Here is a 541,929-nt window from a genome sequence, read left to right as displayed (position 1 = left end):
CTATTTTCTTTTGTCAACTCTGAGATTCATCGATGGCTTTAAAGCTAAGTTTTACCTAAATCCAACCAAACCTTGGAATTGGAAAAAATGAAAAAGTAAAATAAAAAGGCCAACATGTTTTTGACAAGATTGAAGCTTTTGGATAGCTTGACAGAGCTTTAAATAGCCATTATTGGGGAAGCGACAAGGCATCTAAAAAGAGTGTTCCTCGCCTCTTGTGCCCTCTTCTTCCAGGGGTCGGTGGACAGAGGAGCTATAATTATACCTCGAGTGGTTTTAATGACACAGAAGGGAATTCTGAAGTTTTGGGTTGGACAAAAGGAGACGCCTGTCTTCAGTTGGGTGGGTGTAGTTCACAAATTAAGCTTTCTCCAGATTAAAAACAGTCTGGAGAATTCCTGAGACACAGGATTCCTCAGAGGGGCCTAGAGATGGAAATAGATGCATTTATTTTAAGCAGCTTGCAGCCCTGGCCCTAAAGACCCACTTCTTTCTTGTCCACTCTTCAGCTTTGTGTAAACTTGGGCTTTGAAGACAGCAGAATCTGGGAAGATATTTTCTATATTTCTTGGGAAAAAACTTCTCTCTAACTGGGCACTTTGAGCCTCTCCTAGAGGAATAGGTATCCTCAGCAATGCTGTAGTGTGTGTGTGTCTGGGTGCATGCATGCGCTCATGTGTTGAGTAGGTGGTTAACATAGATCAAAACCACTTCTGGCTTCCCTCAGACTGCTGACTGTCTTGCAGTGGGGCTGATCATTGAGGAAGGAGATGGCAGAGAAGTCTTGAAGTCTTCATTTCTTGCCTGTAATAGCCTCCTTTAGGCCTGTTTCTTTCAGGCGCTGCAAAGGAGACTTAATTGTCCTAATAACCAGCAGAGGGAGCTATGGAGTAGAAGCCAAGGACCTCCAGGGACCTCCAAAGGGACCATTAGGGATTCTGATTTCCCTTCTGTTTCTCTCTGTAAAACCAAACAAATAACATATGGCCAGCCAGTCTTTAAGTTCCAGGTGGATTTGTGCATTTCAGCTGATTGGCGAGACATGATGTTTACTTTGGGCAATTGGTTTCCCACAGAAATCCAATCTTAAGGGTAATCTGTCCTTCTTTGTGTGTCCCCTATCCCAGCCCTGTGCTTTGAAAACCTGGTAGAGGAGGGTGGAAACAGCTATCTTCATGAGGGAGACAGAGTGCTTTCAGGACCAGACACCGGGGACCAAGGTGACCTTTCAAGATGGAGGCTTGCGGGGTAGTAAAGTTTTTTAGGGTCAACTTGAACAAAGCCAGGCAAGAGTGACCCCAGTCTCCTGGAAAGAATGACAGCTTAGACAACAGCGATGTCAGCCAGTAATAGTGGCTTCACATGGGGAGAAGTTTGTGAGGAGGTTTGAGAAGGCTTTATGATCACTCATTTCTACATTATCACTCCTACTGTTATCTTCACCTAAGTCAAGAAAAGCCAAGTACCTTTCCAAGAGTCCCTTGGCTTAAAATGCTGGAATCAGGTTCCAAACCATGACACTGTGGCTGAAGATCTTGCCTTCATTACCAGAGGAAGGCTGAATAAGTGAGAGTCAAAAATACAGGCTGAATAAAGACAGTCAGATCTCCTCATCCTAGGAGATGAGGAGAAATGATGTCTGAGCTGGGTGTTCTGGAAGCCAGCCTGTCAGTCAGTACTCTTAGAAGGGACTAGGCATCTGAGTGCAAAACTCAATACAGCAGGGAGGGGTAAGTGGCTGACTCTAGTTCTCTCAAGTCAGTGATTCTCCAGATATGAAAGAATCAAAGAAGGAAACGTTTATTTTTCCTTAAAGCTAATCTTCTAGACCCCAGGGGGATCTATTACTATAGGTTACAATATTTTAAAGTGATTACCCAATCTGCTTTGGATTAAAACGTATTTTATAGTTAAAGCTAATAAGCTAAAAAAAAAAAAAGCCTAAGTCTAGACTTGGTGTTTGCTTCTCTCCCTATCTTAATTCAGGTCTCACACTGCTACTGTAATATCTATTGATCTGTCAGCGTGCCTCACATTGGAATAATGTAAAGTACATTTATAAACTCAAACACCCGGCGAATCACTTAAAAAAACCATGTTTCTTTTTAGGGTGTCTACCCTGTCTGTTCCAACTGGTTTCATGCAGCTTTTTAGCATGCAATTGTTTATCCAACAAATGTGATACTGTGAATTTGTTAGTTTTGAATCTATAGCTGGGGACAAATAGATAAAGATGCAACTTTTATCCTCAAGAAGATAAGAGTCTGATGACCAGAAAGTGTGTACATCCTGAGACCATCTTTGAAGTGTGGTAGGACTTAGGTATGTGGGAATAGTAGGTAGGACATACTGCCTATGTGGAATATGTACAATATATAGAAGCAGGAATATATGCAACATACATAGAATATACGCAACATATGGAAGCAGGGTAGCTTAAAGCATTAGATGCATTGAGTGCTGTTTAGGAAGGCTACAAGGGACAAGTAGATAAGGATACAACATGAATTCCAGGCAAGTAGCCCTTTACAGGCCTTTCCTTTGTGGCCTTTGTTTCTGTTGGTGAACTCCCAGTGAGGCGCTTTGCCTCCTCTTGGAGGAGGGAACCTTTTGGTTCCCAGATTCATACTCCTGTTTTGGTAGGGATAAAGTTCTTGACAATAGAAGATAGGTACTCTACTGATGCTTGGAGAAGCTTTCAGGGCAGGATCGGTGTCTTCTAATCCTCTGGTTTCTCTGTGGATGTGTAGCAAAAGAAAAGTATTTCTTTTTAAGTTTCAGAACATCAACTTGAAGGCAGGCTGGGTGTTTTTCATTCTGGGCAAATTCGACTGATCTTACATCCCTGTGGCTTTGCAGGGCACCACTCTCCACTTGTTTCTTCTTACCTTGTGTTTCTTGATGTCTCAAGAGACCATCTCTACCCCCGTGGACTCTGGTGTCACCAAGGTTCTGAACTGTGGCCGTTCATCTCCTCATTATCTACATACTGCCTGACTAAATCCCCACCCTGTGGTTTGAATCACCACCCACTTGCCGACACCTCTCGTTTCATCTGAGAGCTCTGCTCTCAATCCATCTCGACCTTACCTCTGTCAGGACTGCCTGTGTCCCTGGGGGCTCCAAGAAGAATTCATCCTTCTTACACCCCACTTCTGAGCCAGATCTTTCTCCTTCAGTACTTTGTAGCCTGGTAGGTGGCATCAAGGCCATTTCAGATGTCATGCAGACATCTACTGAACATTTTAGAATTTGTTTTCTTTCCCAGGTCCTATTAGATATCTAGTCCAGTTGAGTCTCCTATGAAACGACTTGCTCCTTTCTCTCCATCTGACGTCACCATAAATTCAGAATGAGCCCTCTTGGCCAGATAGCTGTGCTCACTGCTCAGAGGGAGTTGGGAACCTTTCTAATATTCGGGATGGATCTTTTCTTTCTTTTATCAAATTAACTTAGGCAAAATTTAAGGACAATATTAGAAATACTCAAGTGAAATCTCAGGCACATCAAAACCTTACTCCCACCAGTCGGAGACGCTGGGGAATTCGGAGAATCTGTAGACTGGGGAATGAACCAACGTGTTTGGCTCTGGTAGGTGTGGTGAGAGTTTGGAGTTAGGGCCTATGATTTTCTGGGGCCTGGTGTTGAGGTTGATAAGGCCTGACCTGAGTCCTCACACCATGTTCCACATCTCAGAGAAGGTGAAAATTCCTTGTCTTGTCATCAGATCATTATCAGATGTTCCTTCTGATCTCTCAAGATTTTTCAAGGATGAGTTTTCTCCCAAGGGGAATTCACCTTTTCCTTAACAAGCTTTACTGATTTCATGAATAAGGAACTTAGACTTTGATTCTGGAGTATTTGTGAGAGAATCAGAGCCCCAAGAGACTCGTACTTGACAGGAGGAAACATGTCTAACCTAATAGTGCATAATTTATTACTTTACTAGCTATCTTATGTCTGCTAATGCTTTTGTGATGATTCAAGCAGTGATTCCTTAGGAAGTGTGTGTGTGTGTGTGTGTGTGTGTGTCCGTGTCCGTGTGTCCGTGTCTGTGTCCGTGTCCGTGTCCTTGTCCTTGTCCTTGTCCTCATCCTGGGACTTGAGCTCAGGGCCTGGGTGCTGTCCCTGAGCTTTTGTGTTCAAGGCTAATACTCTACCAGTTCTGCCATTTGAGTCACAGTTCCACTACAGCTTATTTTTGATGCTTAATTGGAGTTAAGAGTTTGTGAACTTTCCTATCCAGGCTGGCTTTGAACCATAATTCTCAGATCTCAGTCTTCTGAGTAGCTAGGATTACAGGCATGAACCACTTGCACCTGGCTCAGTTTTGCTTTTGATCTTTGTGAGATTGAGATGGCAGATGTTATTGTCTAAGGAGCATAATGTGGTTTTGGAGTAGAGTTCAGTGGACTGCTGCTAGTCCAGTGCTCACTAGACTAATGGTCACAATGTCTTTGGAAAACAACCCATCTTTGTAACACTGTAGCTTCTTGATTGTTCATTGAATGTCGGGAAAGTATTTTCCTTTCTGTCTGTATCCCTTTTATTTCTTTATTACTTTCAATACTAGTATGATAGTTGCATAAGATAATGGCTAAGATTTTCTTTCTGTTCCAGCAGTTTTGTGTTTTTTTTCTGACTACTAACCAGAAAACCCCTGCTCTCTTGTGTTAATATTTTAGCACCTTGGACAGTGTCCTCCTCCACCATCCCTCACTTAAGTCTCTGTTTTCAAATTCTTAGCGGAGTTTCCGTCATGCAAGATGAACAAGTCCTTGAGACTCTCTGTGCAATACAACAATACTTGTAATTAACCAACACTGTCCAAAGCACTTAGTCTTAAGAAAGTAAATTTCATGGTATGTGTTCTCTGAGTGCCTAAGAGTATTCTTTTTTTTTTTTTTTTTGGCCAGTCCTGGGCCTTGGACTCAGGGCCTGAGCACTGTCCCTGGCTTCTTCCCGCTCAAGGCTAGCACTCCGCCACTTGAGCCACAGCACCGCTTCTGGCCGTTTTCTGTATATGTGGTGCTGGGGAATCGAACCTAGGGCCTCGTGTATCCGAGGCAGGCACTCTTGCCACTAGGCTATATCCCCAGCCTGTAAGAGTATTCTTACTGTGTTTAAGGACCAAAATGCCATCGCAGCCCAGAGAATTAGGACAGAAAATATACCATCTGTAGAAGTGAGTTCTACCTGTTCACTTGACAACAGTAGATTCTGTTGGACTATTTACAGAGCAAGAGCCAAGCTTCACCCATGGCAGACATGGACTAGGACTTTGAAATATATGCATTACCACAACAGTGCTGAGAGAAGTAATGTTTGCTATACATGGCCAGGAAGGCTACCGGGTTAACTGCTCTTATATTCAGGTGGTTCTGCCTTGAAAGCTTTCTTGCCAGCTGTGTATACTAAATTTTCACTGTTCCGAGCTGAACTCTGATGCCTTCTCCTCTGGGAAATGTTTCATCAACTGACAGTGAACTGTTCATATCTGTGAGATCACATTGCATTTTGTATACTTTTGGTTATGTCTCTTTTTGGCTGGTCTTGGGGATTTTTTTTTTTTTGCCAGTCCTGGGGTGTGGACTCAGGGCCTGAGCACTGTCCCTGGCTTCTTTTTGCTCAAGGCTAGCACTCTACCTCTTGAGCCACAGCGCCACTTTCGGCTTTTTTCTATATATGTGGTGCTGAGGAATCGAACCCAGGGCTTCATGTTTATGAGGCAAGCACTCTTGCCACTAGGCCATATTCCCAGCCCCTTGGTTATGTCTCTTAGAAAGAGACAGTGAAAGCCAGACTTTGGTGCCTGTAGTCCTTGCTACTCAGGAGGCTGAGATCTGAGGATTGAGGTTCAAAGCCACCCTGGGCAGGAAAGTCCTTGAGACTCTGATCTTCAATTAACTACCAAAAAGCTGGAAGTGGAGCTGTGGCTCAAGTGGTAGAGTACTAGCTTAGAGCAAAAAGGCGCAGGGATGGTACCCAGAATCTGAGTTTAAGATCCAGTACCAGCACATAAAAGAAAAAAGAGGCAGTGGAGTCCCAACATAGATTCTGAAACCTAACTCCACAACTTACCTTTAAGAAAGCTAACTCCAAGCTGGGAGTGTGGCTTAGTGGTTGAGTGCTTGCCCAGCATGCATGAAGTCCTGGGTTTGATTCCTCAGTACCACATAAACAGAAAAAGCCAAAAGTGGCACTGTGGCTCAAGTGGTAGAGTACTATCCCTGAGCCAAAGAAGCTTAAGGACAGTGACCAAGTGCTGAGTTCAGGCCCCAGGACTGGCAAAAAAGGTTAAATCCTCCTTCTTTATCTATGACATGAGATTGTTGATGATAATGACACACAGAGTATTGCATCAAACAGCACATAGAGCAAGTGCTCTGGGACTTATATTATCATGGTGAGTATACGTTGGCCATTGTTAGAGTTACTTATTTGAAACCCATCACACTGAGCATATAATCTGTTTTTGTAGTTATTTGTTCAGCTCTAGCCTTCTCATAATAGGTGCTCAATAGCTAGTATACATAGCTGTTTATTGAATTGAGATCCATCCATCAAGGCATATAGAAAAAGTAGTATTGAATAAGTCAAGCAGTCAATAAAAAATTTTAAGTGCTGACCAAGAAACTAGACTGTGTGAAGATTTACAGGCATTAGTATAGTACAAAATATAGCACTGTTTGTAATATAGTGCTGGTGTTTACTGTAATTATAATTAATAAATTCCTTTAAGTACCAAACTCAACAACTTAGTAACAGAGAAGGTACTTAGGTTGTTTACTAAATGTCTAGTGAATTTAATTTTTCCTCCCATGTTTGTACAACAAAAATCCATTTATAAGAAAATTGAATTCACTCAAATTCTTTCAGGGGTTGATCCTATAACGAAGGTGGTGATCACCCACCAGACTGTATAGATTGTGTGCCAGTCACTGAGCAGCTCAGAATGTACTCTTACAAATGGGGAGGGGGTAATCCCTCCAAACTATTTTAATGTTTTATTTAGAATCAATTACAGATTTCCTCAGTGGTTGCGTCTTTCAGCAGTAGTAAAGGATTGACATCAGTAAATTCATGTGTGCAATTCTCTAAATCATAACCTTGCATCTCTGGAGAAAGCAGGAAAAGCGCTTCAGTGGAGATTATCCAAAGGCCAACTTGGGGGCACTGTCTCAAGAATCCCTGGAATGGGGGTGTCTCAGACACACTCATCCACAAAAGTCCCTTTGTGAGGTATTCGGTCTACTGGCAGGTCATCCCAGCCTGCCCCCACAAGAGAAGCAGAAACATAGGTATGGAGGAGATAGTACATTTCAGACCTTGAGATTGATATGTGGGATTTTCAAAACCTGACTTGGGTTTTGGTTTTCTCCTTACCTGGAGATTGCTCTACACCAAAGGTGTAGTTGTTTAATGGACTCTTAGTCTCAGGTTGGGTTTGGAGCCTTTTGCTAGGCTCACAGATTCCAAAAGTCGGATTCACATTTGTAAGCAAGCTCTGAGGTAGAGCCAAAAGTGGCCAAGCCTCTATGTAGCCCTGTTTATGAAGCTGCAAATAACCCACTACTGAGGGGTCGGCCATGGTATTTTATAGGGGTTTAGAACACCTCGTAAAAGCTTTTTATTCAGCATGCTTAATTTTAAATAGGTCCTTAAATTGTAGGGCATCTAAATGCCAGTGTTGTTTGAATATTTATATGCTTTCTTCGAGGAGAAAAGTAGTAGAAATGGCTTGAGACAGAAGGAATGGCCAGGGTAACTGACCTCAGTACTTCAGGGAGGAAAGGTTGGGAATGGTAGGAGGAAGGCAAGGAGATGTGCCAACTGTGGGCTTTGCAGCCCATAATTGAGATTTCGGTATCAGTATCATTTTGAAAACAACATGATGGCCTATATAGATGATGGACCATTCCACTATAAGTAGCAGGATACTTACTGTCACACAAGGGCCAACATATATCCAGGGGCTACTATGTGTTAGGTTGCTTCCAGGACTAATCCTCACTGTTACCAAGATAGAGGTTTTAATTCCCAGCCCCCCCCCCCCCCCCCGCCCCGTGAGGGCAGAAGCAGACTCAATGAAAGATACCTAAACAGACTCAGATTTTTTATTTGTTTGTTCTTGTGGACTCATTGCCCAACTTTCTTTACTACAAAATGAGGATCAGAAGAGCAGTAACTACTCATTCATGACAATAAGTGAGATCAACACCATAAACATCACCCTGTGCCAGAGCTAAAGTTTTTTTTTTGTTGTTCACTGTCATCATTTTATTTATTCTAATCAACAAGCACATATAGAGTACTTATTATGTGCTGGGCACCCTTCTAAGCACTTTGCAAGGCTCAGCTCATTAGCTAATCAGAATAACTCCAAAAGTTGAGATCATTATCATCTTACAATTGGAGGGTAAGGGGTCGAAGAGTTTAACTAAGTTGCCACCTTCCCCTCCTTCTCTCTGTACAAAAGGCAGATTTTGCCCAGAGAGTCATGTGTGCAAATTATAGGAAGAGGAAATGGGAACACACTTCCTGGGACCAGGTGCTCCCAGTTTGTGATATTTCTAAAGTCTGTTGATTTCATTCTCCTCAGAGCCGGAGACCCCCATCCCCTTTCTCGACATAGGTCAGAAGGATGAGAAAGAACATCATTAGACATTTGTTTTTGTTGTACATTGACAACAATAACCACTATGTCTTTTTCCTCTCTGTTACAGGTGATGACTCTAATATAGAGAATCCAGGGCTTTTTCCTTTGAGGTGGTATGACTGTGCACAGGCACAAGGAGACAGAGCTTCATTCAGGTAAACCCTTGTGAGAAAGCAAGGCAACTGTGTCCTAGACTCTTAGAAATAGTAACTCGCTGAAAGCCAGTGTTTATGTGTAATGATGTGGTTACAGTGGTTAAAATATGTTTGACCTGGAAGGGTGAACAATCCCAGCCACATGTCACTCAGTCCTATTGACAAGAGGGTGGTCCAGCTGTGTGACCGGAAGCCACCATCTGCCAGCCTCTGATGTGGGTATAATATGTCCTGTGAGATTAGCACACCTGCAGTGCAGAAAATTTGTTCGTGAGAAAATTGGTAGCCTTTTTGAATATAAGTTCTCAAAAACATGTCAGGTCTTGGGGTAATGAGAGAAGGCTGTGTCACTTGGAAGAATATGTTTTAGTTCCTGACGTTCTTTGCATTCACTCAGGCTTGGGCTGTCGTTGTCACCCATTAATTAGCTAATTTAAAACAACATGGTAGACACCTACAGACATGTCAGGACTTCCTATTAGTGCCAAGGATGTGGTTTCTTCCCTATCTTGTGAAGCTCCCAGTCCGTGTTGTATTTCAGGTGCTCTGCTAGGAATCTACTGGGAGGGAGAGTGGGACAGCAGAGATAGAGAAAAATATACTGAGGTCTAAAGAGACCTCAGGGAGAAAAAGAGCAAAATGAGATGAGGGTCCAGCACTGACACGTGAATATTGAATATGTAACGAAATCCCAGATCAGCATCCTCACTCTGCTACTTACTAGCCATGTGATCATGGACAACTTTTCTAGATCTCAGTCCCTGTATCTGCAGAGGGGGCACAAAAATCCAAGGTCTATAACAACATAAGAACTGTTCTGTGGTCAGGAGCTGGTAGCTCACACATGTAATTTTAGCTACCCAGGAGGCTGACATCTGAGGATTGAGGTTTGAAGCTAGCCCAGGCAGGAAAGTCTGTGAGACTCTTTTCTCCGATTAACCACCAAACAGGCGAAAATGGAGCTGTAGCTCAAATGGTAGAGCACCACCCTTGAGTGAAAAAGCTAAGTGATAGCGCCCAAACCCTGAGTTCAAGCCTCAGTACTCTCTCTCTCTCCCCCTCCCCCTCTCTCCCTCTCTCTCTCTCCCCCCCCCTCTCTCTCCCTCTCCCTCTCTCCCTTCCTCTACTCCCTCTCTTCCTGTTCTCAATAGGTGGTATCTGATGTGATGTTTCTCAGATGTGGGGCATCATGGGTATGGGGAGTAGCAACTGCACAGGTGAACAGTAGTGAGATGCCCAGGATACAATGAACTAGCCAGAGAGTTGAGAGCGGAGATGAGTAACTAGAGTAGGGGATAGATAATGACAGTGCATCTGAACAGGAGAGTTCTTTGGACAGGACAGAGGAGTTGAGTAAAGGAGTGGTAGACTGACACGAAGTACAGCTGCACTCATGGGCTAAAAAAACACACCTCTTGAATCCCTTGTTTCCTGACAACTGTGGTTGAGCAAGGGGAAGTGCTACTCCTTCCCTCTCTGCTGCTCTTGATTTTTTTTGTGTGTGTGCCTCAGTCTCTGGGTGGTAGGAGGCTGTCAATCAGCACTTCCCTGGAAGGGCAAAGGGACTATGGCATTGACAGATAGATCAGGAAAACCCTTTAAGGGAAATATTTCATTAGAAGTGAGCCAAGAACTGGCCTGCACAGAGAAGCAAGGCCCAGTTTACTAATTACACTAACTTCAAGATAGAATTTATGAGCTCAGCAAATAGCATGAAGGATATCAACACATACCTGCGGGAAGGCATAGGAAACAACCATACGTTGGCTATTCTCTGGTCACACTCCACTCCAGGCATGCCTGTCTGTCACCCTGGGCTGCTGAAAATGACTGGTAGGGAAGTGGATATACAGATCAGAAATGAGCACTGGTGGTTGTCTAGGTGAGGACCCATCTCTGTTGTATTTGCCACCGTGGATAATGGTACATATGGGAGAGTCTTAGGGTCTTCATAGTGTTAACTCTGGAATCGGAAGAGCAGGGTTTCAGGATAAACTCAGGCTGTACAATCACTGCAAGAGGAAGGTGAGTATATCTATCTCACAGGCAAGCACGAGTGACTTCTGTCAGCAAATATATGACACACCCTCCACGAACATGCTCCCATAAGCTGATGGCTATACTGGCTCTCATGCTCTGGTCTTTCTGTGCCATCTTTGGGAGGCTGTGTGATCTTGGAATGCAGGTTGAGCATCTGGTGGTAGCAAAAGGGACACAAAGCCTGACCCAGAGGACAAGACAGTCAATGAGGGCCTGCCCATGGGCTCCGGGCCTCACCTCTGCACTGTATCTGCTCCAGGCTGCCTTCACCTTTCACTCTTTTTCTGTCCCGTAAGCATTTCTCTTCCTCTTTGCAGTAATCACCATTGACAGCTATTGATTGGCAGTGACAGGGTTGAGAGCTGAAGGTGAGGGAGAGAAGAATTTCCTTCTGTTTGGGCCAGAGCCCCTGCAGCATCAAGGGAGGTGCTCATCTCTTGTCCAGTTCCAAAAATCCAGCACTGCCTTGTTCCCCATTCCTCCTCTCTCTAAGTAGGACTTCTTTGAGTTCCTGATAAAGGACCACATCCTCCAGAGAACCTTCCTTGACTGCCCCAGTCCATACTCCATAAGCAGGCATCACCAGTGTAACTTTTCAGTGCCAACATTAGCATATCTTGAAGCAGGGGTTCCCATACTTGAACATGCCTTAGCATTAGCCACAGGGTCTTTCAAAGCAGATTGCTGAGACCCCACTCTAACCTTAGATTTGATTTTGTGGTGATTATACCATCATCCTGAGAAGGAGACAGTGTAGTCTAGAGAACAGCGTATGGACTGACATAGCACGGTGTAGAGGTTCCCCCAATATTCTATGCTACCCCAAAGAGATCTCTGTGTTAGAGGTCTGTGTATAGACCTTTGCCTTGTGCCTGGCATCAAACTGCTGGGGGCTTTTGGTGTAAATTCTCCAGCCCCAGAGTCATAGTTCATTTTGTGCTGCTATAACAGACAGTACCAGGCTAGGTTATTTATTATGAGTAGATATTTATTGCTCATGGTTCTGAAGTCTGGAAGTCCAGTGTCAAGGCTATAGCATCTGTCCTAGACTTTCTTGTGGCAGTATTAACAAGATAAGAGTGTTATGGTGGAAGGGGTCATGAGAAGGTTTGAGAGAGAAATAAAATAGTACCAAACTCATTTTAATAAGGAGTCAGCTTCATCCACAACAGCCCTAGTGGCATAACCACCTCTTAAAGGCTCCACAGTCTAACAATTCTGTGGTTGAACTTAAACTTAGACTTTCTGAGGTACAGATTCTAATCACAGCATCCCAGTGTCTGCTAAATGTAGAAGTGAAATACAGAGAAGTTACTCCAACTTAGTGTATGTGGGCACCTCACCCTGCCACAGCAGAAATAAGGCTGCATGACAATGTTATAGGCATTGAGTGGTAATAAGACCCCTTATGAGTTGAGATCTGCCACCTGTGACAAGTATTCCTTCCTAGGGAGCATGCTGATGCCCCAAACACTAATGAAAGCATCCTTCAGCATTAATAATGTGATTAGGATAAATTAGACAGCAATCACAAGCTGGATGCAAAACTGGATGCCCTGGGAAATTTACTTACTTATGATTGATGGACAGTTTTGGAGACGAGGGTAGCATTTTTTTCCCCTTGAGGGAGAGAACATTGTATGTTTACTCAGGGTCATTACTATCCTTCCCCAAGAGGAACCAATGTGGACAGGCAGAGACTCAATCTCTGTCTTCAGGGGATGGGGGACACCCAGTCTATGGTCCCAGTTACAGCACCAATAAGCTGTGTGGTTTTGGAGAGATCATTAAAATCTCTGAGCTTCAGCATCTGTAAAAGATGCTATTGTTATAGCAGCCTTCTCAGAGATGATGGAAACTTCAATCAGAGAGCATAGAAGTAAGTTGCTAATGAGCTAAGGGGTGCTACCTAAATGGCATTTTTATTCCAATCAACGTAAAAGCTTAGTGAAGCCTAATTCATGGTAGTGTTAGGTGACAGTCTCTCACAAAAGAAAAATTTCAGATAGGCGCTTTTGTGGTTTATCTTTTTTTAAGGCTCTTTAAACAAATAATTTATTACATGCATCTGCCTTCTGAGACAGTCCCCACTGTTTCCTGCCTTTTGTTTTGTGGCTTATCTATTTAGTTTCTATGAGGCTGTCAGTTGCTTTTTTTCCTTTTGCCTTTTCAATTTCATTATGAGAAGTTTCAAACATATACAAAAGTAAAAAAAAAAACCTTGTATAGCAAACTTGTGTTTCTGCATCATTTGGCTCCAGTAATTATCTAATCACAGGTAATCTTTCTTCCTGTATTTCTCCTACCCACTTCCTTTCCAGCCAACCATAGGTTAGTGCAGAGTGAATACAGCTATTGTATTATTTTATCCCTAAACATGTCAGGTTGAAATTCTATATAAAAAAAGGACTCTTTGAAGAAACCATAGCAACAGTACCATTGTATTGAAATATTAGTGGTAGCTCCTTAAAAGTATCAAATAACCAATTGACGGACCAGTGTTCAACTTTTTTTGTGGTTTGTGTGAATTAGGGAATTTAAACAGGGTTCATATATTGTGATGGACTGACATAACTGTTAAGTCTTTGTGTTGGTTAGTGTTGGAGCTTGAACTCAGGGCCTGGGAACTTTCCCTGAGCTTCTTTTTATTCCAGGCTAGCACTCCACCACTTGAGCCACAGCTCCACATCTGACTTTTTGGTAGCTAATTGGAGATCAGAGTCTTAAGGATTTTCCTGCCTAAGCTGGCTTTGATCCACAATCCTCAGATCTCAACTTCTTGAGTTGCTATCATTACAGGCATGAGCCGCTGGTGCCCCTGCTTAAGTCAGCTTTTTTTTTTTTTTTTTTTTTTAGAGTTACAGGTATAAGCCACTGGCACTCAGCTCTCTTGAGTCCTTTTGAGAGTATCTAGAAGTCCTGGGTACTTTCCTTGCTGTTTAAGTATGGAGAAAATGTCCCAGAATCATCTTACACAATTCCTGCCCCAGACTAGCTTTCAAGTGTGTCTCCAGCAATTTCCAGTTTCAGTTAACAAGAAAATGGGCTTCCCTAGTATTCAGTGTGGTTGCCGTAGTCCCTGTTTTAAGACCACTTTCGTGGGCAGACATAAGGAGAAATGTGCATATAAATATATTTGAGATCAAATACAACATTAGTTAATGTTGCTGCTACCAATTCAGATTGAGGGCTATAGACTTCCACTTAACCTCATCGATCCCATGTCTATGTCCCTTTTTCTCTCATATGGAAAATATAATTTTTCACTGTCACTTTCTAAAGACTCAAAGTGCTTTATTGCACAGTGCATATGCAACTGCCTAAGACGAAAAATACTAACAGCACTGTGAATACCATGATTTAAACATTAAACAGGAGTTGAAGAATTGTTTGCAATTCTTTTCATCCTTAGGATATAATCCATTGGGGATGGATATAGAGTTAAGTGACTGGATTGAAAAAAATCTCAGAATAATTTCACCTCTGCAACTACTTACTGGATAGAAAGGCTTGGTTTCCTTGTTTATGCCTTTTATTTTTAGGGCTGAGTTTTTCCTCAGATTTGATTTTTGTTTTATACAGATGTAAAATTTATATGATTCCAAATTAAATCTACAAAGTAAGTCATATTTAAAGAAGTTTAACACTGATCCACTATCATTATGAGCAAATGTATTCCTTGAATGTATAAATCCTCTGTTTCTAGACAGTTGGTTGCATACCATGCATTTTCTGCTTTGCCTTTCATATTTAATGCACCCTATAGATTCCCCTAAGAATCATTGATGGTTCTGTTGCCCAGGATTTGAATTCAGGGCCTCATGCTTATTCTACTTGCTAGCTCAGCTGATTTTCTATCACTTGACCCAAACCTTCAGTCCTACTTTTTTTGTTGGTTATTTTGGAGATAGAGTCTCATGGAGCTTTATTTTGTTTTGTCTTGTCTTGTCTGGCCTCAAACCATGATCCTCTGGACCCAGTTTCCTTAGTAGATAGGATTACAGATGTGAGCTAGTAGTGCCCAGCTGCCCTTTCTTTCTATTTTTAAATAAAACTGATATTATGTATTGTCATGTTATTATGCCTGTCTCTAACAATCTAACTTCTAATTTAAAGAATTGAGGTGTTATGCCCTGAAGAACAAATGTCCAGTTTATAAGAACTGTATTTAACTAAAAGTTAAATTCTGATTCAAGAAAGAGTAAAATGGGGGAAGGTAGGGGGAGAATATAATTAAAGTACACGTATGTATGGAAGTATCCCTCCCACCCTGTACAATTAATATGTGCAATAAAACATGTGACAAAAAATGGCTGGGCATAGTGGCTCACACCTGTAATCCCAGCGAGTTAGGAGTTAGAGACTGGGAGGATCGTGTTTTGAGGTTATCCAGGGGAAAAAAATTTAACAAAGACCTCATCTCAACCCAACAAGCTGGATATGATGGTGTGTGCCTGTCATTCCCACCTACATGAGAGGTGCAGACAGAAGGCCCATGCTCTGAGGCTAGCTCCGCACACACTCATAAGACCCTGTCTGATCAACAGCTAAAGCAACCACGTGCTGTGGGAATAGTGGTTCTAGTGACAGAATGCCTGTCTGGCGAGTGTAAGGATCTGAGGTCATACCCCAGTACTGTTTAAAAATTAGAAAGTGGAGGGGAAAAAAAGAAAGTCTAGTATTTCTGACAGGTATACTAACTTCTGATCTTTATTCAATAGATATTAGTCGCATCAACTCACTTTGAGATGTTTCAGACTTCTTCAAAATGACCAGAACAGTCATTGTGACACAAATCGCTAAGTTCACCTACGATGTAGTCAGGACGTTCAGTCCCTTTGGCTGGCAGAGACTGAAGTGTCTACATATCGTTCCTTTGCTATTGGAGTTTCTTCCGGGGAACCTGCGATTTCGAGGGCTCATGCCAGCTTAAGGATAAAAGTGTCATTTGTCAGGATTCATCTCGACGAAAAGCTATTCTATAAACCGAAGAAGCAGCTCATCATCTCTCTTTCATAGAATAATTTTATTTAGCAGTTGACTGATTTGTCCATTCATGAGTTCATGAAGTTTATAAAATGGGCAGGCTTTTTTTTTTGGAGCCTACACTATGTCTAGGCACCAGGTTGGAAGTTGGATTGAAGGTATTTTTCTTCCTCCTCTGAGCCTGTTGATACCGTTCTTCTTCCTGTATATGAGGTGACTATTTTCAGTCTCTGAATGTAAAATTCTCCTTCCATGCAGGATTTTCTAAACCCAGAATGGTGGTAAGGACTTGGTTAATGTTTGCAACACTTACTTAGATATGTGGAGAATATTGGGTATTTCTGATCACGTGTCCTTAGTTCACCCTCCTGACACACATTTGTTCATTTTAGACAGTCAAATCTGGAATGGATTTGGGTCAGCTCTATCCAGGTCTTCATGAAAGACTTTGGCATTTTAAGAATGAAAGGAAGCATTTATGGGTTAATAATATAGTTGTTGTTAGTGTGTTAGTAATTGGTCCCTTTTTGAAATAAGAACTCTTCTCTGTGTTCTCACAATTAACAGACTTTTTCAGTTCTGGGGAACAGTGTACGTTCTCCTCTGAAAACCTCTTTCTCCCCCAATGTCCCTGCCAACGAAATATGAATGAGTTATGTAATGTTGTAGTCTTCTGTTTAAAACAGTTTGCTTTTGAAGGCTTTTCCAAATTGCTCTACACACACCTTCAGGCTGAGTTATTGAGCCACCTCTTGGGGTTACTGTTGCTAAAGGAGACAGCAGGAAGAGCTGAAGCTTCTGAAGAAGTGGACCAGCAGAAGGCAAAGCACACTTAGGACAGGGAGGGTGAGCGCCCGGCCCCTCAAAAGTAGTGTGCTTGTACATGTACTTGCACACTTGCATCTGCACTCAGGCATATCCATATCCACAAGGGAACACATGCATACTCATGTATGTGTGCACATGTGTGTACATAATAAGCACAGACATACATGCACACACATTCACACAAATTGGTATACACACACACTTGTATGCTCGTGTACATGCTCCTGCCTACTAATACAGGAACACAGAGTCCACATTCTTACATGTCCAGCCACTGACACCCCCACTCATACACTTGTGCATTGAGCACGCACGCAGAAACACATGCCTATAGTTGCACACACATTCAGACCAACTATATTCTGTATCTTTGTGAGCAGGGAGGCTCAAAATAATAATTTTAAGATGGGAGCTGTTCTGTTCTCCCAGTTTCACCCTCTTTTGCTGTGTTCAGAAACAAGACCTTGGATTGGATGGAAAGTCACCTATTGTCATTAGTTTTGTTCTGGGTCTCCATGGTTCAAACTCAAGGCACTGTTTTGTTTGTTTTTAAAGAAAAATATGGGGCTGGGGATATGGCCTAGTGGCAAGAGTGCCTGCCTCGGATACACGAGGCCCTAGGTTCGATTCCCCAGCACCACATATACAGAAAACTGCCAGAAGCGGTGCTGTGGCTCAAGCGGCAGAGTGCTAGCCTTGAGCGAGAAGAAGCCAGGGACAGTGCTCAGGCCCTGAGTCCAAGGCCCAGGACTGGCAAAAAAAAAAAGAAAAGAAAAGAAAAGAAAAATATGGTCCCAGAAGACAGAGAATGAAGGAAGGGGTGAAATTGTCCAAAAAGAAGTATAGTCATTACCTGACTTGTGAAGCAGCAACCCCTCTGTACATCACCTTTATAATAACAAACAAGAATCTAGGAGACATTTTTGTTTTTGTTTGTGGCCAAGACTGAGATTCAGCCTCTTAATCTGATTCTTTTTGCTCGTTGGCTGATGGTCTACCACTTGAGCTACACATCCAACCCCTAGAGGACAGGTTTTGTTGTGTCCTCATCTAGGGTGACGTAAAGTAGGAAGTGGGCCTGGAACTTGCCTTCCAAGAAGGTCAAAATAGCTGAGCACAGCCCAGAAGCAGGCTCTCCCTAGTATCAAAGCCGTATGAGCTTTAAGCTCAATGACTTGCTTACCGACACTCCCAGACAAAGATGCTTATTTTATTGTTATTATTTCTAAACATTCTCTACCACTAATGATTCTTCTAATCAAGCCCATTAATCGTATTTTTCATTATCCAAAATGACCCCGGAATAAAGCTCCCCTACATCTTTGAGAGGAAGGAGCTGCATATTTTGCATCTCATTTATCAAACTTTTATGAAGGAGCAATTGCTTCATGAGCCAAGCATGCTCTGAAATTGCTGGGAATGTAATTTTTTCTGAGCACTATTTCATTGCTGCCTCGCTGAGTGACAGAAAATGAAGCTGATTTTACAAGTGAGTCTCTTGTCTTCAGAGGGGAAATGGAAAGAACTGCTTGCTTAATGAAGAACATCCTTCCCTTGAAAGATCAGATTTATGTTGAAGTTATTATTATTTTTTTCCTGGACAAAAGGAGTCTAAAATTTAGACATATACCATCTTGCAAAGCCCTGAAAAAGGATACACAATGTAGAGTCAAGAGCCATCTCCTTTCCTGACTTTCCAGACCTTTGCTGACTCCTGACAAGCCTTTTCCTCAGATTCTCTCCTCATGAACTTAGAAAGAGTTGGAGATATAAGGGTTCTTTTAATCCAGGATCCTTTTGTGACTTCTGCTCTTTAACATAGGAAAGGCTTGGAAGCTTCCACCTCATCCTAACAACAAGTAAAAAGCTAGACAAACTGAAAAATCAACAACTCTTCTTTATGTGTGTGATGTGGAAAAGATCAAACTGAACATAGAATCACAACTTCCCTGAGCGGAACCCCACTGATAGGACTCTGTGAAGGAGCCAGTGTTGGGGGTAATGGGTGAGTTTCTGGGTTAGTAGTCATCACTGAAAAGTTCCTGGAGGCTCCCAGGTGGACAGTTCTGAGAGAAACAAGGGACCCAGTCACAGGGGAGCTCTGAGACATTTGTGAGTTTCAGTTTCTGGAGATCTAGCATATGTTCTCACAGTGGAGAACTAGGGAAAAATCACCTGTGTTTCTTGCAGGGCCATAGGAAAGCAGTAATTTTCAGCACAGCATTCTTAAGCAAAATAGCCCTCAGGAAAACTATATTTGGAAGACAAGCATTTCGGAGCTTTTATCCTTGCTGGGATTTTATCAAAGCCATACTGATATGGGGAGTGGGAAATATTTAGCCTAGGCTAACCTTCCATGTGGGAGAAAAGAACAATTGAATTCCAGAGGCAGCAGAAGAACAGGTAGGACGAGACGCAGCTGGACGATCTCAAAGGCCACAGGCTGAGGAGTGATGACCTTCACTGTAGGAGCCATTGGCAGCCATCTCTGCCATCATATGTGTGGTTACAGTGTGTGTGTGTGTGTGTGTGTGTGTGTGTGTGTCTGTCTGTCCTGGGGCTTGAACTCAGGATCTGATTGCTGTCCCTGAAGCTTTTATCCATGGAAGTTGAGTTTTATCAATGTGGCACTTTGGGCATGGCAGAACATCAGAGTAGGCGGTGTGTCATGAAGTAAAGATGCTCACCTCATGGTGGCTAGGAAAGAGAGGAAAGCAGAGAGAGAGCAAGAGAGAGAGAAGGGGTTGGGGGAAGGAAGAAATGGAGGGGATGGAGGGGAGAAGAGGAGGCCAGGGTGTGAGCCACCAGCACCCCACCCTGTCCCAAATTCTTTGCCAAACCTTAGGCCACCATAGTCCTTTCCCCCAATATGGTCACTGTTGTGGATTTTTAAAGTTACTGATTAAGACTCAAGGTAAACACAGAGTAAAGCACTTTAAATCGGGACTGTTCTGAGAAATCCAGTCATTACAAGGTCTGCTCTGGAATATTGATCAAGTAGTTTGGGGAATTCTCAAAGGAAGTGCTGGATGTCCAGCTGTGGAGTGGCCACTTGATGCTGATTTCTGGAAGAGTAGGTCTTTTCTGTTGTTCTTTCTAGGCTGGTTTTGTCTGCAGCCACTTGTCCTGGCTACCCTGGGCCTCTCTTATCACAGGTTGGAAGACAAAAGGCTAGACTTACAGAGAATGGCCGTTTGTTTTGCTGTCTCGGGAGCCTAGCTCGTTTCCCTTGGCCTAGCACTCTGGGGTTTGCATTGCTGAAAATCCTGGCATTCCCCGTGTCTTCTATAGTTGGGCCAAGAGAGAAGGCTACATGGAATGTGGGCAGACACTCGACTTCACTTTTATGCCTGAGGTCTGCGGCAGCTGCTCCCCGATGGAGCATTTGGGTTCAGATGAGGCCACTGACCCTCAGTTCACCTAAGTAAGGCCCCCTCTTCAGGAATGCTGGGGATTACATACAAGGCCTCATGGGGCTTCCTTTGGGGGTTTCAGAGAATTTCTATAATTGCACCCAGTGTGGCCTGGGCATGGAGGTAGCCCTGCCCCTGGAACCTCACAGTTGAGGGGACCTAGCTCTCCATCAGGAGGCATCTTGGAGGAAAGCTTCCCCCTTGTTGGGCTGCTGTAGCATGCCTTCTATCACAACTGATTTCGTACTCAGTACCCAGAGGCTTCTCCACCTCACCCACGATGACTCATAGCAAAGGACAGTAAACGGTGGCCCCTGGGCCATATGCATCCCTGGGTCTGTTTTCTTTTTCTTTTTTGTTAATTTTTTACTTCCTCTGGGGGCCAAAGCTTGAGCAAAGGTATGGAATGGTATCTTTTTTGGTGGTCCCAGAGGCAGCGTCTCTTCTGTCTAGATGAGAGGCACGACAAGTAAGACAACACAGTGTAGGTGTCCTGCTTGTGAATCCTGCTGTGTGAATGTCATCCAGGAGGCCTTTAGGATTCTGGAGTCAGCAAAAGGAAACCAAGCCAGCCAGCCAGACAGGAGTGGGTAGGCGAGGAGCCGGAGAAGGAATTAGGGTACAGCCCAGTACTATAACTTGAGGTCTTGTACAGCAAGTCATTAGAGGGAAGATTCAAGTTCATGCAAGGAAAATAGACAAACAGATCTGTGATGCATCGTTAAACCTATTGCGAAAACGAGCCAAATACCTAACAAGTAATTACAGAGATTAAATTAAGGAAGCGCACAGAAATGGTGGGACAAAGGGTGAACAAATGCAGCAGTGGTACTAGACACTGTGTTGAAAATGAACTATACAACTTGTAGGGAGGGTGGGAAGGGAAGAGACAACACTGTTCAAAAAGAAATGTACTGGGGGGAGGAGTTAGAGAAGGGAGAAAAATGAGGGAGGGGGTAACAAAGTATGACAAGAATGTGCTCACTACCATACATATGTAATTGTAACCCCTCTATACATCATGTTGACAATAAAATTAAAAGAGAAATATACTCCTTATCTGGCTTATGTAACTGTACATCTCCTTTATAATAACAATAAAATATTCTGGAAAATAAAAGAGATTAGAGGTACTGATGATTCATGCGTGTAATTCTAGCTACTCAAGAAGTTCGGATCTGAGGATGGAGAGTTGAGGCCAACCTCAGGCAGGAAAAGTCCTTGAGATTCTTATCTCCAGTGAACCACAAAAATTTGGAAGTGGAGCTGTGGATCAAGTGGTAGAGCACTAGACTTAAGCAAAAGAGCTCAGAGATAGCGCCGGTCTAGGTCCTAAGTTTTAAGCTCTAGGACTGGTGCTTGCTTGTGCACATGAACACATACACACACATGTACACACACACACTTACACACACAGATTAGAACAAAGCAGAAACAGGTTCTCTTTCATCTGTCAGAATTGCAAGACTTTTAAAAGGAAAAATAGGCAACTGATGGCCAAGCTGGGGGAGGTTGGCTGGCCCCACATTGCTGATGGAAGGGACCAGTACTGTGACATTTCTGAACGACACACACACTTCCAACATGCTGCTACCCTTTGCCCAGATGGTTCCATTTCTAGAAATCTGTCTAAGGGGATGAGCAGAGGGGGGACAAAAGATGAACAAAGATGTTCATGCAACACAATTTGTAACAGAAATTTCAAAATCCTTCTAAATGTCCAATATCACAGGAAGGATTAAATAAGTGAATACCTGCTTGCCATGGAATATTATATGGTTTTGCTTGTTTGTTTTGTCAGTTGTGAGGTTTAAACGTGGAGCCTGGGTGCTGTTTCTGAGTAATTTGGCTCAAGGCTAATGTCCTACCACTTTGAGCCATAGTGCCACTTCTGGTTTTCTGTTGGTTAATTGGAGATAGAGTCTTACAGACTGAACAGATCCTCAGATCTCAGCCTCCTGAGTAGCTAGGATGGTTTACCTATAATCCCACTTATGAGAACAAACACATGAAGTTCTTTTGATAAAGTAGTGACAAAAAGATGTTGGTAGATATGGTATATTGTTTAGTCTATATATCACAAACAAGCAAACACATAAAAGATCTCCTGATAATTAAATGATAAAAGAAAAATGTATCTGGAGGTGGTAGCTCATACTTTTGATCCCTGCTACTACTCAGGAGATGAAAATCAGGAGAATTGATGTTCGAGGGCAGTGTAGGAAATGCCTTCGTGAGAGCTCTTCTCGAGCTGAGTGTAGTAGACCATGCCTTTGATCCCATCGTTGCAGAAGGCATAGGTAAGGAAGATCATAGTCTCAGTCTGGCTTGAGTAAAAATTGTGAAACCCTTTCTGAAAAATAAGCAAGAAAAAAAAGGGCTGGGGTCATGGCTTGAGTGGTGGAGTGCCTGCCTAGCAAGTGTAAGTCTGATGTGTGTGTGTGTGTGTGTGTGTGTGTGTGACTTGTATATGTATAACAAGATAGATAAATATTAAAATACTTATGAATGGTAGAATTAGGAATACTTGGTTGTTTTTTTCCCATGTGTTTTCCAGATTTTCTATAATGATCACGAACTGTATTTATTTTTATTTATTTACATTTAAAAATTATCTTTAAGTAATTGTACAAATGGATTTCAGTTCACCATATCAGCTTACAGTCGTTCAATGTGTCACCCCTTCCATCATTTCCCCCCATCTTTCTTAACCCTATCCATCTCCTATAAGTTAAGTACTGCTTATAACTAAAATATTGGAGCAAATCCTTCAATAGAGACAGGACCTTGGTACAAATAATGAGACAACTTCCTGGAGGCTCTGGGACTCGGGACTCAAGAGGTGCTCTGTGCAGAAGGTGCAGTGTTGCTGCATGGGGTGTGCATAGTGGGTGTTACTCTTACCACTTGGCGCGGGGGAACCTGAGCCCCATCAGCCAATGGCCAGCGTCAGTAGTCAGGAGGCAAGCCCGCCTCTCAACCTGGGATACGTGGGGATTGTATCCCAGGCATGAGGGTATTAGGTCCAGCTGCCTGGTGGCCAGAGGAGCCCGTGGGCATCTGCTGGTTTTTACTCAGCCCTTGTCCTCTGGTTGTTTAATGGAAGTCACTGCCTGAATAAGCAAGCCTGGGATGGCTGCCGCTGGCTAGGTCACCTGCTCCCACATGTCTTTAGCAGTTGCTAGGAGCTGGCTGCACTTGGGGAGGCCCATCCTTCTCCCCGGGGAACTCAGGCTCAGGCAACTGTTCTCTCTGCTCAGTAATGCCACATCCTGGGAGTGATGAGGTCGCTGGCTCTCCGACGGTTGGTTGGAGCAATACTCAGTCATATCATGCGTTCTGGGGTGGTTGCAGGTGTGCTGAGAGAAAGCCAGCAGAGATAACTGTCTCCAGGCACTAACTTGTGTCCTGAAATGACCTTCAGAAAAAGGGTGGGTGGCTAGGGGTGAACCTTGTCAGACAGATTTGAGTTGGAGTCCTGCCGCAGCCACCTCCAGCCGAGGTGAGTCTTTCTTACTTCAGTCTTAGTTTCCTTATCTATCCAATGGGCACAGCGACAGCCACCTCACAGGGAGAATAAAACAGGAGGAAATGGACCGTGTTTCAAAGGTACTTTGTGACTAATGAAGTGATGGATTTAAAAACTAAAACAACCAAATAAAAGCAGACGTTTAGCCAGGTTCCAGTGGCTCACACCTGTAACGCTAGCTATTAGGAGGCTGAGATCTGAGCATGTGTGTGCGTACACACATATACAGACACACGGTGCGCTGAGACAGGTTCAAGGTCATAGGTCACTGTAGTCTCTGAGGCCCCCTCTTCCCCTCTACTGCCCACAGGAGGGGACAGGACTTCCCTCCCTCCAGAGATGTCCAGGTCTTGCCCTCATGGATTGCGGGTATTGACTGTGCATCTCCTTTCCCCACTGTATGTTTACAGATGTCAAGTTGGCAGGTTGAAATTAACTGTGGGGAAAACACACCACAGAAACACAAACCCACACCACCCCCTCAATCAAGATCTGGTTGTTTTTTTTTTTTTTTGAGACAGGCAGTTGTTACACATGTATCAACACACCACTGCCTACCTCACACACATGGAAAGTGGGGGGAAATAATGTCTTTGCCAGAAGCTGACCAGAAGGTGGTCACTGTAGTGACAATTAGCACTTCTGTGTGCTCAGAGGGGTGCCCTTGGCCACAGAACTGGCCAGTGCCAGAGGGATCTGCTTCTACCGAGTAAGATTTCTTTGCTCACTAGACTGCGGAGCTCCTCAGACAGAGGCACGAGTGAAGGAGAACAGGGAAGGGGGAAGGAGAAGGGAAGGGCAGCAGAGGAGGAGAAGGAGGAGGGGGAGGAGAGGGGAAGAGAGGAAGATGTATTGACCAGCCTGGTGATGGCTGGATGGAGAGGCATGGATGAAGGCAGGATGTAGCGATCGGAGCAGATCTAGAATAACGGGACTCAGGGAGGCCCACAAGTCTTTCCTGCTGGGTGAAGAAGGGGACATGAGCACAGGGGTGGACTGAACCACCGGCTTGAACTCTGCACCTTTGTGCTGTCCCTTAGCTTTCTAGCTGGAGGCTGGCACTCTACCACTTGAGCAACACCTCCACTCTTGGCTTTTTGCTGACTAGAGGCTCATGAATTTCTCTGTTGGGCTTATGTATGTAACAAGATGCTGCTTGTAAAGCTTGTGCGAAAACGTTGACACGGCGACTTTACGTGCGGTGGCCCCAGGCACCAGCCTGTACCCCTGGCAAGGGTTACAGTGAAAGGCTGGTGCTCCGGTTCCGGGTGGCACATACTCACCACACCACTGTGGGTTTCCTTACCACTCATTAAGACCTGTGTAGGGAATGTCTACCCAGAGACACAGCAAGGAGCAGACCTCATACATCTTTTAAACCAACATGAAAGGAAGGCTTTGATATTTTTCCCCTCAAATTCAGGGTAGAAAGGGTAGCTTCTGTGTTTCAAAAATATTTATCTTTTAAGCATCTTCAGGCCCAGAGTTCATCAAGCGAATCTTCCTTTTAGCCATTAAAGTGAGCTGTTGAAAGCAACCAGAATGGAGACCTATTTTTCTTTCATTCTGCTAACCCTGTGGCTTCAGCATTTACAGTGGGGGGTGGGGGTGGGGGTGGGGGTGGGGGCCTCCTGGGGTTGGCCAGACTTCTTTGTCCAGTGCTCTGGGTTTTACATAATCTCACCGGGTTCTGGGGCAGCTCCCATTCTGTCAGGGAGACTGCTGGGTACAAGGGAGCAAAGTAGACAGGAGACCAACCATGTTGACAGAAGGAGGCAGGCTATTATGTCTGTAAAGCAACCCTAAAGGAACTGTAAAAGGGCTGGAGGCATGGCTGAAATAGAGCACTTGTGTAGTAAGGTAGAGGCCGTGAGTTCAAATCCCAGTACCATCAAAGATATTTCTTCATTGCTTTTGTAGTTGCACACATATGTCCTCATTTATTTAGTTCAATCTGCTCTTGATAGGTATTTAAATTTCCCACACTTCTGCTCCTCAAAACAAGGCCGCAACAAGGAATGTGGTTGTGCATTATTTTCTGTGTGTGCCTATGAAGGTATAGGCCAGATTCCTTAGAAGAAGAAATGTAGCACCTCCAGCTTTCATATATATGGCCTATCTGCTTCTTGTTCGGAGTCTACAAGTCCCACTCCGACTTGGAGCGTCTGTCCTCACACACTCAGCCAAATGTGCAAGCAGACTTTGCATCTTTGCCAATCCCATAGGTGAAGAATAACATTATGTAATTTTCACTTTGCATTAAAACAAAACATAAGTGAAGCCAAGCACCATTTTACATGTTTAAGAGCCATTTTTGTCTCATCTGTTCCTAGACTAGAATTTAATCATTTGTGGGGGGGTTAACTTGATTGGCTATTATTGTTTTTATTAACTGGTTTCTAGGGGCTTATTGGATACTGTAAAATTAGCTTCTTGTCTAATTGAATTTTATTTTTTATTTTTTTTACCAGTTTACATTGTATCTTTTGACTTCATTCTTTCAAAGTCCTTCATGTCTTTGTTCCCTGCAGTCTGCTCCAACCAGTTGTAGTCGTTAGTCTCTGATTGTGCCCGAGACCGTAGGAGGTCAATTACTGATAGAAGTGTATTCTAAGTATTTATTCCAAGTATGTGGCCTGCCCACGAATACTGCAGTCCCCAGCAGCCTTGGAGGTGCCTCTGGTGGATGCTGGGAAAGGAAAGTATGTTTATGCAGCTTCTTAAAGCGCCACCCCCCCCTTCCATGCTCAACACTCTGGAGCCAAGTGAAATCAATATCTTTGAAATGGACTGAGACAAACAGGGGTCATAGCCTTACGCGTTGGGGCCAGAAATAGTAGGTCACAGTCTTCAGATAAATCTGTCGGGGAGGGGGGGAGAAGGGTGGTGCTGGTGATCAGGCAAAATGGACAGGAGACAGCTGGAGGTGCAGGTGGAGTGGCAGGCGATTCATAGGTTACCATTGCCAGCCCACATTTGTCACTCGTTTGTTCCCTGGGGACACACAGAGCCTGCCTTCGAGGAATTCGCAGACCAGATACATGAACAGATTATGTTTGAACTATGTGACTGTCAGGACTCTGGTTGAGATAGTACAAAGGAGGAGGGGGATTGGGGAGCCCCAAAGAAGGCAGTCCAGTCTGTCTGAAGAAATCCAGGAAGCTTCCTGGATGAAGTGGTATCCAAACAGAGTTCTGATGAGACAAGTAGTAGTCAAGGAAGAGGGTAAGTCCTAGAGGTGGGGGAGAGAGGCTTATCCCTCCAGGAAATTGACAGTGGCTCAGTCAGTGTAGGTAGAGGGCAAGATTCTGGGAGGGGGCTCGCTAAGGGTGATGAGATACGTACTTCTGAGGCTGGTGCAAGGCCAGTGTGGCACTGATCCACTTTTCCTGAGAGGTGAGCTTTGATCAGTTGAGGCTAACATATGACCCATTATTAGGTCTTTAGACTCTGCTGTGGATCTGTAGGTCTTTCTTCTCCAAGCTGTGCCTCTGAGATTTCTGAGATTTTGACAGTTCGTCAGACAATTCTGACAGTTCGTCATTTTCAGTTGCAGAACAAAATGTTGTTTGCCATAAAGGGGACAAAGAGTCCTTCTAGAAGGTAGAGGAATGAAGAGAGGAAGAGAGAGGGGGAGAATACAGTCATAATATTTGATACAGATCCAATGAAAGCTGAAAAATCGAAGGGAAGGGTTGAATTATGAGACATGGGGAGAATGATAAAAAGGGTGACATCCGTCAAGATATTGTACTAAGCCAAGTGCTGGTGGCTCACGCCTATAATCCTATCTACTCAGAAGGCTAAGATCTGAGGATGGCGGTTCAAAGCCAGTCCAGGCAGGAAAGTCCATGAGACTCTTATCTCCAATGAACCACCAGAAGATGGGAAGTGGAGCTGTGGCTCAAAGTGGTAGAGTGCTAGCCTTGAGCAAGAAAGCTCAGGGACAGCGCCCAGGCCTGAGCTCAAGCTTCACGACAATCATAATAATAAAAGATGCATTTACTTACAAACTGATTTGTTGAATGGTAGCAACTACTTAGCAATAATAAAAATATAATTTAAAAGAAAAACAAAAAAGAATCTTTCTAGAAGCGATGGCCGTAGGTCATCCCTCCCAGGAGTCACTTCTCTGGTCAGCCAAGCAGGACAAGGCATGGGCTCTCCAGGTAGACAGACACACAGTCAGACCTCTGAGTCCAGCTTTTCTTCTCCACCTAAAGCCTCCCACTGAGAAGCAGCCTCATACTTTGAGGGCCTGTACCCCAATATTTCCCGCAAAGAAACATTTCCTTCTTTCTAGAACAGAAGCCGAGTGGGACCTTGTTTCCTGATAAGCTTTTTACTGATGTTGCTCTGCTCCAGGATCAGATATCCCCCTCTCCCCGCCTCCCCCATCAGGCGGCTGTAGGTGGTGGTGTCTAGTAGGGTCAGGCTGTCTTGGAATGCAGGCACGTGGGGCCTGGGATAATGGCCATGGTTCTGCCAGTCCCAGAGAGTGACTGGCAGTTGTTATTTTCATTTGGAGGTCTCAGTACTGAGAGACTGGCCTTGCCTCCCCTCTCAGCAGGAGCCCTGGGAATCACAGGCTCCGTGGCAGCTGTGTTGCTATAGATGTGACGGTAAATATCCAGAAAATTGAATGCTTTCTGGTCTTCAATTTACGAAGTCATTTTCTGGATGGTGCTAACGAAGAACAGTCATTAAACTTGAGAAAGCACAAGTCTGCCTCCCTCCCTAATTAAATGGGAGAGAGCGAGAGAGAGAGAGAGGAAGAGAGAGAGAGAGAAAGAGGGAGAGGGAGAGGGAGAGCTCCATAGAGGAAAGGAAAAAGAGAGGATTTTTGCATGTAAAATTATGACTCAGCTGTAGTTTTCCAGTAGCATTCGCTTTATTTTCTTTAGGAATAACATTTTCAAAACAAAAATGTTTATATTCTTTAGGAGCAATACTTTCTAAATAAAATGTTTGGATAAGAAAGAAAGGGTACAAACCATTTAGTGTAAGACTGAGTCCACATTATGTCTAATGTTAATTGTCCAGAAATTCCCGACATCAGGTACACATATATTTGGAGGCTCACACCTTTTTTTTTTTTTTAAATTAGGCGTTTCAGGTATTTTGTTGAACCACCTGGCATCTTTAGTCAGGTCTCAGTGCTCACGGCTTTCCTTCTGAACAGATTGTCCCGACCCATTTCTCGATCCTGCTGTGTTCTGCCTCATCATACCCGGAGCTGTGACTGGGTGGTTCATTGGCCTTTCCCACCTTTTCCTTCCCTTATCTCTGAAAATGGGCTTTAGAGGGTTCCCCAAGCAGGCCACGGTCTCTGGTGGCCTTGGATAAACTCCTCTGCTGCTGGTGAAAAGGTTTCCTATTCCATGGAGACCTCTGATGCTCAGACAGAAACTGAGCTAGAATTTATATAAATGAAGCCGAGTTTCCCTCTGCTCATCTATGATTGCAACACATAAAAGCAGTTGGTTTGACTTTCCACCAAGCTTAGAGTGCCTGTGTGGGATGAACTACTTAAAGGATGGGCCACGTGTCCTCTGTGAAGTCCTTGGGAGTCCCAGGGGACACTGCTAAGCCATAAGCACAAGTCTGTAATGCCTTACATGAAGTACCAGGAAGGAGGCCAGGGGATTGCCAACTGGAGGGCACACACCATGCTGATTTACAGGTCATTGGCCCAGAAAGCCAACAGCTTCCCAATAACAAAGATCCCATGTGCGGACTCTCCCAGGTACATAACGCTGTTTGCAGTTAAGCCACACCTTGCATGGACATATTTACATACCATGCTTGTGAGTAATTGATTAGCAGCTGGGATTTCATTATGTAAGAATTCTGGATGAGTCTCAGAAAGCTAGAGAGGAATGGTGAGCCCTGACCGTCTCTGTGCACGTCAGGTTACAGTTTTGAAGCCCAGTGAGACTTTCCTGTTCCCGTGCATTCTTGCTTGCCCTTTATGCCTGTGGGATCTATCCGTAGTAGGCCTAGCTTCTGTTGTTTCCTATGCCCCTTCCCTGTGCCCACCCTGCCTCATGTGACCATTAGGTGTTTTTGACAGGTTAGTGAACTGGCTAGGTATTGTGAGTCTTCTTCACCTTGCACTCTATGGGAGCTTCCATTTATATATCACAGAAAGTCAGAAGAGAAAGAAATGGGCTAAAGTCAAGGGCAGTGGGGTTTGTACGAAGTGTTGGTCTTGGTCCTAGGACAGTTAATCCCTTTACCCCCTGCCCATTCTGCACAAGAATGAAATCCTTTATTCCATCAGTGGGGCTCTATGCACTACTTTATGCTATTTGGACAAGCGTCTGAAGAAGGGCCCTCAGCATGGCACTCTTGGGAGGTGTTGAAGTCTTAACAGGGTGAGTGGGCCTAGGGGGAGGTCTTTAGGTCATTGGGAATGCGTCCTTGAAGGGGCCAATGGGATCCCAGCCTTTTCTTCCTTTCCTTCGTTTTTACATCATTGCCATGAGATAACTGGTTTTGTGGCAGTATAAATTCTGTTCTTGTGCCTGTCCCCGAGAGAATAGCTTTCTGTGTTGGTAACACGTTTTGAGACAACCCCCCTCCCAACAGCAACGCCAACACACACACACACACACACACACACACACACACACACACACACAAAAAAAAAAATACAAATACACACACGGCTCTGATCTCTTCCAGAGCCATTCTCAAGTCAGGCCTTTTGTATTACATTCCATGAGTCATAAATATTTGGGGGAGCAGAATCAATTCTTGCAGAAGTAGTGGAGTGAAGGTAAGAGGAATGTTTTGATTTTTGTTCTCCTGGGTCCATCCAGAGGCCATGTGTGTTAGAAGGCAACGTATCAGTTTCTTCTCCCAGCGGGGTGACAGTTGTACTTGGATACTAGGATCTGTCTATGTCATAGCCACCTTGGGTGGATAAGAGACCTCTCAGGCTTGATTTTCAACTGAAGAGCCCCTGGATGGTAGGAACCAGTGGGAGCTACTGGTCCTCTGTTCTTTTCTAATGATGGCCTCTGTGATGATGCCTCCAAGGACTACTAGAATAAAGCAACAGAGGTCTTCCCCTCAGAATCCTGGCTAGATTTGGCCGGAGAAAAAGACAAGTGAATGAGAGGCCAGTTGAGCCAGGGCCTGGGAAGCTGAGGCAAGCTAGATGGACCTGACAAGCAATAATTCTTTAAGGCCAATGGCCAGAAAATAAAGCTTGATTCTCTCACCTGGCCAGGTTTTGTCTCTTCTGTGCCCACAGTTGGACAGTTGGAGGTGCTATTTCAAGCTCACTCTTTGTCAGCTACTCTGAGCTGCAACTCGGAATGGACTGGGGTCTCCCGTGTTTACTTAGGGCCTCCTAAACTCGACACAAGTAGCAGGGGAAAGGCCCTTTGCCTTGGCTCTCCTCTAAGCCCATCTGTAGTTTTCCCACCCTAAAGAAGGAGTTGAGGACAGACCTCTCACAGTCTGCTTTTTCTACCTGCGTTATTTTGCTTTTATCCATAAAGGGTAGGAGAGTTCAACTTCTAACTGCTATTTAAAAGGATTCCCCATATGTCATTTCTACCCCTTGTTTCCTCCCACTATCAGAGCTGTCTGTTTTGTGAGAAAGGCACCGTTTATACAAGATAGGATGAAAAGTACATAGCTTAATTTTCTCTAAATATAAACCCATCGTCTTGTTTTATCTATGCATAGAATTGTGTGTAGTGGTTTCTATTCCCAAGGAGCTCTTATTTACAAAGGAAGGATGCACTTCCAAAAATAAAAGAAAAAAATATAATAAAAAAGAATTGTGAAGAAAACTGAGAGTAAGAGCTAGTCATTTTAAAGATGGATAGCAGACCTCATTGAGCATTGAGAAGGCCTCTTCTTAATTCTTTGAGGCTTGGGTTCTTCACCCTGAAATTGAGCATCAAAAAAGATGGTGGCCAGCCAGTTATCAGCGACTCATGTGTATAATCTTAGCTACTCAGGAGGCTATCTGGGGATCATAGTTCAAAGCCAGCTGGTACAGGAAAGTCTGTGAGACTTATCTCCAATTAAGCAGCAAAAAGACACTGGAAGTGGAACTGTGGCTCAAGTAGAGCCATGGCCTTGAGCAAAAAAATCTCAGGTGTAGTGCCTAGTTCCAGGAGCAGCACAAAAGAATAAAAGAGATGATGGCGTCTACATCCTAGCTGAGGACCACATGAAACATATGCAGCTTGGAAGCCTAGAAACCAAAACCATGTGTTGAGTTTTCTTCGACATTCTGTTACCAAGAAGAATTACATATTTGCCTCCTTTGTATTTGAAAGTGTTATTGCTGAGGCGTATTTAATAATGGCTCACATATCCTACCTTCTGGTTTAGCCTGATTTGGTTTATTCCATGACTCAAAAGTCTGACCTCTCCAGCTAATGAATAAATATCCGACTTAAGGGAAGTTTGAGCAAAATCCTAACTTCTGGGTATTATGATCATTCATGCTGAGACATGCATTGGATCATCACACCAACCTTTATTTGAGCTCCCAGGGTGCTTCACACGAGCTGGCTTGCAGTTAATGCAGCTGGTAACACATTCTTCATAGGCCAGGGCTCAGCTTTTAATCTGTTGCCGTATCCATCCCATGCGGTTTTAAGATGGTCCAGTGATTTCACTACCGTAAAGGTTGCACATAATTTGATTGATAACTCAGAGCTCAAATGTTTCCAGAAGGGAAAGAAAAAAGTCATTTCACAAATCAATTTTCCCAACTGTTCAATTTTTTTTTTGGTCATGAGTTTTCAGTTTAACCAGTAGAACTAGATCATTAAAAAAATCTATTCTACAATCCTAACACCTGAGAGGCTAAACACATGCTGAAATAGTAAATGCCAAAATAGTTCTTCTAGGTTTCTAATTATTTGCATTTATTTTAACAGTTTTCTCCAACTGAAAGAGCAGTGCATGCTTTTTTCATGTACACAAAAAATGAGCCATAAAAATTATAAACAGTAAGGCAAAAATTCTTTATCGATCACTATAGAGCACCAACTACAATGAACATTTTGGTGTACATCCATCAGGGTTTTTTTCTTGTTAGTTCGAACCCATGAATTGTGTGTACACAGACAGAGACACAGACTTTATGTTTATTTTAAAACTTGATTTATTTTTACCCTTTATATATCTAGAATAATTCATTTTTTCCCTGTGGCAGTACCAGGGCCTGAACTGGGTGCTATTCTTAGCTTTTTTGCTCAAAGCCAGTATTCTACCATTTGAGCCATACCTCTGCTTCTGCCTTTTTGCTGGTCACTCTAAGGTAAGAGTCTCTAGACTTTTCTGCCCAGGCTGGCTTCAAACTGTGATCAAACTGAGATCCTCAGATCTCAGTCTCCTGAGTAGCTAAGATTACTGATCCACCAGTGCCTGGCTCAAAGAATTCCTTATGCTTTTTTTTATAAGATTATATGGACTTTATTAAATAAGTTTCATAATTTATTTAATTGGTTTCTTGTTATTTGACATCTGGGTTAGTCTGTTCTCCCATTAAAATATTTGCTCTTGTGAATATGATTACAACAAACTATGTATGAGTCCTATCTGATTACTTTCTAAGAAAGAATTTTTAGAAGCAGATTTTCTGAGTCAACAGACTAATATTTCCAGTAGTACTGAAGGGGCAAACCAAAACACGGAAACCTATGGTTGTGCAAATAAAACATCATAAAAGGCTTTCCATATACCCAATCTTGGTTCCTTCTTCATCCATTAGTCTAACTTAGTTTTATCCTTTAGTAAATGATGTTATATTGACTTTAAATAACTGATAAAAAGATTAAATAAGATATTGTCTTTGTCTGTTTTCTGTTGCTATAACAGGGTAACTACAGACTGGATAACTTATGAAGGAAAAAGGTTTAGTTAAAAGTTTAGCATACAGTTCTGGATGATAGGCACTTTGAAGACATAGATGAATCAAGCTGATGTGTTGAATGAATGAATGGCTGTCTTGAACGTCTTCCTTGTTCAAACATGACTTTGGGAGTTGTTCTTGTGCCAGTGGCCATGGCAAGGGCCATCATTCTGCAAGGCAGAAACACGGTGGAAAGGTGAAAGTCAAGGGAGGATATGTGTGCTAGGGAAAGCAGGGTAGCCATGCTTGTGTTAATAATAACCTGTTTTCGAGATAACTGACCCAATCCAGTGATGATCACACTAACCCATTCATAAGGACTCAGACCCCATGACCCAGGACCTCAGGCATTATGGATGCTGGCAGGGGACTAGTATCTTTTCTGTGTTTCTTCTCATTCTCGACTTCTCTCCTGCCTTCACAACTGCAATCCCAGCAGCCAGGGTTTTCCTCTCTCTCCTCTCTTAGAAGACTAAGACTTTCTCCTAAATTACCCACCTCTATATGAGAAGGAGCTGAGAAGTAGCTCAGTGTAGACATCATAGCACAGGAATGCTTTGCACCAAATGCAGAATCTTTCCCTTCCCGAATCTTTTGTCATCTTGGGTGTAACTTAGCTGTTCTGTACTCAGCTCCCTTTATAAAGGAAGAATCCTGATAAATAGTAGCTGGAGAACAGGGTGAAGTTAACATAGGTACAGCACTTAGTGTTGCACCTGGCACACACTTAGCACCCAGTAAATGTCACTTACTTCCATCCCACTCTACCCCATCTCCTTCATGGGAGCTCTGTGACAGCTGGTATTCTGCCTGTCTTGTTGGCCGCCAGTTCCTCAGTGCTCAGAACAAGTTGTACAATGCCCAGCTACAGTGGACACCCAGACAGCATTTGTTGAATGAATGAATGGCTCTCTGCACCTCTTCACTGCCCACACATGACCGCATATGTGTTTCGTGCCACTTACTCATTACTCCTGATTTTTGCTTATGACAGCACTGTTCTGCGGTTTGCACCTAACTTCTTCTGTGGGAGCAAATGCTGTGGTTTCTTGAGCATAAATATTTAATGGGATGTTAGCTGTAGAAGCTCATTCTTTTAGTGCATTAGGAGTCCCTCCTGTGTCTGCCTGGTCTGGCAGGCACTTTCTCCTGTGCAACAAGTATTTATAGATCCAAATCTCAGGGTACAAAAATCCAGGAAGCTTTCTGTATAGCATTTTGAGGGAGAGTAATCTCCAGCCATCAGATGCTTGGCTTCAAGAAAACTAGACTGGCACATATAACACATGCAGTCCAAATCCCCTGTACCCAGCCAGGGTCCAGTCTACTGGGAAGCGTTTCTTGCTCAGAACCATGAACAGTGCAAAAGATGATGAGAACCAGGGATACAGAAGCTGAGAGAATTTATGCAATGCTGACCAAAATCTCAGTACAACGAACTCTTTACTGAGCATGTGCAGTAAATCAGGCCTGGGGCTGAGTATCAAGGGAGAGAAAGATATGATCAACACACAGAGAAAATACATAGAACAGAAGCTCCTCAAGGGAAGCACTGTGCCTTCTTCCAGAGCGATGACAAGGTCCAGCACAGAGCAGTCAGTAAACGTTGGATAAATATACCAGTGGGAAATGAGAGCTCAGCTGCAGCTGGATTTTAGGTGTTCCCTGAGGTCTTTGAATGGAAGGCGCAGCTGATTCTAAGGGAGTAGGGATGGAATACAATTCATGGAGATGCCTACAATGACAGCCTGTAGACGGCCTCAACGGCTGTCCCTTCAAATAAGTGGGATGGATGGCTTGCGGGAATAAAAAATTAGACCCGTGTGGACCATTTGAAGAATAGCCCCTGAAATGTTTCAGGTGAATATTGACCTTATATCTTCAAAGGAGTCATTATGGATGTGATTCAGCTCAGGGTCTTGACATGAGGACACCAACCTGGATTTTTCTAGATAGGCCCAATGTAATCCTAAGGGTCCTTGTAAGAATGAGGGAGAAAGCCCAACAGCAGAACAAATGAGGTGGTGACAGGGAGAGAAAGGATGCGATAGGGAGGTGTGGTATAGTACTAATTAATGTCTTAGAACCTGGAGGAAGGGCCATCAGCTAAGGAATGCAGGCAGATTCTAGAGGCTAGAAAGGAAGGTAGCTCTATCAACACTTTCACATTAGAATTTCCATCCTTTAGAACTAAAAGAGGTTTGTATTGTCACCTTCACCAAGTTAGTGATCATTTCTTACAACAATAATTGGAGTAGTTTTTCTTCCCAGATGGAGAAACTTCGGTGTGACTCATCAAGGATCAGTTCTAGGCCTGTCACCTCATAATTTGAGCGATATAATCAGAGGTTTCCTGATAATTAGGCTCCTAATCATTCTGGGTAGCTACAACTTTCATCGTTGACTCAGGGTTCCCAGCTATAACCCCCAAGTGGAATTCTCAGTTCCTAGGGGCCAGGGAGGCAGGTAAAGGGCCAGGTGGGCACTAGAGAACTCATCAGAAAATAGCCCCTCCAAAGAACCACTGCCATACAGAGATGTAGTCTTGCTCTTGCTTGGTCTTCTAGCATTTCAACTCAACCTGAAAATCTGCTTATTGGAATAATTTTGTATGTATTTGCTGGTACTGGGGCATGAACTCTGGGCCTTCTTTCTTGGCTTTTCATTCAAGGCTGGTGCTCTGTTGCTTGGGCCACAGCTCCATTTCTAGCCTTCTACTGGTTAATTGGAGATATAGAGTCTCATGAATTTGTCTGCCTGGGCTGGCTTCAGATCTCAATCTCCTGAGTAGCTGGGATTATAGGTGTGAGCCACCAGAACCCGGCCTTATTAAAATAAATTTTAAGGAACTGATAATGCAAAAAGAAAACATGTCTGTGGACTCAATTGGGCTCTCAGACCATCAGTTTGTAATCTCTGCAAAGACCAAATGATGTGCCAAGATGATAATCTCTTTAAAAATTAGAAAAAAATACAACAAAATAAATAGGGCTCTTTGAAATCCACTCAGGGAAACTTTGGAGGTCCTTTTTGCTGTGATGTCTGGAGCTCCAGAGGCTTCCTTCCTGGCTGCCTTTAATTGCGGAGATCAAACTCACTTTTATCCATTTAGCCACCCCTTATTTAGAGACCATAGGATACCCTGGGGCATATATAAGAGACACTTAAACCTTTTAGTAAGTACAGGTTGACAGACATACGCCAAGAATGGAAAGCAAGAGGTGCAGGAGACAAGTATACCAGAGGAGGCACAGGGCCGGAGCGGGGAAGCTCCTGGGCAGGGCGAGCAACACATGCTGGGCCACACAGACCAAGCCCTTGGTGAAGGTGGAGTGAAGGCTAGACAGCAGAAGGGCTGGGCGTTGGGGGAGAGGGAGGAGGGAGACCTGCCAAGCGACCCAGCTGCAACCAGGGACCAGGTCACCCTGCCTATAGGAGGGCCAGGGAGCCTGGAAGGTCACTCTGAAATGCTCGAGTTCGGGACCCCCGAGAGACCACCAGAGATCAAGACCAACGCAAGTAGCAAAAGGGGCGTTTATTGCGAGCTAGCTCAGTCCTCCGCGCACTCAGCAGGCTGGTGACGCTAAGAGGCCCTGAGCCTAGGGCTTCCAGCTGTTTTATACATTCTTTGGGGAAGGCAGGAACTTAGCATACATCATAGCAATGTTTATCAAATCAACACGCACCGCAGGAAAATCATGAAACAATTCTAAAACATGTTTGGCGCACTTGGTGGCGGGAAGGAATCTGGAAAGGGTTATTGGTCAGATCGAGGGGCCAACGTAATTAAAGTTGATTGGCTTAAGCTATAGGGGTGTCAAAAGGGAGTACATGCACAGCTGCAGGGTTTTAAATTAGATGCTGGAAACCACACCTGGGTGGGGGAGTTCTGGAAAAACTCCAGAACTTGTTTTTCTTCTCTGACCAACCCTTAGTTTCAGCCATCCGGTTACTCTGTCCTAGGGTGTTTCATGTTCCTTTACTGGAAAGCAAGGGGTGCGGGTAGGGTTGGTTTATGGTAAGGATAGGTTTTCTACAAGATGGAGTTGTTCTGGCTTTTCAACTCTGGTGCTGAGTATAGAGGAAGCCGAGGGGCTGAGGGGAGGCAGTGATACAAATGAAGGGGAATGGAGGCATGGGATGGAGGCAAGCAGTATGGAAGTGTTGAAAGGTATGAGAGGTAGAGCCAACTGGACACATCAGAACTATGTTTCCATTAAATATTACTGCTCAGGGAGAGCCAAGAATGACTTGCTGCTGCTGGCAGCAAAGTCCCTAGTGAAGCTGGAACTGGGCTGAGGAAGATCATTTGCTCTTCATTTCTCCCCTGCTCTAAATCATTCCTCTTCCTGAGCCAAGCCCTCTGGCCCTATTGCTCCCATAAGCTCAGTGTCTGCAGAGTAACACTTGCCCTTCTGAACTTGGTTCTTTTAAGATTTGGAATTCTGTACCTCCTACCTCTGGGCTGAGCCCTAGGTGGGATACACACCAGAAATTCTCCACATAAATCTTCTAGGAGAGCAGTGTTAATAGGTAGTTATAAGTGTCCCCTGCTGAGTTGTTCCAAGTGCTAAAAAATTGTCAATCTACTTAATCAGCTTAACTTCCTTCCTTCCTTCCTTCCTTCCTTTCTTCCTTCCTTCCTTCCTTCCTTCCTTCCTTCCTTTTCTTCTCTCTCTCTTTTGCTGCCATATAGGTAGTTACAAGTGTTCCTTTCTCAGTTGTTCCAAATGCTTACAAATTGTCAATCTGTTTAATCAGATTAATTCTTTTTTTTTAAAATGCCGGTATGGGACTTGAACTCAGGATCCTGGGCACTGTTATTTAGATTTTCTCACAAAGCTGGTACTCTACCACTTTAGCCATAGCTCCACTTCTGGCTTTTTGGAAATGATAATTGCATGAACTTTTCCTGCCTGGACTAGTTTTGAGTCTTGATCTACAGATTTCAGCCTCCTGAGTAGCTAGGATTACAAGCATGAGCCCCTGGCTCCTGGCTTAATCAATGCAATTCTTAGCCCCATACTACAGACAAGAGAACAATTGAGGCATGGAGAAGGAATAGAAGCCAGTCTATTCCCAAATCCACACACGTAAGCCTTCTTTTCTGTGTACAAGCACAGCTAAGTATTCTTAGAGAGAATGGTGTGTCTTTTGTGAAAAACTTGGGAAATGAACCAGCTCACACCGTCCCTATCTCTCCACCAGTCCTGTGCATCTTGGTGTCTGTATGGCCAGTTCCCCCTAGATCTGAGAACCAGAGGATGCTGCTCGGTAAACCAAAAAGCATCCCTCTATCCAGGAAAGATTTGTTTAGAAGAGTACCAAGAGAGCTAAGGTGGCCAGAAATGATAGATTGGTTCACCAAGGGGGTTGGTCATGAGCTCAACCCATCAGCAGGTTCCCCTCAGGGCTGTGTCTGGAAAATACTAATGCCACCTGGCCATTAATAGTAAGGGGCCTGCCCGGTGGAGGGGCCGTGCCTAGAGAGGAGGATGGCCCGGCCAGCAGGCAAAGATAAACACTGGGGGCTATGGTCACCCTTCTAGTCTGAGCTGCCCCCTCTGAGCAGCAATGAATTTTTTCTGATAAGAAGTCTTCATAGGGGGTTGTAAATACCTCAGGAGACATTTTACTGATAAGGAAGCTACAGGGAAACTAGGCTCCCAGGAAGTTGACAGGGATTGGATGGCAGCTCTCATTTTGCATTTCCAGGGAGGCCAGTGGGAGAAACTTCAGTCAGGCAGAGGAAACTAGCTCCTTCTGTCCTTCAATTCCATCAGACCAGGGGTAGGGGTATATGGGCTAGCTCCTAAGGTCCCCAAATGACAGCCTTTTTGTTTTTTCCCTCTGGGTTCTTTGTTACTGCCTTGCTTTTTCTTTCAAATTTTGAATTTGTGAAAGGCACACTCCTCCAAGCAAATCTAGAGCTTTCTTTCTCTAAAACGTGTTCCATGAAGCTCTGGTCTTTGAGGATTACTACTCCCAATTCTTAACCTCTCTCTACACTCAAAGTGTTCCAAGTTTAAGGAAGTTTGTGGCACCTGAGATGAATCTCCAAGGACAAGGAGTACATCATACCAGACAAGGTCCTTGGCTGTGACACGCAGTGGGTAATTAATACAAATCGTTGCAGAAGAGATGGAGCCCAGCACTCAGTGCTGTAAATGCTTAACTATCACTTTCTAGTGAAGTGAATGTGAGGGGGAGCTATGGATTTTGGTTTTCAGCAAAAGTACCCTAATGATTAAGCTATAGACATTTTCAGGCTCATTTCCTTTGTAATTGAGAAACTGGCGATTTGGAAGAGCCATGGAGGACCCCTACACAAAACGTACCGACCTGTTCCTGACTTCACTGGAGCATGTGGAGTTGATGCTGCCTGGGGCCAGTTTAGATTGCACTGAGCTGAGAACCTGGCACAAACATGTCTGCCTGCCTTTGCTGCAAGTGAGCAGATGGAGAGAGAGAGAGGCTGGTGCTTTCCAGACAGACATTAATAAGCCACTTAGAAACTCTGCCTATTTACACTGCAAAGAATCCAGTCCTTGCAGGTAGGCAGAACAGCACTTTATATTTGGTTAGTACCTACTGTACACCTGCCACTTGGAGATACATATATATATATATATATATATATATGCTGTTTCTGGGGCTTGAACTAAGGGCTTGGGTTCAGTCCCTGAGCTTCTTTTTGCTCAAGGCTAGTCCTTTACCCCTTGAGCCAGAGCTCCACATCCGGCTCACAGACTTTCCTTCCTAGTCTGACGTCAAACCACCATCCTCCTATCTAAGCTTCCTGAGTAAGCTAAGATTACAGGCGTGAGCTACCAGCACTCAGCAGAGGCTAGGTGTTTTTAATCCACTAAATGATCTTTTGGGCTAGGGGGAGAGGGGATGTTATAATTATTCTAATGGTGGGAAAACTTAAGTTTGGAGAGCTGAAAGACTATGTGTATCCTATGGTAGGAAGAAGTTCTAAATGTCCCTTTGGTTCATGGGAGATTTTCCCAGGAGATCAGAATGGTGTGGTCAAGGATAAGCCACATGCCCACCCTTCCTCAGCCTGTGGGCCAGGTAGACAGTGCTCCTGCCTCCCACCAGTTGTGTCTCTGGAATCCCAGACAGCGACTCTGTTTCTCATTCCTTCTTGACCACTTTCTAGCAAATGAGTATGTATGCCTTCCAGGTTTCCTCCCTTGAGATAAACTTTCACCTTCACCCCCCTCCCCCCACCAGCTATCAATAGATCGTCTTCTCCAATGGTGGTTTATTGACTGTTTTATTGGCATTTACTGCAGAATGAGGAAAATATGAGGGCTCCTTCTTTAGCTGTCTTTTCATTTATCATGTCCTGGAGGTGAGTGGTGTACTTTTATATTTAGCATCCTATTAAGGCTAATTATACCTTTGAATCAAAAGAGATTGCTCAAATTAAATGGAAAATTATTAAGTTCGGCAGTCTGATTTCCTAGCAAGATAGGACCCCAAAGAAAGCTAAATGTAGAACTAAGGTTTTCATAAGTGGAGAGACACAACACTAGGCTTGGAGAGGGCAAGAGGGCTGGAGGACTGGGTAGCTGGCTTGCTCTGCAGGGTTCCCCCTCCAGAGGGGCCTCTCAGGAGCTAGTGCTGTCCTTGGTTCTGAAAGCATCTCTTCCAGAGTAATTAATGTGGAGGGGGGCGGGCTCAGAACAGTCACATCATCGTTCAGCACCTTTACAGCACCGAGTCCTTATTTCTCCTCTCAAGTCTCATGGTTTCCTTTGGTAAAAGAAATGAACTTAGTTGCTTGGGATCTCATTGTGTTATTCCAGCACCCATCAGCATGATTGAATGACAAAAATAAGGAAGTTCCCGGAACTTCTGTCCCATGCCTAACTGCCTGTGTACTTGCAGTGTACAGTCACAAGCTCTGAAAAGCACACCTCAGATTAAGGCATATACTGGGATATGGTTCATAAGCTTCCTATGTTATGTCATTTTTGGATGCATTTCTGGCTAGACACTAGAGTTCTCCAATACTTGGTAAGTGGATTCCTGACATACATAGTAGATTAAAATTTTCTTCTTTGGTTGGAGGAAGGGAGATATCTGAGACCCCAGTCATGTAGTTCTGTCCACAGGAATTTCCTAATCTCAGAAACCATTGTTCAAGCCTGAAAGCTACTAATTTTAGCCCAACTCTTTGTGGTCCTTGACTATTTAACTCTTGTTTATCAGTAGGAACTAAGCTCACATCACCCCCTGCAAATAGTTTTCCTCTGACCTTCACTGGGGTCCCAGCCCTGAGATTCCTTTTATACATACAGTACTACCTTTGTTGGGAAATCATGAGACCCCTTTACCAGACCAAGTGGTCCTTGAGGGCCACATCATGTGTCTAGAGCATAGTAGGAACATAAAGCACAGCATATACTATACTAGGATGTTTAGGTTTAATGGGACAAGTTAGGACAAACAGGAATCCATCTGTAGCATGCCCAACACTTCTGGAGGTAGAAACTTCACCGTAAATGGAGGTAGTCCATTCCATATTAAGGGTACTGTGATTGGAAGAAGCTCCTTCTTTTTTTTTTTTTGGCCAGTCCTGGTCCTTGAACTCAGGGCCTGAGCACTGTCCCTGGCTTCTTCCCGCTCAAGGCTAGCACTCTGCCACTTGAGCCACAGCGCCGCTTCTGGCCGTTTTCTGTATATGTGGTGCTGGGGAATCGAACCTAGGGCCTCGTGTATCCGAGGCAGGCACTCTTGCCACTAGGCTATATCCCCAGCCCCTAGAAGCTCCTTCTTAATACTGAGCCCAAACGTGCCTCTCTGTAGTCCCCACTGTATAGGGCTATGTAGAACAATCCTTATGCTTTTTCTGTACTTGAAGCTTGAGATACTTAAGGAAATGTATTTTATTTATCATTCCTGAGCTTCGTGTGCTCTGTATCTCGTGGGACATTATTTCAGTCCTTCTACCTGCGTGTTGGCTTTCTTTTGCACACAGATGCTTTCTGTCTCTCCTTAAAGTCAAGAAGTGGGCTATGAAGGTATATGAACACTTCACATTTATTCCTCTTGGCTGGTCGAATTATTCTTTAGTTTCATCTCATTGCTCTAGTTTGGAATCTCTCCTAGTTTCCCCCACCCTCTCTGTATTTTTAGGATCTTTAGCTAACACTGGAGAACCTCTAAACTCAAAAATAAAGAGATGCCCTGTAGCCTTTTACCTCTTCTTCTAGCAGAGTGACTAATGGCACGAAGCCCGTATTTATTTTATATAGGTCACCTTGGGCTAGCATTAAAAAAGCAGGAGGGCAGGGAGTTTTGTCTATTTTATTATTTTTTCTGTGCTATATTGACAGCATATGACAAAGCTTTGGCATATCTTAAGTGCTCAATAAATACATGTTGAACAACGGAAACAGGTCAGACTAATGCTGACAGATAAAGCAGAACTCACACCAGAAGATTAAACCGACTATGAGTTGAGGAACTTCATACTTGGACATACAATGTAAGGTTCTCCTACCTCTTGCTATGCCCACAAGTAGAGACATGAATAAGGCAGGGCTGATTTAATGCTGCCCAACAACACAGCAAAGCCAAAGGGAGCCTGATGACAGAAAATGAAATGAGCAGACATTCTGTCAGAAGTACTGATATTAGTTTGCATTTTGTGGGAGAGCTCTCTGCCTTCTCTCACTGGAATCTTACAGTAACTCTGCTTTATCAGGACCACATGCTTCTCAAGTCCATTGCATATGGAGTCCATGTGCCTGGGTCTCCTCAGTGTAAGTTTCCTCAGGGCAACACCCGACCCCAGGTTGGGCTGGGCTGAGCCATTGCTGTGTTCATGCGTGAAGCAGAATTCAGCAAAGAGTCATCTGCTGCAAAGACCGACGAAATGGGACACACAGACACAGACCAGTGGAGAAGCTGCTTGCATCTTAGCTTTGAGGAGGAACAATTGAAGAAGTAAATATCTATATCTATATCTATACACACATCTACATATTTAAACATAGACTTAATAGCAAATGCCAAATGTGTTTTTGAAGGCTAGTTCTACATAAATTAAAATTTAATGCTTTGTAAGTCAGAGTTTATTTCCCTCCTCTTTTTTTTGTGGGGCTTTTAAAAATAATACAATAATTGTATTAAGTCGTGTAGAGAGGAACTACTACCATTTACTTTTTAGTGAATTTTGATTTCCCAGACTGTATCTCGAAGCAATTACCATTGAGAGTTTTCCTTGTGTCCTCCGGTTAAATTATTTTGAGTGGCTCCATAGGAAACAGCACAGAAGAATAAAATCTAGTCTGTGTTCTCAGGAAACTTACAGCTAGCTTGGTGTCACAAATTAACCAGACCTGGGGCCATTGTGAAGACTGAACCTTGGGCTGCAGCGGAGGTAAAGGAGGCTGCAGTTACCTTGAGAACTGGGACAAAGATAATGCTTTTGCCTGGCATCTGGATGGGTCTTTTTTTTTTTTTTAACATGTTCCCATTTTATTTTTATTTTTTATTTAATTTATTTATTAATTGAACACAAATTTTTTGGACAGGGTGTTGTGCAAAAAGGGTACAGTTACATAGTAGGGCAGTGTGTACATTTCTTGTGATACCTTACTCCCTGTTTTTCTTTCCCTTCTCTAGGTCAGGTAGACATATATACAATATACGATGTATCAAGAACATATACAGTAGCCACTTGGCCGCGCCCAAGAAAATTCGCCTAGGGCTTTAAATGCAATGTTGCTATTAGACAATATATCGACAGTAGTCTTATATGAACATACATACATAGATTTTGAGCTATTGTATTCCCCTCAGAGGTCAATTTTTGACCTTTATGTGTTGAGTAATTATTTGGTTTTAGTTACATACTGTTGGGTCGCTGCCCCAATCCTGTGGGAAATACTATTTGACAAGCAGTTTTTGGTTTCACAGACTTGGTATCTACTGTCTCTCCGTCTCCCTTTGTTAACAGTCATATATCAGGGAGATCATGCCCCTTTGTTTTCTGTGTTCTAGGCTTGTCTCGCTCAACATTATTTGTTCGAGTTCTGACCATTTCCCTGCGAATAACAATATTTCACCATTCCTAATCGCTATGTAGTATTCCACTGTGTATAGGTACCATATTTTTTGGATCCATTCATCTGTGGAGGGGCATCAGGGTTGTTTCCATATTTTGGCTATTGTGAATTGTGCCGCGATAAACATGGAAGTACAAATGTCTTTTTGATATCTTGGGACTTGCTGTTTAGGATAGATGCCTAGGAGTGGTATGGCTGGGTCATAGGGTAGGTCTATATTGAGCTTTTTGAGAAACCTCCATATTGTTCTCCAAAGTGGTTGTACTAATTTGCACTCCCACCAACAATGGAGAAGGGTTTCTCTTTCCCCGCACCCCCTCCAGCATTTGTTGTTTCCTGAGTTCAGAGTATAGGCCATTCTAACTGGGGTGAGGTGGTATCTCAGGGTTGTTTTTATTTGCATTTCATTTACTACCAGGGATGTTGAACATTTCCTCATATGTTTCTTTGCCATTTTTATTTCTTCTCTTGTGAAGTCTCTCTTTAGCTCCTTTGCACATTTCCTAATTGGTTTATTGGGCTTGGAGGGGCTTAGTTTTTTGAGTTCTCTGTAGATGACAGATATTAGGCCTTTGTCTGTTGCTGTGCTGGTAAATATCCTTTCCCATATGGTTGGCTGTCTTTCTGTTTTGGTGGCTATGTCCTTAGCTGTCCAGAAACTTTTTAATTTGTAGTAGTCCCATTTGTCGAGTCTTTCCCCTATTTGTTGTGCCCCTGGGACTCTATTCAGGAAGTTCCTTCCTGTGCCTATAAGTTCTAGCGTCTTTCCTACTCTGTCCTTCAGTAGTTTCAGGGTTTCAGGTCTGATATTGAGGTCCTTGATCCATTTTGAGTTGATCTTGGTGCATGGTGATAGGCTTGGGTCTACTTTGAGTTTTCTGCATATGGCTGCCCAGTTCTCCCAGCACCAGTAGTTGAAGAGGCTATGTTTATTCCATATGTCTTTAGCTCCTTTGTCGAATATCAGCTGACTGTAAGAGTGCAGTTTTATTTCTGGATCTTCAATTCTAATCCATTGGTCTTCCGATCTGTTTTTATACCAATACCAGGCTGTTTTTGTTATGATGGCCCTGTAGTAGAGCTTGAAGTCTGGTATTGTGATACCTCCTGCACTGCTTTTTTTGCCTAGAATTGCTTTGGCTATTCTAGGTCTTTTGCTGTTCCATATGAATTTATGGATTGGTTTCTCTATTTCAGTGAAGAATGTGGCTGGGATTTTGATAGGGATTGCATTGAATTTGTATAACAATTTGGGCAATATGGCCATTTTCACTATATTGGTTCTGCCTACCCATGAGCATGGGAGGTCTTTCCATCTCCTTGTGTCTTCTTTGATTTCCCTTATTAGATTTTTATAGTTTTCATTAAATAGGTCCGTCACGTCCTTGGTTAAGTTGATCCCTAGGTACTTTATTCTTTTTTTGGCTACTGTAAGTGGAATTGTTTCCATAATTTCCTTTTCTGTTTGTATACTGCTGGTGTACAGAAAAGCTGCTCACTTTTGTGGATTGATTTTGTATCCTGCTACTTTGCCAAAATGGTTTATTAGGTGTAGGAGTTTGGGGACTGAGTTGTTTGGGTCCTTCAGATATAAGATCATGTCGTCTGCGAATAGGGATAACTTGGTTTCTTCCTTGCCTATGTGGATCCCTTTGATGTCCTCCTCTTGCCTTATTGCTATGGCTAGGGATTCCAGCACTATGTTGAACAGAAGTGGGGAGAGTGGGCATCCTTGTCTTGTTTCTGAGTTTAGGGGGAATGATTTAAGTTTCTCTCCATTTAATATGATACTAGAAGTTGGTCTGTTGTATATGGCTTTTATTGTTTTGAGGAATGTTCCATCTATTCCTGTTCTCTCCAAAGCTTTTAATAGGTATGGATGTTTTATTTTGTCAAAGGCTTTTTGGGCATCGACTGAGTTAACAATGTGATTCTTGATTTTTGTTCTGTTTATGTGGTGAATTACATAGATTGATTTACGGATGTTGAACCATCCTTGTGACTGTGGGATGAAGCCTACTTGGTCATGATGTATAATTTTCTTGATCAGTTTCTGGATCCTGTTAGTTAATATTTTATTGAGGAGCTTTGCGTCTGTGTTCATTAGTGATATTGGTCTGTAGTTCTCTATTTTTGTTGGGTCTTTGCCTGGTTTGGGAATGAGTATTTTATTAGCTTCATAGAATGAGTTTGGGAGTTCTCCCTCTGTTTCTATTTCACGGAAGAGTTTGAGGAGTATTGGTATTAGCTCCTCACTAAAGGTTTTGTAGAGTTCGTTGGTGAATCCATCTGGGCCTGGGCTTTTCTTTGTTGGGAGGTTCTTGATTAACTCCTGTATCTCACTGTAAGTTATTGGTTTATTTAGTTGATTTATTTCTTCTTGGTCAGTTTGGGCAGTTTATACTTCTCTAAGAATTGATCCATTTCTGTAAAATTATTGTTTTTACTGAGTAGAGGTTCTGGAAATAGCTCCTTATGATTGTTTGAATATCATGTGTACTTGTTGTAATTTTTCCGGTGGAGTCCCTGATTTTACGTATATGAGTCTCTTCTCTTCTTTTTTTTTTTTTGTAAGTCTTGTGAGGGGTCTGTCGATTTTATTTATTTTCTCAAAGAACCAGCTTTTAGTCTTATTTATTTGTTGAATGGTCTTTCTATTTTCAATCAGATTTATCTCTTCTTTAATCTTTGTGATCTCTCTCCTCCTAGTCGATTTAGATTCGGTCATTTCTTGTTTCTCCAGTTGTTTTAGTTTCATCGCGAGGTTATTCACCTGCTCTGCTTCCATTCTTTTAATGTGAGTGCTGAGGGCAATGATCTTGCCCCTCAGTACTGCCTTAGCTGTGTCCCATAGGTTTCTTTGTGATGTATTTTCATTGTCATTGTGGCTTATGAATTCGTTGATTTCATCTTTAATTTGGTCTGTGGCCCAAGTGTTGGATAACAGTGTGAGGTTTAGCCTCCAAGAATGTGTATAGCCTCTGTGGTAACCGTTGTTATTGAGGGTTACCTTTAATCCACTGTGATCAGATATAATACATGGGATGACGTCAATACTTTTGTATTTGCTGAGGTTCTTTGTGTGAGCTATGACATGGTCTATTTTGGAGTATGATCCATGGGCTGCTGAGAAGAAGGTGTATTGGGTCTCTGTAGGGTGGAAGATTCTCTATAGGTCTGTCAGATCCATTTGGGATATGGTGTTACTTAGGTCCTCAGCTCCCTTGCTGATCCTCTGGGTGTTGGATCTGTCTCTTGGAGAGAGTGCAGTATTAAAGTCACCCACTATGATTGTGTTTGCATCTATCTTGTTCTGTAATTCTGTGAGAATTTGCTTGACATATGTAGGGCCTCTTTTGTTCGGTGAGTATACATTTATCATCGTGATGTCTTGATTCTGGATTTTTCCTTGTATTAAAATGTAGTGTCCTTCTTTGTCTTTTTGATTTGATTTTAATGAAAAGTCCAGCTTGTCTGAGATCAGGATGGCTACACCTGCCGTTTTGGTAGGTGCGTTTGCTTGGAAGATCTTGCTCCATCCTTTCATTCGGAGCCTGTTTTTGTCCTTTGCTGTAAGGTGTGTCTTTTGTAGACAACAGATGTCAACTTTTTGTTTGCGAATCCATTCTGCCAGTCTGCTCCTCTTTATCGGAGAGTTTAAACCATTTATATTCAAAGAGATCAAAGATAAGAGTGTTTTTTCTCCTTCCATTTTCTTGTTGGGTTGTTTTTCCTCTTTTTTTTTTCCTTGTCTTTAGTGAGCTGTTCTTTCTGTTGGGCTTTGGCTATTGTAGTTTCTTTCTGTTTCTGTCTGTGTCTCTTGTACGATCTCTGTTAGGTGGGTTTCCCCTCTTAGAATTCGCTGTAGGGCTGGTTTTTTATTCACATACTCCTTTAGATCCTCTTTGGTAGGAAAGATCTGGTTTTCTCTTCGAATGTGAACACCAATTTCGCTGGATATTTGATCCGAGGTTGCATATTGTTAGCCTGTAGTACTTAGATGTTCTTCCACTCACTTCGTGCTTGGTAGGTTTGTGTGGAGAGGTCTGCTGTTATTCGGATCCTCTTCCCATTGTAGAAAATTTCTTTCTTCGCTTTGGCTGCATTTAGAATTTGCTCTTTATTCTTGAGATCTGAAGTCTTGAATATTATGTGTCTTGGGGTGGCTTTTCTGGGGTCTGGCCTGCCAGGTGTCCTATAGGCTTTGGTTACCTGGATGGGGTCCCTTGTGAGATTGGGGAAGTTTTCTGCAATAACTTTATTGAAAATATGATGAAGCCCTCTGCTCTGGTATTCGGCTCCTTCTTCTATTCCAATTATGCGCAGATTATATCTCTTGTCTTTGTCCATTAGTTCCTGGATTAGTCTGCCCTGAAGCTTCACCGTTTCTTGGAGTGTGGTAATTTTCTGGTTGTTGTCGGCTGCTTCATCGTCCAGGCGAGAGATTCTGGATTCCATATGGTCAATTCTTTGTGCTGTGGATTCAATTGCGGAGTTTATGGATGACAGAGAGCTATTTATGGTTGTCAGATCAGCTCTGATCGTGGAAATTTCTTCCTTTAAAGAGTTGTATTCTAAATCTATTTTTTCATGCATTTCACTTCTCAGGATGTTAAGGTCTTCTTTAACGGAGGTTTGTATTGTATCCATTTTTGCTTCCATTTCTTTCTTGGCTTCCTGGATGTCCTTCAAGACTTCCACTCTAAACTCCTGGAATTGTTTTCTGATTTCGATTCTGATGATTTCCCTTATTTCTGTTAACATGGCCTCATTTGCTTTTTTATTCTCCATCTCCTCTTCAGCCGTGCTGCTTTTTGGAGCTGGCGAGTTGGCTTGCCCCTTGATGAACTGTGTTATATTTCTTTGTGATTTGCGCATCTGGGGATCTGTGGGTGGCTTCCCTGGTTTGGCTTTGTGCTGGTTCCTGGCTGGTCTGTCAGTGGGAGCCTTGTGTCCTGATGTCCTGGCTCTGGGTTTGGGTTTGGCTTTGAATCTTGCTTCCCAATGGGTGAGCGTGACCTTCTTGGTTGTTGCTGAGGTGGTCACTCTCCCTGCTCTTGGGGGTGGGTAGGTTCTGTGTCTTTCTCTGCAGCACAGTGTCCTGGCGCTGTGCTGTGCTGACCCTAGCGTGCCCCTGGTGGGGGTTTGCTGGTCGCTGATTCAGCGTGGCATGGAGGCTTATCTCTTCTTTGGTTCTTTTTTCCACTCTGTATCTTGGTCAGAGGAGTTCACCTCTCAGGCAGTTCGCCTTTCTGTGTGGACCGCTCTGGGGCGGGTGTTGTTGAGGGGCGGTCCACCCACTTGTGGGAAATGCGCCAAACTGAGTGGGCACGGGCCGATGGACAGCTCTGCCCTCCTGTGTAGGCACGCCTACCAGAGTGGGCGCTGTCTCCGGGGGCCTGCCCACCTGTGCGCTGCCTCTGCGGCCCTGTCCACCTGAGTGGGGTACGCCTACCAGAGCGAGCCCCGGGTTGTTGGGCTGTGTTTGCGCCCTCCCGCGAGTCTGTTGCGGGGGCGGTATGTGTGGGGCCCAGTGGGATCAACTGTCCGGGCATGGGTTAGCGCCCTCAGACCTCGCCTCCGCTGCGAGAGGGGGACGTGATCAGGCCCAGGTGTCCCTGCTGTGCTGGTATTGCCCACCAGCGCCTGTGATTTTAGTTGTAAGAGTCCACGGGGTCCAGGCGCCTCGGGTGGGGCTTGCATTGCCAGCCGTCCCCCAGCCCCTGTTGGGAAGGGAGCAGGGCCGTTTTCACCCAGTTCAGGCTCCTGGGCGGCCTTGGGGCTGCTCTGCCCTTCCCCTGCTAAACTCCTGTGACTTCCCAGCGCCTGATGGGAGCTTCCCGTCTGATTTGGGGGTTCTTTGTTCCCTCGGGGTGGGGAGGGGGAGGGAGGGAGATCTAGCTTCTTTTTAGGGTTTGGAACTCTGATAGCTGATCTCCCGTTGGGGGAGGGGGTAATGGGGGACTCACTGGTCCTGGATTGTGTGTGTGTCTCGCGCCGTCGTTGGTCCTTCAGGTGTGGCGAAAGGTCGTGGTGGTGTCCCTGGCTCTCTCCATCTGCACCGCTGGGTTCCCCAGCCGCTTACGTCTGTCTGTTCCCGGTGTGGGCCCGAACTTCCCGTCGCCGCCGTGGCCGTATGTCTTGGTCTGCACTCTCCCTAGTGTCCGTGGAGTCCCGCTGTCTGGACTCTGCGCTCCCGGCAGTTGGTCTGCCGTTTGCCGGGTCCCCTTTCCCAGCCTGGCCCTGTTCAGGCCAGGGTCGGCTGGTGGGGGGAGGGTGCCCCGTAGATTCTCCGGCTCCGTGTAGGTTTTCGGCTCTTCTTTTTTATGCCTTTTTGTTTTCCTGCGTTTCTCCACTGCTTCTGGCTGCTGGTTTTGCTGGGTTCTTGATGGGGTGTTGGGTGCTGGAGTTCCCAGCTTGCTATTCAGTTGGAGTGAGTTGGGGTACCTCCCTACTGTGGCGGCGCCATCTTCCTCTCCTCCTCTTACTTTTTTTTTTTACTAAGTCAGTGATATTAAGAAATAATTTGAGGGCTGGGGATATAGCCTAGGGGCAAGAGTGCCTGCCTCGGATACACGAGGCCCTAGGTTCGATTCCCTAGCACCACATATGCAGAAAACGGCCAGAAGCGGCGCTGTGGCTCAAGTGGCAGAGTGCTAGCCTTGAGCGGGAAGAAGCCAGGGACAGTGCTCAGGCCCTGAGTCCAAGGCCCAGGACTGGCAAAAAAAAAAAAAAAAAAAAAAAAGAAATAATTTGATATGATGAATCTCATTCCTTTAAGTACAATGCTCCATCCATATGCAGAATAGTTCCAACACTCCAGAAAGGTGCTGCATGCCCATGCCACGTGATGCTTTCTGCCCGCTCCAGACTTCCGCAAACAGCAGTGTGATTTCCACCCTTCCAAGTCTGTCTTCTGCAGAAGGTCATGTAAATATCTGTCCTGTAGATGGGAGCCACTTGGTATTGGGCTACTGAGATTTCATCTTGTTCCAGGCTTTCTTTTAGAATGGGGTTCAGTACAGTGCTGGGGTTTGAACTCAAGGCCTCACACCTGCTAGGCAGATACTCTACTGTAGCTGTACCATACAGCTAGTCATGGTTTTTGCTGTTCCTTTATTGTACTGGTCTTCGGGCTTGAAGTCAGGGTCTGGGGCTGTCTTTGAGCTTTTATGCACAAGGTTGGTGCTCTACCACTTGAGCCCTAGCTTCACTTCTGGCTTCTTGTTGGTTAATTGGAGATTAGGGTCCCATTGTCGTTCCTGTCTGGGCTGCCTTTTAAACGAGATCCTCAGATCTCAGCTCCCTGAGTAGCATGAACCACAGGAGCCTTGCTCTGGGGGTTATTTTTGAGATAGGGTCTCACTTCCTATCCAGTTTTGACAGGCCGATTTCAGGCTTCCCATCATTGCTGGGATCACAGGCTTGTACCACTGCACTGGGCTTCTTTCACTGGAGATGGAGCCTTGTAGACTTTCCCGCCTGGAACGGTATAGAGCAAGCGTGAGTCTACCCATCCAGGCCACGTGTACAGCGCTGGGAGTTTGGTGAATGTGCTGAGTCATGATCCTGCGGAAGCTCCCACCCACCAGAAGCTGTGGGGAGGAGCCTGATTTACTCCATTTCCCCCATTATCCTGCCTCGGCTACATTCATCAGAGTCTAAAAGAATGGAGGAGGAAGCCTTTAATTTATATGTACATACATTTATTACTATACACCTATCTTGTGTGCCTTTTCCCAGCCTTGTTAAGGGAATTCTTTTCATGAAAGGAGCCAGATTATGGGCCTAGACTAGGCTCAGAATTACTCCCCCACTGTCCCTGCAAACAAGCTGGCCTTCTGTCTTGAGTCACACTCATGGGCTTTGCCTTGCCCTTGACTTTGGTTGAGTTATTTCCGAGGTGGCTTCTCAGGCTCTTCTTGACTTGAGAAATTACATTAAAGTAATACTCATGTTCTTTACTGTTTCATTGCTTTTAAAAGTTAATAGAAGTCGGACACCAGTGGCTCACACCTCTAATCCCAGCTGCTCACGAGGCTGAGATCTGAGGATCACAGTTCAAAGCTGGCCCTGGCAGAAAAGTCCCATGAGACTCTAATCTCCAATTAACCACTCAAAAGAAATTGAAAGTGAGGAGCTGCGCCTCAAGTGGTAGAGTTCTAGCCTCGAGCACCAAGAGTCTCAGGGACAGCGCCCAGGCCCCAAGTTCAAGCTCTACAACTGACAAAAAAACCCTCCAAAAGTTAATAGAGCTAGGTGCTGGTGGCTCATGTCTGTAATTGTAGCTGTTCAGGATATTGAGGTCTGAGGATTGAGGTTTAAAGCCAATCTAGGCAGGAAGGTCTGTGAGATTCTTATCTACAATTAACTACTAAAAAGCTGGAAGTGGAGCTGTGGCTCAAGTGGTAGAGTGTTTGTTTTGAGTAAAAAAGCTCAGGCACAGTGCCTAGTCTCTTGAGTTTAAGCCCTAGGACCAACACACACACACACATACACACACACACACATACACACACACACACACAATAGAACTCAACAAGCAGCCTCTGTTTACATAGCACTGGCCCTGAGGAAATGAGAAAAGGAGTAATTTATTCTAAACTGGATATGAGCTTTGGGTTGCTTAATTTCTTGTTGTGAAACCAATATGTAGAGCCTGCCTGGCTCCTCCTCCTGTAGAAAATGAAATTCCTATTTGGTCTTTACCTTCCCAGCTATTACTGTGTTGTCTGTATTTCACCCTGAACTGGAATCTGGGGGAAAGTAGTCCTAGTGAACGTTCTGCCCACCCATATTTCTCTCATGGTTAGTAACTGAGTGAAGTGAGGATCGCCCCTCAGCTAGGGGGTCTGGCTCTCTAGAAAGTGCTAATTAGGAAAAGAATCAGGTAAATCTTTGTATGCTCAGAAATGTTTGTGTGTTCAGACACTCTAGATTTCAAGGTATAACAAGTGACAGGAGAGAGGAATACATGAAAAAGCAGTAATTCCCTTCCTGGAATTGGAAGGAGGGAGTAGAGTCAGGCAGAGGACCTCCAAGAAATCAGCCTTTATGGATTTTCCACACAGTTGCCTTGCAGAAATGTTAAGAAAAGAGGCAGAAGTTGAGGGGGTAGGGAGGGATGTGGAAAGTAATGTGTTAGAAAAGCATTAGGACAGAAAGGAGTAATTTGTAAGCTTTTCTGTATAGACTGAGTAACACCTCTTATTTGCTCTGCAAAATGATCAAAGGCAACCTTCAGGTAGGAAAAGGCCCCACCACCTTAATTTTCACTAAAAAGGCTCTGGGGGTGTGATAAAGGATTGTGTGGCTGGAAAATGGAGGATGTAGGTGGCCAGCCCGGTCCTTATCCTCAAAGCAATTCAGAGATGTTCAGTCCAAAAGGACAGATGACCAACCCTCTGCTCATCAGAGTCTTGCTCTCCTACTGTGAGCAGATCCAGGAGGTGGGGGTAGACTACAGAGACGACTGTTCCCATGAGCAGATGGAAAGGCTGGAAGGTGTGCAGCCACATGCAGAGGTTCCGGGGGGTTGTAACGCGGATGAACCTGATAGCAAGGGGCTCTGTCCAGGGTGTGAACCGTCACAGCGCCTCCTGAAACAGGAGGGAGGGTGCAAGGGTACAGGGCTTAGAGGTGGGGATAGGATTTAAGTCATCTCAGCTCTTGCACAATCAGCTAGGAACTCCTAAGTAAGAGCTCTTTCCTGAGAAGGGCAGGGCTTTGGCTTTAGGTATAAGGTTTACATTTCTGATGCCATTTGTCATGTGAGGATCGTCAAGAGCCTGCCTCGTGAGGTTGATTGGGTGAAAAAATGTAAATGATGCAGAGCCCTCAGCTCAATGCTCAAGGCATATACATGTTCAATATAACTGTTAGTTTTCCTGTTAGTGTAAGTGTTTAATGGTCTCCCATGGAGGCTATCAGTCAGGAAAACAGAAACAACTCTAGATCTTTCAAGTAATGAAACTTAACACATTGAATTGTCATGCAAACAATAGAAGAGCAGAGAAGCCACATCATGGGAGAGTGAGGACTCTAAAAGGTTAGCAACCATGGGAGATTGCTGGAGTTTTATTGTCAGAGGAGCAACCACAGGAGAGCTCAGAAGGCAGGGCCATCAAGATGGGTTAGGAAGCAAAGCAGAGGCTGTCTAGACAGGAAAGGTCAACAAGCTCCAGAGCTAGAAGCCTAAGAGAAAAGCAGCAGATGCTATCATCCTGTACTGAGTACTAAAGGTAATGCAAGGCAAGAAGAAATGCCTTGATTTCTTCTTCCATCTCTCTAGCTGGGTCTCCTAGTGGTTGAACCTACCCAGGAGGGTGTGGGCAAGGAATCATGGGAGCATGTGGGCAAGAGTCATGCCTCTGGCTTTAAAGCTGGAAATCTCTGTCCCTCCTTTCCTTTGGCATTGTGCATTTCTCAAGGGCAAATAATACGCTCAAGGACAATGTCATTTATCTGAGCAATTGATTCTTTTAGAGAAATGCCCCCCTATAACACATTTAATTCACATATGTATGGACTCTTATTTCTGGAATACTTATTCTCCCCAATTTAATCTTCTTACTCTGTGAATATTATACTGATTTAATAACTTCAGTTTTATAGTATAGTTTATGGTAAAGAGTATTATCCACTTCATTTATTCCCCTTATCTGTGTTCTTTTTTTTGTTGTTTTTTAATGTTTTCTTTTTTTTCTTTTTCTTTTTTTTTTTGCCAGTCCTGGGCCTGAGCACTGTCCCTGGCTTCTGCCCGCTCAAGGCTAGCACTCTGCCACCTGAGCCACAGCGCCCCTTCTGGCCGTTTTCCATATATGTGGTGCTGGGGAATCGAACTGAGAGCTTCATGTGTAGGAGGCAAGCCCTCTTGCCACTAGGCCCTATTCCCAGCCCATTTTCTTGTTTCTTCTTGTATATATTCTTGTCCAGGATAAACTTGGAATCTACTCATCAAATTCCAGAATAAATTTGTTTGATTTTGGGTTGGGACTGTGTTGAACAGCAAGTTAATTTGAGTAGGATTGTCATTTCTTGCAAGATTGAGTCTTTCAATATAATGACATGAAGTATCTTTGCATTTATTCAATTCTTTTTTAAATATCCCTTGACAATTTTTTTTGGCTTTAAGCAGGTCATGCATGTAGCTTGTTTGATTTATCTCTAAGTTTATTATAGTTTTAGTTGCAGATATGAGTGAGGTATTTCGTCTCATGACATTTTGTAATTGTCTATTGTTGATGTTAAACAAACCAACTAGTTGTTGTGTGTTGTTGTGTTCAATTACCTTGTTGGGTTTAGTCACTCTTCATTGCAGTGTCCTGGATTTTCTAGGCAAGGAGCCAGATTATCTGTCTTCCCTACCATATTTTAACTGTTCTTCCTGTTATGCTTTTGTTTACTTACAATCCCTGTGTATTTTATGTCATTGCCTATCTGTCCTGTCTTGAATGATAGTAATGGCTCTGCATTTTATTGCCTTTAGTAGATTGAGAGTAGCAATTGTCTTGTTTAGCTTTGTGTCATCTCTCCCCAATCTCCCCAAATCCCCAGCATATTACCTGGCACAAAGTATATAGTAGATGTTCAATAAATGTTTCCATTGTAATTTGCCATGCTGGGAGTATAGTGAATTACATGTATTAAATCTAGACCAGGCTGTGTGGTAAAATAACAGCTTGTTTTAACCAACATTTCCTAGCCTGCTGTCCTTGTGTCCTGAGGCTTTTACTCCTGACTAGGCGAATTAATTGGAATCATACTGTCTTGGGGATGGAGGGCCATGGAATACAACGTGGAGCAAAGATATCAAATTCTTTGGCTTTGGAATTTAAAAAGTTGAGTGCAGAGGAAAAACCAAACCCTGCAGTTCAGTGGAATTTCATTCTTTTTCCTATCCAGCCTACTATACACACACGTACACACAACCATGTATCTGCACATGTGCACTCCTGCAAACACATACACCTACACATACACAAAGATTATGCAAGGGTGGAAGTGGATGCATTAGGAAGCGGTACCAAATCAACAGAGAGAATAATCTCAACCTAGAGCTGTCCAAGCTGGTTTTGAACCATGTTCCTCAGCACTCAGTCTCTTCAGTGTCTAGGGTTCAAGGTGTGAGCCACTAGGCCCTGCCTCATTGATTCTTTGTGTGTTTTTGTGAGAGTAGAGCCCCCAAGGGGCGAGTGGAGCTGCTATTGGCTGGAGGTGGAAAGGGAGAATCCTGCAGCCTGGAGATACAGCTGAGCAGTTTCAAAGCAGGAATCTGGGCCTTCTGTAGACAGGAAAGCCACAGGTATGAGAGAAAGGAGTTGTAGACAAGGAAGGCGAGTCAGGGGGACAAATATCCCCTGTAGACAGTGTCAGGAATGTCAGCCTAAACAAGAAGACTAGAAACTGGGAGGGGCCAAATGAGACACAGAGTGGAAGCAGGGCTGGAGGAAACAGTTGGATGAAAAGGCAAGAACTTAGACTGGGCCTTGAGAAGCAAGATGGTACCCATTGGAGTGATGCAAAGAGATGAAAACGGTGCCTCCCCAAGCCCTTTTCCCCTCGATGCCCTGTCCCATGTCAACCATGACCCAGGGGAAGTGAGTTGATTAGAAAATACATCAAGCTGTTGAGATCCTAAACCAGCTGACCTGTGGCACTCCCTCTCTTCTAGCCTCCACATTTTGGGAGTAATTTTAGTTTTAGTAGATAAGGTAATCTATGGCATACCAGTTGTCAGCCAGGAGTAGAGAAAGCATTATCTCACACACATCAGGCTTCAGGTCTGCCCACACGAGCTGCCAGCCTCCAGCTCCCCATGTGAATGGAGTCAGTTCATCTCTTTAGCCAATGGGATAATCTATTAATCAGAGCTGCTCACTCCCCAAACATTTTTCTGTACCAGGTGTTCTTATACACATTGTCTGCATTTAAATGTAAATATTTTAAAATTATTATTCATTCTCTGTTGTGGAAAAGAGATCTGAGGCAATTTTGCACATGAATAAGAGGACTTAAGACAAAGATTTTAAAAGAGCTTGTGCAAAGTATGTGCAGAACAGAAGAGCAAATCACATCCGGGATTCAAGAGAAGAGGAAGTGATCTCTAAATTTAGTTCAAGGCTTATAGTATCCCCAGGAAAATGAGAAGTGCTCTCCTTTGTTTAGTCTCCTGCACCTGAGAAAGGCTAGAAGCACAGACATGAACATCTGGTGAGGTACTGCGCCATGCTGGGAGGAGGAAGGGCCCTAGAGGCAGACAAGGGCTAAGTGCAGGTGCATCATCAGGCAAAGCACTGAAGTTCTTCAAGAAGGAGGCTTTTTCTCCCCTTTACAATAAAAGCAGTTATTGTAAAGAGGGTGCCCAGCATGTATAATCTCCTTTCCTGGCTCATAATTTTACAAGCTGTGTCATAGGGACCTTACAGAACAGAAGAGACAACGCCATCTGCTCATATTCACCATCTCTCCGACCTCATGGCTAACTCTCTTCCGGAAGATCACTGCTCTCCAAGGAAAGAACACCACCCCTAAGTGCTGGCAGGGCAAGCAGAGACGTTGTCCTCTGTCTGGCACGAATGTTTCCGGTGCCCAGTGACTGCTAAAATGAAGAGGGGGAGGGGTGATTCTGTCTTGTCTGCAGCATGTCTTGGAACAAAAAGCTGGCAGCTCTAGGAGACTTCTGAAGACGCCTCCACTCCTCCAAAAGCCCAGGCACGACTACACACCTTCAGAGCCCGCCAAGCTTATGTCTGGACCACTCCGTTGCATTCTGTGGAATCCTGTTCCTTCTGGCTCCTCTTTTATTAGACTAGTGTCCTCATGACACCCCTCTTCTATCCTCTGTCTTGTGTCAGGCTTCCTAGAGCAGGAATGAAAATCATTTCTGGGTGTTCACCCCTCCTGAAAGTTGCCTCTCCCCTGCCCCAGCAAGAGGGAACAGAAACAAGCTCTTGATAAGGAAAGACTAGGAATCATAATGATAAAAGTGAATAGACACTTGAATAAGCACTATGTATTCAGCTTTGTAAGAGCCCAGGTTCATGTCTGTTATCCTGGCTACTTAGGAGGCTGAAATCTGAGGATCTTGGTTTGAAACTAGCCTAGGCAGGAAACTCTGGGAGACTCTTTTCTGCATTAAACTACCAGACAGCCAGAAGTGGAGCTGTAGCTCAAGTGCTAGAGCATTAGCTTTAAGCAAAAAATCTCAGGGACAGTACCCAGGCCCCGCGTTGAAGCTGTAGGACCAGGACACGCACACAAAATTGTTTTATTGAATCATCAGAATGACTCAGTTCTATCTCCATTCCAAATAGAGGGAAATTGAGGCTTGGAGAAGTTCAGCAACTTTTCCAGAGTCTGTGACCCACGGTCGTGAATAGCCTGAATTATTAACTACTTTTCTTACTTTTGTAGTGGTTACTCTTAGCTTATTCTGTTGGGGGGATATTTTCTTGCTTAATAACTCTCAACTTCTGTCTCTTTGGGTCTGAATTTGTCTATGAAGAGCTGTACTAATTACAAAATTAGCTCTTAGAGGAAGAGAGATATTTTGAGTGAGGAACATCCCTTAGAGGACAGGACATCATGGATATTTAGTCTCTCTGTGTTTCCATGTCCTTATTTTTAAAGTGAGGATGGCAAGTGCTTGACAGATTTCATTGTGGTTGTCATCACCTTTGTTGTTATTTTTCTTGAATTAGGTCAGATAAAGCAATTTCTCTTTGTGGCTGGCCAGAATGATAACCAAAGAGATGAGATGTTGTAGGGTTTAGAAAGGTGAAAAGATATTCCTTCGTCAGGCCATGAAAAGGGTGAAGTCCACTGCAGGTGTTGACGTTGACACGTGTGGAAAGCAAGTGTTAGACAACACCATCAGCCGGCCACAGAAGACAGAATATTGACCGTCTGCTCCTGTGAATGTCGCCATCCATCTGTCCCCCCAACCTGGAAATATGAATATGGAAATGACTTCCATTACTCTTCCTCTAGGAAAAGCCAATGTCTGCACAGCACTGATGCTGTGTGACTCCACCCTGTCCCATGGGACTCCAGCATTGGGCAGCTGTTGTGTCACTCAGTGGTGACCTTTCTATTCCATTGGGTTTGGAGAGAGGCGGTTGGCAGATGAGGCGCTGCCAGAGGCCTGGTGTCCTCGCCCCCTGGCTGTCCCGGCCATTGCTGCACCAGATGGCCCCGACTTCTCCAGCTCTTCAGAGACACCCCCTCGCAATTACCGCTCACAGCTGCCATGTGCGGAGGTGAGCACAGTGCTTCCAGTGTGTGCCCGAAAGATTATGTAACCCTGCTGGCAGGGGAAAGCCGCCACACTTGGCGAGTTTAGCAAGATTAAATGTGTCAGCAGTCGCATTTGAATATGAGATAATGCAAATGTCTCCTTACCCTCATTTGAATTTTTAAAAGAAGTCAAGTTGGGTCTTGTTCTTTGTAAAACGCTATCGATTGAGAGTATGTTTAATTCATTCATCTGTTCAACAAATGTACACTGAGGACTGGTGACGAGCCAGAAGAAGGTGAAACATCAGGAAGTAGACACAGTTACAGAAGCCTTCCCTCAAGGAGCTCACATTCCAGTTGAGCAAGACGACAAAAAAAAAAAATAATAATACACAACAATGACATAGACCACAATTCATGACCAAACCTGAGAAATACCTGGAATAAATAAAAGAAATAGATAGACGGGAGGGAAGATCAGGAGTCCGGAGGTGGCAATTGAACATGAAGTCACGTCACTCGGGCCAGCAGGAAGTTCTTTGGTTTGACTTGGGACCACCAGAATGGAACCCAGAGCTCTACACCTACTGGGCAAGCACTGTGCCACTTGCGCTGTACCTCCAGCCTTTTGGCTTTTGTCATTTTTTACTTTTTGCCTGGGCTGGCTTGAGTCACTGGATCACAGTCCTATTTATGCCACCTGTTTTTTTGTTTTTTTCAATTTGGTACTAGTCCAGACTTGAACTTGCTAACTGATGCTTTTGCTCATTGGCAGGTGTCCTACTATCTGAGCCATGCCCTCAACTCCTGTGCCACACATCTTAGCTAGGACAATAGGCATATGCCACCTTTAGCTTTTTCTGTTGAGATGGGCTCTTGCACTCCATGCCCCCCCCCCCCCCGCCCCGGGCCAGAATAGAAACGCAGTCCTACCCATCTCTGCCTTCTAAGTCGCTAGGATTACAGGTATGACACTGCTCATGGTTAGCCCTGCTGGGTGAACTCTAGTTGACTAAGCCTCAAGCCTTGCCTAACCTGTCTTAATATCCCTCAGTGCCCCAGTATTATGTTTCTCATTTGAAACACAATCCCTAGGAATGTTGTTCTGCTCCAGTAGTGGAACATCTTTTGTGCTAGGCTGGTGCAGTCCCACGGAGCCACATCTCCCGCGCTGGTTTTCACTGGTTCTTTCTTTTTTTTTTTTTTTTGGCCAGTCCTGGGGCTTGGACTCAGGGCCTGAGCACTGTCCCTGCCTTCTTTTTTGCTCAAGGCTAGCACTCTGCCACTTCAGCCACAGCACCCCTTCTGGCCATTTTCTGTATATGTGGTGCTGGGGAATCGAACCCAGGGCCTCATGTATATGAGGCAGGCACTCTTGCCACTAGGCCATATCCCCAGCCCCCTTCACTGGTTATTTCTAGGATAGGGTCTCACTTCCTGCCAGGGTGTAATACACATCGGGGTACTTCAGGCTTCCCATCTTTGCTGGGATCTTCAGCATGCACCACGGAGTCCAACTTCCCTTCCTTGGAGACAAAGACTCACAGTTATTTCTGCCTGGGCTGACCCCAAATCAGGATCCCTCCATCTCAGCCTCCCACCTCGCTTAGGATGGCACGCGTGCATCACTGTTCCTAGTTGAAATGGGGTCTTTTCTACCAAACCAAGCCTTGAGCCAGGATCCTCCCATTCTCAGCCTCCGCATAGCTAGGATTACAGGAGCCAGTCACTGGTGCTAGGCTCCTCTTTCTTTTCTAAAACCCAACTGAACTCCTCCTGCAGGAAACTCCCTTGACCTTTCCAGTGGGAGCTGTGGTGCTGTGCTAACTGTTGTTGGCTGATAATCCACCAACCTCTCAGGCTTTCTAAGCTTGTGTGGTAAAAGATAGAGACTACCCAGATTTATTTGCCACCATTTAGAGTGGTTTCTACCATCTTTATACGGAGCTACACTGAGTGAAGATAAAAGCTCCCATATAAATTCTTTACACTAGAGAACAACACATGAGAATTGAAAGGCAAAAGAAAAAAGAAACCATCCTTTACTTCTAGATAGATGACTGCTAGATGCTGGCCTGTGGTGTTTTTCTACTTTGCAATCTTTCTGCAAAACCTCTACATCAGATGCTTGTTACTGCTCCATCTCTAGATCTCTTCTACCAACCAATATCATGGCAGCTTTTTAATCCTTTGCAATCAGTCCTTCCCTCTTGAAATATGCAGAGTGTTTTTTACTTACCTTCCTGATATGCGTGCTTGCTACTTCCTGAGGTCTAATTAGTGTTTGTATATCTAGCATCTCTTCTGGAAGCTGGCACATAATAAGTACTAAATATTATGGTTACTGAGTTGCCTTGAATCATAAAAAGAAAATAAAATACCTTGGCTTGTTTTTTACCCACCAAGGCTACCCCAGGAGGCCTGGATCTTTGCTGATCGCACTACATCTGATTCTCTCTCCCCTGCCTCTTTGTGTAGATAATATCAGATCATGAACGATATGAAACACAAGAAAACCTTTGAATTTAGTGGGCTTGGGGGTTCAATCCCACATTTACGACCCATGATCTGTTTCTTTGAGTAAGGTAACTTATCTAAACTTAAAAAAAAATACAGTGAGAAACAATCAATTATTCTGCTCTGCAGTACTTGTGAGAATTGGTATTTCATTCTCTTCAAAGGCAGGAAAAACACAGACCTTTAGAGATGTACATGGCCTTGGAGATTGTGACCTGCACCCTCTCATTTTATTGCTGAGGAAACTAAGGACCAGAGAGAAGTGGTTGGTGGAAATGACAGTGGTTATTAAGTAGCAGAGACAGACCCAAACTAAGTCCTTGGATTCCCTCTCAGAAGTATAAATAATGATAATAATGAAGATAATTTTATAATTACAGATGAGCAAAGGTGGTTATTCCTTTGTCAGGCTCCCAAATGGAAAAAAAATGTAGGCAAGACGTTGCCCCTTTATTTTCCCCGAATGTCTTGTGACATCACTTAAGTGGGCATGAGAAATAAGCATGTGCTCAGCTGGTGGAGGATACAGTACCTTCAGACTGCAGTCACTGCTGGAATTGTAGATCAGAGCCAGAATGGGACGTGGGGGACTGTAACTTGCCAGAAATACGCATGCTCCCTGTGGGACCTGAGAATTGGAGTAGCCGGTAGGGCTTAGCATTGGTGGAAGGCACCGCTAATTGATCTCAAATGCTATGTATGTTTGCGTCTGGTGTGAAGACGACTGTGGACTACCCTGGGATCTCTGTGTCTGGTTCCTGGATTCCTGAAGCCTTTGTGATTCCATCTCCCCTCCCCCCCACCTTTGTGCTTTGGAGTTGCCTTTGATTGTTCTTGTGAACAGTGTCAGCATCCTGGTGTTTTCTGGGGCTTGAAATATGAGGTTTTCCTCAGAGAAGTGGCAGAGTTTTATCTATGAATAGTCAGTGAGGAATGGAGATTCTGGGTAATACAACATGTGTGCCGTTTTCCTGGATCGAGATGTCCTCACATTAGAAAGAATTACCCATCCTATGGATCCAGTCAGTGGAAAGCTATAGCTAGAAGAATTCAGAAGGAAGATTTAAACAGCCTCAGGAGAACGATCCACGCCCATTATGTCAGGTTTCCAGGTGAGATCTTTGTGAGCAGGGAAGATCTTTGGGAACCAGGCCTGGTTCAAGATTCTGAACTATGACAGGAACATGAGTAGAGTCCAGGCCGGAAGCAAGCTAGGAAGACATGCAAGAAACCCATGGCTGAGTGAGAATCCAGGTTAGATGTTATCCTGGTCTCCTCAGTGTAACCTCAGGATGTTGGGACTTACTTTTACTGCTTCAGCTCTGCCTACAGGACAGCTCCTGCCACACATTGGGGCCTCAATGACCACAGATAAGTTATAGTCCAGTGGACTTCTTTTTTCCAGACTGACAAAGGTAGGCAGGATATAATTTGGATAATGGATAATTTTACCTTTGACTTTTTGGTTTCCTCTCTTACTGTTGTAACCTGCCAAAGGCAGTTGAAGACTAGGACCAAAGTATCTAGATCTGAAGAAAGAAACTTAACAAATGAAAATAAAGGGAAGTGCCAGGATCTAGAGAACCATGCCAGCCCTGCTCATGGTAGTGAGGGAAAGGGGTTGTATATTTAAAATTTGAGCTTGGTAAGAGTTGAGGAATTACAGACTGGGAAACAGAAGGATGGATGATTGTACCTCTGGCTGTGGGAAAGGAGGGAAGACAGCAAGACTAGGAAGAGAGGCAGAGAGGCAAGGTTCTGGACAGGAGCCGACAGTGTCAAGAGAAGATCTCTAGGAACAGAAAAGGGGCTACAGTTTGCAGTGTTCCTCCAGATCAATCCAGAAATGAGCAGGAAGAAAAGAGCCCAAATAGACAATACTCTCGACCTCTGTGGGAGAAGCAGAGCAGTAGCCCCTGGCACAGGGCAGGAAATAACCAGAGATGCCAGAGACAGGCCAAGAGAAGAATAGGGATATGATAAAAACACGCGCACACACACACAACAGTGTAGGCAGGTCCTGCTCCCAAAAGGGAAAGCAGAGGACACTGATCACATGACAGATCCAAGGTGCCAGGAATACAGGACTGAAACAGACCGAGGATTATAGTTTTACAAACACAGGGTGGCTATTGAAAAGTAGAGACTGAGGCTGCAACTGGGCAAATGTAAGTCTTATCTTATTGGCAATTCTAAGGAGGCTGATGGGATATTTTCTGTCTCTGCCTTACATTTGTTTTCTCTATCTCCTTACCCCAGATGTCACCAAGCATCTGCTATATCCCGTAGCTGGCAACAGATACATGGGTTCTGAGACTGTATTGATGCCGGGCTAAATTTGGAAGATTTGGGGCTGGGCCTTGGATATTCTTGTATATACTATTGACTTTCACACCCTTTACAAAGTAGGACAGATGAGGGCCTTGACATTGGATAAATCCAACCCCCTTGTTGCTTTGGGAACCACGCCCATTCCGGGTAGATGACAGGCAGGACCTGGAGAGCAGCTGCTTCGTGGAGACTTTGGGGCTCCGGTTAGGAAGATCTCTGGTGGGTCTTGGAGGAGATGGAACCTAAGGGGAAAAGGCCTTTTGGATTTTTTTTTTTTAATTTGCAAAAGCAATGGACTCACTCTGGCTTTGAACTTTCATTTCTCTCTTAGGTATTAATCAGGGAGAAAGGGTCCAGGATGCTGAAGTTGAGGGTATTTTTAGGCTGCTTGGATTGTTCTGCTTGTGGTATTTTTATGCTGTCATGTGGTGTTTGTGGTACTGCTTTCCTAGCCGAAGTTCTATTGGACAGTGTGGCTTGAAACTTGAGATGGGAAGTACAGTCGTGGTGAATTTTTGACCCAGGGTGTAGTGGGGGACTTGGCAGGCATTTTTACCAAAGACTTTGCTGGTCATTTCGGAGACTTCCAAACGTAACAGCTGAACCACCCACCCCAGAGTCCCTGGAGTGAAGAGAGCAGCCAGGGCTGCAAGTGGCTACAGCAGAGCTCCTTCTGCTGGCCTCCCTTCCTTAAAATACCAAACTCTACCTGCCCCTTTGGCTCTGTGGCCTAGAGAGACAAGACCTGAGTGGGATTAGGGCAGAGCACTAATCCTACCTGCCTGATAGTCTGTAGAGAAGAGGCTTCCTTTATCTGCCATCTGTTAACTTAGTCTTCCCAAGGATAAGTTGAGAACACTCAGAAGGCCAACCAGGAAGTGGAGTAGGAGTGAAAATGGTGCTGGCACGCAGACATCACGCTAACCCACTTCGGGTGTCTCTGTGGGTTGGAAGAGGATCTTTTTGCTTTTGTGGAGGCTTGAGTGTTGGCAGGGGACTAGACCTCACTACAACTCACACAGCTGTACACAGAAGCCCTAAACATTCTTTTGCTTCCTTCACAGCAGAGGAACGCCAAGCTTTCTGTGGTCTACCTCAGAGAGACCCAATCTGTGACCTCAGTTCTTTTCTGCTCATCTTCTCAGGTGCCCCAGGGGGCTCTAGACAAGGCTGGGGAGAGAAGGGAAGTTCCTGGTTGAGCCTGGTTTGTCTAGGGGCCTTTGGAGTGATTAGGAAGCTATCAAATCTGAGTAAAATATCCTCTGGTCTCTTCCTAGCCCAGAATAACTTCTTGTCTTTCAGAGTCTTGAAGGGCCGAATGAAGCAAATTCCATTCAAGTCCCCAGCAGTAATAAGCACTAATATTTGTTCTTTGAAATTTGAGGTGGGATAATATAATCAGGTTGAGTTTTTTTTTAACCCAGGAAGAATTTGGAAGAATTTTACTATTATTATAAAAACATGAGTACTGTGGTAATAAAGTTTTCCTCACTTTTTATGACTTGATTTGATACCATGGCTGAAGGTTTTACACAGTGACCTCTGTCAGAAGTGAATGATATTGAACTCACTCTTGGGCCACTAGAAAAATCTTTAAAAAACAAAACAAAAAAACAAAACAACCCCCCACCCCCAAAACCTCCTCTTAAAACGCTGTTGTCTGCCTGCAGCTGGGAAATATGGTCTATAATAGGGAATGCTTAGACTGTAGGAGCCTCGTTAAGGTAAAACGCTGCAAGAGAGATCGAGACCCCTGGGGTACCCTGATGGATTAATTAGGGACCGTGAGGCCGACATTGAATTCAACAGGACCAAGCCCAACTGTCTGCAGAGAGGAGAATCCACTGCCCCTGTGATAGTTCTTCACAAGCTTTGAGATCTACGATGGGTCCCCACCACCATGCCCTAGTCCCTCAAAGATTTTGGAGCACCAGTGTGCCACTCAGAGGGTAGAGCCTCTTCCAGCCTCCCCCTGGGCACATCTTGGTCCTTGTGGTCTAGAGCTGCTTGCCCTGGAAGTGTACGTTTCCCCCACAGACACACAATGCCAAGCACACGCAGTGAACTTCAGAACAAAAGCCTTCCCTGTTCACTGTAAGTGCTGCCTCTGGAGGGCTGGCTCTCCATACCTCCCCTGAGCTGTACATCCTTCTGCCTGCTTTGGCTTCATTCAGGGATGGCAGCCAAGGTACAGCACAGCACAGCACCTCTAGATAAATGGAGTACCGCACTGCTAGGGCTTGCCTGTGACTCCCAGGTCTCCCAGGACATAGGCAATGAAGTACTATCTCTGCAAAAGTTTTGGGGAAAACTAAGATGTTTTGGTCATCTCTCCCGGTTCTCCAGTTCTCTGAGAACCCTAGTGGCTATGATTTATGACTTGATGAGAATTCTCTGATTTCTCCCGACACAACCCTTTCTAACCTCCTGCCTTCCTCACCAGCTGGCAGCATTCTGGGTAAAGGCATGAACTCCAGATAACAGGTAATTAAACAGTTTGTCTCGTCCATGTGTCCCGAGTCAGTGGAACAGAAAAAGCCTCTGGGATATTGGTGGTTTCTGTTGTCAGTCCAGGTCCTGCCTCAAAGGCTGATTCCAGAATTAGGTCTTGCTTTAGTATTCCTAGTATGCTTAGGAGTTGTGCTGTGCTTCTCTGGGTTAAAATAACATCCCAGTGCAAGACTGGCATGTCCTTCTCATTTGAGATTTATGCCAAACATTTGGAGACCAGTCAGGGAGTGGTGCCATTTCCTCAGTTTCTTTGGTTTCCATGGAGCTGTCGTGTAGCCAAGGACTAAAACTCCTAGAATGTTTTGGTTACTGTGTTTTGGAGTGTGTGGGATCCGAAGCCACAGTGACTACAGCCATGTGGAGCCTTACCACTGGGTAACCATGTGACCCAACCGGGCAGCCAGGATGTAGTTAGTGTATAGGGTCTGCTGGAAGGGTCACGTGGCAAGTCTGTGCCTCTGGGATTGGCTGGTGGCAAGCAGTGGGCTCATAGCATCAACTGCAAGACAGAGGTAATCTGTTTTCAATTCCAAACTCATTATTTCTTTATTTGTATTCAATATGACAGAGGTACTCGTAAGCAACACATTTTTAAAACTTCATTACTATCAAATTTGTTAAACCGAGTGTAAATATTTTATCAGTAATAGGTTCTGAAGACTTTGGGTGTTTTTTTTCCCCCTTCTTCTTTCTTTTCTTTTTTTTTTCTTTAAAAAAACAACAACCTAGAACAGTATTTCACTGCTGCCAGGCTCCTGGGGTGGGTCACAAGTTAATAATGTCTCTTCCTTGGTCTGAAATTGGGCTGTTGCTGCCTGTTGCTCAAATTAGGACATGGCGAGTTTTTCATTGCTTATGGTTGCAGCGAGGAGATAGTACATCTTCATTATGAAGCTTTCGTTTTTACTTTATCTTGCACCATCAAGTGTAATCAGAGGATCAGGGAGGCTTGTGTTCCTTAGAGGGAGATTTCAGGCACAAAAACAAATAACAGAAAGGTTAGGTTTGTCTCAGGGGAACCTTGTGTGTCTCACACAGGGGAGATGGCTCAGCACAAATGCTACCCAGACATGTTCTTGAAAGACCTTTGCAAGGGTGGGAGTGGATTTCTCTTTGACTTTCAACTATAGCTTCCTAGAATTTAAGTTGCTTTTGCTTTGGGATTTTTCTGATGTTACATTTTAAAGTTACAACACACAAGTTTAGGATTCAGAATTGTGGGTAACTCTTCCTAGGCAGGTAAGTTGCAGATCATCACCAGATATGTTTGAGCCCCAGTGGGATATTTCCAGATGAGGGGAAAATCGTAAGGGAGCAGTGGCATCCATTAGATTCATTAGAATCTGAATTGTAGCCACATCTTGCAGTATTACTTCAAAGAAGTTACTTGGCTTCTCTGATTGCTTTTCTTTTCTCTCTCAAATGAAGATGCTGTTCACCTTAGAGAGTCATGAAAGACTCTTAGGATTCGTACTTAGGCCATTATATGAATTTCTACAGCAGCTGTTTACCAGCTGTCCCTCAAGCTGTAGTCTCTTCTCTGTCCCCTCTTCCTTCTTTCCTTCCTTCTTCCCCCTTTCCCTTCTTTTCCTTTGTCCTGTTGGTTTTGAACACTTAATGAAAGGATATATGATCCTGAATTCAGTCACACACCGTGTTTGGTGTGTCATGTTGGGTTAAGGGTTGGGGATGCCCATATAGGTAATGTAAACACAGAAACACACAGCCATAGAAGGAAAAGCTCATCCTGGTATGGTCAAGACTAGTTTTCTCCTCAGTGGGCAGCACACTAGGGAGTCCCATGACTGATGAAGACAGCAAGGGTTTGGATTCTGGGCAAAGCAGGAAAGACTCCAACCACACACCCACCAGGAAGTTCCTTCACTTCCTGTAGCCCATCCCAGGGTACATCTGTAGATGTCACGTTCAGGGACCCCTCAGCTGCCCCTATGGGGACCTATGCCCTTCCCCCTCTTTCCGCATCAGCCCTCAGTGCCATTTTACATTTGTTCTTTTCAGAGTAGGGTCTGGCTTTGTGCCTGGGCTAGCCTGGACTGTGAGCCTTCTGCTTGTGCTTCCCTGCATAGCTGGAGATGACAGACGTGTGCTACCACACTCAGCCAAAGTGTCTCAGCCATGGAGTCTCATAAATGTGTTTCTGCTTGAGCTAGCCTCAAAACCGTGATTTTCTTTGTTTCTGTTCCACACGTGGCTGGGCTTAACTGGCTTAACCCTGTTAATATACCTGGCTTAACTCAGGTTGTTAATTGTGCATGATGTGACTCAGTTCTCACATCTCTCTTTTTATTCCAACAACTAAATAACTTCAATTCATACCATGTGCTATGACTTCTTTGGCTTTCATGTTGCACAAACGTATTTATGCACAACGTTCAGATATCTTATTTTCTCTTTATTTCTGAGTATTTAAAACAGTGTCTTTGGCACCATCCCATTGATGGAGATGAGCACAGCATAGGCAAAGACATGGCACAAGGTGGCCATCTTAATATTTCGGGAAGTACTTAGGTTAATATTCATAGATGATCACTGAGGTGAAAACACCAGTGTAAAAATTTACCCAATTGAGGCTTTGTAAACAGCAGATGTGACAGTTACTGAACTAGCTCTACTGTGGAACCAAGTCTGCTCTGTAGGACTGCCTTTGTCCCAGATCTTCTCCCCTGCTCTCAGCCTTCCCCTACCTCCATCCACTCCCCCAAATCTCTATGACCCTGCGATCCCTTTTTATTCACAGGAAGCCTCCCTCCCCAGGCTTTAGCCAGTGCTAGTCATTCTCTTCATTCATGAGCATCAAGTGACACAAATACTGAGTGTCTCTCCCTGAGAGACAAGAATCCCCCGTGAGACAGACACAACTGTAGCCTTGATCTAGCATTTCTTTTCCTTCTTTCAGTGAGAGATAAAGGATATGGGGGATGGGGGGAAGTAGAGGAGGAGAGGGGAAGAGAAAGAGAAGAGAAAGAAAGGTGAAAGTAAGAGAAAGGAAGGGGTGGAAAGTGGAGGGAAGGGAAGGGGAAGCAGCTATTAACATAGTGAACATCTATGCTGTGAACCCTGTGTACCACATGCTCCTCCAGAGTCATTTAACTCCCCCTTCATGTTTATGAAATAGGCTTGCCATCATCAGCATCGTTGTCACCATGACTGTTATCACCGTGATCATCGCCAGCAGCTCTGTCATTGATCACGATCATCGTTTCAGAGAGGACAGAAGAGAAGGAGGCAGAGGGACGTCAACCCAACCCATCTGCCTAAAGTCTGAGATCGCCACTGGACTACGGGCTGCCCAGGTAAGGTTGAACGGCCAAGGATTGTTCCTGAGAGCATGCCTTCAGTATTGCATGGGAATACTGAGCAGCATTTTTTACTTATCTTAAATTCAACTTTAACTTGGTGTGATACATTTTTTTTCTTGCTAAGCCCTGGGATCATATTCCACTGAGGCCAAGGGAGGATGAGCGCCACGTTTCCCTGCTAACCACTCTACCCAGCAATTGAAATGTCTCAAGTGCCCCCGACACCCCCTCAAATTTTTGGGTTTTATCTAAAAACAACTTAACGTTTTGCCTGGTTCTGAATCTGTTTATGCTCTGCTTGCTTTGTGTCATTGGTTTTTAATTTTTTTTTTCTTAGAAAGCCATCTTTTGCATCTAAATTTTGGGAGTTGGCAGAGTACATTGTCTCCAGTTTTTCAATTTTTGTGTTTGTGGTTTTTATCTTTTTATTATTCTGGATGGGGTTTAAACATCTTACTTCTTTTCAAAAGTATCCTCTTTTCATTGCTTTTTGAAGAACAAACTTTTATCTTATTTTTATGACCAAAGGGTTTTCTAATTCAATATTTTCTGCTTTTTATCTTTATTATTCCTTTTTATTGATCTTAGCCAAAAGGCTAAGAAACAATAAAATCCCACTTTTGATTTTTTCCTTTAATTTAGATTATTTAGAGGAGAGTTTCCAAATTTCCAAGTCAGACTGCTCTTTTCTTTTCTTGTCCCCCCGCCTCTTTCCTTTTACCTTTCTTGCTAACTCTTTTGTCCAACCTGATCTGGAGCTATAACTCTCCTATATCAATTTCCTGACTAGCTAGGATTGCAGGCATATGCAACCACATGTGACTCACTATTTCTTTTTTTTTTTTGTGGAGCATGTTTGATATGTTGATATTGTCTATATTTTATTATTTCTGTTTGTTTTAGAAGTAATAGGCATTTTCTCTGTGTCCTAATACATGGGCAAAGTTCTAAGGATGCCTGAAAAGAGTATCCATGTTCTCTGTGTCTGAAGTAACACGTATACATGTGTATATTATTCCTACTACAAAGTAACATGTACACGTGCACATATTATTCCAAGTCCTTCATGGCTTTACCTCATATTTGCTAACCATGCTAAGTGAGACAAGACAAGCTCAAAAAACAACATCAAAACCAAAGGACTATTGCTCTCACTTATTTGCAAGATTTAGACCTAAAATGATGATGATGATGATGATGATGATGATAGTAGGACATGGATGTCAAAGGGAACTGTCTAGGGGCAATCCGCAGGAGTGGGAAGGGGGAAAGGAAAAGATACTGAGGGTGAAGAGGACTGAAAGACATCTCCCCCTCCCAAAGGAAGGTAGCCTATTGAAACCCACCAAACACCACTCACTGTTTGAAAAAGCAAGAAGGAGAGTGGGAAGAAAAGAGAATATAATAGAGGGGGTGAATTGGTTCAATGTATATTGTAGGCATCTATGAAACTATCATAATGAAACCCCCTCATTCTATTAACATATGCTAATTCAATAATAAATAAAGATGAAAACATAAGTGTAAAGCTTTTATGACCTAAGAGCAGGCAATGGTTTCTTAGATATGATACCAAAAGCACAAATAACCAGACAAACAAACAAAAAAAAAGATTGAAAAAATCCCTAGACTCGTTTCTTTTCAAATGGCACAACTAAGAAAATAAAAACGTGAACTTGAACCTGGAGGGTGGGAGAAGGTGAGGCTCTATACATTCTTAAGCAAAGCAAGAGCATGGCCAGATTTGTGTCTTACGCACCTCCCAGGGCAGGGGGAGTGTTTCTCTCTCCCACGAGAGAAAAACTGCAGAGATGAGGAAGATGTGATATAGAGCCTGGCCTTGGCAAGAGTGGTAAAGGTGATCGAGTTGGTGATGGACAGGGTGAAGAAGGGTTGACCCCCACCCTATTGCCTCAGGCCCGTACACACACCAGGCTGAACCTCCGCATGGGAACCTGCCTTGATATGCAGGCAGGATATTTCACCTAGGCCCAGCTGTAAGCAGCCCCTTGTGGGCCAGAGGAAAAGCCCCAACATATGAGAACCTGCTATGATAGGCACCTAGGCCCAGCTTTAAACAGCCCTTTGTGGGCCAAACAGAAAATCCCCAACTTGCTAGTCCTAGTGGTGTTTTCGATAACCTCTGCCTCCCCGCTCAGATCCCATATAAGCCTGGTCCCAAATTCACCCCCTCACACAACCTCCGATCCCACAGGAAGGTCTGTGCCCCTCACTGTTCTTCAATAAACAGTCCTCGCCTATTGATGATCAAGTCCGGCCTATTCCTTTCCCGTTCTCCTCCACTTTCCCAACACAGGACTTTCAGGCAGAAAAACTACAGAGATGAGGAAGATGTGGTACAGAACCTGGCCTTGGCAAGATAGTTAAAGGTGATAGAGTTGGTGATGGACAGAGCTTTCAGGCAGGTACAGGCAGATGTGTAAAGCCATCATGGGCTAATCTTCTGATAGTTCGCAATCTGAAGGCCACGGGCAACTTCTGTCAACACCTTTCATTCTTGTGACTGTGTCTATTTAGGTCAGTGACCCAAGGCTCATGGAGACCTTAATTCTAAATTACTCTGAGCTGCTGGCTTTTTGATATTTCCTTGTCATAATTATCAGGAATTCACATTAGCTACTTGATGATGGGGAACCGTGGCCCAGGGATTGCGGCGTGTGAAGTGAAGCATCACTGAATTGTATTGAAATCTGGATGTCGCTAAGCGTGTGTGTGCCCCTGACATTTTTGTAGGATCAAATCAGATCTTATCACAGTGACAAGAGCAGGGATCCAGAGTTGGTGTGTTATCATCTCCTAACATAGTGTTCCTTAATCATCGGCACCCTCATGCTTCCTGGGAGCAGATTGAGCTTGCTAGAAATAGCATGAACTTGAAAATTAGCGTCTTTCTCTTAAATAATCAGCATGGTGATATTTATAGTTTTTGTGAATCCTCTGCATCTAAACGAAGGTAAACTAATTTCACACTCAGAGGTGAGGTAGCTTCACCCCCCCCCCCCGACACCTTTACTGTGTGACTCCCCCCCTTTTGGTGTCTTTTTTTGGGAGTCTCAAAATTTCCATAGCATGAATAATTCTCTCCATTGCCCCTCTTCTCAGAGGGGTGTTGATGCACTTAGCTTGGCCTTGTGATAATTTACCATGTTTGCAAGCAAGGATTTGAGGATAAAATAAAATTTGCTTTTCTTTACAGTTACTCACCAGACTGTGACATTGACAAAACTTGATCTACATAAATTAGCTAATCGTAAAACTCTAACAAATGGCCAGATTCCTTGTCTAGATCACTGAAGTTAGTTTTTAAATCTTGTGTCAGTACTAAGGGCTTGAACTCAGGGCCTGGGCAGTATCCCTTAGCTTTTATACTCAAGGCTAGAACTCTACCACTTAAGCCCCAGCACTGCCTCTAGCTTTTTGCTGGAGATAAGAATCTCATGGATTTTTCTACCTGAGCTAACTTTGAACTGCGATCTTCAGATCTCAGCCTCCTGAGTAACTTGGGCTATAGGTGCGAACCACCACTGCTTGGCTGGGTCACTGACTTTCAAATCATACCCAAGTGACTAATATTTAAAAGGAAAAGGAAAAGAAACATGCTTAAACTGGAGCTAATAGAGAGATAGAATCTTGGGAAAGAAGGGAAGTCTGTGAGGTCAACATTTGGAAGTCCCTGCCTCACCTGGTCTTCATTCTTTCCGGAATCCACCTCATCCTGGCATCATTGGTATATGATGGGTAGATATGTTCTGGGGAGTCCTATCTAGGTCCATCTCTCAGTAATGGATCCCTGCTGTAGAATACCCCCCCCTTCCTCACTTACTTCCATTAAAATTGCAATCTTGCACTTAGGTTGATATTGTCCCTCTTAAGAAGAAAGCAAATGTTTGGAGGTAGGAATTCTCCATTAAAGTGCTCGGCTAGCCTGCTAGTGAACCTCAAGCCATGGGGATTTCAGGAATATTGAGAGGAGAACTGGGAGACTTTTAGCTCCAGGAAGAGCAAGGTAGGTGAGGAATGGCACGACTTCCTGGAGACACAGAAGCTCTCAGCTGTGTGGTGTCCAGGCCAGCCTTGGGAGAATGCCGAGTGCATGCATGCTGCCAGCGCTGCTCATCCTGTGCTCAGATGTTACACTGGTGCACGACGCTGCACAATGAGTGATGGGCTCTTTCTGGCAAAGACATTGTAAACTCCAGGGAATGGAGTTTAGCTAATACATCTTTACTGTTACAGCACTAGAGCTGTGTACAGTGCTTGCCTGTCATGCATGTTTGGTAAATAGAAGCTGGTAGTAGAAAGGAAGAGAGAGAGAGAGAGAGAGAGAGAGAGAGAGAGAGAGAATCTGTGTGGAGAGAGAGGGAGGGAGGGGACACAGAGAAAGAAGTAAAAGAGATAGAGGGAGAAGACAGAGGAAGGAGAGAAGGAGGAGAAAGAAAGAAGAAATAGAAGAGAAAGGAATAGAGAGAAAAAAGGGGATGAGAAAAAGGAGGGAGAATGGGAACAGGGATGTCTTTAGAATAGGAAGAGTAAATAGAATGTTAAAACTTGATAAAAATACTTGTGAAAGACTGAAAAACACAAGAAAACAAGAAATGTGAAATACAAAGTAAGTTTAGATTTTAGGCTTTTAGGCTTAGGAAGTTAGAACCTATAAAAAGGCCTAGGTGAGATTTTAGAGGCCATTAGATGGTAAATGGTATACTTTATAGAGACATAATAAGTGTGCCTTTATGGCACTAGTAACATGCCATAGAGAAACAATTCCAGGGAGAAATGGACAGTTCCATTCTCCTGGGACTTGTTTATATAGAAAGCAAAAATTAGTGGATTTAAGGCCCGTGGACTCCATATTGAAAGGACTGGGGCTGACAAAGGGAGGTAAGAGAGAGAGACTTGAGGGGCACCTAAATCTGCTTCAGGTGCAATGGGCAGTAGTCCTGGGGGCCGGAAGTCCTGTGGAGGACTGTACTCTTAGTTTGGGGTACACAGAACCACACCCCTGCTGTGGCTGTCACTGGAAATCCTCAAAATCTAAGCCTACTAAGTAGCTAGTATTACAGTTGTGAACCACCACTGTCTGGTTGGAAGTACAGTTTCTACAGAATTTGCATTTCTTTGCCTTTTTGTAAAGTTGAAAAATCTTAAGGCTCATGCCTGTAATCTTAGCTGCTCAGGAGGCATAGATCTGAGAATCGAGATTCAAAGCCTGGCTAGTAAGGAAAGTCTGTGAGAGTCTTATCTCCAATAAAACTACTAAAAAGTTGGAAGTGAAGCTTGGGCTCAGGTGGTAAAGTGTCAGCCTTGAGCAAAAGAAGCTCAAGGACAGCACCCAGGCCCTGAGTTCAAGCCCCAGGACTGGTGCACTGGTGCATGCATGCCCATGCTCGTGTGCATGTGTGCGTGCACACACACACACGCAAAAATCCCAAGTCAAGCCATTATAAAACAAGAACCATCTATGAATAATGTAAATGAATAGACTTCAGCGTATCATAATGATGACTTTTGGGTTTAAAACATATAGGATTAAATTAGAAAAGGATGGTAGTCACAAAAGCAGAAGAGGATAAGTAGAGTTATTATGCTCTAGGTACCTTTTATCTCAAGGGGGGCAGGTGTATAAATAATAACAGTCTAAAATAAATCATGAATGCACATTGAAATCTCTGGAGTAGTACTAACTGGGAAGCAATCCAACAGAAGTCTCAAATGTTATTGTGTGACTTCAACAATAGTTTAAACAGCAGCTACTGCTGGAGAGAGAAGCTAGCTAAGGCCTTATTTGCTAGTCCTGTGTTACACAAGGAGGAGAGCCAGTTGCTCTGGAACTAGTTGGATAGATTGGTAGATTGTAAGTTTTTCAACCTCTAACTTTGGACTAGACCATATGATTGCTTTGCCCAATAGCCAGTACTAGAAGTGGCAAGAGGCCATTTGTGAGCCTAGACACCAAGGCCCAATTGTCTTTACATCCTCTCGTGTACTTCTCCTGTATCATGGATGTAAACACAGAGAACAGAGTCAAACCAATTGTCCTTGCAGAGACTACACAGAATTGGCAAATAGCCAAGTGGGCCTCAGAAATCTCAGCAAGTGCAGACAGTAACAGTCACTAACTGATGCCAGTTGTAAAAGCAATACGTGCTTGTTTCTATGAGCACAGTGCCATGATACTTTGTTAAGCAGTAATATTATAGCAAAAATGAATTCTGATGGATGGATAAGAAGCGAGGATGGGTGTGTGGGTGAGGCCCACACTCGAGGAGGGACGATGGCATTCATGCGGGTCCATGAACAGATGGATGCCCATCAAACAGATGATCAGGACGTGTAGCTCTCCTGTTCATTTGTTGACATTTCGGATGGAAAGCCTGAAAGGGTAACGCCAAGGAGTGAACTCATGAATGTGGCTTTTCAGGTGAGAACAACCCAGACTCTCTTGGGTGGCCGAGATGGGTTATGTGAGGCCAGAGTTCTTACAGTGCTCTTAATGTTACCATTTCATGCATGGAGGTGAAAATGAGTAGTGGATGTGCTTTTGGCAGAAAGGCAACCTGTTGCTTGAAGAACACCTTGCTCTTCTTCCCACCAAGAAATCCTGCCTCCTACTGATCCTGTCAGTAGTGTCCCTTAGGAGGGGCGTACTTTAAGTAGTGGTTTTTATTGAAGCTGATTGCCAAGTTCGGTCCTAAAAGCCAGATTCTGTGAACTAGCCGGGATTAATAAGAGACATCATTACAATCCAGGGGAAATTCTTTGATTCAAATCATATTTCCATAGTGCTTATGCCCCTCTATTTCTCAATTAACTCGTGGTACATGTCTTGGAGAAAATGGAATAAAATTTCAGTGAGAGAAATTTAGTCCCATAAAAAGGATGGATTTCTGATTGTGATGGTCATTAAACTTGGGAAAGGAACTTGGCAAGGCCATTGTGAACTCTTTGTCCCCCAGGGGCTCATGGAAACAGGCTGGGAGAAAATGATGGATCTGGGGGATGGTGGTAGTGGTGGGAAACCTGGTTGGTCAGTTGGATTTCATCTTTTTACAGAGGCAGAAACAAACCAGTCAGAGAGCCTTGGCAGCGAACCTCAGGCTGGTCAGTGAGCCTTGACCATGAACTCTTAGTGCTTTCCAGTTTTTCCTCCTACCTCATCAGGTTCCTCTCTCTGACTCATAGGCTCGCTTCCCAGTCAAGGGCAACATTTGACCTTGGTGGCTAGCTGCATTTGCACCATGCTCTCTTACCCCAGTTCTGTTGGGGAGCAATGAGTGGAGTCACAGGGGAGAGAACACTGGTCTTGGGCTGAGACATCTAAACCCTGAACGGAGTGTTGCATGGACTTTGTGCACACATCGTGCCTTCGGTTGTAATGTGTGACACAAAAATATAACCTGTAAATAAAAATATAGGTAATGCGCTGACTGGCTAGGATATAGAAACAAAACAAGATAAGGCATTTGCAGATGATGCATTGGGCATAAGGTGGTTAGGGAAGGGCTTTCTTAGGGGATACCATTTGTGCAGAGCCTTGAATGAAATGGGGCCAAAACCATGTAAAAATGGAGAAAAAAAATAATCTAATGCCAAGGCCCCGAGGCTGGAATGTTCTGGAAATGTCGAACAAACAGCAAGAAGCTCAATATGGCTGAGCAGAAAGCACCAGATGGAGCAGGGTGAGTTATGCGAACTGGGATCCACACACTGGGGAGGGGGTGGCAGGGGGAGGGGGCGGGGGGCTCAGGGGACATGCAGTTATTTTGGATCTCATGATCAATGTTACAGGACTGCAGCAGCCTTGAAGGACTTTGGGCTGGGAAGCAGCAAGGTCTGATTGACGTCCCGAGGGGCTGATCCAGCTGCTCGGTGAATGGGCTGCACTGGGGAAAGGGTGCGGAGGAGTAGAAGCTGCGGCAACTGTCTGGTCGCGACCGGGTGGGCTTGGGCTGTTTGTGACAGACAAGTGAGGTCTCCTTTTGATACTGAGGGGAATGCTGGCACTGTTCTCAGACAACTGTGACCTTGAACAAGTTTGTTTTTTCCAGATCGTCTTGAGTTTCAGTTTCTTTTTACAAAAATGAAGATATGTGCATTTCTTTATATAGTCAGTCCCTTACTGCACTGTGGACCCTCCATAGCCTGGTAACCTCATAGTCCACAGGTGCCAACCCCCCTCCCCCCCTGGATAGCTCTTTACCCAGGAGAGAGAATTCCTGTAACTGGTGAACAGAGGGCTGACTTAATCCTCCTCATCAGTCTGTAGCACATGCAAAATCCTGCTCAATTTTTTATTTACTCCCAGTTCCCATTGTTGCTGGAAAATCAGTGCAGCCAGGACTTGGTTCTTTCATTTTGGCAAGAGAAGAGTTCAAGTAGGACACGAAACAGAATGGAAATGGTAGAAAAAGTTTATTAAAGTGAGGATGAGATAGACCGCAAAGGAGTAGTGGGCTTGAGCAAGGCTGGGATTTTATTCAGGCCAGAGTTAGGGGTTAGGCAATTCTTTATTCCCCTTGAAAGTGTGATGGGCAGGTCTGTTGGCAAGTAGAGTTTATGTAACAGATGTTTATCTGCACACATGCCCAGGTTTTTCAGGAGGGCGATGGGCATGTTTATGGAGACTTGACTAGTCTCTTCAACCGATTTCCTGGGCACCATGGGCCCAAGTGGTTATTTTCTAGAGGGTCATCATCCTTTGCACATGTATACTGGATGGCGGTGCTGCTCTGCTAGACAAACCTTCTGGCTATGGGGGCTTAGTGCCACCTCATCAGATCCCAGGAATTTTATCAACGTGTTCATGTAGTGGGATTTATCTCATGAACCATCTGGTAACTTATTTGAAAGTCACAAAAGGTGTGTCTTGCGGTTGTGTCCAGTCTTAACAGTGACTCTGGTAACCATGGGGAGTAGCCTCGCCCATTGCCTTGGCAACCATGATTCTTGTGCTGTCTGTCTGTCGGTCTCACCATTATACTGTTTCCACTCCCATACTCAGTCCGTCATTCCAAGATGTTTACTACATGTTCTTTTTCAAATGGCATGTGGTTGTTTTGTGCTTATATTCTAGATTGTGTTACATATTTCATTCTCTTTCCCAGATCCATTTTCATTTCATGCAGACATCTGGTCTGTTTCTGACTGCTGCTGCTTGCCAGAACCTAAGCCATAGTGAGCATCCACATACTTGACAGAGACCCTTTTCCAAACCCACTGTAACCCGGAACATCTTAGCAACTTCTCACTTGTGACTCCTGGACCGGTGTGGAAATTCTACTTGGTATACACCCAAGGAGCAGGGCAGCTAGGTCACAGACATTTGTTTGCTGAATTTGATCACTGTGCACAACCAAATTGCTTTCCAGAATGAATGAACCACTCACATTAGCATGGAAATTTCCATATCTCTATGTCTTCCCTAATACTTGGTATCACTCAGATTTCCAATTTTACCAGTTTGGTTAAGTTCTAAGTCCTCTGTCATTTAATGATCATTTCTTTGATTACTAGAGAGCTTGAGCATCTCTTCCTATGTTCATTTGCTTTTTGGGGTGGGAGAGGGGTCATTCATTACTTGAGGTTATTGCTGTACTACTTTGAGCCACAGCACCATTTCCAGTTTTCTGGTGGTTAATTGAAGAGATAAGAGTCTCACAAATTTTCCTGCCCAGGCTGGCTTTGAACCACGATCCTCAGATCTCAGCCTCTTGAGTAGCTAGGATCACAGGTGTGAGCCACTGGCATCTGGCCTTATTAGCTTTTTGAGTTTCCGTGTGTGTGTGTGTGTGTGTGTGTGTGTGTGTGTGTGTGTGTGTGTGTGTGTGTTTTTAAATCACATCCTTGGAATATTTTCATCTTGGGGTTGCCATCTATTTTTCTTTTGACTTGCCGGAATTTGTAGCTTCTTTTATTTTGTCATCTAGTACCACTTTTGAAATGTCTTTCATTTAACTAAAAAAGAAAGCTTAATTTTGGTGTGGTTGAACTTAACCATTTTCTGCCATGTCTGAGTGTTGAAAGTGTTATTTGAGAAGTGCTTTCCTACCTGTATGTTGCAATATATTTTTCCTTGTTTTATTCTGATCATTTCAGATATTTGTCACATCTTCGGATATTTCATCCATTTGAAATAGAGTAATACTAGGTGATAATCTAGCTTTATTTCTCATGTGTATCAATTTTCCCCAGTACTATACTGAACAATATTTTCTTTGATTTGTAAGATTATTTTATCAAATAGAAAGCATGATAATAGGATTGGGTTGGCTTTCCCTTCTGTTTTGTTCGTCTGTATTCTGTTTGTAAACCAATCTTAGAGTGTTTTCATTACTGTGAGTTTTTTAATAGTATATTTTATTATCTTGTAAAGCAGATTTCTCCTCTTCTTTCTAAGGTTGCTTTATTTAACTATATATTTAATTTACTTTTAACCATGGAAATTATTGAGCTATAACTTGTATGCATGGAAAGTCGTATGTCGTTTCAAGTTCATTAAACTGACTGATCACCATTTTTCCATATTTATATTTTTGGTGATAGCTCAGTCTTTTCTTTCCAAGTATCAAAGATAGACCTGAGATGCCGTACCTGGCCCAATGGGATTTTTATCTATATGTTTTCCACCAAGAGACAGGCTCTGTTGCCCTTGTAGCTCTTGCAACGAAGATAAGGAAGGTATATTTTGGGGTAAACTCATAGATGCCCTGTGATTTGGCAGCAGCCCCATGACCATGGAGAGAACTGCCAGAGCTTTCTATACCACACAAGACATCTCCACATAACCTCCCAACACTATCTGGGTGAGGGCTGACAGTACCAAGCTATGTCCGACCCCTGCATCATCTTTGTCCTGGGAACTCTGCTTTGGGCTAAAAAGCATTGAATTCAAGATGTGGTTGGAATCCAGGCATTGTGGTGCCGGCATAATACACAGCAGAAGAGAGGAAGCAAGGGAGAAGGCCGGGTAGGTGTGGTGGTGGGTTCTCATCTCTTGTGCTAGCCCATGGGAAGACCAGCTGCTCTCCCCTTTCAGAAAGCCCCTGGCTTATGTGTGTATCTTTGTAGCAGGTGCTGCCACACTTACCTTTGTAGCTCATCTTCATTCATTTGAATAGGTTTCTGCTACATCAGACCCCAAGAGTCTTAATTAAATTGAATATTTGTGGTAGTGAAGTATAACTTCCTCATCTTTCTTCTGAGCTTTCAGATCCGGAGGCAGAAATCCCATTCCATTCATTGTATCCTCACGATGGCCAATGTATGTGATATATTCAGAAGGAATCAGCTGAAAATTTATCAAGTGAATAGTCCATGATGCCAGTAAATATATCCAGATGACCTTATTTATATTTCTATGATATAGAACAATATGCAATAATAACATCTGCTAAGAAACAGTATTAATCTTAAAAATGTTTGGTATTCAAACAGTGGATACTTAGGAAAATTATTATTTTAATACAAACTTGGGCAATTGTAAGTCCTGTAAGTTAGCATTTCTGTTCATCTTTCTCTATTCTATTACCTTGTGAGGCTCCAACTGTATTGTACATAAGGCCCTAATACTGATATTGGAGAACATCTACATTGTGGTCCTCCTTCCTTTCCATCCTTTCTCCTTTCCTATACTCTAGCCAAATTAGACTATCCTGATTCCATTAGTCAGGAGTCCAACGATTTGTTTACATTTTCACTTCTAGACAGTGTCCTTCCTCCATCTTTACTCTCAAAATCCTACCTCTTCTTAGTGACAGTGATAGATCTCATGTCTGTTTTCATTTATTTGTTTACTTGTTTATTATTAAAGTTACAAAACTAAGGTAATGAGTAGTGTCTGTTTTCTGATTTTTGCCAATTCAGCTTTCTCTTTCTTCCTTAGCAAGGTACAGAGGGAAACATAATCTACCAAGGGCAAGATTTGGTATTCTTAAACCCAGGCCATCAACTAGATACTTTCAGGCACTGAATTGATTGCCACAGTTGCTATTTCCCCCAAATTGTCACCATCACTGGTTTTCCTCTGCCTCCTTTGATAGTGGATAGGAAACCACAGCTTTGCGTGTCTCTGGAATATTCCCCCGTTCCCAGGAGGCATTCAGGAACCTTCAACAAGTAACAGTTTAGGACTTTAAGCACTGGATTCTGACAGCTCCGTACTAGAGATTACAGGGGGCCCCCCTCCATCCCCTTGTCTGTTCTTCATCCTCCCATCCCATTGAGACTACTAATGTTCAGAAGGATTTTCTGGGGTAGGTAAACTGAGTCAAGCTTGAATGGTACACATTAGCATGTTTCCTGTTAACCCTTCTGAAGCTACCTCTGTGGTCTTTCCATTCCCCCTTTCCTTTCAGACCTAGTCAGAAACCAAAAGCCACCCCAGTGATACTCAAAGGTTGTAATTTATCCTTCCACACTCGGTTTTTGTGAAGCGTAGATCTCTGGTGCCAGCTCTGACTTTCATTAGTCAGAATAAGTTTGCTGAAGGTGAGGGGCTGCTGGCCGGTGACAGTTGCTCTTTTCTTTATTCAGCATCTTTGTATGATTGGTTAAAAAAAAATCCATACTTTTGCAGCTAGAATCTGCTGCACAAGTCTCTTTGGGCCGTAGAAAGCCCTATAATATTCTTCTTCTTCTTCTTCTTTTTTAAATCGAAGGCTTCCCTTCAGGTAACAATCAAGATTTACTGTACCTTGGACGAAATTAGGCATCAGATTAGAATTCAATGCATGGCGATCTATCTTCCTTCTAGAGAGATATTGTTGCACAAATCAGAAAATCATAGCCTGGCTGTATAATCAACAACATTTCACTCCTGAAAGCGTATTAGAGTTGGAGTGATAAGGCTTATTGAAGCTGTGGATAGCAATTCATGAGGTTTCCGAGCTGCCAGACTTTCTGGGAACCCTGGTGGCTTTTCCAAACAAATTGGCGAACTTTCAAGTCAGCTCTGCTCCTTATAACAGGAGCTGATAGAGCCAAGGTCGTGGGTTCCTTTCAGCAAGGCCAGTTGTCCTCACTTCTCAGAGTAATAGATTTCAATCTCTGGGGATGCTTCAGTGATTCTAGTCCACATCAAAAAATAAATATTCACTAACTCCACTTCTATTTCTTCCTACAATCTTGTTTTTGGAATCCTTTTTAGGGAGGGCATCAATAATAACAAATGCCGTGTTTAGCATAATTACAGCTCATGATAACACCTATTTTTGTCAAACACACTGCATGTTACCCAACAAAACCACAGCAATTAATGCCCTGATTTCTAAGTTGGAAATAAAGGTCTGGAGAGAGGTCAGGAAGACTGGTTGAAGTGCTTCAGCTAGAATGTGGCATGGGCTGGAGTGGCTTTTTGTCAGCACACAGCAGATTGGGCTCCTCTTGCGTAACAGTGTGGCACGAGGGTAATAGTGGCTCATTAGCTCCCAATCCAATGGAAAGTTTTCAGTCCTTGCCTCAGATGGCCATTCTGCAGCATCTGCCATGGTCCTCTTCCCTCCTACCACATGGTCTCATGCCTTCTCTCCCGCTCCTTCTCTCCCCTGGGTGGCTCTTCTCACCTCCATCTCCATGGTATGACTGGGAAGTCCACGCCAGATCACTTTTCTCTTCTCAGAGGCTGCATACCCTTATGTGGTCTCATTCATTTCCGCGATTCAAACAGCCTTCCGTAGACAGCCAACTCTAACACTCTGCATCTTTAGCTTGGCCCTCTCTTCTCACGGATCTGGTCTCACACCACCAATGAGCCCCAGTATCCTAGATGCCCTGACAGGCGTGTCAAGTTCAAGACACCTCAAAGAAAAGGTAGGACATAGAAGTCTCAAGGGACCATCCTTGCGGGCCTCTGTCAGTGGGTCTCTTGCATCATCCTCATAGCTTTGCACAGCTCTGCCTGGCTCAAGCTGCCTACTGGACCCCTACTCACCTGTCCTATGCTTTCTGTGGTGCGTATACCTCTTTTACAAACGACCCATCTACCCTCTTGCTCATGGTTACCAGTTCCCCATTACCCAAGGACATCATGGCTGCCCAGAAGCCTTCTCTAGTAGAGACTGCCTTCTCCTCTGTACAGCCCAGACTTGAAGTCCTATCTTAGGCTTGAAGGAGGTTTCCTCCTCCACGTTCCTTACTGCTATTTCCTAGCGATCAGTCTCCCCTTCCTCCTAGTTAGGTCTCCCTCCTTCCCAGTTTGTTGGCTGGATAGATTGTATACCCTTAACCCTGTGTGTTGCAGTTGTAACTTGACCCTGTTCCTCACTTTTCTCCAGGTATTAGTCATCAATATTTCAGTATCTGGCTCACTGGAATTCTCTCCACTAATCCTGCCGTCCGTGATCTTGTGACTTCAGCACTCGTGGAGATGAGTCATCCATCTTGACCTCCAAGCTAATTAACTGCTTCTCCTCCAATGACACTTTTGTTTCTCTCCTCTATCCCAGTTGCCCTATCCCAGAGGCACACCTAAGATGTGGTTGTTTGTGGATGATACAACCCAAAGTCTTTTTTTTTTTTTTGGCCAGTCCTGAGGCTTGGACTCAGGGCCTGGGCACTGTCCCTGGCTTCTTTTTGCTCAAGGCTAGCACTCTGCCACTTGAGCCACAGCGCCTCTTCTGGCCGTTTTCTATGTATGTGGTGCTGAGGAATCAAATCCAGGGTATCCCCGACTCCCCAAAGTCTTAACTTTAAGCAGAGAAAACTCTGACCACTGCCGCACTTCTTGTTTCTCTTAAAGCCTTCAAGCCATCATTCTTGGGTGCTTTAAGAACTCTTGGCCTGCCACATTTCACCATCCAATGCCCTTAACACTTGATTTTCAACCCTCTTACTACATTTTTGCTCTTATACACACTCTTGCTTTTCTTTCCTGTCAGTTTTCTGTTGGTTAAGCCAATTTCTAGTCACTCGCACTGAAGAGGCCATACATTGCTGGAGGAAGGCATTAAGTCTTATTTTAAAATTATCACCACACCTCTCGAGTGGGTTCCCAGATCTGGACTAGTTTGTTCTTAGCTTTTCTCAATCTTCTCTCTCCTTACTCTCAGTTGTAATCTTCCGCCTCCTCCTCCTCCTCCTCCTCCTCCTCCTCCTCCTCCTCCTCCTCCTCCTCCTTTTCCTCTTTTTCCTCCTTTCCTCATTCTTCTTTTTCATTTTGCTTCTTGGCAGTACAGGGATGTGGACTAATACTTGCTATACACTTGTGCCACACCCCTAGCCCCTTTTGCCTTAGTTATTTTTCAGATAGGATGTCATGCTTTTGCTTGGGTCATCATCCTCCTGTATAATTACACCCTCCACTAATTACAGATATGTGCTACTCTGCTCAGCCCCATTTTGCCTCTTTTATTGAGAAAAGAGAAGAAACTTGCCGGTCTCCCATAAGCACGTTCACCCCCCTCTGTGCATCGGGACCCAAATTGCTCTGCCCAAATGACAATGGAGACGCTCTTTCACCCGTCTCTGTCTAACATCCCACCTCCATAGAGTCTCTCCTACAGTCTTCCTCACATAGCTTTCCACTCTCTTTCTGTAATGTCAACATTCTGTTTTGGTCGACTCATTTTCATCTACATACAATGACACTGGCTCACTACGCTCTTGTCTTAAGAGCATGCTTCTTGACCCCCACACACCTCTTCACTGCTCTATTTCTTTTCTCCCCTTTACAGAAAAAAAAAAAACCCTTAGTAAGAGTTTGTATTTACTGGCTCTATTTTCTTACTCTCATTTTTTTTGAACCCATCCCCAGAAGCTTTTGTCTTCACCACTTCACTGATTTACTCCTGTTGAGATCAATAACCTCTGTGTTGCCAAATTCAATCACCTATTCTCAGGGCTTGTCTTAATCTCTCAGCAGCATTTTCTTTGTCAGTCATGCTTTCTCGAAACTGTTTCTACCCTTGACCTCTGGGACAGGAAGGTGAACTTCTCTCCTAAGATGTAGACCTACTAACCATTTTTTGTGTGTAACAGGTGTTTTACACTTACTAGTGTTTGTTGATTTGTACCTAACCCTATTTCTGAATTTCAGCCCGGACACTTATTAGTTAGGAGGTCCTGGGGGAAAACATTTATCTCTGTGACTTGATATCTTATTTGTAAAAAGAACACAATAATAGCACAATCTGATTGGTACTGTAGAGGTAAAAGCAAGAACCTTTACACCTGGCACATAGTAGGTGCTCACTAAATGCCAGTTCTGATGTCCCTGTTCCACTCTGGGGGCCTTTCCTCAGCTGTTCTCTGTGCAGTGAATGGCATCATCCAACTATCCAAACCAGAACCTTTGACTCTTTGCTGTTTCTCAGCTGCCAACATGAATCCGTAACCAAGAACCCCTAAGTCTACCTCTTAGATATCTCTCAAATCCGTCCGTCTGGTTCTGCTTTTCCCATTGCTGTGCCTCTTCTCAGTTCTTCTTACCTGGATGTTGTTTCCCGTTGGCTCTCCAGTGCTTTCCGCACCATGCAGCTGGTGATGAATGCATTATCTGACCACATTGCTGCCTTCAGTCTCTCTGGAAGAGATCTGAAGCCCTCAGCATTACTCTGCATTACTATTTGTGTACAAGGCACTGCAGAATTAGGCCGTGGCTTCCTTGCCCCTCCCGGTTTTCTCCATTTCTCAAATTCATGACCCCGTCTGTATGACTTGCCGTATCTAAGTTTTCTGTGCCTTCTTACCTCAAGTGTGTGTGTGTGTGTCTATGTGTGTGTGTGCATGCACACATGTGCGCCCACAATTCCCTTTGCCTAGGACAGTGTGCCGCCTTGGCCCACCATCTTCACCTGGAAAACTTACCATGACATATATTTCCGTCTCTTAAGGGTTGGGATAGGTCTTCCTCCTTCTATGCGAGCTGCCTCCTCATAGCTTCTTCTCACTCTACCCTCCAGATTCTTGTTTAAACAGCTGTTTTCCCTGCCAGGCTCTGAGAGCCTGGACGGAAGGACCTCACGCCCCAAATTCCCGAGAGCACAGTTTGAACCCTTGATCTTAGAATTGTCTCCTCTGTCTTAATCTGGGAACAGCACACACACGTACTTAACACTCGCCTTTTGATCGTTGAAATGAAGCTGGCTCCAGGATTCTTCGTCATTCTCAGCTGGAAGGACGCCGTGGCATACTGGGCGCCGTGGGGCCAGGCAGTCACCTCCTAGCCTGAAAGGGTTTCGTGATGCTGGGACAGCTGGGACCATCCCCACCCAGGCCCAAGCCACCGGGCGGTAGGCTGACGTTCCATCCACTGCTTAGGAAGCCACGTAGACACAGTCTAAAAGGGACGTGATTAAACTGTCCTCCTCCGAGAATTACTTGGCTGCTTTATATTCACTTTCTACCCCAGCTTCTTAGAATAATAGAGACAGCAAGATGCAACAATTAAATGGCACTACTCCCCAAAGGCCACTTGCTCCAGTTTGCAATCCTGTTCCCGCCACACTGTGGCAAACATCCTTCCTACAGCCATTTTACCCCCCCACCCCCCGCTGTGTTAATGAATCTTTGCTCCCACAAACCCGTGCTACACCAGGGCTCGCTGGACTCTTTGGAGGAGGAAAGGGCCCAGTGGATACATGTCTGGCATCCATGTGAGGCAGAGGATGTGGAAATAAGCTTTGTTCATAGGACAAAGTAGGGAATCTTTTATGAAGTGTCTACACTGGAGTCTCCGCGCTACCCACCGCAATCTAAAGATAAGCCAGGTGCAGCCCTGGCACTCAGGGAAGAGCAAGGAGCATACAGACTGGGATGTGATAGATGATAGAGGGAAGGCTGGCCCCGCAGAGTACAGAAGAGAGGCAGCTGACTCAGCCAAAGGTATGGCAGAAATTTTCTGGAAGGTTCTGGAAGAATCCTAAATCATCAGTTCTAAATAATGAGTAATACTTAGTGTAGGGAAAAAGGTGAAAAGGTATTAGGGACAAAGAAACAAGGAAAGGAAAGCAGGTGGGAATGTCCTAAGGTATGAAAAGGAATGGGACCAGAGACCTACAGTTTCTATGATGCATTTCTCTAAGAGATGACAGCAGGGTGTGGTGAGGACAGAGAAGAGAAACAGACAGCCAGGGCTGGGGATATGGCCTAGTGGCAAGAGTGCTTGCCTCGCATACATGAGGCCCTGGGTTCGATTCCTCAGCACCACATATACAGAAAATGGCCAGAAGTGGCGCTGTGGTCCAAGTGGCAGAGTGCTAGCCTAGAGCAAAAAAGAAGCCAGGGACAGTGCTCAGGCCCTGAGTTCACGGCCTAGGACTGCCAAAAAAAAAAAAAAAAAAGAGAAACAGACAGCCAGGAGCCACACTGTCCAGGCTTGCCCAAGACAGGAAGTTATCGTGAGCCTAAGAGCTTCCTGTGTCGTCAGTTCTGACGCTTGGCAATTTATGGGGCCAAGGTATCTCCCGATAGAATGAACAATGAAGGATAATGAGAATACTGGAGACTTCTGGGACCGTCTCTGCCCGTCCTCAATACCAGGGAGCTGACTACTCTTGTTCCTTTCTCTGTTCAGCTGTTTGAAAAACATGCAGACGCGACGTGAGCAGCAGGTTATTAGGCCACCATGCTGAAGAGATTTACTTGAATCCTGAAGGCAGTGGGGAGCTATTGAAGTTTATTAAGCAAGGGAGTAACCTGGTTTATGTAGCCTTTTAGTAATGTCAGTCTGGTCTGAAAGAACAGAACTCGGAGGGCAGGGATGGGAGGGGAGAGGACCAGTAAAGATGTTGTCATGGCATCAGAATCTTCTGTAAGGACCATGCTACTGCGGGACACATTTGCTCTTCTCTTTCTGCCTCTGGGTTCCCAGAGGACACCAATTCCTTTGGGCTTATTTTTGTGCAGCACCCAGCACTGGGGTTGGCCCAGACATAGATGACACTTTAAAAGAAACGAGTGAAGAGGAAGGAGGTCATATGCATTGAAAGCTTTTCCTACTTTTCACATAATCCCTGTCCAGGAGGTGTTATGGCTATTATCTTCTTCTTCTTTTTTTTTTTTTTTTTTTTTTGCCAGTCCTGGGCCTTGGACTCAGGGCCTGAGCACTGTCCCTGGCTTCCCGCTCAAGGCTAGCACTCTGCCACTTGAGCCACAGCGCCACTTCTGGCCATTTTCTATATATGTGGTGCTGGGGAATCAAACCCAGGGCTTCATGTATACCAGGCAAGCACTCTTGCCACTAGGCCATATCCCCAGCCCTGGCTATTATCTTCTTTAAAGGTAGTAGAAGTTTGGAAGGGTGTGTGTTGGAGCCCGCATTCAATCCAAAACACATGTGCTTTGGAACTCAATCTCTTTATCATAAATGAAATTACCCTCTGTGGCAGCAAAGGGGCAGGGGGTCCCAGGGCCACTACCACTGGGCAACAATTGCCCTTTGGAAATGAAAGATGACAAGCTCATTGGCCCAAGGTTTTTACTCATCATCCACTAGTGATAAGTCCCTTGCATGTTTGACTCCCTCCTTCCCAGTCCCAAATTACAAACGTGGTGCTACTCAAACTGTGTGCTGCCCAGTCTCAACTTCCCTCTGCCTCCGGGCTGTTAAGCTGTCCCCTTCTTTCCTTCCATGCAGGACCTGTGATACAACCTGACTCACATGCTAGGTGATTATAGAACAGCTCACCTGTAGGAGCAAGTGCTAAAGGCTGAAGTGTCTTGAAGCCCAGCCTTGTGCTTATCCACAGCCTGGCTCATCCACCTCTCTAGTTGGAGCCTGCCGATCTATCATGACCCAGGGGCGTGGTGGCTCTCCTCCATCCTTTATCCCATTCACAACTTAGCCTGGCTACGGCTCAGGACCCAGCTCATTCCATAGTTGCTGAAGTCATCTGAGAACTATCCATCAGCCAGGATCCAATGATTTTCTTGGGGGATGTTCCAGCCATTCCCAGAAGGAATGTTTGTGCATAAGTCATCTGCTGGATCTGCCTTCCTGAGACCAGGTGGGATAAGCTCTCTACGATGCCCTGAAGATTAACCTATAAGAACAGGTCATCTTCGTACCTTTCTTAGTTCCTACTCAAGCCATTTTCACATGTGATGCTCTGTTAAGAAGTTGGATTGAATAATTTTATTTGCACATTGCTGAATCAAATCTGTCTGTATAAAGCTTATGTACCCTGGAGCAAAAATTGTGTGTGTGTGTGTGTCCTCATACACACATGTATTTGGTGTGTATTTTAATGCTAAAGGGATTACTTTTTCTTGGAACTCAAAATTCTTGGGAGATTCTGCATATGCAAATCTAAGACACTATGCAATATCTGAAACAGGATTTATTCTCTTAATAGCCAATTGATTGTCTTCCCTATGACTTCCTACAGCAGATACTTATAATTCTTTAATTTTAAATTTCTTTTGACAAGCAGAAGCCTTCCGATAAGAGGAGAGATTTCTCTGCAGTTGTCATCCCTAGCCTCCTCTGGAGTGACCAGCCGTGCCCTCTTTATCAGGGAGAGGAAGAGCCAGCTGCCCACACTGCCGATTTGTGTACTTGCCTTTTCCAAGCTGCCAAATGGCCTGAGTAGAGCACTGGCTGCAAGGCCTGCCCATACTTGGCAGGCTGGAAAGCCTAGAGCTTGGCAGTGTGCTATCTATTGGACTGGGCAGACTGGCAAGGTTTGGAGAATTGTGCAGACTAGGCCAGGAGGCACTGGGAAAATAGAGGTGTCTGACATCCTGCGGAGCCCGATGTGCTCTTAGGACAGAAGCTCAGGGTGTATTCTGAACTGCCTCCCACCAGAGGCTAGAGTGGAAATGGCCAAATAAGACACTTCTGTAAGTGTGGCAGCATCTGGCCAGTTTAATTTGGAGTTTTCTATCCTGGCCACAGGAACACAGCTGGCCTGTAATTCCCATATCTGGTTTTTGGCTTTTTTTTTTTTTTGAGTGACTAGTTGTTATAGGATGCAGCTATGTGCCATGCTCTGTGAGAGATATTTGGGCCACGTTCCATTGGTCAGAACCATCAAATTCATTCCTTTTCAGAAAACCATTTCCATTTCCCTCAATGGCACTTCAGTTTTATTTTTATTAGAAGTGAAAACTCTGTGGTTTTCCCAGGTCCATTGCTCATGTGTGGAGCACATCCCCTCTACTCCCACCGCTCCCCTTCTCCCCCCATTTCAGTCTGTACATTTTTTTTTCCTCTCAAGCTGGGGCCATTTCCACTTGAATAGGAGTTGAAGTGACCTGGAGAGAGGGGCCTTGGCATGAACTGAAGTCACCTTCTAGTCCTTGTCGACATCCACATCGACTCCATCCCACCCCAGTGCCACTCCACACTGCCAGGAAAGAACTGCACTGCCCTTCCGACCAATCTCATCCTTTCTGTACAGATGTCCTAGGTGGATATAAGCCCAGTGTTTAAGTAGAAATGCTACGTGCTCCCAAATCATGCACCGCTCTAGATGTTTCCAGATTTAGAAGCCCATTTTGTTTTCCCCAAGATCCACTGTGTAGCGATGGGATACATAGAGATCATTTCAAGGCCCCATTATTGGTAGGACTGAAAGCTGGACTGGCAGGAAGAGCTCTGGACTGTGTAGAGGAAAAGCCACGTTGGGTAAAGCTTTGTTTTGTTGTGATGGCAATAATAGGTCTTCAAGCGACATGTGATTCCTCCTTGCTATTCTCAGGCACTACCCATCTTGGAATCTTGATTAAAGAGTCTTTTAAGTAGAGGCTTGGTTCTGGTGACTCATGCCTATAATTCTAGCTGCTTAGGAAGCTGTGATCTGAGGCTGGAGGCTCAAAGCCAGCCTAGGCAGGAAAGTCCATGAGACTTTTAACTCTAATTAACCATCAAAAAAGCCAGAAGTAGAGCCCGTAGCGCAAGTGGTAGAGTGCTAGCTTTGAGCAAAAAATCTTAGGGACAGGCCCTGAGTTCAAACCCCAGGAAACACACACACACACACACACACACACACACACACACACACACACATGTCTTTAAGTAGAATTGTGATGCAAAGATGACCACTTTTCTCATGGCCTTGCTTGCATGCTGGTCTGATTCCAGCCTGTTAGCCCCTGCAGTATGACAAGTGAAGTTCCTCTTCTGTGCCGGCTTCAGCTAAGAAAGGCAGGACCCCAGTTCCCTGTCTGACTGATTGCTGTCTCCAAAATACCGCTTGGAGGCTCTGGGTTGTCTTTGGAGAGTCTTGTTTACTTTGGAAATGTCTTTCCATGAGCTACTGATGGCAACGCAAAACAAAGATGTGGAAACACATGGGTGGGATCTGCCGGACTTGGGAATCAATGCTGTCTGGAAGTGACAGGGCAGAACTAAATCTGGAGCATGCCCACGCCTGCTCCTCGACTGGAGAGTGATACATTAGGCTTTGGAGAGTTTGACTTTTTGACGGATCTCACCCCGTGTCTCTCCACATCTGCGTCCACCACAGTTGTCTCAAATCCCCTTGGTGATATATTTGGAAAAGGTGGTTTTACAAGCCCATCTGCCCCGGGTTGTGAGCATGTGCCTCACCATCTCTCTCCAGTGAGTCCTGAGGGGATTGCAGTCTCCTGGTGAGAAGCAGACTCCCTCTGCTGCCTGGCGCCTGACCAGAGGGTGAGCGAAGGCAACGGCTTCGATGAACCAGAATCATCACTTCCTGGAAAAGACAAAACAAAAACAAAAACAAAAAGCAAACCAGATGGGAGTGTGTAGCATGGCAGTGCAAAGAGGCACTTATCAAGAGGAGTGGGCAGGGCTTGGTTGCCTCGCTTTCTATTTTCTAATCCCCCTTGGAGACTCCTGGTAAGTCACCGCCGCCTTCGTTGCAGGCCCTCATGGAGGACCTTGCCCGTTCTAAGGCCTAATGACCGTCAGGTCTTCACTGATTCCCCTGTGGACAGCAGTGAGCAACAAGCAGGGATATTTACCTAAGACTCTACCACAAGCTCCCGCGACACTCACGTCACACCTCGCCAGTCGGCTCACGGAGCCCGTAGAGCCACCCATCACAGACTGCCTAGACCATGTTTTCTAGCCAGACTGTTTCCACCTTGGGGAGTACGCAGGTCCAGTCTCTCCCAGGGACACCAGCCCCCTTTAGTCCAAGTCCCCCTAGGCTTCATCATCTTGTCAGGTGACTGTCTACTTCAGTAGGTCTCATCTTCCATTCTTTTCAGCATGATAGATGGCCCAACCCTCATGATCAAAACTCAACTCAAATTTCTCAGCCTCTGATACTCAATGAGTACCAGTGATAGGAAAGGGAGAGAAAGGGCAGGAAGTGGCTCGTGTTGCTCCAGAAATAGTAGAGAACAAAGTGATAGTATTTATAAGTAAAAGTGGTACAATTTAGAATCTCTGGGAGATCTTGTCTCTCTTTGCTCACATTTGCCAGGCAGGTGCTCTACCGCTTCAACCACGTCGGCAGCTCTTTATGCTCTGGTTGTTTTTTGAGATAGGTTATTGTTCTTGCTCAGGTCAGTCTGGCCAGCCTTCCTACTTACGCTTCCTGCTGTAGGTGGGATGGCAGTTGTAGGCCACTACACCCAGCTATTGGTTGAGATGGGGCCTATGAGCATTTTTGCCTGGGCTCCCCTCAAACTATAATCCTCCCGATCCCAGCCTCCCAAATAGTGAAGATTTCAGGCATGAGACACTGCCTTTTGGATTTTTTAAATGGCTTGCTAGTTATATTTTTCCTCATTGCTTATTAATTCTTGTGGATTTGTCCCAGATATTCTGGGAAACATTCTTTGTTAAGTATAAAAACTTCACATTTCACTCTATTTTTTAGTGCCAACATGATCACGTTCTTAATTTCAATGTACTGAATGTATCAGTAGACTGCATTTTGGGGTTTTCTTTTTTGTTTTTGAGAAATTCTTCCTTACCTTTAAATCACAAATATGCTCTCATAAAATTTTTCTTCTAAATCTTATAATTTTGAATCCTTTCTTCTGTCTGGAATTCTTTTGTTACCATTGACAGAGTAGTTCATTGTTTCCTCTACTGACTTCTGAGCAATACATTAAGTCTCTCTGTGTATGTGTTGATTTATTTTACCCATCTATTATGTTTCATTTTTGTTCGCCTATTGCTTTCAGAACATCACACAGTCTTAAGTACCATTGTTCAATTTCTAACTTTATGTGTTAGATGCTCAACTGCAAAACCTGCAGCCTTTCTTCTGCTTCTTCCTGAGATGAATACTAGTGAGTATTATTTTGCAATGCCAAGTCTTTCTGTGAGTGATGTGGAATACTTTATTCCTCAGTTCCAAGTGTTTTCTGAGTTTTAATTTTTACTCTCTTTTAATCCATTAACCATTTCTAAGTTTCCATTTATTGATTTGCAAATGTGAAACTTTTTATTCTTGTGTTCGAGTATAGTAAAAAATATTGCCTGTATGTTACAGGATTTCTGTATCTGTTGGGACCTGCTTGGCTAATATCCAACTTGTTCTTGGGAATTAAATTGTATCTCTTTTAAGATGAATCTCCATTAAAGTTTGTCCATTAAAGCAGAATTGCTAATAGCGTTTTCATATTTCCTCTAGTCTTAGTGAATTGCAAAATGAAATGTGGTAATGTCTTTTATTATGATTGTGCATTTGAGTTGTTGATTTTGCTTTATATATTTGGAGATTATGTTATTAAGTGTACAGAAGATTAGAATTACCATAACTTCCTGGCAAGTGAATATTTTACCTTTGTATAGTGATCTTCATTACATTTTAGTAGCTTGTTTTGCTTTAAATCTTATTTTATCTGGAAGTGAAAAAGAAATAATATATACAGTGTGTATTATTATATGTATATGTATATAATGTGTGTACATATATAAATATACACAGATGCCACATATTATAAATATCAACCTTTCTGTATAATGTTTAAAGTGTATCATACCTAAATAGCATATGATAGTACTTACATATTTATAATACATCTATATATTACTTACATATGTTGTAAGTTATAATAATGCTTATAAATATGTATTTACAATATTAATGTAATTACGAATGTGACTTATAATTTATATTATAAATATATTTACATTTTGATATTAACCACATAAATATGTAATATTTAGTATATTAATATTACTTATACATGTACAATATAATATATGTTATATATCTTCTATTTCTATACCTTATATATTTATATTTAAATATTTATATATAAGCATATGATATTTTTATATAGGTGATATGTAACTTACATGCTGTCATATATATACTTATATATGTAATATATATATATTTTGAAGTCTCTGTAATCATTAGATAAGGTTAATCCTTTTCTACTCAGTAATACCATATTTGAACTTATCACTTCAATTTCCTTTAGTCTCATAAACCTGACATTTCTATGCCTCCTTTTTTATTATTTTACTGTAATTTATTGGATAGGCCAAGTTTTCTTCCTGGCTCATTCTCTTCCTAATTATTTGGAAACTATTTATTTTGTATCTAATCTTTAACTGTTCCCGCTCTAAATTTTTTTGCTATTTTGATTCACTATTTGTTTGCTCTTATGTTTACAGGAAACTCTTTATCCTAGCTATTATTTTCATTATGTTGTTTAGGTCTTGTTTTGAACTTTCAACAGTTTTTTTACTCATTACAACTTCTTTTAAAGTTCCTTTCCATGAGGGCCTGTTGCTATAGTTTACTTGCAAATAACATCTTGGCTGTTAAAGAATTTTAATTACAGACTTGTTTCAAGCCCTTTAAAGATACAAATATAGAATCAGTTTCTCTGCAGAGTTTAAAAGAAGCCTCATCGTTGCAGTGTATAAAGTTTTATACCTGTGTATACGGATTGTCTTTTGCTTAAACCCTCAAAACCCTTAATCATTTGAGAAGCTGATTTCTTTTTGAGAATTCTTCCCTTGCCTTCTTCCTAGGTAGCTACAGTATCAAACTTGGGATCCATTTTAAGGAACTCTATCTAGTTTGGTGATTTTCAGTGTTCTGGCTTAAGGGTAGTCGTTCCCAAACTGAATCCAAGAAAAGAATCGCTGGATGTCTTTTACATGAAGTCAGCGTCGGTGTTCAGTTACTCCTGGGTTAAAGCGGGAATGGAACTGCTGCACCTTTGCGTGTGGGCGCCGTGTGGAGTTTGCAGTGCCCTTCCCTTCCTCCGCTGGCACGTGCGTGCAGAACATCCATCATGTGCCATGCGCTCGACATCACTCTTGGACACCCCACATGTTGTAGAACATCTCTGGAAGGTGATCTCATATATCCTGTCCCCTTTGGACATGGGATTCACTGCACATCACCATGCCAACCTGGGAAAAACTTTTTTCTTAAATACTGAGAAATTGAAAGACATAAAACTTGAGAATTACTTAGGTGGAGTGGTTTCCTTGGAGCACTCAGGAAGCCAGACCAACTTGTCATCCTTAGACCCGGAGGCTCAGAATGAGCAGGCATGGCAGTGTCTTTGAATTGGGGAAGAAAATGAGTGTGTATCCCTTCCTTCTCCACTTACAGGGACCTTTCTCCCATTGGGGTGTTTTCTGTTTTTGTTTTTGTTTTGCCAGCCCTGGGGCTTGGACTCAGGGCCTGAGCACTGTCCCTGGCTTCTTTTTGCTCAAGGCTAGCACTCTACCACTTCAGCCACAGCACCACCTCTGGCCATTTTCTGTATATGTGGTGCTGAGGAGTTGAACCCAGGGCTTCATGTATACAAGGCAAGCACTCTTGCCACTAAGCCATATTGTCAGCCCACCCATTTGGGGTGTTTTCTGTGGAAGGCATTTTTAAATTCCTAGTGCAGTCAGCTCCAGGTTTTTTTTTTTTTTTTTTTTTTTGCCAGTCCTGGGCCTTGGACTCAGGGCCTGAGCACTGTCCCTGGCTTCTTCCCGCTCAAGGCTAGCACTCTGCCACTTGAGCCACAGCGCCGCTTCTGGCCGTTTTCTGTATATGTGGTGCTGGGGAATCGAACCTAGGGCCTCGTGTATCAGAGGCAGGCACTCTTGCCGCTAGGCTATATCCCCAGCCCAGCTCCAGGCTTTTTAAGTATTGGTTTTTGTACACTTATTGACCCTCACTATCTGCCAAGATGTAGTGTAGAGGAAGAAGTATGGACCAAGACTTGAATCTAGCTGAGACTGTGTGCCCTTAAACCAGTGCTGTAACCTCTCTGCTTCTGTTTCTTCACATATAAAGTTAAAACAGTACCTGAATTATCCATCTTTCAAAGTATTGTCCTACCCAACATTCCCACCCCACAGAAAAGGAAGACCAAAATGATGCTACCTGGAAATGCTTGACTTTTCTAATAATGTATATTTGAATAGTTTGGAATTAGGAAATATTGGGGAAAATTATTGCAGACAAAAATGCTCTGTTCAAAGAAGGAAAAGTATCCATCCATCCATCCAACAAATAATGAGTGACATCTCTGTACTACATCCCTGAGGCTCCCCTTTCTTATACTTCATTTTCTATGGGGAGGACACTGGAAGGCAATGAGTTTGTAAATTCAGAAGAAAATAGGGTAAGGAAAGAGGAAGAGCATTCAGAGCAATGGTACAAGATTGACGGGCTTATGGAGAGGCGAGATTAAAGTCAGATCTGAATGCCATGGGATGGAAGAGTGAAGAACTTTACAGAAGTGATTTGAAGCAAAGACAGAGAAGAGCTTGTATGTGCAAAGGCCAGTGGACAAAGAGAGTGTAGTTAGGAGATGCAGGCAGGAGTCATCAAGATGAGTTTTAGGAGTTTCATGACGATGTCTTTCTTTTATCTTATGTGTGATGCTGATTCTCTTGGGAATTTTAAGAGACACATGTTCTGGGAGGTAGGAAAATAATTCCACTGGGGTTAGTAGATTGGGTAGGGACCTTTCTTGAGGTATACATAATAGGAAAACATAAGCGCCTGGCCTATCTGTCTCTACATTCTCTTTCTGCTAAACCCTATTGACTGTTTTCTTGCCCTCTGTGAGTCCCAGAATTTGAGCTACAGATTGGAACTAAATACATATGCCCTTGCCCAACATACTTTCTTCTGCTCTGGGTTGTAGAAAAGAATGAATATTTTCTAGTTATTCTTCTTAAAAATTTTAATTAAAAATTTTATTATATAGGTGATATACATAGGAGTTACTGTTTCATAAGTCAGCTAACAGTACATCTCTTTTTCTTTTTTCCTTTTTGTTGGTTGTGGTCTTGAACTCAGGGCCTGAGAGCACTGTCCCTGAGCCTCTTTGTGCTCAAGGATAGCACTCTACTTGAGCCACAGCGCCATGTCCAGTCTTTGAGTGGTTAATTGGAGGTAAGAGTCTCACAAGAACTTTCCTTCCTGGGCTGGCTTCAAATCACAATCCTCAGATCTCAGCCTCCTGAGTAGCTAGGATTACATGCGTGAGCCATGGGTGCCCGGCTATGAGTACACTTCTTTTTGGACAATATCACCTCTTCTTCTCTCTCATTTTTCCTTCTCCTCCCCACACGCAAGTTGTATTGTTCAGTCTCAACGTAATGTTTACTGAGTACCTCTGCTCCATTTTTGTTCTAGTTATTCTTGGTGCATCGTAACCTATTCCAAACCTTAGAGATGATCTGAACAACCGTTTGATTATACTCTTGGGGATTTGTGTGTTTGACATTGAAGACAAGGCAAAATGACAATAGCTTGACTCTGTTCCAGCATTTCCACAGCTTCCGCTGGGAAGGTGTAAACAGTTGGGGGAGGCTGTGTCTTCATCGCGAGGAAGTGAATCACCTGGAGGTTCTGGGTTCGCTTAACCGTTGGTCCTCGTTAGGGCTGTCAGTGGCACCAGCATGTAGCATTTCCACACGGGAGGCTGGGCTTCCAACCTGGTGGCCTCAGGTAGCTAGACTTGTGATGTAACGCCTCCAACCTTCAGACATTAGCGTCCTAGCAAACGAAAAAGAAAGAAGCTGAATCACCATGATGATCCCAGCTGAAAAGTCACATAACATCATTGCTGCTGAAAGCCAGGGACAGAATCATTGCTTAGATTCAAGGTTGCTTAGATTCTAAGGGAGTAGAGAAACATTCCATCTCTCAAAGGGGAAGTGTCACTGAATTTTATGGCTGTTTTTACAAATAAAAAAAAACCACAGGGCATAAAGGCCCAAGGAAAGTGTTCAGGAATAATGTCTTGCTATAATTAATGACATCTTTGTTTTTTTCTGTCAGGGTACTCTCTCTTTGCCAAGCATTAAATGCTCAGGCCCAAACAGTGTTGAACATAAACTAGATTTGGTTGTGAACAAGCTTTTCTTGCTCTTTCTTGAGGAGAAATGACTGCACTTAACAAAACCAGCCAAGCAAATAATCAAAATAACCAACTCCTTTGATTTCAGCAGCATTTGCCCTAGTCTCAAAATTCTTATAGCAAGTTTGAAAATTCTGTCAGTCTGGGATTGTAGAGACCAAGTTTTACCTTCTAAGATGGGAGAGGGGAACAATGACATTCCCAGTTTTTTAAAGATCAGCTTTTCAACTTTTTTTTTGTAAGTTAAATACTCTTAAGTTGAATTAAATTTGGGTTATGTAGAAAGCTTAAGTTTCATTTTTTTTAAAAAAAACACACAAATAGGTATAATTTATTTACTTTCTTCATTTATCCAGCCTAAATTATTCAGTGGCTGTGTTTTGGTACTTAGCTGGGCAACATATTAATGACCCTGGTTAAAAAAAATAGAGGGAATTGAGGTGTTTGTGTGAAGCTTGTTCCTGTTAAGATTCTATGTTCTGGAGAGTGTGGGACTTCTTATTTATTAAACACTATTGACCCAGATGAATTGCCTGAGATTCATTATTACCTTACAGGTAGGCCCCTGGACTTGGCACTCACAGTGATTAAGGCCTTACATCATTCTGGTTTCAAAATTTTGGAGCACAGTTTGAAAGGAACCTGCTATAAGAGTGAGTCAAGAGTACGGGGGCAGTCTCAACAAATGATCATTGCTCAGAGGTGATGAGCTATGCCTTTCTTTCTCTGAGCCATCATACTGGGGAGAGAGGTTGAATTTGAGATTACACAGTGTGAATTTATATTCTGCACAGTTATATGACTGCGAGTAAGTTGCCCAAACTTTCTGAGGCATAGTCTGATTATAGTGAAGGACAAATGAATGACATGTTTAATTCCCCCCCCCCCCCCGCCCCATAGTGGGGTCTGGGTTACTTGATCTAGTTTTGTTATCTGGATTGGCCCTAACAAAGTAAGCTCCACACAAATAGTGTAGACAGGAAGCTGTTGTGGTCTAAGGATTTCTAGGGCTTGAACTTCCTCAGATTCATTCCTCAGCCAGGACTTGTCAGTTTTTCCACAAGTTAACCAGGATGTGACTGGCATTTCAGAGATCTGGAAGGTCAAGAGAAGAAGATGTTTTTACATTATTGAACATTGATCTTGTGAAACATACTGTTTCATAGACACATTATCATACACTTTTTAAAATAATTTTATGAAGCAGGCATAGGACTGTTCAATCTACTACCCCTAAACACAGTCAGGAGGTTGAGATCTGAGGATTGTGGCTCAAAGCCAGCCTGGGTAGAAAAGTGTGTGAGACTCTTATCTCTAATTAACTATCACAAAAGCTAGAAGTGGATCTGTATAGTTCAAGTGGTAGAGCTCAGGGTCAGCACCCAGGCCTTGAGTTCAAGCCCCAGGACTGGCACACACCACAAAGAGTCAGGTGGGCAGTTGTGATGTGGGACAGGCATGACTGTCCTCGTTCCTGCGTGTGTGGTTAGGGCCAAGTGGTACTGTTTGGGTTAGAACGGCTTTAGCGAGCTTGAACAGCTTAGCTATACTTCACATGATTTCTCCAGCCCTCTTTAGTCTTGCTCTGTTCCCTGTGGCAGTGGCATGAGTCCAAGAATGAAAAGGAAGGCGTGCATGCTTCCATCCTACACACCCAAGCTCTGAGCCGGAGGGGAGGGCACTTCCAAATGGGAGAAAGGAGGCAGAGGCAGGTGGAGGCCATTAGGGGTCTCGGTTTGCCACCAAAACCATTGCTCTTACCGGGTGATCTACCGTTTGGAGACGTTTCCTAGTCAACGCCATTCCTTTCCCAGCCTCATTCTTTGATTTTGAAATTACATAGAGAATCTTTGCGGCCCATCCCTTGAGCTCAAGAAGAGCCAGTATAATGAATGCTGTCCAGGAACCCGGTAGGTGAGTCAGTTAATGGAGCACACCTTATCCAAGGAAACCCAGGGGAAGCATAGTTAACTGGAAGCGGCTAAGAGCCCGGTCCCAGGTCTGCCTTCGCGTGTTCTGCTGCTGGCCCACCCTCAGTCCGCGAGAGCCGTGGCCGCCTCAGTTTCCCCCAGATGGCCCTGCAGCTCCCAGCGGCCAGGTCTGGCGGGCCCCGGGCGCCCTCCCTCGGCCAGGCCGCGCGGGGGAGCCGCGTCCGGAGACCCCGCCAGGGGCGGGACCCGCGGAGCCCCCAACGCCGCCCCCTGCCCGGACGTCGTGCAAAGGGCACGGCACCCAGCCCCCCAAGTGATCACCTTCTAGGGGAGCCCCCCCAGTGGGGCGCTGGGGGCGGGGTCGCAGGGCGCCCCGGGGGGCCCCCATTCCAGGGTCCTGGGGGGTGGAGTGGAGACAGGCCCCCTACCTTCTAGGGGCGCCCCCCCTTGTCTTGCACCAGCCGTCTGGGGCGCTGGGGGCGGGGGCGGGGTCGCAGGGCGCCCGGGGGACGCGGCGGGGGGACTGTGGATTCCGGGGGCGCTGCGGGGTGGGGAGGAGGCAAGTTGGGGGCGCCGGAGAGGCGCGGCGGGGAGCGCTGCCCCCGGCGGCGCGGGTGTCCGCGCCTCATGAATATGCATGAGCCGCTCCCTCCCTCCCCCCTCCCTCGTGACGTCACGGGCCGTCCCGGGGTGAGCGCCCGAGCCGCTCGCGGTCCGCGCCAGAGCGCGGCGGCGGCTGCCGGGAGCGGAGGCAGCGGGGCCGGCGGCGCGGCGGAGGGCGGAGCGCGGCGGGAGCCGAGGGCGGGCGGGCGGGCGGGCGGCGGACGCACCCCGCGGGCCCGGCACCCCGGAGGCGCCGGGAGGAGGCGACAGCTCGGCGGCGGCTCGGCGGCCGGCGGCGGGCGAGGATGCTGCGGGCGAGGCTGTGCTGGGTGCCGCTCCTGCTGGCGCTGGGCGCGGGCACCGGCGGCGCGGGCAGCCGGCGGCGCCGCCTCCTCCTCGCCGCCGAGAAAGGTGGGTGCGCGCCGGGGAAGTTTCCTCGCCTCCCGGCGGGGCGAGGGCGGCGGGGCGGGGGCGGGGCGGGGGGTCCCCGCGGGGCAGAGCCGGGCGCGCTCGGGGCCGGCGTAGCCCGCCCTCCCTCCCCGGCCCCAGCCGCCTCCCCGGGGCCTCCGCGCGCCCCGCCGCCGGCTCCGAAGTCGGCGCTCGGTGCGGCGGGGCCCGGGGAGGGGGCTGGGGACGCGGTTCCACCCGCCGACGCCAGCTCCCCCCCCACACGCCGGGGGGACCCGGGGGGCGGAGGCGAAGAGAAGACGAGGTCTTGGGGCGTCCAGACAACTTTGGGGGTGTCCGCGCGGTGGGTGGGGCGCGGGCGGGCCCCGGTGTCTGCGCGGGTCCTGGGGTGGCGGCGGCGCGAGGCGGGCCGGTCCCCGGCTCCCCCCCCCCCCCCGGGATGCGCGCCCTCCCGGCCGGGCGGGGCGGGGCGGGCGGGCTGCGGAGTCCCGGAGAAGCGCGCGACGCGGTGTTCCCCGCCGGCCCGAGCCCCCGGAGGTGGCTCACCCGCCGGGTTCGCGGGGAGATCCTGACCTCCACCCCCGGGGGCCGGCCGGCCCCCTACGAAGCATCTCAGGTGCCCGGGAACGCCGCCGCCGGGCTGTCAGGCCCGTCCGCGCCCCCCCCCGCCCCCGGACTTTGACAGCTGCCCCGAGCCTCGCGCGCCCGCTGGGGGGCGGGGAAGCCGTCCGGGATGCCCAGGCCGGCGGGGGGTGGGGTGGGGTGGGGGGCGGGCCCGCGGGGCGGCGGCGGCGGCAGGTCCAGCCCGAGCGCTGGGCTCCGAGCGGGAACTTGTTGAGCGTGCGGGGAGGGCGCGGAGGGAGGGCGCGCCGGGCTTTCAGACGGGCTGGGTGTCCGGGGGACTGGGGCGGGCGGGTCGCTCGCTGCCGGGTGACCGCGGGAGGGGCGCGGGACCCGAGGGGCCCCCTGCTAGACACCGGTGGACCCAGGTGCTGGCTCCGGACGCCAGCTGATGTAGGTTACATTTCCTTGGAGGCAGGCCTGCATGGCATTTCACCTGCCTGAGCTTTGGGAACTGTCTTTCTCGGAATTGCCTTCTTTCCTTCCTTGCTTCTTCCTTTCTCCCTCCCTCCCTCCCTTCCCTGATTGCTTCCTTCCTTTTTTCTCTTGTGACACAATTTTTTAAAGAATTGATAAGCCAGTATCCCATTCCTTTCTAGCATTTCTCCTCCTCCTCCTTTGTATCCTTGGCAGGCACTTTTTTTTTTTTTTTGGCAAAGAAAAAACTTGGGACAGTGTCGTCTTAAATATGGTACAGTAAAGGAGTTGCTGATGAGGAGGGGGGTAAATCTAAGGCCTTTGCTTTGGTGAAAATGTTGAGTGAAGAACAACTAACTTCCAAATCTTTCCCCTTCTTTTCTAATATGCTTCACAAAATGTGAAACAAGCAAGCTACTTTGTGCGTGTGTGCATGCTGATACTGGGGTTTGAACTCAGGGCGGGGTGCTGTCTCTATCCTTTAGCATTATTGCTCAAAGCTGGTGCTCTAGCACTTGAGCCACACCTCCACTTCCAGATTTTTTTTTTTAGTCAATTAGAGATTAACTGCATAGGCTGACTTTAAACCATGATCAGACATGAGCTGCTGGCGCTCTCTCTCTCTCTCTCTCTCTCTCTCTCTCTCTCTCTCTCTCTCTCTCTCTCTCTCTCTCTCTCCCCTCCTGTCTGAGATTCTCGTTACTGTAAAGTAGTGCAAATAGCACATTTATAAGCAGATGTGTATAGACAGAGATAGAGTTCCCTCCCATCAAGTCAAGTGAAGACTTGGGAAGAAGAAATTTGGGAAGAGAAACTGATGTGGGTATCACATTGTTGAATTCTCAGATTAGAAATGGAAAGATGAGATGAAGGTGAAGTGGGGGGGATACCCCAAGCTTTCACTGATTCGCTCTGTATGAATAATTATGTGCTTTTCAGCTGCTAACCTTCTTCTTTATTTAGAACATAGCATTGCCTGGATAAAACCCAGCTATTTATCTTTTAAAATGTCTTTTAGAAAGTTTAGTTTCTTTCAGTGTGACTCCATGAATCCTCATCTCTTCTTTCCCCTTTGGAACCACAAAGGGGCGGCAGAGAGCACATTTGCTGTTTTTCCTTTTTTTTTTTTTTTTGATGACAAATGTGTAATATTGGATCACAACAGAGATTTATTATGACACTTGAGTTGGTACTTACAGGACCTACTTCCTTTATCACTATTCACTCACTTTTTTACGTTTCCAAATCACATGGTTTCTGGAAAACATTTAAAATAATAAAACCATATGCTTTCAGCCAAGGCATCCTGCCCTTTTAACTTGGCTGTTTTTTTCAGCTTCTTGTCATCATTTTCCCCTTTCCTTAAAAACTAAAAAGAGACAACACGGGAAGGCATGTGAGGAAGTCTGAACATGAGAATAGCTTTCTTCTTCACATGTGCCTGTGTGTAGACGAAAATTGGGAGTATGCCGTCATGCTGCCCTCCTGATAGTGTCTAGAAAGAAGCATGAGCTCTCAGCTTCTGGCTTGTGTTTGGTTTTGTTTTGGCCAGTCCTGGGCCTTGGACTCAGGGCCTGAGCACTGTCCTTGGCTTCTTTTTGCTCAAGGCTAGCTAGCACTCTGCCACTTGAGCCACAGCGCCACTTCTGGCCATTTTCTGTATATGTGGTGCTGAGGAATCGAACCCAGGGCTTCATGTATAGGACGCAAGCACTCTTGCCGCTAGGCCATATCCCCAGCCTCAGCTTCTGGCTTGTGTAAGATGTCCTCTAAGAAGTGTGTGTGCAGCGTGTCCTGTCTTTCCACTCCTAGCTTCTTGCTGTAGGGGATCCAGTACGTAATACCTGACAGTGGTTCTGACAGTTTGAGGTTTTCACAGAAACACCGCACTTTTGGTGCAAATGCTGCTTGAAAGAGAAAAGAAAAAAAAGCCAAAAACCTGTCTTGGATTCCAGGTTACCTGTGAGCAAAGCTGAGGAGGTACTTGCTACCTGGAAATCTTTGGAGCAGTGTCTTATCTAAGCAGAAGCAGACAAATTTCAGTCTAGATTAGCATAAGAAGGATCATGCTAAATCTGGCAGGATGTCAGTGGTCTCACCATCTCAAGGACCTGCTTGCTGCACTGTCTCTTTCTTGTTCCGACTTACAGGCAGTGTTAATAACTACAACATTAGATATCTGTTGGAATGTGTCACTGGCCCTGTGCTGATCCCATTACATGGCCATCTCTAACTGTTAAAACTCATGCAGAGCTAGCGTTAGACCGTCTCTCACACATGAGGAAAACTAAGTCTGAGGGAGGGTACGTGACTTTCCAAGAGCTTCAGCTAGAACAGCTGTCAGTCTAGTGAGAATCAGAAGGTCACCCTATCTGTGCTCTTTGATTATCTGTCAGCTATCCTCCCCATCCTTTAGGGTTTGAAAGCCAATCTGTGGATTACCAGGAAGCTAAAGCAGCTTGGAATCTAACCTGCTAATCTCCAAGTTGCCCAAGCATTCTCATGGTCCTGCACAGAGCAAGAGGAAAGTCCAGTCTTTTTGTACACAGGAGCACTGCCCGCGTGGAGGGGGAAGTGCACCTTGCTTTCATCTCTGGGAACGAGTGCTCTTGTTGATAGTGGTAACCACATCCTACAGAGTCTGAAGACACCCTTGAATATTACACATGTGCATGTTGCAGAGGTAACAGGTGGTGAAGAATGGTAGGAACTGCCCTTGAGTATCTTGGGTAAGTAGAACAGAGTCATTGCCTCAAAGGAAACACACAGCTCCAAAGTCCTTGCAGGGCCTCAGGGATGTGTGCTCCGATCATTAGCCCTCCTCGGATCCCCTGTGTTTCTCTGACTGGCAGGGACCCCCACTCCCTGCCTGGACTCTGTGCTCTCCTGGCGAGAAGATCATCTTCCTCGATTTAATTCCCGTTGTTCCTCTGGATGTGGCCTGACGTGGATGTGGCCTTCCTAGGGACCTCTCTCCCTGCGTTGGGCACTGCTGGGTGATGCCTGTTCTTCCAGCATGCCTGCGTTTTCTGTCTGACTCTGGCACTGTTCGTGGATGCTGAAGGCTAGGGCCTCACTCTGCTTTATTGGGTGTCTAAGAGATTGGCCTTGAGTTACAAGATGAGCCATCAGTTGAATCTGGTTTAGGGAACATGCCTGTGGATAATCCTGGTTGTTATCATTCTATAACACAATTTCAAAATTTTCTTTTTTTTTCAAATTTTTATTATCAAACTGATGTACAGAGAGGTTACAGTTTCATACGTTAGGCATTGGATACATTTCTTGTACTGTTTGTTACCTTGTCCCTCATACCCCCCTCCTCCTCCCCCTTTCCCTCCCCCCCCAGGCGTTCAGTTCACTTACACCAAACAGTTTTGCAAGTATTGCTTTTGTAGTTGTTAGTCTTTTTTTACCCTGTGTCTCTCAATTTTGGTATTCCCTTTCAATTTCCTACTTCTAATACCAGTATACACGGTTTCCAATATACTCAGATAAGATTACAGAGATAGTGTAGGTACAACCACAGGAAGGTGATACAAGAACATCATCAATAATAGAAGCTACAGATACAGATGGGACGTTGAAAGTAGTTACAACTGTGATATAACAATCGTTTCCATAACATGGAGTTCATTTCACTTAGCATCATCTTATGTGTTCATAAGGGTATAGCTGTTGGGCTCTTGTGATGCTCTGCTATGACTTGCCTAAACCTGTACTAATTATTCCCAATATGGGAGACCATAGAGTCCATGTTTCTTTGGGTCTGGCTCACTTCACTTAGTATAATTTTTTCCAAGTCCCATTTCCTTACAAATGGGGCAGTCTCTTTCCTTGTTTCGAAATAAAATTTGTTGCTAGAGAATCCCGGGTTCAAACCTTGGCCCTATCACTTCCTTAATAGATGATTTTGGATGAGTTAGATAACCCTTTTGGGTCTGAGTTTTCGCATCTAGAAAATGGGAATGTCTACCTTATTTGACTTAAAGCACTTAGCTTAATTCCTTGTGTATAAAAGGCACTATTTGATGGCTATAATTGATCATTTAAACACCCAGTCCTTGTGTCTGAGATATAATGAAATTCCCACTTTCATACTTACTGGAAATTTGGTTGCTTTGCTCCTATCATCTCTTGAGTTCAAATTCTAGTCTTCCAGTCTGTCTCTTGCTCTTTTTGTGCATGTACATATAAATACCACGTATAAATGCACACACATACATATTTGGCTTATGTTTCTTGTGAACACTTCTTTCAGAGGTCTAGAAATGTTGTAGAAACCAGCTTCCCTTCTCCCTGCATCCTATCTCAATCTCAAGTGGCCTGGAACTCGGAGTAAGGATCAGTCGTGGGTACGATGTAAATCAGTAAACAAGCCTATCTCCGTGTCCCAGTCCCAGAGAGGACGAAGATTCCTTGGAGGAAAAGCTGGTGGAGCACAAGTCCTTTCCTCTCTCTGCCCACCTATCCTAGAGAGCAGAGACATGTCCCTTTCCCCTCATAACTTTATAGCACTCGTGACATGCATGTTGACACGCAAGAGGTGACCCAAAGTAGGATAAACAAATAACTCCAAACAGATGATTGTTGTGTTGTTCTTGTCGTCAGGTAGCCGAGCCCTAATTGTGCCCTGTGGAAATGGTTCCTTTGCAGAGATGAGCTCTGAGGATGGGCCGTGGGGAGCAGCGAGTGGGGACAAGAGCACAGAGCTGATGGCACTGGTGGTGAATAAGCAGGACAGGAGATGGAGGGAGACACAGGAGGGGCAGGGATTGGAGGAGAACACATGCGTTTGGAGGTAGGCCCACCCCCAACTTGCCCTGGCTCTGCTCTCCTGCCGTTCTCTCTGAGAGGATCAAAAAGACAAAGCGCTTTGTTTCATACACTGAACAGCCCATACCCGATATGAACCCTTGAGAACTCAGTAGCTTGTAGGCAAAGGGCAGATGGAATCACAGGCCTGAAAAAGTCTTCACAAGCAAGGAATGAATGGCTAAAGTAGAAGTCAGGATGCTTTCTGGAAAAAAATGAAAGGGGTTAGTGGGAGAGCAGGACAGGAAAGGGGCATGGTGTGCAAATGTGAGGTGATGAGACCCTGGGGCCGGTACACAGGCGAACGCGGCGCGTGCGCGGCAAAGGATCCGGGACAACATCACATCTGCTGCTGCAAATCGGCTCCAGAACCAAACACAACAGGAAAACGCTACTGAATGCACGCTCCAGTGCGCAGTACCATAGTATGGCAGTATCTTGAAGCCCAACCCAAAGGAGGAAATGGGCTCCACAAAGGAGTCTCTAACAACTGATGGCCGAGTGGAAGTTCAAAGCCCAGAACAGTATGGTAGACGGTGAATTTCTCACAGACTCACCCACCGGAGTGATTTGATGTCTGCTTGAGCAGCGGTCCGAGTGAGACCGGAGACGCTTGCCCTCCGTGGCCCCGAAGGCATTCCCCCATTGCCGTCCGAGACCATTTGAGCTTTCTCTGAAATTTCTGCAGTAGTCAGTCTCTCTGGAAGTCATGCTCTCTGGCTCACTTCTGGATTCAGAGCGAGCAGGGTCTGTCTATCTCTTCTGGCCCACTTGTCTTGAAGCCCTTCATTTAAGCTCCTGTTGTGCCAGGCTTCAAGCACAGAAGGCAGCTGTCTGAGCTGAAGTGGAGGAGAGTCCTGCACCAGGAACACTGCCCAGTGTGGCCGGCCTCGGTGCCCACAGTTGTTCCTTTGGGTTCGACGTTGCCCTCTGGACTGCTTTTGAACCAGGCAGGTTAATAAAGGACACCAAGATACTTTAAGCAAATTGGATGGCTTGGCACCTGGAGAACGAGGGACTGCCTGCTGGCAGCTTGGATGGCAAGGATGAGCAGAGAGAGTGCAGAAGGAGAAGCAGGTACCCAGCTGCTTGCCGGGGTTGCTTTTTCTTCAAACATCCTAGCTGGAGTTTATAATACACGCCAATTGTAATTTGCACACATAATCATCTCACAGGTTGGCAAGCAGGTACTGAATGAGCCAGGAATCAGATGGTGGGGGTGGGGGGAGGGGGGTCAGCCTGCTTGCTTGTAGTCAGACAGTGTGGCAAGCCAGGTGACTTCTTGGGCAGTGGCCTCTGAAAGCTTACTTTTCTCAACTGCCTAGCAGTTTTCTCATTCTTGAGAGAGGCAGCATAGCTCCTGTACCTTCTGAGGTCCTTGCTGGTCCACGGCTCCACATCCTCGGCTCATCCCTCCCACCCTGACTGACCATCTTTGTGCTTAGTCACTTTAGGCCCATTCTGCTCACCCACAGCTCACGCATTCCCCCTCTTAGGATGCTGCAAGCCACCTAAGGTCCCACACTTCTCAACCCAAGCTCTGTTCCCGCCTCAGATCTGCACATCTTTGGGTAAAAGGTTTTTTCCAGCATGCATTATCTGTCCACAGCCATCTCTCTTGACGTATCCTCTTGATTTTTACCCAGACAGATTTAGATCTACTCTATCTTCAGTGCCCATCATTCCTGCCCTCAACAACTTTTGCAGAGGAAATCACTAACTTCTCATCTTCTCACCCCCCTCGTGGCCACACTGTTCCTGTGGTAGAAACATGAACCCCAGTTGTACCAGGCCTGTAAGGAATCCCATTCTTCATGGACTCCATGCTCAACATCCTTTGCTAGGGGCTGGAATGGCCCCAGGGATTTGAGATTAGCTGAATATTCTCAGGGTTCCTTCAAGGAAGAATGAGATTTGAACCCACGATCTAGTTTGAATTCCGGGGTCTACTTTCCACTGTGCCAGTAACTCTCAAGCTTAGATGCACAACAGCTGCTTGGGAGTTTCCAGATGATACTGGGCTCTCCTCGCGTCAGAGCCTGTTGAAATTCCCCTGAGGGACAGCATGCACTGAATAGGGTGACCCACGCGAGGACAGTGCCACCCCTGTAGGTCACAACCTTGTAGGACCGCATTCAGGTTATAGTCTCTTGGTCAGGATCACTTTTGATCTTTGGTCACAACAAGGAGCCGCCCTCTAGCTTCCCCCATTCGTTATCCGAGTCTTCCACTCCAACCTACCTGCGGCATTTGCTCTGAAATGGGTTTCAGATACTCAGTTTCTGTGGATGAGTCAGGAGAATGTTAACCTCAGAGCAAGATGCGTGATGGAATCACGTGGGCCTTGGATGTCATTGGAATTCACACTCTGAGCTGTAAATACCATTTTCATTGCTACTCAGGAGGCTTACCTGGCAGTTTGACATGTTCCATTGGAAATGCTGCATTGAATTATCATGAGAGGGTGACTGATTTTTTTTTTTAAGAACTTACCACTTTTGTGTTTTCTGTCCTTTTGCATTTCTATGATATCTGTTGTACTATATGGTTAAAAAAATAAATATGTAGCCTCTAATCATGTCCTGAGTAGGAAAGGGTGTGGTTTTCGATTCCTGTGACTTGGATCCACTGATAAGCAGTGAGGCTCAGGGCCTGTCACTCAGCCCCTTCTGGTTGTCAGCTCTTCCACAGGAAGGACGTATCCCAGGGCACTGTCCTTCTCCATCCAAGAAGCTTCCAGTGTTGGACTGTAAGTGGGCTCAGAACGCCATCAGAAAGGGTAAACTGCCTGAGAAAATGAAGAGATCGCATTTAAGAAATCTGTTTTGAGATGTTTGGGATTCCAACTCCCCAAACCAAGCTTGTCTTACAGACTTAGTCGATGATCTTTTCCAAAGTCTGAATGTAGCACGAAGTTCCCTTCCTCGTGCTTTGATGCATAGCCTGGCGTGGTGGTGCCCAAAGTGGGTGGTCTGCCATGGTTTGCGGTAAATACAACCGGTGCAGACCCATAAATTTTCAGGGAGAACTAGTCAAAACTGTTAATGCTATGTCAACTTGATGTGTCATTTTCCAATTTGCATGGATAACTGCATTGCGGCAAATTAATTAAAACAGATAAATGTTAATCTAATACATGTCTCCTGGTAATTAATGAAATATAACCATTACCAGGGCATTTGATTTATTATTTTAATTTATAAAATGCTGAATTCTCCCATAAAGTTAGATATAGTAATAGGAGAAGCTGACCCATATACAGCATTAGGAAAAAATAATCACATTTCTATAAATTAATCACTCTCTAAAAGGATATAGTTCATTAACACCATGAACTGAAAGTGTTAGATGTAAATTAGATTAACCTTTTTAGTGACACTTCCATTTATATTTCGCATTCTCTTCAAACTCAAAGCACTTTACATATATTAATTCAATTAACCCTCCCCAGACCCTTGTTAAGTAAGTACATATATCAAAGTTGGAAGGGAGGAGAAATGAAACCCTTCAAAAGTATTGAAGTCCTGGTCTTCGGATGTATTATTTATGATTTCCTCAGCAGTAGTTTGTCTGAACTTAGATGGCTTGAGAATATGGGCAGGTATTCACACTCTGAGGCTGCCAGAAAACGTTGAGCACTCCACTCCGTACCTGAAGCCGGCGTTGGGTCTGCCGGACGCTTACACCAAATGCTGTAAGGAAACTTCTGCTTTATTTAACAAGGTGCATCCCAGAAACTCTACATTTGGCATCTCCAAGTGGGTGCTGATGGCGAAATCTCAGCACCCTGTGTGGTTATGCAGAGGCTCATCCTTCATCCAGCTGTTGGTCCACCTCCTATCTTCTTCAATTGGCCATCTGGTTTCAGAGGACAGACTTGAATCTAAAATAAGACCTTGGGCTATTAATGGAGAAAAACAAAGGGGGCTTAGGGCGGTTGGGGTGAAGGGGACTGGGCTCATCTCTCCCCCTCTGGGGCCTCTTTTTGAAGTTCACCCTGGGGAAGAGCAATAATGTCTCTGATGAAGAGAAGGACCGACAAGAGGACGGAGTTATCATCCATCCATCCTAAAACCTATTTCTCAAGGAATGTTTCCTGAGTAAGGTTCTGGGATTTTTTGCTATAGCTTGTCACTAGGAACAACCCTAGCTGTTTGGAGTCTTTATGGTCATCGCACAGGCCTCCTGGGGATAGAAAAGTAGGCAGGGAGAGGAAGGAAGTGGGTAGGGGACCGGCATCTTGCTTTCCAGATGTTTGAACACCGAGTAGATGTTTCTTCAGCTTGCATGGGCATGTGTTTGATGGCTTGAGGGTCTACGTGTTTGTTTCCAGTTCTTCAGGTCCTCAAGTCCACAAGCCCAACAGGGAGATCTGGATGATATTCCACAAGCCAGGCCGCCTTTGGGGTGGCGTACATCTCATGAGAACACCCTGGGCTGTAACTAAATGGTGCCATCTCCTGAGGGTAACGGTTAACCCGAAAGAACTGAGTCATTAATGGTTAGAGGTGAAATTGAGTGTTGGAGAATAACTTTGGAGTGTGGAAGATTCTTGTTTCTGTCTCTAGAGCTAGGAAATCACTGCCCACTGGTCCTCTGAGCCATCCTGCAAGAAATGATGGAGACCAGTGGTCCCAGAATCACACTTCATTGTGATCTTCAGCCCCTCTCAGCTCACATCTCTGTGCTGCAGCTTCACGGCCCACTTCACACTCTTGCCTTGAAGGGATGAAGGGTCATGGTTTCAAGCCAAGAACTTAAATGGTCAAGCCAGGTGCCCGTGGCTCAGACCTGTAGTCCCAGCTACTCAGGAGGCCGAGATCTGAGGACTATGGTTCAGAGAGATCCGGGGCAGGGAAGTCCTTGAGGTGCTTATCCCCAGTTAGCCACCAGAAAACTGGAAGTGGTGCTGTGGCTCAAAGTGGTATTGCAAGAGCTCAAGGACAGTGCCCAGGCCCTGAGTTCAAGCCCCAGGTCTGACACCCCCCTCCCCTCCCCCCCAAAAAAGATAAATGATCACTCGAAAAAGCTCCCAGAGATGCTCAAGAATGAAAAGCTCTGCATTTGCAGCTCATGGTATTTTAAGAGCTTCTTTTCCCCCTCCCTCCCTCCCTTCTTCCCTCCCTTCTTCCCTCCCTTCCTCCCTCCTTCACTCCTTCCCTCCCTCCCTCCCTCCCTCCCTTCCTCCCTTCCTCCCTTCCTCCCTCCTTCACTCCTTCCCTCCCTCCCTTCTTTCTTTTTCTGGTGGCATTTTTTTTATTTGTGGGAGTGTTGGTTTCCATTTAGAACACACACAAAAAGACTAAGGTCATTCATAACCAGAGTAAAAAGAATGTCATAATGTAAGACCCAGCTTGTATCTTCCTCCTCCTCCTTCCCGCCCTCCTCCTGCTCCTCCTCCTCTCCTCCTCTTTTCCTCTTCAAAACCAGTTACCTCAGCCTTATCAGAAATGTCAAAGTGGCCCTATCTTGATTACTAATTTTAGAATTACATTTGAGACTTGTTAGTGGATTAATCTTTTAATTAGAAGTAGCGAACAAAGCATTTTTGTGTGTGTGTGTGTTGTTTTTGAAAACTCTTCTGCCTTATCTTCCACAGTCTTCCCGGAGGCAGGGGCCACTGGCTGGGGGGGGGGGGGCTGGTAATGGGCTGGGTGCTAGTCAGCCCTGAAATTTCCTTTCTCTGAGGGGTGGGAGTTTTCTTCCATTCCTCCTATGGTCTGGAGCAGGACCCAGATGAGATAAAACTCTGACTCAAACGGAAACAACATTTCCCTTTAGAAGCCAGTGTTGGAAACCGGGATCAGTCAAGTTTTACCTAAGTCTTACAAAGGTGGGTAAGAAGGGAATAGGCAAGATGATGGGCCCAGCGGCCGCTCGGTGCACGTGTTGCCGTAGTACCATTACTATCCTGAAATGAAATTTACTGATAACATTACCTAGTCTCTATCCATAATTTAGCAAATCAATGTAGTGTCTCGATTGAGATAGAGAGGAATTAGAAGGAAAGAACGTAGAGTAAAACAGTATGTGCTCCGGTCTGCAATTGCTGGCAGCCCAGCCCTGCCAGAGGCAGTAGTGTCTGTCGTCGATGCCTGCTGTGAATTCAGCTTCCATGTGCCGTGTCCCCCTGAATTCAGCTTCGATGTGCTGTGTCCCCCTGAATTCAGCATTGATATGCTGTGTCCCCTTGAATTCAGTAGCAGTGAGTGCAAAAATGTCTGGTTTTGTGGTGATTCATTGGAGATGAAAGTCTCACAGGCTTTCCTGCCCAGGCTAACTTAGAACCATGATCCTCAGATCTCAGCCTCCTGAGTCACTAGGATTACAGGCGTGAGCCTCCAGTGTCCAGCTTTGCTTGTTTTTGGTTTTTTTTGCCAGCCCTGGGCCTTGGACTCAGGTCCTGGCCACTGTCCCTGGCTTCTTTTTGCTCAAGGCTAGCACTCTGCCACTTGAGCCACAGCGCCACTTTCAATTTTTTCTGTTTGTGGTTCCAAGGAATTGAACCCAGGGCTTCCTGCATGCGAGGCAAGCACTCTACTGCTGAGCCACATTCCCAGCACATGCTTTTCTCCTCTTCCTTCTTGTAAGCTTGAGGTACTGCTCAGAGAAGTTGGGTTGCCAAGGAGAATTTTAGTAACTTTGAGATAAATGCACACTTTAATATTTCGTTTTAAAGGGGAATGGTCTATCATTTTAATGACTGCTCTGTTGACATTCGGTAGTTCTGTACTGTTTGACTTGGAGTTGAGTTGATAAAAACTTTCGCCCAACAGTAACTTCGGGGCACTGAGAATGTATGTAATTCTGAGATGAAAAGACCTGGTTGACATTCGGATTCTAAAATCAACATCATCTCTTATGCATCACCCTATTTCCAATTATAATGGACGATGGGCTATGAATTTAAAAGTAGCTTTTCCACAAGTGCCTATGCAGACCCAGGCCTTGTGCCATGAGGAGAAGAGCCTGGGAGGGAGGGAGAGTGCTCAGGCCCACCCTGCTGGCTTGACCTAGGAAATACTTCCTCCTTGGAGACCCTCTCCCCACCCCCAACTGCCACCCATGTTGGTTTCTTTGGGACACACACACACACACACACACACACACACACTCCTTTTCTAGAAAGAAGGATCTTTCTAAAAAGATTGGCTAAGCTCCCCAAAGTGAAAATCATAGCTGTAAAAAAAAAAAAGTCTGATATTGTAGGAAATATTAGAACTATACAAAAGCATGGCTAACCAAAAACTGGGTGGTAAAACCTGTGGCGAGGGTGTGGAGTTTGATGCTGAACCCAGGCCTTCCTCACCTGTTTGTTTCCCATTCTATCATCTTACCTTCCGCATCAGGAATGCCGGTGTCAGTATGGCCAGTGGCCAGTGGGCCTGGGACCCTGGAGACTCCCGGAGGTCAGGATTGCTCCAGTTCCTACCCCCCCAGTTTCTGGGCCAGGGCAAGCTCCCACCTTCTGGCTGTGTAATGAGCTGAAGGAGGCAAATGTCTAGGGGAACATCTGGCACCTCTGATCACAGCCAGCTTTCTCAAGTGTCTATTTCCAGCACTTTCTCAGAGCACCTAGAATTGAATTTGGTAAAACGGTCACCTCCGACGCCAGCACCTCCTTCACTGGTATGAAATAGCTGGCGGAAATAAAATTCCCTGTCCTACCCTTGGCCCAGACGTCTGAATTACTGTGGTCACTCAAGTATTTCAGAGGAGGAACAGAAAATCTGAATGATACAAATTCTGCCCTTTGTCAGAAAGGGCTCTGTGCACTAATCCACTGCCAGAGAGGAGCAGTTTGGTAGGAATTACTCCATCCGCTTAGCTGAGTCACGCGGGCTTTGGTATTTTGCATTCTTTATTATGACAGTCAAATGACTTCATTTCAGAGGAGAATGTTAAGAGCATATAGAATACATGTAAATGGGCAGGTTCTGAATACAACACCCAATTTATTTAAAATGCCCTCTTTGTTCTGGATCCTGAAAGAGCCCTTTGGAAGCTATGGGATCTTGGAAAAACTGTGTTGCCCTCTGGCTATTACATTTTTATCTCTAAAGTGGGTAGAGCTCAAGAGGCTGTAAGAAGATATAAGCCAGGTATGGTGCTTCATACCCTGTTTGGGTACAGAGACTGGAGGATTCTAGCTACTCAGAAGGCTTAAATCTGAGGATTGAGGCTCAAAGCTAGCTAGGCAGAAAGGTTAGAGGGATCTTTTTTTTTTTTTTTTTTTGGCCAGTCCTGGGCCTTGAACTCAGGGCCTGGGCACTGTCCCTGGCTTCTTTTTGCTCAAGGCTAGCACTCTACCACTTGAGCCACAGCGCCACTTCTGGCCGTTTTCAGTATATATGGTGCTGGGGAATCGAACCCAGGGCCTCATGTATACAAGGCAAGTACTCTTGCCACTAGGCCATATCCCCAGCCCCCGGTTAGAGGGATCTTATTTCCAATTAACCAGCAAAATGCCTGGCTGGAAGTATGGCACAAATGGTAAGGGCACTAGCTGTGAGCAAAAAAGCCAAGGGGAGTGCGAAGCTATGAGTTCAAGTCCCCATATGGACCCCCCCCCCCAAAAAAAAACAAAAAAGAAAGGAAATAGTTGGAATATGATACAAGAAGCTGGAATTTTGGCTATCGCTGTTTAACAAGTCCTATAACAAAGTGACATAAAACTAAAACTGTATTATTATTACTGTTATTATTAATTATCATACTTATAGTTTGTGTGGCTCAGGGCTTCTGGCTTATCTCTGTTTCGTGGCTGTGGTGTGTTCTGACTGGGGTTAGGGTTATCTGGACGTTTCTTCATATGATTAGAAGGTCTCTGGTTGGGCCTAGGCGAGGCCCTGAACGCGTGGTCATGACCTGCACATGTGTCTCAGCTTCCTGACGGTGAGATCTCAGAAGTTCACATTTCTTGCGTGATAGCCCAGGGCTCCAAGTCTGTTTGTGGAAATAGATGGATTCAAATCCTGACTCTTCTAAAGCTAGATAAGACCCTTCTCCTCCCGGCTGGGTCCTTCCCTAGCCGATGACTTCTATTTCCCCCTGGGGTTCTTTTTTTCTGATTTTCGCCTTAGGTATAGAGTAGCCTCTGTGGTTCTCGAGAGGAAAGGTGGACAGGGGCCTCTTGGAGCAAGGCTGTCACAGGTTAGACACAAAGGCTGCTAGGAAATGGAGTATGTTGGGGGTCAAGATCCTGAAGTTACTCATGCAGCGTCATTAATTTGTATTTAGTTTGTGTCATAGCTAATCTTTAATGAGTGTGTATACTAGAAACCAGCTTGTTCTAGAGATTTCTATGCACTAGCTCTTGTCATCCTCACAGGGACTTGGTGAGGTGTGTCTCCTCATGTCCCTATTCTATTTTATTTATTTTGCCAGAGACACTGGGGCTCAAACTTGAGTCCCTGACTATTTTGCTTATTGGCTGGTGCTCTACCAACTGAGCCACGTCTCCACAATCCCATGTCCCTATGGTATAATTGAGGATACAGGGTTTGAGAAAGCTTCAGAAAGGTTATAAATCACGGAAGTTCATAAGGACTTCAACCCCGAGTATCTGGCTTCGGAGCCAGCGTTCTTCACGTTGCTGTGGGACGCAGCATGAGAATATGGTACAACATTCCCCTATTTGGGATAGAAGAACAGAGACCTCTTTACTGGTTGTTTTCCCAATTGCCTTGTGTTTTCAGGTTAAAAGCAATAGCCATGAAGCACATAGCAAGCAGTCCTCTCAAAGAAGGTTGCGAGTGGCTCTGGCAGGATGAGGCTGTTGCCTCGATGCAGAGTTTTCATATCCAAAACTCCGGAGAACGATTTTATCATTCTCCACTGAGAAGCTAAAAACCTCAATGAAAGAAATGCATAATTAATCTTCTGTTGGACAGTGTGTCCTTTTACCTCTGGAACATTCAAGCTTAACCTCATGGAGGCTGGGCAGGTTTTATACCCCCCTCCCCGCCTACTCCTCTTGGATACCAGTGTTTGCTTGGAGCACAGAAGGCTCAGTGGTTGTCTATTGTAAACACATTTCTTTGCCTTCAAGATGATCTGATTCTTGATGGGGAACTAACAAGAAAATGGAATAAAATAGGAAATGATGATGCTGTTCAAGAGGCAGCGCAGGTGCTGATTGAGGTTAGAGTCAGTTGGCAGAGCTGGGGAAGACTTCCCGTATCCCTCCAGCTTTCCACACCAGACACTCAGAGCTCATGAGGGATCCAGGTATCTGCTCCTCTAGGCACTCCATCTTCCTCCCTGCAGTGCCTTCATCTTCCCTGGACCCACCCGTAACTCTGTCCCAGATCCCAAGGGGTGGTGAGAGGTCAGGCCTCTTAGTACTCACCTCTTTATAACTTTCGTTTGTATGGTGTTAGGGTTTGAACTCGGGGCCTTACACTTGCTAGGCAGGTGCTCTACCACTTGAGCCATGACCCCTAGTCCTTCATGGTTTAATTATTTTTCAGATAGGGTCTTAGGTGTTTGACTGGAGTGGTCTTGGACTGATTGTCCTGTGAATACCTTTCTACGTAGCTGAGATGACAGATGTTCACCTCCACACTCTTGAACTTGTGCCCTAGCTGGCATAAGTTGAGGCACAGTTCTCCTAAACTCCACTCCCAAGTAGCTGGGATTACAGGCATGAGCCATCACTCTTGGACTCCTCACAATGTTTTCGATTTTTGTTTTTGCCAGTCTGAGGGCTTGAACTCAGGGTCTGGATAATGTCCTTGAGCTCTTTCTGCTCAAGGCTAGCACTCTACCGCTTGAGCCACAGCGCTTTTTCTGTAAATATGGCATTAAGGACTCGAACCCAGGGCTTCATGCATGGTAGGCAAGCACTCTACCACTAGGCCAAACTCCTGACCCCCTCACAATGTTTTAAGTACATTTCTTTGTTAGCCAACATTAATAGTACAAGAGTTTCACTGTGGCAGTTCCATAGATATGTATAGTATACTTTGAACAAGTTCACTCCTTCTATTTCTTCAGCATTCCTTCCTAATCCCCCCTTTCCCAAACAGTGTTTGGTGTTTCATTATTCTTTCTGTACACACACACACACACACACACACACACACACACACACACACACACAAACTACTTTGACTATTACCTCTCTATAAAGAGACCTGAAATATTGGAATTATTCTTCTATTTTTAGTTATAGCCACCGCCTTCATAGGATATGTCCTACCATGAGGGCAGATATCATTTTGAGGTGCCACAGTAATTACCAATTTATTATCTGCTATCCCTTAAAATAAAACTCGACCATTCTGTTTTCATAATTGTGCCCTCACTTCAACTTTCACATGCCTAGAATTGAGTTCATACAATCCTTAACTTTTTTTTTTAAATTTGGAAAGCTTGATTGGCATGGCAGATAGTGAGGTGGACAAAAGACACTGCACTTATATCTTCATTCATGCCCGTGCTCCAGGATCTCCTAATTAACTATGGACTAGTGAGTGAATTAAGAATGAGTGAAACCATTAAATGAGATGGCCTGGTGGGACTCTGAGGTGCTGTGGAGCTGGAAAGGGCTCCAGAGAGGGGGAAAATGTCAGCAAAGGGAATGAGATGAGCAGAGGTTATGTGCAGTGTCGAGGCACAACTTGAGACCAGTCTGCGTGCAGGGTTCTCATTGGAAATCCTGCAGAAGATGGGGGGGGGGCTCTTCATCCTGCTGGGCCCCCATGGCCTCCAGGTGCGTGAACTGGAACTGTGCAGAAACATTCCCAGGCACTTAAGTCTCAGAACCAGCTTGGGAGTTCACATGTCAAGCTCATCAAAGGCAAGCACTTGGCCTTTGTTTTTCTGGTTCTGTTTTCCTGCTGAGTTGCTGCCAGTATGAAAGCAGCCGCCAGGGCCCCCTGGTTTGCTATTGATTCACACTGCAGATAAGGCCAGAGCTCTTACAGGGAAGCCTGGACACCCAGCTGTTAGTTGTCCCCTGAAAGGAGAGACTAGGCACCAACTCTCATTCCAGGGGCTTCTCAGAGCAAGCCCTGACCCTGCTTCATTTGCAGCTTGGATGCACTAATTGCCCCTGGATAGAGTTATGTTGCCACCAGAATACTCTTCCTCAAACTCTAGGTGCCCTGTACACCCTCAACACTTGTTCTGGAGGTATGGGGTAGGTTACATGTGCTGTATTTTTCTCTAGCTCTGTGCTGTTCCTGTTTCCCCTTCTTCTGCCTAGGTGACTTGACTTTTCTCACACCTTTATGCACAAAATATTGAAATCCATTGTGATGGTGTTAGTGAATAAGAGAATAAATTGATTTCAATCCAGGAAGGCATGATGGACAAGAAGATGGGACTGGCCATTGGACACTAGGTTGGTGGAGGGGCAACGGGGAAGGGAGAACAATCAGGAACCTGCAGAGAAACACATCTAGCAATTCTGTGCTCCTCCCACGGGGTCAGTATGTATATCCTTGGATTCAGGACCAGATAATATTCAAATGCAAAGGAAGAACACGTTGGTAAAGTGGATGTCTATGATGTGTCGTGCCGTCAGATCTAGTGACCACATTATGCCAGATTTCATTAATTCTAGGATGCCCCCCCTTTTTTTCCTTTTTATCAATATGTTAACATCTCTGATAGCAGAATGAGTCTTAATCTAGTGGTGTCCTAGATGTGAAGAAATGTGTGTTAAATGATTACATAATTGGTTTGCCTGCCCATGGAATGATGCATCCCTCCCTTTCTGATGGCTCTGCTCTTGGTGGGGACTCCATCTGCCGTCTTATTTCCATTGGGGTACTGGTAGAAGAGGGGAGGGTGGAAAGAAGCTAAAGCACATTCCCTTCTTTTTCTGCCTTTGGGGATCCCCTTTTGTCTGTGGAGTGGGGGTTGCATACTCAAAATTTGTATAAAAGTAGAATGCAAGCAAAATCCCCAACAAAATTGGATAATAACGCATGGTATCAATCAGCCGGTTGTCTAGGTGGTTTAAAAGTAGAAAAAGGAACGTGGGTTCTGTTCAGTTGCAGAGTGGCAGCTTGAAGAAGGGGACATTTCTACATTTTCACACATGCAAGGCTCAGAGAAATTCAATCTGGTTATTGCCCTTGCAAAGCTTTGCTTTTTCTAGAGACAAGAAAGATTAGAGGATTTCCTTGACTATTGCTGATCTAATTTAAAAATACATTTTTGTTGTAGAAAATTCAGGTGATACATTAGAAATAATCACACTACTTTAAAATTTGTATTAAAAGATTAAAAGTCACCCTTACCCTCTATCATTCAGAGAAAATCCTAAAGGTATTTCAGAGTTTTTTTTCTGTGCATATTTTTACATAACTCAGTTCATATCATATATTCAATTTACATCTTGGCATTTTTCACATAAGTATTTTTTTCCAGGTTATTAAAAACGCATAAGTTTTGCTTTTAGTGACTATATTTCAGTATGGGAGTATACACCATAATTTATTTGAGCAGGAATTTTTTTGGACAGATATACTAATGGTTTCCATATGTTTTTTTTCTTTCATTATAAATAATCCTATGGTGAAAGTTTTGTATCTCGTTTTATGTCCCTTGGACACAATTTTAAAAGATGTATGAGAGAACAGAATATTTTAAGTTTCCCGATAGATATCTACTACAATCCTCTTTTCCAAAAGGATCCATCAGTTATATATTCTATCTACATAACTTCCACCACATCCTACTATCTTTTCACTACAGTTATAATTAACATACTAAATTTAACATACTAAAATTACCACGCTAACATAAGAACATACTAGCATACTAACATTAAATTTAACACACTAACGTACTAAAATTAACACAGTAACATGACACATTTTAAATGCACAATTGAGTTTTTATTTTGCCATTGGTCTATACCCGTGAAGCCATGATCACAACCAAGATAATGAACAAATCCAGAATTCCCCCTGCATTCCCTTGTTCTCTTTCATAATCCCTCAGCTGCCCCTCTCTACCCTATAGCCAACCACTGTTCTGCCTTCTCTCACGGTGGATTCATTTGCACTTCCCAGAATTTCATGTAAATAGAATCATACAGCACATTCTTCTCTTTATCTGGCTTCTTTCTCTTGGCACAATTACTTGGAGATTGGTCTGTCATTGCATGTGTTCATTCCTTTTCATTAATGAATAATATTCTAGAGTACGGATCTATCACACTTGGTTTATCTGTGCAGCTGATAGGCACTTGGGTTGTTTCCAGTGTCTGGCTATTCCAAATAAAGCTGCTATCAACAACACAAGTCTTTAGTGAACATATGCTGTAATTTCCCTGGGGTAAATACCAGGAATGGAATGGATGAGTCAGATGGTAGCTGTATGTTTAACTAAACTAGCATCTTTTGTTCTGAGTGATCACCTCTTAGGGATGAAACAATGATGTATTCTAATTATTGCATAGTAAATTATTTTTCTTATTAACTCACAGAGTCATGTATGATTCTCTCATCAAAGATAAAAATGAAGAGCCTGGTGCTGGTGGCTTATTCCTCTAATTCCATCTACTCAGGTGGCTGAGATCTGAGGATTATGTTTCAAAGCCAGCCAGGACAGGAAATTCTGTGAAATGTATCTCCAGTTAACCAGCAAAAAGCTGAAAGTGGAGCTGTGATTCAAGTGGTTAAAATGCTAGCCTTGAGTGAAAAAGCTCAAGAGTAACACCCAGGCTCAGATTTTCAAGCCCTAGTACTTGTACCAAAAGCAAACAAACAACAAGGCTTGAATGATGGTAGGCCTTTATTGGGCTGTGCAACCTATGCCTCCCCCCCCCCCTTTTCTTTGTGCCAATTCTGAGGCTTGAACTCAGCCCCTAGGCACTCTCCTGAGCTTTTTCAACTCAATATTGGTCCTCTTACACTTGAGCCACAGATCTACTTCCAGATTTTGCTGGTTAATTGGAGATGAGAATCTCGTTTTCTTTTCTACACAGCCTGGCTTCCTTCTGTAATCTGGAGATCTTAGCCTTTTGAGTAGCTAGGATTACAGGCATGAGCCTATAACCCTCTATCTTTTTCTGCAGTGATTTTTAGTGCCCAGCAAACCCTCTATCTTTTCTGCAGTGAGTTTTCTGCTCACTTTTTACTTCTGTTTAAACAAAGGAGAAGGCATTTTGCCGGTGGTATGCGATGCTATTTCCAGGAATTTTAATTTTCCCTCCCAGCCTCATGTCTCTGGCCCACGGCGGTTGCCTCGCTTCCCTTCAATTGGAAAATGACCTGTTTTGTCCTTCAGAATGGCGGGTTGACAAATACCATCTGATGTTTCTCCCAGGCACCCCCATTCATCTTGATGGCAGGCTTCAGACAACACCGCTGTGGTTGATATTTTATACTTTGGGAGCTTTTCTCAGTGATTTCATTTAATGTGCCTTTGATTTTTTTTTTTCCCTTGCCACCCTCCTTTGGTCCTCAGAAAGTTTATACCGGGTTATTTGGCAAAGAAAATGCATTTCTGCAATTCTGTTCAAAGACTGTTTAAAGGAATTAATCAAAGGCTCTATCATTTGCTCAAGACCGGTTGCAGGCAGTGGTTTCTGAAGGTGAAGAATTGGCATTGATTGATCCTTTGACGAGAGCTGTCAGAACCAACTTCTCTGCCCTGGATACCCGGACATTCTCTCTTGTCGCTTCCAGAGAGAGGGTGGGGGGGGGGGGAGGGAGGAGGGTAGGAGGGTGAGAGAGGGGATCCTTTGTACTGAATAAGCTGTGGATCCCAAGACAGAAGCCTGGCGGCTCTGGGTCTGTCTCTACTCTCCTTCCAGGTGAGGATTGAGATTTGAAGCATGGGTGAGACTGGAAAAACAAATACCAGTACTGCCAAACCAAACTAAACCAAAACAAAAAAGAAACAAAAACTCCTGGCGGGGGGGAACTCCAGCTCTTTTCTCTTTTGTGCTTTTCATGTGTTCCCCGAGATTCAAGAAGTATAATCGCTAGAGTGCTCACAGCAGAACCGCGGAGCCTCACAACCACTATCTTCTAACAGCCTCACTCACATTTCTCTGCTTGTTTTGAACTGTAATTCTCAGATCCCACCTTCCTGAGTAGCTAGGACTGGAGGGGGTGAGTCACTGGTTCCTGGTCCTCATTTTCTTAAGAAGTACTTTTTTTTTCATAACTGGTGTGATCTGAATGCATCTTCCCAAATTTATGTGTTGGAAACAGTTTGCAGTGTAACATTTTTGAGGGGTCTAGATGGATTAAGGGTGCTGTAGAAAGGGCTCGTAGCTCTGCTTTTCTTCCCTGGGCACCTTTCTCCATGTAAGAAGGGAAGAAAAGATTCTCATCAGACATTGATGCTGGTTCCTCCATCTTGGACTTGCCAGCCTTTGGAGCTGAGACATAAATTTCTTTTTTTTTAATAAATGACCCAGTGTGTGGTGTTACGTTACAATAGCACCTGTGGACTAAGGTGTTCTGGTTACCAGGTACTTACTATGGAGGATATATTGTACCACAGGATATAAAGTGTGTATGTCGGGGGGCGGGCGTTAAAAAAGAAATGAAATATATTTTAAGAAACTCCAAATAAAAATTGACATTTTCATTTAAATTCATGTTAGTAAGTGCACTCTTCAGCAACTGCAAAAGACATAAACTCTTCTTTTATTTGTTCATAACTTTGAGCTATAAAATGCATCATTATTAACACCTTTTTCTCGTATGGTAGCGTAGACTTGAAGTTAAAGAGCTCTGGAATCTAAGAAGAACATGCTGAGTGTTAGTCACAGCGTGGAACTGAGCAGGACTTTCTCCAGAATGCTGCGTGTCCTTGCAGTATCGCTCTGGAGACTCACGGCCGGTGAGCTGGGAGGGAGGGCCAGCCTTAGCGTTCCCCCCTCATCAGAGTGGCACCTTGAGACACAGAGGGTCATGTGACTGGCGCAAGGTCATCCTTGTAGTAAATGTCAGGACACACCCCCGAGTAGAACCTCCCGGGGTGTCAGCCCCCAGGGGTGTGGCTGCGCCTTCCATCCTCCCTGCCCTACCCTGGTTCACTGATGAATCCCTGCTAAGTTCTCATCGTGCTCTGCTGAGCTGTTCTCCCACCGTCGTCTTCCCACGGTGCACCTGACATGGACCTCTGTACCGCAGCTGCACGGGGCTTCCTAGAGTATATCCCCAGCCATACCATGCCCAACCGGACAGGCTTCAGGACTTCCTCTCACCCACCACATAAACCACCACCTGCTCCTTCCTGTCTGAGCCCCACCCCTTGTACCACACTCATCGGCCTCGCTGGCCCTGCCTCTGTCTACTCCTGCTACTCCTCAGAGTTCCAGTCGACTCCATGACTCTGCCTGCTTCCCTGTAGCCCTGCTTGTGCATACAATAGGGTCCACCTCCAGTGCCCCCATGTTTGCATCTGTGCCTCTGGGCTCCTCCCAGATAAGACCTTGCAGTAGAGACCATCACCCTCTAGCTCCCTCTCTGATGTTTTTTTGATGCAACAGTCTGACAGTAGCTAGTATCTTGCCTAGGTTAGGCAGTTTAAAACTTCTCTGATAACATTATCATTACCCTGACTTGTGGCAGCTGCATGAGCTGGTATTCGGCGTGGGGTACCCTCCAGTGCTGCCAGGAAATGGTGGGCTTTATGAGAATGATTTGGCTTTGTAACCGTCATAGCACCTGCTATAGTGTGTTGGACAGAGTAGGCACTGAGAGTCTGTTTGTTTGTTTGTTTATTATTTATTGTGTGTATGTGTATGTTTTTGGTGCTATGGGCTTGAACTCAGGGCCTGGGTCCTGTCCCTTAGCTTTTTTGCTCAAGGATGGCCCCATACCACTTGAGCCACAGCTCCATTGCTTTTTTTTTTTTTTTTGCTGGTTAATTGATAAGAATCTCGTGGGCTTTTCCTGTCCGGGCTGGCTTTGATCCATGATCCTCAGATCTCAGCCTCCTGAGTAGCTAGGATTATAGGCGTGAGCCGCTGGCGCCTGGCTAGGGGGCCTCCTCCTAAAATACAGGACCCAGGGAGCAGGTGCTTTCATGTTAGAACTGTGGCACATCCCTGCGTCACAGAGGCTTGTGGAGAGCCCACAGGATCATCTATGAGAGCCCTTCCCTGCAGGCCCAGCGTTGGTTGAGCTCCTGTCTGTCCTGAGCCTCGATGCCCACTTACTAGCAGTGGCTTGCCAGCGGCTTTACACGGCTTATCCTGGGCACATCTGTACGGGGGTGGGGGGGGCATGGACACATGAGCCCCTTTCCTGTGGGGCATCCACCCGAGGCTGCTGTGTACAGATCCCACTCAGGAGCTGACTTAGGCTGACAGGCCCCTGTGACCTCCCTCAAGTTTCAAGGCCCGATAGGCCCGTGGCCAGGCGAGGATGCACATTTTAGAAACTTCTCTTGAGCAGAGCGCGGAGATTGAGCGTCTGGAGAAGCTGGAAAGGGTGAGGGGAAGCCCCATTGTGCGCTTGCCGCCTCCTGCCCCGGAGCAGTGCGCTGCAGAGGCTATGGAGGGCTGAAAGCCATTGTAAAAAGTTAGGTAGGCCACCCTGCTTTTAATGGTAGGCTTTTTATTTTTATTTTTTTTTGCCTTGAGGAAATCAATCAAAGGGAAGATTATGGCTTAACATTACCAGGCTTGCTTCTTTACGTTCATTTGCTCTTCCCAGGACTGAATAGCTATTAGTAATCCTTCCTGGTTCCAGAGAAAAGAAATGACCACGGAAGATGTGGGGGTCTTAGTATTGTTAAATGAAATTCTTATAGAATAATTAGTACCTCTGATGAAGGGTGGGATATTGAAGAGCGTCCTGCTCCTCAGGGCCGGAGCAATGAGGACAGGCCCTCATCAAAGAGCAGTCAATTATTTTGAAGATGAGTTGGCATCTTTTAATTCCTCACCACATAATGAAATATCCATCTGAGCCCGAGGCTCTTGTATAATTTCTGTATATTCAACAAAATGTACTCAATAGTCATTTATTGAATGCTCCTCTGTCCTGTGCCTGGGGCTCGAGGCTGGAGACATGGACTGGGCGGCTGTCCTCCTCGCAGAGCTGGAGCGTGGAGAGCGGGTCAGCCTGGCTGTGGAGGTCTGGTCTGTGGTACACAAGGAAGGGTTGACCTCCAGGCTCAGCCGGGAAGACAGCACTTCCCTCGCGTGCCGGGCTCTGAGCCGACACATGGCTGCACAGATGGCCTAGCCCAAGCCTCTGTAGGCTGTAGTTATAGTGGGCTGCCCTGGACCCGGCCTCCTTGACCAGGTGCGGGGGTGGTGGAGCCAGGAGGATAACGAGATGCAGGTTCTGGCCTAGCATCTGTCTCAGCCCCGTAGATGACAGTGGCCATCCTGGACCCACGGTGAAGCGGCCGTCACTCGTCTGCACGCCTGAGATGGGGGAGCGGAGCAGAAGGCGGCAGGTGTCGAGGTTCTGGACCCTGCTTGGGTGAGCAGGAATAGTACGGAGGCCCATGGCTATGTGGGAAGGGAGACTTTAGCTTACAGTTTGTGAAACCTGGTTCTCACACTTGGTATAGAGAAGCTGGATTTTTGTATCACAATCCAGTCTTGGCTTTCTTTCCCAAGCTGTGGATTTTGCAGTTTCATTCAGGCTCAAGGTGATTTTAAGTCAGGGAGGAAGGATTTTGATGTAAGCCTTGAAATGGCTGGGTGACATTGCAGGTTTTGGCGTGGGGGTGGCCTCAAGATGTCACTGTCCGTTTTGTGAGGGCCAGCTGGGGAAAGGTGTTCACAGGGTGAGCCCTCAAAACTCATGTCCCTTGGACTTAGCTAATCCATGGTTTTACTTTAACCACAGGACCCGTCCTTCTCTTCACTCTTGCCGATATCAGGATGTGGTCCAAAATGCACTGCTGGTTGTCCTGCCACCAGTCTCTGGTCCCTGGACATTACCACGTGACTCCCTGAAACCTTGTTAAGGGAAGATGGGGTGTCATGGGAGAATAGCAACCTTCTTTGGAGAACCTCAGGTTTATACTCTTACTAATTTATATCATGTGTCAAACTCAGTAAATTGAATTTGGGCAAGAAGATTTTTAACTAGTTCATCAGTCCAGGCAATTCCCTGTTAAGAGGTAGAAATGAACTCTTAGGGGGATTTTAACCACAGGAAAACAAAGTACAATAATGTTCTTCTCTTTCCAAATTAGCTAGGAAATCAATGTATGGGTCCCTGCTAAAGGGCCTAACGTATTAAAAAATATTATTAGCTTTCATTAGTTATACAGACATTTCATTGTTAGATTTCCACATGCCTGTAGTATTTTCCAATCATTCTTAATGCCTCTAATACTCTTCCTTCACACATTTTCCAGAACAATTCGACAGGTGTCCTTGTCTCCAGAGACTGTCCCGATGTTCTCTCTGGAGACTCTCCTCTCTGTCTCCGATGGGGGTGAAAACTTGAGTCACGGCCCCAATCATTGTAACGTTTGAGCCCAGCACAAATCTCTGTGGCCTCGAGCCTTCACTGGGTGCTTACCGCATGCCCAGTACCGTGTGCAAAGGGCTTTGACTCTTCTTCATCACTTCTGACACAGTCACGATCTGAGGACGCGGATGGAGGGGCTGAGGTTTGAAATACATTGATGTCACTGCCACAGACTCAGTGTAAATCAAAAGGCTGAGAAATAACAACTAATCAAGTCACCCTGACCCCGCTGGGTGTATCTCAGCGGTGAGAAAAATCATTGATATGTCAGGATCTGTCTAAGAACTTGTCACCATTTGCTTTTCTGGAACAATCCTAACCGGCTGACATGTCTGTAGATGGCGGGAAGAGGTGCTGCTGCCGCCATGAATATCAGGAGCCTTGTTAGTGCGTGTGTCTCTCTGTCTGTCTGTCTCTCTGTCTCTGTCTCTCTTCCTCTTCCTCTCCCTCGCCCTACAGTCTGGGTCCACCTGATGACCCAAGCTCTTCCAGGATAAGCAGAGCCATTCACATTTGCCATGACTGTGAATGTTGAGGGGGGAGTTGCTAACATCTGCCACAGAAGGAAACAGCTGCTGTGCGCAGCGGGACTATGCCAGGTGCTGCAATAACGGGGTCTCCTGGAATCAGGAAAAGATCGAGGGAAGCAGCTCCTGTGCTCAGTGCACACGGGAGGGAGACTGAGGCTCACCGAGGTCACTCAGCCTAGAGGTAGTAGAGCAAGGACACAAGTGGTATCTGCCTGAGGCCAAAGTCTCCACTTTTTCCTGTTGGGTCAGAAGAATGGACAATTATCTTCAACCCTGGCCCAGCAGGTACTGTGGCCTGGCGCAGATCAAGTCACCTTTCTAAGCTGCTGTTGCTGCACCTGCATTATAAGGATGCATGCCAAGGGTTGATTTTTCTAAGGCTATTTGTGTATTGCTCTCTGTGTGTGTGTGTATATATATATATCTGAGAGAGAGAAAGAGGGGGAGGGAGGGATGGACGGAGAGAGGAAGGGAGGGAGAGAGGGAGGGAGGGAGGGAAGAAAGGAAATCAGGATTTTCAACCCTCACTGACAGTCATACTTCCTAGAAGGCAAACATTCAACCTTACTCTTCTGGAGACCGCCTGTAATGAAATGTCCACATCTCCGTGTGTATTCTCCTGCTCCAGCCAGTTACTACCTGGACTTGGGGTCTGGAAGGACAGCAAGCTCCTTCCACTTGCAAATCCCAACCAGTGGAGGGGGAAAAAAAAAAAAAAAAGACAAAGCCTCAATCCCTGCAGGCTCTGCCTGGCAGTACTGACAGGTGATTTGCGGGTGAGAACTGCATGGTGTAACTTCCGCTGTGTCCTTCAGGCTTCCTCATCGTTAACTGATCTCTTTTTCCTGCCTCCCACCACATTCCTTCCACCACCAGGATGGCTGGGCAGGACTTAAGAGTCCCCCAGGATGGGTGATGCTATAGGTTTGGGTAGGAAGGAAGGGGCAGTGAAGGAGAGAGGGACAGGAGCAGGGAGGAGGGAAGAAATCAAGTGCACGCACGTGAGAGAGTGGCTCATGGTTCCAGAGCACCGTCAGCTTGACGCCCCTTGGCTGTCCACGGGCCTGAGACCCCAGAGACCTGAGCCTTGCCTCTGGCTGGCTCTCTTGCCACTGGCCTCTGTTCTTTTTTTAAATTTCTAGACTGCTAGGAGTAACATAATGATATTAGCCATAAACACTGCCAACTAGTATGGGTTACATCTTTTAATCCTTACGAATCTCCAAGGAACATTCTAGATGAGATATTCCGCTATCTGAATTGTGGATCGTGTGCAAGACTGTCCCATTCACACACCTTGCAGTCTTTGAGGGGGTTCCCCTTGCCCTGTGCTGACTTTTTTTTTTTTTTTTTGGAGGGATCCTGGTCTGGGGCCTGTAGGCTGTGATCGAGGGAGGAGAATCCTGGCCAGGTGGTCTGGGTACCACAGAAAGGCCACTGCCTGGACCTCACCAGCCCCATTGCCTCTTATTCTTTACATGATGAGAAGAATAGAGCTACGAAGTCCGGGCTGTTTTCCCATGTTCTTCACTCAGTGTGATTCTAAGTGTTTTCCCTTGCTGGTCTGTTTGCATGACGTGGTGACACAGGAGGGAAACAGCCCTTCTCATCGTGCTAGAAGGATTCTGAGGAAGGCCCCCTCCTCCCAAATAGCAACAACTGCTCCCTGGGAACTTTATGCTAAATACAAACATGAGAGAAAGGGCCTATGTGGAGAGTACAAGAGGAACCAAAGGAACACTTCTGTCTTCACAGAAGCAGGAGCAGGCAAACAACAACAAGAACAAAAGAGACAAGGTTCCTGGGTTTACTCTTAAATGGTTCAATAACCTTTGAGTCCAGCAAGAGCAAGCATTTGCTATTGCCAGGTGTGCTGTTAGGCCTTTCCCAGCCGTGGCTGACGATCAAACTCTTTTCTCATGGGATACCTGAGAACTTGTTTGTGAAGTGTTACCATGGATCTCTGTCCTCCATGAAAACTCCCTGAGCGCTCACTGCGTGGGGCAGGAACAAATAGCACATGATGTTCATGGTTAGAGACTCATAAGGTAACACTCGTTTTAATGTTTACTCGTTCACGTAACACTGTCTTTGCATGGGAAGTATTTAGGGTAAAAGAAGGCAAATCAAGGTGTTCGGTAAATTTTAAAAACACAAAATAATCTGTACGTTACCCTTATAATAACAATAAAAATTACACAAAATATTTCCTGGAAAGGGTTAGTAGCTGTGAACATCTCTAGTATGTGTTCATGAATGTCACCTATATAGCTATACTAAAGTGAACAATATTGAACTTGCCAAAGTATAATATGACTGACTCCTGGTGGGGAGCAGGGAGATGGTATGTGTGCACACACAGTGTGTATTCATATGTATGTATGTGCATGTGTTTGCCCGTGTACACTGGTGCATGAGTATATGTGTAAAGATAGGTGTGCATGTGTGAGCAGATAGGTGTGTGCGTGCATATGCGCATGTGTGTGTTGGGAGAATGGAGATGCATTAGTCAGCTTTCTGTTGCTGTGACAAAATACTTGAGATTGTCACCTTCAAGAAGAAGAAAGATTTGTTAAGGTTTTGTTTCCGTTCATGATCAGCTGGCTTCATTGATATGACAGAGCAACATTCCTTACCTCACGGTAGTGAGAAAGTAAAGATACAAAGGTGGGGGGGAGGGAGAGGTGGCTATGTGTTCAGGTGTGTCCTGATAACCTGTCTTCCTCTGACTACGTCCCACCTGCTAAGGTCTTCCACTTCCCAATAATAGTACCATGCTATAGGCTGGCATCTAAGTCTTTAGAATCTAATTCTTTGGTGGTGTGGGGGAGCATATTTATGAGCCCAGTTGTTGGGAGAGAGAAAAAGAATCAAATCCTCATCTTCCGAATGTGTGGACCGTCCATTGGTGACACCTAGGGGTGAATATGGAGGTGACAGCAAGAGCGTGATACCTAGTGGTACAGGCTGGATGGAGACTATGAAGTGGGGCCTTCTTCCCCTGCCCACCCCTGCCTGACTCCTCTTCCTGCTTTGTGTTTCTTGATAGTGCTCACTGTTTCTGCATTGTGTTCTGTTTCTCTTCTTCCTGCACTACAGTCAATCCCCTGCCATCCTTGACACATTGATTTATCCACAGCTCCAGAACACTACCCAACACATAATGGGTACTGAGCGGGTTTTTTTGTTTTTGTTTTTGGATGTCCTAGTGAGTGCATTGTACACCCACTGTGAACAGAATTCTTTGAGCCACTACAAGATCTAGAGACTTAGGGCTGGTCTCTGTGACAGACTTGTTCCACCGTGGGTAGTTATGTGATCACTGGAGCAGGCGCACAGATGCTGAGGAGGAATTGTGGAGGTGGTCCCCTGCCTTCGAGCTCCCTTCTTGGACCTCTTGTATAGACAGCTAGACTAAATGGTGTGTGGCATTATGGGATAAGGGGTAGAGAATTCTCTACAGTCTGGGATTTTACGGGTGGGTTTGATTGGGCAACTCCCAGCCATCTCTGTCTGTGGGTCATCTGTTCATGCTGGGGCTTTACTGATGTGTCTCAGAGGTATCATCTCTCTTTCCTCTCACCTTTTCAGAAAATGTCATTCTCTCCACTGACTTTTTGAAAAGATTGAGCTATGCACAGGGGAAGAAACGCGGCCACCACTCCCCAATTGCCCTCTTAGTGTAAATGTGGTGATATTTAACAAGTGCTTCTCAGCATCACTGCGTTCTTCACTGTGTTGAGGGCAATGGGGAGCCAGGGGGAGCAGCCACCGAGGTCTGAGCCTCCACAGTCAACTTGGGAGTCTTGATGTCTTGGTCTGTGTGACTTGCTCTTCATCTCCACCTTAAGCTGGCTATACCAGGCTTCCATTACTCTGACTTTTTTATTCAACAAACGGAAGGCCAACACATTAATTAAATGTTAGTGACTAATTCTGCCAGTTCCATTCTCTGGCTCTCTCTAATTAGAATTAAATGGTGAGAGAGGTTAGGCAGGCTAAATCAAAGGAACAAAAAGAGTGCAGGCTTCCAAATTGCGTCCCTTGCATTGCTAAATCAGTTTCAACTAGAGGTCTCCAGCCTTCTGGCTGCCTTGTAAGGCAAGATGGCTGTCCTGTGGGGGAGAGGCTCTTTGCTCTTCCTCAGGCCCGTACATTGAGCTTTTGTCTCCCTTGTGTTCATGCCGCAAGGTAAGCAGGTGGAAAGGTAGGTTTTCAGCCTGGGCATCACAAGGGAAGAAGGTAATTTCTTTGTTTCCCAGGCGGCTGCTCTTGCCAGTCAATAGAGTCTGGCCTTAGTACTCAACGGTGGCAGGACTGGAGGGCTGCCACAGTTTGTACATTTCCTTCTCTCGATTGGCAGAGCGAGGAAGAATAGATCTGAGAGCCGAAGAGCTTGCTAGTTCAGCCAATAATGATATATTTCCTATTCAGAAGAAGCCAAATTCACTGTGGGCGGCTTTTTTCCCCCCCTACAGAATTAAGTGTTCATTAGTAAATTCAAATATACTACAAGTTAAACATCTTTAATCTCAAGTCCCAAATGCCCCCAAATCTGAAACTTCTGGAGCTTTGACATGGTATCACATTTAGAAAATTTTGCATCATGAAACTTGGTTTTATGCTCTAAATTATTTAAAATTGCTTCATGCTATGCGAGAAATGCATGTGGAAAGCATAGATGGAAACTTTATATAGACTTGGGTCACATCCTCAAGATACCACTGCAGATCCACCAACATCTGAAACCTTTCTAGTCCCAAGCATTTTAGAGAAAGGATATCTCTTTCTGTGTATATGTTCTATTTTTTTAAAAAATATTTTCAAGTATTATTATTACTGATTCTTAGATTATGGCTGACCACATGAACTTACCATAGGTTCCAATAATGTGTGTGGGTGTGGGTACCTTTTGGTGTTAACTGGTAACATAAATTTTTATACTTGAGAATGAGACTGTATTACATTTGTATTAAAACTCCTTAATTCGTTTAGTTACAAAATGCTCCTAAGTTCTTAACTGGATATAATGTCTTTGGTATTGTCTCTGAACAGGCTTAATTTCTACAGATTGTTGATGGTTGGGGTCGACAGGTCTCCTAGCGACACCCAGGGAGTCATTTCTTATTTGCCACCCACAAGTACAATCTCCACTCCTAAAAGTCCTGCGCTAAGACAGAGGCAGTACACTGGCAGTGGGATTCTCAGAATCCTCTGGGTAAAGTATACCCTGAAGGATGGAGTATCACCCTAGCTTTCTTTTTTCAGAGTTTTGGTAGTCATGGGGTTTGAACTTAGGGTCTGTCGCTAGCTTTGCTGGTACTCTATCACCTACGCCCTGCTCTTGGCTGATTGATTGGAAGATGGAGTCTCATGGAGCGTTCTACCTGGGTTCGCTTTGGATCATGAGGTTTTGTATCTCAGCCTCCTGAGCAGCTAGGATTATAGTCATGAGCCACCACCAGCACCTGGCTCAAATTAGCTTTTATTATGGCTTGTGAAGGAGTATTGTACATACAATATAAATGTAATATGACTGTAATAGAAACAAGTTAATAAGGAATTGATAAAAATGAACAATGTAAATATGACTAGATACTATTGAGGAAAGTGATTTAATGTTGATATTTGGTCCATTGTAGGCATTTGTTAAAACAAGCAAATATAGGGCTGGGAACGTGGCCTAGTGGCAAGAGTGCTCGCCTCGTATACATGAAGCCCTGGGTTCAATTCCCCAGCACCACATATATAGAAAATGGCCAGAAGTGGTGCTGTGGCTCAAGTGGCAGAGTGCTAGCCTTGAGCAAAAAGAAGCCAGGGACAGTGCTCAGGCCCTGAGTTCAAGCCCCAGGACTGGCAAAAAACAACAACAACAACAACAAGCAAATATATCTGTCATCCATCCATCCATTCATTTATCTATCATCTTATCTACCTAGCTACCTACTTACCTACCTACTATCTATCTACTTACCTACCTACATGCCTACTGATCTTAAAAACATTAAGACGTTTGAATATTAATATGGTACACTAGTGTGTGTGTGTGTGTGCCTGTGCCCGTGTCTGTGTATGCAGATTCCATGATAATGATATTCAAAGGAGCCATTGATACATTAGAAACAAATGGGAACCTCAGAGGGGCGCTCTTTCCTTTGCATGGTTGGCTTCTACTTTAGTTTTTTTTTTTTTTTTTTTTTAACCACTGATACTGCAGGGACATGAGTACTTGTTTTGATCCATCTGTGTTTTGATTAGTGAATCTTGGCTACCTATGTGTTACTCACCTTTAGTAGACAGCTGCTCATGAAAATCTGTTTACAGAAACAGTGTACTGAAGAAAAAGGAAAGATAGGTGGGATGGTTTTAATCTGATTTAATATAATGTAACCGCATTAAAATCTTAATTAGAAAAGAAGCTTAAGCCATGGTTCTCATCTAGAGAAATCCGCCTGCAAGTATTTGTAAGAGAGAAATGAGCTTTCATTCTTTCACTCTGTGACTAGGGTTCCAAGTCCTTGAAATAATCCCATCTTAACCTACAGCCTGGAGAATTGACATGCCATTATGGTATAGGAACATATTATATGTTATTTGGACATGGACATGGAGGAAATAATGTCAAATTTCTAACATAAATCTTCACTGGATTTAATGCAATTATAAAGAGGAATAGCCCATTCTTGGTCCCCATCCTGTGAATTCTTTTGTTGCTCTGTGCAACAAAATGTATTTTTGCATTCCCTCTTAGTATAATTGGAAATCTTTTTTAATATTCATTAAGGGGCATGGCTAGTCTTAGACATTACACCTGATAGTCAATAAGTTTGGTCTAAAGCTGATAGAAAATCGAGAGAGTGCAGGTACTCAATGTGACATGCTGTATTTAAATGTAGATGTGGAACTCTGTGGAGTGGAGCTGGTCAATGTTGGGGAAATTAAAAAACAGCCTTAAAAGCAAGCATGCAAGATAGCTTGCAGGTTTAGGTGCTTCTATGATTCATCTCTCTGCATATTTAGCTCCAAGTTTTGAAATGTACCTGCTTTCAACTGTCTACATCTATCAGAAATGCATCTCTTGCCTCAAATGAAGCTCTCCTGCAAGATCAAAGAGCTCACCCACCTTGTGAAAGATGGATCTAGTTTTCCATTGCCAAGTTCCCGTTCTATTAGATGAGTTATGTTATCTATCTGTTCCCTATTGAAGATTAATTGCTTACTGGAGAGAAGAGGAACAGGCTGTCATCACAGGGAGGTCCAAGGTGGAGGCCCCGTCTTGGGGTGCTACTGATAAACTGGTAGATATTTTGTGACGTAGATAAGCTCATAAAGGTACAGAATAGGAGCACACCATTGGAGCTGTTGCTGAACTAGTTTAACTATCATTGGTAGTAAGATGACTTTAGAATAGTACAGAGATAAAACATTTTTGTTTTATATTCTACATATTTTTTGACAAATTCTATATTAGCCATTACCTAATTTTGGTCTCAAATTTAACAGTCCTCCTACCTTCATTTACTGAGTGCCAGGATTGCAGGATGCTATCATGTCTGACTTGAGATAGGCTCTGTTTTATAATTCAATAGTTATGTATTTATTTTCATTTTAATATCTTTAAAATGATAGCATATCAAATTGATGCTATGAAATTTCTCTTTTAAAAAATCATTTAAAAGCCAGGCGCCGATTGCTCATAACTGTAATCCTAGCTACTCAGGAGGATGAGATCTCAGATCACTGTTAGAAGCCAACCTCGAGCAGGAAAGTCCATGACTCTCATCTCCGATAAACTACTCAGAAAAAGCCTGAAGTGGCACTTTGGCTCAAGTGGTAGAGCACTAGCCTTTAGCAAAAGAAGCTCAGGGACAGGGCCCAGGCGCAGAGTTCAAGCCGTAGGACTGGAAAAAAAATTATTTTTTTAAAATGAACACAATGAGTCTCTCCAAAGAAACACTTCAAGTAAATAGTAGTGCAGGTGGTGCGTGCTGTGGCAGAAAATGAGAATCTTATGCACATGATGGACTTGTGGAAGATGATGATTTTTGCTCATTTAAGTAAATATGGGCACCTTGTTGATGGAAATCCTGGTGAGCACGTATTGTTCTTTTGGGGCAGTGTATCGCATAATTGGATGTAGTGCTATTTTATATTTGGCTAATTTCAGAAGCTAAAACAACCATATCTATTAAATGCTATTTTATTTGATTAATAAAAATGCTAGATTGTTTTAGGATTGAATAAATATAAAATGTTAATTGGATATAAAATGCTTATTTATGCGATCATGGTCCTGGCCATAAAACTACCAGACAGTTATGGCTGTTTAATATTGCTTTAATTAGAAGTGCTCTTTCCAGAGTTAGAAGACAATAAGCTTCTCCTTACAGCAGTTCTTGAGGACTCAAGCTGATGTGGTCTTGAGATCAAGCAGTCAGAAGGAACAGGGAGACCTTCCTCTCTCCCAAGGAAGCAGAGGGTGACATTAAGTTGCTCTTTGGAGATTAAGGTTATCATAGGCTGCTACAGATTTTCTGGATTTAATTTAATATTTGTTGAATGTGTCCTGTGTGCAGTCCTCTTTTAGGTCCCTGGGGAAGTTAGCTAGGTTCGTTTCACATATAGACAATAAAGAACCTGACTCAAACTGGCTGGAACAAATGGAGGAAGAATGTGCAGGTCCATGCAGTGAGAAGCCTAAGGGGCAGAATTCTGTCGTGGCTGATCCCAGGTATTGAAGCAGTGACGCTGATATATAGCCTCCTCCATCCTCAGCTCCGCTTCATCTCCGCTCTCTCTCCATGGGGTAGCCCATGACAATTCGAGGTCAGCAACACAGTTTCAGGTCTCATAAAGAGACAACTTTATGACAGCTTTGACATTAGTCTTAGAATTGAGGTGCACTGACCAAGAAGCCTGTATATGATTCCTGGGCTGGGGTGATCACTTGTGTTCAGAAGGTGGAATAAAGAGGATTTTCCCAAAGGAAGATAGAAGAGCTGCTACCAGAGAGAAATAAGATAACAATAGATAGAAAAACAGATAACAGGTGTTATCAAGCCACTCATTTTCAACTGAGGAGAGGATATTTGTGAGCAAGACTCTGTGTGTGTGTGTGTGTGTGTGTGTGTGTGTGTCCGAGTGTGAGCATGCCCATGTTTGTGTGTGCTGGTACTGGGCTTACACTCAGGACTTCACACTCTTGTTTATGTTTTTCCCTGCAAGATTGATGCTCTACCACTTGAACCACACCTCCATTTCCAATTTTTTTTGTGGGTTTCTTGGAGATCAGTCTGGAATTTGCATAGCTGGCTTTAAATCTTCATCTTCAGATCTCAGCCTCCTGAGTAGCTAGGATGACAGGCCTGAGCCACTGGTTCCTGGATGTCCAAATAGGGAGAGGGCGATTTGGGAGTGGTAAAAATCCATGGAGATTTTAGAAATAATGGTGCATTTGGGAAACTAAAACCAGAGATGTTTATTAGTCCATGGAAGGGGAGGGGTGAGATACAGTCATACCAGAGTGCGCCTTCCCGCTGGTGCTTCTACTCCTGGGAGTGGGAAATGGTGGGTAAGGGACCTCGACAGGAAGCTCCGAATCTGCTGACGCCAAGCTCCCCATAGCCAGCGTCCTCCTGCAGCGGTGCCAGCCTCTTGGAACGTCTCCCTCCGGGCAAAATGGAGAGCCTCAGTGCCTTATTCAGCTTACTAGGCACCTGCCATGTACCAGGCTCATTCATCAAAGCAAAGCTGTTTATTTCATCTGGTGTACTACTTGAGTATTCCCCTCCCAGGCAACAGGTATTCCACGAGGAGCCCTGGGGGCCCAGCACAGAGGGACCTCTGTTCTTTCCTCTCTCCCTCCACTTCCCTGGGGGAGAGCAGACTCGACTACAAGGTGTTCAGAAGCAGGCCAGCATCCGTCAGAGCCCAGGACCACACGAGGACTCGAACAATCTTCATGCTGCTTGTCTTCTACTTGCCCTCATGTCTGTGTTTCAGGGGTCACGTGCGGCATTTGAGGCTCTCTTTCTGAATCCTAGTGGTGTGGACAGGAAGTTAGTAACTTCAGTGTCACGTCTTAACCATCCTCCTCCTCCTCTTCCCCAGCTCATTTTCAGTCCTCCAGTAAGGGATGAGGAGTGGATGAAGGGTCATTGTTTGATATATTTGTTGTGCCACCGTTTCTGGGGTCTGGGTATAGAAGAGTCACCCTGGATGTGTGGGGCACATGCCTTTTCTGTCTAGTACCCCCAAAGGGTGTTCCAGCCTGGCATTCCATCTTTTTATCCTAGTCCCAAAGTACCCCTTGGTGAGTCATACAAGATGATCTTGAGTATGTTGTCTCTTGCTCTCTTTATCTTCCTTCCTATGGAGTTTCCAGCAGACACATGTCCCAAAACTCAGATTCAAATGGTGGTGATCCTCAAAGGAACATAGGAGAGAGAGAGTCTCCCTGAGTGGTGTTCTGACTCTGCCTAGCTTCAACCCCAGGGAAGATGACTCTTCTGCTTGTTTGCATGTGCTAACGTCAAAGTAGAGAGCACTGCCCCCTCACAGAGGTCTTTGGACAGGACTGATCTGGAAGCAGCTCAGGTCTTGAGTTGGGACTTTATGTCTTCCTAGATGGACACACTATCCCTAAGAAGTGGCAGCTGGTCTGTGCCCAGTTACAGTTTTTGAGTTGACTTAGCATCTGCCAGTGACGTTTCCTTGTTTCTGTACTGCTTTGTCTCTTCTTTCCATACTTTCATATCAAGACACCTCAATGTTTATTCATTCTGATAGGTTGTATGCCTGTTTGACAGATGTGGAAATTGAGACTTAATACCTTTCCTTCAGATATACTAATTTCTGATCTCTTGGCCTCTCTCTCCAGCTCTGAGCCACTGCATAGGGCCTTCTGACTATATTATTCCTATGTGAAGACAGTTTTTGGGAGCTCTTCATGCTTGTATTATTATGCTTTGAGATTGTAGGCTAAGAACAAGACCTTCTGGGACACACAGCTTCCATAGAAGACTTCTCCCTTTTGTCTCTTCCTTGCCTGGCCCCTTCCATCCAGCTTCTGCCGTTACTCAATGCTTAAGTGATACTACGATATAATGTGAGTGCATCCTTCCTGTGCCTATTCCCTGATGTTTAAATGAGTCTCTTCGATTAGAGAAACAGATTAAAAAGTGAATGACGTTTCCTGAGAATATATGATGCTCCAAACACTGGTACTGTCACTGAGAGGTTTACAGGGGACAGTCTTTTCCCCGTGATTCCTTCCCCACTGTTTCCCCTGTAGAATCCTGACATCTTTCCCTAAATGATTCAGGTCTCGGGCTCGAAACTTTTGTTTTGAACTCAAAGGAAGAACCATGCCTCCTCGGTGTGTTGGCCTTCCTGTCTCTGACATCAACTGGGGTGTCTGTCCTGGCTCTGAGGAGCTCTGAGGGCATCTGGCAAGTTGGGGGCTGCTGATTTCAGCCAAGGCCTGGGTCTTCATCGCGGAGCTTCTGTGAACAGAGCTCACCCGCTGTTGTGTGTGCCTCCTCCCAAGCGATTGTGGGAGAGCCGTGGCAGAGCAACCCATCTCTTCTTTTCTATGCATGTGGAAGCTCTGAGGCTTAACAGGAAGTCATGGGTGAAGAGGGTTTTGTGCCATCTGCGTGTGTGCCAGGGCGGTGCCTTGGTAGTCAGAACCAAAGACTGTGTAGGGAAGCACACATCCTCCTGTGCTGAAGAACCGTACAGATGTCCTCTGTATTCCTCAACCTCCCAACCAGGGGGCCCTGGAACAAGACTTCCCAGCCCAGCTGTGGTATCTGCTGCATGTGCAGCGTCTGACACCTGTAGCAAGGCTGGAGTTCAGAAAGGAGTGGTCCCCTTCCTTGAATCAAGGCCAGGCCAGGACATGGAGCCTCTCCCTTCCAGCTTCGGGAAGTCCTTTTGCTTGGAGTTCCCCCTCCCAGCCCAGAAGACATAGAAGCTATCAGTCCCATTTACTCAGCAGCTTCTCCGGGTTGTATTCTAGTCACATGCAGAGGCTACACAAAATCTAAATAGGTTTCTGAAGCCTTGAGGCCAAGTTTAAAATGAGATTACTTCTGATGGGAAGAGCAGGAGTGCCAGCTTCAGCTTTCTTCTCGTGCTAGGACTTGGTGATTTTAAGTCTGGAATCCTCTCATGATCCCTTTAGGAACCCATCGCCTTTCCTGCCCGGAGGCAGACCGGTTTGCATGTGCCTGCCCTTTGGAGAAGTGATCCACATCACTTACTTGGGCAGTCTCTGTGGTGGTGGCCTGGGGAATCCAGTTTCCAATCCTGCCTCCTAAGGAGCCTGGAGATGGGGGATAAATGGAACCTTCAGAGCCTGCCTGCCACAGGCCCCCAGGCTGCTGCTTGACCCACACAGCTCTTTAAAGATGCAACTGAGCCTTGTGTGGGACCCCTGTAGCTAATCCGATAGTCAGAGAGGGGAGAGCGGTTTGTAGGGTGCTCAGATTTATCTGATAGGGTAGACCAAATGATACATCTCAGTAAGTGTGATGCTCGAACTTATACCTACAAATTGGAGATAGACTTTTGTCTTTAGTAGTCTAATTTCCATTCAGTTCCTAAAAAGAAAAGTCGTAACAGTCAGAGTCAATGTTGTCAAGTTTTATTCTCTGTGTGAATCATGTATGCAACATTTTAAGCCCCAGATCTTTCCTCCTTCTCCTTTTTTTTGAGATCTCTGTTGCCACACCAGTGAAAGGAAAGGGACAGCATGCCTGACGAGTGTTGACAGTTGCTGATCAGTTTGATAGACACTTCCTGTAATCATCTCATTTGCGCTCTGCTGCAGTGAAGTTTAACATCTTGGGGCTGGTGAAAGATAAAAACATAACTACATTTGTAGACGAGGGGACTGACCTCCTCGGTTGCTGTTTGGTTTCAGTCAGACAGGAATAACAGATTCCTAATGCCTAGGGGTCCAGCAGGCATGTCCCATTCCTTGGCTGAGACTTCATAGACTCACAGAGAACCCAGAGCAGAATGGTATGAATAACAGTCTAATGTTGTCTAGCTTAGTCTGAACAGCATTGTAGCCCAAGTTAACAGTATATCAACCCATTCATACTACTGCTTATATATATATAATATCTATATCTATGTCTATATCTATGTCTATAGACATATATTTTTTTGGCCAGTCCTGGGCCTTGGACTCAGGGCCTGAGCACTGTTCCTGGTTTCTTTTTGCTCAAGGCTAGCACTCTGCCACCTGAGCTACAGCGCCACTTCTGGCCGTTTTCTGTATATGTGGTGCTGGGGAATCGAACCCAGGGCTTCATGTATACGAGGCAAGTACTCTTGCCACTAGGCCATATCCCCAGCCCACAGCGCCACTTCTGACCATTTTCTATATACGTGGTGCTGGGGAATTGAACCTAGGGCTTCATGTTTACGAGGCAAGTACTCTTGCCATTAGGCCATATCCCCAGACCCTACTGCTAATATTAACAGGAGCCGAAGTTGATATATTGATATTCAGTGTAACATACATATTCTTAAAAAACAAAACAAAAACAAAACCAGCAACCCACTCCCAGTTCAGTCTATATTGCGGCTACATTCTCAGTGGGGTTTCCATGGATCCCTGGATGTTAATGAGAATGTGATATTCATGAACAGATGAAGAAGCTGACCCATGGCTTTAAATCAAATTACACATTTGTGTGTGTATGTGTATGTGTGAGATGCTTTTTTATTCTTTCTAAAAAACATTAATTTTTTTTTAAAAAACACAAAGCGTTTGGCTGCACATTTCTCATCACCATTTTTCTCTTACAAAGCCAATATAATCTTACAAAAATTCAAAGCCTGTTTTTTTTTTTTTTAAATTTTTATCCACCCATCAGTCTGTGAGTCCTCTAAGAGGGAAACCTGTCCTTAGTCCATATGCAGATGCTGAGGGAGTGGAGTTCTCCTCCGCCTCCCCCACGTCCCCAGAGGCTCTGCCAGTGTCCCAGAATCCACTCTGCACCTCTCTGTCCAAGTAGTGCTTTGCCTTACATCCTCTAGGTCTCTTCTCCTCTGTATAATGACCGCGGCAGGTTGGTGTCTCCTAATTCTCCTGAATTCATTTCTACTCCTCACTAGCCATTGAGATGCTCTTTTTTTTAAATGTTGTGTTGTTTTTTTATGCCTTTGTTTTCCCATTTGTACAATGGGAAGGAATATTGTGAGGGTTACGTATGATTGTTTTCTAACATGCAGGGCCGGTGACACTTCCTGGCGTTCTCCCCGTAGGTATGAGGGCCCAGTGAGTCGAGGCAAGGGTCTCAGCTGTGAAATTCAAGGTGACTGTAACAACAAAAGCAACCTCAGAAACCGAGATAAACAATACTTACTGCTGGGACATCAAGATGCGTATAAAAATCTGCTGATGAACAAAACATCAGATTTTTCAATCAATACAAAATCAGTGTTGCTGATTTTTTTTTTCCCTTCTGCTTTAGGCGCCTTTATGGCATGGTGTGACATGACACTAGAAATAATGAGTAACTATATATCCATGTGTTTTTTTCCTGCCCCTTTCTTTCTCCTTGGCCCACCAAGAAGTTCCTCTTTCTCTAGCACTGTGTATCATCTATAAGAGAGATGATTGGAGTAGGGTTGTCTCACAGATCTCAAAGCTTGAGGCTTACAGGAGCATTTGCAAGCAGAAATCCATGGATGCATTAGCCAGTTGGTAGACCGAATAATTCTCCCAGGCCAAGACTTGGTTAGCGTTTGTGGAGGTAGGACAAAGGAAAACAGGATAGGTAGATATGCTGTTGGCTGGTATGGTCAGCAGAAGCCTGAGGGAGTGGGCACTGCCAGTCAAGGGGTTGTGATGGGATGGGTATCCTTTCCCCTTGCCAATCCCTGATATATCTTGAGTTTACAATAATCCAGATATAGGGATTAGATGAGTCTTGGGAAATAGGAATTGAGCGTATTTGCCTATTGTGAAACAGGTAGTGAACTCATTTGGCCTATTTGTGCTATTTTGAGTAGGAGAGAAGGAGGAAAGAAGAGGAAACGATGATGCAGATTCCACCCTCCCCTCCATACCACTCAGGGCAAGTGGACTCCAGAGTTAGAAAGCAAGAGGGAAATGAGAGCTTCAGTGTGACTGTCCTCTAGTGGGGCATGGTACACTTTCAATGCAGGATATGTTCTTTTAGTTTGTCACTAAACTGTGCATGTGTGAGACCGTAGCCTGGTAGATAGCTGCATGAGCTACATACCAGTTATGGGTGTTACCTCTGGCTTTCAGAAAAAAACCAAAACCCATTGATCTTGTCCAGTGGTGGAAAATAAGCTGATTGGTTTGTGTAGGTGCCTTCCAGGAAATGGCAAGGATGCCTTGGAGGGAACTTGGACCATGCACAGTTTTCAGGGTGTGTGCTGCTTTAGAAGCTAGCCTTTGGGTAAGCTGCACTTTTACTAGTGTGTGTGTTCAGTGCTCACTCATTTAACTAGGACTAGTTCCTGCATGCAGAGTACTCAGGATCTGTGCCAGGTGCAGGAAGGCCAAGCCTTGTAAGACATGGTCTCAGCTTCAGGAGTTCACATCCCAGCACAGGACAAGTTGTGCTGGGGGCATCGTTCAATGGAGTGATTGATGGCCTCTCTTCTTTCCCCCGTCATTGAGTTTGTTCCACGCCTGTCCTGTGAGTTTCCGAGGAAACAGCTACAAGCGATCCAGTCTTCAGGGCAGCTGTCCATGGCCTAGGTCTTTGTGTTGGCCCATGTGACTAGGACCCTAAGCATCCCTTTTCTCATCAGTACAAAGCTCAGGTTACCTCCTGCTCCTATGGTCTGCCTTTCCTCACTTGCGTGAACCCTTCTATCGAATGAAGGGGCTGCAGCCTGGTGTGTGAAGAATCTTCAGGAGGCTTATAGCCATACTGCTTGTGCAGGGCCCGGGAAGCCCTGTGGAATAAAGGCAGCTGTTATTGTAATATCTACTGGTCCTTGGGGCCTGGTTTCCATCATTTGGCCAGCTCTGCATAACACCTGCTGTCCACGTCCTGCAAATCTGCCAGGATAAGAGCCAGTGCTCTGCCTCCAACAGGGTTCCCAGAGTTTCAAAGTTAACGGAATTTTCCTAATGATTTGCACAATCAGAGAATTACAATTTGGCTGCCAAAGGACCTTGGAGAGTCAGCAGTGTTATTTGCTCAGCACATGCTTTTAGTGATGGCAATGACAGAATTGGCTGCATTTCTGCCTGGGGTTGGAAACCACAGTCTCTATTGTTTAAAAAAAAAAAGAATCAGAAAAACTGTGCAACCAGTCACCCAAATACAGGTCCAAAATGACATTTGTTTTGCAGATTCTCCTAAATATTTAGGTGTTTGGTGCATGTAGACCTTTTTATTTTTATTTTTTCAGTTTTTTGGCATTGTGCAAACATAAGCCTTGTTGACTTCCCTTTTTCTTTCCTTTACTAGCCTTAAACTAATGTGTCGCAGATAGCTGGATAAGAAAGAAAAGTGGAATGGACGCTGAATAACAAATTCTGGCTGTGAGGGTTCATCCACCTTTCATTATTTATGGGAGGAATATTTCCTGTGCATTGTACTTAGCTGCATTATTTTCTCTTCTTTCCTATGTTCTAATTACAAGTGTTGATCTTTAAAACTGGCCTTGGCAAGTCATTACTTGCTTTGGATAATTTTTTTTTTAATTTGCTCCCTTTTATTGTGTATTATATGAAAGGATCAGGAAGTTCAAATAGGCAGAAAACAATTTCAAAACACTAATAATCCCATCGTTGAAAAATAATGAGTGGGAATATTTTGTTTGGTGTTTATCTGTTTCTGACATATTTATTTGCCATTTATTTGGCAAATGTTTATTGAATTCCTGTTTTGTGCTCAGGACATGGGATCATCCTGTCTTTGTCTCTTGGGTCCTTTTTATTTCTCCTAGATGCGTACATCTTTCCATGTCAATAAATGTGTTTACAGCATCTTTTTTAGTGTTTCAGTAGTAAAGTCTTATTGGCATATTTTGCTGCTATTTCTCAGTTGCTGTTATTATCGGTTCTTGTTCTAAATACTACTGCAGCACACAAGTACTTGTAAACACTTCTTTGCAGGGCCTATCTGATTACATTTGGAATTATTTTCATATGCTTGATCTCTAGATACAAAAAGAGGTGTAGATTCCACTTTCATCCATCCTATAGGAAAATAAATGCACGGTTGTTACTGAGTTTCTGGTAATGAAATTGCAATAGGATTTTACCTACTCTTGCCCTCCCAGAAATTACTTCTTAAGGCTCGAATTTGATTGTCCTTCAGTTCCAATCTAAATGTGACACTCTGAGAAAGTCTTCTCTAACTCTCCTTCACTGAGGTTTGCAGTATTATTACTGCTGCCCCAAGACCTCCAAAGTGTCTTCTAACGAAGATCCCTAAACATGGGAATCCTGTCTCTTTGATTCACTGCTTTTCAATCAATTAGCTTCCTACATGGCCCACAGATATTTGTTAGACGAATGAAAGTGATTGTGAATGACTGAAAACCCATAGTTTTATTTGATTTTAGCTTCAATCTTTTGGGAGTGCTCTAGCACTAATTAGGAGGCCTTGGTTTAATCTTTTTCTTTTGGCTTGGGAACTCTTTCTTATCTTACACAAGATGAAGAAGTATTGACTCCAAGTCACTAAAGATTACTAAGGTAGGACTGGCTTTGGGGGCTCATGGTATTCCCAGAAATTCATCTTTGCCCTTCCTGAATTTTCCCTTTTCTAAACAGCCTCATTCTTCGGTAGCGGCTTCCTCTGGGGCGCGAGGCCCTCCGTCCTTCCGCCTTGACATTGTGTTCTCTTCTAATAATTCCATCACATTCCCAAGGGAGGATTCTGAATGGCACCGGGATCTTCCTTTGAACCTAATGAGAAGGGGACCCCTCTGGCCACCAGGTCCCCCAGGAAACCGGAAAGAAGGAGAAGATAAAACGGATGGCTTCCAACCCCCACTGCATTCCACAATTGTTGTGGGACCGTTGGCTCTGTTGTTGAAGGGGTGATGTAGATGGTTTGCCAAGCAACATTAGCTTTATTTATCGAGTGTGGGGAATGCAGCAAAACGATGGATGCGGAAGTCCTTTGGCAACTGTGAGACAGGTTGAAGAAAGACGATTCTTCTGCTATGGGCTTTGTCAGTCCTTCTGTCCCACTCCCCTGGTAGCGGTGTGGCGTGAGAGTCCTGGAGGCCGTGGTGGGCGCTGTCTACAGGGGCAGAGTCAGAGTGGGAGCAGAAGCCAGGTCCTCCCACCTGCACAGGGCGCATGGCTGCAGTTGGGGTGTCAGCTGACCCTGGCAGGCAGGCTGCTTCCGCAGACCCTCCTGAACACAACCAGGAATCCACCCGCAGGCTCTGGGCTTAGGCCAGGGTGCTGTTAACCTGGCAGCTTGTTGGGAGCAATGGTGCCCGGGACTCATAACCTCTTGATTGGTGTTGTGTTTGCATAGAGACAAGCGAAACGATGTCAGAGCCTGGTGTGTTACAGCTGGTCTTTTGGCAGGTGTCTGGCTTTAGGACGGTGCCTTGTTGCTGAGGCTCCTGCAGCAGAGAGCTCGGGGACACGCGTGTTCTCTGCTTCCAACGATGGGCAGTCTTGGCGTTCAGACCCCTGCCATCTCTAACCGCGTTTCTCTCGGTGCCGTGTGACTTCAGATCAACTGCCGAAGTCCTCTGCTTCTTGGAACTCACTTGCTATAAAACTGTGGCCAGTATCCTTTTCAAAATGAGATGATGTACAAAAGCCCCTGGGCCTGGGCTGTGTGTGTGTGTACCTGGTAGCCGTCTTTCTGTGCCTCGTCCTTTTGATGGCTCTTCATAAGGCTGTTTGGCTTTTATACTGGAAGATGACCCTGGTCTTTCCTGAGGAGACTACCCGTCTCCTTTTGGTGCTGTCACCTAGCTTCCGAGGATTGCTGAGCCCAAGAGGCTAGGGATGGCAGTCTGAGGATTAGGATTGAAGTGCTGAACCCTGGGGCTTGATGACAGGCAATGGGTGTAGGGTGAGAATGGAGCTGAATGCAGAATAATCCCAGACAGAAGAGTGAAGTGCTGAGAACGTGCTAGAAGGGAGAACTGAAGGGTACTTCACAGGTCATTGGAGAAAATGCATCCTTCTGATAGAATCAGTGCTATTAGTGGATACGCAGCCCGCAGGCATGGTTGTACAGTTGGACACGGAGAAAGGTGTTGGCTGGTAAAGCCACAGGGGAGGCCATTTCCAGACAAGGCTGGAGGAGGGAGCTCGGAGCTATCGGCAGGATGAAGAGAGGCCTGTAACGCAGGGACAGGCCGTGGAGCTGTGGAAGGGAGAAGGAGCTTGCCTAAGGAGCGCATCGCCCACGGGGGAGAGAGAAGTGGGACCAGGGAGCCAGCAGGGAATCTAAGTCCCTTCAGGCGGATATTTATCGTGAAACCTAGACTGGATGAATCTAGCTTTAAGTGAGGAAAAGCCCAGAAGCACCTGTGGTGTTAGAGTGAGGGCCGTGTTAAGGGTCAGGGAAGAGCAGCTTCTAAGCTGGGCTTTGGGAGCTGGCCTTCCTCCTAGCTCTAGCTCTTTGTTTTGGCTCCCTGGGATCTGGAGGTTGGTTCTGCGGGAGGAAGCAGAAAGCGGTGCCTGGAGACTCGGGCAACGACAAGGCAGCGAGGGTGCCCGGTATTGAAATGATCGCTTTGCCTAAGGCTTGGTGCAACCCAAATAGATAAATGACCTCTGTGAGCCCAAACAATCCAAGGCTTAAGTTCCCAAGTTTTCACTTAAGAAAACTTAATTGCCAAAACACTAAAAATAATCCAAAAAATAAATAGAGCAGGCCTGTCAAGACCACTAATCCTGGAACTGGAATAGAAAAGAGTTTGAGAGGCTAGAAAATGTACCGATTGAGCAAATAATCCGACTCTTGTTGATGTCACCAGCCTGTGCTCTGGGTGGGGGCAGGATCTGTGTATAAGAGGAGCTTAGCCCAGCTGACTGCTGGTACTCAGCTCCGTGAGACTCATGCTTCCCTTTCTTAGTACACTTGGAGCAGTCGAGGAAACACCAGTATTCATACCAACTCATGCCCATTGCCCCTTGCTCCTTCTGGCCTTCTCCTGAATGGAAAGGTGCTCCTGTCTGGACTGCTGCTGGGACCCTAAGCTCTCTCTTCTCAGTGCGTGCTGAGATCTCAGGCCTGCTGGTGGCCCATCTGTCCCTCAGTCCCGGTCAGGGCTGGAGTAGTCAGTGGTGCCTGCCATCCTCTCTGGCCTTGACCAACCATTTGCACATCTGTACGGTGGTCTTTATCTGCAGAGGAAAAGAACCAACCTGTGGGTACAGTTGCCCTTCAAGTTGAGGAGGGTCTTTAGAGGTAGGCTTTCTTCATCACCTTTTACCTTTCCCCAAATTGCTCTGGATAAAGCTACAACATAAATAGAAATTGTGTGCTGGCATGGTACTATAACTTCAGAACAGCTCCCTGCTACTACCCTGTGCTTCCTCCACTAGATATCTGCTTTAGACTCGTGCCTTACAGGACCTTTAGTTTTCCTACCACACATACACACACACACACTCATGTGCATAGCACAGGACCTACTGTTCATTGGGTTTGGGGCTCTGCTTAGTGATAACTACCAAAGGCCCTAAACTTACAACAGGATTATGTCTCCGTGACCCACTGTAAATCAAAAACATAGTAACCTGAAGATGCATTTTGCACATCTAACCCACCGAATACCATGGCTTGGCAACACAGACCACCATGGTCTGTCAGCTGTTTGCCCTCTGGACTGTGTGGCTTCTGGGAAACTATGGCTTGTTCCTGCTGTCAAGCACAGAAGAAACTATCATTGCCACATATTGCTAGTCCGGGAAAAGGTCAAACTTGAAACTTGGAAATTTCTACTGAGTGCTCACTACTTTTCTACCATCATAATGTCAGAAAAGGAAAAAAATCACAGATTGGATCATTGCAAGTGAAGGACTGTCTATTCATCGGTATGTCCGACGTTGTGGGTGAACGTCAGCTTTACTCATCTTGATATTTCTCTTATTTCAGTACTGGATCGATGCACTCCTTGCCTTCCCAGTCAATGGACCTGGACCTACTTTGGGCCTCTTTTTCCATTGCTTAAAGACAGACTCTGATCACATAATCCTAGGGTCCATCTTCTGGGGGTCTGGTTCTTTTTCCTGGAGCTTCTCAGAGGAGTTTGCATGATTGGAGTAGGCAGGACGGGGTGGGGGGGCGGGGTAGACAAATCCTGCTTGCTTCCCTAACGTCAGCTCTGCTGCCACAGGAAGTTGATGATTGAATGGAGAGTGCCAACATGGCTGAACTGAAATACTCAGCTACTTGATCAATCCTTATTTCTGAGGTAGTTTCCATATGTAATTGACATTTGAGTCAGTCGATTGAGTGAAGAGGATGACTCTGCATAATGTCATTGGGTCTTGTCTAATCATTTGAAAAAGCTGAAAAGAACCAAGTCCTCCTCTGGATGAAGAAGACTTGTGCCAGCAGGTGGACTTGAACTTGAGCTGTATCGGTTCTTTTCTGTACCTTCATAATCACATGACCCAGTTCTTTGAAACTACATCTCAATTTCTGTCTGCTCTGTTTCTGTCTCTTTATCCCTCTTTGTCTTTCTCTGTCACTGTCTCTGTCTATATATTTGTCTGTCTATTTGACTCTATACACACACACGCACACGCACACGCACACGGTGATTCTATTTTTCTGGAATGCCCGCACGAATACACATGGCACAGTCAAGTTGTTAAGAAGTGTTGGTCAGACATATTCTGGGACAAAGAAGTCTAAGCATGATTCTGGATCTGGCAGAAGTCTACCACAGGAAGGGTAGGATTAGGCTTGTGTTCTAGAAAGACTGAGAAGGGTCAGATGGTGAGTGGAGAGACTGGAGTAAGGGGTCCACTGGACTTGTCCAGGTGGGAAATCCTGAATCTGGCGGGTGTAGTAGTGGTGGAGAGGATGGGCTGGCATGGAGAGGAGAGATCCTGAAGCAGAAGAATGCGTAAGAATGCAGGCCTCGGGCTGGGAAGGTGGCTTACGCTAGGGAGAGCGCTCGCCTAGCACGCATGAAGCCGTGAGTTTGACTCCTCAGTACCACATACGCACAAAAGGCCACAAGTTGCCTTGTGGCTCAAATGGTAGAGAGCTAGCCTTGAGGAGAAAGCTCAGGGACATGGCCTAGGCCCTGAGTTCAGGTCCCAAAACTGGCTAAAAAAAAAAAAAAAAGAATGTGAGCCCCATGCCTGCGGAACGGAGAGGGTGGGAAGGAGTCTGGGTCCTGTCTCAGGTACACAGGAGACACGGGCACCAGTGGTGTGGTTTGGAACAGTAGTTCATGGAAAGTGGAGGAGGAGTTGTCTCTTACCACGTCCCACTGCCGAACCTCTCGGACATCCCGAGGGAGTCACCCAGGGAGCACCGATTCGGGATTAACTGACAGTGGAGAGAGTCTGAAACCCGATAGAGGATACAGAACTCATCTGCATTTTCACAGAGCAGCTCTCCTGAGGGACAGCCTTCCTGGTGTGTGCTCCTGCCCAGGTCTACCATCCACCCAGGAACCCACAGGTGTAAAGAGTGGACTAGAAAGGCTGAGAGGGAAACATCAGCCCCTGTCACCAGGACTCAGCAGAAGTGTTAAACAAGCACTTGAGTGTGTGTATATGCCCTCACGGATGCACGCACGTGCATTGGTGAACAATGGCATCCCTAGGTCTACAGTCACACATCTCATGTTAGCATCACAGTCCCTCTACTTGTGACCTCCCTGTGACACAGATTTCTCCCTGTTGGCAGATGAGGAGAGTGAGGGAGACCTATCTGTAGACGGGCTTAAGGAGATGAGCAGTAGCTCTGTCCCCAGACTTGGCCTTTGGGTGCAGTGTGGGGCCTGCCTGGGGATGGAAACCCCAAGGCCGAACAAGCTCTGGGCTTTCTGCCCTGACCAACAACACCATCCCTCCCTCCCCCAGGCTGGCCAGCCTGAAGGCAGGCCTCTGACACTGGGTTATAAATGCATCTGTCTGGGTACATTATCTAAATTGTTATAGATCACCCTGGGTAATGGCAAAAGTAAAAACCGCTGTTAGCTCAGTGAATAAATCCTTGGTGTTGATCAATCATTGCATGGTGTAGACTTCTTTTAATAGGCACAATTTACACAGAGCCTTGGCAGACTTCTCTGTCTACTAATTGCAGTTGGAGAACGGATGCCGATCTCTGCTGTGCCATAAAAATGTAAACTATAAATGACTTAAATGCTCTCACGTTCCCTCCTCCAATCCAGCACTCGTTCCCACCTAGTGTTTAGATACAAATGTGTGGGAAGAAACTACTCTTCTGTGAGGTCGTAACTTTGATATGGAGAGTTCCGGTGCTCCTCCCTTGTGATGTCCTGAACTCTTCCTGGAGCTGTAAGTTCCTCAGGTCTCCATCTCTGGTCGTGAGAACTTGGACCATCCTGGCCTCCTGAGTGTCATAGTGGTAGATACTTCTAAATACCCAAACTTTCCTACCTCTTGGGCTCACCGACTCTCCTGTGCGTTGTAGGAAGCCCTTAACTTTCAGAGGGGACCTCATTCTAGCAGAGAGTGGATTCTCATGTATATGCATGCCAGTGACAGTCTGGAAGCTGTTCCGGCCCATCGAGCTAACAGAGGTGACTCTGTGTAGCACGACGGCAGGCTGCTTGCTTAGCCTGACACCTGTGAACTCTGTTCCACAAATTGTCCCTGACCCACCCTCATCATAGGGGAAATTGCTCCCCCCTCTCCCCATCATAGGGGAACTCACTGACAAGTACCTGACTGTCTGTTGTGGCCCAGGTGTGTTGAGTGTCTATACACTGGGGCTAGATTTTAATTAATGGATTTTTTTTGGGTGCCAGCCCTAGAGCTTGACCTTAAGCCCTAGGCTCTGTCCTTTAGATTCCCCTCCCCTCCCCCTCAGGGCTGACCTTCTACTACTTGAGATACAGCTCCACTTCTTTTAACTTTTTGGTGGTTAACTGAAGATGACAGTCTCACAGACTTTCCTGTGCAGGCTCCCTTTGAAATGTGATCCTCAGGTCTCAGCCTCCTGAGTAGCTAGGATGACAGATCTGAGCCATCAGTTGCCTGGCTAGATTTTAATTTTTTTTTTTTTGGCCAGTCCTGGGCCTTGGACTCAGGGCCTGAGTACTGTCCCTGGCTTCTTCCCGCTCAAGGCTAGGACTCTGCCACTTGAGCCACAGCGCCGCTTCTGGCCGTTTTCTATATATGTGGTGCTGGGGAATCGAACCTAGGGCCTCGTGTATCCGAGGCAGGCACTCTTGCCACTAGGCTATATCCCCAGCCTAGATTTTAATTTTTAATTCTACTAAGGATGTATGTGTGCCTACTCTCAAATGGCTTGATGGGGCACCACGTAGCCCTCTCTTCCAAGGTCCAAAAATGTTTACTCACCCGTATGCCACAGTATCTGTCATTCCACCAACAAGAGATGCATTTCTTTGGGGGAGTGTAAGACAGGAAGACACTACTAAAATCCACGCAAGAGGACTTCCCCACAAGGCCTCGTCCACTGTTCAGATCACGATGTGGGGTTGTAGAGAATAAAAAAAATGAGATGATGCTACCCAGCACACTCACTTTGCAGATAAGAGCAAGGATCAGAGTGGATCCGATTTGCCAAGTCATGCAACGAGTGGACTGGACCCTTGGCACAGCTGTTCTTGCAGGAAGTAACATGACCCGTGCCATGCTGTTTTGGAAGACGGCGGGGGTTGATCATGTTGGGAACGCTGGTTCCAGTGTGGGGTGGGGGGGGGGGACTGAGCGGCAGGAGTAATGAGGGGAGCTTGTGGTTTCAGGTATGAGGGAAGTTGTAGGGAGACGGTCATAGTGGGAAGCCAGCCATGAACAAGATGAAGACAGAGAGCTGAGTCAGCTCTCCGCCTTGCCAGGGGACGCCCTCCACCACGCATGACATTCTGCAGCGGGCAGGCCCTTCTGATGCCATACTGTGAGGACTTTCCACCCTCCGTAACCATGAGGTAAACCTCCATTCTTTATTAATCATACCGTTCACGGCCTTCTGTTACAGTAAAGAAAAGACGCACATTGTGCTACACAGCTATCAGAGCCAGTCGTCAAATTCTGACGGTCTAGTTCGAGAGGCTGAATAATGTCTGACCTCCGAAGACCTGCCTGGTGTCAGGCAGAAGATCCCCGCAGGCCCAGTGCTGCCAGCCTGAGCACTTGGCTTTCCCTGGAGGGCCAGGCTCCTGCCAGCAGCAGGGTGGGCTTGGTCAAGACACAGCACCCAGGGAGCGCCTCCTGGTACATACGGAGCGCGTGAGGGGCTCCCAGGGGCCCCCAGCCGCCAGGAAGGCGCCTGGTGTCAGACGCAGCTTCTCCCCGGAGAGCCAGCTCAACTCCAGCACAGCCTGGTGCCGTGGAGCGCCTCTGCCTGGGCACTGCCCAGGGATGGGGGAGTCCGTTGCCAAGGGTGGCAGGCACACAGGAGAGCTGCCACCCCTGGAGGAGCCTCTGGTCTGTTTTCTTACTTTGCAAATGAGGAAACAAATTCAGAAAGAGCAAGGGCCTTTCAGAGCCAAACTGTTCTGCTTTTTATGGGTGGTCCTGGGGATTTGAACTAGACGGGAATTTTAGAGCCGGAGAAAGCCATTTGGTAGAGGGGAAGTTGGCGCCGGTAGAGGATTGGCAACTTGTCCACCTTGTCTTCCTAGCCAGGAAACGTGGCTGTTTTTCCCTGTTCCTTTTCTTCAGCTCTCTGGGTGTTCTTTGTAAACAGGTACTTTGAAAGTGACCCCAGTTTTGTTCCTTCAGTAGTTTTGTTTCTGTTTACTGAAATGACATTCCACTGCTGGGTGTGCTGACTCACACTGAAGATGTATACACGAAGTGCAGGCCCAAGAAACACCCCCGGACAGGACAGAGGTATGGGCAGCGGACTCCCTCTGTCCCAGAACAAAGGCTGACTCTGATCTGACACTGCTCCTTAGATAGCTCTGTGATCCTCAGGAAGCCTCACACCCTGTCTGTGCTGTCTGAGCCTCAGCCGCTTATCTGTAGAGATTAAATGACTAAACAAACTAAACTATGCAAACATCCAAGGTGTTTGTTATCATCAGTGCCTCAGCTGCCTTTATCCGCCCGCCACTGTTGTCTTTGTTCTTGTTGGTTGGGTGATAGGTGGGCAGTGGGCACTGGGCTGTCCTTCCCGGTTGGGAAATTAATCAGGCAAGGTAGCTGATGGCCAGGGAGAGGGGAAGAAGAGTCAGGGGAAGTTATTGGTGTGACATGGCCATCCTAGCTGTCTTGCTGGGTATTCCACGGGGGCCGGACTAGCTTCCTGGAGGTGAGAACCTGCTTCATCCTGCTTCAAGATAAACAAAGCATGGAGATGGAGCAGCGTGTGGGGGCCACATAAGGAAAGGGCGTTTGGCCCTCAGATGGAAGCTGTGGGTACTAAGGAAGCGCCATGCGTGGTGAAGTGCAGTTAAGGACCACGGTTGCTGCCAATCGTGGCAGAAGTAGTCCCTCATCGTGTGTCTGTGAAGGGGGAGTGACGGCAGCTTCCGTAGGTCCATCTGCTGCCACGCCAGCTTCCCCCCCGCCCCCCCCCCCCCAGCCCCTGCCTACCTCTAGGGGCTGGAATAGATGGTTTCCGAACCTACTGCCAGGGTATGGATGCATTCTGCTTGATGAATTCAAGCCTCCACCCCTCTGTATTCTTGACATATGGACATATTGCTATGGAAAACTTGAGAGTTGGGGACTATTAAAGTATTTTCTGAAGTCAGGCTGTGGACTGTAGATTTATAGGAAAGAGTTTTGTTAGAGGGGGGAAAAAGTGCCGAGAGCATAAAAGCCGGCCATACCCAATATCCTTCCCAGACAGAACTGCTATTTCAGTAGGTAAAATAAATGGTTTCGGGAAGTTCCTGGGAATTTATCACCGAGCCCTGTCTGTGCTGGGTGGGGCGTGGATGTATTAAATGGGTCCCAGGGCTCAGAGAGGGTAAAAAAAACATATGGACATTTTTTTTTTTTTTTTGCTTTTCCAGGAAAGGCCATCTTTTCTCTGCCTCCCTCTCTGTCATAGGATGCTATGGGTCTTGAGGAATTGGACTGTTCCTTGCTTCTGACTAGATTGGTCATTGAGACAGGAGGGGCAGTGATTGGACCCTGCTCTTGAGAAGTCCCGGCCCTGGGGGCCCTGCAGGGTGGCACTGGCAGGCAGGCAGGCTGAGCGTGGTTCAGTCAGTTGGCAAAGTGCTCTTTCTTGGCTGGTTCTCCGGTCTTACCATCAAGGATGTCAGGGAGCCGGGCATCAGTGGCTCATACCTGTCATCCCAGCTACACAGGCTGAGATCTGAGAATTGCAGTTCAATGCCAACCTGGGCAGGGAAGTCTGTGAGTCTTTCCCTAGTCCCGGAGCTCCCAGATGCTTCCGTGGGGATTTGACCCCGTGGACTCTGGACGTGGAGCACGGAGAGAAGGAAGGGCAGGGCTCCTGTGTTCAGGTAAGGACATTGCTCTGAAACTGCATACTAGTCATTCTTCTCAAGAGTCCCCAGACAGAAATAGAGAGCTGTGGGGCCATGAGCGTGGATGAGGGACTTGCAGAAAGCAGGATGAGGGTCCACCACCCTGGAAAGGATGGGAGGCTAAATGTGGAGTATGAGCTGAGAGGCTGGTAAACTCACCACCTCCAAGGCCATAATGGTTCCTGCATGTCCTCCAACCAAGTACCTCTAGGAGTCTTTCCTGAGCTGACACCACCAGGAGAAGTAGGTGAGGCTGCGCGTCTATTAACTTAGAGTCCAGAGGACAGGAGCGGGGAGAGCCAGAGTGTGTGTGACTCTGGTCATGAATTGGTCCTTACACCCCATTACAAGTGTAATGCAGGCCTGCAGGAGGCCCATTGTGGGGACCGGGTAGGGGAGCTGGGAGCTGTGTCTGTCTCTTTGAGGGGGAATATAGCATGAGGACATTAGCCAGGGCTGAGGCACGTGGGATTTTGGAGTGGGGCACTGTAGTGGACACAGCATGATTCTACACAGCAGTGATGCTTCCGCGTACACCAACACCTTCATTCTTTCACCGTGGGTTTATGAAGGCACTTCCACAAGCTTTGTCTTAAAATTGTGCACACTTAGCCAAGCATGGTGGTGAACACCTACAGTTCTAACTACTCAGGAGGTAGAGGCAGCTGGATCATGATGCCAGTCAGGGAAAAAGTAGCGAGACCCTGTCTCAGAAAGAAATTACACAGCCAGAAAGTGGTAAATCGCTGCACAAGACTCTAGATTTAACCCATAACAGTAATTGTGCCCATATTCTCTTTTCCCTTCTTTCGTGAGCGATCTCATAGGATTCAGAATGTTCTCATTCAGTACAGGTTCCTGGAAGCAAAAGTAGGGAGTATTTGGAATATTTAGAGGATTTTTGAAGAGACGTGAATTATATATTTTTTCTCTATGCATTTAACATTTTAAGGGTAGAGAAAATAATACGTTGTCGCTAAAGGTAGTATACATATGGCATGTCTATATTCTTCCGTTAACATTTAAATTTAGGTGTGGAAACCATGCTGGATGTGGGCAGGGCTGTCTAGCCCATGCCGTTGTGGCCTGCGCAATGCTTGTCAACTTGTACCTTCCCTGTTTGAAATTTGAAGTCATTTTCCATAAAACACAATAAAGCTTTCAGTGCAAACTCTAAAACGATTTGGCTCTGTGAATGTAGAAGTCGGTAGGGGATTTGGACTGAGACTACCCATACATAGGAACGCACGGAAGCTAAGCACTTGTGGATGAGGGCTTCCAACAGTGTAGGTGTCCCGGGTTTTGTGAATTTTCAGTGAGAATGTCCCCAAGGCTTCCGGGTTCGCAGATAATTCTCTTACATCGGTACCATAATTCTTCCCTCACATCCCTCCAGGACTTCTTATTTCCATCCTCCATCTGCTGATCCCTCTGCCTTGTGGGCTCAGTCAGACTCAGAGCTCTCCAAAGACCCCAAGTCAGAGCCATCATTGAATTTCAGAGTCGCCAGATGTCCCCTGATGCCGAGTTCCAAAAGAGCCAACGCTATTTGTGAGAGGTCACGGTTTCCGCCCGTTCCCTTAGCATGTCACCTTGGCCACACGGTTTCTGTTTTGTATTCAGTGATAAAAACAAACTCGTCGCTGCATTTGGCAGCTCCAGGGACTGTCAACAGCTGTGTCCCGGCAAGGACAGTAGATCGGAGGGCAGGGCCACAGAGCAGGAACCGCTGCTTCCGGTCTGGAGGGCCTGCTTTGTGCCGGGTGTTTCACATTCGCCCAACGGTCTCTCATCATGGGCTGCCCTCTTCTAACATAGATCCTGCCATTACAAACGGGGACGCCAAGAGCCAGGTGGCTTCCGCGTCAGGCTTCCGGTAGGAGGTAGAAGATGCTCCACAAGTTAGGTGGGCCCCCACCTCCCATTCTTCCTCCTCTCTCTTGTATCAAAGCTTCCAGACTAGATAGATGGCGAGCCATTATATCATCTGGATACTACGAAAGGAACAAGAAAAGATGGAGGGGAAAAAAGGAGGGGAAAGATGGGGTGTCCTGTACCCCAGCTTCAGTTTCTTTATTTTTTAAAATTATCTTTAAGTAGCTGTACAAAGGGGTTTCGATTCAGCATTTCAGTCTGCGAGTAGGATACGTCTTGATCACTGTCACCCTCTCCATTGTTCCTCTCCACCTCTCCCTCCCCTCCCCTCTCCCCTCAAGTTGCCCAGGTCTTTTCTCACATATGTACATTGGATATTATGACTGCATTCACCTACCCTTCCTCCTTTCACTTGTCTCCCTCCCTCCCTAGAACCTCTCTCTCTCTTCCCTGGAATAACACATGTTCCAGTTTCCAGGTACACCACTGGAATCCCCTTCTGCACATAGAATACTTCGGTTAATATGTTTGTGTATATATGCATATGATCCTGTGTATGTTTACATATCAGTGTGTAATTTACATCTGACTTCCACCTATGAGAGAAAACATGCATCGTTTGTTTCTCTGAGCCTGACTTCACTTAAGCATATATTTTTTTCAGGTCCATTCATTTCCTTGCAAATGACATATTGTTCTTTTTGATGAATAAGTAAAATTCCACTGTATGCGTGCACGCACACACACACACACACACATCACATTTTCTTAATTCCGTCGTCTATTGACGGGCATCTGGGCTGGCTTCATAACTTCCCAGCCTCCATTTCCCTGGTCTTCAGTGAATCCAGGTGTGATCTGTAACACTCTGGAGACGGCCCACAGCCAGAAGAACAGCTTGGTGGGAAGGGTGAACTTTGTGTCCTTTGTGTTTTCACACTGAAGAAGCAGCCGGGGTGTGGAGCAGCCATGGCTGTTCAGGTTCATTCCCCTCCTCCCTCTCTCAACAAGAAAAGTGGTTCCCTTGCTTTACTGGAGATAATTTAACTGAAATCAAAATTCTGTAGTACACTTTGGCAATTGTTAATTTAAAAAGGCGTGCCCAACCACGTTTTCACTAAGTACTGAAATGCCAGATGAGTGGCATCTTCTGCCTGGAATTCCCTTTGGTGAGACACATTATTGAAGTTAGAGGACAAATTAGATTGTGGGTGTGGGTGGGGAGAGTACCCCAAATGCTTGATGCTTTGCTTTACTGTTTCCGAGAAACTAAATGGATTCAGAAAATCTTTTGAGAGTCACCTCCCAAGATCTCTCAACTACATGGGTCTGAATACAAAAGCCATTTATACTGGCCTTAGCCCAAGCATCTCTTGACAGCAAGGAAAGCATACACGAGTCAGCCTTGGGTGTAACGGATAGAAGACAGACTCCAAAAGCCCTTTGGTAGCCATGGGGACCCATGGCTACAACTCAGTGGAGTGCAGCTATCCAAAGCCTGCTCTGGGATAGAGTCATGTAGCTGGTCGTTGGTGCGATTTGACATGCACTGGCTACGGCTCCTGTGCTCTGGGCTGGGGCGTGGCTGTCCCCAGTCACAGGGCTTGCTTGCGAGCCGGCAGAACTAGTATTCAGACGAGACCGTGTGTGACCCCAGGGTCTGTGCCCCGAGCCACTGCATAATTGACAGCGTGACCTTGGACTCTGGGGCCCTGGTGTAGAACTACAGGATTTGCACATCGTTGGCCAGGCCGAATGCCCTGCGGCACTGGGAGTGCTGTGACCTGCTGTTGTGGGCACAGGTAGAAGTGGGAGGGACCCGTGACCTCCTTCCTCTGGAGACAAAGGAAGTCCTTCCCTTGGACCTATTATGACACAGTCTTTCCACGAAAATTATATCTGCAGAAGTGGAATCTCCTTACCGGGGAGAGAAGACCCATAAATTTACCCATAAGGAAAATTTAATTTGTTAAAAATATATTTCACATGTAGCCTTTTTTTTTATGATGCCTTCCTCAAATTTATTCTTACTCTTCTGCTGTCCTTTGTACTCACTAAGACTAGATTCTAGGGTCGGCATTTTTTTTTTTTCTGCTGAAGTAATTGCTAGCCACTAATGGCCATCTAAGTGACCTTGGGCAAACCCCAGGGCCTGGCCGCCCCTCGTTTCCACTTACAACATAGCAACAGAAGGTAATAAAACACGATTCTCGGTTGATTTGTGAGAAATGACTTTGGGTGTGAGCAGAGTGAGAAGTGCTATGGAGGTGGCAGGGGCGGCCTGGCCCCCCCCCCCCCCCCCCGGGTAGAGCGAAGTCACGCGCGTGAGTCAGTCCCCATGAAGCTGAGCACTCCCATTGCCAGCCCGAAAGCCAGCAGAAGCCTCTTCACCTTGACACAATCTGGTTTTCTTGTTTAAAAAATTGGAGCATAATGCCAACTTTGGAGAGGCTTTTAATTTTCTATAGTTAAGAAGGGATAGAGCTGTTGTATGGTAGGTACATATAGTCCATGCACACCACGGAATGCTCCGAGATGCCTTCGGAGAACAGCGACCCTGCTGCCCAGTCCTTTCCTATAAACTGAAGAGACAGTGCATGGCGGTCAGGCGGGCCTAACTCACCAGGGGACTGGAGAGAAATTAGTTTCTGTACCCCCTGAAGAGAACAGCTTCACAGCGACAGTCAGAGTTGCTATAAAACACCTACCGCGTGCTAGGAACTGGCCTCACATAGAAAAGCCTTCCTCTTGTGCCCTTCCTGGATTTGGATGCTAGGCATGCCTTTTGAAATTCTCATTTCGATGGTGCATTTAGCTAACCTCTTGGGAGGCTGGTAGCTCCCTTTATATGTGTGCAAAACATCTGATAATTGAGCCTGGGAGCAGGGAAGTAAACACAAAACACTGCCACCACGCTACACGCAGTACTTTTTGCTTCTTTGCTTAGTACCAGTACCACCAATGAAATGGGTAGCTGTTAGTTTAATGTGAAAATAAATGGACTGGAAAAAAATAAGAGGTGATATTCTTCAGTGTTCCCTCCCCCCCCCCCCCCCCCGCAGGCTTTAGATGGGCTAGGAAATAACCAGACTCATTATGTAGATGTGAAATGATCTTTAGCAGTGTGCAGGTGTGTACTTTCGTTTTAGGAATCAGGTCCCTATGACTCTTCATCTTATTGCAGGGATGAGGATCTAAAGGTTAGAGCCCACTAATCTACTGAGTTGTTATTCTTTTGTAGACTGGAGGAGGTTGAAATAATTAGCTTTGCCATAACACGTGTGAGAAAAATCTCTCTCGTTTAACAGCTTGGAAGGGTATCCCTTTCAAGGCTTTGCCAGCGAACGTTTTCAATGACTGTGGAGCAGATTTTGTGAATGTGATCAAATGTATATGGCTCTCTCTTTGAGACATTTCGAGGTGCCGATTGAAGCCGCAAAGCCAGGGAGTGGGGTTAACACCAGCAATCCCCAGTCAAACTCTTATTTGTTTTAGAGAGAGCTCTGTGGTGCATGGAAATTAATAAGTAATTTTCTTGGTGACAGCCTGAAGCAGTTGAGTGAATGCTTAAATTGAAGTCAGACACAGTGTGGGAAGGAGAGAATGGTTTTCATAGAGGGTGTCTGTGGCAGTGTGTATGTGTCTGTGTGTGGGAGGGGTGGGTGGGATGATTCTAGGGGAGACACTTAATGGAAATTCTCATACTTCAGTCATGAGCGTAGAACAAGGATGCTCTCTCGTCCTGTCAGAGGAAGAGGGAAAAATCTCAGGGGCCACGGGAATTTTAAATGCCAAACTGGAATCAAAGTTTGAAATTTCCGTGATCTCATCTCACATTTCATGTGGGTAGGTGACACCTTTTGAGGGGGGTGGGGTGTCCTGCCTGGCCCCCTTCTTTGTCAGAGCATCTTCTTACCTGGATTCTAGCTTCTGAAGGCCCAGGAGGATGAGGATGAGGAAGGGAAGGCAGAGGAAATGAACTTTGTGTGTTTTTAATCAACCACGTGCTTTCCTTGCTACCTCCTCTCTCAATAGTGTGAGGCTGAAACTTGAAGTCAAATAGACCTAGACCCAGATATATATTTCTCAGCCATAAAATGGGTATTATAATACCTACTTACCTATAGGGCCTCTGAAAGGTGCATTTCTTATGAAAATACCTCAGCGGCATAATAGGTAAGCAATACAATTTAGGATTGAAGCCCTGTTATCCCATTCCAGACAAGTCATCGTTCTGCACACAAATCCTTTCTGTGTTGTAGTCCCATTATTAATGGCTCTCCTATGCCCCTCGTGGCATCTGTAGGAATTTCTAGGAACCTCCTTTTACCTAGTTTAGGGGATAGTTTCTGCCTGATTATACCCACTGGAATATCTCTAAAATGAATATTTTCTTCTCGAGGATTTAATTCTGGATACACAGATATTACCTCAGAGTCTCTGCACCCTTGGGAATTTTTAACAGTCCCAGGACTAGAAGAAGTGTCAGAGATCCTCGACTTTGTTAAGGTCATTACTAAGTCTATGTCAGTAGCTCATGAGCTAGAGTATCTTTCTTCATGGTACTTTAAGCTTGTGGACAATACATTGGGAAGTAGGAAGTGGAGAACTACAGCAACGTGGATATTCTTCCTTCCCACCCCATCCTTGAGATCACTGCCCCAAATGGCAGCCAATGTGAGCACTGAGAAGTAACAATACCCACGGACTATTGGAAGGGGGAGTTTGGGGTCAGAATATGAGTGCTAGGTCTAAATTTTACTAGTCGTGGCGACTTGTATGTTATCTGACCTCCTTCTGCTCCCATCTCTCCACATTTGATAATAATAGTACCTGTCTTAATGAATTGATAGGCAGATTCTAGATAGGACAAAGCACAGAATTTCCAAAATTTCCAGACTGTACTTGATTTGTGGAAACTGTGATATCAGCAGTTATTACTGCTTTTTGGCAGTCATCTGCCTAGAATACTTGATTAGGTTAAGAACAAATTTTAATATGATCTTTAAGGTCCTGTAATACCTGCTTTCTGCTTGCCTCTACACTCTGATGCTGAGCTCCTTGCCTGTAGTCCAATCATACTTGTGTCTTTTGGTCCCTTATGATAGTTCTTCTCTGCCTGAGTGTTTTCTCCCCAATTCAGGTCCTCAGTTGTGTGTGTGTGTGTGTATAATATCATATGTCTCTTCTACATCTCAGCCTGAAGAAGCTCACTCTGGCCACCAGCATGGCGCCAGGGCCTCCTGACATTTACGTACTGTGAGGCCTCTTCTTTCTCTGTGCTGTTCATCACTACTTGTGACGATGCATTCATTGTGTGATGATTTAAGTAAGATCTGTTTCTTTCAACCCTCTGTGATGTGGGCAAGGGGAAGGACAAGTGCTCCTTTGTCTGGCCCTCTTTATTTCCCAGTGTTTGGCCTGGGATTCAACTACAGCCAGACGATGGATGGGGTTTGACGAGTGAGTGGTTGAATACTTGACTTGCAAGCCATGAGCAGTCACACACATTCTGTCTCATTTTTTAGAACTGTTTCCGTTCCATTAACTAAAACAATTATAGTCCAGCTCCAAATCTATAGAGTAATTTATGCTGCTCTTAATTAGGACCAGGCCTGAGACAGCTTGACTCCAGCCTAGAAGACCCCCAACCAAGGTCTTACCAAGTGTTTGTCTTGAAGAATTGGATGTCATTGTTCATCTCTAACCTTTTTCTGCTGGTACTTTTGTCTGAAGCATAAGAGGAATAATGTTACTTTGGCATTGGCTCATCATAATATGAAAGTCTAAAATAGGACCACAACTCGGCACATTTGGAAACATCTAGATTTTTGTCTTAAGATTTCATCTTTTCCCCTAGTTATGCATGAAGTAAAATTGATATCAATGCCTAAGCTATCATGTTGAATGCTCGGACCATTCCCGTTGCTCCGATGACTCCAGTGGGAATTCTAGACATGTCTTACATGTTGAACACCAGGTAACATGTAAGATATTTGTCACTTAGCAGAATATCCTCAACATTTAGTCATTGATTTCTGGCATTCATTTTAGATTGTAGCTATTTAGGACAGACATAATTAGTTTAATCCTTAAATGTGTGTACACCAACAGATATAAAAGCAATGTGTTTTATTAAAACACATGTGATAAATATAAGGAAATTGTAAAATGCAGAAGTGTATAAGGAGAATCACAGTCTTAAATAATACCTGTACATTGAGATAATTGCAGCTTCATTGGGGAATGTAATTTTAGTCTCTTCTCTTATGTCATACATAAACTGTATTTGTGTACAAAATTGGAATCATATTCTGTTTCATCCCATCCCTTTAAAATGAACAGAGGTTCTCCTTAAACATTCTAATTATTTTCAACTTTTAAAAACATTTGGAGCCTAGAAAATCTCAGCCATGCATGAGGAGACGCAGAATGCCCTAACAACCACTTGCCTGTCGTCCGGGCTGTATGTTTCACTCATTTATCTCCCTCTCATTTTTCATGGAGCTATTTTGAAGCAACTCTGAGCATACCGCCACTTGTATAAATCTGAGAATTTGGATCTCTAAAGTATAAAGACCTCTTTTATTAAAGATCCTTTCTTAGATATACCCACAGTGGCATAATCTCACCTACATGACAGTATCAGCAAAACCACAGACTTGTGAAGCATTTAGTCACTGTCTGTTTTCCCCAATTGGCTTGTCAGTGTTTCTTTATACAGTTTGTTTGAATGAGGATCTCAATAATATCCACCAATTACATTTGGCTGATAGGTCTCTTCTACTTAGTTTCATGTAAAGTCTTGCCACCCTTTTTTCCTTGTGACTGTTTATCTGGGCATTCATACTGCGAAATTCCCACAATCTGCTGTTGCAACCTGGTGCCATGATCTCCCACCCTGCCTTCGTCTCCCCGTTTCCTGAGGGTGGGTGGGATCTCCTCAAGCCCTGGGTTCTGGGTTCTGGTTTGACGTTTTGGCAAGGTGATCTCTTATGTACAACAGTGCATTTCTGTCAGACAGCATATGATGTCCAGTTGTCTTCATTTTTCTGGGATTGGTCATCATGGCTGATGGCTTATTTCATCAGGGGCTTTAGAATAGTGATAATCCCAAATCTATCCTTGTATGGTTACCAGGTAAAATACTTCTGTTGAGATCAACTTGTAATCCGTGTGGGAAATGATGATGGGAGGGCCACAGTTCAAGTCTAGCCTAGGCAAGAAGCATGAGGTTCTAGCTGAAGAGTCAGGAGAGCGAGAAGTGCTGGGGCCATGGCTCAGGTGGTAAGCGTACCTGTCTGAGCAAGCACAAGGCTCTGAGTTTAAATCCTCTTGCCACCAGAAACAGAGAGAGAAAGGAAGATGGAGAGACAGAGACAGAGAGACGGATATCGTTTTCAAAGCAGGTATTTTGTTCATTGACCTGTTTTCCTGAGAGGTAACTAATGGGTGTTCTTGTGATTTGTGAATTCATGGATTTCAGCATATTTGATGTATTTAAATGTATTTAACATTGCTTTTGAGGCCCAGCTTTCCCTGTCCTTGTTTAATGGAAGCCTCTTCAGGCTGATAGTTGTCTTCTCTGAGACACAGTGCCATTATTTTTGGTGATGTACTTGCTTTCCATCGTGCATCCTGGTCACCTCTACCCTAGACCTGGAAATAACTATCTTATTGTTAGAAAAATGACTTTTAGGTATTAGAGGTGATTGTCCATTGTTCGTGGGATTTTTGTTTTTACTACTTCTAGTCTTTTCATTGGGTAGAGCTAGGAAAAATGGATTAAACTATATGAAATTGACAGGTTATTAAAGTGGTTCAATATTGGCAGTCTCACAGTGTAACCTATTTTTCTTAAAGAGAAAACACATTATGTGTTTACTCTGATACATTCCAGTGAATTTATCTTTACTTAATTTCATTGATCTTGACATTCTGAGCCACCTTACCTCTCTGTGTTTGGTGGTGAGAGCTCCTACACATTTTTTTACACTTATTATGGGCTGTTCCTGATTTGGAACCTCATTTGTTCCTTCATTCAGTTATTTATTCCTGAGTTATATAGCTGTCCATCGTTTGCTTATCCATTTTTACTTAGTTTCTTTTGGGAGGACTTTTTGCTCTGATTTTTCTCTAGTATAACTGTGGCTGTGGTTGTCTTCAATTATTTCCTTAGATCTGTCTAACTACCTGCATATCTAAATATTTAGATAACCTACATATCATCTCTTGTATGTATGTATGTATCTACCTATCTATGTATCACTGTCTGTCTATATTTGTCTGTCTATCTATCTATCTGATACAAGCCGTGTTTATAGACAGAGCAGATTACCTGCCATGTGTAGTATTCTTACACATGCCCTTGCTTTGCCTGGGAGGTAGAAAAATGGAGGTCAGTGACTGATGTCCCCTGTGCATACCTGTTACTATTCATCACCAGGCAACCTGAACCTTCCCTGTCCTGGCTCTTCCTGGGGCCTGAGGATTTTGTCCAACGCTTGTGACTTTTTCCATTAGGAAAAAGAAAGTTGGAGCCGTTTGAAGAGATGAAAGAAAATGGGACACTTCCTTAGAAGTGTGTCTTTACTTCTCACTTAGTTTGAACCCAGTGGCAAGAGGAAAAGAATAAAGTCTTAGTTTGGAGGGTGTTGATAATACAGTACAAATGACAGTTCTGTCAACGCGGGAGAGGGATTTCCATGGTGACAGAGGAGAGTGTGCGGATATGACCATGAGAAGGACCCAGCTGTGAATCTATCATGTCTGCCATCCTGAGAGGGAGAGGAAAGTGGGGCTTTGACACCCAACTCGTGTTTCTGACAGCAGTGATCAGTGAAGGAAATAAGTGCCCTCCAAATCAGACTGCTGTGGAGGAGAGATGGCGGCAATTGCAGATGGCAGATCTCTCCCACCCTAGCTTCTGTTCCCCTTTCCATTCATCATGCACTGGGCACCCCTAGCTGATCTTTCTGTTTTTTATCATCTTGAGATAGGCACTGTGATTTTGGCTCTAACTAACTGACTTGAAGGGAGTTTGTTTAGAGTTACTTCCCAAGGCCATGTTAGGACTCTCTGTGAGGGTTGCTTCGCTATGTCCAGTCAGCCACACCTGAGATAACCAACGCTATGACCCCTAACCATTGATTCTTATGTACATGGTTTTCTTTTTCAAAGATCAAAGCGGCCAGAGGAAGAGACTTCTGAAGGCCCTGTTTATTAATCCACGGCTCATCAGTTGGGGGAACAGAAAAGTCTGCCTTAGAAAGATCTTTGTAGATGGCATTGTCTCAGGAAATGCATGCTATTTAACATTTGAAACACTCCTAACATTTTCTTGGATCTACAAAACTGAAGCAATCTGGAGCAAAGAGAACAAAGCTGGAGGCATCATAATATCTTGACCCCAAAACATACTCTAAGCTATAGTATCCAAAACAGCATGATAGTAGCATAAAACCTGACATGCCAAACAGTAGAACAGATCAGAGAACCCCAAAATATATCCACATGTTCACAGCCAACTGAATTTCAACAAAGCAAGAGTATCCTTTGGATAATAAGGTACTAGGAAAATTGGATATCCATATGCCAAAGAATGAAACAGGACTCTTTTAATTTCTCACCGTATTCAAAAGGTATTTCCAAATGAATCAGTGACTTAAGTGCAAAACCCCAAATTTGTGGGGTGACTGGAAGGAAAGAAACATAGGAGAAGTGCCTCAGGTCATTGTGTCTAGGCAAAGAATATTTAAACAGACCCCCCCCCCAGCCAAAGCATAAATAACAAATAAAAAGCATAAAATAACAAATAAAACATCATGAAAGAAAATCATCTCACTTATGCTTTTCAATTACATTGCGTTTTCTTTTAACTTGTAAGGTAAATTAAGGAGCTGTGTGTCATCATGGTAAGTGGGACATAATTATAACTTGCCTTAAATAATGATACAAGGAAATAAAGAAATGCATCGCTTTGAAAATTATGACAAGGGAGTTTGAAAAAAAATGACTAGAATATTGTTTCCAGGGAGATGGAGGGGAGAAAGGAGGGGAGGAATGTGGCTAAGGACTATAATCAAAAGGGATATAAACTTATTTAAAATGCCATCATTATTTACTTAAATGGAAAGTAGATAATTCTAACCTTAAATATTGATATAAAGAAGCTTTAAAAATGCATGACCATTAAAATAATGTTTGCCAATATAACACCTACTATCAACTTGTATACCACAGGTTGCCATAGACTATAGCTTGAGAAATACAATATAGTTCACAGTTGAATGTGTGAATGAGTGTACAAATGAATATGTGAATGAGTGCATGTATACACCAATTGTGAATAAATGAGTGCAGGAATGAATGAATGCATGAATAAGTGATTGAATAAATGAATACGTGAATACATGGGTGAATGCACAGACGAATGCGTGGTCTGCAGTAGGATTTCTGATACCATGTGCTGAACTTAAGTCCACACACACACACACACACACACACACACACACACACACACACGATGATCCTTCCAGATAATGAGCCTTCTCATAGTAATGACAGCTAACCTGGTGCAGCCATATGTGAAATTAGCATACACACATACCTATGCTAATTTGGTCTCCACAACAGCCCTATTGGGTAGGTATACTTAATCTCAATCCCATCTTACAAATAAAGACCTGGAGGCAAGGGCAGGTAAATTGATTGCTTGGGCTCACACAGCTGTTAGTGAAAGGACTGAGTGTGAACTTGAGCCCGTGACTTCAGACTCCAGGGTCCTTACCTCTATCACACTGAGCTTCTGTCCATCAAAAGAGAGGCTGCTGTGCCTCATTTTGGGGGCTGTGGCCCAACCAGAGAAAGAGGGTGAGAAGAGCAAGCAAAAACCCCACGTGTACTTGCACTGAGACGATAATTCCTCAGCTGTTGTATGTCTCGCCAGGCCCTCCGTACTTGGGAAGATCAGACTGCAATCCTGCCCAGGCCTGCAGCTCTCCCAGTTGCCCACCTCATGTTCTGTCCCTCTCATACTTGGCTGCCTGTTTCTTCCTGGTGTGAGCAGGTGAGCTGCTGTGGCTGGCTCTGTGAACACTGTTTCTTGCTGGTCCTAGATCTCTTGGGGAGACATACAGAGATGACACTCTTAGTCCTTAAGTTCCAGTCAGAGGCCCTGGATACGTGGGGTGAGGTGTTCATTCTACCCGGAGCAGGAAAGGTGTGATCTCCGCCATAGACACATTGACCAGCACACCCTTCGGAGGGCTTACGCAAAGAACAATACATGGCCTTCAGTTCTTATCCCCCCTGTAGCCTTTGACTGACTTTCTTTTTTGTCTTCCTGAGGGCTGTTGCCAAGGAAATCCTGGAACCTAACAGTCAAGTCAAGAAAACCATCTTTTAGGGCGAGTTTTCGAATCCCAGCTGCAGAAAAATCAATGTGTGATAAACAGTTTAACCTCTCTTCCTAAACTACCAATTATAGTCTTCATATTAGAAATATCATTCCCAGAATAAGGGGACGGAGTCAGTCGTTCATTAAATGTGCATTAGAAACCACACAGTTTCCCTGCGCCATCTTCATTTTATCCTTTCAGCCTCTCTAAGGGTAACTGTCACCTCCGTCAAGGGCGGGGGGTGGGGGGCACTGGTAAACAGGGAAGCTAGATGAGTTCCAAGATGTGAAAATACAGCAGAGGCTTGAGCTGAGCCTGGTCATGCATCCTGGTCACCATGTTTCTTCCAGGAAAACACACCAGGGTTCCCATGGTTGGACAAGAACTTTACTGAATTCTGGGAAGGAGCAGCAGAAACCTCCAGACACTGGTGACTTCATTGGCCCTTTAAATGATGACCCAAGGTCAGGTTCACCCTCACTCAAGATAAAGGAGCTGCCCTCCCCTCTTGTCCATCCATACGTCCATCCAGCTTCTTCACTGTGGGCTGTACTTTGAGCATGACTTCTCCCAGACTGCTCCATCCCAGCTCATTTGCCTTCTTGCTTCGGTCTGGTTTTTGATCCCAAAGGGCACCTGGATTCGATCACAATCCATATCCTGGAGTTGCAAAGATCAGATGAGTGAGCCTATAGCTTAGCACCATGCTTGGTGCTTAGTGTGTCCCCAGCTTGTCGTGAGCATGCTCGGCAATGCACTGGATGATCGTGGACAACACTGGGTAGAGAGGACAGCCTCTGTTCTTCCCGTGTAGAGAGACAACGGCCTCCATTCTGCTTGTATAAAGAGGACAGCCTCTCACCACACCTGCTGCTGGAAGCAGAGCGCACTAGGGAAGGGTGATTAGAGTTTGAGGGAGGTGTTGTGACCTAGATTGAGTCACATCAGTTGCCACTACTTGACCTCTAGACAGTAATCTCACAAGGTTAAGGTGCTATCGGGTAAGGAAGCATTCATTGTTTGGAATGAATGGAAGCTGTTAGCTGCCTTAAGAGAGGTGGCAGGCAAAGAGAAGATACTGAGGTTGCCTAGAGCTATGGCTGTGGATGAGGCTAGTCCACAGGAACTGTGAGCTGTGACTGATTCTGGGCACTGGAGAGAAGCAAGAGAGGAACAGCAGCAGACCCCCATGCTTGCTCTTGGTTAAAATCAAAAGGAACTGATCTACAGAGCCCAGCCCTGGGTCTGCTGTGAAGGGTGGCATCTTGGCTATTCTTGGTGGGGCCACTGGGATTTGAAGGCCAAGCAGAGATGAATAGGGATGTGTCTTTTTAATGCAGTTAAAGGAAAGATAGGCAGGATGGTTAAGTTACCACAACGCTGCACTCACAGAGGGCACTTTTTCAGGCTGTCCTGGATGAGTTAACAGTTTCCTGGCTGGGTGCTGAGGCTCAGCTTCATCACCCCTTTGTCCTCTGCCTGTCCTTGGGTTCTCCCTCAGCTCCGAAGGAACCGGAAACAGCCTCTTATGCCCACTCAAAGCCCAGTCCTGGCTGGCAGTGTGAACAGCTTCAAGGTCTTTGGTAGAACTGGGGTTTAAACAGCAAATTGCATCAGGGAGCTGCTGTCGGGAGAAGCCATCAATCTTGTGGCATGTGAAATTTCCTCAAGTTTGCAGACCTTCCAGGACTTTTTCTGATGAATGAGAAACAATCAGACTCGGATGAAATATCACAGAGTTTTATGGAGCCCATTAAAATCAAAGTCGAAACCCTTCCTACCTTCAGTCTCTTTCTGATCTGTTCTGGGCATGGTACTGTGCATCTTCCTAACAGCACTCTCTCATTCTTCATTCATCTCTCCCACCCCGCCCCCCACACCTGCACCCTGATGGGCTCTGCTGAACAGCAGAAAATAAGCCAGGCTGCCTGTTGGCTTCAGGGCCACCAGGAGAGACTATTCACGCTCCTCTTTCTCATTCTCTGGTCTTCTCTGGGCATTCCACTCCCTGGGATAACCGCGAGACAGTGGTTCTCAGCCTGGGTTCACCTGCAAAGACCCATGTGCTATCCAGTCCCGCGTAACCTTTTTGTTCCCACAGAGCTGGTGATGCCATCGTTTAGGCTATGGCCAGGGTTCTGGAATTGTTCTAGAGAACATTCATTCCCAAGGTTTGGATGTGCCTGTGGGCACTGGCCCTGCCACCTTACACAGGAGGTGTGCTGTGCTGGTCTTGAGCTGTATCCAACTCTCTCCAGGGAGGGAGAACATCATCTGGCTGGGTACCAGCCCGGGAAGCAGGGATCCAGGGGACCTAAGCTTGAGAATGGGCCTGTCTAACACGTTTCCTGGGGCTGCTAATGCTGCTACCTGGGGACCACACTTTGAGAACTGAGGCTTTGAGAGTTGAGAAGACTAAGCTGAGGTCAAACTCTCACCATAGATGGAAAGTTGGGATGTGTAGATGCTCGTCCAGGATTGGATGGGTGAGCCTGAGCACAGGGCTAATCTTTTCCTCAGATACTTCTGGTGTTGAATTATCGCAGGATCTGCCTCTGCTTTCCACACCCAGTGTGGGTTTGTTCTAGGCCTGTGTTGACCAGCCTTGCTGGTGGATCCTAGGCACCCTTAGGGGAAGGGAGAGGAAATGATCACTTGTTGCTGGTACTTCTGGCCAGCAGTATCTCCCATTGCCATGAAATAAGGTTGGGGATGGTTCCTGAGGAATGAGAGGTATGGCCCAAGTGGTATAGTGTTAGTTGTGAGTGGGAAATCCGGGCAAGAGGCCTGGAGTTCAAGCCCCAGTGCTGGTCTTACCGAGTTTCTGTTTTGAAGCATAATGTGGCACTTTCCTTCTCCTCCTGGGCAAACTGTCCCTCCCTTGCTGGTCAGTATAAGAAGAATCACTATTTTCTTGGACGCCAGAACCGAACAGTCTTGGGTTCCAACCATTGCTTGTCAATTCACAGGCTTTGCGGCCTTGGCCATGTCACCTAAACCTTCTTCATTTCTCTGGCAACGTTTACATAGCTGTCTACTCAACAGTTTACCCTTGGTTCAGAACCATCCACAAAAAAGCACAGCCAACCAAGGACTGGGAGGGGTCTACACAGCCCCCTACAACCATGGTGGGGGGTTGGCAGTCAGGAGCCTGGTGCACCCCTAGACTCCCTGATACTCCTGTGTGCTGAGGGGAGAGGATCTGACACCGCCCCCCCCCCCCACTTCCCCAGCACCCTCCTCCTCTTGAGAAGCCTGATGTGTGCCCCTGCCATCCTCTGGGCTCTAAGTGGGAGGCGATTTCATGCCCCTGGCGCTCTGCACCGTGGAGATGGATGTGTGTAAGTGACCTTGCTCCCTCCAGCCACTGTCGGCCCACAGGATGATGTAATTGAATTTGTATACACTGTAAATTTTATTAGAGGAAAGCAATCTACTTCCAATTCCAGTTCTCTGAAGTTACCGGCTTGTGACTGAGGAGACACTCTGGGGGCAGCCAGCGGGGGGCAGAGGGCAGGGCCATGGTTACTCCCGCGCTGGGTCTCACCAGACACCGTAAAGAAAAGGTCGCAGCCAGTCCCAAGGGCTCCGGTCCTTCAGCTTGCCAGCGAGCCCGAACGGAAGGGCAGCGTGCAGGGGCGCACAGCAGGACCGTGACAAAGATGTGGGTCAAGACTGGTCTCTCACGCCTGACCGTCAGCTGTCTGCCTCCCCGTACCCTCATCTCACTTTGTCTCCCTCTCCTCTTTCCCTCTTCCCTCCCTCCCTCGTGGTTCTGCCCCCATCTCCGCTGCTCTGAGCTGGGAGGGCCGGGGAGAAGCGAGTCCCCTGCAGTGAGCCTCAGGAGGTGCCATGGTCTGTGAAATGGAGTTGACCTCGGAGGGTTGTTGCAGAGGCGCAGCAACACGGGCCGCGGAAAGGGTTTTCAGGCGGGGGATGGGGGACTCAGCTTATGTCTGGTGACTTTTGTCAGTGAGGCTGGCCTTGTCTCTGAGTCGGGCTCGGCCCCGACATGAGGAGGCCCTGCAGACAGTATTGGGGTGGTTGTAGCTTAGCGGGGAAATCCCAGCATGTCCACTCATGGGCTCTCACCCACGAAGGAAGCGAGTGAACAGGGACGAGGGCCTGATGGCAACTGACTGTACCAGGGCGCACATAACGTGGAGAGGTTCTTGGAGAGCCATGTGGTCAGGGAGGACTTCCTGTAGGAGGTGAGGATGAGCTGGGCCTCCAAGCATGGGTTAGACTTAGAGACAGTAAGATGACCCAGGAGGCCAGGTATTTATAAAGTGCCTTTCTAACATCCCAGCACTTGAGGCTGCCATTATATTTTATTTTTACTTAATTTTTAATGGAAACTGTGCCTCATGGTGTTGTGCACGCCTTGAACTCCTAGACACAGGGAGTTCTTACCTCAGTCTCCTCAATAACTGAGATTACAGGCATGTACTACTGAACTCCTCTAGTTAATCCTCATTTTAACCTTAGGTGATAGGCATTCTTTTCTTTCCCCATTGATAGAAGCCAGAGCTTCCGTGGTAATAAAGGGGTGATTTACTTAAGGCCCCATGGCCACTCGGTGCTGGGGATAACTTTCAAACAGATGTGGTGAATCCTGTAGATTTGCTCATGACCACCAAACACACTTCTGTTCGCACCCATCTGTTCACTGTTTCTGCCAGAGGAGGTAGACCCACCTGTCAACTAAACCCAAAATGCGGTTGGGTCTGTCTATAAGAAAAGCCACTGTAGAGGAGTTTGTATTATGCGTGTGCATATGTGTGTACATGTATTTACATGTGTGCACGTGTGTTCACCGACAGATTGGCTAGTGATTGACCGCTCTCTCCTGCAGATGTCTTTTGAGTGCGATTGCTGCCTGTCAGGGGTGATCCTTTGGGGGATGGAGAGGGGAGAGGAAGCAAAGGAGGGGGCTTAAGAGACCCACTTAGGGTTGGCATCGTAAGAGGCGCTCCTGCTCTCGTCCCAGGGACAAGGGAAGCTCTCGCCCGTCTATCTAGTATGGCCAAGTTCACGTCCTGCCCCGGATTTGCTTTCTACCCGACCTCTGAAAAACAGAGTTATTTCTGGAATTCACCTGGGATACACCTGGAGGTGTAAATATACTGTTACTTCTGAACCTGACAGAAACATTGGCTTTGATTTTTTTTTTTTGTGGAAGGCTTTCTGCCTTATTAATGTTGGGTTTTCCCTCTAGATAGGAAGGCAGCTCAATGATGTGGAAAACTTCCATTTTCATCTTTAGTGGGTTTTTTTTTTCCCCTCTGAGAATTTCATCACCTGCTGCTTCCTATCTAAGACTTTCTAGAGATGGATGGAGGTGTCCAGAAATGATTTTCCTATTCTGCTTATCTTGTTTGTTTAAGCCCTGCCTCTTCCCTGCCTAGAAAGCCCTGTGTATTCACCTGGTATTGAGCCTCGGCCACAGCAAACAAGTTCTGTTTATCTTTGCAGGTTACAGCACTGAAGCGCGTCTCCGAAGGTAGCAAAGGTTGTGTTCTTACGACAAAGTTTAGTAGAGGAGAGGGACGGGCTAAGGTTTACCAAAGCTGTGTGTAAGTCCCATTTTTCACTGGGTGGCAGTGGTTCACACCTGTCATCCTAGCTACTCGGGAGACTGAGAACTGATGATCATGGTTCAGAGCCAGCCCAGCAGACAAACCAGGGAGACTTCTTATCTCCAGTTAACCAGCAAAAAAAAAAGCTGAAAGTGGAGGTGTGAATCAAGTGGTAGAACACAAGCCTTGAATGAGAAAGTTTAAAGGACAGCTTCCAGTCCCTGAGTTCAAGCCCCAGTACTGGTCCTACTCTCGCCATTTAGTAGCTGTGAGACAAGGGACATGGTCACCATCCTCCTTAAGCTTGGCTTTCTGTACAGTAGAAGATCCTGCTTTGCTGTGCCCCAGGCGGGGCGCGAGCAATGCCTGCCTTCTGGTGTGGAAAGCTGGAGCTCCCTGCACAGCCCCTCCCGAGGAGGGGCGTCTGTGTTCCGTTTTTCCTTTGGTCTCCTCGAACAAGCAAACAAAGCACTCTCGGATTAGCACTCCTGTTCCAAAGGTGGTAACAAGGAGGAAGACACGTCTCTCTTCAGAGCTGCGTTAATGTCTCCCAGGCTGCTCTGTGTCTGTAGTCATCCCTGGCAAAATAAGGTATAAACGGAGTCAGCAGCAGAGCCTCAGCTCAAGGGAGCCTGTGCCTGAGGAGGTGGGGGAGAGAGGGAGAGGGAGAGGGAGAGAACACGAAAGAGAAATACCTGGATGCCTGACAGGCTGAACCCATCCAGGAGCAGTCGGGTTCAGGGATTTGGAAAGGAGCTGAGTATGGATGGGGGCAGGAGGCCTCTCATGGAGGGGACATTTGGAGAAGAAAGCTGGCTTGCTTCCCAGGGAGGCCAGGCCACATGGGGAAGTTGTGTCAGGGAGACGGAACAGTCTAGAATGGATACTTGAGTGAGTGGCTAGCGTGAGCGGGCGCTGCTCGGAGGGTAATGATGTGGCTTTACAACCTAGCTCGGGACCCAGCAGGCAGCAAGGCCTCAGTAAACAGCTCAGATCGTTGGCTGAATGAATGATTGGGAAAACCAAGGCCCGGCCCAAGCCTCACTTCCTGAGATGACGCAGCCTCACTCCCACCCCCAGCTATACCTCTCTTTACCCCTTTGGAGTTGATGTTGTCTAATTGTCATGTGTCGCCCTTGCTGGAAAACGGGAGGGAGGGAGGGTGGGAAGGAAGGAAGGCAGGGAAGGAAGAAAGGAAGGGCATTAGGGAAGGAGGTTTGTGAAAGCCATGGTACCTCAGAGTGACAACCGCACTGTGCAGTTTAGCACCTATGTCTGTATGCCCGTGCCTGGATTGTGTTTGGAGAAACTCCAGCAACTTGGCAACAACATAGCTGGGAAAATGTATATGAATACTATTCGTAGTGTTGAGCGTGCTGGATTTGTTTGGGGAATTATGCCATTTTACAGATGTTGAAAGCATGGTAGCAGTGCCAAGAGCACGTGCTTATACTTGGAAGGTAGGTTGGAGCTTAGCATCTTGACTTTTTGTTTTCCTTTTTGAGGTCTCCTGGGTTAGAACTCTTAGCCTTGCACTTACTGGGCAGAAACTCTACCACTTGAGCCACATCTCCAGGCCTTCTTTTTTTTTTTTTTTTTTTTGGCCAGTCCTGGGCCTTGGACTCAGGGCCTGAGAGCACTGTCCCTGGCTTCTTCCCGCTCAAGGTTAGCACTCTGCCACCTGAGCCACAGTGCCACTTCTGGCCGTTTTCCATATATGTGGTGCTGGGGAATCGAACCGAGAGCTTCATGTGTAGGAGGCAAGCGCTCTTGCCACTAGGCCATATTCCCAGCCCCTCCAGTCCTTCTTACTTCAGTTATTTTTAAGATAGAGTCTCACTTCTTGCTTGGGATGGCCATGGACTCTGATCTTTCTACCTCCTCCTTCTGCAAAGCTAGGATTATGGGCATGAGCCGCCATGCCCAGCAGATCTTGATTCTTGAATTCTTCTTGTTTCAGTCTAGGGCTTTATGCTAGAGCCTTTTCCTGGAATGCGAGATGTCTCCTGCTGCCTCATTCCACAGCTTCAGTAGCAGTTTCTCTAGGACACACAAGCTTCTTTGCTGTGTATGGCACTTGACATGTGTTAACTCACGTGACATTCGTATTATGTGGGGGCTGGTGTCATTACCCCCATTTACCTACGCCCCTCCCTGTCCTCTTTATTTTAAGTGTTTTTCAGATAAACACTTTGTGCTTGGGCTGTGCATGGACTGTAATCCTCCTAACCTCTGCCTCCTATATAGTTGGGATTCCAGTCATGGTCCACTATGCCTGGCTGATCTTGACTCTTGAATCGCCTTGCTCGAGGCTGGGACTTCATGTCAAGAGCCTACTTCTGGAATGAGGCCCAGGTCAATGGGAAGGATTACCCAAAGCAACTCAGTTATTACTGGTGGGGCTGAGACTTCAACCCAGCACCATTGACCCTTAAGCCTATGCCAAAGAAAACATGGTGGGTGCTGTACTGAAAATTATCACTGGGCACAGCGCACGTGAATCTGCTGCTGCTGGGAGAATCTGCAACAGCAAACATTTCATAGCTGGGAAAAGAAATGGGCCCTCCCCTTCCCAGCTTCATCAATGGTAGCAATGTCCCTTTGCCCTAGATCTTCAGTTACTGATACCACCACACGGAATTTCTTTGCATGGAAATGTTACATCCCAGCGATTGATTTTTTCCTGCATAATATTTCTAGAAAAGCTAATAGCCTCATTAGTCATATTTACATTCTGTTTTAATTGCATCCTCGAGAGCAAATGCAGTCATTTTTCTCCTAGGTTGTAGTTCTCCCTTTAACAACCTCTTAACAAAGCAGAGACAAGATCAGAGCACAGGAAGTAACTGGTGGTTTTCTTAAAATATGCTACTGCCCCAAAACATAGGACCCAATTACCACTGTGCCTATATGCCTAATTATCAGGTACAAAATATGGATCACAGCTAATTATCAGGTTCTGACCTTATTTAGAGGCCATAGATTTGCTGTAAACTAGGTTAATATCACTAGAGAAATAGAAATGTAAGTGGGTAGTGGAGAAATGCAGTCATGAGTGAGAAGAAATGCTTGTATTTCTAACAAATGACAAAGGCAAGAGGTCAGTTTCCTAGACTTAGATCTGGTGAGATTTCTCAGAAGCTCCCCTTTTTCAAGCAAGACTCTGATGATGGAAAGTCTGTTTTCTTAGCATCTTGGGATCCTAGAGGTAAAGATGGTGGCTTCCATGTTTCAGTTTCTCAGACAGCGAACACTGTATACCTGCTTTCTACTGAGCCCAGTACTCAATGAAGGGGAAGGTGGGAGGATTCACTAAGCCAGGGTCCCTCCCCTCCAGTTTGAATTGGGGGTTGGTAGAAATGAGATATGGTCTCAAATTCCAGGCAAGTGAACGCTGGCATCCCAGATGGTAGCTATAGGAGAAGGGCCTGCAGGAAGTTTGTGTCTAGCCAAGTAACACTAGACATGAGTTTTGCTCCGCCAGTAGGATCTCATTAGGATTCCATTAATGAGAACAGAGGCAGCATCGTGGGTGGAAGGAATGACAGGAGCAAATGTTGAGACGGAGATGCAGAGACTCTCCTTATGTTGAAAGAATTAGAGAACACTAATGAGATTTGCATCTACACATAGGGTTCTTTATGCTGAGAGCTTGAGGGGAGCCAAACTCCAGACAGGGGTTGCAAGCTTCGGAAAGGGCTCCCTTGGGAGGTATGATCTATAGCTTTTACTAGTTACTCAAGAGGGCCAATGATTCCCTGAAAGTTTGGGCCAGCTGTCACAGAGAGTCGTTTGTTAGCTGGGTGTTAGGACAAAGAGGGGGATAGGCAGGAGAGGTCATATAACTGGGCTTGTCCAGTGATGGCACCTCAGAGATGTCTCCAAGTTAGACCCCAAAACTCAAAGATGGAGGAAGAGAAGCCCCACCCCTCCATCCCCTACTACCTGAACACTTGTCACCATGAAGCATGGTTGGTGTGACACCCTCATTGTAGGGAGTAAGAAGATAATAAGATAAACCTAGATATGAAGAGATATTACTAGAAATATGGACTGGAGCCAGACAGATACATACAGTCCTGGCAGTGCAAATTTAGGGCTTCTCTTCATCCTGTAGGACTGTTTGTGAAACATATTATATTATAATTTATCCTTTATCTTGAACTCAAAGTGACTCTCCCTAAGTAGTTGTAACTACCTTTCAGCATCTGTCTTTCTAATCAGAGTTATAAACAGATATACTATGATGGAATGGCTCTGGGACAGAGGGCTAACCAAGTGCTTTTGCAGTAGGGGAGTCTTCTAGCCAGCTTATGGGTTAAGGACTTAGGGGGCTGATTTGCTCTAGTGGATCCTTATTCTTCATACCATCTCTCACCAACCAAGTGCCTCTCGTGCTGCGGGCTGCCCTGTACATCTCTCCCTACAGAACACCAGGTGCCATACACCAGGAAGCCTATAAGTTCAATCACATTGCACTCCCTGGGGCCACTGATTGCCAGGACCTAGGAGGAGAACTTCATTTGTCCCTCTTGGTTTGTTTGTGATTGTATTCTGAAGAAAAAAAAAACCTATTATTGATGAGTTAGTAAATCAAGATAAACAGTATAAGCCTATTTTTAAAAAGATAAGAAGATAAAGAGTGGGAAAGTAATGATTTCAAAGTTAAATGACCTACATGTGGTTCCAAACCCTAGCGGAACTCTAGTGGTCTCTTGTCAACTAACCTTTTCGATGCCTCTCTGAAAGAGGAATGTTTTAACTCTCATCCTCCCTTACATCATGAGCTCTGGGTAGGCCCATTGTAATCGTACAAACTCTTTCTGGACCCTGTCAGAGGGCACTGGGATTTAAAAGGCTTCATTCCGAGGAACCATAACATGTGTCTCCTTGCTTAGCTGACCCGGTGGGCAATACGATGATAACGGGGTTATTAGACCTCATTTGGGTACTTTTGCTGTCCCATGGAAAGATGTTCTTTGGTCCGTACACCCACGATGGACAGTGAAGAGACTGATGGCTCCCATTTTATAGCCACTACCCTTCTCGTGCTCGCCACCATCACGTGATAGCAATCGGAGTTCTTCAGCACTGATATAACTTCCAAATACTCTCTCAGCTGGGAAGTGGTGGATGAAGGCTACACCTTTATTCAAAGGTCTTTGATCTTTCTACTTCAGCCCGCTACTGTTTTCCAGACATGCACACGCAGAATATTTTACAAAACGTTCCATCCTTTTCTCGGTGCTGGCGGAAGGTCCTTTGCAGCTCTCTGTCTTGCAGGGCTTAGTTAGACTGCAAAAACCATCTCCTGTCAGGAGCTCCATAGCCTCCACTGTGGTTGTCCCCCCCCCCCCCCCCCCCCCCCGGCCAACTCAGTCCCTCCCTCCGATGACTAAAGTTCTGTTGCTTAACCAGAAAAAGGCCTTGGAAACAAAAGAGCTTTATATTAATATCAAGTAAATGCAACTGATCTGTAGGTGACACTCCTCTGGAGAAACTCTAGAAAGGAAGAGGATTGAGATAGAAGGCACCAAGGTACCAAGCCTTTTGTGCAGGAACCTGCAGCAGGCAGAAATAGACACAGAAGAAGATGGGCTGGTGTATGGCATGGCTCTCTGCCTGCTTTACAGCTTTGCCAACTTGGGACCTTAATGAGCGTCCTGAAATAGCAAACTAACAATGTAGGTTGTCAGCTCTAGATCCTGTTCTCATGCACCAGCCGTGTGGCACTTCACCCGCAGACACGCACAAGTACTCAGGAGTTAGAGAATGATGGCATGGCTGTTCTCTTTTCCTTGGTGATCACCCTAGACCAGTTGTCTCTGGCATGTCTGTCACTCACATCTCAGCCAAGGAATTCATTCATTTGTCATCAGTGTGTTTTAATCAGAGCTAGAGATGCCTGAAGTAGATTTCATTAATCTTGAAGGAGATGAGGTTGGACCTCTGACCCTCCCTCTGCGCCCCGTCCCGGTCTGCATGACTCTGTGATGGATTATATAAAGGAACACGGGGCAACCTGGAATGAGTCTCCCTCAAGGGGTGTGTGCAGGCGTCATGAAGTTCCCTGGTCCAAGCTACTCTTACCCTTGTTGCAAGCTGGGGACACTACCATCCTTTTTTTTTTTTTTTTTGCCATTCCTGGGCCTTGGACTCAGGGCCTGAGCACTGTCCCTGGCTTCTTCCCGCTCAAGGCTAGCATTCTGCCGCTTGAGCCACAGCGCCGCTTCTGGCCGTTTTTTGTATATGTGGTGCTGGGGAATCGAACCTAGGGCCTCATGTATAGGAGGCAGGCACTCTTGCCACTAGGCCATATCCCCAGCCCCGACACTACCATCCTTGATAGGACCACTGCCATGGTTGTGTGTGCAAAGCTCCACGCACACTCCATCCTCACCACTATTTAACTCGTTACCCCATGTTTTTCAAAAATAAGGGTCAAAGTAATTTTCTCAAATTCTAGCATTCTTGTTCTTATCCAGCGCTTTTGATGAGGGAGGTCACAGCCTCCCTCTGCCCTTCACAGTGCAGTTCCGTATTGCAAAGAGGGACAGTCCCACAAATCACTGCCCTGTGTTGCCTGGGTGGCACAAATGATCTGCTGTATACCACAAGGAAATCCCACTAGTGGTTTTGGAATGGAAATTTGTGTTCATGTCGTGGTTGGTGTTTGCACTGTGTTTGGTGATTTTCTGGATGGCAGATGTTGCCACCCTCTCTGACCAAAAGGACGCCTTTGTAGAGTGATCATTTTAGGAAGGGAATTTTCCTGGGGGAAATGAGATGGTTTTCATTGTTTTGATGTTGCCTTTGCCTTCATGACTTCTAGTAATGGGGTTGTTGCCATCATCTTCCTTACCTAATCCAGCCACCTTCCTGAAAAGGACGAAACAGTAATAATTACCCTAGGTAGCTTCTCTTGGTTGGCCTGAAGCCTTTGCCCTCTTGGTAGGAGAGCAGGCCCCCTTGGCTCCAGTCAGGCTCTGTGCTGGACACAGCCTTATTATTCTAGGATTCACAAGTCCTGGGCAGTGACAAACACTTGAATCCAGACATTCCTTGGAAGATGCTTCACAGGGAAGCACAGAGAGATTGTTCTAGAGCAGGACCAGATAGGTTCAGTCAAGCAAGACAGAATTTGTCCTGCGCATGCACCATTTTTTCTGGAGCACATTGCAGCCAGATGGAAGGTGGTACTTCTGATGAAAGGCCTAACGTCTTAGAGAAGCACACATCCTCACAGGCATTGGAAGAGTTGATAGGCGGGACCATACTTCCCTTCCCACCCCCCACCCCCAAGGCTGAAAACCTAGATATATACCTTGTTCTAATCTAGTTGGTAGAATTCTGATCTCTGGGCATTGGGAACAGAAATCAGTGGACTCCTACATAGAAATGGAAAGATTAAACAAAATGTGTAGGAGTCTGTGAGGAGAAAACTTCAAAATCTTATTAGGAAACAAAGCTGTGAACAAATAGAAAGAACATGTCCTTGGGTGGCCAAAACTCATCATTTGAAATTGTAATCTTTTTTACTATTAAATTCTTAGCAGTGTCAAACTATAGTCCAAAATAGTTTGATTGTTTATGTGAGCAGAGTTTCAAAACTAAGATTAAGGTTCACAGGTTTCAGGGTTCAGCAATTGTATGATTTGCTCAAATGCACCCTATTACCCTTTCTATCAATAAAGTTTTATTAGCACACAGCCACATTCATTTGGTTACATCAGGTCTGATACTTGGAAAAAGGAACCATAATCCTCTTGTTTCTTCATTAAAAAAAACTCTACAGTGAAATAATATTTAATAATAACCAACAAAATCATCAAAATCCTGGGAAGGAAGCAGGTAGAAAACAAAGAGTGTGAGTGAATTTTATTCAATGAATTTTAAAGCCAACCCAGCAAACTGACTCTGCAGAAGCCAAAATAAAGAAAAAATACCCCAAGTACTCATACATAAGACATAAAGGAATGATATACAAAACACACCAACAAATCAATAAGAAAATCATACAAGAAAGAATCAGGTGAGGGCACCAACAAAGAGTTCATCCACATACAGGAAAAAAAAAACAAACCCCATAGGAGCAAAATGTTCAGACCTCTCTTGATTAAAGAAAGATAAGTTGAAATATCTGTGATACATCTTTATTTACCTATCAGATCAGCTTATTGGCACAGATTTTAAAACTTTCCCAGGCATGTGGAAACAGACATCCCTACCCCTCGTTTGAAAAAGAAAATTGTAGTCTTGTTAAAGAATAATTTGACAGCACTCATGAGCATTGTAAATTCATATTTGGACATGTATCCTGCAGACTCAGTCACATGCCCGAGACTCATAGGACGATGCTTGGAAAAGAGAATAATTGCAGTGTTTTGCATTAGTAAAACAATGAGAGGGGGCAGGGTGGGGGGACTGTACATACCTCTCAGAGTTTCATTACTTCAGCATTGCTCAAACCTGAATGATTCATTGATTTCACTTAAGGGAAAAAAGAAAACCGCAGAAACTTACTATGGGATGTAATTTTTATTCTGGTGTTTCTCCAATAGGTGAACCTATTTAACTGCAGACCTCAAGGGTTTGTAGTTCTTATAATTGTGTAAATAAAAAGGAAATATATTTATTCTACACAAATACAAATAAAATTAACTATTCACTTTGTAAGTTGCATAGTATTTTCTGTTATAAATAAAAGGAGGAGGTTAGATGAGCCGTAGGATTGTGTAGGTCCAGATCCAATTGTCTGTTGAAAACTATAGTTTTAGTTTATTAATGTTAGTGAAAGGAAGGCTTATTTACAGAAATGGGCTTTAGAATTATATTAATGTATTTAGGCTGCTTGGTCAAGATACTCAGATCCATGATTAATAAAAAAACTTCAAAAGACTGTTTTAATGAGCTGTCACTGATAATTCTTATGAAGCTCCCAGTTTATTTGAAGATAAGGTTAGCATTGTGGTTTCTTGCAACATGAATTAAATAATATTCAATCTAATTATCCCTGGAATGGAGAACAGAAGAATTCAGGCCTGGGTATTTATTGCAGTGCTTATTACCAATGAACCAAGGCATATTACCAAAGCCCAGATTGCTGGGGTGGCTGTTTAAATTCTGTTTCTTGCCTATTCTTCCTGGAGAACTCAGTTTCTCTTCACTTTTTTCTTTCCATATTAACTCTGAATCCTTGGCCTCTACTGACTGCATGATCTTGATTGGTAGCATCTCATCCACAAGCACGAATGAGGTGCGAGAGGTTGTTGGACAGCTCTTGGTTAAAAGATGGCCTTCCCGTTGACTCCTGACAAGGCTTTACCTTTCTTCTCCTGGGACATCACCAGTATGCTATAATGCAGAACAGTCCGAGATAGAGTAAAGCTTTAAAGTTACAGAGAACAGGTAGGAGGAAAAGGGAGAAAAAGAGAGGAAAAGTTGTCCCAGTTCCAAAAAAAACCCCACAACCACCTCTGCTGGGTGGGCTGTGATGTATGCTTGTTGAAAATATACATGGGTATTGGTCCGGGGTTCAAATCTGGACTCAGTCACTAACCGGCTGACTTGGAATGGTGAGAGCCAGGCTGGTCCTGTGAGCACCCAGGGCCTCAGCTTTGGTCTGTTGGACTCTTGGTTCATGGTCCCGGCAGGCTTCATTCCCGTCAAGCCTCCTCCATTGGGCCCGGGACGGGGAGTAGAGGTGGTGTGGAGGGGCAGGTGCCCGGGGTCTGGCCCAGAGCTCTGGGCGGGCCGGTAGGTTTTGGTGGAGAGCATTTAAAATCCTGACATCAGATGTTTTCATGCACTTCCCTGCCAAGAAGTGCAAAGGGTGCTTTAGTTTAACTGTGGTTATTTACAACCCAAAGAAAGTGGCCGGCACTTCATGGGAAGCCAAGGGTTTTATTTCTCATTCCTGTTTTCCATTTCTGTGATTTACGGCCCTGGGGCTTGGCAGAACTTGCCCGCAAAGCTCTGAACCCAGGCCGCTTAGGCCCTGCCCCACTGGGGAGCAGGGCAGGCTTTCACTCCCTGCAGGCGGGGAGCAAGGCATGGGTGGGACATTCCTCAGCTCCGTAGACTGCTCCTCCATCTCTGCCCCTCAGACACAGCGTGGGAGCAGGGGAAGTTAAAGTTGCACGTCAGCTCTGGTTTTTGAACTTATACTTTTATAAGTCTGGCAGTTGCCATCTGATTTTTTCCCCCTTAGGCAACATATTAATTTTAAAAAACTGCCTATTTGTATTGCTATAAAGGTCTAATAATAGCTATACTTTGCCTTGATTCTTTAGTACTGGAATATCAAAGATAGTTCTTCGTGGAATTGATCTACTGCCATGGTAGTGGGCAACAGGTAGCTTACTTGGGGATGTCCACTGGCCTAGCCATTGGCCAGAGGTGCCATTCTCATCCGCAAAGTAGGCAGGTGAGCTGGTGAGGAAAATAGCTAGCACATAAGAGGTGCTCAGAAGCGATGATGCTGAGTAGTTGCTGTCCTGTGAGTGACAACACCTATGCCTCCACTACCACACCTGCTGCTGTCAAGCCCCTGCTTTGCAGGCCTTAGGGTTACAAAGACAGTAAGAACCTTTAGCTTCGCTTAGCTTCCCATTCCCACTGCTGATCTGTGTTCTCTTTTAAGGCCGCGTAGCATTTCACTGTAGATAGATACCACAGTTTCTCTGTCCATTTGTTTATTGGTGGACACTTTAGTTTATTTCCACACTCCCTAGTGCACATTTTCACTAAAAGCCTCCTGTTAGATTCCCTGAGTGATTTTTTTTTTTAACATAAATTCCAGGATCAGACCACTAACTCTCATATCAACCACCTATAGCAAGAAGCGAAAGTGCTACGGTTACAGTTTCAGCCCGAAAAGTCAAAAAGAGAAAGAAAGAGAGTCAGAAAAATGCAAGAGTATCTCTCCGGGAAGAGGCCTGCCTTGGGATATGAGTGACGTGTCCCTTGAGCTGCCAGTGGGCGTCACCTCTAGCCACTCCCACCCTCAAGCTGGCCAGCAGACCTTTACGATTCCTGTCATAAAACAAGTCCATCCAGGTGGCTCAACCTCAGCAAGTATTAAGGAGAAACACGAGGACCCTGGTCATTCTTGAGCACACGGGTTGTTATTACTGTCCTGGCCCCTAGCCCTTTTTTTCTCTGTCCTTCTGTAGGAGAAAGAGTGATGGTATGGTATAGACCCATGGAGCGTTAGAGATCTAATCTGATCAGCATCTGGTCTTCCTAGTCTTGAAATGGTGAGTTTAATGCTGAATCCACAAATGGCCCAGCCAGGAGGGGAAGAGCTTGGATCCAGGAGCCGTGCCATCCGTAGGAAGGATGGACCCGTTCGCTCTTTAATCTACTCATGCTCCGTGTGAGCTACACGGACAGTTTCCATTGTGGTGATTGTTCAGAGTGAGCTTGAGAGCTAAAGAGAAGTGACTGTTTTTATTAAGATAAATTTTTTTCTCACACAGTCCTGCAGGTTTATTCCGGTAAGACTAGAAGAGAGAATGGGAGAGAACAGGGGGAAAAAAAAAAAAAAAGAAACCCATAATTTCAGTATTTACAGATAATCACTTTGGCTTTCTAGAGTACAATTTTTTCAGACTTTTCATAAGGAAAAATACATTTCCACAAAAATGAATCACCCTGCATGCATTTCTTTGTGAATCTTGTGAAGCTATGTTTTGGAGACTTAGTTCTGTGTCAGTAAATCATCTGGCACTGGGTAGTAAGGTCGGAATTGTATTTCATTGTGTGAGTGTAGCATAACTTATTTAGCTAACATTGTGTTGTTGTTTTTTCCTTTTTTTCCTCTGTTATAAATAGTATCACAGTCAACAGACTTACAGTGAATTTGATCCCAGTTGCTAAGAATAGTCAGTCCACTGGTGCTGAACCCCTTTAGGTCCCCATTCATGTGTTTGAATGAGAGAGGATCTCTGTGACCTCTGTTCTCCTATGAGACACAACAGACAAGGCCTGGTGGCCATGCCGCTCTGGGCACCACTTCCTGACTCACTAATTGAAACTATTGTTCTTTTGCCTTTCCCACCAGGCTAGAAGCTACATGAACTAAAGGGTCTTATTACTTTTCTAACTGTAATAATGCCTGCGTAGGAGGCGCTCCAAGCCATTATTTTGTACATTCATTTAATAAACGTCTATTGAGTACTTGTGTCCCAAGCCTTCTCGCAGGCACTGGGGATACTGTGGTCAACAGAGCAGGTTAGCATCCTTGCTCTACCGGAGCCTGCCTGGAGCTGAGCAGTGTGGTCAGCGACTCTCCTCTCACCAGCAGTGATTTCTGTCTTCCTCAAGCTCCAGATTCTCTCCCCGGGCTCCCCTGGACTGCCTGAGAACTCTACAGTACTTAGTGCCGAGAGGACTTATTTAGTGCTTATCCTATGCAACGTGAAGGATTTTCAGTATTTTCAGTTTTACGATTCTCTCTGGCCTCCCCAGCTTGGATCAGGACACAATGAAGGGTGAGACTATCATTTTCAAGGAAATGGAGACTTTGAGTCCAAAACATTGCTTTGCCCGGGTGTATCCTCTGCACACGGAACAAGGCCCAGCCATTGGTTATTTGTCTTCTCTCATCTCCCCACCCCGCCCCCCGACATCCCCACCTCCAAACTTAATGTTTTCATTACCATTTCCCAACTCCTAACATACCTGGGAAAATAACTCCAAGATCAGTGGGAAGGGCCCAATTCTCTACATGAATGGAAAGCTTACAGAATTATTTAGAAACTTCAGCCTGTCGGCTGGTTGCATTTGGGAGCCCCCTCCAGCCTACTTGAACTTCATCCTCTAAACCCAAGCACCCTCCCCCCAACCCTGTCTTTGTATGGGAACAAAATTCAGAGGTGTTTGCAGCAACTCTTCTGTGATCTGCTCTGGTTCTTAATTTTGCACCTATGTTTGGCACTGAACTAGCACCTGCTACTTAATAGAGTGGTGAAGTCAGAAATTAGAACCTGGAGCTGTCAATCCACAGTATCTGTGGTTCAGAGGAGGTGGCTGCGATAAAATGGAACCATATTTATTTCAAGGTGGAACCAAAGTCTGTTACAATAAACTCCTTAGAGCCTCAAAAGATAATGTCTTAATCGAGAATTGGCCAAGCCAACAGCAGCCTGTCTGTGGAGTAGTGCCATGTAATGAGTCTCTAGTAGGAGGCCTCAGTGACTGACAGGAGAAAAGCGAGGCCACAGCCTGGACTTATTATGCTCACACGCAAAGGAGGGCCAGAGTGACAGCTGGGTGATCTATTAGAGCTGTCTGTGGGGTTAATGGTAAGCTTTCCTGCTGCTAGTGGTCTATAAAGAGAGCAAAGGAAAGGGAAATGGTGCAGGGGAAAATCAATAGCATTAACAGAGTCATGGTAATAAATGCAATCATTTATTTCTGAGGTGGTTTTTATTGAACTAGTTGCGAATTTGATCCTGTTCTTCGTAGTTCATAAGTTGGAAAGGATTGAGATTTTTTTTTGGTGGGGGGTGGGGGATCCAGCTCTAGGGTAGAAAGAGCAACCATGTTGGTTGATGAAAACTGAAGCATTCATAGTCTTTGGGGGGGGGAAGAAATGTGCATATGCTGACAAAGACAACCTCATGGCGGGAAACTAGAGTGCACTGTGTGGTTTTTCAGGGTCGGAGGAGCAGGGAGCGTAGGGAGAAAGACTTCTTAATCCTGGTTCTGCCTAGTATCCAGGGTGTGATCTGTAACCAATTTGTTCATCCATAAAGTAGATTCTCTTCTAACCAGGTTCTAGTGAGGCTGGAATAGTATCATACAGATCCATAAATATGTCAACCATGTTGCCTGGTGAAGCCACGCTCTGTCTTGCTGATGACAGCACCATCTTGGCATCTCACACCGCATTGTAGCCTCCCAGTCAGATGACCCCTGAGCCCGAGTCCAAACAAGAGTGACATTGTCTACATGCCCCATGCATTCTGTCGATGAATGATTCCCACCTTGCCCTGAACATATTATGGGATAGCTTAATTCTTCAAGGAATGCAGAGAATCCTTCTGAAAGATGATGGACTCTGGAAATACATTGAAGTCTCTATTTTTGAAATGTAAAATAAGTCTCCAATAGCTGTGTTTTTAGAAGCTAGGAAAATATTCTAAGGAAGAATGAATTGGTCTTTATGTGTTGCTTGTTAAATTTTTTATTGTTATTATAGAGGTGACGTACAGAGGAGTTACAGTTACATAAGTTAGGGAAATGAGTATTTCTTTATGGACAGAGTCACCCTTTCTCTCTCTCTCTCTCTCTCTCTCTCTCTCTCTCTCTCTCTTTCTCTCTCTCTCTCTCTCCCTCTCCCTCCAGTTTTTCCCTCTGTCCCCTCCTGCAAGTTGTGCAGATCATTTTCAGAATAGTGTTTAATGAGTACCACTGCTGCACTTGTTCACCTTTGTCCATTTCTTTTTTTTTTGGCCAGTCCTGGGCCTTGGACTCAGGGCCTGAGCACTGTCCCTGGCTTCTTTTTGCTCAAGGCTAGCACTCTGCCACTTGAGCCACAGCGCCGCTTCTGGCCGTTTTCTGTATATGTGGTGCTGGGGAATCGAACCTAGGGCCTCGTGTATCTGAGGCAGGCACTCTTGCCACTAGGCTATATCCCCAGCCCACCTTTGTCCATTTCTGTGCTCCCCATTACCCTCCCAAAGACAGAAAAATGGATAAACAAAACAGAAAAGGAAAGAAAAGAAAAACAAAGAACAAAAACTAATTTCCAGTTCCTGGAGTTCATTTAGATATTATTTTATGTGATCAGAGGCACATAGACATTGTGCTTTTGCGTTCCTCCCCTAAGAGTATCCTTCTTTGGTCTCACTGTGTGTGAGTGTCCTGTCTAACTTATCATGTCCTAGGGTATTTTAGTCATGTGTTGCTTTTTAAATAACCCATCATGTATACATTTGATTAGTCATTTGACTTAATAAGGACAAATGAACATATACCAACTCTGAGGGAGAGGTTTTGACAAATAGTATTTTCATAATTCTGTGATATAAGGCATTTATCTATACCTTACGGCTCTATAGAAGTAATTAGAAATTAAATCAAGCAAAAGAAAAGTTCTGATCAGCTATAGATGATGCCTGAGACAGCCATGTTGTGAGCTGGAATTTCTTTTGAGCATCCACAAGTTGGTCTGGATTTTTGGTCCTAACTCTATTCTGGATCTCTCCTTCCTAATGGGTCTCTGCCAGTAGCTGCCTCTTCATCTACCGACATAGAGAATATCATATTTCTTACAGACTCAAGTTACTCCAGAGTGAGCCGAAGTTCACATTGCAGTCCCAGGAGCTTCCTGCTACCTTGTGTTGAGGAGAGAATCTTGGCTCCTGGGAGACTTTTCTTAGCTGTCTTCTTCTGTAAAGCACAGTGGAGCCCTTCGCCTTGGCCTTAGTAGCAAGTTGGCCTTCTATCATCATGTCACATTATACTTATGTGCTTTATGTCTTTACATTAACTCCAAAATTAAAAAGAACAACACTGCATCCTCTTTATCTCAGAACTTCAGACCATTTGAGGAATGGCCAGTGGGTGGCAGGTTTCTGGGGAAGGTTGATTACTGGACAATACAAAATGGTACCCAAATGTCTAGCTCCCACACCTTTCTTTTGAACCACAATGACTCTGTCTACTCATGACCTTATTGGGGTTCAGTGCTTAGTCTACCCTAACCTTATTTCTTTGAGCTCTCCTGGCCTCCCTTCCCTACTGTAGTGTTTGTAGGGCCCCTGCTTCCTTATGGTGTTTGCACTCTGTCCAAGGTGCTGACACAGCTGGAGATTCTTGTCTGGTCTTTTCCCATCCATTTGGATGCCAGACAGTCACTGCTCTAGACCATCCAATCCCTTATTTCCTTGGGGCTCTGTAAGCCTACACAGGCAAGGTAGCATTCATTGTTTGCCACAAGAGTGAGACAAATACACGGTGTGTTTCAAGTGACCATTTCATCCTCACTTCTGCCGTTTAATAGTTATGGGACACCTGAGTCTCTAGGCTTCCTGTTCGTCATCTCTATAATAGAGGACAAAAGATAGAGAGAGGGGGTACAAAAGTACTGAAAGCCTTGGGAAGTTTCGTGTGCGTGTGTGTGCGTGTGTGTGCACGCACGCATGCACTGAAAGGATGAATTTTTCAGAGCCAAGGTTGATGTCACTTCTGCTTTGCATGTCTGTCATTAGTATTCTGCGTGAAAAGTTAAACACTTGAAACGGATAAAGATTACCTGCCAATGCTTTCTCCATGAATCAGATTGAAAATGCAAACGGTGACATGAGGCAGAGACATTTATTTTATTTAGTAGGAAATCGGGAGAGGAAATTGCTAGGTTTCTATGCCGTAGCTCTGGGCTCCGGTAGGTTATCCAGGCAAATCCTCACCCTCTACCCCACCCACACCGTCGCTCTCATCCCCCACACCCTGCTGCCTCCACTCTTTCACCCTTTCCAAGCTGTGCCTTGATCTCACACCATCCCTCCCTAAACGCTCCAAGGTAGTTGTCTGGAGTAGGAGCTGCCAGCTAGCCCTGATGGGCTGAGTTTAGGCTTCATTCTGGTCTGGAGACCAGAGTTTGGTTTGGGGACCAAATTCTGTAACTAAGTAACTGTTTTACCTTCAGCAACTGTTCTAGGTCTAATTTGCCCACTCGTGTTTGTCTGTGAGAATGTATGTGTATGGATATCTGTAGTTGCACATACATATTAATGTACGTGCAATTATGCATATGTGTTTTGTATGTATATATAACATGTAACATATTACATATATTGCATAATAGATTAAATATGTGTGTATGTGTTTATATATGTGTGTGTATATATATATATATATAGAGAGAGAGAGAGAGAGAGGAGAGAGAGAGAACGAGAACGCTGTCAGCACCTCCTGGCTGAATAATCACTTAAGGAAGTAACTGTAGCCCCTCCATTGTGCACATCCTCCCCCTACATGGAGTCATTGTTAGGAGGGCATTTCTCACAGCCATTCCGATCTTGAAATGCCCAAGCGGAGAATCGGGCAGGGACAGTGCACACCCTGTGACCCCCATCAGGCAGGTGCCATGCATGGAGCTCAGCACCCCAGGACAGGAAAGTTTTGTAGGCCCTGCTCTTCTCTGCGATCTTTCACCATTTGGATGTTTTCAGCTTCCCTCCAATGGAGGGTGGAGATAGAAGAGGACTCTGGTCTTAGAGAAGGTTTCCCCAGGAGGTCAAGGGACAGGATATTGAGAACAGTGCAAGGGGATATATAGGTTCAGGATGAGGCAAATGAGTTTATCAAAAGTTAGCATCTGGGGCCGGGAATGTGGCCTAGTGGTAAAGTGCTCGTCTCGTGTACATGAAGCCCTGGGTTCGATTCCTCAGCACCATGTATATTGAAAAAGCCGGAAGAGGCACTGTGGCTCAACTGGCAGAGTGCTGGCCTTGAGCAAAAAGAAGCCAAGGACAGTGCTCAGGCCCTGAGTTCAAGCTCCAGGACTGGCAAAAACACAAACAAACAAACAAACAAAAAAGTTAGCATCTGCATTATGGCTGTGGTTCATATTTAGTTTGTATTTTTAGGATCCTAGATTGCTCAGCATACTGCATTAGAAGAGGCTAGCTTTTTAACTTCCTGACATCTTTCTCTTAGAATGACTTCATCCTTCTAATTCATCCATTCCTATATCCATCCTCCCTTCCATCCATTCATTCATCCCCGAGCTAGGTTACTGTGTGTGAAGAGATGAATAAAATAGACCCTCTGTTTTTCTTTCTTTTGGAAATGTGCTTTCAAAGTCAAGCAGGAAAAAATTTAAAAAGGTAAATGACCCTTGTGTTAAAATTGAAGCTGATAGAGAGCCAGATATTCATTAGAATTAATGAAGTTCCCACAGTGTCCCCACAAAGGGACATTACCCCAGCTTAAGAGGGGAGCAGCATATCACTGAAGGCTTCTCAGAGGAGGTAAGTTTCGAATTAAACCAGGTGAGATAAGTTGATTGTCACCTTGGAAGAAGTTCAGGAGAGGAGTTTGGGACAGAGGAACCATGTGTAGCAGGTCAGTGAGATACTGTAGCATTTGGAGCAGTCAGATAACCACCAGGCGTTAGATGGTTAGAGTATAGATGGCAAGGGCATCAGCGTCATGGGGAATCAAGACCTGGATTGCGTCTCTGTGGGTCTCATAGTATAGCTTAAGCCTCGAGGGAGCCAGGAGCCTCTCATTGCTGTGAGCTGCACAAAAGCTGAACACCAGGGCTCTCCCTTCACATGTTGGGTCCAGCTCCTTGGATTCTTCCGTGACCCATTATTCTTTTCTCCTTTAGAAAACCAGATGCAAACACCACTGCTTGGTTAAAATAAGATTTAGAACACTTTTATCACAGAAGAGATGGTGCCGTCATAAAAGTCTCTGTCCCATAGGCAACGTTTTCTATTAACAGTGAAAGATTTAACAGATGTCCATTATCTGGGAATGGGATTTGTTCAGATAATGGCCAGACAATGAGTTCCAGACACAGTGTGTAATCCAGAGTCTGCTTTATTCTCCTGCAGAACACATAAATCAAGGTTGACTTTTATGTGACACCGGGACACACTGTAACTTGTTAGTGGAGGTATTTTTCTGCAAGTATTACAGTTTCCATCTAGAATGCAGCTGATCCATGGTCTCCTGCCCCCACCCCCAAAACCCGGACCCATTTCATATTTATAACCACCAGGTTTTGCACTGACATTTAAGGTCATTGGGGCTGACCTTAACAGAACTCCATGTGCAGAAAAACCAAGCTCTCTGTGGCAGTTGTCAGTGCCACTCCTGTCCTGTCCTGTCACTCTCCTCAACCTGAAGTCCTTCCACCTCAGTATCTCTAAGGTGATGCCACACCCTAGGTCTATTCCCAGGGCACTGACAAGGGTCTGCAGAGCTTGCCAGCTTGGAAGCAGGATATCATGGTCTTTGTCCATTCTCCTTCTGCTCAGACTTTGGTCTCTGTCCTGGCTTCCTGAAGAACTTTCCTGTCTTTCACCTGAGATGCTACTCATGCAGAACACCTAAGTTAACTCAAATACATTTGAGCTGGCCAGAGCTCTGATCTCAGCTCTCTGTTCTTTCTTTGTGTTCAATCTTGATTGTGCTTTGAACAATCAAGATAGTTGAGGACACTTCTTCAGCTCTTTCACGATTAACCCCTGGCTTCCTTTACTGACCACCCGTGGCTCAGAGTCTCCTCCTGTCAACCAGGCTTCTGAGCGTCATGACTGAATGCCTAAGTTGTACTAGTCTTCAGGTCTGTGCCTGAACCCTACCTTTCCAGCAGGGCATTGTCCCAGGCAAGCCCCTCCGTCTGCCTGATGCAGAAAGGAACCTCTTTGTTTAAATACCCAAGTTGTCAAATGAGCAGTAGAGCTCTCATCAAGAGTGCTCCATTGTCATGGTCTACTTTAAAGCTTCGTTCTACTGATCAGCCTGCTCTGCCCAGATTGGACAAGGAAAAAGAGACATTATCAAAGGATTAACAAATGCGGGTCCAGCGTGCTCACTGGTGTCTGGCATATGGCAGGTAGGAGTATGACGGTGCTGCGGGACATAACTGTGAGGTTATGGCACGTACTGACGTTACGTTTCCATCCAGGCACTCTGGAAGCTTGCCTTGTTGGAGACACAGTGCTGATTTACCCAAGAACATTTAAGGGATGATGGCTGTCTGTGTGAGAAATGGGCTATGGGGAATGGAAGCCATGAATGGCTTCCTAGAGGAGGTAAAGCTGAGTTGCTTAAAAGATAAGATCCACCTAGTCCTGATTGGAGTTGAATTAGGAGCTGGCTGCGTACAGTCTTGGTGTGAGACTCAGTAAGGGATGTAGTAGAGGGGCAGCCCTCGGCGCTGCAGGGCAGGGATGTGAAAACCTGGCGGTGTAAAGTTGGAGGCCTTCAAATGGCATGTTGGAAAGAAAGGAGAGGCCTGAGTCTAAGGGGAAGCATTGGGGCGTGGTTGGGGGGCGGGGAGGTAGCAGTAATTGGTAGCTGTGCTGGCATCTGTGTTTCTTGATTTTAAAACGGGGGCAATGACCCTCTAGATCTGTTGTGAGGAGGCCATGCCTAAACCCTGAGCATAACAGCGCCCAGTGAGTGGAAGGTCAAACCTCAGGGCACACCGTAGTGTGTGGTCGAACTCACAGGAGAGCCAGCTGGGACAGGAGAGCCTGGACGAGGGCTCTGTCAGCTCAAAGGGCATGCTCCCACCAGCTGTATCCGAACAAGATCTCTTGACCTTAAAAAAGAAAAGTGGGTCAGAATCCACAGACCAAAGTCCAGCGCTTATCCTGGAACCCATTCCCCGGCCGTCCTCCTCCGACCTTCGGCGCCCTACAAGTTAGGCCAGCGAGTGCGTTTCCACAATTTGGACCCACGGGGCCGGCTCCCGGCCAGGGGATTCCCAGACCACACGGAGACCGCCGGGGCGTCACGTGGCAGTCAGAAGCTGAGAACGTGTCATTATCAGAATCTGTTTACAGTTTGGAAACATTTTGGAAATGTTTGTGGTGACTGGGCCGCACTTCTCTATGAGACTCGTGCTTTGAAGTCACCGACAAACCAGCCACATTATCTTTGTGTATTGATGTTGAAATGCAACAAGCCCTTAACTCCCGGGCTCTTTCCTCAGAGCCAGGCAGGAAGCCCCAGAAACAAACACAAAACGGACACCATCCCATTAGGGATTCTGCTGATTTCCTGCTTAAAAGTGACATTGTGCTTTAAAGTTTTATTATGGATGGGAACAGCAGCCTCCTGTGCTCACCTTTATGACTTCTCCACATAGTACCGCCGTTGCCGTTTGCCTTATCTGATGTCTTCTTTCATTGGGGGCCCATGCAGTGCCCCAGAACATAGAAGCTGTTGAGTAAACATTGGATATCTTAAGGATGCTCTAATTCAGACCTGTCTGTGTCTCAAAATGACCCAAGAGGCGTTTCAAGGCTGCACCTCTTGGACTTCTCCTCCATCACGTTGGGGCATCTTGAACTCCATCCACCGAGGAGTTAAGCGAGTCAGAATCCTCAGCCAGGCACTGGTAAGCTCATGCCTCTAATTCTAGCTACTCAAGAAGCTGAAATTTAAGGATCATTTTTCAAAGCCAGCCCAGGCTGGAAAGTCCACGAGACTCCTATCTCTAATTAACAAGCCAAAAAAAAAAAAAAAAGCTGGAAGTGGAGGTGTGGCACCAGTGATGGGGTGTCAGCCTTGAGCAGAAAAAGTCAAGCGGGTACGTGAGGCCCTGAACTCAAGCCCCGGTACACACATCACACACGGCTTTGGGTACTTGATGATGAGACTTTGAGGACATGGCGTATTCATTGTCCTGTGTTTATTGTATTGTGTATGAACATGTACAGGATTGCCATGTCAAGCTTATTATTCCTCAGATAAAAGTAATTCTGTCTTAAGGATAAGCCACTAAACAGAGCCCATTCAAAGTCAGATAAATAGGTAAGAACAAGAAGTGAAAACACAAGTAGCATCCAAGGATGTCAAGCGCACTCAGAGGTAAAATGGAAATGAGTGAAATTTTTGAACACCCTGGAGAATCTCAGACCAAAAAACAAAACAAAAAGCATCTCACACCGAAGAGCCTGCAGTTTCTTATGAAACCAGCCCATCTATTCCAAAGGAGAAGCCAGAATTGCACCATCAACTTTGATTCAAATTTTTTTTTATCACTGCTATTATTCTTGTTTTAAACGAGACACCCATGTCTAGTCTCCAGTGCCAAGGTAAAATGGAAGTACATGGTACCCAAATTTGACAGGTTTCCTGCTAGAAAACCATTCTTCCCCATCCTTTGAGTTGGGGAGTAGAGGAGTGATTGTCCTTGTATAAAGTTATAGCCTGCAGAAGAGGCAGAGCCTGGTATCAAACCCTGGTCCACCTGCCTTCTGTCTTCCTAGAGGGGCTCAAAGTCTCTCCAAACTCCACGAAATCTATGACTGGAATTAAAGGTATTTTCATTTCTCTCCATGCCCTTTGAAAAATAAAATTGACCTTATATTTTCCTGGGGCTGGCTGATTCCTTTAACTCTCAAAGGCATTTTAATTAGCTCCAATTCCGTGTATTCAAAGAAATGAAAAATTTTTTTCATTTCGAATGGTTTGAGAGCCTCTGCAGTGAAGAGAAGGGGAGGGGTGGCGAACATATTAGTAAATGAAATGTTCGGCATTCAGACTCTTTTCTCATTTAAAAATGCAGCATCATGAATGACTAAATTAAGCAGCCCGAGTGCCTTGCGGTATGAATACCTGGCCATCTCTTCAGTAGCAGCAGTGGCAGAGAATGTTGGGAAAGGTAGACAAAAGCCCCCTTCCACTGCTGCCTCTGCCCCCCCCCCCAAAGTACACCCTCAGGAGGCCCCTTTAATATGGAAATTGACAATTCTCCCAGGGCTCTTGAAGACACTCTGTCTTCCCGGACAGATTTCACTTGGGGCAGAATGACCTTCCACTAGAGGTACTGCCGTAGGGCAACATTTTCCTTGCTGCCACCTCTGTAGTCGTTGCCAGACCAGCGGGACTGCCATCTCGGCGCCATCCGAGATGAAGAGATGAAAGACTAAGACTGGCTATAAACCATAAGTAGATTTGATTGGCTGCACTGAGAGGTGGGCTGGGCTCCTTCACCCTGGGAGAGACTTGCGCAAAGAGGTTAGGGGCAGAATTTCTCTGTCTCTTTCCGATTTGGGTCTGCTTTTCCCCATATGCCACACATAATGGTTCCCATATGATCAATGTCCAGGTTTTAGGAGTCGAAATGACACAAATCACATTGATGGGGTGGTAGGACAAAGAAGCTTACAACGTGGACGTGTGTTCTGAATGTTTTTGATGAGTCATTTCCACACGGAGAGGAAGGGCTCTGAAACTGTCTTTCTGAGTGGACACGTCCTTGTTTTGTGGCTGTAGACTGATTGGTCATGTGCCTTGGTGTTCTGATGCCACATATCCAAACTGAAGCAAATTGCTTAGCTGGTATTTATCTCTCTTAATCATCATCTGTGGGACGTTTAACAAAGGCCAACCTAGTGGCACTAAGGAGAACTGGAGGAAGCCGTTGACTGTTGTGACTGTTTCACTCCTGATGATGTCACTAAGGGAGAGGAACTCACGTGCATTAGATCATAATTAGCAACAGGTTTTTGAATGGCTAGTGATACTATGCCAGTTCAGTTTGCCTGGGTGTAGAAACTGCACAAAATGGGAAGGAGTGGGTGGAAGGAAACGGCTTACAGCGGCAGTGACCGGTGACAAACATCTGGGTCCCTTGAGTGCTTCGTGTTGTCGAGGACAGGGACAGCTGCTCCAAGCCCTGTAAATTAGCTCTAGGACTTGGAAGTAATCGAATTACAAGCTGGGAGGGAGTGGGCTGCGTGCTTGTCTGCAGTAGGCTCTTGTTGCTAATGGTTGTGCAACTGTGTCAAGCTGCTCTCCTAGGAGATAAAGCAGAATGGGCAGGAGAGGAGAATTAAGGACACTAGATGATGAGCTAGTCAGCTTCTTAGAACAGAAATGCCTTTGTCAGAGAAGATTCTAGGGGGAAAACAACTTGATTTTATCAAATGAATGTGAAGATCTGCTCAAGGCTCTCTGCCTGAGTCGTTCTTGCACCTTTCCTGATGCTGAAATCACATTTTTCTCTTCAGTATCCAGTGATCTCGGGGTTTGCAGAGCATCCCTCCTCCTCTGCCAGATAGCTCAGGGCATGACTAACACTACTTATATTCTTTTCCCCTTTCCCTTTTAAGCCAATGCTATGTAATTTAAAAAAAAATGCTCTGCTAATAAAGAAGTGACCTAGGTTTCTGATGACACAGTTGATGCTAATGATTTATAAGGTAGTTTGTCTTCCCCAGAGCATTCGGGACACAGGAGGATAAATGTCATTGCTGTAGTGAACGGAGCTCTGCTGGTAGGCTTTGTGGCACTGGGGTAGGATGCTAGGAGAGAGAATTGGGCAGGAGAACTTCCCTGCTGTGCTTTGCCTTTTCATGAGGACTTCTTGTGATAGTCATTTAAGGGACATTGACAAATCAGGACATCAGCTCAGAGAGGTAGCTGGTCACGTGCTTTGGTGCAGATGGAGACACATCAAAGTGGCCTTTGAAAATGCTTAAAGTTAGAGGCAACCCTTAGCGGACGTCTGGCTGTGGCCCAGGCTCTTCATCCAGAGTTGATCCTGTTCTGTCCCAGGAAGGGGTCTGTGATGGCTTAGTCTGGACTAGGAGGACTGTGCTGTGCTAAGACAAGAAAAGAAAAGGCCATGTCTCACCCTCTGGGGCTCTTTGGGGAAGCATCCCGTGACAGTGGCACACCTTGGCACCTTGGAGTCCAAGTCCCCCCTATGCCAGGCCAGGCAGACCCCCTCCCGTCTCTGAGTCTTGGTTTCGCCAAGCGTGAGGGGGGCACTGAGCCAGCGGAGCACCTAGACTCCTCCCAGCTCCGGTATTGCGACAGCACAGGATCATTGCTTCCACTGGATGCGCCAGAGACTTTACCGGTAGTTTTCCTAATACAGTGACAGTGATGCTCCTACCATCCCTTGTCACACAATGATGATGAGCCTCTGAGGGGCTGAGTGACTTGCCGAGGCCCTTGTCTCCACTGTTGGAGTCTTCCTCTATCTAGGACTAGAGACATACAGAGACCGTCTGGTGTGGACTTCCGCCTTTGTGTGGAAGCATTTTCAGTTTTACATAGGGGCTGCTATTTCTCTTGGGAATCACCGGCCATCGTTCTGATCCTCATCCCACTGAATGTTATTTAGCATTTACTGTGTGTCCCTGAACAGCTTACAAAAAAGTTGAGAAGGTAGCGTAATATAAAAATGACTATAAATTCATCAGATGGATATATATATATATATATATATATATAGTTGCGTAGGCTTTTTACTCCCACTACATGTGCTTAAAACATTTTAATTAATTTTTTTTAAGGAATTTGAACTCAGGGCCCTGAACTTTTTCAGGCAGGTGATTTGTCACGTAAGCTGCGACTCCATTTTTGCTTGAGTTTGCTTTTCAGATAAAATATCATGCTTTCTGCCTGGAGTGAGCTTTGGTCCGTGATCCTCCCACCTTTGCCTTCCACCTAGCTGAGATTTCAGGCACCCGCTACCCTGCCTGATCTGTGCTTTGAAATTTTAAAAAGGGAATAGATGAGTTATGCCAGAGAGCACACACACACACCCCCCCCTTATCATCTACCCTCAATTACAGTGCAGTTACAGGTCTGGGAGGTGCTGGTATTAAAACCTACAGATGGGATCCATTGAATAATTTGTGTAGTTGTACATTTTTATTGTCACAGGTGGTTGAGGTTTTCAGGAAGCAGTTCAAGATGAGGAGATGAAGAATGTAATCATCTTCCCCAAATGCAAACGGGCAGCTTTGATTACATTGGAGTTGCTGGAGTGCTCATATTTTTGTTCTCCATCTAAAATTACAATGAAACTTTATTTCCTGCCATTTCCCTCAGAGAAAGGAATTTCCTAAATGCTTTAGCACAATGCAGTGATAGAGGACATTGTAGAAAAGATTCCTGAGAAACTGCCACAGGGCGATAATATAATCAGAATAAATTTGTCTGTTCAGCATTCTGGCCAAAATAACAGTGAAAGGTGTAGAGTGAAGAAACAGATACCCAGGAGATGTTTCTTTTTGCGCATGTATAAGTTCTGGCCACGTGGAACTTGGTGGCTCTGGTGGGTTCTCAAGTCTTTATAGTCATGGATTTCTGCTTTTGTACTTACACACACACAGCTGTCACAACTCCACCCACTCTTCCACCATCCAGTTGTTACTTCCAACCAACTTCTGCAAAGATGGTACAATTTGCAAAGCTGGAATAAGCCTTTTCCACACCATTAAATCCTAACATTTCACATTTCCAAGTATTTGGCTACTAACATAGCATTACTTTTAATGAGAAATCTCAAAGCTGATTTCTTGCCAGCTGTCACTGTTGAATTGTTTGACGTTAAATCCTTCAGAAGGACGGAGAGAGGGGGAGAGAGAGCAATAAAGTGACATTAATGACTTAATCAAAATATGCTTGTTTGAAAATGTATACATGCTGAATATTTACTATTTCAAAGGCAGTAATTTTTTTTTTGGCTAGAGATTTTATTCATCCCCTTGGCTTTAGAGACAATTACTAAATACTAAATGTATTTTCCTGGATATAGTTCCGTTTTTTAGAGATATGAAATCCTTTATCTTCCTCGCATTTGACTGTCAAACACCTTACTCCATGGACCTTGAACTACTGAGATAGACACTTTTTGATCCTTTAGGAATTACTATTAGTCGGATTCTATGTGAACACAGTAGGTGTCTGAGTTAAAATCCACTGGACCACATCTTCAGAAAGAATAGAGCAGACCTTTGCAGCCAGATCCTAAGTCAAGGACTAAACCACACGGCCATCCTTTAAGGTGGGGTGGTGTCTGGATCTCTGAGGTGATGGGAGTCATCTGTCAGGGTGGCACCCTGCTGGCTTATATACAGCCCACACAAACTTTTCCATGTGCAACTTCATCTCCTAGGGTAGATGCTCAAATAATCCAGTGATGAGGAGTGGTAGTCAGGTTTTAAGGAACACTGCCAGGCTGCTCACTGTATTACACTCCTAACGGCTGCTGTAACAAATTACTTTGAACTGGTGATTTGGTTTAAACAACAGAAATTGATCCTTTCTCATTTCTGGGGACCAGGAGTCTAATCAAGCTGTCAACATGGCTGTAGTCTCCCTGGAGACTTTCTGGCACAATCCCTTCCTTATCTTTCTTAGCTGCTGGTGGCTCTAGGCATTCCTTGGCTTGTGGCTTCCTTACTCCAAGTCATAGTCTTCCTCCCTTTTCATTGTGTTTCTCCTTGATAAGTCTCTTAATAAGGACACTTGTCATTAGAGTTAGGTCCCACCTAAGTAATGCGAGAGGATTTCATTTCTGGATCCTTAACGGATGTTCACCTACAGAGACCCCATTTTTCTAGCAAAGGGCACATTATGTTTACAGAGTCCTTTGATGTGGACTGTCTTTTTGGAAGCCACTCTCCCAACACGCTGTTGCCTGTCATTGGTAAGAACTGGGTCCCACAACCGCCCGTCTGCAGGGAGATTTCAAGAAGGTACATTTTTAGAAGGATCCCTTTCTGCAGAATTTCTGTTCATTTAGAGCCAGCCTAACAGATGAAGTCTTATCGTCTTATCTGCTAGCTTTGAAGAAAGTGGCTGTTGCCAGCTTAAGGGCTACAGTGAACACCACAAGAGCCAAAGGTGGATTTGGGAGACTGGCTCACTTTCCGTTGGCCAGGCTCTGGGACCCATGTCAGGAGACGCTACCGAGGCAGCAGCACACCTCCCTGATGACCTGAACTCTCCAGCAGTGGGTGACCAGGGCTGACAGAAGCTCATCTGAAGTCTAGCAGGGCTGGTTTGTGGGCCATCCGCTGTTCTCTTTGCCCTCTTGCTGGAGGTCCCAAAGTGTTTTTCCTTCTCATCTCTCCTAGACAAGCTTACCTGCGTACATCCTCTAGGTTGTTGTTATCAAATCCCAGATCAGCGCCTTTTGTCAACATCATTTCAGTTTTCTTTTTTTTTTCAAGAGCCATATAACTTTTGTTTGCTCTCATTTCAAAAAGTCCACCCCTCTTTATTTACCCTGATGACTCCTCTTATTTCCTGAGTCCCTTCCATTTTCCAGTCGCTATGGGACATGCTGCTGTCCTTTCCTTTCCTCACCCTCGGCTCCAAGGTGTGAAGCATGCCTGCCCCCTGGCCCTCTTGGCTACCTGGAGGATCACAAGATATTATTATGACCACCTGTGTTGCTATGGCAACGCCACCTCCTGCTCTGCTGATGAACATCAGATTCAAGGTGGACACCTTTTTCTTAAGCAAAGGAAAATTATTTTTAAAACGCTGCTTCCGATACTCGCTTTTAAACCCTGAAGATAGAAAGGAAGTACCGGGAACTAGGAGGTGCTCTTAACTTCCCCTTCACAACATGACCTTGTGATTGGAAAACAGAAATTTGCCAGATTTTGAGAGGCTCTAGCTACTTCCTCCCTACCCCCTGGAATGTATTTCTGATTAGCCAGTCGCACACCCCACCCGCTAAGGACCCAGGCTGATGGTGAGGACGCACGGCCCTTCTTGGACGGATCCCGTCACGCCGGCGCGCAGCATCCGGAGGCTGCGGCAGAGCCTCTTCCGCCAGGAGGCTGCTGTGGAGTTGTTACCACCCAGTGTGAAGCCGAACCTGAGTGTCCGGTGATTCCTGTGCGGGTGCATGAGGGCCGGAGAGTAGCATCACCCTAGAGAGGAGGCCAATAGCATTTTTGTCTTGTCATGCCCCCTTGGGGTCAGGTTGTCTCATTGCACATCCTGATGGAAGGGTAAGGGGAAATGCGAGCTGATTTGGGAGCTTTTTTTTTTTTTTTAAACAGGGAAAAGGGAAGCTGGTCCACGTGGGGTGAACTTGGCTTGCCTATAATGACATGAAGTACTATTACAGGTCCTCTAACTGCCTCCTCGATGTCTCAGTTATAAAACGGAGTCGGTGATATCTACTTTATTACTAGGATTTTGAGAATCAAATGGGACCATATTCCAGATACGCAGTAGGCACTCACTCAGGTAGTGAGAGTTTCTGCCCATTGCTGCTCTTCCCAAGTCCCTCCCCTCCAATGGACCAGGTTGCTTTATGCTGGCCTTCGAAGTCTCTTAATCTGCCATTTTATGAATGAGTCAGCAAAGAGTAGCAGTGATGCTAACATTGGACATCACATCACTGCACGTGCTAAGCTACACCAGTGTGTACATGCACTGACCGTTTTGTAACGGGTCTCAGGACGTCAGAGAAAGCTAGCTCTACGACTGGGCAACTTATGCATATTTTGTTTTTGTGTGTTCTTGGCGTAACTCTGTTTTTCTCTTCTTTTATCCAAGATCCTTCTCTGCGTGAGGCCCAGAATGTCTTTGATGGTGTGTATTAGTCAGACTAGACTAACTTACAATGCATAACAAACAGCCTTCCCCAGATATCAAATGTAGAATGCAGTAAGTTTGTCATGATGGAAAAGCTTTGTATGGGTCATTGGTTTTCTAGCATAACTCCTAAGGCTGCTTTCATCTTACAACTATTCTGTCTGCATCATATAGCTCACAAAAGGGGCAGAATGATAGAAAAGATACCATTGCTTTGAACTGCACTGGTCCAGCTGTGAAACAGCTCAGTTCTGCTTGCAGCCCATTGGCCAGAACACATCCTGTCTCTCCAGCGTGATCACAAGAGTGGCTGGGGTAAAAGGAGCATGCATGGCTATTTGGTGACCACCAGCCATCTCTGCCATATTCTTAGGTCTGCAGATTTCCTGTCTAGTGTCCATAACTCACTGTTAGCTTCCTTCAGAGCTGCTTAGTTCAAGTCCTTGATGAAAAAGATAGCTGTCCAGGTGTCCAGCATTTGGGAGATAGTGAAGACTAGTGGGAGGTCTGTAGGTCATGTTTTTTTTTTTTTTTTTTTTTTTTTTTGGCCAGTCCTGGGCCTTGGACTCAGGGCCTGGGCACTGTCCCTGGCTTCTTTTTGCTCAAGGCTAGCACTCTGCCACTTGAGCCACAGCGCCACTTCTGGCCATTTTCTGTATATGTGGTGCTGGGGAATTGAACCCAGGGCCTCACGTATACAAGGCGAGCGCTCCTGCCACTAGGCCATATCCCCAGCCCTGTAGGTCATGTTCTTAGAGGGGATAATAGGTCCCTCGTCTCTTCTTCTTCCTCTCTTTTGTTTCCCAGCCATAAAGGCAATAAGCATTCTGATATACCAAGTGTCCTCACCAAGATATGCTACCCTATACCCCCTCATCAACAAGAGAACTAAAAGCAATGAGTCGGCCCAATCATAGACTCACGCTTCCCAAGCTAGGAGCCCACGCACACCTTTATTCTTCACAAGACAACTGGTTATCTGTAGAATTTGTTACCGTAGAATTTGTAAGCCGACGAGGACACGCGTACTCTGTCTTCCCCATCCCCTGCCATGGAACCTAATGCGCAGCTGCCCCCACCACGCACGACAAGCGGGCCTCTTCACCTTCTGCGGTGTGATCTCAGTGGGGACGGGAAGCTTCTGCTCACCCCCCTCCCCCGGCCTCCCGCGTCTGCCGCAGTGCCTCGTTCTGTCCTCACGGGTTTCTTTGTGGCTTCATTTAGAGCTCCTGCAGTTAACTGTCCATTAGCAGCACGGATAATTGAGGTATGCATTTATGTATTTTTCGGTGTTCTTCAGTAGAAGAGGGCATTTTTAGTGAAATCTCAGAATTCTGGTCGCAGTATCTCAGATTAGGTTTAAACTGGTACGCTCATACTCATCTAGACTGGCCTTAAAATACACAATAGTTTTCTAAGGACATGATTTATCTATCTAGCTGGCTATTTCTTTAAAATTTTTTTTTTACTATCTTTAGTTGTAGAAAGGGATTTCAATTCAACAAATTGGTTTATAACTACAGTGCTTCTTGATCAACATAGGGGTGATAAATTATTTTGCCTTGTTTTGCATAGCCTTGATCGTGTCCTTGAGAATCACATACAATGTGGCAGGCATTTATAGAACCCTGCCTGTATACCAAATCCCAGTGGATCTCTCAAGGAGTGTCTGGGCTAGTTTTCTTGTGTAATACAAGAGCTGTATTATAATAGAGAACAATAGCCAGTCCCTTCCAGTAATTGAGGAAGTGAGCTCTTCTATCTCTAAAGACGTGATACATGATTGATGGAAAAGGTGGAGGGAACTGCAAAAGCAGATTAGAAATGTTATCTTCACCTTGTTCTTATCAGGGAACAAGGAGGTATTAGCTCACATTAAAAGCTGGTAAATTTAGCCTGGGTGGAAGGAACTGTTCAGTCTTCATCAGATATTGCCAACCTGTGCAATTCCCTGTTAAGCAGTTTGGATACCATTCTCCAGATGATAAGGGTTAATGGGCGTCCTTATAAGGTTACCCTGGGTTCTCCTAAAGGCAGTTCCTCCTGCCTGTCCTCCTCTTCACAGAGCAATGAGCCAGGGCCTAGGAGAAAGAGTTAGAAACCCTAACACCACTCGTACATGCAAGATCATTGTTCTGCAATCTAGAACTGCCAGCGTCAGAGATTGTGACTCTCTTCTCAGTAAAAATGTCAGGAAAAACTAGGATTCTTTCTTTGGTGCCAACTAAGCATCTCTCAGACAAGAGGACTGCTGACCTTACTACTCTAGGCTCACCAACTCACAGCATACTGGAGTTCTTTGGGTTGACTTTACAGCTCTGGCAACTGCGCGAAATGTAATTATTCTACCAAACGTCCATGCGTTCTTCCCAAACCGACTAGGCATCCATAATTATGAAAAACTCCAAACCAATTAGGATAGAAAACGAAACTATTGTTAAGAAGCAGGAAACAAAAACCAAAACAAAAAAAATAAGCAAAACCTAAGCTCATGGTAGTAACATAGAATCTTTTCTAGTTCAAGGGTCAGAGTAGTTTAGAAAGAAGTGTTCTGTGCAAGACTTGTGATGTTTCCAGGTTTAAGATAACCTGTGAGTAATAGCATTTAAGAATTAGGGGAGAAGTACTAAGTTTATCTAAAGGTTTGCCTCTTAAAATCCAGCTTCTTAAGATAGCTCATCTTTAACAGCTCAGCTTCCTTTGACTCGACTTTCTAATGTTTCTGACAACACACATGCACATGTCTGATAACTACACTCAGGACCGACCCTGGTTGATCCTCAAGGCTTTTGCCAAGGTACATGCATAGTACCTGGAAGAAGATAAGATACCCAGAAAGCATCCTTAAGCCTAACTGTTCTCCACCTGGACCCTTTGGACCAGATGCCCTTTGCTCCATCTTCTTTGTCTTCTTCTGACACACATCTTCTTCCTACGAGACCTGGAGGAGGGGTCTCAGTTCTCCTCAGCATCCTTGGGGCCTCCCTGTTGTCCCGGAGATGGGTTTCCCCATAGAATCACATTGCCCATTCCTGCCTGGACTTCTAGGTAGTAGCCCTTTCCAAAAGACCGAGTCTCTCCCACGATGGCATGAGAGATAATGGAAGGGCCAATTACATCACCCCCCCCTCCCCTGCCCAAACCACCATATCAGGCTGGACAGGGTTCAAGGCCTTCATTCTCACAAAGAAATAAGGCCAACTTGCAATATAAATCTTCGTAAAAGCAATAGCAAAATTGCCTGATAGGGTTCTTTTTTTTTTTTTTAGAATTCTGCTATGAAAGCTATAATTAAGATTATGAAAGCATACTAATTTGATCTTACAGTATTTAGCAAAAATTATAATTGTACCCGTGTACACTTACACTCAGTCAAGTGTTGAGCATTTTCCTCACTGCTAGTGTTTAGCAAGGGGGTAGGGGTGGGGAATTTGAGTGGAAACTCACTTTAATGAATTGGCATGAGGATGTTTTTTGCATGTCTGCAGAACTTTGGGGCGTTGTTAGTGAAGATTCTCTTTATGAGGACTGTCAATTTACGTGTTTCATGCTGTGTCATTCCTCTTCTCCATGTTGGAACCAGTCCTGGCTGCCATCTTCTGTCCCTAACTACTTAGCTGGGGAAGCCTAACTCTTTCCCTCTTGATTTGGAGACAGAAGGGTCCCTTGTGAGGCCTGAGACATGACGTCTCTGCTTAGTAAACGCCCCCATTTCCACAGAGAAGACACTTTCCACCCCGCACGAGAGTGTCCTCTTTTCCCAGGCCCAACTTTCTTTCTTCCTACTGACAACTCCTGGGTTCAACGGCACAGTAGCCTCCAAGACCTCGCTTCATATCTATACTCCCTGTGTTCCTGAGATCTACCAGAAGAGAAAAAAAAAAAAGCAGGCTCATATTTTCATGACGTGAGAAGATAGGAGATGTGTTTGGAGCACCTGAAGAAGGCTGTCATTGTTCCCATCACCAAGTCGAGTGCCCGTGTGGTATCTTGGAGGCAACATGCCCAGGAGCTTCTAACTGAATCCTTACAATGTCCCCCCATGAAGGCCTACCCAACTCTACAGATGAGGAAAACAAGGCAGACAGAGCACCCAGCTGCATGGGCAGTAGGCTACTGACTGGTTCTAACCCACAGTCTGGCCCTAGGGCTGTATTCCACCTTTTTGCAACATAAAAATGCTTGCTCTGTAAACACAGCCAAGCCGAGTGGCCCTGCTGTGGCTTGACTTGACAATCCAGTGAAAGAAACAGAAGGAATTCTTCATCTCACTGAATCCGGTGTCTGCCTTTAAGATAGAACCCAAACTCACTTTCTGCATAAGAAAAAGAAGAGGAAGGGCTGTCATGATGGGATTTTCATTTCTATCCTGGGGACGGGTGTGGGGGGGGGGGGTTACAAAGGGAAAGAGAAAGCTAGTCTTCTAAGGGATTTTGGCAACCCATTGTTTTTGAAGTTTGTTTTGCTTTTGAAGTCATGGATAAAGGGAGATTCTAGAGAAGAGGAGCATGTATTAAAAAATGTTTTTCATTATACTAGAAATAATTACTTTTCCAATAAACTTCCAAGAGTAGCATAAATGTGTGTGTGTGTGTGTGTGTGTGTGTGTGTGTGTGTGTGTGTGTGTGTGGATGTGTGGATGTATCAGTACTGGGGCTTGAACTCAGGGCCTGGGCACTGACCCTGAGCTTTTCTTGCTCAAGGCTAGCACTCTACCACTTGAGCCACAGCGCCACTTCTGGCTTTTTGGTGGTGAGTTGGAGTTAAGATTCTCATAGCCTTTCCTGCCTGGCCTGGCTTGGAGTCTTGATCTTCAGATCTCAACCTCCTGAGTAGCTAGGATTACAGGCATGAACCACTACCCTCTAGAAGCATATACCAAGTGCATCTTGGTGCAAGAAATCTCAGTGGCAAAGTGGTATCGGTGCAAATCTGTAATGTAATGCCTCAGTGTACCCCATGAACTCAGCAAATGGGAAAGAGTTATGCTTCCTGTTGTCCAGTCCGGATGGATCTGCACCTCTGTCCTCTTCTAGAGGTGGACCGTCCAGGGGAAATGCCTAGTGATGTTGGGGACGGTTTTGGCCTTGGTGGAGGAAGGGCGCCAAGAGCGAGACGCTGCCCTTCCCCCAGCCCTGGGACAGTGGGAGGGAGCCCCCCCACCTTCCGGCCTCAACCGGAAAAGAAGCCCCCCGCCCCTCGGGAGGCGAACACGTGCATGCCACCACGATAGGGTTGTCCAGCCCACAAAGGAAGTCCCATGACATCACTTGAGGGGCAGCCCAGGCAGCCAATCAGTCAGTCACCCCAAGTCCTTCCCCTTCCGCCTGTGTCATCGTAATAAATTTCTCTGGCCCGCCCTCTGGGGGCTGAGACGCATCCCACCATCGAGGCATTTCCCTGGTGCCTCTTCCCCCCCACCCCCCCGTAACACGTGAGGGGACTGGGGGGAGGGGAGGCTTCAGCAACCTTTCCTCAACTTAGCGCAAGTCCACGAGGGTACGCCTTCATTTCCCGCGGGCGGGGAAATAAGGCCTAGTGCTCTCATAGTTTTTGGAGTTCAACCATTTCTCCCCGGGAAATTGGGGAGAAAGGGATGGTCCAGATCCCGACATAGTAGCACAAGCCCATTCAGGGTCCACTTATTGGAGCTACCTTGTACCGCGGAGGGAGCTTCGAGCAGACAGTCTGCCCTTTAGTGCTCTGGGCAAATCCTGCTTGTCTGCACTCTGATAGAGCAAATTTGAAAATGTCTCTCTGCTTTGCAAACATGCCTTTAGAGACAGAGCATAAGAGAAAAAACACACCATAAAAATCCCTTTGCAGCTGATTTTCATTTAACCAAACCAAAGTGTGAATGCTTATTATAGAAAATGGCTCATAATATGTTGGTTGTAATTTCCTGGAGAGGCTCTCTAAGAAGCCAAAGCCATCCTCCGTCCTTCTGATGGCTCCCTCCAGGTTCTTCTGGGGCTAGTTAGTTCCTGCCAGCTCATGGAAACCAATTGTTAAATATTCTGACTTCTTTTGTTGTTATTGTTGTTTTCCAAGTCAGTTGCTGTACTGTGGAGGGTTTGAAATTGGCCGTGGTTGGAGATTTGTCATGGCATCAACAAACATTACAATAGTGGTGCTCACCCCTCGGCCTCCCTGATCAGAAACTGGCTAGCGTTTTCACATTGTTCAGGGAAGCGGACGGACTGTAGGAACCCTTACAGAGAAGCTGGCTGACGCGGTCCCAGAGCCGGCTCCTGGGAAGCAGGAAGCCCCCTGCAGGCTTATGGACTGGAGGCCCAAGTGTTTCGGTTGGAAATGGGAAGCGTGTATTTAGCTGTCCCGGGGCAGGAGTGGCTTCTAGGTTCAGTGGGCAGAAGGTGGGTGCGTTGGCATCGCGTGTGTGGGGAGCTACCCTTCCGTCGTGGTCCCGGTCCAGCCTCAGTCTACTGACTGAACATGTGGCCTGGGAAGAGGTCGTGACTCCCACCTCTGACCAGACATCCCCCCCGCCCACGTTTTGTGCTTCATCTGCGGATCCCCTGATCTATCATCAATTCCATATTTTCCTACGACTTGAAGAAAAAAAAAGTTTTAAAGAAACTCTATTTTGACTGCAGGTGGAAAAAAAAATCACTTGCTATGAACCTGAGAAAGCAAATACAGTAAAATTAAAATGATATTATTAAATTCTGGTAGACATCTGCTCAGAGCCAGGGGGAGCGCAGCCAGGTTATGAAGATGTGCCTGCCTTCTCCTTACGGGAACTGGGACGGGGAAGGCCCTCTCCCCCCGAGCCGCGCCCAAGCTGGGGTGAGCTCTCCCAGGCGCCTCGCTTGCTGTCAGGCTGATCCTCGACGGACCCACCGTGCGGCGGGTGAGAACGTCCTCCGGTGTCAACCCTGGCGCCTCACTGGCCTCGCCATGTGGGCAGCCCTCTGTCGGCGGGTGCCCTCTGTCCTCACGCTGCCGAGATCCAGAAGACACCGGCTCCTCCCGCCTTCTGCCCAATCAGAAGAGAGCTTGTGCTAGTGTGCCCGTGCTCAGGTGCTCTGCACTGCTAGCTAGGCCCTTCTGAGTGTGCACACGGCTTGCCTGGTACATTTCATTGCAAAAAACACACATGTATATGTATATATGTACGTGTACATATATATACACATATGCACATCTCTCTCTCTCTCTCTGTGTATGTAACCTTTCATGACTAGTTTCCAGAATCTTCCGTTTGCTCCCAGTGAAACCTGGGTACTATACGTTTAGTCAGTCTTGTGGGATCCCCCCCATCCTCTTCGTTCCCCCTTTACGTCTTGCTTCACAGTCCCAGGCTAGGAGTGTGGTGATCCTGCATGTCCCCCATTCTTTCTGTACCCGAAATTCTGTTCTCAGCCTGTGTCCATCTCATCGTGTACTGCTGTACTCAGGCGTGCATGCACGCTTGCCCCGCGAGTGAGCCTCCCCCTGCCTGTCCTGGCCGCTCCTTCCTGCCTTCCACTGCTCAGTGATTCTGCGCAGATAGCCAGGGCTCCCCGCGGGCTCGGGACGAGGGCAGTCTCTCCATGTGCAGGGCGGCCACCCCGGTTCTCTCCCCATTGTCCTGTAGCTGGGCATTTCTCACACTGCCCTTGGGAAGCCCGTCGGTGAATGCCGGGCTTCGCTCTTACCCCCCCCATCCATGTGGGAGGGGGTCCTGGGCTTGTCTGTCTCTTCCGTGTGGGATCCATTCTCGCTCTCTCACGTCTCCTGGCCAGTAGAGATTAATCGCGGAAGCGGGGTCCCGAGGCAGCCTCAGTTCGCGTGTGGTTGCGAGACCCCATGCCCGCCAGCCCAAGGAAAGACACGGGCGAGTGGGAATCCCGGAGAAAGCCTCTGGGGCGTTCTGTTTATTCAAATGAGGAGCCAACAGATATACCCCCAAGGGCGGGCACAAGAGAAGGACTACAGGTTGGCCACAAGGGCCGTCCCTCAAGTGATGTCAGGGGACTTCCTCTATGGGTGGAGACCCAGCCCCCCAAGGATTGGGTTTCTGGGATCCCCCGCCATTGCACACGTGCTGGCCCCCAGGGGCGGGGGCTTCTCTTCCTGTTAAAGGCGGAAGGGGAGGGGACGGGCTAAAGCCAGCTGTGGCCACTTAAAGGCACAGCTGTCCCCGACAGGTGAGGATGCCCTTTCCCATGGGCCACAGCAGCTTCCAGAGCAGGGTTCTCAGCCGGAGGGTGCCTGTCTTTGCTACACGAGCTTGTCAGCGCTCCCGTAGCAGGATGAAGCTGTTAGCTGTGTGGGCTTGGCATTCGCGAGGAGGCAAGCCTTGGATGGTCGCTCCTAGCTTCAAAGCCAGAAAAAGGCGGGTGGGGGGGGGGAACGGAATGCGGAAGACGGATGAGGGGAGGAACACCTGGTACACAGCCGAAGCAGAACCGCGAGGGGCGCTGTAACCACTAATGGAATCACGTCGGCTAAATCATGGACTCCTGATTCACAATATAACTATTTTATTGGATAATAAAGAACGTCTTTACTCCCCCAGAAATGGATTCTTGCGAATTTCCTACCGAGAAACCTCCTGAGTATGACTGTGCTAGGTACCGCATTAGCTTCCCTAATGGGCTGGAAACGGGGCATTAATGGGGCAGAGAGAGGGTGTCCCACCCGGGTGACGCGGCCGGAGTCTCTGTCTGAGGGTGGGAGAGCAGTGGGTAGACAGCCCCCGGCACGTACTCTTCTTGTTTCTTGTCCTTCTTTTTCCTCGTCGTTATCTCACAGGCCGGACCCCAGACCCGCGGTGGGCTGCGGGGGGCGGGGGGGGGGAGGGGGCGGGGTCCTTAGACACGCTGACCGCAGCTGGAGCTTTGGAGAGGCGCCTGGCTCATGACGACCCTGACCGTGTGTCTGCGCCGCTATGACACGAGGCTTGAGATGGAGAATGGTATACAGAGTAGGAATTGATCTATCACAGTTCTGCCAGCGGAGCAGTCCCCAGAACCGAAGGGCTGGAAGATTTGGTGTCTGGAGAAAGCTGCTGCCTCCTTGCCTCCTGCATCTTCTGGAGGAGGTTTCGTGTCCGTAGGTGGCGTTAGAGTAGAAAGGACCTCACGGGTTCCCTGCGGCCTCTTCATGAAGCACGAATGCTAGCTACAGCCCAGGCCCCTCCCCATTGACAATACCGTTGCATGAATAGAAGGGGGTGCAAGTTGACTTTTGAAGGGATACGTACATGTAAACCATATCAATGAGCCTCACAGATACTGGGGGGGGGGCGGTTGGGGGCACATCCCTGAAGGAGCCCCGCATGAGAGTCAGTCACTTGGGCAGTGTGTCTTTCTGGTGCCTTCTGCATGCAGACTATGGTTCCAGACCCTGAACCATGAAAAATTAGCCTCTACTACGAAGAAGACTCATAAATTAGGATAATTGTTGGGGTTTTTTTGCCCCTCCCGGCTCGGCTCGGACTCTTCCTTCTTTCTTTCCACCCTCCTTTCTCGCCCTCCCCCCTAATCACCCGACCTGCAGGTAAGTTAGAGTGGAACGGGGGGTCAGCTCCGACCTGACGCGCACGGGATCTGCCACAGATATGTGATCGCCTCCTTACGCTAGAAGTCTGGCGAACATATGCAACGGGGTCAGCTTCTTAGAGCAAACTGACTTTATTAAGACAAGGACAAGGGGAGATGATTCCGAGGGAGGGGTTTGGCCAGGATGTCGATAGGCTGAAAGGTATCACCTGACCCCCAAGGGCTAACGTCACTTGAGCGCGCCGAACCAGGGCGGGTTGGTAGGTGCCGGGCTGGCTAGGAGGTTGGGGGGCTGTTTGCCCAACCGGTTCCTCTGGATTCCAGTCCAGAGGGGGTAGAAGGGCCGCATTCCCCAGGGCTGGGGGAGGTGCATCAAGCCCCTTCCATCAAGGGGAAAATGGATCCCAACAATAATGACAGCATAAGTAATAGATTGGTCACGAGGATTCGTGGGAGGATACGTCTTTTAAAACTCCGAGCATAGAGATGATAGTCCAGCACATAAAGAAGTGTCCTATGTTTCAAGTTTACTTGTTGTTATGAGTAGGCTGTAGTATACCTTCTGGTTCAGGTTTATGACCATCGAGAAGAGGTTGAAAAACCACTGGTCTGAGACTAGAGACAGCTGCACACCCAGGTGACTGTCACACAGGTGGCGAAGCCAGAGGCAATGCTGAGAAGCAGGGACGGCAGGGCTCTGAGGAGCCGTAGCTCTCAACCCTCCCTGAGTTAGATTTCAGGATGTGGAGGTCATGTCCCTGACACTCACAGACAGAAGGAGCCAGGTCACTCTCAAGGGCTCCAGCAATCCAAGGGAAAGGGAGATGGAGATGAGCCTTAGGGGGTTGCTGTGGTAATGAATGAATAGTAAAAGAGTGTGCCACAGACCCAGGAAAGGCTGTATCTGTCCCTGCTATTATTTTTCTCTTATATAATTTATGAGTGTAATAATAACATTTAAATGGATGAGGAAGAGGACTATGAAATACAAAAATCCTGGCAATACCACACTGACATAAATCCAAATATCATCCCTATTTTAATAATAGTTGTTATTATTATAAGAGCATAGCCTTTTGAATTGACTATGTTTTAGAATTAGGAAGCCAGTACTGACTTGGTAATAGGATTCTCAGCTTTCATAAATAATAGATTCGTTGCAGGAGTTCTTAACCTGTGGTTTATGAACTGCCTGGAAATAGATGAAAATGTTTATGAAAACATGGATTCATATAATTTTCCAGGTTGAGTTTTTTCCTTTTATCAGATTCCCTGCGAGATCCACATATCCCTCCCCCTGGCCAAAATAGATTTAAGAAACACGAGGTGCTCCCAATTAAAAGAGAATTCCATTTGCAAAATGATAATCGTAGTAATAAATTTAAGTAAATTTTCTATATGGCCAAGTGAGGAGATAGCCAATCAGGCGTTAGCACCCACCGTGGCCTGACTCTGCGCCGTGGCTGATTGCGTAGGAAATGAAACGACGCATTAAGCACGGTACCACGTAGCCCCCTGGTAGGAAGCAGATGGCACATTCAAATTAGGCACTTTGAGCTGAGGCTCCTGGAGGGGCTGTTTACAAGTTCCTGGATGTCTTAGATTCTAAGACGTGGCGTGGTGCTTTAGGGTGTGGTGGGCCACGGGCAAGAGCACCACGGAGGTCCTGGAGAGAAGGCCGGAAGGGAAGGTCGGTCGCCAGGCAGGAAGGTGGCCTTTCCTCCTGGGGGAGAGGGAATCAGCCACGTGGCAGGGACTCTGCAGGGAGAGAGAGCAAGAGCACAGCAAGTGTCTCCTTCCACCTTTCCTTCTCCTGCCTTCTGCCGATCAGTCCTCCCCAGCTCAGGGAGGATAGGACGGAGCTCCTCCTTCTGGTCCACGTGGTCCCCGTAGCCTGAGTTTGGACAGAGATGAGCAAGTCAGTGTGGTGGCAGGGGCACGTGAAAGATGTCTAGTTAAGAGGCCAGAGACGGAATGGAGATGAGCATCCCCGGTGCGAGTCACCTTGCGATCATCTCAAGTGTGGGCAGGGTACAGGAATCCTCACCTCAGAGAGAAAGAGCCGATAGCATCTCCACACGTGTGAGGCTGTGCAGGCGAACGTTAATAGTGATGCGAATCTTAATTTGATCTCAAAACCTGTGGTCAGTTTCCCCCGATATCAGCACAGGAACCATGTCCAGTTTGGATTCTTAAGATGTGTAAGTCACATAGCGTTGATTCCTAACCCTTTGAATTCTAGCTTTTATTTTGAACTAATTATAGCTCATTGGAGGTCACACAAAGCAATGCATAGAGGGCTGCTAGAATCCTGTTTTATCATGCAGATAAAGACAGACAAAGCATGCGGAATGTCTGATGTATTGCTTCGTCTTCTTCCCAACCTCCGTTGTCTGCAGAGCTGGAGAAAAGTTATGACAGGGACTGTGAGTTCAGATGAACCAGAGTTCAAACCCAGGGTGTTTTAATAATCTTCAGTGACCGTGGGGGCATGCTCTGCCTTAGCTTTTTCGCTCCAGGCTGGCACTCTACCACTTTAGCCATAGCTCCACTTCTGGCTTTTGGTGGTTAATTAGAGGTAAGAGTCACACAGACTTTGCTGCTTGTGCTGGCTTAGAAACTCAATTCTCAGATCTCAGCCTCCTAAGTAGCCAGGATGACAAGCATGAGCCACCAGCATCTAGCCAAGGTTTCCTAATGTGTAAGTAAGGATTATACCTGCCGTGGTAAAGGGTTGAGATTTACTGAGACAAAGCATGCTAAGTGTCTGGCACAAAGTAACGACTCCATAATTGACATTTCCATCATTAGGTGACAGGTTAAAGACGGTATCTTCCTTCCGTATGTGCCTTTCTAGCAAGTCCCTGGCTTAGACGAAATAGCCATTAGATTGTTTGTTGACCAAGGTTTGAAAGTATGAAGGACTTCTCTGAAATCCTCAGTTCATTTAGGCCTTGGGGTGTTGAAGTCTGGCTCTGCCTGGAGCCGCCATTTCTCGTGGAGAATGGAGCCCCCATTCATCACCCCCTGACTCCTGCTTGCTGATGCTTCCCAGTGATTCATGGCTGAGCCCCTTAGCACGCGCAGTGCTCTCCGGTCCCCATCTCGTGTAAATACAACCGGGGCCCCATTCATCAAGGGGGACGCGACGTTGTCCTGGTAAACTCAACTGCCTAATGGCCGGTGAGCGCGAAATCTGCCGACGGCATACTGAGCAGCCTCGGCGAGGCACAAGGGGGCACCGATCCCCGAGCACGGCCTGCAGTTTCCAGGAGGTAAAACGTCTCCGTGTCATCGCGTGACACAGCTTTCCATCCCCCCTGGGAAGGACTGGGGGCCAGCCAAGGGAGGCAGCGCGTCACCTTGACAGATCTGGTCAAGCTCTGTTCCACGGTGCCGATGTGAACTTGGACGTGTCACAAGGCTGCTGTGAGTTTCTACTTCTGCTCTTGTTTCCTCAGAACCCTCACAGTGGTGTGAGGATCGTGTTGGTTGATGGTAGTTAGTGCTTTTTGGTTTATGTCGTGCCAAAGAATCGATCCCAAGGACCTCATGCATGCTAGACAAGCACCCTACCACCAAGACACATCCCCAGCCGCGTGCTTAAATGTAATTTCGCTGTAATAGGCTGTTTGGCAGCTCAGCATGCTGGGATTTTTTTTTTTTTTTGAAGAAGGTATTTTTTAGGGGATTTGTTGAGAGTATCATTCTGACGTTCAAAGTGGGTGTTAAGTGCCCATTTCAGAAGGCTCTGCATCAGGGGAATTCAAATGCTGTAATAACAGGCCAACAAAATGAATACCAGGAAACTGGCTATTGACAGGTGTGTGTGGGAGGATAAGGAGAGGGGAGTAGACAAATGGAAGGAGGAAGAGAGGAGCGTGCAGTCACTAATACTCATTGCCTAGCAGGTGAAGGTAAGAAAATTGAGGGGAGAGGTTGGGGTGGGAGGAGTTGGGCAGAATGACTAAAAGGGTGACATTGATCAAGATGCATTATACTGATTTGTTGAATGATAACTCTTTTGTATAACTATTTAAGGAATATATATATGTATATGTATATATATATATATATATTTTTTTTTTTAAGGAAGCTCTGCTTCAGGTTCTACAGGAAGGATCAGAGGTCAAGCTCTTAAGGAAGTGGCCTGAAATGCCTTGAATTACATCCATGATCTTCCTTAGTCATTTTTTTTCCCCAAACAAATATTGATAGTTGTGTAAGTTTTAATGCTACTGCACTGGGAGAAGGATGCTACCTGAGCAGCCTCTCTTCTTGACAGGGCTCCCATTCTTCGAGTGGCAAAGAAAACTTTCCCAAGGGTTTAATGAGCAGCAACACTGACATGAGTACTTGGACGGAGGGAAGCCCTTGGGAGGAGAAACGAGGACGTGGCCCCGCCCCAGTGCTCTTGGAGACCTTTACAGGAGAAGAGGGAGCTGACCGTGTGCCTCTGTCTATAGATTTATGTGTTTTGCTTTTTGGGTGGAGGACAAGTTTTGGTATTTACAATTGTTTAGCCTAATCCTGAGCCATGTGTAGAGCCTGCGTTAGGCTCTCTTCAGCAATGATTTTCTTTAGCACCGAGAGTAACTGATTTCATTCTTCCAGACCTGTTTTCGTACTACCACCAGACAAGGCAAACAAGCACATTCAGGCTTGGCCTTCTGAGTGGTCAGAGAAGAAAGGTAATCTGTCCACTGCCTCTAAAAATCATAGGAGACTTGGCCACTGGATTGCCCCATTGTGTCGCAGCCCATTTTTATCTCCCCAAAACTTGATCCGTCTGTGCATGGCACTGCTGTATCAAAGAAGGAGCATTCAGGGGGCAGCCAGACTCTTATTTCTTTGTGTGGTAGTAAATGTAGTTTACCATCTCTTCTTGAGCACGTGTTCCAGCATATTCCCTCTTTCCTGGCAAATTCACATGTTTTCAGGTTACCAAGGATGACCTTCTTTAAAGACTTTTTTTTTTAACACGATGATTCTCTGAAATTATCTTTTTTTGTTCAGCCAATTTCTTTTCTGTTTCTTGCTCCCACAGAATATATTCTACATTGATGCTTTCTCTCAGGATCAAATCCTGTGTGTGTTGAATGTCTGTGATTTTGTATATTGACCGTTTTCCCCTTTCATGGCTCTTTGATTCTTTTTCTTCTATATTCTGAGAGCAATTGTCAAGATTGTGGTTCACACTTACCGTGAATACCCCTGGCCCCTTGGAGTCAATCGCCGGCAGACCTTGAGCATTTTGACAGTTTTCTGTCTTGATTCGGCTGTTTCCATTGTGGTCTATAAGTTTGCTCCTGTTGGAAAATGGCAGTGGTGTGTTATGGGGTGGGACCAGAGAGGCCATTGCTGAGTCTTGAGGGGTCTTGAGTCCTGCGGGCGATGGGGCTCCATCCATAGCTTCTCTGTGGTGGATGACGCACACAGTTTTTACGTTTTAGGGAGCTTAAATCACCATAGGGAAGGAAGAGCGGGAAGAAGAGAGCCAGAGGTAGGACCACTAGCACAGAGGGGCCTATCCCTGCCCTACGATTGGCCAGTTCCTTGTCTGACCTGGCTGGCAGGTGGGGAATTAATGTAGACACAAGCAGAGCCATTTAAAATGTTCAAGACTAAATAGATCATTGCAGCTATACTTGTGTGTGATTTAAAAGCAGGTGATACAACATCTCCCCCCATCCCCCCGCCTCCCGCTCCCCAAAGTAATAAGCTTCTCTCAGAGATGAATTAGGATTCAGTCTGGCAATTACATTAAGGTTTCTGATAGATAGCTCACGTGGAGAGCTGCAATTATGATACACATCGCTATTCTGCATGGCGGGCACACATAACTCATCATGTGGGTCTGAAGTTTAACAAGAGGGAAAGAATGTAAAAGGCTTCTCACTTGAAGAGGAAGTGCCTTCCTCTGGTTTCTGTGTTTTACTGATCAGGCTTCAATAATTAATTCCTTTTTCTGGGCTTGAAGGTGAATAATAAGTAGATCCATGTTTATGTCCCACCTTAGTTTTTTTTGTTGTTGTTGTTTGTTTTTCCAAGCAAATTGAGGTTACCTCACTGGGAATGCACAGCTCTTTTCAAACTACCTTGTTAACCAATGTGTTTGCGTACAAGAAAAGAAGAGAAAATTAGTCTCCTACACTACAACATTTAGCAGAGAGGAGGAGTGGGAAGGGAAAGCTCATGGAAGGCGAGAGGTGGTGGATCCAGTTTCTAGTCCCAGCATCTGCCGCTGTCTAGATGTGGGCAGTTATTCATTGTATCCAAGGCTTGGTTTTCTGCCTGAATGATGAACACTTAGAGGTGTGATGAGGATTAAATAGGATGACATGAAAATGTAGCACCAGCTAGGTGCTCCAGGGAAGTGGATTATTTTAAAGCACTTTCTTATTTCTTAAAGTTGAAATACATGGCTAATGGCAAAGGGCGTCTGAAACAGTTCTTTCCAGGAGCGACTCAGCTGATAGCTACAGCTGGAAAGTGCTCACTCTCTTGTAATTGCACCTCTGAGCTTGTGGAGATAGTAAGATCTATCCTCCGGCCCACTCTTGGGACTTCTCACATCTAAAATACTGAATTGGAATGTGTGTTCAGTGTCCTTGGGGGACGTCTTCAGTGTAAAGGGTTTTTAGGTAGAGATGTGGTGTACTCTTAAGCTTTTGCTTTGTGGTGAAGGCTGCTGACTTTGGTCTCTGTTGACTTTTAAGCCACGTAGAGACCTAGTTCTTAGTGGGATTATAGACAAGATCTGGATACATGCCTAGGCTTACTTTATAATGTAGAATCTCTAATAGATTTGGAGGAAGTAGGCACATTGTGAACCAGTAGCCAGGGATGGGATGGAAACATGCCTGAGGTTATGTGTCAGGAACACCCAAGTCCATCCTGTAGCATCTGGAGAATGACAGAAATGGGACTGCCAGCAGCCACCTTCCCTCATTGTTGGATAATGTTGATGGGAGACCAACCAATTCCATTACAAGTGTTGGGAAAGCCCTAGAAGCTGGAATACGTTATTTGTAGAGGATACTCCAAGCAGGACAGAAAACCTGGGACATTCTTTCTAAAAACCAAAGTGTCTTTCTTTTAAAAAAAAAAGTTATATGCGAGGTAACAAACAGTACAAGTAATGTATCCAGTGCCTAATGTATGAAACTGTAACCTCTCTGTACATCAGTTTGATAATAAAAATTTGAAAAAATAAATAAAAAAGTTATATGTTATTGTTATTATTGGGGGTGATATACAGAGGGATTACAGTTCCATGAGTCGGGTAAAAGGGTCTTCCTTAATAGAATAGTTGTGGCTCACTATTGAGACAATAGATCATGTCTTACAGTACTTTGGGCTGGAGGAACTGGAGATGACATGGTGAATCCATTCCTTCCCGTTCCATTGTTTGCATTACAGATTCTATCTTGAATCACTTGAGATCAGATATTAATCTCACTGGCTTGGACTCCCAACACCATCACTTACTGCAGGACTTCCAGGATACAGCCTTGCCTCTCTGAATCTCAGTGTCTTCGTTATCAATTTATCTTACAGTAGTGGGCAGCAAAGATGCCTTTAATCACCCTTACTGATTCATATACCCATAAGTGGCTATTGTTCCTCTTCTGTACATAGGATAATACTTTCCACTGAGTTTGTAGAGCTGTTTGCTGCTCGTCTGTCCGTCTCTTGCTCGGCTGCCTCTCTGCTTTCCAACTGACACTATAGACAAGGGCATCTAGGACTGGTCCCCAACCCCAGCCCCACCCCACTGGCTCCTTGGGAGAAGCAGCCAGGCATGAAGCTCACAAGATCATCGTCCAAGTTGTGTAGAGAAGTAAATTAAGACATTCTCTGTAAAACAATGTTTCCATAGAAACCCAGCCTGTGCTAAAGCTGAGAAAGCTTGGATTTTTTAATCAGTTCTCTCTGGGTAGAGGAGAGTTATCACTTGGGCAGCAGCTTAGGAGAAGATGGCTTGACATTTGCTAAGCATGCACATTATAGTTCTCTTTCCAGTACATCCGGAGGCCACCAGGCAATACAGTGTGTCGTGCTGAGGGTCTGTGTGGAGGGTGGCCCGGAAGGAGGGACCTGGGGAGGAGGCAGCTGTCACTTAGTGCCCAAGATGCATGAGCTGCCATTCTCCTAATTCATCAAGTAAGTCTCATCAACAGCTCAAAAATACACGCAGGGATCCTCCGCAGTATGGCCTGGCTGGTGTGGCGGGGGGTGTGTGTATGTGTGGGAATACCAAGTAGGCTTCTAGAAAAAAGGTTGGAAGGTAAATGTAAGAATATGTTTAGAAATATAACACAGGAACCCCGGCATGTGGTTCACCTTTGCCAACAGAAATGGGTTCGAAAGGTTGGGGTGGCGTTTTCAAAGAGGATGCTCCATGTGATCGCCCAGGGGGAATGCTTCGTGAGAGATCAGCTCTCTTGGGATCTCCTGGCTCTCACCGTCACCCTATGGGTTGTACAATGCATACTAGCATGTTAAAGGCTCTCATAGCTTAGCAAAGATGCCTGATGAATTTGGCTTCATTCAGTCCTTCCCAAAATGATTGATTTGACCATCCCTTTTAAAATCCTTAGTAGCACCGTGTCTCCCTGTCATGGCCCATATCTCAGCAAAGCCCTTTGACAAGCTTCCATCAAGCTCTGGTTTCTTGTAGGCATCCTCAAAAGGCAAGATGTGAGGCTGAGTAGAGAAGAAGGTTAACAGTGGGTCATTGCTGCTATGGTTATATTTTCATAGTCTCGGCAAACAAGCTGATTCGAAGAGGAGAAATTCATGAGCACGTCAGCACCTGAGAGGAGCTAGGAAAAGAAGTTGAAGAGAGAACTAGAGCAGGTATAATCTGGACATGGTAGCATACACCTGTAATCCCAACACTTGGGAGATAGAAGCAGGAGGATTGTGAATTTGAGGACAGCCCCGGCTACACTCTGTCTCAACAAACTAAGACAACAACAACAACAACAGCAAAAATAGCCCATAGTACAGAACTCGTCTTGCTGCAGGCTGTGCAGGTTATTGTACTATGTACACCACGTGGCACCGTTATAGTCAGCTCTTTGGATAGATGAAATGGTAATCTAGTGGAAGCATTTCATGGCTTCCCTGTCTGGGACCCATCCATTTCAAGAAACTGGCTTAAACTCTTCAATTTCTAAAATCTTTTCGTTCCAAATGTCGTTGAATGTCTGCCTTTTGTCCTGAGAGCATTGGTGTAAGTAGACAGAAGCTGAGGAGATTTTGATCTCTATCTTGGCGTGTTAATATGAGCAAGTCACTATTTATCTTGGACTTAAAGAAGATTTGAAGGTTTTAGATCCAGGAAGACAGATTAAGGGTCACTTTCATTCTTAATGAACTGTTTCTTCAGAGTTTATTAAATAGAGCGAGGCTGGTTATGCTTATCAGCATAGCTTCTCTGAGAAGATTTAGAGGGATAGCAATGCTCTAATAATTAAAAATATATATCACACTTAGTCATCCTGCCCTGTAGGATCTTAGACTCCCATTGAAGACAGTAGACAATTCTTGCTGTTTGTAATTTGGCATTGTGAGAAGAAGTAGAAATGAGCACTGCCACGTAATAGCTGTGTCCTAGAGAATGTCACTTAACCACTCTGAATTTCAGGACCCACATCCACAAAATGGGGACAGAGGCAGTTGTACCTCTCTGGTAATGTGGTTGCTGGGGACGAGAGACAGACGTCCAGTGCTGACCGCATCATAGAACAGGTGCTTGTGGATGGCACGTGGCAGCCTTCAGGACAGAAGGCAGGAAAAGCATTTCACAGGAGAGGGTACTCGCACTGTAGAGTTCTAGGGCCAGGCGTCAAGCTTCCTGGCCTACTCTACAACTCAGGCAAGTGATTGGAGACATCTTGGATCACGAAAAGGCAATATCTGTTTAGTCCCAATTGAACTCCTAACAGTAGCCCCTCCTTTCCCTAAAGGTTGGTTGGTTTGCTACGGTGTAGCTGAAGTGAATTCCAGTTCATGAGCTGTTTTTTTCTAGCTCTGCAATGAGAAAGACTAGGCCCGAGGCCTGAGGGGTAAGGAGGAAGACCGTGTGGGTCTGGACCCTCCTCCTGCCGGACTTGAGAGTCCCAGCACTGCAGGCAGCTCCAGTCCAGTAGTTCACAGCCCTGAGCTTCGTGCTGGAATCGTCGATAACTCCTTGGGCCTGGGTTCTGTGCCTCCCCAGAGATGTTGATATGATTTGTTTAGGGCGCAGCAGGGACAGCCGGAGTTTTCAGAGCTCCCCAGGTAGTTCTAATGTGAAGCCCGGGTTAAAATCCTCTGCTTTAGATGCTGGCAGATCTAAAGAAACAGCTGTGGTACCCATATTTAACTAGCTCTTACTCTATCAGTGTGTGCTGAGTGCTTGCTTTTAAGGTGAGTTCATTACTCTCTGTAACAGCAACCACTCAAATTCTTATTGAGCTCAATTGCATTGGACGTGCTCTCGGCATATGTTTAAGCCAGTGGAACCATGCTCTCTTCCTTTGCCGGTGACTTCTCCCAAATGATCGCAGTTATGTCACGACTGGTCTGGCCACTGGCCACATTATTTCTGTGTACCTAACATTCTGTGCAAGTGAAGGTCATTCTTTCATCTGGGGGAGGGGGAAGGGGCCGGGCACTGGCATCTGCTAAGATACTAAGAGCCTACAATTCTTTGCTGTTGTTGTTGTCATGGGGCTTGGACTCAGAGCCTGGGCACTGGCCCTACCACTTTCAGCCCCAGCACCACTTCTGATTTTCTGGTGGTTACCTGGAGATAAGAGTCTCACAGACTTTCCTGCCAGGGCTAGCTTTGAACCACAATCCTCAGATTTCAGCTTCCTGAGTAGCTTGGATTACAGGCATGAGCCCAGCTTAGCCTACAATTCTTAATAATAGCACCCAAGGGGCAGGTCTGGGTACCATCCCTGGGATTTGATTCAGTGAGTTCAGAAAAAGGGTGGAGAATCTGCATTTCTAACAAGCTTCCCAGGAGATGCTGGCCCAGGGGCCACAGTCTGAAAACTCTTGTTCTAGACAACCTAGGAACTCCCGTTTGCCACCAGTGTTCAAAAACCGTGAACCAAGCACAAGGGTTGCTGTTTTGGAGAACTTGATGAAGCAGCTTCTCCTGTTTTATTCTTCTAGGTACCTGTTAAGGGGTGTAGTTTTTCTGTGAGGACTAGACAAAATCTTCCCTACCTGCTATGTGAGCATAACATGTGTGAGGCTTCCAGCACAGAATACAAACCTGCAATGGCAGCTGCTGCTATAATGGCTGCAATAATCACAGTGAATGTATCTCCACATATACATATACACGTGTGTGTGTGCGCGCGTGTGTGTTTCTGCCAGGAAAGCCCAGTGCTTTCTTGGAGTCCTCTCCTCCTCCTTTCTCCTGGCATTTTTCAGCATGTGAGTTCGCGCTTTGCTGAGCCTTCTCTACAGCCTAGGTGAAGAAAAACCTGGGGGAGCGTCCCGCAGGTTCAGACTCACGGCATTCGACTCTATTTGTGTTACTCAATGCTCCCCAGTGAAACGACCAGCAAGACATGTGTGTATCTCATCAGTTCATGGATAACACTGGTGCTCATGTTTATTATTAACCAATTGACTCACAGGATTGTGGATGGTGGAAATCCCATATGTTATCACCATCTTCACCTGAAAGATGAAAATGAAAATTCAGGGTGGAATTTAGTCCAGCCAGAGGCCTAAGAACCAGGGGGAGCTGATAGTGCAATGTACAGATAATCCAAAGGTATAAGAAGTGTGTGTGTGTGTGTGTGTGTGTGTGTGAGAGAGAGAGAGAGAGAGAGAGAGAGAGAATGCACATATATGCCACAATCTAAGTCTTGCCTGCCACAATCTAAGTCCTGCCTGTGAATTACAAGACAGAAGTACAGGTCTCTGTGGATAGAAGAAGATGGAATTCACCCCTCAAGTACAAGAGTTTGGCCTCTTCCTGCCTCTTTTGGTTGTTGTTTTGTTCTCTCCTGGCCCTGCACAGGTTGCATAGCTGCTTATTCAAATGCTAATTTACTCCAGAAATACCCCTCCTTTGACCCCCCCCCCCCCAAGACACAGGAACAAGTACTGCTTTACCAGTTGTCTGTGCGTCCTTTGGCCCCGTGGAGTTGACGGGAAATTAAGCATTGCCCTGTTGTCTCAGCTTAGGGAAAATGTTTCCTACCATAGGCAGTGTAGGCCCCAGTAGGAACTTGCCTAGTCATTTGGTGCAGAAACATAGGAACCTGTGCTAGCAAATTCATCCCCCCTACCCCCCACCCCTGAAATCATTGAAGGAAATACACAGCCCCTGGCACCTGTGGCTCCTGCCTACAATCCTAGCTACTCAGATCTGAGGATCACAGTTCAAAGTCAGCCTGGGCAGGCAAGTCAGTGAGACTGTTTTTCTCCAATTAACTACCAAAAAATCCAGAGGTGGAACCGTGGCTCAAGTGATAGAGCTCCAGCCTTGAGTAAATAAAAGCTCAGGAACTGTACCTAGGGTCTGAGTTCAAGACTCCCTCGCCCCGCCCCCTCCACCCTCTCAATATAAGAAGTATACAGAAGGATGTGTTATGATCCCAGCTTGCCTACCAGGTGAAGGCCCGTGGGCTGTGTGGTGCTAATTAGCATGTTGTATGTTATCTCCCTTCCAAAGGGCCCTTGTGCTCGTCTGTCAGGTTCTCCTTGGTAGATACTAAGCACCGTTAAGGCAAATGATAGCATGACTGACAGCTTAATAGGCATCTCTTTGAGCCAAGCATGCTCCCCGGTGCTCCCGCCAGATAAAATTAACGAACGCCTCATCCTCGTGAGACTGAAGCTGAAGCCAGTGAGTGAGATGTGCTAGCAAGCGCCTCCCAGATCACACAAAAGACATCCAACTGAGTCAAATTAAAGATTAGAAGTCTGGGTGGATGCCTGTCCACCGCAATCGCTGGAGCGCCGGGCTGCCAGGAATATTTCTCATGACAGTTAAAAGCCGTGAAGGGTGGAGACAAATAAGACTCCTCTATTTGTCTAAGCGGGCCTTCTGCATGAGGGCTCATGTTAAAATTCATCCCCCCCCCCCCCAAGAAACTGCATGTTTATAGAAGTACCCAGTTACACTATTGAAGTACCCCAAATGCCTTTTTAAAAGAGGCAACAGGAATGTAGGTCACCAAACTCAAAACGTGATACTGAAATTTGGGTAACAGTGGGTTCCTCTTTGTACCATGTTACATCTGGCATGTAACATGATCACGCCTGGGCCATTTTGTCTCCTCAGCAGGACGTAGGTTCTTGTGTCCTAGGGCCTTAGCATATGCCTTTTCCTTTGCAGCACTGTCTCTCCTGATGACTTATTACTCTTGAGGAGCCTTTCCAGCAGCAGTCTTCTATGAAAGAGGTCTATATCTATGATTCTTGTTTCCTCAAGAAGATGTCTCCTCGCCCCTGTACCCGTGCTGGCCCTTGACCATTCCTTGGCGCGTGCGTGCGCGCTTGCACACACACACACACACACACACACACACACACATCTTTAAGCAGTTATACAAAGGGGTTTCCGTTCAACATGTCCATTTGTGAAGACAGTGAATTTTAATCATTATCACCCTTTCATCATTCTCCCCCATCTCTCCCAACATTCCCCGGGTTCTTTTACCAGCACGGAGTAGTTCAGTTGCAGCTCGAGCACACCATAATTACTTTTACTGTTTAGAATCCAGCTTCTCACACACCACTGGCTTCTCAGTCATCACCCTGGTAAATAATTACTCGGTGATTTCAGATAAACAGCAATAGGAAGCATGGGTGGATGGAAGGAGTCAGGAGATGCCACCAGAGAGCCTTGATTTCAAATTACTTTCCTAGAACCTAGGATCCCAAGACAGAATGTCCAACAGTCTCTGAGCCTAATATCTCCTTGAGAATATAAGGAAGACAATAGCACACAGACTTTTGCAGAGAAAGGAAAACAGGGCTTGGCTTCTTTGGCTAGCACCCACAAGGGCTCTGTACAGCATTTGCTGAAAAGATTGTCATTTTCAAAGATTATACTTTCTGAAGGCCCTTCTGAAAAGACAAGTTCCCACGTGGCTTCAGTAGAGCTAGATCACCGGAACAAGTATTTAGGCTCCCGGGGGCTCTTCTGTGATCCTTCTCAGCTATCTCATGAGTCGGTGGGAAAGGCAGCTTTGCTCTGCACTAGCCAAGCTAATGCCCACAGACGTTCCAGCCGCCACTCCAACGGGAACTGGCGGCCAATTCTAACACACAGTCACCTTTTCATCCGTGTTCTGTTCGGCCTCCAGAGCCATTTCCATGTGCAGGATGGTTTCTTGGGTTCAGAGAATATTATTTGCAGAGATGACAGAAATGATCTTTCCGAAATCGAATCCACGTGAGACATGTGGAATTCCAGAACATTCTACCAGGTAACAAAATCATCGCCTATGAATAGGGTGGGTTTCCCAGACTCCAAGATGGCCTCTTATTTCAAAGCACTTTCTTTAAAAAAAAATTGTTTTTTAATGTTTAAATAGTTGTACTGAGGAGTTGCCATTTCGCAAAGCTGTTCATGAATACAATATATCTTGATCAATGTCACCCTCCCTGCCCACCCTTTTCCTCTTCTAAATTCTGTAAGCTACCCATTGGATTCTTGACTTCATTTTCCCCTTCTCCTCATTTGTCATCCCTTTTCTCCTTTCCCCCACCCTGCCCAGCTTGAGTACCTGCTTCAAAACATGTTTCTTTTTTCCTGAAGTAAGGTCTCACTAGGTATCCTAGGATAGCCTTGAACTCTCCATCCTCCTGCCTTTGCCTCCCAGATGCTGGGATTTCAGGGGCACTCTACTATGCTCATGTCCAAACAGTATTACCTCGTTTCTGGGAAGTTGTTTGGATAGATTTGAGCATGGAGTGGCAAATGCCTGGAGTCTACAAAGATCTTTTTCTAAGCTGTCCTGAGCCTACCTGTCACCCTCTTGAGTGGCTTAAATCTGTGTGATCCTTGCTGGTTTAGAAAGCCGGCTCTAAACATATGTATGAAGGGAACTGGTTTCTATTACAGTAATGAAAAGCAGCAAAACTGGAAACAAGTGAAATTTAATAAGTTCAACTAGGCATATAATAACTTACAATAGCTAGGATGCCCTAAAGTTGCTGAGCACACAACAGGGGAGGAGGAATTTGTAGTTAAAAATGCAGCGTGCAACACAACATTGGGTTTTTTTTTTTCCTTTTATTAGGAAAAGAGACATTTCAGGATTGGTAAGGACTCAGCAAAGCATCGTCGGGCTGTTGTTGAAAAGCCGAAAGGCTAGGTAACAGATACCTCAGACAAAAGCAAGAAAGGTGCTGTGGCGCCCGGCGAGTAAGCCGCGGGGGGGACCCTGGGCTGCAGGCAGGGGGTCCTTTCCCGCGTCCTCAGAGGCTACCGGGGGTCTGGGTCCATAAAGCAGGTGAGCAATTCAGAGAAAGCTCAGTTAGGGGAAAGGAAAACCTGGAAGAAGTTGAACGTTGCGCCCGTAATTGGCAACATGATCTGGTAAAGATTTTCCCACCAACGTTCTGCCAGCAGCACAGAGGAGAAAAATATCTTAACATGAAAGAAGAGTGATACTGGAATTCTCACTTACCTAGAAAGATGGGATGGATTTCCAGGTTTTGTCCTAAGGCTGTTGATTGCTAGTGACTTTGAGTGGGATTTGTTAATGCAGTTCTTTGTATGCAACCGTGTGTGTGTGTGTGTGTGTGTGTGTGTGTGTGTGTGTGTGTGTGTGTGTGCAGTCATTACTCACCAGGGTTAGTTTGGATGTTTGAGACAGCCCAGCCTGGCAAATCCCCCATCATGGCACTTTATAAATGTTCATGCTGATTAGAACTTTTATTTTTCATAATGGCCCACTAATGTAATGATAATACAAGCAATAGCCCATATCTAATGGCTTCTTGTCCAAGAGCTGAGGGAATTCATTTAATGTATTTAGTGCCAAACTCCTTAAAGAAAACTATTTAAGCTGACACATTTTTATGTATCTCTGGGTAATAAAAGAGAAGGACTTGTCTGGAAAGTTGGGAGACATGGAAGACATCCTGGACATCTGCAATTCCAATTTGATTGTCTCCACCAGATTTCCTTATCCCAGAGATGCTAACAGACCTCAAGCTCTAGGCCAGACTTCAGGATGAGGAAGACTGTAGGGGCTTGGGGGAAACTAGGCCTGTTCCATGCATAATGACACTGGAACTCACCAGACTTTTTAGTGGTCAACAAACACACCAAGGGTACTGTTGACTGCTTGTTGGAGAGGAACTGGATGGAGAGAGGAGACAGCATATGGAACTAAGCCATCGTAAAAGACGAACTTCCTAGTAACAGAGCTTTTACTGGGCAAGATAGAGATGACCACAAAGCAACCCTCAACAGCATTTTAGCTCTTATCTCCCCCTTTTCTGGCCTTCCCTTCTTCCTACTTGGGTTTGCTTGTGTGTATCTTCAATGCCTGCTTGAAAATAGAAGATACTCTTTTTTAAAAAAGTGTGGCTAAAACATGTACGTCCTAGGATTCCCAGCACACAACGGTGCACTAGCTTTTAACTGCAGAGTGAAAAATTTGGTGTAGCTAAATGAATTTCAGGCAACAGGCTGGAAAAGAGTTTGGCTTGGGAAGCCTTTAGGTATTGAAACTCTTGTGTGGACAGGGGTGGAGCCATTTCTCATCCCCACGAGTGGAACTGCCACATAAAACACAGAGCACCCAGGAGGGCCAAATGTCAGATAGGTAACAAATGGTCCTTTGTGAAAGCATGTTCCAACTATTTCACAGGTATATTTGTACTGGAAAAGTTGGTGGTTTGCTTGGTCAGAAGACCCAAGTTTTTAACTGGATATCTTGTATGTTTGTGTAATAAAGTGGATAACCACATACTAGTGTTGGGAACATTCCGCCTCTTGGGTTCCTGAATTAGCTTAGTCCTCCATTCAAAGAAGGAAGAAGAGAAAGAGGTTTGAGGAGGAGGAGGACATCTAGTGACACATATTTGTATGCTCGTCTCCAGCATGTGCTGTCTTCGGATCATGCTGCCTCTGCTTTGTGTCATCTTAATTTTTTTTTTCAATTAGTAGTAGGTCAGAGTAGTCCGTGGTGTGCCCAGCCTTTGTGAGGTAGAAGGGGCACAGTTTAGGTTCCTGCTTACCTGCTTGGAAGGAGTCAACACCATTCAGTGCTAGACGCTTATGCTCTGGAATTAGAACTGAGTGTACACCCAACTGTAAAGTGTGGTCTTAACCAGCCTCGGTTTCTTACCTGTGAAGTGGACATTCTGTCTACATCAGAGGGTTTTTGTATGTTTGAAAAACGTTTGGTGGTAGCCAGGCTCTGGTGGCTCACGCCTATAAGCCTAGCTACTCAGGAGACTGAGATCTGAAGGTTGTGGTTCAAAGCCACAGGGCAGAAAAGTCTATGAGACTCATTTCCAATCAATTGCCAGAAAGCCAGAAATGGAACTGTGGCTCCAAGTGGTAGAGCACAAGCCTTGAGCAAAAGAGAATAGTGATAGCACCCAGGCCCTGAGTTCAGCCCCATGACCTACAAAAAAAAAAAAAAAAAAAGTTACTGTGGTCCCCAGTGCGGTGCCACCCAGAACTGTATTCAACAAACTGATAGTTGAGTCTCTCATGATCTAAGAAATATTTAAAGAGCCTGCTTTATATTATAAGCCCTGGAGACAGACCTTCATCCTAAGCCTGTGGCCACATACACTGAATTCAGCCAAGAAGTCCCACCGAAGTCTGATTTTACCAGTAATTTGCCTGGGTTATGTTGCATCTCGAGGAGCTTGTTCTATCAGCATTCTGGGGTTGTGTGCCAGGGCCTCAGCCCCCACTGTTGTGGGGGGGAGTGGGGTCTGGCACTTGATCCCTATGTGTTTCCTCAAATTCCCTTCTGGGCTCGTTAGTCGGTGTAGGCAGTGGCTGCCTTATAAAGATGTAAGGGTAGAAGAACAAGAGATCGCGGGCACTGAGAAGACAGAGGCTGCCAGGCAATTTATAAAAACCCAGAAACAATTCACTCTGCACAGAAACATGGGCATGCCCTCTCTTTGCGTGCCCCTTCAAGGCTAGAGCCACCCCTCTGGGGAGGGGATTTGGCAGAAGCTCTCTGGCTTGGAGCCTCGGCACTCTGCCCAGCAGCAGGGCAGAGCGGTCTCTCCTGCGTTGGGGCAGCCCCCGCCCAGTGCTCTCTGCCATCTTGGACTGGCTATGGGTCTGAGTCCACCAGTGTATTTGTGGAAACGTGTGACAAGGGTATGATGAGAAGGAACTAAAGGTGTCGGTGTAAAAGAGGCCATTCCCCAAATGGTTACCTTGTCCCGAGCTCCTTTTTTGAGAACCTCATCCTTTCCAGGGGCAAAAGTGAGCGCGTTGGCACGGAGAATAAGCTGATCGGCCCTGAAGCCTCTTGTACAGGGGGGCAGCTGAGCCAGGAAATAGCACTATAAACAGAAGGACGGGGGTATCAGAGAGAAATTTTCTTGATGTCGCTTACAGCCATGTTGGATGCTAGCCCGTCCATTAACGGTGCCTACTCCGGTGTCAGGCGGTGGCTAAGTTATGTGCTAAACGCTAACAGGCGAAACAGACATCTATTGTTTCTGCTTCTGTTTTTGAGGAATAAGATCTGCAGTGAAGAGACTTACAAAAACCCAAGTGTGATTAGAAGGATAAAGGTAAGAGATGAATTGTGAAGACATTGAGGAGGCACTGCAGATGGAGTCTTTTGGAAACAGTTCTTGGGAGTCTGAGCAGACAGTGTGATTGATGGTAAGGAGGCGCCCACGTGACTAGGGGAAAAGCATTCAAGTAGCAGTCTGTGCAGAATCTCCACGGCAGGACTGAATTCAGTACATGAGAAGATGAAGAAGAAAGAAAACCAATATGGCTGGGCCTAGGGCAGCGTGGAGATGAGTCAGCAATGGGTCTCAAGACCGTGCAGTGAACCTTGGACATGGCTGCCAGTGTCACAGGCAGCTTTGAAAGGTTCTGAGGACAACCAGCACTACCTTGCTCTACGACGAGACTCTGTTTTCAAACTTCCACTCTGGACCTCTCTGAAAAATGGTGGTAGGGAGTTGACAAAATGAGCGGCTTCCTGCCCAGGCTAAGGCAGGGGACGGTGCTGTCTGGGTCTGTTGCCTTGTCGGGTTGAAGGAAGAGAAGTTCCTCCTCCTCCACGGCGGGTATAGAACTTGGAGAGACGGCAGAGGTTGCTCACGGCTTGGCGTGTGGCTGTGGAGGGGCTGCTGGGCAAACAGGCAGGACTCGAGATACCTCCCACGGTTCTGGCTTCCGTCACAGTTGTGATCGGTTTTCTGAGTCATTGTCCAAAAGATAAGGAGGGGGTGTCTGGGAGGAAGTCAAAAGTGGACTCTTGTTCACAAGTGGAAACAAGAGGTGAAGAGCTTCACTAATAATAGAATAATGTCAGTGGTCAATCATATCTGGTAAAGGACTTGTTATGCCAAGTCGCGAAACGACCACCAAGAAGGCCACCGAGACTCAGACGTTCCGAAATGCAAAAGCAAGGCAAGGCTTTATTCAAGCGAGCTGCAACTCGGGCCTCGTCCTACCCACCGACACAGCGGAGGTTAGGAGGAAGCCTCGAGCTGTGATTGCACAGGGCTTATAAAGGCAAAAAACAAAGTTACAGCCATCAGGTGTTCAAGCAAGACAAAAAACAAAGTTATAACCATCAGGTATTCAAGCAAGCAAGATTAGGACACAGGTACAAATCTGATTGGCTCAGGGCTCGAGGCATTCTAGGGGCGGTTAGAGTTCTTGACCGGCTGGGCCCTCATAAGCTTGTCCTGGGTTTGCTCACAGGGCCTGCTTATCTCAGGTTCACGTGGTAAAGTGGGGTTCGTGTGGTAAAGTGGGGCCTGACTTCAAAGTCTGGCTCTTCAGACTCATCTCCAAGAAAAGAACAAATAACTTAGATTTTAAAGCTAATTGAACATCCTTGTCTTACTTTTCTCTCAGTGCCAAGGATCCTGTTGTCCAAGGATCCTTTTTCTCTTTCTTTTTTTCTCACTTGAAATGTTTTTATTGCTATTATAAGGGTGGATATGCACAGGGATTACAGTTATACATCAGGCAAAGAGTACATTTCCTTTTGGACAGTGTCACCTCTTCCCTCGCTCTCTCCCAGTTTTCCCTCCTATCTCCACCTACCAGTTGTATAGTTTATTTCCAACACTGTTTCTCTTTCTTGTTGATTGGAAGAGGCTGCCAGAAATACATTGAGAAGCAATCTGAGGTCCTGTCTAGGCACAGTGGATGGATTAGTCATGTCTGCCATGGCTGTGTGAGGAAGTCAGGTTCTATCTACTTGTTCCAAGATGTAGATAATTAGATTTTCTCAGACATTTATGGGAATGTGCTTCTTTCCCATGTCATTCTTTGTGACTGGAACAGCTTCTCAACGGCTTGATCACAAATGGGTGAATGAATGAATGAATGAATGGTGTTTGGCGGTAACTTTTTTTAAAGCTAACTTTAAAGCGACTGAGAATCAGACCAGGCGTTCTGTGTGTCCTCTCTCAAGAAGTACCTCTCAGATTCTAACCACCAGGAGTCTAGTGAAGCTACTGGGTTGGTGAAGTACCTTGCCCCTGAGATTATGTGTCTCATGGCCCTCCCAGCCCAATGCTTTGCGGTTGAAATAGTGAAGAGAGATTCAGACTGAGTGTCTCTTGGGAGAAGTGAGACTCTACTGACTACATTTTGACATCAGGACACCAATAGGCCTTGGGTTTGTGAAGTCCCACTTACTTAGACTACATGCCAGTCAGGGAGATTTGGGCTCCACCTTCTCTCCTCTCCTCTTATACTAGGACTGGGCTTACATCAAGGTCTGTCCTTGTCATCAGCCTTTTCTGGCTCTCTCTTTGTTCACATGGCATTCCTCTAATGAAATCATTGCATGTTTAATCTGGACTTTGTTTCTGCCACGTCGAAGACCAGGACTAGTGCACCCTGCCAACATCAGAAGCAGAAATGCTCTATTAACTTTGCCCAGATGTCAGCTGGGCAGCAGGGAGCTTTGCCCCTGCCCTTTGAGGAAGATATGGTATTCCTGGAAATGTTCACTGGAGAGTGGCATCACTGCTGAGAAATCCAGCCCTTATTAAAAACTATTTGAGGAAATACATTGGGAATTGACATAGACTGTCTCGTAAATCTCTCTATATACATCATACCAAATGACATGTTATCAATAGCAAGGCACCCGCTTCAAACTCAATTAAATCATTCCTGCAGGATCAATTTTACTTACTCTCTGTCTATAAAAACCTTCTGAATTCTCACATCCTGAGTCTGATAACTACTGCGATACTGGTGTGTTTTGTTACAGACAGTACTTGTGTCTTGCTCACCACCCAAAGATGTAATGTGTGGTGACAGTGTGAATTCGTGACTCTGGAATTACCCTTCCTCATGGAACTTACAATTTCATGGATTCTTTTCCTTCTACGCTATGCTGTTGCAGGCGTGTGAGTACTGTCTACCAATTTAAAAAAAATCTATTCCATCTCTTCTCTTTGTTTTCCTTTTCCTTGCTTTTTGATTTTCTGACCCTAGGGGTGTTGATTCATGTGGAATCCAAGATTCTCATAAACAGCCAGTTCTTTCTCTTAAAAACATTATGATCCTTAAGTAGTTGTACAAAGGGATTTTAGTTCAACATGTCAGTTTTTAAGTACAATGCATCTTGGTCAATGTCAACCAACCCCTTCCATCAGTCTCCCTCATCTCTCCCAACCTCACCCACCCCTCAATTTACCCTTGTTACACATGGACATTGACTATTATGATTGCATTTACCTACTTTCTACCCTTTCCTCTTGACATCATCCCCCCCCCCCCGCAACATATATTCCAGTTTCCTGGTGTGCATTCTGTTAAACTGTAAGGTAGTTGTTCACAGGAGTTGTGTCATTGCAACCAATTCTTTCTAGAAATAAATATGTCCAGACCAGAAATCTGGGTTCACCTAATTATTAACTGTGAAGGAATCACAGTGCAATTCTTGGCATGGATAACTAACAGTGGCAGTAGGAACCTACTTCTTTGCTGGTGATCCTCTACTGCACATTTATGGCATTCACTCCATGCGCTGACCCCATGATGAATACCTCTGAGAGCAAGGGTCTCGGACCTCCATTTGGGGAAGAATGCCTTAGGCCTTGAGAGGCCCAACAAATGCCTTTTCTGTTTACCTCCGTGAGAAATGGTCACCTTTACTATCATTAACATCGTGATTTCTCTTTGGAGACACAGTGGTTACCTCTCAAACAGTGGGGGAACTCTGAGTCTGAATTTTTCTTCGGGAATTCATCACAGTGCTTTTAACCTTTTATGTCTTCTTCTGTAGCAATGATTTATGAAGTTGATTTCTTTTTGTAGTGTTTTCTCAAACCAGGTTGCAAGAGCTGTAACGACTATGATTTGAGACAATTATTCTCTCCAGCTTCATCCACCAGGGAGAAGGTTCTCTTTCTATCTCCCAAAGAGTCTGGTGCCATCATCTGCACTGTCTCAATGCCATTGTCTGGTGCAACCCTTTGTCTGTCCTTCACAATCAGACCAGAACCATAGTCACATTGGCCAGTGGCAACTTTTCCCTTCTGAGTTGACTCCCAGTGACTTTACATCCTGTCTTTCCTTCTTTCCTGTCTCCTTCCTCCTTCCCCTTCTGGTCTTCTATTTCCATGTTTTCCTTTCTTCTTCCCTGAGTAGTTTGTACTGTTTTAAGACCTCTACTAGGCTATCAACCTTTCTTGTTATTGGCAACAAACCGTTTATTATTATTGTGATTACTCTCCCAAAGCTTCTGTTTTTGTAGACTATACTTACTGCTATTTCCTGTATTAACAGTTACAACTCATAAAATTAAGACAATATATTTTTATTCAACTGAAAATAAGAGTAATAAAGCTCATAACATACAGTAAAAAGTATACCTTTTAAGTGGAATATTATCAAACATTTAAAAATATTGTGGAGAATGCAGTTGTTGTACTTTTTTGTTTTGTAAATGTCATTAGTGTCTGGCTTAACTGAAGATAGCTGGCTTCTCCTATCTGCTTCTGCATCCAACTTGTTTCAGTGTCCCACTCCTTGGGGGAAACTCCCCCAGAAAGAATCAAAGTGAGAAAATGAATATCTTAGTGTTTTTACATTTTGATATTGTAACCTCCAGAAGGATCTCATGGACCCTCAAGGGCACCTGGCTGTGTTTTGTGGAGATTAGGGACACAGACAAACGAGAGCCGGCATCTTTCCATGCCATCCGGCATGGCGGATACAGCGAAGGATATTTGCATCCTAGTTTAGTCCTTGCTTGTGCTGGGGAGAACCCAGTGATTCTGGAAGACAAGGAAGAAGTCCTAAGAAGGCTGGGTTCTGCGCTTGGGGGAGGAAGGTAGGGGAGAACTAGTCCCTGGCTTTAGTTGGAGCCTGAGCTGCAGGAATATAGACGTTTGAGTGAAAATTGCAACATCCTTATCTGATCTGCTGTATTCAGAACTGGTTGTGAGAATGACCTATCGTATTTGGCCTTACAGTTTTGTTATGATTGTGTGTTTGGTGGGGGTGGGAGGGAGGGGAAAAGCAGATTTATTTATTTATTTATTTATTTATTTTTGCCTAGCCTTTACCTCCACTGCTCCTCACCTTCCCAGAATGGAGCCAGAGCTGAGGAAATGCAGATAACAGTCCACATAAATAAGAAGCAAGATTGGGCCGCCTGAGCTTTCTTTCTGAAGCGTTGAGAAGCAGGGAAGCATTTTGCAGTGAATATACTGCAAACTAGATAATTGCCATCCGTTGCTTTGAACGGCTTGGAATCTCAGGCATGAAATGGAACTCACAGTAAAAATGTATCACACACACTTGCTGTCTTTCTAGAACAAAGTTGATAGCATGAGCCACAAAGGTTTTATTTATTAGTTTGCTACTAGAGAAACAAAAATATGGTGATTCTGAGATTGAGAAGAACTCACCCTGTCCCATCAACTATTCTTACTCTATTTCAGTATAACATTTCAAAGGCTTTTTGTAAGGTCTCTTCTTAGGCAGCAACAGCCAGTTGTTAATAAGTATTGCTAGTAAGGTGTTTGTTAAGATAGGGTCAATATCTATATCAAGTTAACCAGTAAAGGAGTGTACCTTCAGCCACATAGGATAGAAGGGCCTCATTAAATCAGTTGAAGGACTTTGATAGATAAAATAGAAGTATCCTAGAGAATTAACACTTGTGCATTGAGTTCTAGCCCGTAAACCCTGCTCTGCAGATTTCAGATTTGCTAGCCCTATAATCCCAATGATGCATAGGTCAAAACCTTTCTCTTTTCCTTTTATACAGATGCATATATAATACATATGTGTATGTGATATATACTGTATGTACTTTGGCGCACACACACACATATACACACTCGTATGCCTATACACGTAACCATGGTCATAGGAATGAAGATACATAGATATGGACACAACTGTCCTGACTGCTCTTCAAGAAGCTTTGGTCTTGGCTCTTTTCTTCTCCTTGCATTCTACAGATCGTGGTCTGTGTCTTGACCTGGCTGACATGAATTCCGGATGATCCATCGGCCATCTGGCTGGGAGTAGGATGACCACCTTAGATTTGCCTCTAAGCTCTTCCATCAAATGGGCCACGATCCTGGCACGTGTTCTTCCATGTATTGGAACCCCTGTCCCCCCCCCCCTTCGCGGTGTGGTGCCAATGCTGCTCTCTCATGGGGTGCTTGTGAAGTTCTAGTGAGGCTATGGCTGTAAATCCGGGCACATAGTAGGCCCTCAGGAGTAGCAGAGCTTCTGGATTAGCTTATAGAATGGCAATTACAGGACAGACTTAGAAAATTACTTTCAGCAGCATAAATTCTAAAGTAAGTGAAGGGCTGACTTTGGGAGTTAAAAGATGTTTAAAATGCAGTGAAGTATAAGATATTGAAGTAATAACAATCTTAGGGAATTATACATATAACAATTTAGGGCACACTTCAGTCCAATAATGTTGTTCAAGACATCTTTGTCTAGGAAAAAAAAGAAATGAGTTGGCTCCAGCTACTGAATGGAGACATTAAACCCTCGCTGGCTTCCTCCACTCCCCCACCCCCTTCCTGTCCTAAGCGATCTTTGCCAGTCGTCTTCATAGACTTCATCTCATTTCTTCTGTCTCTGGGAGTTATTGATCTTCATCTGCATAATAAGCCTGTGGGTTCGTGGATATTGTTTAGGGCACACCGAGGCCTTGTCCGCTTTGACCTCAGCCTGGGGAGGAGGAGGCTGATGTCGACGGGAAGCCACGAGGTGCTAGCCACCATCACGATAGCAAGAGATAAGCCTGGTAACTCACCTCGTGTATTCACTAGCCTTTGTGAAGTTAGCCTTGCCAAAGCGTACTGCAATCGGTAAAGCAGGTGGTTTGTTGTTTTTTTTTTTTCTGATAGTTTGCTTTTATGCAGGGAACCGCAACAGAGTTCTGAGGATGGCCAGAGGGGTGGAGTTTAGGATAAAAGAAGGGAGACTCGAAAGGGTAAATCATCAGCCATGAGGTTCTTCTGCTTGTGGCAAGCATTAACACACCTTCTCAGAGGTGGAAGCGAAGAAAGCCGAGAAGGTCTCCTGAGAGACGCCTCTGTGCCCTAGTGAAAGGCACATTGGGTGGCAAAGCCTAATTTCTCGGTAAATGGAGCAGCAACATCACATGGGTGTTTCCTGTGCAAAGATACGGATGCTTTCCACAGGCTGAAACATCCTGGAAGCGAGACCAAATGGAGGCAAGGAACAGTGCTACGAGGGGAGCCGTATGCCCGGGCTCAGCCTCCAGGAAGGGGCAGGTGGGTAGCGAACAAATGCTGAGGAGCGAACGAAGCATGGAAGCCTCGGTCCCTCTGAAGTTGCGTCTCCGCGGAGCAAAGCAGGAGCTGGCTGACCTCCGTCTACTGGACACAAAGGCAACGCGTTCTGTTCGGGGAGCACCTCGGGAGGGACTGAGTAAGAAGGAAGGACATACCCGCAGCAGCTCCGACTGCTGCTTTCTGGACAGGAGGTGGTTCTCCGTCTCCCATGAAGCCAGCATCGGGGAGTGGCCGCCAAGCCTGGCGGTGGCCTGGGTGATGGGAAGGCTGCCTGGCAAGCCAGCTGCGTGCGGGGTCTTCATCCCCTCAAGCATCGTTCTCAAGCCTAGCTACCGAGGAGGCCGAGATGCAAAGATGGATGTTCAAAGCCAGCCCAGGCAGGAAAGTCTGTGAGACTCTTACCCCTGATTAACCGCCGCAGAAGCCAGAAGGAGAGCTGTGGCTCAAGTAGTTGGGTACTAGGCTTGCCAGCGTTAGGACTTGTGCTGATTGTCTACCTTCCGCCCTCGCTCTTACATTCAGCTTGTCATGGCTGCCCCTCTACTATGACAGTCCTTTGAGAGTAAGGACTTTCTTCTTACATCATGCTTATTTTAAATCCCCCCTCCCCCCACTTTTGTTTTGGTCCGGGATAGAACTCAAATTCAAACTCTCTGACACTTTAGTCTCATTGGCAAGTGTGCCCAATCACTGGAGCCACGCCTCCAACCGCAAAAGGGCTGGTTTTTCCTTCTTTCATTTATTTGTTTGAGCCAGGCTTGTTGCGGTATGGTTTGTACAGGGTAATATTCACCCTTTTACGTGTATTGTTGGTATGGTTGGACAGATGTATCATATAGAAATGTAACCACCCCCAGGACCAAGAAGATATAAAACAGCCCCTCCCCCCATTATTCCAGATAGATCTCTTGTCCACATTTACCATCAAATGCTGCCCAGGAAAGTCTTGACCTGTCCCTGGATTTTTTGCATTTTCTAGAATGTTATCACATAGCAGACAGTTTTCCACATCCAACTTCTTCCATTTTATTTCACAGGCAAAATATTTGGAGACTAAATCTAATTTTTCATGGGGCCCAGCTGCTGATCTCCTTTTATTGCTCAGTGGCTGTCCATTATCCCAACATGCTGTGATTTATTTATGCCCTCACTAGTTGATGGGCATTTCATTTACCAGGTGTCACGATTCTGGATGAAGGGTCGGTGATAGTCAACATCTAAATCTTTTTGTGTAGTTTATGTTGTCATTCCTCGTGGAATAGAATTGGTAGAAGACAAAACCGCTAAGTGTCTTCCACAGTGACTGCCTTGTTCGGCGTGCCCACTTACACTGCATGGACCTGCCAGTGGCTTTATGGGAACTTGGCCTCGTCAAAAACTTTAGGCCTTCAAGTAGTGATCTAGCATGTCTTATTGTGTCTTCAGTGTACATACCACTGGGTTGCATTGAGGGGAACATTTATCTTTCCATGTTAGATATTTCCCTCGGGTGTTTATTTAGGGCTCCTATCTGTTCAACTTTGGCAATTTCCTCACCAGGTTGCCTTCTTAAAGGATTCTGAGTTATTTATGCATGTTGCTCATCACCAGTGTTTCACGCTTGGTATAGAACGTGCCTGACAGGAAGTAGGTACCCACATGAACGTCAGCAGTTGTGGGAGACCGTGGGCCGTCAGCCTGTGGGCCTTCACTCATAAGAGAGCATACTTAACTTTAGGCAGAGGGTGTCACTGCCCGGGGTGGGGGGGGTGTGTGAATTGAATCGTGATGGAGCCCAGACGTTGAGGCTGGCACAGGACATCTGAGTGACCGAACGCCCCAGGGGATGACCTCATTGCCCACATTTAAGACTCATGACTCACCCGGAACCAGCCAGAAACCAGGAATGGTGGCTCTCCACCCATGGCCCACCCACCCAGCCGAGGAACACAATGAATCTGAAACCCTAGGCGAGCTCCTGGCTGTATACTCTGTACACATTTCTAATGAATAGGCCCCTAGGCTTAATTAAAGGGAAGAAAAAGATTAATTGTTTCTCCCAACAGCTGCAAATTATTTACATTGCATTTGTGTTGATGGCTAATAAAAGAGCAAAGCAGTGTGGGGACAGCCCAGGGTGGCTGTAATTCTTCCAGAGTCCCTAATGGAGCGCTGGTCTGAATGCCAGAATAGGGGAAGCGAGGCGCTCACTCCCCTGGAGTGGGCAGAGCTGGGTGTGATTCTGTCAGCAGAAATGGATCCCAGGGGCCAAGATCTGAGGCCAGCTAGACGTATATGTCCTGCCCCATTGGACTACCTCTCAGTGTGTGTGGGGGGGGGGGTGGGAGGGGGAGAATGACAAATGACAAAAATGACAGTCCAGGGAATGTTGCTGGTCCTTTTCTTAAATGGCCTTTTATAGGACCCTCTTGCCAACAGCCACTCTCAATTCTATTATCTGTGGCTTTGCCATGCCTACTGAGAACTATGTATGTGTAAGTTATATTACATGAAAAATAACATGTGATTTATAATATACAGATATAGATCACCTCTTGATCTAGTCTTCTAAACTGCTTGTCTTCCGCGATGATCTAACGTACCATTTTGTGGTACCTGGTACCACAAATATTCTCAATTCCCTAAGCTGTTGCTCTGCCATGGTTATTGAAGAAGTTGCAATATACGATATACAGTATGCATGTTATATATCATAATGCATATACATATATGAGTGTATTTGTGTATGCCTTTTGAATAACTTAACCAGTTGAAACATTAGCTTTTGATTTCTCTGCTTATTAATTACTGAGTGGTTGTCTTGGGGAAACTCTCTCTTCATCATCTTTACGATGATCACACCTACCTCATAGGTTGCTGTGACAGGGATTAGGTATGTGACCGCATCTTTGAAACTGTGAAGCCGCATGTGAAGGAAGCCGGGCTGGTGTCAGAACAACTTTGAGTTTCCAGGACTTACTCTAAGCTGTTATATTAGGTTGTGTTTGTTGATTGTGAGACTGGAGATCAAACCCAGGACCTCACACATCCTAGGCAAGTGCTAATTGATCACTGAGCTCTACATCCTTGGTCCTTGTTACTTCATTTTGAAAGCATCTACTTTGCACTCCGACTTCTGTGAAGTTATATGAGGATTTAAAAGAAACAAAGAAGTTCACAGTTGAGTAATCAGATTAATACTTTAGAAAGATCACTTTAAAATTTTTTTAAATTGTTATTATAAAAGTGACATGCATAGGAGTTACAGTTACGTAAGTCAGATTATGAGTACATTTTTTGGACAATGTCACCTTTCCTTCACTCTCTCCCAATTTTCCCCTCCTGTCCCCACCCACAAGTTGTATTTAGTTCATTTTCCACATAATGTCTGATGAGTACCACTGCTGCATTTGTTCACCCTTTGTCCCTCCATTTCTGTGCCCCCCCCCCCGACTCTCCCAAAGACAGATTAACAAGGCAAAAAGAAAACAAAAACAGTAGCAAAGGAAAAAACCTCGTTTCTATTTCCTGGAGTTCATTTCAGTAAAAATAATTTTGTATGACCAAAGGCATAAAAGCATTGGGCCTTTGTGTTCCTCCCCTAAGAGTATCATCCTTTGATTTCACTGTGTGTGAATGCCTAGAGTCCTGAAAGATCACTCTTGATACGAATACGGAGTTGTATAATCCTCTAGCCATCATTAATACCTGTTGCCCCTGGGCAAAATCTAGTGCATGTGTGTGCATGCACGCACACACACACACAGACTCACACCTGCACATGCACAAAATGTGGTAATAACTCTTAAACATGGATCCACTTATGATGATGTCAGAAATCCAACTACATATACACACAATCTGTGAATTTATTGATTAATAATGGACTGTGAAATATCTGTTAATAGATACTATCATTTGAAATTGTAAGTTTTAAAATACGTTCTACTATCTCCCTACGCTGGGCATTCTGAAGTAGAAATAATGGAATTTTGGTGAGGTAGAGGACCCATGTTTTACAGACAGAATTGTGTTAGGTGTGAATTACTGGGGTGAGTTGCTGAACCTCTTTCTGGGTCTATAATGGGCCATTGTGCTGTGTACATGAGAGCCTGTGATTGAGCAAAAGCATAGGATACTAACATTATGCATTCATTTGATGACCTTCTGGTTTTCCCTCCTTTTTTAGTCAACAAACACAAGCCATGGATCGAGACGTCATACCATGGAGTTATAACTGAGAACAACGACACGGTCATTCTGGATCCACCGCTGGTAGCCCTGGATAAAGATGCACCAGTTCCTTTTGCAGGTAAGATGAATGGCCTCCGCTCACTTTGAAGACCTACTGCGAACCTCCATCCACAAAGCGCAGGTAGGGCTTGAAAACTGGCCCTCGTTACCCCGTGTGTGTCTAGAGCATCCAATGGTGTTAGCACCGTGTACCTGTGATTTCTGGGGTTGATTCTGCATCTGCGTAGGGTCGGTTTTTCTCATGCTACCTCCAGTGCAAGGCTTTTATTTCTTCCTCTTAGGAGCAGTGGTGAATTGCTGAAGTTGACCCTTCACAAGTTGAAGAAATTTAGTTAGTAGAGTCAATAGGGCAATTTTTTCCCTAGAGTGCGAATCCACTGACATAATAAATACCAATCCCAATTACGGATATGTAAGTACTTGTAGCTTGGTATACTGGGAAGAGGAGGGGGAAGAAGAAGGAATCAAGAAGTACTTGGCAAGAGTAGGGCAAGGTCCTGCCTTTCAGCTTCAATGTCTGTGTGTCTTTGAGATGGGGAATTCAGAGGAAAAGTACCTTTGCCTTCCATATCTGGTGGCGAGAGGGATTTCTCACTGTCATCAAGACGACCCCAGCGCTTCCCCTTGACCTCTGTAAGGGCTTGGCTCTACAAGGCTATATGGGGACACACCCATCCACGTTCCATGTTTCCATGGGTTTGGGCAAAGACAGGGTGACAGGCACTGTCACGGGCACAAGGAATTGGACAAAGAATTTCTGAAGATGCCCGCGCCGTGAGTAATATCGTTACCCTTTTATAACTGTCAGGAGAAAGACAGGAAATTTAATGAAGGTTTTCAAGACTTGTGGAAGATTGCTTTATGATAGATGGGTGCCAGGCAGACGTTTTCACCGTGGCGAAGTCTATTTTTTCTGACAGTTTGTCTGCTACATTATGAGCTAGTTGGGCAAGGAAAAATTGGTTCTTTTGCACTTATAAAGCAATAAGCACAGTGAGGACCCTTTTTCCATGATGGGGCATTATAAAGTCAGGAGTGACGGGGGTGGGTTAAAGCCAGTGCCGGGTGACGACGGACCCGTCCGTGCTCTTGCAGAATGTGGGGGAGACGCTCGCCCCGCTCACAAGGAGGTTTTGCCTTTGCCTCACCGAGGATGAGAGCAACCTAGGACCTCTCGCGGCAGCTCGTGTGGTCGTTCAGAGTGGGGTATTCCCGCACGTCCTCCAGACGTCTCCTCCAAAAGACCTAGTTCACCTAAAGCCCACTCGCGGAGGGGAAATCCTACGCCATCTCCCCCCGCGTTGAACGTGAAGTGCCTTCCCCAAAGCTGCTCTCAGCCAGTCTTGGGACGTAGCTCGTGCAGTGTTGGGATGAACCGGCGATCCTTAGGAACGTGTAGAAATGTGATCTTTTAGGCAGATGTGATAAATAACATTTGGGCCATGGAAAAGCTAATGAATTACATTGGCAGGCACTGTGTGTACTGTTTTGTTTGTTTGTTTGTTTGTTTTTAAATAGAGTCAATGTTTAGAAAGTGAGAGATTCGGCATCAGTATCCAGGATTCTGGTCCATCTTGATGGGTCAGATCCCAATTAGGATGTGAGTCATGGCCGTACGTACTCACTTGTTGTTGTTTGAGACAGAGTCTCTCTGTGTAGCCAGGACCGGCCCCTCCCTGTGCTCCTCAGCCTACCTTTACAGTCACGTGACACGCCAGCCATACCCGGCCGGCTTCCCTCTTTTCAAATGTTACTGATGGTACGAAATAACATATTTGATTCTAACTTTCTAATGAGTGTATGCAGTGTGTTTCAATCACATTTGCCTCCATTCTCCTCTCTCGTCCCCTTCTGCCTCTCCTAGCAGCGCCTCCTTCCCCTCCCCGACCCCCCCCATAGTCCTCCTTTTACTTAAAAAAAAAAATCTAGATTCTACTTAAGAAAGAAAACATGTAACACACCTGGATGTCAGAGTCTGGTTTATTTGTCTTAACCATGATGATTTCTGCATTTTTCTGCAAATGACATAATTTCATTCTTCTCTTCGGCTGAATAATGATGGCCGTGGGCACACACCACAGTTTCTTTGTCCACTCATGTATTGAGGGGCACCGGGGTTGAGTCCGTAACATGGCTGTTGTGAATAGTGCTACAACAGGCATGAGCGTTCAGATGTCTCTATTGTGTGCTGACTCTGGATTCTTCCAGTACATGCCCTGGAATGGTGTAGCAAGGATCTAAATGAGAGCACCATTTTTAGCGGTTTGAAGACTCTCCATACTGATTCCCAGTGGCTGCATTGATTCACATTCCCACCAGTAGTGTATAGGGAATTCGCATACGCCCCACCCATCCTCCTTTATCTCCGGAATTTGTCTGAGGATAACCACTCTAACTTCAGTTAGACAGAATCCGGATGTTTTGTTTTGCTTGATGGCTTAAACATTTTTTAATATATTTATTGGCCATTTATACTTGTTCATCTGAACAAACACAGTATTTGCCCTTTGGATAGGATTTTTTTTGTCCTTAGTTTATTTTGAATTCTTTATATATTATAGATATTAATCCCATTCAGAAGAATCGCTGGCAGAGATTTCCTCTTTGTCTGGAGCGGGGCTGTCGCTTCCTGCTGACCATTGTTTGCTTTGCCGCGCAGAGCTTTGCAAGCTGACATTTGCTGCATTGCCATTTGTCAGCCCCTGTTAATTCCAAGGCTATTGTAAACTTATTCAGAAAGTTGTGTCTTGTGTCTCTATCCTGAAGTTTATTCCCCCCTGTTTTCCTGTGGAAGTTTCAGACTTTTGTGTCCTACGTGAAGGTGTTTGATCCATTTTGAATTGGTTTCTGTGCAGAATGAGAGATAGGTGATTTCACTTGGGTCTTCTACGTGCGCACGTCCAGTTTTCGTATCACCGTCGGTTGGTGAGGCCATCTTCTTTTCCAATGTATGCGTTTTGCAACTTGGTCAACAAACAGAGGGCCATGGCTGAGCGGGATCGGTTCCCTCTTTCGATCAAGCCCGTGCGCCTGCCTCTCTCCGACCTTGCACTCATGTATGTGTGTGTTCAGTGGTCTTTCTGGTGAGCATGACCTCTCCTTCAACGTTCCATCAGAAGCCTGACCACTCTCTCAGACATCACAGAGGCAACTAATGACTCAGGAGTTGGAAGTAAACAAGTGCCATTAAGCCATCTCAGAGTAGTGAAGCAATCGCCTTATCAGATAAAGGATATGCCTGACGATTCATTATATCCAGCCCTGATGCAGTTTCTGTTCTCCTCCATTAGTGAGCAGGAAAACCAATGCCTTCAGTTAAGCTAGAGCTACAAGCTCTGGAATGTAGAGGGGAAAAAAATAAATATATATATATTTTTCAAGGAAATCTGATATTTGACGGTTTTTGTATTTATGAAAGATTACCTGATTTACATGGTAGGGCTGAGAAACAATTTTGAATTTTCACCCTGAGATTTACCCAAGGCTTTCCTGGGTCATGAACCCGTCAAGTGCTTTTTAAACTTGAATTTGTGTTCTAACCCATAGATATGTCCACAGTTGTTCAGACAGGTTTTGAAACTAAGATTTGCTTTCATGCCAAGCCCTAAGTAGTTATTTCTAACTAAAGACAATTTCTATGCTCCACCTGTTATTTGCAGCTGCCTTTAAAAAAAAAAAAAACCAAGCTTAATGCATCAAAATATAATCTGCCGAGCTCTTAAGAGTTTAAAAAAAAAAAAAGATTCTTTTTAGAATGGCCAAAGCTATTTTTCTCAGCGTTATTTATGATCCGCTCTCAGACAGGACACAGGCACTAGCCATCCATCCATGCCGTGGGCGTTTATTTTAAAACATTTATCTTAAAAAGAAAATACTGAAGATTTATTTCAGATCCCTATCATTCTCATAAAATTGAAAAATCCATATCTACCAGCTCCGTCACTCCTCCAAGTCAACTGAAGCTTTTAGTCCTGCCTTATCAACTGCGTGTGCACCACGGGTCACTTTCCCAGCCCTTTCCCTGAGTCTTTATTTCCAATTTAGGCCATGAAGCGAGCTACAAGCACCGGGGAAGAGTATTCTCTCTGTACCATTTTTTTGCTGGGTCTTATTTCTCTTAGCTTCCCTATCCCTTTACAACATTTATTTTTTGCCAGTCCTGGGCCTTGAACTCAGGGCCTGAGCACTGTCCCTGGCTTCTTTTTGCTCAAGGCTAGCACTCTGCCACTTGAGCCACAGCGCCACTTCTGGCCATTTTCTGTATATGTGGTGCTGGGGAATTGAACCCAGGGCTTCAGGTATACGAGGCAAGCTGGCCGGCCGTGTGGGGGGGATGGTTGGTTACAGTCACCTCACTAACATCTTCTGTAAAACAATAGAACTTTCCAGGAGGTTGTATGGATGAAATTTTACAAGTGTGAGGCATAGTTTAATTCTTCAAATACGACACAAGTTTCGCCAATTTTCCTTCTCTAGCCCCTCATTTCAAGGAGGTGACACCTCACTCACCCTGAGACCGCCCTAGGTAGGGGTGGACACTGAATCGCTCTCCTTCTGTAGGTCTCTATCACGTTGCTTCTGGATCTCTGTCTCACCCAAGCAGCAAAACCGCGTTGAAACTTCCGTCTCAACCCGGAATCTGAGCTCTGTAGACCTGACCTTCTTAGTGAATCTGAAACAGACAAATCCTTGAGTAATAATGGAAATCCTCTCTACCGCATGGGAAAAAATGATAATGAAAGGAAGCTGGGCACACCGTGAACTTATTAATTTCTACATATGCCCCACTGAGGCCTGTTAGGACACTGTGGAGACTTTTAAATTTGAAGGGAATTAGATTACCTTTCACAGATAATAGAAGTGCTCATTTATCTACATTGGGCCAGTCTGGACTTGTCTTTTGTGAGGACAAGGCTACAGAGAATGATCGGGCATAATTGGCTAGCTTCTCAGGCTGGGTAAGACTCGGAACGCTGCCCTGAAAATTGTCTGGGACATGATTTGGGCTGGTTTGATTAGGTTGGTTACAGTGCTGGTTTGCAGCAGGGCTGCTCTTTCCAGTTCTGCTAAACCTCTGCCTATGGGCCTCCCTCCACAACCCAGGGGCCTTGTTCCTGCCTGCCGTCCAATAGTCTAATAGAAGGCTATTGGTAAAGACCCATCCGGGTTCCTATTAGAACAATGTCGTATGTTGACAAGGAAAAGCAGAAGTTATGAACAGTTACAGGCTTTCTAAAAATTTAATTTTCAACATTTTTTTGGTGCTAGTACTGGGGTTTGAACTCAGGGGTTAGCTTTTTCACTCAAGGCTAGAGCTGGTTAATTGGAGATAAGAGTCTCATGGACTTTCCTGCCCAGTCTGGCTTTGAACCATGATCCTCAGATCTCAGCCACCTGAATAGCTAGGATTATAGGTATCAGCCACCGGCTTCAGGTCCTACTTATGTTTTTTAGGAATATAGCATGGCATCATTAACTAAAGTCAGTTTGAATGTTGTTCTTCCTATCTACCCATAATTATGGATCATCTGGTCACTCTCCTCTCTCAGCCTCTTGCAACCACAGTCAGGTTCTCTACTTCTCTAAGACCAACCTGTTTAGGTTTCCATGGGTGAGTGAGATCATCAGTATTTGCCTTTCTGTACCTGGTAATGTAATCATATTCACGATTTTACATTTAGTCTCTGACTAGCTGTACAGTCTTAGAGAGATTTTTAAACCCCTTTAATGGAGGAGTTTAGGGGGTACAGTAATCAGAAGGCCTACTCCTGGGACAAATACATGAATTAAATAAGATGTTAATGCAGAGTGCCTAGAGCCCTCTCTGGCAGCCAGAAGATGTCCAGTAAATCATAGTTCTGATAGTCAGAGCAATGATAATAATGAGAGTCATCATTGCAATTGTAATTCTTGTTATTATCCACAAGTCACAAGTGTTTGCTTCCTTTTAGGTTGATTATAATGGTGTGATTATAATATGTGGTGATAATGATGATGATGATGATGATGATGCTAAAAACCAAGAAAACAAAGGCCTGGAGTTGTTCTAATGCTTTGTTGTAGTCACTTAAGCCATCAGGATCTGCTGCCTTGATCACTTGGTTAGGCAGTGGAAAAGGGGCAATTGGTTAAATAAAGGGTGAGAAAGTAGTTTGAAAACTGTGTGTATCTCTATAAACAACTATTCATTAGCTGGGAATACGCTTCCTTATATTCTACCTGTAATTTAACTTTGTGAAAGACTCTGTTTCTTTCAAGGTATGCTTTCAGACTATTGCAAAACATTCACCCTTTTATTGTAAACACACACACATAAACATATATACATAGTGTATTTACCACACTGCACACACAAAATGACATCCAGTCTTCAAGTTGTGATAAAGCACCTCTTCAAGTTGGCATCGTGGGTGTGTAAACTGGTGTGGACACTGAGACCTCTGTCTCCAGGTTTTGCTGCATTCTCTTTCCTCTGACAGTTGTCCAGTTTCCTCCCATTGCCCAGAGGTGATCACCATAACACCCAGAGATAGCATCGCCGCCACTCATGCCAAGTTGCCCGTCTTTAAGTTCTCTTTCCATCTTCCTGATCATGTGAAGGAGAAAGGTGCAGCCTGGGAGGTTCTTTTCTACCTCTCAACTATTTGCTAATCTCTCTTTTTGACAAAGTGGGAGGAAGCTTTATCACCGAGCCTCCTCTGTACAGTACGGCAGTTGAATCTTAATGGCTCTGTTGTATTTTTTTTTTTATTTAGGTCACTTTCTATTGGAGGCAGGTATTCCTGGGTATTCATTTTAGGCATTTTATCCTTCTTAAATTCACTTGAGTTTTAAAAATACCATCGTAAAGACAAATGTAAGTAAACAGGTACTCAGGAAGGTCATAGTCAGATGACAGGCGTCTGTGAGCGAGCAGCCTGTGTGGCGTGGTGTAGGACAGCCACCCCAGGAGCGAGGTCCCGTAGTGCCCTCGGGACCACAGGCCCGGGACGGACCGGCCGTCTTCAGTCGGGTCCTGGCGCCAGCAGAGCCCCTCACTGCCCCAGCCTCACGGTCGGTCGATGCACCTCCGCGTCAGAGCGGGTTTGTGTGAGGCCCTTCACGAGCACCAGCCAGCAGGGGCGCCACGCGGCTGCTTCCCTCCCTGGGCAGTCACTGGCCACCGCTGGAGGTGAAGCCTTAGCTTCCCTTGTAGAGAAACATTGCCAGACCTGTCTGACATCCACCATCAAGGCTGCTGCTTCAGGCATCCTGGTGCTGGGATCTAGAAAATGTCAGGAAAAAAAAAGAAAACGTGAGCTAATGTCTGTTCATCCAAGGACATGTGAAAATCCCTAAAACAAAAACAAAAACAAGCGATAAGAATAAAGTAAAATCCACCCCCATTTCTCCCAAATCCCTGATCAGCTTGTTTCCATTCATATGTAGGTATTAGGAGGCATAGTACTTGCGATTCTGAGTCTTTTCAATGTCCATAGGCATTTTCTAAACTGACAAAAAGTTACTAAAAATATACATATACCAGAATAGCCATGCATCACCATTCCCCTATTTGGAGATGCTTAGGTTGTTTTCAGTAGCTTTCCATTTAGAAAATGAATTCTTCCATGGTCAATTATGTGACCAATTTTTTTTTAATTTTGTTATTAAGCACTTGTACAAAGAGGCTCCAGAAGTCAGGATCTAAGTACAGTGCATCGTGATCAATGTCAGCCCTTCCATCATTTCCCTCTCCCCCCAACCCCCCAACGGCCTCCCAGCCCTACTCTCAAGTTATATTAAACAAGCATAGTAGTCAGGCTTTATTTTGCCACTTACTAAATAGATAGTAAATAAAAACAGCCATGTCGTTGTTTTCCAGTGATAGAGTGACAGTACGTCCTCAGATGTTTTCCTGGTGTGACGTGTAATTGTCCCTTTTCATGGTAGCTGCGTGAATTCAAATTAGACAGGGAGGACAGGCACTCAAATCCCCACTCCTCTCGGAGCCCGCAGGGGTGTGCTCAGTCAGACTCCCTCTCGGTGACAAAGCCGCCCTCACTCTCAGACCTGGCTCCCATCTAAGGATTGCCAGTTGCAGGAACGAGCAACTTCAGCATTCCAAGAGCGAAATGGAAACTGCTTTAAAGCTGAAAATGGCTGAGTCCGAGGGGACAGCAGGTACTAGGAACAGTCACTGAGCAAGAAGGCCTGGTCAGGGTGTTCTGTGGAGAAAGTGAGACCAGTAGATCCAACTGCAGCCTTCCAGAAGAAGCAGGGGCTTTGCAACGGCCACACCTGCGGGGCTGATTCCATAGATGCTGGATGGCACGCCAGGGAGCATCCATCACTGAGAAATTAAAGTACTCACTTGGCTCTACTCCTTCCTTCTCTCTCTTTCTCCTGCCAGGTTGGCCGCATTCAGCCTTGACCGTGATTGATGAGTGGTTAGGTGGGGGTGAGTCTGGGGGCCTTCTCGGGACCCTGTCCACGAGAGACACCACATTTACTCCAGCCGTTCACCCTCATGATTCTTTCTTTTTTTTTTTTTTTTTTGGCCAGTCCTGGGCCTTGGACTCAGGGCCTGAGCACTGTCCCTGGCTTCTTCCCGCTCAAGGCTAGCACTCTGCCACTTGAGCCACAGCGCCGCTTCTGGCCGTTTTCTGTGTATGTGGTGCTGGGGAATCGAACCTAGGGCCTCGTGTATCCGAGGCAGGCACTCTTGCCACTAGGCTATATCCCCAGCCCCCACCCTCATGATTTTTACTACCTTTCCTTCTCTGCCGGTGGCCAACAGCTCTGGGGGCTTCTGCTCCACCAGGATGGTCTAGAGACATCCATCTCGTCGTTGAGCCCTGCGATTGAGAGCGCAAAGCCCTTGCTTTGCTGAGAAGAGAAAACAAGAGTACCGATGATGACAAGGCACATTTCTTCTGGCATGGTGGCTCTCGGTGCCTCCCGAGGGTGCAGAGGTGACAGCATGAAGCGGCCCACATTCTTTGCATGTTTGGGGTCTTTGTCCTGAGTCTTTTATCTAGCAAATCCTTCCAAATCTTTCCTCTCATGAAATTATCCTCCGTCATTTCCCATCAATAATTTGCTCCCAGAGCCCCTGACGCTGCCAGTCTGCGTAGCCTCTGTCACTTGGCGAGTGTGTGTGTGTGTGTGTGTGTTTGTGTGTTTCTGTTTCGCATTCTCTCAGGCATGTGTCTTTACTGTGTGGCAACTCTACCTTGGTGAGTTTTGGGTAGCCTGGAAAATCCCACTCTTCCCTTCTCCGTGACATACCTCTCCTCTACTGTGTTAGACCTGTGCAGAGTGAGCAGGGGCAGACTCAAGGATAGGAAGGGTAAAGAGCAAAGCCGACGGCACTTCCCCCAAGGGGCTGCCTAGGGGAGGAGCTCAGAGCCAGAGGACAGGGGAAGGAGAACCAGAGCAGGCAGGAGTCAGCCCAGGAAGAAGGTGATGGCGAAAGTCCCAGGCAAACACCGACAGCCGGGCGAGGCTCCGTGATCCTGACTGCTGATAGGATGTGACAGAAGGAACTGGCAGGCACTTCCATACCGATTCCCTAGTCACCCTGACCCAGAGTTCTGAAATGCTCACGATGAAACAATGCCCCAGGCCAAATCATGTTTACAGGATCACCAGTGGCTATCTACAGGGCTGCTCTCCATCAGTAAAGTTAAAGAAAGAGGGGCACTCTCCTGGTTTGCCTGGGACCAAAGATGGCTTTTCCTGGGCTATATGGCGTTCTGTGCTACATCTCGGAAGGTCCTGGTAGACCAGACTGAACGGGTGAGCCTTCACAGAAGAGATGCAAAGCCCCGGGGTAAGAAAGGCTTGAGCACTGGTGCTGGAAAATCACGTCGGAGAAGCCTTTGAACATGGAGAGTTCCAGTTTTCTGGGACCCTGAGTTAAGTGATATCCCTGGATTCAAACAAGATGAAAATAAGCAACAAAGTGAGAAATAGCCACAAGACTGCTGCCAGCCCTGCACCACTGCACCGTCCACGCAGGTGCCCCTTCTCGCAGAGGGACCCTGCCCTACTCCACAACCTTCCATTTGGCGAAGTGCAGGAGCAGGCCGACTTCAGCTCCCACCCATCCCCCCAGCCCTGCCTCCTGGCCTCAAAAGCAGACTCACCAGAGCAGCAAGGAAAATTAGCAGCCCGTTAGTGTTCTTCCCTTCCAGACTCTCTCTCAATCACCGTGCCGTTTAGTCTTTGCCACAGTCCTCCGAAAATAGGCACTGTTACTATTTCTATCTTACAGAAGGAGAGACTGAGGTTAAACCAGATTATGAGGTTTGCCCAGAAACACAGTAGTAAAGAAGTATCACTAACCCAGATGTGCCACTTAAGTACTATTCTGCAACAGCCATACCCAAACTTCGGGGCGTATCTGTCCTTTTGGAACAGGTCAGACCCCAGCCATGCGGTCCCTCTGGTCAGCCTGCACGCTGATTGAGCAGCTCTGCTTACCTGAGTCAGGCTCGGGGGCCCCTCACTGGGTGACGCCGTTCTCTTGCAGGCATTCTTCTAGCAAGCTAACCTGAGCACGTCTAGTCAGGATTGTGGAGAAGCAGAAAGTTCAAGGATGTACACAATCCATTTCTCAAGCAGCTTGGACAAATTGGTACTAGCTTGCTAACCTGTGGCCACCCCGAGAGTCCGGGTGCAGCGGGTCTGTGAAGGGCGTGGAGGAGATGGCATTGGAATCACCAAGATGATACTTCATCGCAGCCTAAGCAACAATCGTGCGCATCCCTTCCTCATGCAAAACGTGCTCATGGCCCACCCAGGTCATACCAATCGTGGCACCTAGCTTGAAGCCCAAGGCCTTCCTAAGCCCTATCAAGACTGGACCAGAGACTTAATAAAGTGTTAGCTTCCCACCCATTACTGCCAGGGGGAGGAACGTCTCAATAAAGACTCATCTCCAGCGGGAAGATGGGAGGTACAGCAGCTATTCGCAATCCTGATTTCCTGCTAGGAGGGAAAAAAATGTGGTCCTCTCCTTCTGAGGGTGATTCTGCTCCTCCGCGGGGCTCCCCATCCCTTCCTACCTTATTCCCGGTTAGCCAGTCCTCTCTCGCCATCCCTTGGCTCTGCTCTACCTCAGGTCTGGTGGGCTCACCTTGGGTTGCCATGGTTCTCCCACAGTCCGGATACTGGAACTTCATCTCTGGGGGAAGCTGTTTGTTTCACTTGTCTCCATGTCAATGCTAGAATCTCTGTAGACTCACTGAAAGGCAGTGGGGCAAATCCTTGAACACCAGAGTCAGGTTTCTCATACGATAAGTCGGAAAAATCCAATGTTGTTTTTTTTTTTTTTGTTCTGTTAAACAATCTAGAGGATAAAGGCACCTCTCAAACCGGAATATCAAGGACTCTAGGCTGTAACCTATTGACAAATATGGCACAAATATGTCGATGACATTAAAAAAAATCATTTACTTCTCCTATTGGCCAGATTCCAAGTCATCGTGACCCAGCTCCTCTGCCCAACTGTGATTGGATCTGGGGTGGACACCTGATTTTTAGTAGCCAAAAAATAGTAAGAACCTATGACGTACCTGGATTGAAAAGATTAAAGAGGATGATTGTCTTCCTGTGTGAACACTGAGTAGAAAAGCAACTGGGTGACAGACGAGGCCTCTGTGGACACTGGGTCAGAAGGGGTGTGTGTGTGTGTGTGGTCAGAGCCTGCGTGAACCCTGGAGGTCAAGCTTGCCTTTTCTCCCTTTTGGCCCTGCTACCAAGATGGGCAAGGCTCCTGGGGAATTCCCAAGTGAGAGCACGCCTCTTCCTGGCCCTTGGGTACCGGGTTTAAGGTATTGTCACAAAAAAGACACATTTTAGGACACATTAAAGGAGAGACTGAGAATATTTGTTAGCAAAACAGAAGGAAAGAACATACCCCACGTTGGTGCCAACAACCCTGAAAAAGGAGTATAGGGGACTGCCCTAACATTACACGAAGAAGAGGGCCACTGCTCTCCTTGTTCCGGCGTATTTGATCATTCTTGTTGACATTATCAGTGGGTCCGGAGGTCACAACTCTGGTCAGCTCACCCAGTTCGGGTCCTCGTGGCATAGATGTCTGTTTCTTTTGCACATCCCATCAGACAAAGGTTGGGGCTCACCAGATGTTCCTTTAAAGACACATTTCCTTCTTGAAGATAACAGCAATTTTGTGATCAGAGGAAATCAGTCTAAGAAATGTTTTGTTCTCAGGATATGTGTCTTGCATGAAGATACCCTTGTTCTGCGCTCACACTGTAATAATCATTTGAGTGAGAGGGTAAGGTCAGAGAGAGAGAGAGAGAGATGTTTTGGTAATTATATATTGCAGCAGGGAGCGGGTGGGAAGCTCCAGGAAAGTAGAGCTCATGCGCGTTCAGCCGGGCCCCCCATTCATATGTCACCTTGGAATTCCTGGCTCCGGTTCCTCTTTCCTCATGTCCCTTTGTTTATCCTGTCCTAGCCCCAACAGCAGGGAGGTCAAGTCACTTCCCTGAAGCCCACCTTCATCTGCTGCTTTAGTATCTCTGTCTCTGTTCCTGGAAACTAAAGTGGGAGGGGGAGGAAAAGCACCGATTCGCATCCCTGTGCAGCCATGGCTCTGGGTGGGGGGGGTACCTGGGGCATCATCTACAGCAAAAGACGGGGCCCAATAAAGCTCAGAGAAGACTGAGCTGGGAATCTAAGAACACTGGGGAAATCCTCTTAAAACGCTGTAACTGGTGATCATCCCCACAAAATCGATGATGATTGAAAACCGGCTTCGACTGCCAGTAATTGAACCATTTAATAGCCAAGATTAGACAAGTTCATACCGATTCGCATCCCTTCTCCAGAATCCATTCTGTGGTTTGTACCGGGGTGGCCATGTTGAATAGGCCGGGAACCGGAGGCCGCCACAGATATGAATAGTGAACATGAGTTTGTAAGGTCAGTGGTTTTGCTTTCATAGGAGTGTGTGGCCTGTGAATGAAAGACCTAAATGTCTTAGACCCATCTGAGATGCCTCATCAAAGGACAAGAGTACATACGAGCGGGCATTTACGGTTTGTTCTGTTTGGCAGAACGCTTGGGGTGAGATCGCCGAATACCTTGGCGTGAGTTCAGGGCTTGATTTTATTATCTTGTAGCTGCCTGTAATCACAGACGTGGCATCAAAGGCCAGCTGTCCCTCATGAACCTTGACAGTCTATATAAACTAATTACTTTTTTTAAGAGCCATCCTTTCCGAGGTTTGAAAAGAGGGCCCGATAAGCCAAGTTTAATATGAACTACAAACTTTGTAAAATTTTGTTATTATTTATCTAAGTTCCAGCTGAGGGCCGCGGTACATGGCATCCCTTGAAATGCCTGGCTTGGCACATGCATCCACGAACTTCATTAAAGTACAGCATTCTACGTTTTTAAAATGGAAACGTAGCCAAGGCTCTTTCTGCACAGTGATGGCCTAAGGAAGAGCGAGGAAGAATAAGAAAGACTTCTGGGAAGAGCAGGCACAGAGCCAGAGCCCATCTCCTGGCCCCCAGAAGAGGCTGTCGGTCTCTCAATCCACCGCACAGAGGCCACTCCCTAGCCCTCTCCTGTGTCTGCCGCCTCCTTGAAGTTGCCAGTATGGCGAGCCACCAGGGTGAGCCCGGTGCAGCCTGCCCCTCGGGGGCCTCCTGGGGCCGTGCCTCCTGGCCACTGCCCCCCACTCCCCGTGGACCTGCTGTGGAGCCCTCTCTCCCGTTCTGCTCACACTGTCCGGGCCACACCACCCTCAGAGGCAGCATGTGCTCGCCTCGCGGAGCCAAGCTTGCTAAAAGGGACTGGAGGGAACAGGTACCGCTCGCCGTTTCCAGAGAAGAAACACAGGGGTGGATCCTAGAAATCTCTTCAGACTCTCTCTCTCTCATCAGGCCTTCTGCCCCTCTGGAATTGCAACCAGCCACACACACAGAGCAGGGGGGCACTTGAACCATTCTCATCGGAAGTCCACGGTAGAAAACCCTAGAATCGAAGCTTCTGTAACGCACTGTGATCGCAACCGCATGTTCGTGTGTTTTTTAAAATTATTTTTTAAACAACTTCTCCTCTAACACCCAGACCCTTTCGTTTGCAAAACCTTGAAACCTTCAGAGGTATTTGGCAGTTTCACATTTTTTTTTGTTATGAATTTCAGCAGTGAATGGAGTTGACTTACTCAGCTAGGCAGAGGGTGATAAATACTAATTGAATTTTACTTTCCAAAACCCTGCAGCCGGAGATAAGGAAGCTTAAAGACATGACAGAAGCAAACAAATAGCAGCGCACAGTTTGTTTTCCTGCACCGGCAAATACAACCTTGACTGGCTTGCAAGCACTACTGTTCTTCCCCAAATGTGAGGGGGCTACAGTCTCGGCCTACCACTGCCCAGGGAGCGGCCCCGCCAACCGATGGCTCAGTAGCATTTACAGTAGATTGCAAGGTGGGAAAGGAGCTTGCCGGATACGGAAAGACCAGACTTTGGCATCCGGCTGTTACATCTTATTTTTTAAAAAATACCCAAAGTAATAGCTAGGCCCAGACTTCTGTCCAGCCGGCACTATACCGGGGGGACTTACATACATACTTGGATCCTCTTGAACTTGTGAAGGCGCCTTAAAGATAAAGGCAACTCAGCTAAGAAAGATGAAGTGACTTGCTGAAATTACATCGCCAGGTAAATGGCACAGCCAGAATCCCCATAGATTGCCATCATTCATTGTTCAAATTACTTGTCCTCGACGGGAAGTGATTTTTTTTTTTTTTTTTGCCCTTCAGAAGATATTCATCAATGTCCAGAGACATTTTCTTGGTTGTCTTAATTGAGGGCAAGGGGCTATAGGTGTAATGAACTAAGCTGGAAGATGCTGATCAATGACCTATAATATACAAAATAGGCCCCACCCCTAAACATTAACCTGGTCCCAAATGTCCCAGCATTGAGATGGAGAAACCCCTGGTCTAAAAGGAAGAGGGACTCAGTTCTGATCTCTATTACACATCTTACCCAGTAATACCTTTGAACAGACAATCAGTTGCCCTTCTTGAAGGCTTGGTTTTCTCATGTATTAAATGTTAGACTGACTGGACACTCTCTATGACACTTGTAGCTTTAATACCTAATGGATCCTAGGAAACCTTAGAATGTTCACTTGTGGCTCTTGAAAATGTCTTGAAAGCCCTTATAAAATGTGTTGATGATTCGTTCAAGTTGAAAGCAATGGGATGCCTTTGGGAGTCATCAGAGAGAAAGAGAGGGAGAGATATATACATAAGTACATACGTACGTACGTACATACATACATATATCCTGGATGGATGGATGGATGGACGAATAGATAAATAGACATTTCATTCTGAAATAGAAAACGTGTCATTGCATCATAGTGTGCCTTGGATTTACTTGTTAGTATTGCTTGATTTTGACTTCATAGTAACACCTAAGTTTCCCATTTGGGAATCAGTGTCTGTCTCTGTAGGCTAGCACCTCTACCACTTTGAGCCACAGCTTTACTTCCAGGTTTTTGAGTGGTTAACTGGAGTTAAGAATCCCATGGGGACTTTTCCGCCCAGGCTATCTTCCAACCACGATTCTCAGCTCTCAGCCTCCTGAGTAGCTAGGATGACAGGCGCGAGCCAGCAGCGTCTGGCTCTTCTAGGGTTTTTAAATTGTCCAGACCAGATCTTGCTAATATGTTGGTGAAGGTCAGTGGAAGCTCAGTAAGAATTGGTTTGGATTTTAGGAAAGGGGGGTGGGGTGGGAAGCAAATGGGTAGATTAAATCCCTCATGGCTTCATCAGTTCCTAGGGCAGGATACAAGTGTGACTGTATCTAGTTCCTCTTGGTGGTCCTGGCCATCTCGTGGTTATCTCTGACACTTCAGTGGTGGGCTGGGGGTTCCAGAGACGCTGTGTGTTGGGGCTGAATGAGCATTTAGCCAGTTCTTCTCTTTGCTATCTTCAGGAAGTAGCTAGGATTTCATGCACCTTGTTGACCACAAAGGACCGGGCACAGTTTAACTCTCACAGCTCCATTTAAGCTATGCTGAGGTGTTGCCAAGACCCTACGTTGCCCTGCGTGGGGAATTCTAAGAAGGCAGTAACCCCGATTCGTTTTATTTCAGTAGCCCTGGCACCCGACCCCAGGGTATGCCTGGGAAGAGATGAATCCACGGGCACCACCAAGGGCCCTGTGCTGCAAGGACAGCAAGAGGTGGAAGGGCTTTACCTGGGGCTTCACCAATGCCAGGGAACCCAAGGAAGAGGCACACAGAAGAAAAAGGGAGATGTCGGGACTGTGAGACAAAGTCAGAGTGCCTTGTCCTGGTCAGAATGATCAGCCTTTTTTGTGGCTTGGGCTTGGACTCAGGGCCTGAACACTGTCCCTGGCTTCTTTTTGCTCAAGGCTAGCACTCTACCACTGAGCCACAGCGCCATTTCTGGCTGTTTTCTATGTATGTGGTGCTGGGGAATCGAACCCAGGGCTTCATGTATACGAGGCAAGCACTCTACCACTAGGCCATATTCCCAGCCCCTGGTCAGCCTTTTGATGTCTGAACACCCACACACGTTTTTCTCTGGCTTAAAGCAATACCTATTCATTTCCACAGAGCTTCTGCGTGTCTGGAGACTTCATACAGAAGGGCTGAGCTTCCTGTTGAGGGTCTCACAGTCTAGAACCCAGGATCTGCTCAGTCGCTTTCTCACTGAGAGCTCGAGGACTTCTCTAGGGACACCCCCCCACACACACACCTTTTAGCAAATTCAGTCCCTTGTCACGAGGATGACGTCTTGGCTCCTGAAAATCAGAGTTAGTGTTCTTGTCACCTACCACCCAGCCTCACACCATCTCCTCTGTTCACGTCTGCTGGATAGTTGTGCTCATGCAGCATGCATGACGTAAAAGCATCTGAAAGTGTTAATGAGAATCCTATCTGCTGATGACAGCCTGGGTGCTCCTGACTCCTAGAACCACCCTGCCCTCCCTCCTTCCCTTCCTCCCCCCCCCGCCCCCCACAGATGCCTCTTTGTCCCCAAGATTGTCCTCAAAGCTATCAGGGACACGCTAGAGATCTCTCCTTCCATTCCCCTCCCCCACCTTCCCTGCACTTCACTGTGCCTAGCCACTTCTCAGGGACTAAGTCTAAGGGCCTGCGGTAAGGACTGGAGATGTAGCCAGCTCACCTTGGTGAATCTGTTGATCCTCAAAGTTTGAGAACCACTGGTGTGAAAAGAAAAAGGGGAAAAAATGAATAGGAGCACCTGGCCACCAGGTGAACTCCATAGCGTTTGCTTCCAGCAATCACGTAATTAGATTTTAATGACATTTAATCCAAGTCAGACAGTGAGTGTTTGAAATTGCAAAGGTCTTTTAAATTTAGTGGCACTGAACCCAAACAGTGCACACAAATAGAGTTCAGGTTCTAGCTGGTGGGTGTTATTTATGCTAGGATGGGAGCAGCTGCCGGCTCTTTTTTCCAGGTACTTCCTAGGAGGTGGTTTAATCAGGCCACAAAGGCCGTTGGGCTCAGAGGTGTCCTTGTGAACGCCAGGGTTCCTTTGATCCTTTCCCGCAGCCTTGGTTGTGGTATGACGCAGTGGTTTGTAGGCATTTTAGAATTACAGTCCCTTTGAAATCTAGTGAAAGATACAGAATTCAGTGCCCTGGAAAAAAATGCTTAGAACTTTTTATATAGGTTGCAGGGTAGTTTATGGAGCCCCTAAACCATCCCAAGAACTTCATCATTAGCGTGTAGATAATGGTTTCAAAATATAGCAGGAAGAGAAGGAGCCTGTGTTTAAAAACAGCACACCTGCCAATTGCTGCCCGGCCATCCACCATCGCCAAGTTCATTTCCAAATCTGCGAAATGGCAGTGTGAATACCAAGTTTTTTATGTCTAACATGATAGCTGCAGAAAAACAAGACAAATCATGCATGTAGAAGCATCTGCAAGTGCTAACAAGGCTATTTGAATGTACAGAATTCTGTTATCCCTGTCCTATGGGTTAGCTATTTTTTTCCTAGTTGTAAGACATCAGAGCTTTTCCTCAGTCTCATTAAGACTCCGTGTAGACATAATCATACATCTACAAAACATGAAAGAACATCCCCCCGTGATCCAGTTGAATTTACCAAATACTATTGAGTCCCTCACTGATCTTTTACTTTAGGGTGCCTCTTCTCCCAACTCCTTCTGTTAAGGATCTCCCCTTTCTTCAGGTCTTGGCTCAAGTATCACCTTCCAAGCTTCCCTTGTACCCATCCCATCTGAGGTGATGCACCATTGAATGTGTAACCTCAGGAAAGATCACGTGACCGCGGAAGCCCTTGTTGGCTGGATGTCTTCCTCTCCTACCCATGAGCACCCTGAAGTTAGGGAGAGTGACCTCCTTTTCTCTAGGTTCCCACTCCTTGCACAGAATGAATCTGCCTATTAGGGAAAGCAAAATCAATGATCATGAAAGCTCAGGAGGTTTTCCCAGGTAGGATGTGGGGGTGAGAACCAAAAATCACTGTGGAGTTTGAAGGCTGGTATCATCTTAGTGGTTAGCAACACCAGTGCTTCAGCGTGAAATGGCTTTCAGAGGAATGATTGTGTTCTTCATTCAGAGAGAGGGAGAAAGAGAGAGAGGAGAGAGAGGGAGGGAAAGCAGGGACCAGAGAGACAGAGAAGACAGATAGCAAAGCAGCAATGGCCGGAAGCCAGTCTGCTTAACACCCATACCTCATGTTGTGGGGTGAGGGAGGGGAGGGGAGGGGGAGGAACCGGAGCCATTGAGAGGAAAGAGTGATGTGGCATAAATTCAGAGGATGCTCTCGGCCAGTTCTGAGGGGGGGGGGTGGGGGGGCGGGGGAGCCTGGGAGAGGTTTGAGTGGCATGATTGGAATAAAAGCTTCAAAAAAAATCAAAGCAGTACATCTTGGTTGTTGTGAGAGTAACTGTGAATCCTCTATGGCTTTGATGGTACGAAACTTTAACGACTTGTTCTAAAATATTTATTGTGCTTTCTACTGTACCTACTTTGTACTAAACTCCGGTCTAGAAACTTGGGATGGGGACAAGGGTAGCATCCGAGTGGCTGTTGGGAGGTTGCTATGACAAGCTAGCTGGGTGGCATCCATGAGTGGGGGAGGAAGAGAGGATCGTTGGTGGGTTATGTTCTGCAGGTGTAACCAGCAGGGTCTCTTGACGTGTTATATCTGAGTGGAAGGAGGGTGAGAGTCTAAAACGGCTCCATAGTTTGGGACCTAAATGACCAGAAGGCTGGAGGTGCCCTTGCTGGAGGCAGAGGAAGGCCGTGGGTGGAGTGGATTTAGGAAGGACAGGAGGGAGGCCTTCACTTGATTACATCTCATGTCATCCAGAGGGGACGCTGGACACCTCAGCCTGGGGTGTAAAGGAAGGTCCGAATAGGAAAATAAATTTGGAGTTGTTGATATACAGCTAGTCTTTCAAGCCGTGGGAAGACAGAGCAAGCAAAGAAGTCTGAGACGAGATAGCCAGTGCATTCAGAGGAAGCCAAGAGGGTCAAGTGCCGGGAAACCAAGTGATGAAGGTGTGCACGGAACACGGGAGGTGAGTGAGGAGCTCAGCATGGCAGGCCGTCTTTATCCTGGGCGCGTAACTGGAGTACGACACTCATTGTCTCCCTTGAAGGTACAGTCATGTGACTGAGTTCTGGACAGTACAGTATGGCTGCTGGAAGTGAAATGTCCAAGACCCCATCCTGGCCAGTAAAAGCTTTGTGTCTCTAGATCAGTGGAGGATCCCGTGACCTTAGGTAGATCTGACCCCTGAGTGGCTGCGAGGAGCAGAAATAGTGAGAAATAAAGGGTTATTATTTAAGCCCGTGGAGTTTTGTTGGTATAGTGACTAGTAGGCCCCAACCAGTGCTGTTGATGAAGGTTGAGAAAGGTCGATTGGATGGAACTCCTTGGTAACCTTGAAAAGCAGACTCAGGGAACCAGCAATGTTTGGCACTGATAAAGCAGAAAACAGGAACCTACTACAAGAACAAAGAGATGGGATGCTGGAGGATGGGGCAAGAGAGATCAAGAGAAGGTGGGTTCAGTTGTTTGTGTGTTCACGTTTTATTTTTAAATATGGGAGAAACCAGTGCACTGTGCTCCTTGCTGGTGGGAAATGTGAGCTTCCTTCCCGAGACCATCGCGTAGCAGTTTGGCACCTGGCCCATACCTCTGCAGCTCACCTGGGATAGTTATTTGTTTCCGCCTCAATGGCAAATGATATCATTTTGAAAGGCCTCCTGGCGCCTGATTGATTTGTTAGGGAGCCTGACAGCCTTAATGGACTTTTCTGACAAGACAATGGCTTCTCCTGGCAGTGCTTGTCTTGGAGAGATTCCAAGGTGGTAATGAATGGTGTTACGCAGGACGGAGGAGGAAGAGAAGGGGACCACGGAGATTTCACTTCATGTGGGTCCTGATATGTAGGGAAGAAATGAACCCTGGATTTGGTCTTGTCGGCAGTTATTCTAGGAGGGGACAAAGATGCGGGACAAGCATCTCAAGAAGGAGGAAGCAGCTAGGACAGTTACATATATACTTAGAGTTCACATCTCTGGAACTCACCATCTTCCCAAGTGGCACAGTTAGGAAAGCTCAACTCTCCATTTCTGCTTCCCTGTTCCCTATGATCTGAAGTCACTTAGCCTTCCAAGTGCTCTAAATTCCCCTTTGGAGTATGGAAATAATGGACGCGGACTGTGGCCTGTAGAAGGGGCTTGTAGAGCATGGTCACTTGGACTGTCCTGGATGGCTGACAGGTTCCGTTGGACTGGCTGCTCAGCTGCCACTTCATATGTGCCGAGGTGCCACTGGAGGTGCAGAAGCCAGCCCTGTTTGGAAGGCAACACGCCACCTCAGAGCTGGGCGGTTCTCCTGTCCTCTAGGCAGAGGCCGGAAGACAGGAAGGGAGGGCTACTACCACCCTTAGGAACTCTTGCTCTCCAGTCCATGCAACTAGCCCTGCGCGCACATCCCCGTCCAAACCCCGGGTCCCAGTTCACCTAGGACTGCCTCCTCCCACCCCAGGGACACAGAAAGGAGTGTGCACTGCTCACCAGGGAGGCTGGGTGCCTCGTGCTCTAAATCTGAAAACCAACACACTGAAATGCACAGGAAGAAGGGGGTTTCTGATGGATATCACCTTGAATCCACTCTGATTAATACAGAATTAAAAAGAAACCATTCACTAACGTCAAAAGCGTTCACTTTCATTAGCAACAAACTGCTGCCTGTGGAAATACTGCCGCTAAGTTGCCGAGCTGTAAACAACTCCAAGTTAGTCCGTTCACGGGAGCAAGAGGGCGTATTATCTGATAGCAGAGTCGGGGGAGTTCACGGAGCTAAGGATGGAGCCCAGCCCGGAACCAGCTTCGAGTCTCTGAGGTGCAGACCTCTCTCAGCAGGAGGCAGGACAGGGCTCTAGCAGATGGAGCTAGTCCTGTAGGGCCTCCGGGTTTGGTGTTTCCATCCCCCCCACCCCCCCAGCCTGGAGAGCGGAGGCCAAGGCAGCAATTAAACAAGAGTGGCAGGGCAAAGATCTGGCGGCGTGGCCCCGAAGGAGCCGCTGAAGGAGCCGTAGCCCCTGCCTGCAGGAAATGAGCTCGAGGCGCTCCAGGAGTGCCTTGGCCTCCTTGATACCTGTCTGCTCTTGTCAAACGTGAGGACACCTGACACGTGCGAACCACACAGGGGTTGCCTCCTCTCCTCCGTACTTGAATCAGCTCCCCAAGCCAACTCTTCAGGGCTTCCTCTTTTAAATAATGAAGTATCTGATAAATGTGCAGCCAAGTGGGTTCTGAGCAGCCGAAGAGAGACGCTGAGACTGGGTTTAAACATCTCCCAGCGAGTCTTCGTTCCCAGGCCAGGCCTCTCTGGGGAGACACTTGTACCTGCGCTGCTGGGATGTGCGCCATCCTCTGGTTTTGCGCCGGAGGAGTGCTGTCCATGGTCCTTAGGCACAGAGACGGAAGGCTCAGGAGCCAGTGGGACCTGGACCCCCTCGAGTCTCGGCAAGCAGATAGAGCTGCACCACCTGCTCTGATCCCTCACAAGAGATCAGAGCCTGCCTGGCAGGTTTGTCAGTTAAGATGAGTTCCCTCCTTCCCTTCTGCTTACCCAGGAGACCCTGTGCCAAGGGGAGGTCGGGAATTTCCCAGCTTCCTTTGCTCCTCGGGCACCCCTCCCCCTCCCGTTCCCAGCTTCCGCAGAGCCCATTGTGCAGTACACAGTAAGCTCACAAAACAGCAACAGGACAAGAGCTTGGGCCTTCCACCCAGGAGTCCCCCTTCTTTGCCTCAGGCAGCAAGCTTGTACACAAGATGGCATCTTCTCTAATCTCCTGATGGCCTTCGTGAGAGCCCCTTGCTAAACACCAACCCTGTAGTTTGCAAGAGAAGGTAGCAGTGTAAGTGATTCCCCTTCCCCAAACGAGCTTAAAGCCAGACATCGTAGAAAACCTTCTCTGACCTTTAACTTAGACTACACTTGACTCATCCGTTTTTGTCTCTTAGTAGCTCTTCATAGAGGTAATAAGAGTAATAATGCCTTCCTTGGGAAGCCGTTTTAAAACGGAAATAGGATAACATTTGCGAATGTGATGCATGAATTCAAATGTTCAAAATATCTGTGTTTGGATTAAAGTGGGTTGGCTCTTTTTTCTTTTTTTTAAATCATGTCCAGCAAAGACAAAATAGAATATTCTGTGCTCTAGGCATGGTAAAAAAAAAAAAATTACTTCTCAATACAGCTTGATAGACTAGTTGGACTGTTGCATGGGGTAAATTCGGGGACTTGAAATTCTGGGTCAGTTGTACACATTATTAGTGCTTTGTGGCAACCCACTGCTGGATTGGCTCCCCGAAAAGAAACTGGAGCTGGAGTTTGGAGAGACTAACTGGTGGAAAGGAGGTGGACTCTGTTCAGGAGGTAGCAGAGGAAGAGAGCCTTCTAGCAGTTCAGCTTTGAAATGGTTTGAACTTTATGTTCTTGGTACAGTATTCACTCATTGGCTTCAACAAGCATAAATCTCAAGGGCCTCCCTGAACAAGATCAGGACTGCAAATCAGAAGCCATTTGGGCGTTCATGGACTCATTCTCTTACCCATATCTGTTAAGCTCCAGCCATGCACTAAAAGGTTAGGATATAGTGGTGAGTCAGACACGAGCTTTCCTGAGCAGGTTGCTCCTCATCACACACCTGTCGAGTCTCTCTCACCTGTCTGTCGTGAGCCTCGCCTGCGTCCCTGCATCTGTGTAATGACCCTGGGAGGTGGCCACCATCATTCCCATCCCGCACGTGAGCAGCGGAGGCACAGGGAACTTGCTGTTGGTGATGGAGGAGGACCCTGAAGCCTAAATCCCCGCCGCCCCCTGGCTCCGCTCCCCAGGAAGGATTGGAATGTTTGTGGGGATGTGACTCCTGACTCTCTCAACTTGGTAGAAGAGGCAGTGACTGGAGCAGGCCGCACTTCTGGCTGCTAAGACAACATCTGAGCAGAATGCACATTTTTAGGCCGGTGTTTGGTAATAGTGAGGCGGCAGCTAGAGTGCAGGACTCCCTGCAGAGAAGGCATTCTCACCAGGTACAGATTCCTGAAATCTGAGAGTAGTTTCCATGCTTGCCTGAGCTGAAGTCGCAGAAGTTCAAGCTGGATCTGTTTTGGCTGGCTGTGTTGTTGTGGAGAAGCCAGACTGTGCCCTCACCAGCCTCCATAGCATCCTGAGGGGGAAAAATGGCTCTCTCATGATGTTTCATTGTGACGTGATCCTGATGTCCCCCTCTCTGGCTATCCAGCGGGCCTGAGGTGGAAGGCCTTCTTACAACTGTTGGGGTTCGGGCGGGGTTAGGTGGTGACAAGCACCTAAATGACCACGAAACTGTGGCTAACTTCACATCTCCGAAGCTTCAGGTCTCCTTCTCCCAAGTGGCTCATCAGCCGAACTCCGAGAACCTGCTCACTGCATTAACATGAGCATGACTTCATGGAAGGTCTTGAACAGAGTTGGAATTAGTTGAGTGGAGGAGGGCAGCAACTCATGCCCTGGACAGATACAGCTGGGCGATGATGGATAGAACCACGCTCCGGTGAAGGTTCGGGGTGGGGTAAGGGAAAGAACCGGGGCTGGAGTGGATCGTTCTCTTTCCAGGCCTCAGTTTCCACCTCATAAATTGTACCATTCGGATTAGATTATTCTAGAGGAACGCTTAGCTCTATTATTTAAGATCCATTTGGGGGTGAGTGTTTGGTACAGACAAGAAATGACAAATTCCCAACTAGACAAGATCAATAAGTATAAGAAGCTAGTAGATACTTGATGGCTCAGTCTCATCACATACAAATATATTTCTGTGTGCATTTATCCCCATAATAATACTAGTAGTTAAACTTCCAGGCAGTTGTAATAGTTTCAATAATAAAATGGAGTTGAATCATAATACTCATTTAATTTACTTGAACTAAAGAATGTCTGGTAGCTTCAGAGTGCCTAGTATGCACAACATCAAGATGTGAGAATTTTTTTTTTTTCGAATGGGGCTTGAACTCAAGGCCTTGCATTTGCTAGGCAGGTGCACTACCACTTGAACCCACACCCTTAGTCATTTTTGTTTTGGTTCTTTTTTTTTGACATCTAGTTGTACAAGGGGACCCCTTCCCTTGTACAACAAGTTCATTTATGTATGTAATGCTTCCTGACCATTATTGCCTCTCTCCAATTCTCTCAAATGACCAGGCTGGCCTGAACTACAATCCTCCTACTTGTATGAACATGACAGATGTTCACTGCTGCACCCAGCCATTGAGTGTATGGAGTCTCTGGAACTTCTATGCACAGGCAGGTTTCAAGCCACAATCCCCTGATCCCCAAGTAGCTAGGATTACAGGCTTGCAATTTTGACTATGCTTGATTTCCAGTTCTCCGCATTTCTGCTAACTTTTGTTCCTAAACCTACCCGGACTCTTCCTGATTCATCTTTATTGGGCATCGTAGAAGAAACAGGTGTCTAGAGATACAGTAATCGGTGGACCAGCAGAGATCTAACGAGGAGCCAGGGCTCAAACACAGTTGCGCCCAGTGGAAACAGCGCTGGTCTGAAGGTGTGGTTTACCCACTTCATCTGGAACACGTAGGTGTTTGCTGTGAGCGTTCTCCTGAACATGCAGTCCTTTTCACTTGGCTTTCTGGTGCATTATGATCCTCATTTTTAGCAGAAAATTACCTTCTGGATTTGGTTTGGCCCAGGCCAGTGTTGAAATGAGTTTGCAGACCCACGGGAGCTGTGACTAATGACAGAAAGGCAGCCATCAGTGTCCCGCGCAAGAATGGGAAAACCAGTTTTTGAGTCACATTTTTCATTTGCCACAGGTAATCCACAAGGCGATTAATCTGCATATAGATAATTACCAGTTGATTCTGTTGGGCTCCTGTGAAATCAAGAGTGTCTGTGTGTGAGTAGAAAATAGTGTGTGGGCTTGTGTTCCCAGCACCACCCCAAACATCCCAGCTCTGGAGGGGCCTTCAGATTTAAGGCCCCCCAGCCCCTCGATTGCTCTCAGATCATCATTGCTTTAAGGCTAAAGTCCACACTCCTGAGTGTGTCTCTCGAGGCCCACTGTGGTCTAATTTCTGCCTACATCTTTACTTCTCACTGTGTCTCCGCAGCTCTATCAAACGTGCTTGATTTTCTTAAACTGTGTTCTTGTTACTCAAGGCTTTGCTACTTTTGGTCTTTAATCCTGAAGTACTCCTCCCACCTTAAGGACCCTCCCCCAGACAGTGACCCTCAGGCTCTGGGACCCCCTTCCTAGGCTGCAGGCTCTCCTCACAACCCCTTGCACACTGTATCATGTCACCGCAGCTCTACCATAAGCAACAACGTCAAGAGAACTCAGCCCCTCTCTGCCACACCCTTTCCCTGTAGCAGGTACTGATAGATGTTGGTGAATGAATGAACCAGTTACCACACATGTGAACTTCAAATAGTCTTATAACTGTCAGTCACACACACACACACACTCTTTTTTTGGTATTAGTCCTGTCCTTGACGTACTTTTGCTCAAATCTGCTGCTCTACCACTTGAGCCACAGGGCCACTTCCAGCTTTTTCTGAGTAGTTTATCGGAGAGTCTCCCAGGCATTCCTTCCAGGGCTGGCTTTGGACTGTGATCCTCAAATCTCAGCCTCCTGAGTAGCTAGGATGACAGGCGGGAGCCACCAGCACCTGACCTCCCTTTCATTTTTTAATACTGATGTGATATATACTCTTGGTTTAAAAGGAAAGAGAAGGAAATTTTCAAGAAGCTAACCCCCCCCCCCCGCTGCTATTTCCAGTCCTCCAATCATTCCCTGTATTTAGTGTTATTTTTCTTAACCTGTGAGTGCACGTTTATATTCATGGGGTCACATATCATCCAAAGAAAAAAATGTAGCATATTCTATGAAAATATCTATCTGCAGCTTGCTTGTTCATATTTACAGTATGTTGTCAACTTGATGCTGTGTAAGCACCCATTGCTGTAATTCATTCATTTTAAAGGCTGTCAGGATTCCTGAATGTGGATGGGACAGTTCATTTAGTCATTCTCCTACTGTCCATTAATATCTAAGTGCAATGTGAACCTAGAATCTTCAAGGATACATGGATGGATAGATAGATAACAGACAGATAGAAGGACAAACAGTCTCTGGAGACAGACTGACTCTGGTAATTAGATGATATGATCTGTCTCAAATCTGAAATCAATCCAGTAACATCCTGTGTGTTCACCTCACAACTGTTGGATACTTGAAGGAACAGGGGTCCTCATTGCCAGAGAAGGAAGGTCCAAATGGGCCACTCACGAGTACCTCAATCCGAATTTCCTCCTTTGTCTCTCCTTTTCTTTCTTAGCGGCGTCCTCTGGAACCTCTTCCACTAACTTCACTGCTTCTCATGGGAGAGGGACTGTCATGCTAGCCACTTCTCCCGAACCACTCTTAGTCTTCTGCCAAACCCTGTGTGAATTCTTTTGTAAGTAGGCTCACCTCCTTTTATATGCCTAAGTTGGGAAAAATCTTCACTTAAGCGGTTGCTCTTGGGGCAAAATGATGGGCTGTAGCCCGCCAGATGTGGCCTAAATAGCTCTGATGGGCTGTAGCCTACCAGATGTGGCCTAAATAGCTCTGATGGAATGTAGCCCACCAGGTGTGGCCTAAATAGCTCTGTGTTCTTTGGGGTTCCCACGTCCCTCAATCTAACTACTGAACTTCTGTAGCACCATCTACTCTCTGCATAGCTCAAGTCCTCAATGGAGGAGAACAAGTAGGTTTGGGTTGTACTGGGATGAGGATCCCAGGGGTCTGGGATCATGCTCATTTACTCTCGATGGATCTGGCATCGCGGCCCCCGCCCCCCGACTCTTCCCAGCGTGAAGTGGGCTGCTTGGGGCTTCCAGCAGCCTGGGCAGGAATGCAAGGCCAGACCTGCCATGGCATGCAGGCCAGAACAGCACTTTGGGGTGGGGGGGGAGCAGCTTTGGCGTCCAGCGCCCCCTGCTCCCTGCTGCATTCATGTCTGGCTGTACCCTCAGGTCTGACCTTGTGTGAGGATGGGCGTTGGCAAGGGGGTGGGGTCTTCCCTTCTTTCCCAGCAGCATGGTGTGGCCTAGTGCATTGACCCCAGCAAGACTGGGGGCTTAAACCTAGCCCTGTGTGTATCAGTCAGCAAACTTCAGTGCAAGCAGCAGACCTAGACCTAGGCTCACTAAAGCTGGAAAGAACTTCCGGGAAGGATATGAGAGCAGAGGGAACATCTGGGGCTCATGGGAAGTTGAAGACTCAGCTTTCATGTCAATCCTGTAATCAGTTCATTCAAGACTCAGTGATCTGAAAAGTTCAATTGGCCTGGCTGTCTGGCTTATAGTTCTAATCTTCAATAAGAAGCAAGGGGTGTGAGGTATGTCCATAGCAACCAGGCCAGCTCTGTCTTAGATAAGATTATCAAAGCCTCCGTTTCCTTATCTATGTATTTTTTAAGGCTGGTCATACCACCCACTGTGAAGAGTTTTTGAAAGGTACCTCGCACAGAATAGGTGATCAGGTAATGCCCCAGGCATTAGTCTAGAGCCAGAACTTGGCGTTATGTCCAAACAGCTTCTGTAGGACACCAGCCAATTTACCTGACCTCTTTCTGGTGTGTCCTCATTGCCTGTGGGTCTTTGGTAAAGAACCTCCTTATTTAAGTAATAACTTCAAGGATGGCTTCCAGAGATCTAGGGGAAATTCTCACCCCACGCGATTACTCATGTGGCAGACAGCTTTGAGAACAGGGAGGATAGGGAGAGAAACTCAGTAACTGTGTAATTTAATGAAAGCAATCTTTCTTGGACTGTCTGAAGCCTTATCTGTTTTCTTACACTTTGGAGGAGCACAGACACCATATATTTTTTGAAATCTTTATACAGCATAATAAAATGAGACTATTTATTATATGTATGCTAATCAGAATGTATCAATTTTTTATCAAGCAACCAAAATAACTAACACTTATGGATTGTGCATTCTGATGTAAATCTAGGGCAAGAGGATGAATATTTTAGTGATTGCACTTAGTCCCGGCAACAACAGACAACTTCATCCCCTGGTAGAAACAGGAAGTAGGAAGACTTTTCTCTGTTGCCTCTACTCTTAAGGAAGGCTGGCACCTGCTTCTTCCTTTTTGCCTCCTCCTTCCTCTTGACTTACCTCTCATGTTGGGTTGACAATCAGGCCAGATGGGATAGTACTCAGGGCCAAGAAGAGGAGGATAGGAGGTTTCCATTGCCAAAGCCTGTTGTAAACAAACCCTCAGGTTCCAAGCAGGTAGCAGATTTGGGTGGTAACAGGAGTGAAGTGTGAAGCAGACGATGCAAAACCCTGGACCCTTGCCAGGTAGGCACTGGTAGCCCACACCTACCATCTTAGCTAGCTCAGGAGGCTGAGATCTGAGGATTGAAGTTCAAATCTTCTGAGGATCAAAGTCAGTGCAGGAAGAAAAGTTCAGTTGACTTTCTGGCAAAATCCCAGAAGTGGAGTTGTGGTTCACGTGGAAGACTGTTAGCCTTGAGCAGAGGGGTGGGGTGCGGGGTGGGGGGGCAGGTGAGGGGGAGCCGGAAGCCAAGGGAGAACACAAGGCTGAGTTTAAGACCTAGTACTGGCACAAAAATATATAAAGAAAATAGAAAAGAAAAACCTGGACCTTAGGTTCAAATCCCAGTACCATGTAAAAAGAAAGAATGGAAGTCTTTACATCCTTACTTCATTGTTCTGGAAGCAATTTTACACATGGTTTGGGGATATTTTCCCCTATCAAGAAAACATCGACACGTGTTGGGTGGTTTCTAATAAGAGCGTGCGTGTGTGTGTGTGTGCGTGCGCGTGTGCGTGCGTGTGCGTGTGTGTGTGTGTGTGTGGAATCCCTGGTGGGGACGAGTACAAGAACAGCTCACCTTCAACAGCCATGTGGGACAGGACAGAGTGGTCCGACCACCTGAACCCCATCACAGTGAACACTGTGAGCAGAGAAGATGGCGTGGGGACAACGAACGACCCCCCCCTCCCCCAGCCCACAGGGAGAGAGACCTCACCTGGTAATGTAGAGTTCTCACCCCTGACCTGTGCCTCCTGGAGCTGTCTTACTGTCTTTCATTGTATGTCATCGTAAGTATTAAGTTCTGTGGATGCACTGGATTCTAGACGTTCCCTGGCCTACTGGCCTTCACCACACCACCCACTAGTTACTCATGAGCGACATACATATCTGCATCTAGAGCGTAGGGCTCATGGCTTGTCGTAAGCAGCAGGGAGGAAGGACTGGAAGCCGTGCCCGGCAGAGTTCCTCATCAAAGACCTTCTCTTTCCCATCATCCCGGAGAGCATGCAGGGACCCTCTGGGCTCGCGTATTAGTTGCGCCTGGATGAGTTTTAATTAAAGCCCAGGGCTTTTGAAAAACCTCTAGATTTCCCGCAGGTAACCTTTCCCAACCACACAGCTCCCTAATTTGGAGGATCTCAAAGCTTCTGAAGGAAGCGGGGTGACGTTTTATCTAGGAGTGATCTTGTTGCTAGAGACTTTCTTGATGTCATTTTCAATGTTTTATCATTGGCTTCTGACCCTTCAGCATGAGAGCCTTTCCGGGGTAGCCCGGGAAGGCTGGGTCCCGGTACAACTAGAGCCCGGGCTCTCCTGGCCCAGAGACACTGAGCAGGGCCCGGTGAACCAGGCACATTCTTGAAGCCATGTTTCTGCCAGGCTTCCTGCTAGGACCTGTCATGTCTGTATCGTGCCGTGGGCTATAACTTCATCACCCTAACACCTAGTCACTCCACATCAGTCCTGCGACAGGGGAGGGAGGGAGTGGACACTCAGTGTCCAGATTGAATGGGAAGGGGAAAAAAAGCGGGGGGGGGGGGGCGGGGATCCTCAGTGGCTGTCACTGGCAGAGCCCCCTGGCTTCATGGTTTACATTCTAGCCCTGGGTTCGGTGCTCTGAATAGTGACGCTGCCCTCTCTTTCTCTCCTGCTTTTGTCGCAGTCAGCGAAATCCCGTGGAGATTGTTTTTTGTTGTTTTTTTTTTTTTAAGGCATCAGTTTTTTAGCTTTCAGCATCTTGTCCATGCCCGCAGCCTTGTCCTCCCTCAGCGCCCCCTGGTGGATGCGGTTCACCCTCTTCCCGGCGGCCTCTGGCTTGGGGCTCAGAAGGAACGGCACCTGAGTGCTTCCCGGGACGGGGAGGGCGGGTTGCCAAGGAGAACGGAACCGTGGGCATTGTCAGGGCCACGAGTGGAATTTGGCCCGTCTTCTTCCCACCTGAGCCCCACGGTTAGGATACGGAAGACTCACACTTTCGCCCTTAAATTGGCACAGATGTTCTGTAGCTCTGAAACCACGCATCGCTGCTTGGGCAGCTTAGCAAGCACCTCTCCTGCGTCTGTTGTTATGAGCTCTATAACTCACGAAGAAGACTCCGGATATGTGCAGAAGCAACTTCGCCAAGATCATTTCCATTCAGTTCAGTCAAAATGTCTTCAAGGGCCCTGAGCTCAGGATACTTAAGCAAAATTGGCTCCTGCTTTCTGCGATGCTTTCTATCTAATTGAAAAAGCCAAAGCCAACACCCATGAACATAGTGATGAGAAAGAACAAAGCCAGACTGAGTATCCTTTTGTGTGGGGTCTATGATGGAGACAAAGCAGTTTCAAACCAGAGAAGGAAAATGAAACCTTACAGAAGAGTCTGTGTGCCCAGGACTGCACCGTCAGAATCTCCTCGGCCCCGTGCCCTTTTTCGCCAGGAAGCCGGGGAGCTAATAGATGAGTATTCTGGGACTGTTTCCAGGCTAGTGATGCGATCCATTGATAAGGTGCAGGCAGGAGCTTCCTGCTGCGAGAACCACCTTCATCCCCACAGTCAACCATCAACCAAGCCCGAGGCGCCCCTGTGCCCTGTACAGAACCCAGCAAGCCACTGCGGAGGTGACAGAGAGAGAGAGAGAGAGAGAGAGAGAGAGAGAGAGAGAGAGCCACTGCAGGGGCCGGGCGGGCGACGTTCCAGTACTTGTAGGCATTGCATGAGGTTCAGACCAAGGTTGATATCTACCTCTAAGTATTAGTACTTCTTTACTGGAAAAAAAAAAAACCAAAATATTTTCTTCTAGTGCTTTTGAAATATGCAGTACGTTGTCTATAGTCCCCTTACTGTGTGGCAGGCCACAAGAATTCATTTCTTCCTAACTGAAACCTACTGACCCGCTTTTCCCTATCCTCCCCCCTTCCCCACACACACCCCCGTTCTCTCCAGTCTCTAGTATTCTACCCAGAAGTATTCTATCTTTTCATTCCTACCATAATGGCAAGAAATGAATGCTCTCATTTTCGTTCCTTTTATGGATATGGTGGCCCACAGAAATAAAACAACCCACTCCAAGAAGATATAGTAGATATCAGAGTTAAAAAGTCAAACCCCCATCCCAACTTCAAACATCCGCCTTCTGTGTCACTGTCCTGTCTTGAGTAGAGAGGCAACGTTGGGGAAGAAACGCTCGGCTTACTACCCTACTCCTGAGCAACAGCTGACCTCCTACCTCCAGCCAACAACCAGGTTTTATCTTTAGCTCAGAAAATATGCATGGAGATACCAGTTGGTGCAAAGAGAACTTGAAATGTACTTACAGCACAATCTCTGCCATCAGCAATCACCTGATGAGTTTGTACCCAATTCAAATAGCCCAAGGAAAGGGGGTAGTCCGAGAGAGGGACTTCCCTGCGATCTAAGACAGTAGACTGCCCCCTCTCACGAGGGTGCCAGCCGGTCCTGCAGCACATCTTCTCTTCCTTAGGCTCTTCATCCTGGCCTCCGGGGTCAACATCCTCTGTCCTGTGGCTCGTGTGCTACTCCACGCCAGGATTTTTGTCTTCTGTCTGGTGTATACCTCTCCCAGCAACGTCAGAGGGACACCTTCCAATATGATCCCCTCTAGGTCACCCCATCCCTTCCCCAAGGAGTCTTTTCTGTAGAGGTGCAGGGGGTAGAGTTTGAGCACCAAAGGCCATGTTTCTAGCCTCATGTGGAGAATCCCTCAACTACTGTTTGCCCTCTTTGGCATGAACTCCTATCCGGCTTCTAAGGATGCCTACTTGAAAATTAAATGACGCTTCCCTTCTCCCTTATACAAAGAAACATGAGCAGGCACCTCTCCTGGGCGCACACGCGTCCTCCGGCCCCCGGGCCGCGATTACATTACAGCCATTGCAAATGCTTCCATTTAACTCACGCGACAGGAATCGCTTCTCTTGCTTGTTTAATTGCCCATGTCTTATTACAGAGACAATTTATTGTTTTAGTACAGCATAAAGTTCAAATATTTCATGCAAGATGAATGTGGCCAGTGACATCTTTATGCTCTTCTCAAGCTCACAACCTACAGAAACCACGCTGGAAAACTTTTCAAAGTGTTTGCAAGCCAAGAAACAAAAAAAGGGTCAAAACCTCCCCCTTGTTGGTTGTTTCCTACAATGGCTAAAGACTTTGTTGAGTGATAGGGCTATACGGAGGATGAGCTGTCGATGCCCGTGACACCCCGGGGGAATTATCAGACAGTAACGCTGAGTGAAAAGAGCCCATCTCAAGAGGTGACGTGCTGCACAATTCCATTTTTGTGATAGCTCTTTGAGACGCAAATTATAGAAAGAAGTTCCGTGATGCCTTAGGATTGAGGGGGATGGGGGCTGCAGGAGCCAAGGGTCATGTGACTGGCTCAGGAGGACTTGTGCATTCTGGGGTAAAGTATTATAACTAACTATCCTTGTAGTCTAGCTTTGCCAGGTGTTACCGGGAGAGAAAGCTGAATAAAGGGTATCCACCGCGTTTCTCCGTGCCTTGCGTTTTGTTGTTCTTGTAAAGGTGATACACAGAGGAGTTACAGTTATAGAAGTCAGGTAATGAATACATTTCTTTTTGAACACTGTCACTTTCTCAAAATGTTTCCCTCCTGAACCCCGCCCCCCCCACAAGTTGTATAGTTCATTTTCAACATAGCTAGCTGAAACATAGTATCTCTGCTGCATTTATTCATCCTTTATCCCACTCTTTCTGTGCTCTCCTTACTTTCCCCAGATAAACTTACAAGATAAAAGGGATAGAAAACTAAAACCATGACAGAGGAGAAAAAAAAGTAACAAAAAGCCTCTTGTTTCCATTTCTTGAAGTTCGTTTTGATATATATTATTTTCTATGATCAGATGCACTTAGCTATTGAGCCTTTGTGATCCTCTCCTAAGAATACTTTCCCTTGGTCTCACTGTGTCAGTGTTTACTGTACTTTGTCTTTTACCATCCAGTGTGTTTCCTTATAGATTTATAAGCACCATTCTAGTTACAAAAAAAGGAGGGGAACCATGCAAACTATGTTTCTTTGGGTCTGGCTTACTTCGCTTAATATAATTTTCATGTCAGTATATACAGAATTGCCTTAGAGTAAGCTAAGTTGAAAGTTAAGTCAAATGATGACTGGGTAGATAGGTGATAAAGGTGGTCATATGGGCACTTTCTTGGAGAATTCTTCCAGCTTTTCTCCATATCTGATCTTTTTCATAATAAAATGTTGGAATAACAAAAATGTGAGCAATAGCCTACGGGGAACAGATACAGGGCAGAGCCCAAAGTGTACACAGTACGTGTTTTTGTTAATAAAGGTTTATTATAACATCGCCACGTGCATCCAGTTGCATATTATTTATGGTTCTTCTTTCTTTCCACAGTGGTAAAATAGTCCTGACAGAGACCACGTGGCCCTAACACAGAAAGGTTGCAGACACCTGCTCTAGACTGTGGTTCAAGAGCGTCCGGGCCTCTCCCGCTCTGTGCTGAGTCTCCCGTACCCAACACGTGGCCCGGGAAGTGGTCACGGTCTCAAATCCAATTTCCATGGCTGAAAGGCATTGCTAATACCTTCCCTTTGATAACGCTTGATGTTTTCCTAAGTACTCTCCTGCTCATTAAGGAAATGGCCATCACATAGCACATGCCACTGTTCTTAAGGAGGCTGGGCCCTGGAGCTTGCCACTCCCTGAGGGTGACGTGCCACACAGCAAAAGAGTAAATGTGCACGGGGGGGGGGGGGGGCGGGCACGACTGTGCAGACACCAGGATGTCCCACCGCACCCCCGTTGTGGTAGTGTTCTCACGTGCCTTCTCTCATCAGTACTCGGACATAAGCCAAAACCTCTGGATATCCCCCCCGTCCCCCCTCTTCTGTCTTCTCACCTGCTCCCTACTCCTCTCTTCTTTTCTCCACCTTCTCCTTCCTCTCCTTTTTCTCTCTCTCCTCCTCATTCTTCCCTCCCTTCTCTCTCTTTATCTTTCTCCCTCCCTCCTCTCTCTCTCTCTCTCTCTCTCTCTCTCTCTCTCTCTCTCTCTCTCTCTCTCTCTCTCTGATACTCTCACTGCAAAATTATAAGTGCCCTAACCTTCCTGACCCTCAGACCCAGACTTCTTAGGGCAAGCACTAAGTTCTAATTGAGGTTTCTTTCCCTGGATTGCAGCCTGGGAACTGTCAGGGCAGCAAGCCAGAGCATAATGCTTCTTCATTTGTCCTGTACTGCCTGTTGTCTAGTATCTAAAAACCATTATTTTATACATTTATGGGTTTTTAAGGCAGAAGGGTTCCATTATTTCATTTCAGCATGAAGTGGTTGTTCTGTTAGATACTGTACTCTGTGTATGTGTGTGTGTGTGTGTGTGTGTGTGTGTGTGTGTGTGTGTGTGTGTGTGTGTGTGTGTGTAGAATTGAAGATTGAACTCAGGACATCATGTATGCTGGGCATGTACTCTACTACTTGAGTCGTTTTACCTTTAGTTTTTCAGACAGGGTCTCACTTTTGTGCAAAGCCAGACTTAGACTGTAATGTTCCCATTTCACCTCCCATGTGGCTGGGATTACAGGCTTGTTCCACCACACCTGGCTTGCCATTTTTATCCTTGCTCTGTGGATAGTATAAGGAATGGGGAGAGTCAATATTCTGCCCACGTTTTCACAATCAGCAGTTTTCCAGGGATTCAAAGTTCTGTTCTTTTAGCTCTAGACTCTGCTATCTCAAGAATATTTGTGTAAATCTCAAATCAGAATCGAATCAAATCCTGGTAAGTTGGTATTTCCAAATGACACAAGAAGTGAATCAGGTTTTGAATAGACAGAATTCAAAACTACAGGCCCATCCTGCTCGTCTGTATACTCAGAATTCAATGTGGGTATTTTCCAAAACATCAGCGCCTGTATCCTGCCTTGGAGCTGGGGATAGGCGACATTCCTCCCGACCCTTTGGGCCCGTAGCATAGATTTTCAGAGCCTCTGGTTGTGACAGGCACTGAAATATAGCCTGGTTTTTCAGTGCTATCTAGAAATGTTCTGTTTTTAGAGCACAAACCATTTACTCAAGGCAGTGTAAAGAGACTATGTTTTTTTCTCTGCTGAATTATGCATGGGTTTCAGCTAGGTAGAGTTTTCTTTCTGTCTATTTTAAGAACATTTCCCATATAGAGAAGAAGAAAAATGGTCTATACTGTCCATAAGCAACTATTCCCACATGTTTTCCTTCTCTGAGGAGAAACAGTCAAGAAAGCTGAACCTCACGTGTGGTTCTTGCATCTTGCTTTATAAGTGGTAAGCAGAGATGTCTTTCCGTTTTAATGTGTGAAACTTCCTTTTTATGTTCCAAGACATTAAAACAGAAATGAGTGGAAGCAAATTTGGCCCAAATTTTATGGCAGAACACGAGTACTATGACATCTTTTTAGCATGTGAGTAGGCCTGCCTAATACATGAGGAGTGTTTGCTAGTAGCAAGCACAGTGGCTTCTCAGAATGTCATGTCAGGACCATTTTCCATTTGAGGTAGGGGCGATTTAGAAACGGCTTTAAACTTGCAGGGAATACTTGAGAGCCTCGAGTTAAGCTGCCAAGAATCCCACGATGCATTGAAATCATGGCCTGATGAAGACAAGCCACCATGAGCAATGGAAACCCGCGTGAGAAATCCCTGCATGGGATTGTCGAAAGAGAATGGTGCTGGAGACAGAGGAAGATTTGAGCCCGGTACCTAGCTCTAGCTCTGCCATTGACCAACGGAGACGCTTGTATCAAGTCACGCGCCCTACCTGAGCCTCTGGTGTGCATCTGAAAGTGACGGGGCAATCGTAACACCTTAACGGGTGCGTCGGGAGGACAGAGGCACAGCAGTGAGGTGACACACGGCCTGAGTCACAACCCGCTGTCGGCGGGCCGGGGTACCTCCCACATGCCTGATGGTAGTTGACCCTGGGTCTCGCTCTTAGTAAAAGCTACAGCATAGGGAACTGTGGAGGAAGTAGGACTGGGGCTCTCCTGCTCCGAGGCAGCGTGAAGATTTGCCCCAGAGGTATTGTGCAATTAGTGTAACAGTTCCATGAGGTACCGCTCTCCATCAGGGATTCCCTCATCTCTCCATCACAGGGGAGGCTAGGAGGACAGAAGACAGTATCTGTGCCTCACCACCAGGTGACAGCGAACAGACATTGCAGGAGATTTTAATTGCAACAAAGTGACTGGATGTGAAAAGGGCAATGCATGAAATTAGCTTAGGACTTGCGACCTGCAGTCAAGGTTAGGAATATTTTCTTCTCAATGTCTGTCACAAGATTATAAAAAAATAATTTTGTTTTAAAGGAAAAGAATAGCCGGGCACTGGCGGCTCACACCTGTAATCCTAGCTACTCGGGAGGCTAAGATCTGAGGATTACAGTTCAAAGCCAGCCCCACAGGCAGGAAAGCCCACGAGACTTACATCTCCAGTTGGCAATCTGAAAACCAGAAGTGGTGCTGTGGCTCAAGAGTGCCGGCCTTGAGCAGAAGAACTCAGGGACAGCACTCAGGCCCTGAGTTCAAGCCCCATGACCAACCACAACAACGACAAAAACACCTGTACAGTACATTGTGATCATGAAAATGGGAGAAATCTTGTCTGATCAGTGAAGGTTGGCTTAAGACTCGTGGAGACTTGGCTGCCATAGGTGTGCATGTGTGCGTTTGTCTTTATGCGTGCATTTGTGTGTGTGTGTGTGTGTTCGTGTGTTTGTGTATGTGTATCTGTGTTACACTGTGGATCAAACCCAATCTCGGTGCTTGCTAAGCAGTGCTCTACTCCCCTGCTATACCCTCAACTCTCACGTCACCTTTCTAACTGGCCTCTCAAAAGGACATGTGGACAGAGTTAGCAAACTCCTTTGAAACACACCTGAAGAGGTGGCCTCCCCCGTGTGAGAGTATTTTAGTTTTACTTCAAGAGCCGCGTGAGAAGCCCGGCATGCCGCACCGTGAGTGTCCGTTCTCTATGCTTGGCCTCTCGGAGCCCAGAGCGAGTTGGCTTCCGCCCCCCTAAGACAGAGGCACAGTCCCCCCCAACCCCCACGCTTGGCTGGGGACTGCAGGGTTTTCATGGGCCTTGAGGGTTTGCACACTCCGCCACAGCCTTCCCACGGGGACAGTTACAAGCAACGTGGGACTCTTAAGCTTTACGAGAGGACAGGAGTCCCATGTCTGGCACTCACAGAGGTGATGGGGCCTGACGGAGTCCTTGTTACCCAACAGCCCGTGGAGGAAAAGTACTCGCTCTCCCTCTCGAGAACAAGGCAGCCTTGTGCCCCTGGCCTCCATGAAGGGCCTGAGCCAACCCACGCCGTCCTTCCTTCAAGCTGTGCATGGGAGCCTGCACAAATACTACCGTAATTACTGTAATCCGCCCCCACCCTCGTCCCTCCCGCCTTGCTCATGGTTGAACCCTGTTAAACGCTTGGCTCTTGCTAGGCCTCTGGGAACCCCTGAACTTCTTTACTCTCTTCTGAGGCTCAGAGGCACGTGTTGCTGTGGGCCCAAGTTTCCAAATCACACCCCAGGGACAAAAGGGCTTCTTCAGTTTCATCCTCTACCTCTCCCCTCATGGTGGGGTGAATGTGTTGAGGTATCAGCCTCTGGGCCAGGCACAGGACTAGCGGTGGGGGAGGCAGAAATGAAGGAAACTCAGCTCACACCCTGAGAGCCACCGAGACCTGAAGGAGAGACCCGACTCCAAAGGGATGGCTCAACTGTGAACAAGCAGGAAAGATGACAAATGGACCTAGATGATGGTTAAAACAAGATGCCTGTTACGGAGGGAGGAAGCTGGTCGGGGGGAGTCAGTCACATCCTAGTCAAAGACATGGAAGTGTGAATTCATTACCATGTCCCACAGGCCATTAACTTCCACAAGGGGAAATGTAACGACTAGTAAATGTGGAGCTGGATTTTTCCTCTCCTTCTCCAGAGGCGGGGCCCTCTCTCTAGGGAAAGCATCGCGCTGTGATTAAGGTAGGTGCCACTCTTCCTGACCTGAAGGAACCCTGGTGTCCGTGGACAGTGGCCTCACCCTTTGTGAGCTCCGCTTCGTTCCAGTTCTACCGTGAGCTTAGGATGCCTTTGAGCGCGTGTGCTGCTCCAATCCCAGTGTCTAGCAGCAGCAGCGGAGGACACACACGCTGATTTTCTCAGTCTTCTCATGCAGTCCAGGTCTGCACAGCTTTTCCTTCAAAGCTTATCCTCAATAAACTGTGAGACTGACTGTAAACAAGACAACTTGTAAAAAGGCATTCGCATTGCTACTTGCAAATTAAATTTATTTTGCTTTTACTTGAGTTTATTTATGAGCCAGGAATGACACTGATGGAGAATCTGTTTCCCTACTAATAACACTAAAATAGATTTAGATGCATATCAGACGGAAGCTGAGTACCACTTTTAATTATGATGAAAGGTGACGTGTTACTATTTTCCCCCCGGAGATGGTCATGAATTTTGACTCGGCATGAAATGTTAATTGGAGAGCCCTCCTGCCCCTTCAATCAGAGGGGATTCCTGGTGAATAACCGTGATTCCTAGTGGGCAGCTGCTAGTAGGAACAGACATTGCCATGGGTCCTTGGAAACATTCTAAAGACGTTTCTGCTCCCTTGTCTCTTAGAACCAGGTGAAGAAATCAGGTGCATGTGGACTGATACCTGGTGGTGTCACTCAGTAATGGCACATGCCCTTCCTTCCTTCCATCCGTCCTTCCTTCCTTCCTTCCATCCACCCACCCACCCAATGCAGTATCATTGAGATCAGTGATACTTTCACACACACACCCCACTCTACAGAGAAAACCTTTGCCCCCTTTTGTGGTGAGGAAAGATGACAAAGAGCATCTCTCATACCCTGGGAGGGTTCCAGTGCAAGAAGTAGCCCCTCCGGGAACCACTGTGCCTGCCTTCCTCAGCGTTTCAAGCATATACATTTCCAGGCTGAACACACAGATTGTTCCACTGCTCTGTAATCTGGCCAGGCACCCAGAATCCTTAAAGGTTCCCTGCGGCGGTACCCTAATCTTTCAGAATGCATCCGCAGTGATAGGTTGCTGGCTCCCGGGCTTTTCAGAGCTGAAGTTAACGGGCTTGTGGAAGCAGAACTGGTAGTCTGGATATCTGAGGAGAGAGGAGAGGCAGTGCGGAAGACTTGGCTGTGTCCTTTCTCTCAGTAGAAGGGAGCCCTGGACTTGACCTCAGGAAGAACATGGAGGTTAAGCCCACGAATCATTTTGAACTGCAGACACAAGACATAGGACTTGATGGCCCAAGAGGAAGTCCCACCCATCAGAAACAAACTACCTTCCCCTCCCAGCTTCCAAAGGCCTCAGACGGTGGTTCGGCAGAGTGAGACCAGAGGAAAGAGCTACAGTTTGGATAGCAGTGGCAGAGACAAAGATTTACCCACTGCGGATCTACAGTCAGCAGGCCTCGAAGAGGAGGCAGGCGGGACCAGATGCATTTCACCGACTGGCCCTGGTGAGAATCACTCTGAGGCCCTCCTGGGCAGAGACCTCCCCCTGGGAAGTGAGGACAGGGTAATTGACACCTGGCAGCTCTGAAGAAGGGCAGAGGTCCCAGTCGGCCAGAACGTAGAGGCACAGGGGTTGGAGCCTGGTGACAACAATTTATTTTACAACTGATGACAGTTTGTTTTTTTCTGGCACTGGGCTGGTATATAAATGAAGCTTCTTTGTAGGAGTCCTCCACTGGAGCCTTTCGTTCTAGTAGTTACCCGGGTGAGCCAGACCAGGCTCTTTGCGTCAAGGAGAGCAGTGGCTTAGTTGATTGATCTCCAGGGGATCTCGCACTGCATGGATGGACACCGGGAATTCTGCGGTGTTGTCATTGTTTGAGCTCAGTTATGTCCTAGACGTGGAGGAAGCGGGTTTGGGTTCTTCCCTCTCAGCCACGGTCCTGCCCTCCCTCCATGTTTCTTCTAACTGGATCCCTGAGCGGTGAAGGGCCTGAGACACCAGACAGCCTCGGTGCCAGTCACGCACGGCCTCTGTAAGCTGTTACGTGAACAAGCGAGGCCGCCCATCCTGTCCCTAAAGTTATTTCCCTGTTCAAACAATACCAGTCGAAAAATCTGAGCCTCGGTGAAGATAAATCAATGCTGACAGATGTTCCAGCTCCAGCAATTGCCCTGTAGCTCGAGCAAGAACATTTCATCAGTTTGCATAACCAAGATGTTAGGAAGGAGAGCAAAGCCTGCAGTCTGGGCCCGTGCTCTGCGGAACATTTGTCTGGCGCCATGTTGCACGGAGGGGCTGGAACTGTCTGGAGGGGATGGTTGAAGGGGTTGAGGGTTATGTTTGTTTGTTTTTGGTTTAACTAGCAGATGCGGTCTGGGCTGGGTGATAGCAGAAAAAGTTCCCTTTGGGGGCAACTATGGTATTCCGGGCACCATGTGAGCACTGTGTACACCGCGTAACTTAAGCTTCTTAGCAGTCCTACGGCATTATTATCTCCATTTCACAGATGAGGCAAGTTGAGACTTAGGGAGGAAGATAAGGAGAGAATTAGCTTCGACTCCAGGCTGCATGCAATCCTATTCTCATCCCCCTATTTCACGCTGAATTCCGAACTCTCGCTTACCAATCGACAGACTGCTCTGCCTCATGGCTCCCAGCCAGGAGAACTCTGTAATCCGGGAGCCTTTCGAGTTTAGGATGGTGACCCCAGAGCCTCTGACCCAGCAGGACAACAGCATGAGGACGAATGAAGGTATTCTTCCGGGCTTGCGGTCTGAGGCCAGGAGGACCCAGAAAGACAAGCAGGGTGATTTGGGCTGCTACACACGAGTCATGTCAACTAAAGAACCAACAAGTGATCCCTATCAAGAGATGCTTGCTTAAGTTCTTTTTATTAGAAACACCATGTGTGATACAAAACTCCAGACAATGTACTAGGGAAGGCAGGAATTAATCACTACCCACATTCTTACTCTTTTTTTTTTTTTTATTGGTACCCAGGTTTGAACCCAGGGCCTTGCTCAGCTTGCTCTTGGCTGGTGCTGCACCCCTTGAGCCACACCTCCTGCCCACCTCTCTGCTGATTATTTTGGAGATGGAGTGGCATTTCCTGCCTGGGCTGGCTTTGAACTGTGGTTCTCCAGATCTCAGCCTCCTGACTTGCCGCCAGTGCCCGACTTGACAACTTGATTCTTAGGGCAGCAAATGTTTCCTGTGGACCCTGAATTTGCTCATCACAAGTTCAGGGGCTCCCTCTCTATGCTGAGTGCTGGTTCTGAGATCACAGCCATTGCCTGGTCTTGCCTTCCGGACCTCAGACTCCTTCAGGCCCCTGCAAAGAATCCGCCCCACCCTCGTGGTGAATAAGCTAGAGGACAATTCCGTGTCAGGTGGTTACAGCTGCAAGTCACAACTAGCTGGCTGTGTCTCCTTTGGGGATTGAGACTAATGTCTCATGAAGTTTTCATAGGGGAAAAGTGAAACAATCTATTTCAATTACTTTGCAGAAGTCAGATTTGCATAACCGTTTGATGTAATGCAGTTTGTGACAGGCTTCCCTGGCGTGTCGGCCCCTCAGCCCTGCACATGTGTGGGGCCCGGAGGAGCAGGCGGACATCCCTCTGCACTGGAAGAGTGGAGCTGACTCCTCCACACTCCGCCGGGCCATTGGCTAAGGATAATGAGGCCAAATGGGTGTGAAAACCCATTTGGGAGGGAGGAAAGGGAAAGAAAGAAGAACGTTCGCTCTAATTAATCATTCTTTTGCCAAACTTCCAAGGAAAGCAGTGAAATTAAAATCCATTTTAATAATATAGTCTTCATTAATACAAAATGTAGTTTTAGGCAGACTTTATATCAGAGCTTGCTTTTGGCAGGGGTTGGGGGTGGGAAAGAATATTGCACGTGCGTGCGTATGCGTGTGTGTGTGTGTGTGACCTTTAATGAATCCAGAGTGACAATATAGAATGCTGAGGGATTTCTTAAGCAGCTAGATTCTGAGAAAAGCCTTTACCCTACAACCTGGTCCTCTGTGGGCATATTTGGGATGAGCTTTTGACTATATGCAAATAGAGGGGGTCGTGAACGCATGGTCCCCTCTGTGGACGTTCAAGAACCAAAGCCACAGTCTTTAAAAGTCTGCCCTAATTGTACGGCACTATGGAAGACAGGAAGGGAGGGAAGGAGAGAGAAGAGGAGGTGGGGAGAAGGAGGGAGGAATCAGAGAGGGAACGCTTCACCTCTATGAGAGGAGCTCCCTGAGCTGTAACTTGAGTTCAGTGTGACACACAGATACATCTTGCAGAGTTGATTGTGTTCTTTGAAGAGAGCAGCAGCTCCGGGACTTGAAGGGATGCCCAGGGCAGCTGACCAAGCCTGTAAGCCCTTTAGTCTTGATGCAACTCGTTTTTATCAAAGCCCTGTGATCGCTGGAGTTGTGCGTCGGTGTCTGTGTGAAACACAAGAGACCCTGCCAACGTGTTAGCACCAACCTCCAGACGTCCTCCCTCCCTCCCTCCCTCCCTCCCTCCCCCCCACCAACCTACCTCACCACCGGCCACAGGTGTGTTTCTTCCTGAGAAAGCTGTGGACATAGATGTGGTTTTGTCACTGGGGTCGGTCTGGCCCCCTGTGCGGACCAGTCATACCAGGCACGAGACAGTGGGCGTCCCACTTGTGGCTAAGGCCGAGGGTGGAAGTGCGGGAGACAGACACCCCCGACGGGAGCAGGGTTCCCGTGGGCCAGTCAAGGTCATCCCACGATCCCCGCTCGGGCACAGCCAGTAGTCCTGTGGCTCCAAGGGTACGACCGCAGCAACCCTCTCGTCGAGTCCCCTTCAATCTGTGCTCTGTGCTCGCGCCACGAACGTAATCTGATATCTCCTGATTAGGGCTGGCAGCAGCTATATTTGTTTACAATGGCACATAATCAGATGTGTATAATTGTTCTTTTTATCAGTCTCTCGAAACTATAGAGCAGCGCAGGGCAGGCAGGAAGAGTGTGCGCGGGAATGCCCTCACCTGCCCGTGCCCCGGCATCTCCTGAAGCAGCACAGGAAGGCGCAAACAGGCAGAAAGGTGCCCCGGAACCCCCTTCCCTTACCCATCAAAAGTCCTGGGGACAGGGATCCAGCGAAGGGCTGGAGCCTTCATTGCTATTTTGCTCCTGTGACATAGTTGGGGTTCGTTCACTGAGTGACATTTCCCGAGTCCCTAATTCACCTTTGCTTCTCGGCGATGGGGTGCAATGCCTTTTTTTTGCCAGAGACAGTGGGGCAGCTTCTCACGGGGCTCACGCGGCCCGATCGTGCCGCCTCTGGAACTTACCTTGGGGCAGAGGTATGTGACCATATGGTTCCGCATTTCTTCTGTGCGAACAGGGCAGAGCAGGGGCCGTGAGAAGAGCTAGGCATGGAAATGTCTGGGACTTGCTGATCCCATCTCTGCCGATCTTTGGAAACTGGACAGCAGCCAGGATTCCAGTTGCTGTTTCTTAAACTCCAGCAGATCTCTGAGAAGCCAAGGGATCGCTTCCATCTCCATAACTTGGCACACTGCAGAATCGCCAGATTCTTTAAACCCCGCATCTGGCAAATTGATTTCTCTTGAGTATAAATCATACCCTGAGTACTACGTTTCCCTCTGCCCGTTCCTTGATTTTTCTGACTTGAGAATCAGTGTGAAATAACAAAGCTATTTCCAGGCCAGAATTGATCCCAGCTAGGACCAGTCAGTGTACAGTGTCCACGTAGCCCTCCACAACTCTGACTTTCCACCTCTCCTTTCCTGGGGACCAGAAGAGCCTCTCCCTTCCCAATGCCTCCTTGTGGGTGGACATGGGTAGAAGTACATCCTGAGACATACGTCTCCAAAAAAGCAAATTCAGAGAAGGCTGTGGGTTGTTGTTTTGTTTTGTTTTTTTAATTTATGACCAAACAATTCCCAAAGGAAAAGAGGGATTGTATTGGTCTCACGCTGTTCCACTATGTGAACAGAAGTCAGATGCTTCACCTCTCTGGGGTCTGTTAAATGGATGTGGTTCGATCAGTTTTGGAGGGTTGTGCAGGGTTAATGAGATAAAGTGAGAACATGCCATCTCTGTGAGTAGCACAGGCTAGATTTCAGCGCTGGCTGTTGTCCATCTCAATCACTGGCGTCTGTTGCTGGTTGGTACCTGCATTCTGTGGCACCTGCCCATCAGATCACAGAACAGACACTAGACCAGGATTCCAGGGTTGTTCATTCTCTGCTCTTGTGAGCTAGGCTGTCCCCAGGTTGAGCATTTCTGCTTGAGACTTCTATTTGATCCAATCCAGCATGCACAAAGACAACTAGATCAACATGGTTAACCAAAAACATCATCGGGGTAATTTTGCGACTTAATAACGCGTTAATTTGTGTATGTGATGCTGTGTGTGTGTGTGTGTGTGTGCGTGCACATGCGCGTGCTTGGACTCGGGAAGGGGATTTCTTTCCAGGCCAGCACACACTCGACATACATTTACTGTCTTCTGGATTGTACGTTGACTCCACATTCCCAGAGCTGGCTGAGGAGACAAGCTTAATGCACAGGAAACTTGTGAGAGCAAAAGATGTGGGGCACGACAGCATAGAGTAGGCACTTCACCAACATTTTAAAAATAATTTATTCATGAAACTAACTTCAGTGTTCACTGGAACAGTTGGAGAAAGGAGATAAGGATCAAATATACTTTGTGCTAATGAAAGACCTTGCAATCATTAAATATATGCTTCATCAAGAACCCCCGGTATGTCCTGTTCATGGAAAAGTCCCCAGGGATCACTTAAGAGATGAATATGATTTAATAAGGAAAAATGTTTAAGAGAGAAATGGAAAACCATGGCCCTGTCATTGATGAGAAATCACCAGTAACACAACCTGCCTCTGTATAGAGGGAACCCTTATTTTTTTGGGGGGGTTCAAACATTGCTTAGAGAAATGATAGCAAGGATTTAGTAGAGAGTGTGAGGACATTCATTTGTGCATATTTATAGGAAAAAAAACACATTAAAATCCCTGGTAGTCTCGCTGCAATGGAATGGTAAGTCCTGTTAATATTTTGGACTATTTCCAGTCGTGTGTGTGTATATGTGTGTGTGTATCTGCTAAGAGATCACATTTTACGAGCAAAATTATCTTTGCATATAATATGAAACAATTCTCATACCATTAAGATGTCTTGGAAATGTGTTTTTAAGTGACTCTAAACTGTTCTGACATACAGATATGTCATAATTTAATTAACAGTTCTCTTGCTGCTGGGCTTTGTAGGTTATTTCCAAACCTTTACTGATACAAACATAAAGAGCTCTAGCAAGTATGGTGGTGCAGATTTCCCTGTGATGTATTTATTCCATTTCCTTTGAATAGTTCCAGAAGTGGATTTGTCTGGATAATATGGCAGTTGTATGTTTTTAATATCTTTGAGATAAGGTCATACTCTTTTCCAAAATGACCATGCCAATTAACAGCCCCACCAATATGCATGTGAGCCTCTTCTCTCACATTCAACACTTTGTTTTTTGTTAAAATCCATCCAAATCATGTTGGGGTGACCTAGAATTGTTTTAATCTGCATTTCTCTAGTGGCTGGTAGTTCTGAATACTTCCTTGAGAGTCTAATAGACATCTATATGTCTTCTTGTTAGAAATGCCTATTCCTGTCCTTTGCTCATTTTTAAGTAGTTTTTTTTCTTGCTATCTAGAAGTTTCTTATTTTTTTGGACGCTAACCCTTTATCAGATGTGTGGTTTGCAAATGTTTTCTATGGCTTGTGTTTTCAGTTTATTAGTTAAGCTGTTTTCCTTTGCTGTGCAGCAGTGTTTTAGTTTGGTGGAATCCCATTTGTTTATTTTTGTCTTTCTTGCCTATGCCTCTGGAGTTATATTTTTCCTCCCCCCCCAAAAAAAATGCTTATATCAATATTGTGTGGCAATCTTCCCTTAGTTTTCTTCTAGTGCTTTTACCATTTCAAGACTTATATTCAAACTTCCATGTATTTTGTGTTGATTTTATATGGTATAAGATAATAGCTTAGTTCACCTTCCTACATATAAATATCCAGTTTTCCCAACATTATTTAAGAGATTGCCCTTTGTGTGTTATTTATATTTAGCAACTTTGTCAAAAATCTTAAACGTTTGGGTTTATTTCTGGGTTTTCCATCTTATTTCATTCATTGTTTCTTCTTAGGCTAATAACTATGTTGGTTTGATTGCAGCTGTTTCATGTTCTGAAATCATATGTTGCCTCCCATTTTGTCCTGTGGGTCAAGATTTTGTTTGTTTGTTTTGCCTATTCAGTATCTATGATCCTGTTTTCCAGTTTCTGTGAAGAAAAAAAAAAAAGTCGTCCTGGAGTTTTGTTCCTCTTTTGAGACAGAACCTCCTTATGTAGCTCAAGCTGTCTTCACGAGGTGATCATCCTACCTCCGCCTTCCGAGAGCTGGGGTCACGTACACACACCACCGCGCCAGGCTCGCGATTTAGGCAGGGATTCTGCATAATCTGCAGATTGCTTTGTGCAACAACGATTATCCTAAGCCATGAACATGGGCTAGCTTTCCATTTACTTGTGTCCCCTTTCATTCATGGTTTAGGGTTTTCAACTGACAGACCTTCTTACTTTCTTGTAGCATTGTTTACACTAATCAAGGCATAGAGACAGCCTACGTGTTTCTCAGTAGATGAATAAGTAAAGAAGGAGCGCGATGCATATATACACAGTAGAATACTGCCAGCCTTTGAAATTGGGGAAAACTTGTCATTTGTGACAGTATAGATGAGTCTAAAGGACTTTATGCTAAATGAGATAATCCAGGTTAGGGTGAAATGATCTCACTTTGGTGTGGAATCTAATCTAGTCAAGTTGATCTCATAGAAAGTAGAGAATAACGTCGTCATTACCATAGTCTGGGGGATAGAGTAAAAGGAAGGAAATAGAAAACTGTTCATCAAAGGTACTATGTCAAAGATAGACAACACAAAATGAGCTTCCAGTTCTATTACCCGGTCATGTATTATATATCTTAGAACAACTGAGAGAGTCAATTTCAGATATCACAATAAAAGATTAGTAAAGTGTTGGATATATGTATTAGCTTGATTTAATTATGCTACCTTGTACCCGTACCTCAATACACCCTATCACTGTATGCAACTGTTGTCAATCAAAGATAACTAGAATGTTAAAAATGGTACAATGGATGCTGAGAATGTGGCATAGCGATAAGAGTATTTGCCTAGCTTACATGAAGTCCTGAGTTCCATTCCTCAGCACCACATATACAGAAAAACCTGGAAGTGGCACGGTTACGCAAGTGGTAGAGCGCTAGCTTTGAGCAAAAAGAAGCCAGGGACAGTGCTCAGGCCCCAAGTTCAAGCCCCAAACCCCAAGAGTGGCAAAAAAAAATGGTACAACAATCATTTTGGTTATAATGATCAGTTTGGGGTTAATATGTAAGTCTCTAACTTAGAGTTCCAGTAGACAGATAGCTGTGTCAAAGTCTGTAAGCCTTTTAAAGGCTCTTCTAATGTATTCTTTCCAGATTTGTCATTTTACATTTCTACTGGTAATAATTAGATTTACAGTCTAATGCTTTGCTCAGCTGGTTCAGTAGTAAGAGGGCCACCCTAGCAACCCTGAGGCCCTAAGTTCAAATCCTAGTACCACCAAAACAAGAGATTAAAAAGAATGTTCATTCATCCTCCCTTTCAGAAAACTCATTCTAATATTCAATGTTTTTATATGTATATGTGTGTATATATTGTATGTACATGTTTATACATATATGTTACACACTTCCATTTCTCTTTGGTGACAACATTATCTCATCTCTATCTTTTTTACTTTTTAATTGTTGATGCAGTACTCTTCCTGGTGCTGAATACCATTTTTAATTTCTCCTTCAGCACATTCTTTCCTCTTGGTTTTATTGTGGGAAAATCTTTGGTGGTTATTTAAACAGACCTTGAGATGAAGCAAAGAGGCCCTTTGTGGAAACTCCCATCTAGTGATTTGCTAATTCCAGATGGCTATTGACCTCCTCATAGACATATGCATCTGAAATTACTTGAATACTTTGTGCTGAGGTCAAATATTTATACATAAGGTTTTTATTTGACAGCTAATCCATGGCCTGGCTTTGGAAGGCATTATTTTCTCCATGTGGCCATAGATAATGGATGAGGTCATTTCCAATTCATTTGTCTTTTCCTTTCTCTCCTGCAAACTCTCTTCAGTCAAATCCTTGGAGAAGTTGCAGGTGCATTCAGATAAGAATGAGAAGTTATGGTTCCAGTGGGAGGGTCTGTCACTTCCCATTTGTGTCTCTTCTCTGATATGTATTCTGTGCAAAACCGAAGTGAGGATGAATTTTCTCCTTGCAGTTAAATTCCATTACTTCCCCTTTGTTCATCCTGTAGTGTCTTTTGTGAAGACTTTCTTCTTAATATTGGAACCATTTTCTAAGAGGTGCAAGACCTCTTTGGGTTTTAACAATATGCTGGAAACTTCCATTATTCTCACACTTGCTAGAGGCTGTAAAACTCTCATGACAGGGAGTGCTTTAAAAGGGGCTTCTGTATAATTGCCTTTATTTTTAACACCTGTTCACAATATGTACTTCCCACTGATTAAACCTATCACATCATAGCTATGTGGCAGAAACAGAAATATCCATGGGAACATACCATTTTCAGTAAGTGGATAACCTCAGAAATTTGATTTCCAGACATGCTGTTGATCCCAAATCTTTTATACGTTTTATCCTAGCCACCATACGTAATGATAGCTTATCTTAGCTACTAATATGTTCTTTAGAACTTGAGCATTCGGTTAGCATTGCGCTTTTGCTTGCTTGCTGGAAACGGTCCAGTAGGAAAGAACATAAGCTGTGCAAGCAAGAGGGCTGACTGACTAGTAGAGAGCAGGTGGATGGCTGCCTTGGAGAATAGTAACACACACACACGCGCGTGCACGCCCACACACACACACCTATCCATATCACAGAGCAGCAGCCAGCATGGCTTTGGGGCTTCCCCCAGCACACACAGCTGGTCAAGGGCAGACATGAGAGGAAGAGAACGGTTTGTCTGAAGGCGGATGTTTGTCCTAGTGCAGATAGAGTGTGTAAGGGAGTTAAAGGCGTTGGAAATGAAATTAAATGGTTACAAGTAGAAATGAAGAAATACTGTTGGTGGAGAATTTTGTTAGAAGGTAGCGAGGTTCGATTGGACCTTTCTAGGGTCCATAGGCCCAGAGGCTGATGGGAAAGCCAAGTAGAAGAGTAAGAGAGGATAAGGAGAAATAAAACTTGTGTTAGCTGTGTCGTAACTACAGGGTGGTTTTCGAGGATGCCTGTGGGAGTGAATAGCTGCGGCTGGATGAGAGGAAGGCTTCGGCACAGGAACACTGGCGGAAGCAGCCAGGATGCTGACATCACCAGGAATGGGGCCAGGCAGATACATGTCCAGGGAAGCAGTAAGTCAGGAACTACACTCTTCAGACACAGAGAGAACACTTCCTGTAGCCGGCAGCCACAAGGAGACTCGTGAGTTGGAAAGTCCAGTTGGACGAACTGGAGATGAGCCAGAAATTTCAGAGCAAATGGTTTGGAGTATCCCTGACATCCTCACCAAAAAATAAGCAAATAAATCTTTACATGATGAGCCAATCAACAGCTTCCAATGAGAGGACCACAAGGAAACAGCCCCGCTTGGTCAGAAAAAGAAGAGGAAGGAGCCGTTTGGGGAAGTGGAGACTATGTAAGAGTTGACTGCTGAGACTTTAGAGACAGTAGTGGGAAGGTCCGTAGGAAATGGAACTCAGGTGGGAGGCAGTAAGGGACGTGTGGGGACCAAGATGACCCGGTGAGGAGGTACTGAGACTCGTGTCATTATTGGGAGGAAGTCGCTGAGGTCTAATGAAGCACCAGCATTTGCGTAGTACATGGCAGAGTCGGGAACTGAACCCACACCGTAGAGCTGCAGATACACAGGTCCCCAACCTAACATCCCACGCTCCTTTGGGGCCAGAGAGTCTAACATGGAAACACACAGTTCCAAGTTGTGGGCACTGTGGACTGGCCACGTTGGATAGCCCACGTTGAGGAGCTGCCCCGAGGCTGTGGTCTCATCCCTGGAGGCTTTGACAATCGTGTAAGGAGAAAGAAGACAGGAACTAAACTCTCCCCAGAGGAGAGAAGGCTCAGAGACACTGTACTCCCTTGGCTCCCTGGGGTCGCAGATCTAAACCACATCTGTGGGAGGCCTCTTAGAAACCCCAGTGAAGCCTACCAGCTGAACAAGTGTTGGTCAAGGAAGTGATCCTCTCTCTGATAGCTCCTCCCCACTGAGTGCCATTAAGTGCAGTTTAAATGCACTGTCCACGGTGCTGACTTGTAGAAGTGGCTCTCCAGCTGCTACTGTGAACTAAATTCAAATTTTGCCTGGAGGGAGAGGGGAAATATATATATACACAAAACCATGAGTGCTCTGAGTTGTCTTCGGTAAGGACTAGGTTGGCATCATGCTGCCCTCTCCACCAGCAGGGCTCCTCTGAGGAGGGATCTGTATAAGTCAGCAAGAACATCACACGTCGGAGAGATAGTCAGAGCTAGCAGCCGAGAAATTAGGCAGATCGGGGCAGTTGGGCCAATGTGAGTCACTTCTCCCTCCCATGATCAGAATCGATAGAGCCATCACTACTTCATACAGATTTTCTGGGAGGTGGTTGGAGGAAGGGAGAATTAAGAACACAGCTGCCCCAGGCTAACAAGTGTCTACACCTAGGTTCTGACTCCTAGGCCTGTTGCATACCTATGGATTTCAGAGCAAGAAGAAAGTCTGCAGGTTCTGAAGGATCAGCACAGTGAGGGAAAGAAGTGTAATAAGGCAGAGAGATCCAGGCGATCACAATTACTGGAAGCACTTGAAGGAAGATGCGTACATCTACTTCCATAAGGGATTATACCTGCCTTTCCCTAGGTTTCTAAAACCTCTACATCAGCTCCTCAGATGTAAGTCCAGGGGTTTCACTGTGCCCCGGGCCAGGAAACAGACAAAACTTTGAATGTATAATGTTAAAAAAAAACGGGCTGGGGATATGGCCTAGTGGCAAGAGTGCCTGGCTCCTATACATGTAGCCCTGGGTTCGATTCCCCAGCACCACATATACAGAAAATGGCCAGAAGGGGCGCTGTGGCTCAAGTGGCAGAGTGCTAGCCTTGAGCAGGAAGAAGCCAGGGACAGTGCTCAGGCCCTGAGTCCAAGGCCCAGGACTGGCCAAAAAAAACCAAAAAAACAAAAACCACCTCAGCAATTTCTAGTTTGGCTGGCAGAAGGGCTTTCCTGTCTTTTTGATGCCGCAACTTCCTGTCTGCCTGGAGCTTTGGTGGTGTAAGAACTACGGGATGGCTTAAAAGCCAAAACACAGGAAGGATAGGCTGTGAGGAGAAAGACATCCAGAAAACACATCCAGAGAGGGAGGGAGGGAGGGAGGGAGGGAGGGAGGGAGGGAGGGAGGGAAGGAAGGCGAGAGAGGAAGAGAGGAAGAAAGAAAAAGATTGCCTTTTTAACAGATGCTGTCGTTCCTGGGCCCTGGAGTCTGTGAAAGGAAGTCATACCCACATTGGCAGCCATTGCTACACAGCCTTTCATTTGTCGCTTACAGATAGCCTATCTAAAGCTGCAGAATGAATCAGGGGGAGAGAGAAATGGGAAGGAAAGCGCACCCGAGGCCAGCTGGGCACCGTGGGAGAAGGCTCACTGTCCAGAACCCACGATGTCCTAAGTGCAGAGACGACCGAGAGCCAACAGGAGGCGCTGGGGCGCAGGGAGAGCCCCTCGCGCGGAGGGCCAGGGCAGGAGTATATAAAGGAACACAGGATGCGTACGTGCGTGCGGGGGGTCATTTTACCCTCCATCCACATAGTGTTCCAAAGCCCACGGTGCGCGCTGAGGATAGCCAGAGTTCCGTCTTTCCTCTGAGGAATCTAGAAAGTTCTGAAGCTCAGAGATGGAGAGCTGCGTGCTCTTGCAGTGTTGCAGATGCCACGGTAGATGTGATGGGCAGGCACTCCTATCCGCGCCTCTGTGTGACGGTTGGGCCTACTGGGGCATGGTGTCTCCTCTGGGTACACACTACCCACAGCCATGGGGCTCTGCCCACGGAGGTGTCATTGTGAACACTAGAAAAAGAGGGTCCAGTCTCCTGGCTGACTCTGAACCCAAACCTAGGGGTTGATTTTGTCCATTGATTGATTGATCCGGGACGTATTTAGTAAGTCTGCTCATGGGTAAACGTTCTATAGCACCTCTTTGATGTGCTTCTGGTTCTCCCCTTCTGAGATCAACAGAGAGACAGTGTATACTCACACTCACACCCACACACATTCATCCATCTCCCACCAGCAGCTCTGCCAGTTCACAGGGCGACTCTTGTACTGAGAGGCTCCCGTTTGTTCTTTGTCAGGGTTTAAGGCAAGACCTTGGTTCTCCATGGATCCAACTTAGAACCCAGTGGTGCCCTTTGGGCTGTATCTTTCTAAGTGTCTGCAGAAAGGATGTATTTTTTTTTAAAGAGGACATAGAAAATAAATACTCAAGAAGTATTTGTCCCCAGTAGCTTTCTTGGAAAGCGTTATTGGGCCAAACGAACCGAGGTGAACATTTGCATTAATTAAATTGACCATAAACCCAGCTTAATGTTTCATTTCACCTTTCTCCTGGCCCGACGCTGCCTGGGTGTTTTGGAACTCTGATACACGCCCGCTGGCAGGGATGGCTGAAAGATCAGCAACAATCAATGTTTGTAATCAAAGAAGATTAAACCTGGTATTAATTAACAGAAACCTAACGGTCAACACTGGTGCGGGCAGATTGGCTCAAGCTTTTGGTGCATTGGCAGAATTGGACAAAACGAAATATGGTCTCTTTCTGGAAGGAAAAGCTCTTCCTATTGCTGAATGTGTGAATAGCCAGTAGAGGATCACTCCCACAACTGTGAGAAATCAGAGTTGTGCAAAATATGCCCCCTCCCCCACATACTGCTTCTGGTCCCAGAGTTTGAAGAAAACGTAAGAGAGGACATTAATACCTGGGCCCAGTTCCCAGCTCCATGTACTAGCTGTGTGATCCTAGCAAAGCTGCTTGACCGCTCTGTGACTCAGTTTCTTATTCGTAAGATGGTGGTCACAATTGCACGTAATTTGTAGAGTTTTTGGTGAGAATTTGTTGATGTCTGAAGCGGTAGAGACAGAAGGTAAGAGGGAGGGAAGACACAATAACTTACATATATCTCTCTCTCTTCCCCCCCCACCTCCCACCCCGCAAATGCTTACTGAGCCCCTGTCTATACAGACAAGTATATATTTAAACCCCAAAGACAATATGTAAGGTGCTTGTAACCAAGCCCATTTTCATTTCTGAACATCCTCAGGGAATAGAAGGTGCTAGTCCTATTGACCTAGTCAGGGAGAAATTAATGATTACCGTTTCCTGAAAGGCAATATTGCGGCCGCTGGAGGATGCTCATTCATTGATTTGTCCACTCACCTTGAGCTCTGGACACAGGTGAGGACTTGGATACGCAGACCTTGGGGTTTGCAAGAGTCCATAGCCAAGCAAAGCTCATGTGCCCAGCCCCACCCCAGGCCAGGCTCCCTGGGACCCGTGGCCTGCCTGCCTTCCTTCCTTCCTTCCTTCCTTCCTTCCTTCCTTCCTTCCTTCCTTCCTTCCTTCCTTCCTTCCTTCCTTCCTCCCTCCCTCCCTCCCTCCCTCCCTCCCTTCCTTCGTCCCTCCCTCCCTCCCTCCCTCCCTTCCGTCTTACAGCTTTTTTCTAGACAACACTCCTCTCCAGCAGACCTGGGAGGATGTCTGCTTTTGACCTCTCATCCCAGCACAGAGATAATTTGGCACCATTACTTAGTCTCGCGACAAAGTAATAATCTGAGAGGAATCACTCCCTAACACGCTCCCACCAGATAATTCTTTGCAGCGTCTCTGGCTGACTTCCTTCCTGGGGAGCAGGATAATCACTTGGTACTGGCTCACCAAACGGTTGATGGCTCGGTGCCTCATTGCCCCCCAATCGATTCAGGGTGCCCATGCATTCTCCGATCCTTTATCCCCGCAGCTCTTAGAGGTCACCACCGCTCACCAAGGTCCCAGACACGGGAGGGGGTGGAAGCCGGAGTGCCAGCCAGCGTCCAAGCAGATAAGAGAGCAAGTGGGAAGGTATTTGACGAGCTCCTGGTTACCCACCTCCCTTCCAGGATAATTACTTATATCACTGAAAGGTATCGTCATCTGTCTGGGTTGCTGTAACAAAATGTGTTACCACTCTTTTTTGTCAGTTGTGGGGCTTGAACTCAGGGCTTGGGCACTATCCCTGAGCCTCTTTGTACTCAAGGATATAGCACGCCATTACTTGAGCCACAGCGCCACTTCCAGTTTTTGAGTGGTTCATTGGAGACAACTATCTCGTGGGGGCTTTTCTGCCTACGCCGGCTTTGAACTTCAATCCTCAGTTCTCAGCCTCCTGAATAGCTAGGGTGACTGGCGCGAGTCACCAGCATCTGGCTAGAGTGGGTAATTTTACAAACAGCAGAACTATATTTCTCATGGATCTAGAACCAGAGATCTGCAGATAAAATCTATCAAAGGCCCCCCTCCCCCTTGGTGATTAGACACCTCCACAGGAATTCTGCAGGGCCACAAACATTGAGACCATAGTTAAAGGTCTCCTTGCTTGTCAACACACAAAGGTATTTGGTGGGGCCTGAGTAGTTTTTAAGAGACAGAAAAGTTATGTAATTCAAGCTATCTAAGTGTGCTCATGCAATGCAGACACCCCAACGAATTTCAGTTCTCGACTGAGGCAAGAATGTGTTTACTTAAGTCAGTGAGCGTAGCTTCTAGAATGCAAGCACGGGAGAAGGCAGCTCTGAGTCCTCTAAGCTTCTTTTTTATTCTATCTCATGAGTGGCAATAACAGCAGTACTAAGAGCACTTACTGTTTGCTGTCTCCCAATGCAAATGGTAGCATCTTACTCTGCTGGAATCAGCAAAAGTGAGCCAAATGCGGCAAAAGAAACTACAGCCAGATATAAAGACTGGCCTTCCCAGCTTCCATTTCTCCTTAACCTAGGAGCCTAAAAGGTTGGGGAGTGGGGCGACCCATGAGCAGTTTTCAAACAAGCAGAATCTAGGTCCAAATCCCAGCTCTCCCATAATGAGGTGACCTTGGGTAAGTCACCTGCTGTTGCTGGACTACGTTTCTTCCTGATCCCAGATACCGTGTAAACCACATCATCAATGTGTTCAGATTATGAAGAGCTCTCTGGGGACGCGGGCCTCTCACAAGCTATGAAGGCACTAGGGAAAGCTTCCTGGGCAGAAAAGCAGGGTGTAGATGTCGGCCTTGCAGGAGAGAGACAGTCGACAGATACAGGAATAGACGGGTGGGGGGTGAACGTGGACCAAGAAGGCCTGTGGTTCCTCTGGTGCTTCGTGGATGGTGCAGGGCAGGGGTGATGACCAACCTGGAAGCCCGGGCTCCTGGCTTTGCACACCCTGCCTCTGGTAACCTGTTTACCTCCGCAGTCTCTGGTCACATCCGGCCCTCCTCAGAGTCCTCCTTCAGAGTGGCTCTCCAGAGAGATGACTGCTCCAGAGAGCCGCGCTGGAAAGCCACCCTGGAATGTAGAGAGCAATAGCTCACCTTGAAAAATAACAAGGTTAGGGCTGAAGAATGTTCCATTCAGTTCTGTTGTAATTAAGAGAACTTCCCTGTATTACATGCTACGTAATTGAATTATAACACCGATTCATTTCTTTAAAAAAATTATTATTGTAGATTTGTTCTCCCCCCCCCCCACACCGGTGTACTTAAAAAAAAAAGTAATAATATCCCTTGCCACTAAATAAAGCACATAGATGCTGAGGGGGAGACATAGTTGGCACTGGGTAGCTCCATCATGACTATTGATCCTACAGCCTTATTATTCACCTCGAAGACACTGCAATTAATAGAAATGGAAATGAAGGAGTGCCCACGTCTGGGAGGCTTTATTGAAAGAGGAAATAAACAATCCACGTGGACAAGTCGTAATTCTCGGTGAGCCCGTGGCAGCCGTGGGTTCCGAGGGAGGGCTCGCCTGCGCTGTAACCAGGCAGCCAGGGCTGGGGGCGATCCCCCACGAAGACCAGACGTCAGCGCCACGGCAGGCCCCGGGATGCGGCCGCCCCTCCACGGACCTGCCTGCAGCCTGCGCGGGAGCCGTGAGCTCAGCGAGCCAGGCCCCGAGCCCTGGCGTCGCCTGGCATTCAGGCTGACGAGTCTAGCGTGGATCAGTGTAGGGCACGGGTCCCCATCCTGGACGCTCGGGACCTGAACAGTGAGGCCACTTCCGCCCGCCTTTCCAGTACTTGTCGATCATCTTCCCGGCACACCCGGCTCAAGAGAGAGTTCCCACTCCCCCCTGCCCCGCCCTCCCCTCCTCGTTCTGCTCCTTTGCCTGCAAAGCCCTTTCTCTCTTATTTCCCAGGCCAATGGCTTGTGTCATCCGTCAGGACTCGGCCGGCTGCGGCTCCCACCCCTCCTCCAGCCTATCTCCTTTCATGGTTCAGCGTTCACGGCTGTGTCACCACCAGACCATAAACTGCGCCTCTTCATTTGTGTCCTTGGGGCCAAGCAAGTGCCAGGACCTGTCCATGGACTAGAGAGGGAGAACTGTGCTTTCACAGGGACTTCCTTGCCAAGGGTGGTGTTGTGGGTAGGGGTGGTAGTTTAGAGAGAATCCTGCGGGGATAGCGGGATTGTGTTAAAACATAATTTGCTACCTGTTTTAGAACTCTGAACAGATAGGCTCATTTAGCAAGTACATGGGTCCCTGGCTTTCTTCCCTCCGAGTTGGAAGTTCATCCTTGTCAGGGTTTTAAGCCCAGAACTCATCCTCTGTAGTGGTTCTGCACCCTTCTGTTCAAACATTTACTGAAGGAGCCCCTGATCAAGGAACGAAGAGAGGCTGAAAGACGTCTCCCCACACTGCCAGGGCCTCAGTGGCCCAGAGCCAGAACTTTGCATCCTGGATGATGGGCGGGTCAGCGCTCATGTCCCAGAGCCTGGCAGAGGAGGAAGAGCAAGAAGTGCTGGAAAGAATAGATAGAAGAGAACGACAGGCAGGGGCCAGAGGCTGAGGGTGCTTTTGTACCTCCGTGTCATACGACTGGGAGCAGCCGGGCCTGCCTCTCGGTCCATTATCCAGGCTCCAAGTCATCCAGCATGGGGACCTTTGCTTTACACTGACTCAGTCTAGAATCATCAACCTGCCTACCACGTAAGGACAGGGCTTGGGGACTGGCCTTCTGACCTCATGAGCCCGAGCTGTCACAGTTCTTGGCACACTGAGAAGCAGCAGCCCAGGAACTATACAGAGAAGGAGAGGACTGTTGGTGGGTGACGTGTATGGGTAGGTGGTTGTGTTCTAGAGCCTCTTTGCAGAGATCGCTGAAATCATCCAGGTCTGTCTCCGCTCTACTTGGGATGGAGAAATCAGGGAAATGGGTGATACCTGCTTCACTGCCATGGATGTGGGCTCCTCCAGGTCAAAGAACAGATATCTGTCTGACGCCTGTAGCACAGTTCTGTGTGAGGTGAAGTTACTGCTAGGACAACAAAGGTAGGGATCAATGCACTGATAGGCCCTGGTCTGAGACCATGATTCATCTTCTCATGCTGCCTTCGGGGACTGACCCTCAACAGCAACCTCTCAGCCTGTCCCAGAAGCGATCATGACCTTGTAGGAGCACGGCAGGCCATCCCCTGACAGCCACGCATTCCCTGCCTTCCTACCCTGTCCTCCATTTGATCCCAGCCAGACTCACTTAAAAGCAGTTCAGCCAAAATGCTCACATGCGCTCTTCAATAATAGGATACGTTAGACAAGTCAGAAGAAACCTTCAACGGAGCTTACACCCTGAAGTCCCTGTATCTTATGTAAAGATAAAGGAAAGAATGAAGTATTACAGTATTACCACTGAAAGGTCCACATTCTCTCCCTTTCCTCTGTGCCACAAGCAGGATGCTGACTTTGACATTTTGAGTCTTGGATCGTGTGTGTGTGTGTGTGTGTGTGTGTGTGTGTGTGTGTGTGTGTGTGCAGAATCATGGTAATGAGGAAATGGGAAAACTGAGGGGAAGCAAGTTTGGCTAGGTTGATTTGCATGAAAATGGCATAAAATTACTAGTGGAAGAGAAGAGATATCCAGAAGGTACCAGGAGAGGAGGGGAAAGCGAGAGGCAGTGGGGTGGGGGGCAGGTGCAGTTGGGAGAGGAAAATTTTTAAGCTTTACAAGAGAAAAGCAGTTGAGAAGCGGCGTCTGTGCCCGTGAGCTGCTGGGCAAGATGAAGAGAGAATGCTAAGGACGTTCTGCTGTGCGTGGTGAATGGATCCCCCACCCCTCAGATGGATTCTGAGAGCACGCAGTAGAGACTTGAACTCATCAGTTGTTTGAGTTGCAGGACTGAAGTTTCTCCCAGGGCAGCGTGCAGGGCGGGCGGGCTGGCTCTGCAGGGCCACGCGGAGGGGAGGTGCCGGGGTACCGGAGGGCGGCGGAGGCAGGACTGCCCTAAGGGATAGTTGAGAAATCATGCGAGGGACCTGTTGTGTCTGGAGTCAGTGTGCACCTCTGTAAAATGAGGGCTTGGGGACCCTGACCTTCAACCGGGATGACAACTCTTATCCCAAAGCCAGTTCTAATTGGTTGGTAGGCTGTTCTCTTGAGAAGGATTTGAAGTAGGACTCAGGGTCAGTATAAAGAATGGCAAGATCGGGCTGGGGATATAGCCTAGTGGCAAGAGTGCCTGTCTCGGATACACGAGGCCCTAGGTTCGATTCCCCAGCACCACATATACAGAAAACGGCCAGAAGCGGCGCTGTGGCTCAAGTGGCAGAGTGCTAGCCTTGAGCGCGAAGAAGCCAGGGACAGTGCTCAGGCCCGGAGTCCAAGGCCCAGGACTGGCCAAAAAAAAAAAAAAAAAGAATGGCAAGATCACCAGATGTGGGAGGCTCACACTTATCACCCTAGCTACTCAGGAAGCTAGACTCCACTCATTTCACATAATTTCTCCCAGGCCCCATGCATTTCTTTGCAAATGATGGAATATCATGGTTTTTTCCTAAAGGATGAGTTAAAATCCCATTGGGTATATGTACACTATATTTTCTTGATCCATTCATCTATGGAGGGGAATCTGGGCTTTTCCCATACCTTGGCTATGGTGAATGGTGCAGCAACAAACATGGTTGTGCAAAGGGCTTTTTTTTCTTTTAAATAGATGCTCGTTTTTGAGTAGGACTAAGGACTTCAAGAGGGGTTTGGGATGGTCACTGGGTCACCCAGATGGTGACCTTGGACCCTGAACCTCCTCCCTCTCCTGGCCTTTAGTTATAAACATCTTTCCAGGCCTCCGGAAACTGCAGGTCTGGTGGGCTGGTGCCAGTGGCTCAGTTCTGTGCAAAGACAGATAACTCCCAGCAGGAGCCTTCCCTTTTCAGTCTGAAATATCAAGCCTCAGTTGGAATTTGTTTTTCCAATTTATTTAATGCACTCTTTTCCTCCTTTTAACCTCTCCCATTAATTGATAATGTTCCCTTCAAAGCTTAGGGCTGGGAACTGGGTGGGTGGCATTTAAGTTATGACTTGTTTAGGAAATGGATATTGGCATTTTCTGCATGACTTGCCTTTCTTCGCCGAGTTACTTAGCTCTAATCCTCGTTAGAAGCACCAATTGTAAAGGAGACATCGGCTAATTAAAAGCTGGAAGCTGAGAAATTTCACCTTAAGCAGCCAATGTGTACAATTATTGATCAAATAAAATTGTTGTCCATGAGAGTAGCATTTTTGGAAGAGGAAAGACTGGAACACTTACTCAAGCCTTTATTCCAAAGATGCTCAATGATGCGTAGACATAGGTAGGTAGGTAGGTACATACATCCATGCGTGCATAGACACATAGATAGATGCACATGCATTTGTGCATATTTCTTGAGTCTAAATGCTGTTAGACATGTTTTTAATGGAAGTCTACACTGTGTTTCTAATTTGGGCTCCAAAGTTTTGTGGTAGATATTCCCTAGTAACTTGTCAAGTTGAACCTAGTTGAAAAGATGTCAAAATAGCATCATCTCCTTAACTCGTCCTTAAGGTAAATTCAGCCAATTTCAGAAACATTCTATAAATGTGATTTCAATAGAGTCCTAAGAAAATGTGAGAATTTTTTTTCCCCCCCAAAAAAGTGACACCATTCACAAATGTCAGGAGACAGGGCAGACGACATCCTCAAAAGTCAGGGCTGCACTGAGTTGTCCCCTACCTCAGATGACCGTTTTCAGAGAGGAGAAATGGCCGCACAAACGTTGCCCCATAGTGCTGGCCCGGGACTGGAGGGCTCCAGTGAAGGCTTTCTCTGTCACGTCAGGTTTCAGTTCTTCATGCAAAGACCCTCTGTGAAGACGGCGTGAGCTTGCTGGACCGGCCACTGACCGCGTGCATCAGCATCTTACTCATTCTAACACTGGAGGCCAGGAACGCATGTTGCTGGGACCAGAGTCAGGAGCCTGCCATTTTCATTTCCCCCAGAAAGCCAGCCTCAAAGACTTGCCTGAGGTTCATTCCAGGAGATGGGACTGGGAGACTGGGGGGGAGCGTAAGAGAAGGCGGACCAGCCGAGGCAAAGGTGTGCTCTGGAGTTGATCGGCACTATGGGCGCCTGGGACTCGAGCAAAGTTGTCTTGCTGGCTTCCTGACCCGGGGCGGGGGTGGGGGGGGTGGAGATTGGTTAAAGGACACTTGAACAGCTTTCAAGTTCTCGGTAATTAAATGTCACTCAGCCATGCAAAGCAGTGGATTACCCACACACAGACAACGACACGGGCGAATCTCAAAATCATCTCCCTGAATGAAAGAAGCTAAAGTATTTTAAAAGATGTGTATGATGTGTATATATATGTAAAGATGTGTATATACGTGTACATGTATGTTTATGTATATATACATATATGGGGGTGTGTGTGTGTAAAACTGCAGAAAGTACAAACTCATCCCTGGAGACAAAAAGCAAATCAGTGACTGGTAGGAGTGATGAGAGGAAGGAATAGATGATAAAGAGACACAAGCCTCAGAGGATGATGGTAAGGCCAGTTTCCGAGGCTGTAGTGGTGGCTTCCCAGCATCTAACACCTGCCAATGCAGGTCACAATGTGAGCTTGAAACGTGTGGAGTTTCTTGAGTTTCTATTATTCCTTACTCTGAAGTTACATTCAATTCCATTTTCGAAACCCTCCTCTGAGGCTCAGAGATGTGCAGTGACTTACCCAGGACCACACAGCCTGTAAGTGATGAGCAGGATTCAGGCTAATCCCTCTTACTTTCTCTGTGCCTCTCCACCTTTGATCTTTTGTCTGAAAACAGGCTGGGGGCAGGGGTACGGGGGGGGGGGGAGGTCAGAAAGGGAGGAACTCGCAATGGGCTGGGGTTGGAGGAAGATTCTGTTTGGGGATTCCTAATGGTTTCCTCTTGGTTATCAGATGAGGCACAGGTTTATTTGGAAAGAAATCCTGGTGGTGCAGTACCCTGTGAGGACAGATTGTAGGCGCGTGTCCCTGTGATTGTCTTTCAGTGCATAATTATATAAACACGTCTCTTGAACAACCTGAAAGTTAAAAACAATAGGAAAGGGAATAGGAGCTGGGCACCCGTGGCTCGTGCCTGTGATCCTGGCTACTCAAGAGGCTGAAACCTGAGGATGATGGTTCGAAGTCAGCCCTAGCAGGAAAGTCTGTGAGACTCTCCCCTCCAATGAAATCACAGAAACCGCTGGATGCGGCTCTGTGGCTCGAGTGGTGGAGCTCTCTCCTTGAGCCACACCTGCTCAGGAACAGCACCCGGGCCCAGAGTTCAAGCCTCAGTACTGGTAGAAAAGGGAGGATGAGCAGGAAAAAATGGAGAGGACAAAGGAGGGGAAGGGGGAGCAGCCAGCTGTCTTGCGGGACATTGTTCTCTGCTCAGGACCGTCAGCAGTGAGGAGCAACAGGGAATTGTGTCAACGTCTTGGGATTGTCCCAGATTCCTAGTGGACATGAGGTCCCCTCACAAACCCTGAACGGCAGTTCTGGGCTGTTCCAGGGTCGGGCTGTGCTGACTAACGAACAAGCCTACCTGACTGAGACTCGTGGATTCCCCTAGGATTTCTACAGAGTTCAGACTCCCAGGTGTGCAGTTATGAAGTCCTTATATCGGATAGAGGAAACGATGATCAATGGTTTCGACTCCCTTCTCCTCGCCGAGCGAGCCCCGTTTATCCCTGCTCCCCACCAACACTGTTGGCTAATTATCTCTCACTTAGGATGCTAGCAGCTTGCTACACTAGGTCCTATTCATGTATAAAGGATTTACATGAAAATGGCTGTGAACCGGGCTTGGACACCAATGCATTAATCTATACCAGGGGGAGATTCAGCCAGCTCTAAAGCCCGTGGCTCTCCGCAGAGCCAGAATGAGCTGAGTCCGGCCTTCGTGCTCACCTCCCGGCCCCTCTTCTTGGCCTCACCCCCCAGACTTCCTCTCCCGCCAATCCTTGTGCTACCTTCTCCCACCTGAACCTGCTGCTGCTCTCTTCTCATTGGGTCTTGCCCTGGCTTCCCCCAGGATCCCACACATAGTTCTATATGCGACCCCAGTAAAGCTGCTGCGACCCTGCTGTAGACCAGGCATGCTTCCCAAGGCTTCACCTACCTGCCCTGGATCCTTCCATTCTGAACCCCAGGAGATACGCGGTGTGACCAGCCCTGGCTACTCATACAGATGAGGAAACTGAGGCAGGGCACAGGTTAGTTACTTGTCCCAGGTCTCACATCTAAAGTTGTTACAATTCATATCCACCCAGTCTACTTCAGAGCCTGATTTCATAGCTTTGTTGTTGTTGTTTAACCTTCATTCAGATGTATTTTTAGAAATCAATCTTTCAGGTACCTAGGCCTCCATCTTTGTAAGCAACTGGAAATAAACAAGCTGCAGGAATAGCATTCCTATAAGCACAGCCTAATTCCACCCTGTGGCATATGGTGATAGTACTGCCGCCCCGCGCAGGCCAGTCCGTGGCTCCTCTGTGCCCTCAGAGTCAACACCAAGCACTTGAACAAACTTCCCTTCCCTTTTTCTCTTTAGCAGTCAGTGGCTGCTGTGGCCTTAGAGAATTAACATATGTTGAACGAATGAATTAATATTTGTTGCATGCATGCAGGCCTGCTACCCAAGATGCTTTTATCAGAGGGCACAGAGATGAGCATTGCTGCCCTTCTGAAAGCCATACTGCTACCAGCTTCATCGGGAACTAAAAATAAAACCCTACCAAGAGTCTCATAGACTTTTTTTTCTTAAATATCAGACGAGGCTTAAACACCCCAAAACATAATATGTTATCAAGATCCTCATAGATGTGAATTGGTGACAAATTTCCACATCGAGTCAGGTGAAATTGTGTGTTCACGTTAGAAAATGGGGCTGGTGAGGCGTGCAAAATGGTCTCCGAAGCCTCTTTGACTGGTCTGCTAGATGCTAAACAGCTATTTTTAAAGCTTTTAAAACAGACTTTATGCGAAAGATAGAGAAATAAGGATCGAAAATCCCTTTAGTGCTCTAATTTTGCTCATAGGCATCAGAAGAGATCTTCATTATCTCTTTGCATTTTTTAAATGATGGATTCTGGAATTGCCTTAGAGTGCCTGTCTTTAATGGAGCAGATTTGAGCCTGGTTTAGAATGATTTGAGTTAAATTTGCAGTTACACAGGGACCTCTAATCGCCCAGCTCCCATGAGCCTAGCAGAGTACTTAGACCTGGGGTAGGAGAACATCGCCTCCATATTTTTTATTGAAATAGTAACATTTACTTATGGTCTCAAATCAGTTTTTGTATTGTAGGGGGTCTTAATCCTTGGTCATCCATCACATGATTTACTTCCCCAAGTTTTAAAGTTAATCTTTCAACTGTTATTTATCTTAGATTTATTTTTTTCCTTTACAGAAATGCACTTGCCTTTCTTACCTCCAGAATATAGAAATATTTACCCACATTTGATTAAATATTTATGTATTTCTGTTATTTACACGCAAATCTTTGGTCTCTCTGGAGTTGTATTTGGGCTTTTAAAAAGTGATGTAAAGATCTTGATTTATTTGATCCCTCCCCTCTCCCCTCCTTCTAGCTGAAGAGTTCTACCACTTGCCCAACTCTTAGCTGTCAAGCAGTTCTCTTCACACATCTTACTCTGATCTACAGCGTAGCCTCTGTGCCTGGCGTGGTTAGGAAATCTCCGTGTTATCCGTGCTGTCTTATCTATATATACCTACAGCTTTGTTCACTGTCTGAATGGCTTCACTCTTCTCCCTGCTTTTCGGTTGTTACATATTTATCCCAGAAGAGGATCCCATAGTCACTGTGCTGTTTGTTCTGTTAAAGAAAAAAAAAAGGCACAAACTATCCTGTTGGGAAATTCATAGAGATGGAGTATATAGAATCAAATGTTGGTAGATATTGATAAGTTGTCCTCTAGAAAATTGAGCTAATTTAGAGTCTCATCATCTCTTCCCATTTCTCCCTACATCAGACACTACTTGCATGGCCATTGTAGTACAAAACCATGTCTCCGTTTTCATTTCCATATGCATTTCTTTGACAATTAGCAAGGTTGAGCATCTTTTCAAATGGTTGCAACATGGTGGTGGTGGTGGTGGTGGTGGTGGTGGTGGTGGTGTGTGTGTGTGTGTGTGTGTGTGTGTGTTGCTTAATTCATACCCATTCTGACTTTAATTGGGATTTTCATTATGTTCTTAGTCATGAGTTTTTCCGGTACATTAATGATACTACCAGCCCTCTGTCCATCCTTTATAATGCAAATAGGTCTTTTAGATTATAAAGAATTTATTTTTAGAACAGTTTTAGGCTCACAGCATAATTGAGAGGAAGACACAGAAATCTCCATGTTATCCCCTGGCCCCACACATGCACACCTCCCTATTACGATGACTCCTGAAAATTGTCTTGGACATGTTTGTCTTTTCATTTGTTCTCCACAGAGATTTTTTTTTCATTAAGTCCATAACAAAGCCTTCATAAATATTAGCTGGATGCTAAATGAATAAACTACTGACTTTATTCTATAGGATTTCTGGCTCTGCCATCTCTTCCATGAGAGGATATATATATATTTTTTTTAATTTCTAATCAGAGCAAAGATTCTAAATCACATCATTTCCCCATTTATTCCCCCATAGCCTTCCTGCTAGGTAGAAGAGAAAGTTGTGTTCCAGACTGAGAGTTCAGATCCAGGAAGGGAGTCAAGGGCAAGCGGCTGGAGCCGATGTGAGTAGATCTGTCTACAGAAATGGGCACCTGCCCCACTCTTGCAGGTAGATGGTCCCATAGACAAGTATTGGGGCCAACAGGGGCACTGGGCATCAGGAGATACTGCCGTGTCTACACAGCTTCCTGTGGGTGGGATTTGAACCTTCCGGCGGCTCCTCTCTTGAGCTGCTCGCAGGATATTACTTAGAGGAATTAAGTTCGCACAGACTTGGTGGCTAATTAAGAAACATTCGGACAGAATTTGATTTCATTGTCGGCCACGTGTTTTAGGACAGTCTGGCATTTAGGCAGGCAGCCTCCATCCTTGAAATATTGTCTGTACTGACTCTGAAAATGGAGCCTACCCAGAAATGCTGCAGCTGCCGTAAGTGTGGGAGGAAAATAGAATCTCATGACACTGCCTGGAAACAGGTGCGAAGGACTTGGGGAAAAAAAAGACTGCCACCTCTGACACCTAGTATTAGTAACCATTAGACATATGGATGGATTTGTTATGACATCTTGCTTTTCAGAACATTCCTGCCAGCAAAATTCAATTGATCTCACAGTGCGCATTGGAAGAGCCACTGCACACAGCAGAAGTCAGCGGGTTTTTAGGGATACTGTCTGACTGTGAATTATCTCTTTTTGAGCAAGTAGGACAAGGTATGTGGCTCCCAGGTTCAAGCATGAAAACTCTACTAATAATGGTTCATTTACATATCTATCAGCAATTTAGTCGCCTTTTACTCTATGCTAGACCTTGTGCTGAGAGGTGGGATTGAAAAGATCATCTCTGGCTTTAATTGAGACAGAGCTGCACCCCATTCCTGGCCCTGCTACATGCCTACGGTGTGACTTTCACCCAAGACCCTTGATGTCTCTGAGTCTTAGTCTCCCCATCAGTAAAATAGTTCTAATACAATATAGTTCATCTGTTTAAAAAAATGCATATAATAGGTTACAGGGCTGGTGTAAACAGTTAAGGAAATGATCTATCCATGGTCCTTAAAACATACCTAGACTATGATGATTCATTGGATAAAAGGAAAGAGCAGTACCAATGGCAGTTGTTTAATTGGCCTCTGCAACCCTTCAAGTAGCACCCTGACTGGAGAAGGAAGCAGCCCGAAGGCCCAGTGGGTCCACTTGGATGAGAGCCGCGAAGGCACAGAGAGGCCGCAGAGAGGTGGGCAGGGAGAAGCTGCTTGTGGCCCCTCTGGTTCAGGGAAGGAGGATTGTACCAGGCACGGGCTGTGCAGACAAGAAGCCCTGAGCAACTGGGAGGCTCTGGCTGGAAACCCTCCCCACCCCCTCACTCTAGAAGGGCCATGGTCAATGCCAGGTCTCATAGATGAATGAGCTGAAGCCCAAGGAAGGGAATTCGGTGGCCCGGCTTCACACAGGGAGACTCGTTGAGCTGTTCGTTTTTTCACTACATCCTAATTTGGCCTGTGAAGGACGGTGAACTTTATGAGGAACCTCACTGTTCAGTGGGGGCCACCGATGGGGCTCTGGATGGCAGGTGGTGGTAAACACATGGGTACGATACAACCTGGAGGAAAAAAACAAGAAGCTGTGCCATTGGAGTGAAGAGGCAGAAGGAAGAGAGGGGGTAAAAGCCAACGCTCAGACAAAGGATCTGAAACGAACAGACAGAACTGAAAGTAACTGAAACTGCGGTGGGGTCCACTGAAGAGTCTACGCCGTAGCCACCCAGTACACAGAGTGAGTGGTCGATGCAAGCAAGGCCTTGGCCAGCTTTTCCCTGCACCTTGACCTCATTCATGCCTTAGCATCACAGGGTAGCTCTCTGCAGGCTGGGTGGTTTCATCTTCTTCTCCATTCAGCAAACAGCTCGGTGGCAAGTGCTTCCCTCCGGCAGGAAGCCTGCTCCTATCACACCCACGCGCACGATTCTCAAATCATGGTGTGGCCCGACCGAATAGGAATTGAATGTCTTGACGGGGATGTGCTGCACCCTTGGACTAGAGAGAGAGAGAATACACACGTATTACACACAGATATACACACACACAGACATCTGAAGAGACTGATTTGGAGAGAATGACTCAATTATGGAGCCTGAGCAGTCCTGCTGTCTTTCTATATCCCTGGAAAGCCAGTGGTTAGTTTTAATCCAAATCTGAAGGCCCAGGGAATCAGCCATGCTGATGATACAAATCCTAATCTGAGGGTAGACGGTCCTGGTGAATTCCTCCTTCCACCGCCTTTTGCACTCTACTCAGGACGTCAGTGGATTGGATTATGTCCAACCCACATGGGTGAGAACAGTCTGCTTTGTTAAGTTCACCAGCTCAATTCCAATCTCATCCAGAAATATACCCACAAACACGCAGAGAAATCTGGGCGCCCCAAAGCTCAGTTAAGAGTACATAGAATTGACAATCGTGAGATTCTATCTACTATGCCTAAACCTTTCAAAAATTAAAATTGATGATGTTTTAAAATGTTTTACTTAACTCATTTTTAAAAGTTAATAATATCAAACTCATTACATACCTGTATAAATAACATCTTAGGAAAAATGACTATAGTTTGTAAAAAAAGCAAAGCAAATCCCATGAGAAGAATCGCATCGCTCTATGTTACTACAAATCTCTTTAATGTCTGGCTTAATAGAAGACAGCAGGATTCTTATTTCTGTGTTTTCATATGCTCTGTTGCAATATTGAACCTCATGTGGCTTTTGTGAAGCTTTGCTGTATGTTCTTGAGAAAAATGAATGAAAACAAAAAATAACATCTTTGTGTGACGATGAAAATATTTCTGACTTCACACTTCATGGTTCTCCCTCCCCCATACACACACATACACTCGCCTTCACAGACCTTAGAGGTTCCTTCTAGAACTTCCACCGTACAGACAAGAGACTCGGAGGTTAGAACTGTCTAACGTTCCAGGCTTTGGCCTTCTGCATTGTAAGTGGGAGACCCAGAGCTTTCTTCCTTGAGGCTGTGAATCTGTCAAGCAGAAAGTCACAGTCCTCCTCTGCCCAGCTGCCTGTTGGCAAAGGGAAACGTACAAGAGAAATTTCACGACAAAGGAGACATTTCCTCAGACCCTCTTTTTTAAATGAGTTTCTGCTTTTACATAGACTTGTGCAAAATATTCAGGTCTTTTTTTGCACTCATACCGGGGCTTGAACTCGAGGCCTGAGTGCTTTCACTCAAGGCTGGTACTCCACTTCCGTCCTTCCACTGGCTGATTGGAGATAAAACCTCACAGACTTTCCTGGGCAGGCTGGCTTCAAAACATGATCCTCAGATCTCAGCTTCCTGAGTAGCTAGGATTATAGGCGTGAGCCACCTGCACCCAGCTGAGCAGATAGCTAGCTAACTAGCTAGATAGACAGACAGACAGACAGAGAGACATATATTTTTTATTATTTGTAGATTTTTCAGTTTTGTTTTTTGCTGGTCCTGGTCCTTGAACTCAGAGCCTGGGTGCTGTCCCTAAGCCTCTTTGTGCTCAAGAGGAGCACTCTACCACTTGACCCACAGTGCCACTTCTGGATTTTTCTGACAAGTTTATTAGAGATAAAAGTCTCACAGACTTTTCTGCCAGGGCTGACTTCGAACTATGTTCCTCAGATCTCGGCCTCCTGAGTAGCTATAATTACAATGCCACCAGTGCCCACATAAGCAAATACATTTTTAAGAAGGAAAATATAGGGCTGGGGATATGGCCTAGTGGCAAGAGTGCTTGCCACATATACATGAGGCCCTGGGTTCAATTCCCCAGCACCACATATATAGAAAATGGCCAGAAGTGGTGCTGTGACTCAAGTGGCAGAGTGCTAGCCTTGAGCAAAAAGAAGCCAGGGACAGTGCTCAGGCCCTGAGTCCAAGTCCCAGGACTGGCCAAAATAATAATAATAATAATAAATAAAAATAAAAATAAAAGAAGGAAAATATAAAAAGTGTTCTGTGCTTGGATTGGTCTTTTACACCAGTAATGCATTTTTTGTGTTATTATATAAAACAGCTTTCACTCAATTAAAAAGCCACTAAGGCCTGCATCTTAATATTTGGAATGGAGTGATCATATAAGGCTTCGAAGGGTTTTACTATTTTTGGCAGTTTTCTTCTTCCTCTTAAAACAACATCTTAGAACTAGGACTGTAACTCTGTCATTGCAGATCTCCTTGATGGAGGAGACCACTTGTTAACTGTGCTGACCGACGTATAGGGGCCATGTTTATGAGCTACATAATTGAATAAAGATGGGTTTGTAGATGGAGGGGGAAAAAAAGAACGAGAGAAAATGGTAAATAACTGTGTTCATTTGCCTCCCTTGGGATTGGGCTTGTTTTCTGCTTCCTTGCTATTAATGAAAAGAAATCCAATTTGTTCTACATGGTGAGATTTGTAATTTAGATGCTTATTAATTCTGGGATGGTGTAGGAACTCTTTGAAAAAAAAAATAAGGGTCTTCAAAGCATTTTACTCTCAAAGGGCAGTAAACCTTGGCTACAAACAAACCAGACCTGTGTGACTAAAGTGAGGTTTATGGAGTGCCTACCGCGTGTGAAGTCTTCATGTAGATGTTGGGATGGCTAAGGGTATGGAAAAGACGCCTTCATTATAGAAAGCGGGTATGGGGAGCAGGTAGAAGAATGCTCTGCTGGGGTGGGCAGCCAGGTCACAGGGATGAGGGTGGGGAAGGGAAACTTGTAGGAAGAAAGGGTGTGGGCTTGGTGTGGAACCGGGCGGATTCAGATGTCCCAAAGTTCACAGGTCATCCCTACAGTGTAGCTCCTGTCTGCCAGAGGAAAACAGGAGTGTGGCCTTCTGTGTCGTCACCATTCTGTTCGTTCTGTGTTTATTAGGTGGCTGTTTTGTATCAAGCCCGCCTCTAGGCTGGTGGAACCAGAGAAGATTAAGATGTGATCTCTCCCGCTCAGACACCTGTTACCTCCTTTCTCTCCTGTGTGCCTGGCCAGCTGTAGGAATGCCCAGTAAATGTGCCTCTAGCATTTCCCTGACTTGAATCCAACGCCGAGTCAGACTCTTGTTTCTGCTCTGTTACTGCCTAGTCTTTGACAGGTCGCCTTTTTGGGGGTACTTCTATTGCAGAAGAGGGATAATCTGTAAATTATTCTGTCCGGGGTTTTCTCAAGTGTAATTACAATAATCTCCTCCAAACATTGAGGTCACTGAAAGTTTTACAAAATACTATTGCTTCTAGAATTTGGAAGGTACTCGGTTGAAGGTCACTAAGGCAAGGGTAAAGACAGGTTTTCAAAGTGTCTCTAACTCTAAATCAGAACAGGTTTGAACCTGAAGGGGCCATTCTACATCTCAGCTTGATCATTGGCTCTGGTATCGGGGCCCTGGAGAAAGGAAAGCATTTCCCCTAGGTGTTGGGGGGGGGGGATGTGAATCATGTTCACAGGGTAAGGCTGTGACTCTGTCTCCTCCCGTGGGGAAAACTGACAGTGACTCTTTTCTACCTGTTGTTGCAAGTCCAAAGTACAATAGCCAATAGCAGTTGTGTCCTCATTATATGACAGACGAGCTCTATACAACCATTTGTAAAAATCAAAGTTCCTCCTTGCTTCTCCCTTCTTCCTTGCGCTCTCTCTCTCCTCTCCCTCCTCTCTCCTCTCTCTCCCCTTTCTCTTCTCTTTCTCTCCTCTCTCTCCTCTCCTCTCCCTCCTCTCTCCTCTCTTCTCTCTCTCTCTCTCTGGGGATGCCCCCTCTCACCTCCTTCCACCTTGAGTAATAATCTCTGGGAATTCTCTACTCTGAGCCTATGATCCTCTAAATGGATTCAAACTGTCATCAACAAAAGACAGGGTCAGAAAGGTCTCCATTGATAGACTAATAGCCTCAAAACTGCTCATTCTCAACAAGGAGCTGAATGAGAAATTGCATCTCTTAATACTTGCAGAAATCCAAAACAGGTTCCTTTGAACTTTTTTACCTGCAGATTAATATCTTCTAAAATCCTTCAGTTGCTGCGTTTGTGGTGGGGCAGGGTTGAGAACTGCAGCTCCCTTTAGAGTAGGGAGTTCTTTTCTTTCCTTTCTTCATCCCTAGCAGGGTCAGTTGCACTGTGCGGGGTAGTGGTGCATGTTTAGCACCAAGGACAAGGTTACTGGGGGCCCTGAGCTCTTCTTCCTAAGACTTCTGGCCCCTGTTTTCTGGCCCCTTGGGCAGGGCCATAGACTAAGTCGTGGACACTCCCCACATCTCTGCTTTTCTTCCGGCTCAACATAGATGGATCTAATAATGTTTCTCTAGGATATGGTGTGAGGAACATGGTTCATAGTAAATGCTCAAAATTCAGGGACTTTAGAGATCATCTTAATCATTTCTTTGGGCTATGTCTATAGTCTATAATAGTAAATGTTTGCCTCCTGCAGTTGGTTTTTTTTAAATGGCTAAGTGTTTCTTCTTTATTCCTTCTCAGCATTCTCTTTATTTCTTTTGTTGAGATGAACTTCCCTCAAATGCCTTGTGAATGTTCCCCTTCCTTCTACAATTCATAATTTTGTAGCATTTGGGGAAAATGATAGACACTTTCAGAGGTAGGACCTAGTTAGAGGAAGTAGGTTGCTAAGGACGAATCCTTAAAGGATTTGTCTTGTCCTGGGCCCATTTTGGTCTTCCCTTCTTCCTTCCCTCCCTCCTCCTCTTCTTCCCCCTCTTCCTTCTCCTCCTCCTCTCTTCTCCTTTTTCTCTCAACTTTCCTCCCTCTCTCCTCTTTCTCCCCTCTCTTCTCTCTCCTCTGCTCTTCCCGCTCTCCTTTATGTCTGTCTCTGCGTGTCTGTCTCTTTCTTTCTCTCTCCTTCCTCCCCCCACCACTCTTTTCTAACCTGTCTGTAAGAACTTCTGTTACATGCCCTCATTGCCCTAGTCTTTCTCTCTGGCCTTAGAATTAAATCAATGGATCCAGCCAATTTAGGTCTATAATCTCTGAAAATGTGAACCAAAATAATTGTCTCCTCCTTTTTTTTTTTTTTTTTTTTTTTTTTGGCCAGTCCTGGGCCTTGGACTCAGGGCCTGAGAACTGTCCCTGGCTTCTTCCCGCTCAAGGCTAGCACTCTGCCACTTGAGCCACAGCGCCGCTTCTGGCCGTTTTCTGTATATGTGGTGCTGGGGAATCGAACCTAGGGCCTCGTGTATATGAGGCAGGCACTCTTGCCACTAGGCTATATCCCCAGCCCTGTCTCCTCCTTTTAAGCTGTTTCTCCCGGGTATTTGACACCGCAGTGCAAAGCGAACTCACATGGGCTTAGTTCTAGAATATTAATAGTACCGATGCCAGTTCAGGAGCCAAAGAGACTGGTACAGGCGCCGGGCCAGAGAGCCTCAGGTTCTCACACCAACACTCTACGTCATGTGACACGCTCGTTGGGATCCAGATAGATCCCAGAACCGTCGCGGCCCAGGTGTGCGTGGGGATCGCTGACTCAGCAGCGCGGAGGGGAGGGAGGTGGAGGCAGGCGAAGGGCCTGCCTGTTGTCAGCACACAGTGGATCCCCCACCCATGGTCCTAATGGTTCTCTGTCTCCTGCAGTCTCTCCTGAAGTGTGTTTTCCATTCTGGTAGATAAATGTGTGGTATTTACTGAGGATTCTGAATCCCCTCTGGGGGACACTACCTAGTTAATTCTAGCAAGCACATTTCGAAGTGAATGAGCTCAACTGCAGAGGCATTAAAATCAGATTAGTTGGCCTTCCCCAGGAGAGCTGGTGAATTTTTCAAAACCATCCCCGCTCGTTTCTCAGCCAGCTGGAGTGCTGCGTGTTCGCTGTTGACAGAAACCTCTCATCCTACAACGCCAAATTATTAAACAATGTTTAACATTTCAGAAGTACACTCTGCACTGTGGTTTTATGCTAAACCACCCCGTATTCTCAGAAACATTGACATTTGTGCGAGAGCCCCCTCCCCACAACTTCCCTGAGGAGAGCTCTGCTATAGATCCTCAGGTCAAAGCCTCCCTGGAGATTCATTTCCTAACTAGATCAGCCCGAATCCTCCAAACAGAAGGCTATTGAATCCTGATTCAGTGTTTTGCTCGCTGTGTGCTCTTTGGGCCACGGTGTGGCATTTGTTGCAGCATTTGTTTATTCGGCCTATTTACCTAGCACAGTACACCTGGCTCTGTTTCACCCGATCACTGTCCTCACAGAATTTACAAACACCAACTATGTCGATTGCCATCTTGACACATGAAACAAACACGAGCATCGGGTACCGGGAATGTGTCACCAGGATCCTCGGCTAACTGGAGTCCAGGTAGCCTTCTCTGAGGAGATTCTGTTAGGTGGAAACCAACGGCAGCATAGAAGGTTCTGATGGGGGGGTGGGGGGGAGCTGACCATAACTGATTTCCGCAAGATGTTTGGGGTGTATAGGTGACCAGGAGACTTCTGGTCTACCTGTTGAGCCTGCCAAGGAGTCCTGGGGGGTAGGACCATGTGACACAGGCCTGCCCAGCACCAGTCAGGTCTGGGATCTGCCTTCGGAGATCGGCTCTGGGACTTGCTGAGCTCAGGGAAGGTGAGGAAGGCAGCGGACATCTGAGGGGGGCAGGGGACTTGGTCCCCCAGCACACTCTGGGGAAGGAGCCGTGGAATCCACTCCTCCCAATGGCATGAGGTGACAGAGGACTGATGCCGGCCCAAGCGGGGCGCAGGGGGTGGTAGGGTGACGGATCCAGGGGTCTGTCGGTGATCAGGGAAGTGGGCAAGAGTTCCATAGCTGGAAGAACAGAGAATCGAGCAGCCGCCAGAGGCCATATCCCATGTGCGCTGCCAGGGGTGGAGATTTCCTCCATCCTTCTCCCCTGTACCATAAGGTCTGGAAGTCCTGAGTCAGCTCAGCGAATACTAACCGCACACCTGCTAAGCCCAGCTTGTGGTTCTGTGGGTTCAAGAACAGACAAAGCCAGATGTTGAGCCCACCCTTCTGGAGCATGCCAGGCTGAGGGAGGAGCCTGCACAGGGGCCTCCTAGAGAGCCAGGGGTGCCGCGTGGCTGGCCAGAGACCGCACAAGTACAGAGTGGGGAGCACGGAAGCCGGCGCGGCCGGGAGTCGACACAGTACGCTTAAAGCAGTGAGAAGCTCTGGGATCCAGGCTAATTCCACCACATTTACCTCGCCCCGAAATGGCAACATGCAGATCATTTGGCAAAGGCTGTTGGAATGAATAGGTAACGGATGGGTGTATAGATTCATTTCTGATGAATTTGCATCTGAGAGTTAGGAGCCCTTCCTCTGCTCTGGGCTATTCTAAGGGCTTCCCGTGTGAGAACTCGCATGGTCCTCATGACAACCGATGAAGGAAGGCCGATGCCGCCATCTTCTTGCTGCTTAGGGGGACGGTGTGGCATGAAATGTCGAGTCGTTCCACTAGTGAGCGTGGCCCGATTCTCCCCCACGCCCCTCCAGCACTTGGCCCCCCGTCCTAGGGTGAGAGCGGATGGGCAGACAGAAGAAGGCACAGTCGCTAACGAAGCATCCAGGGAGCGAGACGCCCCGACTTCAGTGACTCCTCTAATTATGAAGACGGTTCCAGTTCCTTCTGTTCATGGGCTGCATCGGTGTTCTTCATCCTCATTAGAATCATCTAATTAGAAGTAATCTGGTTAGCCTGGTTCCACAGTCTCGGGTCCATCCAGACTCACAGAGCTCTTACTTCCTCCCCTGCAGTATGCAGGGATATCTCCCCTGAATGCATGGAAGTGAGACCGACATTTACTTTTAATGAGGAGGCCAAGAGTTTCATTCGGACCCGATGCTCACCTTGGCAGCTGCTTTGCTCTGTGCTGGTTTTGCTGTCACTGGCTTCAGATCACTAGGTAGGCATTGACTTTACAAAGATCAGAAATCCTGCTTTTGCCAAACAACCCCCTGCCCCTCGTGGTGTGCACGTGTGCCAGGTGGTGTGACCTTCCTGGCGAAGGCTGGCTCCGGTTGACGCCATTCCGGTTGGCCATTCGAGAGCCAGAACCAGATCTTGGCCTGTTCCGTATTACTGTCATGTGTGAGGACTCTTGACTCTTAACTTTCCTTTCACTGGTGTTTCTGCACGGAAATAAAACCATTGCTCTGGGTTTAGAGGATGTAAAAGAAAACAGCAAAAGTCTAAGCCCTCTTTTAAAACAATGAAAAACACAAACTGGACACTCTAGGTTTCTTCTGCGTTGTGGTGAGCGTTGTTTAAAGACAGGAAATGCTGGTGTGTTTCAAGGTGCTGTGAACTTAAAAAAAAAAAAGAAGAAGATCACAATGCAGTGGTAATTAATTGGGGTCAAGGAAGAAATAGGAAGTTTTCAAAGGAACACATTTGGCTTGCCTTGTTTCTTTGCCTGACATTCATCCCCTAGGAGGAAGAGGGATGGAAATTTGCATTTGTTTTGCAAATTGAGAGCAAAACCCTTTAAGGGTTGACATTTTCAGCAATTGGATTATTTGTTAGCTTGCCTGAAAAGGTCTCCACCTAATCCAGGGCAATTTCTATTTTATGTTATTGATATCTTCATTCATTTCTTTGTGAAACATAAAAAGGAACATTTTTTTAAAAAGCCATATAAGGATTCTAGGAGGAGACACGGTTCAGTTACAGTGGGAGAATCAAATCCTGTGTTGTTTGTGGGTCTGGGCTGCGGGCATTTTCACACAGGAGGTGCCCCCCTCCCTGACCCCCCCCCCCCAGCCTTTAGAAACTTGAACGCCAGCAAAAGAGCCAGGAAAGCAGCTCTGCGCGGAACCCCTCCACAAGTCAGACACCCCGTATTTCGCTCTTCCGTCTTTGAGAATCGTACGGACCTTTATAGGTAAGGAAACTGAGGCTCGGAGATGCCAGGCGGGGTGACAGACACAGCAAGGCACGTGGTAGCCGAAGAGCGGCCCTCCCCAGGCAGGCCCAGCCCCGACGGAGGGAAAGGCGAGGAGGGTCCTTTCCACCCGACGAGGGGCCGCCTCAAGGCCTCCGAGGAGACGGCGGGAGTGCGGGCGTCTGAAACCCTACGGTGGGTCACCGCCGAGGGAGGGCGAGAGCAGCGTGCCCGGAGGGGGCAGGGGCCGCGCTCGCTGCTCAGGAGGAAGCACAGCTTGCCGAGAAGGACGCAGCGGCACCAGGGGCGAGCCAGCTCGGGAGACGGACGACGAAGCTTTCACCGCCTTCAAGTGCCCCTCTACCAGCCACACGCAGAAAGCGAAGCGTGTCGACGGCGCTCTTCTAGACGACATCAGAGCTCCGCGACGCAGAGCACAGACAGCGTGCCCGTCTCCACGTCACAGAGAATGCTGCCATCGGCCTTCGGGCCTTGGAAAAGGCGGCGTCTGTCTGCGTGACAATATTGCAGTGGCAAGGACAGGCGTAGGCCCCGCTCACTGGTGGGGAGACGGGGGCGGGGGGGCGGGGGGGGGGCGGCGGTCTTTGGGCCTCCTCCTGTGCAGGTGACTACAGGTAGAGGAGTTGCTACAGGTTGACTGGTTGATTGGAGGACAGGAAATCCTTTCCTTTGGAGCACCGGGTCACTGCCCCCCGTGGGGCCTACATCAGCAGGCGACAGGCCCTGGCGTCACCACAGCAAGGCAGGAGATGGTTTTCCCTGTCACTCATTTCAGAACCCGAACTTGCCGTCCCCTAAGCCAAGCTGCTAGGAAGTAGGCAGGGGACGAAGTCTCCCGAGTTCAGTCGAAAGCCACATACTCTTTAGCTCCGCGATATGCGGCACTGTCCCCCTCCCCCACCCCCACCCCGCCCCCTTTCCTGCTGTCTTGTAGTTGCTTCTAGAGTTGTGGCTTACATGCCTAGGAAGACATCAGGCTATCTGCATGAGTACACAGCTTTGCATGGGTCATTTCTTGTACCTCCTTCCTGCCCCACTTTCCCGAACCGGGATCAGAGCTGCCCACCCCAGAATCATCCCGTGTTCCCTCCCACCCCACCCCATCCTCAGCTCAAGAAGCCTCCTCGTACACTAGGAGAGTTGGCACAGGGCTGCATCCCTCCACCCCAGGAAGCCCTGCAGTGTCATCCAGTGTGTGTGAGTGTGTGTGTGTGTGTGTGTGTGTGTGTGTGTGTGTGTGTGTGTGTGGTGTTCCTTATATTATTAAATCTTGGTGGTGGCGGCGGCGGTGGTGGTCCTAGAGTGTGAACTCAGAGCCCCACACTTGCTAGGCAGACATGCTACCACTTGAACCACTCTGTCAGCTCCATTTTGCACTGCTCATTTTCCAGACAAGGTCCCGCTTTCTGCCCTGTCCTGTGATGTCCCTGGGGATGCTTGCCCCCGTGGTGGGGGTGACCGGCACGTGCCACTGCACCCAGCCATTCGTTCAGATGGAATTTCTTCAGCTTCCTCCTCTTCTCCTGATCTCCACCTCCCAAGCGGACAGGATCACAGGCTTGTGCTCCCGTGCCTCGCAAACGACCATGCCTTAAGACACGAAACTAATGAACAACAACAAAAAAAAACCAAACAAACAAGAATACAAGGGCTTTCACGTAAGAATCTGGACTTCCAACCTTTTAATAAACCCTTGGAATTAGCTAGGAAGTCAGAGCAGAACCATCATGAAACACCTCTTGCCCCTGTGGTGTGGCATGCGGGGTCTGCTTCCTGGCATTGAGCCTGTCCCGGCCTGTGGGAACAGGGAAGCAACACCTCCATCCGTGTCCGTCTCCAGGAAGGAAACGAGCCTGAGCTCCGTGGGGCACGGCCTCCACCCCATGCACGGCCTCCGTCTGGCACACAGCACCAGGAGAAGTACCCACGAGGGAGGCCGGCCCACGGTCGGAGTAAGCTGCTGCCACCTCAGTTAGAGATGAGAGCTTGGAGCGTTTTTTCCAGCCTATGCCCAGGAACTGATTAGAATGACCCCAAAGTCCCGGATGTTGGCACCAAGGGTCGGGATACATAAGACAGGAGCAAACCGCTGCTGACAAGGAAGGGCATGGGGATCTGGGAGAATGGCCTTCCCTAGCCTCCCCAGAGCCTGGGCCAGGACCACACCCACCGCACTCGGATGCTCAGAAGCCATCCCTGGACTGAGCCCCGGATAGGAGATTCTAGAGCCTGACGCCGGCCCTTCCACGAAGTCCAGCTGCCTGCAACACCTGCCATCTCACAGCCAGTCGTGACCCCTGTCGTTGAGAAGGGCGTCTGCCAAGAGGCTTTGCTCCGAAGATGCCACGTCAAGCCTAATGAATGACTCTGGAGCAATCAGCCAGGCTCCTCTGATTTTAAGCCCCACAGACCAATCCTCGTTAATTGGATTTGATTGGATTTGCTATTTTAATTAGTAGGTAAATTATGAAAATGTTTATTTGTTCGTGTGGATGCTATTATCTTCTCAGCATTGTGGCTTTTCTTGCCATTCACATGTCTTTTTTTTTTTTTTTTTTGCATGTGTGTGCCAGTCCTGGGGCTTGAACTTGGGGCCTAGGTGCTGTCCCTGAACTTTTTTTTTTACTCAAGGCTAGCACTCTACCACTTGAGCCACAGCTCCCTCTGGCTTTCTCTTTCTCATAGTTAATTGGCCCTGGCTGGCTTCAGACCATGATCCTCATATCTCAGCCTCCTCAGTAGCTGGGATGACAGGCGTGAGCCATTGTCCCCTCGGTCGGGCCCTTCAGTTATAAAACTTTCAAGTAGCAAGGAGAGACTGGAAGATTCACATGTCCCGAGGTGCTTACCGAGCAGTCGCTCCCTGAATGTGTTGATTCTCTGTATCAGCAGCATGCCTTTCACCACTTTGGGTTAAAATTTGCAAGCCAGGGCTGGCGTCTTCCACCATGATCACTGCACACTTGTTATATAAGATCCGTGTCAGGAGCACTGTGGTACAGAGTCAGGGGCAGCAGATCAAGGATAAGACGTGAAGAACGTGGCCACAGCCTGAGAAGACGGCGTCTGTCTCGCTGGAGCGTGGGGACGGGTGGAGGGGGGGGTCTGGGCTGTGTGCGGGGCGGGGGGGGGGGGGATCAGGATGGTCCTCCTGGGAGGGCGCTGTCATCTCCACCCTGCTTCACAGGGAACTGGGAGTCTCCAGACGCATTCATTCCACAGGCACTCGCGAAGAGCCGGCTGGCGCCCAGCCGGAAGAGAGGCACACTCGCGTCCTGCAACAGACACCTGTGCGTGGGGCCCGAGGGGAGAGAGCCCCCCCGCACGCGCGGGTCACTGGGGAGCGGAACCCCGGGTCTCCAGGCCTGGAGGAGAACCGAGTCTCTTGCCGGTCCCGCCCGTGACAGCGAGCTGAACCTGGGCAAGTCTCTGCCATGTCTCGTATGTTTGTGCTCAGGTCTGAATTTAGTAACCCGCGTCCAGCACCCTAGCAGGGTGCTACTAGTTAAGCAAGCCCTTCCTAACGGCGCCTGCTCTGTGGTGATCACGTCGTACCTCTTCCATGGAGCCCCTTCCTCAGCTCACGCTCTTGGCTTAGTATCCCTTGGTGTCTGTGTGTGGGAGGGGGTGGGGGGGTGGGGGGTGGGACCCATCTTGCCTCTGGAGTGCATGCTGTTTTGATCATCTGCTAATTTTGCTACTGTGTCTCTTCCTTCGGGCAAGAGATAGTAGTGTCTCAGAGCTCTCAGAGCCGCATGTGTGTGGCACAAACAAGTACTCAGTGAGAACCTAGTGAGGGGGTGCCCGACGGGAGGGGCCACGTATTTCACAAACGTGGCAATGGCGTGCCGTCAGAAGCTGCAATTGCCTTGGAGACGAGTGATCGTCTAACCTGTCACTGTTGGTGAAGTTAATATTTCATTTCACATAGTGAAGTCGAGGCACTGCTAAATCGTTATACCATTCCGTGTTTAAAGAGACACCTCCTGTTAATATCATCATGCTTCAAGCGTTAAACTCACTGGGAATGCAAAAAAAAAAATCTGTCATGAAACCACACAGGGTTGGCCAGCTGTCAGGACGCCTTACATTAGAGGTACTTCTAAGAAATCAAGGAAACAAGTTCACTCATCAAGTGAATTATTACAAGCGTTCCCACTTGAGAATTTCAGTGATTTCCCACCCCCCAATTATTTGATCCCTTGGGAACAGTGCCTTTTTGTTATAATGAAGCTGAGCGTCATACAAATGAACGTACAAACAACAACATTCCCCGTGAGTTACATCAACAAAAGTGTTGAATGGCCCAGATGGCTTCATCCTATTCGGGGTTGCCAGTTTTTTATGTCATCTTTGGAAAGCACAGGTGGCAAAAGTACAGAGCTTGTCTAAAAAAGTCACCTCTGTTGTTTAGCACCACAGCTTCAGCATGCATGCATGGCTTCAGAGACCAGGGAAGTTGAGATAAGGCATGAGAGACCAAAGACACACACACGCGCGCACACACACACACACACACACACACACACACACACGATGATTGCCCGATGGTTGATTACGGATCAAAGCCAACCCAGGCATGAAAGACCCTGAGTCTCATTTCCAATTAACCACCAAAAAGCTGAACGTGAAAGTGGGTGGTTCAAGAGGTAGAGCACCAGCTTTGAGCAAAAATAAAAGCCAACACTCACATCCTGAGTTTAAGCACCAGTATAAGGGGGGGGGGGTGCGTGCAGAAGGAGGAAGGAGGAAAGGAAAGAGTCACCCAGGACACACTTGACCTTTATGGTTGGTTTTCTTTTTTTTTTTTTTTTTAGTTTTTGCCAGTCGTGGGGCTTGAACTCTGGGCCTGGGTGCTGTCCCTGAGCTCTTCAGCTCAAGGCTGGTGCTCTATCACTTTGAGCCACAGCGCCACTTCTAGTTTTCTGGTGGTTCATTGGAAGTAAGAGTCTCATGGACTCTCCTGCCAGGGCTGGCTTCAGACTGTGATCCTCAGGTCTCAGCCTCCTGAGTAGCTAGGATGACAGGCGTGTGCCACCGGCGCCCGGCTTGACCTTCACCATTGGTAACCAAATCCATCAGTTTCCACCCCACATCCCCCAGAGGATAAGGACATAGTCACGCCTTGATAGCCCGGTAGATGTGTTGCAGAGGACCATTGCTCTGGCATCGCATTAAAAAAAAAAATGACTTCCGATTTATTTTCTGTTGTGTCTACTCACCCACCCCCACCCCCCATCAAACAGACAGCACGCAGAGTCAGCTCAGGCCGTCTGTCCCCTGCCTGCCTGCCTTCTGCCAGCTGTTTGTCTATAGCTGAGGCTGCTTGAGACTCTGGATTCTACTTGCGTCTATACAATGCTCCTTCTCTGGGTTAAATGTCGGTGGTCTCCACCAGACTGTACCGTCAAGGATCTCAGGCAGCCTGACGGCAGCTCCCAACCTAAGCCCCCGAGATGCAGAGCACTGACCACCCAACCCTGGCAGTGCGCGTGCTGCGGACTGGAGATAGAAACACGGAGCGAAACACCTCAGGGTCGAGCAGAGGGGGCAGGTGTGATGCAGAGTGGTAGATGCCCAGTGTGGATCATCCTGCAGGAATGTAGTCCAGAAAAGGGACACCCCGCCCCCCCGCCCCCCCCCCCCGCAAACTAACCCGAGGGTTAGAGATGGTCAGGCGAGGTCAGAGAGGAGATGGCCACGAACTGAGTCTTCAAGAATGAGCCCTTGGTCATTGCTTCTCATTGAACCTTAAAAATGTAGGAGCATGGAGACTTCCTCTCACGCAGGTTGTGAACGAGACCATGTTTACAGGAGGCTGGGTGTATCGGGCTCACACACACCCTCAGAAGGCCAGCAGTCCCAGCCAGCCCTGAGTCCCGGTGGTAAAAATCTTCCGAGGGATTTCCGAGTTAGAAAGTTCTGATTAAATCACTGAATCAAAAAAATAAATTCTTTATTTGCACATCAGTATCCCTGCCCTCCCCCCCCCGAAAAAAAATGCGTTTTCCCTAAACAGAGGTTTCTCACTCCCCCAAGAAAAACCATGTCCCATTATCCGAATTAAAATCTAAGGGAGAAATAAAAAGCACGCCTCACGCTGGGTTGATTTTCTCTAATGCTCTGATCCGCGCCCCTTTTTGGGGGCAGGAAGTTATTGCAGCCATAAATATTTGTAATTCTCTCTCTGATGTATTATATTTGTTAACGGCACCACAGGGTGGATGCTGTGCTTGAGAAAGTAAGAACATTGAATTAGTGGGTAGTAAAGGGAGAAAACGAGGGGGGGGGCTCTGTGTGTGAGCAGGCATCTCCAGTCAGTGGGCATCGGGGTGGTCGTGAGCAGGACACAAGGCTTTGGCGGAGGGGGCTCTCAACACTGGCCGGTGAACTTGGGTCGCATTTCAGCCTTAGAGAGAGTGGGTCGGCAACCCTTTACCTCCCTAACAGCAAGGCTCTCCGCTCAGAGAAATAGGCATCCGAACCCCAGTCCTGTGATTTGGGATGAGTTGTGTAGCCTCTTCATTTTTTTTCAATGAGGGCAAGTACTACTTGACTAAAAATAAATTCTGTAGTGGCCTTACTACAGGGAAGCCATTGTTGTGTTCTGCCTTAGGTTCATTTGATCAGTTTAGATACTTTCAGGTGCAATTGATAAAAACTTCTGACTCAGCCAGAAGAAAGAAGAAAGAAAATAGGTTTTAGCACTGAATAAGAAGTCTGATAGTAGTGGGATAGCAACAGGAAAAAAAAAAAGTAGAATAAGCAACTGGACCACATCAGCAAGGATGTAGATTCCATTGTTGGCTTCCACCCTAAAAATCTCATCGCTTGCTTTACTCACAAAATGGCCACCATCGTTGCCAGCATCATATTTCCACCCAACCGTGGTTGAAAGACCACACCCAGAAGCAGAGCTCTCCAGATGGCGACAGATTCAGAAATCCTCTCTCTTGAGATAGTGAGCTGTCCTCTGCCAGGCAGCCAGAGAGAGATTTGCCCTCCTCTCCAAATACGATTCCAAGAGTGGGGCATCGCGTTCGTTACCTTGCCAACTTGAAAAGTACTATGCACATATTAGGTCTTCACTAAAATTGATACTACCCATCAAGAACAGTCTGTGGAGAGCTGTTATTCCCAAAAAATGCTCACATGCCACAATATTTATTCTTTATCAAGACAGCTATCCACTGTAGGGTAAGTTCTCAAACAAAGAGAAAGAGACCATTCGTTTAATAGTACAAGAATAGTTGTGTCCCTCTACTCCCCTAGCATTAGGCAAAGAGCTGTACAAAATAAAATATGCATAGGAGAGACAAATCTGCTGCAAGAAAGCCGCTCAAAATGCTGGCTGCAGTTTTTCTGGGATTATGGAAGTCTGCTGGATTGCTTTTCCTTTTCCTTTTCCTGCAGTGTTACAAAATTTCTATAATTTACAAGTTCACTCTTTTTTAACAGAGAGAAAAACAATTCTAAACTAATAATAAATAATAATAAATAGTGGCACTTAGCCTGGCCACAGAGAATGCTTTCCTGGCACAGACCCACATGTATATTTATATGTTTCAGTTCTATCCATATGAAAGTGGAGAGGCCTACCAGAGCGTATGTGAAAGCCCCTGAATCTCATGCATTTTAAACAGATTTATGGAAACAAGTGAGAGACGAGGGAGAGGACCCCTTTGCCCTGAGATTGGGTTATGTCAAGTAGAAGCCATCCAGAGTGACAGAAGCCACCAAAATGCGGGATAGAAGACCCTTCTGAGACTGCAGGTGTCCTCTCTCTCTCTGTCTCTCTGTCTCTTTGTCTCTCTCTGTCTCTGTCTGTCTGTGTGTCCCTCTCTCTCTCTCTCTCTCACACACAGTGTTTATGATTTGGAAACCACAGATGCTGTCTATGACAAAGAAGGTTGGCATACATCCCTATTAAATTTCTTTTGGTTTCAAAGAGATGAAGGAGCTGGAGATAGCCTCTAAAGAGGAGCTGGATGCACTCTGCTGGAGATGAGATGGTAGAGCTGGAGGAGGGCCGGGGCAGTGTGTGAGTGGACACACCGTGTCACATGGGTGGGCACACTTGCTCAGGAACACCCCCTCCCCCAGCACCTGGCCCATGAGGCAGAAGGAGTTGTCTCACCCTACAGAGACGTCAGCTCTGCGTTGAACCAACCAGTGGCTCACGCCTGTCATCCTGGCCACTCAGGAGGCTGAGATCTGAGGATCATGATTTTAAGCCAGCCAGGACAGAAAAGCCCATGAGACTCTTATCACCAGCAAAAATAAATAAAAAGCTAGAAGTGGAGCTGTGGCTCAAGTGGCTGAGCACTAGCCTTTGAGCAAAAAAAAGCTAAGGGACAGACAGTGCCCAGGCCCTGCGTTCAAACCCCAGTACTAGCATGCACGCACACGTGCACACACACACACACACACACACACACACACACACCGGGGGGGGGGGGAGTTATGCCGTATTCTAATGCGCTGTAGTAACATTGGCTAGATCTGAGTTCTACCCCGCGTCCATCATGTCTAATGCCGCCTTGTGCCTGTAATGTCACCAGTGTGACTTTATTTTTTGAGCCTTGAACGTCTCTGGTTTCTCAGAGTCCTCCAGGGCAGCACTTTCCTGTCGGGGAGTTGAACCGTTATGTCAGCAGCACCTCATGGATTAGTGGGTAACCACCAGTGTGAAACGGGGGTGGGGGGGTGGGATAGGGATGGGAAGGCAAGGCGGGAAGTTAGAGGAGCCCAGAAGGCAAGCTCTTCACCGCCCTGGCGCACCCTGTGCCTGAAGCTTCCATAGAGGACGGCCCCCATTCGTTGTTGCGGCCATCTGGGGTTGCTAAGGACCTCACCCCTCCATGAGACGAAGGAGAAGGGGACCAAGGGAGGATTGAGCATTTCCCATACACCCTATGCTTTTTTTTTTCCTTGCATTTCAGGAGAGAATTAGCTTTGTAATTAAAGGAATTTGGATGTTTGTCTGTTAAGACATATCGGACATGTGATGTTCAAGTCCGTGGTTAATTCTTCCAACTGAGATCCCTCCCAGAGACCCAGGAACTTGAGAGACCGGACTGTCTAGTTGCGAAGGCCATTCTTTCTCTTCTGCTTCTCTCTCTCTTCAACCCGGGGGGGGGGGGGGGGGGTGGGGGGGGGCGGGCGCTGTTGTGGTGCTGACCGTGGTCCTGAATGTCAGGGCAGTGGGCGGATGAAGTGGGACACAGGGGAAATAAAGAGCTCCGAGGCTACTGTAGCCTACAGCAGGCTCTCTGCTGCTGTGCTTTCAAAGCTCTCCCAGTGACCTGTGCGATTTGGTGTGACATTTTCCCAAACCGCCCTCCATAACCAGGTTTGCACTAGACATCGCTTTTAAAAGTGAAAGGTCAACTCCTAGATGGAGAATGTTTTATATCTGACCTTTTATCCCTCACTCCTAAAATGAATACAAACTGATTGTCCCAAAGAATAACTTTTAAAAATGCAATTAAATAACATGATCTATGACACAGGGGAAAAAAAATCATAACTCTGTATTAAAGGGACCGTGGCTTTTAGCTAACAGGCCAGAATCATTAAAGCAATACTGGAAGGCACAAAGAAAACAAAAAGAGCACATCTAACCCACAGAAACACACACGCGCACATGCACACACACACCCATATGCATGTGTGCGTATAAGTGCGCGTGTATGCCGAATGAGCCAGAGTTACATCTTATAGGGAAAATCAAGAATAATCACCAGAAAGACAAGCTTCCTGGTGCCTAATCAAAACCTAACGCTCAGCTGAGCACTATGGTAACAAAAGCTCTTATAGCTCTTCACAACACAGTCATTATCCTGCACTCAGGAAGGATGATAACAGGGAGAATCATTCCAAATACTCTCAAACTGCCCTGTTGCCTGAGCAACATACAGTTTATCAAGTACCATCCACATGAGAGGGACCCAAAGCCTTTTTTGACCTAGATAGAATCATGCCCTGTTGGACTGGGTTTAAGATGTAGATCACCTGAGGACCACTCACCAGAATTCTTTCATACCTTCTCTCAAGCAAGTTAGAGAAGTCTTGATGTACCTGGAATGCTCAGGAATATGGCCTTTGGAGTCAGACAGTGTGTGCTTTGCTCAAGTCCTTGCTCCACTAGCAGTTGTCATAATGGGCAAACCATTTGACCTTCACAAACCTTGAGTTTCTAATCAACCAAGTAAGCTTAGCTGTAGAAATCTATGTTCTAGCCAGGCGCTCAGGGTTCACACCTGTAATCCTAGCTATTCAAGAGGCTGAGATCTGAGGATCATGGTTCAAAGCCAGCCTGGGCAGGCTCCAATTAACCACCCAAAATCTGGAAGTGGAGCTGTGGCTCAAGGTGGTTGAGCACTAGCCTTGAGCAAAAAGAGCTTAGGGCCAGCGCCCAGGCCCCAAGTTCAAACCCTGGCATGTATACACGCTTGGGCATACACACACACACACACAAAATATTCTGATATCTGGTGGGTATTAATTGAAATGAGTAGCGTGTACTCAGTAATTAAGTCTCCTTGATACTCATCCCCAAACTCCTGTGGGGACCTGACGAATCCAGTGTAGCATGATAATTTCCAATCCATTTTAAGACATGCTTAACCATTGGTACACTGGTTTAATAAACTTCCACTTAAGAAACCCAACACGTAAACTAGTTAAAAGCTGACCTGTGGGGTGGGAGACCTGGGTCTCACTGTGTCAAATCAGTTGGCATTCAACTCCGCATCCTCAACATCCCACAGACTGACAGGAGGCGGCTCTGTCAGTGTCACCGGAAGTCAGAACGCTTTTTCCAACCTACACCAGGGTTTGGTAGGACCTCATTACCTCTATCAGCTTGCAAGTCGAGGAAACCGAGATGGGTTCTGCTCCCAACCAAACCAAGAGCAAGGAGAGGTTTCCTGGCCTCTTGGAAAGTAAATGATCAACGTGTCTGTCTGGAGGCCGGATATCCCCACAGTTCCCAGCGAGGGCTGCACACCAGAGTAGTCGCCACTTAGACCGTGTCCCAGAGCCTAGTCCTCTCCACACTGCAGGGCCCAGGGCAGACTTGCCTTCCACAGAACTCTTCCCATGTCCTAACTGGATTGTGAAATCCCTGGGATTTTTTTTGGACACAGAACTCTTCCCATGTCCTAACTGGATTGTGAAATTCCTGGGATTTTTTTTTTTGGACTCCCTTATTAGGTATCTTCTCATGATTTTGCATGTTCTCTCTCCATTTTTTTTTCTCCCCCAGAGGAGCTAAGCATGGAGAAAAGAGCAGACACATTTTCTCACAGTGTGGTTTGTCTGTGTGATTTGTAGTGGGGAGGCTCACTTCAGGTGCATCGAATGGAGCTAATAAGTCTAAATTCGAGTCCTGACTGTTGCTGAGTAACTTTGGGCACATTACTTAACCTCTCTCTGCTTTAGTTTCCTCACACGTAGCTTAAAATCCAAGGAGTCCTTGTAGGATCATTGTGAGCATGGAATAACGTGGGAAAGTCTTAGAACAGTGTCTGGAATATAGTATGTGTTCAACAAACCTCGCCTTAAGATGCTGTCTAGTATTTTCTAGGGAAGTAGTCGATAGAGGATTTTCCAACGTCCATTAGACCAGCTGGATGTTATCCTAGCTACTTGGGAGGAGACAGAGATCAGGGGACGCAGTTTGAGGACAGCCCAGGAATAAAAGTCCATGAGATTCAATTCCAATCAATGTCCAGGCATGGTGGTGAGCATCAGTTATCCCTGCCAATAGAGGGAAACACAAACAGGAAAATCATAGCCACGGCTGGCAGAGGTATAAAGTGAGACCTTCCTTGAAAATAGTAACGCAGAAAAGGAGCTGGAGGAATCCTTCAAATGGTGGAGCACCTGCCTTGCAAGGGTGAGGCCTTCACCATGTCTGCTTTCTATTCTGCACACGAGAATAATTCCCCATCTTTAGCAAAATAATTGAGATTTGGCTTGTAAGATAAATATGTGGCATCCATTTTGAATGAAGAAAGTAAGTCAGCTCATTCTCATTTTTTAAAAAATCAAATGCTATCCTCTGATTTCATAGGCATGAGCACTCTGGGTGGTCTTTATGGAACTAAGGTTGCAACTCTGATCGATGGCCTCCTTTCTGGCTTCCTGTATTCACGGCTTGACTCCGTCGGAACCTGTGGCAGGGTGTCATTAAAGCCGGAACACTCCTTCCTTCCTAATGGATGCTGAGGGGTACAGCTTAGATCATTTATGGCTGCCGTAAAATACTGAGTGTGAGTAATTTAATGGTACCCAGGAGACAGAGCCAAGCTCAGGCCTTCTCCCCTTCTGATCTGAGAATGTATCCTGGTACGTTTGAACTGCTGGGATACAGAACCAGCATCTCTGTTGTTTAAGGCCGTGGGTGCTTTATTTAGGGTCCCGTGAGGCTTGCTGTCTCAGGAGTAGTGGGCAGAAGAGGACCAAGCCTTTGAACAGATCTTTATCGTCTTCTGGGAAGGAGAAGGCCCGTCTTCCTGAATGCGTCTTCTTTCTGAACTCTCCCTGTAAGGAGGAAGTCTCCAGTGTTCCACCTGGCCTTCAGATAAGCTAGAGCACCTAATCACAGTGCAATGGGGATAGAGCAGCAGCATCTCCACAGACTCAGGCCTTGCCTACAGGCGGGACTGACCTAACACGCCCAATGGTCATTCCCAAACAGTTAAGGATGGGAGAGCGGAAGCTGGAGGATAAATATCCCATCTACTGGTCATTTCAAAGGATGATTTTGATACAAATTCTATATGGCTCTTCAAAGCGTCAAACACTACTTTGCCCACCACAACAGTCAGTCCAATTTTGCACCATCCAGTGACCTCCTGTGTTGTTTTCCTTGCCTCTTACCTTGTCTTTCTGAGATTATCTCCAAGTAAGTCTCCCGTCCCAAGGCCTTGCCTCAGGATCTACTTGTTTCTAGGAGACTTTTAAACCAAGATGCAGGTTCACAGCAGAGTTCCTGGGGGGGAAGTGAGGTATGAAGGTTCAGGGTCTGACAGAAAAGGCCAAATGGATCGGTAGTGTGGCTCAGCAGTGCAGTGATTACCTAGTGCCGCAAACACTGGATTTGATCCCCAGCAAAACACACACACATACGCATGCACACACGTGCACACACACACACACCCCAAAACCTCAGGTTCTATGAAAGAAAGTAGGCTCCAGTTTTCTTTCTTGTTCTCTCCACATCTTCCAAGGACTCTCAAGGTCAGGCAACTGCATATGCTTGTGCAGGTTGCGCATTTTACTAAGCACCCTAACCACACGGTTTAAATGGTGCACTTTCTTTGCTCACTAAATCACACTCTCAACGGCTGAACTGTATCTAGTAAAAGTCTCATTTTCCTTAACACTAAGGTACTGGCCATTCTCTAAGGCCACAGGCTTCAGGCTTTCATCTGCAGAAAGGGGTCCCTTTCCCCAGCCCACAGGAAGGCATCTTCACAATTCTACAATGCTGTGGCCCGCAGTCACTGACTCTACCCTGTGTCTCACTCCTTTTATCTGTGAACCCTAATAGCGTGACCAAGGCAACGAGCGTCTTTCCCATACCCTTTATGACATTTTATTTCTACATCTGACCTTGGCTGATGCTGACTCTTCTCTCATTCTCCTTTCCAAAAGGTGTGTGTGTATGCCCATGTCCTCCAGTCTTCTTCATTCTCCTCAAATGCTGTAAGCTTCTAAGCACACTGTTGTTATTGTTGGTTTCTTCTTCCAAATCACAACTGTGCTTGTCATTCAAGATGCTGCATTGATGCCTGTATCTATACTGGGGCGGGGGGTCTTAGCTCATGGGTATCATAATTCATAGAGATACATACCAAGCTGGTGGGACCCGTCTCCCTGACTCGGAGAAGATAACCACAGGAATTGGCCTGTGACAAAACCGTCTCTGCTGGGGTGCTGGCGAGCCCAAGACTTCATCAGCTGACAGTCAATCAGCATTAGCCCCCTCAGGAGCTCTTAGATACTAATTGAGGACTTCCTCTTAGCCAAGAGTATATACAGAGTGGCTTCGCTGTCCACACGGGGGTAATATCCACATCGGTGGTGTTACAGTGTCAGTGAGTTTCCCTGAAGATTCATGTATGTGAAAGCCTTGGTGGTCAGGGTGGCGCTGTGGGAAGGTGGCACTGTTGGGAGGTGGCACTGTGGGAAGGTGGCCCTGTTGGGAGGTGGTGCTGTTGGAGCTGATGGAATCTTGGAGAGGTAGAGCCTTCTGGGACAGCCTTAAGTCACCAAGGTCACGTGCCTGAGGGGGACTGTGGGACCCCATCGGTCCTCCTCGTTTGTTTCCAGCCATGTGGTCAGCGGTGTGGGACACTGTGCACTCCATTGCTCTCCGGCAACCCCACCAGAGCCCCAAAGTATTGGAATTCCAGAGGTGTGAGCTACTGGTACCTTGGATGTGTCCTCAGAGTAACAGGAAGCCGGCTTGCACAGATGGAATGTCTGTATGAGGCCCATTCTGTAGACACACCTAGGTGATAGATGATTGGTCTCTTCATCTATCTCTATCGTACTTGTCCATGTCTCTTGCCCTAGCCCAGGATCGGAGCTGGGGTGGGGATGCGGGCCCCCTGCTTCCAGGTTCTTGTAAGTGCGCATTTTGAGGCTTTCTTGTATAGCTCTTGCTGCAGTACACGCACGGTGGAGGTCAGGAGTCAGGATGTTAGGAGGGCCCGTCAGTGACTCTGATGATGGTTGTTAACTTCAGGTCTGAGCCCTCTGGCTTGCTTCTCTGCTTTCCCTGCTCCTCTGACTGTACATGAGTACAGCCTTTAATAAACCAAGTAAGCATTCTCCACCTACATCCCATAAGTGGTACCCACACACCCCTCAAACTGCCAAGGGACAAGGAGCACTGCCAGGCGTTTTTGTGTGGGGACTGGGCCTGGGCACTGCTCCCGGAGTTTTCCCTACACGACTCTAGGAAATGCACATGATGGAGAAGAGAGGGCAAAGCGCAGGGCATCCTTCCTCCAGCCCGTGAGGTGCTGCTGCAGACCCTTGCCGGGCCTCCTGTTCCCCGCAGCCCCGGCTAGTTGCTCCCTGATCTAACGTGCACTGAGCCCGTCTGCTGTATCCAGACAGACAGCGGGGCGGGGATGATGGGCTTTCCTCTAATGAGGTGGGTGGCGGAAATGAGGGTCTGGCCACCGGACACGGGCCTACATATGCTGCTCCATTAGGAGAAAATGAGAACGTGTCTCGCTACGCACGGGGCCACCTCAGCAGCGCTGCTCTGGGTCAGCCGGCCTGGCCAGCCTGACCGGCCGCCGCGCCATCTGCTCCTTTGTGCTCAGAGCGAGACGTCTCGGTTTGATCGTGGCTTTCCGGACTTTGGTGCTTTGCCTAAGCCATAAGGAGTGCGATCACTGGGATGTTTCCCTGTTTTAATAAATGGGATTGTCTGGGCTCCTTTGACATCCCATGAAGAGATGAGGCCAGCCCCCAAGGCCTCCTGCACTTGGCCGTTCCATCGTCTTGGCTGAGGAGTTGCTGTGCACAGAGGACCGTGATAAGCCCCAGGCATGGGTGATGGTCCAGATGCAGGCGAAATCCTGGCCTTCTGTCTCAGCGCCTCTTCAGCTTCTTACTGTAGGTTTGTGTGCGGCTGAAGAAGCAGTTTCTTCCTGTCCATCTTCTTCTCTTTCCATCCTTTGCCTTACCTGGAACATCAGTGCTTAACCAGAGGTGGCAGTGACACACAAGGAAGCACCGTTAGGAGCCACGTAGGTGTCTGTTGGGCTGTTTGGGCTGAATTCAATCAACTGTGATCGAATCTGTGTCTGCTCTATACATACCACATTGCTGCTCAGTCTAGGGCTTTTCTGATTTATTTATGCGTTTGTTTATGCATTTATTTATGCCACTACTGGGGCTTGAACTAAGGACTTGGGTTCTGTTCCTGAGCTTTTCCCTCTTCAGGCTAGTGCTCTACCACTTGAGCCACAGCTCTACTTCCAGTCAGGTTTTTGTTTACTTATTATTTTTTTGTCAGTCATGGGGCTTGAACTAAGCACCGTCTCTGATCTTTTGCACTCAAGGCCAGCACTCTACCAACTTTGAGCCGTAGCACCACTTCCACTTTTTGGGTGATTAATTGGAGATAAGAGTCTCACTAACTTTCCTGCCTGGGCTGGATTTGAACTGCGAGCCTCAGATCTCAGCCTCATGAGTAGCTAGAATGACAGGTGTGAGCCACCAGCACCCAGCTCATTCCTGAACTTTCCAAGACTTCACGTCATCATGACAATGGAGACAAGACCAAGCCTAAGGCCACAAGCACACCCAGACTCTGTTCTCATCAAGACCTGCACCATAGGAATGGCCAACAAATTATCTTCTCAGGCCCACAGACCCAGCCTAGGAGCAGAGGGCGAATACCTGAATACTTCCTAAAAAGTAATAATAATAATCTTTGCTATCCCATCCCACTTTTCTATGAGTGCCATGCTCTCTCTCTGGCTCCTAGGTCTTTCATAAAATGCCCTCCCTTGGGCATCCGACTACCCCAGACTTGACTAATCCCTTCTCACCTGTTGAGGTCCCCACTAGTGACACCCTGCTCTGGGAGACCCTCCCTGGGACATGACAGCGTGCTTCGGTTCCCTGCTTCTGCCGTGGGCCACAGAATACGTTAGACTGCACAGAGAGAGTCTCTCCATCTCTACCTCCTCATCATGCCTCAGGGATTCACCCACCCTCCCACGGCACCCACGGCTCGGAGGATTTGAAGATCAAACACGTGGAGTGTTTGAGAGGTTCTGAGCAAGGGGGTTGGGCCCTCCGTGCCGACAGCCCCGGGTACCTGCAGAATGAAACGAGGCCTCGGCATTTCCAAGTGGCTGGGCCATTTGGAATGAACCGCGCGAGCCGTCTGGGCACCTCTGACGGCGTCCAACGAACGCCATCTGTTTGCAGGGCTCGTGGAGGCCGGGAAGTCAGTGTCAGCCACGTGGCACGGGTTCCGTCCCGGGTGACATCATCCCCTCCTTCGCCATTCTCCCCTTTTGCTCTTGCCGTTTGCCTCGCGTAGAGGCGTGCTCTCTGTGTGCCACTTCATTCCCCGCGAGTGACGCGCCGGGGATTCAAGAGAGGGAGGCAATTGAGAGGCGCGGGACGTGGCTGCCGGCGTTGTCTCTGGCCTTCCTGAGCGGGTTCGGCGGAGGGGAGGGTGGAGGCGGGCCACGGAGCAGACGGCCCTGCGTGTGCTTAAAGGCGGTAGCATGTGTGGCTGTCACTCATCTGCGTTTGAATTTTTCCAGAGGGGAGAAGGAGGGTGTAGGGGCCAGACTTCAGTCTCTTCAGGGAGGGACTGGAAGCGGGAACTGAGACGCGTGCCGGGTGGGACTTTGAAGTCACAGCTGCTCCTCATTTAAAGGAATCCAAAGCCTTTCGCCGTGAATGATCATGCTGAAGGTAACTCAATTATCTGTGTTTGCCGGCTCAATATGGTGCTTTCGGAGGTAACGGCCCATCCTCTGAGCTGACTGAAACCACGCATGGCTTCCCCAGACCTTCATCCACAGAAACGAGTGGAGGAGGGAGTCACAAGTCCCTTCCAGAATCAATACACAGAATGTGAGTGGTGGCAGCGGTGGCGTAGTCCCAAACTCTGCGATCTCTTCTTGTGCCATCGCTAATTCCCCCAGGCGTGCAAATGTTCAGATGATGCTCGGCAATTCAGAGGCATTTATCCTGTGCCAGCCGAATTGGCTGTAAAATTCGTAAGCTAGGGTACCATATTATTCACAGTTAGAATCCAAAATTAGCCAAATCCATGCAGTCACCCCATGTACATAATGGCCCAAACAAATGCTTTTGGATAATTTCATTTAGAGAAGGGCTACGGGGAGCTAGAAAAAGAATATATGGGACTAGAGATTGTAGCTCAGTGATAGAGTACTTGCCTAGGATTCGAGAGGCCCTGGGTTCAATCCTAGCACCATAGTATGTACATATGCTGTGACCATATGTACTGTATGTAGGATATACATGGTATATATACTATATATGCATATGTGTGTATGTATATATCCATATGAATCTATGTAGCTATATGGTATGTATGTATATGCACACATCTATGTGCATGCATGTACTAAGTTATAGTATGTATCCTATGTATATATACACATGTATATACACATATATATTCTGTCTATATGAATAGTGGACATCTGACAATCCCCTCTTATTTTCATGGTCCCCCAGCCCGCTTCCTCCTCCTGGTCCTCCCACTCCATGTAGCCACACACCTGTTCTGTTCTGTGATTGCCCGTGTTCCCCTCTTCTGGGCATGCCCCCCGCCCAGGTGATCCATCCCCCTGAACAGATGATCCACAGTATTTTTTTTTTAAAGAAAATCAAGTCCACAAGTTTCGATACAATTGTGACCTATACAAAAGCTCTGAGCAGAGCCATTAATAGTTCTTATTTTCTTCGAGTCTCTGCATGGCCAGCCTCACCTTCTCCCCAGTGGCTCTTGGCTTCTGTGGTTTTCCACTACAGCATGTGAATGATAATGACCTTGAAGAAGCTGGCTGTGAGGATGAAAGGATTATCAATGAAATGTATGTAATGTATGTCGCACTTGCTGGATATTCCATGCTCTGGAACACTGGTTCTTATTAGGCCCCTGCTTGTCCCTGGGCACTTACCTCGCCTAAATTGATGGCATGAATTTCCTTGAACTTGGGCCTGTGTCTACCAAGTTTCCCTTTCGTCCTAATAAATAGATATTGAACACTAGGTGAATATCTTTTCTAATATTTCTTCTTTATGACTTTTCTCTCTCCTCCCCTGGGAGGGATTTCACAGCCCATCTGAAGTTTCATCTTCTTTAAAGGGGCCAGGTTCTGTTTTCTCCTGAGAAATCATACACATTTGGTCACAGTGTTATTTTTCTTCATGATTTTCTCACAAAACACCATCGACTGAAACACTGAGTAATACTTCCTCTTAGACCAATGCCAACAACAACAAACCACCTCTTCTTCTTGAACGTTGTCTTTCTTATACAAGAGAGAGGAAGTCATGCTTGGCCCTGTAAAGAGTCGAAGTCCCTGATTTTGCAGAACTCCTAGGCTTGAGGCCCCTGTGGTTTGGAATGATGACTCTTTACAGGGAAACACTCCGGTGTTCTCCATCCTTGTGAGCTCTTTTCCCCGGAATCCTCCAACAGAAAGTAAGCCAAGGTGAGCCACCCGCTGTGGTCGTATTAAGAGTCTGGTGTTTTCCTAGTGAGTCAAACATCTGATTCATCATTAAAACACAGGCCAGAACATTTCCTCCTTGTGAAGAACAGCTAGAGCTGTGTGTAGTTAAGGCCTCTGTGGATCCTTTCTCTTCCAGAGGCAAGAGCAAGTGAGCAATCACAGCAAACACACTTCCTTGATCTCTGGGTAACGCATCCTTTTCATCCTTCTCTCAAGAGTTATTGTTAATGGATCGATTGTGTGTTCTTATTTTCACGTGAATTTTCATCAAGTACTCGTAAATCTATTGACTATCTGGAGTACACTACCTTGAATTGCCTCTTCAGGAGGGAAAAAAAAAAGCATAGAGTGGGAGTTTTGAAGAATTTCTATGTGAAAAGTCTTTGCTGTTTTTGACCAACAAAATAGATTTAGATACAAGAGCCAGGTCCTGGCTACTAATTCTTAACAGGCTGAAGAGCTGTGTCAAGAAAGAGTCTAAGGGCCGGGGACTGGTGGCTCGCAACTGTAATCCTAGAGCTGTAGTAATGAATGCAGCAAGAGGACAGGGAATGGCCAGACCTGAAATCTGTGCATCCGCAGTTTTCGAAAGGGTTGCTCGGGCATTTGGAAGTCCCGGTGTCTGAAGAGAATTGCAAGGGAACAGGACCCAGAAGGAATGCAGCAAATGACCCATTTACCCTTTGGCGGCTGTTTTTTGCTTTGTTTGTTTCGTTTTGTGCCTTGGTTTCCCTCTCTGACACCGGCGTGAAACTTCCTGTGGTTGGCAGGGACAGAGGGTGAACACGCACCTGTTCCCCCGTCATTTTGCTGATGGCTGAGCAGGGGACAAGCACCTAGCATCCTGTACCTCTCCCTGAGACCATCTCTTGACTTTCCCGGCCTCTCGACTTACTGACATCGCTCGTAGGCTGAAAGGGGATCATTTGGGTGACAGCCCTTGAAAACTTGGTATGAAGTCTAGAAAGAAAGAGCCAGGAGCCAGGCAGAGGCTGAGGGCTAATGAGCCTCTTTTTACTATACACCCTACACCCTGCAGTCCCCGAGGGAAAAGAGCGGGATGTGACAGTCCGTGTGTAGCTCCTTCTCGCCTCCGTGGCAGGTGAGGTGAGGGCAGGAAGAAGGTAATAACTTTAAAAAGGAGCACATCCCGAAAAACTCAAGTCTTGCCTTTAATGACGCCATGAGAACCCTTACCTGTCAGAAATCTAGACTAATCTCAGGCGATAAATAACGGCTGCAGGAATTTGATATAGGCAAAATAAACTTGAGAATGCAAGTGTATAATTTCTAAAACCTAAAAATCTAGCTACAGATTCTACCTCCAACACAAAGATTTATTTTTATTTTATTATTATTATTTTTTTTTTTTGGTGCTGGTACTGGGGCTTGAGCTCAGGGCCCGAGTGCGCTCTCCCTTAGCTTTACTCCTTGGTGCTCTACTACGTGAGCCACAGCTCCCCTTCTGCTTTGGGAGAGGCTGAGCCGTCATTTTCAGCATAGCCAAGGGCCACCAGGGTGCCCTGTAAGCTCCCCCCATAGGAGCTGTACAACCCACTGCTGAGCCGCCCGACTTCGACAACTTAATACCGAGGGAAAATGGGCAACGTCTGGGTTACACGGCAGAAACGCGGGCCCCTTTATAGACTCTGACAGCACATTAGCCCCTAGCAAGGGGTTGAGCGGGAAGGGCCCCGGTCAGACCATCTCCCCGGGAGCCAGGCTGACGAGGAGGGAAGCTGGCTGCTCAGGCCACACCAGGGTTAAGCTGTCTTTGATCCCCCATCAGAGCTGACAGCTGGCAGAGGGCCTGCTGGGCCGGCTGGAGCTCTCCACACTCTGCGTGTCAGAGGTTGCCAACTGACAGTCATCTCTGCCTGCAGATTGTGAAGCCTGACTCTCTGATCTATCCGTGTCAGGAAGACATGGCCAGCTTCCCCGCACCTCTCCCCGGGAAACTCTCTAGAAGCTTCTTGCCGTTAGGGAGCAGTTAGAACACCCAGAGATGACGCTGGGTCAGGGTCAGCAAGCCTAGTTGGGTTCTGGTCTTTGTATATGGCTAAGTAGTGAGCAACTTTGAGGGAAATTCTAAATTGTCCTTTCTCGGGAGAACTTGTTTCCATGTATAATTTTCTTTTCCATGTACAAAATGACCAAAGAAAATACCTACCTCATTTTAAGATTATCATATTTAAAGATCATTCCCCTAATGAGTTGGAAACCACTTTAAAACCATAAGGTATTATCACAACCAAGGCATTAGAAATGTCTTAGCCATGGAAAGGTGACGTGAGACCATGGCCCTTTCTTGGGTCATATCTTGCATATTTGAATCTGCACAGAGCTGGGAAGGACCCAAGGTATTATTCTAGTTCTTTAAGCCTGGCTTCTCAATGCTGTCCTCTCCAAGCTTTCTCAGAAGTCAGTACTCTATAGCCAGCCCCTGGACTCCCAGTTTGGTCCTGTTCATGTATGGTGAGATACCACTTTGGGTAGGTATGTCTATGTGTTGTGTGTTTGTGTGTTCGGTCCTGAGGCTTGAACTCAGGGCCTAGGCACTATCGTTGAGCTTTTACGCACAAGTGTAGCACTCTACCACTTTGAGCCACAGCTCCACTTCTGGCTTTTTTGGTGGTTAATTGGCGATAAGAGTCTCACAGACTTTCCTTCCCCTGGCTGGCTTTAAACTCCTTAGACCTCAGCCTTCTGAGTAGCTAGGACTTCAGGTGTGAGCCACCAGTGCCCAGCTTGGGTGGCTTTTAAAACTTCGGGTGGTGTACAGTCGGGGAGGAGCAGACTAGTGTGTCTCAGCTTTTTTTTTTTTAATTTTTTATTCTGTGGCTGATGAGGCGAGAAAGTTAGAGAGGATCAGGGGTTCCTGTGTGGGCCACACCAAAAGTGGGCCAGATAACGAGAGCGGAGGCCACGGCCAAGTCACCCCCTCCAGTAGGACCCACGTCTCATCCTCTTCTGACAATGGATGTTGACACTTAGAACGAGTTCTCGTCACCCAGTGGTGTCATTGTGTAGCGTGCAGACATCCCACGACTCACCTGCGACCTCGGCCCGGCGAGCCCTTGTGGGAACGTGAAGACTTTGTCTCTGGCTCCTCCTCTGGACTCTGAGCTATTGGAGGAGAGCTGGATCTCCTCACCTCTACATCCTTTGAGAGAGGAACTCAAACCAGATAAAGAATGAAAAGGTCAGGGGCTGGGGATATAGCCTAGTGGCAAGAGTGCCGGCCTCGGATACACGAGGCCCTAGGTTCGATTCCCCAGCACCACATATACAGAAAACGGCCAGAAGCGGCGCTGTGGCTCAAGCGGCAGAGTGCTAGCCTTGAGCTGGAAGAAGCCAGGGACAGTGCTCAGGCCCTGAGTCCAAGGCCCAGGACTGGCCAAAAAAAAAAAAAAAAAAGAATGAAAAGGTCAGGCGGGTGGATGAGTGGACGAATGAAACACATTGGAGAAGTGCTCAAGCACAGAACTTCAGTTTAGACCGTGTATGTCATATAATGAGACCATTTCTATGCCTAGCGAGCTCTGTCATTCTACATTTTAATTGAGTCAGCATAAAAATAATTTTTGATAGTTAGCCAGGGCTGAACCGATGCTAAACATTATGTGTACTCACATTAAGAAAGGAAAAGAAGAAGAAGAAAAAAAAAGGGAATGGGTCTTTTGATTCTCTGCCTAATTCACAATAAACCAACTACGGTGTTAATTGTTTATAATAACTTAATGACATAATTACTCCTGCACAGTTTGCCGGAGCAGTGAATACCTAGAAGGCTCTCAAATCTGTTGAACTAGATCGAAAAGGAAAGCTGCCTCCACCTTTGCGCAGTTGGAAAAGCTTGGTCACAGTGCTTATTACCCAGTCGATACAAGAGTAGAGACTTGGTGTTTCCACTTCCAATGTTATCCTCTTGGCCGGAATTAGTCGTCTGTCCCCAAATCAACTACAAAGGATATCTGGACATCTGTAAGGCATGACTACCAGCTCTCCACGAACGGTAGAGGTTCAGCGTCTCAGTTTCCCTTCAGACTATTTCCCCTGGCTCACCCAGCAGCAGCACAGGCATAATTTAGAAACGTGTCCTGGAAATCGAGTTATCCACGCGTGAAGATTCATCTTCCTCCTGTGCGCCTCCTTCCTTCCTCCTTCCCTTCGTCCTCTCACTTGCTCGTTCATCTTCGGATATTGATCAGGCCTTCCCGGTGCCCTAGGCCTGAGGAAGCCTCTGATTTCATGGTTCTAACATCCTGGTCAAGTGGGCTTGGATGAGAGATGGTAAACGGGAAAGTGACTGAATAAGCAAAAATACGCACTATACTTAAAAAAAATTAATAGCCTAGACTATATGATCCCAGGTATCTAGAGGAGAGGGGAAAGGCCGTTCGATGAGGGTGGACGAGAAAGCCCTCACAAGTTGTCAGTTGAACAGAAACTGCAATAGCTGAAGCGTTCACTCACCGTTTCTTGCACTAAGGGAAGATGTGATATGGGAACCTGAGAGGAAATGTCATTTCTCAGGAAATGGACTGAGGGGGTTCAGCAAACCCCCTCTCCAGAAAAGGACAATACAGCTAAAACAGCTCCTCAAAGACAACCAACCACTCGAGGAGTCTGGAGACTGACAGAAAGCATATGAATAGTCCACTAGAACAGGATGAACAATTCCATGTAGGACATTTTCTCCATACCACGATGCCCATAAAGATACCCAGATTTCCCCCCGCCCTCCTATTCAGCCGTCAACTTGTATTGCTAGCCAGTGAAATAAGGTATGGGAAACATATATCAGGGACATTCACATTGGGAAGGAAAAACGAACAAAACGAAAATAGGCACATGGCCTGAGATCTGCAGAGGTGAATTGTCTGCTTGGTAGAGAAACGAGGATGCCTGAGTTTCTGGGGATATTCGAACTCCAGCTATGAATCGGCAGCTTGGAATGAAGGAGAGATGGCGTGTCACAGGAAGAGATTCCCATTTTAAAGGCATTCCTAAGAGAGAGCCCCGACAGGGTCCCCAAGGCAGGGAATTCTTAGTAGCTTCAAGCTGGGACGTGGCTTGGAACTCCGTCCTCAAGGCTGTGGACGTGTTTATGCAGAGCCTTTTTGCCTGCTCCATTATATCACACACACCGTTCCCTCAGCCCGAGGACGCCATCCGGCCCGCATGATCCTTCCAGTAGTAAGTTTACGCGTGTGGAGGGGGAGGGCGGGGGAAACGGCGACTGGAAGCGTGGCAGGGAAACAGACCGACTAGATGGTGGAGGGTAGAACCAGGATTCCAGAATCTAACCCCGGAGGGCCTGCAGCAGGCCTGTGGCTCCAGACACAGATGAGAGAAGAGAGAGCCGCCCAGCCGAAACAAGTTTGCCTCCTGTGCATGAATCACAAAGCTGTTCCAAAGGCCTGGGAAACGTCTAGAGAGAAAACAAGATGGGAATCTATGTCCTGGGGAGAGTCCCTCCCGGCGCTGTGTTCTGTCTCATTGTGATTCTCACACATTGAACTCGAGGACCACCCCGCCCCACCCCCACCCCGGCGTGCATAGCCACTTGTCTGCTAGCTGGCCCAGAAGGTGAGTTTTCATTGTCAACTTGACTCTATGGACAAGTGCCTATGAACCTACTGAAGTACACCCTCTGGCCCCTAGGTGTGCCTGCGAGGGCATTTGCAAGGGGGTGAGGGTGGGGAAAGGTTCTGCCTCCGTGAATGTTTTTTGTTGTTGTTGGCCAGTCCTGGGCCTTGAACTCAGGGCCTGAGCACAGTCCCTGGCTTCTTCTTGCTCAAGGCCAGCACTCTGCCACCTGAGCCACAGCGCCCCTTCTGGCCGTTTTCCATATATGTGGTGCTGGGGAATCGAACCGAGAGCTTCATGTGTAGGAGGCAAGCGCTCTTGCCACTAGGCCATATTCCCAGCCCCGTGAATGGTTTTAATCCACGGATGGATTCAAAATGTGACTAGGAACCTGGTCAGCGAGGCGGGCCCCTGGCCATGTGTCCTTCCCTTCCTGATTTCCACGGTCTCACCACGAGCTGAAGAACCATGACACACCCCACCACCCCACCACCGGAATGTTTTCCCCAAGCACATGAGGTCAAGCAACTATGGACTGAACCCCATCCAACCATGAGCCAAAAGTCACTACTTGCCCTCCATTGTTCACATCTCATTCATCCTCTGATAGTGAAGAGGATATGTTCACCAAAGACAACCCAGGAAGAGGAAGCACACAGTGCCTGTGTCTGCCATTCTGGCCCACGCTGCCATCTCCCGGGTGTCAGAGAGGTTCAAGGCATGCGTTTGCCCTGACTCTGCATAAATAGAGGCACCGTTGGGGTGGGAGAAAACTCTTAGTTGGCATGATGCAGGCGGGAACCACCCCACTGCTAATCTCTCCTAAAATCAGTCCAGAAAAACAGTCAAGGAAGCAATCGGATGTTTTAAAAGAAAAAAAAAATATGCGAGTCAAACACAAAACACTTAAAATGTGCAGGCAATAGAGCAAGCCCTCCTCCCCGGGGGCTGATGTTAGACGGGGGCGCTGAGAGGACCCCGGGGGCAAGAGCTCCTTGCCTTGTCATTAGCTCATCCGCACCACCTCGCCCCGGCGAGCGCCGCCGGCCCTGGGCCTTCACCTCATTTGCTCTGGAAGCCAAGCAGCTCCGCGGCGGTCTTCCGGCCAGGGCCCGCTGAGCTGCCCAGCTGGGAGTGGACACTTAGGTCGCTCGCAGAACCCCAGCCAACTTTGCTCCCGCTGAAGCGCTGCCCTCACACTTGAGTCTTGTGTATTTCAGCTCGTTCTTGTCCAAGTTCAGGGACCAGCCGGCAACTAGAAAAGCTGGAGATGGTGATGGATCACTGAGTGCTAAGAATGGCTGGGGGGGGGAGGGGGGGAGGGGGGGAGGGGGGAGAGGACCCGCAGGCTGACCCAGAGGTGGGGCCTAGGCCGTGTATGCAGAAGGAAAGGACAGATGGGCTCAGAAGGTAGGCTCCCTGCGGCCAGCTGGTGTAGGCCGGGGATGGGGCTCCGTGTTAAGAGAGCCTGGGTAACGGGGAGGCCCTGGGGACCCCCACAAGTACCAGCAATGAAAGATCACTCAAGGAGAAAAGATCAGCTATACAAAATGTACCTGGCATTCAGAGTTAGAAAGGTAGACACTATGTTGCTTCTACCACCTGCCCGAAGTTTTTGTGTTTATGCCCTGAATCCTTTCTTCCTATGTGGACATGTTTAATGTGTCAAGTCCCGAAAGGTCTGGTTTTTAGCCCTGCTTCTTTTTCCTATTAAATCTGAGTGTGGTGTGGTTCCCAACCTCTGTCAGCCTCAGTTTCTCCCCTTGTGAGATCAGAATGGCAGTGGCTCCCTCGATCTGAGCCTAGCGCTTAGAGTATTGAGGCTCAGATCACAGCAGTGACCTGGCTCAGTAGGAGGAAGGCGTGGCCCAGGTTCTGTCACCAGAGAGGAAGAGGGAAGTCAGCCTGCTCTGTTTGGCCTTGGGGGGGGGGGGGTCCCCATCCTGCCCTGCCTCCCTCGGTCTCCTGGGCAGTGAGCAGCGACAACCGCCCCCTGCCTCTGTCTTCTGACGCGTCCGCCCATCCGGAGCCAGGCTTGCGGTTCCGGGGGAGGTAGGAGATCTCTGCCAGTGACCTGTTGCCCTGATGTGATGATGCCCTCCCGTCCCACCGCTGCAGGCTACGGGCACCTTTGACCCCGAATCACATGACCTGGTGGCTGGTTCCTTCACCGTCGCCTCTAGTTTCAGGGCTCTGGAACTATTTAATCCTAGCCTAGGAGTAGTGATGGTCCCTGCATCCGCGTTTCCTGCCCCATACCTTGGGATTTCTCTTCACTTCTCATGTCCTCCTGGAGCTCCGACATAGGTCAGGGCCGCCCACAGAGGGAAGTGAACAGACCGTGCCGCCCTTGAGCCTGGAAAGAGGTTGGTGGGTTTAAGGCTGGAGACGTCGACAGGGATCCCAGCCTTTGATGCTAAGCCTTCTCCTTGCAGATGCCCAAAGCCTGCTGTTGATTGCACACGGGCATTTCAGCATTATTTTTAATAGCGCTGTGTTCTGGGTAGGCTTTTAAACAAAACAGAAAAGCAAAGAAACCTTCCTGCGGCATCCTGGTGGCTAGCCTCCCTCTGTGCTCAACTTTGGGACATTCCGACTTGCTGTTCACGCTTCTCCGGCGTAGATGGACTCTTCTGGCGGAAGGGCTTGATGTTCTTATTGGGTCACGGTGTCCACTTCGCACAGAGGTGTAGGGGCTGGCTTTAAATAAGTGAATTATTTCTGGCTAGACTGTGGCTGCACTGTTACCCGGCAACACCTGAACCATTTATTTCGATGAAGAAGAAGAATGAACGAAATTCATGAATTAGCGCGTAGGCAGCTCGGTTGTTACAGCTTACAGCTTAATTGTCTTGTGTAAAATTCATCAGCAGCTATTGTATGCCAACACTGAGAGTGAGCGATAGCTTCGTGCCGTGGGTCTGTGTGAGCCTGCATTTCATAGTAAGGAGCAGAGGTCTGTCAAGAGAGCCTCTGGTACTTACCAGTTAAATCTGGGGGTCAGCATAAAGGAACAGGCCCACCTTGACAGCGTGCTTTCTGTCCTCCTTACCTAGAAAAGTCTGGTTAGTTGACCCTCTGGCTTGCACTTAAACCATTGTGTTTTCATTCTGCTGGGATTCCAACATTTAATTTTTATTTTATGCCAGTCCTGGGCCTTGGACTCAGGGCCTGAGCACTGTCCCAGGCTTCTTTTTGCTCAAGGCTAGCACTCTGCCACTTGAGCCACAGCGCCACCTCTGGCCATTTTCTATAAATGCGGTGCTGAAGAATCGAACCCATGGGCTGGGGATATAGCCTAGTGGCAAGAGTGCCTGCCTCGGATATACGAGGCCCTAGGTTCGATTCCCCAGCACCACATATACAGAAAACGGCCAGAAGTGGCACTGTGGCTCAAGTGGCAGAGTGCTAGCCTTGAGCGGGAAGAAGCCAGGGACAGTGCTCAGGCCCTGAGTCCAAGGCCCAGGACTGGCAAAAAAAAAAGAATCGAACCCAGGGCTTCATGTATACGAGGCAAGTGCTCTTGCCACTAGGCCATATTTCCAGCCCCAGGATTCCAACATTTAAAAGCCAGGAGATTTCATATAAAAAAAAAAACTTGCTGAAGCCAAAACCTGAATCGCTGCCAGCATGCGCCCTCTGTTCTTGCTTTATCCCACCAATTGAAGCTCAGTAATAGCCCATCCACTCGGAACACTGAGTTAGTGCTCCTATGGCTATAGTCCCCTCTCCTGCCCCTCTCCTTCCCTATGCTACCCAGTCCCATATTACCACAGGAATTAACATGTAGAGGGGCCCTGTCCATACACAGACGGACAAAGAAGGCCCCACCAGACATCGCCCTTGCTGTGCAGAGAACACAGGAAGACTGTGGCCAGCCATTTCTGTGGCTCACTTTAGATAGATGACAGAGGTAGACTTGCTGTGTATCAAATGTAAGTTACCTACGTAATCTGGGGAGTTAACAAGCCTCGCCTCTGTGGAGTTGTGGGCCCATGTCTTCAGCCAGAGTCCCCGCTTCAGAGTCCGGCGAAACCCTAGCTGCTCGACAGGGCTGCACGTGAAGAGACCTGTGAGCGGGTGGTCTGAGCGTCTCCAGGGTGGTCCCGAGAGCGCCTCTAGAATATGTAGGTGTTGCTTGGTGATTTTATTTGCATGAGCAGCTGAGGGGGAGATGCCAGGGAAATCGGTCTTGATAAGGTCGGATAAAAATACAGCCAAGGGCCCAAATCTCTGTCCTGCCTGCCCCACCAGATCAAGGACTCGAGGCGGCCTTGTGTCGGGTCTGGGTGAGGACCCAGTACTGCCTGGCGCGTGGTGGATGCTTCAGTGTGATGTAAACGGGGGAGGCGGGCGGTTACGGAAAGCCTGCCGCCTGGTCGCGACCGGCTTGGCTGTCCTAGGATCCAAGCCTTGTGTCTGCTTTGAAGGTGGAGGAAGGGGGCCTTGGGACAGCCGGCCTGAGAGGACTGTACTCACCGAGCACGACCTCATCCACCGCTACGGGAGGCCATCATTCAGACGGGTGGAAGAACAAGCGCACGCGTCACGGCCGAGCCGCCTCGTGGGAGCTGAGCGGCGTTCTCTGCTGCCCATCCGAAAGGCCCGCGGTGCTCACTGAGTGTGTGTCTCATCCAAATTTAACCCATTTCTGTTGCTTCAGCCCTCCAGTCTGTGCACAGTTCTAGAAGAGTAACACACCCCTCAACCTTGCCGTTGATCAGGGCCTCCAAATGGCTGTCCCTAGGACCTTCCTGCCAATCGGTCCCCAAGGCTCACCTTCCCAGGGGTCACCTGTGTCTGGGCACCTGGCGCCTCAGCTTCAGCTTAGCCCACAAGGACAACACGCACCCATCACCCTGCGCAACCCTTCCTAAAGAAAGCCAGGGAAGGCCGTTCAGCTCTGACATTCGCCTGACACTCGTTAATTTCGGGATTATCCATAACAAAATAGTTACAGTCTCACAGCAAGCCACCTGGGGTAAAAAACAATAAGATCAAATAAATGTAGCCAAGTTGCTTCTCTGCACACAGTAGCTCTGCAGAGAGCATGCTTCCCGAAGCGTGCCCTAAGCCTGGGACCCTAATGCCCATCCCTTGTTTCCTGGTCAGAGCTGTTGTTTATGATGGGCGTTGGATACCCACAGACCAAGCCAGGGACTCCTACTCCACAGCAAGGCCTACGATGGGGGGATGTGGTTAGAGCAAGGGCCTCCTGAAAAGACCTAGGATGAATGCGTAAGCCCCGTGGCGGGCCCCCCCAACCTGGCAGGACCCAGAGTTGGGAGGGAGCTGCAGAGACTCAGCCTGCTGTGGCTCTGCCTGGAATTCCACACTCGGACATCCTTGCCTTTGTCACCAGCCACGAAGCTCCTCCTTGTTTCCAGAATCAAATCCATGCTTGTCAGTCCACCTGCCCAGAACAGCTTTGCCGTGGCCCTACTTCGGGTCAGTTCTCCAAAGCCATCCCGTTCTTTCTTTTGTCCTGTCGGTTGCTCGCAGCTGTCCCAAGCAGAGCACACCGAGTGTCTGGCTTCCTGGGACTTCACCCATGCTGTTTGTTCTACCAAAGCACCTTGCCCCGCCCTCCCCACCTTCACCTTCACCACCACCACCTCCCCCCCCCCAAACGTCCTTACCCTGTAGAGGATCTGGCGTAGCAGCTCTGGGTCTTCAAGCTGAATGCACCCTGGAAAGGACTATGCTATGTGCTCCGCTCCTCTTCCTCTCAAAATGCCGAAGTCCAGGCGGTGCGAAGTGGGTCTGGTGTGTCAGTGGGCCGGGATGGGATGGGGAGGGTTGGGAAGGACAGGACCGATGGCCCCACGCGCGCTCTAAGCCCCGGGCTCTCCGCCCAGCCCGTGTTTGCGTAGGGAAAGGACAGTGTGTGGCCAGCGTGACTGACAGGCGTGGCTCCTGGGAATCAGCTTAGGCCTGAGCTGCCTGAGAATTCTGTCTTCCCCCTATTTGGCTTTATTGCCTGATTACCCTAGTTTTATAGTTTGTAGATTATATTCTTTTAGTATTCGCTTGGCTCCTTTGTTTCTGGTATTTTAATTTGTTCTCAGCTGACTTACGACTTAATGACTCTCTCTCTATACATCCCCTTTTTCCTTTTATTCCTGGCTTATATTTTATCTAGTTCTCTCATGTTCAACTTTTTATTTTGAGCTTTAGTTTTATCTTGCTCGTTTTTATTTTAGCCTTGTTATTTGCCTTTTAAGCTGTTTTAAATGGCTTTCTGCTTTGATTCATCTTTTTGTTGATTGTGGGTGGTTTCTCTAGTGTCTTTTATGCTCTTTAATTACAAAACAGACAGAAATTCGGAGGCAGAATCGTGTGGGTGCCTATTGTGAGGGCTGTCTTGTGTCTTAGAAACAGCCTGCGTGGCAGAAAGAGCAAGCTCCTCGCGCTAACGCCCTACAGAGAAGGAGCGCTGGAAGGATACAAACACCCAAACAATTAGGTGGAAAAAGAATACCTGAGACTTGCTAGAAGTGGAAAGTTTTCAAACCAGGCACTAGTGGCTCACACCTGTAATCCTAGCTACTCAGGAGGCTGAGATCTGAAGACCACCATCCAAAGCAAGCCCAGGCAAGAAAGTCTGTAAGGCTCCTCTCCAGTTAACCACTGAAAGGCCAGCACTGGAGCTGTGGCTCAAATAGTAGAGCACCAGCCTCGAGTAGAAAAGCTAAGGGACAATCCCCAGCCCTGTTTTGGCTTTGAATCTCAACCCTCGGATCTCAGCCTCCGGAGTAGCCAGGATTCCAGGCATGAGCTGCCAAAGCCCCTCTAGTCCTGTCTCTTAATACCATCCATCACATTGGGGTTTAGGTTTAAATGTAGGAGCTCGGAGAGAGTCACTTAGATTATAAGGCAGACCATAGTCAGACCATCAGGGCAACAACCTAGTCTTCTTTCCATGTAGAATTGAGGACAAAGAGAAAGCGTAGAGCTACGCTTCTTACACAAACTCCAGCCATTCGAGCATGTCATGGACCTGTGTTCTGTGGGAGATGTAAGAATATTTTATTCCCTATGTGGGGAAAAGAAGAAAACCCAGCTATAATGGGGAAAGGTTTATCTGTTTCAGGTGGTCAGAAAATGGATTGCCCTGTTCCTCCAGTTCCTGATCCTCGAGAACTGTTGAGTACAGAAGATGCCCCTGATTGTCCTTCAAGCTTATCCTGAAAGTTCTAGCGCCAATAATACTTGCCAAGCAGTGACAGGTAGATGTGTGCGGAAACATACGAGACACATTCCCCATTCGATAAAACGTGCAGGCGGTTCCAGGGAGCCGCCACAATGACTGGGTTGACTGTATCTTTCTGTACGGTTTTGGATCTTCCCTGGGAATCATGGTCTAGTCACATGACCTTCCTTGAGAGGGATTGGGGAGTTAAATCCGCCTGGACTTTCTATAAATACTTCAAACACACAGAGAGCAAGAGTGACAGAGAGGAATTCCATCTCTCCCTCCCCACTCCAAGGTGCCTGAAAGGTGAAATGCATGCAGATGTTTCATGTGGAGAGCCAGAAGTAGCCAAGGGGTATTTAGGATACAATGAGATGGATCCCTGGGCTGTAATTTACCTTGCATTGGTCCAGTGAGGAAACGAAGGATCCTATTAACATCGCGTTACATCGCGTTTTCCCCTCAGTGCAGTCACAATAGGCAAATTAGAGGCTGAGCAAAGCACCTCAAGTACAAATATCCACGTGCTAGGAAGAGAGAAAAAGAAGTCGAAGCGGAGTTTGGCTGTACTGGAAATGGGTTACATTCAGAAAACATTCGCTCCTGACACCGGGGCTTGGGTAATTTACAGCTCTTTCAAGTTATTTCCTGTAGACTTGGAGACACCCAACCTTTTACACATGCATTGGCTTCCTGCTGTCAGAAAAGAAAAACAGAGGTACACGGAATGGAAATGCAGTTGTTGGGGGGTCCGCTTGCCCTGTGGAGGGTATGCCCCCTGACCTGTGAACTTTAGTGCCTGCTGGGAGCATGCTGGGCTGTACCCTTTCACTCCCGCGCTGGCTGATCTTCTTCTTCTTTCTTCTTTTTGGAATAATTGTTTTATTTTGCTCTAGAATTAGGAGAGGAAGCAGCTGGCTTAAAGCTGGGAGTTACGAGTCTTAATTATCCTCCCTGGTCTTTCCTGCAGTAACCTAAAATTGATTTTCAAATTCCTCTCCTGAGTTTGATTTAACATTTTAATCTGCATGTCTCTGTGGGGGTGTGGCGGGCCCCTCTCGATGACTGGGAAATGAAGGATTAGCCGACCCACCCACCCCGTGGAGGGTCCTGTTATCCACCGAGCAGCCCTGGCCTTGATGAGAGGCACCCCCGGGGGGGGGGGGGGGAGGCGGGGGTCACCCGGCCCTGGGCTGAGGGAAGGCCCTCAGCTCCCACTCACCTGGATGGGGACTACGGCAGGAGGTGCACCCCGTAGGCAGCAGAGCTCTGAACTTTTTGAAATGGTCCCCCGAGACACTGACTTATTAGCTGCAAGAATTGATGGTACAGGAAAAGAGTCCATATACTTCTGTTCTATCGATCGGGCTGCTATTTCTCTTTCTTACGCGGCTCAAAATATGGATTTTTCCCTGACACTTGCCTTAACTTGAATTAAACATTTAAAATATGTCTCAGTCCCTTTGGGGTTCTGCACTAGAACATTCGGGAACTCTACTACAACGTATGGGTTATGGGCGAGACTTGTCAGGGGGTGGAAATATGAACCCTGGCATTCGCGACACGGTTGTTCACAGATTTCAGGGGCCTCCGAGCTTGGTGCGAGCCCAGCTCCTGAGCCAGGAAAAGGAACAGGGCAGCTTGTGGGGCGACCTTGAGCAAGTTGCTCGGGTTCCTCTGGGCCTGGTCGGGTTCACCAGTCAAGTGGGAGGAAAGCCTTGGGCTGTGGGGTTGCTGGGTGGGCTGAGGGACCCAGTGGCCATCTATTCGATGATGAGTGAGTCTGGGGGGTGGGGGGTGGGGGGATACAAGCCAGCAGCCCTGAGGAGCAGAGCTTTAGGACCCGAGTCCCATCTGTGATGGCTCAGTGCAGAGTGTGCTGCAGAAGGAAGCAAGCCGGGGTCAGCAGCTGGTGAAAGGCTTGCCAACAAGCTGGCAAGGAGATGCAAGGCTCTCCTGGCCCCTTGCTGAGACTTTCAGACCCAGGATGGTGACCGGCTCACAGGCTCTTTCAGTCCTGGAAGGTTAAAAGCAGAAGCGAGCGAGTTTCCCTTTCCAGGTGAAGCGGTGAGATTGCTCCCGCTTGCCGTGCTTGCAGGCACTTTGCTGTGTGGATGTTAAACTGGAGCAATTTGCAAAAACGAGAATTTTTACATTCCCACGCACATGACACGGCCGAGTCCAAGTGGAGAAGCTCAAGTATTCTCGGCTGCGTTTCAGTCGTTGCGTAAGTGGTGGTGTCATCTGCTGATCCCTGCCCTTCATCCTGTGGAAAATCTACCTCTCCACCGGCAAATGGGTGTCCCCCAAAATCCGGGGGAAAGTTTTAATGGGCTTAGGTGAAACCATCATTGCGAGAGTCGGGAGGCGCTGTGGGGAGACGGAGCGTCTTGCAGTCCAGCCCCGAGCGCCCTGCTGCTGAGCGCAGGTGGCTTCGTTCTCCACCACGATGGTGGTCTTCTAGATCCATACACCGGTGGGCACCTAGGGTGGAAGGGGTATTCAGGGCCTGGTGGAGTCCCAAGGAGGTGGTCCCACCTCCGCTGGTGAAGCCAGAGCAGCGCCTAGGAAGAGGCCATGCCTAAATTAGTTCTTGTTTTGTTTTGTTTTGTTTTGGGCTTGAACTCAGGACCTTGTACTCTCACTTGGCTTTTTCACTCAAAGCCAGCACTCTACCACTTGAGCCATCGCTCCGCTTCCCAAATTGAGTTTTGAAGCTTATCTCCCAATAGCTTTGAGAGAGAGATTTTTTTTTTGTTTTGTTAATTGACCAAGAGCCATTAGGATGGCTCATTTGGGGCAACAAAGGATGCTGACGGGTATAGCATCGACCCCCTAACTTCTCAGTTGGGCAGCTTTACAAACGTTTCTGCTTGCATACTCTCCTCTTTGCAGGTAAACTGCAAAAGCCTGCTAGTTGCCATGGTTTTTGCTTTTCACTAATTTCCACCTAAGAAATCTTGCTCATTTATTGTCAATAGGCTCCCTTGAGGTTCAACCTTCAATTAGCTATTCTAGAACAGGACTTCTCTGTCCCCAGAGTGGCCTTTGTCAAACAGGTCTGGAACTCACCGGAGACACATGCTGCAAATTCCCAGAATCTGCAGTGACACGTATTCTTAGAATGTTGATTCTACTCAAGGATATACCAGTAATTTCATACTAAAAGATGTTTGAGTGCTTAATAGAGAAATTGCAAAATTTATATGACTTGTAACATGAAAGCTTTGCTTTTGGCAAAACATTACCAGTTGACAAGGGGCCACTTGGGGGCAGAGAAGTTCCTTCTCCATCATTAAGAGATTCTGGGATGGATGGATGGATGGATGATGGATGGACCTACGACTCTGATCCCCCCTTTCTAGCCAGTGTAAACGCTTGGGATCAACCTAGTCCAAGAGCCAACCTACATAGTCTCCCCATGAAGAACACAGAGCCCCGCCCCCCTAGCACTGTCTGCTCAGAGTGACCGGAACCTCACACTGCCCCAGTGCGTTACCTGAGGTTCGAGCGACGGGAGACGGGAGCATAAGGGACCCACGCCTGGCATGGCGGGGCCATAAAACCGTGACGCCGCAAGTGCGCGGGAGCAAGAAATCACTGGCGAGGGAGACGGCAAGACAAATATCTGCTGGGTTTTTAATTCACTGCCTCTAAATAATGAAAACGAGCAAGTGAGGCTCAACCTGTGATGGAGAGGTGTCGATCGGGCGGCGGCTCCCTCGGCTGTTTCCCCAAGCGCTGTCTAGCCTGGCTCAGCTACCTCCCATGCAAAGAACATCAACAATTATTTTCGTAGCAGAGCTTGTGGGAGGAGAAACGTGTGAAGAAGAAAAACAAAACACCAGACACATTGGCTCCTACCTGCCTCTGGTTGCCTGCAGTAATTGCGGTTACACTGCTGAGAAGACAGGGGTGAGCCGAAGGCGGACTCTTAAAATCAGGGAGACGGCAAACTCCTGCTGTAGCTTATGGCTGCGTGGTAACGTGGGGAACGGTTCTGAACCCCTCTGTGCCGCAGTCTTTCCATCCATATGAGGGAAGAGAGCTTGGTACTTGTAAAAGAATTGCTCTAGAGCCTTTGGCATAGTGCCCGGTCCCCAGTTAAAGTACTCAAAACATACTAAACAGAAGAGGCATCCTGCCTTTTATTAGTAAGGTAGGATTCAGTAGTGAACCGTGAGTGTGGTGTTCACTTGAAGCCTCTCTTAGATGCCCCTTATCGGTTCGAATAAGTTTCCTTTTATGGCTGGCTTACTGGGAGATTTGATTATGTCTACGTGTAGAATTTGGGTAAATTATTTTATGCCTCTGTGCACACAGTGTTCATTTTTCTCCCATATCTGATACATTTGGTGAATTACATTGACTGAATCTTGCATTCTTGATATAAATCCTAATTAATCATGATCCTTTCTACAGACTTGTGTTAAATCTGTTGATATGCATCATGAAGATGTTTATATCTGTGTTTATAGCCACAAAAAGTCTTCAGTGTCCCTTCTTTGGAAAGTTGGTAGGGTTTTGGTATCAGGATGCTACTAGTGTATAAAAAGAATTTCATAAAAAGGATTCCATTCTCTTATTTTTCTGAAAACAAATTATGTATGGTTTTTTCCCCTCTTTTTAAATTCATGATAGAATTCACAGAAACCATGTAGGCCCGGAGAACAAGTGAGCAAGTGAGAGAGAGACAGATGGAGAAACAAAAGGACAGAGATTCATTACATATGTAAAGTCACACATACGTGGTGTTAATTCTTTCATATATGACTTAAGCACAATAATCATGTTGTCTACTTACTTTGACTTTATTTTGCTCTTCATTTTCTAGCTCCTTGATCTTAGATCATTCATTTCATCAGTTTTTTTAAAAGCTGTATGTTTTTCTCAAAGCACAAATTTATCCACAAGCCACAAGTTTCGATATGGGCTGCTACGCTGCTTACATTGTCTTCCTTTTCTATTGCTTTCTAATTTCCTTTTCAATTTTTTTTCTTTGATCTTTGTGATGAGCTAGATCTTGTTTAGTTTCTAGATATCTGGAGTTTCTCTAGATTCCTAGTTGTTATCTTTTTGTTAAATAGAGATTTTTGTATAAATGTAAATATAGTTTTCCTTTGTGGGCAGAGGATGGATCCCATATGTTTTCAGACCTGCAGACTCACTGGGACTTGTCCTCCGGACCCAACAAATGAGTTTGAAATGACAGTGTATTCTGTACTGAATGTAGTAATCTATCCACATTAGGTAAGACAACTTAGGTGATTGATTTTTTTTGGTTTGTCTATTAATTACTGAATGTACTACTGATAATTGTATCTCTCCCTTTAATTATATCCATTTTGCTTCTTACGTTTTGAGCCTACTCAGAAGACCTTAGGTAATGTACTCACTTGAGAATTCAGATGCCCACGTTATCTCAAGCATGGCCTCTGTTGTCTTTCTCCTTCAAAAAGATCCTGTTTTCCAGGCTTTTCATATGTCAAGGGCGTTTGAGCTGTATCCTGGATGTTTGCAAATGTGATTCTTGAGAAGCCCGGGTTGTCAGATTCCTTCAAAAATTATTGATAGTTGCTTTCAACAGTCCACTAACTTGGCTAAGCGCAAACCGTCAGCTGTCTCTTGCCTGCCGAGGTGTCAGTTCAGACCCTGGTTCTCAGGGCTTTTTGCGTCCGTCTCCCATGTACAGAGTCTGAGGCTGGCCAAAGCTTGGTGGAGGTTTTAATGCAGATGCGGCTTCCTCTCCTCTGACCTCTTTTAGGCCCTCTCTTTCCCCGTCTTCCTCCCCAAACCATAAGCACCCACACCAACCGCAGCCTCCACACAGCCATGGCCGACCCTCAGGACAAAGAATCCAGCCAAGAAAGATCATCTGTTTCTAAGATCCAGTATGCTTCTACTTCTTTCCAAAATCTGACGTGTGTGTGTGTGTGTGTGATAGTAATGGAACTTGAACTCTAGACCTTGTGCTCTTACCTTTTCTGCCCAACGCTGATGCCCTGCCACTTGAACCCTGCCTCTAGTTTTGACAGTTAATTGGAGATGAGAGTGTCGTGGATTTGCCTTCTGCAGCTGGTTTCAAACTGCGGCTCGCAGATCTCAGCCTCCTGAATAGCGAGGATTATAGGTGCCAGTCACTGGCACTCAGAGAATTCTGCCTCTTGGTAAATATTCTTAAGTGTCCTTGGGCATTTTGGGGTGATGAGAGGCTGGGTTCCCAGGCGTTCAGTGCTGTAGGGTAGAGGTTCTGTGTGGTAGGAGTGTACTCGTTCCATGTCAGAAGCAAAATGATTGTGCTGCCATTGCACCAATAAGGACATGAAGATCTGGAGAGGTTTGAGGGGTTATGAAGATGGCATGTATCGAGTCAGAGTTTGAGTCTGTGTTTTATCTGATTGAAGGGCACTGCACCCCTGTAGTGTCCTGGAAGAGAAGCCCTGAAATGCCATCACAAACACAGTCATCACCCTGTCCCTGGGACAGGCTCTCGTCTCAGAAGTTGTTTAGGATGCATCTCGCTACTTCCTTCCTCTCTTCCTTCCTTCCCTCCCCTTCCTTCCTCCCTTCCTTCCTTCCTTCCTTCTTCCATTCCTTCCTTCCCTCCCTCCCCTTCTTTCCCTCCCTTTCTCTCTCCCTTCCTGCTTCCTTCATTTCTTCCTCCCTCTCTTTCTTCCTCTCTCCCTTCCTCCTTCTCATGGAGACAGGGAATCAAGTCGACGACAGTGAGGTCTCCCCTCAGACCCTTGATCTAGGTTATGTGACACAGAACAGCACTTGAGGAAATGGTCTTTACATGATTAGCAACCCTGCCTGCTCTAAGATACTCCCAATAAACCTCAGAAACTGAATACATGTGATAGATTTCATGGGCCACACATCTGGAGACTGAAGAGATGTGGTTTCTTGATGGAGTTTCTTCAGTGAGAGAGTGCTTGCCTGGCTTGTGCAAAGCTCCCGGTTCAATTCCCACTACTGCTGCCATCGCCACAGCAAAGAAATTAGTTCAGCTGAATTGAACTGAGCTTAAGTTAGGCGGAAATACATGAGCATGAAATTTACTTTATCTTGGCCTCCCCATTGGCTCTCCTCTCCTCTTTCTCCTTGGGCTCCATTCTCTCCTTTCTCTTGTGAAGGATTGCTGAGTCTTGAGAACTACTTTGGTTGTGATCAGATGTTCCCAACAGAAAATTACCCTCATCTATTTTAGGTTCAACTTGACTCTTCAAAGAGAAACAGTCTGATTAGCTTTATAATCACAGTGAGAGTTGGGCCCTGCAGAGAATGCCCCAGAATGCGTGTGGGCACGTGGGTAATATTCTCACCCTGGCATTGATCTTAAGATAGAACCACAAGGCTGGCCCTTTAGAGCTTCATCCATTCAACCACAGCTAATTCAGAGCAGAAATTAAACCGGAGGATCAGATGAATCCGCCCCACCCCTGAGGGCTGCCGAGCCCAGCCTGTCACAACGGGCAAGTGCCGAGACGCCCGCGTCCCCGCACAACCACAGCTAATGAGAACTCTCCCTCCTCCCACACCCTGGCCCGCTGCCCGTCTGTCTGGTCCCCTAGTCCATAACTGTGTCTGAGCAGTGGCCAGGAGGGCAGGTAGGGAAAATGGAATGTTCATAATGAAATTGAAGATCGAAGAAATAATAAGAAAAGCAAGAGCCTAAAGGGAACCTTGCCGTTGATGGAACTTGGTAGAAAACAGCGTTAGGAAGAGAGCGGGGCACGCTTTCTGTATGAGGGAAGTCGCACCCCAGGGAGACTCGAATTGCCGTGTGCTTCGCTCCTGGACGTGTCCCCGGGGGCAGGGGGTCCCTCTGAAAGTTTGGGGGTTGTCAGGAGATGGCACGACAGAGTAGAAGGCCCGGGATTTAGAAGTCAGTCCTGCCTGAGTTCAAGACTCAACTTCAGTTCTGTGACCTTGAACAAGGCATTAGCCTTCCCGATGATCCTCCTCCTCTTCCTCTTTCTCCTTCCCACTCTCCTCCTCCCCCTCCTAATTATGGAAGTTGTATAAAAGAGCCACCTTGCAGGCTTGTTATAAAAGCCAAATGAGATTCTCCGGATAGAATTACAAAGCTCATTGCCCCAGACAGGCAGGTTAGATAGTCATGTCACGTGGCCTCCTCCAGGTCAGCCCCGGGCAGAGCCTGGGCCGCGGTGAAGCCAAGCAAGTAAGTCCTCTTCAGTGCCCCCTTGGCGCCATGCTTGCCTCTTCCTGTGTGCCTGGGCCACAGCAAGGCCCCCTCCCCCATGCCCCAAGCCGGGACCGCGTCTCAGGTGGCAGGTGGCACCGTTGAGACCCAGAAAAGCCATGCAAACCCGCCATGGGGACCCAGGGGTCCCCGCTCCAGCCTCACGGGGGACGGTCCCCATCGCAGGGCACTCGGACCCTACCACCTCTCTCCAGAGAGGAAGCGGGTGTGTCTCAGACGCTCAGCACACTGCATTTCATATACAGGACTTGCTTGCAATCTGGGTCTAAGGAATAAATATTTACACAGAGAGAGAGAGAGAGATGGACTCTTACAGCCTTATAACTTGAATGCAGAGAACTGGTCATAAGAAACATCAACCCAGCTGAAGGGACAAAAAAATGCATTAATTTCACACCACATTCAGCTCCCCGAGCAGGTAGTTTCTCAGGTTCCGCAGGGAATCTTGAACTCACAGACTCTCACCCCCACTGTTATAAGAGAGGAAATTGCTGCTGGGAGCCATTCCCTGTGTCCATGGGGCGGGGGGGGGGGGGCAGGTAGTGGAGGTGCTGGAGGTGCAGCCAAAAAGAAAGAGCAGAGGCTTGAGGATCCCACTCAAATGCAGATTCTGGCTCCGAAGATCTGTGAGGCCCACGCTTCTGTATTTCTTCCCTTCCTCCTTTTCTTTCTTCCCTTTTTCCCCCTTTCTTCTTCCTTCCTTCCTTCCTTTCTGCCTTTTCTTCTTCAAGTAGGATTTCACACAGCCCCACACCCGGGAAACCCAGCTGGCCTCGTGACTTAATGCATGGGGATTACAGGCGGGAGCCGCCGGAGCTAGCTGAAATCCTGTGTTCATAGCAGCTCCATATGATCGTGGTGCTGCCCCTCTGGGCAACAAGCAATGCTGCCACCGGACCAAAGACTGAAAGGCTTTGGCCCCTGCCCTCTGCACTCCCTGGTCTTTTGACTATAGGCGAATCCCTTAACCCCAGAACGGGCAGAGGGCAAGTGGAATGTGAAAGCCGCCCCAGGAAACCCAGGAAACTGGGGAGCCCAGCCAGTTCCCAGCATGGGGACTCGCCGTGTACCCCGCCAGGGATGCCTGATGCGTGACGCTGCCGCACCTGAGACACCCCCATTTTATCCTCCGAGACGCGAGCGCGCTGGCCCACGTCCCGAGAGGCCAGCAGGTCCAGTTTGAGAATTGCGAGCGTGTGGAGTGACTGGCTTGGAGATTCTGGGCTCGTGAATCCGGCCCCGCTAGAGGCATGGCCTTCCCTCTGGGTAATTCCCGGTATGCCTCCTCACCCTCCGCTGTCTTTCTGCAGGGGAAATCTGTGCGTTCAAGATTCACGGCCAGGAGCTGCCCTTCGAGGCCGTGGTGCTCAACAAGACGTCTGGGGAGGGCCGGCTCCGGGCCAGGAGCCCCATCGACTGCGAGCTGCAGAAGGAGTACACGTTCATCATCCAGGCCTACGACTGTGGCGCCGGGCCGCGCGAGACAGCCTGGAAGAAGTCGCACAAGTGAGTGAGTGCCGGGCCAGTGCGCCCCGGGCACCGCCCCCTCACCCCCGCTCCGCGGTGCGCCCCAGGCCCCGCAAGGCCGTTTGCACAAATGGCTTTCTACTCTAGGAATGTTCTACCTGTTCTTCCCGCCTGGAAGTTCCTCCTAGGTCCACCTGCAGGACCAAGTTCCAGAGGTCACTTCCTCCGGGAAGCCTTCTCTCGGCCCACTCCTGCCTGCAGACCTGGTCCAGACTTTGCTCTGGGTTTCCACGGTGCATGAGGCTCTCCCTGGCTTCTCCCCGCCCCAAGACATCTCACTGTGAGCCGAGTCCATTCTGTCCCTTACGGAATCTGGCTCCGAGTCTTAGTACACCGAGTTAGAGAGGTCCCTCCCTCCCTGAATGGAAGGATAGGTAAACAGATGAGTGGAAAAGACAAAAGAGAGACGATGATGAAGAAGAAATACAATGCTGAAAGGCGGGCCACAGGAGGGACAAGAATGGCGGGTCTCGTGGGGTAGATTCACTCAGAAATGGGTTGCGGGGCAGGGAGATGTGCCCCAGAGGAGGGAGCACGAGCGCTCAGACACCGGCCGCGCTACCTGGCTCGAGCTGCCTCCCCGCGCTTGCCCTGGGGCCGAGTCTGTGCCCAGGGAGCAGGAGAGGACGCCGGGACGCGGCGACACTCTCTCATCTTTCTGATCTGTGGCCCAGGGCTGTGGTCCATATCCAGGTGAAGGATGTCAACGAGTTTGCTCCCACCTTCAAAGAGCCAGCGTACAAGGCCGTGGTGACGGAAGGCAAGATCTACGACAGCATCCTGCAGGTGGAGGCCGTCGATGAGGACTGCTCCCCCCAGTACAGCCAGATTTGCAACTACGAAATCGTCACCACAGACGTGCCCTTCGCCATCGACAGAAACGGTGAGTGTCCCGCCCTAACTCGGGCGGGGGTCAGGGAATCGAGCTAGCCACCCCCACCCCCACCACCCACTTTCCGGAAGGCTGAGTGCACACCCTAAGTGGACCGGCAGTAACGCCTCCACTTGGACGCTTGATCTTGGCTCTGCAACCCAGAACTGTGCTCCTTGCATGACTAGCGACCCTGCCCACTCTAAAACACTCCCAGGAAGCCTCAGAAACGGAATCCATGCAGTGGATTTCATAGGCCCCACATCTGGAGACGGAAGAGATTGGGCTTCCTGATAGAGTTGTCCAGTTACCGTCCTGATAGGAGTCGGGCCCTCAGCCTGGCCTTCCCTGGGTCCCTCCTCCATAGGACAAGTTGTGACACGACCCCGCCACCACCCAGCAATCCACTTTCTGCTCCCCCAGGAGGTGCTCAGAGAGAAGCAAGAAGGAAGGTATTTTTTTTCAATCCAAGCCATAGATATTTTCAGGAATCTTTAAAGCTCCTCCCAGTGTCGCCTTTGAGAATTTTAATCCTAATTAGAACCTTATGTCAAACTGAAAAGGACTTGAAGTGGTCCCATAAAGCTATTTGGATATTTCAGGGTTTTTTTTTTCTGTCGCCATTAATATCCATCTCATTATAGAGGAAGCGTGACAGCTGGAAGCCTGGCCTACTCAGACCTGTAATTTCCATACTTTTGATTATAATCAAATTGTATTATTTGTTAATTATTAGCATGAATGTGTGAATATCGTATAAAACACCTACTTTGCTTAAAATAACATTTAAACACCTCATACGCAAAATTTACAAGGATCCATGTTCATGAACTCTGATTATTGATACAGTGCCATGCTTAATTCTAGACTTTGATGTAACTCAAAAGACAGTCATAGACTAAGCACCAGTAGCCCACACCTGTAACCCTACTTACTCTAGAAGCTGACATTTGAGGATCATGGTTCAAAGCCAGCCCAGGCATGAAAGTCCATGAGACTCTTATCTCCAGTTAACCACCAAAAAGCCAGAAGTGGTGCTGTAGTTCAAGTGGTAGTGTGCCAGCCGTGAGCCATGAAGCTCAGATGCAGCTCCCAGACCCAGCGTTCAAGCTCCAGTCTGCACACATTCAAACGTGTGCACGCATGCGCACACACACACACGATCAAACTTACCAGATAGTGAAAAGAAAGTATAAAATCGGGGGAATCAAGGATGAAATTAATGTAGAAAGTATACCATGAACCAAAGTTGGTCAACAAATTAGCTCTACACCTGTGACAGACAAATGTCTACAAGGAAATACCGTTAATCGCTTCCTTGTAAGTCTTTCTGTGTTGCAAGTGTTCTTGGTGTTGAGGCCAGGTAGAAACTTGCTCTGTGATGCAATCTGCATCCTGAGAACTACAGCAGAGTCCATAGAAAATGGAAGCCAGACGACCCCCTCATCCCGGACCTCAGCCTCTGGTGTATCTTGAAGGACAAGCTAATAACCATAAGAACAAAACAAGAAAAAAAATCAGAAATAGCAGTGGACTTGTTTTACTATAAAAGGTTAAAAGATGTAGGAATGACAACTGCACACCTGGGCATCACTAGATGCTAATTGTACAGGTTAGGAGTTCAATGCACAAGAAGGAAAAGGGGAAATGCTAGACTTTAATTAATGGTCCATTCTGGACCAAAAAGAGGATAATTTTAATTAGTAGAGGCTGCCAGAATCAGAAATACCACCTAATAGCTTGCCTTATAAAGTATCCGGCCTGTCCCCATCTCTCTCTCTCTCTCTCTTTCTCTCTCTCTCTCTCTCTCTCTCTCTCTCTCACACACACACACACACACACACACACACACACACACACACACCTCTATAAAACACCTGCTTAGTGTTTTTTTCCTCTGAATTTCTATTCCCCTGTGATCAGTTTTTGTAGCCTGCATAGCCTGTCCCCATAAAGGCTTTGGATTTTGTTGTTGTTGTTGTTACCAGTACTGGGGCTTGAATTCAGGGCCTTTTCTGCTCACTGCTAGTGCTCTAGCTCTTCAGGCAGAGCTCCGCTTCCAGCTTTTTGGTGGTTGGTTGGAGATAAGAGTCTCCTGGACTTTTCTGCCTACGCTAGCATGGAACCTCAATCCTCAGACCGCATCCTCCTGAGGAGCCAGGATTGCAGACATCCAGGCATGAGCCACCAGTGCCCAGTTGAGGCTTCTTAATCTGGGGAGTGGAGTGACAAATCCGTGGTGAATAAGTAGGAAGACCAGACCAGCGGAGGGATCTGTGGGCAGTGGTCAGGCTCCCTCCCGTCCAGAGAGCCAGCACCCGGTGAGAGATGAGATGCAAATCCTTCCATCGGAGGGTAAACTGCCCCAGTCATGAAGATAATTACTCACCTTGATGAGCCATTTCCCTAACATATGCCAATTTATTTCCCTGGCTGTCTCATTAAAAGTGAGTAATGGGCCTTTGCCAGGCCTCTGCCTCTTCACTTTGGTCTACAGCGTAAGATGAAGGGGAGAGTGGGCCGTCCCGAGGAGCGCGGGGGCCCCCACGGCGAGGTTTACGAAAGCACTTCTCTAAGTAATGAAGGCAGGACCTAGGGGCAGACACAGAAGCAGCTCCCATCCTAATGAGCTTCCCGGCTGGCCTGCATCCATCACTTCTCCGGACGACCTTCTCAGCTCCTTGAACAAGTTCTTTGCATACACGCGTAGCAGGGCAAGCGCTGCTAAGTTGGGGGAGCTCTCACGGAGGCCTGTGTTTTGTATACCTGTCACCATGTGGCTTTCTGGTAGACGGTCCCTGGCCGTTCCTCCCTGCCAAGAAAGAAGGGAAGCAGAGCAGCAAGGATAGAAGACGCCAGGTAGAGTCAGCCTGGTCTGTCTGTCACTAGAGACTCTTCCAGCTGGAGGCCGTCCGTTTCCCTCTCTGCACAATCTTTTTTTTTTAACTTTTTTTTATTTGTTTATTAATTGAACATAAATTTTTTTACAAGGTGTTGTGCAAAAAGGGTACAGTTACATAGTAGGGCAGTGTGTACATTTCTTGTGATATCTTACGTCCTGTTTTTCTATCCCTTGTCTAGGTCAGGTAGACATATATACAATATACAATGTATCTAGAACATATACAGTATTCACAGACTTGGTCTCTACTGTGTCTCCGTCTCCCTTTGTTAACAGTCATATATCAGGGAGATCATGCCCCTTTGTTTTCTGTGTTCTAGGCTTGTCTCGCTCAACATTATTTGTTCAAGTTCTGACCATTTCCCTGCGAACAACAATATTTCACCATTCCTAATCGCTATGTAGTATTCCATTGTGTATAAGTACCATATTTTTTGGATCCATTCGTCTGTGGAGGGGCATCTGGGTTGTTTCCATATTTTGGCTATTGTGAATTGTGCCATGATAAACATGGAAGTACAAATGTCTTTTTGATATCTTGGGTTTTGCTGTTTAGGGTAGATGCCTAGGAGTGGTATGGCTGGGTCATAGGGTAGGTCTATGTTGAGCTTTTTGAGAAACCTCCATACTGTTCTCCAAAGTGGTTGTACTAATTTGCACTCCCACCAACAATGGAGAAGGGTTCCTCTTTCCCCGCACCCCTTCCACCATTTGTTGTTGCCTGAGTTCAGAGTATAGGCCATTCTAACTGGGGTGAGGTGGTATCTCAGGGTTGTTTTTATTTGCATTTCCCTTACTAGCAGGGATGTTGAGCACTTCCTCATGTGTTTCTTTGCTGTTTTTATATCTTCTCTTGTGAAGTCTCTCGAGCTCCTTTGCCCATTTCCTAATAGGTTTACTGGGCTTGGAGGGGCTTAGTTTTTTGAGTTCTCTGTAGATGACAGATATCAGGCCTTTCTCTGTTCTCTGCACAATCTTGACGACAACAGTCCTACCTCACTATGGGGTCCTAGGGTCTCACAAAGAGGCTACCAGCCAGCGAGGATAATGTTTTCTGTGTCCTTCATGGATTTCCGGACTGAAATTCCGGCCATGTGACTGAGCTGAGACATCTTACTTGAATTTAGCATGCGCTCAGGTCACCTGACAAGGTACTAGGTAGGAAAACGCTTTCAAATATGGCAGGAAAATTGGCAGCCATCTCCAAGATGGGTGGCTTTTTCTGAGTTTTCAAAACATTTTCCATGTGTATCTTGTCCAAGCTTGATGCTCCTTTACACAAGGGTGGCATCTTTGACCCAGTTCTTCAGATCCTATGCTTTGAAGCGTGTTCACGCACACAAAGCTCCCAGCGGTAGAGAGCGCAAATGTGAATTTCCCAAACAGTCTCATTAAGGTTTGTCTACGGGAGTGGAGCAGCAACAAACTGAGCCGCGCCGTACTGTTATTCACTCTCTGCTATTCTCCTCTCCATCAGCCTCCAGTCACCTCAGTGGTCCCATAGTTACTAATGTCTTATACACACACGCATGCACACACACACGCGCGCGTGTGTGCACGCACAGGGTCATGTGTGTTTAAGTATACATTTACCTTTCAGGAGGAGCTTCCCCACAGGACCAATGTATTCTAATCCTTGGCCCCCCGTTTGGAGTGACCTTGTGTGACACTAAGGTCCTCCCCATCCTCAGTCCCGTCACACCTACCCGGGGTGACCCCTGCTGAGCACTGTCCCGGGAGTATCCAATGCTCGGTGCCTCCGCTTCTCCAGGCATTGTGTGACCCTTCCCCTCGTCATCTCAGACTCTGCCCACAGTTCCCGCCCTCTCCGTTCCCATGCATAACGCACCCCAGTTGCAGTGGGAGAAAGCTCGTTTAGGCGCTTTGCCTTAAGTTTTGATAAAATGTAAGTATCTACCTGGATCACCCGCTCCATGTTTGTTTCTGGATTTGAGCTTGCTTCCTAATTTCTAGATTCTTAATTTTGCTTTTGGCAAAAGATTTGAGTTCTAGTTTGCCTTCAACTTCACCATCAAACAGACCAAAAACAAAAAACAGGGCTGGGGATATGGCCTAGTGGCTAGAGTGCTTGCCTCGTATACATGAGGCCCTGGGTTCGATTCCCCAGCACCACATATACAGAAAAAGGCCAGAAGTGGCGCTGTGGCTCAAGTGGCAGAGTGCTAGCCTTGAGCAAAAAGAAGCCAGGGACAGTGCTCAGGCCCTGAGTCCAAGCCCCAGGACTGGCAAAAAAAAAAACAAAAAACAAAAAACAAAAAACAAAAAACAAACTCTAAAAAACCAGAAGGATATTATTCCCGCCAAGGAAGACTCCGCCCTCATGGAACTAAACATTTTCGTTAAATGTTAGTTAAATGGGCTTGGGGTTATTATTCCTTCTTAGGAGCAAAACCATATCCCAACAAAAATAGTCTAATAAATTTTGCTCATTATCAAATATGTATTTCCTAATGGTAGTATCAAGCCCGCAAGAACAAAGCACACACATGACTCTGAAAACATTGTTTGGACTTCCTTGGAGAAGAAGAAAAAAATAATAATATATATATATATATATATGTTCTTCCTTAGAGCAAAGAATCTGTTATTCTGTGTAGCTTTCGGAAGGGAGGTCACACGTTTTCTTATTGATTTTACTTCCTATTTGGTAGCAAAATAATGTGAGAAGCAGCGGCGAGTACTCCTGGCGACAAGCCCAGATGCTGAAAAATGTATGTCAGGACATTTCCCGAGTCCCATCCTTTTCCAGAAATTTCATGGCAGATGTACTCTCTCTGCTCTCCATCAGAGACAGCCATGTGGGCGGGCATGCCTCGGGAGGGAATGTTCTGGAAGCCCCTTACTTACAGACACAGGCCAGCCGTATTCCGAACCTGTGCTTGGAATCTCCTCAGAGCCCCGGTGCGGAGAGGCGGCTCTGGCCAGGCCTCCCAGAAAGTGGCCATCAGAGCGTGCGGCGGCCACCGGGGGAGGGAGGCCAGGCTTCTATTTGCCCTTGTTTTATTTTGTTGTTTGTTACAAAGCGTCACTTTGTTCTTGCAGGGTTGATGGAACGGCCAAGGGAAGGCAGGGTGGTTTGCTAGACCCCAAAATGATGTCACATGTTCTTGCTCCCCAGGCAACATCAGGAACACAGAGACGCTGAGCTACGACAAGCAGCGGCAGTACGAGATCCTGGTGACGGCCTACGACTGCGGGCAGAAGCCTGCCGCCCAGGACACCCTGGTGCAGGTGGACGTGAAGCCAGTCTGCAAGCCCGGCTGGCAAGGTGGGCCCGGTTTTACCAGTCTCATCGTGGGAAGGCAGCCTGGCCCGGCCTGGGACACAGAGGGGGCCCGACGTGCCCCGCAAATCATCACCACTCTTAGCAGAGGGGTTTTTTTGAAGCCTAGTTATTTTGCCACAAGAAATGGACATGTTTGTCCGAGGAATGGAGTTGCTTCCCCTATTTTATAGTCGAGATTGTCAGAGGCAACCCTTTCTAACGCCAGTGACCACCAGTGCTAACCACCACGGTCGGTGCTCAGGAGAAACGGCCCGAGAGTCTGTTGGCTTCAGCCAAGGGCACAGAGCATGGCTGACCCTTCATCCCCGGCTGAGCACCTGAGCAGCGGTGGCCCTGCTCCCTGCGCTCACCCAGACAAGCGGGAGATGGAGCACCCAGCCTTGGGATGGAGGGGGGCTTTGGAAGGTTGACCTGGGGAAGGAAGAAGCAGCGGTTTCCAAGGGAGGTAGAACTTCGTACCCGCTTCAGGGTGTGATGAGAAGGCAGATGCTCGAGGTGATGGGGTCTGATCTGAGGGGGAGGGGACGGGAAGGCCACGTGTCGATGGGTCTGTTAGTCCTTACACCCTGGCCTGCTGAGGACCCCTGGGGTGGGAAGGCCGTCTGTGCAGGGACGGTTTCCCCGCTTCAGACGGATGCGTGCGTGTGCGTCTTGAGCAGCCAGACGGAGGCCATCTCTGAGCCCCATCTTCTGCTTGTTGAGGCTCCTGAGTGTGGAGGGAGTTCGCTGTCCACCATTGTCCGGGCTGGTCTTTGCCAAGTCCATCTGTCTGTTTCCAGAGGGCTTGGGCACCACGTCACGTGACAGGGCAGACTTCCCAGTGGCTCTGCTGGGGTGGAGACAGGAAGAGTCTTCAGGGGTGTTCCGGATGACTCCCCGGGAGCTAGCCAATGGCCTCCCATCTGGGCAGAGACAGGCTCAGTGGGAACCCACAGAGAGGATGTGGTTGCGCGGCCTGTGACCTAGTCTGGGCCCGCGGCAGTCACGGAGGACTTGCGGAGGAAGAGGAGTTAGGAGTGGTGCCGTTGGGCAGTGGCGGCTGGCCTGCCTCAGAGGACAGCGGCAGGTGAGGGGGTGGCGGGGTGCCCCCCGGCACCGGGAAGCCCCGGCGGCCCCCGGGACATCTGGGTTACCTGGCGCGAGGCCCGGGAGGATGGCCTCTGGGTGGAAAGGCGCTTTGGAAGGTGGTGTTAGGAAATGGCATAGCTAAGATAGGGAGGGTTTAAAGCAGCATGCTTCACGCGACCCGCAGCGAAGGGCCCGACGGTGGTTTCCACTCCTTTGTAAAATGCTTAACAGAAAGAACTTTCTAGAAAAAAAAAATGAGCTAAATAATTTTTAAAAGTAAAACCTGGGATAGTCAACACATGATATAAATACAAGCTTGCTAAGCATACAATCATCTTATCAGCTTCTCAAGTGTCCAAGTGCCTGGTCCGCTCCCCCAGTCCCTGGACGTGGCTCATGGAAGACCTCTGGCAGGCGGGGAGGGGTTGGGCCAGGTCTGCAGGCCAGAACCAGCGCCACCGTTCTAGAACCCAGCCTCGCAGCGGCAGGCTGCTAGGCCAAAGCTACCTCCGTTTCTTGGGCGCCCCAGATTAGGAAGCGTACCCTGCAGGAACCAGTCACCCCTAGTGTCGGTCCGTCTTCTGTCACTGGAAAACTACAGAAACCTTAACGAACAACACACCGTGTTTACGCATGAGTGCTGGTGCTGGGGCTTGAACTCAGAACCTCATGATTTCGCTCAGCCCTCCCACCTCCATCTACCACACGAGCCACACCTCCACCGCCAGTTTTTTGTTTTGTTTTGTTTTGTTTTGTTTTGTTTTGCCGGTTATTTGGAGATAAGAGTCATTCCAATTCGTCTGCCCAGGGTGACTCTGAAATACAGTTCTCAGATCTCAGGCTCCTGAGTAACAAGGACTTCAGGCATGAGCCACCAGTGCCCCGGCTGGACAAGGCAGGTCGGAGGGAAAACTCCAAGTAGTTTCATTTGACATTTATTGAAAATACCAAGGGAGACTCCAAGGCTTGAAAATACATAGAGCCTTCCAAGATGCAAGCCATGTATGAGAGCAGTTTCATTGTACACGTTAACAACCCACAGCCCTTCAGACTCAGGTTGAGTGTGTGTGTGTGTGTGTGTGTGTGTGTGTGTGCTAACATCCTAATTTTTGTTCATCTAATTCTTTTATCGCATAATTATTAAACACTCCACAGCAAGTGCTGCGCGGTGATAGCGAGTCTTGCTCTCGAGGGGGATGGGACCCGTTGCTGGGCTGGAGCCTGGAGCGGTCTCATTCACAGAGTCACCTGCAAGACCAGAGCTGAAGGAAAAGGAAGACCAACTGTAGGAGTCCCCACGGGAGCCAGGGCCCCGGGGGCTCAGCCGGGGACCAGAGCACGGAGCCGCTTATCACCCCCTCCCTTTGCCTCTGTAGTTAATTATCTTATTCTAGTAGGAATTAAAAGGTAGTAAAATGCTCTGTGAAAATAAAATATAGTAAACAGAAGAGGGTCAGTAATAAAAGAAGAGGGGAGGGTTCCTCATATTTGTAATTGAGTTCAGAGAGTTTGTAGTTTGTTTCTTTTTAACTGGTGCCTGTGTGTAATTGTTTTTAATTGGAAAAAAAGAAAGCCAAATAATTTAATGCTCAGGATGTATGTGCCTATTATATGTCAGGCGTGGGGCTAAATGGTTTGCATTTATTACCTCCTATAGTAAACAACTCAGACCTGGCTGTGTGCATGAATGAACTGAGGCAGAAAAGAGGAAATGATCTATTCAGAAGGCTGAATAGCTAGATCAAGGCCAGATGGGGCAGAAAAGTCCAAAATAACCAGCAAAACAGGGCTGAGAGTAGGGCTCAAGCTGGCTGAGTGCCAGCCATAAGCAAGAGAATGGAGCAAGTGCAAGGCCCTGAGTTCAAATCCCAGTAATGCCAAAACAAAAATCCCTCCTTCTGCACGTGAAGAAACCAAGGCTCAGAGAGGTCCAAGAAAGTGGGAGGGCAGACCGCTTCGTGCAAGTGGAAATTAAGAGACCCTGCCTGGGAATTTTTAAGACAGGGGCAACGGCGCAGCCAACCAAACACGGGCCCTTCCGAGCTGAGCTCCTCCCGGGCCGGATCCTCCCTCTGGACTAATGCACTGCCCTACAGCTGCAGACCCAAGGTGAGACACGACCGGGAGGTGAGTTCAGAAGAGCGGCGGATGCTTCTCGAGTGCCGATCTGAGGAGCCACAGAAGCAGCTCTTCTCTCCCCGGGCTCTCGCTGCGGCCGGGATCTCTGTTTCCCATCTCGGTCTCCCCACAGCCACGAGGGGTGCAACAATGAATGCTCTTTCCCGTTCTGCAGATGAAGAAGCTGAGACAGAGGTTCAGTGGCTGGTAGGCAGGGAAGACAGGGCCTGCCCCCAGAGGTCAAGCTCCTCACCCCCAGCTCTGTCCTGGCTGCCCCGTCGCCTTGGCCCAGCCCCGACGGAAGGGTGCCGAGGAACTCGTGACAACAAGCCCTCCAGGTCGATGGGAGACCAGGTGGCCGGCACTCTAGGCCCTGGTCAGCTGCCCCGCCACTGTTCTTTGACCTTGACTCACCGCAGATACCCTTGATTCTCACCCTGCCTGACTCGCGTCAGAACTCTCCGAGACATGCTGGGCTCCTCAGCGTGCAGGCCAAGCTGGACACTGCCACGTGGGTCATTTTCTACATTTTCTACCCGAATCACAGCCCCTGAAGGCCTGGCGTGCCCTCCGCGTGGTGCCCCCCTGAATCACGCTGTGCTAACCACATCTCCCCTTTCCCGGGTTCAGAGGTTTCCCTGTGGGGGAGTTTCCCGACTCCGGAGGCGGGGCGGGTCCCTCCCACACCAGGCCATTTCTCAGAGATTGTAGACCATTGATTGGCTCATATGAAATGTAGGGCTCCGAGAAATTCAGTAATTTTCCGAAGACGACACAGTGAAGAAGTACAGAACGAGTTAACACTCTGTGCTGAGTTCAGGAGACTGTCCCTTCGTATGACGCTTTCAGCGGGGACTCCCTGCACAGACTGATGAAGGCATCGCCATCAGGAAGGTTCCAGTGCTCTGGGTTAAGTGCCTGCTGCAGAGTACGCCAAACACCTATTTCTGGCCTTTTTCAGGCCCAGAATTCCTTTGACCTCCACATATCTGCAGCCCATCGCTACTTCTTAACCCACCCCCTCAACTCAGTTGTGCAGAATGGCCGGCTGGAGACTGGCCAGTGCTCCGACCCGGGCAAGTCACCTTCATAATTCCTCGAGCATTCCCCCAGAAGGGGCTCCGGCTCTGAATCGCCGCTGTTAGAAAAGTCAGCTCCTGTGTGGCTCACTCTGTTTCTTTTCCTTGATTGCTTGCTGTGTTCTTGTGCTGCGGTGCTATTTTGATTGTGATTTTGTTTCTCCCCTGTGCTTTATCACCTCCCAATTGTTACACACACACACACACACACACACACACACACACACACACACACACACACACACACACACACACACACACACACACACACACACACACACACACACACACACACACACACACACACACACACACACCCAGCAATGACAAGACCTTCAGCCCTGCTTCAGAAAGTCAGAGTGCTGAATGCTGGGAAATTCTTGTGATCCCAAAGAATGCTTAAATGCCCCAAGTTCCTTCCCACTCTCAAAACGAGACACTGGCATTCATAAAGGCCACCACCTGAGGCACAGTGGGTCAGCGGGTGACACCGGCGAACACTCAGAAAATGTCGCCGGCGTATTCTTGTATCGTGACTCCATTCATTCCCCGGGCGTGGCTCGAGTGGGGAAACGGTACATCCGCAGATGGAAGATTCCCGTCATCCTCCAACAGTTCCCTGACCTCCTTGTTGAGATGGGTGATCTATTGGAAGCAGTTCACATTTTCAAACACAAATGTTGTAGCAGGACCGACGGTAAGTATCTGACTTCCTTCTCGTCTTTCCTTGGCGTGTGCAGACTGGACCAAAAGGATCGAGTACCAGCCTGGCTCGGGGAGCGTGCCCCTGTTCCCCAGCATCTACCTGGAGACGTGCGACGGGGCCGTGTCGTCACTCCAGGTCACCGCGGAGCTCCAGACCAATTACATCGGCAAGGGCTGCGACCGGGAGACCTACTCGGAAAAGTCCCTTCAGAAATTGTGCGGTAGGTGCTCCCTTCTCGGAGCTTTCTAGATGCAGGGCTCACCTTGCTGGGGTGAAAGAATCAGCCCTCTCTGCCTGACTCGCCCTCCAGGGCAGATACTTGTTGATGGCAGGAGGTTCAGACCCGGCCAGTCTTGTGGGCCTTGGCAAGTGGTGGGGCCCAGTCTCCACCCTGGCAAGATGGGGATTAAATGGCACAGTGTGTCTTAAGATTTTGCTCCTGGTAGAGAGCCAGAAGAGAGACGGGGGCAGTGGGGGATCAGAGGGCAGACGTCATGTGTCCAAAAATCCTCCCCAATATCTGGATGACTATTATTTTTTCAGCCCAGCCTTTTTACCAAAGCGAACCAGGCCCCGCAGCGAGAGGGCGGCTCTCCCCCGGGGACCCTGCGGGTGGGAGGCTGCGCCTCCCAGAGCGGGGCCGGCGGAGCCTGGTGTGGATGTGTTGAGGGGCCCCCCTCCCCACGCGCCCTGTTCCACCCGTGTTCCCCAGTCCCTCCCCACGTACCCCGGCACATCATCCTTCTCTTCCATGTCCCGAGAGTCCCGTGTGACTCCCAGCCATGGAAGGCCTTGCTCCTGCAGGGGGGCTCAAGAGGAGACACACACACACACACACACACACACACACACGCACACACTCTGAAGTGGCATGGCGGCTAGGTGTCAGCACGATCGGCACTCGGCACCAGGCTCCAGGGGCCTGTGGGACTGCAGACATCCCCGGAGCGGTGTGCAACAACTCCAGTATTCCAGACGGCTCTTGCCAAAAAAAAAAAAAAAAGGATGGCAAGGGCCTGTGATATTTAGGAAAAGCACCTCCAGCCTTTCCTTCCATCTGTTATGCGGAAGTCATCCGCGATGACATCTCACTCTGAATGAATATCCCGCGTGCCTGGAGTAAAAGTCAAGCCGACCCCACGCAGCCGCCGTGGTGGGGTAGAGCCATTTCCCGCAGCGCCCCCAGGGTCGGAGCGGACGATGAATCAGCTCGCGAAGGACCGGGAGGGCTCGAGGGCGCCTGCCTGCGACGCGGCTTCACGGGCCGCCAGGGCAGGGGCGGGGGACACGGGGCTGGGGCGGGGGGGGGGGGGGGAGAAGGATGTTCTCGGGGAGCGAAGCTGCAGCGCGCAAGCTCGCTCCATCGGGTGCTGAAAGCCATGTCAGTTCAGCCAGAAAGGAGAGGCGCACACGAGTGCCTACACACACACACACACACACACACACCACAAACACACACCACAGAGCCTTACCAAGCACTGCCTGCTGCCCTGGGATGAGAGAAGCCCTGCTAACCTTCCAGTAGCACCATCTACCACTCTGGAGAACACTGGCTAGCAACCTCGGCCACCAGACCAGCCCGCCTGACGTCGCACGACTCACGCTTGACTGCACCGGGAAAAGAACACAGGCAAAGGCAGAAGCAAAGCCCCAGGGGCTCCCTGAGCTGGTACTGTTCCCAGCACGGGGGGTGGGCAGCCGAGTCCTGTGGGCACTGTGACCTCTAGGAAGATGAGTGTGAGTGTGTGTGTGTGTGTGTGTGTGTGTGTGTGTGTGCAGCGGTCATGCATTTGGCGCCCTTCAAATATATATTGACTTTGGAGGGAAACAGGCCGGTGAGAACGTTGTTACCAAGTCTAAGCAAAGCACAATGAGTTCTGCGCCATGGGAGCTGCAGTAGAGATGAACGTGAGATAGAATTAAGAGGCAAAAACCCACAAGAATCAGCGGTGGATCCTCTTTCGGGATGGAGGAAGAAGGAATCTGAGAAGCACCATGGAGAGCATCTTCACTGGACAGCAGCACAACCGCCCCAAGCTGGGAACCTGGAGGCCATAGCGGAGACCCGGAACGCCGGCGACAGTCACCTGTGGCACACCCAACCCTGTCCTTCCTCTCCGTTCCTCCGAGGCGTTGCCTCGCGATGCTTACCCCTCCTGCCTCCCACGGAGCCAGCGGGGAGCCCCAGGCCCGGGTTCCCCTCTACTTGTGGGCCAGACTTAGCCTGAGCTGGGCCCCGCCGCGCTTAGGGAGTTGTTCCGCTGCTTGTCGTTTCTTCCGCCAGCTCGGTGCCAGGCTTTTCCAGAGGGGAAGAGGCACGGTGCCGTGCTGAGCACAGGAAAGCCTGCGGTGAGAACCGTCAACCAAGCGAGAGCCGACAGCCCCAGCGGGCTCGCTCCCGTGACCCCCCGGCACTGAGGGTGACATGAAACGGAAAAGTGCCGTGCGTGCGTGTGTCTTCCGTACCTAACTCAGAGGTCGGAGGCTGCTCCCCGAGGGACCGGCTGCTGCCTCCCATACGCACTGCCGGGGGAGCCGCGGGCCCCCCCTTGGCACATGCTTATTTCTTCAGGGTCCCTTAAGCAACGACCCCCACCTCATGCCCCCCCGCCCCACGTTGGGCAGAACACCTTTGCCCACCCCCACCTCACTGGGCAGGCGCTCTACCACTGCACTCATGCCTCCCACCCCTTTGGGGTTTAGTTAGATGTCAGATGGTGTCTCGCATTCGCATCATGCCTGGTGACATTGTCCCTCCTCCAGCCTCTCCTGTTGCTGGGATAAGGGAGGGACGCCGCCGCAGCCGGCTTCTCAGTGGTGGGGAAGGTACGCTTGTTCACGTTCGCTCCAGCTGGCCTCAAATCGCAATCCTCCCAACCTCCCGTCTCCCAGGCAGGCAGCACTGCAGGCTTTCAACACCACGCCTGGCTCCGTGCACGCTCCAGAAGGAGCCCTGTTCCTTCATCGTGCTGGTTTCGTCCCTGAAACTCCCCCCACATATCATCCCCTGTCCTCTGTTGGTCACCCAGAGAGCACTTTGAGGTGCCGAGGTCTCTGTCCATAGCAGAACGCAAACAGCCCCAAAAGCCACGTTCAGACAGCGGCCATCACCTGCTGCAGCACAGCCGGAAGCGGGCCCCGTCCCCCCGGCCCGCGTCCGCCGGCCGCTGTAGGGCAGTTTCCCCCTCCCGGTAGGCTGCACCCCACAGACCTGAAGCCAGACCTCCCCTCGGGCTCGAGTCACCGCTGCCGTGTGCGCACCCCGGTTCTGCGCGAGTTCCCGGGGTCTGGCCTCTCCAGGGAGCAGCGCGGAGGCCGCCGCGCGGCCTGGTGCGCGATGGTGCCGCGCCGTGTCCAGCAGCGGGGCGTCCCGCGTCTCCCCTCCGCGCCCCCCCGGGGGGGAGAAGACCCGGAAGCCAGAGGCAGCCGGTCGAGTCTGTTAGCGTTTATTGAGATCTCCTGGTTAAGTGCAGCCCCGCGCTCTCTGCCAGGCAACACTGGCGGGCCGGGGGTGGGGGGGGGAGGGGGCAAGGCCCGCCCTTCCCCTCGCCTGGCCCAGGGAAGACAAGGGCCCCCCCATCCACGGCCTTGTCAGGGTGCATGTGGTCATCCGTGGCCTCTCTGTGGGCGGCGGGGGGCCCACGGAACCGGGCTGTGCTTGGCAGGTCAGCGGGGTGGCCCGTGTAGCAGACGGGACAACGCCAGTGTGTCTGACGGCCACGCCCGGCTCTAGCTGGCTGCACGGCGTGGCGGTCTCCGTCCAGTTGCCTCCCGTCCCCGCGCCTCAGTTTCCACGTTTGCAGAAGGCGCGCGGGTGTTGGGGCTGGGGCTGTTGGCGATGGGCTGACGTCCTCGCGGGTCGCGGCCCAGGGCTCGCCGCGCCTGGGCATCCCGTGTGCGCTCGGCACAGAGGAGGAGCACGCCAGGTCCTTCGTCCAGCAGCGGCATCTGCTTCCTGCCCCAGAAAGGCTCCCAGGGAAATCGACCGCCATCCTAATAAAACAGAGCAGATGATAATCAAACTGTGAAATCTCCACTGTACCCACAGAAGACATTTACAAGAAGATCTACATGGGATGGGACTCTTCTAGAACCTTCTCTCGTGTCTCCTTCTAGCTCGCACTAGTGCTTGCTCCCCACTCCTCTCCCCAAGCCCGTTTGGGGAGGCTCCTAACCAGTTAGCCCCGGGGCTGCACAGTCCTCACCAAAAGGTGGGCGCTCGCTCCCAGGGGTGCGGCATGGCCCCCGTGTGAGCCAGAGCCCGGCTTCCTGTCGCCAGCAGAAGCCACCGGGCTTCTCAGCCCGCGACCCTCGCCGGGCACCTTTCCCCCGCCTTACCGTGTCTATCACTTTGCGTCTCCCAAGTTGCCCATGGCTCCTCAAGCGGACGGAAGCAGTTTGCAGGCCACGTGGGGTCGGACCCTCATTTCCCCAGGTTGCCGGGCTGGGGTGGAGGGGCAGGCAGGCCTCCCTGAACAGGAGGGCTGCGTGGTGCCTCCCGGCCCAGGAACCCGCCTCCGACGGTGACCCCGCAGGCCTCTGTCTCCCCCCCACCCCCCCCCCCCAGGAGCCTCCTCCGGCATCATCGACCTCTTGCCCTCCCCCAGCGCCGCCACCAACTGGACAGCCGGACTGCTAGTGGACAGCGGGGAGATGATCTTCCGGTTCGACGGCCGGCAGGGCGCCAAGATCCCCGACGGGGTGGTGCCCAAGAACCTGACGGACCAGTTCACCATCACCATGTGGATGCAGCACGGCCCCGGCACGGGCGTGCGGGCCGAGAAGGAGACCATCCTCTGCAACTCGGACAAGACCGGTGAGTCCGTCCCCGCCCCCCCCCCCCCCGCCTGGCCCCGCCCCCATCCAGTGGCCCGCCCGCAGCGCCAGACCCCAGGGTGCGGACCAAGGTGGGCGTGTCCCCCAAGAATACCCCGGGGCTGCTGGGGGGGGGGGCCAGAGGCGAGGACCTCGTTCTCATCCTCACTTCAGCCACGTCCCACCCCGAACATATTATGCCAAGACCGCCAGATGCCCTTCTTTTTGAATCAGACTGAGTGATTTGAAAGTCACTTCGGTTAAGAGTGAGACCAAACAGTTGCGGGACGTTTCCAGTTTCTAAGCCAGGGCACAGCGGGTCCCGGCCCGGTGGCTAAGGACGCTCCGTTAGGACAGGCGCCCGCAGCTCACGACACAAGGCCACGCCAGCGACTCGGGAGGCTGAGATCTGAGGGCGGAGGGTGGAAGCCAGCCTGGGCAGGAAAGTCTGTGAAACTCTTTATTTCCGATAAACCACCAAAAAGTCAGAAATGGACACTGTGGCTCACGTTTTAGAGCACTTAGCTTGAGTGAAAAAGCGAAGGGACCGTGCTGGCACGCCAGAAAAAGCTCCTGGTCAGCCGCGTGACTCGGTTCAGTCGTGTGGCCTCTCTGCCTCATTTTCCTGGTCTATAAAATAGGCATGATAGTGTTCTCCCCCTCCGGCCTTAGCCTGTATTAGGACAGACACACAGTCTGGCAGACTCCAGGAGGGAAAATGACTCTCCCAGTGCCCACAGGCTCCACCCACGCCTGCGTGACTCCAAGGCCCTGCCCTTCCCGCGAGCACGCCCCCCGCGGGAGGCCTGTGCCTCGGGCTCACAGACTGCTCCCTGAGCAGCGACACAGTCAATTGTGAGGTCTCTGACACTGGCAGACAGAACAGCTCCTCTCCTGCCAATCCGTGGCCCGGGGGCTGGGTCCATCATGACTTACGTCCCAAGCAAGAAAGGAAGTGTTCCTATCGGAGGAGAAAACGGCCATCGATGGGTGCAGTGTGTCGGGGGAGGGGCCCCGTTACTCATCGCCGTGGACAACCCCAGATTTCCATCTATAATGCTGGGAAATCAATTGCCCCCTCCTCCCAGAAGCTACACGTACGCTCACGCCTCTAAACCGAGGTGAGCTGGACAAAAGAGGTGTACCCTGTGGTCACCCTGTCATGTCCGATGCGGTAACCCTGAGACTCAGAGAGGCCGATGTGAAGGGAGCCGGGCTGGCGTCCAGAACCCAGCTGGCCTCTGGGAAACGTTTCGCGGTGGGCTCCCAGGGCTTCTCCTTCCATGTCGGTGAGTTCTGCCATGTATGTTCTAGAACATTCACCAGAACCAATTGTAAGTAAAGCCAGGGGAGCCGCTTGCCGTGTCACGGCCGCGGCCGGCCCGCCCAGGACTTCCTCTCACCCCCGAAGGCCTCCTTGTGCTTTCCAGAGATGAACCGCCATCACTACGCCCTGTACGTGCACAACTGCCGCCTCGTGCTCCTCTTGCGGAAGGACTTCGACCAGGCCGACACCTTCCGCCCCGCGGAGTTCCACTGGAAGCTGGATCAGGTAAGGCTCTCGGGCATGCGCGCCCCGGCCGTGATGGCGGGGGGGGGGGGGGGGGGGTAGGTACCGCCAGGAATCGCCGCTTTCAAAGAAATCAGCTCTGGGAGGCTCTCAGCTTCCGAAAGTGAAGGTAGACACTCGCCTCAAGGCCACTGGGAGAGAAGAAGGCCAGACTTCGGACGCCCCGGGCCGGTTGGCCTGCTAGCATGCATCTCGTCCGCTGGCGGTGTGCTGAGCTGGTGGGGAGGGAGGCCTCCCGGGGGTGTCGCTAGCGCATCTCCGTGTTGTCAGTGGTCCGGGTCTCCCTTCTAGGGCTCTGCTACCTCCCGTGGGTGATGGCGCAGCTTGCTCTCAGCAACAGGAAGTAGAGAACAGGGACCCGAGGGCTTTGAAGCCCACACCCTTGAGGTGTTGATTTCAAGGAGGACTAATTCACGCTGAGATGCAGGCGATCGCTCCTCCCTTTCGTTCCGTGGTCGTTTCGTTTCCGTGGTCAAACAAAGACCTCATTCAAAGTGTAACAGAAATCAAGGGGAAGAGTGTTTGGGAGATCCGGTGGCCGCTGTCTAGCCACTCCACAAAACCCCACCCCGCCAGATCCCAGAATTGGAGAAAGATGGCATGCGGATGTGTCGTCTGCAGGTCCTCTTGCGTGGGGAAGGCTGAGTCTTGTCGGAATGGGGAAACCTTGACATTATTTATACGGTTCTTCACAGCAATGTCCTAAAGTACCAGATGGCTTTTATGGGATGTTTTAAAATATATAATACAAATTGAAGGGAATTAAAATAAATTCCATATTGTGAGGGTATTTTTTTTTAAACACGCGCATTGCCATACTGGTAGCGATAATTATAGACACCCCGCGGCGTTTTCTGATTGGGGATGGAGAAGCGCGGGTACAGGCAAATGAAGTTGCGGAGTCTGAGATTAAAAATAGGCACGGAAGGGATTCTGGTTGTATAGACAAATCTATTTCAGAATCCAGCAAGAGTGAAATCTGTTCCTAAAGGAGTGAACTGAAGCGAAGGCGGAGGGGTTCACTGGACGCCTCTCCGACTGCGCCGGCCCTGTGGCTCTTCCGTCGGAGCCACTCTGTGTCAGGCAGGCTCCGGCCTGCGGGAGACCCCCCCTCCCCCCACCCCCAGCAGGCCCACTGAGGCCCAGGCTCGGCGACAGGCCCGAGGTGTCATCGGTCCCCGCCCTTCCTAGCATTGCGTCCTGCGTCCTGCGCACATGTAAAATGGAACGCATCTTCGGGTACAGAGTCTTTGACTTTTTTTTTTTTTGGCCAGTCCTGGGCCTTGGACTCAGGGCCTGAGCACTGTCCCTGGCTTCTTCCCGCTCAAGACTAGCACTCTGCCACTTGAGCCACAGCGCCGCTTCTGGCCGTTTTCTGTATATGTGGTGCTGGGGAATCGAACCTAGGGCCTCGTGTATCCGAGGCAGGCACTCTTGCCACTAGGCCATATCCCCAGCCCCGTCTTTGACGTTTTTAAGAGATCAGAATTACCAGTGTAATGCAGATCGATCCTACTCTTTACTCGTTATATTCATTAGCTTTATCGTTTATTTTCTTCGAGTACTTGTACGAAGGGGTTTCAGTTCAACACGTCAGTTTGGGAGTGCAATGCGTCTTGATCGGTGTCACCCCATCTCTCCCAGCCCCGCCCCATCCCCTCGATTCACGGGGCTCCATTTCCCATCCTTCCTCCACCCTGTCCTCCCCTTAGTCTCACCCCCACGAGACACCGAGGCCCAGTCTCCTGGTATTCATTCTGAGGAAACCCTTCCAAACCGTCTCGTCTTCTCCTTGTTCAGCTCTACCTTCTTCATCTTTGTCTGGGCAGGCTGGCATAAAAACTATTTTTAAAAAAAAAATTTAAACCCAGCCTGAGCAGCCTAAAATGGTAGACATTTTATTTCCCCACAGTTAAGGGGGCTAGGTGTCCTCCCGGCTCACGGAAAACCCGCTTCGCACGCTGTCTGCCCGGCGGAGGTGGACAGTTCTCTCCATACGAGGAACCCCCTCCCACGACCTCGTTTAATCTCTGCTGCTTCCTAAAGGGTCTGTCCCCGAATAGAATGGGATTTCATGTCCCCAGATGCCACCCTTGTGAGGAAGTGAGTCAGAGCGTACCATTTTTGTGCTGTGGAAATCACGCACAGGAACTCGTTACTGACCATCTGGAGACGGGTGACCAGGAGCCCCTGCTGAAGCCACAGTGAGCCCGGGCCCGGCACACACGACCCACGCCGACTGGGACGCGCGTGCCACACACCCCAGTCATCCTGGTAGACCAGCCCGCAGACCCGCCTTTCTGAAACCTGGGCAGAAAGAACCTTCCGGAAGCTGCTTGCCAATCACTCGGAGTGAGCGCGTCTTGTGAAGCTTCCTCCCCGGGGGAGTCGCCCTGGCACGGCTCCCCTCCCCCAGGATGCCGCAGATCCCACGCAGAACTCTCTCCTGGCTGTACCTCGGTTTCCCCTTTCTCCTGTCTGCTCTCTTTGGCCTGAGCACCGCTCCGCCCCTTCGGTGCTTGCGGCCCTGAGCACGCGCTCACTGGGTGCGCGGTGCGCGGAGGCGAATGGATGCAGACATCAAAAGAAGGGCGCGACGGCGTGCGGAAGGGGGGAGCCGGGGAGGAAAAACCCTAAGATCCTTTTCCAAACCTCCCGGTGAGTCACTGACCTTTGGATCCGTTCGACCGAGCAATTTAAAATTCTAACGCTCTGTCCCGTTTCGCTCTCTGGATCTCAGACAGTGCTGGTGTTTGATCTTGATAACTTAATTCAGAGACCCAGCTGGATTTGCCACCAGTGGGTCTGCAGCTGGCCTTCGCAAGGAAGGATTTAAGCTGCTGTCATTTCAGTGCTCAGTATTGTGTCGTAACGAAACTCCTGACCCAGCGTGGAAGTTTCCAGAAGCAGCGTATCTGTTGCCATGCCAGATGGACCCTCTTCCTTTATTCCGCGGTTTATTCGGATACCAATCATGGGCCGGGCTCTGTGCTGAGAACCCAGGATCCGTAGCCGAAATAGGAGCATCTGCTTTCTGGAAGGTTCCCTGAGCGTGAGTCACAGAGTTTACAGTCCCGTGTAGTCGGGGTGGTAGAACATCTGCGCAGGACATCTGAATGGATTGGGGAGCTCCATGGCGGGGGCCGGTCCCGCCAGGCGCAGGCCCGGGGACGCGGGGGAGACGCTGGGTAAGCGCCAGGACCCCGGCACGAGGCGGCCGGAGGGCAGGAGCACCGTGCCCCGCCCAGGGAGCTCGCTCAGTACAGGAGCGGGCACGAGGGAGGGGAGAGGTGGCTCGGGTCAGGAGGTGGACCCAGTGCCCCGGCGCCCTCAGCCCCCCTCCCGCCCCCCCCCCCCCCGCGTACCCACCGTGGGCGACGCCGCTGCCGGCTACGTCCCGGAAATGCCTCTGGCCACCCAGCGCGCTCCACGGAAGCAGCAGAAAAGTCCGTGCTGAGACCCTTTTCTCTGATAAACTACTCAGGAAAAGGTGGAAGTAGCGCCGTGGCTCCTAGTGTCGCACGAGCCTTGGCCACAGAGGGCTGGGGGACAGGGCCTGAGCTCAAGCCCCAGGACCAGCAACAATAAGATCCTGCATTGCAAAAACATGTTTGTCATTAGGCCTCCTCAAATATTCCGCAGCGTACCTTTATCCTGTAAGTCACTGGCTCGAGATTACTGAGAAAAATGATTATTTTGTCGTAAGAAAACCAACACGTTGATGGATTTGTTGGGGAAGTTTGGATCTTCTTAAGTGACACTCCTCATGAATGCTTCTCATTCTCTCCGAACCCCCAGCTCCCCGGGGAGGGGGGGCACGTCTGGTCCCCAGTTAGCCCTTGCCATGTCTAGAAGGAAGGGACGGGTATCATCCACCACCCCCCCACCCTGTGTTGACCGTAGTCTTCCTCTTCCTGCCTAAAGAAGAGATCTGGTGCCAGGCCCGGCTCTGCAGAGCCGAGATGGGAACATCCTGGTCTCGGGCCAAAACCTTGGCCTGCCAGTTCCTTCCTGCTTAAGGCGGGATGATGAAGCTCCCGGAAGAAGATAAAGATGACCGGATCCGTTCCTCGTGGAGAAGAGCGAGCGTTGGAAGGACGGCAGAGCCGGTTTTCTTGGATCTGCTCATTCAGCCACACTGGGAGTCAAATAGGTTAGTTCAATCATTATTATAGCCAAGTGCCGAGAAGTTAATTAGAGAGCGGTCAGTCCAGCCCAGGCCAGTCATCTTAATGAGCGAAATAATTGGGCATTGTCAGCACTCTAATTTCGCTGTTAAAGACTAACTCTTGGCTACTCCAGCCAGGTTTCCTCGAGGACAGTCTCGCCATCCCCCCTCCGCGTCCATTCATTCCCCGTTCACTGCCGTCAGTGAGGCCCCCTCCTCCTAGAAGGGGTGTCCTGCACGGAAGGGAGGCGGGGCGACGCCTCTTCTTCCTCATTGGCGGAGAAGTCCCAGTGGCTTTTTCAAAGGCATCAACCCGCAGGGTTGTGCTGAGTCCACTGTCTATCCCGGTGACCTCTGAACTGGCGCCTGACACTTGTACGCGCCATCGAGACGGATGCGGGCGGGTTCTCTGCTCTGCCCCGTGAGCCACGGCTCCGCCCCCAACCTTGGGGCGATGAATCGGAGATGAAGCGGCTCGTGGACGGGTTCCCCACCGTGATCCTCAGAGCGCCGCCTCCGGCGTAGCTCGGACGATGGCGGGTGTGAGCCACCAGCACCGGCTTTCCTTCCGTTTCCGACAGGGCTTCGGGGTCCGGGGGGCAGGGAACGGTGGCTTCTGTGGTCTCGTGGTGTCGTTACGGTTTGCTGACGCGCGTCCTGCCCGGTAGGCGGTCTGCCCTCCGCCCACGTGGGTGCCCGCACGCGCGTGTGCCCCTGAGCTCTGCTTCCTCTGAGGGACGATGCCGCGGCAGCCCGTCGGTGGTGAAACACACTTCCCGACACCCCGGTCCCCGCGCAGCGGCCCCTCCCCTCCCCCGCGTACCTGGGGGTCCCCAGAGGCCCCCCCCAAGCTTCCCACCTCCTGATCCCCGAAACCCGTGAGCACGTTGCCTACGGGGTCACTTTCAGGTCCCAAGGTTCGTGGGTCCTTCTTCGGGGTGGGGGGGCCGCGGGGATGGACGCAGAGGTCCCGCGTGGCACGGTGTGACGTGGAGTCTTGCGCGGAGCGGCGGGGCCCCGCCTCTAGGAACGTGAGGAGGGGAGGAGTCTGCCCTCCGCGAGGGATGTGTCCTCGTGGACACCTTGATCTTAGTCCAGTGAGACTCCGTTCAGACCCGTGGCCTCCAGCACCAGGCGGTCGCGTCAGTCGGGGTTGTTCTGATGCAGCGTTTGCAGTCACGGTTGTCCCGTGGACCTTGGGGAAGCCCCGGCCCCATCAGTGAAAGCCACATCGCAGCCCTTGGCACTCCACCGACGTGAAACCCGACCCGGCTTTCCAAACAGACCCATAGACCCCTCTGCACACCAAGATGGGGCGCCGGAGCCCCAGCGCCCCCCAGAGCCGCGCCCGGGAAGCGCAGCCTCGGGAGGGAGGAGGAAGGGGGCCGGTGCACCCCGGGCAGTGCTTCCCCCTGGCTCCTTACCACGCCTGTCCCCCCACCCGCCTCCTGTCTCAAGGACCCCCAAGGGGCAGATTTCTGCCCTTTCTTTCCTCTCTGAGCCAGATTTTTCTTGTAGTCTGAGGTGTCCTGCCTGCCCCGCGGCCACTCGATGAGAAATGGAGGCTCCGCCTTCAAGAAAGATCCCAAGCGCACTGTGTTTGAGTCTGGAGAGGCTAACGCACACTTGGAAAAGCCCCTTTCTCTTGACAGAGTCTCCCCTGCAAGCCAAAGCTGGCCAGGTTAGGTGTGAGCGGCAGGTTCTGTTACGGCTGGAATCGGAGAATAGCCCCCGCAGACGCAGGCGCTGAAGGCCGGCTGGGCAGCTGGCGGGCGGGGGACCGGGATTGGCTCACGAGGCTGTCGCTCTGCCGACCGGCGAGTCCACTGGACTGTTGAGGAGACGGGGCCTGGAGGGGGGCAGCCGGCGCCCGGACGTGTGCCTTTGAAGGGTGTAGCTTAGGTCCTTCGCCCCCGCTGCATGAGGGGAGCAGCCTCTTCTGCCACAGCCCCTCCTGGGGTCTCAAGACGCCGTGCTCTTCTTCTCCCCCAGCTCAAGACCGTGGTTCCGGCCCACTTTAAACCTCTCCGGTTTTCAGTTGCTGCTCCCAGGCATTTTGTCACAGTATCGGAAAGCTGTCTGACACCACAGACTCTGAAATGCTTGCCCTTCCCCCGAAGCACCCCCTCCCCCATGGGGCAGTCAGTGCCCCCTGCTTGCAAGCCTTGGTGTTCTGATGAGACCATTGCTGATCCCCCAAGACAAGAGCCCCAGGAAAGACCCTGGGGTCCCCGGCCGTGAGGCTCATTTGTTCTACCTTCTCCCACTCCCCTTCCCCCCCCCCCCCCGTTTCCATCCTTAAGGTCTAAACATGCAAATATTGCCGCACTTATGCTCATTAGTTTAGCTAAAGGAAGTGCCCTTTAATTATGCCTCTAAATAATGAACCTCCTCCATCACCTTGACAATCAGTACATGTTTAGAAGGAAGCAAGGCTCATTATGAAGCAGCCATGGCGTTCCTTGCTTACTTAGAAGATGGTAGCTTTCTTGAGGCAATAGTAGGAGTCAAAAGACAAACAGCCCTTCTGAGGGTGTTAACTCCTTGTGGGCTTGGGTCTAAGAGCAGCAAACAATTACTAACACATGGCGTGGAGGGAGAAGAGGGAAATTCTTGTTGAGATTTTCATAGCTGGGCCTAATTGGGTATCCACACCTTTCCCATTGTTCTTTTGTTGTTGTTGTTGTTGGCCAGTCCTGGGCCTTGGACTCAGGGCCTGAGCACTGTCCCTGGCTTCTTCCCACTCAAGGCCAGCACTCTGCCACCTGAGTCACAGCGCCCCTTCTGGCCGTTTTCTGTATATGTGGTGCTGGGGAATCGAACCCAGGGCTTCATGTGTAGGAGGTGAGCGCTCTTGCCACTAGGCCGTATTCCCAGCCCCCCCATCATTCTTCACTCGTTCATCTGTGCAGAAGCTCACAGAGATGGTTCACTGCCACGCCAGTCCCAATAGCCGAGGCCGGCTGCGCAACCCTGTCTGCCTGCACCTGTTCTCTGCGGCTCGGAAGAAGAAAGCACAGTGTGTCGGGGAGGGGACAGTCATTTCCACCACCTGACCAGCCCATTGCCGGCTCATCCCAAGACCTCCCTCGGGGTCACCACCCTGGCTCTCTATTACCCTCTCTCTGCAAGAGAGAATTGACTTCGCCTCTGCGGGGGAAGGGGCCGGGAAGGCCTCTATTATCTCCTCTTCCACCCTTTATTACAGTTATTTGCTCACTGGTTCGTAGCCTTCACCACACTGAGGAAGCCACATCTTATTCACTTCTTTCTTCTCTAGCACAGTTCCTAGCGCAAATATATGTTTGATAAATGTATCTTAATGTTTCTTTAAAGTAAACGGCACAATCTCATCTTGTGCACCACGGTTTCCAAACACTGGGACCGAGATGTACACGGGCAGGTATCACCTGAGGAAGACTGAGACTAGAAAGCTTTAGGGAAGCAATGTGTATTTGAAACACCCGCACGTGACAGTTTTCAGCAACAAGAAGGGAGACGTGTTCATTTAACACAGGCAGACCTCGGAAAGAAGCCGTGAGAAAGAGCCAAGGCCTGGCGCCGTGTACGTCCTCCTCCCGAGACGCCCACGCCGGTGACCCCGGGAGCAGGAGACCGGCCTCCGGGGGAGGTCAACCGCGAGCGAGGATGGGCACGGTTTGATGGTAGAAATGTTGGCTCTCGTGGTCGTGTTTGCGCTGTTCTACAAATTTGCTAAAACCCATTGAATTATACACTTAGAAGGAATGGATTTTATGGCGTGTAATCATCGGCGAAGCGCGGAGAAAGAAGAACTGAGAAAAGGGAAAAGCAAAAGGAAGGAAAAGGGAAGGGAAGGGAGAGGAGGAGGAGGACACAGACTCGCAGCTCCCTCGGTCCTGTGGAGAGAGGACCCCTTCCCCCCCGGAGTCGGACTCCTATTCCTGAACATCGCAGCCAGCGCTAGCAGCGGCAGGGACCCAGCCCGGGGGCCGTGCCACAGAGAATTCTGTCACCTGGCTGCACTCCCGGGTCCCTTGGGAGGACCTGGGGACCGCGCTCGAGCACCGGCATCACCGTGGGTTCTGTGACTGAGCACCTTTCACTAACAGGAAGCCCACTCTCGCCACACAGCCCCACAGCCGGTCCTAGGGTGGCAACGCCATCACCTGGCCTAGATAGGCTTCCTGGATCCCTGGGATCACCTCCCCATCCCTCCCCCCCCCGCCCCAGGCCTGAGCTTGCTTACACTGGAACTGATCCTGGCTACCACATCCCAAGGGAAACAGTTCACTTAACTCGGAAGCTATCAGTGTATCCAACCCGAACGTTATGGGGAAGATATTAGAAATACATGAGCGGGCTTTTTAAGAATGTTCATGGCATGAGGAAAACGTTACCGATTTTAAGAACATTATGAGTTAAAGAATTTTCAAGACTATGAGAACATCTGTAACTCGCATGAGACAACATGAGCTCATACTTAAGGAAATTAGCAAAAATGAGTTGATTTAGAGGGGGGAGCGGGGTACGAAAGTAACAGGAGAGATGAATTTGCTCGTGTGCTGTCCCCAGTGCTTCCCCTGAGAGCCGCGTCCCCGGCAGGCCCTGCTCTGGAGACGGAGGGCGCCATCAACAAAGCCAGCACCCCCCGGAGCTTCCGAGGGGCTCGGGCACGAGAGACATCTGGGAAAAAGTGCTTTAGATCCACAGTGAGGGATCGCAGGCAGCCACCACCAGAACAGCTCAACGCGAAGGAGGAAGTGAAGAGGAGACCCAGACTGAGCAACGGGAAGCCCCCTGGACTGCTGCTCAGACTGCAGCCATCTTTGAAAACCCTCTCCCACCAGCCCACGGGGACCCAGCAGACGCGGCCCGCGTGGCGTGTCCCACGGAGCGTGCGCGCCCGCGTGGCCACGGAAGACTCCAGCCGCACTCAGAGGAGAGGGGCGGGTGTCCGGTGACGCTCACCGAGCGGGCGAAGGCCTCGCCTCGCGCTGTGTGGAAGGCGTCGGTCTGTTCCTGAGCGCGGGCTCTCCGCGCCTGTCCATCGCCCTGCTCCCTCCCCGGGACCAAAGCCGCCCCCTCCACAGCACACGCCCAGTCAGCACGGGCTGGGTGAGGAGACCGCCCCCTCCCCCCACACCGGCGGCCGGGACCTCCCAGCAGGCAAGGAACGTTCCAGACTCGGGCGAACCTTCCTCCCCTCGGCCGGCTCCGGACGGTCTCCATTTGAATTGCCACCATCGATTGTAAACTACCTTTCAAAAACAAAAAAGACAATCCTTGCGACATAGATTAATATTTCAAGAGAACAAAGTTCTCATTTACAACCAAGACCTTCGGTTTAATCAGCCGAAGGAAATAAAAAGGAGCGTGCGAACATGGCCGCCTCGCGCCGGCTCCCCGCCGTGCCCCGTGCTGGGTTTACCTCCGTGGCCTTTAATTACCCCCTTCCCTCCCGCGCCTGCACCTCCCGCCGTCCTCGCCGTGGAAATGTGATCTGCCATTCAGAGGCTTCAGCAGAAACCACATTCGAGTCAGCACGATGAGCGTCCGACAAAGCGGCCCGGAAGGACGCTTGCAAAGTGTGTTCAGTTAAATCCGGGTTGTGATTCGGGGTGGGAGAGTCATCCGCGTGCAGGGCCGAGCCCACGCGTCTTGCGGCTGCAGCGGCGGCCACGCACAGCCAGCTGGCTTCGGGCAGACACGCAGACACCGGCACCTGCCCGGAAGCACGGAGCTCACGCCAGAGAAACAGAGGAAAACACCCGCTCTGTTCTTGCAGGGACTCCATGATACTACTGTGCGGTGACAAAACGCGGGGGGAGGGGGGCCCGGAGGGTCACCTGGCCCCACGGTCAGGCTGTGACTCTTCCAAGCGCGGACGCCGTGGGGAAGGAGCAGCGGACTGGCTGCGGCTCCCCGCACCGCCTGCCCGGGCTAGCGGTGCCCTGAACTTCCCGCCACGTCCGAAGGGGTTAGGACCTTACAGCCATTGTGAGGAGGGGACTAGAGAGAGCTGGGGACATGGCGTTTCCATCACAGCGGCTCCCGTCTGAGGTCCCGCAGAGAGATTTGCACTCAAACTCCACACAGGAAAGAAGCTCTGCCCCTCCACGACCGCGGGCAGCCGGAAAGCCAGGAGCCCGGCACCGGTTACCACAAGGCGGAGAGGCGGCTGGGAGCCCTGGGGCTGCGCCCCCCGCCCAAGCCAGGCCTGCCGCAGAGACGGATGGCTTCCTTCCAGAAGGGGGAGGGAGCCCAGGACCGTGGCGGTGATGAACTCAGAATCAGAGAAGAACGTGCCTTCCCGCATGGCGTCTCCTGTGAGAGCAGAAAGGGGAAGCTGTGTCCGCCCCATCCCGTCTGTGGGGCCGGATCCCGCCCCCAGCATCGCCCCTGCTGTGGGGGGGAGGGGGGAGGTCCCGCCCTGCCCACCGGACGGGCTGCTACTGCCTCGCCTCGACGCCCCCCCACGCCGGCTGGGGCTGAAGGCCGCCACCAGACCCTACCTGCCCCGGGGACCTCAAGACCCGCGGTGGCCCAGACAGACCGGACCGGACTTCCCCCCCCCCGCCCCGCGCCTTCTCCCCCCCCCCCCCCCCCCCGCGCCTTCTCCCCCGTGGCTTCTCTTCCTGACTTGGGACTCTCAGCCTCTCCTGCCGAGCCGCGTGCCGGCTGCGTGGGCTGCGTGGAGAGACACACAACGCGCAGCGCTTACCTCTCTCCGGGAAGAATCGTGCCCTGGTGGTGCCCACCAGAGCGGGAGCGGGGCGCGGGTCCCCAGATGAAGTTAGCACCGCCCCCCTCCCCCCCCACTCGGCCCACAGGAAGTCAGCGCCGAGTGGGTGCTGGCGCGGGGCCTGGGCCCCCCTCTTTTCAAATTCAAGCTGACCTCCCCAAGGACACGGACCCCCCAGGGGCCCCAGGGACCCCGAAGCCGCTGTGGAACCACGGGAGGTGCTCACGCCGTGTCTCACGGACGGCTCCCGACGGCCGGGAGCCCCCTCACCACCCCCCCCCAGCCACCGGATTCCAGAAATCAAGACCCGGGAGGCTCTGTGCACAGCTCCTGTGCGTGCGTGCGTGCGTGCGTGCGTGCGTGCGCACACGAGCGCGTTGAACACAGCCCTCCGCCCCGGAGCGGCCACGTGCCCGGGGGAGCCCCTCTCCCGGCCCACGCCGCGCGTTTCAAGGGGGAAGGGCTTCGCCCGATTCCACTCCAGGCCCGTGAGCGTCCTGGGGAGGCGCGGGCGGCGGGCTCAGGGTTCGAGTTGTCCACGGGAGGCTTGTTCCCCAGCCCTGAGACACGAGCGACGCCAGCTGCGCTGTCATCCATTCCTCTAAACATGTCCTCCGAGAGCCCTCGGGGGTGGCCGGCCTCCGCGTTGAGGGTGGCAGAGTGCGGGCCCCGGGCCCCGCAGGCTCAGGAGCAGCCCTGAGGCCTGGGAGAGGAAGAAGGCGTGGCGCGGACAGCGGGAGGTGAGCGTGAGCACAGAGGCCGCACGCGTGGGGAGGGAGGCCCCCGGCTGGGGTGTGTCACACGCTCAGACCCAGGGGGCGCGGAGGCCCAGAGGGCCCGCGGGGCCTCGGCCTGACCACAGACGCACGCTTCCGGAACCCTAGCTGCGGAACCCGCGTGGCTCACCGGAGCACGCACCCCCGCCTCAGGCTCGGCTCGCCACAGGGCGCCAACGGGTCAGGGCCTCGCCCGGCTCGCCGGCTCTCCTCCTCGCCAGAGCCCGCCCCCGCCCCGGGTTGCCGCTTCTCCTGGGCACCCCACTTGTAAACCCCACGGTTCCTCTTGGGGCTGGGGGGCTTCGCTCACCCCCCCACACACACACAGCTCCCCACTGCCCCGTCATCCCTGGGCTCTTCCTTTGTACCCACCCCGGGGCCACCCCTCCCTCGCTGCAGAGCCTGACCCCAGACACTGCGTAGACAGATGTGTAAACTGAGTCAGGGCTTCTCACTGGCTGTGTGAGGACTCTGGACTCCTCCCACTTAGCTTCCAAAGTCCCCGAAGATATTCATCAGGCTAATGGGCTTCAAGAGGAGTCATTTTCTGAGACATGAAACAGGACAATATAGAAAGGCTATTAAGGAAAAGGTTTTCCTTGTTCCTGAATGAAAGGGAGGAGATGGCGTGGCCTCCCTGTTGGTGTTGTCTGTTCACGAGACGTGGATGCGGGGGGAAGGGCGGATGCGGGGGGGAGGGCGGCTTCGATGTGCTCACCTCGGGGTCCCCTTCGTGCAGAACGCGTCCATCTCCCCTGCCGCGGACGGTGGGGGCCTTGGGCCAGAGGCCGGCTCCGCGGGGTGCTGGGGGACCCCAGCCCGACTCCGGGGAGCCCTTGGGGCCGCGGGGGGGGGGGCGCTGCTCCGGCCGGCCGCCCCCCCGTGTTTCCCGGTCTCCTCTCCACCCCGAGCACACGCGTCGCCCGCCCAGCCTCGGGCGGGATCCACGTGGGAGAGCTCAGTCCCTTTGTTTCCACTTTCCATCTGACCATTTTTTTTAAAGCCCCATCCATCCCCAAACCTAAGAGCGGGGGAGGCCCCAACCGAATTTCCTCTGCCACTGAAAAACGGAGCTTTATTCCAAGAGAGTCAAACCTGCACCCCCGCCTGTCCATCAAGAGTTCGCCAGCCTAGACAGCTGATGGATATGTGACCAGAATCATCTGCCCGCAGCGAGCGCACCAGCCCCCACCCCTGCAGGCCGGCCGGGGGGTCCCTCGGCCACGGTCACAGTGATTTCAAGAAGGAAATTATACCTGTGCTGAACGAGAACGGGTGTTCTCCTTGTCGTTATTCCCTCAGTAATGGAGCCCGGCAGTGATTTACGCTGCGTTTGCGTTGTGTTTGGCGTTAGGCGTAGAGATGATCTGAGGTGTGCACGAGGGTGGAGAATCCGTATTGTTCCCCATAAAGGCGAAAGCACCTGCAGGTTTTTTGTATCCGCGGGGGGGCCCCCGTGGGGTTCTTGGGGTGGCTCTCCTCACCCTGTTCGGCAGCGAGCTTCCATGACGTCGGCCTGTGTCACCCGTCATCCTCCCCGGGTGTTTGCCAGAAAAATCGTCAAACCAGAAATGTCTTCTCCCCCTTTCATGTTTCTGAAAGGCCACTGGGTGTCGCGGTGCGTACCCAGCAGCGAGCGTTGCTTCTCTTCCCTTCCGTTAGATTTGTGACAGAGAGTGGCACTACTACGTCATCAGCGTGGAGTTTCCCGTGGTCACCCTCTACATGGACGGGGCGACGTACGAGCCGTACCTGGTGACCAACGACTGGCCCATCCACCCGTCCCACATCGCCATGCAGCTCACCGTCGGCGCCTGTTGGCAAGGTGAGCGGGGGCCGGGGGGGGGGCGAGGGGGGGCGGGGTCCTCCCTGCTCCGGGCACCAACGCAGCCGAGAAACAGCCGGTGCGCCGGTGGAGCCGGCAGGAAACCGTGCGGCCGTGCGCGCTCCCCGGCGAAACGCAGCTCAGAGAAAGAAGCGCGGGGCGGGGCGCCCTAGAACCCCGGGGCGCGCGGCCTCCCGGGGGAGGGGCCCCCGTGACAGACTCGGCTTCGTCTCCGCGTCCCACGAGGGCGGCCACGAGTGAAATGGGGAACGAGGGAGAGCGAGGACTCAGGCGGGGCCGGCATTTGCGTTGCTCGGGACGGAGGCCCGCCCGTGCGTGAAACTGCGTTCGCGAGGGCGCCCCCCCCCCCGCAGCCCTCCCCCGCCCCCCTCGTCACCGTCACCAGCAGCAGGCCTTTTGCCAAAGGCGACGCCGCCCCCCAGCTGCTGCGTTTGCGGTGCGCGGGCCCCGGTGCGATGGGCGTCCTGGGTGACGGCGCGGGGCAGCCGCGAGAAGCCACCAACCACGCGCCGCGGCCCCACGCAGCTCTCAGCCCGGCAGACAGCTGTGGAGGGGGCCGGGCAGGGGGCCAAGTGCTGTGGGGCGATAAACGAGGCAGCGTGTGCAAAGTGCCGGGGGGGGGGGGAGAGCCCCACCTCGGGGAGAGCCCCACCCCCCACCCCCCCCCCCCAGGACCGTCCATCGGAACGAGTAGTGCGTTCACAACCCTGCTGCTGAACCGCAGCGTTGTGCAAGGCGGGAGCCCACAGGGGCGTGGGGGGGGGGGGCTCGCAGGAGGCCCCAGCTTGGGAAGTGGGGTTCACCACAGAGTCGGGAGCGACTCGCCCAAGACCCCGCATGCTGACGGTGGAGCCAGCGTGGCCACCAGACACACGGTGGCCACCTGCAGACCACGCGCCACGGAGCCACGGGGGCGGCACGCTGGGGGGGGGCAGCGCCTCCGTGAGCCTTAGGGACCGGGGGGCTCGGGGGAGGGGGAAGAACCGCCGTGCGCCTGGCCTGAACACTCAGGGTGTGGGAGGAGGCGCGTGGGCGAGCTCGGAGCCGCCCGGGGCGGAAGCCACGCGGGAGCTCGGCGCTCGGCAGGCTCCACCGGGGCCCAGGGGGCCCGAGGGGACCCGAGGGGACCCGAGGGGGGACCCACACTCCAGCGGAGGCGGGGAGCAAGGAGCCCGGCCCCGGGAGCAGCCGGCTGCGAGCCCAGGGCTGGGACGGGGGCGGGGACGGCCTGGCCTGAGGCCTGGGCGGGGCCTTGCGGGGCGGCAGAGGGCGCCCTCGTGTTGCTTGCTGGAAATCAGCCGTGCAGAGGCAGGGGAGCCGGGGAAGGGCGCCCTGCGGGGAGCCCGCGTGCCCTCGGGGGCTGGCAGCGCTTCCACCGCCTTGCCGGGCCCAGACACAGCCAGGCCCGCCCGGCCTCCGCGCCCCGCACCCCACGCCCCGCACCCTCAGCCAGTCGTGCAGAGGCGGGCTGTCTGGCTGTGCCAGCTGCTCCCATGTGGAAGGCCCCAGGGCAGGGGCAGCCCCCGCGTGGACCGGGGCAGGGCAGGGGCAGCCCCCGCGTGGACTGGGGCAGGCAGGGTAGGGGCAGCCCCCGCGTGGACTGGGGCAGGCAGGGCAGGGGCAGCCCCCGCGTGGACTGGGGCAGGGTTGGTTTTCCTCCCCCGGGTCAGCGCGGCCTCTGCCCCGCGGTTCCCACCCAAGCCCACGAGGCCAGTAACCCGCTGCGTTCTCCCCCAGGGGGGGAGGTGGCCAAGCCACGGTTTGCCCAGTTCTTCCACGGCAGCCTGGCCAGCCTCACCATCCGCCCTGGCAAGATGGAGAGCCAGAAGGTGACTTCCTGCCTTCAGGCCTGCAAAGAAGGGCTGGACATCAACTCCTTGGAGAGCCTCGGGCAAGGAATAAAGGTAAGGCAGGGGCCGCCCCCTCCAGGCCTGCCTGCCACTGGGGGGCGGGTGGGGGGTGACGGTGATTTCCAGCGTGGACTCTGCCGCCATCTCCCGAAACCAGAGATGGCGGCACAGATCAAGTCCTTGGGCCTAAGTGCAGCGCACCAGAGTCGGCAGACGCCCCGCCGGCACCTCGGAAGCTGCCACCGGCGACTGTCTGTAGATTGGTCCTTTGCTCTGGTCACCTAAAGGACCAAAGTAGCCTGCAGTGACACCCCAGAGATTCATCCTTAAAGAGAGACGAATGAGGACTCTGCGTGTGCGAAAATACAAGTGTATAGATTATGACATCGAGTCACATAGCAGACAGCCCATCATACATATATTTTACATTGTATAGAACACAAAATGTACAAAACAGTATTGTACACATTATACGTACTAGTACTCATGCATTATATAATACGTTACACTAGATGCATAACAGCGTATATATGTCTACTATATTATGTCTATATTTGCCAAAATATGTAATATATGTAACTTATATTAGTACACATATAATAGACAATGTAATATTGTTTAATGTCTAATATATGCCTATTACAATCAGACATATAAGACATATTACATGTATAATACATATCAGACATAAATGGTCTGCATTGTATATAATGCATAAAACACATGCAATACCTTCTGTATTGCATATCTAATACAAGATGTTATACATGCAATAGAAATGTATTTCTACATTATATTGCCCATGTAATAACATATATTTTACCCCATGTATACAATGTCTTACCCATGAATAACATATTTATTGTATCTCTTAATATTTACCCATGTAATGCATGGTATATTACATATGTAATAACTAAATTATTGCACTTCCAATAACTGACATACTGTGCCTCTAACGTAGTACAAAAAAATTATTGCACCTCTGGTGTGATACATGACATATTACATATGTAATAACTAGGACTGGGAATATGGCCTAGTGGCGAAGAGAGCTCGCCTCATATATATGAAGCCCTGGGTTCAATTCCCCAGCACCACATATACAGAAAATGGCCAGAAGTGGCGCTGTGGCTCAAGTGGCAGAGTGCTAGCCTTGAGCAAAAAGGAACCAGGGACATCACTCAGGCCCTGAAGCCCCAGGTGGCAAAAAATAAACCTAAATTATTGCACCTCTAAAAACTGACATATTTTACCTCTAATGTAATGCCTATTACAAATGTAATAACTAAATCGCACTTCTAATTTCACCCATGTAATACATGATATATTACATATGTAATATTCTCTATAGTGCAGCTAATATGATGTATTACATGTATCTTCTATATTTCTAGTACATGATTACCCATGTAATATACATCTAATGTATTCTGCATGTACTATCACATATTTATATTACACATGGGATAGCGATATTGCATCCCTAATACATATTAGACATGTAATATATTGGACATGTAATATCTTACATATTGTGTCTCTAACATTAACAGATTCAACACGTACTATCTTATATATTATCTATCTAATACATAAGGCATGCATTAGATACTATTTCTAATTCACATTTTGTATTAGATAGATAATATGTAACAATGTAGTCTATGTATATGCACAGATGACATCTCCGGTTCTGGGCGTTCCCGGCGTCCTGTCCTGGGGACCTCAGGGACCGAGTGGACACTCGTAGCCAGGCTTGGGGCGTTTGGGGGGGGCGGGGTCCCCGTGGTGGGCGCCGGGGGTCAGGTGCGGCTTCCGGGATGGGAGGCTCAGCGGGTGAACGGGACGCTGGCACGTGGGGTCAAGGCATTCGCTCTGCGGGGAGGGCCGAGGGGAAGATGGAAGGAGTTGAGAGGCGCGGACGGCGGACCAGCCGCGCGGCGCAGCCCGACGCACGCACACGCACACACACGCGCACACGCACACGCACGCACACGTGCACACACACGCGCACACACACGCGCGCACACGCGCGCTGCCGGCTGAGCCCAGGGCCTCCTCTGGGCCTCGGGAGCGCTGGCGGCGGGGCCGGGGTGCGCTTGCCCGCGGGCGGCCCCGTGCTGCGCCCGCCCCCCGCCCGCCCCGCCAGCCCTCCAGAGGGGCTGAGAGGCGCGTCCTCTGCACCCCGACTTCCCACACGCCCCACCCCCGCTGACCGCCCTGTCTGCCTTCCAGTACCACTTCAACCCCTCGCAGTCGGTGCTGGTGATGGAAGGCGACGACCTTGGCCATGTCCGCCGCGCCCTGCAGAAGCTCTCCTACATCAACTCCCGGCCCTTCCCCACCGCCGGCGTGCGGCGCCTGCGCCTCTCCTCCAAAGTCCAGTGAGTGCGCGGCCCGCGGCCCGGCCCCGCCGCCCCGAGACCACGGGCCTGCTCCCCCCCACACCCAGCCCGCCCCCGAGACCACGGGCCTGCTCCCCCCCCCCCGCCCCCGAGACCACGGGCCTGCTCCCCCCCGCCCCCGAGACCACGGGCCTGCTCCCCCCCACACCCAGCCCGCCCCCGAGACCACGGGCCTGCTCCCCCCCGCCCCCGAGACCACAGGCCTGCTCCCCCCCCAGCCCGCCCCCGAGACCACAGGCCTGCTCCCCACTCCCCCCCCGCCCACCCCCGTGACCACAGGCCTGCTCCCCACTCCCCCCCCGCCCACCCCCACGACCACAGGCCTGCTCCCCACTCCCCCCCCGCCCACCCCCACGACCACAGGCCTGCTCCCCACTTCCCCCCCCCAGCCCAGCCCGCCCCCTGAGACCACAGGCCTGCTCCCCGGCCCAGCCCGCCCCCAAGACCACAGGCCTGCTCCCCACTCCCCCCCGCCCACCCCCGCGACCACAGGCCTGCTTCCCACTCCCCCCACCCACCCCCACGACCACAGGCCTGCTCCCCACTCCCCCCACCCACCCCCACGACCACAGGCCTGCTCCCCACTCCCCCCACCCACCCCCACGACCACAGGCCTGCTCCCCACTCCCCCCCCTCGCCCACCCCCACGACCACAGGCCTGCTCCCCACTCCCCCCCCAGCCCAGCCCGCCCCCTGAGACCACAGGCCTGCTCCCCGGCCCAGCCCGCCCCCGAGACCACAGGCCTGCTCCCCGGCCCAGCCCGCCCCCGAGACCACAGGCCTGCTCCCCACTCCCCCCAGCCCACCCCCGAGACCACAGGCCTGCTCCCCCCCACCCCGGCCACCCCAAGACCACAGGCCTGCTCCCCCGGCCCCCAGCTCTGGGCCCCGCTCGCTGGCGGGGCAGACCGCTTGCCGTCCCACGGTCCCCAGGAGAAAATGTGCCACTGGGCACCCCAGGCGGGAAAGGGGCTCAGAAAGGGGTGGAGGGGGAGAGGCGGCTCCACCCCAGGGAGCAGAGAAGGGGTGTGCCCTGTTGCAGGCACCTCGGCACCAGCCCCCCACTGGGGCAGAGAAGGGGCGCCCCGAGGCCGGGCGAGGGGCAGGGGCAGAGGCGACAGGAAGCGTCTCAGGTGGTGGTGGCACGGCCGTGAACGGCTGTGCAGAGGACCGGCCGGGCGGGAGCCTCCCGGGCCTGGAGGGAGGGCCCCCCACCTCCTCCCCACGCCCTCGGCTCGGTCCTGGCCGTCCACCACCACCCCAGCCGCCTCTGTGCAGGAGGAGTCACGGCGGCAGCCCCCGTGTCTGGGAGGGGAGCACTGCGGGGTCCCCTCAGCGAGGGGACGGTGCGCCGAGCGCGTGGCCACCACCAGCCAGCCAGACAACAATTTGCTCCCCATCCTGACGCCCGTCACCGCGGCGACCTAGTGAACGTGGCCGTCGGTGACTGTGCTAGAGCATCGCGGAAGCCCTGACGGCTGCCGTGGCTCCCGTGGAAGCCCCCCTTCCTCCCCCCCTTCCTCCCCCCGTTCCTCCCCCCCTTCCTCCCGGGCCGTCCTTCCCGCCCCCCGCGGCCCCGCCTCCTGACGGCCCCCCTCGCGTGTCTCCCAGGTGCTTTGGGGAGGACGTGTGCATCGACGTCCCCGACGTGGACGCCTACGTGATGGTCCTGCAGGCCGTGGAGCCCCAGATCACCCTGCGGGGCACAGGCCGCTTCTGGAGGCCCGCCGCCCAGTTCCAGAGCGCCAGCGGGGTGGCCCTGTTCCCCGACATCAGGATCGTGAGCACCCTCGCCAGAGCCGAGCCCTCGGCGGACGCCAAGGCGGCAGGTACAGACGCCGGGCGGGGCCCCGGGTGCTGCCGGCCCTGTCGCCGGCGCGCGAGGCCGAGGGGGGACCCGGGTGCGGGCTTGCCCACCGAAGGCCGCGTGGTCTCCGAGACCCGTCAGAGCCGGCTGCTTCCGCTCCACGTCCCCCTCCACGGCGCGCGCACGGGGAGGTCAGGTCTGTAACGATCCTCACCGCGCTCGAGGGGCGCCCTCCCTGGCACATACACATGGTGCGCGTCCTCGCCCGTCCACACGCGGTGGACTCCTTGTCACAGGCCACAGTGTGTCAGGCTGACCTCAGTGGTTACCGCCCAGAACCCAGGACGGTCGCCTCTGCCCCCCGCAGGCTGGCCACGCAGGGAGAAGCAGCCGGCCCGGCCCGGCCACCCGTCCACCCGGCCATCCACCCATCCACCTGCCCGTCCACCCGTCCACCTTCCCATCCACCTGCCCATCCACCCGTCCACCTGCCCATCCACCCATCCACCTGCCCATCCACCCGTCCACCTGCCCATCCACCTGCCCATCCACCCGTCCACCTGCCCATCCACCTGCCCATCCACCCATCCACCTGCCCATCCACCCGTCCACCTGCCCATCCACCTGCCCATCCACCCATCCACCTGCCCATCCACCCGTCCACCTGCCCATCCACCTGCCCATCCACCCATCCACCTGCCCATCCACCCGTCCACCTGCCCATCCACCCGTCCACCTGCCCATCCACCCATCCACCTGCCCATCCACCCATCCACCTGCCCGTCCACCCATCCACCTGCCCATCCACCCATCCACCTGCCCGTCCACCCATCCACCTGCCCATCCACCTGCCCATCCACCCATCCACCTGCCCGTCCACCCGTCCACCTGCCCATCCACCTGCCCATCCACCCATCCACCTGCCCATCCACCCATCCACCTGCCCATCCACCCGTCCACCCATCCACCTGCCCATCCACCCGTCCACCTGCCCATCCACCTGCCCATCCACCCATCCACCTGCCCATCCACCCATCCACCTGCCCATCCACCCGTCCACCCATCCACCTGCCCGTCCACCCGTCCACCTGCCCATCCACCCATCCACCTGCCCGTCCACCCATCCACCTGCCCATCCACCCGTCCACCTGCCCGTCCACCCGTCCACCTGCCCGTCCACCCGTCCACCTGCCCGTCCACCCGTCCACCTGCCCGTCCACCCGTCCACCTGCCCGTCCACCCGTCCACCTGCCCGTCCACCCGTCCACCTGCCCGTCCACCCGTCCACCTGCCCGTCCACCCGTCCACCTGCCCATCCACCTGCCCGTCCACCCGTCCACCTGCCCGTCCACCCGTCCACCTGCCCGTCCACCCGTCCACCTGCCCATCCACCTGCCCGTCCACCCATCCACCTGCCCGTCCACCCGTCCACCTGCCCGTCCACCCGTCCACCTGCCCGTCCACCCGTCCACCTGCCCGTCCACCCGTCCACCTGCCCATCCACCTGCCCATCCACCCATCCACCCATCCACCTGCCCATCCACCCATCCACCTGCCCATCCACCCATCCACCTGCCCATCCACCCATCCACCTGCCCATCCACCCGTCCATCCACCCATCCACCTGCCCGTCCACCCGTCCACCCGTCCATCCACCTTCCCATCCACCCATCCACCTGCCCGTCCACCTGCCCATCCACCCGTCCACCTGCCCATCCACCCGTCCACCTGCCCGTCCACCCGTCCACCTGCCCATCCACCTGCCCATCCACCCATCCACCTGCCCATCCACCTGCCCATCCACCTGCCCATCCACCCATCCACCTGCCCATCCACCTGCCCATCCACCCATCCACCTGCCCATCCAACTGCCCATCCACCCATCCACCTGCCCATCCACCCATCCACCTGCCCATCCACCCATCCACCTGCCCGTCCACCCGTCCACCTGCCGGTCCACCCGTCCACCTGCCCATCCACCTGCCCATCCACCCATCCACCTGCCCATCCACCCATCCACCTGCCCATCCACCCGTCCACCTGCCCATCCACCTGCCCATCCACCCATCCACCTGCCCATCCACCCATCCACCTGCCCATCCACCCATCCACCTGCCCGTCCACCTGCCCATCCACCTGCCCATCCACCCATCCACCTGCCCATCCACCTGCCCATCCACCCATCCACCTGCCCATCCACCCATCCACCTGCCCATCCACCCGTCCACCTGCCCATCCACCTGCCCATCCACCTGCCCATCCACCCATCCACCTGCCCATCCACCCATCCACCTGCCCATCCACCCGTCCACCTGCCCATCCACCTGCCCATCCACCCATCCACCTGCCCATCCACCTGCCCATCCACCCATCCACCTGCCCATCCACCCATCCACCTGCCCATCCACCCGTCCATCCACCCATCCACCTGCCCATCCACCCATCCACCTGCCCATCCACCCATCCACCTGCCCATCCACCCGTCCACCTGCCCATCCACCCGTCCACCTGCCCGTCCACCCGTCCACCTGCCCGTCCACCCGTCCACCTGCCCATCCACCCATCCACCTGCCCATCCACCCATCCACCTGCCCATCCACCCATCCACCTGCCCATCCACCTGCCCATCCACCCATCCACCTGCCCATCCACCCATCCACCTGCCCATCCACCTGCCCATCCACCCATCCACCTGCCCATCCACCCATCCACCTGCCCATCCACCCGTCCACCTGCCCGTCCACCCGTCCACCTTCCCATCCACCTGCCCATCCACCCATCCACCTGCCCATCCACCCGTCCATCCACCTGCCCATCCACCCATCCACCTGCCCGTCCACCTTCCCATCCACCTGCCCATCCACCCATCCACCTGCCCGTCCACCCGTCCACCTGCCCATCCACCTGCCCATCCACCCATCCACCTGCCCGTCCACCCATCCACCTGCCCATCCACCTGCCCATCCACCCGTCCACCTGCCCATCCACCCGTCCACCTGCCCATCCACCCATCCACCTGCCCATCCACCCATCCACCTTCGCATTCACCTGCCCATCCACCTGCCCATCCACCCATCCACCTGCCCATCCACCCGTCCATCCACCTGCCCATCCACCCATCCACCTGCCCGTCCACCCGTCCACCTGCCCATCCACCTGCCCATCCACCCATCCACCTGCCCATCCACCTTCCCATCCACCTGCCCATCCACCCATCCACCTGCCCATCCACCCGTCCATCCACCTGCCCATCCACCCATCCACCTGCCCGTCCACCCGTCCACCTGCCCATCCACCTGCCCATCCACCCATCCACCTGCCCGTCCACCCATCCACCTGCCCATCCACCTGCCTATCCACCTGCCCGTCCACCCATCCACCTGCCCATCCACCCATCCACCTTCGCATTCACCTGCCCATCCACCCGTCCACCTGCCCGTCGTGAGAGGGCCACGGCCAGGCGCCACCATTGTCCCTTCTTTTAACTTCCACTCTCGTCCTTGGAACAACCATCATCATGGCGATTGCTACCAGGCCTATCTGGGCCTTGAAGACCTTGGCCTCGGGCCCTGCCTGGAGGGCCTCCCCCCCCCCCGCCCCTGCCCCCGCCCCCGCCCCCACTCTGAACGCTGCCAGCCACTGGCGATTCCTCCCGGTGCTCTGTGGTGAGGACCTGCGATGAGAGCGGAGAGCGTTTGCTTCCCCAGGGCCCAGCCAGGGCTGGTTTGCCTGTGGGTTCCTAACCCAGCACCTCACACGCACACACGCACACACACGCACCACTGTAGGTGTGACAGCAGGAGTGCACGGGGAGGCAATGGCAACCAGCACACCCCAAGGGGGCATGGGCTCCGTCCCCCACCGGGAGCGAGGATGGGGCGGCCCGGAGGCCCCGCAGCCGCCACGGGCACCGCCTCCACGGCAGCCCTGTCTTCCGTGTGTAACGCTGTGTTTGCAGGTCCTGCTAATAATAATCCTTGTGGGGGGCTGGGGATATAGCCTAGTGGCGAGAGTGCTCGACTCGTATACATGAAGCCCCGGGTTCGAATCCCCAGCACCACATATATAGAAAATGGCCAGAGGTGGTGCTGTGGCAGAGTGCTAGCCTTGAGCGGGAAGAAGCCAAGGACAGTGCTCAGGCCCTGAGTTCAAGCCCCAGGACTGGCCAAAAAAAAATAAAAATAAAAATAACCCTTGTGGGTTGGTGAAGAGCTGAAAGCGAAGCCTGAAGAGATGATTTATAACGGTGTAGCTAATGAGCGCAATCATATTTTTGGTGCCACTGGAAATTTTGGAAATCATTTTGATTATTGAAGATAGTTTTTCTGTCCCTGGTGATGCCTCAAGTTTCTGTTTTCGTAAATACTGTAAAGCATGTGATAATTGGTGCCCTTTGGAACTAGACTTACCGAAATGATCGCAGCTGGCAGGTCATGAAGAGGCACTGCCAAGTCACGCCTATGATCCTCGCTATTCAGAAAGCTGACAGGAGAGGGTCACAGTTCAAAGCCAGCCTGGGCCCCGGGTTTTAGAGACCTTTAGATAACCAGCAAAGAGCGGGAAGTGGTGGTACGGGTCAAGTGGTAGAGGGCCAGCCATAAGCAAAAGAGCTGAGAGCCACAGGCCGTGTGTTCAAACCCCAGTACCGGCAGATGCACCCCGAAAGCCACGGTTCCCCAGTGGGGGGTGAGAATGAGCGGCTTTCTGTGCGGCTCCTCCCTGCAGCGCTAGGCCCGCTCTGGCGAGGCGCGGGGCGGGGCGGGGCCCCACGGACGCCCGTCTATAAAGACAGCCCGGCCAACGCCTGGCGCGCGGCACGTTCGTCCACGGCCATCTCCTGTACCCCCGGGCGGCTTTTACCTCCGTGCTCATCACCTCCGTCCAGCAGCCCGGGACTCAGACGCTCTTTGGAGAAGTCCAGCAAAGACCCCGAGACGGACCAGCTCGCTAACGTGCCTCCCCGCGAGCCCAGTGACTAATTAATCTAGCTTAATTGATCCATTATTAATTGGCCATTGGTTCCGTTGTACTGCCTAAATTGATTACTAATTACCGGCCCGGCTCTCTTGGAACCAAGCACGATAATAATCCTGCCACGGCAGCTGCGCCCCGGTCTCTGAGGATGCCTTGGGGGGCTCTGCCCTGGAGCCCCCGCCCCGGGGGGGGGCCTCCGTGGCTCTCGGGGCGAGCACGCGGGTGGGTGGCTCGCGCCGTGGCTCACGCCTCCGCGTCCCGCGCAGCCCCCCGCGCCGCGGTGCTGGAGGAGATGCTTCACAACCTCGACTTCTGCGACGTGCTGGTGCTGGGCGGGGACCTGGACCCCCGGCAGGAGTGCCTGGAGCTCAGCCACGGGGAGCTGCGCCCGCGGCGCCTGGACGCCACCAACTCCACCGCCGGCTACTCCATCTACGGTCAGAGCCCCTCCCCGTCACCCCGGGGCCCGGCTCCCCAGAGCCTCCCCTCCCCGTCCACTCGCCCCCCACCCGTCCTGACGAGGGCGGCGTCTCCCCACAGGCGTGGCCTCCATGAGCCGCTACGAGCAGGTCCTGCATCGCCTCCGCTACCGCAACTGGCGCCCCCACCGCCCTGGAGGCGCGGCGGTTCCGCATCAAGTGCTCGGAGCTCAACGGCCGCTACACCAGCAACGACTTCCACGTGGAGGTGAGCGGGGCCGCGGGGCCGGCACCCCCCTCGCGGCCCCCAGCACCCCGACGTCCCAACGGCCCACAGCACCCCGACGGCCCCCAGCGCCCCGACGCCCCAACGGCCCACAGCGCCCCGACGCCCCAACGGCCCCCAGCGCCCCGACGCCCCAACGGCCCACAGCGCCCCGACGCCCCAACGGCCCACAGCGCCCCGACGCCCCAACGGCCCCCGGCGCCCCAACGGCCCCCAGCACCCCACCCCGCGGCCCCCAGCGCCCCGACAGCCCCCAGCACCCCACCCCGACGGCCCCCAGCACCCCACCCTGACGGCCCCCAGCACCCCGACATCCCAACGGCCCACAGCACCCTGACACCCCAACGGCCCCCGGTGCCCCGCCAGCCCCCAGCACCCCGCCACCCCGCTCAGTGGCTCTGCCCCTCCTCCAGGTGGGCGTCCTCCATGAGGTCAGAGTCTCCGACGAGCACGTCAACCACCTCGTCCTGCAGCCGCCCTTCCTCCAGTCCGTCCATCACCCCGAGCCCCGGAGCGGCCTCCGGCGCGGCTCAGGTAGGGACCCTCGACGAGGAAGCGCGGCCCCGGGGTGGGGGGAGGGCGACCCCCGGGGCCCAGCGCGGCGGGGGGCGCGGAGGCCTCCAGACTCGACCCAAGGCGGAGCTTCCCACAGCCCCTGCCCACCCACACGGCGCAGCCCGAGCCCCGTCCACACTGCGGTGTGCCCACTCGCTGTGCGCGCCTGCCCTTCCCCCGCACTCGGCCCTAGACCCCAGGGGGAGCCCCCTCCCCCCCAGCCAGAGGGGAAACGACCTCACGACAGCCACCTGCTCTGTCCCCACATAGAAAGTCACGCGTGTTACCCCAGGGGCAGCTCCTGGTCACCGAGAGGACAAGGACCGAGTTAGTTGTCACACAGGTGGATGGCAGTGTAGACAGGGAGAACCCGTGCGGGGCGTCTCACTGTGCTCCTCCACAGGACGGAGCTGGACTCGGTGTGCCGGCCGGGCGCCGTCCCCTGAGCTCTACCGCGTGGGCCTCAGCGCCGCGTCCAGCTCTCTCTGTGACTGGAGATTCTTAGAGTCTCACAGGCTTCCCTGCCCAGACCGACCTCAAACCAGGATCCTCAGACCCCAGCCCCCGGGGAGCCACCGGCACCCAGCTGGGCTGGGCCTCAGTTCCCGTCTCGGGGCTTCCTCCCTGTCGCAGTGGTCCCGAGCATCGCCACGGTGGTGGTCATCATCTCCGTGTGCATGCTGGTGTTTGTGGTGGCCATGGGTGTGTACCGAATCCGCATCGCCCACCAGCACTTCGTCCAGGAGACGGAGGCAGCAAAGGAGGCTGAGATGGACTGGGACGACTCGGCGCTGACTATCACCGTCAACCCCATGGAGGTGATCTGACCCCCACGGGGCAGGAGGGGGCGCTCCCTCCGTCTTAGCTCTTCTTAGGCCCCTCCCACCGTTCTCCCCATCTCGCCTGCCAAATCGCTCTCACCTGACAAACAGAACCAGAAATTTCTGAAAGCAGCCAGCCATGTGGTCTCTTCCTGGTCTCTCCTGCTAGTGCAATACAGGGTTCTTCGGTGTTAGTGCTCTATGGGGGAGCTACCAGCACATTCCACACGCTCATGGGCTGAAAACCTGCCGAGCACCGTGCAGGGTGCTAGTGTGCTCCCACAGCCTAACACGTCACCTCCAGAGAACACGCGCTCACACCCACACAACCAACACATCACCTCAGAGAACACGCGCTCACACCACACAACCAACACATCACCCCAGAGAACACGCGCTCACACCACACAACCAACACATCACCTCAGAGAAGACGCGCTCACACCACACAACCAACACATCACCTCAGAGAACACGCGCTCACACCACACAACCAACACATCACCTCAGAGAACACGCGCTCACACCACACAACCAACACATCACCCCAGAGAAGACGTGCTCACACCACACAACCAACACATCACCTCAGAGAACACGCGCTCACACCACACAACCAACACGTCACCTCAGAGAAGACGCGTTCACACCACACAACCAACACATCACCTCCAGAGAACACGCGCTCACACCACACAATCAACACATCGCCTCAGAGAACACGCGCTCACACCACACAACCAACACATCACCTCAGAACACGCGCTCACACCACACAACCAACACATCACCTCAGAGAACACGCGCTCACACCACACAACCAACACATCACCTCAGAGAACACGCGCTCACACCACACAACCAACATGTCACCTCAGAGAAGACGCACTCACACCCACACAACCAACACATCACCTCCAGAGAACACGCACTCACACCCACACAACCAACACATCACCTCAGAGAAGACGAGCTCACACCACACAACGAACACATCACCTCAGAGAACACGCACTCACACCACACAACACATCGCCTCAGAGAAGACATGCTCACACCACACAATCAACACATCACCTCAGAACACGCGCTCACACCACACAACCAACACATCACCTCCAGAGAACACATGCTCACACCACACAATCAACACATCACCTCAGAGAACACGCGCTCACACCACACAACCAACACATCGCCTCAGAGAACACGCGCTCACACCACACAACCAACACATCACCTCAGAGAAGACGCGTTCACACCACACAACCAACACATCACCTCAGAGAACACGCACTCACACCACACAACACATCACCTCAGAGAAGACACGCTCACACCACACAACCAACACATCACCTCCAGAGAACACGCGCTCAGACCACACAACCAACACATCACCTCCAGAGAACACGCGCTCACACCCACACAATCAACACATCACCTCCAGAGAACACGCGCTCACACCACACAACCAACACATCACCTCAGAACACGCGCTCACACCACACAACACATCACCTCAGAGAACACGCGCTCACACCACACAACCAACACATCGCCTCAGAACGCGCTCACACCCACACAACCAACACATCACCTCAGAGAAGACGAGCTCACACCACACAACGAACACATCACCTCAGAGAACACGCGCTCACACCACACAACCAACACATCACCTCCAGAGAACACGCGCTCACACCCACACAATCAACACATCACCTCCAGAGAACACGCGCTCACACCACACAACCAACACATCACCTCCAGAGAACACGCGCTCACACCCACACAATCAACACATCACCTCCAGAGAACACGCGCTCACACCACACAACCAACACATCACCTCCAGAGAACACGCGCTCACACCCACACAATCAACACATCACCTCCAGAGAACACGCGCTCACACCACACAACCAACACATCACCTCAGAGAACACGCGCTCACACCACACAACCAACACATCACCTCAGAGAACACGCGCTCACACCACACAACCAACACATCACCCCAGAGAACACGCGCTCACACCACACAACCAACACATCACCTCAGAACACGCGCTCACACCACACAACCAACACATCACCTCAGAACACGCGCTCACACCACACAACACATCACCTCAGAGAACACGCGCTCACACCACACAACCAACACATCGCCTCAGAACGCGCTCACACCCACACAACCAACACATCACCTCAGAGAAGACACGCTCACACCACACAACCAACACATCACCCCAGAGAACACGCGCTCACACCACACAACCAACACATCGCCTCAGAACACGCGCTCACACCACACAACCAACACATCACCTCCAGAGAACACGCGCTCACACCCACACAATCAACACATCACCTCCAGAGAACACGCGCTCACACCCACACAATCAACACATCACCTCCAGAGAACACGCGCTCACACCACACAACCAACACATCACCTCAGAACACGCGCTCACACCACACAACCAACACATCACCTCAGAGAAGACGCGCTCACACCACACAACCAACACATCACCTCAGAACACGCGCTCACACCACACAACCCATCACCTCAGAGGAGAGCCGCTCACACTTGCACACCGGCGCTCACACTTCAGGTGGTGTGACGCCCGCCGGAGCTCCTCCTCTCCCATCTGCCCAGGCCTCCGCCCGGGCGCTCACCTGTGCGGGCAGCCACGTGGGGCGCTGAGGGGCGGGCGCGGCCACTCGCCGCTTTGCCACAGCGCCGTGACCTCGCTCCCCCACTCCACAGCCACGCGGGGCGCTGGAGGGAGCTGGAGGGGTGAGGGGCGGGCGGGCGCGCGGGGCCCGGGCTCTGTGGCCTCGCTGAGTCGGCCCCGTCTCCCGGCCTCAGAAGCACGGCGGAGCAGGGCGCGGGGCGGAGGACGAGGACGACGAGGAGGACGAGGAGGAGGAGGGCGGCGCCGGCTCGGGCAGCAGCGGCAGCAGCTCGGAGGACAGCGACGAGGACGAGGAGGAGGGCGCGCCGGGCAGAGGCCGGAGCGGGCGGAGCGGCGCCCCGCGAGCCCCGCGAGCCCAGCTCGAGTGGGACGACTCCACGCTCCCCTACTAGTGCCCGCCTCGGGTCCCCACGCCGGGCCTTGGAGGGCCTGCTCCCCCTCCCCTGAGGGCCTGCTCCCCCGCCGCCCCCCGGCCTACTCCACCTCCCCCCCAGGGCCTGCTCCCCATGCCCGGCGCTGCCGCACCCCACGTGGGTCAGCCGTGGGGCCCTGTGCGTGGACTCGGCCCTGCGCCCCTCCTGCCCCAGGCCCACCCCAACGCCACCCACCCCCCCACCCCCACCCCCCCACCCAGACCCGGTGAAGCCTGGCCGGCAGGGAGGGCAGCCCCAGGGCCTGGCGGGCAGCCTCGTGAGGGCGCAGCTGAGCTTCCAGGGGAGGACGCCGCGTGCCCTCGCTGACACGCTCACCCGCGCACACACACAGAGCCCCTTCTTCTGCCGCTCGTGCCCACAGCCGAGCCGAGCAAGCAGGAGCAAGGGCTGGCCGTGGACGCCCCGGGAGGCGGGGGGAGGGGGGAGGGGGCTCCCCCGGGTCAAGGGCAACCCCAAGGTCAGCAGGGCTCTGGCCCGCTCTCCCCCCGTGCCCCCTCTGGAGACGGCGTGCCCTTCTCGGCTGTATCACAGCTCAGGTGAGCGCCGCCGTCGGCCCAAGATGAGAGGCTGAGATTCTGAGCACCGGGAATCGGAAGCGTATTTGCATTGAAGACGCCGCTCCTTTCTTCTGTTCATAAAAGGAGGAAAGCTTTGAGTAGAGGCCAGATAATATCCCAGACCCCTAATTCCTCTTTTCCTTTCTTTAATAAGGAAGACTTTTCCACCTTCATTCTAATGTGGACACTCTGTAAGGAGCACTGTTGCTATGGGAACAAGGGGGCAATCTTGTGTGGCCGAGAGAATAGCAGGCAAGGACTCAGACTAGTCTAACCGTTCTTCCACCAAGCCTGGGGACGTGTCTCAGTGTACGAGCTGCCCTGGTCCTCACTCTGCCCCGCGCCCTCCTGAATTTGTTAGAGGGCAAGGCAGGCAACCCCTCGTCCCGTGGCATTCGGGTTCAACACGAAGTTCAGCATCTGCTCCCTGTGCTCCCTGAACTCAAGGGGGTGCCCACCCCGTGGGAGCTGGAGCAGGTCTTGGCAGCCTTCTGCGTAGGGCGGAGGAAGGGCCCGATGTAGCCCTGCCCATCTCCTAAGGCGTTCTGTGCAGCCCCTCATCCCTGGGAGGCCCACGACCATCCTGTGAATGCTTGAGTTGTCTCGCGTTACATTTGGGTGGGTGCAGAGGCCCAGAGATTCCGTGTCTGGCTTGGAGTTGTTCAGAGGTGTAGCCAGGTTAGACCCCCCGTCCTCCGAGCCTAGTCCAAGGATCTACAGATGCGCATGCTAATTCACCTAGTGTGCATTTCCTAACACCTGCTGCTCTGTCCCAGGCTTTCTACCGCGAGCTATGGGAGCATGCCAAAGATGAGTGACACGAGCCCCACACACATAGGACTTGATAGCTGCAGAAAGGACACTTCTGGAAATTATGAAGAGAGGAGAGGGGAGTCAGAGGAAGACATAGCCACAAGCTTAACCACCCTCTAAAGGAACTAAATGTGAGATTATTACAATCATTAAGAAGGAGGAGAGAGACACCTCCTGTGAATTATCCCCATCAGATTCTTCCTTACTCCATCAGGCTGGGTCTACACGCTTACAAGGAGAAAAATCCATAGGCTTGGCTAGCTCTTACAGAACCATTATTTAAATACAGAGAGGTTCTTTAGTTGAGCATTTAGGGGCCACTGAATTATCTGAGCCTGCGGCAGTGAAGGGAACGCCGCGTATGCTTAAAACTGGTCTCCTGGATGGGGTTTCGAGTGCCCCTATTTAACCTAGGGCTGAGAGAGCACCTTGGTTAGGGAGACGCCGGCTCGTGCCCTCTGGCTGTCTCTTCTGGATGGTGTTTTCTCTTAGGGTTGGGTGAGCTGTTGCGAGTCACAGACCATGTTGGTAAGGCCCGTGGGCTGGAGGGGCTGGGCGCTGGTGACGGGGCCCGTCTGGACTTGCCGGGCACGGCGGTGAGCCGGCGCCAGAGCCCTTTCCCCCCGTGCTGCTGCGGCCGGCTCCGACGCGAGCACCGCGGGTGAAGAGGAGAGGAGAGGCTGGGAAAGGGAGGACCAGCAGGCATCCGGGTGAGCGACGGGGGACACCCCGTGCCCTCACCACACGTGACAAGTGTCCCAGTCAGCCCGTCCTTCGGGAGCCGTGTGCTGCGCTCCCCCGGCGTCAGCAGAGCAGACTCGGCAGCGGCTGGGCGGTTCGCCGCTTGTCCTGCCACGGGGACCCCGTGCGTGGGCCCTGCTCCTCAGAGTTGGAGGCGAGAGGGGCTGACGCCTCAGATGCACAGAGGAGGCCGAGACGGGAAAGGGCCAGGACAGCATGGCACCCGTGGACTAAAGCAGCCAGTGAGCGGGTGAGCCGTTGTCAAGAATATGGGAAATACTTCCCATACACTCAGCAGATGCCATCCACACCTGACCGAGGCCTGTGTCCATTTAGGTAGCGAAAATGTGGGACCTCTTTTCATGATTACTCGCTGGAATCGACCAGTCGCCCTCCAGTACGAGGCTTACAGAGCGGCCCATGTGGACATGAGGGGGACTGTCCAGGAGGGGGGCTCCTGCCAGGAAGACGTCCCCCCTGCCTGCATGCCAGGGACCCGCAAACATCATCTGCAAAGAGCTAGACAGGAAACACTTAAGGTGCCGGCCATGTGGACTCTGCTACAAGGAGTCCCATCTATCGGCCTTGTAGTGCGAAAGCTACGATGTAAAAACATGAATGCTCCAACGAAACTGTATTGATAGGCACTGAAAAAAACAACTTCATATGTCACGAATCCTCTTACTCTAAAAAAATGGAAATCACACAGGCTGTACAAAAATGATGGGCAGCCAGATCTGCCAAGGACTGCACTTGCGGATCCTTTACCATGCACCAAAGGCAACCTGCTTCCTCACCGCCCACCCGGGCTCTGCCTCCCGCGGTCCAGAGGAAAGGCTTGTCATCGCCACCACGAAACCGTTTTATTAGTTCACGTCCTAAGAGGGGAACAGCAACAAAAGCCCTGGTGACTTCTGAATTCAGAAATTCAGATAAATACTCCTAAGGGCTGCAAGACCTACACGTTCACGCCACGAGGCCGAGACCACTGCCCACCCAGCTCTGCGACGTCTCCGCACCACTCGGCCCGTCATGACTGCTAAGCAGGAATGCTCGTCATCTCGGACTGGGGTGCACTCCAGCCCTGCTCGATTCACAGCCCTAAAAATGATCCTGAAGACCTGTGACTATTTGAATCAAGAGCAACATCGTCAGGAGAGAGACTAGCCCAGCACACTTCAGAATCTTCTTGGCTGTAGGACTCAACGTTGGCAAGAGGAAGAAGAAAAGGAGCCTTTTACTCGCCACCCCCCCCCCCGTGTAAATTAATCAGATAAATTTTCAAAAGAGAATTGATGGAGAAAGTCTAATTCTGTAAAAGAATTTGCCAGCTCAAAGTAGATGCTACCCCCGGGAGAATTTTCCCCACCTCCCCCCTCCCCCGCTCCCCCCCCCCCCCGCTCCCCCTGCAATGGGCGGCGGCAGGCTAGGGACGTCGCTGGGTCTGCGTCAGACGCTCATGGAGGCTGACAAGCTGAGGCCCTTGGCACCGCTGGATTTCCATGTAACCGCCTCCTGCTGTCCAGCTGTAGGCAAAGCCAATGCACGGCAGAAGTTGGGGATTCTCCCCCTCAGCACCCTCGTTTCCCTGTCTTTATTTGCTTTCTGTAGCTATATGCTCCACCCTTGCTATCGGTTTGTCATTGGAGACACCGAATGGAAGAAGGAAAGTTGTAGGTTGGGATCCGAGCTTGACTCTGTCGCAGGGAGACAGAGCGAGAGCAAAGTCACCCGCAGCAGCACCCCAGGAGGCAATCAGACCGTGGCCGCGCGCACCGGTCAACAGATGGGCGTCTGTGTTTGCGTCTGTGTTCCGTGTAACCCAGCAAGCGCTGGCTGTGCACCTGTGTGCGCCCGGCCCCGAGCCAGGAACCGGGGCGGGAAGATGGATGGCGCCCAGCCCTGCGCACGAGGGTTTGGAAGCTGCCGCGGTGTTGGCTTTGCAGTGCTGGGGGCTGCTCGCGGTCAGGCTGGGCGGGGGCAGAGACTCGTGGAGGGATGATTGCTTTTCGGTTTTCTACCCTAAGTCGGGCAATCTCAGAAACCCTGGCATGCCTCTCTGAGCAGACTGGGAAAACCTCTGGGGGTGTGGTTCACGTCTGTCTAAGTGTCCCTCAGTTCTACCTGAGCCGAGTTCAGTCCACCTAGAAAGGAAAGCCCTTCCCGTGGGCGGGCGCACAGCGTGACCAAGGGTTAGGAAGGATGACGGTCCCGGTACACAGGCCGCGCCCGGGTCCAGGCGGGCCTGGCGTGGGGCCCCGTCAGGAAGAGCTGGCAGCGCTTGCACGCCGTGCTGCCCTCTCCAGGTCTCACGGTGTGGTCTGCAGACGAGCATTAGCTACCACCCCAAAACCAGACCCCCCCCCCCCGGGCCCGCTGAGCCAGAAGCTCCGGGCAGAGCCCAGCAAGCCGTGTGGCCACACAGGCTCGCCGAGGCCGCTGGTGCAGAGGAGGGGGGCCGGCACGGGGCTGAGGGGATTCGCCGAGACCTCACGGCACGCACCAGGCGCTCCCCCCATTCCCCAAAGCTCCCATCCCCCAGCAGCCCCCCCCCAAGAGCCACATTTTCTGGGGGCAACGGTGGTGCTGGGTGACCCCAGACCGCTAGGAGGAGCGTTCTGTCCACAGCCTGCACGGTGTGGGGTGCGCAGACAGGCCGGGCCCCCAGGGCTGAGGAGAGAGTTACCCGAGGACCCGGCCAGGCCGCCACCGCGCTCACTGTGATCACTGGCCGCACGGCGCCGCGGTCCACACTCTGAACCGGATGGGGGACGGGAGCTTCTCCTGGGAGGGCAGTGCTGCCACAGCTAGAAAACTAAAACCCCAACGCGAAGCCTCAGGGCCCTGTCCGCGGCCTGAGTGAATCCAAAGGCTCTCGAAGAACGCCCTTCCCCCACCTAGCAGACGCTGCGAGCCCCCAGCGCCGCTGTGTAGAGTAAGCTCTGGAGAGGGGCACAGGTGCTCCAGTGCCGAGTCCGTCCTCATCTGAGAGCCTTCAGGACAGGTATCCAAGGATCAAGAGGAGCCAAGGGGGAGACTGAAGAAACCCAGGATCTGCTGCGGCGTCTGTGTCCAGGCTCTGACCTGCTCGGAGATCGGTCCCCACCCCCTCAGCCCCCCTGAGCCCTTGCAGAGCAGACAGGAAACCCCACGGTGTCGGCCCAGCGCGGGGCAGCCTCAGAGAGACAGCACGAGCAAATGCCCGAGACCAACACAGCCCCAGACCAACACAGCCCCAGACCAACACAGCCCGAGCCAACGCCCGAGACCAACACAACAGCCCCAGACCAACACAGCCCGAGCCAACGCCTGAGACCAACACAGCCCGAGCCAACGCCCGAGACCAACACAGCGCGAGCAAACGCCCAAGACCAACACAGACCGACCAGAGGATACTGTCCAAGGATTTACAGTCCGCTTGTGAAAGGAAACAAAAATAAGACTCGCCATTTGTTTGCCTGTGAAGAGGCATGAAGGAAGCCAGACCGAGGCGTTTGTTCTTTACAGCCCGGCCTCTGAGTGAATTCTCAGACGACCCTCTTCTCTCCCAAGCCGTCTGGCAACTTTGTGTTTCCCTTGCCCCCGTCGCTCGGCCTCAGTGTAGCGCCCGCCTGTAGCGCCGGCCCGCAGGGGCGAGGCAGCGCTCACGGCCAGTCTGGATTTGCCCTTGTGGCCCGAGGATGAGTGACTCCAGCCAGGACATCGGGACGCGATGCGGAGGGAGCAAGGCGCGTTGCCGGGGGAGCTAGTCCCGCCTCCAGAGGCAGCCCCCCCCCCGCCCCCGAGCGGAGCCTGGGCCCTCGGGTGCAGCCCCCCTCGCCCCCTCCCCTCGGGCAGCATCAGAGTGCTGAGGAGCTGCGTACACGGCCCGGGCCCCGCAGATGCCCTCTGGATGGAATCCCCCCAGGTCACCCCACTTCAAAGAGTGAGCGTGGTTCGGGAGGTTGGGACGCCCCAGGAGGGGACACGTCTCCGCCCGCGTCCCAGCGACCTAGCCGGGTGGGGGGGAGAGGACGTGCAGTGGAGAGATGGCAGAACCTGAGTGGGCTTCTTTGCCAGGTGCCCCTTGCTGCTCACCAGCAGAGGGAGAAGAGCCCCTGGGCGTGGAGCCTGGGGGAGACGGCCGTGGGGACCCCACTTGCTCCATCGTCGGGACCATCACATCCCAGCTGAGGAGCCTGAACCCTAACTTCCCAGTGACCTCCGTCTGGTGCCGCTCCCCAGCCCCTTTTCAGAGTCACTGCAGAGGAGGCTCGTCAACGTGAACGTCCGTTCCCAGTGGGCTCACGAAGAAAGGAGAACAACGGACACGAGAAGCGCCAGAACGCAGATGCTGTGTTAGTCCCAGCAGCGGAAACACGGTGGCTTCAATGGCTGCTTTTGTCTTGACATGAAGAGGCCCCTCTGCTGCCTGGGCGCCTTTCCCCGAGCCTTCAGAACGGAAGCACACGCAGCCCGCGCAGCGGGAGAGGATGCTCAGTTCTGAGCTGTCAGGAGAAGCGAGCCCAGAGGTCGCACAGAAGCCGGGCCGCCGCTGTGGGGCGGGGGCGGGCGGGATGCGGTGGCAGCCGGGCCGCGGAAGGACTCGGTGGAGGACTCGGGGATGAGGGGCTCCCAGGCCCCCTCACTGTGCACCTGCGTCTCCGGAGGCCGACGAGGGACACGGGGCCGGGCGGCCCCTCGCCCTCCCGCACACGCACACGCTGCAAAGACGCTCCCGAGCCGGAGGAGCTCTGCTCGTTTCACAGCCACGCCCCGTGAGAGGAAACAGGAAGGATCTCAGGCAGGGGAGAAGGTGGACTGGACACCCGGGAGGACGACCACTTCACCAGTGGAGAGAAGGGAGCTCAAGGGTTGAAACAGAAAGTCGGATAGGACTAAAAGGAACAACCCCTCACTAAAATAATAATAATAATAAGCACTATTCTCTACTTAAAAACTATATTCCAGGGGTAGGAAGGTGGCTTAGTGGTAGAGTGCTTGCCGGCGTGCACGGAGCCCTGGGTTCGATTCCTCAGCACCACATACACAGGAAACGCCAGAAGTGGCTCAAGTGGTAGAGCGCTAGCCTTGAGCAAAAGCAGCTCAGGGACAGCGCTCCGGCCTTGAGTCTGGTCATGCGGCCACATCAGCTGCTTCCCAAGTCAGCTTTTGGTCAGTGTGAAATGGCCTTCCTGCTTTGTTCTAGCTTGACCCTCGGTGGCTTCCAAAAGTTCATTGTCTGAGATTGACAGGCTTAGCAAGAAATTGTATGTGCAAGTTGATTGCCTTCAAGGAAGTGCGTAATGAGAGCTGGGTTTGTCACGCTATTGCATGGGGCATTACAGTGTCGGTAAGGAAGAATGAAGGACCTGGTAGGACACTAGGATGGGAAGTGTTGAGGAAATACCAGAAATAGCAAAGGATAGCTGCCAGCGTGTATAAATATACTTCATATACCTCTCTACACTGCAGAGGATGATACAGGATAGAAGTCAGCAGTCCCAGCCCGCGTTCAGTCCCTTACAAGCACGGGGCTGGAGGTTACACGTTTGTTTTCTGTTGCTCTCCGGACACCGAGTGCGGTGCCTGGCACAGAGCAGACGTTTGCAAGTGGGAGGCCCGCCTTGGTCCAATGGCCGAGGCCGGGCAGCGCGCCTTTACCCTCAGCGTTATGAGGGCAGAGAAACGGCGCTGCCACGCACCCTTCCCAGCTGAGAGGAGCCCCTGGGGGGTCAGCGTGCAGCCGTGCAGCCGCGGCAGGAAACACCTGAATGACCCAGCGCGCTGCGCTGTCTCCCACCCCTTAAGCACTTAGTGAGGTGCTACTGAACCTCGTCTTCAGGCCTGGTTCTGGAGCTAAATGTAACGGTCTGAGTTCAGCTAGTCCAAAAGGCCTAGGGAGTTCTGCCCTCAGCTCCTCCCCCCCCTCTTCCCAGCTCTGGAAACACCGCCACTACTTAGAGCCTGTGGTGGACCCTGCTACGTAGTCCAGAAATTGTGCGCGTGTGATTCCTTTTCTCCTGTCGGTGTGTGTGAGTTTGACGCAATGCAAGGCTTTAGAAGATCTCACTACAAAGATGAAACAGTCACAGAACACAGAATCGAGAAGAGTACAAGGTCTCCTCAGTCTAAAAGATTGTCCAGCCACAGAAGAGGAGAGGAAATGTCCTTCCCTCCCCCTCCCCCCCACCCCCCCACCCCGCCTGAGCTGCCACTCCCCAGTTCAAACCCGCACAGAGCGCGGGGCACGGGAGCCGTATGTATATAGAGAGGCAGGGAGCAAATAGGAGCCACCTTGGGAGTCTGCTGGGCTTCTTCCCATGACTGTGATCTTACTGTGTTTTAATCACAAAACTTTAAATTTGTAAGAATTATGATTCTTGCAGTTTCTGAGTAATTTGTTAAATGCCTATTCAACACAGATATTTATTTTCAACCTTGGCTTGTAAATACCTACAAACTGATTCATGTTGGTGGTCACTGCGACACTTCTGTGAATTGGTCAATAAATATGATTTTAGAATTTCACAGTAAACACGACTTCTGGATGTTGTTATTGTTCAGACTCAGAAACTTCTCTCCGTCCCGCCTCGCTTTCCCCCCTTCCCTTTCCTCTCTCTCCTTCCCAACAGCCGGGGAAGGAAGCGCTGCGCGTCGTTATGGATCGTCCTAGCTGGACGCGGGCAGGCTTTGCACAGTTACGCCGCCCAGTGCAAGCACGTGGAGCTGAGGCTCCGCGACCCCGGGACTCAGGGTTACCCACCTCCACCCAGCCCACGCGGGTGCCCGCCACAGGCTGTCCAGAAACGGGGTCTCCATTCTGCGAGCTCTCTGGGAAACGGCTCCATGACGCGTGCCTCTGTCACGCTTCCACACTCGCCCCCGCCGGCTGGACGCGGGACCCGCAGCCGTGGCCCCCGGGTCTGTGGGCGCCCCACCTCACCCCACCACACCCCACCCCGCCCAGGGGTCCAAGCGTCCCCCACCCCAAGCAACAGGAAGAGGGCCTCAGAAGCCCTCAGAAGCAACTGCCCTTCCGCGCCCTCTCCTTTCGCTCCACACACCGTCACTGGCAGTCACCCCGCCATCCTGGAACCCCCACGAAGGCCTCAAGTCTGAGAGGAAACACCTCGTGACCATACGCGTGAGCGTGAAACACGCACAGAGACCTGCGGCTGTGCTTGGGCGTGTGCGTGCGTGCGTGCCTTTCCTCACACACACACACAAGGTCACTGATCCCTGACCCTCCACGGCTTAGTACCGTTAGGAAAACCGCTTGCTTGCCACGCCTACGGGTGGGAGCCCCGTGGAGCCCTCGTTCGCAAGATGGCGATATTGGTACCTTTCTTAATGACACAGATGACGCAGCAGGATCGATCCTGTCAAACGTGTGCCGCTATAATCTAGCTCCTCCGGGCACTCATTCAATAACAACTGCCGCCATCATTCAGCAACCCCTAGTAGCATCTACGATGGCTCCCACCCTCATCTGCTCCTTTATTCTCTACTCACTTTCTCAGCAGTCCTGAGATCTTGTCTCTAGAAAATTCTCTACTGCTGGCCTCCTCTTCCTCTACTCAATAGACTTTTTTCAGGAAGACAAAAGAAAGGAAAAGACAGGGAGTTATGTAGGTTTGCTTATTTGAAATGGATCTCACTGGCATCTTTCTAATTTAACTGCTAGTGATTCCATGTGGAACCTATCAGGGATTTTTGGTCAGATGTGGAGCTTGAACTCAGGCCTGGGTGTTGTCCCTGAGCTTTTTCGGTCACGGCTAGTGCTCTAACACTCTGAGCCCCAGGTCCAGTTGTGGTTTCCTGGTGGTTCACTGGAGGTATGAGTCTCCCAGTCTTTCCTGCCTGGGCTGGCTGAGATCTCAGCCTCCTGAGTAGCTAGGATGACAGGCCTGAGCCACTGGCACCTGGATTGGAGCTTATCTTTATCCCTGTTATAGAAATGAAGAAGCTGAGTCCAGAGAGATCAAGGTTATTGAGCCCATGGTTACTAGGTTGGTGAGAAGCGGAGCCCAGATTCTTTGCTGATGTGGTGTTCAGAATGCTAGGCGTGTACTGCTGAGACAAATGCTCGCCACCCCTGGGGGAATAACCACCGGGAAGACTCAGTGCTGCTTTTAAATAGCAGAGTGCGCAAGGTGTCAGAGCCAGCGGCGAGGGCTGTTTTCATTTTTATCACCTTGAGCTAAAACCAGTCCCCAAACTCATACTAGATAGGAACTGAAGAGCCCTGGGTGTAGACAACTACAATTCCAAAAATAAAAGGAGTGGGTGTTTTTTTTAAAAAAAAAAAAAAAAAAAAAAAAAAACGTAAAAGACTCAACACCCGTAGGAGAGCAAATTATGTGAAAATACTGAGAAACAAGAGTAAACAAGGGTCTCCCCCTGGAATAATAACAGAAGATAGCTGCCCCCCCCCATCTTCAAACACTGCCCCACCGTCGTGGGCTCCCCTGCCCAGAGGCCCCCAAAGTCCTGGCTGCGTGTCTCCCGGGGCCATGGATTCCCGGTGCTGAGCGCCAGGCCTGCCTGCCCTCAGCAGGAGCTCCCTGCGCTCGGCGAGTTCACACGCAAAATGATGCACACTGGAGGATCCTAGAGGCGCGGAACTGAAATGGCGTTGAGCACCTGGGGCCCAGAGCCGCTGCGCCAGGAAGGGCACTGCAAGCGGAAAAGCCGACACGCTCTCAAAGAAGTGGTGAGCAAGTTGGCAGAGAGGAGAGGGAGAGAGAGACAGGGGGATGAGGAAGAGGGGGGGGGAGGAAAGGAAGGAGACAGCGGGGAGAGGGAGGCGGAGGGGGAGGGGAGGGAGACGGGGGGGGGGGGGGAATGCTCTCCACTGCGAGTGAGGAAGCCACGTCGGCCAGCACAGTCCCCAGGAGCCGGGTGGCCCTGAGCGTCTAGAAGCACCTCCACCAAGAGAACGGGCTCTTGATCTGAAAAGCTCTCTGCCTTTCCTTCCTCTCCGCGGGTCAGGCCTGGTGGAGTCGGGACGGGGCTACTCCACCACGGCTCAAGGTGAACGCTCAAGGCTACGCGGCTCTCCGGCTCGAGATCCACGTGGGTCCCCAACGTCGAGGTCGCAAGGCCCCAGGAGGGGCCGGCTCCCCCCCCCCCGCCCCCCCGACAGCCAGCAGACTCGCGCCTCCCACCCTCGCCCCGCCCGGGGGGGGGGGGGAACTCCGCCACCCCGAGCTGGTCCTGCCCTCTTCAGGCTGAGCTAGGCACCAGGTGGAAGAGAGACGTCATGTCCACAAGCAGGAACGTGTAGCTACACTCATCCCCAACACAGGGCATGGCCAGCCCCAAGTCCCACTGACGGGACATTGAACATTACAATAAATAAACCAGTGTGTATTTTCCTTCTGTGAACAAATGATAAAGCAGGTTCTCCCTTTATGAACACAGATCAGCTCTGTCATTGGGTGGGAGAGTGCTTTGATTGAGAAAGGCTGTCCACGCGCGCGTGTGCGCACACACACACGCACGCACGCACGCACGCGCACACACACACACCTCCCTTTCCACAGCAGGTGGAACGCCGCCATCAAAGCCTCCTTCTAACACCTTCCGCCCTGCACTCCACGTGGAGCTGCTTCTGCCTCGCGAAGCAGACTCCACTACAAATTGTGTGGGGTAACGGACAGACAGGAAGCCACGCGGACACACGGACGTCTCCCGACTAGGAACGCTGGAGGATTTCACAGGTGGGAAACGGTTTGTCACGCCTGGACCAATTTTGCTGCCAGATTTTCTCAACTCATTTGGGCACAAGAAAGTAAATCTCCTGTCCAGACTCAAAGGCACAGGCGGTGTTGGTGCCCATGGCTCCCTGGGCCCCTGAAGAAGAGATTCTAGTGACAAAAAAACAAACCTCAAGGGACCAGGGCCGGGGGCCGGGTGCTAGCGGGGGGCTGAGGCGGAGGCCCAGCCCGCGCTGCTAGCCCGTGGGCAGGCAAGCTGGCCTCTGAAAGAACATCCACGGGGGACTCGGCCTGTGCACAGACGGCTTTGAGTGTGTTCCTCCCTGACACGAACAACGGCCCCGGGAGAGGCAGAGCTGAGGAGCCGGGAAGGCCGCCGAGGGTGGGGTGTGGGGTGGGGAGTGGGGGCGCGGCCCACGCAGGAGAACACTGCCATTCCATGCACAACCTATGGCCCAACAATCTACATGCTCGGGGATGAACACGATTTCCCTCCAACTAGCTCTGTTTTAGGTAAATATCAGACACCTTATAAACATCCCCCAAGTCATAAAGCTCTGACTTCCAGAACTTCTGTTTTCCCTGTGACGCCCCTGAGGGGAGGAGGAAAGAAGGGGGGAGATGGGGGAAAGGGGGGGAGGAGGGAGGAGGAGAGGGGAGACTGGGGGAGGAAGGAAGTGGAGGAGGGAAGAGAAGGAAATGAAGACAGGAGGAGGAAGGCAGGAGATGAAGGGGAGGGGAATCACGGAGGGGAGGGGGGAGAGAGTGAAGGCAATGCCAAGAGGAGGAGAGGGGGCGAGGGCAGAGTGCTCAGCCCCGCGCAGTCAGCAGGGCTGGGGCAGCCACGACGACCCGTCCTCCCGTCCTCCCCAACGGGCCGGGGCCCTGTGTGAGGCTTTCCTCCAGCAAGTGCTTCCTGAGCCCAGTGCGGCCCTGACGCGTAGCCATCTGCCCCTCCCCCACCCCCCCCGCCCCACCCCACCCCCGCCGGCGGCCCTAGGCAGTGCGACTCCTCACCACCGCCACCACCGCCACCTTCCCCAGGGGGCGGCCGCCTCACTGGGGACCGGCCAGCAGGGCCCAGGAGCGGGGAGCACTGCAGGCTGTTCACACCCCCTCCCCGCCCTGCTACCACCCCCTCCCGCACCCTCTCCTCGTTCTGCTTCCCTTCCTCCCCCTCCCTCCTCTTCCTCCCCCTCCCTCCTCTTCCTCCCCCTCCCTCCTCTTCCTCCCCCTCCCTCCTCTTCCTCCCCCTCCCTCCTCTTCCTCCCCCTCCCTCCTCTTCCTCCCCCTCCCTCCTCTTCCTCCTCTTCCTCCTCCTCTGCCTCCTCTTCCCTTTCTTCCTTTTTCTTTTCTACATTCTCATCTTCCTCTTCCTCCTCCTCTTCCTCTGCCTCCCCCTCTTCTTCCTTGTTCTTCTCCTCTTCCTCACCCTCCTCTTCCTCGTCCCCCTCCTCCCCCTCCGCCTCCTCTGTACCCTGCCCCCGGGAGGGACTCGGGGCCTCTGCTCTCAATCCCGATCAGGCACTCTAGGTTTAATAGTGGCTATTAATACAAATTACGCTTCATCAAGCAGGAAGCTAAGGAGAACGGGGCGCGGAGGCTCCTGCTCAATGTGGGGCTGAAGGACAAACCGAGCAGCTATTTTGAATCTGGGCAAGGTCAGTGGGGAGGAAGCAGCCCGACCGCCTGGGCCTGTGGCTTGTGTTCGGCCCAGCAGGTGACGGGGGCACCTGTGCGCCATTCCCAGCCCTGGGGACCGTGTTGCCCAGACCCTTTCCCCTTCCCCAGCCTCGCCCTCCAGAACCAGACGGTGCAGGGGGAGAAGCTCTCCGCGAGGCCCCGATCGCTGCCGTCGCTGCAGCTCTGCCACGGGGGCACGAAAGCACCCACAGACCACACACACGGAGTGTGCCCGACAAGGGTTCAATAAAGCTTTATGAAAAGCCAGCGTCTGGGGCCGGAATGTGGCCTAGTGGTCGAGTGCTTGTCTCGCATGCATGAAGCCCTGGGTTCGATTCCTCAGAACCACAAAAAAACAGAAAAAGCTGGAAGTGGCGCTGTGGCTTAAGTGGTAGAGTGCTAGCCTTGAGCACAAAGAAGCCAGGGACAGTGCTCAGGCCCTGAGTTCAAGCCCCAGGACTGGCAAAAAAAATAAAAAGCGTCCACATCCGGACCATTGTCTTCTCATTCTGATTCATGTTTCGCTTCAACATAGATGCTTTTGCAATGATTACATCATTATCAACATCTTTACAACTCTGTTACCTGCAACACTGGCTTTCGTGTGTGTGTGTCTGCCTGTCTGTCTGTCTGCCTCTGTGATTCCATTACTTTGTCTAGGCTGGCTGAATTTACCTAGGGGCTCCACTTCACTGAATCAAGCCTCTATCACAATCGTGGGGGTACCGTTTACAAAAAGCACTTTCCTGAGCAATCTGTTTACATGCTTTATAACCTATTATGTAATACAAAATCATTTTCATTTGTTCAAAGAATTTGACGATGCAGGTACCAGAGTAAGCTCTGCTAATGAGATGTCTGAGTTTATTCACACATGAGGCTACTTGTTCAGCTAAGATTCAGTCCCCCACATCCCCTTTTGAGAAGCCTCCTCCCCCTTCAGTTGGAGGTGGTTTCTTTGGCCAATGGGGCATTAGGAAACAGTAATGAAAGAGGAGCTTAAAGTAACAAGGTTGGATTTTCTTTCTCCCATAAAAAGAAAGAATAAGTCCAGTTTGTATCATGCATCCACAAAAGGTATTGTTTAAAAGAATACTGAATAAGATTTGCTGGGGAAAAGAGAAAGAAGATTGCTATGTCAGATGCCGACTACAGGGCGATAAATCCGTTGGAGGTAATGGAGAAGAGGTTTTCGTTGTTGTTCCTGAACGGAAGTACGCGTTAGCACGTAACTTTACAATGCTGGGGCTCTACTACATAGTAAACAGCAAGGTCAAACACAGATTCATTCCCACTGATAATTACTCCTTCCTTGGGGCTATTAAACGTTAAGAGCACATCTGCCCCTTAATGGTTTGCCCTCAGTCATCTGTCTTCCTGAGGCTCAGAGCGACACGATAACCAGAGAGGAAGGTCTGCGGAGGAGACACGGTGCCTGGCACAGAGGTGCTGGGGGGATTTTGGAGCTACGTGCCTGCTGCCCCACCCCACCCCACTGCCTCAGTTTCTCCTGTGTGGGGCCGGTGCGCGGCCCATTCTTCCGTGGTGGTGAGCGAGCCTGAGCTAAGAGCAGTGGGAACATCCGCAGCTGCGCTCGATTCCGTGACCTGGAGGCCGCCGGGGAGATTTCAGGATGACCAGCCGGGTTTCCATGGCTTCACTGTGACCGGCAGGATGACGCTATGACAAATCATGGCGCACCCAAGGACTTCCACAGTGGCGCAGAGGACCACAGAGACTTTCGCTTTTCCTAGCGGCATGCTGTCTTCTTCCTATTAATGCCACGCCCTTCAGAGGGGACTAATGAGACGCACTGGCGGCTCACGCCTGTCGTCCTTGCTACTCGGGAGGCTGAGATCTAAGGATCACAGTTCAAAGCCAGCCCAGACAGGGAAAAATCCATGAGGCTCATTTCACAGTTAAACACCAAAAAGCCAGAAGTGGGGCTGTGACTCAAGCAGTAGAGTATCAGCCTCGAACAAAAATGCTAAGGGACAGCATTCAGGCTGTTAGAATAGAGTCGACGTTGCCAGAAACCACACAGACATCCAGGTACAGAAGAACAAAGGGAAGAAGGTTTGTGCCAGCGGAGGGGCCGGCCAGACCCCTCCTCACCGGGAGCAGTGAGAACATTGCGGTCTGTTGTCTGGGGTGACCGATATAACCTAGGAGGTCTTGGAGGTGGGGACCTCAGGTGGACCTGCAGACCAGGGGCTTCGCCATGTCGGGCTAGGATCGATGGCAGCTGGGGAGGGGGGGGGGGCTCTGCACCTGCCCTGACCCTGGAGGTGACTTGTAAGGAGATCTGGTTGCCGTACATGGTCCTAATTGTCCCAGAGGAGGGCCCTCTCAAGGGAGAGGGGGTGGAGGCTGGCTATTTGCTGCCCTTGCTAAGCTATGGGAGAGGAGGCTCTTAGGCTTACACAGGCCCTGAGGTCATAGCCTATTTCTAGCCCCACCCACCCCCCAAAAAACTGGGTTAAGTGCATCTAGAATTATCTTGGTACAAGGATATGAAATCCAAAATGGATATAAGGGAGTGCCAGGAAAACTTCCATCATCCCCCACGGTTTTACCCAACACTTACATTTTTTTCACTCAGCAAACTAGAAGCCAGGGGCCGGTCAGCTCTTACTGCAGAGTCGGACGATGGCCGGGTGGGGCTGCATGCCACGCGGTCTCCGCTGTAACTCCTGGACTTCGGCCCAGGAGCAGCCGCAGACAATGTGCACACAGCTGGATGTGGCCGTGGTCCAATCACTTATACGAGCAGGGGCCAGACTACATGTGGCCTCTGAGCCCTATCTGGCCACGCTAGCAGGCTCCCTACACACACATGACAAAGGTCCCCTCCCTTCTGTTGAGGAGCCCCACGAGCCTCCTTCCCACATCCCAGGGCACGCACGGCCTTGAAGCCGAGTAAACCGTTGGTTTGCCTTTGCCAACACCTGCTGTCTGTGCATGCCATCATTTACTGCAGTGAGCACCCCAGACCCCTCTGCTTGCCAGCAACTGAGGAGCCACACGCGCTAACACCTCCACGTCGGACGCGTGGCTGCTGACAACCTGTGGCTATAGTAGTAGAGCCTAGCGGCTCTCAAGTCCTAATTACAGGAAGGAGAGCAAACCCCCAGATGATGGCTAACAAGGCTTAAATGAAGGGGAGAGGAGACCAGTGCAGTGTTCCAGGGGCTCGTGGGGCTTACAGAGGAGTTTTGGCGCTGAGCTAGTCAGGTCTATAACAGGGCCATGAAAGTACAGATGGTCAGAGGCTGCGATGGGGTACAAGAATAGTCAAGACGCTGAACAGCTAAAATTGTGCCCCCCGTGTATGGGCAGGCAGGATGGCAGGGCAGCTACAGTGGAAGTGGCGGGCCAGAGCCCCCTTCCGATTGATTCAACATCAGTTGAGATGCTCGGCCTCGTGCAGCCGGGCGCAGGTGGAAGCTGAGCTCCAATCCCTTCAGGAAAACCTCTTCAGTGATGTGTAGAGAACCAGCGTTTTTCTTTTGGAAACAAGAATTTCTGAGATGTTAAATCAAGCCCTTGGAAAACTACTAGGAAGTCAACTATATAGAAAGCTGTGCGTGTGTAGAGGAAAAATGGAGAAATGGCTTCTAAAAACAAAAGTTTTCAAAGAAAGGCTTGGAAACGACCCAATCTCTGCTCCAAACCTGGACACATCCGCCTAGGATAATCAACGATACCACACAGATGCAGCTAAGCTGAATGTGCTCTTCGCATGCTGTTGTAAACTATGCTGCCAGTGGAAGAGAAACATGAGGCCCTCCAATCCCCCCGTCACCTCCCTTTACACACACACACACACACACACACACACACACACACGGTGCCTTTGGGATGCCCTAACAGTGACACACAGCCAACAGAAAGATTTTCTTCTAAATTAAATCATACTCTACTTCATTACAATAATAATAATGAGACTAAATACAATAACCAAGGCTAAACATGGGTATTCTCCACAACTTCTCTAGTAAAACTCATGCAAAGATGAAGGAACAAAACTTACAGCTCTGGAGATTGACGTGTATGCACGGAAATCTTCTTGGTGGACAAAGTCTGCCATGGCCATCACTCACGATCCAGTCTAAGTTGCGCGTGCGGGAGTTCCTGCTCGGGCTGAGTGCGCGTTGGTAGTGTCGCCAGAGTGTCACATGCCTGGAAGTTGAGGCGGCGATGGCTTCTCCTGGGCACTCAGGCCCTCTTCCCTCAAGCCTTACGACACGCCCTGGGTCATCCACCTGTCGTCCTTTACCAGCTTCGTGGCTCATCTCCTGTCATTTAAGACACAGACGGTTGCAGTAAGTACGCCGGAAGCCTTCGGCTCCTCGCATCTGAATACACAGTCATGGCAGACAAAAATATATAATAAACTGGCCGTGTTATAGCCAGGTTCCACACGAAGACACATCAGAACTGGTGGGGAGAGAGCACCTAACTCTGCATCGACCCAGGACCCGAGAGCCGTGTGCCGGCAGCATGGGGGGGGGACGGGGGGGCCCACGCGCCGACCACCTAGGCAGAAGGCCCTGTGGGGGAGGGGGGGAGGCCTTGATTTCAGTGCCACCATCTTCCTTCCGCCCCAGGATGTTGCTGTACAGCAACAGGAGGTGAAGCTGAGTCCATCTCCGGCAACCACCTCGGGAAGAGACCCTGACACTGCTGGACCTCTCGGGAACGTGGGGACCCCCGCTGGGACCAAGACCGGTAAGAGCATCATCATGGCATCATGGCCTATGCACTGTTGGTGCATGAACTCAAATGCATCGTGTGTGTGCGTGTGTGTGTGTACACACGTACAGGAAAGTGATACAGCTCCTTCCCCCCAGAAGATACGTCTACAAACCAAACTTCCGAAGCTGATCCTGGGGCAGGAAAAATAATTGGGTATTTACCTATAATAAAATGATATTCTGAAGGAGGAATGAAAATGGATTTGATTTTTCTGCAGCAACACGGAAAAAAATTATAAAACATATCAGGTAGAAAAGTAAATAACAGAATCACAAATACAATACAGAACCATTTATGCAAATTAAACCACAAACTGCACTCCATCTTTTTGAAAATAAACTTATCTGAATAAACGCAGGGAAGGTGATGGGAAGGATGCTCGTAAAACAGCCCAGAATGAGCACCGATGGGATCGGCTACCTTGCGAAACAAGGGGGAAACTTGAAATATTATAAAAGAGAGTCCTCAGATTAATAATAGAGAGGGATAATAATGTGCTTTGAGCTAGGGTTTACAATTAAATAGATCTGAGCACTTGCAAGCTTTTGACATTTCAAGTTTTCAATTTGAAATGAAATTCTAACCCCAGACACAGATCAGTGGGGGACATCGATCTGCTGGGGATTCCGGGTGTTTCCGTGGAACTCTGCCGTGTGTCCCCAAACAAGTACGCTGTAGGGCCGCGGCCTAAGTGGTTTTGTGAGCCACTTGGCCCCGGTACATGCCCCATCCTCCCTTTCGAGCGTTATGTGCTGCTTCTGGTGACGTGGTTATATTCCTGTTATTTCAAACACTGACCCATAGGGACTGCCTCGGACTCCGCCCATCCTCAGCCCCTCACGCACAGACGCCGGCCCTCCACCCATGTGGGAGGAATCACACGGCCTGAGGCTCTTCATCCTCTGAGGCAGACAGGCGAGGGATGGAGAGCCACTCTCCATCTGGCTTCTGCTGGCACTATTACAAGGAGTTCGTTGCTCTGCCCAAACCAGACCACAATCAAGATAGAAACAGAGCAAGAAGACATGTTGCAATTCAAGTGAATTTGCACAGAGATGTTGCACTCTGATTTGTACTGAGGAACCGCTAGCTTCAACTCCCATTTCTCATCAAGAGGGGTACAACTAATGCCAGTGTCTGTGAAGATCCTGAGGAAAGAGAGTAAAGGCAGAGAAACTGTTCTATCACCTCCCAGATAGATATGACATAGGAATATAGACAGATACGAGATCGGTATGATCGTCTTTGTCTTGTCTGTTACCTCTCATCCACATGTACATGTGTGAATGTGTGCAAAAATGATGCCCCAGATTCCACTCCAGCCCCTCAAGAAGCTAAGCTAACCCAGGTGGTAGTCGTGTTGTACCCGAGAGAGGCAACTATAATCCACACCGTCCACAACGGGGTTCGATTCTGCAAAAGGGAGGAAACATAATCCTAGAAGGAAGCATCCCAAAATAGGGGGAAACGAATTTCCAGCACCAAGAACAGAGTTGGCCTTTTTAGCCTCCCCACGCCCCTCCCGCACCTTTCCTGAGGGTAGCGATTTCTAGGTAGAAAGCATCCACACAGCCACACAAGCCAAGCAAGGGGATGAAACTCAGTTGCACACTGAATTTCCCAGTGATTTTTGCCACTTGGGATGCCAAATGGCAAGAGAGGTAACGATGAGTCTACTTTAGTTCCCGAGGTGCTGGCCGTGCCTGTGTCTTGAACGAATCTGCTGGCGGTGAGGCCCTGTGTCCACCGGAGCGAGGACTTCCCTGCAAGTGCCTGTCCTCAAGTGGCTTTGACTTCTCTACATCCGCTCCTCCACTGCCCCGCCTCCTGGTCTGTCTAGCATGGTTCTCTGTTCCCCCAGCCTCTACACCACTGCCCTGGGGCAACCTCAGTGCTCTGCACTGGCCCTCAAATGTGTGCAAAAACAATGGTAGGCATGTCATGATTCATAGTCTTTTTTGCCTCCTTGGAAGTTGGAATAGCTTTCGAGGAATTACTTAGCTAGCCCAAATCTGTTTGTGAAAGATTCCCACAGGAGTGTGTGCATCTGAGATCTCCTTTCTCTTGTAACTCTTGCCCTGCGATCGGAGGTACACGAAGTTTCCCAGACAGTTACCTTCACAGGAGGCCCCTCTCCCACTGAAACCCTTGAGAAGATGCTAGCTCAGCCACACGCCCCCCCCACCTCCTTCCTCCCTTCAGCTCCCCGCCTTCAGATGGGATGTAAGCTAATGTGAAATGATCATGTTCTTCCTTTCTTGTCCTTTTGGCTGACGTGACATTTTGTTGGCAGCCTTCAGAGCACTTCACACTTCTTTGGGGGGGGGAAAAATGTTGAAAGCAATTTATAGTTTCTCAGCGCATGTAATAAATAGGTTTTTCAAAACAATCTCTCTCAAAATTGCTAACAGTATCTAGGCTGAAGGAGACACTATTTTTCCTCTGATGGTTTTCCCCCTGGGAGATATTACCAAATAATTATAAAGAATGTAAAGATTGAGGTACAGTTCGGTGACAATAAATCACTGGTTTTCTCTGACAGGCTTTATCATTGTTCAAAAAATATGTCCCCAAAATGACAGTACACTGACATTGTGACTTCTTGCCATCTGAGTTTATATTCAGAAGTTCAAGAACGCGTGGCCGGATCAACTGTGCTATGTTTTGTGATTTGGCCTTTACTGTGGGGCAGGTGGCTCGTCCAGGCTCCCCCTAAGGGCTGCACCCACCCCTAGACCATGTAGTCTACTCCAGGTGTAGCCCAGCCCCAGCTCTGAAGCTGAGCATGAAATGTGAGGTGGTCAGTGCATTGCCTTTTCCTGGCCACGGTGATTATTTTACGTACTGGCAGTCACGTGACTGAACCACAGTTAATAAGGCACGTGACATCATTGAGAGGACCTAGGGATGTCTGAACAAGTGACACACTAGAGAAGCAAGGCACAGACTAGGGATCCAAAGGGCTTCTAGTCTTGTCTCCCTCCATATCTACAGTTAGCTCATCTATATACTGCATTTCTTTGAAACACCAACATACGCTGGTTGCGTGTTGCATGGTCTCTGACTGGAGTGACCAAATACTCCTTGGCTTTTACCATACTAGTGCTGTCAGACTCCGTACCAGTCCAAGTCATGTCCTCAGGAAGACGGGACTGGGAAGGTGTCTCTTGTCTGGGTCCTACAGTGCCCAGCTAGACAGAGCAAAGACCACCTGATTTATAACTTGTATTGTGCTATACTGGGTCTTCTTCTCTGCCTCCACTAAAGAGAGAGGACCTCCAGGTGCCTTCCTAGGAAGTAGAACTGAGCTCAAGGGCTAAAACATCAGGCTTGAGTGAAAAATCTCAGAGACAGTGCCCACACCCTGGGTTCAAGCCCTAGTATTGGCACGCACACCCATACACCTTGCTAGCATTCTGTGCTCCAACTATTTTACTGATTTTGCCTATATTTTCATAGATTCCTTTCATATGTACTAGCTCCTGGTTTTGAGTTCATTGTAAGAAGACAATACATTCAAGTGAGGGGAATAGGGATCTTAAAATCTGCATCTTATTTCAAGGTCCAAGGGCTGGGAATATAGCCTAGTGGTAAAGTGCTCGCCTCACATACATGAAGCCCTGGGTTCAATTCCTCAGCACCACATATATAGAAAAAGCCAGAAGTGACGCTGTGGCTCAAGTGGTAGAGTGCTAGCCTTGAGCAAAAAGAAGCCAGGTATAAGACGAGAATAAGCAAGAACAACTCCAAGAGAAGGACACAGGAGGATTCTATTGTTGATGTTATCTTTAAAGCTCTAGATGAATTTCCTGTGGCATACCCTATGTGGTCACTGTATATGATTTTGGTACACTAGCTATTGTATATACGCCTACCTGATCTAGGAAAGTGAAAGAAAAATGAAGGTATAACAGATATCACAAGAAATGTATTCACTTCCTTATTATGTAACTGTACCCTTTGCAAAACACCTTGTCAATAAAATTTTTTTAAAAAAAGAAAGAAAGGAAGGAAGCCAGGGACAGTGCTCAGGATCTGAGTTCAGGCCCCAGGACTGGCAAAAAACAAAACAAAACAAAACAAAAATCAAAGTTCAAGCTGGTCACTTGTAATCCTAGCTACTCAGGAAGCTGAGATCTGAGGATCAAAGTTCAGAGTCACCCTGCGCAGGAAAGTCTATGAGACTCTTATCTCCAATTAACCACCAGAAAACCAGAAAACCAGAAAACCAGAAATGGTGCTGTGGCACAAAGTAGTAGAGTGCTATATCCTTGAGTAAAAGACCTTGGGGACAGCACCTAGGCCCCCAGTTCAAGCCCCAGAATGTACGTACGTACACACACACACACACACACACACACACACACACACACACACACACACAATGAAAGTTCAGCATGTACTCAAAAGGGGCAGGGTGGGGGTCAAGGCAAGGGGAAGGGGTGGACAAATGAAAGGAGAAGAGGGGGAGAATGCAAACAAGAATCTAATGTATACCCTACCACATTAAGAAGAGTGGGAAGGAGTGGGTAGGGGAGGGATGGGTGAGAACATTGAAAGGGTGACACTGATCAAGATACACTGTATTCATAAACTGCTCTGTTACGCGGCAATTCCTTTGTACAACTGCTTTAAAAAAAATTCTAAGAAAATTTTAAAAATCCACAGATAAGAATGAAGAGGGACCTCATGAGCTCTCACCTTACGAGCAAGAGACACCAGGCTTCAGCATGTCAGAGGAGAAGCCAGAGACAGCTACGGGAAACGCTCCCTCCACCAACAGGAGAGACAGGAAGGCAGCCGAGAGTGGACACGACAACCATACCACTTCCACTTCCCCCAAACCAGCTTCCTCACCTCGAAGAGGACTTGGGGTGGAGAAAGGTGGGCTCTAGGGTGCTTTTAGTAGACAAGGTCTGAATTCAAGGTCAACAGCAGCATGGGTAGCCAACGCCATCACTTGATAATGAATGCAGCAACCCATGGAAATGAGGAATCGAGTAACAAAGCACCCACCTTTGCAAGGTAAAAATCATAGGAAATACAAAGAGAGCACAACAAGAACTGTACAAGGAGTCTTAATGTACCTCTTTAGCTCTCTGACAGATAAAACATTATGAAAATAAGTAAGGAGATAAAATGCATGAGCAATACAAAGAATATTATGTCTTTCCAGGTTGCTATGGTGCATTACAAAAATTACTATCCTTTAGGCATAAATTCCAAGAAGCTATTATAATACCAACTGCATCTTAAGATTGCAATAAAATAAAACAATAAATAAGTAGCAAATGTAGAGATATAGAAAAGCCAAGCACCTGGAGACTGAAAACATCTTTTCTAATTAAGTTGGATCAAAAATAATAAATATGTCACAATTGATAAATATCTTAAACATAAAACAATATCATTACAAGTAAAATCTAGGCACAATTCAAAATTGTGCCCAGAAGGAAATTCATATTCTTCCAACATGTATATTACTAAACACCCAAGTATTCATACAAAAGTCTAAAAGGGAAAAAATAAAACATAATTTAAGAAAAATGCTCAAGGAAACTATAAATTCAAAAAGCAATGAATTGGTAATCAACAACAAATAGAATGAAATATTTTAAGAATAAATTCTTGCTGAGGTTACAGCTCAGCGGTACATTGCTTGACTAGCATGTCTAAGTCTCTGAGTTTGATTCCTAACATTACATAAAATAAAAATAAAGCTTTCTGTTTAAAAAATAAAAGGATCCAGTGGGTAGAGGGAAATCTCAGACACAAAGACTATTTGGGAAAAAATGTCAATATAATAAGTCACTTTTAGTTAACCTCATCAGAAATAAAAGTACAAAATTTTAAGCTTACAAATTAACTACAAAGCAGAGAAACTAGTAAGATTCATAGGAGAAAATTATGCCCAGCAATTATCAGGGAAGGGTTGATGTTTTTTGTTTGTTTTTGCAGGTTCTGGGATTGCGGGTCCTGGGGATTGAACTCTGGGCCTGGGTGCTGTCCCTGAGCTTTTGTGCTAGTGTCTAGCACTCTACCACTTGAGCCACAGTGCCACTAATGGCTTTTTGTGGTAAAAAAGGAGATAGAGTCTCACGAACTTTTCTGCCCGGGCTAACTTCAAACTATGATCTTCAGATCTTAGCCTCCTGAGTAACTAGGATTACAGGCATGAGTCACCAGCTCCCATCTAGCAATGTGTTAATCACTTTTAAAAAGATAAGTAAAGGGCTGGGGATATAGCCTAGTGGCAAGAGTGCCTGCCTCGGATACACGAGGCCCTAGGTTCGATTCCCCAGCACCACATATACAGAAAAGACGGCCAGAAGCGGCGCTGTGGCTCAAGTGGCAGAGTGCTAGCCTTGAGCGGGAAGAAGCCAGGGACAGTGCTCAGGCCCTGAGTCCAAGGCCCAGGACTGGCCAAAAAAAAGATAAGAAGTGGAGCTGTAGCCAAACTGCCCACAAAGGGTACAAGAGTACTAATCACTAATGGGACGCACACGAACAGCAGAGGTCTGGACACCTATGATCCAGCTAATGCTTTGATTTTAGGTAGATTCCCAGAAGAATCCCACACAAAATGTCATACTAATCTGTTTCCTTTACCACAGGCTTAACTGTCTCTCTACGGCAGTCACTGGAAAAAAACAGATGAGTAATTTAGTCAAACGCCCGGCCTTGTATGAGGACTCACCAACAACTCATTTACATGTAAAAAAAGACCCATCACGTCTGCACGCTTTATCATCATTCTCCCTATTTCACAGGTGAGCAGCTTTGAGGAATGAAGCGATTTATCCACTGCATAGCTAATTAGTGACCCTACTGAAAGTTAAAGCCAGCCTGGTCGTCAAAAGCCACAGCCCTGTGCCTCCCAACTGTAGTGTGCTGATGCCAGTGATCAGAGGGGGATTCCTGGAGGGCAAAGCAATAAGCACTCTATTCCGTCTCTCTTTACCATGATGAAGATCACTGTTATGTAGCTCCCATGATAAGCCAGGCACTGAATAAGGCACTGTAGACGTACAATCCCACCAACTCCCTCACCCATCATCCACCATGACAGACCATACGACATTTCCCACTGTCCTAAAGAAGGAAGCTGAAACACAGTGAGCGGAAGCATTTACTCGAAGTAGAGCACAGCTGAGAAGCAAAAGGAGGATTCTCACCAGATATGCCCAATCCCCAAACGGACTTCCATACCCTTCGCCCAATTATTCTGGTCCACTTGGTCCTCACAGAACCTGCCAAGTTGACTTGCAGGGCAGTAACTCATAGACCAAGGAATTAAATCGGTTTCCCCGCCCCCAAGAAAATGAGGAGGTTGCAGACAAAATATTGCTACCAAGTGTGGTGCAATTCCATGCTTTTTTACAATTCTCTCAAGAGGAGACATGTTGTGTTAGTTTACCATTTTAAATAAATTCTTGGTGAGCTATTTACCTGTCAACCTGTATCTGCAGGGACTATTTTGGTAGCATCAGATAAATGAGCAATTAGAGAGTTTAAAAGCCTCTTAAATGTGGCAGGGCCTGTAAACCTAACTCCCGGAGATGGTAAATGTCACATCAAATGTCTTCAGCACACACTTCCCTTCCACTCTGTATTTCAACAGCTGTATTATGGCACTCTTTATCTTAGTCTTACCTGAGATCCCATCTGTCTTCCAGTGGGATATAATGGGCAAGTCAGGCTCCTGGAACACAGGTCACTTCTATTCTAGACCTAGCTGCACTGGGCAAGCCTCACCAACCCTCCTAGCTTTGCCTTCCATGTAGCGGGGTTTACTGGCATGTGCCTCCCTAAGTGGCCTACTTTTCTACAAGGCAAGCACTCTTGCCACTAGGCCATATCCCCAGCCCCAGCCGACTTTTCTAGATGGGAGTCTCACTATTGACATTATTGAATGTTATGGAAATCGCACCATGACAGTACCACTTAGCAAAATCCAGGCCTCTGTCTCTGACAATTAGTGCTCAGATCTAGAAGTCTGAAGAGATGTTCTGCAAGAATGCATTTACGTTCTGCTGTGCACTTCCGTGGGGGGAGGGGGTACACAGGGTGTCTAGCTAGCTGTCTCTCCCTGGGGTACTATGAGTAGTCACTGATGATTACGCCCTAAATTCATCTCATCAGCAGAAACTGCCCAAGGATAATATCTTAATTCTGTCCATCTTCATTTAGTAACTGGAATGTTTCTGTACAGAGGAGAATTCTCTTTAGCCGCTCATTTATTATCCTTAGGCACATGGAAGAAAGTTTCAATACATAATCTATTCCCTTCAATTGGTAGATTTCAAAATAATAAATTCATTTCCTAGTTTCCTCCAATTGAGAGGTGCTGGGAGTGTGTGTGTGTGTGTGTGTGTGTGTGTGTGTGTGTGTGTGTGTGTGTGTGTGTGTGTGTGTGTGTGATCTGTTATCTTTCTGAACCCATGGAGTTTCTGGAGTTTTTCTTTTTAATAAATGGAGTTGCCATTTAACAAAGCAGTATATGAACAGGGTGCATCTTGATCCATGTCCCCCGTTTCAACATTCTCACCCACGCTTCCCCTCTCTGCCCTTTCCCTCACCCTTCTTAATTGTGTAAGATATACAGTAAATTCTTGACTGTCTTCTCCCCCTCTGCCCTTCTTCTTCTGTCCACCTCACCCCCTTGTACACAGGGCTTTTAATGTGAATGAAATAGTTAACAACAGATTGTCTTTTGCGATGGAAAGATGACCTGGGGTTAACTCTCTAGCTCTGTTCCCCTGGAAACTAATAAGGGTAGGGTGCCAGCTAGGTTACCAGGCAACACTGCTCGGAGTAAAACATGACCTCTAATCATTAAGTCCATGCTTTGAGCTTCTCTGCATGCGTGTGTGCCCAGTCCCCTGTACTTCCTCCTGGAAGCCATTGTCATGGGATGAGATAAAGATGTTGGCTCGTGTGTGGAGTGGGGCCGAGGCCAGAGGACTCCTAACCTATACTCCTATGCCAGCCTCCACGAGCTTTATACCCAAGAGACTTCACTCTCTTGGGGAGGCCAAGAGGACAGGGCAGGAAGGGAGGAGGAAGGAACTAAGCTGCGATAAAACTGAAGATCTGAGCCACAGACGGCGCAACAGGATGTCTTTGGTAGCTGGGATGTCCACGTTTAGGCAGGGCTGTTCCCTGGACAGAAGCTTCATTTTGGACAACGGTGAAAACGGAGAAAGATTCCCGAAGAAAGATTCAGATGGGAGGTGTGAGCAGTCAACACTCCAGGCAAGCGGGAGGATGAGGGCCACCGAGGACCGTGGGCACGCGCCAGCCTGCGCCCCGCCCCGCCTCGCCTCTTCCCCCTCGAGCTCCCTGTCTGATGCCTTCCAGTAAAACTAAACTGATCCCAAGGGGGTGCATGCTGAGTGCTGTCAATGTAGAGCTAAACCCGTGTCTACCCTCCAGCCGACCAGACCTACGACGGGCAATAGCCCGAGTTCCTTCTAGTGATATTTACAAACTACACTCCGGAAATAAAGCATTACTGCTAAGTGATGACCAAGGAGTCATCTAGGAACACTTGTAGCTAAGATACAGTGTATGTTGGTATCAACATTTCCAACTGAATTCAGGACCGTGGATAGTCTCTGTACAAAGGAGTTGCCATTTAACAAAGTAGTTTATAAATGCAATGCATCTCAATCAATGTCACCCTTTCCAACAGTCTCGCCCATCCCTCCCCTACCTACCCCTTCACTCTCACTCTTAAGAAATTGTGTAGGATATACACTGAATTCCTGAGTACACTCTCCCCACCCCCACCTGCTTCCTGGTGTTTTATTCTGCTGGACTTGGATTTTACCCTTCTAAGGAATTACATTATTTGAGGTCTCCCTGGAATCTACTGTAATTCACTCAATACGGTTGCATACACTTGCATACAACCAATGTATTTACTTAGAAGTTTATAAGCTAAACCTAGTTTTCACATGTAAGGGAAAACATGCATCCTTACTTAACATTGTTTTCTCACAGGTCTTTACATTTCTTTACAAATTGTACATATTATTCTTTCTCTTTTTTTTTTGGCCAGTTCTCATTCTTTCCAATGGATTAGTAAAATTCCCTTGTGTATATGTGTGTACATATATATCACCTCTTCCTGATCCATTAGTCCACTGAGGGGCATCTAGGGTGATTCCATACCTTGGCTATGTCGAATAGTGCTGCAGTTACAAGGTTGTGCTGGTGGCTCTGCTGTATTCTGGTCTGTAATCATTTAGGTAAATGCTCAGGAGTAGAATTGCTGGAGCATAGGATAGTTCTATGTTTAATTTTTTGAGGAACATCTACACTGCTTTCTGGAGTAGTTGAACAAGTTTACATTTCCACCAACAGTGTATTAGCGTTCCCTTTTGGTCAAACCCTCACCAGCATCTATTATTTTATTGATAATGGCCATTCTAACAGGGTGAGGTGGAATCTCAATGCATTTGCATTTCCTTTGCATTTCCTTTATGGCCAGAGATGTTGAGCCATTTCTTCATGTGTCTATTGGCCAGTTTTACTTCTTTTGAGAAGACTCTCTATAGCTAATTAGCCCATGCAGAAAACTGAAAACTAGACTGATATATCTATCACCTTGCACAAGCATCAATTCAAAATCATTAAAGACATCAATGTTAGACCTGAAACCATGAAACTATGGTAGGAAGAAGTAGAGGAAGCATTGGGTAGAAACTTTCTGAGTACAGATCCAGAAGCAAAACAAATCAAAAACAACTTGGTAAATAGAACTGCATCAAACTAAAAAGTTTCTGCACAACAAAGGATACAGCCAACAACCTAAAAAGACAGCCTACAGAATGGAAGAAGATTTTTGCTAGCTACACATCAGATAATGGTCTAGTATCCAGAATATATGAAGAACTTTAAAAATTTAACCTTCATAAAACCAACAACCCCTCCAAAAATACTTCACAACCCAATTAATAAATGGGCTAATGAAACAATAGGTGTGCTTGATCCCCGAAATCATCCATCTGTATGTCCTTCCTCCATGCAAGTTCTGAGTCACAGTGACACCAACATAATGTCTTATTTGTTTACTGTGCAATGCACATGCACTTTCAGAATGCTAACACCACTAAAAATTTACAACTACTTAATTTTCCTTAAGGTTAAACCTGACTGAGGGATGTATAGTAAGATCACTGTGCTTTAAACTATTATGAAGTAATCATTCTTGCATGGAACTTAATTTATACTGAAGCCCATTTGTTTTATTATGCTTTCATTTTTAGTTAGGGTTGCTCTTTTTAGCTTGTTTTTGTTTGAAAGTTGTGTGGAAATATTTAAATGGCTTTAAAATTAATTCCATAAATTAAGATATATAGAGTCCCAGCTGGGCATTGATGGCTCACGCCTGTAATCCTAGCTTCTCAGGAGGCTGTGATCTGAGTATGGTGGTTCAAAGCCAGCCCAGGCAGGAAAAGTCCTTGAGAGTCTTATCTCAAATTAACCACCAGAAAAACCTAAATTGGGACTCTGGCTCAAAAGTGGTAGAGCACTAGCCTTGAGCAAAAGAGCTCAGAGACAGTGCCCCAGCCCCTGAGTTCAAGCCCCAGGACTGACAAAAAAAAAAAAAAAGGTATATAGTCCCTTCTATTCTGGTACAGTACTGTCCTCTCTCTCTCTCTCTCTCTCTCTCTCTCTCTCTCTCTCTCTCTCTCTCTCTCTCTCTCTCTCTCTCTCTCTCTCATAAAAAGCCAAATCTAAGCTTTGGATTGATCTTTTCATACTATATGAAATATAAATCAAATACCCAACATCTTTCCTGATTTGAATGGTAGCATATAATATACTGTTTCTACAATTTGCTTGTTTCATTCCATCTTGGGAATCAGTTGGAACAGTTGACAGAACACTTTCAGAGTTAACTAATAGATTACACTATTTGAGATCTCCCTCAAATCAACTGTATTTCAGTTAATACATTTATATATGCTCCTATACTACCCAATGTAAGTTGGGGGGAATATCATCCCTAAATGTGGGCTGCAACATTCCACAGGGTAAGGGTCAAATGGAATAAAAAAGGAAACCAGAGAAGGTCAGTGAGTATAAGCATTATGTCTGCTTTCTGTCTGGCATGAAGTGAACAGCTTCCTCCTCCATCCCTCCTTGCCTCGATGGACTGAAACTTCTGAAAGCATGAGTCTATCTTCCTTACCTTTGTTTCTCTAGGGAATTTTATGATGGCAATGAAAGTCTAACACAGAGGGTAAGAAGAAGACCAGAGGGAAGTTGGATAATGGGTAATAAAATATGGTTAGGACCTCTGGAATCAGGTGGCAGATTAAAAACTTCCTCCATGGGACTCTGTGAGTGAAGAGTCAAAGTCATGAAAAGGAGGCTATTTTCTGAGGAGAGAAGGGAAGAATATTTGGGAATTAAGAAAGAAGTTAGAGGACAGCTAAAAATTAAAGAGAAATGTAAAACCAGTTCAGAGAAAAGTAGGAAAGCAGTCCACAACTCCAACCCTCGATTCCTAGAGTAGGGTTTGGGAGCACTAGAAACCTGAGCAACAAGGTAAGCACACACTGTCCTTGGGGGCAGGGGGCTGGCAGTCCTAACTGCAAGAGAAAGCCCCAGTTCTTGAGGGCCCTAAGCCCAGTGTGAGGAGAGGGTCTGACGGTGACTCCTGATTGACAGGAAAGAAAGCCAATAACACTTCTCCTCTTACCTTGTGCTTGAGCTGGCTCCATTTTGACGGAGGGCTTGACCATCCATTAATGCATACAAAGCACCCAAAAGAGGGAGAAAGAAATCATGTCCATCTATTTTTCTAATTGATCATCGCCAAGCCCAAGTCGACTTGGCGAAATGGCAACCGCAGCACCAAACAAGGACGGTTCGCTTCCGAAACAAACCTAGCACCTAACTCAGAAGGATGACGGCGTGACAGCCGAACCTCCCGCCTCCGAGGAGCTGTGCGGGGGCCCATCGACCTAGCTGCCCTCACCGCCCCAGGTGTCCTCCCCCCACCAGCCCAGCCTGGTGGGAAATGGCAGGGAGCCAGGGATTGTGACATAAGCAAAGGTCCTCAGGCTGAAGGGAGCCACTGCTGGCCCGGGAGCTCCCCTGGTAGGGATCCCATACTCAGCCAACCTCCAACAACCCCCGAGGGCAGGGCTTCGCCCAGAGGGAGGAGGCACCGCTGCCCTGGAGACTCGAGGGAAGCGGCCGGCTGTCATGTGGGCATGATGGAGACTGCAATGTGTGTTTGCTCTCCATGTTGTACGTGGGAGAGATGCTGTCCTCAGTTATGCTCCTGTCTCTGCTGCAAGTTCTTCTTCACCTCGGAGCGGAACTGCACCTTCTTCCCCTGCCCTTACAAGGATGAGCGCAACTGCCAGTGCTGTCATTGCACCTGCGCCGAGAGCCCCAACTGCCACTGGTGCTGCTGCTCCTGGGCCAACGACCCCAACTGCAAGTACTGCTGCACGGCCAGCAGCAACATCAACTTCTACTATTACGAGAGCCGCTGCTGCAGGAATGCCACCGTCACCTTCCGCAAGGGCCGTCTCCGGAGCATCCAGACCTCGTAAGTGCCGGCAGCTGATGAGGGGCCAGGACGGCTCGGTCCACGTGGGGGGGGGGATGCTTGGGACAGCCACCGAGGGCGTGTGGTTGAGGGCTTGCCACGCACTGGCATGTAAGCACTTATCTCATTTAGACTTTTGGGATCTTCGTGTAGCAAGCCATACTGTGAGCTTTGGTTTGCGGATGAGGAAACTGAGGACGACAGAGATTAGATTTAAAAGCATCCCCAAAAGGAAGCTAAGCCGCGCTCCACCACACAATGATGCCAGCATTGCCCAGGCACAGCCCAGCAAAGAATGCAGGGGTAACTGGGCAAGGCTGAGTTTGCCAATGCACTGCAGCATTTGGGAACCAAGCTTAGTGGCCAGTGTGAGGGGCCTTGCTAGGAAGACGGCAGGAACTTAGAACTGAGGCCGACAGTGAGCAAAGGCACGGGGGCAAATCCATTGGTTATCTTAATAAACTGTCCCTAGAAGCTAGGCAAGAGGGCACGAATTTAAATCTAAGATTGCGGTGGAGGAGGGGTAACCAGGTGAGGAAGATGTCTGGTCCCTGTTGTGGTTTGAGCACTGTTCTTGGCTGAGTTCCAACGTGGTCCCCCGGTCTTGCTTCAGCTCGGGTCCACCACAGCCAGGGTGGCCCTGTCCAGCGCTGGTGTTCTGTGATGATACTGATGTCCGACAGAATACCCAAGCCTAGCTGACAGGCCCATGCCCTTCTGATTCTCTACTCTGGCTCAAACAATAGCAGCAGTGAGCAGCTGTACAGTTTGTAATTGCATTCAGCCCTTGCAGGTATTAAAATATAAATGTCAATCAGGCACCAGTGGCTCATGCCTATAATCCTAGCTCATCAGGAGGCTGAGATCTGAGGATTGCAGTTTGAAGCCAGCCAAAGCAGAAAAGGAGTCCATAAGACACTTATCTCCAATTAACCAGCAAAAGGCCAGAAGCAGATGTGTGGCTCAAGTGATAGAGTACCCAGCATTGAGTGAAAAAGCAGGGCCCCGGTCCTGAACTCAAGCCCTCACACCAACACAAAAAGAAAAATAAACACATGAACACGAGTGTCCTCAAAAAGAAAAATAAAACAACACCACGGCTTAGGTTACTACTTGCATGAGGAAACAGGCCTTATTTGAGGTATTTGAGTAGAAGATGACGAGGTCAGGCTCAGAGGCCAGGCTCCCGGCAGGACCCCAGCTCGCCATCGCCCTGCGGAGCGGCCTCGCGGTGACCGGGCACCAACGGCTCACGCCTGTCGTCCTAGCTACTCGGGAGGCTGAGACCTAAGGACCTCAGTTCAAAGCAGCCTGTGCCAAAGAAAAAAGGCTCATGAGACTCTTACCTTCAGTTAACCACCAAAAAGCTGGACATGGAGATGTGGCCCAAGTGGGAGGAACATTAGCCTGAAGCAGAAGGGAAAAAAAGAGAGCCGGGGCCCGGTCCCCGAGTTCGAGCCCCGATCCCGACGCGAGGGGAGGGCTGGGCGTGGCTCCTCAAGGCCTGTCTGTGCTTCTCCTCCAGCTCCAAGGTCGCCCTGCGCGTGGGAGGCAGCGACACCCAGGCGGACGAGGCCAAGTCGATGCCCGCCAGCTGCCACCTGACGGACCACCTCACCTGCCCCCAGTGCCGCCGGCTGCGCCTGCACTCCTTCATGCTGCCCTGCAACCACAGCCTGTGCGAGAAGTGCCTGCGGCAGCTGCAGAAGCACGCCGAGGTCACCGAGAACTTCTTCATCCTCGTCTGCCCCGTGTGCAGCCGCTCCCACTGCATGCCCTACAGCGACACCCTGCAGCTGCCCGAGAACTACCTGCGGGGCCGCCTCACCAAGCGCTACATGCAGCAGCACGGCTACCTCAAGTGGCGCTTCGACCGCGCCTCGGGGCCCATCCTCTGCCAGGTGTGCCGCAGCCGGCGCGTGGCCTACAAGCGCTGCGTCACCTGCCGCCTCAACCTCTGCAACGACTGCCTCAAGGCCTTCCACTCGGACGTGGCCATGCAGGACCACATCTTCGTGGACACCAGCGCGGAGGACCAGGATGAGCGGGTCTGCATCCACCACCCCTCCAGCCGCATCAACGAGTACTGCCGCAGCGACAACCAGCTGCTCTGCACCTTCTGCAAGGTCGCCTTCCACAACGGCCACGACACGGTCAGCCTCATCGAAGCCTGCTCCGAGAGGGCCGCCGCTCTCTTCAGCGCCATTGCCAAGTTCAAAGCAGGTCCTGGGCCACTTCCGTTCCCGTCCAGAGTTAACTGCTAGGTCGGGGACTGACGGGGAGGGTGGCGTGGGGTGAGCCTTTCCACGACCACGTGGAACAACCCCGGGCACAGAGGTACGGAGCTAAGTCTGCAAGGCCACAGTCAAGCCGCTGGCCCTCACTGTGACTTGGTTTGCTCATTCTTAACATGGGGAGAGGGCTCAGCGGAGCGGTCGAGTTCCCCCATGGCAAGCCTAAGACGCTGAGTCCCGATCCCAGAATCACGACAAAGAGGGAGGGGTAGTAACAACTCTCTCATTCGAATCTCATAAGAAGTCAATGACTTCTCTGCAAAAAGCACGCAAAGAGAAAGAGTACCTGGCACATGATGCATACATAACTATTCTGTAACCTAAGTTCTAAGGAACTTTGGGTTCGTTTTCCCATTTGGAAAATGAAGCGTTTGATCTTGTAGTATCCTGAAGTTCTGTGAGTTTTTTCTAAGGTGTTTTGTCACTAAAACTGGATCCCCCTTTTTCCTCTCTTTTTCTTTCCAATTTTTTTTGCCAGTCCTGGAGCTTGGACTCAGGGCCTGAGCACCGTCCCTGAGCTTCTTTTTGCTCAAGGCTAGCACTCTGCCACTTGAGCCACAGCGCCACTTCCGGCTTTTTCTATATATGTGGTGCACAGGAATCGAACCCAGGGCTTCACGTACATGAGGCAAATTCTCTACCACTAGGCCATATTCCCAGCCTTTCTCCCCAATTTGTAAAGAGAAGAATTGCCCAATGCTGAGAATTATCGCAATTTATTCCCCCAGTTGCAAACAACCAATTAAATGGACTGGGAGGCTAATGGTTCGTGCTTGTCATCCTAGCCACTCAGGAGGCTGAGATCTGAGGATCAATGTTCAAAGCCATCCCAGGAAGAAAAGTCCGTAAGACTCATCTCCTGGCAGTGGAGGTGTGGTTCAAATAGTAGATTGTCAGTCCTAAGCAAAAAAGTAAGGGAGAACACAAGACCCTGAATTCAAACCTCAGTACCAGCATGAAAAAGAAAAGAGAGCAATGGAAAGAAACTGGGAGAGGGGAGAGGAGGAGGGAGGGAGAAAGAATGGGACGGGGAGAGGGAAGGGAGGAATGAGAGGACATAGAGAAGGGTGGAAGAATTGAGGGGGGAGACTGGAGATGGAGGATTGGGGGGGAGGGAAGGAGAGGGAGGGGGAGGAGAAGAGAGGAAAGGAAGGGGGAGGGGAGAAAAGAGAGAAAAGAGAGGAGGAGGAGGAGGGAACAGAGTATTCCAGGAACCTATAGCTGGTTATATCTGAGGGGTATTATCAGAGGAGGGAGGAAGGGACATTTATTTCATAAACCTATCCTGGTCTGCATTAACCTCAGCTACAAATGTCTTCCCCCTCTCCATTTACCTTCTTGGAGAACAAGGTGATTTGCTCCTATTTTCTAAGGCTTTGATGTCTTGGAGGTTCTAATTTTTTACAGTAATTAACTTGTTTTTCAGTCCGATATGAAATTGATAATGACCTGATGGAATTCAACATTTTAAAAAGCAGCTTTAAAGCTGATAAGGAGGCAAAGCGAAAGGAGATCAGAAACGGGTTTCTCAAGTTGCGCAGTATTCTTCAGGAGAAGGAGAAAATGGTCATGGAACAGATTGAGAATCTAGAAGTGTCCAGGCAGAAGGAGATTGAAAAGTATGTGACCGTCACTACGATGAAAGTCAACGAGATGGATGGTTTGATCGCCTACTCCAAGGAGGCCCTGAAGGAGACGGGACAAGTGGCCTTCCTGCAGTCTGCCAAGATCCTGGTGGACCAGATTGAAGATGGCATCCAGAGCACCTTCAGACCTGACCCTCAACTGCGGCTGCACTCGGTGCACTGCATTCCCCTGAACTTCGCTGAGCTCTCCAGTGCCATCCACGAGCTCTTCCCCACGGGACCCAAGAAGGTAAGCTCCTCCTCAGTGGAGCTCCATCCCACCCCCTACCCTGTGCAGTCGGAAATGATGATTGCCAGAAAAGTCACCTTCAGCACCCACAGCTTCAACAACCAGCAGGTATACCAGAGAAGCTCCTCCTTGCTGTCCTTCCATGCCAACGAGAAGGCCAAGATGGGTCTGGAGGCCTACGGGAGAACACAGTCAGCAGCACCCCCCAAGCCCGCCGAAGGGCTCTACACCTACTGGAGCGCTCCGGTAGAAAACCAGCCTGCGCAGAACAGCAGCAGCTTCCACAACTGGTACCCATTCAGTGATGCCTCGGTGAAGCCCCCGGGCCCAATCGTCATCTACCAAACCCTGGTGTATCCGAGGGCTGCCAAGGTGAGACAGAGCTGGGGGGCGGGGGGCGCGGTATAGGACATGGAATGGAAGTGAGTTGTCAGGAAAGATTACGTACATCTGACCATCTGGGATCTGGTCACTCAAATCTGTTCCTCTGGACACATGGTCAACCCACTCAAAGGTTATATTACTGAAATCTTAACCAAATATTGGCTTAAACCAAATGGCGGATATATAGCCATGAACACATCTGAAATGAAAGCCTCACCACCCCTGCTCGGAAGATAGCTTCTCTATTGAAAAAAATAAAAAGACAAACAAATGAGTGGTAAAAGAGATTGCAGAAACTAGAGTCAGAAACACAGAGTTAGTATCCAGAGACCTTCCGGTCTTACCCTCAGCTAGAGCTGCATTCCATGCACCGCATGCCCTTGAGACGTCAACCAATCAAGTATTGATTCCTTCAAATTGCTACTTTTCCTATAGAAAATATCCAGACTTTCCATGGCTCACAAATATCGTAAGATGGTCCCCAACAGAACTCCAATTCTCACTGCCATAAAAAGCCATGAGTGGAGATGTGGCTCAAATGGGAGAGCTCTAACCTTGAGCGGGGGAAAAAAACAAGAGCTTAAAACCCTGAGTTCAAGCCACAGAACACACATGAACACACACACACACACACACACACACACACACACACACACACACACACACACTTAGTGGGGTCTGCTCTATACTGAGCTCCACCGGTAATCATCCCTGGTGAAGTTCAGAAAAGCAGCCAACATGAAATAACCCAGTCAAGCCATTGACATCAAGAGAGAACAGCTATCCTACTGCCCAACAAAGACACTTGATGTAAAAGTGTCACAAGCGAATGTACTTCACCTAGGAATCCTAGCTCTCAGAAACGCCAATGATTACGTCTACACTGACATCTCTCTCAAATCTTCCGGAGTTTGGACATAGAAAATACCCTTAAAGTTAGTCGTATAAACTGTTAACATGTATTGTAAAAAAAAAAAAAAAAAAAACTTAGAGATTTTTAACTCAATTTTTTGAGGGGAAATCACTAATGATTAAAAATTCAGATGAAGATTCATACCCATAAGTGTTCACAGTGGTACTTATTTATTATACTACAAAATTAGAAACAACCCAAGTTTTTCAGCCACAGAAGGACTAAATTATTTATGGGGCAGTTTTAAAAGATGGAGTATTAGTGAATTTTTAATGATATAGGAAAAAATATAAAATACAATGGGAGAAGGAATAGAATCAAAACTTTATGTGCTTGTGTATACTCTAAAATTGAAAAGAAATAACAGCGACTTAACTAGATTGTAGGATTGAATGATGTTTATTTTCTTCTCTTATACTTGTTTTCTATATTTTCTAAGAACATTTATAATGTATGTTGTATGTGTATTGTTTTGACAGAAAAAATAAGTTAATTTTATTAAGTTTTGTACATGTATTTGAAGAATTTGGTCCTCATAAAATTATAAATTCATTTTCTCTCATAACATTTAAATTTAGTGAGATTTTAATATATTCATTAGACATCTGGCTTTTAAAACACAATTATTATAAAATATGCATGTGTCAAAAATTACCTGTTACTTGAGAACTGCTAATCTATCTTTTCCTAGGAATTAGGTTTTATTTTTTTAATATCATCTTTAAGTAGTGTATAAAGGGGGTTTCAAGTCGACACGGTAGTTTGTGAGTGTAGTGTACCTCAATCAACGTCACTCCCATTCATAATTCCCCCTCATGTCTCCCAATCCCACTCATGCCCTCACTGGATGTTTTGAGTGTGGATTTATGTCCTCCAGAATGGGATAAACTGTTGTACCTGTCTGGATAGTTCAGTGTGTGTCGCATAGAGGATTAAAATAAGCTTTTCCTCTTCAAGTGTTCTGGAATTTGCTACGTGTACCTTTCCTGAGCCTGTAAAATGGGCTCATAGCGCCTGTCTTCCAGGAGATAGGGATGTAGGTGCCTGTCATGGAATCTGTTGCAAAACAGATGTTCAGATCGTGGTAGCTTCTTTTTCCCTAGTGTCTGGACAACTGTCACCTCCACATCCAGTGACAGTAACAGAACCCAGAGGGGCATACTTCTACCCTCAGCCCCTGACATCCATTACAAGTGTCATGGCAGGCTTCGTCACAGCCTTCCAAGATGGCTACCCATGGTCTACTCCAAGGCCTCCTGCAGCTGCAGGCTGGGGGGTCAGCAACATACAAGGAGAGAGGGTAGAGTGCCAAGTGTTTCCCACGCCCCCCCCCCCAGGTTTACTGGACGTGCCCAACAGAAGACGTGGATTCGTTTGAGATGGAGTTTTATGAACTGGTCCCTTCGCCTCCTAATAATGTGCGGACAGAGCTCTGTGGACAAGTTCGGGACATAATGCAGCAGAATCTGGAGCTCCACAACCTCACCCCCAACACCGAGTACCTGTTTAAAGTGAGAGCCATCAATGAAAATGGCCCTGGGCAGTGGAGTGATGCCTGCAAGGTACTGTGCACAGTTTCGAGATGGGTTTTTCTTGTGGCAGCTCGGGCTCCAGCTCAGGCCCGGAGAGGTTCTCCTCTCGGCCAGGAAACTTGGTAACAAGGCTACTGGCCTCAACCACATTTTGTAAAGGAAACCTGAGGATTATAAATGCCTGCTCTGCTAAAAGTAAAAAACGATATATATTCTAGACCAGGTGCCTATAATCCTAGGTACTCATGAGGCTGAAATCTGAGGATGGAGGTTTGAACCCAGTCCAGGCCAGCCCAGGCAGATAAAACTCATGACATTCTCATCTCCAATTAACCAGCAAAGTAACAGACGCAGAGCTGAGGCTCGGGTAGTAGAGTGCCAGCCTTAAGTGACAAAGCTGAGGGAGAGTGCCTTGGCCCTGAGTTCAAGCCTTAGTGCCTGCCGGCCATGCTAGGTTGCTCTCTGCTGCACCCCAGCAAATCATGGCCTCTGTCTCTCAGTTGCTCCGTGGCCCATCGCTTTCCTGATACCCCCTCCCTTCAGAGCATGGGAACGTTGTCATGTTTTGTGGCGTCTCCTCTTGGCTAGAGACTCCGCATTTCATCTAAGCCCATGTTCTCTTGTAGCAACCCCTCAGAGGTGTCTTGTGCATGAAGGAGACTCATTGCGGTGCTTTTTAATTTAATGAACCATCTTTTAGAGGCTAGGGACAGAGATGAGGAGAGAGAGAAGGGTGTCGCCATTCTGCTGTCTCACTCTCTTCAAGGCCTTTCTTCCCTCCTCACGCTGTGAGCCCCTGCAGAGCACAAGTCAAGACCAGTTCATCTTTCTTCTTCTCACAATGCTTACCACAGCAGTCTGCATATGGCAGCTTCTTAATGATTATTGAATGAATACATGAGCAAAAATGTGACTGGACAAATGAATATATGAATGAGTGCCTAAGCTAAAGAGTGAAGAAATAAATTGATAAATAAAATTAATAATTACAAAGTACCATAAGATGCCCAAAGCTAAATGTTTTATATAATCAGTCAAGAAATAGCATTTCTCTGAAATTGTGTTTATGCGATTAATTTACCCTCCCCTATAAGAGAAAGAGATGTATTCCAGTCCCTTTGCTTTTTAACACAATATCTAAATGAGCAGAACCCTAATTAATGAGGTTTTTCTGGAAGCTTCATTTTTATCTGACTTGAGAAGCTGCAATATAGATTTTTTCCTCCAGAAGTAATTCTTCCCCTTTCTGTGTGGTTATATTAGCATGCCAGGAGAAGGCTGGTTTCCTTAAAGTTGCTCATGATTTGCATAAGTAAAGGCTTCAATAGCAAATGAAAATAAGATGGTGTGTTTGAATGACATTTATAAAGCTTCATAAAAGTAATGACTTTAGCTCCTTCCTATAAAATCGAATTTTTTTTTCCTTTGGCATCAGAGCTATGCTGGTATCCCTGAAAGGTTTCATTTAAATGCTACAATGAGGTAGCAGAATCATTTCTTATCCAAAATGCAATATTTCCATCCTATGTACTTTTGGGAAAGAAGTGAAATAAAGCCTTTCATTTTTTATTTGCATAGTCAAAGACTTGATTTTTAAGAGACTTTTTTTTAATAGAGTACATAGAACAAGAAAAATGAAAGGCTTCTTTCAAAGCTCCCATGTCAAGGTCAACTGTGCATCCTAGTCATTGGCCATCAGAACCACTTGGAAAGGAAGTCAATGCCTCCAGTTCACACACACAGCTGAGAAAACTGAGGCTCAGGGAAGGAAAGTGTCTGGCCTTAGGGAATGAGTTAGCGCTCAGGGCTGGGGAGGTACCTCTGTATTGAGTGCTTGTCTAGCATGCACAGATTCCCTGGGTTCAGTCCCCAGCAATGCAAAATGAAATGAAAGCCAAAACCCTTTAAGCTCCTGAATAATAATCAGGTATGACTACGGCACACTGGACTCAGTGCTGGGGAGAGTGATCAAAGTCAACAGTAGAGAGGGCTGAGGTGTAGAGGGGTGAGTGAGTGTGTGTGTGTGTGTGTGTGTGTGTGTGTGTGTGTGTGTGTGTGAGACACAGCACTGGGGCTTGAACTCAGGGCCTGGGCTCTGTCCCTTAGCTTTGTTGCTCAAGGCTGGCACTCCGTCACTTGAGCCACAGCTCCACTTGCAGCTTTTTACTGGTTAATTGGAAATAAGAGTCTCACAGACTAAGCTGGCTTCAAACCACACAACCCTCAGATCTCAGCCTCATGGGTAATTAGGATTATGGGCATGAGTCACTGGCGCCTGAGTGGCTTATTTATTATTTATTTACTGATTTATTATTTTATTGAGAGGCAGAAGCATGCATTGGAAAGAACACTGACTGAAGCTCATGTCCCTGAGCCCTTGTCTGGACTACACTCAACTCACAGGTTAATATTACTTGTCCATCTTTGCCTAGGATACTCTTAAAATCTTCTAACAACAAGCCTCTTTAGGAGACATGTTCGTGGCTGTCATGTACGCGTGGCTTCAGTGTCTCCTCCTGCTCTTTCTCTGGTCCACTCCACACGGCTCTGACCACCATTCTCATTCCTAGTTACGGTCGCCTGACTTTACTTACGCCCTCTCCCTTTACATCCCAGCTGGCTTCCATGAAACCGTCCCATGAGGAACCGCACTGTCTGTTCCTAGACTATTTCTTATTGCCAACATCGTAAATTAGTGGCTTCCACCAAATTATTTATGACTTTATAATTCTGGTTTTCAAAATAAAATCTTTCTGAGTGAAATCAAAATCAAGAAGCAAAATCAGCATCCCTTCTGGAGGGTCCGAGAAAGAATCCATTTCCTTGCCTTTTCTGGTTTCTAGAGGCTGCCTGCATTGCCTCGTCCGGTAGCCCCTTCCTCCATCTGCAAAACAAGTCACGCTGAGCTGAGTCCAGCTCTCAAACGCCAACTCTCTGCTTCTCTTCTGCCTCCACCTCTTACCTTAGAGGTCTTTGTGTTTATATTAGTCAACAAATGATTCATCCTAAAACCTGCAGGTTCTATTCACCTTTGCCATTTAACAGATAGATAAGCTCTGGGATTCGAACATGGACACCTCTACAAAGCTAGTAAGTTGGCCTTCCACGGTCTGTAGGCTGGATGTGTAAGATTGCATCTGATTTAGAGGTTAAAAAATATATATATTAGGGCTGGGGATATGGCCTAGTGGCAAGAGTGCCTGCCTCAAATACATGAGGCCCTGGGTTCGATTCCCCAGCACCACACATACAGAAAATGGCCAGAAGTGGCGCTGTGGCTCAAGTGGCGGAGTGCTAGCCTTGAGCAAAAAGAAGCCAGGGACAGTGCTCAGGCCCTGGGTCCAAGCCCCAGGACCGGCCAAAAATAAAAAAAAAATTTAAAAAAATATATATATATATTAGGCCTACCTGGCAATAGTCACAAACTAGTGCTTTTCTGGGTAACCCCCCTGCCCCCCCCACACACATATCTTCTCAAAGCCTGTTGTGTGTATGTACTCAGGAAGTCATGCTACCTGGAACCCTGCGGGGCAGATACCCCCCTCTCAGCACCAGAGCCTAGCCATCCAGCAGAGCTTCTGCCTGTCATCCAATCCCCCTTCCAAATGATGTTTCCGTTCTCCTGAGCTATATAGGAGATCTGGAAACTATCCAAATGACCACTATTTTGCACTCAAGAACCATCCCCACAGTTACCCACACACAGAGTGGATCCTGGAATGAAACCTAGATGGCTTCGCATTCTCAATCTCTTTAGGATTTCCAAAGAGCTCTTGAGCTTTCAGGTAAGTGGAATTCTATTGGTCCCTCCCTGATTACTCCACAGAGAAACCTAAACCCTGGAACAAGTATACATTAGGCTCGAGCTAAGGAAAGAAAAGGTGGTTTTCTTTTAACTTTATACACAGACTTTAATCATACACCTCACTCATGCTCCTGGCCATTATCAACACTGGGTTTGTTTTGTTTTGTTTTTCCAGTCCTGGGGCTTGAACTCAGGGCCCGAGCACTGTCCCTGGCTTCTTTTTGCTCAAGGCTAGCACTCTGCCACTTGAGCCGCAGCGCCACTTCTGGCCATTTTCTATATATGTGGTGCTGGGGATTCGAACCTAGGGCTTCATGTATACGAGGCAAGCACTCGACCACTAGGCCACATTCCCAGCCCATCAACACTGATTTTTTTTTTTGCAAGACTCTTCTTTTATGTTTCCTCTTGGCACGCACATTCCAATATGTTTTCTATGTGTCTTTTTGTTTCACTTGTTTCTTACAAGGTATTTCTGTTTCCATTGTGTTGTTTTACACAAGTAGCATTTCACTGCCTGCATATCTTACATGTTTCTTGTCCTGTCTTCCCTAAGCATCGTCTGACCTCTTCGATCATGACAGGCTTTGGTCCCCAGGTCCTGGTGCTGGCTCATGTTTCATTCACAGTGTGAGTTTGTTTTCTTGTGCTATCTACTTGTCCGGGATGGACACGCAGGTGACCTAGAATATGCCACACTGAGCAGCCTTGAATGCGTCATCTGTGTGAGTGGGGTGTTGTGAGTGTCTGCGTGCAGGTACCAGGACTTGAGCTCTCACTTGGCTTTCTTGCTCGCCGCTGGCGCTACACTACTTGAGCCCCATCTCCGGCCCCTAGGTGAGATTTCCTGGGCTAGTGGAGGAGTGTGTTAGGGCTGCCATAACAAAACACTGCGGACCCTCGCTTCCTCACGGTTGGAGACACGGCAGCCTAGGGTCCCCGTGCCATCTGGCTGGTTTCTCCTGAGGCTCTCACTGAACCCCCACATTGCCTTTCCTTCTGCATGGCTCTGGTGTCTGGGGGTCTCAATTCCATCTTTTCATAAGAAAATGGATCGGACTGGATGGAAGCCCACTCTAATTAATGACCTCAGTGTAATCTTCTCACCCCTTCAAAGGTTCCGGCTCCACACAGAAACCCATGCTGGAGGACTGAGGAGTAAGGGATTTAACAGACAAATTTTGGAAGGACACCATGTAGCCCATATCAGATGCCCAGACGTGCCATTATCTAGACAGGTCATAGGGCCCATGGGGACTGAATTTGACTATATCCCATGAGTAAGCCCAGCTACGTGGGAGACTCTGTGGAAGGATGACCATTAGCCAGCCTCTAGCAAAAAGCACAACCCTATCTGAAAAATAACCAAGGCTAAAAAGTGTGACTCAAATACATGTCTAGCAAGTATGAGGCCTTGAGTTCAATCCCCAGTACAACACACACACACACACACACACACACACACACACACACACACAAACAATTCCATAAGGAGATGAGGGCCCCTATATCCTATCAACATTTAGCAAGATCTAACTTCCTACTGTTTTGCTAATCCAATGATTATAAAGTGATATCTCCTTATTGCATGAAAATTCATTTCATATACTTGTAAGATTTCAAGATTTCCTCTTCTGTAAATATCCTGTTAATATCGTTTGCTTTCATCTCTACTGCAGTTTTCTTTCCCTAGGTGAGTTGTGGGATTTTTCTTATATAATCAGGATGATTTTTGATTGCTAATATCTTCACTTTTGACATTTGTCTATTCCCTTTGTAATATAGTCTGTCTATAACAGACTTCCTGAAACAGCAAAGATCCCTAACTCTGATGTATAATCAAAGACATCAACTATTTTTTTCTTCTGGTTTGACCTTTTGAAGTGCAAAAAGTCCTTCCCTCAATTTAGATTACAAAGATAATCTTCTCTATACTTTTATTACATTTGCAGTTTTGCCTTTTAAGTTTGGTTCATTAATCCACACAGACTACCTTTGAACATGACACTAAGTGGAAAGACATTTGTTTTGCCATCGAGTGAGCCAGTTTTCCCAGCTACGTCTTTCCTCCATTTGCGCATTTAATAAAAGTGCCACTTTGAGCTGACATTCAGCTCCAAGCTGGGGCATATCTGAGTTTTCTGTGGGTCTGTATAGCCCTTCTTATCATTGCCTCCCTCGTGTTTTTAACCCCAGCTTTGTGCAGGCCTTAATAGGCTGGTAAGTATCTCTATTATGCTTCTTCTTTAAAAAAAAAAAAAAAAAGGTCTATTTAACTAATCACGGCAATTTATTCTGTCATATCGACTGTGAAGTAAATTTTTAATCATTGTGCTGCTCTAGATAGAATTTGATTAGGAAGACATTGAGTCTTCTAATTAGGACACAATATTTTTGCAAAGTGCCTGTATATTTACACAAACCATCTTATATGTACTTTACTAGGACCTTCTCTGGGTTTCTGTTTGGTTTGTCTTAAAGAGATTCAATCCATTCCTGATTAAACTAGATGTTTTAGTGATTGTTCATCATGAGGATTATTGTTAAAACAGTGCTGTAGAAATTTTCTAAGGCTTCAGATACTTTCATACACATCAAGAGAAAAGCAATTATGTGGCATGACAAATCAGGCTTGCTTGATTATACATTGAACATGTTTTATGATATATATGTGCATACATATATATGTGAATGACCTGGCACACAATAAAATAGCTCACAGACTTTGTTGCTGTCATTTTATATTTGTGTACATTTGCTAATGGATCGGTGGTTTACAATGAAGACTGATGTTCTTTATTAATCTTGGCTCTCTCGTTACTCTGGAAGTCTCATCTGTTGATTCTGCTTGTTTTCCCTAGCACGTGAGCCTATCTTCTTCTTTTTTACTTTTTTTGTTGTGGTGGTGGTGGTCATGGGGCTTGAACTCTGGGCCTGGGTGCCGTCCCTGAGCTCTACCACTTGAGCCACAGCGCCACTTCCAGTTTTCCGGTAGTTAATTGGAGAGAAGAGTTTCATTGGACTTTCCTGCCTGGGCTGGCTTTGGAACTCAATCCTCAGATCTCAGACTCCTGAGTAGCTAGGATGACAGGCGTGAGCCACTGGCTATGAGCCTATCTTCTATAACTAATGCTGGTTTTAGATCTTTATTATCTTTGAACCTATTTTTTAAATTCTTTCCCAATAGCTTTTACTAGGATCTAGATTCATGGCCAAAGAGGTAGCAATAGTATCAGATATTCATTTCATATTCCTGATCTTTCTCTCTCTTCATTTGTGTTTTATGGTTTGGTAAGTCAAGGAAACTTCCTCCTAATTCTAGGCTTCTAAGATATTGTACATAAATAACAACATTTACTGTTTTGCATTTTGACATAATAGTTATGGTTCTTTTCCTTTGGGCCATTATAATGAATTACAATGATTTTGTTGTTTTTGTTGTTGTTTTTTGTGGGTAGCTGGGGATTAAGCTCAGAGTTTTGTTTTGTTTGTTTTTTTTTAAGCTCAGAGTTTTGTATATACTAAGCATACAATCTACCACTGAGGTACACCTCCAGCCCACGATGACTAATTTTCCTTAAACCAAAACCTACTTGCATTCAAGGAATACGCCATGTGTGATTGTCACCAGTTCTTTTTAACTTTGAGCTTTAATATGAGCATTCCCCTTTTTCACCCAAACCCCTCCCTGCCCAGCTCCCAAACTTTGCTCCCAAAGTTTCAGTTCGAGAGAGAGAGAGCATGGACTGGAAGGACTCATTCATCCCTGGGTCCCAACTTTATTCCCTAAATGCCTCCTCAGCAAAAGTGTATCAGGAATGAAAGGGAGTGCCGACAGAGCAGGAGCAGAGCAAGGGAGAAGCCCTCCACTCTCTGAAGGATGGAGAACTGCATCGATCTGAGCAGATCCAGATTTCTAGCCTAGTCTGTGTGCCTACTACAACCTGCCTTCCTAGACAGCCCTGGGTGTTCACTGCCCAAAGCTACTAGGAAGCAGTCCTACATGTATCAAAGGGCATAGTCGGGAGGTTTACAAATTATGGTCTCTTCGCCCTTTTCTTCATTTCTCTAAGAACCTTCTCTTTCCCATAACCAGGATTGAGACTGTAGAAATGAGAGCTACCCAAATTAAAAAAAATTAAAAACCTCCAAGGCGCTCCTGGTCTGATAAGAAGCCAAACGCGTTAGCTGAAGCTTGCTTAGTACCAGTAAGAGCCGAGACGGAAGCAGGAGGAAGGGACAGGGGCTGCTCAATGGGGAAGCGCCCCCTAGGGCCCAGCCCTGTAATCAACACTCATCTGCCTTAAAGGAAGTGGGACCTGGCTCAGGGTCACGGCTCTCAACACTTAGCAGCTGAGGGGATCTGGTGACAGCCGTCCCTGAGCCTGAGTCTCCGTCTCTGAAGGGGGCCGACAGCGCCTGCCCTGGTGTGCTTGTCACGAGGGGACAATGGGAGGCTGTGTGTGCGGTGGTGACCCTGGGGTCCCGCAGTTCCTCCGTGTCTGGTGCCAGGGCTCCTTGCTTCTGATTGCAGGTGGTCACACCAGATGGGCGTGGGAGGAACCGAGCTAAGTGGGGCCTACTGAAGAGTATCCAGTCTACCCTCCAGAAGCGCTTCTGAGCCCCGCAGAGATGCGCCACGCAACACACACAGATATAGGCACACACGCACGGATATGTATTTTTCTCGCCATATTCTTCCAGAAGGTTCAAGATGCATGCTCCCCATTCCTCTGAGCTTTCCAAAGGGAGGCTCTGAGAACCAATAAAAGGAAACGTCTGACCTCATGCCCTGTTGTTTGCTTGTTACAAGTAACTAAGGGTCGGGGTAGCAAGTCTCTAAGTCTCCATCAAGGCTCAGAGTTCCACGGTGCTGTATATGGAACAAACACCTGGGTGGTAAAAAATAAATAAATAAATAAATAATAAAGAACACTCAGTCTGCAGCCAGGAGAGGGAGAGGGTATACATGTATGTACAGAGCCTGGGTACTGTCCTTTAGCTTTTTCACTCAAGACTGACACTCGGCCATTTGAGCTACACTTCACTTCTGGTTTCCTGCCAGTTAACTGGAGCTAAGTACCTCATGGACTTTCCTGCCCGTGCGAGATTTGAACTGTGATCCTCAGATCTCAGCCTCCTGAGTGGCTAGGATTACAGGCATGAGCCACTGGTGCTTAACCTGGGTGTAGACTTTAATACTGGCCTCAAGAGCTTGGGATCTGCTTCAGTATTAAGTCAAGAATGGCTGCACCTAAACCTGCCTTCCCACAACTCTGACCCGCATGGTCTGAGGTCTGCCTCTGGGCCATAAAAGAGTGGTACCCTCTCTCTTCTCTTCACCCCTCCTGCGCCCCAGAGGGCACTGGGGGCTGCAGAATGCCTGGCTGTCTGACAGCATTACAAGAACAGATTCCCCAGGGAGCTCTGGCATGATCCTCTTACTGTAAATGACAACTTGGAGCAGCCATCAAGTGTGGTATTATCATGCAATCATTTCTGTACAAAGCTTCAGAATAATCATTAGCACGGGAAGCAAATTAAATGACAGGCCAGCAGGGATTTTACTACTGATAAAAATTAAGCTTAAAAACCTTTAACTGTAGGAATATTGCATTATAATGCTCCCAATACCTGTGGCGCCAACAAAGACTAATCCAGAATAATGCACATCGCCATGATCTTGCTGCTCCAGAGAACAGGTAAACTTGCCTTCAGTGACTAAGACAGCTGGATTGTCTGAGAAAGCCCAATGAACGATAGCTGAGCCTTCTAGCAAAGACAAGAGGATCCCCAAGGACCAGTCAGGAAACAAACAGCAAGAAGATGCTAAGATCCTGAGGCGAGCAGAGCCGGCTACATCCCTGGCTTCCAGCTCTGGCTTCCTGGAAAACCCACCAAAGCACAGGTATGTATTGTCTTTCCAGCAGGAAATACCGAGTCACAAGTTCACATGCACGCACACAGCAACACACACAGACAGCCTTGTGTGCATACACATCTGCACCCACCAGCACTCATTTCTTGGCCACTTTGATATCAGTGACAGTAGAAAGGAGAAAGGAGGCGGGGCTGGCACAGAGGAAAGGGGAAGTCTGGGGTATTTTCCTGTCTCAATTTCCAGATAATCTGAGAGGCCCTTTGGGCTGAATTCAAGAGGTTTCTTTGCAAAGGAACCATGAGAAAGCTGGGTTGTGTTTTAAGTTCTCAGAAAAGCTAACACATCCCAAAGCAAGTCATTGATAAACTTTCAGGGAAAACACCATTTGGAGAGATGCCCAAAGGGCATGTGTTTCTGCACAGCCAGAAGCCTGACTTGTTTATGCTAAGTTGTAGGAGTTAGCAAAATAGATTCAAAACAGACTTCTTCAGATGCTGCGAATCTATGAATGGCTTCATTTTCATTCCTTTAATTCCACCAGGAGCTATAATTTCTAAATTTTCCTTCAGGAAAAAAAATCATTTAGCTCAGAAATAATGCTTTCTATATAAAACTGTAGCTGTTTCAGAGCTTATTTCTTTGATTTTGTTTCCTTCCAAGAAAACCATAATAAAGAGAGTCTTTCATCTTAATAAAGCCAGGCATGGGAAGTTTCTCTCTAAGCACCAAGGCAGACAACAAATTCACTCAATAAAAATTGACCAAGGGAAGTACCAGCCTGGCCCTTGGCATATGGAACAAATAAGTAACTCTACCCTCCCTGAATGCATATGCCTGAAATGAGTGAGAAAAACCAAGTCTCACCCTGTGTGGGCTTTGGGATCTGGGCCAACTTCAGGGAAGGAGTGGAACATTCCTTGGGTTATAAACGCAGGAGGAACAGGAAAAGAAGGGATGGATATATGAGGTAGAAGAGTGGCCTAGAAAGAGATGGAGGACTGGGTTCACAAACCCAAAGATGAATGATAAAGTTGGAATAGGACCAGTCACCATGTTCAGGGGTCTAAGAAAAATAGATTTAACACATGCTAATGAGAAGCGTACATAGATGGCTGAGCTAGAAGTGAATAGTAAGTACAGGCCCTGGTGGCTCACACCCGTCCTAGCTACTTGGGAAGCTGAGATCTGCAGATCCCAGTTCAAAGCCAGCTGGAGCAGAAAAGTCTGAGACTCTATCTCCAATTAACCACCAAGCTCCGATGGTAGAGCTTGTGGCTCAAGTGGTAGAACTCCAGCCTTGAACAAAAAGCTAAGGGACAATGCCCCAGCCCTAAATTCAAGCCCCAGTAAGGAAATAAATAAAGAGCATTGCCTGACTTTTCCAACTTGGGGAGCCTATACTTGATTCTGCTTCCCTACCACCACCAGCGCTTGATCAAATGGCAGCTTTAATCTGCTTTCAACGGCACTGTGCTTCAGCCAAAGACAACGGGAAAACCTTGAGCAACAGAAACATACGTCTTACAGCGAGCTTTGAATTAACCTTTTCCTAAAGCCCTTTTTCTTGGCCTCTGGGTTCCTAGCCTATGCTTTCTCAAATCCTTCCTTTTCTGCTCCTTACGCTTCCAGATTCTTCTGACTCCAAATTAAAAGGGTTCTTTTTCTCCCTTCCTTTGTAAGTGATCACCTGTTAGCCTGCAATTTCGCACACTTCTGCCAGGGGATGGTACACCATTAATGCAGACCCAGAAATCAATCATCCTTCCGATTGCTTTCAGGACAATATTCACCCCGGGGCCTTATCCCAGCTTCCCCCTCATACACCATGTTATGGAGATGCTCAGCTCCTTGTATAAATTGTGTAGCATTTGCATATAATCTGCATCCACCCTTCCAGATACCTTAAATCATCTCTATAGAGTTTGTATACCACCCAGTACAATGTAAATGGTATGTAAATAGCTGTGATACTGTATTATTTTGGAAATAATGACAAACATCTATGCATGTTCTTTTCAGATGCATTTTTGTAGTATTTTCAATCCACGGTTGGTTGAATATTTAAATGCAGAAACTTGCTACCCAGGGTCAGCTGTATTTGTACAATGTCAAAGCAGAAACACCAACATCTGTTCTAAGGGAATGGGGATTACAGATACATCTTTTTCTGCATTTTTGGTATGCTTTTCCTTTACTTGCAAAAGAATGCATTTATTTGATCATCAGAAAATAAATGAGTTGAAAATATTTTTTAAAGTTCTTAAAATAGTATCTTCCAGGTGGAGGGGAGTCATCAGAAAGAGGCGATGGTGTAGCTGGGCACTGGTGGTTCACACCTAATCCTGGCCACCCAGGAGGCTGAGATCTGAGGATCACAGTTCAAAGCCAACACGGGAACAAAATCCATGAGACCCTCATATCTGACTAACCAGCAGAAGACCAGTAATGCCATTGTGGCTCAAAGTGGTAGAGCACTAGCCTTGAGCAAAAGAGCTCAGGGACAGCGCCCAGGTGCAGAGTTCAAGCCCTACAACCCCCGCAAAAAAAAACAAAAATCAAAAAATGAGGCTGGTGACAGAAATGTAGGGCCTAGGAGCCAGCAGAAGGGGTGAAAGGACAGTGAGAAAGAAAAGTCACTACAAACTCCTGACCCATTACAGGTCCCTAAGTGACCTGGGTCATCCGAACTTAAAAGAAGAGATGTTAAGATTTGAGCTTTATTTAAATTTGACTGGCCATTTTATTTCCTAAGTTATAAGATCCTCTGGAGGTACCTTGAGGAAAGAAAAGGCTTTGATAGGACATATTGGATGAAAGACAGCAATGAGAACATAAACCAGTCAATGAAATAATTACACCACTGCAGAGGTTTCTATGAATGCATTTTACCTAACTGCTCAACAGCTTCACCTCAAACTCACATGGGATCACATCCCAATAAAGGCATTTTAAATAGTCAAAGGGCATCTAATATGCCTCTCAAACAGTATAGCTTAGTGTGTCCCACTTTAAATATGACCACAGGGGCTGGGAGTATGGCCTAGTGGCAAGAGTGCTTGCCTCCTACACATGAAGCTCTCAGTTCGATTCCCCAGCACCACATATATGGAAAACGGCCAGAGGGGGCGCTGTGGTTCAAGTGGCAGAGTGCTAGCCTCGAGCAAGAAGAGGCCAGGTGGGCTGGGGATATAGCCTAGTGGCAAGAGTGCCTGCCTCGGATACACGAGGCCCTAGGTTCGATTCCCCAGCACCACATATACAGAAAACGGCCAGAAGCGGCGCTGTGGCTCAAGTGGCAGAGTGCTAGTGGCAGAGTGCTAGCCTTGAGCAGGAAGAAGCCAGGGACAGTGCTCAGGCCCTGAGTCCAAGGCCCAGGACTGGCCAAAAAAAAAAAAGAAGAGGCCAGGGACAGTGCTCAGGCCCTGAGTCCAAGGCCCAGGACTGGCAAAAAAAAAAAGAATTAAATATGACCGCATCAGCCTACAGTCAGGAAGAGTTATCTATACAAAGCCTTTTGGCCATCACGTGTAATGTATGGAAACCATGATGAGATACTGAACACAAGACGTAATATCAAACCATGCTGGCAGCACAGTACACTGAATCACTTGTTTGCCCCCGGGATGCCATGTCACCATGACTGACGGGGAACTGGAGCTCGCTGCCACCAGCTGGCATCACAAAAGCGAATCACGCAAAATGTCGCTAGCCCGGGGAAAGATCGAAATTCAAAACTCAAAGTGTGGTTCCTGCTGAATGTGTTTCCACCAAACGCATATAGCTTATTGAATCATCTTAGAGAAACTGTAAGCTGGACCATCTTCAACTGGGGGGGGGGGTGCCTGTGTATTATATAATGGCCATCCCCACAAATGTATTTCTGCTTTGGTTTCTAGTTGGAGAAAAATAAACAAGGCAGGATCGAGTCAGGACCAGGGTTTTCTGTTGGGTGAGAGGCTTGGACAGTACAGACAGACTCTGTGATTTCGATCCTCTCCATTCCCTTGGCTCCAACAACACAGCAACCTCCTTAGCACATTTCTTCTAATGTTCCTTCTGGCAATGAGCTATTTTTATAATAGCTTTTTTATTTAATATCCCCCTGAGAATCACTGTTTGCTTTTTACAAAGTATTGCCAAGAAACAACGGCAACAAAGGTACATTTTAATTGTTCAAGCACTTTGGCTCTTCCTCTTTTCGGAAGTTGGATGAGTTAGACCTTGCAGGGCAGAGGACTCCACGCCAGAGGCAGATTATGAAGTCGGGGTGACGGGAGGTAAGTCCTGCAAAGGTCCCACACAGGAAATGAACATGTGCTGCTGGCTAGCCAGCTTGGGGGTGGGTAGGTTAGAATGTTGGTTGTTGAGAGGGAGTTGGGGTAAGGATATGAGGAAGTCTCTCATCACCGGCTCTGTCCTGAAATAAATGACTTCAAGACAAGGGCTTGATGTAATCACAGCTCTCAGGAGGAAGAGCCCTCGGGTAGTCATTAGGAGGCTGGACTGAAGGAGGCTTACTGGAGACAAGAACAGGGGCCCACAGATTATTTCAGTGACATTGACACTGACACAAACACACACACACATAGACACAGACACACACATTTTAGCATTTTTATGTGATTATTTTATTTTTATTTATTTTTATTTTATTTTTATTTATATAATTATTATTTTATGATAACATTTTAAATGTCATCACATCACATGAGGGGGAATTTTATTCTTGTTGTGTGCAGAAAGAAGATTCTGGGAAATAATATTTGAAGGCTTTTCATCAAGGTATATGTTAGGAATATTTTGGCGCTAGGAAGCACTTTCTCTCGGTCCCTCATTTTCTCAATGAATGTTAACGAGATATTTGGATAAGGCAACAGTTAGGCCAAAGGAATAAATTTCTCATGATAAAATACTATGCATCCCTTGACCATGTTAGAATGGAAACTTTTTTTTTGCTGGTCCTGGACCTTGAACCCAGAGCCTGGACACTGTCCCTAAACTCCTTTTGCTCAAAGCTAGTACTCTACCATTTGAGCCACAGTACAACTTCCAGCTTTTCCTGATTATTGAAAGTCTCACAGACTTTCCTGCCTAGATTCAGACTGCAATCCTCAGATGTCGGCTCCCTGAGTAGCTAGGATTATAGGCATGAGACACCAGCACCTGGTTATGGAAAACATAAGGAGGTAGGAAAGATACCTTTTTAACTCTACGTACAACATTTGTCTTATCCTGTGAAAGGTAAATGTAAGGGAATTACTTGTGCGATATGTGTCCCTTAGCTTTTTCCACTAATGGGGTGCTCTACCACTTGGGTCACAGCTCCCCTTCCGGCCTTGTGCTAGTTAATTAGAGCGACGTGTCTCATGGACTTTCCTGCCCTGGCTGGCTTCCGTCTGCGATCCTCAGGTCTCAGCCTCCTGAGGAGCTAGGATGACAGGTGTGCACCACCAGCACCTGGCTTGGCTTCTGCTTCCACCGTTAATTTCTCATCCTCAGCATATCCTATGATGTCATCCCATGTGACCACTGTAAGGCTAGCCACATGAAAGCAATCTTCCTTCCTCCGTGGGGTTCAACACCACCGCCAGCCGCCAGAAGCAGGACACCTCACACAGACCTTTCACTGGGACCAGCCGCCCGCTCGCCGGAAAGGGAGATGACTCCCGGCTCTATCCAGCAGAGTCCCTGGCAGCCTCTGGCCACTGTGGCCTGCTGGCCGACTCCTCCCTGAGGCGTTTGCGCCCACCCCCAGGGCTGCTGGTAGAGGCCTTCGTGCTCGTCGTCCTCCCTGCCGCTGAGACCTCCCGGGGTTCTCTGCCCGTCTCCCCGCCAGCTGTGCTGCGGGCTTAGCGAAGGTTCCCTGACTTTTATAGACATGAGCCGGAGCTGGGTCATGACGCCTGCATCTTTTGAAATCCCTGAGATTCATAGTCCAATCTAACAGCTGCAGTGGGTGAGGGAAGAGGCGCGCGTGTGGTCCAGCCCCCTGGGGTCAGAGCCAGGAACTGGGAGTTTGAGGGCCCTGGAAGGCCTGGATTCACTCCAAAGTCCCCTAGAAACCAACAGAAGCAGCTCTCTGCAGAGGACTCTTGAGTAACCAGCTACAAGTCAGGGCCTTTGGAGAACGCAGGCAAATAGCGAAGGGCACAGCCTCTTTACGAGTCCAGTTGAATCTTAGCACAAGAACCCTTGACGAGCCTAGGCACCTTCGATTCACATCTATAATCCTAGCTACTCAGGAGGCTGAGGTCTGAAGTTTGAAACCAGCCAGGGCAAGGAAGTCTGTGAAACTCTTATCACAAATAAATCACCAAGGCTGGGTGCCAGTAGCTCACAACTGTAATCCTAGCTACTCGGGAGGTTGAGATCTGAGGATCGTGGTTTGAAACTAGCTGGGGCAGGAAAGTCTGTGAGATTCTTATCGCCAATTAATCACAAAAAAAGCCAGAAGTAGAGCTGTGGCTCAAGTAGTAGAGCACGATCCTCGACCAAAGAAGCTCAAGGACAGCACTCAGGCCTTGAATTCAAGTCCAGCACAAAAATAAACACTTGGCAAACAGAATGAATGAGTGCACCTTATGTAATAGGAGGAGGAAATGAAGCATACACACACCCCCAAAAGAAAGGTAGTATGGTAGCAAAACAACTAATTCTACTAGCCACCTCTGATTATGCCTCCATCCGATTCAATTTTGACTAGACTCACTTGCCTACCTGACCATCTGGAATGGAGAAGACTCTGGTGGTCTGGTGCTAGGAAAGCAGCCCTGCCCTGCTGAGCTCTTAGAAGGCCACAGGCCCACAAGTCCAAACCCACTGCCCTTGGACCCGGGATATGACTGGGAAGCAAGTTTGCAGGCCCTCTGAACCACGGTGCCGTTACACCTAGTAAACACGACCTCATCTAAGTAAGAGCTGAGCCGTCCCGTCATCAGAGGAAATCAAAGCAGGATGGACAGGAGGTCAGGAAGTCTGAGATGCCCCTTGTCATACCATGCCTGAAGGCTTGAAGCCATGTCCCCTTCCTTGTGGCTTGAAGCCACGTCTCATGAGCCCCTGGGGAAGGAAGGCCCTGCTCACTGTCCTGTGGGCTCCCCTTCAGAGTCCTAGTTCTGGGACTCTTTGTTTTCCCCATTTAGGGAACCAATGACCTTGTATCCTGCCCCAAAGGGCATGGCTGAGGAAAAAAAAAAAAATCACCTATCCCCAGCCTCCTTCTCCCACAAGCTTGGAGCACTGTCCTCAAAAATCCCAGAGAGCACGTGTTCTCACATTATCTCCCACTTTATGCTAAAATTAAACTGTTCTAGCTCACTTCCCTCGTCTATTTGAAGAGAGACTAAGCTAAGTGCAAAGCTCCTCCCTGGTCTTAAATCCATGATTTTTATGTTCGAGGGGTAGGATGAAGGGGAAAATGTGATTCATCTGTGGAAAATTACCTATCGTGTTTTTATTAGCATTGTTCTCTGCCGCTTTGGGTACAGCTGGTTTCCATCCCAGCTCCGCCACCACTTCACTGTGGGCGGGGCTACTTACCTCTTCAGGGACCTTGTCTCCCCCTCACCGGAAGTTATCTGACTCACAATGTCATTGCAAAGATCAAATGAGATCATGTCTGTAAAGCACCCAGCTTGCAACGTACCCCCAAGGACATGCCCAAGATACCCAGTACATGTTAATTCTCTTCAGGCTTCTCCCAGCACTCCCTGCTCAGAAACACGTCCCCGCAGGGACTGACCAGTGGCCTTGCTACGGCAGTCAGGTTGCTCCTGTCCCCGCCCCCCCCCCCCCCGCCCATGTCCTTCCAGAGAGAGCGCAGACCAGCTGGTCAGAGCCACAGTGCTCATCTCCTCCAACTGTGCTTCTGGAGACCTCAAGCTGTTTTGTGTGAAACTACCCATGGTAGGTGCCTCTACACTATGGGAATCAGCAGATGCTATATAAAACAAAGCTCTATCCCCCCAGACAGTGTTTCCAGCACTCTACTCTGGGAGGCTAGGATCTCCCCCACCCCATCCTTGCCAATCCTGCCTGCCGAGAGCCCATGGAGGCAGGAGACTGGGCACCGAGAGAGCTTTGGTCCCAAGGCACAGCTTCCACACACACAGTAAACAGCTTTTAACATAGGTTCCGTGCAGCCAAAGGCCCGCTGATAGTCACCATTGATTTTCTAGCAAGAAGGAATAATGGCTCAGAAGCCGGCCAACCTTTTATCGCATCAGATGAACCCAATTGAAAAACAACTGCCAAAAGGCTTTGGACCAAGACAGGCTAATGGAGACTATTTCTGAAATAAAACCACTGTGCTTAAATGTACCAACTTGTGTCTTTTCTCTCCATGAACTGAAAACAAAAAAAAAAATCTAATTTAAAATAAAAAAAAATTGGGGCTGGGGATATGGCCTAGTGGCAAGAGCACTTGCCTCATATTCATGAAGCCCTCGGTTCGATTCCCCAGCACCACATATACAGAAAATGGCCAGAAGTGGTGCTGCGGCTCAAGTGGCAGAGTGCTAGCCTTGAGCAAAAAGAAGTCAGGGACAGTGCTCAGGCCCTGAGTCCAAGGCCCAGGACTGGCAAATAAATAAATAAGATTATATGTAGTAGAATGCCAGAGCTTGTTGGTAGTCATAATGCATACACTTGTATGGCTCTTACCATTCACCAGGCTCCGTTCTGGAGCACTTTATAGATATCAACTCATTACATTGTCAAACTAACCCATGACATATGCACTAGCACTACCCTCATGTGATAAAGAAATGGAGTCAAAGAGAGAAAGAAACTACACAGCTGAGGTGGACACCCTTTGACAGGGCATCCTCAAGAGGCATTCACCGGCTTGGAGCTGCCTGGAAGCCTGGGGGGGGGGGCGGGGGAATGGCTCGGGGCTCCCACACTCCCTGTTTCTTCTCTCTGACCATCTTCCCCTAGACTACCCCTTCACCCTTCAGTATGAAAAATCCCTGTTCATCTTCAACTTGACATTCTCATTAGCTCTGGCAGAAGGAGGGCTGCCTTCTCCTTCCCCACCCCCCAGGAGAGATTAAGACCATGGAAGCTCATCCCAAGCAATGCCGGGCAGTGCCATAAATACTAGGAAGGGAAGGCTTGCTTGTCGGTTGGAACACCTCATGTGCCCGGGACTCAAGGTGCTCTAGCACAACCCTAGAGGAAATACAACTAAAAGAGAAGAGAAGAAGGACCAGAGCTGGGGACAGCCCTGGGCTCCCACGGCCGTGGCCCTGGAAGGCCAATCAGTGACTGAGTGCAGCAAGAGAACATTTCCATTGACACCCAGAGTTCTTGCGTGACACCCCACTCAACTAAGACCAATGACTCACAGATGTGTGACCAGAAATGAAGTCGTGTCACAAATTCAAACAGCATGGCAGGATGCAAAATAAAAATGTGAAAAACCTGTGTTCAGGCATTTTTAAAGGAAAGTAATTATGAAGGATCTAAGTATAGAAAAGAACACAAAACTTTAATAAGTCACCCAAACATTGACTTTTATATGAGTAGAGAAATTAATCTCAAAGTATAAGAAAATGGAAAAATCAATATTCAATGAACATGACTGAAAGCTATATTTTAAATTCAGGGCCAAAAGTCGAGAAAAATATAAATGAATATGCCCATTTAGGCATTTAGATGATGACTATGCTATTTCTTTATAAAGTCAGTAGTGTCATTTAAAAATCAAATTTTGGCACAATTACATGCCAAAGTTGTATTGCTTGTTACCTTTTCTTTACATGCATACAATATCCTTTTGTGTGAAATGAAGTCCCCATTTAACCTTGTCCAGTTCCCACTGACATCCTTCCAGGTCTATTTCTTCTTTCCTGTATATACAGATACCTACAACATCAGCTACATAATTAGAATCATATGCCGTATAATATCTTGGGGCTCAGTGTCTTAGAAAACCTCCCTGTCAATACACATGAATTAGCAGAAACTTTGCTTGCCCTGCCATTTTATTCCACAAAATACTGTAATTGTTCTTTAACATAGAAAAGTGAGAAGATTTTCCTATATTTCACTATCACTAGTTATTGCAATAAGTCTTAGGTATATGTAAATTCTAAGCCTAAGGATGATATGGTAGGCTAACAAATACCTTTCCAATAATGATTCACATACCAAAAATGAATGCCAATGGCTGAATTTATAAGATAATGGGAGGGCTGGGAATGCGGCTTAGTGGTAGAGCGCTTGCCCAGCATTCATGAAGCCCTGGGTTCGATTCCTCAGTCCTCACATACACAGAAAAAGCCACAAGTGGTGCTGTGGCTCAAGTGGTAGAGCACCACCCTTGAGCAAAGAAGCTCAAGGACAGCATTTGGGCCCTAAGCTTAAACCCCAGGACCAATACAAAAAAAAAAAAAAAGCCCATTTCATCTTTTCTTGCAGTATTGTATCAGCTGATAGACACTGCATTCACTTCTGGATGAAAAGTCTCACCATGTATTCGTTTCCAGCCCCTGCTGTAACAAACAACTAGTAATGTATTTGGTGGCTTCCAACAACACACATTTCCTACGGCACTACACGCCAGAACTCCAAAATGGCTTCACTGGCTAACACACAGATTTTGGCAGGCCCATACTCTCTCCAATTTCTGGAGGGCAATCTATTCTCTGCCTCTCCAGCCTCTCCAGCTCCATCGCCTGAACTGTGGCCCTTTCCTCCATTCTTAAAGCCAGCATTTCTTCACTCCCATTCCACCACACAGCCTTCCTCTCTCCTGTCTGTAGCCACATCTCCTCCCTTCCTCTTGTAAGGACACTTGTGATGACACATAGGGCCACCTGAGTAACGCAGTAGAATCCTCACCTCTCAAAGATCCTCCAGTTAAGTGCATCTACATTAGACATCCTAACGACCATTATCTAGCCCATGAAAGCATAACCCGGTTCAGAGAAATGCAATGGGGCCTTCTGAAGCCAAGCAAAGCCAACCAAGTTAAGAAGCAACTCCAGAAAAAGCACCCCAGAAAGACAGTCGCTCTTCAAGGCGACACAGTCACCAGCACACCCTCCACGCCTTTCTGAAGGAGAACAGAACACTCACACTCGGGAAACCCATCACCAAGTACAAGATAACAAGAGTACAAAAACATCACGGAAGCTTTGGCCTACCTCGCCACATGTGTTCTCAGTGAAGAAAGATATCAGCCACTTACTCCTTCCTAGGCCCTGCGGCCTCAGTCTATTTTTTTTAAATAGGAGGGCGGAAGATCTTGCCATCTGCAGAAGGGATTTCCCACGCGGGAGAGTGACTGGGGCCTGCTTCCTGCTTATGTAGGAAGCCAGAGGCTCTTTCTGCTTTTGGTCTCACCAGGGAAATACTCCAGTGTCAAGCAAGAAACTTGCTCCCCAGGAAAACACATTTCCATTGTCAGGCTCTTCAGTGAAGCTGGTGTCCCTCATATATAGTCCTTATTATTAGCAACACCTGCTCTGTTTACATAACAAATCATCAGTGGCCTCAGCTGCAGGAGTAGAAGCTTCCAGGGTCAACAGAGAAAGGGAAAAGCAAGATTCCCTCCTGTCAGTAGAATGGGCCAACCAAAGTGGGCCCCGCCCCCTCCTCCCAGGTGCCTCTGCCTCCCAAATGACCATGGCGCTCTACTTAATCCTCGCCAGGTTTGATAGATTATGCTAGATGCTGAGAAACTGAGAAACATTAAAACTCAAAGGAAATAAGAACTAGCACGGTATTTGGGGCACCATAACAGATTAGAGATGGAGATACTTGGGAGCAAGGAAATCTTCCACATGTCCTCCTCACCCAAGAGTTGTATCAACTGAGCAAAAATGGTGACCTTCGTCAATTGCTTTGCTGAATAAAGGGCATTGTATTTCTTTTTTCTTTTTTTTTTTTTTTTGCCAGTCCTGGGCCTTGGACTCAGGGCCTGAGCACTGTCCCTGGCTTCTTTTTGCTCAAGGCTAACACTCTGCCACTTGAGCCACAGCACCCCTTCTGCCGTTTTCTGTATACGTGGTGCTGGGGAATCGAACCTAGGGCTTCATGTATGGGAGGAAAGCTCTCTTGCCACTAGGCCATATCCCCAGCCCAGGGCATTGTATTTCAGGTCTTGTCTGGCCCTTACTGAAGGACAGTGTGAGAGATTCAAGTCAATCAAGATGCTTGCATCTCACCACTCCCCGTGGGCTGCTCCTCCTGGCCCCGTAGCAGGACCCTTGAACCTTTCACGAGTGAGATCTAATTAACTATGGCTCTATGTGACACCCTAGCACCTCCTGTGAGGCCTGGTCCCTGTAGGCAAGAAATCAGCTTGGGCTTTACAATCCCTCAGAACCTGGCAAGGCCTAATTTACAAACCTGAGCAGGTACCTGAGCCTTACTTTGTCCCATATGGAAAATGGGCATAGTGCCCCCATGGGCCATTGAGGAAACTAAATGAATTATCTATGTAACACGCGAGACACAGTCACCACTGAACATCAGGCACTCGATGAATGTGACTATTATTAATGTTATTTCTAGTAATAATAATACAAAGTCACACTGCTGGTTTATGGATCATGATCTAAAGTCATAATCTATAGCCATCTAAGAACAAGAGTAATGACCCACACACTCTCCCTTTTTATGTTTTGCTATTAAACAACTCCCAGCTCTTTGAAAATGGAGCAATATGTTTTAGTGTGCTCTCCAGCCAGCAAGCATAAATATCTGCGGAGTGCTCACTGTGTGCAGGAAACACTGCAAGCTTAGGGAATGAGTGGAACCGGGGGAAGCACTACCTCAGGGAAGAGTCCAGAAAAAGGTGCATCAGGGTGGGCATGGAAGTTCACTTGTGTGATCTCTACTCTCAGGAGGTGACGGGAGGAGGATTCAGAACTCCACACCCGCTGGGCTACAGCAGCAAGGGACTGGAGAGGAGAACAGAAAGAAAGGGGGCAGACACAGAGAGAAGATGGAAGGAGGATGGAGAAAGAAAAGGGAGGGAGGGAGGGAGGGAGAGAGGGAGGGAGGGAGGGGCTCAGTGTGAGCTTTGTGGGAAGTCCAGACTGCAAGTTTCTGACCGTTTGTGGGGAAATGGATGCTGAGAGAGAAAACAATCTTGGAATGTGGCTTTCTGAAACAGATCTTCCTCACTCAAATTAGCTCTCGTGCTGTGGTTAACCCCTGGCTATGAGCTGAGAGACATGTTGGACGGGGGTGGGCTCATCTGGAGTTCCGGGCCATGCAGTCTCCTTAGCCTGTCTTGTGGACTTTGACTGGAACCAGAGTGCCACCCCGTGGCCACATGGTATTGGTCTGAACACAGTTCGCCAATCCCTGATGCCGCATGGGTGCTGGACGGGGAATACAAAGCTGACTGGGGCAGGGGAGTGGCAGGCTGGCAGGCTCTCACTAGCCCAGGGCCACGGACTCACCAGATACATCCCTTTCTGAACCCACAACTGGTCTTAAGACAGAGATCTACAAGGGGCTGGGAATATGGCCTAGTGCCAAGAGTGCTTGCCTCCTATACATGAAGCTCTCGGTTCGATTCCCCAGCACCACATATATGGAAAACGGCCAGAGGGGGCGCTATGGCTCAGGTGGCAGAGTGCTGGCCTTGAGCGGGAAGAAGCCAGGGACAGTGCTCAGGCCCTGAGTCCAAGGCCCAGGACTGGCCAAAAAAAAAAAAAAAAAAAAGACAGATCTACAGAGTGCACCATGGCTGGGCATATGTGGGGGAGGCCTTGGGACCCCCGAAGGGAACTGCCTCTCCCACAGGCCCCCCCACAGAAGTGTTGTGTGCGCCCCCCCCCTCACTACCCAGGACTAGTCCAGGGGAGGGCAGTGCAATTGGGAGAAGGAAGTCAGACTCTCTGGGTGACCAACGTAAGGCATGTGAACGTGGAAGCTGGTACAGCGACCGTGTGCCACCATAAGAAGCAGGGACAGACAGGGTGGACCACAGCAAGCCCAGAAAACGGAGAGAAACAAGTGGCACGACATACGGGCTTCCTGACCGGGGACAGCATTCTGGGCCACCCTGGTCGTTCTGCCCAGCTTCATCTCTGAACCTAACCTCAGCAACACACAGAACAATTCTTCCCAGAAGCAACTTCTCTGTTTGAAGCAGATGGAGCGCCGTTCCAGAACTGACACAACAAAGCACCCCACCTAGCAGGCAAACCAAGGGCTCTTTGGGGCCAGACAGAGGAAGGACAATGACGGTGGATGCTGCTTTCCCAGAGGATGCACCAATTGCCTCCCAGCTCTGCAATCTGGGCAGACAGAGCCTGGTATTGTACACCTTGTAGACGGCAATTCCACCCAGACATAGCAGTAGCATTTTACTGTTTAATGGGCTTCTTGTAGAGATTTCTTTCCACAATGAGAACATTTCCTATTCTCAGAGAGGGGAGGAAAAAAAAGAGGAGTCATTCATTCCACATGAAAAACAGAGACCAAAAAATGGATACACTGTCAATCAGGCTGAATCACAAGCTGTGATTAAAGCCTCCAGAACTGTCCCATTAGTACAAGCACATTTGAATTTTTACCCCAACACTGAGCCTGTATTATAAGAACAGCTAATGTATTCAGCTTTGAACATAATGCCAACTGTGTCGTAAAAGTAAAATACTTTATCGCTGAAGTTCAAGCAAATTTTGGTCTTTATTCAAGAAACAGTCACAGCACCTCATTTACCACCTTAACTCAAAACAAGGCTTGCCTAATCAGGAAAGGGAAGCTGGAGTCTCTGATTGTTCTACTGGTACAGGAGGGAAGCCACACACCCCTGGAAAAGCCACTGCTGCCAAGCTCCACAATGGCTGGGGGCGGGGGGTGTTTCGTTTCTGTTTTTGTTTTTTACTGCTTCTGTCCAATCAATGACTGAGCCCCCTGTGCTGGGGGCTGGAATACAGTCAGATGTGACTCCTGGCCACTTCAAGAGATCCACCAATTCCTGAAGGGTGAGTTTCAAGTCGAGGACAATCACTATATTAAGCCTGAAGAGGCTGGGTGAAGCGCTGGCCGAGGAGACTTTGGAGTGGTGTAGCCATCTATCAAGGAGGGGCAGGAGTCAGTCCTCAGAGCCGAGCCCTGCCAGACAGTACGGTGGGCAGAGGGGCAGAGGGGCAAGGAGCCCTGCACAGCAGGGCAAGCGTGGGAGCACTTGCCCATACCCACACTCGTCCAGCCCACAGTGACCTCTGCCCCAGGAACTGAGGTGCAGCCTCGTCCTAGGAAGGTACCTTGAATGGTAGGCAAGACTAACACAAGAGATGTGGGTACTATCCCCATTTCCTGGGTGATCTGAAGGACTTCAGAAGTTGTCCCCAGCTGAGGGGACAACAAAGAAGGAGATGAGAGGGTGTTAACCCAATGCTCACAGGAAAGGAATGGTCAAGACAGGCCTCGAGTCAAAAAGAGGCAGGAGCCATCACTGAGTCCAAGTTAGGGCATCAGCTGACCTCAGAGACAGCGGGATCACCAATTCCTAGAGGATCGGGGCTTCTTCTTCCCTCTTTCCTCCTCCGCCGCCACCACCACCGCCACCTCTTCCCCCTCCTCCTCCTCTTCTTCTTCTAGCTAGTATGACAGCATTATGCCCAAACATTGGGAGAGAAGAAGCCTTGTAAACTTTTATGCCCAGGCTGCCCTTGGATCAGAATCCTCCATCTCTACCTTCCAAAGTAGCTATGATTACAGGCATGAGCCACTATACTTGGCAAAGAAACACATTCAAAAGGAAAAAAATCAGAAACATACCTCCTATTCCATCTTGATCATCCTTACCTCCCACTCCCTCAATGTGTCTAAGAGTTCACTGAGGACTAGGCATGTCTTTGTGCCTCCAGTAACAACAGCGCGTGATAAGCTCTTAGCCTGAATAATAAGTAGAGTGAAAGGAAAGGAAGGATGAGAAGGCAGGAAGGTGCAATAGTGCCTGGACAGATGGCAAGAATTGCCATGAGTGTCTTGTGGAGCAAGGTGCTCTTCCCACGATACCCAGGAAGCAGACAGGCATGAAGCCACCTGGGTCCCGCTATCTGCTTTATGGCCACACTTCTAAGGACCTTATTTCCTGTAGCCAGGCCTTACCCACTAAGGTTCCACAATCTCCCTCCAGAAGCATCTACTGGAGACCAAGCCTTTTACTCAAAGGCCTTTGGGACCATTTAAGATCCAAATGGTAACACCTATATTGATAGCTTGTTGTGTGTCTGGCACTGAGTTAATGCCTTTACCTGGGTTGTATGTAATTTAATTGTCACAACAATAATTAAACCTGAGACAGAAAACAATGTTTCAATCTGTTAAATTATACTATTTAACAGATGACATAGGTGTATACGGAATACCTAGCAGGGGCCATTCACCAGGCTGGACCCTTAATGTGTACTATCTTGTTGATTCTTCATTATAAACTTATGAGGTTACAAGGATTTGTATTTATCCCATTGTACAAGTAAGAATACAGGGATTTCCAATATTAAAGTGACTTTTCAAGGGCCCATCGCCTGCTAACCCTATCTTGCCTACTGTAGGTTACTCCTGTCTACACCAAGTGAGTTCTCCCGATACCAGCCACCTCCCTCTTCAATCTGCCCTGATATTTGACTTTGGAGGAAATTAGGGGCATAATATCTGCCAAAGGAAAGCGTCAGAACAAGTAAGAATGTTCCCTTGGTTCCTGGCCTTTTCTGGAGCCCCGGGCAGGAAGCTGTAGAAAGGCCTCAAGAGCCAGGGAGCCCATAGTAGGGGGGAGGGGCCCACATAGGCATGGCCCATACCATCTCTGGAGATTAGGCCCAAGCTACCTTTAAAACTGAAGCCACATCCAAAAGAAGTGGGGGGCGGGGGGAGGCCTGTGTGCTGGTGGCTGACACCTGCAATCCTAGCTGACGATTGAGCAGGAAAATGTGTGAGACTGTGTGTCCCCAATTAACCACCAAAAAGCTAGAAGCGGAGCTGTAGTTCAAAATGGTAGAGCATAAGCCTTGAGCAAAAACACTCAGGGACAGTGCCTAGACCCTGAGTTCAAGCTCCAGGGCTGGCACCAAAAAAAAAAAAAAAGACAATAAAAAGGAAAAGAAAACTTGAGCCACACGTGTAGAATATGCTACTTCTGAACCAAACCTCCTGAGAACACCATTTTTGTTCTTTTCTGCCACAGCCCAGACCAAGCCCAGTCAACTTTAAAGTCATTTGCCTCTGGGAACTAGCCTAGTCCTCTCCAATAGGCCAACAGATCGCTTGAAACGTTTTAATAACATAAAAACCCAATCCTTTATAGCAGGCAATCAGCTACCTAAAAATAATTATGCATAACTAAAGAGAAACCCAGTAACATTAAATGAAATCTGAATAATGGGTGGTAAAAACTGATGTTCTTTAAATAATTCCTTAAAACAAATTTCACTAGGATAATCTCCCCAGGAAGACATTTCTTTAGGGGTTTAAGATAAGTAGCCCTTCTTATTTTTTTCAAAAGCCCCTCATGGCTTAAATCACATAGCATTGGGGGAGGTTCTGGTTATTTTTCCTAGACAAAGAATTTTCTCTGTGCTTCTATTTTTCCCCCAAGGCCGTGACAAATAGAGAATAAAATTTCATTTTCCCTCTACAATTATGTAACTGTATTATTTCTGTAATAGACTTACCAAGTACAAGCTCCCTGAATGAAATTCTCCAGCTGAAGTTTACAGGGTTGAAATTGAGAGACAAATCTTGGCTTTTCTCTGGACAATTTTTTTTTAAGGTCAGTGTTAATGACAATTCGGAAAGTTCACTTTCTTTTCAGATGCCAAGGTTCTGAAGCCACCTCAGGTGGGAATTTGTGGTGGGGCTGACCTGATATATGTGAAAACCGGGGGGGAGGGGTGCTTAGAAAAACATAACTCATTCCCATGTACGCCCTGGACCCCACTGCTGGCCTCCTGTCTTAAGCTCATAACGTCATTAAACACAGGAACTGGGGACCTGTGGCCACGAGCCCTTGGCAGTCACCCCAGGCAGGAGTGAAGAAGGTAGACAGTCAGAGGGATCCAATGTGGAACTGGTTAGATGTGTAGGTGAAACTGAAGGATAAGTGGATGATGCTGACAAGAGAGATTAGAGTGACAGACCCTCAGGTCATAAGGAGACTGGGAAGGAAGGAAGTTGATAAGGAAATAAAAAGAAGACAGAAGAGTCAAGGGGACAGAACTCAATACAGACAGGAAGCAGGTATGACAGAGAAGCCCAGGGAGAGTGAATAGGAAGTCACAAGGATGATCCAAGTATCATTAGTCTAAGATGTCAGAGTAGAGGAGGTCCAGGTGATAACTGGATGTGATCGCCAGGCTAGATGGCTGATGTGGAGAGGAGACAATGGCTTTTTGAGTTACGGAGATTAAGACGGTGAGGGGCAGCCAACGCATGGAGCGTCTGCCATGAGGATGCTGAAGTCCTCGGGAATAATGACAGGACTTGGCAGGGGAGAAAATGGCCCAATGTTCTGATGGAGTCTGACACAATGCACTTAGAGAGACTGAGACTCATTTCTAATAGAACTTTATCTTTGTTCAACAAACCGTACCACAAATTATCTGAAACATCGAGCCCTTAAATGAGAAGACTCCCTGGGCCCCAGTGGCTCACTCCTATAATCCTAGCGACATAGGAGGCCATACGATCTGAAGGCCGTGATTCAAAGCCAACCTGGGCAGGAAAGTCTGTGAGACGCTTATCTCCAATGAACCACTAAAAAAGCCAGAAGTAAAGGGATGGCTCAAGTGGTAGAGAATTAGCTTTGAGCAAAAAAAAAAAAAAAAAAAAAAAAAAAGCTCAGGGACAATGCCCAGGCCCTGAGTTCAAGCCCCATGTCCAACAAAAATGAATAATAAATTAATAAATAAACAAGAGCTTGGCTTGAAATGTCACTTCCAAACACTTCTTAAATCCATCAGCTTCCCTTGGTCTGGACGTCCTCTGGCCCCATGTACGTGACCACCATCTAATGGCCTTTACCTCCCACCCGGAAAACCAGCCCCACGTGAGTCCCCTCAATGTTAAGATGCAAAGCTGTCATGTCCTACCTCTTAGTAGTACCCAAATGCCTCATCACATCTCCAGTGACATCTTTTATTGCTTGGTGGTGGTGGTACTGGGATTTGAATTCAATGCCTTCTGCTTACCAGTCAAGAACTCTAACCACTGAGACACATCTCCAGCCTTTTTTGCACTAGTTATTTCTTTTTCTTTTTCTTTTTTTGTTGGTGGTGGTGGTGATGCTGTTTCTAGGGCTTGAACTCAGAGCCTGTGTGCTGTCCCTAAGCTTTTGTGCTCAAGAATAGCACTTAAGCCAAAGCTCTGCTTCTGAAATTTTTGGTACTTAATTGAAGATAAAGACTTTTCCGCCTGAGCTGGCTTCAAACCTTGATCCTCAGATCTCAGTCTCCTGAGTAGCTAGGATTACAGGTGTGAGACACCAGTACCTAGCAAGAAGTTTAATTTTGAAGTGACTTCCAACTTTTCTTTACTGCCCAAGACTTTTGTAAGTATTCGGATAAGACAAATATTACACACAGATTTTAAAACCTCCAAAAAACAATATCAGACAATTTTGTGATTGAAAGTAAGCAAGAATGGTTTACCTACAGGAGACAAGATAAATGATGGAACTTCACGGTGATTTCATCTAGGAAACAATAGAGAAAGGTCCACAGAGCAGGTTTGATGGGGCCTAGGTAGAAAGGAATAAATACATATAAATATTTGTTTCCCATAAGAGTGCTGTTGGGTTCCAATCATTCTGTGTGTTTAGGAGAAAGAGCTAGAGATATAAATATAAGTATAGATCCAAAAAAAATCAGAAAGAAATGCAAATCCAATGGAAAGGTGAATTGAGAGACAGCAAACATAAATTCAGGGTTCACAGGGTCATAAGCTAGTAACAAGGTGGACTGAAAATATAGCTCTGAGTTTCCTAGCAGCCAAAGAAAGACAATCAATTACAAAATTGAACCTGTCCACACACACACAAAAATCAAATGTAGTAGCTTCTTGATGAAACAATGCCTTCCTTGTATTCAAGTCTTCAATTTTTCATGTGGTTCTTCAAACACAGTCGCTGATTTAGTGGACAATATCCTTACCAGCAAGGTACAATAAATACTGTACCATCAGTTTCTTATGTCATCCATCAAAAGATACCAGAGAGCAGGGCCGGAAAAGCACATTAGTGGGACGTTAGCACAATTGGATACAAGTAGTACCTCCTTGGTCTGACTTGATAGGTTTTTACGGCCTTAGTTGGAGTGGCCATTAGAATGGTACACACCTGATGAATTTCATCAACTGAAAGAAGGGGTGGCAAGGGCAGATAGAGGGGTCCTGCGCAAGCAATGGGGTCACCATTTTTCATCAGTTACCCTTCCTGAGGAAGGAAAATCCATCCATCACTGGCATAGGGAACACGGGCACAAAAGAGCTACGCTGCCTGGCTTACAAAGCAATCTCCGTCTTTCCAGGATACCGAGAAGGCACTAGATATAGGAAACACATCTTCTTGAGGCAAAGTTTTACTTTTTTTTTTCTAGGCTTTGATTCACAAGACACAATTAGGAGCTTGTTCGTGTTAATTCTGACTAAAACTGAACACCGAAACTGAGTGATGTTAGGAAACGCAATGACATTCTATCAAGATTAAACGTGTGCTCTGAAAGACTGTGTTTCAGAGGTATAGAGTTATTATTACAAGGAGTTGATTTGAATGCACGACTGTACTATTATTCAAATAACTTTGGAACATAACAGAGCTCAGAGAAAAAAAAATGCCATTTTCTACCTCAGCAGAGCATGTAATAGTTTGTCACTGCTGTAAAGCTTAATTTCTACAAAGACACAATGTGTCTTCCTACAGGCCTCCCTTTCTGAGCCCAGCTACCTGGACCTCCTTTCTCCTCTGTCCACCTTCAACTTGTAGGAGTGACTGTCAGGGTAGAAGAGAGTATGTCACCAGCTGGGCAGCTCTGGCTCCACATAAACTAAAAGGCAGAACAATGGATACTTCTGAACATCCCCTGGGGGTAGGAAGCAAGTCAGACATGGCCTGACAGAAGGCAAATGGGGGCAGAAGAGCACAGAGGACATCCGGGCTGAGATACCAGCATGTGTCCAGGCCAAGAGATGGGAGTGCCCAGAGGGGCAGACATGTTCAGGACTCTTAATGGCTCCATGTACTGGGTTTGTTTGTTTTTTAACAGAAGAGTAACAGTGGCTATCAGAAGCCTGGGAGAGACTATCCCACACATCGGACAGCCAGGCCGGCCTAGAAGATGCTGCTGTGTCCCTCGCTGCTCCTGGCGTCCGCTGAGTTTATCTCAGGGGTGTGGCTTCTTCCCCAGCTGGGCCATCCACTCCCGAAGGGCCAGGGCTCTGCGTTCCCGCGGCCCCTGCGGTGTGTGCTTCCTTGGTGTGCACCTGGTTCTCTGCTCCTCTAGGGCCCTTCTTCACCCTGGCCCCCAAGCCCGGCAGCCCTGTTCCCCCAGGCCAGGGACAGTGGTCCTTCTTGCCCGGCCTTCTGTGGTTAGCAGTGCTACACCAAACCACCAGAAGCACATAAATATTAAATGAATGACTACTCGAAACCTTTCAAGCCAATATACCTGGGATGCTCTTGAGAGAAACATATTTGTGCTTTATCTGTGGTTTGGATGAGCATTTATATGTACATAAAGAAGGTCTAGGAGGATTCAGAAGAAACTGTCATGAGAGGTCACCCTGGGGAAGAGAGGCTGGAGGGAGGAGAGTTTTTATTTTATCTTGTGCTTCCTTTTTATAAGAACCATGTGTTACTTTTATAATGCAATATTTTTCAGGTGTTTGTTTTTTTTAATCCTTCAAGCCTCAGCTCAAGCTCCAATTCCTGACATTCCCAGTCTCCCAGCTCTGTCATCCTGTCCTAACTCTGGCTGCCCACTGTGCAGGGCAGAAAGTCCCCAAGCCCAACTGGCCATTGTGCATTGTTCAATGCCATCCATCTACCCGAGCACAGACAGAATAATTCAGATTTCTACTTGGCTTAGAAGGGGGGGAGAAAGAAAGAAAGAGAGAGCGCGCAAAGAGGGGGAAGGGAGGGAGGGGAAAACAGCAAGATACAGGTTAAGAAAGTACCAAGTAACTCTGGAACTTGGATCCCGCTTCCCTCTTTCACTTATGCACGAACTAGAAGGTCAAAGGAGGCTACTGGGGGAGTCTCTTTGGGAAGAAGCATATCCCCATCCAACCAAGGCCAGGGAAGAAGACTCTTGGGGCAGCCCTAGAGAGACATACTGCAGAAAGGGAGCCAAGGCACTCCCCTCTAGCTACATGCTTGCTGAGCTACAGAATTCTCTAGCTTGTCCTACGGCAGCTCCAGTGGAGAGTAAGGGAGGCCTAGACAAGGGCGGGCTGGATTTCACAAGAGAGAGTGATGTGGATAGACTAAAAGGGGACACTCAATGACCCACTGTGAGAGATGAATGCTGCAAATGGGAAAGGAATATCTTTATTGCCTTTTAAGAGTGAGAGCAGCAGGCACCAATGGCTCAATTCTAGCTACTCAGGAGGCTGAGATCTGAGGATCACAGTTTGAAGCCAACCCAGGCAGAAAACTCCCTGTGAGACTCTTACCTCCAATAAACCACTCAAAAAACCCACAAGTAGCACTGTAGCTCAAATGGTACAGCACTAGCCTTGAGCATAAAGAGGCTCAAGCACAAAGAGGCTCAGGGGCAGCACCAAGACCCTGAGTTCAAGCCCTACAGTAACCACCAACAACAACAACAAAGAGTGGGAGTAGGAAGCTAGAGGAATATAAAAGATTTGGTATTGGAACTGGGTGCGGTGGTTCACACCTATCACAGATTCCAAGGAGGTCCAGGTAGGATGATCACAGTTGAAGGTCAGCCTAAGCAAAGTTAGAGCTCTACCCTATCTGAAAAGCAGACTGGAAGCAAAAGGACTAGAGGCTCAAGTGTTAGAGCATTTGCCTCCTCAGGAATACCTGTTTTCTCTTCCAATGCTGGGTCTCTAAACTATGATAAAGAACAACGGTGAGAGAAGCAGTAGACATCAGACAATTGGGTCTGATACCCAATTGGGTCTGACACTGTGCAATGATCTTGGCCAGTACCCCCCCTCCTCCTCCTCCCCGCACTAACCTCCTGTCCCTATGGATTGGAAGAGGAGAATTTCAAAGCAAATCTGAAGAGCCTGCTGGACTCTCCAGAGACAGTGGAAGACTCTGAAGGCCACATCTAGCTAAATGTGTTTGCTTCGTGCCCCCTTCCTCCTTAATTACAGCACAATTTGCATTTATATGATTTCATTCTGCTATTGGGTCGTGGGCAGCGCTGATGATGATGGACACTCTATAACTTCCCATCATAGCTGGAGAGCCAAGAGGGCAGCCACCGTCTCTGATAAAATCCTTTCCAATTAAACAGTTCATTGGACATGTCATGGTTTGGGGTTCTTGTTATCCTCAGATGTGCACATCTTGTGGCTATTTCTTTACACCCATCATCATAATAAGGTCTTGGTGCAGAAGATGCTCAGAGAATTATGCTCCTCCACTGAGTGACTGTAATGACATTGACTTAAAAATGAGTCTCCTTAGATTTGCATGAGAAGCAGAGCGTCTTCCTTTAATTAGATTGTTCTGGGATTTGCTCTTCCGGGTCTTTTGTCTAAATGGTATCAGATGTTCCCCCATGATCAACATGCCACAGATGGTGACAAAATACGGTTGGCCCAGTCACAGGGTTCATCTACCAAAGGTGAATGGGTCGGAAGTTTCCTCCAATCGACACTCCAGTAGGCACACACTGCTCCCGTTGGTATGACCACTTGGCTGGTGTAACTCACCTAGCCAGCATGGCTCCCCTGACTGGTTCATCTGGCTGGAAATAAAAGATTGTGATTCCAGGTGCTCCGTGCACTTCAGGTGACGTGCTTTTCAGTTTAAGGTGACTTCAAAGACCACACCTGCCCCGTATGCAGGCTCCGCATCGCTGCCAGGCGCTTCCTAACACGCTGATCTGGTGCACTGCGTGCTGGTTAAAACATCGCCATGCAAAGTGCTCACAGAAGCAGCATGGTTACTTGAAAAGAGCAAAGCCTTTGAGCAAGACAGGCTGGGCTGCAATTCCAGCGTGGTACGTTACTACAGCAGTGTCATGACTATCTCTGTAAGACAAATGTGACTGTTCTACAGTAAAAGTTCACTGGAATGGTGTCATTAATTACCAGTTAATCTAAAGAAGGGGGGGAGAAAAATGTAATCAATAGATGAAATTGTGCCAACTCGGTAATTGGCTAGGACCCTAATTAGGAAGATGCTTAGCCAAAAACAAACAAAACAAAAACTGGAAGCATGGGTGTAGCTTTTCTGAAACTTCTTCTTCCAAGCACTCATTATAGCTCTTCTTTAAACTTGGGGGCTCAGTGAAGATTATCACAAGAAAGCGTTGCCTAGGGCAGGACCCGGGGGAGAGGAGGAAGTGTTTGCCGGGGTGAGACATGTCTAATGCTTTAGGATCCAGCAGCCCTGAGGCTCCCCCTTTCCCTGGACGAAATGGTACTTCCATTCCTTTTAATTAGGATAAAATGAAAGTTTTCAAAACCCTAGGTACCAGATTTGGCCAAAGGGTTTCCCGTGTCTTTTAAGTCTGTCAAGCGCAAAATGCAAGCTGCATCTTACATCTGCCCAACCAACTCCCTAAACGGCAGAGTATTCCCTGATCTAAGAATCCTTGACCCCGAGCCTGACAAGTTCCCCACCGGTGACTGAAGACAGCAGCAAAGAAGCTGCCTATAACTTACAACCGGGTCCTCTGAGGCTCAGTCAAACTGTCCTAGGAAAGGGGAGCACTTGACTATCACGACCTTTTATATTGCTTTTGGTAGGCAAAAACTGGTGGGTTCAAAGTAAGCTGCAATTACAACTTCCTTTTGCCTTATTTGGGTGTCAAAGAAAGAAATGTCTGTTTATTCTTTTCTGGAGAGCAAAAGTTGTGAGTCTGGAGTAAAAGCCAACTACAAATTCCTTTTGATGGAAACCACAAACCTATCAAAAGCTGAAATACACAGCATTCCTAAACAGAGGAACTTGGAACAAAGAATGAAAGCAATGTTCTCTCTCCTTCAGTGTGCTAAGGAATGAAAGAAATGTTCTCTCTTCTTCAGTGTGATTCTGAAGCAAACCTTCCAACCCTGCCAACCTAGGACATGATGGCTTGGGCCTATCCTGATGAAAACAAAAAAAAAGTGTTAAAATTATTAATGTCACTTGTCCTCGTAAGAAAGAAAACATTATGTGGCTATTTCCAGGGCATCAGGAATCATTGAGGGACTCAACTAATACCACCAACAGCCTGTAGCCGCTAAAGACACCAAATCCACAACCCAAAGTGCAGGTTCTGTAAGACCCAGACCTAATGGCAGGACTTTAACGCAAATCCCTTCCCCTTACTCCTCATTACCATGTTTCATTGTCTAGAAGTATGGCGGGTGATCCATTAAGTACTAATGGAGATCTTAGTTGCTTCCAAGTTTTGACAGTTGTACATGAAGTTGCTATAAACATCTGTGTGCGGGCTTCTGTGGGGACGTTAAGCTCGCAATTCATTTGGGTGAATACCAAGGAAGTTGATGGCTGGATCATATGGCGTTCATTAACTTTTGTCAGATACTGCCAAATTGTCTTCCAGCACGGTTTGCCATCTTGCATTCTCGTCGGCAAGGAGTGAGGGCTCAACATCCTCACCAGCATTCAGCTGTTAGTATTCTAGAGTCGCCAGTCTATGTCATTGTAACTGGCATTTCCCTGATGATAGGAGATGGGAAGCATCTTTTCATTGGTGGGGGGGTTGCCATTTAGATTTCTTCTTTGGTGACGTGTTTGTTGAGGTTTCTGGCCAAATTTTAAATCAGTTTTGTGTTCATGTTGTTGTGGTACTGGTCTTTTCTCTGTTCTGTAATTCACATTCAAAGCTTCTCTTCACTCTGGAAGTCAAAGCTGATCTCTGTTCACTACTAAAACTTCAGTCTCAAACTTTCTGAGCCTTTATTTTCTTACCAGGACATGTGAGGGCTATGGTGCTGCCTGCTAGGTTGACCAAGGTGTTGGGTCTACTTTTGAGGTCCAGCCTCAGGGTCTCAGGTGCCGCTCATTGGATGAGAGAAGAAAGAGGGGTTCACAGGAAGGGGTGGCTGGAAGAGAGCAGTATTTACATTTGTGCCTGGTAAGGTGTTCGCAGGTCGAGGCCTGAGCTGAGCTGAGAAGGCAGTCTAGTAGGCTGGCTTTGAGAGAAAGCAGACATTTTGTTTTGTTCTGTTTTGTTTTGTTTTGCCAGTCCTGGACCTTGGACTCAGGGCCTGAGCACTGTCCCTGGCTTCTCTTTGCTCAAGGCTAGCACTCTGCCACTTGAGCCACAGAGCCACTTCTGGCCATTTTCTGTATATGTGGTGCTGGGGAATCAAACCCAGGGCTTCATGTATACAAGATAAGCGCTCTTGCCACTAGGCCATATTCCCAGCCCCTTGTTCTGTTGTTAAGTACTGGGGATTGAAACAGGCCTCCAGCTTGCTAGTCAAGTGCTCTCCCTAAGTCCAACTGAGAGCCAGCATTGACTCTGGAGGTCGAGTTACTGGCCACTGCTCTTTTCCCATCACCCACCACAGCACCTAATACACAGAAGACCGCATGAATGAATTAATGAGCAAATGAATATATTCATGGAAAATGCTGGGGCCACAGACAATGATGTGACTGCCCAAAGTGATTGCACTGAGAGCCAACCCCATTTATCACAACAATTGTAGGATAGAATTCGTCACTAAAGAAGGTAGGAGGAGAGTTGTCACTCCCCTGAGCCGGTAGCCTGCCTGCAAGTCAGGGCTCAATCAAGTGTTTGCTCAGGAGTCCTGTAGACCACCTCCTCCTGCTCTTAATGAGATGTGATTGCTGAAAAGAAGCAGCTAATTGCATGATGTTTTATTAATTCTTCCTCCATGAAATATTAACTATGAGCTTTCACAAATACAAAGATCTTTCTGCCTTTTTTTTTAATAGCCCAGGTTTGTGGTCCTCTCCGGATAAATATTTGAAGGTTTCCAGTTGAGGGACCAAGGTGACAAGCTTAATCCCAGATTCTGTAGAAAGAGAGCAACTAACAGCCAAGATATACCAGGATGTCAAAAATGTCTCCCTGGGCTAACTCTGCCCATGGCCAGGCTCCATCCACACAGGCAGAGACAGGGCACTGTTGCTCTATGGTATGCAATAAACCGGACTTAAGGAAAAATTAACTCCCAAACATCCATCCCACTTTGGGTAACATGAGTCAAACAGAAAGCAACTAACAAACGGAAGCCATCAGCACTGGCCCAGGAAAGATTCATCCCTTCCTTCCCATTTCCCCTGAGATTGGCCCATGTTGGAAGAAAAGTATCAAGAAGAAACATGAGCCTTAAGCCAGAGACACTGACCAAATTCCACGGGGAATTGTGGGAGAGGAAGAGACAGGCTGGCAAGGGTGGAATGGGATATGGGGAGAGAGCGTCACAAGTTGTTGCCTCACCCCGTCCTGCCTAGTCCTAGAAGACAGCAGCAGGCTGCCCGCTGTCCTGAAGCCTCCTTGGAGAGGTTTCTGGATAAATGGGAGAACCAGGAATGGCCACTCCTTGCAAAGCCTTCAGCACCACAGGAGAGACTGAGAACACAGGAATAAGACAGACGGTGTGCGAGGAGGTGTGGCCTAGCAAAGGGGTAGCGAGGAGACACCTCCAGGAGCCAAAGGGAGATAGGGTGACCTATCTGGCAAGCTCCTAGGGTTAAAGGGCCATTGTAGTAGCCATCAGCGAAGGTATGTACTGTGTACTGTGATGCTTAGAATATGAAGTATCACCTATATGTTCCTATGAAAGCATAGGTGGTATTCTAGGGAGGTTTTGGAAACTTTAGAAGTTTCCAGAAGTTTAGTGGCCTAACTGGAAGAAGGAAATCAAAAGAGCAGAGATCCTGGGGGAGGTATTTGTCCTGGGCTCTTTCCTGTCTCTCTCTACGCTTCCTGAATATCATGAGGTAGAGCAGGGATGGGATAGTAAAATTTCAACCTAAGAAATGGGGCAAGGGAGCTAGGCACCAGCTCACGTCTGTAATCCTACCTATTCGGGAGATCTGAGGGTCGCAGTACAGAGCCAGCCCGGGCAGGAAATTCCATTAAACACTTACCTACAGTTAACCACTAAAAAGCTGGATGTAGAGCTATGGCTCAAGTGGTAGAGCACTGGCCTTCAGCACAGAGGCACAGGAACAGCACCCAGGCCCAGAGTTCAAGCCCTAAGAATGTCATACACACACACACACACACACACACACACATACACACACACACATACACAGAAGAGAGAGAGGAAGAGAGGAAGGAAGGAAGGAAGGGAGGGAGGGAGGGAAGGAGGAAGGGAAAGAGGCAAGGGAAAGAAGGAAAGAAGTTTATCTCATCTTTGTGACATGTCATCACACCAACCCTGGCCCAGCAGTGTTATAAACACAACCTGAGTGGCCTCCTCAGGAGAGCCTTCTGCACTGCTTATCCAGCTGTACTGTTATTCCTGTTCCCATCCTCAGTTCCAATGACATGTACCTACGGGAATTCTCTACTGGGCAAGATGCTCTAGAAGGTCGTGACGCTGGCTCTGGTAACAGAAGGAGACAGGAAGGGCAAGTGTGCACAGTGAGGGGCACTTGCCCGTTCTGTGCTTCTGCTAGCCAAGCTGGGGTCTCTTTTCACGTATCCACTCGCTGCCCGTTTGCCCTCACCTCTCCCGCGCACTCTACGCCCTGTGCCAGGAGAGCCACCTGGTCTCACCTCCGGTTGCCTTCCCCCCATCGAGACCCAGCACAGGCTTGTCTTGTCTAGGCTCTTCCAGACCACACCAGCCACAACTCAGGTCTTCCTTCTGACCTTCCTATGTGTATTTTGAAGTATGTTCTGTGAATATCTCAGTATTTTCTAAACATGTGCATATAGTTAGTAGATAAACAATAGCCATGTCCATGTAATCTTTTCTCCTCAGCCAAGCAGTAGATTCACTGAGCGAAGGGAGCGTGTATTTTCTTCCTGTTGTGGCTCCCCTTACAGAACACATCCCACAGAGAAGCAGATGCTAAGCGGCCGGCAATCACTTCCCTGAACCTGTCTTGCTTAAAATTATTGCTATACCAAAATAACCCAAAGAACTAAGAAATGGTTTCCTGGCCATGAGAGAAGCCACACTAGCTCAGAGATGTTTTTAAAATGCTGCTCGCTGCCCTAGCTCTATCTGAGGAGTGCATGGTTTATTCCGGGAGAGACGCCATAATGGATGGAAGGTGCGTTTCTGCTGAGCTAGGGGTTATCATGTTCTCTGCATCCAGGCGCCAGATTGATGGGATATGCCTCTATGATTTATAATACACTAATCTCACTGGAGAGTGAAGCACAATTAATCTTAGAATCTTGCACTTAACAACTTGAGAACCTTCCCAATGTACTCCACCTGCATAGCTAATGTCTGCATCTCCCCCAGATGCCAGGACAACTGGGCACTGAGGACACAAACACCCTTCTCTGCAAGGCAATAAGTAGGAGTCTTGGCAAAGGTGTGCTCTGGACTTTCCATGATATTGCCAGACAGATGATATTAGATGCTGGAGATACAATAACATCATTAATCATATATGAAATCAAAACTGCACAAATACCAGGTATGTCCAAAATTGAGCTTCTTTTCCCTGTTCTGAATGTTGTCGGGGGTCAAATAAATAAGATTTCCAAGCAACGGAAGCCAATGTCTGAAGGTCTTGGTGCTGGGTGTGGTTTTATTTGTGGGAGAGTCCCTTGGGTCGTGTCCAAGGTGAACCTGCTTTTCCTTTAAATATAATTTCAACAATCTTTGTTAAATGAATTCTCCATCTTCACTACACTCAAAACCATAACAAACATGACAGATACTACAAGAAAGGGCACCTAAAGGAAATCTACTCACAAGATGAAAAGGAAGAAATCTATATAAGACCAAAATTACAGACAGTGAAAACATCTTACATTTTAGAACCTTTTCATATTGAAGTGAACATCCTCTACTCGTTCAATAAAATCACCACAATTAACATATCACAACAATGCCCAGGCTCCAATCAGTCACACAGTGCTGATACTTTAAAATCCCAGAAAGGACGAAATATAGTAATGTTTAGATGAACTTCCTTCCAAAAGTGGCAAAATCCAGTGATTAAAGTTCTGTTGGTTTTTGTTGTTGTTTTTTGCGTCAGTCCTGGGCCTTGAACTCAGGGCCTGAGCACTGTCCCTGGCTTCTTTTTGCTCAAGGCTAGCACTCTGCCACTTGAGCCACAGCGCCACTTCTGGGCATTTTCTATATATGTGGTGCTGGAGAATCAAACCCAGGGCTTCATGTATACAAGGCAAGCACTCTTGCCACTAGGCCATATTCCCAGGCCCTGATTAAAGTTTTAGATCAGAGCAACTGCAAGAGCTGGCTCTTCAACATTTTGGATAGCGAGGGCCATGTGGAGGCTTTGTTCCTTTTACAATATTCTATATTATTAAATAGGGGAAAAGCTCTTCTAAGAAAGGACTCTCAGAGCTCAGTTCCTTAGTGTTTAATGGCAGATGACAGAAAGAAAAGAGGAGAGTAGAAAAAAGCAGGGAGGACAGAGGAGGGAAAGAGGAGGAAAGGAGGGGGAAATAAAGGAGAAAGGAAATGAGGGAAAATGGAGGAAAAGGGAGAGAAAGGAAGGGAGAGAAGAAAGGAGGTGAAAGGCAGGGAAGGGAGAGTGGGAAACTGGAAGGCGAAGGAGGAGAGGAGAGAGGGAAAGAAAGGAAGGGAGGGAGGGAGGGAGGAAGGGAGGGAGGGAGGGAGGAAGGAAGGAAGGAAGGAAGGAAGGAAGGAAGGAAGGAAGGAAGGAAGGAAGGAAGGAAGAAGGAAGGGAGGGAGGGAGGGAGGGAGGGAGGGAGGGAGGGAGGGAGGGAGGGAGGGAAGGAAGGAGAAAGCAAGCTTGTACACAAATGTTAATAGAATCACTATACATAATAGCCAAATTTGGGGTCATTTTTGGGAAAGCCAAACTTTATCCATTGCAGAACAAATAAAATGAAGATAACTAACTATATAATAGAATAGTATTGGACAATAAGAAGAGACTAAGTATTGACATGTGGATGAACCTTGAAAACATTAAGCTAAACGGGAAGAGCCAAGGACTATATATTACACAAATCTATTTACATGAAAAGTCCAGAATAGACAAATTCATAGGGAATGAGGTGTGGCTCAAGCCAGCCTTGAGTGACAAAGCCAAGCCAGGAACATGAAGCCTTAAGTTCAAGCCCTAGTAATGGAACACACCCACACACACACACGGATCCAGTGGAGACAGACATTGTCTAATTCACATGCTCAGGAACCGCACCTGGCTGGTAGCTGTCATACAAGAGAGCTCTAGACTAAAGCCAGATTTCACTCTGTAGACAACAAGGCCCATGATGGATTTTTGCCACAGAGGAAAAATGCGCACGCGTGCGCGCGCACACACACACACACACACGCATGCACACATACACAGACAAAAGCAGTCATGGGGCCTTGGCCTAGGGGCACAGCTGTTCTACCTCAGTGGTCCAGGCATTAGACCGGGAGACAACTGTTTCATTTTCCGTCTCCTTGGCCCCTGTTAAGGACCTGAGAGATACTTAGCAATTAAGTTGTATAGAATCATCCATCCACAAAACACCAAGATAGGGCACTGCCTGGATCTGGAGAGCAAGTTAAAGAGAAAGGTCAAGATGAGTCTGAAAGTCAGGCCCTGGGATCCAGGATCAAGGCCAGGGGATGAAAGATGAAAAACAAGGAGGTTGGAACTGGTGGCGTGATAGAATGGTTCTCTCTCTCTCTCTCTCTCTCTCTCTCTCTCTCTCTCTCTCTCAACATTCAAGGTGGCAGGGAGTTGTTGAGGCTAAAGTGATGGGTGGGGAAGACTGCAGAACTGGAGTTCAGAAGATATAACTCACTTGGACAATTACCAGGAGCTGGGAGGCACCAGGCATTTTCTGAGCCTCAGAAATGGCTGGGACCAGGCAGTTGGGTGGTAATGGTGGTTTCCAAGGAGATCCGTGAGGAACCCAGTGCTTCCACCGTGGCTGAGGCAGGCAGGACTCCTCCAGAGCCAGTCACACGGCTGCCCTCGCTTTAGTTTTAGATCAAAGCCTCCAGCATACAAGCTCTCGGTGTGACATTGCTAATAAAGATAAAAGCCTCCCTGCAGCTCACAGAAACTCAAAGAATGAAAGACAAAGGTTTTGACACTCATCCAAAAGAGGCTTGCGGGCTGGGAATATGGCCTAGTGGCAAGAGCGCTTGCCTCCTACACATGAAGCTCTCGGTTCGATTCCCCAGCACCACATATATGGAAAACGGCCAGAAGGGGCGCTGTGGCTCAGGTGGCAGAGTGCTAGCCTTGAGCGGGAAGAAGCCAGGGACAGTGCTCAGGCCCTGAGTCCAAGGCCCAGGACTGGCCAAAAAAAAAAAAAAAAAAGAATGAGGTGTTTGTAATGAACACTGAATAAACTATTTTAATTTAAAAAAAAAGAGGCTTGCTCCTCCTTACTCTGTATGTGTGTGTGCATATGCACATGCGTGTATCAGTCCAGGGGCTTGAACTCAGAGCCTGGGTACTATCCATGAGCTTGTGCGCTCTTGAGCCACAGCTCCATTTCTGGGTGTGTGTGTGTGTGTGTGTGTGTGTGTGTGTGTGTGTGTGTGTGTGTGATTAATGCAAGATAGGTCTCAAGGACTGTGTGTGTGTGTGTGTGTGTGTGTGTGTGTGTGTGTGTGATTAATGCAAGATAGGTCTCAAGGACTTTCCTGCCCAGCTGGCTTTGAACCTTGATCCTCAGATCCTAGCCTCCTGAATAGCTAGGATTATAGACATGAACTTCCAGTGCCCTGCTGCTCCTCCTTATTTTTTTTACTTCTGTGAGCAAGAGCAATGGTGTCAAGGACAGGAGACAGTAAGCGAATGTATTTTGGCCTTTTTGGTATTTGAGCATACTCAGTGCACTGGCCTTCAGACCTGAAATAATATTCCCCTCAAGTATTCAGTCCAGCTATTCTGGCTAAGTCCGTGGGGAAGACAGGAGTAAACTGTGTCCCTATGATGGAGATTAAAAAGTTCTGAACTGGGCATGGTGGTACATGACTGTAATTCCAGCACTCTGGAGGCTGAAGCAGTTCAAGGCTAGCCTGGGCTACACAGTGAAACCCAATCAAAGAAATAAATAAGTTCTGTGGACACCACTCTCTCTTTTGATCTTCACAAGAGCTCCTTAAATCAAACTGGCTAAATAGCATTAGTCTCTCTGCTTCTCTGACTTGGCTCTCTCAGGCCAAGTACTTCAGGGGTTCACACTGTTATCTTTACAGCCTCACAACTCATCAGAAAAGAAAGCCTTTCACCAGCTACCATTAGCAGGGCTTAGAGAAGCTCTCAGCGTGTCCATACCTGGCTCTATCTGTGCACAGGGCCACAGCAGGACAGCCACCGGCGGCCCCGCCCAGGTCAGCACTCTATCCCCTCCCACCTGGGCATGCTCCTAGACTAAATAAGAGGAACAGGTGCTGAACATCCAAAATTAGCCTCCACGGTCACCGTTTGAGAGGACGCAACAAACCAAGTTCAGAAATAGACCTTCCAGCTTGGGCTGCATTCACTACTAATTCTGCAAGTATTTATTACAGTGGGCACCTAACAATGAGCAAAACAGCCTTAGTTCTTGTCCTTATTCACACACATAATCTAGTGACAGAGGTGCATGATAAACAGGTAAAGAAACAATGACTGGCCAGGCGCCAGTGGCTCACACCGGTAATCCTAGCTACCCAGGAGGCTGAGATCTAAGGGTCACAGTTCAAAGCTAGCCTGGGCAGGAAAGTTCATGAGACTCTTATCTCCAACTAAACACCAGAAAAGTGGAAGTGGTGCTATGGCTCAAGTGGTAGCGCACTAGCCTTGAGCTGAAGAACTCAGGGACAGTGCTCAGGTCCTGAGTTCAAGGCCCACAACCAACAGAGAGAGAGAGTGTCTGACTGCTGATTTTGACAAGTGACTCAGTGGTGAACCACAGAGTAAAGTGAGAAACTTGGACAGCTGGAAGGATGTTTAAAGAACATTCGTTCCCAGAGCTGAGCATTGGTGGCTCACACCTGTAATCCTAGGTACTTAGAAGGCTCAGATCTGAGGATTGAGGTTCAAAACCAGCCAAGGCAGGAAAGTCCTGAGACTTTTATCTCCAATAAACCACCAGAAAACCCACCAGTGGCTCAAACCTGTAATGCTAGTTACTCAGGAGGCTGAGATATGAGGACTACAGTTTGAAGCCAGCCCAGGTAGAAAAGTGCAGGTGAATTCTTACCTCAAATTAACTACTCAGAAAAGCTAGGGGCTAGAAATGTGGCTTAGTGGTAGAGTGCTTGCCTAGCATGCATGAAGCCCTGGGTTCAATTCCTCAGTACCATGTAAACAGAAAAAGCCTGAATTGGCGCTGTGGCTCAAGCAGTAGAGAACTAGCCTTGAGCACAAAGAGGCTCAGAGACAGCATGCTGGCCCTGAGTTCAAGCCTCAGGACCAGCCAAACAAAAAAAGACTGAGTCCTGGGAAATACCCACCTTTAAAGGTAAGAAAGCCAACCAGAGATGAAGGATGACCTCAGAGCCAGAAGGGGAAGAAAGAGACTTAGCCCAGGGATAGCAAAGGGGACGGTTTCAAGCAATAAGTCCTTGTGTCAAAGCCAGCGGGCAGCCAAAACATAATGAGAACACAGGAGTGACTGAATTTGTCATCATGGAGAATACTGGAAACTGCCAGGAGCAGTTTTGAAGGAAGGCAGATATCTGACAACCTGATGGGAAGGAAAGAGCTAGAGAAGGAGTGGAAGAGGGATGTGACCTGTGGAAGATCACTGAGGAAAAACACAGAGAAATGACCCCATAGATTATGACCCAAATTTTGTGAAGTACGCATACATAAATGTGTGTTTGCACAAGAGAAAAAGATTGGGGCAAATATATATATATATCAAAATAGTTCATGAAGAACACTGCTAGTGATTTCTTCTTCATATTTATCTCTATTTCCCAGTGTTTGTACAGTGAGTATGCACTACTTTTATAATTAAAAAAGTCTTCACTGAGTGAGTATCTCTGGGCTTTTGCCTCCCAGGGTACTGGGCGAACTCACGTCTGCTTTGCATCTGTCCACGTGCTGTTAGGGGAATGGATGAGAGACTACCGAGAGCTAGCACAGTCCACATCACCCCATGGATGCGTGTCTAACCCTAGTTATTATGCAGAACAGTACCTATCACCTTGGGCCTGACACCCACAGCCCTAAAGAACAGGTTCCACTGTAAACAATAGAAAACCCAGCCAGCGGTGCCTTAGGCAGATAAGAGTGTCTTTCCTTCCCATAACAAGACGTGCGGAATTAGGCAAGGCGGGACTAGAATGCCGCATAGGGACATCCTCAAGGACCCGGGGTCCTAGCTCACCATCTCAGCACGTGATTCGTTCTTTCAGACAGAAAGTCTTGCGGCGCCTCCAGACCGGGAGGACATAGGGCATCAGCATTTCATCTTTTAATCTGAAATAGAATTTCGGCCTGCATTCCGTTGGCGGAACTAGGCTGCATGACTGTTTCCATGTGCAAAGGATGCTGGGAAGCAAAAGGTCATTTTTCACCTTTTATGATGGAGAAAAGCAAAGGGAGAACCGCCTGTGAGAGGCTTTTGGCTAGCTAAGTTCCACGTCACTGGAACTTTATTCTACTCTCAAAGGCCTCTCTCAAGTAGCTAGGTGTGAATAGGTACAACCAAGTGGCTACTATTTAAAAATGTGCAACTCAGGAGGAAGAAGAAACGAGACAGACCGGAGCCATGCAAGGATACGCTTCTCTCAGACATGGGGACTTGGGGCAAGTTACCTAAAACTTCTGAGTCTCCACTTGCAACTCTGGAAACGGAGCTTCCCTCACAGGCTTTTGCCTAAACAAAACCCGGTCACCAGCCCAGGGGCTGTGTGAAAGACTTCAGCAACATTCACTTACTTCCTCCTCCCACCACAAACCCATCTCCTGCCCCCAGACTGTGGGAAAGACAAAGACCCACCCACCTTCAATCCAAGCCTCTATCACCCCTTTGTGTCCACGGAGCAATGCCTTCCTCCGCCAGGCACTCAGTTCGAATGGCAGCCGTGGTCCCAGGGCTGGTGAAACCCAGCCTGGCCTTGCAGGGGAGATAAAACGGTCCTGTTTACCCACCTGCTCCCAGAGCTGTAAAAACAAAGCCCATTGTCTCTCAGCAGCCCTCTGAAACAATTAGTCTCACTTCTCAACCCTAATGTGTGCCAGCACGGTGAGAAAGCACTCTCCCAAGAAGGGCAGGAGACATAAATTAGTATAATAATGCAATTAAAATGCATTTTGCCTTCCACTTATTTAAATTACTCCTTTTTTACATCTTGAGAAGATGTATCCTTCCTTGGAGGTATTTAAGAAGATTCAAAGGGGATGGTGGGATGAAGCCAGAAATGGCCGGAACAGAAAATACAAATCCTGTACCCTGTGGAGCCGGGAGGGCCCCCCTCCTTGCTGCCTGCTCAGGTTTGTGCTTTGTAGCTTCCTAACACCTGCTGGACAGAACGTCCGAGGACCAGGCCTCTGGGCCTCTCTGTAAGCACTCTTCATCCGCTCCCCTCCCATGGCTTTTCTGTGCTGGAGTGGCAGTGAGATTACCAAGGTGGGCACAACACAGTTCTGGCCCTCAAAGGAACTGTCTACTCAAGCAAGAAAGAGTAGGACCCAGTGCCACCAGAGATGTGGCAGAAAGACAAGGACAAAGGAGCCCGCCCTGGGGAGCAGATGACCCCCCCTGCAGAGGACCCTTGAGTCCCCGAGGAGAAGAAAGTAACCGGGCTGGGAAGGTGGCTTAGTAGTGGAGTACTTGCCTGGCATGCATGAAGCTCTGGGTTCGATTCCTCTGTACCTCATAAATAGGAAAAGCGGGAAGTGGCCCTGCGGCTCACGTAGTAGAGCACTAGCCTTGAGCAAAAGAAGCTCGGGGACAGTGCCCGGGCCTGAGTTCGAGCCCCAGGACTGGAGAGAGAGAAGGAGAGAGCGAACGAGAGAGAAGTTAAGCAGACCAGAGTCAGCAGCAGGGGTGCTCCTGATGAAGGAACTGGGAGGGACCAAAGCCTGGACCTGCGAGACAGTGGGACGTGGAGAGAAGACGGTGAGCCGGGCACGGGCGGCTCACGCCTGTCATCCTCGCTGCTCAGGAGGCTCCGAGGACCACGGGTCAAAGGCAGCCTGGCCAGTCTGTGAGGCTCTTGTTTTTTTTTGGCCAGTCCTGGGCCTTGAACTCAGGGCCTGAGCACTGTCCCTGGCTTCTTTTTGCTCAAGGCTAGCGCTCTACCACCTGAGCCGAAGCGCCACCTCTGGCTCTGTGAGGCTCTTATTTCCAATTAACCAGCAAAAATCCAGAAGGGAGAGTGTGGCTGAAGTGGTAGAGTGCCATCCTCGAGTGAAAAGCCTACGTGGGAGCGCAAGGCCCTGAGTTCAAGTCCCTATACAGGCACACACACACAATTAGTGCTAGGCCATTAGAAGTTTGTTCTGAGGGCCTTAGGACAGCAGGGTGAGTCCTCGGGTAGAAGAGGTGGAGGACTTGCTAACCCATAAATCACAAGATAAAGCCAGGGGCTTGAGCGGCTGGAATTGGGATCCTGAGTAACTGGTTTTGTGTCGCCATCTGCTGGCAACATTTGTTAAATGCCGCTCATGCAAACAAACATCTAGAGAAATGCTTTTCAAAACACAATAGAAGTCCTGGGCCCATGGCTTACTACCCCTGTAATTCTAGTTACAAAGGAGACTGAGACCCGAGGATCCTGGTTCAAAGCCAACCCAGGCGGGAAAGTCCGTGATACTCTTATCTCCAATTAACTACCAAAAAGCTGGAAGTGGAGCTGTGGCTCAATCAGTAGAGTGCTAGACTTGGGAGGAAAATGTTATGGGAAAGTACCCAAGGCCCTGAGTTCAAGCTCTAGAACCAGCACAGAAATGAAATGAAATGAAGTGGATTAAAAACTATGACTAGGGTTCAGTAGGAGAGTGCTTGGCAAGCATGTGCAAGGTTCTGGATTTGATTCCCCAGCGCTGCAAAAAAATAAATATAAATGAAAGTAAGAACGGATCAAGACGCCCTAGTGATACAGGTGAGAGGGATGGGTGGTGGAGAGGGAATGGAACGCACCGGGAGGGAGGCGAGGCGGGGCAGCCGCTCCCTCGGTCATCACTTCCGCACGTGCTCCTCGCTGTGCGTGTGTTATAATTCAATACGACTTGTATGCTGAACCACAGAAAGAAAAGGGGGAGGATGATGGTGAGGATATTGTCAGGTAAATAAAGACAGTAATGACTTTCATTGCCAGCAGTTCTTCACAGAAAGAACCACCAAAGGATGCACTTTACAGGAAAAGACATCTATCCCAGAAGGAAGGCATGGCCAAGTTGGGAGAAATGGCAAGCAGGGAAATTTGGAAATACATGGTAAATTTCAACAACTGGTGATTAATAATAATAACAATGATAATCAATATGCAATTTGTGGGTTTAAGAATAACATCGATTGGAAAAAAAACTAGACAAAATTAGAGGCTGAATGAAAGAAGTGTCTTGATGTTTGAGTCAGGTAAGGAAGTTTAAGAGAGGTGAGATACTCTTTTATTAGGTAACAAAGAACACCAATGACAGCAACTGGACCTGTACTTCACTGGTGCGGCCAAAAATTATCCTAAGACAGTATGTGTCCAGTGCTGGAGTCACCTGGGAAAATCCCAGCCCTTTGCCTAGTTCCCCAAAAGGAGACACTTCTCAAACCCAGAGCCTATCGATAGAGAGAAAGCCCAGGCGCCTTGAGGAAGAGCCACACGCAAGTACTAGAAGCCCACTCTTCCTCTCCATTCTCGCCCCGGAGAGATCTGCAACCATGTGCCAGGCAGAGCTTCTAAGTGCTGGTACGAACCAGCTATGTGGAGACACAGACAGGAAATTAGTGGTGGTTGAAGTGACTGGTCTGTCTACTTCTGTGTATATTTGAAAAACCTCTATAATATGAAGCTCAAGATAAACATAAGATCATCTTAATAGAAGCAGAAAGTGTCATTTGATCACATTCAGCCTTCATTCATAATTCATTCATAATTGCTATTCTCTGCAAAGGAGGGATAGAATTTACTTAACCTAATGAAGTAGACCTATCAAAGTCTACCGCAAACACTGTAGTTTAATAATGGAACAGAAGCTTTTATCTCAATCAGGAATGAAAGAAAGATGTTCATTCCTGCTCTTCCCACTTCTCCGGAGTGTTCATTCGGGGGGATTGGTTAATATCACAGGAAAAAAAATGGTGAAAGGATTGGAAAGAAAAAGCAGATACATTTCCACAGCTAAAGTTGTTGGCTACTTAGAAAACCCAAAGTAATTGTAAACAAATTATTAAACTCATTAAGCATTCAGCAAGAAAATGGAATGTTATTCACCCTCAGTAAGTAGGTGTGCTTTAGAGCAGGGCACAGGTTATTTATTACTCCATATATCTTGTTATCTAGGTGTGTGACTTCACAAGATAGTACATAGTAAAATTGATAGCAACAGTAAATGATTCATTTCTAGAATTTTTCTTTAGTCTTTGGGGTTTGAACTCAGAGCCATGAACTTGCTTTGCTGGCTCTCTACCACTTGAGCCACATTTCTACCTTGTTTTTCGCTGGTTACATTGCTCAAGCTAGCCTCAAACTTCAATCTTCCAGGTTTTAGCCTCCTGACTAGCTAGGTTTACTGCTACTTACCTGACTTGTGTGCTTTCTGAGACATGGTCTTAAACTCATGGGACCAAGTGATCCTCCTGCCTCAGCCTCCCTAGTAGCCACGAATACAGATGTATGTCACCATGCCTGACATTGTTCTGTATAGTCTGCTGCTTAGGGTTTTGCTGTTGTTTTCTTTTTTGTTTCATTTGAAGTGCTAGGGATCAGAGCCACTGTCTCCAGCATACAGGACTGGGCTGGGAATGTGGCTCAGTGGTAGAGTGCTTGCCTAGCATGCATGAAGCCTTGGGTTTGATGCCTCAGTAGCACATACACAGAAAAAGCCAGAAGTGGTACTGTGACTCAAGTGGTAGAGTGCAAGCTTTGAGCAAAAGAAGCTCAAGGACAGTGCCTAGGGTCCTGAGTTCAAGCCCCAGGACTGGCTACATAAATACAGAACAAGCACTATGCCCCTGCCATTTCCAAATATATATATATATATATATATATGTATACATATATATACATATATATACATATACATATATATTAGGTGATAGGGCTTGAACTCTGGGCCTAGATGCTATCCCTGAGCTCTTCAGCTCAAGGCTAGCACTCTACTACTTGAGCCACAGTACCACTTCCGGTTTTCTGGTGGCTAATTAGAGATAAGAATCTCATGGACTTTCCTGCCTGGGCTGGCTTTGAACCGTGATCCTCAGATCTCAGCCTCCTGAGTAGCTAGGATGACAGGCGTGAGCCACCAGCACCAGGAATTTCCAGAATTTCTACAGCATAACACACAACCATGTCTGTGGGTGATATTATAGAGATAATTCTTCCTTCTCCTATGAAAAGTGTAAAAACTTGTTCTTAAATGTCACTTATCATTTTTTTAAAGTTCTGTGAAAGGTCATCAATATCACCAGCACTGTTGCCAAATACTAATATGAACTCAGGGTAACCAAAGTATTTACCCTATTGAGTCATTCCTTTTTGGAGAGACCGTGAGTTCTCTACCACAGCACACAACTCCTGCTCCTTCTCACTTCTGTGTTTCCTGCCTGGCACCTGGAGGCAGGGTGTGAAGCCCTCTTTCAAGAGCCTATGATGCTGATAGGAATCTACCTGTACTTCTCTCCAGTCACCACCAGAGGGAGGGCATGGAGAATGAAAGGAGAAAAGCCATAGGTTGAGCAGCTATGGTACCGTCAAAGAGTCCAGGGATTCGCCACACAAGTCATTTTGCTTACTTATGTATCTGAATCTAGACATAGTCTGTAGACATAAGATATAGGGGCAGGAATTTCATGCCTTGCTAAGCCTCAGCAAAAACAGTAGGTAGAGTGTGAATTGGAACTTCTACTGAGGATTCTGCATGCCCTATCCTAATTGTCACCATCTACCCGGCATTTGGGCCAGATCCCACCAGAAGCTCTTGTTAAAGTCAGAGTCACCTCATTTCAGATGCCAGCCATGACGACTTCCGCAGGTCCAGTGATCAACCCACCTCTCTCTCTCTCTAGGATTGATAATTTGCTAAAATGATTCCCAGAACTCAAGGAACATTTACTTAGGTGTAGTGTGTGTGTGTGTGTGTGTGTGTGTGTGTGTGTGTGTGCGCGCATAAACACATACACATACACACATACACATACATATACTCAATCCTGGGGCTTGAATTCAAGGCCTGGGCCCTGTCCCTTAGCTTTTTCACTGAAGGCATAGCACTCTACCACTTGCGCCAAAGCCCCACTTCTGGCTTATTGGTGGTTAATTGGAAATAAGAGTCTCATGAATTATTCTACCTGGGCTGGTTTTGAACCACAATCCTCAGATCTCAGTCTGAGTAGCTAGGATTGCCCCTGGTGTGACCTACTAGCTCAGCAACTTTAGGTGATTTTTTTTTTGTCTGGTTTGTTTGTTTGGTGCTGGTCCTGGGGGCTTGAACTCATGGCCTGGGGGCTGCCCCTAAGCTTTATTTACTCAAAGCTAGTGCTCTTCCTTTTGAGCCACAGCTCCATTTCAAGCTTTTTTTTTTTTTTTGGTAGTTAATTGGAGATGAAAGTCTCTTAGATTTCCCTGCCCTGTCTGGCTTTAAACAGCAATCCTCAGATCTCAGCCTCCCGAGAAGCTAGGATGGCGCCCAGCAATTTAGGTATATTCCTTAAGGTACAATTCATGGTCAGCCGGCGAAAAGGAGGTACAGAGCGAGGTATGGAGAACAGTGGATGGAACTGAGCTTTCCTGCTTTCTTTGGCTAGTTCAATCTTTGGCCTTTCACGTCAAGATCAACGCAGACTTCAGCCCCTTTTCCTCTCCAGAGGGAAGGAGTGGGGCCAGGTCACCTTTGTGCTCTCACCTCTATACCTCTTGGATCACCCCTATCCAAGAGCGCTTCCTTCTTCAAAGCCCTCGGCCTCCCTCTGCCTTCACACTCCTGTGTCCTCTCTGTCAGGTTTACCCATGCTTCCTCTTTATGTTTGCCATTTCCAAATAAGAACTAAATAAACATGCTACAACCACGGCAAATGCGGACTGATAAAGGAAGGTGAATTGGGTCCTTGGGGCTGATAAACAGTATTCAGCTGGTTGATGAGACTTCCAACACTTTGAACAGCTCTTGGCAAATTTCCCAATGAAACAAAACATATTCCCTGATTTTACACAATAGTGGCACTCCTGGAAAATTCAGTGTTTGTTCAAATCTGGCCAAGACAAAGCATTTCAGTGTTTACATATTAAACAGAATTAAGTTCCAGGCTTGGATAAAATTGTAAGCAGGTTTTGTCACCAAGCAGAACCTGAGAGTTCTGACAATGTCTGGTGAGCCAGGGAAGCAAAGGGCAAGCAAGGGCTTAGGTGGAGAGCGTGTGGTTCAGTGAGATTGGCAGGCCAAGGATGAGCGGCCTGGGCTGGGTGGAGGCCGAAGACAGCGGACAGCGGATGTTAGAAACCCATTTGGAAAGAGGAAAAGATACTACTGAGTGGATAGGCGGAAGAGAGAGGACCGGGCACAACTCAGGGCCAGAGATGGGGAAGACAGGTGAGGGTCAGAAAGCATCTGTAGTTGACAGGGAGTCAGATTTGAAGCACTACATGCAAGTTAGCTGGATACTCAGATCTGGAGTGCAATCGAAAGGTTGGGGTGAAGAAATCCTATTTGTCATCTGATGGCTAATTTTATGGGTTATCTTTCCTAGTCTAGAGTCCACTGCTATTCAGACAAGTATTTATCTAGGTATTGCTGTAAACTTCATTTTAGTTGTGTCTAAAGTTCATAACCAGTAGAACTTAACTAAGGACATTCTTCTAGGTAATTTGGGTGGGTCTGATTCAATCAGTTGCAAGACCTGGAGAGCACAGCCAAAGCTTCCCTGACAAAGAATAAATGTATGGGCAGCAGATTCTCCACATTCCTGAAGGCTGCTCATCCAGACAGCATGTACTACAGATCTGGGCCTCATTGAGCAAGTCCCCCCTAAACCATACAAGAAGTTCCTGGCAATAGAACGCTTATTGCATATTTCTACTTGTGCTGTTTACAGAAACCATCACAAATGTATGATACACAGCACCATAAGGCTGTGCCATCTCCCAGAGAAAGAAAAGACAAGACCAAGGACAGAGCTTATACAGCACAGTGATCAGAAATTGGGCTATTCAAGGGATCACTACTAACTGAAGATTAATTAACCCTCTACCAACCTTACCTCCAGACTTTGCTAAACTTCCCTAATAAAGTTGACAGGATTCCATGTGTGTTTGAGAGGAAAGTGGGGGACATTTCCCCTTACTCCATTCGGTAGACATGGGATAAAGCTGCAGCCCTAGTGTACAGATCTCAGCCTTCTGAGAGGCCAGGATTACAGGCATGTGCCAATAGTACCTGGCTTCCAAGTCTAGGTCCACAGTGAACAAACAGGCAGCCTTGTTTTCATGTAACACCGAGCTCTCTAGGCAACTTGATCATGGATTAAGATTTCTTTACCTGATTGCTCTTGGAAGCAATCAGTGGAAACCTTGGAAACCTTGCATAATTTTATTTACGACTAGAAAATTTTCTGGAAAAATAGCTCCTTCCTTGGCCTCATCAATTCCCTATAAAATGACCTACTTCTGAGGTCACTACCACAGTGATGTTGCAATGTTATTCTACAAGAGCCCCTGACCACACACAGCATTTCTGTAGATGGCAAACCCTTCAAATGTGTGCCCTTGGGTACTATGTACAGAATAGCTGAGCAAACTAACCAAGCCTGGAGTTCAATTTTATAAGAAGTTCATTTTTAAATGCAGGCTAATTTTACTCACACTTGGTAACAAGACACTAACTAGAGTGGTCAATACAAATATTTTTACATGTCACAAAGGCCCAAAAATAGCACTTGGAGCTAGCCACTAGACTCCATAAAGTTGGTTACTTAATGGACCTATTCTTCCCTTCTGGTAAGATAGTCACCACATTGATAAACATGCTGATGTTGTCAACTGTGGCAAAGAAATGCAGGTGTAGGTTCCATTTTTTTATATAGTAATATTCCTGTCTTGCTGGAAAAGCTGTTTACATTTTATTTTCAGATTCATATTAGATTGGTACATTTTAAAGCAGAATTTTAAAAAGTAGGAGCCTGTTTTTGCTCTCTAAGTGTAAGATTAGAGCTGGCCTAGTGGCAAGAGAGCTTGCCTCGTATAAATGTAAGATTAATTCACACTGGGGTTTTTTGTTTTGTTTTTTTGCCAGTCCTGGGGCTTGGACTCAGGGCCTGAGCACTGTCCCTGGCTTCTTTTTGCTCAAGGCTAGCATTCTGCCACTTGAGCCACAGCGCTGCTTCTGGCCTTTTCTATATATGTGGTGCTGAGGAATCGAACCCAGGGCTTCATGTATACGAGGCAAGCACTCTTGCCACTAGGTCATACATACTCCCAGCCCTAATTCACACTGTTTTAAAGAATAAATTCAATCTGGTTTTGTGGCTGCCCTACTGTTTACTAGCTGCACTGAGGGTTTTACCAGCTAATTTGGAAGCCCAGGAAAATCACAGCAAGTGAAATAACATGCGGTACTTGAGATGCAGAGAGAAACTGTGACATTAACTCCGTGTTGCTACTTAGCTTAGCTGCCTTCTCTCTATCTTTTTTCTTTTGTCCCCCTTTCCTCAGGGCATGGGATTGGCTATAACTAGTTTCCAAAGAATGCTAGATATTTTGGGGGAGAAAAAAATCAAGTAATGATTGAGTGAACTACTGTATGCCCTGGCCATAATGCTTTATTAGAAACCCTACAGAAAAAGACAACACTTATCTCCAAAGAACTGAAAATCTAGTTGTGAAGATTTGCACTACATACATGAAATAAACAGAAAGCAATGTAAGATGACAGGTAATTAAATACTGAATTGAAGGCGATGACTCATACTGCTATTTGAGTCTAGAAAACAGAGATGGTTTTCCTTTTCAGATTTGAAATAGAAGGAAACATCAAGCTAGATCTTGAAAGAAAATGGTATTGATCAATCCTAAACCAACATAATCAGTAAAGAAAATAAACATAATACCATTTTTTACAACCTACTATGGGGCCAGTCAGTGCTTTGCATGCATTATCTCACTCTTCAGAAAACCCCATTTTAGCCAGCACCGGTGGCTCATGCCTGTAATCCTAGCTACTCAGGAGATCTGAGGATCAAGGTTCAAAGCCAGCCTGGGCAGTAAAGTCAGTTGAGGCTCTTATCTCCAATTAACCACCAGAAGACTGGACGTGGAGCTGTGGCTCAAATGGTAGAACACTAGCCTTGAACTGAAGAGCTCAGGGACAGCACCCAGGCTCAGAGTTCAAGTCCCACAACTGACAAAAAAAGAAAAAAGAAAAGAAAAAGAAAACCCCATTTCTCAGATGAGGAAATCAAAGTTCGGAGAAGTCCAGGGTCTTGGGCAATTATGGAGTTTTGTTTCCTGCAACCTAAATATACATCCATCACATATACCCTAATCCTCCTCCTCCTGGAGGAGTGACCAACGCACACTTCTGTTGATAAAAATTATTCTTCAATAGTTTGGAGTTGTGACACTCAAGGAGTAAGATTCAGGAAGAATCCCACCCCACCCCACCCCCCCACCCCCGGCTGCACCCAGACTTACAAAAGGGAGTCATGGTTCATTAGCTGAGCTGAGGAAGAGTCGGCTACTCATTTGCTTCCTCCGAGAGTTGTGAGGGACTTCCACAAACCAGAAACAAAAAGTGGGAGGCTAGCTACTCAGAAAGACCTTCTTCCCAAAGTCGGAGGAGGCAGGGGAATGACTAGCTCTCTAAGAGATCTGCTCCAGCACTAAGAGACAGACGCCAGGTAAAAAAAGACAGGCCTAAAAAAAAAACAAGACGACGACCATGGCGACGGGGCTGGGTGAAGCCACATGGATGCTTGGAACCCAAGGTCACAGGCTACCACACTGGGATCCCAGGCCACACAATCTAAACACAGGATGTGCCGTACCCAGCCTCCAAGATGACCCCGGGGGTTCCTCGGGCTTGGACTCGAGCTCCAGCACAGTCCCTCCCCTCACCACCAGGGCTGGTCTCTGTGACCAAACAGCATGGGGGAGGAACGGGGTTATCAAAAGCTTCTATCTTGGGAGGAGGTAACTAGTTGGATAAGAAATGTACGCACTGCCTTACATAGGAAACTTTAACGCCTCTATACATCACTTTGACAATAGAGAAATAAACTTTAAAAAAAAGAATCTTCTATCTTTGGGCTGGGAATGTGGGCCTAGTAGTAGAGTGCTTGCCTTGAGCTGCTCCTGAAAAAGACACAAAATGGAAGCAAAGGAGCTGTGTGATTCTCCTGCCTCTAGGTAGCAAGGGTCTTTGCTGTGTCCTGCTCACCTGTCTGCCTGTGGGCATCTGCTCAGGGATCTAGACTCAAATAGCTTCCCCTTCAGGAGCCTCTTCCAATCTCCCCCAGTGGCTGCTTCCATTATCTTCTAGCTTCTACAGCTCCTCCCTACTCCAGCTTCCTTTATTTACATGCAAGATAGGTTGGGGTCCATTTGCTGGTCTGTCCACCCTACAAAACTGTGGGCAATTTGAGGTCAGGGCTGATTCTAGCAGCTAATTAAGTTTTTGTCACAGAGTAGGTACCTAGGAGAGTGACAAAGAATTTGTAGGTGCTCAGAACCACAGAAAGCTCTGAGGAAGGGAAGTAGCTACAATGTGGTAACCAGCCTGGGACACAGACAAGGGACTTCCCCCAAGAGAAGCCAGGATCCAGGCCACCAGGCCACCTGCCACCAAGGCAGAAATATCATTCCAAGTAGGCTAAACAGGTTTGAGCTGAGCCCACAGCTTACTGGACAGGACACAGCAGTCAACCCAGTTTAGATATCACTCCCAACTCAGTTGACCTTGACCCAGAAGCCAAGCCATCTTTATTTAGGTAGTTCACAGAACTGCCAGGAGGAAAAAAGGGAACCTGCCCAAGTATGGAATCTGAAAGTTAGTGAGTCTAATCTGGGACTAGGCTTTTGGTTAATCAGAAACTAGGTTTCCAGAAGATACTCAGTCTAAATTTTCCATTTGTCTTCTTTCTGAATATTTGACTTGGGATAATTCTGTTCAAACTCAGAGGGAAGGATCATGACACTCAGGGAACGGCTAGGAGGTAATAAAACCCTCTTGGATTCCAGAGTCTCCTTATTTATCCTTGATCTGCACAAATCCTCTAAACCAGGCACTTGAGACTGCTACCAACAGTAGCAGTGTCAGCAATAGGAGCAGCATACCAGTGGCCTGAAACCAGAGTTTGAAAGCCAGATATGTAGTTTTATCAGATAGTGGAGGCAGGAAGTTCACTGAGAGACTGTGCCTCCAAAAATATTAAACTGAGGAAAAAGAAGGGAGAAAAGGAGAGGGAGAGGGGAAAGTGTGGCATTGAGTTTAATACAGTTGTATTTCTCATGTAGACTTTTTTTTTTTTTTTTCCGGCCATGGACCTTGAACTCTGAGGGGCCTGGGTACTGAGTTCTTCAGCTCAAGGCTGGGGCTCTACCACTTGAGGCACAGTGCCACTTCTGGTTTTCTGGTAGTTAATTAGAGGTAAGAGTCTCATCAACTCTCCTGCCCCAGGCTGGCTTTGAACCATGAGCTCAGTAGCTGAGCAGCTAGGATTACAGGCATGAGCCACAGGTGAGGTAATCTATTGTGAACTGATTTTTTTTAATAGTTTAACATTTCTTTCACACAGACTGTAAAAATCACTTTTATGACAAATTCTCATATGCATTGGGATCTGAAAATAAGAATGCTTTTCAAAGTCTCTTAGAGTTGGTTGAATGAAAGTGCGCATGGATATCACCCAATACGTCTTCAGAGAGGTTCAAGTTATTCTCATGTATGAGTCCCTTGTTTCGTGGAGTTTATTATAAATCCTGTGTAACCACACTGGCCTGGGTTTTTCCCCAAGGCCATGTTAAGGGCTCTCTGAGAACAAAGGCCATTGACCTGAGACCTCCTTAAATTCCTCTACTTTCTCAAAGTGGACACTCCCTAGAAGCAGCAATACTGTCGCATCTGTTAGAAGGCTTTCTCCCAAAACCAGATTCTTTCCACATCTGACACAAAGGCTCCTTTCCTCTCTGCAGATGGTAGTGCCCTGAGGCAGAGACAACCCTTGTGCAAACCACTTGATACCTGCCTACAAAACTGCTGCTCTTTCCACCTGACTGACCAGCCATTCCTCCAAACTCTGAAGACAGAGACGGTGTGTGCTGTGGGCCAAGTGAGAATAAAAACCACTTGTATTTTGATCTGGCGCTAACTATCCTCCAGGCCTGCAGAAAGCCAGCTGGGGGGGCGGGGGGAGGGGGAGGCCAAAGGGAGCTTTCTTTCCCATCCCTGCCCCTCCTAGAGGTCAAGTTCAAATCTTGAGATCTCTGGTGAAGACAAAAACAACCTTCAACTCAACCTCTGCTCTGCCTGTCCCACATCTCACTCTTCTCTGGGCTACCTTGTTTTTCCAGTGTTACCAGCATTGCCATCCCCACCGTGGGCTTCTCCCTCCCTTTCTTCTTATTGGAACATGTCTTCCTTGTTTAAAAAAATAAGTTAAGAAACTTAAAAATGAGTTTGCAGCCTTCCTCCAGTGGACAAAGGACTGGGTTGAAAAAAGTCCTCTGGGCAGGGCCCACATTGGGTGCTCAGTTGTGTGTCTTGTTACTGCAATATAGCATCCAGAACAAGATGCACAAATATAGCTTTCACAGCAAATTCAACACATACCCACAACTCTTAGAAGTATCATGACAGGTAACAGCTTCCTGCTGACATCCCAGTCTTCTGGGGAGATCCCACAATCCTTGGGGTGGCCTTGCTGCCTCCCACTAGACTCCAAGGTTCACGCTTACCACTGGTGTTTTCTTTCCCTCAAAGTCCATCTGTGGCTTTGGTAGTGGGGTAGTGATGCCCTGATAAAATTAATTTGGAACCTGATGCTAGTGGCTCATGCCTGTCACCCAGCTACTCAGGAGGCTGAGGTCTGAGGACCAGCCCATGCAGGAAAGTCCATGAGACTCTTACCTCCAATGAACCACGAAAAAGCCAGTAGTAGAGGTGTGGTAGTAGAGTGCTAGGACTGAGCACAAAAGCTCAGGGACAGCACTCAGGCCCTGAGTTCAAGCCCCAATACTGGCACATACACATGCATATACAGAGTCACCTTCAAGATGTTTCCACTGAAATGGGCCACTTGTGAATATGATGTACATATTATTTTTATAGGATTTATTTCAGGTAGGGAATTTTCCACAGCCTTATTGATGAACCAATTTCCACAAAGCTTTTCATATATTACATTTGTAGGATTTGTTTACAGTGTGAAGTTTCATAGAACTCCCAAGTATTTCGTTGAAAAATGTTTCTGTATTTGTAAAGCTAATAATTCAAATTTCACATTAGTGTGTAAAAAAAAGAAAAGAAAAGAAAAGAAAAAGTCCTCTGGTGGGCCAGAGAAGGGTATCATGAGATGAAATCCAGCTCAGAAAACAGGATTAAGGGAGTTTCCTCACTTTTAAGAATGACCTGAATCACCAGGCACGGATGGCTCTCACCTGTAATCCCAGCTAGTTAGGAGTCTGAGACCTGAGGATTGCAGATCAAAGCCATCCTAGGCAGGAAAGCCCATAAAATTCTTATCTCCAATTAACAACCAATAAAACAGAAGTGGAGCTGAGGCCCAAGTGGTAGAGTGCCAGCCTTGAGTTTAAAAAGTAAGGGACAGGGGCTGGGAACGTGGTTGAGCGGTAGAGTGCTTGCTTTGCATGCATGAAGCCCCAGGTTCGATTCCTTAGCACTACATATATAGAAAAGGCCAGAAGTGGCGCTGTGGCTCAAGTGGCAGAGTGCTAGCCTTGAGCAAAAAGAAGCCAGGGACAGTGCCCAGGCCCTAAGTTCAAGTCCCAGTAATGATACAAAAAAAAGGGGGGGGGCAGGGAATGACATAAGTCAAGGTTATACTCACTGCTAAACAGACTCCACTTTAGCCACAATTACAGACAGCAAACTAACGCGGTATGCACTGAAATGTTCCCTTTTAGCAACCTCATCTTAAGGTCTCTGCAGCCTTAGGTGGGAACACTTGGGGCCAGACAGAGGTCCAGGGCACTGAGGGCGTCAGAGAGAGAGAGATCAAGGGCAGAGGTGCCTGGCTGTCTCTGCTGCTCACCAGTGCCTGCAGCAACTGATCGTTAAGGCGATGGTAGTAACTCCTGGCCTTCCCGTTGTAAAAAGGAAGTAAAATTGCATTATGGCAAGTACGGGCATATAAAGACTCAGTGCCTCTAAGTTACTATTTGAATGGCCTTGCTCTGTCCACCAAAAACTTTCATCCATTAGCATCTCCTACGGTAAGGATGAATTTTGGTTGAAAATCATGTTTTTCTTGAGGGACTTGCTCCCAAACATTCACTTTCTCTTCTCTCATCCCTAGCCCTCACACTCTCTTCCCTCACCCAGCCCTCCCATGCTAATAGAGAATACTCATTCCTATGAAATCACAATAAGAAGGCAGCTATCTGTGTGCCAAGGACACGGGCTGCAGAAGAAACTAATTCTGCTGCCACCTTGACCTTTTAGACTCTGGCCCCTGGAAACCAAGGAAATTGTGGTTCTTTGTTATGACAGCCCTCACAAATTAATACAATGGTGTCTTCATATAGCACCTTTTTAGCTTTCAACACAAACGTCACATCCTCAGAGAGTTTCTCTCTCACCCCTCAATCTAACAGCACCCACCTTCCCTTGACTTTCTGGCACAATAGGAAGTCTTTTTTAGTGTGTGTGGCTATCCCTGGACTTGAACTCAGAGCCTGGGCACTGTCCCTGAGCTTTTCTGCTGAAGTCTAGTGTGCTACCACTTTGAGCCACAGCTCCACTTCTTGTTTTGATTAATTAGAGATAAGAGTATCCCAGACTTTCCTGCCTGGGCTGACGTGCGACCTCAATCCTCAGCTCTCAGCCTCCTGAGTAGCTAGGACTGCAGGAAAAGCCATCAGCACCCAGCTTGAGATTAACTCCAATATCTGTTTTTTATTACAATATAAACTTCGGTGAGAGCTGCCTGCCATAGTGCTGCTGCGACGGTGGCTGGCCGTGGAAAATAGGCCTGGAATGTCTTGTCTTGCCCAGTGACCAAGAAGCCACAAAGGTAAACATGGGACGCAGCCATCCCTAAAGAAGCATACTGCCTATTGCGTGCCATGAATCCCGGCACGCAGGGACTGCCCTTGCTATAGACAGACGTGGTCAGGAGAAAACAGCACGGAACGATGGGAGCACACAGGGGAGGGAGGTGCTCCACGGGGAGCAGCGATTCTGAAAGGCCAGATGAGTGAAAGAACCATGTGAGTGTGGGAAGTGCCAGCAGCCCCAGTGACCTAGAGTAACCTTTGTCTGTAGGAAGGGTAGACAGTGGAGATATCTTAGGCAGAGACTCTACCATGAAAGGCTAAGCACCAAGCTAACAGACTCGAACTTTTCTTCTCTCTCGCCCTACCCATGCCAGTTCTGTCTTACAAGTGAGAACAAAATAAATAAAATTCAATCTCATGGACTTGTCGTGAAGACAGAAAGAGATACTGTACATGAAAACATCCACCAACGGGTCTTACTTAATAGAATTAATAGAATAGGGTCATACTTAATAGAAATGAGTTGAGTAAAAGTTAATTGCTTAGCTGTCTATACATGTTTGGTTTCACGCATTGATCCAGGTGCACCGTGCACTGTTTCTTACCCACACTCAAAATCTTAACCAATTTGCCACTTGCTCGATTTCCTACCCTTTTCCTATACAGATCCAGCAATTTACTTGTTCCACTGACCCAAATCTATCTTTGCCCATGTAAGAGTGGAATTTTACACACTTTTCTTTTTTGCCAGTCCCAGGGCTTGAACTCAGGGTCTGAGCACTGTCCCTGGCTTCCTTTTGCTCAAGGCTAGCACTCTACCACTTAAGCCACAGCGCCACTTCCAACTTTTTCTGTGTATGTGGTGCTGAGGAATCGAACCCAGGGCTTTATGCATGCTGGGCAAGCACCCTACCCCTAAGCCACATTCCCAGCCCTATACACACAATTTTTAAGGAATAAAATTACATGATCAATGAGCATTTTCAAGCCTGAAGCAATGCTATGGTTTATAATGTAATTCCATTGTACTCAGAGAGCATAATTAGTATGAAAGAATCTTTTTTAAAAATGTAGATGGGTTCCCAAATTTGGAATGGGTTCCTCAAATTAAGAATAACTAGTGAATATTACATGGATATCAATAAAGAATACATATTCTGCTGCTGTTGAGAGACATGTTTTAATCAGGACAAGTTGGTTGGCAGTGTTATTCAAAGCTAATAAGCACTTGCTGACTACTTGTTCTAACACTCAGGTGAGAGTACTGAAATGGAATAATTTTGATGTTGCCTGCTTGGAATCCCAGCCTTTGGAAGGCTAAAGCAGGAGGATTAAAGACCAGCCTTAGGGCAAGTTTCCAGGCCAGCCACAGCTGCCAGGGAAGATCCTATCTCAAATAAAACAAACCTTAGCTTCTAGGAGGACAGAGATCTGAGGATTGCTCTTAGAAGCCATCCTGACTGAGAGAGTCTGTGAAACTTTTATCTCCAATTAACCACTAGAAAACTGGCAGTGGCCAAGTGATAATCTGGGGAGGAAAAAAGCTCTGGGAAAGTGCCCAAGCCCTGAATTCAAGCCCCACAACTGACTAAAGAAAAAAGAAAGAATAAAAAACAAATGTCACAGACTAGATGATGGGAGTGGCCGCTCCATTCAATTCCATGAAAACATGCCCTGTAGTTTTCCACACAAGGCTCAAATGTAAATAGACACTTGTCTTCACCAGCATCTTCTAAAGTCTCTCCAAATTTGATTGCCTTCTTTGTAGGAACTAGAGTTTGTAATCTTATTCAACTCCCCTGCCCCCCCCCAAAAAAAATTAGGATAGTGTAAAATAGAGGATTAGTGCACAGACTTTGGAGCCAGACTGGTTACGATTTTCATCCCAGGTCAGTTGCTTGCTAGTAATCTCTGCATGTCACTTTCCTCATCAGCAAAGTGGGACTTCCTTACAATGGTCATAGACAAGGATTTGTTTAAATATTTGCCAAGTGCTGGCAATGATGCCTGGCACTTAATAGGGCAGAAGGCATGTCAACACACACACACACACACACACACACGTCAATGTTCACAGCTGCTTTCTTTGAAATATTCAAATGCTGTACATTACCTAAGTACGCATCTCATAAAAAGGAATGGACTATTGATTGAGTCTATTCCTGCTACTTAAATAGATCTCACAATAACGAATAATTATGGTCAACAAAAAGAAAAAAAAGAGCAAAAAAAAAAGAGAGAATATATACTTTGGTTCTTTTCCTGGTTTTGTTGTTTTCTCTTCTGGTACTGGGGATCTTTACCAACAAAATTCTAGAAAAAAATGTAAATTTAAAACAAAAAGGATCCATGCCTGGACATATAAAATGCTGCATCAATCAGAAATGTTTTTAGTTTAACGCCATGGTGGCCGAGTATCTGGGAACTTCAACTCACTGTTAACAGGACTTAGAAAGGAAGCTGGCAAAGGAGGATTTTAATCTTTTCCTGGTGTCCCTGTGTATTTGAATTTGTTACTAAAGGTGAAATGAGGGGAAATATTAAATGAAAAGGCATCTGGCTAAGAGAATACACTCAACCACCCTGTCTCACACTAAATAAGACGGAGATTGGACAACACACACACCCATGTGCGAAATGAAACCCTTTGAAATTGAGGTTGCCAACGCAAGGCTTGAAGCCTACAGAGTCAGGAAGACTACTAGGGGCCAATGGTTTCAGCCCTCGAGGCCTGTGATGTCAGTCTGTGTGCCACCGTATCCATCTCTCCTATCGCTGAGAAGAACTTTTCCCGGGCCCTTCGGCAACTACAATTAGAACCAGTACCAACCGGGAAGCCTAGTCTCCTTTGCTTCACATCGGGCGTGTTTATCTGGTGGAGTGTTTTAGTGTGGCTCGGTTTGAGGCGGGAATCGGATGGCCGCGTCCCTGGCGAGGATGATCAACGGCTTTCCATGTCCATGAAGAAACTACAGCTCCCAGAATACCGTTCGGCAGACGGGGACGGCAGGGGGGGGGGGGAGACACCGTGACAGACAGCCCACCTCTCCAATGAGCACAAGGGGAGAGGAGCTCCGTAGCCCCGCCCCTAGTGGGCGTGGTCTCGAGAGGCCGCGCCAGTCCGGACGCAAGCTGAGAGCTCTCCCCCGTTCTGGAAACCTTCCGGGACGGGGTTACTGGGGCTGCCTTTCTGCGGAGAAACAGGGCGGCGTTATTAGTATCTTTGAAATGCACTTAAAAGGACGCAGCCGCCTAGGAAAGCTCGACAGCTCCTCCAAAGGTTCCACATCGCTTTTAAATCATCTAACCCAGGACGTCCACTTCTAAGTATATATTCGAGAGAACTGAAAACGTATGGCCACTGTAAAAAAAAAAAAAAAGCAACAACCCGCACACGAATTGTTATTAGAAGCATTATTTGTAATAGCCCCGGAGCGGGAACAAACCAAAACGGCCATTGACTGGGAATAGATAGTAATAATAATAATAAAAATACCACATAGCCCTATATTGGAATATGATTCAGTCAAGAAAGGGAGTTAAGTCCTGATACATGCTGCAAGGTGAATGGCCCTGGAAGACACTGGTATCTGAAAAGCCAGACAGAATGCCACGCATTGGAAGAACATTGTCAAACTAGGTGAAGCCAGAGGCTGCAAATAGTATTTTACAGGGACTTAGGAGGAAGGGGACGGCGTTTGCTTTGGGGGCCACTCGATAGTAGTGATGGTTTCACAATAACTAAACTATACTAAAACACGACTGAGTCGTACACTTTAAAACATTCACGGGGACCTAGAACTCAATAAAGCCATAAGAGAGAGACTTCCCTCGAAATAGTGATGCAACAGGTTCAGGCAACCGTTAAGGGGTGTCTATATTTTTGTGGTTGTTATTGTTGTTTCTACTTTTCTGATTTTGCTCTTTCCAACCCTCTAATGAGCAAAACGAAGCCTTAGGAAACCGATTCTTAACTGGATTCAAATCCAAACTGAGCTGGGCCAAGACACTGGATTATTCCTAAACCTGTTTCTTACTATGAAATTACGGAGGAGGGCATATTGGTTTTGTGTGTAATCTGCCTGTCGCTGGGCCTTGAACTCAGGGCCTAAGCACTGTGTCCCTGAGCTTCATTTTTGCTCAAGGCTAGCACTCTGCCACTTGAGCCACAGCGCCACTTCCAGGTTTCTCTGTGTATGTGGTGCTGAGGAATCGAACCCAGGGCTTCATGCGTGCTAGGCGAGCACTGTACCACTAGGCCACACTCCCAGTCCATAGGGGTGTGCTGCTACCCCCCCCCCCACACACACACAGGATGGTGTCCCGAATCAAAGGAGGACATCTTACAGCTCGGTGGCGCAGAACCCGGAGCCCCTGAAGAACAAGCGCTTTGCTTTGCTTTGTAATCCAGGGCCTGTAACGGGGGCTTGGACTCCAGGCCTGGGGCCTTCGTCCCTGGGCTCAGGCGTGGGGCACGGGCGAACAGCACATTCTATGTCCTAATATGCACCCCACCCCCCCAGCCCTCCACCCCCACCCCCCACCCCCCCATCCACCCACCCCCACAGGGATATTTGCTCCCCTTTCAAGCCCGGGTTGAACGGCTACTTACCGGTTTTTTTTCCCCCGTAAGGCGGTACTTTTAGTTTCCATCCCCCCCCCCCACACACACACCCGCAAGAACTTTCTAGAAGCCAACGTTTCCCACACACACACACATCCCCACCCCCACCCCGAGGGCGCCGGCCAAGACGCCAACCCTGGCAGCAGGCCCGAAAGCGCGGACGAGAACCAACTTCCGGTTCCGCGGAGCGAGGTGCGAGGACGCGATGACGTACTTCCTCTCCTCCTCCCTCCCTCCCTCCCTCCCTCCTCCCCACCTCACCTCACCTCACGCCCCCCCGGGGCACGCGCTCCCGCCTCGCGCGCGCGCGCCCGCGCGGCCCTTTCCTAAAACACACACTCACGCCCCCCCACCATCACGTGAAAGGGGCGTGCGGGCCTCGTGACGTCACTCCAAGAGAGCCAATGGGAGTCTCTGTTTATGGGACGGGAGGCGGGGCGGGAGCTGGCCCCGCCCTCTGCCCCCTCGGGCCGCGCCGAGCGCTGAGGCGGAGCGGGCGGCGGCGGGCGGCGGCGGCGGCGGCGGCGGCGGCGGCGCCGCGGGGGCAGAGGCTACGTCGGTTGCTTTCTGCAGCCGCGTCTCGGCCGCGAAGCTCCCCGAGGAGGCCGTGTTCGGGGCGCGTCCTTGGTCTCCTTCCGGTAGCGCCGACGCCGCCGGCCTGCTGCGGGCCGCTGGGTCCGCGTCGCGCCTCAGCGCCCGGAGGACATGCTGGAGAGAGAATGAACCAGAGGGACACGCTGGTGCATCTGTTTGCCGGGGGGTGCGTACGGACGGCGAGGGGGGGGGGGGCTCGGGTGAGGCGCGGGCGACCCGGGGGCCCGGGCGGCGGCCGAGGCGCGGGAAGGGGGGGGCCGGCCCCGGGCCCCGGCCCCGGCGGCGGGAGCAGGCCGCACACGCACATCGCGGCCTAGCGGGGACCCCGGGCCTCGCGTAGATTGCAGGGCCTCGGGGGTGGGGGGAAGGGAGGGAGGGGGGAAGGGAGGGAGGGGGAAGACGGGGTGGAAATTGCGGAGGCCCGGGGACAAAATGGGCGCCGGGCCGCCTCACGTCGCTCACAAGCCCCACTGGCGCCCGTTTCCGGTCCTGCACGGTCCTGGGGTGGGGGGACGACTCGTGTGGGGTTCGGAGGGGCTGAGCTCCCCCCCCCGCAAGGCTGGGGCGATTCCTTGGTAGCGATCGGAAGCCGCCCTGCCCCAGCCCCCCCCCCCCGAGCCTTCACGAGTTGGGGCGCCAAGCGGCTTTGGGATCAGAGGGGCTGGGGGGGGCGGGGTTGACCCCAGGAAAAGCAACCCAGCAAAGCCCTTTTGTACCCTCGCTGCCGTTAGGTCGAAAGTGGGGTGACCTCTGCCACTCTTGTGGTGATCGTCACCGGCGTGGGTGCACGGCAGGACGGAGCCTGAAGTTGTGGTACCTCGGTTGCCAGCTACACCGCTACAGCCATTTTGCTGAACCCCAACCCCGTTAGAGGTCTTCCTTCCTAATTATCGGGAAAATGACAAGTTTGTTGTTGTTGTTATAGTTTTATGCCCGTGTCGGTCCTGCAGCTTGAACTCAGGGCCTGGGCGTTGTCCACTCAGCTTTTTTTTTTTTTTTTTTGCTCAAGGTTGGCGTTCTACCCACTTGAGCCCTTTCCCGGCTTCTTGCAGGTTAAGTGGAGATGAGAGTCTCGTGGAATTTTCTGTCTTGGCTGGCTTGATCCTCTGATCTCAGTGTCCTGGTTAGATAGGAGTATAGGTGTGAACAACTGGCTTCTAGCTTTATTTTTTTTTAACTTTTTAAGAGGAACATTAGACAAAAGGAAAGCAGTCATCTAGGTCCTTCACAACAATTCACTTAATATCAAGCAGCTATTAAATATGCCTGTAAAGTGAGGGGTGAGTAATCTTGAAAAATTGCTGCCACTATTTTTTTTTTTTAACTAGTCCTGGAGCTTGATCTCAGGGCACTCTCTCTCTGAGCTTCTTTTGCCCAAGGCTAGCACCCTACCACTTGAGCCACGGTGCCACTTCCGGCTTTTCTGTGTATATGGTACTCAAGAATCAAACCCAAGGTTTCATGCAGTGCTGCTAAGCAAACACTCTACCACTAAGCCACATTCCCAGCCCCCTGCCAGTTCTATTTTAACTTAATATTTAAATTCACTTCTGCAGAGTATTCTAGCAGTTTGCTATGCGGTAAGCATTGCAGAAATGCAAAGGAGATTGCCTTGGCAATGTTACTAGTTGAAGACATCTAATTCTTCGTGTGTATGTCAAAGTTTATATTTAGACAGTAATTTTTATAGAGTTCTTCACAAGGTACTAAATTTATTTCCTAACCTGGTACAGTTGTGAATGATGGAAATTGTGAAATCTATTTTTACTCTAGTAATAACAGTGTAGGAAAAGGAGAGCTGACTTACTAGTCTGTTTTCCTAGACTACTGCTACTACACATACAGATGTCTTGTGATGTCTCAGGATGCTTTAGAAGAACCAAGAGTAACTTTTCATGGAGGCATGTGATCTTAGGCAATGATTTTCTGAACATGGAGCCTGAGTTGTTTTCCTGATAACAAAAATTGTGTGTGTATGTGTATATATATATAACGTATACACATATAAATATTTAAGGACGTACTTATCAAGATCTTGGAAAGCTTTTTTAGTCTAGAGATGCTCTGTTGTTAAATAAGAACTTTTGAAACCTACTTGTACTGGACCTTGAGTCTGGGCCACGCACGTGCATAACTCGTGCTCACGTTAAGACAGCCTTTGATCTCATTATGCTTTTACCAGAGTTAATAGTTTGTAAGGTTATAGCGCATGGCAGAAGGTAAAAAGAATGGAAGTAGAGTTAACTTTTAGCTGTATCTTATATACAGATACAAACAACACAAAATGTTTTAAATACTTTGAGAGAATTATACATTGTGTAGTGTTTCTGTCGGGTGTCTTTGTCTATCATGAAGCCATTCTTATTTTCTGTGTTTGAAGGAGAGATTATCTCAAATGGGAGCCACAAACTTCAGATTTTTAGCTGGGTGAATTTTGTCTCTAGGTCTTTGAGTAGTGAGAAAACTTACTATGTGGAGTGATTACTACTACAAGGAATCTATGAGCCTGCTTATAGTGTTAAAGGATTCATTTGTTGTATTATTTATTAACTCAATAAGAAACTCCCACATAGTTAATATTGTTGTGGGTTTTTTTGTTATAAAGTTATTTTGCTTGCTTCTTTGTCAGAAAAGGGCCAAAGTAGAATACTTGAAAGTATATTTAATGTGGGGTTTTTTTTAACCTCATTTCCTTGATTTTTACCTTTTTTCCTGTGTCTTAGGCCACTTGAGCCCTTGTAAAATATGCTGTAAGTCAGGTGGTTCATAGACAATTCAATATTGATTTTCTGGAAGCTTGGTAGTTCAGGATGGAGGTGCTGGCAGATGCAGTAGCTGGTGAGGGCCTGCTTGCTCAGATTGTACCTTTCTACCATTCTAAACCTCACAGAAGGGCTCCAGGTGGAGCACGTGGTGTCCTTAATCATTAGGCTTCTTGTGCACTTTGCAGGACAGAACTGTTGGCTTTTCTACCTGCCTTGCAGCAATAATAATGACTGAAACAATAAGGAGAAAGATGTATGGTTATCCATCAGCAATTTATCTTAGTGTTTTAGAAAACCATTAGCTGGGTTTTAAAAGGATCAGAGTTTGAAAGGTGGGATACATGTCAGATCTAGTGCCACGAGTCATCCATCCATGGAATGGAACACAAAATCACCCTTTAAAGTTTTACTGTGGCTTTGCCAGTAATTTTCTCACCAAGATATACCATTTGAAATCTTCAACTAATCTTTATTACTGGGTAGATACTAAAGTTTAGTTCCCTTTAGCATTTATATGTCACACCAGGGAACCTTTTAAAAATGCTTTAAAACGTCTTCTAAAATGATGGCTAGTTTTTTAAGTTTCAGTAAGATGGTAAAGCTGCCAGGAGTGTGCTTAGATGAGGACACAGGGCACAGGTACTGACTTCTGTTTTCCTGTAGATGTGGGGGTACCGTGGGAGCCATCCTGACATGTCCACTAGAAGTTGTGAAGACACGACTGCAGTCCTCTGCCGTGACACTCTATATCTCTGAAGTCCAGCTGAACACCATGGCTGGAGCCAGTGTCAACCGAGTGGTATCTCCCGGACCTCTCCATTGCCTGAAGTAAGGCATAGCACTCTTAGTTTCGTGAAGTTCACTTAGCTCAGGGACTTCCACATGCTTGTTTATGTCAGCCCCATTTTAAAAGAGTCTTTGTTCATACAAGCATTTTATTTTATTTTTTTTCCCCCCAGTCGTGGGGCTTGAGCTCAGGGCTTGAGCACTGTCCCTGGTTTCCTTTTGCTCAAGGATAGTACTTCCTGGTTTTATAGTGATTATTTGGAGATAAGAGTCTCACAAACTTTCCTGCCCAAGCTGGCTTTGAGCTGTAATCCTCAGATCTCAGCCTCCTGAGTAGCTAAGATTTACAGGTGTGAGCCACCAATACCTGTGTTTGACATTTTTGATGGCTTGAAAAAGATATGCTTTTATACTTTACTTCATTGTGTTGTAATTTCAAAGCTATTCGATTCACTTTTTACTAGTTTGGACTTGTGTCTGCTTTATCAGCCCACTTGGGACTGAATCTATTTGAACTTAGTTCAGTAGTATTTATTTTGTAGCAAATAAACTGATCCAGTGTGTTTACCCTCACACCACAGGATTTCATCATATGTTGTCTTTTCAAACTGCTTACTACCTATGTGAGTAGATGAAACAAATTGTTAACAATTGTGAATTCAGATATCACAGTTATAAATACTTCTATCTAGTTAATAAGAAATGTAGTTTTGTTTTTGTTTTTGTTTTTTTGGCCAGTCCTGGGGCTTGGATTCAGGGCCTGAGCACTGTCCCTGGCTTCCTTTTGCTCAAGGCTAGCACTCTGCCACTTGAGCCACAGCGCCACTTCTGGCCGTTTTCTGTATATGTGGTGCTGGGGAATCGAACCCAGGGCCTCATACGAGGCAAGCTCTCTTGCCACTAGGCCATATCCCCAGCCCAAGAAATGTAGTTGAATAACATTTCCTAGCCTGGTTTTGCCACTTATTACCACTGATGAGGTCTCCTTAAAGTTCTTTCTTTGAGCTCTGTGATATATTCTTTGCTTTTTTAAAAAATAGCTTTGCTTTTCCCTTTCTTTGCATGTTTTTCACAATTTTTTTTTATTTTTCTTCAGGGCCTGAGCACTGTCCCTGGCTTCCTTTTTGCTCAAAGCTAACACACTACCACTTGAGCCACAGCGCCCCTTCCAGCTTTTTCTGTTTATGTGGTGCTGAATAGAACCCAGGGCTTCATGCACACAAGGCAAGCACTCTACCACTAAGCCACATTCCCAGCTCCCCTTCAGGGCCTTTTTAAAGCTTTATACATGCTGATTTATTTAATTAACCCTTACAGTACCCAATAAGAAAGCAGAATGGCTGAAAGTTGCTTTGTGATCTCAGTTATCAGCAGAGTTCATTGAACTATGAAGTGACCAACTTCATAGTGAAAAATTTGACCATGACTTGGGCTTTTAGTTGACTACTATACTTTTATGATCCTTATTAAGTATATAGGTGTTTGAGAAGCATTTGGCCTACTTCATTCAGTGTTTTTGCCGATTTAATTTCTAGCTCTCAGAAAGTCTTTTGTGCCTTTCACATACCTCTGTCCTTTTTTTCTGTTGAGGATGTGTTTACTTGTTAATATAGTCTAGTAAATTGCTGTTTCAATATACTTCTAGGTTTTATTTGTTGGGGAAGGTTCCTCATAACTCAGCAGGGAATTTCTCTTTGCTTAGTTATAAAGAACTCATACAATATAAAGAACTTACACAATAAGCTCTCAGTAAATTAAGTGGGGAGAAAAATGATGAGCAACTATTGTAGGACCCTAACAGATGTGAGGTGACTGCTTTTTCTTGTATCATTCCATTACAATAGTTAGATGTCATAACTACAGTACCTAGACTCTTTGGCAGTATGGAGTAAGGCCTAGAGACATGACTTTGTGGTAAAGTGTTTGCCTTCCATACATGAGTCCCTGAATTTGATTCTCTCTGTCAGAAAAATAGAGACCTTAATACTAGGTTAGAATTATGTTTCTGAGGAAGTAAGGAACTGAATTGTCTGATAAAGACAATAAAATTGCAGGAATTAGAGAATGGAGTCTGGTAATGAGATGAAGGTCTTGGTTGAAATCTATATAATCTAATGTTTTTTTTTATCTTTCAGGATGATCTTGGAAAAAGAAGGGCCTCGTTCCTTGTTTAGAGGATTAGGCCCCAATTTAGTGGGGGTGGCCCCTTCCAGGTAAAAACAAAAATAGAAGTTATGGTGCTCTTATTTCAAGACATCTGGGGGCTGGGGATATGGCCTAGTGGCAAGAGTGCTAGCCTCATATACATGAGGCCCTGGGTTCAATTCCCCAGCACCACATATACAGAAAACAGCCAGAAGGGGCGCTGTGGCTCAAGTGGCAGAGTGCTAGCCTTGAGCAAAAAGAAGCCAGGGACAGTGCTCAGGCCCTGAGTTCAAGCCCCAGGACTGGCCAAAAAAAAGAAAAAAGAAAACTTTGTTGGGGGCTGGGAATACGGCCTAGTGGTAGAGCGCCTGCCTCGTATACACGAAGCCCTGGGTTCAATTCCTCAGCACCACATACACAGAAAAAGCCAGAAGTGGCACTGTGGCTCAAGTGGCAGAGTGCTGGCCTTGCGCAGAAAGAAGCCAGGGACAGTGCTCAGGCCCTGAGTTCAAGCCCCAGGACTGGCAAAAAAAAACAAAAAAAAACTCAAGACATCTGCATTTAATCATTTGTGTACTGTGAAGGTTTTAGGTGCTAATCAGAAGAAATTAACAAAGTAATGCTTGTTGGTAGGAAGTGAGGGGCATTGGGTGTTTTGAAAGTAGTATCAGAAACTAACAGTTGTAATGTGATGGCAAAGAAACTCACATAATTATGAGGAAATATAATGCTTGTATTAAATAATTGACAGTCTTAGACTAGAGAAAAATAAAGAAACACTATATAATTTTTTAACTCAGGGCCTGAGCACTGTCCCTGGCTTCTTTTTCTCAAGGCTAGCACTCTACCACTTGAGCCACAGCGTCACTTCTGGCTTTTTCTATATATGTGGTGCTGGGGAATCGAACCCAGGGCTTTATGCGTACAAGGCAAGCACCCTACCAGTAGACCATCTTCCTAGCCCCTCTTACATCTAATTTACCACTCAAAAACTCGAAGTGAAACTGTGGCTCAAAGTGGTAGAGTGCTACCCTGGAGCAAAAAAAGTTCAGGGACAGCACCCAGGCCCTGAGTTCAAGCCCCATGACCAGTTTTAAAAAAAAATTATAAGCTAAGCAAATGTGCTTACTAAAATCAATTTAAATCTTTATTTTAGAGCAATATACTTTGCTGCTTATTCAAACTGCAAGGAAAAGTTGAACGGTGTGTTGGATCCTGATTCTACCCAAGTACACATGATCTCAGCTGCAATGGCAGGTATGAATGTATGATACTAAAAAACAAGGAACTTTCTGAAACCTAGACACTTACTGCTGAAACATGATGAGTTGATACTAAAATGTTAAAGTGATCAATGTACGTTTCATTGCTTGGCATCTGTAATGGTTAACTTAATATCTATTTTAATAAAACAGATTTGATTAGGTATATTCTATCTGTAGTTTTGAAATTAAGATTTTAAGTGATAAGATACAGATAATGTCTCTATTGCTTTTTGTCATCCAGTGATTTAAGTACTAAGAACCCAACCATAATTGCACTGTGACAGAATGTAATTTACTCTTCTTTCCTTCTGTTAGTGCTTTTTCCCTTTTAGCTGCATATTTTGGCTTCTGTCTGAAATGTGCTGGCAGTTCTTGGTAAAGTATTCATTTTGTGCGCCAATGCTGAAATTTTTGTAAGTGATACATTATCGATAACTAAAACAGTAATGAGTGTGCTTTCAAAAGTATGTCCATCGTTCCACATAAATCAGACCAGATAGCATCTGAAATGTCAACATTGGCTCTATGTACCTGCTTGAGATTCAAATGTTTCCACGATCTCTTCTGTCATCATTGATGAGTCTGTATGGGCCCAGGCTTCTGTGCCACCTTAAAGTAAACTGGGAGATTGGTTTGGTTTGACAGATCTGGTTCTGGAATCATTTGCTGCCATGCATACTCAAAAAAAAAAAAAACATGTACTTTGGTTCTCAGTAGAAAATTCCCATTTTCTGAGATTGTTGAATACTTAACCATCTCATACTTTGAAATTATGCTTAAAAAATTACAGCCATTCTTATCAGCTATTTATTAGTAAATGAATATCAGTTACGTGTTTGACAATGAGTGCCTTATCTCTTAAACATTTTCTGTTTAGAAGTAAGTTGGGTCAGTTTGAACCATGTATTTACCCCAACTAAGTGTAAGTTGGAAATAGTCATTTCTGAACAGAGACAACCTTCACATGTAACCAATACATCTAGCATATATATGTATATATATGCTTTTTTTTTTTTGCCAGTCGTAGGGCTTGAACTCAGGGCCTGAGCACTGTCCCTAGCTTCTTTTTGCTCAAGGCTAGCACTCTGCCACTTGAGCCACAGTGCCACTTTCTGGCTTTTTCTGTGTATGTGGTACTGAGTTGTTGAGCCCAGGGCTTCATGAGTACTAGGCAAGCATTCTGCTGCTAAGATACATTCCCTGCCCTAGCATATATCTTATAAATTGTTTTCAAGGCGTTTTAATAATTGGTGATTGTTGACTGACTGACCAAAGTTTTGAAGATGGAAAGGACGACATTTAAAGTCAAGATGATGAGAAATCTCACTTTCCAATAAGGAGCTTTTGAGCAAGTTAGGTAATTTATGTTACCTTTTCCGTGGCTTGATTTGGGTTTTGAAATTTTTTGGTGCACTTTTTCCCAGAAGTTGACTCTGGCCGATCCCCACAGAGTGAAGTGGGTGAGAGGAGGACGTGGGGCAGGAAGCAGACTGGGAGCCACTGCACCAGGTCCCGCTGCCTTTGGGTTGTCAACCCCAGAAAATTAGAAAGAAATAACGGATGGCGCTTCCTTCAATGAACTGACACATTAAAAAAGAATACGAACAGTCCTTTTTTAAGTTAAAATATTTACTATTAGAGTCCCAGAATATTTTAATTTTCTTTGGAACATTTATTTAGAATAAGAATGGATTATCTATCACATTGCAAAGGAATTCAGTAAATCCTGTCGTTTTACACTTCTTTGCCCAAATGTATGCAAATGTTAGCTCGGTTTTTATTTGTGCATTGATATGTTTCACATGATTCCATGCATCTTGGTGAATTGTTGTTCTTATGTTTGTTCACAGATGATTGCACTGTGCACTTAACTTGGAGCTATTTCTTTGGTTTGTTTGCGGTTGCATTGTTCTGAGAGTTGTGCTTTCAGAGCTTCCTTGCACTATTCACAAGCATTAACACTTAGCATGGCAGTTATGGATGATCTACCACAGGCTAAATATGAATGGTTTGGGGGTATGCTTTGAGATAATCCTATGAAACATCATTTTTAACTGGCTAATGAAGAAAAAATGCTAACCTTGTCGCTTTAGTATAAAAAATATATTAAGCAACTAGCAATATTACCGCAGCATTTTTTTAATTTTTTAAATTGAGATTAAGTAACCACATATATTTCACAGTATACATCTTAACCTTCACAATGATGAAAATCATCATTCTAATCTACAGACCTTATGAACGCTATGAACTTGAACAATAAAACCATGTCTTCAGGATCAGGTGATAAAAACATCTGCTCCCTCCTCCCTCATTGCCTCCCTCCTCCCATCACCACCCTGAGTTGCTTAGTTTATTTTCATCACTGTCCGTTGCAGCTGGTGGGCCCCTCTGCTGTATTTCTTCCCCTGCTCTCCACTCATTCTGTGCCCTCCTCCCAGCTTCCCTCCAATGTGCACATGTATACACCATATATATATATATATATATATATATATATATATGCGCTCAGCATTTTTTCTACACCAGCTAGCACACACCTTAGGAATTTGATAAGGGTACCTAGTGCATAATGTTTGTAGCAAGTAACCTCTCAGTTCAGTAAGGACAGTTCAAGTAAGTCTTTTGTATTTTACCTACCTTTTTTCCCTTCCAGCCAAGTCAGATTACCCTAGCTGTTGGGGGTGCTTTATTTTGTGTCTGTTTAAATGAATTGAGTATCCTTCTATGTACACTTAGGCGCAGATGTATATGCCAGAAGTTATATTGTTTCTGTATATCATTCCCAGTTTTAAGTTTTTATCTGGCGTATACAAACATTTTTATATGTTGCTGTATAAAAGTAAGGGAACTGGGTTTGGATTTTTTTGTATTTGTGAAGTTAGTGGTCCTCCCTTTTTTTTTTTTTTTTTTTTTTTTTGGCCAGTCCTGGGGCTCGAACTCAGCCTGAGCACTGTCCCTGGTTTCCTTTTGGTCAAGGCTAGCACTCTACCACTGGAGCCACAGTGTAGCGGTCCATTTTTAATATATAAATAGTGTCATCTTTTATGTTCTCTAAATATCATGTGGGTTTTATAGCATACACTTTTCAAGATTTTTCTATTTGACTTTTATTAGGATTAAGTGTTTACTCATATTAAATACACATTTTTGTTTTGCCTATATAAAACATTTTTAACAATTTTTGTTCTGGCAGTTTATTCAGCCAGATGGATGGACAGCTATTTTGTGTTTATTTGTAAACATTCTTTCTGTTTTCTGTTTTGTAGAACACAAGAAATTAAGTACAAAATAATCCAAAATAGACCATAAGTATGGATGTGCAATATTTCTGGCTAAAATGCAAAAAGTAAAGGTACTTTTGTAGCAACGCATACTATATTTTATTTAAAACACTATAATACTGCCAAACTCAAATATTTTGTTGGGGCTTTTAAAATTTGTACTAAATAGACTGACTTGAAAAAGAAAATTGTGCTTTTAGCTCTTTAGTCATAGTAGATAATTATGGCAGGAAAATGGGGTATGGTGATTTCATAAATATGTTATTGTAGAGCCCCCTTTGACAAGGTTAGCATTTTTTTTCTTTTAAGACAAAACTGGTCTTTTAGGTAAGTATTTGGACTCTGAAACTGCTACAGATGGTGAGATTTTCAGTTCCTGGTGCATTAAAAATAATTTTTAATGGCCCATTCTGATATTCCTTTCTTTTTCTTTTAACTTAAAATTTTCAAAAAATAAAATAAAAAAGTTAGAGCTCACAGATATTTCTCAGATCCTTCCAATGGGATTCAATTTGTACACATGTTTCTGATGAGGTCACTGCTTGTTGTTATGATACAGAAAAGCCTGTGTCTATTTTAGGCATTTACTGTACATTTCTCCCGAGAAAAGAGTGAGATCGTGTCATCTCATGCTCCCCATCCGCAGGTCACTTCCTGTAGAAATATGGACTAACTTAAACCTCGTGAGTACTCATCTGAGCATCTCTTGCAGCCTCTAGTGTAAGAAACACACCCTGGGATTTTATAAACTGTGGAATTAATGGATGGCGGGAAATGAATTTATTTCCTGAATTTGTATGTGCATTATTGAGTGTTTTAATTCTGATCCCTTTATAATCCTTCTAGAAGGAAGAAATGGGGTGCATTTCAGTCATCCTGTGAGCCTGGGGTCTTCAGTTTGGCCATACAGCCTTGACCTCCAAAGACTTTGATAAGCAGTACATTTGCATAGTTGTAAATGGTATCATAGCCTCCAATTTTTACAGTAGCTCTGTTGCTTAGCATAATATTTAAAAGTCTAATACAGCTTTCCATTCTTGTCAGTTGATACTTAGCTTTCTATTCTTTGTGAACAACAATCTTAATATCACTACTTTCTAAATCTAGGATATAACATACAAAGTCTTAGTAGATATCGTAGTTTTAATTACTTTAATACCTACCTCTTAGGAGAGACATGGGTTTTGTTCTTACAGAAGCTAATTGAAATAAAATACTGAAAGTACAGTACTCCTTTAATGAGATAATCGTTTTCAGCAAGTCCTGTAGGTGAGATTTATCTGGTTCTTAAATGGTTTATACTATTAAATGAGGTTTTGTATGAAGAAGAACTATATTTAAAATACAAATTTAAGCTTTCTGACAAAACACTGATACTACTAACAGTATGGCCATATGGGCACTCTGCTTTAATTCACTTTGGAGCAGTACTAATCCCTCTTAACTTAGAACTGAACCCCTGTATAGTCTTCAATTTGTCTTAATGTTTTAAGTGTTCTAAATATTAATATAAATTAGCATATTAACAAAATATGTCACAAAGCTAAAATGCAAAATAAGAAATAATAAGCAATTTACAAACCAGGAGCACCAGTATCTTGATGTGTGCTTATCTTAGACATAGTAATTTCAGGTTTAGATAAATTTGGAGAGATGTTCTGGGGGGTAAATTGTGTTTTTCTAGATTTAGCCTAAAATGTCTACTTAGTTTATTAAAGTATTTGAGTTAAGAGAAAGCAGTACCATGAAACTGATAGACTTGAGCAGCATTCTGGCTCATAAAGGACCAATAGCTACGAAGCCATGGACTAAAGATAGATTCTTTATCTACCCTAATAATAGCTGCCTTGATAGACTAGTGTCTGTATTAAGAAGTTGTTCTAATTTGGGAGAGAGTTAAGCCAAAACAGAGTAAGTGCAAATTAGTAATAATAGACATAATATATTCTCTCAGCTAGATTTTAATGAAACCTGTAGAATATTGTCCCTGGAAATGAATTTTCACTAAGTGAGAATTCCTGTTGTGTACATTCTGACAATGTCTATTAATAGCACAGATACTAATTTAAATTTTTTGTTCTTAGTAACAATATTTGTTTGGTTTTTCTCAGCCTAACATGGAGGGATTTTGTGGCTTATAAGAGTATCATGGGCAGAAACTTGGGCACTAAGCATTTTTTAGAATAAATTTTATTTTAAAAAATTTTTTTCATTTTCTTTTGAAATGAAGTTTTTTCTTAGATAAGCTTTTTTTTTAAGTTGGATTTTAAGGATTCTTTGTTTTTTTAAAGTTTAGTGAGAGGAAATTTTCCTTGATTTAAAATTTCCACAGAATGATTTAAGTCGTTGTGAACATGCAGACTTTTGTTGGCTTTATGCCACTTAGCCTTTTCTCCCCCTCTGTCTTACCATAGACACATTCAGCTAACAGAGTATTTAAGAAATAAGAACCCAAAGTTATGGATGTGGCTCAGTGATACAGCACTTCCATAGCATAGGTGGATGCCCTGAGTTTGGTACCCAGCACCAAAAGAAGGGTCATTAAATTGGGAGGTTGACTATCTCTGATTGTTTAAGATGAAATTTGAATATCTAGAAAGAAATAATTTTATTTTCAATTAACCTAGGCCATGTAAGACAAATATTCAAATTAGTCATTGTTTCGATTTTCCTTTTTTTTCCTTTGGCCAAGAATATGTTCATGAAAACCTCTTACTGGAAAAAAAATTCCCTGACAATCGGTTAAGCATTTAAAATTTGTTTGTTTTAGTGTTAGCTCGTATTTCCAAAATTACCAATCCCATTTGAGTTTATGCTTATGTATGTATTAAAAATACCTAAAAGAAATGGAAATTTTATAATCCTTACAAATTTATTACAGGAGTTATTAAACTAAACTTTCCCGTTTATCCTGCTTGCTAAATAGGTTTTATTTTATTAGGTTATTTTATTTTATTGCTAAATAGGTTTTATTTTATTAGTGCATCCCTTTATGTAACAGGCTATTTCTCAAGTGTAAGGGAGTAAAATTAGGCTTAGCTAATTATCAGACATCACAGAAGGGAAACAAACCTAGTGAGATCAAATTTGGCTTTGAAAACAATTTAGTCAAATTATTTTGCATATGTAGATATAAGCCATTTTGAAAGCCAAGAAAATTTTATAATTGGTTTCACATTATGTATTAATTTTAAAAAGCAAATTAATCCTAATTACATCACAGTAATTTTGTTCTGAAAATTCTTGTAAGTGTGCTGGCCGTAGTTTCACCTTTCAATCAATACTGTGATTGACCTGTTAGTATTGTATAGAAAGTGTTAAAAGTTAAGATCCTTAGACATTTTTCTATACCTTTTCATTGAATTTAAAGGTCAATTGGGGGGGGGGGGGCGGGAATGTAGCCTTGCTGTAAGTATTCTGTGGTTTGTGTGGCGGATCTTAAATGTAAAAGCAAAATATGAAAACCCAGTTTTGTATAGATGAAGCACTCTCAAGTTCCCACCACTAAGATTGCACTTAGTGTGCAGCTGTTTCTCCCCAAACTAGGAAAATGACAAGTATGATAGGCATGAACCCAGAAGCATCTGTTACAGAGATCTTAATGTGCTACCTGAATTGCGACATCTGGGAGGCCCTCCCTTGCCTTTGGCAGCAGTGATGTTAGAGAAGTTAGAACTGCCTCCTGCCCCCAACTTTCTTTCATGTCTGTAGAAGTGCCAGGGAGGTTCCCATTAGTAACACTTTGAACTTTTGAGTTGTCCTCCTATGTGTTCACATGGATGACAAGTAGACTTCTCCTATTAACCCTCCCAGAAGCCTTACCTCTGTGGTGCCATTGTGTTAACAAGAAAGACCCCCTGAGGCCACACAAAATCTCCTCCGTTACACAGATGAAAATGCTAGTTCACACTGCTGTTTATGTAGAATTCATTTGGAATGTAGAGATGTGTAATGTACCCCCAAAGAGCTGTTAAGAGAAAGCATGCCTTTTTAGCCCAGAATCCACAGTTTTTCTACATGTTTGGAAAAGTGGGTTTCTGAATTCAGTTTAGAGAGTCCAGTGCACTCTACAGGGATATTTTGTGTAGGCTAGAATTTTACTTTATGTACAATGAGATTTTGCTCTTAAAAGAATTGTTTGGTTAAGGTCAGAAATTGAAAGTTATTTAGATTGGAAGATAGATGTTCATGGATTTTGTAAATAAAAAGAGTAAAGTATAATAGTTTAAATACTTATATACATTTCTCTATATATTCATATGATGTAAAGAACGTTAGTAGTATATTCTTCATCTGTACTGGAATTCATTTTTAAACATGTTTGTTTAGGTTTTACTGCAATCACTGCAACCAACCCCATTTGGCTAGTAAAAACTCGGCTACAGCTTGATGCAAGGTATGTTAATTCTTCAAAGTTTATTTGATAATCTTTCCTGTAACTCCAAGACATATGCATCTCACATATTCTTCCCTTTGTTTGCTGCTGACAATTGTTTGTTTTTCAATCTTGTTTTGCTTCGTTTTGAAAACTTGGGCCATCAGAAGCTAAATTGATACCATAGTTGACAATATAAGACTTTCTAAGTGAGAAAGATATACCATGTATATGTATTTTTTGTTTAGTTTTGTCTTTTGCTCAGAAAGTGGCACACAGTGCTTACCATTGGCCTCCTAGCAGCTAAGTAAGCCACATGGTCAGTGTAGACTGAAATCTTTCAGCATGATGGTTCAAATCCAGTGACCTTTGGTGTAGAGTAAAGTTCAGTCATTCATTCCGCACAGCTACATTGAGTACATATGACTGTGGACAAAAGATCGACTAGGAGTCACTGGGGCCAACCTTAATGGAGTGAGGAGGGAGTGGTTACTGAGCCCATTGTAGAGGGAGCATCCAGTGTACATGAGCCTCAGAGAAGCTGACTGGAGGACCTTGGCAATGAGAGGCTTATTAACCTGTGGCCATCTTACAGTATTCTAAAATGACCACAGTGATGTTTCCGGATCCTACAGGAGGTCTATGCAGGGACTCCAGGAACTACGTGCCTTAAAATTCTTTAGTATGGGTTGTTTGTTTGTTTGTTGTTGTTGTTTCTACAGATTGTGGCCCAAGGTGGTTTGTGAGCATGGGGAATTGTGAAGGCTGAAGAGCAGGGCTAGCACATCTGTAGGTTACTCTTCCAGACATGTATACTTTGAGCTTGCTCGTGAGAAAGGCTCTCTCTCTAGTGGCGGAAACTTGTTACAGCTGGTCACGTGTCAGTCCACTAAAATCAGCTCGTGTCACAGGACAGACTTTGTATCTGTGAGAGTAGCTACTACGCCCCAGGCAGCAGTAAATGAGGCAGTGGTGTAGGGAACACTGACAATACAGAACTGCGCAGGCTCCTTCACTCTGTGAGGCTTCTCCTATTGCCACTGTCTGTCAGTTATTCGCCCATTAGTTTTTGAGGAGGATCTTAATGGAGTTGGGGGAAAAACCTTCAAGTGCACAGAAATACATTATGCTTCTTTTTTTTTTTTTTCTAGCAGTCCTGGGGCTTGAACTCAGGGCCTGAGCACTGTCCCTGGCTTCATTTTGCTCAAGGCTAGCACTCTGCCACTTGAGCCACAGTGCCACTTCCAGCTTTTTCTGTTCATGTGGTGCTGAGGACTCGAACCCAGGGCTTCATGCATGCTGGGCAAGCACTCCACCACCAAGCCATGCTTCTTATTTGATGGAGAAAGATCATTAGTGTTTCCATCATTGTTTTTGTTATTAAGTGCAAAGGAAATAGAAGTGGTAACAGTGTAAGGGAACTTGTTTGTATTTTGAGCTGCAGTCAGAGTAGAGTACAGAAAAGACTTTATTGGTAATGCATCTTACCTGAACCCCGAACTTGGAGCTCAATACTACTATGTTTAAACTATTTACCTGCTAACCATCTTAATTTCACAAATTTGGGGCAAAAAATGGGAAATGTAAAAGATGAGTTACAAAACTGATTTCACTCCACGAGTTAAAAGCTAACCACTCGGGAGACCTATTTCTGCATATTTTCGTCCGTGTTAAAGAACCCACAGTGCTTAATGTCAGTAACCCTTTCCTCTTGTGGTCTTTCAGGAACCGCGGGGAAAGGCGAATGGGTGCTTTCGAATGTGTTCGAAAAGTGTATCAGACAGATGGACTCAAAGGATTTTACAGGGGCATGTCTGCCTCGTACGCTGGCATATCAGAGACTGTTATCCATTTTGTTATTTATGAGAGCGTAAAGCGGAAGCTGCTGGAATGCAAGACTGCGTCCGTGGCGGAGAGTGATGAGGACTCCGTGAAAGAGGCGTCAGACTTTGTGAGAATGATGCTGGCTGCTGCCACCTCCAAGACCTGCGCCACCACCATCGCGTACCCACACGGTGAGGGCAGCCGGGCCTACCGCGGAGTCCTGCCGCCACGGCAGCACTAGCCCCAGTGCCTGGCGGACTCGAACGTGGCACGCACACACACGTAACCGTTGCTGAATTTGAAAATGTTAGCCCATTTTACTAATGGCTAAAGAAGTCACCTAGTCACAATTATCTGTGACATGTTGAGTGTTGCTTTTTTGGTTTGCCTTGTCTTTTTCCTACAACATAAGTGCAAATGACATGTTGAGGAAAGAATAACATTTCAGAGTTAAATATGCAAGTGGAATAAATCTTTAAGACAGAACAAGAGGTTTCAAATACACGTTGACATTTTCCCTAGGCTGCTTTGCCTACATTCTTCCCCTAGACCCAGTCAGGGGTTGTAGGAGGGTGTTTGGGGGGGTTGTTGTTATAATAATGTGTGAGAAAGGAAAGTATTTTCCCTCCTCCCACCATGAGAGAGGGTGGGCATTGAACTCAGCCTCCAACTTGCTAGGCAGTTGAATTCTGTTTAATGTGAGCCATGCCCTAACCCCCTTAATTCCTCAGTGGGACTCTCTGAATTCTTACCTGGTGTCCCAGATTGGCTAGTGTCTCAATAACTTTATTTTCCCACCATGTAAAATGAAGAAAGATTGGACTGATACTGAATTGTTACAGTTTTTGCCCACTTGATTCCCAGACTGGGCCCCATCACTGGCAGCTAGTGTGTTAACGGATTTCTAGCTTTGTCCACACGATGTTTTACCTTAGCACATGTAAGGTGCTGTGACTAGATTGCTATTCCTATTTTGACTTTGTACTGTTTACCTTTGTAAACATCAGTTTTTTTACTTTATCTTGCTAGCACATTCACTGCCCTGCCTCTTTACACTTCCTGTGGCTGTCTGTAATCCTGTGTACCTGCGGTCTAGTGTGTGAACATGCTTTTGGCTATATTAGAAGCTTCGTAGTTCTGTAATGTGACTGAGTTCATTGAGTCACACATTCAAAGTCTCTACCCGACCCTGGTGGAGATGGCGCAGACCTGCAATCCTAGTAAGGAGGCTGAGGTCTGAGGATCATAGTTTGAAGCCAGCCTGGGCAGATAAATGCATGAAACTTTATCTCCAATTAACCACAAAAAGGTAGAAGTGGAACTGGTTCAAATGGTAGAGGGCTAGCCTTGAGCAACAGTTCCCAGGGCAAGTTCAAGCCCCATTACTGGCACAGAAAAGAAATCCCTATCCAGAGCTTATACTTAGAGACTGACAATTGAGATGTACTTAGTGTACTTAGAGGTTTGTAAAGCCATCATTAATGTTTAAGTAAAATGGTCTTACTTGTTTCCTAAACAGAAGTTGTAAGAACAAGACTACGAGAAGAAGGAACAAAATATAGATCATTTTTTCAGACACTGTCTTTGATTGTTCAGGAAGAAGGCTATGGGTCTCTGTACCGTGGCCTAGCAACTCATCTTGTGAGACAGATTCCAAACACAGCCATTATGATGGCCACCTATGAGCTGGTGGTCTACCTGCTCAACGGATAGCACCGGCAGCCGCGCTGCGAAGAGGGAAGACCAAAACAGCACAATGGACCACGGGATCTCGAGGCCAGCGAAGTGGACAGAAGAGAAGTAGTTTGGGAACATGTAACTCTGCCTAAGTGGAAGTTTGGTTGTAGGAATCAAGGTAACCACACCACATCACTCCGTCTCAGTATTGTGGAGACAACCCTCAGCCACCTCCAAGGAAATGCCTTTAGAAGCACTCCTCCCTCAGATTGCCATTCTCTCTACCATGTTCACCAGATCTGGTTGTATTTTGTTGGTTTATGGCATTCAGAATATAGTATTGTTTAGTCCATGAGCATTTCTCCACTCCTGAACCACGCCATCCCTAATGGTGTGCTGTACTGTAACTATCCAAAGATAGTATTGACAGTCATAAATTTCTAACTTCTGGCTTTTAATTTCTCTGATACTTTAAAATAACAACAATAGGTAGAGCCTCAGTATCTCTCATTTTCTTGAGAGGACCTGACACAATATTTTAAATTCAGTTATTTGACATCAGGTAATCACCTTTCCTGACAACCAATGAAATAGTATCCAAATACCGTGTGTATTTTTAGCTTTAAAGTGTTTTGGTTTCCAGGCTAACAGGTGCTCGATGTTTGGCATACTGTGGGCTCGGGTTGTTGACTTATCAAATGCGCATGCTCATAGTTTGGGACTGTCGAATAAACCAGTAAAGTACTGCTTCCTGGCCATTTCAGTAACTTGAATGTGTCCTGATATCTTCTGATTTTTTTTTTTTTTTGGTACATGAATGAATGAAGTGTCTTTTTAGTAATTTCCAAGTTATAAACTTGAATTACCCTCTATTTATCATACCTAGGTAAGATTTAAAAGTAGGAATTTTTACTGCTTCTGAATCTTTTTCTACTTGCTTTCACACTGAGAATTTGAATTATGTCCAGGACTGTATAGATTATACTTACCTGTAGAGAAAGAGATAATTTTGGATTTTGCCTTTATAAGACTGTTTTAAAAGATGGTCATAATGTCTGAAGATAATATAAATACAGAAGAGCAGCTCTCTGCCGTGTGAGACTCAGCAGATAATGCACTTAACTGTTTGTAAATGGCAAGAAATTTATTTTGTCCTAATTTCTGGTCTGGATGGTGTACTACAAAGATTCAGGTTTGGTATGGCTAAATGTACTAACAGGATAAAGTTTTTTAAGTTTTTGCCATTGAGTCAACGGCATCTTTTACTCCTTCACATATATTTTTATGTATGGCCTTGTAAAGATGTGCTAAAAAGGACTTTTTTGTCTGATGTTCCTTTACTGGCGTGCTGGTGTATCAAACTGTAATTCCGCTTTGCTACTCATTTCAGTGTACCTTTAGCGATACATTTTGTGCAATGACTTTATCTCAGAAATGACTCAATGCACTTGGGCCTTTTTTGGAGTGAGAAGGGAGAAAATCAGATTAAGGGTCTCTTTGTTGTGCTTTTTTTTTTTTTTTAACTGTCATGTATTAGTCTGTTCATAAAATCTTTGAGTTTTAGACCTGTTTGGAGCTCATCTTCTGCTGTAAGTCTTCTGTGTGCCCCAAAAGTGCCACCCATGAGAAGGCAGCGTGTGTCATTGAAGGCCAGAGAGGCACAGTGCCCTCCAAATGTCCCGCCTGAACTTCCTTGTGATCAACAATAACTGGGTGTTTTTCAGGTGCTTGCTTGGAATTGCAATATTCCAATGTATTTGAAGACCAAAGGCAAATTCAGTTTTGTTACCTTTGCCATTAGTGATACCTTTCATGACAAAAGATTGTTGGGGTTTTTGTTTTGTTTTCTGTGGAGTTTTTCTTTTGTTTGAAATCAGGGGCCTTGAGCCTTTAGCTTTTTTGCTCAAGACTGGTACTCTACCACTTGAGCCACAGCTCTACTTCCAGCTTTTTGTTGGTGGATTGGAGGTAACAGTCTCATGGCCTTTACTGCCCAGACTGGCTTCGAACCATGATCCTCAGATCTCAGCCTCTTTGAGTAGCTAGCATTACAGGCATGACCTACAGACACACTGGCTGTCTTGACATTTACCATGGAGAGCATGCCAAAAACAAAAATGTTTCCCGGTGTCTTTAACCTAAGTCAGCAGAGGAGGTTTGCCTTCACAGGTGCCATTTCCACTGCCTTCTATAGTGCCATGTGCTTTTGTGAAGCTCACACGGGCCAGCTGGGCTGAATGTTGGGCACTGGTGCCCAGTCCCTGACTTGGTGACCACCATAGTGAGGAACTGGAAAAGCAGCAGCAAAGGAACATCTTGTCTCGTTGTAGCAGGTCCGTACCAAGTGGCCTTCCAGGGTGAACCGTGTCCTCATCTCATCTGTGTGGTTAGCAGGAATGCAAGGTGGGACATTCAGCCTTTGAAAACAAGTTCCATTATTAATGGGCGGGAAGGAACAGACTTTCTGGAGTGAGGTCCGGTCTGTACCTAAACTGCAAAGGAGTAGTGGATCTGCCTTCATGGTTCTTCTGCCATGTGCCATTGTGGAAGAACAACGCGATAAAACAAAAGTGACACATGAAATTTGCCTCTTAACATTTCTTTGAAGACTTTTTTCCTATTGGTTCTAACATTAAAAAAAAAAAAAACAGCATTCTAGAAGCACTAGGCTTGTCTGTCGCTGTATATTCTCTTCATCCGTTTGCTCTCAGGTAACGAGTTTTTTAGTGGGTGTGTCAGCACTCCAGATGGGATTGCATTTCTTCTGTTACAGACTGGATTGGATTGAACTTGCTCCAGTCCAGCCAGCCGCTCCCAAGGTGCGACCCATAGAGCCACCCGGGACTTGGAAACCATTTCCTAAGCCTGCGCGGTGCTTGCAGTTCCCTAAACTTCCAACGACCCCCAAAATGTCCTTGGTGATTGTCATGAGGTAACTCGATGGAAGTGACCTTGCCAGATGGGACCCGGGTTCATTGGTGACTTTGGAACCATGCTAGAATATTTGATTAGCTGCCCAGACTGGGGTCTCCTGAAACTACATGTCCACAGGGCCAATGCTGGCAGCGCATGGGGTCTTCAGAAAAAAAAAGAATGCTTACTCTTCTGCTAAACATTTCAGCAGTTCTAGACATTTTCACTCATTATAAAATAGTGGTTGGAATTTGAAGGGTATAAAGTAAGTGCTAGAAATCTGTCCCTTGCTCTTTGCATCCCTCTGCCCTGATCCTCTGGTTTACTTGTTCTTCTGTCCCAACCTTTAGTACCATAAGAGCCCCGGGGCACTAGCCACAGTCAATTCATTTCCCTCTTAAGACTAGTCAGGACTTTAACATTCCAAAGGGGTTCGGTATCTCCCAGTGATTTCAATGGAAAGGAACTTGAAAATAGAAAATCTGCCCGTTCACCTCCCGCTCATCTGTGCACTGATTTTTGTGCTGCTCCTTTAGGAAATGAAAACTCTGCTGCTGCTGCTCTTTTTGTTGTTGTTGACAAGCCTATTGAATGTGTACCCCAGTAGATGTGAACAAGGCAGTTACGACCTGTCCAGTCGTGCATAGCTAACAGTTAACTTTAAAAGAGTTGTTCATTTTTGCCCATCCGCGTGAGTTTTGCTGTTCTTGCAATTATGTACATGGCTATAAATTGTGTGCATTTGTCCTGTTTTTATGTTAACTATAGCTAACTTTTACTTGAATTGTTAAAATTCAAAAAATTAAAGTATGCTTATGAAAATGTGGTCGTTTTTTTCCTTAATGATTTAGTAGCACAGCAGAAGAAAAGTTAGGTGTTAGGCGCATTCATTGATCCATCCAGCAAGCAGGTTTGGGAGGGTGTTTTTTGGGTTGGGGTGTGTGTGTGTATGTGTTTGGGGTACTTTGCCTCTTCTGATGATCTACTAATCTGTCTAGTAATCAAAGGGTCATATAAGGCCTCCCAGGTGGTTTGATCAGACATTCTGGTTCCTGCAAGTCCAGTGTTACTCGTGGAAACTAGAATCTGGCCTTCTGTTGTAGTTTTATGTTTTTGTAAATGTCCCTGAATTGCAGCTAACAGCTCGGTCTTTCCAGGCAGGGAAGGAAGGACCACCTTGTCATCTGGCTCTCTGTACCGGAGACACGGGCACAGTCCGGGGTGAGCTTGGTGTGATTTACCTCGCTTGGCATCGTTTACCTCCTGCGTCTAGCCCCACGTGTTGGGAGCTTTCTCAGGAGAGAATGGGTACATCTATGACCGCAGCATGACTCAGTAGCAAGTGATATGTATTGAATGGCTTCCATTTCTCCGTACCGGCTGCTTCAATATATACTGAATCCATCCCAAATTTACATTCATAGAGGGCTGTTTATACAGTAGTTTTGTGAGATACCCCAACAGCCTAGAAGTGGATGTATGGTTTGGGGGGGAGTTAGTCATAACTAGGTTTTTTAACTTGGGCCTCAAATTTTCACCCAACACATAGTGACCAGGTTATTTATTGGTCCATGAGATGACACTGCCACAATGTTTAGGGAAACTTCTTTTAAAGGAAAGATCTGTAGGAACTGGCTTGGTGAAACCTACTTTGGAAAATTGAGGATGCTGAGTATAAAAAGTGGAACAGGATTGAGCTGTTAAAAGCTAGCCTGCTTCAACCTCAGATTCCATCCTGAGGCTACCAGGAATCCATCTGGCTTTTCCCCTGAAGTCAGACTTACATATTGTACTTTGTTCTACGTAAGTGCTCTTAATCGTCTTATCTGACCCTCGGAAATGACTAGACAGTGGAGTGCTCCCAGAGGTTCTTCGTGAAATATGTGGAGGGTTGCATGGGAGGAAATAACATTTTAACTATACTTTGAGATGGGTGGAAATCCTATAGGCTGATGAGGAGAGGGGCGTTCCTCAAGGAACTTTCTTGAAATTCTCAAACCAGGAGTAGATCCAAAATCCCAAGCAGGAGCTCCTCATACACAGCCTAGCAGAACGTCGTCCTAGACCTCTGTGTGTGTTTGCCAGTCCCCTTCTTTTCCAAGCCACCTCATCTCAATAGTTTCTTTGGCAAGGATAAAAAGCCCATTTTGGGCTGGGGATATGGCCTAGTGGCAAGAGTGCCTGCTTCATATACATGAAGCCCTGCATTCGATTCCCCAGCACCACATATATAGAAAATGGCCAGAAGTGGCGCTGTGACTCAAGTGGCAGAGTGCTAGCCTTGAGCAAAAAGAAGCCAGGGACAGTGCTCAGGCCCTGAGTCCAAGCCCCAGGACTGGCCCAAAAAAAAAAAAAAAAAAAAAAAAGCCCGTTTTCTTCAACCACTACTTCCAGAGTCCCAGATTTTTTGCATGGACTTTATTCGAGGCATGTACATACCGTAAAAAAAAAAGTTCATTTGCTGTATTCTCAAAGTTAATCCTAAACGTGCTTTTAAAGCAGAAACTGGAAAGCTCAAATAGGGGTGAGACATGCAGAATAAAACGTAACGGCTTATCGGTACAGATTATAAAATGAGCATGCTTAGTAGGTAGAATGTTCCAAGAAAAATCAGGTACTCGGCGACTGGCTCTGCTGCTGGAAGCGCAACCACTAGGTGGCAGTAGTCGCTAGATCAGGGGGCGGTTGGGCCCAGGCAGAGCCCCCATCTCTAGTGTGGTGACTTTGTTACTGTGCCTAGAGTTGGAAATTTAACCTTTTCATTCGGGGACATCATCAACCCAGCGCCCCAGAAAGAGCAGACTTGTCCTGGTTGGGAACTGAATCTGTTTTGAAGCGGGGCTGTGAAGACATTATTTCCTTCTTTATGGTCAAATCATACTCCCTTGTGTGCACTCTAATACACCATGCCGTGATCCGTTCGTCAGTTGTATGTAGGATATATACATGTCAAAATGCACTGTGTCAGCCGGGCGCCGGTGGCTCACGCCTGTCATCCTGACTACTCAGGAGCCTGAGAGCTGAGGACTGAAGTTCAAAGCCAGCCCAGGCAGGAAAGTCCAGTGAGACTCATCTCCAATTAAAACACCAGAGAACCGGAAGTGGCACTGTGGCTCAAGTGGTAGAGCGCTAGCTTTGAGCTGAAGAGCTCAGGGACAGCGCCCTGCCCAAAGTTCAAGCCCTACGACTGACAAAATAAATTAATGAGGGAATGGTGCCCAGGCCCTAGGCTCAAGCTCTCGTACTGGCACCAAAAGAAGAAGGAAAAAAAAGTATACAGTGCACAGGCCAAAACGTGATCAGTGAGCCTACTTTAAACTTTCTAACTGCTTTTCCTCAAAATACTTCACAAAGAATGGAAAGATCATCCCAAAACGGGGGGAGGGGGGCCTTTTCAGTACCTATGACTGTCAAGGGATAGAACCAGGATCTTCAAAGGATATCAGTTAAAGACAATCCAATAGCTATCTGGACAAAAGTAATAAAATCTAGTACACAGTTAAGTGTGCTGGGAGAGGTGTGGAGTTTATCTTAGTCACTAGGGAGCTGTAAATTAAATTGCAGGGGCAGGTTATTGTATAAATTTTT

The 541,929-nt window shown here is 47.7% G+C and overlaps 3 protein-coding genes across 3 annotated transcripts; all 3 read left to right on the top strand.

The window, feature by feature from the left end:
• Nucleotides 1–102,535: 102,535 nt before the first annotated feature.
• Nucleotides 102,536–411,919, top strand: Clstn2 (calsyntenin 2). The gene is given in 18 exon segments (XM_048334920.1): nucleotides 102,536–102,688; nucleotides 244,675–244,797; nucleotides 363,533–363,728; nucleotides 364,424–364,632; nucleotides 370,662–370,811; nucleotides 375,835–376,020; nucleotides 380,368–380,616; nucleotides 382,046–382,167; nucleotides 395,516–395,678; nucleotides 397,437–397,603; nucleotides 399,788–399,936; nucleotides 401,569–401,786; nucleotides 407,005–407,175; nucleotides 407,279–407,340; nucleotides 407,342–407,425; nucleotides 407,857–407,977; nucleotides 408,632–408,816; nucleotides 411,701–411,919. Coding segments are annotated over 18 exon segments (2,880 nt in total). The 5' UTR covers nucleotides 102,536–102,582.
• A 31,530-nt stretch (nucleotides 411,920–443,449) lies between these two features.
• Nucleotides 443,450–459,214, top strand: Trim42 (tripartite motif containing 42). The gene is made up of 5 exons (XM_048334906.1): nucleotides 443,450–443,790; nucleotides 445,316–446,013; nucleotides 447,511–448,331; nucleotides 450,594–450,818; nucleotides 459,128–459,214. The coding sequence occupies exons 1-5, from the start codon at nucleotides 443,450–443,452 to the stop codon at nucleotides 459,212–459,214; spliced, it is 2,172 nt and encodes a 723-aa protein (XP_048190863.1).
• Nucleotides 459,215–517,221: 58,007 nt separating this feature from the next.
• Slc25a36 (solute carrier family 25 member 36) lies at nucleotides 517,222–536,186 on the top strand. Its single transcript, XM_048334509.1, has 7 exons — nucleotides 517,222–517,473; nucleotides 520,736–520,900; nucleotides 522,994–523,071; nucleotides 524,160–524,260; nucleotides 531,882–531,948; nucleotides 533,653–533,942; nucleotides 535,271–536,186. The coding sequence occupies exons 1-7, from the start codon at nucleotides 517,433–517,435 to the stop codon at nucleotides 535,462–535,464; spliced, it is 936 nt and encodes a 311-aa protein (XP_048190466.1). The 5' UTR covers nucleotides 517,222–517,432; the 3' UTR covers nucleotides 535,465–536,186.
• The last annotated feature ends 5,743 nt before the right edge of the window (nucleotides 536,187–541,929 follow it).

The sequence above is a fragment of the Perognathus longimembris genome, chromosome 26 (assembly GCF_023159225.1).
Source record: "Perognathus longimembris pacificus isolate PPM17 chromosome 26, ASM2315922v1, whole genome shotgun sequence".
NCBI lineage: Eukaryota > Metazoa > Chordata > Mammalia > Rodentia > Heteromyidae > Perognathus > Perognathus longimembris.
Note: the sequence above shows the minus strand (reverse complement) of the source record. Positions and strands in the feature narration are given on the sequence as shown.

What these genes read in the sequence shown, in the direction of transcription:
- Trim42 (XM_048334906.1), top strand. Translation starts at nt 443,450, where the DNA reads ATGGAGACTGCAATGTGTGTTTGCTCTCCATGTTGTACGTGGGAGAGA. An exon ending in TGTATCCGAGGGCTGCCAAG is followed by an intron (nt 448,332 to 450,593) that starts GTGAGACAGAGC and finishes CCCCCCCCCCAG; the next exon opens with GTTTACTGGACGTGCCCAAC. An exon ending in AGTGGAGTGATGCCTGCAAG is followed by an intron (nt 450,819 to 459,127) that starts GTACTGTGCACA and finishes TTCTGATTGCAG; the next exon opens with GTGGTCACACCAGATGGGCG.
- Slc25a36 (XM_048334509.1), top strand. Translation starts at nt 517,433, where the DNA reads ATGAACCAGAGGGACACGCTGGTGCATCTGTTTGCCGGGGG. An exon ending in GGACCTCTCCATTGCCTGAA is followed by an intron (nt 520,901 to 522,993) that starts GTAAGGCATAGC and finishes TTTATCTTTCAG; the next exon opens with GATGATCTTGGAAAAAGAAG. An exon ending in GTGGGGGTGGCCCCTTCCAG is followed by an intron (nt 523,072 to 524,159) that starts GTAAAAACAAAA and finishes TCTTTATTTTAG; the next exon opens with AGCAATATACTTTGCTGCTT.